Below are 542118 nucleotides of genomic sequence, written 5' to 3'. Positions count from 1 at the left end.
CATCTCAGAAGACGGGAGAGTGTTCTGCCATCATCTCAGGTTCCATTCTCTCATTGTCCAGTGTCCCAATGGCTGGAGAGTTTGACAGGCTGTCTTGAGTTTGAGTCCCCTTTGTTTGTTTGAAGGTCCAGCTCTGGACCCAGAATTACCTGATATGAATTTTGGCTAAACAGTTTGCTAGTATCAGGCTGCTCCACAGCTTCTAGAAAGCTGGCCTTCTGGTTGGGAATGTACTGTGTCAACCCAGTGCTTTTTTAGGGGGCAGGCTGCACTCATACCCATGCTCTTTCTCTCTAGAGATCCCCTCAAACTTCTTCTTCCCTCACACCTGTGTCTCTTCCTCCCCTAGGAGACACCTGTTGCATGGAAGCTCCCTGAAACTGGGCAACTTATACAAAGCCTGGGTCATCCATGGTTTCAAGCTGGATCCAAGGGCTGAAGGGTGCTGATTGATTTGGATCCTGCTCTCATGACTTACAAAATGGAGTTATTGATCTCAGGGTATGGGGTGGTGTTGTGTTGGGTGAGTGTCTTGGCTGACTGTGACAGTGTGCCTGACAGGGAGAGGAGAAGGACATCATGCTGCCAATTGCCCCAGGCCAGGGCAGACCACACTTTTGCTGTGGGAGGCAGAGGAATGTATGAGAGTTGCTGTTAGAGTGCATGTCCTCCAGAGGGCGACAGCACACAAGCAGAGCCCCCTCATCTCCCTGTTTGTATCTCCAGGCTCAGAAGGGGATTGGAAATGGACCCATGGAACCTCAAGGAGATGCACAGAGCCTGGTGTTGGTTTTCATGGTGCCTCTGACACTGTGGGCCAATTTGACTCAATTCAGTGAGGGGATGGAATTTTGCCATCATATGTCTAATTCAATTCCTCTAAGTCAGGTGGCTAAAATATGAGTGAGTTTGACTGGCCCTCTGGGGTCTAAGTGTCCTTTGCTATTTGGAAGCAGAACCCTGGACCCAGAGAAACCTGGCTTGAATCCTGGATGTACAGTTTTCAAATCAACCTGCCTGGGAGTTTGAATTCTAGAAAGCTGGGCTTTGGAGTGTTACTGTTGCATGTCCATGAATAGGTCCACACTTTCACAGTGTGAGCTATGCTTATGACTCAGTTCTTTCTCTCCAGAGATTTCCACAGCCTCTGTCTTCCCTCTGCACCTGGATGCTTCAGCCTCTGTGGGACACCCATTTGAAGAAAACTGTCTAAATCCATGTAAGGTGATTCACAGCTGGGTTGTTTAGGATTCCAAGCTGAGTCCCAGGTAGGAAGGCTGCTGATTAAAGGCTTGCTTTCCTAACTTAAATAGGAAGGTTGCTGCTTTCAGCGAGTGGCCTGGCTGACTGTGAGATTGTCACTCCACCAGATATAGTGCATCTAAGTGGGCCTAGAGGGATATGGGTATGCAAATCACATTAGCCAGAGCAGAGCAGGGTTCCTCTGTGGGATGTAGAGGAAGGGCTGAGACTTGCTGTGAATGCCCTTGCCCACCAGATGGTGCCTGAGGACTAGCAGAACCCCTTCTGCATCTCCATGACTGTACTTTCAAACTCAAATATATGGTTGGAGGTGGGTTAGTGGAAGCCAAAAGAAGGGCCCAGATCTGGGACTGGGTTCCTGGGCACCTTCCAGTCTCTGGACAATTGGCCTCATCTCAGGAGAGGGGACAAGGTTCTGCCAGCTCCTCTCTGGTTCAATTCCTGCATGGTCCTGTGGCCCAATGGCTAGGGAATTTGACAGGCTGTCTGGGGTCTGAATCTCCTGATTGTTTACATGCACAACTCTGGACCCAGAGTTACCTGGCTGGAATGTTGGCTGTATGGTTTGCCAGAATCAGGCTGGCCCATGTGGAGTTGAGCTCCTAGAAAGGTGGCCTTCTGGTTGTGAATGCACTTTATCAAGCTGGTGCCTTTTAGGAGGCAGGCTGTGCTCATGCTTGTATTCTTTCTCACTAGAGATCTCCTCATGCTTTTTTTCCCCTCCCACCAGAGACTCTTCCTCCTCTGCCAGACACCTGTTCAGAGGAAGCTACCTGCAACTAGGTAACGTGAATAAAGCCTGGGTGGTCCTTGGTTTCTATCTGGGTCCCAGGGCTGAAGGATGCTGTCTGATTCAGAGCCTGCTAAAATGACTTACAAAGATGGGTCATTGACTTCAGGGTGTGGGCTGAGTATATGGAGTGACTGTGAAGAATCTATACTCCTGCCCCCCTAGTGTATTTTAGTGCACCTGCATGGAAGAGGAGTAAAGATATCATGCTGGCAAGTGCACAGATCAGTACAGACCAGACTTTTGCTGTGGGAGGCAGGTCTGAGAGTTGCTGTTAGGGCATGTGTCCACAAGAGGGCGCCAGAGCACAGCAGAGCCACTCTGCAGCTCCCCGTTTCTATCTCCAGGCTCAGAAGGGGATTGAAGTTGGACCCATGGAAACTCAAGGGGGTGCCCAGAGCCTGCTGTTGTATTCATGGTGCCTCTGACCCTGTGGCCCAATTTGCCACAACTCAGTGAGGTGACAGCTCTGCCATTAAATGTCAAATTCAATTCCTATCTGGTTGGGTGACCCCAAGTTTAGGGAGTTTGATAGGCTGTCTGTGGTCTAAGTGTCCTTTGCATGTTTGCAAGCAGAACTCTGGATCTAGAACCACCTGGCTTGAATGTTGGATGTGCAGTTTTCTAGAATAAGCCTGGTGGGGAGTTTGGCTTCTGGAAAGCTGGGCTTCAGGTGATGAATGTGGTGTGTCTGCGCTGTTGCATTTTGGGGGTGGGGCGGGCTGTGCTCATGGCTGAGCTCTTTTTCCTCAGAGATCTCCACGAGCTTCATCTTCCCTCTGCACCTGAGCTGCTTCAGCCTCTGCAGGACACCCATTCCAAGGAAACTCTCTAAAACCATGTAAGGTGAATCACGTATCCCGGCTGGGTTGTTTAGGATTACAATCAGAGTCAATGGGGAGGAAAGCTGCTGATTCTAAGCCTGCTGTCCTGACTTCAATAGGAGTGTTGCCGACTTCAGGCATTGGCATAAAGTTGGGTATGGTGAGTGGCCTGGCCCGCTGTGAGTAAGTCACTCCCATGTGTATTTGTGTGTGATGAGAGGGAGAGGGGTAAGAGCATCACACTGACAAGTGTCCCAGGCCAGTGCAGACCAACGTTCCTACATGGAGGCAGAGGAAACGCTGAGTTGCTGTTAGAGCAGATTAGCACCATCTGACACCAGAGCACAAGTGATCCCCCTGCCCCCGCCACAGGTCCCAGACTTCACCTTCAGGCTTGGAGGCAAGTTTGGAGATGGGTCCTTGGTCTGGTAGCCCAACTGCTAGAGAATTTGACCGGCTCTCTCTGGTCTGAGTCCCCATAATGGATTGAATGCAAAAGTCTGTACCCAGAAATACCTGGCTGGGACTTTTCCCTACACTTTGCTATAATCAGGCTGGTCCATGTGGATTTGTACTTCTGGAGAGTAGCCCTTCTGTTTGTGAATGTACTGTGTCAACACAATGGTTGGGGGGGGGGGCAGGCTGTGCTCATATCATTTCCCTTTCTCTCTAGAGATCTCCTCAAGCATTTTTCCCTCCGCCCAAGCCTCTTCCTCCTCTGCCAGACACCTGTTGCAAGGTAGCTACCTAAAACTGGGCAAGGTATATAAAGGCTTGATGGTCCTTGGTTTCATGCTGGGTCCCAGGGTGGAATGGTGCTGATTGATTAGGGGTCTGCTCACATGACTTACAAAGTGGTGTCATTGATTTCAGGGTGCGGGGTGAGTGTCCTGGCTGACTCTGAGATTGTCATACACCAGCCCATTGTGTACTTCTGTAGGCTGAAAGGGAGAGCAGTAAGGAAATCACACTGGCAGTGCCCCAGGCCAGTGCAGACCAGACTTCTGCTGGTGGAGGTGGCATCAGGGTTCAGAGTTGCTGTTACAGCACATTCTGGTCAAAGGACACAAGAGAACCCACAGAGACCCTCCTCTCCTTCAGGCTAAAATACACAGTTGCTGATTGGTGGGACCCCATGGAAGTGCTCAGGACTGAGTTGTGGGTGCAGGGCGCCTCATCATCTGGACATTTTTTTTTCCACCTCAGAATGTTGACATAATTCACTATTCTTTAGTTCAAATTCAGCATGTTTCTCTGGGTAAATGTCCAGAAAAGTTGACAGACTCTCGGGGTTCTGAGGGCCCTCTGATTGTTTGAAGGGACAAGCACATACCTGGCTTGAATCTTGGATGTGCAGTTTTCTAAAACCAGGCTGACATCGTGTCCTCTCTTGTGGACACTGAGAGGAGAAGGAAGAGGACAATCAGGCTGATCCTTGCCCAAGACTAGGGCTTACAATGGACAAGCCCAATCTTTAACACCTTTGTTTCTGGGACCAAAGGTCTGCCTCTGAGACACATGGAATGTGTCACACTCTTGCACCTGTGGCCCTGAACTGGCTGACATGCCCATTGGATTCTGAAGGCACAGCTGTGTCCCTTCCCTGAGGTGAGTCCGTTTGGCCAGAGTATTAGAGGCACCCTGTTTCCAACCCCAAACCTATAAGCATGTTCTGAGTGTTCCCACAGTCCTTCTTCACCTCCGTCTCTGGAATCTCAGCCAGGCATCTGCACAGGGGCTCTGCCTGTGCTGTGGTTTGACTTGGCAACCTTCAGCTCTAACACCGTCTCTCAGCCCTTCCTCTTGTTTCCCTCAGCTGCCCTAGAAGCTACATTGGCCCTGGGCCCAGGCAGCTTGATTTTGTTTCTCCTCAGCTGCTAAGCTGCATGAATGCCCTAGAAACGGGGGTGTTTCTCACAGGCTCCCTGAATGCTCACCCCAACTTAGCCCACACCCCAATACATAAACCTCTGCATCTCCACCTACTGGGTACGGAGAGCCTTCTTTAGATCAGTCACAGCTGCCTTCGCTCACATGACTTCCTTCAGTTCTTCTCCTTGAAGCAGTGATTGCACACAGGCAACAGAGGTTCAGACAGAAGGGGAAGAAAGAACTTTGGGGAGAACTGCTGAAAGATAAAGCACAGGGATTCCTGTCTGCCCCTTAAAATAGCACCACTTTTACAAGCTCCACTCACCACCAGTCCCTTTTGACATGTGATGACTTTACAGAGGCTGCAGACTTGGTAATTGCAAAGCCAAGATTCAAGACAGATAGTGTGGGTGCCGTGTCCTTGCCCCTTGAGAAACAAAAAGCAAATCTAGCCGAGAGAACACGTCCACCTCTCTGGCCCCTGGGCAGGCAGAGCAGGAAGGAACTACTCGGCAGATGCAGAGAGCGCACGTCTTTCTACTCCCTGAGGTGACTCGATTTGTGCCAGAGAGTCAGCAGCGCCCTGTGAGCCATCTTAACACATCCTAGTGCTCCCACTAATGCAACTTGGCACCATCCCTGAGCCTGGAGGTGCAGCCAGGGAGCTCTAGGTGGGCTCTATCTGTGCTCTGGCCCCTTCTGGAGACCGTCCCCTCTAACACCAACTCTCAGCCTTTCCTCCTGTTTCCCTTATCAGACCCCCATGGCCCTACTGGCCTTGGGCAGCTGCCAGCTTGATTGAATTCCTGCTCATCTGTAGCCAAGGGAAGTGCCCAGAGAGTGGGGTCATTCTCTCCAAAAGACTCCAAGCACTCACTGCTACCGACCCCAACTTAATGCATTAAAACCCACTGTTTCTTCTGCCCACATGTGTCATGAGAGCATTCTTTCCATCGATTGCCCTACTTTAATTCCCAAAAACTACCTTTAAGTCTGCTCCCTGAAACAGGGGTTGGGGACAGGAAAACAAGGCCCCAAAGGAAAGAGAGGAGGGAATTTAGGGGCAGTGTCTCGAAGCACAAAGCATAGCAAATTGCACAGTCGCCCAATCAAAATAGCACCACTTTTATGTGCTCTGTTCATGACCACCAGCCCCTTTTGCCACATGACAACTCCATGGAGGGGTGGGAGTGGGGGGTGGAGCTTGGCAATTGCAGGGCCCAGATTCAAGACTGACATTTCAGGTCCAGAGTCCTGCCTCTGAGAAACAAAAAGCAATCTTACCCCAGAAAACCTGTCAAACTCTCTGGTCCCTGGGCTACCCAGGCAGGCTGCAAATGCCCATCAGATGCTGAAGGCACAGCTATGTCCCCTCCCAGAGGTGAGGCAATTTGGGACAGAGTATTAAGAGGCACACTAAAACCAACCCCGACTGACTGCTCCCACATGCCTGCTTCAACTCCATCTCTGAGCCTGAATTTGCTGGAAGACAGCTGCAGAGAGTCTCCGCCAGTGCTCTGGTGTGGCTTGGTGACCGTCTGTTCTAACTCTGTCTCTCAGCCCTTCCTCCTCTTTCCCTCAGTAGCCCCTGAAGCCGCACTCTCCTTGGGCCCTGGCAGCTTGATTTCACTTCTCCTCAACCACCAAATACAATGAAGTACCCTAGGCACTGGTGTAATTCTCTCACAGTCTCCCAGGGCACACACCCCAGCCTACCCAACCCCAATATATTTAAACCCTCTGCCTCCCCACCCATTGGGTCTTGAGGGCATTCCGAAAATCAATCACACTGCCTTAGTTCATGAGAACTGCCTTTATGTCTGCTCCCTGAAACAGGGAAAAAGAGGCTCAGATGAAGAGGGAAGAAGTTTGGTGAGATCTTTTGTGAGAAAAAGGACAGAGATTAGGAAATCCACCCACAAAAATATCACCCCTTTTGCATGCTCTATTCCCAACCACCAGCCCATTATTCCACATGAAAATCCGCTGCAGTCCTGAGGCTTGAAAATTATAAGCATGAGATTGAAGACACAAGGTTTCTCATCCAGAGTCCTGCCTCTCTAGAACCAAAGGGAAATCAGACCCCAGAAACATGTCAAGCACTCTAACCGCTGGGCCCCTCACCAGGCTGGAAGTGCCCCAGTACATTCTTTTTTCTTGTGTGTGTGTGCATGGGACACCCATGGCATATGGAAGTCCCCAGGCTAGGGGTCGAATTGGAGCTGCAGTCGCCTCCCTATGCCACAGCCACAGCAACATGGGATCCTAGCCACATCTGTGACTTACACCACCACTCACGGCAACCCCTGATACTTAACCCACAGAACGAGGCTAGAGATCCAACCCAAGTCCTCATGGATTCTACTCGGGTCTGCTAACTACTGAGCCAGGATGGGACTCCACCCCAGTACATTCTGTAGTGACTCCTATGCCCCCTGTGTGAGGGGAGACAATTGGGGATGGAGCAACAAAGACCCAGAGTAACCAACTCCTCATCTCTGGTCTTGTGCATGGGGCTCAGTCAAACTGATCTCCAGGCCCACCTCAGACTGAAGGCACAGCCAGGGAGCTGCACATGGGTTGTGCCTGTGCCCTTGTGCCATCTGGCAGCTGTGCCCTCTAACACCAACTCTCAGCCCCTCCTCCAGTTCCCTCAGTAGCCCTCTGGGTTGCACTAGCCTTGGGCACCTGCCCAGTTGATTTCTTTCCTCCTCTCCCTCCCAGAGCACTGAAGTGCCCTACAGACAGGGGTATTTCTCTCTCAAGCTCTCCCAGAGCACTGACCACAACATACCACACCCCAATACATTAAAACCCTTTGCCACCCACCCCCAACTCGGTCCTGAGAGCCTTCTTTAAATCCATCCCCCTGTCTTAATTCATGATAAGTACTTTTAGGCCCGCTCCCTGAAACAGAAAAAGGATACAAGAAAAAGAGGCTCAATGGACAGAAAAAAAGGAATTTAGGGCCATGTCTTAAGAGAAAAGCCACAGTGATTTGCACAGCCACCAACCAAAATAGTACAACTTTACCTTCTCCCTTCATGGATAACAGCCCTTATTTGTACATGATAAACCCACAGAAGCCATAGACATGAAAACTGCAAGCTCAAGATTTAAGACCAATGTTTCTGGGTCCTAAATTGTGCCTCTCCTGAAACAAGGGAAGTCCAACTCCAGAGAACATGTGAAACTCTCTGGCCACTGGGCTACACGACCAGGCTGGTAATGCCAATCAGATTTTGAAGTCCCAGGTGTCATCCCATGCTGAGATTGGGCACTTATGGGCCAGAGAGTCAGAGGCGCCTTGTAACCGACACCACAGCACTGGGCACATCCTGGGGGTTCCACCAACCCAGCTTCAACCCCACCTCTGAGCCTGGAGGTGCAGCCATGAAAGGACAGATGGACTCTGCTGCTGGTCTGGCACAGGTGGCAGCCTTCCCCTCTAACAGCAACTCTCAATGCTCCCTTTCATTTCTTTCAGCAGCTCACCAGGACTGCGCTGGCCTTTGCACCTGCCAGCTTGACTTCCTTCCTCTTCACCCTTCCAGTGCCATGATGTACCCTACAGACTGGACTATTTCTCTCTCAGTGTCCACCAGAGCACTCACCCAACCTATGCCACCCAACTACATTAAAATTCCCTGCCTCCCCATGTAATGGCTCATGAGAGCCTTCTTTAATTCAATCATTTACCTGTGGTCCACTCCCTGAAACAGACGTCGAACACAGGAAAAAGAAGCTTAGATGGAAGTGGAGGAGTGAACTTCAGGTGGAACCCTTGAGAGAAAAAATACTGGAATTACCATAGCTGCCCAATGAAATACCACATTTTTTGCGCGTTCCATTCATGACCACCAGACATTTTTTCCTACATGAGAACATTGCTGAGGATGGAAGCTTGAAAACTGTAATCCCCAAACCGAAGACAGATATTTCAGATGCAGAGTCCTGCTACTTAAGACAAAAAGGGCCATAAGATCTTAGAGGACCAGTCAAACTCTCAGTCCCCTGGGCAACCCGTCTAGGTTAAAAATATCCACCACATGCTGAAGGCACAGATATTTCCCCTTCCTGAGGTGGTGCAATTTGGGACAGAGTCAGAGGCACCCCGGAATTAACCCCAACACTCTGGACCTGTCCTATGGGTTCCACCCTACCATCTCAAATCCAACCTCTGAGCCTGGATGTGCAGCCAGGAAGCTGAAGAGGGGTTCTTGCTGCTGATGCTCTGGCGCCATCTGGTGGCCATTCTCTCTTAACAATACCTCTCAGCCAACTTTATTCCTTCAGCAGCCCCTGGGGCTGTACTGACTTGACACCTACCTGCCAGCTTGATGTTCTTCCTTCTCACCCTTCCAGCGCAATGACTTGCTTTGTAGACTGGGGTATTTCTCTCTCAAATTCTCACAGAGCAGTCATCCCAACCTACCCCACCCCAATACATTAAAACCTTCTAACTCCCCACCCACTGTGTCTTTAGAGTCTTTAAATAAACCAGCTTCCTTTCATTTGCAAGACCTGCCTTAACTTTTGCTCCCTGTGATGCAGAGGTCGGGGGCAGGAAAATAAAGCCTCAGATGGAAATAGAGATAATTTTGGGGAGATGTCTTGAGGGAAAAACACAGTGATTCTAACAGCAGCCAACCATCCATTCACCAGCAACAGCCTCTATCCAGATACCAAAGCGCTCGAAAGTCAGGGCCTTCATAATTGCCAGCTCAAAATATTCAAAACAGATGGTGTCTTGGTCCAGAGTCCCCCCACTCAATAAACAAAATGCAATCCAACCCCATTGTGCCTAGCAAGTTTTTCTAACCATTGTGCCACCAGACCAGGCTGGATATCCAACATTGGTGACTTCTGCTTGACATGAATAATCTTGTCTCTGGGAGTCACCTGTGCCCTGAAAACACCCCAGTTCTAATGGACCCTTTCTGAAGGCTCCCCCAAACCCATCATCACACCCAACTCTGAGCCTCCAGGTGCAATCTTGGAGTTGCAGATATATCCCAAGGGTACACCATCACCTTCTTGTGGCCACAGGCTCAAAGAGCAACTCTTAGGCCTTCCTTCCCTCTCCCACAGCTGCTGTGGGGGCTGCACTGGCCTTGGCCAGCCTGCTGGTTTGACTTGGCTGTTCCTGTCCCTCTAAACTGGGATATTTCTCCCTCAAAGTGTTTCAGGGCACTGATCCTAACTTGCCCAAGGCTAGTACCTTAATGCCCTCTGCTGCCCCCCATTATGTCATGAGAGCCTTCTCTATACTATATATATTAATTCACTTCTACATATATATATATATATATATATATATATATATGTTTATGTTTGTTTAGTTAGTTAGTTATCAGATCCACCTCTGGCATGAAGAAATTGGCACAGATTGAAACACAGACTAAACTGTCTTTACCCTTGGCCAATATGTTAAAACCCTCTGCCACCACAATTATAATGTTAGAGAACCTGGCTGTTTCAGCAAATCATTTTAAACTTTAAATATGACATTAAAAAACATAACTTCTTAGAGCTCCCATCAGGGCACAGCGGAAACAAATCTGTCTAGGAACCATGAGGTTGCAGGTTTGATCCCTGGCCTTGCTTTGTGGGTTAAGGGTCTGGCATTGCCTTGAGCTGTGGTGGAGGTCACAGATGTGGCTCGGATCTGGCATTGCTGTGGCTCTGGAATAGGCTGGCAGCTGTAGCTCTGATAAGACCCCTAGCCTGGGAATCTCCATATGCCGTGGCTGTGGCCCTAAAAAGACAAAAAACAAAAAAATTAAAAAACTAAAAAAATAAAAGACATAACTTCTCTCCAAACTACAGTGAGGTACCACCTCACACTAGTCATTATGGCCATGATTAATACATCTGCAAATAGTATACACTGGAGAGGGTGTAGAGAAAGGGAAACCTCCTACACTACTGGTGGGGATGTAAATTGGTACAACCACTGTGGAAACCAGTATGGAGCTTCCTCAGAAAACTAAAAATAGAACTAACATGTGATCCAGCAATACCACCTCTGGGCATATATCCAGACAAAACTTCCATTCAAAATATACATGCACCCTTATGTTCACAGCAGCATTATTCACAACAGCCAAGACATGAAAACAACCTAAATGTCCACTGACAGAATAACGGATTAAGAAGATGTGGTACATGTATTCAATGGAATACTACTCAGCCATAAAAAGAATGAAATAATGCAATTTGCAGCAACATGGATGCATACTAAGTGAAGTGAATCAGAAAGAAGACAGGAGTTCCTGTTGGGGTGCAGCAGAAATGAATCTGACTAGGAACCATAAGGTTGCAGGTTTGATCCCTGACCTTGCTCAGTGGGTTAAGGATCTGGCATTGCCGTGAGCTGTGGTGTAGATCACAGATGAGGCTTGGATCTGCCATTGCTGTGGCTGTGGTGTAGGCCCACATCTGTAGCTCCAATTAGACCCCTAGCCTGAGTAGCTCCATATGCCACAGGTGCCACCCTAAAAAGAAAAAAATAATAATAATAAAGAAGAAAGAGGACAAGTACCATATGATATCACTTATATATGGAATCTAAAATACTGCACAGGAGTTCCCATTGTGGCTTAGTGGAAATGAAACTGACTAGTAACCATGAGGCCACATGTTTGATCCCTGGCCTCACTCAGCTGGTTAAGGATTTAGCATTGTGGAGAGCTATGGTGTAGGTTGCAGATGTGGCTCATAACCTGTGTTGCTGTGGCTGTGGTGTAGGCCAGTGGCTACAGCTCTGATTCAACCCTTAGCCTGGGAACCTCCATATGCTATGGGTACAGTCCTAAAAAGAGAAAAATAAATAAAATAAAATAAAATAGAATAAAATACTTCATGATGTGAACCCACCTACAAAACAGAAATGGATTCATAGACATGGAGAACCAACTTGTGGTTTCAGTGGGCAGGGAGTTTGGGGTTAGAATATTCAAACTCTTACATTTAGAATGGATAAGCAATGAGGTCCTACTTATAGCATATAGAACTGTATCCAGTTTCTTAGGATAGACCATGATGGAAAATAATATCTTTAAAAAATAATGTATATATAATATATGTATGAGTGAGTCACTTTTCTATACAGAAGAAACAGGCACAACATTGTCAACCAACTATACTTTAATTAAAAAAGGTAACTTTTGGAAGTCCCCTTGTGGTGCAGTGGGCTAAGGATCTGGCATTGCTTCAACAGTGGCATGGATTTGATCCCTGGCTGGGAATTTCCACGTGCTGTGAGCAGCGCCAAAATAAAGAAATGAAACAAAACAAAAACCCCATAACATTTAATGTCATTTTAAAACTATTCCAAAATGCTACAGCTTTTTACATACAGAATGCAACTTTCTCTAGAGAATAAGCATAGACCATATCATAGTTGGCTAAAAGTAGGCACCAATTAAAGTACTCATGTTAACCACACATTCATATTAATACCAAAATAAATCTAATTTTTCTTTCTTTTGTTTTTGGTCTTTTTAGTCTTTTTTCTTTTCATGTTTGCACCTGTGGCATATGGAAGTTCCTGACTGAAGGACTGCATCAGAGCTGCAGTTTCAGGCCTTCACCATAGCCATGGCAAGAGTGGATCCGAGCTACATCTCAGACCCATGCCATAGCTTGTAGCAATGCTGACTCCTTAACCCATTGAGCAAGGTCAGCGGTCAAACCCCACATCCTCACAGAGACAATATTGGGTCCTTAACCCACTGAGCCGCAATGGGGACTCCATAAACTCCTAATTTATTTTTATTTTTGTCTTTGTGCCTTTTCTAGGGCCACACCCATGGCATATGGAGGTTCCCAGGGGCTAGGGGTCCAATTGGAGCTGTAGCCGCCAGCCTACACCACAGCCACAGCAAGGTGGGATCCAAGCCACATCTGTGACCTACACCACAGCTCACGGCAACGCCAGATCCTTAACCCACTGAGCAAGGCCAGGGATCGAACCCGCAACCTCATGGTTCCTTGTCGGATTCGTTAACCACTGCACCACGACGGGAACTCCAAACTCTTAATTTAATACTGGACTAATGTATTAATTAGTAGAATCAATACAGTTAGTATGAGTAATAATAAATAGTTCTCCTTGGTTCCTAGTCAGATTCGTTAACCACTCACTGAGCCACGATGGGAAGTCCTAAATAGTTCTCCTTGTATAAGTTTTTTTCAGAACTCACTGATAGTTAACAATGAAATAAACCAAACTAATACTTAATATTTTCAAACACTGTTAACCCAACAAAAGTATGCATTTAAGGAAATATTTTTAAAATGGTAGAAGGAACTCTGTAATTACAAACCCTGCCTCTTGATAAGAAACATTGCCCCTAGCACTTCTGGTATTAGAGGATCTGCCTGCACAGTGATATGTTTAATGGTCACTATATCCTGAATGTGGAAAGGTGGCATAGTCATTCATTCTCTAAATAGGGACTGTGTGACTGGTTACTTGAGGGTTTTACTGTCTTCTTCTTTTTTTTTTTTTTTTTTAATTTTAGGACTGCACCCAGAGCATATGGAGGTTCAGAGACTAGGGGCCAAATCGGAGCTGCAGGTGAAGGCCTACACCACAGCCACAACAACACAGGATCTGAGCCACATCTGGGACCTACACTACAGCTCACAGCAACACTGCATCCTTAACCCACTGAGCAGGGCCAGGGATCAAACCCATATCCTTATGGATCCTAGTCAGGCTCATTAACCACTGAGCCATGAAGGGAACTCCCTGTCTCTTTTAATTAGGTGGGAATAACTTGAGTAGACCCTATGGAGCTTTAACTAATTAATCAAAAAACCAGTAACTGAACTTCAAGGGATAACATAATTCTTAACAGATTAACAATTTTGGTTGGGATGCCCTTGGAAAATAAAGCTGTTCTCAGGGAGAGAGCAGTGAGCAATGGCTTGAAGTGAAATCTTCATTTCCTGCTCAGGAATTGAATTTGGGCAGGCTGTATGAAAACCAGGAATCCTAGCTGCTAGACCACCAGGGGCTAGAGGCTAAAAGCAGAGATGCCCTGACTCTTGCCCCCATTGAAACCAAGAGTGTTTCAAGAAGGCAAAAACTGTAAAAACAGGCACAAAGTTTATTATTATAAGCACAGAACATGTAGAAGAACAGACAGAGAAGTGTTTAGAAGCACAAGAGCACATCACCCAGGTCTTTGTTTTCCTCTGGCCAAGGGCAATTACACTAGGTCTTAGTTTTCCTCTGGCCAGTTACCTTGCTTTATTTCTCACACTGATTGAACCCAGGGCCCCCCTCAGTGTGTGCGCATCTTTTAGCCAAGATGGATTTCAGCATAGGGGTTTATGGGAAGATGGAGAGCATCAATTATGAGATAGTACCCTTGCCTTTTTAATCCTGTCTTTCTGCACATGTGTAGTTGGGGTCTCCCTCTCTGCCCTGCCATTACCATTACTTTAAAGTGTCCACAGGAGAAAATGTCCAGCTATTTATCCTGTTCCTGTTAGTTTCTCTTGAAGTATAAACAGGAGGCTAATTGTAAATATCTAACCTGGAGCCTATATATCTTCTGCCTCAAAACAACCTCTGAGGGATAAAAATTTAGACCAACTAAACAAAATGCCTTATCACCTACTGACCTAAAACTTTGATCATTGGAACAAGTTACCTTGGGGATAACAGCATAATCCTAATTCTAGATTTCAACAGTAGGGTTACAACCTCAATGCTGGATCAGGACATCCCAATGGTGTAACTGCTACGAAGGGTCTGTTTGTCCAATAAAGAAAGTCCTACATGACTTGAGTTCAGACTGGAGTAGTCCTGGTCACTTTCTATCTGTTATAGACTTCTCCCAGTAAGAAAGGACAAGAGAAAAAAGGCCTAATTTTCAAAATGTCTTCAAACTAAATGATGATATAATCTTAATTCAATTAATTAATACATCCCCTACTGTAGAACAGGGTTTGTTAGTTTTCAGAGCCCAGCAATTGCACAAAAACTTGAAACTTTATCCACAGTAGTTCAATTCATCTTCCTAAGAATATGCTTAGAATGAGCATTAGTTCACTAATTACCCAATTTTACATGCTATAGCATTCCTTACATGAAGGGAATTAAAAATCCTAGGCTAACCACAAATCCAGAAAGGGTCAAAAACTGTCAGCCTCTATGGATTATTATAACGCATTACTGATGCAGTCAAGTTATTTAAGAGCCACTACAGAAGTTCCCCTTGTGGTGTAGCAGAAATGAATCTGACTAGTAACTATGAGGTGGCTGGTTCAATGCCTGGCCCTGCTCAGTGGGTTAAGGATCCAGTATTGCTGTGAGATGTGGTGTAGTTCAGAGACATGGCTCATATCCTGCATTGCTATGGCTGTGGTGTATGCTGGCAGGTGTAGCTCCAATACTGCCACTAACCTGGCAACCTCCATATGCCTCGGCTGTGGCCCTACAAACAAAACAAGAAAAAAAAAGCCAAATAGGACCAACACTATCATTAATTTGTTTGTTATGGCAGCAATGCTAGCATGAACACTGGCTGACACACTATGAATTCCTCTCCCCATGTCCTATATACTCATTGACATAAACCAAGGGGTACTGTTTATATTAGCTATATGAAGCCTAGCCATCTATTCCAGATTCAGATTCAATATACACACTAAGTGCAGCCCTCTGTGGGGAGCAGCACAATCTCATATAAAGTAACACTAGTGATTATTCTCTCATCAGTCCTGCTGATAAATGGACAATTTACCCTCCCACCAGTAATTATCACACAGAAACACCTAGGACTAATTTTCCCACCTTGGCCCCTACCCAGAACTTGATTATTCTAGCAGAAATCCAGTGGATTCCATGTAATTTAACAGAAGTAGCATCAAAACCTGTATTTGGCTTCAATGTAGAAAGTGTAGCAGGCCCATTCTCCTTGTTCTCCTAGATACTGTGTCAATAGCACTCTTATAAACATTTTCACAACAATCCTACCTTTAGGAGCATTTCACAACCCCTACAGGCCAGAATTACATACAGCCAATGTCATAATTAAAACACCCCTAGCAATCTCCTTTCTATGAATTTTAGCACTCTACCTGCATTTTTGATATGATCCATTTACACATCTATTTTTTTTTACCATATGTATATGAGAGGTTTCACTATGTGTCTTCACATCAGAAATTCCACCATAAACTTAGTATGTCCGACAAAAAGTTACTTACAGTAAATAACAAAGGTCTAAGCCCTCTTATTCCTAGAATCATAGGAATTGAGCTACCGTTAAGAGTTTTACATGCTCCAGGCTTCCATGTTACACCACATGCTAGAGGAAGGTCCACACAGTGAGCTATCAGGCCTATCCCCCCCCCCCAAGATGTTGTTTAGATCCTGCCTGTACTAGTAAACCCTATTGCTTTTACTGTCATTCTACTATCATCTCAGGAAGCATAATTGCAGTAACAGGTGCACAATTATTAACATTATCTCCATTCTACGAAAAAAACCCCATAAGCTATAGAAGCATCAAACAATGCACCACATCAGTACTACTTACGATGCTGTTATTGTTAATCTAATATACTCTGGTCAAAGAACACAATGAATTTCAAAAATCTTTAGTCCAACAGCACCCACCATCAAAACAATAGTTTTGTCATAAAATTGGAACACTCCCCATTTCATTTCTGAGTTTCTGAAGCAACACAAGACTTCCATGAACAGCAGGCCCAATGCTTTAATGTGACAGACTTGCACCCCTAACAATTTTATACCAAATCTTACCACCCCTCTGATCTCAGAGAGACAGCAGTGAGTGATGGCTTGAAGCAAGATCTTAATTCTCTGCTCAGGAATTGAACCTGGGCAGCCTGGGTGGAAACCAGGCACACTGACTACTAGAGTAGCTAGAGGGTAGAAGCAGAATCCCCTGATTCTTGGGGGTTCCTGTTGTGATGTGGGGGAAACTAATCCAACTAGTATCCATGAGGATGCGGGGTCAATCCCTGGCCTTGCTCAGTGAGTCAGGAATCTGGTACACCCGTGAGCTCTGGTGTGGGTCACAGATGCACCTTGGATCCTTCATTGCTATGGCTGCAGTGTAGGCCAGTGGCTACAGCTCCAATTTGACCCCTAGCCTGGGAACTTCCATATGCCTGGGTACAGCCCTAAAAAGCAAAAGAATCCCCTGATTCTTGCCCCCTGTTGAAAGCAAAAATGTTTCAAAGAGGCAAAGACTGTAAAAAGAGGTATACAAAGTTTATTGTTAGAGACAAAGTCCAACATGTGGGAGACCACAGACAGAAGCAGTCTAATTATCTAAGGCAGAAGCAAAGCAGTACTAGACAGCCAAAGGAGGAGTACAGACTCAGGCATCCCCCTGAAAGAGGGGCAGCCAGAGAGCTGATTTAAATCACTTACATAGGATGGTTCTTCTGGTTCTTTGTTTTCATTTGGCCAATTATCTTGTTTTATCTTTTGCACCTGACTAGGCCCAGGGCCCTCCCTGATCTGCATGCACATCTTTTGGCCAAGATGGATTCCAAAGCAAGGCCTTGTGGGAAGGTCATCTAGACTTAGTATGGCCTGGCATCCCACCCCTTTTTGCCCCAGAGGAGTCTTTCTGAGCATGTGTAGTTGGGGGGTCTCCCTGACCCTGAGGATGGGGAGTATGTGACCTCTTGGTCTTTTGACCAAGCAGGGCTCAGCCCCTCTTCTGAGCCTGTCATTGTTTAACAGGTCACAGAAAACAAGTACCAAGTATTTGCCTTGTGCACATTGTTATTTCCATCCTCAAGCATGGATAGGTGGCTGCTTTTCACTGTTTATCCCAGAGCCCACCTATCTCCTACCTCAGGAAATGAAAACAAGAGGCTAGTTATACCTATTCTCCTGCCTCAGGAGGTGTCAACAAGAAATTAGTTGTAAATGTGTATGCTGGAGCCTATCTTCTGCCTCACATTGACCTAAATATACGGTCAGCTCTATCATGAATCATACCTGGAGACTGCAGAGGATTCAACCAGGATCAAGTACAGAAATTGTGACCTGCTCATCAAGTGCCTATATATATAACAGCTATTAAAATGCACAGTCCAGCCATAACAATCCTAAATGCACTGCTTTATATCATAATAACACATCTTCTTAATATTGATGCCCAGCTCAGGTATCACAACAGTATCCTCATCACACACAGAAAACCACACACCTCCCATCACAATCCTTGTCCTCACCACTACAGCATCATTAGGAGGTCTCCCACCACTCTCAGGGTTTTTACCCAAGTGAATAATCATGCAAGAGATAATATGATAACATCTTTCTACTTATACTATTAGCCATCAGAGCACTACTTGCTATATTTCTACTTGTGGCCATCATTGTCCACATCACTAACTACATTCCCTTCAGTAAACATCAAGACAAAATGACAATTTGCACATACAAAACAAATAACCTTCCTTGCATAACCAATCATAATATCCGCTCTATTACTACAATTATTTCATGTATCTTTTTAGGGCCACATCTGTGGCATATGGAAGTTCCCAGCTTAGGGGTTGAATCAGAGCTGTAGCTGCCAGCATACACCATAGCCTCAGCAACACCAGATCAGAGCCGCATCTGTGACCTACACCATGGCTCATGACAACACCAGATCCTTAATGCATTGAGTGAGGCCAGGGATAGAACCCATGTCCTTATGGATACTAGTTGAATTCTTAAGCCAGAGAGCCATGATGGGAACTACCTCTATTACTACAATTAACACCCATTCTATCAGTACTGGACTAGGAATTTAGGTTCATTTTGACCAAGTTTTCAAATCCCTAAGCAAATACAATATATTTAAATCCTGAAAATAAGGATTGCAAGTCTCTAGCCTACATCAATTGAATGCAAAGCGAATTCTTTATGATGGGCTTCTGCCTCAGGAAATTTTAGCTTAACAAGTAAATACTCCAGTCAATTGGCTATAATTCTACTTCTTTCACCTTCAAGAGAAATAAAAGTCTGGAAAAGCAGCTGCAGAATTGAAACTACTTCTCTGAATTTGCAATTCAATTTGTTGATTCAACACAGGGTTTGGTGAAAGGAGGGCTCAATCTGTCTATATTTATACTCTAATGTTTGCTCATCCATTTTACCTGTCCATAAACTGCTGAGTATTTTCAACACATCGCAAAGATATTGGCACTTTGTATTTGCTATTTAGTGGCTGAACAGGAACTGTAGGCAACACCTGAAGTCTGTAAATCCATACTGAGCTGTGCTGACCTGGAGCCTACATGGAGATGAGCAAATCTGTAATGTAGTCATGGCAGTCCATGCATTTGTAATAGTTTTGTCCACTATGATTGGAAAGCTTGGAAACTCTCTTGTTCCATGAATAACTGGGGCACCTGATGTGGCATTTCCCCACAAGCATAATATAAGCTTTGACTACTTCCCCCCTCATTCTTACTCCTCCTTGTATCATCAATAGTAGAGATGGTTCTGGTACCAGTTGAAGCATACATCCACCTCTAGCCAGCAATCTGGCACATGCAGGACCCTCTGTTGAACTAACCATTTTCTCCTTAATTTTAGCAGATGTTTCATCAAATCTCGGTGATAACACTTTGATGAGTAGAATCTTTAATGTAAAACCACCAGCCATTGTTCCAATTCTAAACACCATTATTTGTTTGATTTGCCCCAATTATAGCCATCTTACTGTAATTAGCACTCCCAGTCCTAGCATAACCAAGCCAGTGTCCTGTGGGGCTCCTAGACACACAAGTTTTCTGTGTCCTCCATTGCTTGTTTTTGGGGAATAAACTTCAGCCTCCATGACCCACGCTGCGTTGCAAAGGGCAGGTTCAAACAGTTGATAATCTGGGAGAGGAGCGATCAAGAAGGAATAGTGCAGATTTGGGGGCAGGGTCTTGGTCCCTCCTTGAAGAATATGGATAACAGTATCTTTGAAATTCTTCTGCAGAACTAGAAGCCCCAACAATTGGAAGGTGTTAATGAAGCATTCTTTATTTGGGAAGGAAGACAACTAGACCATTGGACACCTGCTTTGAAAACAATGGCAGCTGGCTTCCACTCTGATCCTTATCTTCAGCTCCATTTTTCACACTCAGAAGTATAAAACCGCTTCCCGATCTCTCCTAAGGAGGCCACAGTCTTTAAGAGGTTATCCTGATGTGACCCTCCTTTGCCTGGCAAAGCACAAAAAGCTATTTTTTTCTCCTTTGTCCCCAAATCTGTCTCTGCACTTCTATTTAGCACTGGTGAGCAGAGGCTGAGTTCTGGCAACACTAGCAGCCAGAATTATTCTAGTTATTGGATCAAAATTTAAATGCTACTGTATTTGTAGGAGAAAATGTCCCAATAAAATGTAGAAAGGAGAGACCCCAGCCATGATGACTAAGCAAAGTCTAGGCAACTGCCCCAACCAGTTCTCCCCCATGCATCTGCTTCTGTAAATTTGTTTCCGCATCTACTACCTTGCCTGACGTCACTCCAGTCCAACTAGCCAAGCTTGGACCCAGAAGATGTAGCCCATAAAAGCCTTGTGAAACCCTTCTTCCAGGCTCAGACTCTGGAGAGCGATCTCCTCTGAGCCCGCCGGCGTAATAAACCTGAGTTCTCCAACTCTCCGAGTGCTCACTTGGTTTCTCGCCGGGTAAAAGAGCTGATCCACTACAGCCTCAGAGCTGCTGGAGCTGGTACGCTACAGCCACGGGGCTGTCGCCAGAGCTGATACGCCGCAGCACAGGGCTGCTGGGTATCTGCCGTAACATTTCTGGAGGCCCCAGCGAGATTCCAACCATTCTGGCCCCTTGAGCCCACCGGAACGGAGGTAAGGCCGCCCGGGAGCCGGGGAGCCTCAAACCGAAGGAGGCGGTACGCCACCCGACGGTATTCCGGGTCGTCCTTCGTGAGCGGCATTCCTGACTCCCAGGTGACCAAACCCCAACCAGACTCAGTGGAGAGATGGATCAACTCACCAGAAAGGCATCCGGACAAGGTAAGGCCCCGGGGCCAACCCCAGTCAGGTCCTGCCCCAGTGGGCAGAAGAGGGGACTGATCAACCAACCCCTGAGGGAGACTCTCCCAGTTGGAAGCTGTGCCTGACCAGAGCAGCAGTCTTAGTGCTCCAGATTGGAAGCAGAGGAACCTCTTGCTTGGGTGGAGCAACTGTCAGGTGTAGCCGATTGAAAGTTGTGCTTGATCGAGCTACTAGTTAGGGACTCCCAGGGAGTGGGAGGCATTGTGATAACCTCTGAGTGTGTGTGAGAGTGAATGAGCAGCCTGATTCGCTTGCACTTCAGGTTCGAGTTTGTGGCTCCATGGTCTTAGTGGCTACGGAGTCCGAGTGGGTCTTAACCTGCAGTTCCATGGTGACCTCATATGGCTTATGGTTGTAGTGGACTCTGAGGGTTCTCTTCCCTCCCTGCGAGTCCAATCCAAGTTTGGGGCTTATATGAACCAGCCAATTGCTAAGAGGCACCTAAACTCGTGAGAGGGGGGTGGTCAGGCAGACATCTGAATGGCCACCTTCTGAGAAGGGGGCACCCTGCCTTGTTTTGTCTGCGACACCGGCACAGGGCGGCCACATGGGGTGGGCCCTAACCCAGAAGCCCACGAGCCAGAGATCCCTGTGCTTCCGCCATTTTGGGCCATAAATTCCTCCAAGATGATCTAATTTGACCTTGCCCCTGGGCCTCCAGGAACTCCTGGCCCAGATTCTAAACCAGCCATGGGACTGCCCATTTTGTCAGTTCATGGAGGCCCAGGATCTGAGTCAGGGAGACAAGCCTGTCATTCCTGGCTTGTGCGGAAACCGCAAAATCCGTGGCAACAGAAGGAGACAAACAGCAACTCGGAGATGTGGAAAAGCAAGGTTTATTCAGCACCGGTGCGGGCTCAGAGGAGTCACCTCCAGAGTCTGAGCACCAGGTCTTTGTTCTCAGTAACTTTTATACACTACAAGGTCTTGATTTTGCCATGTAAGCATCCCGGACCTCCCCCACCCCCAAGCAGACAGTGTTCCTCCCTAAGAAACTGAGCAAGCAAGGTTACAGAAGCAGAACTGATAAGCAATGCTGGGTACCTAATTAGCAGGGCTGCTGGCTTGGACAGAGAGCACACAGTTGTTACATTATTACAAGAAGGGTGGCATAGTGATGAGCACAGCTGGAAAGGCTTGCAGCTGCCTTCTTAGCCAAGGGGGGGTTGTTCTTTAGTTAAAACTCCATTTCATTCCCCCCTCTTGATGTTCAGGGTGCATCTGCACCCTTTAGAGATCATCATCAGTCATAACCCTTTGGTAGCCTCTAATAAGTAGCAGGTGGGAGGCTGTTTTTCTTTCAACCATGGTTCTTATAAAACCTTTTATAATACTTAGCAGGAGAGGTACAAGGCAGGGAACAAGTAGGCACCCTGCGAGTATAACCATGACTATTCCGACCATTGTCTTAATTCCTCCCAACCAAGAGAACCATTTACCAAAGAGACTGTCTGCATCCCATCCTTTCCAAGTTTGTACAGGTACATGGGCTAGTTTAGTCATGCGGTCAGCAATTTCTTCTACCACCTTTCCGGTGTCATCTATTTGTAGACAGCAATTACTTAAGTTAAATTTTCCACAAACCCCTCCTTCAGAAGCAAGTAAATAATCCAAGGCCAAGCGATTTTGGTAGATTGCACTGCGCATTTTAGTTTGTTGTTGGGCCAATATAGTCAAGGCCCTTGCAGTGTCATTTGTTATAAGTTCCAAAACTGCCTGTAGTCTGATGATGCAGTTCAGCATATAGACAGGGGTGCGATATCCCCAAGAGCCATCCTCTGCCCAGGTGGCAGGTCCATAATATTCAATTATCCGTTCTGGGGGCCATTCATCATCTTTCCAGTCTCCAATTTGGAGAGCCCTCCAGTCTCTCTGGGCACCCTGTGCCCTATATATAGGAACTCCCAGTTGCTCCCCTAGTGACAGCGGGAGCAGGAAGAAGGAAGGTCTGATTGTTCCCAGTACACATGCCCCAGCCCAATTTGGGAGGGAGTATGGAATAGGCCATTTTTTCCACAAATCCAATATAATCCCTTTGGTGCCCACCACTGGATGTTAGTACTGATATCTTCCCATGCTTGTCGAAGGAGGGAAAAGTTAGACAAGGGATTAGGCTTGGGCTCTGAGCGATTGGAGGATGACCACCACTGAGTCTTTTGGGCAGTCAGATTATAATACCTCAGGCCTAAACATGTTAGGCTTCCAACTGAAACATTAAGCCGTCCTCCCCACCTCGCAAGACAATTTCTCCCAATAATAGCAGTTTTGAGGAGCCATACCCCATCGGAGATTTGGGGGTATGCAGTCTCATTATGAGGCTCTAATGGGTCCAGTTCTCTGGCTTGCCAAGGCCAGTGGTCTCCTGTGTTTGTTCCCCAGCATTCATAACAAGAGGAGACCTTGAGAGTTTGTGCAATAGTTTCTGCCAGGGCTAAGAACAAGTTCTTAGTTGTGGCTGGAATGGGAGGTGGGGTGTTTCTTATCTCTTCATAAAAGGAATGAAAGACGCTGTGAGAGGCAGGTTGGAGTGCAAACGTGATTCCCTGGAAATGTAGCACAGTTCCAGGGTCAAGGCCTCTTCCATCAATGCAAATGCTTATTTTGAAACCCTCCTTCCATTTGGGCTCACAGGCAGCCGATTCCTCAAGCTTCAGCCGTGCGTTGACTGACCAGCTTCCGGTGTGGTCAGAGCAGGGCTTTGAGATCGTCGTCTCCTCACCTGATCGTCGTCAGGTGAAGAGGTCTCTCCGGATCGAGGGCAGTCTCCCACTCTCCATGGTCGTCAGCTGGGCCAGCTGGTTTAACTCTGGAATGATGGATCCAAGCATCTATTCCTGTTACTTTAAGAGCAGTGGGGGTGGTTAGAATTACAGTATAGGGGCCCTTCCATACCGGCCTCAAGGGCTCCTTTTTCCCGTCCTTTATCCACACCTGGTCCCCCGGCTTGTGGGGGTGTACTGTTATACCTAAGGACACAGGTATTCTGTCTGTGACCCATTTACGTATCCGAGAAATAGTGAGCCCCAGTCCTTGTAATTGTTTGTGTAATTCCCAGTCTCCCAACTCCCTGGTGTTTCCTTTTAAACTGATTAGTGGAGGTGGCCTTCCATATAAGATTTCAAATGGCGAGAATCCTATTCCCGCTCGGGGTGAGCATCTCACTTTTAAGAGGGCCACCGGCAACATGTCTATCCAGGGCAAGCCAGTTTCCTGACATAACTTTGCCAGGGTCTGTTTAAGGGTTCGGTTCATGCGTTCTACTTTCCCTGAACTTTGAGGGCGATAATCTGAATGTAGTTTCCATCGGATCTGTAAAGCTTTTGCCACCTGTTGTACTATTTCGGCCACAAATGCTGGTCCATTATCTGACCCGATGGTCAGAGGCATTCCATATCTGGGAATAATGTCTCTCAGGAGTGCCTTGGTTACTTCCCTTGCCTTTTCAGTTCGGGTAGGGAAGGCCTCTACCCATCCTGGAGAAAGTACAGATAAAAACTAGTAAATATTTGTCCCCCTTACTAGGGGTGACCTCAGTAAAGTCCACTTCCATATTCTCAAATGGGGACAGTCCGCAGTGCTGTGCCCCAGCTGGTCTGTGGGGCCACTGGCGGGCATTATTCTGTAAACAGGTTATGCGTCTTTGGGAGACAGAGGAGCAGAGTGCAGGAAGATGAGCAATGAGATGGTACCAGCCTGGTAAGGTCTCTAAGGCAGTTTTTCCCATGTGGGTTAGCTCATGTTCTTGGTGGACTAGTTTGTAGGCCAGCTGTTCTGGAATGTAAACTCGGTGGTCCCGTGTGACCCACCATCCCGTTTTAGTTTTAGTTCCTCCTTCCTCCCTTATCCATTTTTCTTCCTCTGGAGAATATTTGGGGACAGCTGGCACTTCTGGGGCCCGCAAGACCTTAGGTTTGTCTGGCTGTTGTCCCCGAGCTGCCTGTCTGGCAGCTGCATCAGTACTATGGTTTCCTTTTGTCACTGGGTCATCCCCTTTTGGTGGCCTTTACAGTGGATAACTGCAACTTCTTTAGGTTCCCATACTGCCTCTAGGAGCTTTAAGATTTCAGCCTGGTTTTTAATTCCTTTTCCTTCAGCAGTGAGGAGCCCTCTTTCTTTATATAAGGCTCCATGGACATGTAAAGTTGCAAAGGCATATCGTGAGTCGGTATAAATATTAACTCGCTGGTCTTGGCTGAGTTCCAGTGCTCTGATTAAGGCACATAATTCTGCTCTCCGTGCTGACCAGCCTTGAGGAAGCACCTCTGCTTCTATCACTTTTAAATCAGATACCACAGCATATCCTGCCATCCTTTTTCCATCCTCCATAAAGCTGCTGCCATCGGTATATAAAACCAAGTCAGGATTTTGGAGTGGTTTATCAGTCAAGTCAGGCCTGCTGGAAAACACCTCATCTAGTACCTCCGGGCAGTTATGGTCTGGGGGCCCCGCTTCATCTGGCAGAAAAGTGGCTGGGTTCAGAGTTCGTACAACCTCTAATTTTACCCTTGGATTTTCACATAGTAACCCTTGATATTGAGTCATTCGTGCATGCATGAGCCAATGGTGGCCGCTGGTATCCATTAGGGTTACAACTGAGTGTGGGACTTTAACATTGAGATTTTGTCCCAGGGTCAACTTGTCAGCCTCTCTTACCAACAAGGTGGTAGCTGCCAGCGATCGGAGGCAGAGAGGCCATCCGGCAGCAACTGAGTCAATTTGTTTAGACAGATATGCCACTGGCCTCTGCCAAGGCCCAAATTCTTGAGTTAAGACTCCCAAAGCCATCCCATTTTTCTCATGAACAAAAAGGTTAAATTCTCTGGTTACGTCAGGAAGTCCCAAGGCTGGAGCCTCAGTGAGTTTAGTTTTGAGTGTCTGAAACGCTGTCTCCTGGCTTGGTCCCCATTCAAGGGGAGCCTTTTCTTCCCCTTTTAGAGCCTCATACAGAGGCCTGGCCAGGTCTGAAAACCCGGGGATCCATATCCGGCAGAATCCTGCTGCCCCTAGGAACTCACGAACCTTCAGGCGGGTGGTAGGGACAGGAATGGCACAAACTGCCTGCTTTCTTTCAGTCCCCAGCATTTGTTGGCCCTGCATGATGTTGAAGGCCAGATATTTGACTTGTTTTTTGCAGATTTGTGCCTTTTTCTTTGATACCCGATACCCTGCCTCCATCAGTAGGGAAAGGAGAGCTCTTGTTCCCTCTAGGCACTGAGCCTCCGTGGTGCCAGCTAGTAAGAGGTCGTCAACATACTGTAGCAAAACACAGCCCAGTTTTTGTCCAGGAAATTCAGCCAGGTCAGCAGCTAAGGCGCCGCTAAAAAGAGTGGGAGAGTTTTTGAACCCTTGTGGGAGTCTAGTCCAGGTGAGCTGTTCCTTTGTCCCTGTATGTGGATTTTCCCATTCAAAAGCAAACAAGGGCTGACTGGCAGGTGCCACCCGGAGGCAGAAAAAAGCGTCTTTTAAGTCCAGGCAAGTAAACCACTCAGCAGTGGAGGGGATCAGCCCTAGCAGGGTATATGGGTTAGGGACGGACGGGTGTAATGTGACTGTTGTTTTATTTATGGCTCTCAAGTCCTGTACAGGGCGGTAGTCCTGTGTTCCTGGTTTTTTCACAGGCAGTAAAGGGGTGTTCCAAGGGGACTGACATTTTATTAATAGTCCGTGCTGAAGCAGCCTATCCAGGTGAACCTGGATTCCCAGTCGAGCTTCTCTGGGAATTGAGTATTGCCGTAGCTTTACTGATTGAGCTCCGGGTTTTAGATCAATTAAGACAGGAGCGTGGCATTTTGCCAGTCCTGGTGGGTTTCCTTCAGCCCAAACCAATGGGCATTTAGTCTCTAGTTCTGGGGAATGGTCCCCATTTTAGCCAGCAGGTCTCTTCCCATCAGGGGGACTGGGCAGTCAGGCAGGTAAAGAAATTCATGTATTACTTCATGGCCTCCTAACCGACATCGTCGAGGACCGCAGAAGGGCCTGTGGGTTTGGTTACCTGTGGCCCCAACAATGGTGGTTTCTTTCCCCGAGAGGGGAGCCACAGGTTGTGTAACCACAGAAAGTTCGGCACCTGTGTCAACCATAAAGTCTATGGGGTGGCCCCCTACTTGAATTCTGACCATAGGCTCTCAGGGGCCCAGTTGGAGAGAGCCTGGTCCCCCCTAATCAGACTCAGCTAGGCCGATCAGGTTGGTGCTGACTGGCTCAGATCAGTACTGGCTAGGTGGGGCCTTGGTCTTTTTCTCAGGACGGTTGGGGCATTCATTTTTCCAATGTCCCTTTTCTTTGTAGTAAGCGCATTGGTCATGTTTCAGGGGACTCATTTTCCCTGGCCTTGTGCCTTGTCCCCTACAGGGTGGTCCCACTGGGGGCACCGGTTTTGACAGGGTGGCTGCCAGAAGAGTCACTTTTTGTTTCATTCTCTTTTCTGCATCAGAGCGGGCCACATGGTCTCGGTTAATAAAAACCTTGTTGGCTATTTCCAACAGTTTAGTGGCATTCTCTCCTGCAAAGCCTTCTAATTTCTGTAGCTTTTTATGGCAGTCTGATTGGGCTTGTCCCACAAAGGTAGCATTTATCATCCGTTGGTTCTCAGGGGCCTTGGGATCAAAAGGGGTGTAGGTTTGGAAAGCCTCACATAGTCTCTCATAGAATTTGGCTGGGCTTTCATTCGGCTCTCGTAGTATCTCACTGATCTTAGCTATATTAGTGGGCCTTTTAGCCCAAGCTTTTGCCCCCTGTAGGAAGGCCTGCCGGTACCTCTCTAGGTTACGTTTCCCTTCTTTTTTTTTTATTTTATTTTTTTATTTTCCCACTGTACAGCAAGGGGGTCAGGTTAACCTTACATGTATACATTACAATTACATTTTTTCCCCCACCCTTTCTGCTCTTGCAACATGAGTATCTAGACAAAGTTCTCAATGCTATTCAGCAGGATCTCCTTGTAAATCTATTCTAAGTTGTATCTGATAAGCCCAAGCTCCCAATCCCTCCCACTCCCTCCCCCCCCATCAGGCAGCCACAAGTCTCTTCTCCAAGTCCATGATTTTCTTTTCTGAGATGTTCATTTGTGCTGGATATTAGATTCCAGTTATAAGTGATATCATATGGTATTTGTCTTTGTCTTTCTGGCTCATTTCACTCAGGATGAGAGTCTCTAGTTCCATCCATGTTGCTGCAAATGGCATTATGTCATTCCTTTTTATGGCTGAGTAGTATTCCATTGTATATATATACCACCTCTTCTGAATCCAATCATCTGTCGATGGACATTTGGGTTGTTCCCATGACCTGGCTCTTGTGAATAGTGCTGCAATGAACATGCGGGTGCACGTGTCTCTTTTAAGTAGAGTTTCGTCCGGATATACGCCCAAGAGTGGGATTGCGGGGTCATATGGAACTTCTATGTATAGATTTCTAAGGTATCTCCAAACTGTTCTCCACAGTGGCTGTACCAGTTTACATTCCTACCAACAGTGCAGGAGGGTTCCCTTTTCTCCACAACCCCTCCAGCACTTGTTATTTGTGGACTTATGAATGATGGCCATTCTGACTGGTGTGAGGTGGTATCTCATGGTAGTTTTGATTTGCATTTCTCTCATGATCAGCGATGTTGAGCATTTTTTCATGTGTTTGCTGGCCATCTGTATATCTTCTTTGGAGAAATGTCTATTCAGGTCTTTTGCCCATTTTTCCATTGATTGATTGGCTTTTTTGCTGTTGGGTTGTATAAGTTGTTTATATATTCTAGAGACTAAGCCCTTGTCGGTTGCATCATTTGAAACTATTTTCTCCCATTCTGTAAGTTGTCTTCTGGGTTTCCTTTGCTGTGCAAAAGCTTTTCAGTTTGATGAGGTCCCATGGGTTTATTTTTGCTCTAATTTCTATTGCTTTGGGAGACTGCCCTGAGAAAATATTCATGATGTTGATGTCAGAGAGTGTTTTGCCTATGTTTTCTTCTAGGAGTTTGATGGTGTCCTGTCGTATATTTAAGTCTTTCAGCCATTTGGAGTTTATTTTTGTGCATGGTGTGAGGGTGTGTTCTAGCTTCATTGCTTTGCATGCAGCTGTCCAGGTTTCCCAGCAATGCTTGCTGAATAGACTTTCCTTTTCCCATTTTATGTTCTTGCCTCCCTTGTCAAAGATGAATTGACCATAGGTGTCAGGGTTTATTTCCGGATTCTCTATTCTGTTCCATTGGTCTGTCTGTCTGTTTTGATAACCAGTACCACAGTTTTGATGACTGTGGCTTTGTAGTATTTCTTGAAGTCTGGGAGAGTGATGCCTCCTGCTTGGTTTTTGTTTCTCAGGATTGCTTTGGCGATTCTGGGTCTTTTGTGGTTCCATGTAAATGTTTGGATTGTTTGTTCTAGTTCTGTGGAAAATGTCATGGGTCATTTGATAGGGATTGCATTGAATCTGTAGATTGCTTTGGGTAGTATGGCCATTTTCACAATATTGATTTTCCCAATCCAGGAACATGGAATATCTTTCCATTTCTTTACATCTTCTTTGATTTCTTTGATGAAAGTTTTATAGTTCTCGGCATATAGGTCCTTTACCTCCTTGGTCAGGTGTATTCCGAGGTATTTGATTTTGTGAGGTGCAATTTTAAAAGGTATCGTATTTTTGTATTCCTTTTCTAATGTTTCATTGCTGGTATACAGAAATGCAACTGACTTCTGAATGTTCATCTTATAGCCTGCTACTTTGCTGAATTTATTAATCGGTTCAAGTAGTTTTGGGGTTGAGTCCTTCGGGTTTTCTATGGAGAGTATCATGTCATCTGCATACAGTGACAGTTTGATCTCTTCTCTTCCTATATGGATGCCTTTTATTTCTTTTGTCTGTCTAATTGCTGTGGCTAGGACTTCCAAAACGATGTTGAAGAGCAGTGGTGAGAGTGGGCATCCCTGTCTTGTTCCAGATTTGAGTGAGAAGGCTTTCAGTTCTTCCCCATTGAGTATTATATTTGCTGTGGGTTTGCCATAAATGGCTTTATGTTCAGGAATGTTCCCTCTATACCCACTTTGGCGAGGGTCTTGATCATGAATGGATGTTGGACTTTGTCAAATGCTTTTTCTGCATCTATTGAGATGATCCTATGATTTTTGACTTTTTTTTGTTAATGTGGTGTATGATGCTGATTGATTTGCGTATGTTGAACCATCCTTGTGAACCTGGGATGAACCCAACCTCGTCATTGTGTATAATTTTTTTGATATGTTGTTGGATTCGGTTGGCTAAGATTTTGTTGAGAATTTTTGCATCTATATTCATCAATGATATTGGGCGATAGTTTTCTTTTTTGGTGGTATCTCTGGTTTTGGAATGAGGGTGATGGTGGCCTCATAGAATGTCTTTGGGAGTGTTCCTTCTTCTTCAAGATTTTGAAAGAGCTTAAGGAGGATGGGCACCAATTCCTCTTTATATGTTTGGTAGAATTCGCCTGTGAAGCCATCTGGTCCTGGACTTTTATTTGTAGGGAGTGTTTTTATGACCTCTTCAATTTCATTTCTAGTGATCGGTCTGTTCAGTTGGTCTGTTTCTGCTTGATTCAGTTTTGGCAGGCTGTAAGATTCTAGAAAAGTGTCCATTTCTTCCAGATTGTCCAACTTGTTGCCATATAGTTGTTCATAGTATTCTCTTATGGTTTTTTGTATTTCTGCTGTATCCGTTGTGATTTCTCCTTTTTCATTTATAATTGTGGTTATTTGGGTTCTTTCTCTCCTCTTTTTAGTGAGTCTGGCCAGGGGTTCGTCAATTTTGTTCACCTTTTCAGAGAACCAGCTCTTGGTTTTATTAATTTTCTCTATTGTTTTTTGAGTCTCTATTTTATTGATTTCTTCTTTGATCTTTATAATTTCCTTCCTTCTGCTGACTTTAGGACTTTTTTGTTCTTTTTCTAATTCATTTAGGTGGAGGGTTAAGTTGTCAATTTGGGATCTTTCTTCTTTTTTGAGAAAGGCCTGTATTGCTATAAATTTCCCTCTGAGCCCTGCTTTCGCAGCCTCCCATAGATTTTGAGAGGTTGTGTCTTCATTATCATTTGTTTCAAGGTAGTTTTTAATGTCCTTCTTGATTTCCTCATTGACCTATTGGTTTTTTAGTAGCATGTTGTTTAGTCTCCATGGAGTAGGTTTTTTCTCTTTCCTTTTCCCATGGTTGGTTTCTAATTTCATGGCATTGTGGTCAGAGAAGATACTTGAGATAATTTCTATGCTCCTAAATTTGTTGAGGTTAGCTTTGTGTCCCAATATGTGGTCGATTCTTGAGAATGTTCCATGAGCATTTGAGAAGAATGTGTATTCTGCTTTTTTTGGATGTAGTGTCCTGAAGATATCAATTAAGTCTAACTTTTCTATTGTTTCCTTTAGGATCTCTGTTGCTTCATTAGTTTTCTGTCTAGAGGATCTGTCCATTGATGTGAGGGGGTATTAAGGTCTGCTACTATGATTGTATTCTCATCAATATCTCCCTTTATGTCTGTTAATATTTGTTGTATGTATCTGGGTGCTCCTGTATTTGGGGCATGTATGTTGACGATAGTAACATCCTCTCCTTGGATGGATCCCTTAGTCATTAAGTAGTGTCCTTCTTTGTCTTTCTTTATGTCTTTTGTTTTAAAGTCTATTTTGTCTGATATGAGCGTTGCGACTCCTGCTTTTCTGTCATGTCTATTGGCGTGAAATATTTTTCCCCACCCTTTCACTTTCAATCTATATGTATCTTTTGTCCTAAGGTGAGTTTCTTGTAGGCAGCATATTGAAGGTTTTTGCCTTTTTATCCACTCAGCCACTCTGTGTCTTTTGATTGGGGCATTCAGTCCATTGACATTTAAGGTGATAATTGATAGATGATTATTTATTGCCATTTTAACCTCGTGTTCCAGGTGATTCTATGGTGCTCCATTCTTCCTTTCTTTCTTTTCTTTTCTTTTTTTTTTTTTGGTTGGATGGTCTACTGTTATTATCTGCTTGAGGGTATTTTTCTTTCATTTTTTGCCAATGCAATATTTGGTTTTGGCTTGTGGTTGCCCTGTTTTTTAAGTATGCTAACCCCTTCCTATAATTGTGTGTTTTAGCCTGATGGTCCTGTAGGTTCAAACACTTCATTACTATATTAAAATTAAGAAGAGAAACATACAAACAAACAAAAAGGGTGTATTTATTTCCTAACATCCCTTGCCCACATTTTATGGTTTTGATGACTCTTTTTTATTTTTTTCTTTTTAATTTTATTTTGTTTGAAGCATGTTCATGATTAAATCTGTATGCTGGCTTATTTGAGTGACTGCTCTCTCATTGCAGTTCCTCAGTCCTAGTTCTTCCTCTTCTTCTTCTTCTTTTTTCTTTTCTTTTTTCTTCCCTTTCCTTCCTTTCTTTTTGGTTTAGAGAAGCCCTTTCAATATTTCCTTTAACCTGGGTTTTGTGTTGCTGTATTCTTTAAGTTTTTGTTTGTTGGGAAAATTTTTTATTTCCCCTTCTATTTTAAATGATATTCTTGCTGGATAGAGTATTCTAGGTTGCATATTTTTTCCTTTGAGCACTTTAAATATCTCTTGCTTTCCCTCCTGGCCTGTAGTGTTTCTGTAGAGAAATCAGCTGATATTCTTATGGGGGTTCCCTTGTAGGTAACATTCTGTTTTTCTCTTGCTGCTTTAAGGAGCCTCTCTTTATCACTAACTTTTGCCATTTTTATTATGATGTGTTTGTTGTGGGTCTATTTGGGTTGTTTGTTTGGTGCCCTCTGTGCTTCTTGTATCTTGAACTCAGTATCCTTTAGATTTGGGAAGTTTCCAGCGATAATTTCTTCAAATATATTTTCCATCCCCTTTTCTTTTTCTACTCCTTCTGGAATTCCTATTATGCGTAGATTGGCCTGCTTTATATTATCCCATAGGTCTCTTATATTGCTTTCCAGTTTTTTGTTTCGGTTTTCTGTCCTTTGACCAGATTGAGTGATTTCCATTATTCTATCTTCCATATCACTGATTCATTCTTCTGCATTATTCATTCTGGTTTTTACTGCCCCTAGTTCAGTTTGCATCTCTGCAAATGAATGTTCTAGTTTTTCTTGGCTCCTCCTTATATTTTCTAGTTCCTTTCTGAGGGTATCTGCATTACTGTTCATATCTTCTCTTAATTCCTTCAGTATTTTCACTATTTCTCTTTTGAACTCCAGGTCTGTCTGACTGCAGAGATCTGTTTCATTGTTGACTGTTTTAGGTGAGTTCTCCTGTTGGTTTGACTGGGGGTGGTTTCTCAGCTTCTTCATCTTGCTTGTTGTTTTCTTTCTCCTGAGGGAGTTGTACTCTCCGTTATCGGGCAGTGTTTGCCTTGTCACTGCCGTGGAATATTTCCTGAGGGCTGGCGTTGTTGTTCAATCTTTTTTGAGGCAGTGTGGCCTTTCTGGAGTGTTGATGGGGCTAACAGTGTTTCTTTGAAGCAAAGGAGGACTTCCTGAGGGCAGACAGGACTGGGAGGTCCACACCACGATGGTAGCAGATTTCACTTGGTCACACAGAGCTTGCTCTGGTGTTTTTAGGCTGTGGGGTTCTTGCAGGGGTTGGCGGTGTTGGGCAGCTGTTCCTCAGGAGTGCAGCACCCCCTGGGGGCTGGAGCAGCTATCTGGGTCACTGAGAACCCAAGAGGCTCTTCCCTAGGGCAGCCCAACTCAGAAGGACGGCCTGAGAATGTAGGCGGATCTTTTCACAGTCTGGCAGAGCTTGTTGAAGCTTTTCTGGGCTGCAGGGGCTCTTCCAGGGGGCTGGTGGTGCTGAGCAGCTATTCCGTGGGAGTGGGGCACCCCCTGGGGGCTTGGGTGGGTAGCAGGGCTGCTGGAAACCCAAGAGGCTCCTCCCCAGGGCAGCCCAACTCAGAAAGACCATCTGAGATCTTTTCCCAGCTCGGCCGAGCTTGTTGCAGCTTTTCTGGGCTGCAGGGGGTCCTGCCTGGAGCTGGCAGTCCTATGCAGCTGATCCACTAGGGCACCCCCTGGAGGCTTGGGCGGGTAGCAGGGCTGTTGGAAACTGAAGAGGCTCCTCCCCAGGGCAGCCCGACTCAGAAAAACCATCCGAGAATTAGGCAGATCTATTCACTGCCTGGCTAAGCTTGTTCTAGCTTTTCTGGGCTGCAGGCCTTTTCTCGGGGGCTGGTGGTGTTTGGTGCTGCTCTGCGGAAGTGTAGCCCCTCCAAAGGGCAAGCAGGCCTGTGCAGGGACAGCCCCTGTGGTGGTAGGCTTCAGGCAATTGTTGAGGCCAGCCCTCCTGGATGGCAGGCAGCCCCAGGTTTGGCGAGAGCGTAGCGGGTGGTGGGGGTGGGGGGAGGGGATGCACTGGGAAGCAGAGTTTTCAGCTAGCTAGCGGGCCTGTAAGCTTGCTGTGGCATGGGGGGCATTCTATGGGGACCCACCCCTTCTTCTCTCCCCTCCCCAGCTCGGGTGCAGACCAGGCTCTTCTCCTAGGTTCCCTCTGATGTGGCTTTCCACTTCCCCGCCCCTAGAGTATTGCTCCCTTCCTCTGCGACAGCTTTGTTTTCTAGTCTCCCAGGCAGTCTCTGCCCTGTCAAATGGTTTCTAGACCTCTCAGGCAGTTTCCGCTCCACCCCGCCCCCCCAGCCCGGGGACTAACCTCTGGAGCCTAGGTCTCGGTGCCCAGCCCCCACCCAGGCGTCCCCCGGCCCTTTCTTGGGGACTAACCTCTGGAGCCTAGGTCTCGGTGCCCAGTCCCCACCCAGGCGTCCCCGGCCCTTTCCCGGGGACTAACCTCTGGAGCCGAGGATTCGGTGCCCAGCCCCACCCAGGCGTCTCAATTTTTGGTGACTGTGCCCATAGTTCAGATGGTCCGTTCGGTTCTTGATCAGCTTTTCCGTACTCCAACTTACTGCTACACTCTTCTCTGCATCTGGAGATTGCTCCAGTTCATTTGATCTTTCCCCCATGTAGGTGACTTTCCAGGGTGCGGGATCCCTTTCTGCTCCGCAGTTCCCTTTCGGGAGCGCCCGTCCCGCTCAGATTCACCTTCTCTCACTCTCCTCTTTTCTCCCTTTCTGCCCAGCAATGTCATGAACTTCTTGCCGTTATTGGAGTTTAGGTTCTTCTGCCAGCGATTGGTTGCTGTTCTGTGTGAGTCATTTATTCTGTAGATGTGCTTTTTTTGTTGTGTTTGTGGGAGAGGGCGAGCATGTCCCCCTACTCCTCTGCCTTCTTGTCCTCTCCACGTTTCCCTTCTTCAGTGTCATAGTCCCAGTGGGGGTTTTCTTCTGGGAAGGCTTCCCTCACCCAGTTTGCCAAGTCTGCTCGACCCCCCCCGCATTGGCCTGAAGCCATTTTTGGGCTTCTGTTACAATTCGCCAGCGCTCTTCAGTGTCAAATAGAGTAAAAAGGAGTTGCCAGCAGTCCATCCAGGTGGGACAGTGTGTCTGGAAAATGAATTCTAAGAGATCAATCAGCGCCTGAGGCTTTTCAGAAAATGAGGGAGTATGGTGTTTTCCAGTTGAGGAGATCGGCAGTGGAAAAGGGCTGGTAATAATCAAAACGTCCCCCCTCTTGTATGGTCCCATTGGGGGCGACTTGCTGTGGTTCCTGTGTCTCCCATAAGGGCATTTGTAATGCTGGAGTGGCTGCTCCCTGAGCTGAACGGAGACGCCTGCTCATAGGTTCTGGAGAATCTGGCTGCGGGGGTGATATCGCCTCGGGAACTTCAGAAGCAGAAGGAGGAGGAGAAACAGAAGGCGGTGGGCTATCTGGCATCTGGGGACCTTCGGCTCCTGGAGGTGGGGCCGGCAGCACATAAGGTGGTGGCATAGGGGGCGAGTCCTCAGGTTCCCCTTGATAAATAGGTGGCACCTTCTTTTGAGTCAAGCTTTTCTTCTTGGACTGGGCTACTAGCACCCTACACTGTCCCTGGCCTGTGGTGCAGAACCAAACCCATGGGGCCTCAAATAGGCAATTTCCAACCATTGATCAATATATGGAAATGGGTCTGGGTGTCTAGGGTCTCCTGTTATAACATTAAATACTGCTGCAACTGTGAACACATCTAAGGTCCCTTCCAGAGGCCAGCCAACATCAAAGGAGGGCCACTCTAGGGTACAGAGGGTACACAGTTTTCCAGGACTCAGCTTAACACCATAATCTCTAGAAAATCCTTTCTTAAAATTCTTAACCATACACTCTAAGACAGTGGGCTTGGAAGCCGATTTACCCATTGTGTGAAGTCCCACCCTGTGCCAGTGACGCAAGACAAACAGTGAGGGCAAGGCCTCAGATAACAACCGCTTCGTCCGCCTGACTGCTCCCCCAGAGGAGATATTTCAGGCACCTCTTAGCATAGATGGGACTGTATAAACCCCAACGTCAGGATCCCCCCGAAGAGGGCCACCATAAGCCGTATGAGGGTCGCCGCGGAACTGCAGGTTAGGACTCACTCTGGCTCCGTAGTCCAAAGACGGTGGAGCACGGGCTCTCGTTCTCTCCAGTCACTCTCTCTCTCACACACACACACACACACACACACACACACACCAGGATTGACAAGCCTCCTGATCCCAAGGGAGCAAACCCTGACCTGAGTGACCCTTTGGTCACTGAGAAGTGATCAGTCTCTCCTTCCGCCGTATGGCGTGTCCTGACTTGGGCAGATGTCCCTGGGGCACTCACCAGTCCGACGTCCTGTCCAGGAACCTGTTTCCACTCTCCTGAGTCCGTTCGGGAAGCGGTGTGGGCCAAGGCCACGGCCCGAGTGAGGGTCTGGATCCGGCAAAATGGCCGGTGCGCGCTATCCACCTGTCACCGGGCCGGTGACCGTGGCCTCCCCGGTTCCCCGACAACGGTGGCACAAGAGGCCAGCTCGGTTGTCGGCTTCCCGGCCAACGCACCAAAAATATTGCGGAAACCACAAAAACCTTGGCAACGGAAGGAGACAAACAGCAACTCGGAGATGTGGAAAAGCAAGGTTTATTCAGCACCGGTGCGGGCTCAGAGGAGTCACCTCCAGAGTCTGAGCACCAGGTCTTTGTTCTCAGTAACTTTTATACACTACAAGGTCTTGATTTTGCCATGTAAGCATCCCGGACCTCCCCCATCCCCAAGCAGACAGTGTTCCTCCCTAAGAAACTGAGCAAGCAAGGTTACAGAAGCAGAACTGATAAGCAATGCTGGGTACCTAATTAGCAGGGCTGCTGGCTTGGACAGAGAGCACACAGTTGTTACATTATTACAAGAAGGGTGGCATAGTGATGAGCACAGCTGGAAAGGCTTGCAGCTGCCTTCTTAGCCAAGGGGGGGTTTGTTCTTTTTTTTTTTTTTTTTTTGTCTTTTGTTGTTGCTATTCCTTGGGCTGCTCCCGCGGCATATGGAGGTTCCCAGGCTAGGGGTTGAATCGGAGCCATAGCCACCGGCCTACGCCAGAGCCACAGCAACGCGGAATCCGAGCCGCGTCTGCAACCTACACCACAGCTCACGGCAACGCCGGATCGTTAACCCACTGAGCAAGGGCAGGGACCGAACCTGCAACCTCATGGTTCCTAGTCAGATTCGTTAACCACTGCGCCACGATGGGAACTCCGGGTGTTTGTTCTTTAGTTAAAACTCTACTTCACTCTCGCTGAGATCCCTCCTAGCTCCACGGATAAAAGAGCTGTATTTGTTGCTGTGGTGGATTTGGTAAACATGGTGACTCAAAAAACATCAATGGTCAGACAGGACAATTGTGCTTCAGGTGGGGTTAATATATTTAGAATGAAAGAGGAAAATAGAGAAAGAAAAAAGAAAAAGAAGCCAGACTTTATTGTATGAAGGAAGATATCATGGTTGTAAAATGATGAAAAATAATAAATACTTACATACCAACACACCTATCTTCATAAATAAAAACATTCAGGGATATATAAAAAAACAAAATAGACTGTCATGGCTTGAAGGGACAGGATCTGAGTGTTTGAATGGAGTGGCATGGCATAGGTTGGCCTCAGGGCTCTGAAAACCTTTGAGAGAGAAAGAGCCCACTTGGAAGGGCACTTCTTGGTATTTCAAGAAAGAAGAGGGAAGGAAATCTAAAGAGCCTATTGCCCACAGCCACTGCAGCCCCAGGGGGCTGCTGAGCCAGAGAGAGGAGGAAAACCTGAGAGTTGCTGTTAGAGCAGATGTCCACACGAGGGCACCAGAGTACCTTCTGGCCCCAGGTGCAGCCCCAAGGCTTCAGGTTCAGGTCAGAGGTGGGGTTGATTGTGTGTTGAGTGGACCCCACAGCAAGCCCTCAGAGGATTCTTGGTCATTTCCTTGGCACCAGAGATTCCCTGCTCCAAGAGGCCTCATGTCAAGCAGAGGTCACAGGTGTCCCTTCAGGTTTTTGAGGTGGATTTTCAGCCTGCTTGGGTGGCAGTGTGTTTAGAATGCTTGACAGATTCACTGGGATTCCAAATGACTTGTGTTCCTTCAGAGGCAGGGGCTGAGATCCACACAGCATCTGTGCTGTACTGTGAGCTGACCATTGTCAAGCCCCTGATATTCAGGGGTTTTGGTAGGTAGAGAAACAGGCTGGTGCTGATAAATGGTGCTGTTGCATTGGGGTGCTCAATGTGATAATCCTATGAAATTTTTGCTCAAGAGACTTAGTGAAATTTCTTGCCTTTCGAGCAAGGCTGCACTTTTCAGGCAGGCGCCAGGATATAGATGCCCGACAAATACCAGGCCTAATGAATTAAGCAGGATTGATTGGTATCATCAAGAAAGCTCTAGGGAGTTCCCTTATGGCTGTCTGGCATAAGTGTCTCTCCTTGTTACTGCTGTGGCTGTGGTAAGAACTACTATGGGAGATCTAACTCTAGCCAGACAATATCCCAATGTCTCAGGTGGCACACTAATAAATTGAAAAATAAAATAGATATTGAAAAGAGTGTGCTTAATTGATAAAAAGACTATATATATTCCTACAGAGTAACAAATGAATTGATACATAAGGAAATACTGAAGGCTTTCCTGAACTTATACCTTGGGTGGCAGAGTGTTTTAAGTAAGAGCCTGGGGATGTACAGCATAGGGGTGGATTTATTTCTTTGTCGGAGAATATCTGCATGCTACACATGGGTGCAGGAGTGTAAATAGGTAAGTAAAAAATAAATAAAAATGTTTTTATTGAAATAAATTCATACACACTAGTTAATTAGGTCTGGGTGGATGTCACATTGCTAGGAAATCTGGACAGGTTCAACGGAGTCTGTGTGCCTGTCTCTTCTCTTGAGAGGCAGTAGTCCTGACCCAGACACCTCTGGTGAACAATGAGCCACTAATTTTGTGGGGGTTTTTTTAATGACTTGTTAATTTCCATTATCGCTGATTTATGGTGCTCAATTTCACATTAACAACAAAGTGATCTAGTCGTAGATGTATATACATATTCTTTTTCTCACATTCTACATTTTGTTCCAAAAATAGTGACTAGATTTTGTTCCCTGTGATAGACTGCAGAATATCTTTGCTAACCCAATCCAAGGGGAAAAGATTGGATATATATACACCCCAAATCCCAGTCCCTCCAAGACCCTCCCCCTACAAACCGGCAACCAAAAATCTGTTTTCCAGTCCATAAGTTTCTCTTCTGTAGAAAGGTTCATTTGTGTCATTTGTAAGATTTCAGAGAGTCGGGGTTTCACATAGTATTTGTTTTTCTCTTTTGGACATATTTGGCTTAGTATGAGTGTTTCTATTTCCATCCATGTCGCTGTGAAAGGCATTTTTTTTGCTCTTTATTATTCCATTGTGTATATGTACATATTCTTCCTAATCCATTCATCTATCGACATTGAGTTTGTTTCCATGTCTTGCTAGTGTGAATAGTGATGCATGAACATAGCAGGGCTTTTAACTTTTTTTAAAAGAATGTTTCCCCAATATATGCTCAAGAGTGTGAATGCTGGGTAATACAGGCATTCTTTGTTTTTTAGATTTACCTCGATCCTGTGTTTCATAGTGTTTGTACCACTGTACATAACAACCCATATTTTAAGAGGGCAACCTCTTTGAGAAACCCTCTCCAGGATTGATTATTTGTAGAATTCCAAATCATGGCCATTGGGACATGTGTGAGGTGGTACCTCCATGTAGTTTGGATTGGAATTTCTCTTATAATGTGTGATGGTGATCAATTTTTCTGGTTCTTGTTGCCCTCTGTCTATCTGGTTTATGGCAATGTAAACTGATGAATTTGCACATTTTTCAATTGGGATGCTGGTTTTGTTTTGCTGTGGGGTGGTATCAGTTGTAAAGCTGGTTATTTTGGGTTATTTTGAAAGCCCAGCCTGACCTGGCTTTGGATGAGGATCACATGCCTGCAGGTTGCTCTTGGAAGGTGGTAAAACGGTGATATTTTGGTGAGCAGATGTGCTTATCCATGCCCCTTTTCTATCAAGAGGTCTCCTGAAACTCCATCCTTTTCTTCCCAAGTTGGGCCTCTACACATGGTAGGAAGACTGGATCTAAAGCGATATAGGATGAATGAAGGGTGATAGATTGATATAAATAAAGCTCACACAGAGATCACTCCTGGCTCCCTGGGTCAAAGATCTTTCTTTGTCACTGCAGTGGCTTTTGTACCCAAAATGTCTCCAAAATCTTCGATGAGTGTGAAACTCACACATGCTTGTGTGGAGTCTATAAGTTAAGGAAGAAAGAGGGGATGAGAGAAAGAAAAATCGAGAAAGAAAAGAAGCAAGATTTTATTGCATGAATGAAGGTCTAATGGGTATAAAATTAAGAAACAATGAAGAGTTCCAAATGTACACACACCTCATCATAAAAACATAAGTTCAGGACACTAGAAAAAAGAAGGCTGTCATGATCTGATGGGATGGGAGCTGAGTGTTTGAATGGAATGGCATGGCATAGGTTTGCATCAGGCCTCTGAAAGTCTTTGAGAGAGAAATAGCCCACTTGTAAGGGCACTTTTTTGTATTTCCAGAAATTGGAGGAAGGGAACACAACCCACATAAAGCCCTAGGCCAATCCACCATGGGGGCTGCTGAGCCAGAGAGGGGAGGAAAACCTGAGAGTGGCTGTGAGAGCAGATGTCCACAAGATGGTGCCAGAGTCCCTTCTGGACTCATGTGCAGCTCCAAGGCTGCAGGTTCAGACTCTGAGGAGGGGTTGATGGTGTGTTGGTTGCAAACCACACCAAGTGGTTTGTAGTTGCTTTCTGGGCACCTGGGACTCTCTGCTGCAACATGCCTCATGTCAGGCAGAGGACAAAGTTGTCCATTCAGCATTTGATGTTGATTGGGGGCAGTGTGTTGAGAATGCTTGAGGGATTCACTAAGTTTCAGAATGCCTTATGTTCCTCCAGAGCCAGGAGCTGAGACATATGCAGCATCAGTGTTGATTCATGAGCTGGCCATTTTCAAGCCCCTGACTGTCAGGGTTTAGGTATATGGAGAGAGAAGCTGTGGCTGAAGAATGAATGGGGGAATTCACTGGCATTAAGGTGGGCAGCAGGGCTAATCCCTGTGCTCTTTTTGCTTGAGACACCAAAGGAAATTTCCTTCTTGCCTTTCAATATGATCCTCTCTTTTCAGTATGGCACCAGGTTATGGAGCCCTGATCAAAACCAGGTCTGATGAATTAAGCAGGGTTGATTAATATCATCAAGAATGCTCTCTGTGTGTTCCCTAGTGACACTGCTTAAGAGTCAGTCAGTCTCTCTCTCTGTATCTTTCTCTCAGTGCTGTGGCTGTGGTAAGTGATGTGTTAGAAGTCAAATCCAGGCCAAACAACATCAAAACCTCCCAGGTCACACCCAAGTAAATTTATAATTAAAAAGATATTGAAAGTAATGTGCTCCAGTGATACAAATGTCCTTAAATACTTATATACAGTCCTAAATAACAGCTAAGGGAATTGATAAATAAGGCAGTAATAAAGGGTCTCATGACACAGTACCTCTGGTGGCAAAGTGTTGGATCTATGAGCCTTGGGTTGTGCAGCCATGGCACGGGAGCAATTCCTGGCCAGAGATTATCTGCATGCAACAAATAGGTGCAGAAATAATCCATTTTTAAGTAAAAATAAATTAAAAACTAAATAGGATTATATAGAAATAAATATATACTCCTTATGTAATTATATCTGGTCAGATGTCAGATGGCTAAGTAATCTTGACATGTTCACCTGAGTCAGTCTGCCTGTTTTAATCCTCAAGAGGCAGGAGTCTGGACCCAGACACCTTTCCCATGCTAGCCAGTAATTGCGGGGTCTTTTTTAAATCATTTTTTATTTCAATTATATCTGATTTAGAGTTTTATATATCTCTTTGACAGCAAAGGGATCTGGATCTCTATGTGTGTTCATTTTCTCACATTATCCTCCATCTTGTTCCAAAATAAGAGACTAGATATAGATCCCAGTGCTATACAGGAGGATCTCCATGCTTACCCACTCCAAGTGCAAGAGTTTGCATCAGTTACACCCCAAATCCCAGTCCCTGATACACACCTCCTCCAATCTGGCAACAAGCCACCTGTTTTCCTGTCCATAAGTTTCTTTTCTGTAGAGGGGTTCTTGTATGCCTTTTGTGAGATTTAAGATAAAAGCCATGTTCCATGGTGTTTTTCTTTGTATGTTTTTCTTTGTATGTCACATTGTTTCATGTAATCTGGGAGTTTCTAGTTCCATCTCTGTGGCTGTGAATGGGATTTTTATTTTATTTTATGGCTGAGGAGTATACCATTGTGTATATGTACAATATCTACCCAATCCATTCATCTGTCAATGGACATTGTGCTTGTTTCCATGTCTTGGCTATTGTGATTTGTGCTGAAATGAACATATTGGGGCCTTTAAATTTTTTTAAAGAATATTTTTCTGGATATATGCCCAAGAGTGGGATGGGTGGGTAATACATTTGTTATTTGGTTTTTGGATTTACCTCCATCCTGTTGTCCATAGTGGTTTTACCAATGTACATAACCATCCATATTGTAGGAGGGCATCCTCTTCTCGATGCCCTCTCCAGGACTGGTTACTTTTGGAATGGACCATTCAGACAGGTGTGAGGTGGAAACCTCCAAGTAGTTTGGATTGGCATTTCTCTCCTAGTGAGTGATGGTGATCAATTTTTCTGGTGCTTGTTGCCCTCTGTCTATCTGGTTTAGGGCAATGTATATTCAGGTCTTTTGCACATTTTTCAATTGGAATGCATGTTTGTTGTGCTCTTGGGTTGTATCAGGTATCGAGCTGGTCATTTTGAAACCAAGCCTGATCTGGCTTTGGCAAACAGACCAAGTGCCTGTGGGTTGAGCTTGGAAAGTGTTCGAAGGGTCATATTTTGTGAGCAGCTGTGATTATCCATGTGCATTTTCTCTCAAGAGGTCTCCTGAAACTGCATCCTTTTCCTACCATGTGAGCCTCTTTTGCTCTCTCTCTCTATATGTGGTGGGAAGATCTGATATAAAGCAAGTTTGGCTGAATAAAGGATGGTATATTGATATAAAGAAAGCTCTCACGGAGCTCCCTCTTTGCTCCCTGGGTCAAAGTTCTGTCATTGTCACTGTGGTGGCTTTGGTAACCTCTGTGGCTTGAAAACCATCGATGGGCACACAACTCACACATGATTCAGGTCAGGTGCAGGAAGTGAGAAAAAAAGGGAATGAGAGAAAGAGAAAAAAAAGAAAGAAAAGAAGCAAGATTTTATTGTATGAATGAAGGACTAAGAGTTGGAAAATTAAGGAAAAATCAAGAGTTCCATATGCACACACCTCTCATCATAAATACATATGTAAAGGACACTAGAAAAAAAAAAGACAGGAGTTCCCATCGTGGCACAGTGGTTGACGAATCCGACTAGGAACCATGAGGTTGCGGGTTCGGTCCCTGCCCTTGCTCAGTGGGTTAATGATCCAGTGTTGCCATGAGCTGTGGTGTAGGTTGCAGATGTGGCTCGGATCCCGCGTTGCTCTGGCTCTGGTGTAGGCCGGTGGCTCTGGCTCCGATTCGACCCCTAGCCTGGGAACCTCCATATGCCACAGGGGCAGCCCAAGAAATAGCAAAAGACAAAAAAAAAAAAAAAAAAAAGACAAAAAAAGACAGAAAGAAGGCTGTCTTGATCTGATGGGTTGGGAGATGAATACTTGTAATGGAGTGGCATGGGTTAGGTTGGCCTCAGGACCCTGAAAGCCTTTGAAAGAGAAATTACCCACTTGTAAGGGCACTGCTTGATATTTCCAGAAGGTGGTTGAATGAGACCCAACCCACATATGGCCCACGACCAATACATCCGTAGCTGCTGCTGAGCCAGAGAGGAGGAAAATCTGAGACTGGATGTTAGAGCAGATGTCCACAAAATGGCTCCAGAATCCCTTCTGGACACAGGTGCAGCTCCAAGGCTGCAGGTGCAGGCTCAGAAGAGGGGTTGATGGTATGTTGGGCAGAACCCACACCAAGCACCCAGAGGTTTTTGGTTGTTTTCTGGGCACCTGGCACACTCTGCTGCAAGATGCCTCATGTCAGGCAGAGGACAAATGTATTGCTTCAGCATTTGATGTGGATTGGCAGCCTGGTTGGGGAGCGGTGTGTTGAGAATGCTTGAGGGATTCACTGGGTTTCAGAATGCCTTGTGTTCCTCCAGAGCCATAAGCCAAGACCCACAACAGGTCAGATTTGAATCATGAGCTGGCCATTTTCAAGCCCCTTACTGTCAGGGGTTTAGGTATGTGGAGAGAGAGGGCGGTGCAGAAGAATGAATGAGGAACTTCATTGGCTTTATGTTGGGCAGATGGGCTAATCCCAGTGCTCTTTTCACTTGAGGCACCCAGGGAAATTTTCTTCTTACCTTTTAAGATGAGCTGCTCTTTTCAGTATGGCCCCAGTGTATGGAGGTCTGACTGAATCCAGGACTGATGAATTAAGCAGGGTTGATTGGTATCATCAAGAAAGCTCTTTGAGAGTTCCCTCATGGCTGCCCACCTTAAGAGTCTCCCTCTCTCTCTCAGTGCTTTGGCTGTGGTAAGAGCTGCTTTGGGAAAGTAATCCCTGGCCAGACCACATCCCAATGTCACAGGTGGCCCCCAAATTAATTTATAAATAAAAAGAGATATTGAGATGAATGTGCTCTAGTGGTAATGAAGTCTGTAAATACATACATACAATCCTATGGAGCAGCCAAGGTAATTTATATATAAGGAAATAATAAAGGTTCTCATGACAAAATACCTCTGGTGGCAGAGGGTTGGCAGTATGAGCCTGGGGTTATGCAGCCATGGTATGGATGCAGTTCCTGGCCAGAGAGTATCTGCATGCCACAAATGGGTGCAGAAAAAATCTATTGGTAAGTAAGAATCAATATATAAATCTGTTTATATAGAAATAAATTCATACACCCCAGATAATAACATCTGGTCAGATGTCACATGGCTAAGAAATTTTGACAGAGTTCAACCAAGGCAGTCTGCCTGTTTTTGTTTTTGTTTTTTTTTTTTTTCCCTGAGACCCAGGAGTCTGGACCCAGAAACCCTCTGTGGTGAATGCTGAGCCTGTAATTGTGGGGTATTTATTTTATCATTTTTTAAATTTCATTATAGCCAATTTAGAGTGCTCCATTGCTCTTTGACAGCAAAGTGAACCAGACCTCTATGTATATACATGTTGTTTTCCCACATTATCCCCCTTCTGGATAGAGTTTCCTGTGCTATTATATAGGGCAGGATCTCATCACTTCTCCACACCAAGTGCACGAGTTTGAATTGGTTAACCACAAATCCCAGTCCTTCCCACACACAGTCCCTCCAATCTGGAAACCAGCCACCTGTTTTCCAGTCCATGAGTTTCTTTTCTATAGAGGCATTCATTATTGCCATTTTTGAGATTCCAGAGAGAAAGGGGTATTCTATGGTATTTCTTTCTCTGTCACCCTTATTTCTCATAGCCTGGAGGTTTCCAGTCCCATATCTCTGGCTTCTGATGGTATTTGTGGGGTTTTTATTTTATGGCTGAGGTGTATTATATTGTGTATATATTAACATCTACCTAATCCATTCATCTGTTGATGGACTTTATGTTTATTTCCATGTCTTGGCTATTGTGAATAGTGCTGAAATGGTCATAGCAATGCCTTTAACATTTTTAAAAGAATATTTTTCCAGATATATGCCCAAGAGTGGGATTGCTGGGTAATACAGTGGTGCTTTATATATATTCCCGATTTACCTCAATCCTGTGGTCCATAGTGGTTGTACCAATTTACACATCCAACCACACTGTATGAGAGCAACTTCTACATGACACCCTCTCCAGCATTGGCTATTTGTAGACTTCCTAATCATTCGGAGAGGTGTGAGGTGGTATCTCTGAGTATTTTGGATTGGCATTTCTCTCCTCATTAGTGATGGTGATCAATTTTTCATGTGCTGATAGCCCTCTCTATCTGGTTTAGGGCATCTATTCAGGTCTTTTGCCCTTTTTTCAATTGGACTGGTGTTTACTTTTTGCTGCTGGGTGGTATCAGGTGTTGAGCTGGTCATTTTAAAACCACAGCCTGACCTGGCTCTTGTGAATAGTGCTGCAATGAACATGCGGGTGCACGTGTCTCTTTTAAGTAGAGTTTCGTCCGGATATACGCCCAAGAGTGGGATTGCAGGGTCATATGGAACTTCTATGTATAGATTTCTAAGGTATCTCCAAACTGTTCTCCATAGTGGCTGTACCAGTTGACATTCCCACCAACAGTGCAGGAGGGTTCCCTTTTCTCCACAACCCCTCCGCACTTGTTATTTGTGGACTTATGAATGATGGCCATTCTGACTGGTGTGAGGTGGTATCTCATGGTAGTTTTGATTTGCATATCTCTCATGATCAGCGATGTTGAGCATTTTTTCATGTGTTTGCTGGCCATCTGTATATCTTCTTTGGAGAACAGTCTATTCAGGTCTTTTGCCCATTTTTCCATTGGTTGATTGGCTTTTTTGCTGTTGGGTTGTATAAGTTGTTTATATATTCTAGAGACTAAGCCCTTGTCGGTTGCATCATTTGAAACTATTTTCTCCCATTCTGAAAGTTGTCTTTTGGGTTTCCTTTGCTGTGCAAAAGCTTTTCAGTTTGATGAGGTCCCTTGGGTTTATTTTTGCTCTAGTTTCTACTGCTTTGGGAGACTGACCTGAGAAAATATTCATGATGTTGATGTCAGAGAGTGTTTTGCCTATGTTTTCTTCTAGGAGTTTGATGGTGTCCTGTCGTATATTTAAGTCTTTCAGCCATTTGGAGTTTATTTTTGTGCATGGTGTGAGGGTGTGTTCTAGTTTCATTGCTTTGCATGCAGCTGTCCAGGTTTCCCAGCAATGCTTGCTGAATAGACTTTCCTTTTCCCATTTTATGTTCTTGCCTCCCTTGTCAAAGATGAATTGACCATAGGTGTCAGGGTTTATTTCAGAATTCTCTATTCTGTTCCATTGGTCTGTCTGTCTGTTTTGATAACCAGTACCACACTGTTTTGGTGACTGTGGCTTTGTAGTATTTCTTGAAGTCTGGGAGAGTGATGCCTCCTGCTTGGTTTTTGTTTCTCAGGATTGCTTTGGCGATTCTGGGTCTTTTGTGGTTCCATATAAATGTTTGGATTGTTTGTTCTAGTTCTGTGGAAAATGTCATGGGTCATTTGATAGGGATTGCATTGAATCTGTAGATTGCTTTGGGTAGTATGGCCATTTTCACAATATTGATTTTCCCAATCCAGGAACATGGAATATCTTTCCATTTCTTTACATCTTCTTTGATTTCTTTGATGAAAGTTTTATAGTTCTCGGCATATAGGTCCTTTACCTCCTTGGTCAGGTGTATTCCGAGGTATTTGATTTTGTGAGGTGCAATTTTAAAAGGTATCGTATTTTTGTATTCCTGTTCTAATGTTTCATTGCTGGTATACAGAAATGCAACTGACTTCTGAATGTTCATCTTGTAGCCTGCTACTTTGCTGAATTTATTAATCGGTTCAAGTAGTTTTGGGGTTGAGTCCTTCGGGTTTTCTATGGAGAGTATCATGTCATCTGCATACAGTGACAGTTTGATCTCTTCTCTTCCTATATGGATGCCTTTTATTTCTTTTGTCTGTCTAATTGCTGTGGCTAGGACTTCCAAAACGATGTTGAAGAGCAGTGGTGAGAGTGGGCATCCCTGCCTTGTTCCAGATTTGAGTGAGAAGGCTTTCAGTTCTTCCCCATTGAGTATTATATTTGCTGTGGGTTTGCCATAAATGGCTTTGATTATGTTCAGGAATGTTCCCTCTATACCCACTTTGGCGAGGGTCTTGATCATGAATGGATGTTGGACTTTGTCAAATGCTTTTTCTGCGTCTATTGAGATGATCCTATGATTTTTGACTTTTTTTTGTTAATGTGGTGTATGATGTTGATTGATATGCATATGTTGAATTTTAATGAATACCTCATATAATGGTAGAATATTTGATCTTATAAGCAGTGACAAAACACAAAATTAATATTAAATGGCACCAGGAATTTAAAAGCATGTTCAATTTTTGTCAACACACATAAAACTGTAGCACATCCTTGGGCCTTAGAGCAAGCATCTAAATTGATGTTTTTAGGTTGGTTAAGAATAATATGTGAAGATCAATTTTCTATGTTCAAAAAAGTTTAAAAAATTATTCTGTTACATTAAGACTGTGATATTATTGATAAAAAGTTTTTAAAAAATCAGTTCTTTTTTTTTCTTTTTCTGGGGCTGCATCCACAGCATATGGAGGTTCCCAGGCTAGGGGTCTAATTGGAGCTGTAGCTGCTGGCCTATGCCAGAGCCACAGCAACACAGGATCTGAGTTGAGCCTGCAACCTACACCACAGCTCATGGCAATGCTGGATCCCTAACCCACTGAGCAAGGCCAGAAAGGCAAGCAACCTCATGGTTCCTAGTCAAATTCATTAACCATTGAGCCACAACAGGAACTCCATCCATCAGCTCTTTTTTAAGAGTTATAAAAATATCATCCATAGGAGTTCTCATCATGGCATAGCAGAAACAGAGCTGACTAGGAACCATGAAGTTGTGGGTTCGATCCCTGTCCTTGCCCAGTGGGTTAAAGATCTGGCATTGCTGTGAGCTGGGTGTGGGTCACAGATGTGGCTCTGATCTGATGTTGCTGTGGCTGGGGTGTAGGCAGGCAGCCATAGCTCTGATTGGGCCCTAGCCTTGGAACCTCCATAGGCTGCTGGTGTGGCCCCCCCCAAAAAAATCACTAATAGAATTTGGCTGGATCATTTACGTAATTGCTTCAATAATGTAAAATCATAAAAACATGTCCCAAATTGATATCTACCAACAGAATGTTCTAAAATAGCTTCAGGAATTCCCGTCGTGGCGCAGTGGTTAACGAATCTGACTAGGAACCATGAGGTTGCGGGTTCGGTCCCTGCCCTTGCTCAGTGGGTTAATGATCCGGCGTTGCCGTGAGCTGTGGTGTAGGTTGCTGACACGGCTCGGATCCCGCGTTGCTGTGGCTCTGGCGTAGGCCGGTGGCTACAGCTCTGATTCAACCCCTAGCCTGGGAACCTCCATATGCCGCGGGAGCGGCCCAAGAAATAGCAAAAACAACAACAACAACAGACCAAAAGACCAAAAAAATAAATAAATAAAATTAAATAGCTTCAAATATTTAACACAATGTTATAGAAATAAACCATCAATTACACACAGAAGAAACTTTAAATATACTTGAGAATTTTATTTTCCAATTAAAAAATGTAGCTGTTTGCCCCTGGGTCATAGCATGCTATTTTAAATGATGACATCTAATAGCTCTATTTTTGACACATGCCAAATGTTAGAATAAATGTCTTCAGCCTTTAATAAGTGTAGTATTTCCTCTAAACGGGAGCTGTGCAGTGTAAAGGGCACTGGGTTGATCTCTGAAATCCAAGTTTCATGAACTTGTCATGAGGCTGGCCACTTAAGCTCATGTCACCATTGTCCCCATGACAGCTAAACTGAAATAAACTCACCTCTTGGGGCTACAAAGTTGATTAAATGATAACATATTTTAGGATAATCATTCAATGTAGTATTATTTAATTTTTTATTAATCTATGTATTTTGTTCACATTAAACTATTTAATGTATTTCCACTAATCATTGACCCATATCATACATCTATCTGGTATTAATCGATTAATTTAGCTAATATGTATTTTATGAATAATTTTTATTTTAGAATTTTTCAAATAATTTATTTCAATTTCTTTATAAACTTTTTAAAACCTGTGTTATTCATTTTTTTTTCTATCAGATGCCTTAAAATCTTGCTTGCTCTTATAAATATGACTTCTATGTCTCTTTCCTTTTGTTCAGTTTTACAGATTAACTGGTACTTTTTTCATTTTTTAAGTTTTATTGAAGTATATCTCTTGTTCTTTTATCCAGTTTTCTTTAGCCTTATATTTGCATTGCTTATTTTCAGCACCTCCTGATGTAAGAAAGTTTTTTTTAAATTCTTAAAGCTATGTTCTCTTAAACTTTTGTAGAATTGGAGATCATAGGGAAGGAAAATTGGCAGCATGCTTTGGCAATAATTTATACTTCTTGATGTGTCAACATAGCCAAGATTCCTCTTCAATTAGTTATGCTGTCACATTTAACTAGGAACTATCCAATTTCTGACTTTAAATCTCATGTTTTACTTTTGTATGGAAACTCTAGATAATTCATTTTTTTCTGTTTTACAAACAGAAATATTTTCTCCTTTTATATTTACTGCTACAGGAAGAATTTGGCTATTCAGTGGATGTCACTAGAAGGCTGTTGCACTGTCATTTTATGTTCTTATAGACATACTAGCAAAGCTGAAATACAGATATTTTCAATTCCTTTGATGTTAGAGATATTTTAATGTCTCAATTTAAGTAAACATAGAAAATTAGTTATCCTTTAAATAAACATATATAATGCTTAAGATAAACATATATAATGCTTAAGATAAACATATATAATCCATACACTTCCATCGCTGTATATTTTAAGTGGCATTAAATGTGTATTAACATGTTGCAAATCCCAATTAAATGATAACACAAATTCAAGTTGATCAACAGAGCTTAATAAATGGTGAAAAGGAGATTTAATGTTCTGTTATTATCTATGAAAAGGTTTGTTATGAAAGAAAACCCTGTTGACATACTTGTTATTTCTGAACTCTGTCATATAACCATATTGTTTAAGTACAGAAAGTTCATAGAAACAGCAAGTTGACACTATGGTCTTTTCTCTTCAGATTTTAATTTTTATATTGCTACCTCCACTGAAGCATTCTTTCTAAATTCTTAATCACCACCACCTTCAGTTTTCATAAAGCTCACAGCTGACACTGTCTTTGCGTAGTCCCAATCTTCTCATTTTCCATAATATGAAACATATGTTCACTTTTTGGAACATTCCTTACAATGTTCCTTGTACTGTTCCCCCCAAAAATTCATTCTCAATTCTTGAGTTCTTTCATTATTATAATTATTTTAAATGTATGTCTTCCACCCAGTTCCTATAGCATGAGTTCAAATTGAAATGATAGAGTTTGTCCATTAGTAATACAAAGATAGCTGGTGGTAACTGAATGCCTGCTGTGTGCTAGCCTCACTCCATGGTCTGGGTAGATTTCACATTGCTTTAAATAACATTTTAGTCTGTGTAAGTTCAATATACTAATATCTCAGTAGCAATACACACACACACACACATATATATATATAGTTATATACATATATACTCACTCACACTAATCTCAGTGCAAATACTTCTTGTCTGGTTTCTCTTCTGGGAAGCTCCACCCCAGGATTCCAGGCCACTTCTATCCTGACACAATTACTCTCAACATCTGGCCCCCAAAGTCTCCAGTGAAAGGGAATAATGAATGAAGGAAAGGTGAATCAGAAATGGAGGCAAATCTTGATCATCTTACTTATTATATCTCCTAATCTTTCATTGGCCAGAAAATATCAAATATCTCCAAGTGTGGAAAAAGAGCTGAGAAATACAATAGAGATTATGATTTTCCTCTTCATGATTTATAGAGTTTTGTGTTATAAAATATACATCTAAAAAGCAATAGTCACTTTCCTCATGACACTTTTATTTTTTAAAATATTTTTTGAGGAAGGATCTTTATTCTTTTTTTATTTTTAAATTTTTATTGTTATTTCCCCAATACAATTTTATTTTCTACTGTACAGCATGGTGACCTAGTTACACATACATGTATACACTCTTTTTTCTCACATTATCATGCTCCATCATAAGTGACTAGACATAGTTCTCAGTGCCACACAGCAGGATCTCATTGCTAATCCATCCCAAAAGCAATAGTTTGCATCTATTAACCCCAACATCCCAATCCTTCTCATGACCCTTTTAAAACTGTCCATTGTCCTATCAAAATTTTGTACAAAATCATAGATTTTATATTACCATTTATGCAATTTTAAGATATAAACAAGAGATAGTAGCTTAAAATTCTAAAAAATAATGGAAATTATCAAAATATAGTATCCTGGAAAATTTAGTGTTAAATGCATTACTGTAAATGATTCCTTATGTTTTAATATTTTCTGTAAAGTATATGCTGAATTTATAATTGACTAAAATCCTCTAGTGGACTGGGTGGTACTTTTTGGTTAGAAATGACATAATGTGGTGGTTATGCAGTCTATGATATTAATCATGCTGATCTTGCTAGGGGCGCAATTTTGTCAGCAATTATTTCTTATGCAATATTTTCCTAAGTCTTTCAGCTTACCCTTGATCATACTGAGGTTCATTTTACTTCACTTTACCTGCCCTAGAATTCTGTATACCACTGTCTTTTTATCAGATTATTAACAAGTACTAGAATTTGTCTGTAATATTATACTTCATTATAAAGTAGGTTAGATTGTTAACATGTGCCATAATGAAGCCAAAATATATGACTGGATGCTTGATATCATTTAAAATAAATTATTAATTTGACAATTATGTCAATTATGCAATTTTGAAATTCTATCTTGATAAGAGAACTAAGAATGCTGGGAATTATATGTAACCTAATGGAAATTGTTTTACTTCAAGTATATTTTAAAACATGTATCTATTTGAAATGAATTTGACTATATAGGCATATGTATATGTGTATATATACACATATACACTTAATCCTAGATAACAAAGCAACAGAGTCCATTACTATTGTTTTATCTCCTCTAAGTGCTAAAGAAAGTCAGCACTTATGGTGGGATATTGCTTAATGCATTTTATGCATCATAAGAGAAATTGGCAAAGAGCTCTTAAGTTTTCCCCCTGGTTCAGAAACACAGCATTTACAAACTATTATCCCTATGTAGAGAAGTGTTTGTCCTGCCTAGCTTCTGATGTTGAACAGAAGTCACACTTTCTGTAACTGCTCTAGCTTGGTTAGTCTCCAACAAAGATACAAATATTTTACAAGATTATCCTGGCATGCAAAAGAAAAAGAAAAAGAAAGAGAAAAGGTATGTGATTTTCTATCTTGTGCAAGACCCCTCTGCCTCCACTTGCCTGCACAGTCTCGGACCTGGCAATGGCTCAGCAGTCATCAGGCTCTCCTGAGGGCTTGCTGCCATGCAGCTGGAGAAAACTGTACTAACTTGTGTTGGCTCTTCAGGAGAGTACGACTTTCCCTCACTTCATTTCATGGTACAAATCACATACATATATGTTCTTCTGAAGCAGATAGCCAGAATGAAGAAAATGAACACTTTTTTTTTAATCCACACCTGTGGTATATGGAAGTTCCTGGCCTAGGGGTTGAATAGGAGCTGCAGCTTCCAGCCTAAGCCACAGCCACAGCAATGCTGAATCCCAGCACATCTGTGACTTACACTGCCACTTGAAACAACAAAATGAGTGAGGTCAAGAATGAACCTGCAACCTCAAGGACACTATTTTGGGTTCTTAACCCACTGAACCACCAAGGGAACTCCAAAAACAAGCTCTTTTGTCCTCAATTCACAAACTCTAAGTACAAGTATAAAAAGTACTTTTGGAGTGTCCCTTTCCATAGCATTTACAAAGCTGCAGATGTAGATGGATAGCAGAGGCAAATCTGATGGCAAAGGAATCATTTATATGTTGATGTGCATCTTTGTACAGTTTCATGTACACTCTCAAAGACAATTGATTTGGGTAACATCATTATGCCTGTTTAACTGTTGAAAGAACAAATAGCAGATACTCAAGACTACAGAATTCTTAAGTGGGAGAAGTGGGATTTGAACCCAGGTCAGCAACAGCTATACCATATCCATTCTATTGAGTTTTCAGACCGAATGCTATTTATGGCATTACTCTCAGCTCTGAAGAGACTGGGAAGCCCCAGAGAGGAGCTACATACACTTAGAAAAAGTGTTATATTTCTGGAAGGATGCCTATTCATGGTGAGTCAGGATAAAATTGATACTTAAATTGATACACTGATTTTCATATCCTTTTCTCTAAAACAAAATACAAGAAGAAATTTTAAAATTTGTAACACTCCAGTGTCACTTCTGAAATTACTTCTTCCAGAGGTAATATATCTATAAAATACAAAAATATAGTAGTGTTGCCTAGCAGGAATTGTTTTAGATTTTTGAAGCTGGTAAGAAACATTTGGCTTTGAATGTCAAAATCCCTTTTATATTTGAAATAACTACCTCCAGAACTTGTATTTTAACTAAAATAAATGGGTTAACAAATCTAACAAAGGAATTTGACTATTACATTCTTTATTCAAGATGCCTGTGTTTTAATATATACAAAGGCAAGGATATACTATTATTTATTAAATTGAATTTAAATAGGTGTAGAATTTTTGTTCCTATTTTAGAACTCAGAAAACAAAAACTTATAATCAGTGATCTTTTATCCTCTAATACATTTAAAATGTTTTATATTCTCATATTTCCAATTGTTTCAATAAAGAAGGAATTTATATCAAAATTCCTTTAAAAAAAATCACACACACACAAATGTAATGGGAACTAAAACCCAAAAACTACAACAGATACACACACACAACAAACCAAATACAAAACTAAAGATAGTCGTCAAATCACAAGAGGACAAAAGATGAAAGGAAGAACAAAAGACCTAAAATTACAAACTCAAAAACAATTTAAAATGGCACTAAGTACATACATATCCATAATTAACTGACTGTAAATAGATTAAATTCTCCAACCAAAAGACACAGACTAGTTAAATGGATACAAAAAAATAAGACCCACATTTATACTGTCCATAAGAGACCCACTTCAGATCTAGGGACACAGAGACTGAAAGTGAGGGGATGGAAGAAGATATTCCATCCAAATAGAAATCAAAGGAGAGCTGGAGTAGCAATATTCATAGCAGACAATATAGACTATAAAATAAAGAATGTTACAAGAGACAAAGGACATTACCTAATGATCAAGGAATCAATCCAAGAAGAAGATTTAACAATTGTAAATATATATGCACCCAACATATGCACCTCAATACAAAAGGAAAATGCTAAAAGCCATAAAAGGAGAAATCAACAAAATACAGTAATAGTGGGAAACATTAACACCCCATTTACATCAATGGTCAGATCAGCCAGAAAGAAAATCAATAAGGAGACAAACCTGGCAAGATAAGACTTAATTCATATCTATAGAATGTTCCATCCAAAAGCAGAATATACTTTCTTTTTAAGTGCATATGGAACATTCCCCAGGAAAGATCATATCTTGGGCCAAAAATCAAGCCTTCTTAAGTTTGAGAGAACTGAAATTACAATGAGCATCTTTTATGACCACAATGTTATGAGACTAGAAATCAACTACAAGGGGAAAAAAAATCAACAAATACAAACACATAGAAGATAAACAATATGCTACTAAACAACCAATGGATCAGTACAGAAATTAAAGAGGAAATTTAAAAATACTGAGAGACAAATGACAATGAAAACAGAAGATCCAAAATCTATGGGATGCAGCCAAAGAAAATTTAAGAGGGAGATTATAGCTATACATTAGGAAACAAGAAAAATCTCAGATAAACAGACTAATCTTACACCTAAAGCAACTAAAGAAAAAAATAAAAAACTCAAATTTAGTAGAAGGAAAGAAATCATAAAGAGCAGAAATACATGAGGTAGAGATGAAAAAAATACAAAATATCAATGAAACTATAAGCTGATTCTTTGAAAAGATAAACAAAATTAATCAACTTTAGCCACTGTCATTAAGAAAAATAGGGAGGAGGACTCAAATCAATAAAATTAGAAATGAAAAAGAAGTTACAACTTTCACCAAAGAAATACAAAAGATAGTAAGAGACTACTACAAACAACTATATACCAATAAAATGGACAACTTAGAAAAAATGGATGCATTCTTATGAAGGTACAACCTTCCAAGGCTGAACCAGGAAAAAACAGAAAATATGAACAGGCCAATCGCAAGTACTGAAATTGAAAGTATGATTAAAAAATTTAAAAGAAATTCCAGGAAGAAATGGCTTCCCAGGTGAATTTTATCAAACATTTAACAACTGTTCTTCTGAAATGTTTCCAAAAAATTGCAGAGGAGGTAACACTCCCACAATCATTCTATGAGGCCATGATAACCAGACAAAGATACCACAAAAAAAAAAAAGGTACAGACCCGTATCACTGATGAAATATACACAAAATCCTCAACACAATATTAGCAACCAAATCCAACAATACATTAAAAGGATCATATATCATGATCAGGTGGGATTTATCCTGGGGATGCAAGGATTCTTCAGTATCCACCAATCAGTGTGATACAGCACATTGACAAATTGAGGAATAGAAATCATATGATCATCTTAATAGATGCAGAAAAAAACTTTTGACAAAATTAAACACCATTTACCACAAAAATCCCTCTGAATGGAGGCATAGAGGGAACCTACCCTGACATAATAAAGGGCCATATAATGACAAATCCACAGCCAACATCATTATCAATGGTGAAAATCCGAAAGCATTTCAACTAAGATTAGGAACAAGACAATGATGTCTACTCTCACCACTTTATTCAACATTGCTTTGGAGTTCTATCCACAGCAATTAGAGAAGAAAAAATAGAAGAATCCTAAATGAAAAGGAAAAAGTAAAAGTATTACTGATTGTAGCTGACCTGTTACTATATGTAAACTATACTAATAAAGATCATACCACAAAAATATTAGAGCTCATCAATGAATTTGATAAAATTGCAGAATAAAAAATAACATACAGAAATCTCTGTATACACTAACAATGAAATATCAGAAAGAGAAATTAAGAAAATAATTCTATTTACCAACCAATAAAAAATAATAAAATATCTAGGAACAAACCTACCAAAAGAGGGGGGAAAAAAGACCTATATTCTGAAAACTATAAGACACTGATGAAAGAAATTGAAGAGACACAAAGAGATGGAAAGATATACCATACTCTTGAATTGGAAGAATCCTTATTGTTAAAATGATTATATTGCTGAAGGCAAGATACAGATTCAATGCAATTCCTATCAAATTTCCAATGGCATTCTTCACAGAAATAGAATAAAAAAATTTTTTTAATTTGTATGGAAACACAAAATCCCCAAATATCCAAAGCAATCCTGAGAAAGAAAAGTGGAGCTAGAGGAATCAGGCTCTCTGACTTCAGACTTATACTACAAAACTATAGTTGTCAGAATATTATTGTACTGGCAAAAAAACAGATGTATAGATCAATGGAAGAGGATATAAAGGTCGGAGATTAACCCAGGCACTTATGGTCAACTAATCTATGACAAAGGAGACAAGAATATACAATGGAGAAAAGACCGTCTCTTCAATAAGTGGTGCTGAGAAACCTGTACAGCTACGCATAAAAGAATGAAGTTAGAACAGTGTCTAACACCATACCAAAAATAATCTCAAAATGGATTAAAGACCATAATCCATAAAGCTGGATACCATAAAACTCCTGGAGGAAAATACAGGCAGAACACTCGATGTAAACCACAGCAATATCTTTTCATATTCACCTCCTAGAGTAAGGAAAATAAATAAATAAATAATAAATAAATAAATAAATAGGACCTCATTAAATTTAACAGCTTTTGCACAGCCAAAGAAACCACAAACAAAAAGACAACCTACAAAGTGGGAGAAAATATTTGCAAATGAATCAATTGCCAAAGAATAAATCTCCAAAATATACAAACATCTCACACAGGTTTATAGGAAAAAACCAAACAACCCAATCAAAAAATGGTCAGATCTAAATAAACATTTCTCCAAGGGAGATAAATTGCCAAAAACCATATGCATAGATGTTCGACAGCACTAATTGCTAGAGAAATGCAAATCAAAACTACAGTCATGCATCACCTCACACCAGGCAGAATGGCCATCATCAAAAAGTCTACCTCATTCCAAAACCAGGCAGAGATACCACCAAAAAAGAAAACTATCGGCCAATATCATTGATGAATATAGATGCAAAAACTCTCAACAAAATCTTAGCCAACCGAATCCAACAACATATCAAAAAAATTATACACCATGACCAGGTTGGGTTCATCCCAGGTTCACAAGGATGGTTCAACATACGCAAATCAATCAGCATCATACACCACATTAACAAAAAAAAAAAGTCAAAAATCATAGGATCATCTCAATAGATGCAGAAAAAGCATTTGACAAAGTCCAACATCCATTCATGATCAAGACCCTCGCCAAAGTGGGTATAGAGGGAACATTCCTGAATATAATCAAAGCCATTTATGATAAACCCACAGCAAATGTAATACTCAATGGGGAAAAACTGAAAGCCTTCTCACTCAAATCTGGAACAAGACAGGGATGCCCACTCTCACCACTGCTCTTCAACATAGTTTTGGAAGTCTTAGCCACAGCAATTAGACAGACAAAAGAAATAAAAGGCATCCATATAGGAAGAGAAGAGATCAAACTGTCACTGTATGCAGATGACATGATACTCTCCATAGAAAACCCGAAGGACTCAACCCCAAAACTCCTTGAACTGATTAATAAATTCAGCAAAGTAGCAGGATATAAGATGAACATTCAGAAGTCAGTTGCATTTCTGTATACCAGCAATGAAACATTAGAAAAGGAATACAAAAATACGATACCTTTTAAAATTGCACCTCACAAAATCAAATACCTCGGAATACACCTGACCAAAGAGGTAAAGGACCTATATGCCGAAAACTATAAAACTTTCATCAAAGAAATCAAAGAAGATGTAAAGAAGTGGAAAGATATTCCATGTTCCTGGATTGGGAAAATCAATATTGTGAAAATGGCCATCCTACCCAAAGCAATCTACAGATTCAATGCAATCCCTATCAAATGACCCATGACATTTTCCACAGAACTAGAACAAACAATCCAAACATTTATATGGAACCACAAAAGACCCAGAATCGCCAAAGCAATCCTGAGAAACAAAAACCAAGCAGGAGGCATCACTCTCCCAGACTTCAAGAAATACTGCAAAGCCACAGTCATCAAAACAGTGTGGTACTGGTTATTAAAACAGACAGACAGACCAATGGAACAGAATAGAGAATCCGGAAATAAACCCTGACACCTATGGTCAATTCATCTTTGACAAGGGAGGCAAGAACATAAAATGGGAAAAGGAAAGTCTATTCAGCAAGCATTGCTGGGAAACCTGGACAGCTGCATGCAAAGCAATGAAACTAGAACACACCCTCACACCGTGCACAAAAATAAACTCCAAATGGCTGAAAGACTTAAATATACGACAGGACACCATCAAACTCCTAGAAGAAAACATAGGCAAAACACTCTCTGACATCAACATCATGAATATTTTCTCAGGGCAGTCTCCCAAAGCAATAGAAATTAGAGCAAAAATAAACCCAAGGGACCTCATCAAACTGAAAAGCTTTTGCACAGCAAAGGAAACCCAAAAGAAAACAAAAAGACAACTTACAGAATGGGAGAAAATAGTTTCAAATGATGCAACCGACAAGGGCTTAGTCTCTAGAATATATAAGCAACTTATACAACTCAATAGCAAAAAAGCCAATCAATCAATGGAAAAATGGGCAAAAGACCTGAATAGACATTTCTCCAAAGAAGATACACAGATGGCCAGCAAACACATGAAAAAATGCTCAACATCGCTGATTATAAGAGAAATGCAAATCAAAACTACCATGAGATACCACCTCACACCAGTCAGAATGGCCATCATTCATAAGTCCACAAATAACAAGTGCTGGAGGGGCTGTGGAGAAAAGGGAACCCTCCTGCACTGTTGGTGGGAATGTCAACTGGTACAGCCACTATGGAGAACCGTTTGGAGATACCTTAGAAATCTATACATAGAACTTCCATATGACCCTGCAATCCCACTCTTGGGCATCTATCCGGACAAAGCTCTACTTAAAAGAGACACATGCACCCGCATGTTCATTGCAGCACTATTCACAATAGCCAGGACGTGGAAACAATCCAAATGTCCATCGACAGATGATTGGATTTGGAAGACGTGGTATATATACACAATGGAATACTACTCAGCCATAAAAAAGAATGACATCATGCCATTTGCAGCAACATGGATGGAACTAGAGACTCTCATCCTGAGTGAAATGAGCCAGAAAGACAAAGACAAATACCATATGATATCACTTATAACTGGAATATAATATCCAGCACAAATGAACATCTCCTCAGAAAAGAAAATCATGGACTTGGAGAAGAGACTTGTGGTTGCCTGATGGGAGGGGGAGGGAGTGGGAGGTATCGGGAGCTTGGGCTTATCAGACACAACCTAGAATAGATTTACAAGGAGATCCTGCTGAATAGCATTGAGAACTATGTCTAGATACTCATGTTGCAACAGAAGAAATGGTGGGGGAAAAACTGTAATTGCAATGTATACATGTAAGGATAACCTGACCCCCTTGCTGTACAGTGGGAAAATAAAATTAAAAAAAAAAGTCTACAAACAATAAATGCTGGAGAGAGAGAGGATTGAGTAAAGGGAACTCTGTTACACTATTGGTGGGAATGTAAATTGGTACAACAGTGTGAAGAACAGAATGGAAGTTCCTTAAAAAACCTAAAAATAGAACTACCATATGACCCAGCAATCCCATGCCTCAGCATGTGTCCCAAGTAAACCATAATTCAAAAAGATATATATACCCATAAGTTCACTGCAGCACTAGTTACAATAGCCAAGACATGGAAGAAACATAAATGAATAAAGAATTGATAAATAATATGTGCTACATATATACAATGGAATAGTACTCAGCCATAAAAAGAATGAAATAATGGCATTTGCAGCAATATGGATGGACCTAGGAATTATCATGCTAAAGTCAAGTAAGTCAGACAGACAGAGAAAGACAAATATAAGATATCACTCAAATGTGGAATCTAATAAAAATAATAAAACAACATATTTATAAAGCAAACAAACTCAAATTTAGAAATCAAACTTTTGGCTACCCTGGGGGAAAATGTGGTGGCCAGAGGGAAAAAATTGGGAGGATATGTATAACATATACACACATATATATAAAATATGTAATTAACAAAGTCCTACTGTATAGCATAGGGAAAGCTATTTAATTCTGTAATAACCTATATGGGATAAAATGGATATATTTATAACTGAATCATTCTGCTTTATACTTGAAACTAATACAACACTATAAGTCAGGTATCCTCCAATAAAATTAAAAAAGTACATGTACTATCACAAAGCTTGGCTTTAATTTCACACCTCTATAGCTAATATCAAGAAGCCAGGACACTACTCTGTCTCCCAGGGTTTAGGAAAGTTTCTACCTCTTTTAAGTGTGCTGCTACAGCCATGGTTTTCTTGTAACATAAAATTGGTAATTAAACATTAAGACATGAATTCTAACTTCTCTTAACATTCATTTCTGTCAGAGCAAACTTATCTGTCAATAATGCCCCACAAGTATAGATTTACCTCACTTCTAACTTATAAATTGATACCTAATTTACATAAAGCTCTTAACTTTAAGGGTGTCCAGAAAAAAATGAAATATTTAGCATCCCAATCTTAGAAATACAAGGCAAAAGAAAGGTTATGAGTGTCAATCAACATATCCGTCACTCTGGCTACTAAAGTTTCATTCATAGCTTTCTATGCATAACAAATGTCCATCAGTACCAGAAGACAAAGACAAAGAGGATAACTAATGTACCACCAGTCATGGTACCCATCTCAAAGAGACATCCACTCTCTGCTTATTTAATCTAGACTCTGCCTTAGATTTCTGTAAATAGAAAATCAATTTATAAGTCAATTATCCAAAATGTACTATATGTAAAGTATTTACGGAATAAAAGGGCAAAGCTTATATCCATAATAAGGGAAAGGGAAAATATTCCTAACCACCATTACACAGGGAAATATAACTACAGGTCCAAATATAGATGTATTTGAAGGGAAGATTTACTAAAGCCTGCATTTCAGTTCACAGGGCTATGGGTTGATATTTGTAAGGTTTTTTCTCACCACATATTTCATGTCACCCTTTCCTTTAGTCAGCACCTCAGCACCTGAAATTTTATTACCCAGTCTTTTCAGCCATTAGTGTTTCTGCTTTTTTCTATTATCACAAGTTACAAAGGAGTTGATCAGTTAAACCTAAGGAGCCCATGCTTTCAAAATGCATTCCTTTCTACCTCATTTTTCTTAATAATTAGGATTAAAAATACAGCAAAGTATGATAAGCATATTCTTTCCTTGTTGATTCAATGGTATTGAGACCCAAAGTGGCACAGGGACTAGGTGGAAATAATGTTTTGTTTCTGGGTAAATTTTACCTTTAAACCACAAGAGTACAAACTCCTGGTGATGGAAAACAAAAATCTGTAGTGGATTGTAAGGTAAGACCACTTACAAATCTTCAACACCAGAACAGTAAGTTGTATCCAGGAAGAAACACTACTGCATTTTGTAGGACAATATGCTTACAGCTTGTAGAGATGCCATTGCTGAATCTTCAAAAGGTCACTTCAAATTTATATGAAAACAGTGTTTTAGAGAAAACTATGTTAAGACAAACTAACTCCCAGACCTGAGCCACTCTGTCATCCATATTAATTGCATTATTGATGTTATTGTAAAATGGAATGGTTGGTCAAAAAAAATTTGTGCATGACATCATAATAGTGAATCAAACATTCAGTAAATCCACAAATGATAATGTTCATAGAACACTGAGGTCAGAGAAGACATACCCATATCCAGCATAACTTCTGATTCAAGTGAAAAGAGTTTATTTAGAAAAGAAGGGCATTAAACATAAACTTCCACTGGGCAACTGCTCAATCCTCAAGGGAAACAGTGTTATAACAGATAATAACAGTGATTGTGAAATTTTGAGACTACATCCCATCAGTGACAGTGATCCATTTGGACTCAGTGGGGTGAAGGCCAAGGTGTTTGATCCCAGAATGATCTTCATCCCAGCTGCCTTGTGAGCATATTGATCTGATGTTATGTTAATCAGTGAAAGAAGCTGACCAGGATGGGTCAAATTGTCCCTCTGATTATTGAGAATTTCTTCCACCATACATACTCTTTTGTGAGCATTCACACAGGAAAATATATATATATACATTTCATCTCACTTTATCTTGACTCTGAAATTTCTAGACATATAAAACCTGGATCCTTTTATGAGGAGCTCACTAACCATTATTTTAATTGTCCTTACCTTCCTGTCATGTGGTTAGGCATTGCCATCAGTCATCCAGATTTGCACCTCTGGAACTTCTTCAAGATACACTGTACAAAGTGTGTCCACTTGAGGGATTCATCTCCACTAGCCTTCAGGCACATGCCTGAGTGTGTAGGTAAAATGTAATAGCATTTCTTTTCTAACAGGTGACAGTCAGTGAGCCCAGACAAACTCTAAGTCAGGCACAGATTTTATTTCCTGAGTCAATCACTCATCATGATCTTCTATGGGTCCAGAGATGTGTATAAAATATCACTGGCTTTAGGACAGAGAATCAGACTTTGTTCATTTGTACGTTTCTACATGTTAAAGGGGTCTTGCTGCACAAGTAGAGGAGTCTGAGAATGTTTCTCACAAGAAGAATGGATCTTAGTATAGCTTTGTTCCATAAACTAGAGTTCTGTGATATGCTTCTCTGATTGGATATTTCTACAGATTCCAGTTAGAATCCTTATCCAGCACAGAAATAGCAGTTGTCCTCTGAATCTGCTGGATAAGCCAAAGCATCTACACAACAGCATGAACAACAGCCAGGGCAGCAGCTAAACTTTCTCTTATTCTGTATTACTGAGTTTATGAGTTAGGGCCAAATTTACACCAAATATTCTTTATGACCTCCAAAATCTAACTAGACCCACTAAATATCATATCTTATATTAGCTAAGGAAACCAGGTGTTGCAACAGATAAGCCCAAAATCTCAGTGAGGAAAAAAGACACAGCATTTGAAAAAAAATAAAAACTGTTAATAATCACAGGTTATAGGGCTGCATACATAAAAATACCCAATACGACTATATTAATAATAACTAATGAATCATAATTAGAGTTAGCAAGACATTAATAGGATGGCTGGATATATGTTAGTACACTATGTACATTGTATTTTAAAATAGATATAATGAATAATTTTTATTTCCTAATTCTAAAATTTTTATGGAGATGCAATGGCTGAACCAGTCAAAATGCCACTGAAGAAGAACAGAAAAAGTATGCTGTTTCTGCAAGTACTGACAATGTGGCAAACAGAACAGAGGAACAGGCTTGAGAATTAAACTCACACATACATAGAAGATTGATATGGACATTGTGGCCTAACAGACAGTGGGGAAATCACAGAATTTTTAATACTTGGTGCTAGGAAATATGACTATCCATACAAAGAAAAAGAAATCAAATTGGACTCCTACTTCATATGATTATGAGAGAATCAATGCCAGGTAGATTAAAGTCTTAAATGTGAAAGTCAAATACATAAAATCTTTAAAAACTAATATAAGAGATATTCTTTATGACTTTGAGAAAGAGACTGATTTCTGAGACAAAACAATGTCAAAGACAACACTGACAGTGTATATACATTAAAATTAGAATCTTTTAAAAGCTATGAAAAAATAAGCTGAAGAATGCTGACTATACAGAACATATAAAGAACTTTACTTAGTACATTAGATAACAAAGGCCAATGAATAAATAGAAAGTTTGCAAAAGCTGAACTCCGGATGGCCAATAAGTGCATGAAAACATACTGAAGCTCTTTAATAACAAGGCAAAAGCAGATCAAACCCACACTATGATACCACTGTATCATAGACTGATTGGCTAACATGAAAGCCTGCCAATTATCAGTGTTGGTGAGGTTGTGGATCTATGATGACTTTCATACCCTGCTGGATGTCACACCAATCAGACAAAAATTGTGAAGACCACATTGACAATAACTTTAAAGTTCAACATATGCATAGCCTGCAACTTAGCAATTCTACTTCCAGCTGTAGGCCCTAGAAAAAGGAGAGTGCATCTCAAAGAGAAAAACATGCATAGGAATACTCTTAACATCATCATTCACAATGGCCAGAAATTGGACACAACCCAACTGTTCATCAACATTAGAATAAATGAATAAATTGTGATATACTCACAACAGAATATAGAGAGCAATAAAAACTGATGAAAAATGGCTATGGGCCATTGGGAGGAATCACATACACAGAAAGAAATGGGAACACACAAAGCAAACAAGAAACCTATCTAAAGCAAAAAAGAACACTAATAGATATTGACAGATAAACATACATCTTATGAAATTCTAAGACATTTTTTCCATCCTCACTCTGTCAGAGTATTGAACCTAAGAATTCATAAGGACTGTATTGTTACAATGTGAAGAAGACAGGTTTTAAAGAAACTGTTGTCCACACTGAAATCTAATAAGCAGGTTGATTTCTGCTTTGTTTAACATTTACAGCAATGATTTTTTTTGTCAAGCCAAGTGTATAATAAATTTCTATCAAGTTTCTAAGGAAAAGCAGGGGAAAATGAACCTAGTCTATCCTGTAACAATGAGAGGATGCTTGCTTTTAATATTCTGCTAAGGAGGAAATTACTGAAAGCAAATGTTTTTACCATTTCATTTTCATAATTTCTTTTATCTCTCCAAGTGGCAGAGCTATTCCATATATATCTTTTCTAGGGCCACACCTGTGGTATATGGAGGTTCCTGGGCTGGGGGTCTAATCAGAGCTGTTGCTGCCGGCCTACACCAGAGCCACAGCAACACCAGATCCGAGCCTCATCTGCAAACTATACCACAGCTGACGGCAATGCCAGATTCTTAACCCACTGAGCAAGGCCAGGGATTGAACCCACAACCTCATGGTTCTTAGTCAGATTCATTTCTGCTGCTCCAAGACAGGAACTCCCATAGATATTTTCAAGATAGGAAAACTACTGAATGAATAATGCTTTATAGTGTGATTAGAAATGCTAATATGTAAAGTCTCCTCTCAGCCCACTTTTAGGAGAATAAAGTCAAAGCTTCTGCTGAAGAGACAGAAATAGACACAGTTTGTAATTTATAAACCCACTTTTTATGGCTGAGGTGAATGAACAAAAGTTTAGGAAATGGCAACAAACAACTTTGCTTCTGAGGAAGAGCTATTACAGAAAATTTTCCTAACACTGAGAAGAGCAGGATGGCTGAGAAAGGCCCCCTACCCCACAAAGACCCAGCATAAAGGGTCTAAGACTGAAGATGGCCTTGGGTATATCCCCCCCTATCAACTGGTTAGTTAAGCTCAGAGTAATATGTGCTTCTTTCTAGGAAAAGGACAAACTAAATCCTAAAGAAAGACCCTATCAAGAAAACACTTGGATTATGGTAGATTGAAGAAACTTGAGTAAAACTCTTCAGCGCACCAGCCCTTACTTTCAGCATTACTTAAGTCCAGAGGAAGTTGAAGCTTCTGATCTTGAAGGTAATTGTAACAATAAGCCCCAACCTAACTTAAGCACTAACAAGATGAACCTAATACTCAAACTCAAGAATAGAAGGCACATGATTATCTCCAGGTGTAACTAATATTTATGTCAGACCTAAGTGTCTTATACAACATTGATCATCAAGAAAATATGAATTAAAACTACCACGCAATTCTAAAAAATGACCACTAACACAGAAAATATTAGAAGATTGAGAATATCAACAACAATAATGTCAAGCAAAGTGCTTTGTCAGAAATAACTGGTGGGAGTATAATTGAGATAATCAGTTGGAAAGGTATTTGGAAGAATTTACTAAAGCTGAATCAGGATGTAGCAAAAGATTATCAGGATTATATATGCAAAAGAATTGTGCATGAATTCACACAAAGGACACATATGAGAATGTTCATAGCAGTATTACTAATAAAAATGCAAGCCAGAAACAATACATCTTTCTACAGTATGATAAATGTATTATCATAACATTTATGATATGCCAATGAAAATTAATGAATTACAACTCTTTACATCAAAGATGAGTTTCACAAATATGATATTATATGAGCAAAACCAACACAAAAGTATACATAGTAAAGATCATACCCATGCCAAGATTAATCACGATAAAATGAGTTCACGGTAATCAAGTCCATGCTTTCTGCTTGGTGGAGATTATTGGCTGCAATGGGATGTTACACTTTCTGGCTTGCTGTTAATAGTCTATCTTGTTATGTGTTTTAGCTAATAGATTTATTAAGCTTTTGACAATTCATCCAGTTCTATTATTATGAACATAGGATTTTTAAGTAAACAAGGTACTTAATTCATTGAAAAAGAGCCAACCGTTCTCCCTGAAAGAAAACAGAATACAGAAATTTTGAAAATAAGCACATATAGAAAGATCAGGCTTCATGGCAGGGGCAATGGGAAACAAGTGCCCTGGCAAGCAGATGTGTTTGATCACTGACATTGTTTATAATCAACTGCTTATCATGTCATTTGAAAGAAGAATAACTGGTGTATTAAGTTTCTACAAACAATGCACTCCCCTACTGCCTGCACCCAAGACAGACAATTCTCAGGTCCCACCCCCTTAATGTTCACCACTTTGAACAAATAGCAAGTGGGTATTACAATTTCAAGACCAGACAAAATATTATTCTAAGCCATTAATTAATATATATTGAGAAGTGACATGTGTTAACTCATCAAAGTATGAAATGATCATGAAATATACTATGAAATGCAGGAATCAAAACATGTAGAACCACATTAGTTGAATCAACAATTACTGAAGGCTTACTTTGTGTCAGGCCCTCTTCCAGGTGCTTTGAAGACACTGGTTAATGAAAGGTAAAATCCTCTGTGCTCATGTAGCTTTTATTTCTGTGGAGAGAACCAAAAAACCAATTCAGCAACAACTGCACTTAGAATTTTTCCCACATCATTTTCAAAAGCTAAAAGATCAATGAGCCAGACAAAAATGCAGAAGACTCAAATTACACAATTACCATCCTTACACTGTGTGTTAAATTGTTTTACAGTAAAACCAGAAATGGAGATTTTAATAGTAATTAGTATAGATGAAATGTTTACAACAATGTCATCACTATTCTGTGGAAGCCACAACATCAACCCATTAGCAAAAAGAAATCATGTTCACACAGACAATATTCTTTTACTTCACTGTAATAACTCAATATATGTAGAAATCAAAGATATAACCATAGGTAAAAAATTCAATATGTCTGAAAACCAAATAACTTTTAGACTAAAGACGAAAGCTTGGCCTCTCATTCCACTCTTCGGAAGGTAAACTACAGGGGGTGGCTGAGGTACTCCCCTTGCAGGTCTTACCTTTCTTGCTGGGAGGGGTTGATCCAGCTCCTCAACTCCTCCCTCTGCCCATTTCCAGACTGCTCTCCTGCAAGTGGGGAAGGCGCAGGAGTTTCCAGGAATGCCTTTCATTGGTTCCCAGCCCTCACCTTCAATTGGCCAGTGCTGATGTCCTGCAATCAGACATCACCTGGGGTAACTCCCTGGTTCCTTCCTGCCTCCACCTCCTTGTGGGTGATGAAGGTCTGTGGGAAATAGGGTGTAATACTGCAGCTGTGGCTTGAATTCTATCCCTGACCCAGGGAACATCTATATGCTGTGGGTGTGGCCAAAAAAAAAAGAAGAAAAAACAGAGTATTTTCCTCCTTAAAAGTGGTTAGTTACTTTGGAAGTTTATTTTTATTTCCTTTTCTTAGCTCTCTGATTGATTTTTTATCATTTATTTATACATATTTTTTCCTATTATTCAGCATGGTGACTCAGTTACACTTAAATGCATACATTCTTTTTTCTCACATTACATGTTCCATCATAAGTGACTAGATACAGTTCCCAGTGCTACACAGCAGTATTTCATTGCTAATCCATCGCAAATGCAATATTCTGCATCTATTTACCCCAAGCTCCCAGTCTCTCCCACTCCCTCCCCTTCCCACTTGGAAACCACAAGTCTATTCTCCAAATCCATGATTTTCTTTTCTGTTGAAAGGTTCTTTTGTGCCATATATTAGATTCCAGATATAAGTGATATCATATGGCATTTGTTTTTCTCTTTCTGACTTAACTCAGGATGAGAGTCTCTAGTTCCATCCATTTTTAAATTTTTTTAAATACTTTGATTGCAAGGCTCATTTGGCTTTTTCTCATACTTTAAGGAGGAAGTATGGTCTACTGAGATTTTCTAACACCCTGGATACTAGCATTCTATTTTTATTTTAATCTAATGACTACAAGCTATATGACTCCATGAATACACACTAATAACTACTGCAAATGGGGAATATTATCTAAATTCTGAAACCAGTCTCTGTCTTTAATTGTTTCAGCTTGGAAGTATTTTCACACCTGAGTTCCACTTAGAGATCACATCTTGTTATTTCCACCACAGGTTTTATCCCATCATCCATTACATTTTCCATTACAGGAATTCCATTAGGTGTCAGTTTTCACACAGGCCTCCAACCGTTACAGCTGTGGTTATACTCCTGACTCAACCAGGCAGCCTCTTTTTTCCTGCTCAGCCATCCCCAAAATCCTCATCTCTGTTTCATGTGAACTCATTGCCGTTTCCATGTCACTTCATGCTAGAATATTTTCTTCTTGCCTCTTAAATATCCCAGGCAGATCTCTCCACTAAGTAAACCTGCTCTTTGCAGTTTTTGAAGATTGCTTATTGTGCTGTTTTCTATGAGAAGTGTTGCAGATGGTCTTGTCTCACTCTTTTTCTCCCTTGAAATTACTTCCTTCCCACACATGACATTTACATTTTCAGAAAAACAGCTCATACTTTCCAGGTATGCACCTGTCCACATTCTTCTGGTTCTAGTTCACGTTCTTCACCTTTGTTACAGTTGTGATGTGAGTGACTTCAGTAAATACGATGACTTTTTACAGAAGGGATCACTCACTGGCCCACTGATACCTCTAATCCAGTGATTTTTTTTTACCTCCACTCCATTAATCCCATTACAGAACCAGAACCTGCATCTTATAATTTAGAACAGCTCAACCTATGATTAATTTTGCATAGCAGTTTCTGACAATAGTCATTTCAACTTTCATAATCCCCATATTTCCCTATTTCCATGGGTCCATTACCTTCCCATCTGTCCCTATTCATTCTCTATTATTTATTTTCTAGGTCAATTCCCGTTCCTTATATCCTAAGGAGGCTATGTAATAAGACTTTAATCTCTTTCTCAAGAGTCTTCCTTTTCAAGGCTTCTATATTTAAAGTGTCTTACAGTTCCTCTTATGAAAAACCTTGACTTGAATAAACTTATCTTCATATTTCAATCACCTTCCAGAAACTGATGATACACTGTAGAAAGTTGTTGTTTTTTTTTTTTTTTTTGTCTTTTGTCTTTTTGTTGTTGTTGTTGTTGTTGTTGTTGCTATTTCTTGGGCCGCTCCCGCAGCATATGGAGGTTCCCAGGCTAGGGGTTGAATCGGAGCTGTAGCCACCGGCCTACGCCAGAGCCACAGCAACGCGGGATCCGAGCTGCGTCTGCAACCTACACCACAGCTCAGGGCAACGCCGGATTGTTAACCCACTGAGCAAGGACAGGGACCGAACCCGCAACCTCATGCATGGTTCCTAGTCGGATTCGTTAACCACTGCGCCACGACGGGAACTCCAGAAAGTTTTTTTTTATAAATATATTTTTTGTTACCAAGTTCATTCTTGACCCTGGTGGAGTTTTGTATTCAATGTATTCATGGTAACTTGATTAACACTTCAAAATACATTTATTTCAACGATAGATCAGAGTACTCAGTACAGTAACATAAAATGTAAATATTCAGCTACAAAGTTTTATTTTATCATTTTTTTCTTCTTAATATGTCTACTTACTCTACAGTAATTATTTTCAATACAATGGATATTATCAATAAATATTACATTAAAATATCAGGTGTCACATTTTAAATGAAATGTTTTCTAGTCACTATTTTTATCTTGATCTTTCTTAGGTTTTTCACTTTTAGGAGAAAGTATTTATAAAGAATGAACAGGTTTATTCCTGAATAATGAACAGTAAAATAAACACCCCAAGTATGTTACATAGATATCGAATAAGAACAGTAAAATAAAGAAAAATCACTTAATCTTATATTTTACAGTATTTTTATAAACCTAATTTGGAAACAATAGCACTATTGAATACCTACAGTACAATGAAAGTCAAATATTGTGAACAGGCTAAATTTGGCACCACTTTATTAAATAAATGACACTTTTTTATTGATTCTTTTTAGGGCCACACTTGTGTCATATGGAAGTTTCTGGGCTAGGGGCCAAATTGCATCTGCAGCTGAAGGCCTACACTACAGCCATGGCAACACCAGATCCAAGACACATCTGCAACCTACTGACCTACTCTACAGCTTGAAGAAATGCTAGATCTTTAACCCATTGAGCAAAGCCAGGGACAAAACTCACATCCTCATGGAGACAGTGTCCAGCTCTTAACCCACTGAGGCACTGTAGGACTTCTAAATGATAATTGATTTTCATATTTGAGTTGTTTACATTTTTATGTTTGAGTTGTAGGTTACATACAACATGTGAATTAAGAGATGTTTGTACAATTTGAAATGATTAACCCCAACCATAGCTAGATTAATGGGACTCATGAAGCACTGCTGTGTTAGAACTTGAGGCTGGAATCTATGCATAATAGGAATTCCAGAAGGAGTAGAAAAAGATAAGGGAATGGAAAATATATTTGAGGAAATTATCACTGGAAACATGCCAAATCTAAAGGATACTGAGTTCAAGATACAGGAAGCACAGAGGGCCCCAAACAAATTGAACCCAAATAGACCCACACCAAGACACATCATAATAAAAATGGCAAAAGTTAGTGATAAAGAGAGGTTCCTAAAGGCAGCAAGAGAAAAGCAGAATGGTACCTACAAGGGAACCTCCATAAGATTATCAGCTGATTTCTCTACAGAAACACTACAGGCCAGGAGGGAATGGCAAGAGATGTTTAAAGTGCTAAAAGGAAAAAATATGCAACCTAGAATACTCTATCCAGCAAGAATATCATTTAAAATAGAAGGGGAAATAAAAAATTTTTCCAGGAGTTCCCGTCGTGGCGCAGTGGTTAACGAATCCGACTAGGAACCATGAGGTCGCAGGTTCGGTCCCTGCCCTTGCTTAGTGGGTTAACGATCCGGCGTTGCCCTGAGCTGTGGTGTAGGTTGCAGACGCAGCTCGGATCCCACGTTGCTGTGGCTCTGGCGTAGGCCAGTGGCTACAGCTCCGATTCAACCCCTAGCCTGGGAACCTCCATATGCTGCGGGAGCGGGCCAAGAAATAGCAACAACAACAACAAAAGACAAAAAAAGACAAAAAAAATTTTTTTTCCAACAAACAAAAACTAAAAGAATACAGCAACACAAAACCCAAGCTAAAAGAAATACTGAAAGGGCTTCTCTAAACCAAAAAGAAAGGAAGGAAAGGGAAGAAAAAAGAAGAAGAAGAGGAAGACCTAGGACTGAGGAAACCACAATCAGAGAGCAGTCACTCAAATAAGCCAGCATACAGATTTAATCATGAACATGCTTCAAACAAAATAAAATTAAAAAGAAAAAAATTAAAAAAGAGTCATCAAAATCATAAAATGTGGGCAAGGGATGTTAGGAAATAAATACACCCTTTTTGTTTGTTTGTATGTTTCTCTTCTTAATTTTAATATAGTAATGAAGTGTTTGAACCTACAGGACCATCAGGCTAAAACACACAATTATGGGAAGGGGTTAGCATACTTAAAAAACAGGGCAACCACAAGCCAAAACCAAATATTGCATTGGCAAAAAATGAAAAAAAAAAAAAAAAAACACTCAAGCACATAATAACAGTAGACCATACAACCAAAAAAAAAAAAAAAAGAGGGAAAGAGAGAAAGGAAGAATGGAGAACCATAGAATCAACTGGAACACCAGCTTCAAAATGGCAATAAATAATCATCTATCAATTATCACCTTAAATGTCAATGGGCTGAATGCCCCAATCAAAAGACACAGAGTGGCTGAGTGGATAAAAAGGCAAAAACCTTCAATATGCTGCCTACAAGAAACTCACCTTAGGACAAAGGATACATATAGATTGAAAGTGAAGGAGTGGGAAAAAATATTTCATGCCAATAGACATGACAGAAAAGCAGGAGTCGCAACGCTCATATCAGACAAAATAGACTTTAAAACAAAAGACATAAAGAAAGACAAAGAAGGACACTACTTAATGACTAAGGGATCCATCCAAGGAGAGGATGTTACTATCGTCAACATATATGCCCCAAATACAGGAGCACCCAGATACATACAACAAATATTAACAGACATAAAGGGAGATATTGATGAGAATACAATCATAGTAGCAGACCTTAATACCCCCCTCACATCAATGGACAGATCCTCTAGACAGAAAACCAATAAAGCAACAGAGATCCTAAAGGAAACAATAGAAAAGTTAGACTTCATTGATATCTTCAGGACACTACATCCAAAAAAAGCAGAATACACATTCTTCTCAAATGCTCATGGAACATTCTCAAGAATCGACCACATATTGGGACACAAAGCTAACCTCAACAAATTTAGGAGCATAGAAATTATCTCAAGTATCTTCTCTGACCACAACACCATGAAATTAGAAACCAACCATGGGAAAAGGAAAGAGAAAAAACCTACTACATGGAGACTAAACAACATGCTACTAAAAAACCAATGGGTCAATGAGGAAATCAAGAAGGAAATTAAAAACTACCTTGAAACAAATGATAATGAAGACACAACCTCTCAAAATCTATGGGAGGCTGCGAAAGCAGGGCTCAGAGGGAAATTTATAGCAATACAGGCCTTCCTCAAAAAAGAAGAAAGATCCCAAATTGACAGCATAACCCTCCACGTAAACGAATTAGAAAAAGAAGAACAAAAAAGACCTAAAGTTAGCAGAAGGAAGGAAATTATAAAGATCAAAGAAGAAATCAATAAAATTGAGACTCAAAAAACAATAGAGAAAATTAATAAACCAAGAGCTGGTTCTCTGAAAAGGTGAACAAAATTGATGAACCCCTGGCCAGACTCACTAAAAAGAGGAGAGAAAGAACCCAAATAACCAAAATTATAAATGAAAAAGGGGAAATCACAACGGATACAGCAGAAATACAAAAAACCATAAGAGAATACTATGAACAACTATACGGCAACACGTTGGACAATCTGGAAGAAATGGACAATTTTCTAGAATCTTACAGCCTGCCAAAACTGAATCAAGAAGAAACAGACCAACTGAACAGACCGATCACTAGAAATGAAATTGAAGAGGTCATAAAAACACTCCCTACAAATAAAAGTCCAGGACCAGATGGCTTCACAGGCGAATTCTACCAAACATATAAAGAGGAATTGGTGCCCATCCTCCTTAAGCTCTTTCAAAATCTTGAAGAAGAAGGAATACTCCCAAAGACATTCTATGATGCCACCATCACCCTCATTCCAAAACCAGAGATACCACCAAAAAAGAAAACTATCGGCCAATACCATGATGAATATAGATGCAAAAACTCTCAACAAAATCTTAGCCAACCGAATCCAACAACATATCAAAAAGATCATACACAATGACAAGGTTGGGTTCATCCCAGGTTCACAAGGATGGTTCAACATACGCAAATCAATCAGCATCATACACCACATTAACAAAAAAAAAGTCAAAAAATCATAGGATCATCTCAATAGATGCAGAAAAAGCATTTGACAAAGTCCAACATCCATTCATGATCAAGACCCTCGCCAAAGTGGGTATAGAGGGAACATTCCTGAACATAATCAAAGCCATTTATGGCAAACCCACAGCAAATATAGTACTCAATGGGGAAAAACTGAAAGCCTTCTCACTCAAATCTGGAACAAGACAGGGATGCCCACTCTCACCACTGCTCTTCAACATCGTTTTGGAAGTCCTAGCCACAGCAATTAGACAGACAAAAGAAATAAAAGGCATCCATATAGGAAGAGAAGAGATCAAACTGTCACTGTATGCAGATGACATGATACTCTCCATAGAAAACCCGAAGGACTCAACCCCAAAACTACTTGAACCGATTAATAAATTCAGCAAAGTAGCAGGCTACAAGATGAACATTCAGAAGTCAGTTGCATTTCTGTATACCAGCAATGAAACATTAGAACAGGAATACAAAAATACGATACCTTTTAAAATTGCACCTCACAAAATCAAATACCTCGGAATACACCTGACCAAGGAGGTAAAGGACCTATATGCCGAGAACTATAAAACTTTCATCAAAGAAATCAAAGAAGATGTAAAGAAATGGAAAGATATTCCATGTTCCTGGATTGGGAAAATCAATATTGTGAAAATGGCCATACTACCCAAAGCAATCTACAGATTCAATGCAATCCCTATCAAATGACCCATGACATTTTCCACAGAACTAGAACAAACAATCCAAACATTTATATGGAACCACACAAGACCCAGAATCGCCAAAGCAATCCTGAGAAACAAAAACCAAGCAGGAGGCATCACTCTCCCAGACTTCAAGAAATGCTACAAAGCCACAGTCATCAAAACTGTGGTACTGGTTATCAAAACAGACAGACAGACCAATGGAACAGAATAGAGAATTCTGAAATAAACCCTGACACCTATGGTCAATTCATCTTTGACAAGGGAGGCAAGAACATAAAATGGGAAAGAGAAAGTCTATTCAGCAAGCATTGCTGGGAAACCTGGGCAGCTGCATGCAAAGCAATGAAACTAGAACACACCCTCACACCGTGCACAAAAATAAACTCCAAATGGCTGAAAGACTTAAATATACGACAGGACACCATCAAACTCCTAGAAGAAAACATAGGCAAAACACTCTCTGACATCAACATCATGAATATTTTCTCAGGGCAGTCTCCCAAAGCAATAGAAACTAGAGCAAAAATAAACCCATGGGACCTCATCAAACTGAAAAGCTTTTGCACAGCAAAGGAAACCCAAAAGACAACTTTCAGAATGGGAGAAAATAGTTTCAAATGATGCAACCGACAAGGGCTTAGTCTCTAGAATATATAAACAACTTATACAACCCAACAGCAAAAAAGCCAATCAATCAATGGAAAAATGGGCAAAAGACCTGAATAGACCGTTCTCCAAAGAAGATACACAGATGGCCAACAAACACATGAAAAAATGCTCAACATCGCTGATCATGAGAGAAATGCAAATCAAAACTACCATGAGATACCACCTCACACCAGTCAGAATGGCCATCATTCATAAGTCCACAAATAACAAGTGCTGGAGGGGCTGTGGAGAAAAGGGAACCCTCCTGCACTGTTGGTGGGAATGTCAACTGGTACAGCCACTATGGAGAACAGTTTGGGCGTATATCCGGACGAAACTCTACTTAAAAGAGACACGTGCACCCGCATGTTCATTGCAGCACTATTCACAAGAGCCAGGTCATGGGAACAACCCAAATGTCCATCAACAGATGATTGGATTCGGAAGAGGTGGTATATATACACAATGGAATACTACTCAGCCATAAAAAAGAATGACATCATGCCATTTGCAGCAACATGGATGGAACTAGAGACTCTCATACTGAGTGAAATGAGCCAGAAAGACAAAGACAAATACCATATGATATCACTTATAACTGGAATCTAATATCCAGCACAAATGAACATCTCAGAAAAGAAAATCATGGACTTGGAGAAGAGACTTGTGGCTGCCTGATGGGGGGGGAGGGAGTAGGAGGGATTGGGAGCTTGGGCTTATCAGATACAACTTAGAATAGATTTACAAGGAGATCCTGCTGAATAGCATTGAGAACTTTGTCCTGATACTCATGTTGCAACAGAAGAAAGGGAGGGGGAAAAATGTAATTGTAATGTATACATGTAAGGATAACCTGATCCCGTCGCTGTACAGTGGGAAAATTTTAAAAATTATTAAAAAAAAAAAAGAAAGAAAATCACAAAAAAAAAAAAAAAAAGAACTCCCAGCCATCCCACTCTAGGTCATATATCTGGGCAAAACTTTCCTTTAAAAATACACATGCACCTCTGTGTTCCTTCACTACAGCATTATTCACATTAGCCAAGACATGAAAACAACCTTAATGTCCATCAACAGATAACAGATTAAGAAAATATGCTGGAGTTCCCGTCGTGGCGCAGTGGTTAACGAATCCAACTAGGAACCATGAGGTTGCAAGTTCGATTCCTGCCCTTGCTCAGTGGGTTAACGATCTGGCGTTGCCGTGAGCTGTGGTGTAGGTTGTAGACGCGGCTCGGACCCCGCGTTGCTGTGGCTCTGGCGTAGGCCCGTGGGTACAGCTCCGATTAGACCCCTAGCCTGGGAATCTCCATATGCTGCGGGAGCGGCCCAAGAAATAGCAAAAAGACAAAAAAAAAAAGAAAATATGCTGTATATACACAATGGAATAATACTCAGCAATAGAAAAGAACAAAATAATGCTATTTGCAGCAACATGGATGGAACTAGAGACTCTCATCTTGAGTGAAGTAAGTCAGAAAGAGAAAAATAAGTATCATATGATATTACTTATATCTGTAATCTGATATACAGCACAAATCAAATGAACCTTTCTACAGAAAAGAAAATCATGGACTTGGAGAAAGGAATTGTAGTTGCCAGGGAAGGAGGGGGTGGGAGTGGGATGGACTGGGAATTTTGGGTTAATAGATGCAAACTATTGCCTTCAGAATGGATAATCAATGAGAACCTGCTGTATAGCACTTATGATGGATCATGATAATGTAAGAAAAAATAATGTATATTTTTATGTGTGAATGGGTCGTCTTATGTACAGTAGAAAATTGACGGAACACTGTAAACCAGCTATAATGGAAAAAAATAAAATCATTACAATTTTTTAAAAAAGGTGTATATACAGGTATGAATGGATCACTTTGCTGTTAAAGATAAATTGAGAACAATAAATCAGCTCTAATGGAAATAGAAAAAAATGATTTTAAAAAAGCCCACAAAAATTACTGGCTCAGGAGTTCCCGTCGTGGCGCAGTGGTTAACGAATCCGACTAGGAACCATGAGGTTGCGGGTTCGGTCCCTGCCCTTGCTCAGTGGGTTAACGATCCGGCGTTGCCGTGAGCTGTGGTGTAGATTGCAGACGCGGCTCGGATCCCGAGTTGCTGTGGCTCTGGTGTAGGCCGGTGGCTACAGCTCCGATTCAACCCCTAGCCTGGGAACCTCCATATGCCGCGGAAGCAGCCCAAGAGATAGCAACAACAACAACAACAAACAACAACAACAAAAGACAAAAAAAAAAAAAAAAAAAAAATTACTGGCTCAGCATTCACCAGAGAGGATGTCTGAGTCCAGAATCATGCCCCTCAAGAAAAACAAAACAAAAACAACAACAACAACCAAAAAAAAAAAAAAAAAAAAAAAAAAAAAGGGCAGTATCCATTGAACCTGTCAAGATTTCTTAGCAATGTGACATCTGAAAAGAGATAATTTCATAGGTTTATGATTTATTTTCTATATTAACATTTTATTTATTTCTATTTACCTATTTATGGTTCTGCACCCTTTTGTGGCACACGGATACAGTCTGCCCAGGAACTGATACCATGCCACTGCAGTACAACCCCAGGCTCATACTTTTAAAAGTCTGCCACCCAAGGTATAGTGTCAGGAGAGCTGTTAGGATTGCCTTACCTACCAATTCCCTTAGCTACACTGTAGGAATGTATATATGTTTTCTTTGACTTCTTTATAAATTGAGCACATTCCTTTCAATATCTGTATGTATTTATAAATATATTTGGGTGCCACCTGTGATATTGGGATGTTGTCTGGCCAGAGTTTGATCATGCATCACAGGTTTAACCACAGCCACAGCAGTGAAAGAGAGACTCTTAAGCCAGGCAGCCATAAGGGAACACACTGAGAGCTTTCTTGATGATACCAATCAACCCTGCTTAATTCCTCAGACCTGGTTTCAGTCAGGCCTCCTTAACCTGGCGCTGTACTGAAGAGAGAGGCTCAAGAAGAAAATTTCCCTAGGTTCATTGAAAGAAAAAAGCACAGGGATTAGCGCAGCTGCACCCCATAATGCCCCAGAAGACATCATTCATTCATCAGCACCAGCTGCTACCTTCACATACTTAAACCTCCACCCATCAGAGGCTTGAAAATGGCCAATGCAAACCATGTGTGCATCTCAGCACCTGCTTCTGGAGGAACACAAGGACTCCAAAACTCAGTGAATTCTTTTTTTTTTTTTTTTTTGTCTTTTGTCTTTTTGTCTTTTGTTGTTGTTGTTGTTGTTGTTGTTGCTATTTCTTGGGCCGCTCCCGCGGCATATGGAGGTTCCCAGGCTAGGGGTTGAATCGGAGCTGTAGCCACCGGCCTACACCAGAGCCACAGCAACGCGGGATCCGAGCCGCATCTGCAACCTACACCACAGCTCACGGCAACACCGGATCGTTAACCCACTGAGCAAGGGGCAGGGACCGAACCCGCAACCTCATGGTTCCTAGTTGGATTTGTTAACCACTGCGCCATGACGGGAACTCCTGAATTCTTAAAGTATTCTAAAAACAAAGGCACCCCACCAGGCTGCCAATCCACCTAAAAATGCTGAAGGGACACCTGTATCCTCTGCGTGACATGAGGCATATTGGAGCAAAGAGTCACAGGTGTTTGGAAAACAAACCCAAAAATCAAGGTGCTTGATGTGGATTCCACTCAAAATATCATCAACCCCAAATCTAAGCTGTACCTGCAGGCCTGGAGCTGCACCTGGGTCCGGAACTTACTCTGCAGCCATATGGTGAACACGTGCTCTAACAGCAACCCTCAGGTTTTCGTCCCCATCAGGCTTGACAGCCCAAGTAGCTTCATTAGCCATGGACAATATGCTCCTTGGATTTCTTTCCTCTGCTTTATGAAAAACCAAGAAGTGACATTCCAATTGTGCTATTTCTCTCTCAAAGGTATTCGGAGCCCTGTAGCAAACCTAGCAGATGCCACTAACTTTAAACACTCAGCTCCAGACCCATTGTGTCATGACAGCCTTCTTCCTTTGTTATATATCCCTGCACTTATGTATTTATGAAGATGGGTTAAGGTATGTAACAATTGATTTTGTTCATAATTTTACAACTAGGAGTCTTCATTCTTACAGTAAAGTCTTGCTTTATTTCTTTTTTCTTTCTCTCTTTCCACCTCTAACTTTACTGACTCCACAAGTGTGTGTGAGTTTTCTGCACATCGATATTTTTTAAGCCGCAGAGGTTACCAAACTCACCACAAAGACTTATCTTCTACCCAAGGATCCTCGAGGGAGCTTGGCGAGAGATTTATTTATATCATTGAATCTTTGGGTCTTAATTAACCTCACCTGGCTTTAGGTCAGGTCTTCATACCAGGTGAAGAAAGAACAGAAGAGCCTCACAGGGAAAGAAAAGGATGGAGTTCAGGAGACCACTTGAGAGAAAAAGCACAGGCATCAGCAGCTAAGCAAAATATCACCATATCATCACCTTCCATGCACAACCCGCAGGCGATTTATCCAGATGCCAAAGCCCAGGTCAGACTGGGGTTTCAAAATTACCAGCTCAACGATTCATACCACCCAAGAGAAAAAAAAACACCAAGATCCCAATTGAAATTGGGCAAAAAACCTGAATAGATATTTCCTTAAGCCAGGTATACAGAGGGCAACAAGCACCAGAAAAAAAATGACCACCATCATTTATTGGGAGGGATATGCAAATCAAAACAAAGCTGAGGTACCAGGTCACCCCTCCTGAATGACCATCATTAATAGGTCTACAAATAAAAAAGCCTGGAGAGGATGTGGCAATGAAGTTACCTTCATACGGTGTGGGTGGTTATGTAAATTGACAGGATCGTGTTAATCTGAGAAATCAATATAGGAGGACCATATGACCCAGAAATCTGACTCTTGAGCATATACCCAGAAAATATTCTCTTTAAAAAGTTAAATGCCCCTCTACGTTCATGCAGCACTATTCACGATAACGAGACTTTGAAACAAATTCTCTGTCTATGGACAGAAGATTCAGTTAGGAAGAGGATTTACATATATGCAATGGAAATCTACTCAGCCATAAAATAGAGCAAAAAATGTCATTCACAACCACACAGATGGAAAGAGAAACTCTCAAGTAAGGAAAATATGTCCAAAAGAGAAAGACAGATACCCTGGGATACTGATTGGAATCTAACAAATGGCACCAATGAAACTTTCTACAGAAGATAAACTCATGGACTGGAAAACAGATTTGTGCTTGACAGATTGGAGAGGGAGGGTGTGGGAAGGACTGAGATTTAGGGTGTAAAATATTGAAAATCTTGCCATTGGAGTGGGTAAGCAATGAGAACCTGCTGTAAAGCACAGGGAAATATAACTAGTCAATTTTTGGAACAAAGTGAACAATCATGTGAGAAAAAGAATATGTATATACATGTACAACTGGATCACTTTGTTGTTAAAGTGAAATTAAGCAGCATTAATCAGCAATAATGGAAAATAATGAATGATAAATAAAACCCACCAAATTACTGTCTCAGCGCTCACCAGAGATCACGTCTGTGTCAAGACAATGGTCTCCCAAGAAAAAAGACAGGCAAACAGATTCCATTGAACCTGTCAAGGTTTCCTAGCAAAGTGACATCTGACCAGACCTAATTGCCAAGTGTGTATGAATTTATTTCTATAATAAATTATATATTTTTTATTTACCTATTTGTGTTCCTGCACCCATGTGTGGCATGCAGATACACTCTGCCCAGGAAATGAGTCCACACCACTGTTGTATAATCCCAGGCTCATACCTAAAACACTCTGCCACCTGAGGTATAGGGTTAGGAGAGCCTTCAGGTTTGCCTTAATTATCAATTCCCTTAGCTACTCTGTAGGAATATATATATAAATTGGAGGAAGGAAATCCAATGAGCATATTGCACACAGCCAATGCAGCCCCTATATATATTCATTGACTTCTTTATCAATTAAGATCATATTTTTCAATATCTATTTTAATTATAAATTTATTTTGGTGCCCCCTGCGACATTGGGATGTTGCCTGGCCAGAGTTTAATCTCCCAAGGCAACTCTTACCACAGCCTTAGCAGGGATACAGGGAGGCTCTCAAGCCAGGAAGATATGAAGGAACTCCCTGAGAGCTTTCTTGATGAGACCTATCAACTAGGCTTAATTCAACAGACCTGGTTTCAGTCAGGCCTCCATACCCTGGCTCTGTATTGAAAAGAGAAGCTAATCTCAAAAACCAAGAAGGAAATCTCACTAAGTCTTTTGAATGAAAAAGAGCAGGGATTAGCACAGCTGCCCAAAATAATGCCACCAAAGTTCCACATTCATTCACCAGCACCAGCCCCATTCTCCACCTACCTAAACAACTGATGGTCAGGGGCTTCAAAATGGCTAGGGACTGTACAACACAGATGCCATGAGGGTCTCAGCTCCTGCATCTGGAGGAACACAAGGCATTCCAAAACCCAGTGAATACTTCAAGCATTCTAAGCACACTCCCAACCAAGCAGGATGCAAATCCAACTCAAGATGCTGAAGGGACACATGTGTCCTCTGCCTGAAATGAGGCATCTTGGAGCAGAGAGTCCCTGGTGCCCAGAAAGCAACCAAAAGAACTCTCTGTGCTTGCTTTGGGTTCCAACCAACACACCATCAACCCCACCTCTAAACCTGCACCTGCAGCCTTGCAGCTGCACATGGGTCCAGAGGTACTCTGGTGCCCTCGTGTGGACATCTGCTCTAACAGCCACTCTTAGGTTTTCCTCCTCTCTCTGGCTCAGCAGCCCCTGGGGCTGCATTGGCCTTAGGTAATATTCTGGTTGGATTTCCTTAACCCCCTTTCCTGAAATACCAAGAAAGTCCCTTCCAAGTGGGCTGTTTCTCTCTCAACATCTTTCAGGGCCCTGAGGCCAACGTACCCCCTTGCCATTCCATTCAAACCATCAGCTCTGGTCCCATCTGCTCATGACAGCCCTCTTCCTGGTTGAGATATCCCTGCACTTATTATTGATGAAGATATCTATATAGAGAGAGAATTTTCTTAATTTTGCACTTGTTATTCCTTCATTCATACAATAAGTCTTGCTTCTTTTATTTCATCTTTTCTCTTTCTCTCAATCCCTCTTTCATTCTTACTTTATTGACCCCTCCTGAAGCGTGCATGAAGTGCCAGCCCATTGATGGATTTCAAGCCACAGAGGTTATCAAACTGACCCCAGTGCAAAAGCATGACCTTTACCCAGAGATCCAGGTAGGATCTCCATGAGAGCTTGCTTTATATCGATCTACCGGCCTTAACCTGAATTCGGCTATAGATCTGGTCTTCATACCACGTGTACAGAGAGAAAAGTAGAGGCTCGCATGGAAAGGAAAGGAAGGAGTATCAGCAGACCTCTTGAGAGAAAATGCACAGGGATGAGCACAGCTGCTAAAATATCACCCTTTGACCACCAGCCATGCACAACCCACATGCACTTGATCCAGATATCAAAACCAGGTCATACTGGGATAACAGAATTTCCAGCTCAACAAATGATACCACCCAAGAGCAAAACAAAACCAACAACCCAATTTAAAAATGGGGAAAAGTCATGAATAGACATTTCCCTGATCCAGATATACAGAGGGCAAAAAGCACCAAAAAAAAAAAAAAAAAAAAAAAAACACACCATCAGTCATTAGGAGAGAAATGGAAATCCAAACTACTCTGAGGGACAACATCACCCATGTCCAAATAGCCATTATTTTTAGGGCTACAAATAACAAGGCCTGAGGATGAAAATAGGGCAACTTTCAACAGTTTGAGTGTGTATATAATTTGGTACCATCACTCTGGACAACAGGATTGAGGTAAATCCAAAAAATAAATAAAGAACCCCTATAGTACACAGCAATCCCACTCTTAGGCATATATCCATGGGGAAAAAAATGTTCTTTTCCAAAAGGTAAAAGCCCTACTATGTTCATTTCAGCACTCTTCACAACAGCCAAGACATGGAAAAAAACACAGTGTCTATTGAAAAATGATTGGATTAGGTAGACGTTGTGGAAATCGCAATGGAACACTATTCAGCCATGAAATAAGAACAAAAATAAAAGCCATTCACATCCACATATATGGAACTAGAAACTCCCAGACTATGTAATATAAGTACTATAGAGAAAGAGAAAGATCCTAGGATACACCTTCTCCCTGGAATCTAACAAATGGCAAAAAATGAATCTCTCTACAGAGAAGAAACCCATGGCCTGGAAAACAGATATATGGTTGCCATATTGGAGGGGGTGTGTGTGGGAAGGACTGGGATTTGGGGGCTAATCGTTGTGAAATCTTGGCTTCAGAGTGGTTAAGCAATGAGATCCTGATGTGTGGTACTGGAAAATGTATCTAGTCAGTAATTTTGGGACAAAATCGAGGATAATATGAGAAAAGGAATATGCATATACATGTATGTCTGTTTCTCTTTGTTGTCAAAGAAAATTGAGCTACAATGTAAATACAGATTGATGAAAAAAAATAATGTCTCAGTGTTCACCAGGTACGGTGTTTTAGTCCAGATGACTGCCTCTCAAGTAATAAACAGGCAACCTGACTCCAAGAAAACAGGCAAACTGCCTCTTGAGAAAAAAACCGGCAATCTCTGTCAAGATTTTTAGCCGTGACATGAGACCTTCAGTAATTACCTAAAGTGTATGTATTTATTTCTCTATTTACATCTTTATTTATGTATTAATATTACTTACCCACTTATTTTTCTGCACCCATTTGTGGCTTGCAGATACTCTCTGGCTCAGAACTGAATCCACACCACTGCTGTATACACCATGATATTAATTTAAACCCCTCTGCCAACAGAGGTGTTGTGTCAGGAGATCTGTTAAGATTGCATTATCTATCATTTCCCTTAGCTACTCCATAGGCATGTGTATATATATATATTTTTTTTATTCATTTCTATAACCACTGAGCTCATTCATTTGAATACCTATTTTTCTTTATAAGTTTATTTGAGTGCCACCTGCGACATTGGTTTGTTGTGCGGCCAGATTTTGATTTCCCAACACAGCTCTTATCGCAGCCACAGAAGTGACAGAGGGAGATTCCTAAGCCAGGCAGCCATGAGAGAATACCCTGAGAGCTTTCTGGAAGATACCAATCAACCCTGCATATTTCATCAGACCTGGTTTCGGTCAGGCCTCCCTGACCTGGCACCGTAAAATAGAGGCTAATCTCCAAAGGCAAGAAGGACATTTTCTTAAGTCTCTTCAGTGAAAAAAGCACAGGGAATAGGATAGCTGCACATCATCATCCCAGTGAAGTCCTCCATTCATTCATTAGCCTCTCTCTCCACCTATCTAAACCCATGAAAGTCAGGGGCTTGAACATGTCCCGCTCATGATTCAACACTGATGCGGTGTGGGTCTTGGCTCCTGCCTCTAGAAGAACAGGAGGCATACCAAAACCCAGTGATAGCTTCAAGCATTCCAAACAAACACACTGCCCCCAACCAGGCTGTCAATCCACAGCAAAGGCTGAAGGGACACCTGTGTTCTCTGCATGACAGGAGGCATCTTGGAGGAGAGAGTCCCAGGTGCCCAGAAAACAACCCCAAACCTCTGGGTGCTTGCTCTGGGTTCACCCACACAACCCCACCTTTGAGCATACACCTGCAGCCTTGGCGCTGAACATGTGTCCAGAAAGTACTCTGGCACCATCTTGAGGACATCTGCTCTAATAGCCACTCTCATTTTTTCCTCCTCTCTCTGGCTCAGCAGCCCCTGGGGCTACATTCGCCTTAGGTATTATGTCTGTTGGATTTCCTTCCTCCACTTTTCTGAAATACCAAGAAGGGCCTTTCCAAGTGGGACATGTCTCTCTCAAAGGCTTTCAAAACACTGAGGCCAACCTACCCCATGCATTCCATTCAAACCCTCAGCTCCTGACCCACCAGCTCCTTACAGCCTTCTTCCCGGTTTAGATATACCTGAACTTATGTATTCATGATGATATCTATGTATATATAGAACTCTTGATTTTTCTTAATTTTCCAACTCTTATGCCTTCATTTGTACAATAAAGTCTTGCTTCTTTTCTTTCTTTATTTTGTTCTTTCTCTCAATCCCTCTTTCATTCTTTCTTTATAGACTCGGCCTGAAGCATGTGTGAGGTGCCAGCCCTTCAAAGGTTTTTAAGCCACACATGTTACCAAACACACACCAGAGCAAAGATAGAACTTTCACCCAGTGAGCCAGTTGGGATCTCTGTAAGAGCTCACTTTATATCAATCTACAGTCCTTAATTTACCTGAATTCGCTATAGATCCCACCTTCAGACCACAGGTATATAGACAACAAAAGAAGCTCCCATGGAAAGGAAAGGATGTAGTTTCAGCAGATCTCTTGTGATTAAACACACAGGGACGAGTGAAGCTGCTCATCAAGATATCCCCATTTTACCACATTCTACGCAAAACCCGCAAGCACTTGATCCAGATCCCAAATCCAGGTCAGGACGGGGTTTCAAAATTTGAAGCTCAACAACTGATACCACACAACAGCAAATCAAAACCAAGGACCCAAATGAAAAATGGGCAAAATCCTGAGTAGACATTTCCCTAAACCAGATATACAGAGAGCAACAAGCATCAGGAAAAAAAAAGAGAGATCACCATCACTCATTAGGAAAGAAAGGCATATCCAAACTACTCTGACACCTGTCTGAATGGCCATGATTAGTAAGTCTACAAATAAGAAATCCTGAGGATGGTGTCAAGAAGAGGGTGTCCTCAGTGTGGGTGTGTATGTAGTTGGTACAACCACTCTGGACAACAGGATCGAGGTAAATCCAAAAAAAAAGATAAAGAACCTCTGCAGCAAACTGCAATCCCACTCTTGGGCATATATCCAGAACAAAAATGTTGTTTCCAAAAGTTGAAGGCCCCACCATATTCATTTCAGTTCTCTTCAAAATAGCCAAGACACAATATTCATTGATAGATGATTGGATTAGGTAGATATTGTACAGATACACAATGGAACGCTACTCAGCCATAACATAAGAACAAAATAAAGCCATTTGCAGCCACATAGCTGGAACTAGAAACTCCCATACTAAGTGACATAAGTGTGATAGAGAAAGACAAATAGCCTAGGATACTCCTTCTCTCTGGAATCCAACAAATTGCACAAAAGAACCCCTCTACAGAAAAGAAAGTCATGGACAGGAAATCAGAGGTGTGGTTGCCAGATTGCAGGGGGATTGTGTGGGAAGGGCTGGGATTTGTGGAGTATTAGATGCAAGATCTTGCACTTGCAGTGAGTAAGTAGTGAGATCCTGATATATAGTACAGGGAAGTGTATCTAGTCACATTTTTTTGGAACAAGATCAAGGATAATTTGAGAAAAAGCACATTTATATTCATGTATGTCTGCCTCACTTTGCTGGCAAAGAGAAATTGTGCATGATGAATCAGCTATAATGAAAATAATAATTGATGAAATCACCAATATTACCGGACCAGTGTTGACCAGAGAAGGTGCCTGCATCCAGAAGACTGCCTCTCGAGAAAAAAACAGAGGCAATCTGACTCCGTTGCACATGTCAAGATTTTTAACATTGTTATGTTGTGCAACCTTAAGCAATTACCTGAGGTGTATGAGTTTATTTCTATATTAACATCTTAATTATGTATTTATTTACTTACCTATTTATTTTTCAGCACCCATTGTGGCTTGCAGATACTGTCTATCTAGGAACTGAATCCACACCACTGCTCTACATCCCCATGCTCATGTTTAAACCCCTCTGCCACCAGAGGTGTTGCAACAGGAGAGCTTTTATGATCACCTTATCCGTCATTTCCTTTAGGTATTATGTAGGTGTGTATATATGTATTTATTGATTTCTATATGCATTGAGCTCAATCTTAGCAATATCTTATTTTCTTTATAAATTTATTTGAGAGGCACCTGCGACATGGGTTTGTTGTGTGGCCAGGGATTGATTTCCCAATGCAGCTCTTACCATGGCTCCAGAAAGGACAGAGGGTGATTCTTAAGTCAGGTGGCAATGAAGGAACTCCCTGAGAGCTTTCTTGATGATGCAAATTAATCCTGCTTAATTCATCTGACCTGGTTTGGTCAGGCCTCCCTACCCTGGCACCATACTTAAAAGAGAGGTGAAACACTAAAAGCAAGAAGGAAATTTTACTAGGTCTCTTAAGAGAAAACTGCAAAGGGATTAGCCCAGCTGTCCAACATAATGCCAGCAAAGTCCCCCATTCATTGATCAGCACTAGCCTCTCTCTCCACATACCTAAACCCCCAACAGTCAGTGACTTCAACATGGCCAGCTCATGATTCAGCACCGATGTGGTGTGGGTCTCAGCTCCTGCCTCTGGAAGAACCCAAGCCATTCCAAAACCCAGTGATAGCCTCAAGTATTCAAAACACACTTCCCTCCAACCAGGCTGCCAATCCACAGCAAATGCTAAAGGGACACCTATGTCCTCTGCCTGAAGGGAGGCATCTTGGAGCAGAGAGCCCCAGGTTCCAAGAAAAAAAAAAACCAACCATTGGTGCTTGATGTGGGTTCCACCTAACACACCATCAACCACAACTCTGAGCCTGCACCTGCAGCCTTAGAGTTTCACCTGTATCCAGAAGGTCCTCTGGTGCCATCTTGTGGATATATGCTCTACAGCAACTGTCAGGTTTTCCTCCTCTCTGGATCAGCAGCCACCAGGTCAGCATTGGCCCTAGGCAATATGCTGGTTGGATTTCTTTCCTCTACTTTCTTGAAATACCAAGGAGGGCCCTTCCAAATGGGCTATTTTTTGGTCAAAGACTTTCAGAGCCCTGAGGTCAACCTAACCATGCCACTCCATTCAAACCCTCTGCTCCCTATGCATCAGCTCGTGACAGCCATCTTCCTGGTTTAATTATACCTGAACTTATATATGGCTGAAGATGCATGTGTACATATAGAACTCTTGATTTTTTCTTATATTTCCAATTCTCATGCCTTCATTCATACAATGAAGTCCTGCTTCTTTTATGTCTTTTATTTTTTCTCTTTCTCTCAATCACTCTTTCATTCTTCCTTTATTGACCTGGCCAGTAGTGAGTGTAAGGGGCCACCCCATCGATGGATTTCTAGCCACAGAGGTTACCATACCAACCCCAGATCAAAGACAGAATTTTTACCCAGGGAGCCAGGTGGGATCTCCATGAGCGCTTGCTCTATATCAGTCTACAGGCCTTAATGCTCTTGAATTTGGTTACAGATCCAGTTTTCAGATGACACTTTTAGAGAGAAAAAAAGAGGCTCCCATGGAAAGGAAAGGAAGGAGTTTCAGCAGACCTCTTAGGAGAAAACACACACCGATGAGTGCAGCTGCTCACCCAAATCCCCATTTTACCACCTTTCATGCACAACTCGCTGGCATTTGATCCACATCCAAAGTCAGGTCAGACTGGGGTTTCAAAATTACCATCTCAACAACTGATGCCACACAACAGCAAAACAAAACCAACAACTCAATTGAAAAATGGGCAAAGGTCCTGAATGGAACTTTCCCTAAACCAGAAATATAGAGGACAACAAGCACCAGGGGAAAAAAATGATTACCATCACTCATTAGGAAAGAAATGCAGATCTAAACTATACTGAGGTACCACCTGATACCTGTCCAAATGGCTGTTATTAGTAATTGTACACATAAATCCTGAGGAGGGTGTCAAGAAGAGGGCACCCTCCAAAAGTGGGACTGTAAATAATTTGGTATCACCGCTCTGGACAACAGGATAGAGGTAAATCAGACAAAAATAATGAAATTCTGTATTACACAGCAATGCCACTCTTGGGCATATATCTGGAACAAAAATGATCTTTTCCAAAAGTTAAATGCCACACAATGTTCATTTTAGCACTCTTCACAATAGCCAAGATAGGGAAACACACATAATATCCATTGACATATGACCAGATTAATTAGATGTGGTAGATACACAATGGAATACAACAGAGCCATAAAATAGGAATGAAGTAAAGCCATTCACAGCCACATAGCTGGAAATAGACACTCCCATACTAAGTGACATAAGTGCAAGAGGGAAAGACAAATAGCCTAGGATACCACTTCTCTCTGGAATCTAACAAATGGCAAAAATGAACCCCTCTACAGCAAGGAAAGATATGGACCAGAAAAAGGTATGGTTGCCGATTGGAGTGGAGAGTGTGGGAAGGACTGGGGCTTGGGGTGAATACTAACCCTAACCCAAATGCTAAAAGGTACCCTAAACCTAACCTGAACCATAAGACTAATCCAAACCTGAACACTAAAACGGACCCTAAACCTGACTGAAACCCGAACTTACAACTAATCCAAACCCAAACATGAAAATGAACCCTAACCCTACTCCTAACATTATCCCAAAATCTATCTCTTAACCAAAACCGACTCCAAAACCAAACCCAAACCCAAACCCTAAACCAAACCCAACCGTCATGTCAGGTCAGCCTTCTTCCTTTGAAATCTACTACTGCACTTATGTATTTATGAAGACAGGTATGTACATATGCAAGGATTGATTTTTTTTCTTATTTTTCCAACTGTTACTCCTTTGTTCCTACAACAAAGTCTCACTTCTTTCCTTCTTTCTTTTGTTCCGTTTCTCTCTTTCCCTTTCATTCTTCCTTGTATAGCCCACACTTGAAGCATGCACGAGTTGTCTGCCCATTGATGGTTTTCAAGCCTCAGAAGTTACCAAAACCAACACAGTGACTGAGAGATCTTGTACCCAGGGAGCCAGAAGTGATACCATGAGGGCTTAATTTATATCCATCTACTGGCCTTAATTCACTTGACCTGGCTTTAGATCAGGTCTTCATAACACGTGTATAGAGAGGGAAAAAAAGAGGCTAACACGGCAAGAAAAGCTCGGAGTTTCAGGAGACCTCTTGAGAGAAAAGGCTCAGGGATGCGTGCAGCTGCTCACCAAAATGTAATCTTTTACCCACTTTGCATGCACGACCTGTAGGCACTTGATCCAGATCCCAAAGCCAGGTCAGGCTGGGTTTTTTAAAGTATCAGCTCGGCCACTGATACCACACAACATCAAAACAAACACTAACCTGAACCTGAACACCAACATAATTCCTAACACTCACCCTAAACACTAAACCCAAACCCAAACCCTAACACTAACCATAACCCTAAGCCTAACCAGAACCCTTACCTAACAGAAAACCTCAACCTAAAACAAATTAACCCTAACAAGAACTCAAAAACCAACATGAACTCCAATACTAACACTAACCCTTAAGCTGAATGGAACCCTAACCATAACCCTAAACACTAACTGGAACCCTAACCCTCATCAGAACTTTCACCTAACAGAAAACCTCAATCTGAAACAAAAAATAACCCTCACACAAACCCTAAAACCGACATGAAGCCCAACACAAACACTAAGCCCTAAATATAACCAAACTCTAAACCTAATTCAAATCCTAACATTCACCCTAACCCTATCCCTAACTGGCAAGCTAAACCTAACCAAAAACCGAACCCTAAAATGAACCCTAAAACTAAGCTGAACCCGAGGCCCAACATGAACCCTAACACCTAAACAAATCAAACCCTAAGCTTAAACCTAATTCAAACCCTAACACTAACCCTAACCCTAAACCTAAATGGAACACTACCCCTAACTGAAATCCTAACCCTAAAATGAACCATAAACATAAACAGAACCCAAACACCTACATGAAACCTAACACTACCCTTAACACCTAAAGTGAACCAAACCCTAACCATACACCTATGCCTAAACCTAAGCCGAAAGCTATCCCTAATCCTAATCGTATCTGGAACCAGAAATCTAAACCTAAATGAAACCCTAACCCTAAAGTGAACCCTATACTTAACCTGAAACAAAACACCAACATGAATCCTAACACTAACCCTAAACCCTAACCTGAACTGAAACCTAACCCTAATATGAATCAGAACCCTAACCTAAAACACTAACCCTAATACTAAACCTAACTGGCAACCTAACCCTACCTAAAACCCTAACCCTAAAATGAACCCTAAGCATAATCTGAATGCAAGCCCCATCATGAACCCTAACACTAACCCTAAGACCTAAAAAAAAAAAAAAAAAAACCCTAAGCCTAAACCTTACTCAAACTCTAACACTGACCCTAACGCTAAAACTAAATGGAACACTACACCTAAACAAAACCCTAATCCTAAAATGAACCCTAACCATTACCAGAACCCAAAAAACTACATGAACCCTAACACTACCCTAAAACCCTAAAGTGAACCGAATCCTAGCCATAAACCTAAACCTAAACCTAACCTGAACATTAAACCTATCCCTAACACTAAACTTAACACGAACCAGAACCCTAACCCTAAAAGAAATTCTAACCCTAAAATGAACACTATCCTAAACCTGAACCAGAACCCCAACATGAAACCTAACACCAACCCTAAACCCTTAGCTGAATAGAAACCTAACACTAACCTGAATCCTAACACTAAAAGGAAAACTACCCCTAACCGAAACCCTAACCCAAAATGAACCCAAACCCTAAACAGAATCCAAATACCTACGTGAACATTAACATTATCCTTAACCCATAAAGTGAACCAAATCCTAACAATACACCTATCCCTAAACTTAAGCCAAACATTAACCCTAATGCTGAACAGAGCCAGAAACAGAACGCTTAAACTAAAATGAACCCAATCCTTAACCTGAACCCAAACACCAACAGGAACTCTAACAATAATCCTAAACCCTAAACTGAACAGAAAACAAACCCTAATGATAACCCAAACCCTCAAATTGACCTTACCCCTAAAACTAACCAGAACACTTACCCTCACAGAAAACTTCAACCTAAAACAAAATCTAACTTAACAAAACCTGAATACCAACATGAACCCTAATAATAACACTAAACTTTAAACCAAACTCTAACACTGACCCTAATTTAAACCCTAACATTAACCCTAAACCTAAACCTAACTGTCAACCTAACCCTAAGCGAAAGTCTAAACAGAGCCCTAAACCTAAGATGAATGCAAACCCTAACATGAACCCTAACACTAATCCTAACACCCAAACCAAACTGAAACCTAAGCCTAATCCTAACTAGAACCCTAACCATGACCCTAAATGGAACACAACCCCTAACCTAACCCAAACAGTAAAATGAAACCTAACCCTAACCAGAACCCATACACCTTCATGAATTCTAACACTACCCCTAACTCTGAAACTGAACTGAACACTAACCATAACCCTAACCCCAAACCTAAATCTAACCCTAACCGGAACAAGAACCCTAGCCCTAAATTAAACCCTAACCCTAAAACAAACTTTAACCTGAACCAGAACCCGAAATGCAACATGAACCCTAACACTAGCCCTAAACCCTAAAGTGAACCGAAACTTAACCCTAAACCTAACCTAACCCTCACCCTAACACATCTGGGACACTATACCTAAACCAAATCCTAAAAGGAACCCTAATTCTAACCTGAAACCTAAACCTAGCACAAACCTGAAGCCAAAAATTAACCCTAACCCAAACTGGAACCCGAACTTAAGCATAACCTGAACCCAAAACCAAACCCGAACCCTGACCCAAAACTTAACCTGAACCCTAATGCGAAACCTAACATAAAGCCACACAGGAACCCGAACCCTAAACCTACCCAAACACAAATCCTATACCTACCCTTCACCTGATCCTGATTCCTAACCCTAACCCAGACCCAAACCCAAACCTTACCCCTAATCTGACGCATCACATCTGGTCAGCCTTCTTCCTTTGAAATCTATTCCTGCACTTACATATTCATGAAGATAGGCTGGTGTCTATGTCAGGATTGATATTTTCTTAATTTTCCAACTATTATTCATTCATTCATAAAATAAAGTCACTAACCTCAACCCTAACTTGAACCAGAACCCTAACCCTAACCAGAACCCAAACACCTAGATGAAACCTAACACTACCCCACCCCTAAAGTGAAATGAACCATAACTCTAAACCAAAAACTAACCTGAACACTATACCTAACCCTAAACCTAACTCTAACCACAACCTGAACCAGTACCCTATCCCTAAATGAAACCCTAACCTAAAACAAACCCTATCTTTAACCCAAACCTGAACCCCAACATGAAACCTAACACTAACCACAAACCCTTAACTAAATGGAAACCTAAACCTAACCCTAAACCTAACTGAAACACTAAGGACAAGAGCAGTGATGTAAATCCAAAAAATAAATAAAGAATTAGAGTATTACCTGCCAAACCACTGTTGGACATATGTTCTCTATCTTAAACCTGATTCCTAACCGGAACCTAGAACCTAATCCTAACCCAGCCCTAACACCAACACTAACCCTAACCCTAAACCTAAACGAAAACCAAAACCTAAAAATAACCCAAACCCTGAACCGAACCCAAACCCCAACATGAACCTTATCATTAACCCTAACTCCTAAAGTGAACTGTACCCGAACTCTAACGCTAAAATGAGCCCTAATATTAAACCTAGCAATACCTAACTGGAATCCTAAACTTAAATGAAAACCTAACACTAATACAAACCCTAACAAAACTCGACCCAACCCCCAACATGAACCCTAATACTAAAACTAATACCTAAAATGAACTCAAGCTGAATACTTACCCTAAACTGAAACCTAACACTAAATCTATCCATAACCGGAACCCTTACCCTAACAGAAACCCTCAACCTAAAACAAAACCTATACCTCACCCAAAGCTGAACAAAACATGAACCATAAAACTAACCCTAACCCCTAAACCCAAATGAAACCTAAGCCTAAACCTAACTTGAACCCCAACCCTAACCCTAACCCTAAAGGGAACACTGCCCCTAACCAAAAACCTATCCCGAAAAAGTATCCTAACCCTAGCCAGAACCCAAACACCTACACGAACCCAACACTACCTTTAACCCCTAAAGTGAAACAAACCCTAAACGTAATCCTAATCCTAAACCTAATTCTAACTGTAAAAGGAACCCTAACGCTAAATGAAAGCCTAAACCTAAAATAAACCCTAACCTTAACCTGAACCCAAACCCCAACATGAACACTAACACTAACCCTAAACACAAAACAGATCAGAAACCTAACACGAACCCTTACCCGAACCCTAAACATAAGCCTAACCGGAAAACTTATCCAAAAAATTTATCCGAACAGAAAGCCTCATCCTAGGTTATGTTTAACCTAACCATAACAAGAACCTGAACACCAACATGAACCCTAACACTAGCACTAACCCCCAAACCCAACTGAAATCTAACTCTAATTCGAGCCCTAACTTAAACTTAAATGGCAACCTAACCTCTGACGTAAGCCTGATTCCTAACCAGAAAAGAGAACCTAACCCTAGCTCTAACCCTAACCATAAAAGGAAAACAAAACCTAAACATAACACTAACCCTAAACCGAACCTAAAACCTAACGTGAACTATAAAACTAAAACTAACTCCTAAAACAAATCACATTGGAACTCTAAACCCAACATGAACCCTAACACTAACCATAACCCTACACAACCAGAATCCTAACCCTAAATGAAACCCTAACCCCAAAACTAACCCTAAAGCAAAACCAAACACAAACCCAAAAACCCTAACACTAGCCCTAATACCTAAAATGAACAGAAGTGAATACTTACCCTAAAGCAAAACCTAACACTAAACCTATCCATCGCCAGAATCCTTACCCTAACAGAAACCTCAGTGTAAAACAAAACCTATCCCTCATCCAAGCTGAACACAAACATGAACACTAACCCTAACCCTAACCCTGAAACTGAACTGAAACCTAAGCCTAAACCTAATTCAAACTCTACAAATAACCCTAACCCTAACCCTAAAGGGAACACTACCCCTAACCAAAATCCTATCCCTAAAATGAACCCTAACCCTAACCAGAACCCAAACACCTACATGAAGCTAATATATCCTTGAACCCTGAAGTGAACAATACCCTAACTGAAACACTCAACCTAAAACTTACCCTAACCCTATCAAGAACCCGAATACCAAATGAACACTAACACTAAGCCCTAAACCAAACTGAACCCTAACCCTATATCTGATTCAAACCCTAACACTAAACCTAACCCTAAATGGCAAACTAACCCTAACCAAAACCCTAAACCTAAAATGAAACCTAAACCTAAGCTGAACTCAAGCCCCCCCAACATGAAAACTAACAATAAACCTAACACCAAACCAAACCAAACTCAAACCCTAACACTTACCCGAACCCTAACCCTCAAAGGAACACTAGCCCAAACTGAAACCTTAGCCCTAAAACAAATCCTAACCCTAACCAGAACCCAAACACCTACATGAATACTAACATTACCTCAACCCCTAAGCTGAACAAAACCCTAACCATAACCCTAAACCTAATCAGAACCCTGCCCTAACAAGAACCCTAACAATAACTGGAATTTTACCCTAACATAAAACCTCAATCTAAAACAAAACCTAACCCTAACCAGACCACTAAAACCAATGTGAAACCAAACATGAATACTAACTCCTAAATAGATCCGAACCCTAACCTAACCTATATTCAAACCCTAACCCTAACCCTAACTGGGAATCTAACCCTACACGAAAACCTTACCCTAAAATGAACCCTGAACCCGAGCCACAACTTGAACCCTAACACTAACACATATAGCAAACCAAAACCTAAGCCTAAACCTAACTCGAACCCTAACACTAACCCAAACCCTAACACTAAACGGAACACTACCTCTAACCAAAAAACTAACCCTAAAAGGTATTCCTAACCTTAAACAGAACCCAAATGCATACATGAACCCTAACAATACCCCTAACCATTAAGCTGAACCAAACACAAACCACAAACCTGACACTAACCAGAAACCTAACTTTAACCCTAAACCTAACCCTAACCCTAAACCTAACTGGAAGCTTTATCCTAAAAGAAACCATCAATCTAAAAAATCCTATCCCTAACCTAAACCTAAACCCTAACACTAACACTACCCTCAAAATCCTAACCCTAACATGAATTCAAACCATAACACTCACCCTAAACCTAAACCTAAATGAAAACCTAACCCTAACCCAAAAAAAACCCACTAAACCTAAAATGAACATTAACCTAGCCCTGAACCAGAGCCCCAATACGACCCTAACGCCTAAATTAAACCGAACGCTAAGCCTAAACATAACTCGAAACCTAACACTAACCTGCACCCTGACCCTAAAAGGAACACTACCCTTAATCGAAACCCTAACCCTAAACAGAACGCAACACCTACATGAACCCTAACACTACCCCTAAACACTAAGATGAACAGAACGCAAACTGTAAACTGAATCCTAACTGGAAAACTAAATCTAATCCTAACATTAACCAGAAAACTTACCCTAACAAAAACCCTCAATCTAAAACAAAACCTAACCCTAATCCAAAACCAAACACCAACATGAACCCTAAAGTTAACACTAACCCCTAAACTGAACCAAACCCTAAACCTAACCCTAATTTGAACACTGACACCAACCCTAAACCTAACCCTAACTGGCAACCTAACCCTAACCAAAACCCTACTGGAATACAAAGCCTAAACCTAATCTGAACCTGAGCCCCAACATGAACCCGAACACTAACCCTGACCCTAATCCTAAATGGAAAAATACTCCTAACCAAAACCCTAACCCTAAAACCAACCTAAAACCCAACCAGAACCCAAAAAACTATGTGAACCATAACACTACCCTTAACCCCTAAAATGAAGCAAACCCTAACCATACACCGATCCCTAAACCTAAGCTGAACCCTAACCCTAACCAGAAATGGAACTGGGACCTAAGGCTAAATGAAACCATAAACCTAAAATGAACCCTGTCCTTAAACTGAACAGAAACACCAACATGAACCCTAACACTAAACCTAAACCCTAAGCTGAACAGAAAACTAACCCTAACCCTAACAGTAATTCTAACCCTAACACTAACCCTAATCCTAACCCTAACTGGCAACCTAAACCTAACCAAAACCCTAACCCAAAAACAAACCCTAGGAGTTCCCGTCGTGGCGCAGTGGTTAACGAATCCGACTAGGAACCATGAGGTTGCGGCTTCGATCCCTGCCCTTGCTCAGTGGGTCAAGGATCCGGCGTTGCCATGAGCTGTGGTGTAGGTCGCAGACGTGGCTCGGATCCTGCGTTGCTGTGGCTCTGGTGTAGGCTGACAGCTACAGCTCCAATTAGACCCCTAGCCTGGGAACCTCCATATGCCATGGGAGCGGCACTAGAAAAGGCAAAAAGACAAAAAGAACAAAAAAAACAAAACCCTAAACCTAAGCCAAACCCAAGCCTTAACATGAACATTCACATTAACCCTAACTCCTAAACCAAAATGAACTGTAAGCCTAAACCTTACTCAATACCTACCACATACTTGAACTCTAACCCTAAACAGAATATTACCCCTAACCAAAAACCTAACCCTAAAATGAATCCTAACTGTAAACAGCACACAAACATCTACATGAACCCTAACACTACCTCTAACCACTAAGCTGAACCAAAACCAAGCTGTAATGCTACCCCTAACTGGAAGATTTACCGTAACAGACGCCATCAACCTCAAAAAAATTCTAACCCTAACTCAAACCTGAACACGAACATGAACCCTAAAAGTAACACTAAACCCTAAACCAAACTGAACCCCAACACTAAATGTAATTCGAACCAGAAAAATTACCCTAAACCTAAAACTAAATGCCAACCTAACACTAACCCTAAAATGAACCTTAACCTAACCTGAACCAGAGTCCCAACATGAACCCTAACCCTAACCCTAACGCCTGAATGTAACTGAACACTAAGCCTAAACATAACTTGAAAGCTAACCCTAACCTGAACCTGAAACCAAAACAGAACACTAACCCAACACTTACCAGAACCCTAACCCTAACCCTAACACTTACCAGAACCCTGCCTGATTACAAACCCTAAACCAAATCCGAAAAAGAGCCCTAACATGAACCCTAACGCTAACAGAAAAGTACCCCTAACAGAAACCCTAACCCTAAAACGAATCCTAACCCTAAGAGAACCCAAAAAACTACGTGAACCCTAACACTACCCATAACCCCTAAAGTGAACCAAGCCCTAACCGTAACCCTAAACCTAAACCTAACCCTAACCTGAAATATAAACCCAACCCTAGCACTAACCCTAACCCTATCTTGAACCAGCACCCTAACCCTAAATGAAACCCTATAATCCTAAATGAAACCCTAACCCTAAAACAAAACCCTTACCCTAAAACAAACCCTATCCTTAACCTTAACCTGAAACCAAACACTAATCTTAAAACCTTAAGCAAACAGAAACTTAACACTAACCTGAACCCTTAACACTAAAAGGAACACTACCTCTAAACAAAACCTGAAACCTAAGAGGAACCCTGACCCTAAATAGAACCCAAATACCTAAATGAACCCTAACACTATCCTTAACCCCTAAAGTGAACCAAATCCTAAACCTAATCCAAACCCTAACCCTAACCGGAAATAGAACTGGGAACCTAACACTAACTGAAAACCTAACCCTAAAACCAACCCTATCCTTAACCTGAAACCCCAACATGAACCCTAACATTAACCCTAAACCCTAAGCTGAACAGAAAACTAACCCTAACCCTAACCCTAACGCTTACCCTAACAGAAAACCTCAACTTAAAACCTAAACCTAACAAGAACCCAAACAACAACATGAACCCTAACACTAACACTAAACCTTAAACCGAACAGAACCCTAACACTAACATTAAATGTAATGCTAACTGGCAAGAGAAACTACCCTAAAACAAGCTCTAAACCTAACCCAAATCTGAGCACCAACATGAACCCTAACACTAAGACAAACACCTAAACAAAACCAAAACCTAAGTCTAACCCTAGCTAGAACTCTAACCCTAATCATAACCCTAAAGGGAACACTACCCCTAACCAAAAACATAACCCTAAAACGAACTCTAAACCTAACCATAAGCCAAACACCCACATGAACTCTAACACTACCTCAACCCCTAAACTGAACCAAAACTGAACCATAACCGTAACCCTAACCCAAACCCGAAAACTAAACCTAACCCTAACCGGAAAAGGAAGCCTAAAGTTAAATAAAACGCTAAACCTAAAACGAACCGTAACCTTAACCTGAACTCGAAACACCACATGAACCCTAACACTAACCCTAAACCTTAAAGCGAACAAAAACCTAACCATAAACATAACCCTAACCCAAATCCCAACACTAACCCTAACCCTAAAAGTTCCAGGATGCTATACCTAACCCAAATCCTAAAAGGAACCCTAACCCTAACCTAAATCCTAAACCTAACACAACCTTAACCCAAAAATGAAAACTAACCCTAACCAGCACCTGAACTTAAACCTAACTCAATCTAAAACCAAAACCGAACCCTGACCCAAACTCTAACCTGAACCCTAATGCAAAAACTAACATGAAGCCGCACTGGAACCCGAACATAAATCCTATCCCTACCTCTCACCTGAACCTAATCCTAACCCTAATCCGAACCAGATCCCGAACACAAACCCTAACCCGACCTGCCATGTCAGGTCAGCCGTCTTCCTTTGAAATCTATTCCTGCACATATGTATCTATGAAGATAGCGGTGTATATATGTTAGGATTGATTTTTTTTCTTAATTTGCCAACTGTTATTCCTTCATCTGTACAATAAAATCTTGCTTCTCTCCTTCATTCTTTTGTTCTGTTTCTTTTTTTCCCTCTTTCTTACTTTATGGATGGCATCTGAAGCATGTGCGAGTTGTCTGCCCATTGATGGTTTTCAAGCCTCAGAGGTTTCCAAACCCACCACAGCAATGGAGACAAATCTTGTACCCAGGAATCCAGGAGGGATCTCTGAGAGAGCTTACTTTACATCCATCTACCCGGCATTAATTCACCCAATATGGCTTTTGATCAGGTCTTCACACCATGTGTACAGTGAGAACTAAAGAGGTTCACATGGCAAAAAAAGGACAGAGTTTCAGGAGACCTCTCAAGAGAAAAAAGCACAGGGAATGAGAAGCTGCTCCCAAAAAAAAAAGGCATATTTTTACCACCTTCCATGCACAACCTGCAGGCACTTGATCTGGATCCCAAAGCCAGGTCAGGCTAAAGTTTCTTTTCTTTTTTTTTTTTTTTTTTTTTTTTTGTCCTTTTTTGCCACTTCTTGGGCCACTCCCGAGGCACATAAGAGGTTCCCAGGCTAGGGGTCCAATCGGAGCTGTAGCTGCCAGCCTATGCCAGAGCCACAGCAACACGGGATCCGAGTCATGTCTGCAACCTACACCACAGCTCATGGCAACACCGGATCCTTAACCCACTGAGCAAGGGCAGGGATCGAACCTGAAACCTCATGGTTCCTAGTCAGATTCGTTAACCACTGCACCACGATGGGAACTCCCTGAAGTTTCTAAAGTACAAGCTCGACTACCAATACCAACCAACAGCAAAACAAACCCAACAACACAATTGAAAAATGGGGGAAAGCCCTGACCAGACATTTCCCTAAACCAGATATAGAGAGAGCAACAAGCACTGGAAAAAAATGATCATCCTTAAGCATGAGGAGAGAAATGCAAATCAACACTACTCTGAGGTTGCAGTATGAGGTACCACTTCACATCTGACCTAATGGCCATTATTAGTACATAAACAAATAAGAAATACTGGAATGGGTGTTGAGAAGAGGATGCCTTCCCTACAGGATGGTTGGGTATGTAAATTGGTAAAAACACTAAGACAAGAGGATCACTGTAAATCTGAAAAATAAATAAAGAATTAGAGTACTACCAGGCAAACCACTGTTGGGTATATAATCTCTAAATTAAACCTTATCCCTGACCGGAACCCAGAACCTAACCCTAACCCTAACCCAAACCCTAAACCTATCTCTAACACTAACCCTATCCTGAATCAGAAACCTAACACTGAATGAAACCCTAAACCTAAAATTAACTCTATGCTTAACCCAAACCCAAACCCCATTGTGAAACCTAACACTAACCCTAAACCCTTAACTTACCAGAAACGTAAACCTAACCTGAAACCTAAGCCTAACCTGAACCCTAAACCTAACCCTAAGCGTAAACCTAAACCTAAAAATAGCCGTAACCCTAACCAAAACAGAGAACATAAACCTAACCCTAAATGAAAACCAAAACCTCAATAGAATACTAACCCTAATCTGAACTTGAACCCCAACAAGAACCCTAACACTAACCCTAATACCTAAAATGAACTGAAACTGAATAATTACCCTAACCTAAACCTAACACTAAACCTAACCGTAATTGGAATGCTTACCCTAACAGAAACCTCAACCTAAAATAAAACCTATCCCAAAGCTGAACACCAACATGAACCCTAACACTAACACTAATCCCTAAACTGAACTGAAACCTAAATGTAAACCCAACTCAAACAATAACACTTACCCTAAACCTAAACCTAAAAGTAACACTACCCCTAACCAAAACCTATTCCTAAAGAAACCTAACCCTGACCAGAACCCAAACACCTATAAGAAACCTAACACTAATCTTAACCCCTAAAGTGAACCTAAACCTAACCATAACCCTAACCCGAAAACTAAACCTAAAGTTGGTTAAGGATCCGGCATTGCCATGAGCTGCAGTGTAGGTCACAGATGCAGCTTGGATCCTGCGTTGCTGTGGCTCCGGCACAGGCTGGCAGCTGTAGCTCTGATTAGACCCCTAACCTGGGAACCTCCATATGCTGCAGGTGAGGCCCTAAAAAAAAAGACAGACAGACAGACAGTCAGACAGACATAAATACATGGAAACCTAACCTTAAATGAAACCCTAAACCTAAAATGAACCCTAACCTTAACCTGAACCCAAAGACCAACTTGAACCTTAACACAGACCTTAAACAGTAAACCGATCATAAACATAACCCTAACACTTATGCAAACCCTAACACTAACCCTAAACCTAAGCCTAACCAGAACCCTTACCCTAAAAGAAAAACCTCAACCTAAAATTTAACATAATGCTAACAAGAACATGTAAAACAACATGAACCCTAACACTAACACTAACCCCTAAACCAAAATGACCCCTAAACCTAAGCCTAATTTGAACCCTAAAATTAATCCTAACCCTAACCCTAACACTCACCCTAACCCTAATCTTAACTAGCAAACTAAACCTAAATGAAAACGTAACTGATAAAACAATCCCTGAACCTAACCTGAAACCAAGCCCAACATGAACCCTAACATTAACATTAACACCTAAATGAAACCAAACCCTTAGCCTAAACTTAACTTGAACCCTAACACTAACCCTAACCATAAACTGAACACTACCCCAACCGAAAACCTAACCCTGAAAAAAAACCTAACCCTAAACAGAACCCAAATACCTACATGAACACTAACACAACCCTTACCCTTAAAGTGGACTGAACCCTAACCATACACCTATCCCTAAACCTAAGCTGAACCCTAACCCTAACTGAAACTAGAACCTATCCCTAAAAGAAACCCTAAACTTAAAATGAATGGTATCCTTAACCTGAACCCAAACCCCAATATGAACCATAACATTAACATTAAGCACTGAGCCAAACAGAAACCAAACCCTAAACCTAACCCAAACCAGAATCAGAACCTGTAATCTAACAGAAAGCTTCAAGCTAAACAAAACCTAAACCTAACAAACACCAAAATGAACCCTAACACTAACACTTAAACCAAACAAAATCCTAACACTAACCCTAATTCAAAACTTAACACAAACCCTAACACTAAAACTAATTTGCAACCTAACCCTAAGCAAAACCCTAATCCTAAAATGAACCCTAAACCTAACCCAAATCCGAGCCCCAACATGAACACTAACCCTAACACCTAAACAAAACCGAAACCTAAGCCTAACCCTAACACTAACCCTAACCCTAAACCTAAATGGAACACTTACACCTAACCGAAACCCTGACCCTAAAATGGACCCTGGGCCTAATCAGAACCAAAACACCTACATGAACTCTAACACTACCCCAACCCCTAAATTGAACTGAAACCTAACCGTAACCTTAAATCTAACCCAAACCCAAAACCTAAACCTAACACTAACTGGAATGGGAAGAAAAACCCTAAATTAAAACCTAACCCTAAAATGAACCGTAACCTTAACCCGAAATTAAAACTCAACATGAGCCCTAACGTTAACCCTAAACCATAAAGAGAACCAAAACCTAACTAACCCTAGCCCTAGTCCTAACCCCAACCAAAACCTAAAACCTAACCCTAACCCTAAACAAAAACCAAAACCTAAATATACCCCTAACCCTAAACAGAACCTGAACCCCAACCTGAACCATAACACTAGACCTTATTCCTAAAGCGAACCATACCCAAACTCTAAACATAACATGAACTCTAACACTAACCCTAAGCCTACACAACAGGAACCTTAACCCCAAATACAACTCTAACCCTAAAACGAGCCAAACCTGAACCCAAACCCACACCCAAACAAGAACCCTAACTCTAACCCTAATACCTAAAACAAACTGAAACAGAATACTTCACCAAACCAAACACCTATCACTAAATGTAGCCATAACCAGAAGGCTTACCCTAACAGAAACCCTGAACCTAAAACAAAACCGATCCCTCACCCGAAGCTGAACATCAATATGAACCCTAACACTAACCCTATTCTCTAAACAGAACTGAAACCTAAGCCTAAACCTAACTTGAACTCTAACTCTAACCCTAACACTAAAGGGAACACAACCCCTAAGAAAAACCCTATCCCTAAAACAAACCCATACCCTAACAAAAACCCAAATACCTACATGAACCTAACACAACCCTTAACTCCTAAAGTGAATTGTACACTAACTGTAATCCTAACCCTAAATCTAACCCGAACCCTAACCCTGTCACTAACTGTAAATGGAACCCTAATCCTAAAGGAAACCTTAAACCTAAGACGAACCCTAAAATTAACCTGAATCCCTAACACTCACCCAAACACTAAACTGATCAGAAACCTAACCCTAAGGCTTAATCGAACCCTAACACTAACCCTAACCTAAGCCTAACCAGAAACCTTACCCTAAGAGAAACCCTCAATCTAAAAAAATTCTAAACCTAACCCAGCTCAATAACCTCAGTCACCTCAGGCTCCATGGCCTCAGGCTCCATCGCAGCCAAATCGCCGTCACCACCCCCCAGCCCCATCCCGGCCACCCAACAGCCAGGCCACTGCAGGCCGCCCTCTGCCACTGGACAGAATGGACATTGTATGAAAGGGGATTAAGATGGCTGAATAGAAGGACTGGAGCTCAAATTCTCTCCTAAAAAGAACAAAATTCACAACTAAAGGCTGAGAAATCCTCAACCAAATGGACTGGAAACCTTAAAAAAGATATCCTTCTCCAGAAGACAAAGAGGAGTCCACATCAAGAGGTAGGAGGGGCGATTATGCAATATAAGCAACCCCATACCTCCCTGGAGGGAAGCCCCACAGACTGGAAACTAACTGGTTCACAGAGACTCACATGCAGGAGTGAGAGTTCTGAGCCCCACATCAAACTCGCACGTGTGGGGATCTGGCTCTGGGAGAAAGAGGCCCCAGAGCATCTGGCATTGAAGGCCAGTGGGGCTTGTACGCAGGAGCTCCACGGGACTGGGAGAAATGGACACATCTTTCTTAAAAGGCACACATAGACTTTCACGTGCACTGGGTCTCAGGGCAAAGCAAAGTCTCCATAGGAATCTGGGCCAAACCTGACTGCAGTTCTTGGAGGACCTCCTAGGAAAAGAGGGGTGAATGTGGCCTATTGTGAGGGAAGGATATTGGAAGCAAAGCTCTCGGGAATATTCAGCAGCTGCCTTTCTCTGGAGGTGGCCATTTTGAGAAAATCTGGGCCCACCCATCAGTGCTAAGAAGCCACAGGGCAAACAACAAACCAGGTGGAATCACAGCACCGCCCCTCAGTAAACAGGCTGCCTAAAGACCCCCCAGGCACAGAGCCACCTCTAATCCCATCCAGAGACAAAGCCCCACCCACCAGAGGGATAAGAATCAGGTCCACCTACCAGTGGGCAGGCAACAGTCCCTCCCATCAGGAAGCCTACAGCAAGCCCCATGCCGACTTCAGCCACAAGGGGGGCAGACACCAGAAGTAAGAGAGGCTACAACTCTATTATCTGTAAAAAGATCACCCCACCAAAAACCTCTAAAAATGAAAAGACAGAGAACTGTAACTCAGATGAGGGAGAAAGAAAAAACCCCAGAAAATCAGCTAAGCAATGAGGAGATTCTCAGCCTCCAGGAAAAAGACTTTAGACTGTTGATGCTGAAGATGATGTAAGACATTAGAAATAAACTGGAGACAAAGATGGATAACTTACAGGAAACACTGAGCAAAGAGATACAAGATATAAAACTTAAACAAGAAGAGATGCAAAACACAATAACTGAAATAAAAAATTCACTAGAAGCAGCTAACAGAAGAATACAGGAGGCAGAAGAACTAATAAGTGAGGTGGAGGACAGATTAGTGGAAATTATGGATGCAGAACAGAAAAGAGAAAAAAGATTGAAAACAAATGAAGAGAGTCTCAGAGAACTCTGGGACAACATTAAACACACCAACATCTATATTATAGGGGTGCCAGGAGGAGAAGAGAGAGAGAAGGGGACAGAAAAAATATTCCAAGAGATAATAGCTGAAAACGTCCCTAACATGGGAAAGGGACCACTCACTCAAATCCAGGAAGCACAACGAGTACCATTTAAAATAAACCCAAAGAGGAATACACTGAGACACATATTAATCAAACTGACCAAAATTAAAGACAAAGAGAAAATTTTTTTTTTCCCACTGTACAGCAAGGGGGTCAGGTTATCCTTACATGTATACATTACAATTACAGTTTTTCCCCCACCCTTTCTTACAAAGAGAAAATCTTGAAAGCAGCTAGGGAAAAGAGAAAAATAACACACAAGGGAACCTAATCAGGTTATCAGCAGATTTTTCAGCAGAAACTCTGCAGGCCAGAAGGGAGTGGCATGATATACTTGATGTGATGAAAGGAAAAAACCTCCAACCAAGATTACTTTACCCAGCAAGGCTCTCATTCAGATTTGAAGGAGAAGTCAAAACCTTCACAGATAAGAAAAAGCTAAGAGAATTCAGCAACACTAAACCAGCCTTACAACAAATACTAAAGGAGCTTCTCTAGGCAGAAAAGAAAAGATAGTCACAGGAAACAAAAATACCACAAATGACAAGGCTCACCAGTAAAGGTATATATACAGTAAAGATACGAAATCACCCATGCACAATTATGCCACCAAAATCAGAAATCATGAGAAGAGGGGGGTACAAATGCAGGACACTGGAGATGAACTTGCAATTAAGAGACCAACAACTTAAAACAATCTCATCTATATGTAGACTCTTATATCAGAACTTCAGAATAACTGCAAACCAAAAATCTATAATTGATACACAAATGAATAAGAAAAATCACCTCAAATACAACACTAAAGATAGTCATTAAACCAGAAGAGGAGAGAACAAGAGAAGGAAAGAAAACACAGAAACAAAAACAAATCCAAAGCAATTAATAAAATGGCAATAAGAACATAGGTATCAATAATTATCTTAAATGTTAATGGACTAAACACCCCTAAACAAGATCCATATATATGCTGTCTTCAAGAGACCCACTTCACTTCTAGGGACACATACAAATTGAAAGTGAGAGGATGGAAGAAAATATTTCATGCAAACGGGAATCAAAAGAAAGCTGAAGTAGCAATACTCATATCAGATAAAATAGACTTTAAAATGAAGAATATTTTAAGGGACAAAGGAGGATGTTACATAATGATCAAAGGATCAATCCAAGAAGATATAACAATTTTAAATATCTATGCACCCAACATAGGTTCACCACAATATATAAAGGCAGCTGCTAACAACCATAAAAGGATGAATCAACAATAACATAATAATAGTGGGGGAATTTAACACACCACTTACAGCAATGGACAGATCATCCAGACAGAAAATCAATAAGGAAACACAGACCCTGAATGAAGCATTAAATCAGATGGACTTAATAGATATTTATAGGACATTCCATCCAAAAGCTGCAGAATACACATTCTTCTAAAGTGCACATGGAACATTCTCTAAGATTGATCACATCCTGGGCTACAAATCAAACCTCGATAACTTTAAGAAAGCTGAAATCATATCAAGCATCTTTTCCAACCACAACGCTATATGACTAGAAATCAACAACAAGAAAAAATACGCAAAAAAAACCACAAACACAAGGAGACTAAACAACATACTACTAAGCAACCAATGGATCACTGAAGAAATCAAAGAGAAAAATTTAAAATACCTAGAAGCAAATGACAACAAAGATATGACACTCCAAAACCTATGAAATGCAGCAAAAGCCATTCTAAGAGGAAAGTTTATAGCAATACAAGGCCACCTCAGGAAACAAGAAAAAGCTCAAAAAAACAAGTTAACTTTACATCTAAAGCAGCTTGAAAGAGAAGAACAGACAAGACCTAAAGCTAGTAGAAGGAAAGAAATCATAAAGATGAGAGCAGAAATCATTGAAATAGAAACAAAGGAAACCATAGAAAAGATCAATGAAATGAGAAGCTGGTTCTTTGAAAATATCGACAAAATTGATAAACACCTAGCCAGACTTATCAAGAAAAAAGAGAGACGACTCAAATCAATAAAACTAGAAATGAAAAAGGAGAAGTAACAACAGACATCACAGAAATACAAAGGATCATAAGAGAATACTATATGCAACTATACACCAATAAAATGGAAAACCTAGAAGAAATGGACAAATTCTTAGAAAGGTACAATCTTCCAAGATTAAACCAAGATGAAATAGAAAAGATAAACGGACCCATCACAAAAACTGAAATTGAAACTGTGATTAATGGAGTTCCTGTCATGGCGCCGTGGTTAATGAATCTGACTAGGAACCATGAGGTTGTGGGTTTGATCCCTGGTCTTGCTCAGTGGGTTAATGATCCAGCGTTGCTGTGAGCTGTGGTGTAGGTTGCAGACGTGGCTCGGATCCTGCGTTGCTGTGGCTCTGGCGTAGGCTGGCAGCTGCAGCTCCAATTGGGCCCCTAGCCTGGGAACCTCCATATGCCACAGGAGCAGCCCAAGAAATGGCGAAAAGACAGAAAGAAAGAAAGACAGAAAGAAAGACAGAAAGAAAGACAGAAAGAAAGAAAGACAGAAAGAAAGAAAGAAAGAAAGACAGAAAGAAAGACAGAAAGAAAGACAGAAAGAAAGACAGAAAGAAAGAAAGAAAGAAAGAAAGAAAGAAAGAAAGAAAGAAAGAAAGAAAGAAAGAAAGAAAGAAAGAAAGAAAGAAACTGTGATTTAAAAACTTCCAGCAAACAAAAGCCCAGGACCAGATGGCTTCACAGGCAAATTCTACCAAAAATTTAGAGAAGAGCTAACACCTATCCTTCTGAAACTATTTCCAAAAATTGCAGAGGAAGAGATATGCTCAAACTCACTCTATGAGGCCACCATCACCCTGATACCAAAACCAGACAAAGATACCACACACACACACACACACACACACACACACACACACACAAACTATGGGCCAATTTCACTGATGAACATCAATGCAAAAATCCTCAACAAAATTAGTATTTTGTTAGTATTACTAGTATTAGCAAACCTAATCCAACAATACATTAAAAGGATTGTACATCATGATCAAGTGGGATTTATGCCAGGGATGCAAGGGTTCTTCAATATCCACAAATCAATCAGTGTGATGCACCACATTAACAAACTGAAGAATAAAAACCATATGATCCTCTCAGTAGACACAGAAAAAGCCTTTGACAAAATCCAACACCCATTTCTGATAAAAAACCCTTCAGAAAGTGGGTATAGAAAGAACCTACCTCAACATAATCAAGGCCATATACGACAAACACAGAGCTAACATCGTTCTCAATGGTGAAAAGCTGAAAGAATTCCTGCTGAGATCAGGAACAAGACAAGGATGTCCACTCTCGCCACTACTCTTCAACATAGTTCTGGAAGTCCTAGCCATGACAATCAGAGAAGTAAAAGAGATAAAAGGAATCCAAGTCGGAAAGAAGTAAAACTGCCACTATTTGCAGATGACCTGGTACTATACCTAGAGAATCCTAAAGACTCTATCAGAAAACTGTTAGAGCTCATCCATGAATTTGGCAAAGCCACAGGATACAAAATTAATACACAGGAATCAATGGCATTTCTATACATCAACAATGAAAGAGCAGAAAGAAATTAGGGAAGCAATCCCATTTACCATCTCATCCAAAAGAATAAAATACCTAGAAGTAAATCTACCTAAAGAGACAAAAGACCTGTACTCTGAAAACTACAAGCCACTGATGAAAAAAATCAAAGATGACACACATAGATGGAAAGACATACCATGCTCTTGGATTGGAAGAGTCAATTTTATCAAAATGACTATATTACCTATGACAATCCACAGATTCAATGCAATCCCTATCAAATTACCAAGGACATTTTTCACAGAACTCAAACAAAATATTTTAAAGTTTGTTTGGAAGCACGAAAGACCCAAAATAGCCAAAGATATCCTGAAAAAGAAAAATGGAGCTGGAGGAACCAGGCTCCCGGACCTCAGACTATATACTACAGAGCAACAACCATCGAAATCATATGGTACTGGCACAAAGACAGAAATATAGATCAGTGGAACAGGATAGAAAGCCCAGAATTAGACCCATGCACCTACAGCCAGCTCATCTATGACAAAGGAGGCAAGAATATACAATGGAGAAACTACAGCTTGTTCAGTAAGTGGTGCTGGGAAAACTGGACAGCCACATGGAAAAGAATGAAATTAGAACACTCCCTAACATCATACACAAAAATAAACTCCAAATGGATTAAAGACCTAGATATTAAGACCAGACACTATAAAACTCTTAGAGGAAAACACAGGCCGAACACTCTCTGACATAAACGACAGGCAGCAACATCTTCTCAGATCCACCTCTTAGAGTATTGACAATAAAAACAAAAATAAACAAATGGGACCTAATCAAACTTAAAAGTTTCTTCACGGCAAAGGAAACTCTAAACAAAATGAAAAGACAACCCAGAGAATGGGAGAAAATATTTGCATGTGAATCGACTGACAAGGGATTCATCTCCAAAATTTATAAACACTTCCTACCTCTCAATACCAAAGAAACAAACAACCCCATCAAAAAATGGGCAGAAGATCTAAACAGACAGTTCTCCAAAGAAGACATGCAGATGGCCAAAAAACACAATAAAAGATGTTCAACATCACTCATTATTAGAGAGATGCAAATCAAAACCACTCTGAGGTACCACCTTACACCAGCCAGAAGGACCATCATCCAAAAGTCTACAAACAATAAGTGCTGGAGAGGGTGTAGAGAAAAAGGAACACTAGTACACTGTTGGTAGGATTGTAAATTGGTGCAACCACTGTGGAAAGCAGTATGGAGATTCCTCTGAAAACTAAACATAGAACTACCATTTGATCCAGCAATCCCACTCCTGGGCATCTACCCAGAGAAAACCACGACTCGCAAAGACTCATGTACTCCAGTGTTCATTACAACACTGTTTTCAATAGCCAAGACATGGAAACAACCTAAATGTCCATCGACAGAGGAGTGGATCAAGAAGATGTGGTACATACACACAGTGGAATATTACTCAGCCATTAAAAGGAACTAAATACCGGCATTTTTAGCAACACGGGTGGACCTAGGAACTATCATGCTAAGTGAAGTCAGCCATACAATGAGATATCAACATCAAATGGTTTCACTGACATGTGGAATCTGAAAAAAAGGGCAGACTGAACTTCTTTGCAGAACAGATGCTGACTCACAGACTTTGAAAAACTTATGGTCTCCAAAGGAGACAGTTTGGGGTATGGGGGAATGTGCTTGGGTTGTGGGATGGAAATCCTATATAACTGGTTTGTGATGATCATTGTACAACTACAAATGTAATAAATTCACTGAGTAATAACAAAATAAAAAATAAACCTAACCCAAACCTAAACCCAAACACCAACACAATCCCTTACACTAACCCCTAAACCGAACTGAACCCTAATGCTAACCCTAAAAAGAACCTTAAACCTAGCCTGAACCCCAACATGAACCCTAACACTAAAAACTGAACCATAAGCTAAACCTAACTTGAACCCTAAAACTCACCTGAACCCTAACAATAAAAGGAACACTACCCCTAACTGGAACCCTAAAACTAACCAGAACCCAAAAACCTACATGAACCTAAAACCTAACCCTAAACCTAAACCGAACACGAACCCTAATGCTATCCCTTACCATAGGGGAAACTAAAACATTAATGAAACCCTAAACCTAAAACAATCACTAAACTTAACCTGAACCCAAACCACAACTTGAACCCTACCACTCACCTTAAACACTAAACCAATAAGAAACATAACCCTAACCCATACATGAACCCTAACCCTAACCCTAAAATTAAGCCTAACCAGAAAACTTACCCTAACAAAAACACCAACCTGAACCCTAACGCTAAATCCTAAACTGAACCGAACCCTACACCTAAAACCTAATTCAAAATATAACCCTAACCCTAACACTACCACTCACACTAACCCTCACCCTAACCCTAACTGGCAACCTAACACTACCCAAAAACATAACCATAAAATGAGCACTAAAACTAAAACATAACCATAAAATGAGCACTGAAACTAACTCGAACAAGAGCCCCAACATGAACCCTTACACTAACACCTAGATGAAAGCGAACCATAAGTCTAAAACTAATTCGAACCCTAACACTTACCCTAACCCTAAATGGAACACGATCCCTAACCCTAAACCCTAACCCTAAAGCAAACACTAACCCTAACCAGAAACCAAAGGACTACATGAACTCTAACACTACCCCAACCCCTAAACTGAATCTGACCCTAACCGTAACCCATACCCTAACCCAAACCCCAAAACTAAACTTAACCCTAAGCAGAATGGGAAGCCTAACCCTAAATTAAACCGTAACCCAAAAAGGAATGGTAACCTTAACCCAAACTTGAAACACAACATGAACCCTAAAACTAACCCTAAACCCTAAAGCAAACTAAAACCTAACTCTAACCCTAACTCTAACTGAAACCCAGAACCTAACCCTAACCCTAAACGAAAACCAAAACCTTGATATTACCCTAACCCCAAACAGAACCCAAACCCCAACATGTACCATAACATTAAACATAACTCCTAAAGTGAAATATACCCGAACTCTAAACCTAACATGAACCCTAGCACTAACCCTAACCCTGAACAAATGGAACCCTAACGCTAAAATGAGCACTAAACCTAAACCGAACCCGAACCCCAACATGAAACTTAACACAAACCCTAATACCTAAAATGAACTGAGGCCAAATACTTACCCTAAAATGAAACGTAACATTAAACTAGGTCATAACTGGAACACTTGCCCTAACAGAAACCCTCAACCTAAAACAAAACCTACCCTCACCTGAAGCTGAACCCCAAAATGAACACTAACACTAAATGTAACCCCTAAACTGAACTGAAACCTAAGCCTAAACCTAACACGAAACCTAACCCTAACCCTAACCCTAAAGGGAACACTACATCTAATTGAAACACTACCCCTAAAACAAACCCTAAATCTAACCATAACCCAAAAACCTACATGAACCTAACACTACCCTTAAATTGTAAACCATAAAGTGATCTGTCCCATAACAGATCCCTAATAAAAACCTAACCAAACCCTATCATAACACTAACCCTAACTCTAAATGAAACCAAAAACTTAAAGTGAACCCTAAACTTAAACAGAACCCAAACCAGAACAAGAAACCTAACACTCACCCAAGCACTAAACCAATCAGAAACCTACTCCTAACTCTTACCCGAACCCTAACCCTAAACCTAAGCCTAACTGAAACCTTACCCTAACAGAAACACTCAACCTAAAACTTAACCTAACACTAACAAGAACCCGAACACCAACATGAAACATAACACAAACACTAAGCCCTAAAATAAAATGAAACCTAACAAAATCCTAATTTGAACCCTAACCCTACCTGTACCTGACCCGTAACCCTACCCCTACCCCAACCCAAACCCTAAACCTAACCCCTGACCCCAAGCCCTAACCTTAAACCTGTCCCCAACCCTAAATATTTCCTAAACCTATTCCCTAGCCCGTTCCCTAACCCTAAACTAGATCCCTTACCCTAACCCCTAACCCTAACCTGTTCTCTAACACATTCCCAAACATTTCTTAACCCTAACCCGTTTCCTAACCCTAATCCGATCCCTAAACCAAGCCCTAACCCGGTCTCTAATCCTATCCCAATCCCTAACCTCTTCCCTAACCCTGTGTTCCCTAACCATAACCAAACCCTAACACTAACCCCTAACCACAACCACAACCACAATCCCAACCATAAACCCTAAACGTTAACTCATCCTCTAACCCTAAACCCATTCCCTAACCCGTTCCCAAACCCCTAACTGCTAACGCAAAAGCATTCCCTAATCTTTTCCTATCCCATTCTGTAATCCTAACCCTAACCTGTAACCCAAACCTGTTCCCTAACCTTAATCCTAAACCCGATCACTAACCCTAACCCCTAACTATAACACATTCCCTAACCCGTTCCCTAACCCTAACCCTTTCCGTAACCCTAACCCATTCCCAACCCGTTCCCTAACCCTAACCCTTTCCCTAACCTATCCCCTTCTTTAACCCTAATCCGTATCCTAACCCATACCCTAACCCTAACTATGGCCCTGTGCTATCCCTAAGTAGGGCCCTGTTCTCTCCCCAAATAGGGCTCTATGCTTCTCTGACTAGAGCCATGCATTCTTCCTAACCAGGACCAGTCACTGTCTCTATCTAGAGCCCTCCTCTCCCTACATAAAGCCCTCTGCTTCTCCTAACTGGAGCCCTGTGACACCTCTACAGCCCTATATTGTACCTCACTATATTCCTGATCTTTCTCTAAATAGGGCTCTTGGCTATTCCTAATTCGAACCCTGTACTGTCCTGAACTAGGGCCCTGCACCAACTGTCATTTTAACCCATACACTAAACCTACCCTCTATTTTTATGCTAACCTTAACCCATAACCTAAATCATCCCCTCCTGATCCGTAACCCATACATTAAGCCTTACTCTAACCCGTTCTCTAACCCTAACCTATTCTGTAACCCTAACCCATTCCCAACCCGTTCCCTAACCCTAACCTTTATCCTTACCTTAATCCAAAACCTAACTGGATCCCTGCATCTGAAACCAGAACTTGAACGCTAACCCAAATCCTAACTCCTAACCTGTCACCCCTAACCCATAGACCATAACCAACTCCAACTCTAAGACCACAGAGAATAGAACAGAGATTGAAGTGTCACCCTCATCCAGAACAGAGTCTAGGAGGTTTTGGGGGTTTGCTGTTTGTTTGTTTGTTTTTTTGTTTGTTTGTTTTTGCCTTTTCTAGGGCCGCTCCCGCGGCAAATGGATGTTCCCAGGCTAGGGATCTAATCAGAGCTGTAGCCACCGGCATACACCAGAGCCACAGCAATGCAGGATCCGAGCCACGTCTGCGACCTACACCACAGCTCACGGCAATGCCGGATCCTTAACCCAATGAGCAAGGCCAGGGATCGAACCCACAACCTCATGGTTCCTAGTCGGATTCGTTAACCACTGAGCCATGACGGGAACTCCGAGACTAGGACTTTTGAAACACACAGAACACCGAGGAAATTTCTTACCATATGTTGATCTCTAGATGACTTACCATCACGTCCAATCCCCTTGCCAGGAACTTGTCCAACCTAATGGTCAATTCTTTATCTAACCCACTACCAGAGGATCAGCTTGATTCAAAATACCAACCACTCAGTCCTGTCCTCTCAATAGAGGTCTCACTCCAACCAGATGGCCAGATTCCTTTCCCTTCATCAGTTGACCCTTATAACCAAACTTGGCTTTGTTGGCTTGAGTGGCGTCAGCACCCCATGTAATTTGGTTCCTCAACACAAACCCAATCTAGAGCAAGCATCCTTGTATTAGATACGCCAGGGTGGAGGAAGAGTCTTTACCTAGGGAGCATTTCAACTAACCCTTGGCTGCTTTTTGATCTTAGGCTGAATTCAGTAGCCCTCAATGGTCCAGAGGTCCAGGACTGGGGAAAACTGCCATTATTTAACCAGTTTTGTTGATTCCAGGTCAGTATGCAAGTACTGGCTGAGTTACTGGATGGAACAGCAGAGCAAAGGCCAGCCTCCTAGCTGGCTCACCAAATTTTGTTACAGATTTAAGTCATGCGGACCTCCAAGGAGGAGCCCATGTAACTTAATTTGGCCACAGAAGCAGTATGTACATTCAATGCCTTCCCTCCAATATTCAAAGGGCATTTTTCACAGAAACAGAACAAAAAATCCCACCATTTGTATACAACACTAAAGAATACTGAATAGCTTAAGTGAGCCTAAAAAACAAGAACACAGCTGGAGGCGTCTCCCTCCCTGACTTTACGGTACGTTATGAAGTTATTGTCACCAAAACAGTATGGTATTGGCACAGGAACAGGCACATAGACAAGAGGAACAGAATAGAGAGCACAGAAATAAATCCATTTGTATGTCATCAGTTAACTCATAATAAAGGAGCGAAAAACACAAAACAGGAAAAGGACAGTCCTCTCAATAAATGGTGCCAGAACACCACACGCCAAAGAACCCTGGACACTATAGCACCACACAGAAAACTAATGAAAATCCACAGTTTTTCACACCAAGGCCTTCCTCTGCTGGATCCTCTGAAAATAGACCCCCCTCCCATAACACTAAGCCACACAGAGAAATCTTCCAGCCTCTCCTTTTCCTCCCAAGGTGGTGCCTCCTGGTAGATTATGAAGACATCTGTTTCCTGCCTGAGTGGTGTCCCAAAGCTGAAACCATGGAAAACCCTGAAGAGACTGAGCTTCTCTCAGCAGCATGAGGAGCCAGGTCCACCAGTGAAATACACATGCACCTCAAGGGTAAGAGAGGCGAGATTGGTGCCCCTTGCTGACCAGCTGGGAAGTGCAGGCCACAACCTCTCACTTCAGTGGAGACCATGCTCTGAGAAGGCAATACTGCAGAATCCATTAAATTTGGAAATTCAAACTGAAAGAGAGCCAAATATCCCATGCCTTCTTCCAAAATGGTTATAGAATAATTAATTGAAAACCATATGCAATCAAGAGAATGTAGATACAAACGTTACAACTTACACCAAAATTTACTCAAAATTGTCCATAGGCAAAATTTTAAATGTAAAACTATAAAGACTGTAGATGGGTATCCAGGATCAAACGGTGGGGTATGATGTGGAGCTCTCCTTTGCCTACAAACATTTTTTAAAATCTACTCTTAAAATGAATCTTATAAGATGAGATTCTTAAAATGAATCTCATCAGTAGTTTCTCATATCTACTGAATGCTAGAAGACCTCAGACTTCCAAAAAGGGCAAAAAAAAAAAAAACCACCACATGACTGGGTAGAACAAAAGGAAAGAGAGAGAGAGAGAAGAGGGGGAAAAAAAGAATTCAGGATGGGACCAACACTTCTGAGAAGCAGCTGTACAAGAGGAAAGGAATCTGCACCCTGGGTGGCCCCTGACCAGCAGGGAAATCAGCTGGGATGGAGGAGAAGCCTCAAAGCCTCAGAGAAAAGCACAGCAACCAGTCTAAGGAGGGAAAAGCAGAGAGCCGCACAGATGATCAGAACCACTGCCCAGCACACCACAGCTGAGACACTCAGGCAGGGCCTGGGTGCTGAGGTTCAGGCTTTGGAAGTCAATGCCAGGGAAAACCTAGAGTTGGCTGTATGAAAACAGCATGGGGGGCAGGATGCTAGGGAGTGGTGCCCCATAACCAAGGGAGTGTGGGAGGAGGCCTGGGACCACCAGAGAAGCAAGGCACCTTTGCTGGGGAGGGTGAGAGGAAGGAAGCAGGACCACCACAGGAACTTCTTTCTTTATGCACACAGACTCTTAAGCAGCAGGGTGCCTCTTTCATGGGCTCTGGGGGCAGGTGCAAACCTCCACAGCCAACTCTGACTCCAGAGGTGGGCACAGTCCGCCAGCACTGAGGGTCCCATGACCAGGCACTGCCTACTGCCCCAGTCACCCTAGAGGTTGCCACTGCAGAGGACCATGCAACTGAGCACTGCCATTGCACCCACCTTCCTGGGAATGTACGTACCCTACTGTTACCACTGGGACTGCCCAGATAGAGTGGGGCCTTCATCCACCTTCCAAGTGGGAGGGCAGAATAAAACCCTGTGTGATCTCTGAGGGCCCAAGAACACTTGACTAAGGTTGGGTTTAATGTGAAACAGTGAATGACCAGAGCAGACATGTCATTCATCTTCTGTCAGAGCCAGGCTGGGAGGAGCAGAAAAAGAAGGGCCTAGCTCAACCTTGAGCCTAATGCTGACACTGATCCTAACCCTACACTCTGACCCTGACCCTAAACCTTGACCTAATGTTAGCCCTAGCCCTTACCCTAAACCCGTACCTTACCTAACCCATACTCATACCCATAGCCTAATTCTAACCCTAACACCCTGAGACCTGACCCATAAACTTTAAACAATAAACAAAACCATAATCCTAACCAAAATCATAACCATAAAGCATAAAATGTATTAATTATGCATACACATAAATAAATCATCACCATAAATCACCACCAGAAAACTTAAACCATAATGGTAAACATAAGCCAGCCCCAACCCCCACACAAGTCCCAGCCCTAACGCTAACCCTTCAAACGAGTAGCACCAAGCCAAATATACCTTACGAATAGGACTGTAAAAATCCTCCACTAAATAAGAGCGCCATGAAACTAGCAGAACATTAAATGGATAATATAAAAAGCAAGTGTTATCTCCAACTGAAATTCCAGATTGTTCACAAGCAAGTGTATCTACAAAAGAAATTTCAGGTTGGTCAACATACTCAAACTAATCAATGTATTAGACCACAATAAAGATGAGGTAAAAACACATGATGATATCAATTATTGCAGAAAAGGCTATCATTAAACTCTAGTGCTATTTCATGTCACAAACACTCAAGAATGTAAGAATAAAGTTTGTTCAATATGGAAAGAAGCAGTATGCAAAGCCACAGCAAACTTCATGCTCAAAGGTATAGACAGAAACATTTACTCCTGAAATCAGAAACAAGGCCAGGAAGTCGGCCTTCACCACCATTACTCAATAGTGCACTAGAAGTTCTCCCTGAGGTCTTCAGGAAGGAAATAAAGGGCACCCACGTGTGGATGGACAAATTAAAACTGCGCCCATTCACAGAACACAGATAACATCATCTTATACACAAAGCTTTCTTTCTTTTTTTTTTTTTTTTTTTTTTTTTTTTTTTGTCTTTTTGCTATTTCTTGGGCCGCTCCCGCGGCATATGGAGGTTCCCAGGCTAGGGGTCCAATCGGAGCTGTAGCCACCAGCCTACGCCAGAGCCACAGCAACGCAGGATCCGAACCGCGTCTGCAACCTACACCACAGCTCACGGCAACGCCGGATCGTTAACCCACTGAGCAAGGGCAGGGATCGAACCCGCAACCTCATGGTTCCTAGTCGGATTCGTTAACCACTGCGCCACGACGGGAACTCCTACACAAAACTTTCTATATCAATACAAAATTATTGGCCCCAGTAGACGAATTCAGCAACATTATAGGACAAAATATCAATTCACAAAAACGCATATGTATACACCAGCAATAAATAATCTGAAAAAGAGTCTATGAAAACAATTCCATTTAAAATAACATCAACATTACTATGTAGGAATATATTTACTCCAGAGATAAGACATGTTTTTATGTTTGTCAAGTTGTCTGTATGTTCAAAATTACTGGAAAATAAATTATTCTTGAAAACACCATGTCAATACCATGCCAGAAGAGCAGGGAATACATCAAACTTCCATATGGAGGCCAAGTCTTACCAGAGTCAGTTGACCCAAAGTCCATGTGTAATTTAGAGACACTGGGGGAAAATTATACTAGGAGCCACTTTCTTCTGGGTTGTGAATGACATGGATGTGGCAGAAGCAGTGGATTTTTAAATTCCAATTTTTCACACCATTCTGCCAAAAAAACTATTAGAACTAATACATGAATTCAGTAAATTTACAAAATCAACACATAGACATCAGTGGCCCTGAGCTGTTTCTACCTAAAGACCTGCACTGTCCCTAATTGAGGCCCTGAGATGTTTCAAACGAAAGGCCTGCTCTGCCACTCACTAAGGCCCTGCACCGTCCCTAATAAAGGCCCTGCTTGGTTTCCTACTAGGAGCTGTACCTAAATAAGTCTCTGAGCTAGCTCTAAAAAAGTTCCTGCACTGTTCCTTACTAAGGCACTGCTGTCTCCCTAACTTAGGCCCTACACAGTCTCTGCTCTGCTCTTTCTCATCTAACTAAAAAAGCCCTGAGCGGTCCCTGATTAAGTCCATGCTCTGGCCCTTACTAAACCTAAACTCTCCCTAACTAAACCCCTGAGCTGTCTCTAACTCCCTACTCTTTCTTTTCTTTTTTCTTTTTTTTCCTTTTTGCCTTTTCTAGGGCCGCTCCCGCTGCATATGGAGGTTCCCAGACTAGGGGTCCAATCGGAGCTGTAGCTGCTGGCCTACACCACAGCCACAGCAACGTGAGATCCAAGTCATGCCTGCGACCTACACCATAGCTCACGGCAATGCCAGATCCTTAACCTACTGAGCAAGTCCAGAGATCGAACCCACAACCTCATGGTTCCTAGTCGGATTCATTAACCACTGCGCCATGACGGCAACTCCAAACTCCCTACTCTTTCTTAATAAGTCCCTGGACTGCCTCTAACTAAAGCCCTGAGCTGATCCTAACGACGGCCTTGTACTGTCCACAACTGAGGCCTGAGCTGTCTCTGTCTAAAGCCCCGGGCTGTCACTAATTAGACTGATCCTAACTAAGGACCTATGCTATGTCCAACTATGGACAAAGAACATTCCTGATGTTGTCCTCAACTCAGACGCTGCACTGTTACTAAGGTCGTGCACTGTCCTTACCTCTGGCAAAGTTATGTCCCTAACTGATGTTTTTGCTGTCACAACTAAAACCCTGACACTGGGCATTAGGCCCTGCTTTCCCTAACTAAGGATCTTATGTGTCCTTATACTAGACTCATATCCTTCTTTACTGAGGCCCTAAATTACCTCCAACTATGGCCCTAAATCTGTCCTTAAGTAAAGTCCTATTGCTGTCCTCAATTTAGACCCTGCACTGTTCCTAAGGCCCTGCTCTATCCCTAACTAAGGCCCTGGATGACTCCTAACTGAGCTCCTGACACTGCCCCTAAGACCCTATTCTATCTCCAGCTAAGGCCCTGCAGGAAAACCTAACTTAGGGGCCATGCTGTCCCTAATAACCTTATAGGACCTTAATTAAGGCCCTGGTTATCTCCAACTAAGGCCCAGATCCTGCCCCTAAGGCCCTGTGCTATGTCCAACAATGGCCCTGACTCTGTCCCTATGCTGTCCCTATGCTGTCCTAATGCTGTCCTCCTCTTAGAGACTGCACTGTTGTTAAGGTCGTGCACTGTCCGTAACTAAGGCCTAGTTATATCCCTAGCTAAAGGCACTGCCATCCAAACCTAAGGCTCTGACACTGTTTAGCTTAGGCCGGGTTGTCCCTAATGAAGGCCCTGAGCTTCTGTAACTAAGACTCTTAAGTGTTCTTACCTAATACCCTTATATGTCCTTAACTAAGGCCTTGATCATATTCAAGTAAGGCCCAGATCCTACCCCTAAGACCTTGTGCCATGTCCAACTTGGTCTTGACGGTGTTCCTATGATAAGTCCTACTGCCGTCCTTATCTGAGGCACTGCACGGTTCCTAAGGTTGCACACCATCCTTAACTAAGGCCCAATTATGTCCGTAACTAAGGCCATGGCTGTCAAAGCCCAAGGCCCTGGCAGTGTGCCTGACGAAGGCCCTACACTCCCCCTAAACATAGTTCTGGCCTGTGCCAGGCACTGTTCCTGACTAAAGCCCTGCACTGCCCCTATTTAAGACTATCATGTGTCCTTCACGAAGGCCCTGAGTTATCTGTGCTGAAGACCCTGTGCTATGTCAAACCATGGCCTTGACTTTGTCCCTAAGAAAAGTCCTAGTGCTGTCATGAACGTAGACCCTGTACTGTTCCTAAACTCATGCACTGTCCTTAACAAAGGCTCAGTTAGGTCCCTGGCTAAGGCTCTAACTAAAGCACTGTGCTATGTCCAACTCTGTCCCTAAGAAAAGTCTTCGTGTTGTCCTCCACCAGACCCTGCACTCTTCCAAATGCCCAGTTATGTCCCCAACTAAGGCCCGTGCTGTCCATACCTAAGGCTCTGACACTGTGCCTCAGTCCCTGCATTGTCCCTAACTGTGGCCATGCACTGTCCATAAGACCTTTATGTGTCCTTAATGAAGACCGAGATTTTCTCCACCTAAGGAACTAAGTTATCACCAACTATGGCCCTGACTTTGTCTCTAAGTAAAGTCCTAAAGTTGTCCCTAACATAGACCCTGCACGCTCCCTAAGGCTCTGAATTGTCCCTAACTAAGGCCCTGGCCCACCCCTAAATGAGGCCCTGACAATGTCCCTACTGAAGTCACTAAGCTGTCCTCATCTAAGTCCCCAACGCCACGCCTAACGAAGGCCCTGCTTGTCCTTAACCAAGACCGTACACTGTCCTTCACTGTAACCCTGAGCCTTCCCCAACTAAAATCCAGACTCTTCCTGTAACTAGGGCACCGGGCTCTCCCTAACTAACATCTGTGCTTCTTCTAACTAAATCTTTGGCTCTCCCCAGAACTAAGACCCTGTTATGTCCCTAAATAAGGCCCTTGGCTATCCCTAAAGAGGCCATGCACTGTTCCCTCCTTAGTCCCTAGCCAGTCTCCAACTAAGGCCCTGACAGGGTGCCTGACTTAGGCCCTAGGCTGTCCCTATATAAGCCCTAGACTGTCTCTAAGTAAGAACTTACCCTTTGTTATCAACCTGAGCTCCCTCCAAATAAGGCCCTGTCTGCCCGCCTAAGGCTCTATACTGTCCCTAAATAAGGTCCCGACATGTCCCTCCCTAAGGCCATACACTAACCCTAACTCATGCTCTGAGCTGTCTCTAATCAAGGCCCTGTCTGTTGACCTAATTTAGACCCAGCCTTGTCCTTATCTAAAGCCCTAAACTCTCTCCAACTAAGACCTCTGCTAATTACCTTAAAGGCCCTGACTCTCCCCCACATAAGACCTGGTTGTCCCCAAATGAGGACTTTTGCCCTCACTGAGTTTAGGCAAAACTGGGCCACAGGGTCAGAGGCACCACGTACACAAACACAAGGCTCTGGGTACCTCCTTGAGGTTCCATCCATCCACCTCCAATCACTTTCTGAGCCTGGCGAGGCAGCCGGGGAGATGCAGGGGGTGTGGCTCAGCTGTCTCTCTGGTGCCCTCTGGTGGACATGCCTTCTAACAGCAACCCTCAGCCCTTCCTCTACCTCCCACAGCAGAAGCCTGGTCTGCACTGGCCTGGGGCATTGGCCAGCATGATTTCCTGACTCCTCTGCCTGGCAGGGCACTGAAATGCATGATGGGAGGGGGTGTAACTATCTCAAAGTCGACCGGGGCACTCATCCCAAAGGACACCATCCCACTCCCTGAAAACAGACACCCTGCTTGTTAAGTCAGCACGGTCAGTTGTCAATCAATCACCCTCCCGCCCTAGCACCCGGCTTTACAGCTAGGACCTCCCAGGTGTTATTCACTTTTACCTGGATTTGGGTAAGTTCCTTGGAAACTTCAGCAGAGGAGGAAGACGCTCAGGTGTAGCTGGAAACAGGAAGCTGTGGAGATCTCTGGAGTGAAAGAGCACAGCAATGAGCACAGCCCGGCCACATGGACACACCGCATTCACCAACCAAAGCCCGGCTTTCCAGAAGCCAAACTCTCTGCCAGGCTGATTCTGGAAAACTTCACATCCCACATTCAAGCCTAGTGTTTCTAGGTCCAGAGTTCTGCCTCCAAAGAAGGAAAGGACATTTAGACCCCAGAGAGCCTGTCAAGCTCTCTGATCTTTGGGCCACCTGACCAGACAGGAATTGAATTAAACATGTGATGGTAGACTTATGTCCCCTCACTGAGGTGAGGCAAATTTGGCCACAGGGTCAGAGGCACCACGTACACAGACACAAGGCTCTGGGCACCTCCTTGAGTTTCCATCCATCCATCTCCTGCCATGTATCTGAAGCCTGGAGACGCAGGAGAGGAGATGCAGAGGAAGGGAGCGGCTCTGCTGGTACTTTGGCGCCATCTGGCGGACATTTTCCCTAACAGCAACCCTCCGCTCTTTGCCTCCCACAGCAGGACCCTTTTTGGCACTGGTCTTGTGCACCTGTCAGCGTGATTTCCTGACTCCTCTCCCTCACTGTGCCCTGAAATGCATGATGGGCAGCCATGATTTTCGTACGCCTCTCCTTCTCAGGGCATGAAATCCAAACAGGCTGGGGTCTGACTATTTCAGATTTGGCCTGGGCACCTACCTTTTCTGATGACAACCCACTCTGTGAAATTAAGTGTGTCAACCCTCCTGTTTGGCAGTAAAACCTCTGGATGCCTGAGTGCCCTAGAAGCTCCTAGAGGTAGTGCCCTAGGAGCAAGACAGATTTTTGTTTTAAGTTGGTCTTGCCTGTAATCCTCCCACTGCCATCATCTGGATGTGGAGCTACTGTGACAGTTTCCCTTGAGTTCCTATGGCTCTTTCTTTTTTTTTTTTTTTAAGGCCACAGCTGTGTCATTTGTATGTTCTTTGGCTAGGGGTTGAATTGGATATTCAGCTAAACCAGACATAGTGTCTGAGAGGATGCAGGTTCAATCCCTGGCCTCACTCAGTGAGTCAAGTATCCAGCATTGACGTAAGCTGTGGTGTAGGTTACAGATGCAGCTCGAACCTGGTGTTGCTATGGCTGTGACACAGGCCAGCAGCTGCATCTCTGATTCAGCCCCTAGCCTGGGAACTTCCATATGCCACAAATGCAACTGTAAAAAAAATTTCTTCATACAAATTTATTTTTCTTGATAATAAATTTACAACAGATGTAACAGGATCTTTTTTAACTTCTATAAAGCCTAGGTACAATAAATATTATATTTAATGTTGGCGTGCCCTCTATAGCTCCCGTGGGTTAAGAACCTGACCAGTATCCATGAGGATACAGGTTCCATCCCTGGCCTTGCTCAGTGGGTTAAGGACTCAGCATTGCTGTGGCTGTGGTGTAGGCTGGCAGCTGTAGCTCCAATTTGACCCCTGGCCTGGGAATTTCCATATGCCACACCTGCGGCACCACCCCCCCAAAAAAAAGAAGTGTACTTAATATTGATGGCTTTAAAGACATGTATATATTAATTATACCAACAAATTTTAATAGCAGATATTAAATACTGAACATGTCCCAGTTCACATGAACCTAAAATTAATTCTGGCCTGTTATCATCAGTAGTTTTGAGAATTTATATAAGCACTTAATTTTTAAGCCAATCAAGTGAAGCTCATTGAAAAATTAATTTGGATAATACCATCCAAACTAGCATATCAGAAAACCAGTCTGAAACTTTAGTCACTACTTCAGAGGCATAACATTTTCCTCATTTACTTTCTTTTCCATTTTTTTTTTTTTTTGGTGTTTTGTTTTGTTTTGTTTTGTTTTGTTTTTTGTCTTTTTGCCTTTTCTATGGCCGCTTCCCACAGCATATGGAGATTCCCAGCTAGGGGTCTACTGAGAGCCGTCGCCACCGGCCTACACCAGAGCCACAGCAATGCAGGATCCGAGCCATATCTGCAACCTACACCACAACTCACGACAACGCCAGATCCTTAACCCACTGAGCAAGGACAGGGATCAAATCCGAAACTTCATGGTTCCTAGTCGGATTCATTAACCACTGTGCCACGACGGGAACTCCTTCATTTACTTTCTGTATTTGGGTTTTCATCTGATTAAGCAAAGCCCTGATGTCTCCAGAGCATACAGTATAAAATCACAGCATTCTCAGTGAATGATGTGCAGGTTCCTCCTTGAGAGGCAATGAGGACATCTAGGGACATTCTATTTTGTAGGATTGCCTTTCTCATCAGGGAGACCTCAGTATTTAACAAAGCAATGCTTCTCCAGCTATCTTTTAAGGCTTGTGGGGTGAGCTTGGCCAGAGCTTCTCAATGGAGAGTGACACTCTCCAGGCCTATGTTGGCAACAAAGAAATTGATCAAACAATAGTACTATCTGAAAACTGACCGAGTCTGTCTGGTATAGAGATGTGGTAGGTTGGCCATTCGGCAAATTGCAGAGTTTTTATGTCCTTGGGCCCAAGGGAAACCCAGGGTGCACCTGCCGATCCACTCTGGAGGGAGCCAGGGTCACAAGTTAGTTCCACAACTCCAGTGGGTCCCATTAGGGGCCCTCCAATAGACTTCGGGTCTTCCTACTCACTAAGTGGAAAAAAAAGTCACTATATTTTTTATCATAATTAGATGGAGACATTGTTCCCGGGGTGTCCATCTGAGGAACTGGGTAGAATTTGTCCAATTATGGAGAGTATGGTTTCTCTGTTCCCAATTTAGGGGTGCCTTGTCACTTAATCTCCCAAATTCTGGAGTGAGCCAGGAAAGGCCATCCCACACCTGGTTGAATCCCTCTAAGGCACAGTGGGGGTTCTGTACAAATTTTGGTCCCTTTGCTTCTAAATTTTAGCTAAAGTTTACAATCATATTAGATTGTATAATAGTATAAAGAGAAAAGAAGACATTATGGCCTGGTTCCTTTAAAGCATTATTAATAGGTCATTGGGGATAATACTTTTCCCAAAGCTACAAGAGATCTCAAAAGAAAATACAGATCACTTAAAGGCAAAGAACTTCACATAATCGGTTGTCAAAAGGAGCATTCCAAGATGACTTTGTTCTCTTAGCAGAGAGAGAAAAGCCAAATTCAAATTTTGCACCAGCTTGCTTTTAAAATTAATTTACACTTAAATTTAGTCTAAACTTTGTCAGTCCCAACCATGCACAAAACTCTTTTCTCAGTGTCCACTTCCCACATATCCTGCATCACTTTCTGTATCTATATTGGTCTGTCCCTTATTTTTCCATCCAGAGCAACAAGCTACAAGACAAGGTTCCTTTTCCGTTGATCAAACACAATTCCCTTCCTCATTCCTTCTTCAATGAAAACACATCCTACTTTTCTAAAGCAATGATGGACTGTCTTTTATAATTTCTAAAAACATGTTTTCCTTATAAAGAACATCTCAGGGTGACACCGAACAGAGTAAGAGTCCTAAATACCTTTAGTTACTGTTTGTAATTGATGTCTCAGTATCTCATTTGACTTCTATTAAACCTGGGTACAATAAGGTATTCTACCTAATGTTGATAACTCTAAAGGCATGTTTATATTAATTAGATTAACAAACTTTAGCTTTAATGCCAGATATTAATTTAATACTGAATGTTTCTCAATTCATGTGAACCTAAAAGTAATTCTGGCCAGTTACCTCCTATATTTGAGAATTATATAAGTGCTTAATTTCCTTTAAGCCAATTAAGTAGGGCTCATTTACATTTAATTTTTGATGATATCATTCTAGATTTAAGACATATGATGCACATACACATAGACACAGAGATCGCATAGCTTCATTTTCTAAGCTTAGTCATGAGTCAGATATTACAAATAAAACTCAATAGTTTAAAAATAAGTTTTGAATGGAGTTCCCATTGTGGTGCAGTGGAAACAAATCTGACTAGGGACCATGAGGTTACAGGTTCAATCCCTGGCCTTGTTCAGTGGGTTAAGGAACCAGCTTTGCCATGAGCTGTGGTGTAGGTCGCAGATGGTTCTTAGATCCTGCGTTGCTGTGGCTGTGGCATAGGCTGGCAGCTACAGCTCCGATTAGACCCCTAGCCTGGGAACCTTCATATGCCTCAGATGCAGCCCTGAAAACACCTCCCCCATTAAAAAAAAAAAAAAAAAAAAGCCAAAAAAATGAGTTTTGAAGACTTTTCCTGCCGAGACCAGCTCAGCAGGATGGGGCTGCACAATGGGTGCTGTGAAATTTAAGGGAAAAAGTTAACATAATACAAGACACAGAGACATTTATCTTTTTTTTTTTTTTTTTTTTTTGTCTTTTTGCTATTTCTTGGGCCGCTCCCACGGCATATGGAGGTTCCCAGGCTAGGGGTCGAATTGGAGCTGTAGCCACCAGCCTACGCCAGAGCCACAGCAACGGGGGATCCGAGCCGCGTCTGCAACCTACGCCACAGCTCACGGCAACGCCGGATCCTTAACCCACTGAGCAAGGGCAGGGACCGAACCCACAACCTCATAGTTCCTAGTCGGATTCGTTAACCACTGCGCCATGACGGGAACTCCGACATTTATCTTAAGTAAAGGTGGGAACCAGGGGACTCAAGGTCTAAAGGACCAAGAGTGCCACCTCAAGAAACCACACTGCTTTTATTGTGCTCTTTAGGATTACCTCGAGAGGAGGGGGTTGTAGGTGCAGGATATAGGTTTTTTTAGGATATTTTAAAAGTCACATAGCCAGTTGCTGATTAAGCTTTTATTCTGACTTTTAGGCATTTAACAGTCATTAGCATTGAGGAAGCTTGGTGTCAGCTATCTATGCATAGCATTCTAGAGAATCACCACTGTGATTCTGCAGAGGGCGTGCCTATCTGCAGCAACCCCTGTGCCTAGGTTTGCACCTCAGTTCTCCTTGGTAATGCATATCCTGCTAACGACCCCTCATATACCTCTTGGGGCCAGGAGGCTCATCCTCCTCTTATTCTTAAGAGGACGTATCATGCTGTGCAAACAGCATGCCATCTGCATTATGTCCTGATTCAGCTAACCACATGAATAACTTATGCCTTTAGGTCTTTGTTCTTAAGCTTAAGTCATTCACCAGCACTGCCACTGATTTTCAAGCAGGAAGATGAGGTAAAGCAAAGCAGGACAAGATGGAGTTTTCAGCAAAGAGGCTAAGAAAATATTGTAGAAACATGTCTCGTGACATTTTCCCAATTTTTTCTTTTCAGTTTCAGGAATTAGAGGTGGTCTAGATAAGTGTTCCTGAGAGTCAAGTTCAAGGCAAACACAAAAAAAGCAGGTTCTCCTAGAAGGACTTATTCCTTCAAGTTCAGAATTCTGAAAAGAGGTTTTCTCAAGCTTGATTGTTTTAATTGTACATGCAAAAACCAACTTTCTCTGGACTCTAAACAATATTGTGGCCATACAGTTAAATTTTTTTTCTTCTTAGTCTCAGCCTCTTTCCAGCCAGATAGAATTTGCCAAGAGGGCTCTGCGGTGGAACAGAACCAGACCTTCCTCTTTCACATGGCAGGATGGCCATCACATTGACAACACAGAACATAAAGTACAAATCACACAAGCATGGTCTTCTCCATCAGACACTCCCTTAAATTCAAGATTATAGTCTCTCAGAAGACATACAGAGACGGAGAACCTTCAGATCGGAGTACTAATGTGGGAAGTAACATAATGTCTCTTCTATCAAAGGAAATCGTGGTTACTCCATTTTGCTGAAATGCTTTCCTGTGACCCCCACCCCTCCCCTTTCCCTCTTCTCCCAGTAACAACGTGTTTCAAATTAGCCAATGGGGAAGAGTGTGCGCCCTGGCCTGACCAATGGGAAGGGGACAGGTAAATCACCTGCTTTAGGGATAAATAGGGGAGGGTCCTTTGTTTGGCGCTGCACACTTTTTGGAGTGCCCGTGCCCTTCTGCAGAAGTAAAGTGCCTTGTCAAGATTTCTCCTTGTCCGTGTGTCTCACTTTCTGACACTGACGACCCGAGCCAGAGTTATTGTAATTTCCAACACTAATAAACAGAGAAAATGGAAATTCTTGGGCGTTCAAAGGTCTCAAAGGGAGGAAAAGGGGGCAGCTCATGAGAAGGGAAGTGGGAAAGGTCAAAAAATCTCTTGTCCCTTACCTGGTGGGGGCACTCTGGCCAATCATCCATGTAAGGAGAAGACCAGGGACCAAAGGGTCCCGGTTGTGGCCACTGGGTCTGGTCCATCAGCGGGCGAGCTGGTCCTCAAGTATCTCGAGTGGTCGGGATGTCAGTCAAGGCAAAGAAGGGACATCCACCAGTGTCGCGAATTCTGAAAAGATTTTTTTCCTCACTAGCTTTCTCTAATAACTGCATATGCAGTAAAAGAGCCCATTTTGACTAATTCTTAGGGCAAAATTTTTCCTTTAATACTTTATTAAGTAGATACTTGCAAGTATAAGTTTTGTACGTACATACGTAAATCTGGATGAGGTGTTAGTTGGAGGCTGGCTTTCTAATGCTTCTCATTTTTCTGCTTGAAACTCCATTTCCCTAAAAAAAAAAAAAGAAAAGAAAAGAAACTCCGTTCCCCATTTTAAAGTTGAATTTGTCAGCAATAAAGTTTACTAACGACATTGTGTGTTGAGCCAGTGTGCTGCTTGAGAGCTTCATTCTGAAACCGCCAGCACTAATGGCCTGAACCTAGAACACAGATTGGGATTTGAACCCAGGTGCTTGAACTCAAACCCAGCCCAAATCCAGATTGGGACTTAAACCCAGCCAAAATCCATATTAGGACTTGAACCCATGTGCTGGGACTTAAACCCACAGTTTTTTTCGGTTTTTTTGTTTGTTTTGGTTTTTGGTTTTTGTTTTTTAGTTTTTTGTTTGTTTGTTTGTCTTTTTGCCTTTTCTAGGGCCACTTCCCATGCATATGGGGGTTCCCAGGCCAGGGGTCAAATCCGAGCTGTAGCCGCCAGCCTACACCACAGCCACAGCAACACAGGATCTGAGAACTATCTGCAACCTACACCATAGCACACGGCAACGCTGGATCCTTAACCCACTGAGCAAGGCCAAGGATCAAACCTGCAACCTCATGGTTCCTAGTCAGATTCATTAACCACTGTACCACAATAGGAACTCCAAACCCATAGTTTTAAATTAGAATTACTCACCCTGTGCCTGGACTCACTGAGGTTCAGGTTCTTTATGCTTCTGCTCAGAAGGAATTCAGCAAGAAACAAAGTGATAGGCAAGAAACAGAGTTACTGGAGTTCCGTTGTTACGCGGTGGTTAACGAATCCGACTAGGAACCATGAGGTTGCGGGTTCGGTCCCTGCCCTTGCTCAGTGGGTTAACGATCTGGTGTTGCCGTGAGCTGTGGTGTAGGTTGCAGACACAGCTCGGATCCCACGTTGCTGTGGCTACAGCTCCGATTAGACCCCTAGCCTGGGAATCTCCATAAGCCCTGGGAGCGGCCCAAGAAATAGTAAAAAAAAAAAAAAAAAAAAAAGAATCGAAACAGTTATTATGATAGTGTAGGAGGAAGTGTCCTGATAAAAAGGTAGAAAGGAGAGACCCCCCCCCCCCCCCGCCATGATGACTGAGCAAAGTCCAGCAAAATGCCCCAGCCACTCCGCCCCCATGAATCTGCTTCTGTAAGTTTGCTTCCACACCTACTACCTTGCCTGACCTCAGTCCAATCCACCAAGCATGGACTGGGAAGAGGTAGCCCATAAAAGCCTTGTGAAACCCTTCTTGGGGCTCAGACTCCAGAGAGTGATCTCCTCTGAGCCGGCCGGCATAATAAACCTGAGTTCTCCAACTCTCCGAGTGCTAGCTTGGTTTCCCACCGAGTAAAAAGAGCAGCCACAGAGCTGCTGGAGCTGGTACACTAGAGCCACAGGAGCTGTCGCTAGCGCTGATACACTGTCACTGCGGGGCTGCTGGGCAGCTGCTGTAACAATAGGATGTTTTTGAGAGATGCAAGCAGGAAGGCAAGAAAGCTCTGCTCCAAGGATCCAGTGGTCCACAGTTTTATCTTCCAAGGCAAGTGGGGGTTGGAAAGGCCCGTGTCTTCCTTTCTGGGAGTTGAAGCTCCTCCTTAGTATCTGGTAAGGTGGTATTCAAATCAGCTGAAGGGCAGACCTCAAACTTTTGCCCTGGGTCTGACTCTGAATGCATACCTCATCCCATCCCCCATCCAATGACCTGAGGCGGTTCTCACCCTTCCACTAGTCAAGCAAGGCTTTCTTGAACTTACAGTGGTCTCCCAGAATCCCCCAGGTTTCCCTATGATCTATGATCCCCTACTGGGACTTCTCAACCCCCTGTGCCTACTCTATCTCTAGCAATTCCTCTTGGTTTTAGCTCAGTGTTGCTTCAGCTCTCTGTCCTGCTTTGCTCACAAGAGCGAGGCCAATGAGGGGACAACAGGGGGTGGGAACAAATTCTGGCCAAGGTCAGGCCGGGTGAGAAAGGGCCCAAAGAGTGAGAACGTGGCTGCCGAGGGAATCCCTGGCCTGACTTCTTATCAGGTAACTTACAGAGTGAGAGCAGGAACAGATGGATGATTGGAAACATCTGCTGCTTTGACCTGCATGGCTGAGGGGTCATGGGAACAGTTCATAGTTAACATGGGGGGGCAGTACTTGCAAACAGAAACATGCATTCCTGGATCACAGTTCATGAATAGGGAACCAGGCTCATGGGCCCCAGGAACACATTGGTATTGACTGTTTGGGGACTCACAGCATAGAGGCCCCCTCGCTAATAACTATTAAACAGTCTATTAACTAGAAGGGCCTTGAGGACAGAGAAGAAGTTGACCACACAGCACAGTCCTGAGCAGGATCAGTGCAAGGACAGGAGGAGCTGGAGGGGCCCAGGATGCATCAGTTATGCTGACGGCTGCACAGGAGGGAGAAAGGGCTGCAGGAGGTGTAGGTGTGAGTCCCTCAGGTGCCACAGCAAAAGGGACGCAGGCCAGGCAACGGGGCAGGCCTTGCTCCTCGAGCAGGACTGGGGACATGACCCTAAGAAGGTGACCTCACACTTGCTGGTAGGGACCCAGCTGTGCACAGGGGACATACCTGTGTCCCGGGCCACGTGCTGCTGCTTTGGGGCTGGACTGCATGACCTCCATGGGACCTCTGCATGACCTCTGCAGGCTGGCCTGAGCTGGAGCATCCTGTCCAGGGTCTTAGGCAGGTCACATCCCCAGGGTGCAGGGAGGACTCCCAGGAGACCTTGGAGGCCACTTCTTGGGGGGGAGGGCTCGACTCCACCCACCGAGGGAGGGTAAGAGGGCGGGGGTGTCTGCGTAGATGGGCAGTGTTATCAGCTCACCTCAGAAAATTCCTTCCATGGCTCCGGTGTGTTGTGGTAAAAATTATGTTTCTACCATGTGTGTTTTCAAGTAACAGGAGGTGTTCCAGCCCTACTCTGCAGCCATGCCCCTGTTCCCGCAGCTCCCATGGACTGACTGCAGGGCCAACTGCTTCACCTGGCAGGTCCCAGCCTCCAGGTGAAAGGAATCAGGACGCAGACCCCAGCATCCAGGGCCACAGTCAGATCAATCAGTCAGCCTATGCAGGGCCCCCACCCCATGGGGCTGGTCACAGCGCGATGATAAAACTGGCCACGCCCCTGGTAGATTCTGTCCTGCGCTGCTGGCACAACATTGGAAATGTGCTAAATGCCCCCAAATTGTTCTCTTTAACACAAAACAATTTTTAACAATAAAAAACCCACACCGAGGTTTTGGGTTGTTTTTGTTTTTTGCTTTTTAAGGCCACATCTGCGGCACATGAAAGCTCCCAGGCTAGAGGGCCAGCCTAAACCACAGCCACAACAATGCTGGATCCTTAACCCACTGAGCAAGGCCAGGGATGGAACCTGCATCCTCATGGAGACTATGTCAGGTTCACTTCCACTGAGCCACAACGAGAATTCCATAAAACCCACACCAAGATTTTATAGAAAATTTGCCCACTGTCCAGGCTTGGGAAATCGCAGTGCCTGTCACCTTGGATGATGTCAGGGTCTTTATCCATGAGACTCATTTGCTGCTTCTCTGCAGCTCTGGGAGGTAGCTCCGCCCACATCCCTGGGTGTTTCCATCCAATCACTGCCCAGTGTGTTGGTTGTGCCGAGGCTCCCTCCCGAAAGAGAGATGCGAGAGGAGGCGGAGCTGAGGCTGGAAACACCGCCCAACTGAATTTCGGCTCGAGATGGGGTGGGGTCGAGTGTGGTTCCCTCTCATCAGGCCCCCCGCTCTTCCTTCCTTTCTGGAACCCGGGGACTGGAGAGGCAGCGGGAGAAGCTGCAGGACCAGGGGCCCCGGGGAAAGCGTCCGCTCACAGGCTTGGTGTTCCCAGCGTGGAGGGCGGGGCCCCTCCCGGGGTCGGAGCCGCGGAGTCCGCAGGACCGGTGGACTGCAGCTCATGGGGGCTGTGACAAGCCCACCCTCTCCTGTGCTGCTTGCTCACAGAGTCGGTAGGACAGGTCGGGGTCAGGGAAAAGCTGTTGCCAGAGGTCTCCTGTCATCCTTATGCCATGGGGGCAGGGCCGTCTGGGCCAGTCGGTGTGGGTGAGCACTTGGAGAGACCGCAGAGTGTTCGGGACGTCCAATGAGCTTTTAGGGGGCACAGTGAGTATTCGTGGAGCCCGCGGAGCTTTGGGGAAGCCCAGGAAGCATTCAGGAGGTCTGGTGAGTGTACGGTGGGGCTGATGAACATTTGGGGGGAGCCTGTTGACCATTCAGAGGGGCCTGGCAAGCACTTGGGGAATCAGTGAGCGTTGCGGGAGCCCGCTGATCGTTTGGGGGCCCCGGTGGGGAGGAGGACGCGAGCTTTGGGTGGGTTTTTCCATCCGTATGCACTTCCGTAGGTTTCTTCAGCCGAGAAGGATTTTCTGTGTGTTTACTCTGTGCGAGTCACCGCCGGCACATGCGCATGGGGACAGAAAGAGCCTTCCTGAGTAGGTGGGTGGCTCAAATGTCTCACCTGACGGTGCTTAACTCATCTTGCCCCCATGCATTTGTGTTTCTTTTCTTCTTCTTTCTTTTATATTATATCTGGTTTACAGCGTTCTGTGGATTTTCTACTGTACAGCACGGTGATCCAGTAATACATACCAGTATACAATCTTTTTTCTCACATTATCATGCTCCATCATAAGTGACTAGATACAGATCCAAGTGCTACACAGCAGGATCTCATTGCCTATACATTCCAAAGGCAATAGTCTGCATCTATTAACCCCAAGTTCCCCATCCACCCCACTCCCCCTCTCCCTCACCCTCCCCCTCGGCAACCACAAGTCTGTTCTCCAAGTCCATGATTTTCTTTTCTGTGGAAAGGTTCATTTATGCCATATATTAGATTCCATATGTAAGTGATGTCATATGGTATTTGTTTTTCTCTTTCTGACTTATTTCACTTAGTGTGAGAGTCTCTAGTTCCATCCATGTTGCTGCAAATGGAATTATTTTATTCTTTTTTTATGGCTGAGTAGTAGTGCATTGTGTATATATACCACATCTTCCTAATCCAATCATCTATCGATGGACATTTAGGTTGTTTCCATGTCTTGGCTATTGTGAACAGTGCTGCAATGAACATGCCATTTGCATGTGTCTTTTTCAAGGAAAGTTTTGTCTGGATATATGCCCAAGAGTGGGATTGCTGGGTCATATGGTAGTTCTATGTGTAGTTTTCTAAGATATCTATCTCCCTACTATTCTCCATGGTGTTTGTACTAACTTACATTCCCACCAACAGTGCAGGAGGGGTCCCTTTTCTCCATACCCTCTCCAGCATTTGTTATTTGTGGACTTATTAATGATGGCCATTCTGACTGGTGTGAGGTGGTACCTCATGGTAGTTTTGATTTGCATTTCTCTAATAATCAGGGATGTTGAGCATTTTTTTCATTGTGCTTGTTGGCCATCTGTATATCTTCCTTGGAAAAATGTCTATTCAGGTCTTTTGGAAATAAACCCAGGTCAATTAATCTTTGACAAAGGAGGCAAGAACATAAAATGGGAAAAAGACAGTCTTTTCAGCAAGTATTGCTGGGAAACCTGGACAGCTGCACGCAAATCAATGAAACTAGAACACGCCCTCACACCATGCATGAAAATAAACTCAAAATGGCTTAAAGACTTAAATATAAGACAAGACACCATCAAATTCCTAGAAGAGAACATAGGCAAAACATTCTCTGACATAAACCTTACAAATGTTTTCTCAGGTCAGTCTCCCAAAGCATCCAAAATAAAAGCAAAGATAAACCAATGGGACCTAATCAAACTGACAAGATTTTGCACAGCAAAGGAAACCAAAAAGAAAACAAAAAGACAACTTACAAAATGGGAGAACATAGTTTCAAATGATGCGACTGACTAGGACTTAATCTCTAAAATATACAAACAACTTGTACAACTCAACAGCAAAAAAGCCAACAACCCAATGGAAAAATGGGCAAGAGGACCGCCCCCCCATACATTTGTGAAAGCCTCTCCTCATGCTCACTGAGTCCCGTGTAAACTGAGAAGGCAGAGGGTGGAGTGGATACAGCTGAGGAACTGCTCGGTGGAGAAGGCAGCAGGATGCACAGGTGCACCCAGCTGACTCCTGGGGGTGCTGCCCAGGAGCTCGAGGCTGGAGAGTGGGGTCACCTGGGTGGTTCTGGGCACCACTGCTGAGCACACCTGAATCTGTACTTGGAAACCAGAGAGCTGGGGTCTGCAGCAAGGGAGAGGACGGGCGACCCACATCTGTGCACCTGGGAGGAGGTGAGTGCCTGGCAAGCACAGGATTGGTGTCCATGGGGATGGGACAATTTTCCTCCCATTATGGACAAACTCATTACCTTCTCAGGTGGGGGGGGCAAATGGGAGGATGAGGGATTTAATACAAAGTGGCCCAGATTCTGATGAAAAGAGGCCCAGGGACATGGGGACAGGAGAGAACAGGAAACCCAGTAATCAGATGACCTGAGTTATGGGAACAGGCCTGGGAACATGGGGACCAGAGTAGACAGGACACTCTAAGTGTCATGTGACTTGTGTTTGGGGAGATGTGCCCTTTGCAGTGGAGAAGCAGACACACACATAGGTGTCCCCACAATAGTGACAGACACACAGGGGTCCCCAAGATGGTGACAGACACAGAGGTGCCCCCATGATGGTGACACAGGGCCCACCAATAGGTACCCTACCTGATGGGGGACATGCATCCACAGGTGCCTCATACTGCCCACGCCTGGGCCCTGCAATGTGTGATTTGCTGTGTGTCCCTCTTGCAGTCCTTTGAGGCCTGTGAAATTCAAATCCAGTTAGAAAGGAAACTTTTATTTCAAGAGAATTATTGTGAGGAGAAAGGGGGACCGTTACAGGGGATGAGGGTACTAATGGAGGGACCATTACAATAAAGGGGAGATGGTTACTGTAGAGGAAGGACTGTATCTCTACAAGGAGCACTAGGAAGGTGACTCATGTACAGAGGTGAGGAATGTGATGGGGATATGACAGTAAGTTGGGGCTAAGACAGGGTGGAGGGATAATACTGTAGTGAAGGGACTCTTAAAAAGAGGACTACTGCTGTAGTGGGGGGATGGTTGCTGTAGGGGGAAAGTTACAATGGGACTATGATAATGTGGGGGTGTTGCAAAAGAGAAGGGACTGTGACAATAGAGGGGGCTGCTATAGTAAACGAGACTAGAGGAGGCCCATTCTGTAGAGAGTAACGATGACAGTAGAGGCAGCGCTCTTTCTGTAGAGGTACTTTTATCATAGAGGGGGAACCGTTATCATTGAAAGGGGACTGTTATAGTATAGGTGAGGCTATTCCAATAGAGGGTGGTCTGTTGCCAGAGATGGGGGACTACTATTACAGAGGGGGGATGTCACTATAGAGTGGGGACTATAACAGTTGAGTTGTAGAGGAGGAACTACGACAATAGGAAACTATTACTGTAGAGTGAGGACTGTGATACTAGGGTGGAGCTCTTAGTGTGGAGGGGAGATATGCCAATAGAGGATGGCTATTATTTTGCGGATGGGGCTGTTACTCTGGAGGCAGGATAGAACAATAGAGGAGGACTATTGCTGTAAAGGGGAGACTGTTACTCTAGGGCTAACATGACAACAGAGGAGGGCTCTTGACTGTGACAACAGAGGTAACACCTGACAAGGTCTGCAGGCATCTGGAGACTTGGAGCAAAGGAGTTTCTCCTTGGAGAGGAGTAAACACGAGTACAGGGGCCCAAGTGTGGGCCTGGCATGAAGGAGACCTGAAGGCACATGGATCAGAGGCCCCGACTCAGGAGGTGCCAGAGAGGGGCTTCTGCCCAGGTGGAGGGCAGGGGATGCAGGTGGGTGGGGAGGAGGGGGACAGGCGGGTAACCAGCCTTGATCCAACCAGTCCTAGGAAGGAGTGAGTCACCTCCTGGCTGAGGAGCCTGGAGGGACTGGGTCTGTGTGGCCTGGTCAGAAAGGGTGTCCTGAGTCTCAGCCAGGCCTTTGTGGGGAAGGGTCTTTGTGGGAAGGCCTTTCCAGACACAGAGGGGGAGGGGTTTCTGGTCCTTCAGGTCACCTTCACCATTGTGGAAAGGCAGTGGACTGTGACAGAAGGAGGAGACATTCAGACCTGGGCTGTGACAGGAGGTGGGGACCCTCAGGCCTGGGCTGTGACAGGAGGCAGGGACACTCAGACCTGGGCTGTGACAGGAGGAAGGGACACTCAGACCTGGGCTGTGACAGGAGGAAGGGACACTGAGACTTGAGCTTTGACAGGAGGAGGGGACACTCAGGCCTGGGCTGTGACAGGAGGTGGTGACACTCAGACCTGGGCTGTGAGAGGAAGAGGGGACACTCAGACCTGGGCTGTGGCAGGAAGGGCCACACAGACCTGGGCTGTGACAGGAGGAAGGGACACACAGACCTGGACTGTGACATGAAGGGGGGGGCACTCAGGCCTGAGCTGTGACATGAAGGGGGGCTACTCTCAGACCTGGGCTGTGAACAGGAGGGAGAGGACATTCCACAAACATTGAAGAGAAAATACCACTTATTCTGGAAACAGCATGAAACAGCAGTTGACATGCATCACAGGTGACATCAGTGGGACCTATTGAGAGGCTGCAGAGATTGGAAGAGTGTCACCCTTTGTGCAGCTGAGTGGAGACCACCTGCTCCATCTAGGCTCCCAGATAAACAGTCACATTTTCTTCCTGGTGGAGGCAGGTTTGAGTTTTGAGTCAGACCAGATACCGGAGTCAGGTTTCCCTCCCAGGAGCTGGGAGTTGGATGTTTTCTTCTCCATAACAGCTGTTTGGTTCAGGTGCAACTTTAATACATTTTATTTTGTAAAACTGATGACAGTTTCAAAGGTTCATCCAAGAATTCTGGGGTCAGGTGGCCTGGGATTAAAAACGCAGGGAGTTTCTGCCATGGCTCAGTGCCTTAAGGACCTGATGTTGTCTCTGTGAGGATACAGGTTCAATCCATGGCCTCGCTCAGTGGGTTAAGGATCCGGAGTTGCCTCGAGCTGCAGTGTGGTTCACAGACATCCCTGGATCTGGCATTGCTGTGGCTGTGGTGTAGGCTGGCAGCTACATTTCTGAGTAGACCCCTAGCCTGGGAGCCTCCATATGCTGCAAGAACAGCCCTTAGAAAAGGCAAAAAGAGGAGTTACCATCGTGGCTCAGTGGTTAAGGAATCCGACTAGGAACCATGAGGTTGCGGGTTCGAGCCCTGCCCTTGCTCAGTGGGTTAAGGATCTGGCGTTGCCGTGAGCTGTGGTGTAGGTTGCAGATGCAGATCGGATCCCACGTTGCTGTGGCTCTGGCATAGGCCGGTGCCTACAGCTCCAATTCAACCCCTAGCCTGGGAACCTCCATATGTTGCGGGAGCAGCCCAAGAAATGGCAAAAAAAAAAAAAAAAAAAAAAGAGGGAATTCAGTGTCTAGCATGTATTGCTCAGTGAACATCATCGCTATTACAGTCCTGATGAGGGAAATAAATTTTTTTTGAAATTAGGAAGTTTTTTTTAAAAAAATTAAAGTATGGTTGGTTTACAATGTTGTGCCAATTTCTGCTGTACAGCATGGCAACTCAGTTTTATATATACATATATGTACACATATATACACATACACACTTTTTACATTGTTTTCCATCATGGAGATTGAATATAGCTCCCTGTGCTATACAGTAGGACCTTGTTGTTTATTCATTCTAAATGTAATAGTTTGCATCTACTAACCCTAAACTCCCAGTCCATTCCACTCCCTCCCCACGCCCCCTTCTCCCTTGGCAACCACAAGTCTGTTCTCTATGAGTTTGTCTCTGTTTTGTAGATAGGTTTATTTGTGCCGTATTTTAGATTCCACATTACAAGTGATATCATACGGCATTTGTCTTTCTCTTTCTGACCTATGTCACTAAGTATGATAATCTCTGGTAGCATCCATGTTGCTGCAAATGGCATTATTTCATTCTTGTTTATGGTTAAGTAGTATTCCATTGTGTATATGTACCAGATCATCTTAATCATTCCTCTGTTGATGGACATTTAGCTTGTTTCCATGTCTTGGCTCTTGGGAATTGTGCTTCCATGAACATAAGGCTGCATGTATACTTCTCGAATTATAGTTTTGTCTGGGTATATCCCCAGGGGTGGGATTGTTGGATCATGTAGTAGTTTTGTTTTAAGTTTTTTGCAGAACCTCCATACTGTTTTCCATAGCTATTGTATGGAAATTTACATTCCCACCAGCAGTGTAGGAGGGTTTCCTTTTCTCCACCCCCTCTCCAGCATTTACTGTTTGTAGACCTTTTGATGATACCCTTCTGGTTGGTCTAATGTGGTACCTCACTGTAGTTTTTTTGTTTTTTTTGTTTTTTTTGTTTTTTAGTCTTTTGTCTTTTTGTCTTTTGTTGTTGTTGTTGTTGCTATTTCTTGGGCCGCTCCCGCGGCATATGGAGGTTCCCAGGCTAGGGGTTGAATCGGAGCTGTAGCCACCGGCCTACGCCAGAGCCACAGCAACGCGGGATCCGAGCCGTGTCTGCAACCTACACCACAGCTCACGGCAACGCCGGATCGTTAACCCACTGAGCAAGGGCAGGGACCGAACCCGCAACCTCATGGTTCCTAGTCGGATTCGTTAACCACTGCGCCACGACGGGAACTCCTCACTGTAGTTTTGATGTGTATTTCTTTAATGATTGGTGATGTTGAATGCCTTTCATATGCCTATTGGCCATCTGTACATCTTCATTGGAGAAATGTCCATGTAGATCTTCTGATCATTTTTTGATTGGATTGTTTGCTTTCTGTTGTTGAGTTGTGGGAGTTCTTTGCGTATTTACGAGATGAAGCCCTTGTTGGTTGCATCGTTTTCAATATTTTCTCTCATTCTGTACATTGTCTTTTCTATTTTTTTATGGTTCCCTTTGCTGTGCAAAAGCTTGTAAGTTTGATTAGGATCCCATTTGTTTGTTTTCCTTTGGGATTTCTCTGGGGTCCCTGTGGAGGCCCTGCTGGGTCATCTTCCATTCCTTCCTTTATGCATTCTTTCCTTCACTCAGGCCTGGGTGAGGCTGAGGTTTGTTGGTGTGACCTCCCCCGTGGTGATGGCTGCTGGATGCAAACGTCCTGCAGCAACAGCATCAGTCCTTCTTCTCCTGTGAGGGCACCTGGCTTCACCGGAGCTGAGCCTTGCTGGTCAGACACACCATGATCTTCCTGTTCCGTCTCATAAGAACTCTGCCCACTGCCCTCGCTGACATCCGTGTGTGCAGAGTGGTGGTATTTATCCAATTAGGCAAGCTGTGGAATTGAGGTGAAAGTCTGGAAAATCCTTACCCCTGGACACCTAGGTTTTGGGCATGAGTCCAGCTAATGTTTCAGGGTCTGAGTTTTTCAGGGGGTAGGTGACAGGGTCATGGGCAGGAGCGTGCTGGCCAGTGGGCAGGAGTGTGCTGACCCCACTCTCCAGGGAAAGAAGATCCAGCGTGTGTGCGCAGGTCATGATGTAAGGTCATTGAAGGATGGAGGTGCACAGATGACAAAGATGATAATATGTGACTGTGTTAACAGATAACACACAGTCCTCTATGGTCAATGATCTCTCCCAAAGGTGCATATATGAGCACATATATTTATTAGCTAAACTGATACACGGGATATGTAGCCCAAAGTTTAAAAAAAATACTAGTGGACAGGACTCTGCTGTAAATTCCAGAGAGCCCAGGGCCTCACAGGATCCTTTTGCAGATGTTGGCCCAGTTCCTGTTCCCCTACCACCAGTGGTCCCGTAGTTGACATAGGAGAGTGGTTCAGACATTGCTCTGATTTTCTTGTAATTAAGGAGCAAGACTGAACTCTGCATGTGTAGAACCTCACTTCTTCCTCGTTGATGTCAGCAGCCTCTGCTGAGCCATATCCTGGGTTCCGGATGCATGTTCTCTCAGTCCCTACGATGCAGCCCCGTAGACACATACCTGTCCCTTTCTAAGTCTAGCCCATCACCAGCACAATCAACCATGGCCAGGCTGTGGATTTTGCCATTTCTGTGGTATAGATATTCCCATGGTAACCCATTTCAAGCGTCCAGTGAGAGGTTCCTGGACACAGAGTCCGGGGGAAGCCCAGAGAGCGTTTCCACCATGCACAGTGTGGGCGGGAGGGGGGTGAGAGCGAGCAGAGCAGGTAGTGAATGCAGTACAATAACCAGTGAGTCTACAGTGATAGGGAGCAGTTTTTAGGATGTGCTGCCTTTATTCTTAATATAGTTTATTCTATGTGAGGCTGTACGTTAGCTCCTAACACTAGCTGTGTTTAACAACCGACACACACACCATTCCTGCAGATTGCAATATGGCTTTCACAATGGATGCCAGTGGCTCCAGCATCCACTTCCAGGTTCCATACCTGGAACCCAGAAGTTAAACTGAGAAAAGACAGACTAACAAGAGAAGATTGACTGGCATGTGTACGTGTGTGAGTTTATAAAGAAATGTTACTCAAGGAGTTCCCGTCGTGGCGCAGTGGTTAACGAATCCCACTAGGAACCATGAGGTTGTAGGTTCGGTCCCTGCCCTTGCTCAGTGGGTTGAGGATCCGGCATTGCCATCAGCTGTGGTGTAGGTCACAGACATGGCTCGGATCCCGTGTTGCTGTGGCTCTGGTGTAGGCCGGTGGCTACAGCTCTGATTAGACCCCTAGCCTGGGAACCTCCATGTCCCCTGGGAACCTCCAAGAGCGGCCCTAGAAAAGGCAAAAAGACAAAAAAAAAAAAAAAAAAAAAAAAAAGAAATGTTACTTAAGGAGGCAGTGAGAAGGGGACTTAAATACCCGTGGGCTGAACAAAGGAGTGGGTTTGGAGGGAGCATCAGGACAAGGCGGCCAGGAAAGCCCCGTGATGAAGGGTGATTAATGGAGTTTATGATGCAGATTCAAGTGGGTGCCTTTTTTATTGATGAGAGTAGTTAAGCAGCTTCTTCTAGGCGTGGGAGAAGGCGAGGTCCCTACAACTGGGCATTTCCTTTATAGAAGGAAAGTGTGTGCCCTGTTCCCACAGTGTTTCCCAAGTCTGCTGGTTCTCAGCGGCCTTTTGCTCAGAATAATCCTTATGCCGAATGAACATGTTTGGGCTGATGAAACGCGGTGGTTTTCCCTTAAAAGTAAACTGGGAATTCCCCAAGAGATCCCCGGTGTCACCTGAGCCCCTCAGTCTGGGATTATTGAGACCTGGCCCAGCAGGGACAGGTTCCAGGAGGGGGTGGATTCCCGTCAACCCTCCACTTGGCTGTGAGGGGGGCGCAGTGGGGAGGGTGGCCGGAAGAGGCGCAGACCCACCCCTGTTCTAATAAGGACAGCAGAGGTGTGTGTCCCTATGTCACCCCCTCCCACTTGGGGTCCCTGTGGACCACAGTACAGACCCCTGTGGGTAGGGTTTGGGGTCCCATCCCTGGCCCTGATCCAGCATTTCAGGAACCTGTGGGGGAGGTGTGCGGGCCATAATAGCTGGATGGCCCCAGGATGGAGTTGCTCTCGTGTGTCCTGTGTGTTAGACTCCAGACCCAGCCACATGGACACATGCTGCCTGAATGTCACATGCCCTCCAGGTGGCCTGGGGTCCTGCACTTATGCCTGAGGGGATATTTATGAGACAGGGCAAGAGCTGAGAGGGCCAGGGGACAGCCTGTGGGAGAAGATGGAGCCAGGGGTGCCGTCTAGTGTCTTACAGACAGGGAGAGGGCGGGTCTCTGTTGCTGCTGAAGCAGAACAAAGACCAAGAGGTGTTGGCTGTTGGTGACCTCGGTGCTGCATAGGGGAGGAAAACTTTTCCTCTACCCTCTTATGTTCTGTACCATGGATCTACCAATTAAACTAACAAACAGCAAATTAACAGGAGCTAAGGTCTATTGTGTCTGTGTACAGAGCCCTTCGCAGAAAAGAAGTGGAGATGCAAAGAGCCAGACCTAAGGACTTAAGTGCCTAAGTGACAAGACAAAGGAAAACAGGTTTCAGTTTCCAGGGCTAGGAAGTTGTGGGAAGGGAAATGTGTGGGGGAAAATAATGGAAGATGGAGCCAGTTTCAGTGAGGTTTGTTAAGCAGACTGAAGTCGGTACCTTCTCAGGTGATAAAGTTCTTTCTCCCCTTCCTGGTGCAGGAGAGGGAGGGGCCATCCTCACAAAGGGGTCAGGCAGGTGGAGGGCAGAGTTTTCCTTTCCACTGCTTCTTTGTCACCTCCACTCAAAGTAGCCCTCATGCCAAAGTGGCATATTTGGGTGAAAAATCCTGACTGCCCACCACCCCCCCTCAGCTGTGTAGAGAGTTTCCTGACTGGGCATTTAGGGTTAGTAGATGCAAACTATTGCATTTGGGGTGGATAAGCAATGAGGTCCTGCTGTGTAGCACAGGGAACTATAGCCAATCACTTATGATAGAACATGATGGAAGGTGGTATGAAAAAAAGTAATGTATATATATGTATGCCTGGGTCACTTTGCTGTACAGCAGAAATGGACAGAACATTGTAAATCGACTATAATAAAAAGTTTCCCACAGCTGGAGGTGGTGCCGGTGGATAGGCCTCCTCCAGACTGAGGGAACTCCTCCCCTTAGAGGAGAGAGTCCAGAATGTGCAGGTTGTGGCCAGCACGCTGCATGGGGGCCCCAGTTCTAATGCCTCATGTGCTTTAGCTCACGGAATCCACCCTGTGACCCTATGCGATTGACACTATTTCCAATCCCATCTTACAGGTGAGAAACTGAGGCATGGATGGCAGGGTAACTGGTCCAAGGATGGCTCCTTTGTGGTGGAGCTCAGGTGCAAAGGCAGCTCTTGGCCACCCCTCCATAGCGGATGGTATCTATGCTTCCTGGGGCCGCCATAACTAACACCACAGACTCGGGGCTTAAACAGCAGTCCCTTAATGTCTCCTGGGTTCCAGAGGATGACGCTCCGAGTTCAAGGTGTGGGCAGGCTTGGTTTCTCCTGTGGCCTCCCTCTTTGGCATGTAGACAGCCGTCCTCTCCAGAGCTGGTGATGAAAGCAGCAAAACAGATTTTATTCAGGAGATACTGCAGTGGGGGTATGGAACCAGGCTCCATCCTGAATTCAGAGTGGGCCAGGGGTTTACAGCTAACCAGCAGGATGAGGGGCCGTGATGGACACTTGCTAAGAGAGACATCAGGGGTCGGCGGGGATTCTGGCTACACTGACCTACGAGGATCCTTGCAATCAGACATCACCTGTGGGAGGTGGAGGATGAGAACCAATCCGGTATCCAGGGTGATCAGGTTTCCAGGGTGACTAGGTATCTGGGGTGACCAGGTATCCAGAGTAACCAGGTACTTGGGGTGACTAGACATCCAGGGCGACCAGGACCCCAGGGTGATCAGATTTCCAGGGTGACCAGGTATCCACATTGACAAGGTATCCAGGGTGACCAGACATCTGGGGTGCCCAGCTATCTGCGGTGACCACATATCAAGGGAATGTCTCTGCAGAGGAGGAAAGAACTTCCTGCCCTCTGTCCATCTGGGTCCCCCGGCTGGGGCCCCACATACAAGGCTGGCCAAAAAGAGAAAGGCACCCACACGTTCATTAGGTAATGTTAGCTCACAGAAGCATTCGTGGTGTCACTCGTAGACATGGGGCACCTGGTGATGATCACCCCAGACTGAAACTTGGGCTGGTCACCCACTTCGGGCTGGACAGAGGAAGGGGGTTTGGGCTTCTTAGGGGGGCAGTAAGTTATGGGAAGGCAGCTGGGAAACTACAGATAGCAAGGGTGTTGGAGTTCCCATCATGGCACACTGGAAACAAATCCGACTAGGAACCATGAGGTTGTGGGTTTGATCCCTGGCCTTGCTCAGTGGATTGAGGATCTGGTGTTGCTGTGAACTGCGGTGTAGGTTGCAGAGGTGGCTTGGATCCCATGTTGCTATGGCTCTGGCGTAGGCCGGTGGCTACGGCTCTGACTAGACCCCTAGCCTGGGAATCTCCATATTCCGCGGGAGCAGCCCTAGAAAAGGCAAAAAGACAAAAAAAAAAAAGCCCAAAAAACAAGTGTGTTTAGTGCAGTTTGTTCAGTGGCATCTCCTCTGTAAATGTGAATTTCCTTTGCAGTAGGAATGCCTGTGCCCTGTTCTAGAGCTTTCCTTGCATCTGCTCGTTCTGGGTGGCCTTTAGCTCAAAGTGACCCATATGCCAAAGAGGCGCATTCTGGGGTGGCGTGTTCTGGTGCCCGCCTTTCCGCACTGACTTAGCAGGATTCTTGCTGAGATGGGGCTGGACAGGCCCAGCAAGGACAGGCCAAGGATGGTCTTGGGTGAGTCATGGTTGAAGAGAGTCCTGATTACCTCCTGTGGTCCTGGATATGTGCCTGGTGTCCCTGTGTCCTGATCCCCTCTTCCTGTAAGGACACCTGTCCTATGGGATCTGTTATCTCAGAGGGGAGGGGATTGTGCCCCCCTCCCAAGGAGAGAGACATCTGCATCCTGACCCCATGGTCTCAAGGCATGAACTATTTGGAAGCAGGACCTGGTCCTGTAAGTAGGTGAGACAGGGGCATTAGGGTGGACCTAGTCCTGTGTGACTGTGTCCTAATAAGACAAGGGGAGGGAGTTCCGGAAACAAATCTGGCTAGTATCCATGAGGTTGCGGGTTCGATCCCTGGCCTCATGGGGTCTGGAGTTGCCATGAGCTGTGGTGTAGGTCACAGACGCAGCTTGGATCCCACATTGCTGCGGCTGTGGGGCAGGCATGCAGCTGTAGCTCCAATTCTAACCCTAGCCTGAGAACCTCCATATGCCCCATAAGCAGCCCTAAAAAGACTAAACAAATAATAAGATGCAGGGAGGCATAGACACGGAGGAGAAGCCATGTGAAGATGAAGGCAGACATGGGAGGGAGGCAGCCACAAGTCCTGAGAATCTGGAGCCCCACAGAAGCTAGAAGAGACAGGAAGGACCCCCCCACCCCCCAGAGCCTTAGCACTTTCCAGGTAGACAGCGGCCATGGGAAGTCCTGAACTGAAGGTAGCCCTGTGGCCCCTGACTGTTCTGTGTTCCCCTGTGTGGTGCCCTGAGGTTGTCTCTCACAGGACACTGACCAGCGAGTTGGTTTCAGGTGAGACTGCAGGGTGTGTGTCCTCTAAACATGCAGGCCCATCTCACTTTCCCTCCGGGGGGCTCTGATCACACAGGGTGCCTGTGCACAGGACCCCTGGGTGTTGGTTACAGTGTAGGTTCCAGTGCAGCTGGGGACAGGGAATCGATAAATTACAGAGTTAAAAACAGAGGGTGTGACTGTTACTCAGCCATGAAAACAAGTGAAGCACTGACACAGGCCACAGTGTGGAAACAATACTCAGAGAAAGAAGCCAGACGCAAAAGGACAAGTAGAGTGTGATTATACTTATGTGCAACGTCCAGATCAGGCAGATGCATGGAGATGGAGAGGGGATAGTGGTGCTGGGGCCATGGGAAATGAGGGGGGTGGGCTCTGAAGGTGAGGGTTTAGGGGAGGTGATGGAAGTGTTCTAAAATGGATTGTGCTGGAGTTCCCGTCGTGGCTCAGTGGTTAACGAATCCGAGTAGGAACCATGAGGTTGCGGGTTCGATCCCTGCCCTTGCTCAGACCCCTAGCCTGGGAACCTCCATATGCCACGGGTGTGGCCCTAGAAAAGGCAAAAAGACCTAAATAAATAAATAAATAAAATGGATTGTGCTGATGGCTAAACACCTCTGTGAATATACAAAACACCACTGAGCTTTATACTTAAAATGGGTGAATGGTGTGGTATGGGAATTAAAGCACTAGAGGCATCCAGTGCTCCCTCCAGGACCTGACCCCTGAGGTGTGGGGTGGGGCAGGACCTGCATGTCTAAAAGCCCCATCGTGTACAGCCAGGCAGTCTGCAGCACCTCAGGAAAGGCTCTCCATGGCATCAGACATGTGGGCCCTAGTGTGGTCAGGCCTTTGGCAGCAAGGCTGGATTCCATGGCCTTGCCATCCTCTCTTGGGGACAGTGGCATCACCTCCGTAGGAGAAAGTGGGTCAGCTGGAACCTATGTCTTCACACTTCTTCTCTCCCAGTGATGGCAACAGCTGACCTGTGCCAGAGCCACCCAGGCAAGAGCACCAAGCACAGAGTGACTGAGAAATCAGACGCAGTGGGGCGGGCTCTGTGGAGGCAGCAACCCAGGACTGAGGTCGTAGAGCCTCCTGAATGTCATGTCTTCACCCGGTGCTCCGCTCATGGGTGTCGCTGTCAGGCTTGAAGGTTGAAGCAGCTGTGGCATCGAGATTTCATTGGGAGAAACTGTCCTCCCTTGCTTTCTCCTTGTACTTTTGTTGGGGAGCCCCCCCCCGTTTTGTCTTTTCGTCTTTTTAGGGCCGAACCTTTGGCATATGGAAGTTCCCAGGCTTGGGGTCCAATCCGAGGTGGAGCCGCCAGTCGATGCCACAGCCACAGCAACGCCAGCTCCTTAACTCACGGAGCGAGGCCAGGGATGGAACCCGCAACCTCATGGTTCCTAGTCGGATTCATTAACCACTGCGCCACGACGGGAGCTCCATCCATTTTTAGGTGCACATTTCAGGGTCATGAAGCAACTCACACTGTTGTGCAAACATCCATCTCCAGAACTTTTTCATCTTACAAAACTGAAACTGTCCCCATTAAACACTAACTCCCAAACCCCCTCCCTCCACCCCAAGCCCACATCCTACTTTCTGTCTCTATGGATCAGACTGCTTGAGGGGCCTTGTAGAATTGTCCTTTTGTGCTTGGCTTACATCACGGAACATAATACCCTTGAGGTTCATTCATGCTATAACGTGTCAGAATTCATTTTTAGGCTGAAAAACATTCCATTGTGTGGATGGACAATGTGCTGCTTCTCTATTCAGCCATCAATGGGCACGTGTAATACCTACATTAAATTCTCATGTCATAATATTGTGGAATAACCTCAGAAAGTGCTATGAATCAAAAGTCATTTACTAGCAACTTTTTACCTGAACTTTTTATTTTGTAAAACATTAAGGTGAAAAAAGGGAAGCATACATACGAACTTCACTTGTGTTCAGAAATTAACGCTTTACAGGAGTTCCCGTCGTGGCACAGTGGTTAACGAATCCGACTAGGAACCATGAGGTTGTGGGTTCCATCCCTGGCCTTGCTCAGTGGGTTAAGGATCCGGCATTGCCGTGAGCTGTGGTGTAGGTTGCAGATGCGGCTCGGATCCCGCATTGCTGTGGCTGTGGTGTAGGCCAGTGGCTACAGCTCCAATTCTACCCCTAGCCTGGGAACATCCACATGCCACAGGAAGTGGCCCTAGAAAAGGCAAAAAGACAAAGGAAAAAAGAAAAGAAAAAGAAATTAATGCTTTACAATAGTTACTATTCCCTGTGTGCAAATCGTGTGCATAGACTGTGTGCATACATGTGCTGTGTGTGTGCACTGGTGTGTGTAGGAACACATGGGGTATACAAGGGATATGTGTGCTATGCATTGTGTGCATGCATATTCATGTCCTGGTGTGTGTATGTTTGTGCATATGTTAGAGTGTGTGCTGCACATGTGTGTTCGCATACCTGTGTGTTGGCTGGAACCACTTGCAAGTTGGTTGCAGACTGACTTGGGCCATGGATGCATCAGCACATCCTGCTCAGGAGATCCTGCATTGCCATGTGAGGTCACAGATCTCAAGCATTTAAGCGTATGGAGCAGGATGTCCTAACAGAGTCCGTCTCCCCACATGGTAACTGTCTCAGTAATATCCTTCACGCCTTCTCTAAGCCTCATCCAGGTTTCCACTTAGGCCCCCATTACATTCTGCCATCTGTCCTGGATCTGCATGAAGCCACATTGTCATGGTTGGAGAGCCTGGCCAGGGCTGTGGACCCCACTCCTGTGGACCTGGCTTCCAGGCCCTGTGCCCCCATCACTCAGCACAGCCCTGACTGGGATGGGGCCACGTAGCCTCCTTCCTTGGAGGGTCCCAAAACCCAGTCAAGGGGGTTCATTCTCCCCAAACTCAGCATTAGGAATGGGGTGTTGATTGCCACCCTGGGTGTGAGTCCCTGTACTTTTGAAAGAGCAGGCAGTGGGCATGTGGGTTGTATGCGAGCCGGGGAAGGGGGCAGGTGCAAACAGGCAGGTGCCCAAGGAGCTTGGCCAATGGTTTCTCTGCTTGAGCGGCTTCTGTGCCCCAACCTCTCCCTGTGATCTCTGCACCCGCTTCCTGCACATGGGAGGACCTGGAGGCCAGGCTCTCAGTATCCTGAACACCCTCCACCTGGACTGTGTGGGACCGTCCTGCCCCAGATTCCAGGGCAGCCACTCCTGTGGGGACGAGGATGCTGGAATCAGGTCATATCTGGTCTGTCCTTGCAGGAGCCTAGGCTGCAATATGAGAAGTTCCTGGCTGACACCTGGGTCCCGACTCTCATGTGGCCAGAGAAATTGGGAACATTTTTGTTTTGCATGGTGCAGTGTTTAATGACAAAGACTTTGTGCCGTTTCCTGATGTGGATGAAGTGTGGAGCCCAATGGATTTATTCACCAAGAAATGGACATCCTACTTCCCACAGGAAGCTGAGCCCCTGTCCAGAGATGAGAGACTCCATGTGAGTGACCTGTGCCTCCCAGGGGAGCAGCCCTAAGCTAGTTTAAACCTGACCAAGTTCTGTCTACATGGTATATTTACTGTGCTGTCTACACTGAGAGTGTTTAGACCTGACCATGTGCTGTCTACACCGAGCGTGTTAAGACCCGACCATGTGCTGTCTACAGTGAGAATATTTAGCCCTGACAGGTTCTGTGCACAGTAGGATGTGAGGACCTGGGTGGAGACCTGGCCTCAGTCCTGGGGCTTCTGGGGGACATGGGGACTTGGGTGGAGGCCTGGCCTCTGTCCTGGAGCTGCAAGGGAGGACATGGAGACCTGGGGGAAACTCAGCCTCAGTCCTGGAGCTTCAAGGGGACATGGGGACCTGGGGAAAACCCAACCTCTGTCCTGGGAGGCTCTGTGCCTCTGTCTGAATGTCAGTGCTTAAGTGTTGGCTCTAGAGCTGTGCTGGCTTGTCTGTTCACAGCATCTGCTCTGAGTATGGTGACATGGCCTCCCAGGGGTCAGTGCCATGGGAGGGCCAGTGTCCTACCTTTCCCGGTGCTGGTGCAGACCCCTCAAAGGTCACCTTCTCCGGTGCTGGTGCAGACCCCTCACCTGGGCTACCTCATAATTTCTCTGATTCACCAGCATGCACAGGGCAAGGAGGGGGCAGGTTTCCCTGGTGAACTGATTGCTGGGCTCATGGATCTCAGTTTAAGGCCAAAAGGCAGCAGGTGAGCTCATCTTTAGCGTCTTCTTTCCACTCGGCCAAGCCCAGACCTGCACCCCCTCTTTCAGCTCTGCTGTCCTGTGAGTTTTCTCATCACCTCAGTGAGACAGGAAAGAGCCAAGGTAATGTGTTCACCTTTATCATGAAAGCTTTAAGAACAATGAAGATAACCCAGAACCAAGTGAAAAGAGGAGGGGACTGATTTCTCTGGGACAAGTGTTGGGGAAGGAGATGGACCCTGCATTTCTTTGTACAATCCTACCAGGTCCCAGGGACCCAGCTCACACTGGGGGCCCACCCAGCATAGCCCTGGTATCAACCAAGGGGATGTGAGCCCACGCACAGGGTCTGGGGAGCTGGGATCACTGAGTGTGGATGTGGTACCCAGGTGGGGAGTCTGGGGAGTTGGGGTGGAAGTCTCACTCCCCTGCTCCCTGCAGCCCTGGGTCTTTGGTCTGTGAGTTGTCAACTTCAGGCCCCCATTTGAGTGGGTTCCTGCAGTGTTTGGAAATGTTGACTTTGTCTGATGCTCAGCCTGTTTGCATGTCAAGACCCTGCATTTAGGGAGATGGCATGTGAGGGACAATGTGTCTGGGGCCCAGATGAGCCATGATCTGACTGGCTATGTGGGTCCCTCTGGTCCCATCTCTCGGGCTGAGCCTCATCTGTGTCAGCACTTTCCCCACTGATGTTCTGGGGATGCTGGTTTCTGAGTTAGCTTGCTCTGGTGTCTCTGCTTGCCTCCCCTCTCCCTGCAGGCTGAGGGGGTAGAGGGGCTGCTTACTGGGTGGTCTCTGCTCCTGTGGCAGGAAGGACCCTGCAGGGGGGACCACAGAGTGTGGGATGTAATCCCAAGAGCATGGGGCCCACAGAGGTAAGATTAGAATGGTGAGTGTTCCCTCTATGGTACAACGGGGATTGGCAGCATCTCTGGAGCAATGGGAAGCAGATTCCATTCCCAGCCTGGAACAGTGAGTTAAGTGCCCAGCGTTGCCAGAGCTACAGCATAGGTTGAATCTGCGGCTCAGATCTGATCCCTTGCCTGGGAAATTAATATGCTGCAGTGTGGCCAAAAGAAGAAGTGAAAAGGGAGGTGGGGGCAGATCATGGTAGATTCTGTTGGCCATAAAACATGTCAGGTATTTCCTTCATTGAAATGGGAAGCTGAAACTGACAACACTAACATGGCCCGAATCTAAGCAGAACACAGACTGGGACTTGAACCCATGTGCCGGAACTCAAACCCAGCCTAAACCCAGACTGGGACTTGAACCCATGGTTTTATTTATTTATTTATTTATTTATTTATTTATTTATTTTGTCTTTTTGTCTTTTGTTGTTGTTGTTGTTGCTATTTCTTGGGCCGCTTCCGTGGCATATGGAGGTTCCCAGGCTAGGGGTTGAATCGGAGCTGTAGCCACCGGCCTACGCCAGAGCCACAGCAATGCAGGATCCGAGCCGCGTCTGCAACCTACACCACAGCTCACGGCAACGCCGGATCGTTAACCCACTGAGCAAGGGCAGGGACCGAACCCGCAACCTCATGGTTCCTAGTCGGATTCGTTAACCACTGCGCCACGACGGGAACTCCCCCCATGGTTTTAAATTAGAATCACACCCTGTATCTGGACTCACTGAGGTTCAGGTTCTTCATGCCTCTGCACAGAAGGAATTCAGCGAGAGACAAAGTGATAGGCAAGAAACAGATTTATTAAGATTGGACGCTTGTGAGAGATGCAAGCAGGCAATCATGGAAGCTCTGCCCTGAGGATCCAGTGGGCTACAGTTTTATCATTCAAGGGAAGTGGGGGTCTGAAAAGCCCGCCTTTTCCTTTCTGGAAGTTGCAGTAGCTCCTCCTTGGTTTCCAATAAGGTGTGTATTCAAATCAGCAAAAGGGCGGTCCTCAGACTTCTGCCCTTGGTCTGAACCTGAGTACAGACCTCATCCCATTCCCCACCCAATGATCTGAGGCAATTCTTACACCTCCACTAGTCAATCCAGGCTGCCTTGTTCTGATGGCTCTTGTGAACAATTTATTAACTTACAGAGATCTCCCAATGTATTAACTTAAAGTTTCCCCCTTTATCTATGATCCCTTATTGGGACTTCTACAACTACCTCTGCCTACTCTATCCCTAGCAGAGCCAGTAAGGTATTTAAGAGCCAGATACACATAATTAGATTTACTTGAGAGGCAGACATAGGCACAATCATGATGTATTTGAGAAATGTAAAAATTCTGCCTTGACTTGAATGGGAGATAGCTACTAGAAAATCATGTAAAATGAGGTCATGAGAGATAATGTGACTCAGACATGGGTTTAGACTTTATGTAATTAAAAAAAAAAAAAAGATTAGAACGGTGGCTGGTAAATGGTTCAAATTGTCCTGCTTATGCATCTAGTGTGCATGTATGAATAAGTTTAGTTGTCAATATTAGTAAAATAATATAGAAGACTGGGGAACTTATCCAGCAATGGTTATTAATGTGTGATCATGAAAATGTAGAAGTTCTTCCATGGCAGGTGATACTGCCTCTGAAGAGCCTACCTGAAATGGATATGCCTAGTGATATACAGAATTTTTGCCTATGATTTGACTTTGACAAAGTGACATAATTTGTACCTATTAGCTCATTTATTGAGAAAGACATAATGGTTATTGTTGTTGGCTTGACACCAGTTGACAAGGATTCGATTCCTTCCTTATTTTAAATGTTCATGGGTAGGCTCTGCAAATGTAGGATGCATCATAGGCTAGTAACCATTCCCGGTTAGTAGTGGTAGTTTCTGCTGCTGAGACTTCTTGTTTGGATGCAAATGCTTCTGAGATGATGAAGATAATTAGCATCACTGCTGTTACTGAGTGAATGAGCTTATAGATGAACTACTTCATGTTGTGTGTGCATCAGGGTGGTGGGAGGAATGTGACATCCCTAAAAACAAAGAAAATGCTGTGGGGAGAAGGTCATATTTACTCTTACAAACATAATTGTGAAGTGAATTTTTGCTCACATTAAGTGTAAATCTGAGAATAGTGGAAATCAGTGTACAAAACTTCCTTCCTATAACAGTGCAGGCTGCTCCCGTTGACATTACATAATGGAAGTGCACTGCTACAGAGTATGTACCGTGGGGGACAGTGTCCAGGGATGCACTGCATAAGGTGCTTCCAGTCAAACCACTGGTTGCAAAAAAGAAGAAAGCCTAAAACTCACAATAGGTGGAAGAGCATGTTACACTACCTCTTTGAAGAGTTGCTGATCAGCTAAATACTATTACTCCTGGAAGAATAGCGATAATTATGGCAGCTGATGTAAAGTAAGCTCATGGGTTGACATCTACCCCTATGAGAAACATCTGACGGCCCCACAAGATAGAGCCTGAAAAGCCAGTGGGCATGATTCATACCATTCCCATGTATCTGAAAAGCACTCTTTGTCCTAAATAGTATGTAATATGTGAGACTATTATAAACCCAGGTAGGCTATGAGTACAGACTTCAGTGTGACCAAAGAATCAAATTAGGTGTTGGTATAGAATTGTGTCTCCTCCTGCAGGGTCAAAGAAAGTAGTATTTAAATTTTGATCTGTTAACAGTAGAATAATTCTGGCTGCCAGTGTTCCCAGAACTCATCCTCTGCTCACCAGAACTGAATAGAAATGCAGAGACAGAGTTTGGGGTGAAGGAGAAAAAAATAGCTTTATTGCTTTGCCAGGAAAAGGAGGGTCGTGGCAGGTTAACCTAAAGAATGTGCCCCATTAGGAGAGGTTGGGAAGTAGTTTTAAACCTTTGAGAGTGAACAATAGGGCTGCAGATAAGGATCAGGGGAGAAGGAAGCTTGTGTTGTTTTCAAAGCTGGTGTTCAGTGGTCTAGTGGCCTTTCCGGAATGAAGAATGCTTCATTAACACCTTCCATTTGTTGGGGCTTCTAGTTCTGCAGAAGAACTCAAAGATATTGTTATCTATATTCCTGGAGGAGGAACCGGGACCAAGACCCCTTCCCTCCAATCTGCACTATTGCTTCTTGACCGCTCCTCTCCAGTCTCTGCATCCCCTCCCTTTCCTGATTATTAGCTGTTTGAACCTGCCCTTTGGAACTCAGGGAAAGTCATGGAGGCTGAAGTTTATTCCCTAAAAGCAAGCAATGGAGTGAAAGGCCAGTAGAAGGAAAAATCCCTCTCGTCCGGACTCTGAAGAGGCGACACCCCAAATCACTCACGAGAAGCGGTCTTGATGCAAACAGCAAGAGGATTTTTATTCCAAGCGCCCTGGGGCCCACAGTCCTACGCCACGCAGGGGTAGAGGACTGCAGCCATGAGTGCAGAATCGGGACAGCTTTTATGGGGTTCACAACAAAGCCTGTGCGTCGCAAACCAATCATTTTAAAATATCGAGAGCCCGTGCTCCGTGGACCAATCATTTTAAAACAGCTCCAGAGGTCCGCATTTGCGCAGGCTCCTGGGCAGAGTGACAGATTGCAGTTGAGATAGGTCACTAGGGCTTTCAATGTGTAATCAATTCTTCTATGGTGCCAGTCAGTTTTACAGAATCCAGATAAGCGATTAGTCAACTCATTTCCTGTTATCTTACTTAGGCCAGGATAGCAGGCCCTGGAACAGCAAGAAGTGTGACCTTCTACCTATTTACTGGCAGTGAGCAGGGTCTGGAATTCGGGGGCATTTAGAGCTTTTTATTAACTTCCTGGGTTCTGGGAGGGTTAGGTTGCATTTTCATCCTTTCAGGAGCACACAGAAAAGCTTGTGTGTGTGCCTAGGAGCCCCACAGGACACTATCTTGGTTACACTAGGACTGAGAGTGCTAATTACAGTAATATGGCTACAACTGGGGCCAATCAAACAAATAATGATGTTTGGTATTGGAACAATGGCTGGTGGTTTTACATTAAAGACTGTAGTCATAACAGTATGACTGAGTATTTCCTCCACCAAGTTTTGAGGAAATAACCTGCTAAAATTAAGGAGAAAATGGTTAGTTCAACAGAGGGTCCTGCATGTGCCAGATTGCTGGCTAGAGGTGGATGTATGCTTCAGCTGGTACCAGAACCAGCTCTACTATTGATACAAGTAGGAGTAAGAATGAGGGGGGGAAGTAGTCAAAAGCTTATATTGTGTGTTTGGGGAAATGCCACATCTGGTGCCCCAGTTATTAGTGGAAAAAGACAGTTTCCAAATTTTCCAGTCATAGTGGACAAAACGATAAAGAAAATTATTACAAATGCATGGACTGCCATGACTACATTACAAATTTGCTCATCTTCATGTGTTGTGAAACCGCAAAAACTGTGGCAACAGAAGGAGACAAACAGCACTCGGAGATATGGAAAAGCAAGGTTTATTCAGCACCAGTGCGGGCTCAGAGGAGTCACCTCCAGAGTCTGAGCACCAGGTCTTTGTTCTCAGTAACTTTTATACACTACAAGGTCTTGATTTTCCCATGTAAGCATCCCGGACCTCCCCCATCCCCAAGCAGACAGTGTTCCTCCCTAAGAAACTGAGCAAGCAAGGTTACAGAAGCAGAACTGATAACCAATGCTGGGTACCTGATTAACAGGGCTGCTGGCTTGGACAGAGAGCACACAGTTGTTACATTATTACAAGAAGGGTGGCATAGTGATGAGCACAGCTGGAAAGGCTTGCAGCTGCCTTCTTAGCTAAGGGGGGGGTTGTTCTTTTTTTTTTTTTTTTTTTTTGTCTTTTGTTGTTGTTGCTATTTCTTGGGCCGCTCCCACGGCTTATGGAGGTTCCCAGGCTAGGGGTTGAATCGGAGCTGTAGCCACCAGCCTACGCCAAAGCCACAGCAACGCGGGATCCGAGCCGCGTCTGCAACCTACACCACAGCTCACGGCAACGCCGGATCGTTAACCCACTGAGCAAGGGCAGGGACCGAACCCGCAACCTCATGGTTCCTAGTCGGATTCGTTAACCACTGCGCCACGACGGGAACTCCTTCATTTACCTTTTAATAATGAGTTCAGCAAGGCTGCAGGTTACAAGCACAATATACAAAAATCATTTGTATATCCGTATTTAGCCAAGTAACAAACTAGAAATTCTAATTAAGAAAATTCCATTTAAAAGTTCCCTTTGTTGGAGTTCCCGTCAAGGCACAGTGGTTAATGAATCCAACTAGGAACCATGAGGTTGCGGGTTCGAACCCTGCCCTTGCTCAGTGGGTTAAGGATCCAGCATTGCTGTGAGCTGTGGTGTGGGTTGCAGACACGGCTCAGATCCCGTTGTGCTGTGGCTCTGATGTAGGCCAGCAGCTATAGCTCTGATTATTAAACCCCTAGCCTGGGAATCTCCATATGCTGTGGAAAGCGTCCCTAGAAAATAGGCAAAAAGACAAAAAGACAAAAAAAAAAAAAAAAAGTTCCCTTTGTAGTTCAGCAGGTTAAGAACCCAACTAGTATCCATGAGGAAGCAGGTTTGATCCTTGGCCTCACTCAGTGGGTTAAGGATTCAGCATTGCCACAGTTGCGATGTAGATTACAGACTTGACTCAGATCCCAAGCTGCTATGGCTGTGGTGTAGGCCATCACCTCCAGTTCCAATTCGACTCCTAGACTGGGAACTTCCATATGCCACAGTGTGGCTCTAAAAAAAGTAAGAGGAGACTTTGGGGAGACCATGGCACCAAACAGATTAATGGAATGGATATATATAACCAACTGACTTTTTTGGGGTTTTTTTTGTTTCTTTTTTGTTTTTTGGAAAAGGCTAAAGAAGAAGGAGCACTCCCAAATGCTGCACCAAAGGCATGCAAAAGTTCCTGGGCCAGGGATTGAACTTGGGCCACTGCAGTGACAAAGCTGTGATCAATCGATTTTTGACAAAGGTACAAAGGCACTGAAGCAGAGAAAGTTTAGCTTTTCAGCTAATGGTGCTCAACAACAGGATAGTTATATGCAAAAAAAAAAAAAAAAGAACTTAAAGTTATGGGACCATATAGATACACACAGAGCCAAAATAGTTCAGATGTAATATAAAACCTAGAGCTTTAATCTTGCAGGAGAAAACCTTTATCATTTTGGGTTAGATTAAGATGTCTTAGAGCAGCAATAGCACAATCCAAAGACCAACAGGATTTCATTAAATTAAATCTCTGCTCATCGAAGACACTGTTAAAATGAAAGCAGACTATGGAGTTCCTGTCATGGCTCAGTGGTTAACAAACCACTACGCCAGAGCCACAGCAACGTGGGATCCAAGCCGTGTCTGCAACCTACACCACAGCTCACAGCAACGCTAGATCCTTAACCCGCTGAGCAAGGCCAGGGATCGAACCCTCAACCCCATGGTTCCTAGGCGGATTCGTTAACCACTGAGCTACGACAGGAACTCCAATACAGTACCTTTTAAAAAGCAACCCCCAAAATAAATACCTAGGAATAAACCTGGCTAAGGAGCTGAAAGATTTATATGCTGAGAACTATAAAACATTAATCAAGGCAAATGAAGAAGATTCAAAGAAATGGAAAAATATTCCATGTTCCTGGATTAGAAGAATTCATATTGTTCAAATGGCCATACTACACAAAGCAATCTACAGATTCAACGTGATCCCTATCAAATCACACATGACATTTTTCACAGAACTAGAACAAATGATCTAAAAATTTACTCAGAACCATAAAAGGCCTAGAATTGCCACAGCAATCCTGAGGAACAAAAACCAAGCAGGAGGCATAACTCTCCCAGACTTCAGGCAATTTTACCAAGCCACAGTAATCAAGACAGTGTGGTACCAGTACCAAAACAGACATACAGACCAAAAGAACATAACAGAGAACCCAGAAATAAATCCAGACACCTACCATCAATTAGTCTTCAACAAAGGAGCCAAGAACATAAAATGGGAAAGACAGTCTCTTCAGCAAGTAGTGCTGGGAAACCCGGACAGCTGCATGCAAATCAATGAAAATAGAACACACTCTCACACCGTGCACAAAAATGAACTCAAAATGGCTCAAAGACTTAAACATAGGACAAGATGCCATAAAACTCCTATAAGAGAACATGGGCAAAGCATTCTCTGACATCAGCCTTTCTCAGGTCAGTCTCCCAAAGCAATAGAAATAAAAACAAAAATAAATGAATGGGACCTAATCAAACTGACAAGCTTTTGCACAGAAAAGGAAACCATTAAAAAAAAAAAAAAAAAAAAAAAGACAACCAGGGATGGGATTAAGATGGCAGAATAGAATAGAAGGACTGGAGCTCAACCTCTCTCCTAAAAACAACAAAATTATAACCAAACGCTGAGCAACCTTCAACCAAATGGACTAGAAACTTTCAAAAAGATATCCTACTCCAGAAGACAAAAAGGTGGCCACATCAAGAAGTAGTAGGGCTATTACATGACATAAGCAACCCCATACCTCCCAGGTGGGAAGACCCACAGACTGGAAACTAACCATATCACAGAGACTCACCTACAGGAGTGAGAGTTCTGAGCCCCACATCAAGTCCCCACGCCTGGGGATCTGGCACTGGGAGAAAGAGCCCCCTGAGCATCTGGCATTGAAGGCCAGTGGGGCTTGTCTGCAGGAACTCTGGGGGAAATGGAGAGCGGCTGGGGGAAATGGAGACCCCATTCTTGAAAGGTGCACATAGACTTTCAAGTGCACTGGGTCCCAGGGCAAAGCAGAGATTCCCTAGATATCTGGGTTGGACCTGACTGCAATTCTTGGTGGACCTTCTGAGAAAACAGGGGGTGACTGTGGCTTGTTGTTGGGGAAGGGCATTGGAGGCAAAGCTTCTGGGAATATTCATCAGCATGCATTTCTCTGAAGGTGGCCATTTTGGGAATATCTGGCCCTACCCATCAGTGACAAGAAGCCCCAGGCCAAACAACAATCTAGGAGTTCCGTCGTGGCGCAGTGGTTAACGAATCCAACTAGGAACCATGAGGTTTCGGGTTCGGTCCCTGCCCTTGCTCAGTGGGTTAACGATCTGGCGTTGCCGTGAGCTGTGGTGTAGGTTGCAGACGCGGCTCGGATCGTGCGTTGCTGTGGTTCTGGCGTAGGCCAGCGGCTACAGCTCCGATTCGACCCCTAGCCTGGTAACCTCCATATGCCACAGGAGTGGCCCAAAGAAATAGCAAAAAAAAAAAAAAAAAAAAAATCTAGGTGGGATCACAGCCCCACCCATCAGCAAACAGGCTGCCTAAAGACCCCCCAGGCACACAGCCCTCCAATCTCATCTAGAGACTAAGGCCCACCCACCAGAGGGATAGGAATCGGCCCCACCTACCAGTGGGCAGGCACCAGTCCCTCCCATCAGGAAACCTACAGCAGCCCCCGTACCAACTTCAGCTACAAGGGGGGCAGATACCAGAGGTAAGAGGCTACAACTCTGCAAAAAAGGTCACCATGACAAAAACCTATAAAAATGAAAAGACAGAGAACTGTAACTCAGATAAGGGAGAAAGAAAAAAACCCAGAAAAACAGCTAAGTGATCAGGAGATTCTCAGCCTCCAGGAAAAAGACTTTAGACTGTTGATGCTGAAGATGATGCAAATCATTGGAAATAAGCTGGAGGCAAAGATGGGTAATTTACAGGAAACACTGAGCAAAGAGATACAAGATAAAAAACTTAAGAAGAGATGCAAAATACAATAACTGAAATAAAAAATGCATTAGAAGCAGCCAACAGTAGAATACAGGAGGCAGAAGAACAAATAAGTGAGGTGGAGGACAGATTAGTGGAAATTATGGATGCAGAACAGAAAAGAGAAAAAAGATTGAAAACAAATGAAGAGAGTCTCAGAGAACTCTGGAACAATGTTAAACACACCAACATCTATATTATGGGTGCCAGAAGGAGATGAGAGAGAAAGGGACAGAAAAATATTCGAAGAGATAATAGCCGAAAACATCCCTAACATTGGAAAGGAACCACTCAAATCCAGGAAGTGCAATGACTACCATATAAAATAAACCCAAGGAGGAACACCCTAAGACGCATATTAATCAAACTGACCAAAATTAAAGACAAAGAGAAAACACTGAAAGCAGTTAGGGAAAAGAAATAAATAACATACAAGGAAACTCCGATCAGGTTATCAGCAGATTTTTCAGCAGAAATTCTGCAGCCCAGAAGGGAGTGGAATGATATACTTAACATGATGAAAGGAAAAACCTCCAACCAAGATTACTTTACCCAGCAAGGCTCTCATTTAGATTTGAAGGAGAAATCAAAAGCTTTACAGACAAGCAAAAGCTAAGAGAATTCAGTAACGCTAAACCAGCTTTACAACAAATACTAAAGGAACCTCTAGGCAGAAAAGAGAAGGCCACAGCTAGAAACAAACAAACAAAGGACAGCCTACAAAATGGGAGAAAACAGTTGCAAATGAAGCAACTGACAAAGGCTTAATCTCTAAAAATATACAAATAACTCATACAACTTAGAAGCAAAAAAAGAAACAATCCAATTGAAAACTGGGAAGAAGACCTAAACAGACATTTCTCCAAAGAAGACATAGGGATGGCCAACAAGCACATGAAAAACTCAACATCACTGATTATTAGGGAAATGCAAATCAAAACTACACTGAGGTACCACCTCACACTAGTCAGAATGGCTATCATTAATAAAACTACAAATAAAAGGAGTTCCTGTCATGGTGCAGTGGAAATGAATCCAACTAGTATCCATAAGGATGCCAGTTCGATCCCTGGCCTTGCTCAGTGGGTCAGGGATTCAGCATTGTCATAAGATGTGGTGTAGGTCACAGACTCAGCTCAGATCCTACGTGCTATGGCTGTGGTATAGGGTAGGAGCTGTAGCTCTGATTCAACCCCTAGCCTGGGAACCTCCATATGCTGTGAGTGTGGCCCTAAAAGGAAAAAAAAAAAAAAGACTACAAATGACAAACACTGGAGAGAGAGGGAGAAAAGGGAACCCTCCTGCACTGTTGGTGGGAATATAAATTGGTGCAACCACTATGGAAAACAGTATGGAGGCACCTCAGAAAACTAAATATAGAACTACCATATGATTGGAGTTTCCGTTGTGGCGCAATTCACTATAAACAAAACTATAATTGAAAAAGATATATGCACCCCTATGTTAACTGTAGCACAATTCACAATAGCCAAGACATGGAAATGGAAATGTCCATTGACAGATAAACGGATTAAGAAGATGTACACATCCACTGACAGATAAACGGATTAAGAAGATGTACACACAATGGAGTACTACTCAGCCATAAAAAAGAGAACAAAATAATGGCATTTGCAGCAACATGGATGGAACTATATATAGACTCTGATACTAAGTGAAGTAAGTCAGAAGGAGAAAGACAAAGACCATATGGTATCACTTATATCTGGAATCTAATATACAGCACAAATGAACCACTTACAGAAAAGAAACAAACTTCATGGACATGGAGAACAGACTTGTGGTTGCCGAGGGGGAGGGAGGAGGACGGACTGGGAGTTTGGGGTTAGTAGGTGCAAACTACTGCATTTGGAGTGGATAAACAATGAGATTCTGCTGCATAGCACAGGGAACTCTATCTGATCCCTTGTGATGGAACATGATGGAGGATAATGTGAAAAAAAATGTATATATAACGGGGTCACTCTGCTATACAGCAGCAATTGACAGAACATTGTAAATCAATTACAAAAAAAAGGTTTTTTTTTTAAATGCATGAAAGCAGCCACAGACGGAGACAAGATCTTTCCAAAACATACATCTGATGAGAGAGCTCTTGAAACTCAACATTAAAAGACAACAACCCAGAGTTCCCGTCATGGTGCAGCAGAAACAAATCTGACTAGGAACCATGAGATTGCGGGTTTGATCCCCAGCCTCGCTCAGTGGGTTAAGGATCCAGCATTGCCGTGGGCTGTGGTGTAGGTTGCAGACACAGCTCAGATCTGGCGTTGCTGTGGCCCTGGCGTAGGCAGGCAGCTACAGCTCCGATTTTGACCCCTAGCCTGGGAACATCATGTGCCATAGGTGCAGCCCTAAAAAGACAAAAGCAAAAAATAAATAAATAAATAAGTAACACAACCCAATTTTTTAGATGGGCAAAACTAGTAAACAGGTACTTCACCAAAGATAAGAATGATGACAATGAAGCACAGGAAACAAGGTCCAACATCATCAGTCATTAGGGAAGTGCAGGTTACAACCAAAATGAGAAACCATTTAACAGTTACTAAAACAATTCAGATTATAAAGCCTCACCACACCAAGCACTGGAGAAGATATGAAGAAAATGGAACCTTCATACATAATAGTGCAACCACTTTGGAAAAGTTTGAGAGGTTTTTAAAAAGTTAAACATACACCTGCCATATGTATGATCCAGCCATTCCACTCCTAGCATTTACCCAAAAGAAAATATATCTGCATACAAAGACTTGCACATAGCAACAAAACCAGAAGTTTCCTAATAGTAGCTCAGCCCCTTTATCCATTACGAGTAAGGCTTTTTATTCTGCTCAAAAAACTTTTTATCTGAGAACAAGAAATGTTAATTTAAAAACAGGCAAAATGTGAAAATTACACTTCCAACTAAAAATTTTTCTTCTTCTTTTTTGCTTTTTAGGGCCGCACCTGCAGCATATGGAAGTTCCCAGGCTAGGGATCAAATCAGAGCTGCAGCTGTCAGCCTACACCACAGCCACAGGGATGCCAGATCCGAACTCCATCTGTGACCTACACCACAGCTCATGGCAACGCCGGATCCTTAACCCACTGAGCGAGGCCAGGGATTGAACCCGCATACTCATGGACACTAGTTGGGTACATTACTGCTCGGCAGAATGGGAATTCCCACAACTAAAAATTTCCCATATTTTCATTTAGTCTTTTCTGTTTTCCACAGACAAAACCAACCAAAAATTGACTTGAGGAACAATGAAAACACACACCATAATATATATTTTTGAAATGCCATTATACAAATTTTAATTTATTTTGAGAATATATTTATATTTTAAGATCAGAACATGTATACATATGACTAAAAAACAGTATGGCTGACACAGACCAGGTCCACACTGGTAAGCGTCTGAGAACCATTTAATGTGCTGACAGTAGTACTGGCGCAGGCAGACAGAGGAAGAATAAATAATAGTGCTTTGGGGAGCACAGTAGTGATCAATAGGGTAGGTAAGTAAGGAGCCTCATCGTGGACACTACAGCAGGAACAACTCCCCAGTACTGACATGTGCAAAGTTCCATGTCTCCACGATGGAAACGGCCCAACCCATCCAAACAGCCTCCCACTTAGTTGGCAAGTGAAGAGGGTGGAGGAACTGGACTCGGAGAAAAACTGACATAAAGTTCAGACAAGCATGTGTGTTCATACACACACCCTACAAAGGGCCCTGCCCTACAAAACAGAACTGTACACAGTTTAACAAAGGTGCTCCCAGCCTCCCTGTCACCTCTTGGGCAGTGAGTCAGGCCATCACAACTTCTGACACCCAGACATCTTCATCAGGAGGAAGGCTGTCCCCTGAGTGGTGGGGACAGGCGTTAGGTGAGAGCAAAGCTTTGGAAGCTACTGCATTATTTCAACATCCCTAAACAAAAAAGATATTAATTGCTAATCATAAGTGTACAAACCAAAAACTGCTTCATGTCCCATACCTCAAGGATGAGCACAATCATTTTGCTGCGCAATGGTGAAGCCAACAACAAGCCCTTGACTGTGCTTCCGCAAGTACAGTTACAGGGCAGGGAAAGAAATTAGGTTCCATGTGCTAAAATTTACACTTATTGCTATGAACTAAGTTTTAATGTATTTCTTGAGTCAAAATAAAACCAAGTGTCTAAGGACCCACTAATCCTATGATGGATTTTCATCTGAAACTCATTCACTTGTATAAGTTAGGCCCATGGTAATGGAACCTGTCCAGGTTTTCAAGCATGCATAAACTGACGAAACATTAAAGCCGCCCTTGTATAATTAGGCACAGGAAGCCTCAGGTGGCTGACTGATCAGGGCTTCTCAGGACTGGATGTTGGTCGAATTGAGGATTCGAGAAGTAGCATCAGATTTGGAAGCCTTTGAAAGTTCTCGCTGTTGAAAAATAAATAACATCAGTGGCAGCACTACCCCCTCTCATGGATGCCCCGCCCTTGGAAGCATGAGATATAAGGCCTTCTGCGGGCTGGTTCTTCAAGATGGTGGTCCCTAGCCCAGCACAGGCTGTGTTAGGAACCAAAGGTAAGGGACTCTGAGCATCTTAGTTACAGATTAACCAAGTGCACATGTGCCCTTGATCCCTTTCCTCAGCCAGTCCATTCTGTTAAAACCTCACAGGAGAGAAATCCCTTCCAGTTGACAAAGTAATCTGAGTTGTCGAGCTAGGTAGGCAACAAGCTTTGGTCTTTTGAGCCCTTTACAAAACAATGGGCCAGAAAATATATCTACCAATCCCTGGGGCTGAGGGCCTTGTAACCTGCTGGTGATTTGATCTCATGCTGGAGCACATGGTATAGAAGCAGAAGATAAAGCATGAATGACCAGCGAGAAAGACAGACATTAGTAGAGGTTAGTCTACTGTGCTTCAGTGCTGCCTGGTGGATTCTACCAGCCATAACACCCAAAACCAGAAGAATCTCCCTCAGCCTAGACAGAGATAAAGAGATACATGTAAATGCCAAGAGGATTAAGTGGGGCTTGGCTCAGCAAACAGAAAAGAGACAGCTGGGCTCCTTGTCCATTAGTCAGCTAGCTGGAGTGACAAGTACTCACTTCCTATGGGTAGAACCACCAGTCAAGTAACTTGACAAAAGCAGCAGAATATAAAGCTAGCTTCAGTGCTCAAAATGAGCAATAGCCTTGGGCAGCTGTCACATTCTCCATCCTCGCAGCAGGAAGGTTGATGCCCTAGGCTTTAATTCAGTATTCCCTGCTCCCAAGGGTGAGGGGCAGCCTCACCTCTCAAGAGGAAAATACTGAGGGAAGAGAACATCCAATGTTAAGGAAAGGGCACTGCAGTTAAGTGCTGGTAAATGAGTAAGTTACTAGGAGCAGAAGAGCATTATGGGAAAAATTACTTTCTTCCAGTGCTTCACATATGCTTTAGCAGCTCAATGCGGCAGAAACAGGCAAAGGCAAAGAAATGAGCATTGGCTAGCTCAGAGCAGACAGAAAGTTGGCAATTCAGCTCTGAGGGGTTAGTAAGACATATACTCCAGGAAATAATCAGCACGCAGGCCAAGAACCTCATAGGCAGCACACAGCTGGGACTCCCCTCCCCATGTGATGGGGCCTCTATCATCTCCAACACATTGGAGGCCTTTAATGTCACAACTGGGGAGGGTGAAGGTTTTCTGATGTGAAATACCATGATTAAATTAAAAGAAAACAACTTTGCCTGACTTTAGATGGGCTGAGAATCCAATTCAAGTCTGAACAAGTTAATCAGCAGGTTAGGCAGTCTGTTGGGAATTTAAACCAGATAGTTATTACTTTTGAAATCTATGTTAGAAATTTCTGCTTCCTTTGTAAAAAAAAAAAAAAAGTTTTTATGAGCTTGTACAGCTGAGATTGGTTAGTGTAGCCCTGTGCCCAGATGGTAATGAAGCCAGCAGATGACAGATCAGTTTGAAAAGGGGACATGGGACATGCAGGGGTTGCCATACAGACCTGAAGCCCAACAGTGGAGCTGTCAGAAAGGGACGGATCCTTCTAAGAACAAAGAATTAAGACAATTACCAAGAACTCCACCAAGAGAGCACCAGGGCAGTGATTAGCAGGGTTACCTCCTACAGCCAGGGAATGGTATTTCTTAAGCAGAAGGACCCAGGTTAAATGTCTGGTTGCTGCTACCATCTTCCTTCCTATATACCTCCCTTAAACTACCACACCTCATATCATGGTCAAGGCAGGAAAGGGATTCTCAGCCTCCAAAGTACTGTCCTAACTAATAGCTTGGGCGTCCTTGGGAAGATACCCACTCTGCCCCAACTGTGTGCTCCCCAGGGACTGGTAGATATTAGAAAAGGTGAATTACCGCAAACTCAGAATAGGTGCTGGCAACAGAATTAATGCTGAAGTTGCGCCGTGGGGGGGCCGAGTCAGGGTACCCACCACTGAGGATGCTGCCATTGAGCTCCAGGTTCTCCTCATTGGCTCCATGCTTGACACCACGGGGTGTTTTTCTCCCCGAACAGGTAGAAGTGATGACAGGCTGTAGAGAAAAAAAAAAAAAAAAAAAATCAATGTATCATCCTTACAATGGCCACACACACACAAATTATCAAAGGCTGGTACCACCTTTATATTATTAGTGTCTATAATCCTATATTTCTGGTTTTAAAACACAAACCCTTAATGATTTGCAAAACCCTTATCTTGAGCATAGTCTGTAAAATACTTGAGCCTGAACACATTTTACCAAACACTCCCCACCAGTCTCCTTGGGAGAGAGTACCTATTTGTGTTTAGTGATCCAGTGTCAACAGGCTGGAAGCCACATGCAGGGAACTTTGCTCAGCAGCAACTGAAGACCAGGCTTTGAACTGAGCCTTCGGTGACTCTAGTTTCCCAGTCACATCCCAGGGCGTCCCATGATATTAGTTGGGGCTCAAAATGACCATTCTCTTCTTTTTCTCATTTAGCTTTTGACACTTTACATCTGTCCACTCTTAGCATCTCAATGATAATGGAATCCAGGGAGCTTAGAAACTGTAACAAGTAGGTGTGGCTTGTTCAGCTGTGTGGCTGGACCATACTGACAGCCCCATCCTAGGCTTGCAGCCTCAGCCCTCCCCCTCCTACACGACTGAGCCTCAGCCTACTCATGAGGAATGTGCCCAAGCCAGATGAATTCCCTATTAACTTTGACCCGAGCTTTCATCTGATATGAAAACTGGAAGAATGCCTTTTGCTGACGCAGATGATTAATGGTCTTGAGACCCTGGGGGGAGGAAAACCACCCAGTTCCTATCAGTAGTCATGCTTCTCCCTAGTGGTCAGATTCTGGTTTTAGCTTTGGCCCCTTTAAATCCCCCTATAGCCCTTCTGTCACTGAGGGCAGCTACCAATGCCTCTGGATCATTGTCTGCCTGATCATGCCTGTATATGAATAACCCACAATAAGCTTCATAAGTGCACTTTACAAAGTTGCCTACTTCATTTTTTGGTCTCCAAGTTCCTTGTCTGTCCAGAGGATATTATTCAACATTCCTGCCTCCCAGCAGGCCCCAGGGTACATAGGTTGGGACAGTGTTGGGGATATGATTGTACAGAGAACATACTAACCTTGCTGCCAGAAGGTGGAAGTCGGGACACAGGGGAGCGGTAGACCGTCCCACCAAAAAGAGGCCGAATGCTACTGTTGGCTGTAGCATTGGACACAGTGGTAGTGTTCAGCTAAGGAGGAGAACAGAGATTACTGATATGAGACAACAATGCTTAGCAAGCCATCCCTACACTAGAGAGAAGGGAGGACAGGAAGCCGTCTGATGGTCTTTGTGGTGAAGAGCTCTAAGGACACCTGTGACAAGTGTTCAGAGGTCCATCCAACAGATGGAATTGTAAAGTGGGACAACGACCTTGTTTCTAAAAGTTAAACAGACCCCTAACATATGACCCAGCCATATCACTCTTGGGTATTTACCCAAAAGAAATGAAAGCATATATCCACACAGACTTTCACATAAATATTTATGTGCAGTCGCCAGAAAACTAGAAATAAGCCAAATGTCCATCAATACAGGCAACTAGGGAGTTCCCATTATGGCTCAGCAGGTAACAAACCAGACTAGGATCCATGAGGATGCAGATTTGATCCCTGGCCTCACTCAGTGGACTAAGGATCTGGTGTTACCGTGAGCTGTGATGTAGGTCACAGATGCGGCTCAGATCCCATGTTGCTGTGGCTGTGCTGAAGGCCAGCAGCTGTAGCTCCAATTCATCTCCTAGCCTGGGAACTTCCATATGCTGCAGGTGTGGCCCTAAGAAGACCAAAAAAAAAAAATACAGGCAACTAGACAAGCAAGTTGTGGTATATACATCTAATGGAATGCTGTTCAACAATAAAAAGGAATAACCTACTGATACATACAACAACATGGATGAAAAAAGCCAGACTCAAAAGTATACATGCTATATGATCCTATTAATATAAATTATTAGAAAATGCAAACTAATCAACAGCAACAGAGCAAAGCTGCAGTTGCCAGGAGCTGGGTGAGGAAAGGGTGGGAGTGGTTAAAGAAAGCAAGGAGAATACGACATGGCAAAAGGAAACTTCGAGTGTGATGGTGATGGTTTCTGGTGTATGTTTATGTCACAGCTTATTAATGTGTACATTTAAAATATGTGTCATCCCGCGTTGCTGTGGCTCTGGCGTAGGCCGGTGGCTACAGCTCCAATTAGACCCCTAGCCTGGGAACCTCCAAATGCCGCGGGAGCAGCCCCAAGAAATAGCAAAAAGACCAAAAAAAAAAAAAAAAAAAAAAAAATTATGTGTCAATTTTATTCAATAAAGCTGTAATTTTTTTTTTTAATTAGAAAAACGCTAGGTGGATTAAAAACCTTAACTGGGATAGCAAAACTATCCAAATACAAGACGTCAACTAGGAAATATAACATAGGAAAATACCTGTGTGGCCTCAGGTCATGGATAGATTATTTGCAAGGTACAAGAAGTATAACCATTAAGATAATAGATTGAGGAGTTCCCGTCGTGGCACAGTGGTTAACGAATCCGACTAGGAACCATGAGGTTGCGGGTTCGGTCCCTGCCCTTGCTCAGTGGGTTAACGATCCGGCGTTGCCGTGAGCTGTGGTGTAGGTTGCAGACGCGGCTCGGATTCTGCGTTGCTGTGCCTCTGGTGTAGGCCGGTGGCTACAGCTCCGATTCAACCCCTAGCCTGGGAACCTCCATAAGCCGTGGGAGCGGCCCAAGAAATAGCAACAACAACAACAACAACAACAAAAGACAAAAAAAAAAAAAAAAAAAAAAGATAATAGATTGAAAACATTTTTACTATTTTAAAATTAAGAGCCTTTTTTTTTGTTTGTCAACAACACACCATAAACAGCAAAGTCAAGCTACAGAAGATATACACAGATGCCGGGAAACACAACTGACAAGGGAGTAGCATCCAGAACATACAAAGAATTCCTATAAAATTTCTAAGAAAGAGATAAATGTTCCAACAGAAAAACTATTGAAAGCCTTCTCAGAAAAAGAAATCCAGAAGGCTAATGAATATGGCAAAAGGTTCCACTTCACTAGTAAAAAAGGAAATGAAAACTAAAATCATAATGAGCTTTACTTCATACCTATTCAATGGGGAAAAATTTTAGTCTGAAAATCACACGTTGGCAGATTGGAGCCACCACAACACCTAGGCACTGCCACACTGGAAACATAAATTCTTTTTTTCTTTTTTTGGTCTTTTGAGGGCCCCATGTGTGGCATATGGAAGTTCCCAGGATAGGGGTCAAATTAGAGCTACAGCTGCTGGCCTACACCACAGCCACAGTAACTGGGAATCCGAGCCGCATCTGCAATCTACACCACAGCTCACGGCAATGCTGGATCCTTAACCTATTGAATCAGGCCAGGGATCAAACCCTCATCTTCATGGATACTAGTCAGGTTCATTATTTCTGAGCCACAATGGGAACTCCTAGAAGCATAAATTCTTATAATCACTTTGGTATCACAGACTGAATGATTAGTGCAGTCAGGACTTAGAAAAGTTTAAATGCAGCACTCTTAAGATCAAGCCATCTCACTTAATCTTTGTATTCTCAGAGTCTAATAAAGAGATTCTCAAACTTTTAATGTAAACAAACCTTTTTAGAATTGAATTTTATGTTTAAAATTTCCTCATTTGAGCCCCTAGCCTGGAAACTTCCATATGCCTCGAGTGTGGCCCTAAAAAAAAAAAAAAACAAACATATTATTACTTTCCTAATAAAAAATAAACTACTTAATATCAAACTATAGGGATCTAGTTTAATAAATGAGAGTATGTCAAAAGAATAGAATATATTGGGGGGTAGGGGAATGTGCTTCGGTTGCGAGATGGAAATCCTGTGAAATTGGATTGTGATGGATCATTATAGAACTACAGATGTGATAAATTCATTGAATAATAAAAAAAGAACAGAATATATAGTTAATAATGAGCATGTATTTGAAGAAAGTTTGATGCTATGAAAAAAAAAGTCACAACCAATATCAAGTAGGGAAAAAGGAGAAATCAAAATTATATGTGATCTGTATTTTGTAAAAATACACTATTTTGAAAAGCTTTTTACAAAAGCAGGAAAAACACCAAATATTCTCACTGGTTCTCTTGGAGTTACATTACAGGTGATTTTTTTAAAAATATTCTATATGTTTATAAAGTATGAGTTAAGGAAGGAAAAGGAAAAGGAAAATAATGCTACACTTCATTTATCAAAGAAAAGGTTTAGAAAAAAAGGAAAGGAGGAAGGAAGGAAGAACTCCCTGCTTTCCTGCTTTAGAGACTAAGGAGTATTAGGTATTCCATTTGCTAAGCATGAAAGTCTTCTTTCACACATCTGCCACACATCAAAACTAGCTCTACTCCTTGACTGTCAAGTGTCAAGTTGCCACTCAGGATTAAACTTGTCTTCCACTCACACACGCATATGGACTCCACCTGGAAGGCTAGAAAAAGCCTTTCCCATCTCTGCACGACAGAAGGAAAGAGATGGCCAAGAGCCCCAGCCTCACAAAGAAACGCCTTGTACACTGCAGTTCACAAAGCCTCGTGTTTACCTTGCGCACTTTGCCCGGAGTACTGGGTGCCAGTCCTCGCCGCTTGCTGGGTGTCCGGGGAGTGCTGCCGTACAGCATCTCTGTCTCTGTTTGCTTCTTGTTCTTCAGTTGCTGTGTGAAAGTCAGAAGCAACAGTGATAAATCCCAGCAGGAAAACAGTCTGGGATAGGAGAGGCAGGGCCAGAAATCTCATGCAAATCTCTATACCCACAGCTAAAAAGAGCTGCCATGAGCTACCACTTCTGCAGCCAACCCAAGGCCCTGGCAGCAACTTGACTGCTCACACATGACTATCTTCCCTCTTCCCAAATAGGATTCACTTACTCTCTCCTGCTTGGCTTTCTCTTTCTCCAATCGATGCAGCTCCCACTGTTCTGTTACATACTCCATGAAGTTTTGTCCATTCACCACAAATGCCTTTGCATGCTCCTGTTCCCACATTTCAATTTGTGTTTTCAACTCTTCTTCCAGCTGAGACCAGAAACAAGGACATACTAATTACTTCAAATCTTTGGTGTGAAGCCCAGAAAGAAATGATTCTCCCTCTCCAGAGTATCATTAGCCTGGCTTCAGGAGCTGCACCCACATGGGAATAGGTTGGAGTGGCCAGAAATCAAAGTCTTAGGTTAGTCCATTCATAATACACCTGAAGATCAGAAAAGTTAAGAACCCAGAGCCTGACCACGAAGTTCTGGAGCCTGAAGTTGGAGGTGGCACTGGGGGAGACCGGCAACGTTACGTAGGCAGTGTACACTAAGAATAGCACTCTCTGGGCTCCAAATCTGGAATCTACCTCTTACTGGCTATGAAAAGGTGGGCAAGTTACTTAAGTTCTCAGTGCCTCAGTTTCCTCATCTATAAAATTGGAAATAACAATCTCAATCTCATAAAGATGTTGTGATGATTAAATAAATTAATAAATGGAAAGTACTGGAGTTCCCATAGTGGCTCAGTGGTTAACGAATCTGACTAGGAACCATGAGGTTGCAGGTTCGATTCCTGGCCTCACTCAATGGGTTAAGGATCTGGCGTTGCCTTGAGCTGTGGTGTAGGTTGCAGATGAAGCTCAGATCCCACGTTGCTGCGACTGTGGCGTAGGCCAGCGGCTACAACTCTGATTAGACCCCTAGCCTGGGAACCTCCATATGCCACGGGTACAGCCCTAGAAAAGACAAAAAAAAAAAAAAAAAAAAAAAGAAAAGAAAAGAAAGAAAGTACTTTGAAATAGTAACTATTCATTCAATAAATGCTAACTATTATTATCATTAAAATAGAGAACAGTGGAGCTCCTGCTGTAGCGCAGCAGCATCAGCGGCGTCCCTGCCACACTGGGATGCAGGTTTGATCCCCAGCCTGGCACAGTGGGTTAAGGATCCAGAGTTGCCACAGCTGTGGTGTAGGTCACAACTGTGGCTCTGATCGGATCCCTGGTCTGAAAACTCCATATGCTGTGGGATGGCCCCCCCCCGCAAAAAATTAAATAAAACATAGTAATGAAGTCCAAACATTTTCTCAAAAGGTTACTTTGTGTTATAGGCTGAATTATATCCCTTGCCAAATTCATATTAACTCATACTTGGAGTCCTAATCCCCAACATCTCAGAATGTGGCTTTGTTTGGACATGGAGGTAATTAAGTGAAAATGAGGTCCTCAGGGTGAGTCCTAATCCAACATGACTAGTGGCTGTTATGAGAAAAGAAAATTTGGACAGAGACACATACAGAAGGAAATCACGTGAAGATACAGGGAGAAGACAACTAGCTACAGCCAAGAGAGAGGCCTCAGATGAAACTGACCCTGCTGACACCTTGACCTCAGACCTCTAGCCTCCAGAATGGTGAGAAAATACATTTCTGTTGTTAAAGCCACCTAGTCTCTAGTACTTTGATATGGTAACCCTGAAAAGCTAATGAAACTTGAGAACAGGTTACTTATACTAGGAGGGCCCAATATATAGTTATTATCCCAGCCTAAGCTTTGGAAGAGGAGACAGGGAGCAAAATGATTCAATGCAAAGGATAGACAAAAAGTGAGATATTCTGTATCCAAGCACCAAAAACTGTTTTAGCAACAATATTACCTTTGGGAGTGTTTTTTGGAGCTTGGCCCGCTGCTTTTCTTCTTTTAGAAGATTTCCTCCACGATTTCTAAATCGACTTGGATCTGAAACTTTTCTCTGTGAAAAATACATTTTAATTAGAGTAAATCCCAGACAGACTAGTCACTTCTGCTAAGAATCCTCACTATTGGAGTTCCCCACATGGCTCAGCAGAAACAAATCTGACTAGCATCCACAAGGAAACAGGTTCAATCCCTGGCCTTACTCAGTGGGTTAGGGAGCTAGCGTTGCTGTGAGCTGTGGTATAGGTCACAGATGCACCTTGGATCCCGCATTGTTGTAGCTGTGGCATAGGCCAGTAGCTATAGCTCCGATTCACGCCCCCCCCCCGGCCTGTGAACCTCCATATGCCTTAGGTGTGACCCTAAAAAGACCAAAAACAAATTAAAAAAAAAAAATCCTCACTCTCAGAAATGGATACATATTTTTAAAGAGACCTGAGAGCTCTGCATTCCTTTCCACTCTTAGTAAAGTGAGAAATGGTGGCTTTCTAAGGCAAGGGAGTGACATGTGAACCCTCCCAGATCTATGAAAGATCAAATACTGGGATGCTTGAAAACTACTGTTTCTTTTTTAATCTAGAAAGTAAGACAGGGAGTGCCCACTGTGGCTCAGTGGGTTAAGAACCCAGCATTGTCTCAGGGGTTTGATCCCTGGCCTCAATCAATGGGTTTAGACTCAACATTGGTGCAAGCTGCGACTTGGATCCTATGTTGCTGTGGCTGTGGTGAAGACCTTCAGCTGCAGCTCTGTTTCAACCCCTAGCCTGGGAACTTCCATAAGCTGCAGGTGCAGCTGTAAAAAGAAAAAATTAAAAGTAAAACAGGATTTAATACTTACTGTACAATGTCACTGGCTCCCTTCCTTGGTTCAGAGGTCCCCAGTAGGAAATGGGATATATGGAGGGACAAGGGGGTAGGTCTACACCCAGGAGGGCTCAGTGGTGGCACTCCCACTTGCCCACACTCTTCCTGCATATTGACCCAATGCAGCTTAAATGTGCTCAGTTACATGGTTTATAGACCAATCTGATTTTTATGAAATTAACCCTCACAAAATGGACAAAAAAATAGAAGATGTTAGACTTCTTATTCTTTTGAATTTTGCTGGTTTTTGTTAATCTACACTGTGTGCAGTAGCATATCAGAACAGTAATATAAGTATATAATTTGTAAATATATATTAGATGAATACACTCAAAAATGAGGTAGGTAATCAAAAAAGTTTAGAAACAATCTTGACAATTTGGGGGCCAAACTGATAAATGAATTCTATTTCCCTTCCAGACTGTTTGATTAGTAACTGCCTATAAGCAATAATGAAAGGGAATGGTAATTATTTTCTTATTTTTTTTTTTTTTTTTTTGTCTTTTGTCTTTTTTGTTGTTGTTGTTGTTGTTGTTGTTGTTGCTATTTCTTGGGCCGCTCCCGCGGCATATGGAGGTTCCCAGGCTAGGGGTTGAATCGGAGCTGTAGCCACCGGCCTACGCCAGAGCCACAGCAACGCGGGATCCGAGCCGCGTCTGCAACCTACACCACAGCTCACGGCAACGCCGGATCGTTAACCCACTGAGCAAGGGCAGGGACCGAACCCGCAACCTCATGGTTCCTAGTCGGATTCGTTAACCACTGCGCCACGACGGGAACTCCTAATTATTTTCTTATTTTTAGTTAAATACTGGCATGTAAATAAGAGTTGCTTATTTGGCTCTTTGTGTATATAGATATTTAAACTGAGGTATAGTTGATTTACAATATTATATGTTTCAGGTGTACAACAGTGATTCACAATTTTTGAAAGTTATATTCCTTTTGTAGTTATTATAAAATACTGCCTATTGGAGTTCCCATTGTGGCGCAGTGGTTAACAAATCTGACTAGGAACCATGAGGTTGCAGGTTCAATCCCTGCCCTTGCTCAGTGGGTTAAGGATCCGGCGTTGCTGTGAGCTGTGGTGTAGGTTGCAGACACGGCTCGAATCCCGTGTTGCTGAGGCTCTGGTGTAGGCCAGCAGCTACAACTCCGATTAGACCCCTAGCCTGGGAACCTCCATATGCCACGGAAGCAGCCCTAGAAATGGCAAAAAGACAAAAAAAAAAAAAAAAACTGCCTATATTCTCTGTGCCATACAATATAACCTTGCAGCTTATTTATTTTCTTTTTATTTGTTTTGCTTTTTTTAGGGCCGCACCTGTGGCATATGGAGATTCCCAGGCTAGGGGTTGATACAAAGCTACAGCTGCCAGCCTACACCACATCATAGCCACGCCAGATCCGAGCTGCATCTGTGAGCTACATAACAGCTCACGACAATGCCAGATCCTTAACCCACCGAGCAAGGCCAGGGTTCGAACCCAAAACCTCATGGCTCCTAGTCAGATTCATTTCCGCTGTGCCACAATGGGACCTCCGGCTTATTCATTTTACACATAATAGTTTGTACTCCTTCATCCCAACCCCTTTACTACCCCTCCCCTCTCCTCACTGGTCACCACTAGTTTGTTCTGAGAGTCTGTTACTTTTTGTTATATTCACTAGTTTATTTTCTCAATTCCACATGTAAGTGATATTATACAGTAGTTGTCGTCCTCTGTCTGACTTAGCATAATACCCTTTGGGTCCATCCATGTTCCAAAAAGCAAAAATTTCTTTCTTTCTTTTTTTTTTTTTTTAATGGTTGAGCTCTTTATTTTTCCCACTCCTCCTCGTTTTCAACCAGAAGTAGGCAGTAACTGAGGACAAGAAAACCTGTTCTTAAACAGCTGTGAGCTCTCACACAGTTCTCTCCACTTCTGAGTCCTAGTTTCTCATCTATAAACTTGAAGGAGTTAAACTTAGGATTCTCTAAAGGCCTGTTCAAGCTCTAACAGGGCCAGTGTGAACCTGAGAATGAGTCTCTTTGAATTTCGTGCCCAAAGTGACTCACGTGCCTCATCCTAGTCCCGGCTCTGAGCTCTAAAATGCTGTAAGGGAATTTATTTGAATTAAGTTCATCAGAAAAAAAGGAACTTGGAGTACAAACATGTGCCCCAAACCCAAGTATTTTCAAAAACCACATCAGAGCTGGAATAATACAGAATGTGAGTTGCCTTCCCCAACATCCTTTCTTCTCTCCTTCCTCAGTAACATAATCTGAATTTATCTGTGGGAGCAATTTTCCCAGCCTTGCCAGCAGTTGGTGTGGCATTTAAACAGGTGCTATGAAGAGAACCTGGGAAAAGCCCTTTGAGGGGGTGGGATGGGGCAATGCTGTCTGTGTTTCCTCCTCCACCATACTGCCTGAATCACTGTGGAGGGAGTTCTAGAACCACCCTGGACCTGAGGCTAAGACCCATCCATTGGGGTAGAGGAGTTTAAGCTGAGGAAACCTGTGGACCATGGACTGGACATACCTGCCCTGTGCTGCCGACCTCTAGACTTCCCTTATGTGAGAAACTTCAACTTACTGAAGGCATGAATTTGGGGATTTTCTTTTATATGTTTCAGCATATAAGCTTGACAAACACAAATGGGTTAACAGTAATTCACAGACTTAATGAGAAAGACACGGTATTAGAAGCCCGGTAAAGGGCAAAGGAAACAGGTCTCTGACTTCACTGTACTCTAAGAAAAACAGACAAAAACTAGGGCAGTACCTCAAACTCTAGGAAAAGCCTCCAGCTTTCTTCCCACTTCCGGACACCTTCAAAGAGTTCTTTGTGAACCTCGTAGTAGTTTCTTAACTGCACAATCTCGGCATCATGGAGCTGAAGCACATCTTCTGTGTAGTCCTCTGCAAGATATAGGCCCACAGGTTAAAAAAATAATTCCCCTGGGGAGTTCCCACTGTGGTGCAATGGGATAATGATCCGGCTTGTCTCTGTGGAAGCATGAGTTCAATCCCTGGCCTGGTGCAGTGGGTTAAGGACCTGGAGTTGCTGTGTTGCACAGGTCACAGCTCCAGTTCAGATTTGATCTCTGGTCCGGGAACTTCTATATACTGCAGGGGCAGTCAAAAAGGGCAAAAAAAAAAATTCCCCTAGTGTTCAGTATCCCAGTTTACTAATCGCTCATCCCCTAAAATGGAAGTAGATTTTTCTTCCTAATAGTAAAAATGATACACAAATAAGTGTATTTTGTGGATAATAAACCCCGGGTTTGTCACCAACAGCCTGGTCACACTAAAGACTAAGGGACTAGAGTGTAGATTAAAATAACTAAGATTCTCGGAGTTCCCATCGTGGCTCAGTGGTAACAAACCCAACTAGTATCCATGAGGATGCGGGGTTAATCCCTGGCCTGCCTCAGAAACCAAGAGATCCCTTATTTCCCAATAACATCTCCAAATGCCTATCTAAACAGGAATAGCAATTTATGCTAAATGGCTTGGACAGTTAGCCGTATCTGTCCAGTAGAGTAAACACTTTCAAGTGAATGAATATCTGCACTTGTAAAAGGCAAGTGAGCAGGCCACATGAGGAATGACATTTCTGTACTAACCAGTATAGTAAGGAGCAAAGGCTTGTCTCTGCTCCTGGCTATAAAAACACTGGTCCCAGTACTGGGCCAGCTCCACTCGTATTGCCTCGATCACTTTCTTCATGTTCTGCATTTTCAGTTCTTCCAACCGATCCACCTCTAATTGCAACTGAAACAGAGACCCGTTAAAGGTGCTTGTCATACACAATTGTACATTCATGTAAGTTTGCAAAAAAGTGTCCCCATTTTTAATAAAATTATAATACAAAACCACAGAGGTAAATCAACACTCTTTATAACAATGGTATCATAGGAGTTCCCATTGTGGTGCAGTGGTAACAAATCTAACTAGAATCCATGAGGATGTGGGTTTGATCCCTGGCTTTGTTCAGCAGGTTAAGGATCCGGCATTGCTGTGAGCTGTGGTGTACATCACAAACACGGTTCAGATATGGCATTGCTGTGGCTGAGGTATAGGCCAGCAGCTATAGCTCGGATTCAACCCCTAGCCTGGGAACTCCATATGCCACAGGTGTGGCCCTAAAAAGACAAACAACAATGACATCATAGGAGCCAGAAATTTAATAAGCTAAGAAATAACAGAAAAGATAAAAGATGAGCCAGCTACTGCCACCCTTTTCTGATGCTTATCTTAAAATCAGGCTCACTCAAGGTAGAAGCTGGTACAGACAGCAGACTTGACACCAAAATTCTGACCCAGTGCTTTTTGGGTTTCTTACCGCTTTCTTGACCTTGGCCTTTGACCCAGTCATAACTGTGGCCACAGCTTCTCTCTCTTCTGCAGGTATTTGCAACCTATCCCAGAGCTCTCGTATCTGAGCACGGAGCCCCTCACATGCTGCTTCGTTTTGTGATTTTCGAACTTCCAGCTGCAACGAGGAAAGCCAGTGGTTACAGCAAAGACAGGAGCACAGAAGACTGGCACTCTGACCTCCCACAAAGAAACATCTGTACCCACATAGAGAAGAAGACGGTAAAGAGATGTGTTTTCAAGAAATTGACTCATTGACTTTGAGAAACTTATGGTTACCAAAGGAGACAGGGGTGGGGAGGGATGGACTAGGGGTTTCGGATGCAAAGGCTGTAAAACTGGGTTGTGATGATGGTTGTACAACTACAAATATAATAAAAGTCATTGAGTGTAACATTCAAAAAAAAAAGAGATCTGTCTTCATGACTTCTGAAAGCAAAAACTGTAAGACTTTTTTTGTTTTTGTTTTTTTTTTTTGTCTTTTTGCTATTTCTTTGGCCACTCCCACGGCATATGGAGATTCCCAGGCTAGGGGTCTAATTGGAGCTGTAGCCACCGGCCTACACCAGAGCCACAGCAACACGAGATCCGGGCCGCGTCTACAACCTACACCACAGCTCACGGCAACGCTGGATGGTTAACCCACTGAGCAAGGGCAGGGACCAAACCCGCAACCTCATGGTTCCTAGTCGGATTCGTTAACCACTGCGCCACGACGGGAACTCCTGTAAGACTGTTATTAAAGTAAGATCTCAAGACCTCAAGAATTAGGGTTCAAATTTTTAATTAAAAAAATTTTTTTTGGGAAGTTCCCGTCATGGCTCAGTGGTTAACGAATCCAACTAGGAACCATAAGGTTTCGGGTTTGATTCCTGGCCTCGCTCAGTGGGTTAAGGATCTGGCGTTGCCGTGAGCTGTGGTGTAGCTCACAGATGAGGTTCAGATCCTGTGTTGCTGTGGCTGTGGCGGAGGCCGGCATCTGTAGCTCTGATTGGACTTCTAGCCCCCCTGGAAACTTCCATATGGTAAGGGTACGGCCCTTCCAAAGAAAAAGAGGGGGAAAAAATTAAGGTTGTATTTCATGCAATACTATCTCATTATATTAACGAAGGAAAAAAACTGTCAGTTTTCTCAAATAGCCAGATACCACTGGAGATCCCAGGCCATAATTTGAGTAGACATTACCTGCCGTAGCAACTTCTGTAGTGTTGCAATATTTTCCAGGGATAAACAGAAGGCATCTTCATCTTCACACACCACATCTCTTTCAAAGCTTGTGTCTGGGGTGTGATCTAATTCTTCCATACACAGTATGATCTGTCTTTTTATGTCAACAAACTCCTCACGTCTAGATGCCTATAAAAGAAAATGATTACAAGATACCTAGAGGAAAGTCACATGATTTTTCAGAAGTATGAATGTGAGCATACCTTTGTTTCCCTCAAAGTTGCCACGTGCTGTCGGAACTGGTTCAGCTCTTCTAAGCTGGGAACTGAGGTGATGTCAATCTCATAGTGGGGCATGCAAAGAATTTCACACAGTTCTTGGTCTTGTTCTTGAAGTAGTTTCAGTTCTTGTTTTCTCTCCTTTTTCTGTTTTCGCATCAGTTCTACCTGAGTGCGCAAATCCTTTTCTAGTTGCAAGATGGTCGTCTCTCCTTCTTCCTGTGTGAGACAATGTACTCCTGTGAAGGTTCCAGGTGGATTTCTTCAAAGGAAGAGGACAATGAAAGAGAACTAGGGGAGTTCCCACCTTGGATCAGCGGAAACAAATCTGACTAGGATCCATGAGCACGCAAGTTTGATCCCTGGCCTCACTCAGTGGATTTAGGATCCGGCATTGCTGTGAGCTGTGGTGTAGGCTGGTGACTATAGCTCCATTTGACCCCTAGCCTGGGAACTTCCATATACCGCAGGTACAGCCTTAAAAATCAAAAAATTTAAAAAAAAATTGAAAGAGGACTAGGATAACAGATATTAGACTTACAAATAAGTTAACTCAAAGTTAACAGAATATGGCACAAAGAGGGTCACCTGACAAAGGTCTCCAATAAGGTAAGGTACCAGGGCACTTTTTTTTTGGCTTTCCCTAGGGCCACTACAGAGAAGTTCCCTAGTAGCTCAGCAAGTTAAGAATCTACCATTGCTACTACGGCTCTGGTTATTGCTGTGGCCCAGGTTGGACCCCTGGCCCTGGGAACTTCCACATGCTACAGACACAGGCACAAAAGAGAGAAAGAGACTAAAGAAAGAAACTATTCTGGAGAGTTCCCATCATGGCACAGCAGAAATGAATTTGACTAGGAAATATGATGTTGCAGATTCAATCCCCGGACTCACTCAGTGGGTTAAGGATCCAGCATTGCCATGAGCTGTGGTGTAGGTCACAGACACAGCTCGGATCTGGCATTGCTGTGGCAGCTATAGCTCTAATTAGACCCCTAGCCTGGGAACCTCCATATGCTGAAGGTGAGGCAGTGGGTTAATGATCCAGCTTGTCTCTGTGGCGGCCATAGCTGTGGCTCAAGTTTGATCCCTGGCCCAGGAACTTCCATATCCCTCAAGTGTGGTCAAAAAAGAAAAAAAAAAAAAAAAAAAATGGAGTTCCCGTCCTGGCTCAGCACAAACGAATCTGACTAGCATCCACGAGAACAAAGGTTCAATCCCTAGCCTTGCTCAGTGGGTTAAGGATCCAGCATTGATGTGAGCTGTGGTGTAGGTCACAGACTCGTCTTGGATCTGGCATTGCTGTGGTTGTGGCTACAGCTCCAATTCAGCCCCTAGCATGGGAATCTCCATATGCTGTGGGTTCTGCCCTAAAAAGACAAGAAACAAAAAAACTGTACTGATGACACACAGTCTCTGATTGCTCTTGGCTACCACTTATGAAATATCTTCAATCCAGTAAATGCAGTCTCCCCCTCCTAGGCTAGCTCTATCGAGATACCCAGGCAGTTCTTCCCACAATAGGGAGAAGGACTTGAGACCTTACTGGTACCACATTAGCCATTGTGTACTGTCCCTGCATTCACATCTGTTCTAATTACCTTCCCAAGCTCCACATTTATCTTCATTTTTATGATCTGGATATACTATTTTTACTGGTTCTAATCGGGATATGTTTTGGGGTCCCTCTGTCATTTATGTCACACTTGCTGGTATGATAAGCCTGACTTATGCTGGACCACAGGACAGAAAAGCAGAGCAGGTCCTGAGTTTATTATGCTCTCTTGATACTCTAGCAGCAGAGACATTTCTTAAGTGTCCATTCTGGCTGATTCAGTGATATGCAACTTTCAGATATGAAAACTCACAAAGGTAGGTTTTGGGGGTAGCTGTCCCTTATATCACTAGACACTTTTGTTTCCTAAGTAGCTCTTTTCATTTTTTTTGTCTTTTTTTTTTTTTTTTTTTGTCTTTTTTGCCATTTCTTGCGCTGCCCCCTTGGCATATGGGAGGTTCCCAGGCTAGGGGTCGAATCGGAGCTGTAGCCGCCAGCCTACGCCAGAGCCACAGCAACACGGGATCCGAGCCGCGTCTGCAACCTACACCACAGCCCACGGCAATGCTGGATCCTTAACCCACTGAGCAAGGGCAGGGACCGAACCCGCAACCTCATGGTTCCTAGTCGGATTCGTTAACCACTGCGCCACAACGGGAACTCCCCGTTTTTTTTTTTTTTTTTCAAAGAAAGAATGGAATGATATCAATTATGCATAGCTCCAGGTTTAAAGAAAATTTTATGTCCTACAAATTGATAGTAAAAGAAGTTTGATGTTTTTTCTCTTTTTCTTTTTAGGGGCATACCCACAGCATATGCAGGTTCCCAGGCTAGGGGTCAAATTGGAGCTACAACTGCTGGCCACAACCACAGCCACAGCCAGATCTGAGCCACATCTGCCACCTACACCACAGCTCACGGCAACACCAGATCCTTAACCCACTGAGTGAGGCCAGGGATCAAACCCGCAACCTCATGGTTCCTAGTTGGATTCATTTCCGCTGCACCACGATGGGAACTCCGAGGAAGCTTGTTCTTTTTTTTTTTTTTTTTTGTCTTTTTGTCATTTCTTGGGCCGCTCCAGTGGCATATGGAGGTTCCCAGGCTAGGGGTGGAATTGGAGCTGCAGCTGCCAGCCTACGCCAGAGCCACAGCAACGCAGGATCCGAACCGCATCTGCAACCTACACCACAGCTCACGGCAACACCGGATTCTTAACCCACTGAGCAAGTGCAGGGATCGAACCCGAAACCTAATGGTTCCTAGTCAGATTCATTAACCACTGAGCCACGACGGGAACTCCGGAAGCTTGTTTTTTGATTAAAACATTGCAACACTTATCAGCTGCTTCACCTTTCAACAGGGCAACTTGGGAAAATTACTTTGCTGGAACCAAGTAAATAGCTGTGTGTTTTCCCCATTCCTCATGTCCCATATCAGTCCTACAAGGAAACCTTCCACATGTAGCCCCAAATCAAAGTTCTTCCCTTGTGTTCAGACCCAGCAGGATCCACCGACACCCTGCCATGTACCTGAAATGGCTCGACATGTAATTCACTGCACAGAGTGTTCAGCTCTTTTTGACAGATGGCTATGCTTTTGAGGAGCCTTTCTTTCAGGCCTTCCTCTTCAGCAATCATCATATCCAGGAGGTCCTATAAGGGAGAAAACAGTCCCATAAAAGTTCTGCTTTTTCTCTCCATCAGCCTCACACAACAAAAAACACTAAAACCCTCATAATTTCAAATTTTTAAGGACTTAAGAACAAACAAAACCAGAAATAGCCTGTGTCACTCTATGTGTGATCTTGGAGGAGACACCAACATCCTTCCCTCCGACCCACTGCAAAAAGACCAGTACTACTCAACTCACCTTGATATGCTTCTTTACAACCTCTGTTCTTTGCAACCGCTGGTCCTCTGGAATCCCAATTGATTCCCATATTTCTCGAAGGTGATTCAGGGCTTTCTGGAGACATATTATGGACTCTTCTGCCAGCACCTCGCTAAAAATCAAGAGAGAAGCCGGCTCCATGAGCCATCACCTCCAGACTAAAAGCAGTATTTATAGGAGCTAAACAAACAAATTTCTCAGTGGGTTCAAGGCAAAACAAATGTAAACTAAGCATTCAGCTTAACTCGCCTTTAACCACTTCCCCATTTTCCCCTCTCCAAACACAACACTGGCAAAGGAAAATCTAGTATCATATTACATTGTGGAAATTCAATCTTCTAAATAATACTCAGAATCTAGACTTCGATGAATGGTTCTACCTATGGCAGTATAATACAGAATTTTAATGGCTTTTACTAAGGAAAAATCAGACCAAAATGTCAGCAATATAAAACTCCCACCTAATGCCAGTTTGCTTGTAAAAAATGCCTAAAAAATAGCTGGACATTTATTGTTAATTTTTTCATTCTTTTTTTCCCTTCCTGTTTTACTAAACTATAATTGACATACAGCACTGATTAAGTTTAAGGCATACTGCATAATTATTTGATTTATATACATCATGAAATGATTAACACAATATGTTTAATAAGCATTCATCATCTCATATACAGGTAAAAAAAATTAAACAGAAAAAATTATTTTTCTAATGATGATAACTCTTAGGATTTACTCTAACAACATTCATAAATAACACAGTGGTGCTAGTTATATTTATCATGTTGTACCTTTCTTAAAACTGATTATCTTATGACCTTCTGACTGCCCTCATCCAATTCCCCTTCCCCCAGCCTCTGGTTTCCTAAGCCTCTACCCCTAATCTCTTTTTCTATGAGTTTGTTGTTATCACACGCACACTCACACGGCACACTCACACCGCACCATATCACAACTTCTTTATTCATTCATCTACTGATGGGCACTTAGGTTTCTTCCCTATCTTGGCTATTATAAACAAAGCTGCAGTAAACAAAGGGGTACACACATTTTTTCTAATTAAAGCTTTTGTTTTCTTTGAGTAAATACCCAAGGAGCAGAACTGCTGGATCATACAGCAGTTGTATGTTTAATTTTTTGGCCGTGTCGTGCAGTGGCTTGATGTGGGATCTCAGTTTCTAGGCCAGTGACTGAACCTGGCTGCAAAGTGACAGTGCCAAAGTCTAACCACTAGACCACCAGGGAACTTCCTATTTTTAATTTTTTTTTTTGTCTTTTGTCTTTTTAGGGCCTCACCCACAATACATGGAGGTTCCCAGGCTAGGGGTTGCATCAGAGCTGTAGCTGCTGGCCTACACCACAGCCACAGCAATGCCAGATCCAAGCTGTATCTGCGACCCACACCACAGCTCACACCAATGCCAGATCCTTAACCCACTGAGCAAGGGCAGGGATCAATCTGGCATCCTCATGGATATAGTGAGGTTCATTAACCACTAAGCCTCTATAGAAACTCCCCATTTTTAACTTTTTGAGGAATTTCCATACTGTTTTCCACAGTGGCTACTCCAATTTACACCCCACCAACATTTCATAAGTTTATCCTTTTCTCCTTATTCTCACCAACACTTATTTGTTGTCTTTAATAACAGCCACTCAGGAGTTCCCCTTGTTGTCGTGGGACACAGTGCCACGAGCTGTGGTATAGGTCACAATTGAGGCTGGGACCTGGTGTTGCTGTGGCATAGGCTGGCAGCTCTGATTCAACCCCTAGCCTGGGAACTTCCATATGCTGCAGGCGCAGCCCTAAAAAAAAATAGTAACTGCCATTTAAGAGTTCCTGCTGTGGTGCAGCATGTTAAGAATCTGGAATAGCCACAGCTGTAGCATAGGCCACAGCTGTGGCTTGAGTTTGACCCTTGGCCCAGGAACTTCCATATGCCTTGGATGTGGCCAAAATAATAATGATAGCTATCCTGACAGATGTAAGGTGATATCTCATTGTGGGCACTTTTTTTTTTTTTCCCAGCCACACTTGCAGCATGCCTAAGTTCCTGGGCCAGAGATAGAACCTGCACTGCAACTGTGGCCTGCGCCATGTCTAACCTGCTGTGCCACCAGGGAAATTCCTCACTGTGGTTTGGATTTGCACTTCGCTCATGATTAGTGATGTGGAGCTTCTTTTCATGTGTCTGTTGACCATCTGTATATAGTCCTTGGAAAAAGTGTCTATTCAGATCCTCTGCCCATTACAGAGTTCCCGTCATGGCTCAGTAGTTAACGAATCCAACTAAGAACCATGAGGTTGCGGGTTCGATCCCTGGCCTTGCTCAGTGGGTTAAGGATCCGGTGTTGCCGTGAGCTGTGGTGTAGGTTGCAGACGTGGCTCGGACCCTGCGTTGCTGTGGCTCTGGCAAAGGCTTGGCAGCTACAGCTCCGATAAGACCCCTAGCCTGAGAACCTCCATGTGCCTCGGGTGCGGCCCAAGAAATGGCAAAAATACAAAAAAATAAAAATAAAAACAGATCCTCTGCCCATTTTTTAATCAGGTTTTTTTTTTAATGTTTAGTTATGTAAGCTCTTTGTATATTTTGGGTATTAAAACCTTGTCACATACACTGTTTTCGAGTATCTTCTCTCATTCAGTAAGTGGCCTTGTTCTAAACTATTAATTTACAGAATGGCTAAAATGAAAAGATAATCATCAAGTGTTGGTGAAGATGTAGGAAAGCCAGAACTTTTCATACACAAATTGGTTGGAGCATGAACTGGTATAACCGCTTTAAAAGCTGTTGGCAGTATCCACTAAAGCTGAACCCAGCAGTTCCGTCTCCATACATACCCAGCAGAAATGCACACATATGTGCCATCTGGTACAAATTAGAATAGTCAGAGCAGCACTACCTCATAATAGCATAAAGGTAGAAACAACCTAGATGTCTATCAACAGAATGGAGAAACAGTACATTCCTACAGTGGAATAGTACAACAATGAATACAAAACATGGACAAATGTCAGAAACATTATGTTGAACTATGCTAAATGAAAGAGGTCAAACACAAAAAGGCTACATACTGTATGATTCCACCTTATGAAATTTTTAAAATTTTTTAAATTTTTTAAAAAGTGAAAGAAAGCAAACTTGACTGCCTGGAATTGGGGCAGGGGATCAAACGCAAAAGGATTCAAACTTTTTTTAGGGTGATGTAATGATTCTAGATTTTGATGGTGATTACACAACAACACAGTGACCAGAATCCAAAACCTACATGTAAAATGAGTTTACTGTATGTAAATCATACCTCAAATCTTTTAAAAAAAAAAAAAAAAAAAAAAAAAAAGGAAGTAAAAGTAATGTAATGTGGAAAAACAAAACAAAAAGGTGGGGAACAGGAAAAGAGTCTGAGCACAAGAAATCAGATAAGCACACATCTATCACCGTGGGATTCCATTTCTACAAAGTTCAAAAAGAGACAGACCTAAGCTTTGTTTTGAAAAGTCAGGATAGTGGTTGTCATTGTCCTGGGAAGTGGTGACTTCGAGAAGGTGGCACAAGGAGGGCTGGTTACACATTGTGTGCTGATTTTGGAAATATTCATGGAGTCTGCACTTGATTTGTGTACATTTTTGAATGTATGTTATTCTTCAATTACAACAAGTTTATTTAAGAAAATTATTCATTGTTCATCTGAAATACAAATTTAATTGGGTAACTTGGGTTTTTAACCTTTTTTTTTTTTTTTTAGGGCTGCACTCGAAGCATATGGAGGTTCCCATGCTAGAGATCTAATCAGAGCTGTAGCCGCCGGCCTACACCACAACAACACGGGATCTGAGCCACGTCTGTGACCTACACTACAGCTCACAGCAACGCCAGATCTGTAACCCACTGAGAAAGGCCAGGAATCGAACCCCCATCCTCATGGATACTAGTCGGGTATGTTAACCACTGAGCCATGATGGGAACTCCATGTTTTTATCTTTAAAAAAAATCTTTTATTTTAAAAACGATAAACTTTAGTGTGCTTAGCGTGTGAGATTTTCTCTCCTTTCTTGGTACAATTGGAAAACAAAGAGACTGCTCTGGCACCAGAGAAACTAGACTCTGGATGTGCTTTGCTACCTACCAGTCAGTTAGGAGACCTGGAACAAGTCACTGAAGCTTTTTGGGTGCAAATAAGACTAGAGGCTCTCACTGGCCCCCTTTCTGTCACGGGCTATTCAAGGGTTCTGAATCACCAGGCTAGATTTCCAAGAACATCCGTTTCTCCATAGGTTTTAGTATGGTCACATCCAAGACATTTCTCTAGCCAAGAAATCCCAATTTAAAGGTTGCCTGTCGGAGTTCCCGTCGTGGCGCAGTGGTTAACGAATCCGACTAGGAACCATGAGGTTGCGGGTTCGGTCCCTGCCCTTGCTCAGTGGGTTAACGATCCGGCGTTGCCATGAGCTGTGGTGTAGGTTGCAGACGCGGCTCGGATCCTGCGTTGCTGTGGCTCTGGCGTAGGCCGGTGGCTACAGCTCCGACTCAACCCCTAGCCTGGGAACCTCCATATGCCGCAGGAGCGGCCCAAGAAATAGCAACAAAACAAAAGACAAAAAAAAAAAGAAAATTAAAGGTTGCCTGTCCTAGTTGAAGAAAAGCTTTTGCATAAATATCAGCTGCCTACACCAGATGGCCAAAATCAATATCCACATAATGAATAGGCATTAAAAGAATTTACGGTACTCCATTTTAGAAATGTTAAGGGGTATTTAACTCATTCAATATAACATTAAGACAAGTCTAACTAAAGTGCTTCCTCAGGGGATCAAACTCTTTTTACTTCACCCCCTTTTATTCTTTTTTTAAAGGTCTGCACCCACAGCATATGGAGGTTCCCAGGCTAAGGATCAAACTGGAGCTGCAGCTGCCGGCCTACACCACATCCGCAACAAGGGATCCAAGCAGTGTCTGAGACCTATACCACAACTCACAGCCACACCAGATCCTTAATCCACTAAGCAAGGTCAGGGATCAAAACAGCATCCTCATGGATACTACTCAGGCTTGTTTCTGCTGAGCCACAAGAACTCCTGCACTTCATTTTTAAGACAAAAAAATGCATAAGTCAAAAATCTAATTTTGTCATTTTATTTAAAATAACCTACAAGAGCTCCTGCTGAGCCACAGTGGGTTAAGAACCCAACTACAGTGGCCTAAGTCGCTGTGGATTCAATCCCTGGCCTGGTGCAGTGGGCTAAAGGATCTGGCATTACCACAGTTGTGGCACAGGCTGCAGCTGAAGCTTGGATGCAATCCTGGCCTGGGAACTTCTGTATGCCACAGGTACAGCAATCAAAAAATAAATAAAATAACCTACAAAGTCTAAACTGTGGTCAGTATTAAGGCTGAATGCAAAACCTGAGAGCTGAGCCAGACCAGCCTGGGACACTGATCTGAGGGGCACTACAGAGTGCTCTCCAGTCTGAATGGCCCACTCCATCCCAGTCAATCTGGGATGGATTTCTCATGAAAACAAAACCCAGTCAGAGGGTTCCTTGTGATGCAGCATGTTACGGATCTGCTTCTTATGGCAAAAGAAGAAGGGAAAAAAAGGAGTTCCCGAATGGTGCAATGGGATTGGCAACGTTTTGGGGCGCTGCTGGGACGAGGGTCCCATCCCCAGCCTGACACAGTGGGTTAAGGATCTAGCATTGCCACAGCTGTGGCTTGTGTTTGATCCCTGGCCTGGGAACTATATATGCCTAGGGGTGGCCAAAAACATAGAAAAAAGAAAAATGTTTATGGCAACATCATTAATAGCCAAAAAACAGAAACAACCCAAATGGCCATCAACTAATGAACAGGTAAAATATACCTATACAATGGGATAGTATTTGACAATAAACCTTGAAAACGTATGCCAAGTGAAAGAGGCCAATCACAAAAGGGGACATAGCTATGACTTCATGTATTTGAAATATCCAGAATAGGCAAATCTACAGAGAGAGCAGGTTGGTAGGTGCCTAGGGCTGGGATTCAGGGGAGGGAGATCCGTGGGAAAAGGGGACTGAGGGCCAATAGGTAGGAGTTTAAAGAAATGATAAAGGGAGTTCTCTTGTGGCGCAGTGGGTTAAGGATCTGGCATCACTGCAGTGACTGGGTTGCTACTAGAGTGTGTGTTAGATCCCTGATCTGGAAACTTCCACATGCCTCAGGCATGGCCAAAAAAAATTATAAAGGGATGATAAAAATGTAAACTGATTGCCATAATAGCATCACACTCTATGAATACACTAAAAATAATTCAACTGTACACTTTAAGTAGGTGAATTATATGCTATGAGGATTTTCTCTCAATACAGCTGTTATTTTAAAAAATCTGGCACACAATCTGTTTTTTATTTTTTGTCTTTTTAGGGCCCAACACATGGCATATGGTGGTTCCCAAGCAAGGGGTTGAATCAGAGCCATAGCCACCAGCCTATGCCACAGCCATGTGGCATCCAAACTGCGTCTGTGACCTATACCACAGTTCAAGGCAACACCGGATCCTTAACTCACTCAGCAAGGGCAGGGATCCAAACCATGTTCTCATGGATACTAGTCAGGTTCATTGCTGCTGAGCCATGACAGGAACTCCTGAAGTTTTAAAATTTGTGACTTAATTGAAAAACTTAGATATGATTGCTAATTCATTTAGTCAAACAAATTACTTTTATAAAATAAAATGGCATGAAATTGGGATAAAATTTGTAGACCTCAAGTCAATTAAAATCAACACCTATACAACAAATGGACTGCTAAACTCCAGCAGATGAGCCTAAACTAAAAATTACTTCAACAAATTTGATTTGGTTGGAAAATGGGTGTTTGGAATTACCAAATATTCTAGAAATAGTTCTGACAATACAATTTTCAAAGAATTAAAAAAAGGCTCTTCCCAACATTCCAATTATAAGAACTTAATTCTTATATCATCCTGCTGACACCTCTTTTTACATCCCTGTCATTAGCCTTATTTTCTCTTTCCTTTTTTTTTTTTTTTTTTTTTTAAGGCCACACTGTAGCATATGGAGGTTCCCAGGCTAGGGGTCAAATCGGAGCTATAGCTGCCAGCCTACACCACAGCCACAGCAATGCCAGATCTGAGCCATGTCTACGACCTACACCCAGCTCATAGCAACGCCAGACTGTTAGCACACTGAGTAAGGCCAAGGACTGAATGCTCATCCTCATGGATATAGTCCAGTTCTTACCCTACTGAGCCACAATGGGAACTCCTAGCCTTAGTTTCTTTTTAAGAGAGATGTTTGTTTGGCCACACCTGCAGTATGTGAAAGTTTCTGGGCCAGGAACTGAACTGGAACCTCAGCAATGACAACACCAAATCTTTCATTGCTAGGTGACCAGGGAACTCCAAGCCTTACTTTTAAAAGGTAGCCAAAATCTCACTCCCTCTCACCTTTGCTGCTACCTCCCTGGTTCAGGTGGCCACCATGATCTCTTGCCCCAGTCTTTTAACAAAGGCCTCCAGAGCCCTTTCATCCAGTCACACTGGATTCCTTGCTCTTTTAGGAACCACCAGGCCCCATCCTACTGCAGGCACTGGCACTTGCTATGTCCTCGACCTAGACTGTCTTCCCCTCCATGTCCCATGGCTTGCCTCTTACTGTCTTTAGGTCATTTCTTTTTTTTTTGTTGTTGTTGTTGTTGCTATTTCTTGGGCCGCTCCTGCGGCATATGGAGGTTCCCAGGCTAGGGGTTGAATCGGAGCTGTAGCCACCGGCCTACACCAGAGCCACAGCAACTCGGGATCCGAGCCGCGTCTGCAACCTACACCACAGCTCACGGCAACGCTGGATCGTTAACCCACTGAGCAAGGGCAGGGACCGAACCCGCAACCTCATGGTTCCTAGTCGGATTCGTTAACCACTGCGCCACGACGGGAACTCCAAGGTCATTTCTTAGAGATCACCTTCTCAGGGAAGCCTTTCCTGACCAATCTCATCACTGCAAGTCCCCTTTCCCACACCTTCAGTACTTCTTATCCCTTTTCTCCGTTTGATGTCTCCCCATAGCACTTATTACCACTTAATGTAAGATTTATTACCTTTTTTTTCTATTGTCATGTAAACTGTAAAAGGGCAGAGAAGTCAGTTGTGTTCACTTGTTGGAATCCTCAACACTTAGAATGGCACCTTATTATAATGAATATTCAAGAAGCATATCTGAATGAGTAACTCGATGTTTCAAACAAGCTGTATGATCTTATACTGCCTCAGCACAATCACTGTGAAAAATAATTATCATGGTACAATCACATACTACCTTGCTAAATGGTTTCAGGTCATTTCCCAAAAGATGCAAATTTGAGATTTTTTTTTTTTTTTACAACGCATCACTGAAAAACTGAGAGTGCTTACAAGAACACAATCCAAAATTAGAGGTTGTAAAAAGGGCCAAATTTCCAGTGTCCTGAACCTAAGTCACTAGACTGGAAGATAACTCAAAAGGTCCTCTAGATGATTTCCTGCCTTCTGACGGCATTCCACTGACCCACTGTCCTTGTCCTTAAATAGCCCTCCAGAGAGGCCTGTTAAGTCCCGCTGTTCAACCCACTTCAGAAATCGATAACCAAGAGTCAAGTCAGTGAAAATCTGATAACCATTATGTTTCTCAGGCAAATTTCTGACAGTCCTCTCTAAATATGAACACCTGAAATAAGATGACCCAAAAGTCTGATTTTGTTAGTAGAATAATTCTAGTTACTCTTTTTTTTTTGGGGGGGGGGTGCTGCACCAGTATGTGGAAGTTTCCCTGGCCAGGGACTGAGGCCAGGCCAGGAACTGAACCCATGCCACAGCAGCAGCCCAAGCTGAGGCACTGACAACAATGGATGCTTAACCCACTGTACCACAAGGGAATTTCCCAGCTGCTGTTTTAAAAAAGCCTAATGAGGAGTTCCCACCATGGTGCAGCGGAAACAAATCCGACTAGGAACCGTGAGACTTCGGGTTGGATCCTTGGCCTTGATCAGTGGTTAAGGATCCAGCATTGCCTTGAGCTGTGGTATAGGTCTCAGACACAGCTCTGATCTAGCATTGCTGTGGCTGTGGTGTAGGCGGGAAGCTGCAGCTCTGATTAGACCCATAGTCTGGGAATCTCCATATGCCGTGGGTGTGGCCCTAAAACGACAAAAGACCAAAATAAATAAATAAATAAAAAAGCCTAATAATACCTGTCAGCCTGGAACCAAAGTTAATTGATAACTTTTCCTCACCCTTGACTTACTTTTTTGAAAGCAGCAGATGCCCAAACAATCCAAAATTGTTAATGGACTTGAAGGGTTTCCTGTGAAAGGCTATTTAAAATTGTACTAGTCTGGGAGTTCACTTCAGGGCTCATCGGTTAACAAACTCGAGTGGGATCCATGGGGATGCGGGTTCAATCCCTGGGCGTTGCTGGGAGCTGTGGTGTAGGTCGAAGAAGCAGCTCAGATCCCCGTTGCTGTGGCTGTGGTGTAAGCCAGCAGCTGTAGCTCTGATTCCACCCCCAGCCTGGGAACCTCCATATGCCAAAGGTTCGGCCCTAAAAAAATAAAATAAAAATTGTACTAGTCCTCAGAATGCATCACAGCAGCTTGAACGCGCTTTTAGATAATAACATGTTTGTAATCCACAACCTTTTATCTGTTTTTCCAATAGTGCCAGTGACCTATTCCCACCAGGGCAAACATTTGAAAAGAAAGGCTGTAATTAGTAATCACAGAAGGAAGAAACTTCCAAAGCCACACACCAATCAGTTTGACCAATAACTACAAATCATTACATAATGAATCATCACAATGCTTCACCCACTGCTTTGAAAAAATAAGGTTAACATTTCTATGGCTTTTAACACAAAAGTCCTATGCACTGGCATTATTATTTTAGAGATGAACAAACTGGCATTCAATCTCTTTGCCCACAGCTACAAAGCTGTTAAGTGTGAGGAGTCTGGTCCTGATCTCAAGTCCGACACTCCTTTCCCAGTACTGCCTGCGAAGTTGTTAAAACGGCTGCAAAAGAATTCTTTAATCAGAATTTCTCGATTTGCAAGAAAACCAAGCTATTTTTCCAATCGAAGTCAACCCAGCAACCCAGAAACATCGAAGAACAACGATAAATCAAAATTTCACGGCTTTTTTTTTTTAAGAAAAATGAGAAACCCTGAGCAGAAAAGACTCAGAAGGGGCTGTTGGTGCCAAGAAGCAATACCTGAGCCGCTTTGCGGGCCGGAGAGGGTGGGGCTCCCGGACGCAGCCCTGACCACCGGCACCTGGGCGTCAGAGCCCGACCGGCCTCCCCGCCCTGCCGCGTCTCCCAGGCACCTGTGCACCGCGGGAACCGGAGGGAGCGGCCGCCTGGGGAAGGTGGGCGTCAGGTCTGGCCTCCGCCAGGCGGAGGCCCCGTGGTCCTTGCGCAGCTCTCCTCTTCCCATCCCTGCCCTGCCGCTCCCCAGCTTCTCGCGCGCGCTGCCCCAGCTGACATACCGCCCCACCCCCAGGCCAAGGGCGGCCTCTCGGACCCCGCACCGGCCCGCACCCTATAAGGACGTCGCTCCCTCCCGCGCCCCCTCGATTTCCCCGCAACCCGCACCTTCTCCTCATGGCGGAAGGGCCAAGTAGGCGGGCGTGCTGACCCCCGACCTTCTCCGCGTAGGCTCGAGCGCAGATACCGGGAGCAAGTACCCTCAACCTCACTCCCCTCGGCGCTCCGCGAGCGGTTATGCTTCTGCAGAATTTCAAACCGAACCCAGAGGCGGAGGAGCCCAGCGATTGGTGCTACGTCTCGCGGCTCCTCGGGAAGCCCCGCCTCCAGGCGTGCCGCCGTTTGGGGCGGGGATTCACGCCCTGGGCCTGGGAGGGCTCCCGAGAAGGCGGGCCCTGGCGGGCGCTGTCCGCGCGTGCGCGAGCTCTTTTTCCTGGCTCTGCTGTAACCCGGGAGGAGCTGGCCCATCTTTGGGAGCAGGCCACCAAGTTGCAGCCGCGCCCTGCCCCAGCGCAGTTTTGATTCGAAGTGCGCTTTCTGCCAGAGGCTGCCAGGTCTCCCTGTCTCCCCAGCGTGGCGCGTAGATGGCCTCGCTGCCTTCAGCCAGCGGAGGGGCTGGAGCAAGATTAACAGGAAAGCCTGGCTCCTTAGTTGGGTTCCTTGCTCATTCAGATAGCAAGCCTGAGGACTAAGTTTTGATGGCAGTTTCCCCCATGTAGGAAGCTGTGCCCTAAAAGGCAAGGGGCACTGAACTCTACTCACTGGCCTAGTAACTTTCTAGACGAGTGATTCCCATTTAATCTTCACAACCATCCTGCTTAGCTTTTATCACCATTTTATAGAGGGAACTCTCTCAAAAAGGTTCCAATGACTTGCCTAAGAAATGGAGACAACCCGGATCGTGGCTTTCTTTCAAATTCTGTGGGTTTATATAATGGTTATATGAAAATTTAAAAACTCAAAATCGACAAAATACTTTTGTATTCTTGCTCCATGCCTAAATTCTTGTCACTTTTTCATTTTTTCATAGTTGCATAATATCTTGGCGTGTAGATTCAAAATTAAACTGCTTTGCTATTGATAGACATTTAGATTGTAATTTGTACAAATATGTCTTCATACCTAAATCTTTGCACCTTGCATTATCTTAGAGTTGGTTCCTAGAAATGTAATTACTGAACAATCCCTCTCCACTGGCTGTATTTATTCCTTTGCCCTCCCACCAAGGAAGCCTCATGGAAGAGTACCTTCCTCTTACCTCAGCAGTGTAGGGCACTACCTTTTAAATGTCTTTGCTAGGCAAAGTGGCATTTCCTTTGATTCATACTTGCTTGATTATACTGAAATTGTACATTTTCCTCATTGTATTGGCCAACTTCTGTGCATTCTCTTCATTTGCCTTCTTCATGAAGGAAAAGTAAAGGATGCTGGTTTGGGGTCACCTTCAGGACCATGTTTTTTAGCTTTTGGAAGGATTTCATCGATGCTTTCGATCTCCTTTAACTTGTCATCAGTGTACCAAACATTCACGCCACTAGTATATGGCCTACAGACGCCACTTTTTCATTTTTATTTATTTATTTTGTCTTTTTAGGGCCGCAACCGAGGCATATGAAGACTCCCAGGCTAAGGGTCCAATCAGACCTACAGCTGCTGGCCTATGCCACTGCCACAGCAACACAGGATCTGAGCCGCATCTGTGAGCTACACCACAGCTCACGGCAAAGCCAGATCCTTAACTCACGGCAAGGCCAGGGATCAAACCTGTGTCCTCATGAATCCTACTCCGTCCAGTTCATTAACACTGAGTCACAACAGAAACTCCTGGACACCACTTTTTACATTTACTTGCAGGGTTCCCTTTGTGGCTGAGCATTAAGGAATCTGATTGGTATCCATGAGGATCCAGGTTTGATGCCTGGCTTCTCATTGTGTTGAGGATCTGGTGTTGCCATGAGCTGTGGTGTAGGTTGCAGATGTGGCTCAGATCCTGTGTGGCTTGTGGCAGTAGGCTGGCAGCTATAGCTCCAAATGGTCCGCTAGGCTGGGAACTTCCATATGCTACCAAAAGAAAATTAATAATAATAAAGTATATTCTTGTAAAAAAAATAAATTTACTTGCACTCTTTGTTGACTAGCTTGAGAGCTTTCCAGAAAGCTTCAAAAACTCATGATCTTAGGATAGGTTCTCAGGGCCAGCATTTTAAGTATCCAGAATTAAGACAATTTTCTTATCATGCCCTTCACACTGTAGTTCTGAAGCTAACAGTCATAGAAGTGTTGGGAGATATCAGTTCAGAGCACATACTCAGCATGGAAACACTGTACTAAAAAGGGTCAGATTAGATTTCTAGTGAACAGTGCTGTTTTAGAATGTAAATTCAATGCACTGCCACTGTTGACTCACCTAGCCATAGAATCTTTTTCTTTTTCTTTTTTTTTTTTTTTGTCTTTTTGCTATTTCTTCGGCCACTCCCGTGGCATATGGAGATTCCCAGGCTAGGGGTCTAATTGGAGCTGTAGCCACCGGCCTACACCAGAGCCACAGCAACACGGGATCCGGGCCGCGTCTGCAACCTACACCACAGCTCACGGCAACGCTGGATCGTTAACCCACTGAGCAAGGGCAGGGACCGAACCCGCAACCTCATGGTTCCTAGTCAGATTCGTTAACCACTGCGCCACGACGGGAACTCCTAGAATCTTTTTCTGACTGCCACATATTCTTGCTATAAGCTGACAGCCCTGTCAGCAGTGTCTTTGATCTTGCGCACTAGTTTGATGTAGCACTGTCAAGATTCTAGCAAGATACTTGAGAGATGCATCTTCCTTGGAATTTGCACTCATACCCCATTATCATTCTTCTCTGGAAAGAAGACTTTTGATGATCCAGCAACATAGGTTTGGATCTTTCTTTTGTAAGTGGCTGTGCTGTGGATTAGGGATCAGATAGGAAGTAGTGCAACTGGGAGGGACAGTTTTGCAAAAGCCCAGGCCCAAAACAAGTACCTCTGCCATGGGGGTGGTGAGGAGAAAATGAACCAGAAGCTCTTAGAAATCATGGGGAGAGGAATCAGCTCTATGTGGGGGGTAAAAATTAAAAATCTGCTCAGCAGGGAGTTCCCGTCATGGCTCAGTGGTTAACGAATCCGTCTAGGAACCATGAAGTTGCAGGTTCAATCCCTGGCCTTGCTCAGTAGGTTAAGGATCCCATGCTGCTGTGGCTGTGGTGTAGGTTGGCGGCTACAGCTCCAATTATACCCCTAGCCTGGGAACCTCCATATGCCACGGGTGTAGCCCTAGAAGAGAAAAAAAGACAAAAAAATAAAAACAAAATAAAAACCTGCTCAGTGGAAATGAATCTGACTAGTATCCATGAGGACACAGGTTTGATCCTTGGCCTTGCACAGTGGCTTAAGGATCCAGTATTACCGTGAGCTATTGTGCAGGTGGAAGACCCAGCTCAGATCACGCGTCCAATTTGACCCCTAGCCTAGGAACCTCCATGTGCCAGGGGCACGGCCCTCAAAAGACAAAAAAAAAAAAAAAAAAAAAAAAAAAAATTTGAGGTCAAGGATATAATTTCTTCCATGGACAAACTTGGGTCAGTGATGAGAATGTCGATTATGGAAACACAGGAAGAGGAGTAGATTTAGGGATTCCAAGTGAGGACAGGAGGTTCAGTTTGATAGTTTATTTTAGACATGTTGAGGCTGAAGTGCCCGTGGAGTGACCAGTTTGGAAATAATGGCGTGAAGCTCAGCAGTGAGATGAAAGCTTGGGATGTGCAGGTGGATAACAAAAGGACAGATAGAGGAGATGGCAACAAAGGGGGGTACACAGAGAGGGGAACAAGGGAGACAGAAGTGCAGCCTAGGGACAGCACAAGGACAAACAAGAGTATCATGGAAGCCAAATACAAGAATTTCGAGAAGGAAAGGGAGATCATCAGTGAGATCAAGTTAGAGACCACTAATAGATGGGGTCAGAGTTCACAGTGTTTAAGAGCTAAAGGGGAAGGAAGGCCACTAGAATCAACACTTAGGAGGGCACCAGTGACCTTTAGAGGAGCACAGTTTGCCAATGCCTGAAACTGCTCTAACGGGGGGCACAATCTTTCATTCTGCAATAAGAAACAAAAAACTTGGAGCTCCTGCTGTGGCTAAGCAGCTCAGGTCACCACAGAGGCTCAGGTTCAATCCCTGACCCAGAGCAGTGGGTTAAAGGATCTGGTGTTGCCACAGTTGTGGCTCGGATTTAATCGTTGGCCCAGGAACTTCCACATACTGCAGGTGAGGGCTTTCCTTTTTTTTTTTTTTTTTGCTTTTTTTTAGGGTTGCTCCCCCAGCATATGGAAGTTCCCAGGCTAGGGGTCTAATCAGAGCTACAGCTGCTGGCCTATGCCACAGCCACGCCAGATCCAAGCCACATCTGCAACCTACACCACAGCTCATGGCAACACTGGATCCTTAACCCACTGAGCGAGGCCAGGGATTGAACCCAAAACCTCATGGTTCCTAGTGGGATTCATTTCTGCTGCGCCACAATGGGAACTTTGCGGGTGTGGCCATTAAAAAAAGAAAAGAAATAGAAACAAACAAAAAGCTTAAAATTCAAGTGCTCCTAAAGTTAGAACAGTAACAGGTTACAATTCCCTGGCAGTCTAGTGGTTAGGACTTGGTGCTTTCACTGCTGCGGCCTGGATTCAATCCCTGGTCTGGGAACTGAGATCCCACTTCAAGCCACTGCACACAATGGCCAAAACCCCCACCCCCAACCCCAAAACTTCAGTTCTTCTAGAGTGTAATAAATCACAAAACTTTAGAATTGGAAGGGTGCTTATTGATTATCTGCCTAACTCATCCCCCTCATTTTATGGTTTAAGAAAGACCAGTACAGGGCAAGTTTCAAGGAAGAACCAGTCCAGGCCACAGAGCACACAAAACCCCTACGTAAAGCCCCATCTGTTTCACCAATAAAGATGGAAGTACCTGTCCAGAACAGCACAGATGACACTAAGAGTAAAGATTTTATTTACAATGATCCTAAAAGAGGATTTAGCAAAAGATCTTTTTCTACCTTATTTTGTCAGCATCGGCTGGACTCCTTAAACGAAAAAGAAATATCCTGGGGGTAGGATGTGAACTCTCTCCTCAGATATGTTCTCTAAGTCCCAAAAAAGTTCCCTGCTCCTTAGCTCTTAGGAGGGGCATTAGTAGAGATTTTATTTGCCGCCGGGAGTCAAATGCCTGCATCCCACTGAGGAACATGAGACTTCAATTGTGGCAGGGAAAACTTCAGGCTTTCACTTCACTCATGGCCTCCATAAGGCGAGCACTGTTGGTGACTGCAGTCGTCAGAAAAATGAATCTGTACCCTAAGGAGTCAAAAGCACCATTGCACATGAGCCAAAGCAGATCTAAGCTCAGGCCCCTGCAGTCCACAGCCCTGGCCGGGTCACAGCACCAGGTTACAGACACGGATGCATCAGTGCCATGCTCTCGGGCACAGAAACTTGCCGTGCCTGGTGGAGCCAGGGTCCCTGCTTTTCAGCCCACAGCACAACAGCGGCAAGTGGTACCCAGAGGCCAGTAAAGAAGACTCTCTGGGGTTCCCGGCACGGCTCAGTGGTTAGTGAACCCGACTAGCATCCATGAGGATGCGGGTTCTATCGCTCAGTGGGTTAGGGATCCGGCATTGCCGTGAGCTGTGGCGTAGGTCATAAGTGCAGCTTGGATCCTGCACTGCCGTGGCTGTGGCGTAGGCTGGCAGATAAAGCTCCGATTGGATCCCTAGGCCGGGAACCTCCATAGGCCACAGGATTAAAAAAAAAAAAAAAGGAAGGCTTTCTGAGTGCTTCCCTTTGGTCCCCCACACCCCACAGAAGCCTATTCTCACCTTTCTCTCTACCCAGGAACCGCAGGGCTGAGATCTCAGAGAATGTGCAACCACCCAAGAACACCACCAAGATGAGGCGCAGGGACTCACTGGAAGCCTTGTCTTCCTTGCTCCTGTCTGCCAAGACCAGACCAGACTCAGCTCTTCAACCACCCACTCGTGCTATGTGCACCCTGCCCTCCTCTTGTGCCACCCCATCCTGCTGGGCAAGGCCACACACCTGTGAACACCAACTCACTGCAGTTGAGCAGCCGCACCACTTCGTCCAGGCCCTGCCAGCCTCGCCGCTCCAGCACCTGGAGAAGGCAGGGGGCACAAGAGCTAGTTTCAAGTCCAGCAGCAGCCAGACTGTCCTGTTTCCTGCTAGTCACTGGGGCAGTTAAGAATTGGACCAAGCCACGGACTGGGAGAAAGCAGGTGAAATGGGAGCAAGCCACTTGTTCTCACCTGCTCGATGATTCGGCAGCTCAGGGGCACATAAGCACCACTGAACACGTAGGCCATGTCGCGTGGCACTTTCAGATCATACTCGCCGTCCACACGTGGGATCTAGAGGGCAAAGGGGACTGCATGAGGCAAGTGACAACTCAGCCCTCCCGTCCTTTCTAGGGCCAGAAAAAGTGGCTTATCCCTAAGAAGAGTTCTTAACTTCAGCAAAAGGCAGAACCAGCAACTTCCTTGGGGAAAAAAAAAAAGAATCCATGACCCAAATATGAAAGCTGTTCAATATGTGATTTTCCTTTCTTTTTCTTTTTTTTTTTTATGTCTTTTTAGGGCTGCATCCACCGCATATGGAGGTTCCCAGGCTATGGGTCGAATCGGAGCTGTAGTTGCCAGCCTGTGCCACAGCCACAGCAACGCCAGTTCTGAGCCACATCTGCAACCTACACCACAGCTCAAGGCAACGCCAGATCCTTAACCCACTGAGCGAGGCCAGGGATCAAACCCACAACCTCATGATTCCTAGTCAGATGCATTCCCACTGCGCCAGGACGGGAACTTCATGTGACTTTCTTGAATGAGTGCCCATGCTCCCCAGGAAGGGCTGGAGGGAAGAGAGCCCCTTTCTGACCCTTCGGTGACATGGGACATATCTGTCACGGAAGCAGCACTTTGCATATTTTCTGACACTGGTAGGTACTTATGTTTATTAAATGAATGAATCTTTGGATTTTGTCTCACTATTAAGTTAGGTTCCGGCTATAATGCTACCAAACAAAAGGACCTTTATAAAAATAAGATGATAGAAGGGTTTTTGTGGGTTCAAAGTTCTCCATAAAGGGCTGAACCCACCACCTCCCCATCCACCCGTCCTACATACCAAATTCAGCTTCTTGCTGATGGCACGAAAATTGCTCCTCTTGGCCAAAGAACTGAAGGCATCAGTAATCTTTCCTGGGAAAGAAACGGGCACTGGGTTTCATCTAAGGTTTATGGATTAATGATGCTGGCATAGGAGATACCGATCAGCAAATGACAGGACCACCTCATGTCAAACAGCATCAAAGCCATTCACCTCCAGCTGCCTGGAATTGATCAAGACATTCACTACCCTTCTCCCCACCCACAGTCTTCCTCCTCCGCCAGGGTACCAGCTCTCTACTAAGCAATCTACCGGGTGACCCTACTTTATTGCTTAAGTACATGGCCTTTGGAGTCCAACCCATGTGGGTTCAAATCTGACTTACTGAGGGACCCTGAAAAAGTCATTCACTCTCCCTAAGCCTCAGTTGCCTCATCTATAAAATGGTGATTATAAAACTTACCACCTGAAAACTGCATCTAAAGGGCCCAGGACATCAGTGCTCACTGCAAACTGCTCTTCTTGCAGAAGCAGGGGCAATAAGGACAGTGACAGTAAGGAATCACTTTCTTCTCCCCCAACTCACTCTCTCCCTCCCAGGGTGCCCTGCCTGGTTTTTAATGTTGTTGTTTTTCGGTTTTGTTTTTGCTTTTTAGGGCCACAGCTGTGGCATATGGAGGTTCCCAGGTTAGGGGTGGAATCAGACCTACAGCTGCCAGCCTACACCACAGCCACAGCAACACAGGATCTAGACTGTGTCTGCAAACTACACCACAGCTCATAGCAATGCCGGATCCTTAACTCACTGAGCAAGGCCAGGGATCAAACCCACAACCTCATGGTTACTAGTAGAAATTCTTTCGTTTCCACTGTGCCACAGCAGGAAACTCCTGTCTGTTGAAAGAAGAGGGAACAATGGCCGAGGAGAGCGGAAGGGGTTACCTGCGTTTCTTGCTCACCTGCAGCCTTGTCCGTCACCAGCTTGCTCACTTTACTCTCTACAGCTGTGAGGGTGTCCCCCGGTGCCTGCTCTGTTAGGAGCCCAGCTCGCCGCAGATTGGAGAAGGTTAGCAGGTGCTCAGGGCCATAGCTCTGAAGAAAATGCAGTGCAGCTACCTACTGAGCATCCACCAAGGATCTAACTCTGTGAGGTGATATGGAAGCGAGGGAGAGGAGGATCATGCAGTCTGTGTCCTGAAGGGCCCATGCTTATTTGTGGGGTAGATTTTCTTTCTTTTTTTGGCTGACATGTAGAAGTTCACAGGCCGGGGATCAAACCCGTGCCATAGCAGTGACAATTCCAGGTCCTTAACCCACTGAGCCACCAGGGAGCTCCTTCTTTCCGTTAGGAGCCCAGACATTTCAAAAATGTCCAATGACCTCCCTCCAGCATGTTTTCTCAAGAACACATTCTCCTGGCCTTACCTGCAGATACTGGGTTTTCAGGGATCGGTAATCTTTTGGGATCAAACCTGAAGGTAAGGAAGATAAAGGGTCATGAGAACAGGTTCATAAGGCAGTTGGGGTATCCTAGAGGGTACAGCCAAACAAACCAACCAACAAACCCTTGTCCCCGCAAAAAAAAAAAACAAAACAAAACACAACAAAAAACAACCCTAACCAGAAGGAAGGAGTCAGTAAATGATGTGAACCTTGCATTCTATGCAGTTCATGCTAAGTTAACTCCTAAATTTAAATGTGCTTACTGAAATATAAAGCCTGGATCTGAGAGTTCCAAGGAAGAGCCCTGAGGAATTTTGAAACAAATGCTGACCTAATCTGTAGTGGGGTGTGGGGTGGGACATGACAGGAAGAAGAAGGGCCTTCCTGTGTATTTCTCTCTGGCTGGTTCTCTTGGGAACTGCTCAACAGCTACTGAGGAATAGGAAAATTGGTCACATGAGTCCCCAAAATAGAGTCTTAGATGGTTTTCTCCATATAGGTAAGAAAAAACAGGCTTCCTAGGAGTTACCACCGTGGCTCAGTGGTTAACGAATCCAACTAGGAACCATGAGGTTGCAGGTTCGATCCCTGGCCTTGCTCAGTGGGTTAAGGATCAGGTGTTGCCGTGAGCTGTGGTGTAGGTTGCAGACGTGGCTCGGATCCCACATTGCTGTGGCTCTGGCATAGGCCAGCGGCTACAGCTCCGATTCAACCCCTAGCTGGGAACCCCTATATGTTGCGGGAGCGGCCGTAGAGATGGCAAAAAGACAAGCAAACAAAACAAAACAAAAAGGAAATGGGCTTCCAACTATAATAAAGGGGATTTAGTGTTTCCTTTCTTGTATCTTTTTAGGGCCACACCTGCCACATACAGAAGTTCCCAGGCTAGGAGTCAAATCGGAACTACAGCTGCTGGCCTACACCACAGCCACAGCAACTCGGGATCTGAGCCACATCTGTGACCTACACCAGAGCTCATGGCAACACTGGATCCTTAACTCACTGAGTGAGGCCAGGAATCAAACCCGTACCCTCATGGATACTAATCAGGTTAGTTTCCACTGAGTCACAACAGGAATTCCTGGTCTTTCTTTTCTTTCTTTTTTTTTTTTTTTTTTTGGTTTTTTGTTTTGGTTTTGCCTGTGACACATAGATCCTGGGATCATACCCACACCACAGCAGAGACCCAGGCCTTAACCTGCACCACCACAAGGGAACTCCAAGGGGACTTAGAATAAGCAAACTATTTCTCTAGGTAGGAAGCAACTTTAAAGAGTATTTGCCAACTGGTGGAGTTCCCCTCATGGCTCAGCAGAATCAAATCTGACTAGCATCCATGAGGATGCAGCTTTAATCCCTGGCCTCGCTCAGTGGGTTAAGGATCCGGCATTGCCGTGAGCTGTGGTGTATGTCACAGACACAGCTCAGATCTGGCATTGCTGTGGCTGTAGCATAGGCCAGTGGCTTTAACTCCAATTCGACCGCTAGCCTGGGAACCTCCATATGCTGTGGGTGCAGCCCTAAAAAGATAAAAAAGAAAAGAATAGAAAAGAAAATTCACCAACTGGAAGTCTTCAACAGTAAAAACAAGTTGCCATGAAAGGCTGCAGAATCTGTTTATTATTTTTCTTGGACTCCATCTTTTTTTTTTTTTTTTGCCAAGCCCTCAGCATTCAGAAATTCCTCAGCCTAGGATCAAACCTGCACCACAGCAGTTACCCAAGCCAGAGCAGTGACACAGTGACAATGCTGGATCCTTAACCACTAGGCCACCAGGGAACTCCTGGACTGTACCTTGATGATGACATCTTGTTGAGAGTAGGAAGCCAGATAGAATAACAATAGAAATGCCACTCAGCTCTGCCCCTCTGCAGTCCTGTGATGGGATGATGGGACAGGACTTGTTCTGGGGGGCCTGGATGTGGTCCTGCTTAGGGCTGGACAATAAATTACCCTATGACCTGGGGATGTTTCACCCCAAACAAAAACTGCTTTATTTTACAGAGGAAAGAATCCATAAGATGACAAGGAAACGTTGTCTGGTAGGACATTTCTCTCACTTTCAAAATGATTTCTTTATCCTTAAGGTAAAGCTTTTCAATCTGGCATCTTTGGTCCCTAGGTCTCACCATTCTCAGTGATGGACAAAAGGCACATGAGGCGAAGGCTTTCAATGGGTGACACCTGCATGGGAAGAAAGAGTCGAGGAGAATGCAAGGTTTTGTTTTTGGGGTTTTTTGTGTGTGTTTTTTCTTTTTGTCTTTTTAGGGCCACACCTGTGGCATATGTACGTTCCCAGGCTAGGGGCTGAATCAGAGCTACAGCTGCCAGCCTACACCACAGCCACAGCCATGCCAGATCTGAGCCATGTCTGCCGGCCTACACCACAGCTCACGGCAACTCCAGATCCTTAACCCACTAAGCGAGGCCAGGGATCGAACCCACATCCTCATGGATACTAGTCGGGTTCGTTACCACTGAGCCAGAATGGGAACTCCAAGAATTCAAGTTTTATAACACACGTTCTTCTCTTTTCTTCCTTTTGCTTGAGCCCCACCTCTAAACATGGTTCCCAACTTTTGGAGACTGAAACTGCTGAATTCTGCAGGAAACAAATCTGGCGCATGGGCAAAAGCACAACCACAAAGAGAGCTTTACCATTGCCTGCACCTGATTTTGCTTATGAACCTATGTCACCTGCCCTAAGAAAAGCCATGTGGGTAAAGCCTAGGTGCCTTTGTTTTGGCGACCTCTGCCTCCTGGTCCCCCACTTGCTAGATTTAAGGGTCTTGTGTGTTCTGTTATGCCTCACCGGCTCTCTTCCAGGATCTCCCGTTGCCCTGCAGCGCTGGACGCAGCACCCAAAGTCTTCCCCAGACCCTCCCCCTGCCTCCACCCTGCCTCACCTGCCGATCTATGTGCTCTTCGATGTAGCTGGTGCTCTCCCGGATGTTGAAGCCCTCTAGCAGTGCTGCAAGAAATCAGAGGAGAGACTGTTACTGTAGGAGCAGCTCAGCTGTTGCCATCGATGCTAACGGGTGTCTATCACCCTCTTTCTCCATCCCTGGGGTGGGGTAAAGGGCCCCCAGGACTCCTGGTAGGAACCAGCATTCCACACAGCCTATGTCAGCTGGAAAGAGCCAGAAAGCATCTTTTCAGGGTGGGCTGGGGCTGGGAGGCAGAGAAGCAGAAGTGGGATAAGGAGCTGAGTCACCATGCTCAGTCTTGATGAGCTCCTGGAAGTCTTGCTTGGTTTTCTTCTTCATGATGGATTCACAGGCCCCAATATCTGCAGACAGGACAAAAGGGGAGCTGGCATATTCCTCGTTCTAGAGGGATATCTCTTTATTGTCCAGAAGAATAAAAACCTTGTAGGGCGAAGTGCAGGAGTGCTACTTCCCACTTTATTTATTTTTTATTTTTTGTCTTTTTGCCCTTTCTTGCACCACTCCTGCAGCATATAGAGGTTCCCAGGCTAGGGGTGGAATCGGAGCTGTAGCCGCTGGCCTATGCCAGAGCCACAGCAACGGGGGATCTGAGCCACATCTGTGATCTACTCCACAGCTCACGGCAACGCTGTATCCTTAAACCACTGAGCAAGGCCAGGGATCAAACCCGCAACCTCATGGTTCCTAGTCGGATTCATTAACCACTGAGCCACAGCGGGAACTCCGATACTTCCCACTTTAGACCAAATAAGAGCACTGTCTTCCAGATGAACCGGGACCCCTGCCCTGAGGCCCATGGCCTTTGCAGCAGCCCTTGAGTGAGAACCTACGGAGACTCAGCAGCCGGTGCTCCTGTTTCAGTCCCTTGAGCTCCTGGGACACGAAGTTCTTCATCTGCTTGATGTCCATGCCTCTCCGACGCTGTGGGGACGCCCTGTGAGGTCCACCTCCCTGCTCTCAGAGAGGAGCGACCACCGCCCTTCCCGCAGCTCCCACCCACTGCGGAGTCAGAAGAGGAGCCACAGGGCAGCAGACTTGGGGAGTCACTGAGGGGAACAGACAGGAGACCCGGGCTGGGAGCCTCACGTCATACTGGGCCTGCAAGTTCCGGGCCTTCTGGCTCAAGAAGCTGAAGACGTTGGAGAAGTGTTCGTTACGAATCTCATGAAACACCTGCATGGGGTACACGTGACAGGAAAAACCTACTGGGCAGACCCGTACCTTGCTCCTTCCCGCCTCCTCAGGGCAATGACAGCACAGGAAGCGTGCTCAGCTGTTCTAGCAAAAGTACAGAGACATCTGAGCTGGCATCAGGGTCAACGGCCTGCCACGTGCTCTGGGGTGTGTCCCTCTCCTCGGGGACTCAGCCTCCATCCCAGAGCCAGGGCCCACACCCCCGTGGAAGCGGGTGCCCCCAGGGAAATCCACTGCTGACACCCACATGCTCACCTTGTCCTCGGCATTGAGCAGCACCTTCAGGCTCTTGTCAGATGATGTGACTTCTGGGCCAAAGTCGACACTGCCTTTGAGAGCAGAGCGGGGGAAAGCTATGGGGATGTCTGATGAGGCCTTCCTCTCCTTGCCCCCTTCCTGAACTGCCATTAAAGGTCCCCAAACTGTCAGGGAGCCAGCAGTTCACTCAGAGTCTGGGTCTCTCCCACAGGCCCTGCCCCACCACGGGAGGCCCCCGGAGCTGCGGACCCCTCCATCTCGCCAAGAAGCCACTTACCACACTTGATGCGGAAGGTGTCATCCACCAGGCCCTCGTAAACCACCTGGGAGCAAAGTGCTGTCACAAAGTCCACATCTGAAACCGAGATTCCCGAACATGAGGGTCCACCCTGAAGCAGCGTGTCACCCAGTTTGCTCAGTGTCAGTTCAAAGGCTTTTCACAGTGGCCAGATGTCCCTGTCCCCCATCAATGCTGGCATTCACAGCCCCAACGTGAGGATCCCAACCATGCCCCCGTGTCTGCCATACGCCCCTGTCTTCCAGGGTCCTCAGGTGAGAGGAGTGCCGGGCACAGACTACCTCTGTCCAGGAGAAAAATGTGTCCAATTTCTGGCCTTCGGCCCTTGGTTTCACCATCCTCCTCCTCCTCCAGCTTCCTCCACAGTTCATGTGACATCTGCCAGGGCCCAAGACACTCTCAACCTTATGGCCAGGTACCCACTGCAGCCCCACGCCTAGAGAACCCAACCCCTTTCCCTGTGATACTCGTTCTTGACGCCAAGAGGGCAGCTAATTATCAACACTCTCACCCACAGTACTCCCATCTGTTCCTAACCCTCCCCTCCCTTCCCTGTCCCAGCCAAGGAGTATCTCCACCCCTGAGAAGAAGGGATGCTACCCAGGGGGTCGGGCTCCTGCGATCCATTAGCCACATCAGCTCTCCTCTCTGGGGACCTCCTCCGAAGCCAGAGCCGTGACAGCAAGATGAACATACCTCACATCAAAGATGCCTGTGGATAATCCTTGGTGGGTAGCAAACAGGTGACACGGGGGCTCTAAGAACAACAGAACTGCTCACCTTGGCATACCTGCCAATCCCATAGCAGTTAGGGAAAGGTCCATAGAGGGTGCTGAGGAGGTGCAAGGCCTGGGCCACAGTGTTGATCCAACGCTGATCTCCTTCCTGCAGGGACCACATAGGCCAGGAAGATACAGTCAACCCAGCAGATCCATCTGGAAAGGGGCTGTGCCTAGAAGCCCTGGAGCAGAAAGGCAGGGTCTGGGCAGTGCTTGAAAGAGTTCATCCCCATTGGCCCCAAAGGAAGCCCCATGGACATCAATCAGCAGCATTCAACCTAGGAATCACTATCCCTCGTAATAAATGACATGAGTTGGGGGAAGGTCAAACACATATTTCTAAGCCATAGGACCCTGTGTTTGTCCCCAATCCTCAGTGCCAATACCCAAGGACCCTGCTCTTACCAGGAAATAGTCCCTGAAAAATTCTGGTAGTTCCATGCTCAACAGGTCCACATCAAGAGGCAACAAAGAGAAAGCCCATTCGTCACAGCTCACATCTAGGGGTACAAAGAACATCAGTCTCCCTACTGAAGGGCGTGAACCTGCCCTGCCTCCCTCATGAGGCTCCACATTAAGAGGGAAGGTCCACTCCACTTGTGCAAAAATTCCCAAGAGCCTGCCCCAAGCCAAGTACCGCACTGAGCACAGGATGCTCAGAGATGAAGATGAAGATGAAGTCTCTGCCCGGAAGGGGCTCACAGGCTGGTAGGGAAAGGAGACATGTACGTAACAGTCTGTACTACTACGTCCTAAGTGGTGTGTCTTTCTTCACTAGCATGTCGATCAAAGTGGAGACACAGCCTTCATTTGTTCATTATCTGAAAAATACTGACTGAAAGCTCTATATGTACAGGCACTAGGTTAAACACTGGGAACACAGGGGTCAACAAAATGGACACGCTCCTGACTTCTAGAGCTTACCAGAACACACCAAACCAATTCAATTACAGTTACATATTCCAGAGAAGTAAAAGAGCAACCGAGGAGCACACAAGTATTTCGGGGGATCTAATCTCAACTAGGGGTATGGGAAAGACTTTCTTAAGGAAGTGACATTTAGGCCTAGAATGGGAGTATGATTTGGGTAGGCCAAAAGCCATAGGGGGAGGAACAGTCCAGGCAGCATGAACAGATGTATCAAGTCCCTGTGGCGGGAAGGCAGTGGGTCAGGAGAAAGGAGTCGCACACAATGAGGCTAAAGGGCCAGGAAGGGGCCAGACTGTAGAGGCGCAGGAGGCCAGGCTGCGGATCCTGGGCTCTATTCTGAGCCCCTGCAGCACTTCCGGCAGAGGGTACTGTGATCCGTTCTGTGTCACGGAGGACGGAGTAAGGAAAACACAGAGGAGGGAAGGCAGAGGTTTTCCCCGTGGAAGTCTTGGAAGGTAAGGAGACTGCAGCCAGTGATCTGCAGCTCTCACCCGGGCACCTCCTCATCATCCCACTGGTGTTCGGATGTGGGGTCTGGCTTCCCATTCTCAGGACCCTCTCCTCCTGCTGGGTCACCAGGAATGAGACAGGGAAAAGGAGGAGAGGGGGCAGGGGAGCAGCCTTCTCCCACCCGACCTCCACGTTCCCCTGCATTCATCTCCTCACCTCCATAGATGCCCTCTTCCTCAAGCACCATCTCACATGCGTAAAACTGAAAGAGAAAGGGAAGCTCAGTAACTGTGGCCCTCTGTGGTCGCGGATGAGGGCCACACTTATTGAACTCAGTGACAAAGACCACAGAACCCAGACTGTGCGATCTAGACAGGACCACTGGAATCATCTGGCCCAAGACTTTGTTTCCTTTTCATTCACTTTTGAAGGCAATTTCTTTTTTTCCCTGAGTGACTAGAAAAGCTTTACACAGGACAAGGCATTGAGCTGTCACGAAAGGGTGGGTCCTACAGGCAGAGATGGGAAGAAGAGCACAGCAGTGCCACACGGAGGAGGAGGAGCAGGTGGAGTTAAAAAGCAGTGGTGTGGTGTGAAGAGAGGGAGGAGGTTGTGGCTACAGCGTGTCCATGGGACCTCTGGAGACACTCAAGGAGATATGGACATACAGCCTTGGGGGTCAAGACACATACGTCACCATGAAGGTGGGTAGTCTGTCCAAAAAGACACAGAGGGAGAAGAGGGCTAAGGACGGGACACTAGGAAACCAAAATTAAAAGAGCACACAGTCCAAAACCTGGCAGAGAAGACTGAGGAAGAATACATCTAAAGGCAGAGTTTCCAGGAAGAATGGGCAACAGTCTCAAATGCAGAGAAGTTAAGTAGGATGAATATGAAATACACCACTGGCTTTGACAAGAGATCGTAGGGGACTAGATTAAGAGATAGTGGAAGGAGGGAGCCATGGTGTAGGTCGCAGATATGGCTCAGATCCCGCGTTGCTATGGGTGTGGTATAGGCCAGCAGCTACAGTTCCAATTTGACCCATAGCCTGGGAACTTCCATATGCTTCGGGTGCAGCCCTAAAAATAAATAGGAATCAATTAAAAAATAAGATAAAATAATGGTGGAGATGAGGAAGCCGAAGCAGTGGTAGCCAATAGTTCTTCATAGAAGTCTGGCCATAAATGAAAAGTCCCTGATAGAGACAAAAGATGGAGCGAGAATTGTTTAGAATGGATAGATGGCTGAAGATATAAAAGAGTCTACGTGATGAAGCAAGAGAGCTGGGAAGGAAAGCAGGGATGGGGCCACGAACACAGGTGAGTTGCTGACCTTGGATGGGAAATGAGGAAGAAAACTGAGGACACTTCTGTTTGATAATGACAATGACAATAAGAGTGGATGTGTATTATACATTTCATAGGTACTAGGCAGTGTTTTGGAAGGGCCACTTCTGGGAGTTCCAGTCGTGGTTCAGTGGTTAACGAATCTGACTAGGAACCATGAGGTTGAAGGTTTGATTCCTGGCCTTGCTCAGTGCGTTAAGGATCCAGCGTTGCTGTGAGCTGTGGTGTAGGTTGCAGACGCGGCTCGGATCCTTCATTGCTGTGGCTCTGGCGTAGGCCGGCAGCTATGGCTCAGATTCAACCCCTAACCTGGGAACCTCCATGTATCGCAAGAGTGGCCCAAGAAATGGCAAAAAGACAAAAAAAAAAAAAGAAGGATCACTTCCCTTGAGCTTCATAATAACTGTGTGAGGTGTGGAAGATTCCTGCTTTATGCTCTTTATTTCACATTTACACAGATGAGTCCTAGTCATCCATCATTCATTTGTGTCAGTAAAACTGAAATCCTGTAGGCTTACTTTTAATGCTAACTAATGGACTCGCATAATCTAGTTTGAAAACTGCCAATCTTCATAGTTAAAAAAGGGAGTCTCAAGAAGACACAGATTCCCTCTCCCATACAGCTACTATGGAAGAGATGGTCCTGGGATGGAAAAAGAGGTAAAAGAATTTGATTAGATAGGATTTAGAAAAAAATCATAAAAATACCCATTTTGTTTTTCTGTGTGATATGGAGGCTTGTAGGATTATTTGAAACTGTTACCAACTTGTTCTATTCCCTGTTTAAACAAATCTGTCCTTGGAAGTGCAATTTGAAAAAAAAAAAGGGCTTTGTAAGACTCCAAAAACTAGAAATCACTGCTATGGCTCCTTTAATAATATGCAAAAGTCACCTGCAATTCTTTTTTTTTTTTTTTTTTCTTTTCGGCTGCACTCATGGCATGTGGAAGTTCCTGGGGCCAAGGACTGAACCCATGCCACAGCAGCAACCCAAGCCACAGCAGTGATGTCAGATCTTCAACCCACTGAGCCACAAGGGAACTCTAGCAACCTGTAATTCTGACTGCTTTTTTGTTTTCATTTGTTTGTTTTTTGGGTTTTTTTTTTTTTTTTTGCTTTTTAGGGCTGCACATGTGGCATACAGAATAGGGGTGCAAATCAGAGCTGCAGCTGCTGGCCTACACCACAGCCACAGTAATGCCAGATACTTAACCCACTGAGCAAGGCCAGGGATCAAAACTGTGTCCTCATGGTTACTAGTCATGTTTGTTACCTCTGAGCCACAATGAGAACTCCTGATTGGTTTTTTTAGGTAATAATTTTCCTACCCTAGTAATAATGTCAGACTTGAAATATGTATATTCCTAAAGAGGATAAATAGCTATAAGATTGTATAATCAATCTTCAAAGGAAGCTCATTGGTTCTTTCTTCTTACTCCTTTTACATGAGAAGACAATATAAGCCTATGATTCCACTAGACCATTTTTTTTTTTTTTTTTCTTTTTAGGGCCTCACCTGCTGCATATGGAGATTCCCAGGCTAGGAGTCTAATCGGAGCTACCGCTGTCAGCCTACACCACAGACACAGCAACATCAGATTTGAGCCAAGACTGTGACCTACACCACAGCTCACAACAATGCCGGATCCTTAACCCACTGAGCGAGGCCAGGGATTGAACCTGCAACCTTATGGTTCCTAGTTGGATTCATTTCCACCGCACTACAATAGGAACTCCTCCACTAGACTTAACAGAAAGTAAAAGTCATCTCTTTCGAGAGATAAGTACTATTAGCAACTCCATTTTATAAACAAGCAAACTGAGACACAGAGCAGTTAAGTAATTTATCCAAGGTCACACAGGTAATAGGTGCTAAAGCAAGGATTCCCACCTAGACTGTTTGGCTTCTGCATCTTTGGTCTTACCTCCTGCTTCTATTTTCTCTAGAATTTTTGGGGGAAAATTGCAAAGGAATAAATCCCTGTCTTTTTAACTTTAATTTCTACCTGCTCTAAGTGTCGCATGCACTACTTGGTATAACTTTATAGGCCTGTGGTGGGCAATGTACAGATCTGGAACATCATTCTTCCCAAAAAATCCATCACACTGAGGATGTACCCACAATGCACCCTGCTGATATGGGAATGACAGCAGGGGCGGAGGGGTAGTGTGATGGAATAGAGAAATGGACACACTATGACAGGTCAGACAGGTCACCAAGCACTGCAATTATTGAGGTAAAGATGAAAGAAACCTAGGCTGGCTATGCTAACTCACTATGTGACTGTGGGCTTTAGTTCTGTCAGCTGTTCCAAGCTGGGGTGTAGTATAAAATAGTCTCTAAGGTTCCTTTCCTGTGTAAGAAAAGGCTTTTTCAAAGTACAAAAGTATGGCTCCAATAACCCAAGGGCAGTCCAGCCACAGGCCCTCGATGAGCATGGGGAGTGAAGGCATATTGTGTTTACTATTAAAGGGTTTAGGAAGAAGGTCAATGAAAAGCCATAACATCATGTACCATTACTATATAGGAATTTGTGTTAGAAGGGATACATAGTTTCTATTTCAAAAGTATCAATCTTTTCGTTTAAAGAAATCTATGTGGGAGTTCCCTAGTGGCTCAGCAGATTAAGGATCTGGTGTTGTCAGTGATGTGGCTGCTGTCACTGCTGTGAACCTGCAGGTTCAATCCCTGGCCCAGGAACTTCCTCATGCCAAGAGTGTAGCCACACAAACACACACACACACACACACACACACCACACACACACACACACACACACACAAAATAACAAATAAAGAAGTCTGTGTAGAGGCCACTTCTCACAACTGTATAATCCATATTTGGGGCTGTTTGATGACAAACTCCCTGCTGCATTAATGAAAAGACAATGACAGGGAGTTGCCAGTGTGGTGCAGCAAAAATGAATCTGGGAGTTCCTGTCGTGGCGCAGTGGTTAACGAATCCGACTAGGAACCATGAGGTTGCGGGTTCGGTCCCTGCCCTTGTGCAGTGGGTTAACGATCCGGCGTTGCCGTGAGCTGTGGTGTAGGTCGCAGACGCGGCTCGGATCCTACGTTGCTGTGGCTCTGGTGTAGGCCAGTGGCTATAGCTCCGATTGGACCCCTAGCCTGGGAACCTCCACATGCCGCGAGAGCGGCCCAAGAAATAGCAAAAAGACAAAAAAAAAAAAAAGAATCTGACTAGTATCCATGAGCACGTGGGTTCAATCCCTGCCCTTGTTCAGTGAGTCGGGGACCTGGCGTTGCCGTGAGCTGTGGTGTAGGTCACGCAGACTTGGCTCAGATCCCTCACCGCTATGGCGCAGACAGGCAGCTGTAGCTCCGAGTTGCCCCCTTGCCTGGGAACTTCCACATGACGCAGGTGTGGCTCTAAAAAGACGATGACAGCTATACATCACTTGCTTTGAGAGCAACATGGCTGTCAGGCCCTGGCTTCTTTCCAGTCCCCAATCTTGTTGTCCTTTACCCCACTTCCACCAGGGTCCAAACTCACCTTCTGAGGGCTGAAGATCACTTTGTATTTTCGAGTTCGGCCAGCCAATTTGTCAGCATTGACAAGATCTAGAGACAGAAGGGATGCGACCCAGAAAGCCACGGGCCATTTGTTAGGCTAGAATCAAGGAAGCAGAGAGCCTGGCAATGGTATGGCCAACCTGAATTATTTTCTTTCTTTTTTAAAATTTTATTGAAGTATAGTTCATTGACAATATTGTGCTAATTTCTGCTATACAAGAGTAATTCAATTATATATACATTACATTCTTTTCATATTCTTTCCTATGATGGTTTACCATACAACACTGAATACAGCTTCCTGTGCTGTACAGTGGGGACCCTGTTGTTTATCCATCCTACATATAATAGCATGTGTCTGCTTAACCCCAAACTCCCAGTGCTTCCTTCCCCATTCCCCCTCAGCAACCACAAGTCTGTTCTCTATATCCATGAGTCTATTCTGTTTTGTAGATAGGAACAATCCTTTTCTTTTCTTTCCTTTTTTTTTTTTTTTTTTTTTGCTTTTTAGGGCCGCTCTTGAGGCATATGGAAGTTCCCAAACTAGGGTCGAATCCAACCTGCAGCTGCAATGCAACACAGCCACAGCAATGCTGGATCCCTGGCCGACTGAGCAAGGCCAGGGATCAAACCCCGCATCCTCATGGATACTAGTCAGATTCATTTCTGCCGCGCCACAACGGGAATTCCCTCTTTTCTTATTAAGAGTTCTTATGGCCAAGGCCCTTAGACCCTCCCACCCTTTCCAAGGCCTCAGTTACATAGAACAATGTGACGTACTCACTGGCAATGTACCGCATGTTCTTGATGCGGGGTCTGACCAAGAAGCACAATCTATGGGAGAGAAGAGGGAAGAAAACCTCAGTGCAGAAACATAAGGTTGGTGACAGCGACTTAGAGAAAACACAACGCCATGTGTTTCACTATTTGCTACAGTTCTCACCCCAGCCAAAGCTATGCCAGCTCTCTGGCCGCCAACATGCCAACCATGACTCCTCTCTATAAAACAGGTACACATGGAGTTCCCGTTGTGTCTCAGTGGTTAACGAATCCGACTAGGAACCATGAGGTTGCGGGTTCAATCCCTGGCCTCGCTCAGTGGGCTAATGATCTGGCGTTGTCATGAGCTGCAGTGTAGGTCAAAGACATGGCTCGGACCCTACGCTGCTGTGGCTCTGGCACAGGCCGGTGGCTACAGCTCCAATTAGACCCCTAGCCTGGGAACCTCCATACGCCACAGGAGCAGCCCTAGAAAAGGCAAAAAGAGGAGTTCCCGTCGTGGCGCAATGGTTAATGAATCCGACTAGGAACCATGAGGTTGCGGGTTCGGTCCCTGCCCTTGTTCAGTGGGTTAACGATCCGGCGTTGCCGTGAGCTGTGGTGTAGGTCGCAGACGCGGCTCGGATCCCGCGTTGCTGTGGCTCTGGTGTAGGCCGGTGGCTACAGCTCTGATTGGACCCCTAGCCTGGGAATCTCCATATGCCGCAGGAGCAGCCCAAGAAATAGCAAAAAGACAAAAAAAAAAAAAAAAAAATTAACTGTTAAAAAAATACAAAAGGAATTCCCTGGTGGCCAGCAGGTTAAGGATCCAGCATTGTCACTGCTATGGTGCAGGTTTAATGCCTGGCCTGAGAACTTCCACATGCTACAGGAGTGGCCAAAAAAAAAGAAAGTATATAAAATAATGTTTTTCCAACTGATGTTCATGTTCTCCATATGTGAGAATTTTTTCCTCTGTGGGAGGGTGTACATTATTTAGGTTGAGAATTTTTTTGCTGTTTTTTTTTTCCTTTTTTTTCAGGCCACATGTGCGGCATATGGAAGTTCCTAGGCTAAGGGTCAAATCGGAGCTACAGCTGCTGGCCTACACCACAGCCACAGCAACGCAGGATCTTTAACCCACTGAGTGAAGCCAGGGATCAAACCCACATCCTGATGGATCCTAGTTGGCTTCGTTATGGCTGAGCCAGGAAAGGAACTACTTTTTTCTTCTAATAGCTGCACCTGTAGCATATGGAAATTCCTGGACTAGGGGTGGAATCCGAGCTGCACCTGTGGCCTGCACCACAGCCCCGATAACACCAGATCCAAGTCAAATCTGCAACCTATGCCACACCTTGCAACAACAGCAAATCTCTAACACACTGAATGAGGTCAGAGATCGAATATGCATCTTCACAAAAGACAACACTGGGTCCTTAATCTGCTGAGCCACAATGAGAACTCCCTTAAGTTAAGAAATATTAAAAATAAAAACAGGAGTTCCCATCGTGGCGCAGTGGAAATGAATCTGACTTGGAACCGTGAGGTTGCAGGTTCAATCCCTGGCCTCGCTCAGTGGGTTAAGGATCCGGCATTGCAGTGAGCTATGGGGTAGATCGAAGATGCGGCTGGGATCTGGAGTTGCTGTGGCTGTGGTATAGGCCAGCAGCTGAAGCTCCCATTCAATCCCTAGCCTGGGAACTTCCATATGCCTTGGGTGCGGCCCTAAAAAGTTAAAAAAAAAAAAAAAAGGCTAAAGCATAACCAAAGAATGAAACTGTAAAAGTGCAGAGAAGTGAACCATATCACAAACATCACAGTGTCACATCTCAGCCAAGGACCAATCAAAGGCAAATGTGCAGGTACCTCCTCCAGCTTAGAGTCAAGACAGACCCTTCCAGACACTTACTGTTCACTGGAGCTGAAGGCTGGTTTATTCTCCACTTTGTACAGCTTGTCTACTTCGTGTTGCTGCAGAGAAAATCCAACAAAACAATGTACATAAGAATGCCTGGAAACCCAAAGTGTGATTCAAAGACAGGGGTCTTCTGGAAAGGCTCCCTCCTATTTAAACTAATTCTAGGATTTGAAGTACCGCTGTGACAACCACCCCACTGAACCTTCTTCAAACTGCTAACAGAAAACAAAACAAACAAAAAATACAAACAGTATCAACCCCCCTTTGTCCACTCAACACTGCTAACCTATATTCAGCCTATAGTCTCTCTTTAGTAATTGGTACTGTTCATCACAAGCAAAACTGCTGATCAAGGACAGAGGGACCCGAGTCCACTGGGGAGAAGGGGCAGGTACCTTCAGGATGGAGACATTAGCAATTCGATCCAAAGGGCTCATGAGATCTGCCTCGATGAACAAGTCCTTTTTTCCTGGAAGCTGGAGACACAGTATCTAGGTCACTCACAGCTCACACAAGCTTCCTCAGCTGAGAGCTCACCCAGCCTTCCACTTACCAGAAGCACAGTCTCTGAGTTGGAAGGGCACTGACCCTCACCTACTTCAGCACCTTATTTATTGTCTATATCCACGAGTCTCCATATATTCACCTGGTCTGTCTTCTCATTTTCCCTATCAGTGGAAAGATACTTCATCTTCTTTCCCTTTATTTCTTTTCTTTTTTTGAGGGCCACACCTGCCGCACACGGAGGTTCCCAGGCTAGGGGCTGAATTGGAGCTTATAGCCTCTGGCCTATGCCACAGCCATAGCAACACGGGATCTGAGCCGTGTCTGCGACCTACACCACAGCTCATGGCAGCACCGGATCCTTAACTCACTGAGCGAGGCCAGGGATCAAACCCAATTCATCATGGATACTACTCAGATTCGTTTCCACTGAGCCACGACAGGAAACTCCACTTCACCTTCCTTCTAAGGTCAAGTCCTTGCCCCTTGACCCTCCTGTTCCCCTGTGACCTTGTTCTGCATCATTGCTCTTCTGCTGTTCCACTTCCTCCTCCAATATGCATCCCAGTAACCCCATCTCCTGCTGAACAAAGTCAAACAAAACCAAATCTTACCTCGTATCCTGCAACCCTTCAACTAACTGCCAAATATCTCTTTAAATAGCATTTTCCTTCTAAGTATAAAAATAACATATGGGTGTTCCCATCAAGGCTCAGCAGTAAGGAACCCAACTAGTACCCACGGGGACATGGGTTCGATTCCTGGCCTCAATCACTGGGTTAAGGATCCAGCGTTGCTGGGAGCTGTGGTGTAGGTCGCAGATGCGGCTTGGATCTGACGTTGCTGTGGCTGTGGTGTAGGCCTGCAGCTACAGCTCCAATTCGACCCCAAGCCTGGGAACCTCCATATGCCACAAGTGCAGCCCTAAAAAGACAAAAAAAAAAAAAAAAAGTATGTTCAAGTCGGAAAACTTACCCAGGACAGCCCTTACCCCCAACCCCATGTCATCTAGTTTCCACGTCATCATTCCTGACGCCGCTCTCTCATCTGCCTGAAGGAAGGGGAGGTCATAGTGAGCAGCAGAGAGTGGGAAGTTATTGAAAGTTTCATCACAACCAGGCCCTGATAAAGGGGTAAGGTGTTGGTAGTGAGAGACTAAGGTGGCAGTCCAGCAAAGGCCAGGGAAAGCAAACAGGCTGAATGCCAAGGGCAGGAAAAGCCATTCAGTTCAGGGGGTGTTACTGGCATCCAGTGGGTAGAGGTTAGGGATGCTGCTACCAATGCACAGCATAGTCAGTCCCACAGCAAAGAACTAACCAGCTCCAAATGTCAAAAGCACCAAGACTGAAAAATCTTTTTTTTTTTTTTTTTTTTTTGTCTTTTTAGGGCCGCACCCAAGGTATATGGACCTTCCCAGGCTAGGGGTCCAATTGGAGCTGTAGCTGCCGGCCTACAGCACAGCCACAGCAACACCAGATCCTTAGCCCACTGAGTGAGGCCAGGGATCAAACCCGTGTCCTCACAAATACTAGTTGGGTTCATTACCACTGAGCCACAATGGGAACGCTAAGAAATCTTGATGTAGGAGAATCTTGGGAAATAAGAATGAAACACTGGACTAGACTTGGAGAATGAAGGGTTCTAAATGCCAAGTTAGAGAGTTTGGAGTTGATCTTCTAGGAACAAGGAAAAGCAGAAAGCTTTTGTGCACTGAAGCATCCAGTCAGCTGGAGTTTTAGTTAGGTAACGCAGCAACTATGGGTAAAATGGATGGAAGACATGGAGAAACTGGAGGCAAGGAGTCCATTTATATGGTTAATGCAACAGTCCAAGCAGCCCAAGCCTGTGGTAATGAATGATGACCTGTTTTAGGCTGGTGGTGATGTGAACAAAAATAGGTTATTTAAGAGATACGTGGGAGTTGCCATTGTGGTGAAGAGGAAACGAATCCAACTAGCATCCATGAGAATGTGGGTTCAATCCCTGGCCTGGTTCAGTGGGTTATGATTCCGGCGTTGCCACAAGCTTTGGCGTAGGTCGGCAACTGCAGCTCTGATTCAGCCCCTAGCCTGGGAATGTCCACATGTCATGGGTTCGGCTCTTAAAAAAAGCGAAAAAAAAAAGAGAGAGAGAGAGATACATGGAATTTGCAAAAAAAAAAAAAATTAAATACTTGAATAGGGTGATAAATGATTTTTTTTTCTTTACACTTTATCTTCTGTATTTTCTTGAATATGTGTGTTAGGGAAGAGGGTTGTTTTGTTTAGGTTTGTTTTTTAATGGCCACACCTGTAGCACATGGAAATTCCCAGGCCAGGGAGTGACTGAGCCACAGCTGCTGCCAGATCCTTTAACCTACTGTGCCAGGCAGGGATCAAACCCACAACTCTGCAGTCACCCAAGGCCCTACAGTCAGATTCTTAACCCAGTATGACACAGCAGAAACCTCTAGAATGTGTGGTATTTTATAATTACCATTTAAAAAGTCAGATGTGGGAGTTCCCAACATGGCGCAGCTGAAATGAATCCAACTAGGAACCATGAGGTATTGGGTTTTATCCCTGGCCTCGCTCAGTGGGTTAAAGATTTGGCATTGCCGTGAGCTATGGTGTAGATCGCAGATGCATGTCGGATCCTGAGTTGCTGTGGCTGTAGTGTAGGCCAGCAGCTGTAGCTCCAATTCAATTCCTAGCCTGGGAACCTCTATATGGGGAGGGTGCGGCCCTAAAAAGCAAAAAAAAAAAGGAAAAAGTCAGGTGTGGAGTTCCTGCTGTGGCTCAGCAAGTTACAAACCCGACTAGTATCCAAGAGGATTTGGGTTTGATCCCTGGCCCCACGCAGTGGGTTAAGGATCCAGCATTGCTGTGAGCTGTGGTGTAGGTCACAGATGTGGCTAGGATCTGGCATTGCTGTGGCTGTGGTATAGGCCGGCAGCTGCATCTCCAATTAGACCCCTAGCCTGGGAACTTCCATGTACCATACATTCAGCCCTAAATAAAATAAAATAAAATAAATGTCAGATGTAAGGAAATATCCACAGGACTCAGCAGCTGGTTTATTTAGGTGTGAGATGGGGAAGGAGAGTCAAAATGATTCTAAGGTTTTCAAGCCTGACTAGCACAGCCCTAAGAAGAATTAAGTCAGAGGATGTTAGTTCAAAGATATTACTGCACAGAAATCTGCTTTGACCATGCTGATCACCCTTGTGGACAGCTCTTCCTCAGGACACTCCATTTACAAGTTTCTACCCTTGTTCTCATTTAGTTTCTTTCATGAGCTAGTGACTCTAACCAGCATCTCCTTTCAATTTCTCAGACCATTGGGGTCTTTCATGTGCCAATCATTGTGCTACCACTACAGGACACATTACAGAGAAATAAAATACGCACCTCCTCCCCCTCCCCCGCCACCGAGGTTCTCTGAGGTTCTTCACCCCACTGCAACCCTACATGTCTTTTCTTTTTTGTGTGTGTGGGCTTTTTTGTCTTTTTAGGGATGCACCCGAAGCATATGTAAGTTTCCAGGCTAGGGATTGAACTGGAGCTATAGCTGCCAGCCTACACCACAGCCACAGCAACGCCAGGTCCAAGCCTCGTTCGAAAGACCTATGCCACAGCTTGCAGCAATGCTGGATCCTTAACCCACTGAGCGAGGCCAGGGATCAAACCCGCATCCTCTTGGATGCTAGTTGGGTTCTTAACCCACTGAGCCACAGCAGGAGCTCACCCTACACTTGTATCTGCAGGATATTACAAGCAGGATTTCCTACTAGTATCTTAACCTCAACCTACCCGAACTTGAACACATCAACTTCCCCCACCAAAGCCATTCCTCTTTCTAATTTTTTTTCTCATTTCCATTCAATGGTTATACGATAATTTTTTTTTTTTCCCTAGGGCCACACCCACGGCACAGGGAGGTTCCTAGGCTAGGGGTCAAATCAGAGCTGTAGCCGCTGGCCTACACCACAGCCACAGCAACACGGGATCTGAGCCGCATCTGCAATGCCAGATCCTTAACCCACTGAGCAATGCCAAGGACTGAACTCACAACCTCATGGTTCCTAGTCGGATTCGTTAACCACTGAGCCATGATGGGAACTCCATGTGATAAATATTTATTAAGCACATGCTTAGTGTCTGTCTCTAAGTTAGGTACTCACTGGGTATACGGTGTTGGACAAAATAGGTATATCCCTGTCCTCAAGGACCTTCCAATCTAGCAGAAAATACAAACATTAAACAAATGACTATATATGTCATCCATTACAATTACAGTAACAGCATTATTTTCCTATTAACTCAAGTTAAAAATCTCAAACTCAGTTTTGCTTCTTCCTGATTCTTTTACAACTAATTGATAAGTCTTTGAGTCTTCTTTCACCATGACTTAAAAATCTATCAACTTTCTTTCACTTTCACTGCCATCAATTTTGTGTGCACCTTTATTACTTCAATCTGATCTATGTTCTCCTAACTGGCCTTCTTGTTTCTTATTTACTCAACTTCACACATGGCTATTAGAAACATCTTCAAGTATTGTTTCATGCCACATGTGGAAGTAAGAAAATTTTTTTGTTTTTGTTTTTTGCTTTTAGGGCCAAATGTGCAGCATAAGGAAGTTCCCAGGATAGGGATCAAATTGGAGCTACAGATGCCCACCAGCTGACACCACAGCCACAGAAACTTGGGATCCAAGCCAGGTGTGTGACCTACATCACAGCTCACAGCAATGCCAGATCCTTAACCCACTGAGCGAGGCCAGGGATCGAACCCACGTCCTCAGGGATACTAGTCTAGTCGGATTTGTTACCACTGAGCCACAAAGGGAATGCATGGGAGGAAAACTCTTTAATGGCTGCCTAATACCTACTGTGTAACTTCTGATCACCCTCTTACCTGTTGCAGGACTTATCCTTCCCTGGTTCCTCAACTTTCCTGCAGGTCCTTCTGCCTGGAACATCCTCTCCCATCTCCAAGGAAAATACGCTTATCTTCACACTCCAGCTCTTTGAAATTCCTAGATCACTCTAGCTAGAAATGATTGTTTCAGGCACCCTAGCTAGCACTTATTTACCACACATATTCTCTATGTAGTATTTTGTGTCATATGCTCCCACTGAAGTGTAAGATCCCTAAGGACAGAGATGTCACAACCATCTTTCCATTCCCATTGATGCCTGGCACTAGTGGCGTCTCCCTTGCCTGTTTGGGTAGGGGGTAGGGGGTGGGGGAAGGCTGGCCAGGTCACCCCACGGAGCTCTCACTGCCCTGATTTTTCTCCTGGTGCTTCATTTTGGACCTGCTCCAGAAGCTCCAAGGACAATACCAAGGGACAAGAGCACGCTCAAAGGAACTCAGTTAAGAAAGAACTATGCACCCAGTGAATGCTAACCTGCTGATACAGTAAAGGCCCCGGAGTGGCGGGCACTGACCTGCTCCAGCAGATAGATGAGCTGGTCTCGGGCCAGTCTCTTGAGCATGGAGAAGTCAGGCAGCTCTGGCGCGTCCGGCCGATGGGGAAAAGCCATGGCGCCGGTCACCTGAGCTGCAGGTGGAAGGAGGAGGAGGACCTCCGATCTGAGAAGGCCGGCAGCAGCCCAGGGTCCACGCAGGACGCCTCTTCTGTAGGGACCAGCACGGACTTCCAAAGGGCCCCTGACGGGGCCCTCGCTCTTCAACCACACGTGGGGAATGAATGGCGACCTCTTGCCCAGGCAGCCGCAGCCTCGGGGGACCTAGTCTAAGGCCCGTAGCCAAAGGGTTCCGCCCCGCCCCTCCCGGTCCACCTGGCTCAGCAGCATTCGGGGCTACACCCGCAAAGCTACCCGCCTCCTGCCGGAGAGAGCGAGAGAGGCGACTTCCTGGCCGTCCCGGAAGTCCCGAGCGCCCGCCTGTCGCTTAGCTTATTCAGAAAGGACGGCATCCTAGGAGGGACATTTGAAAACGAGCGCAACGCGTCCATGTGGCTGTCCAATTCCTGACCAGAGGCGATAAAAGGAGTATACCTTAAACTAACTTCTAAGGGTACATCCAGTTCTCCCGGCTCACTCAAGCAAACGTTGGGCACTTGCTCGATTTTCAGAATTTCGTGAAATGGGCGAAACCAACTCGGAATCCGAAGGGCACTGTGAGCCCTGGGGATTTTGGCTGTCAATCAAATCTACAACACAAATTTAGCTGAGAACTGGGCGGTCTCCTTTCTTCCAAACCGCTACAGGTGAGAGGCGTGGAAATTGCGGGCGGGTGTGAGGGGAGAGAAGAGAAACGCTTTTGGAGCCAATGGAAGCTGTCTCGCCAGCTGTGACCCTTCAATACCGGAGTTTTGACTTATTAATGCCCTTCGTGGGAAAATGGATAAAACGGTGGTATATTCATACAAAAATAACTAAGTGAAAGTAGCCAGACTCAGAGTGGCATCTGTATGCCATTTATATCAGGGTGGGGTTTTTGTCTTTTTAGGGCTGCACCGCAGCAAATGGAAGTGCCCAGGCTAGGGTCTAATTGGGGCTGCAGCTGCCCGCTTACACCACAGCCATATCCGACCCTCATTGGCGACATACACCGCAGCTTACCGCAACGCGGGATCCTTAACCCACTGCGCAGGCCAGGGATTGAACCAGTATCCTCATGGATACTAGTTGGGTTCTTAACCACTAAGCCATAATGGCAACTTCTATATCAGGTTCTTGAACACGAAACACTATACCGAAAAAAAATTTCAGAAAAGCTACAAAAATTGGGAAGAAAATTAGGGAATTTTCAGGAGTGATGGTAAATCTCTATATGTATATTTACCTTCTTAAAAAAAAAACTAAACTTACAAGATATTATAATGGACAGATCTGGCTGACAATACTTGTACTTACTAATCAGCTGTAACATCACATCATCATCTCCTGGTGAGATACATAGGAAATAGAAAGCATCACCTGTTGCCAAAAGCCAAAACTGATCAAGCTTCAGGATCTAAACTACCAGCTCATAGGAAACAGAGGTTAGTAGGAACATGATAAAAGACATCAGGAGTTCCCACTCTGACGCAGTAGGTTAAGAATTGGACTGCAGAGGCTCTGGTCATTGCAGAAGCTCGGGTTTGATTTCTGGGCTGGAGCAGTGGGTTAAAAGGATCCGGTGTTGGGGAAGTTCCATATGGCACAGGTGGGGCCATTAAAATAAAAAAAAAAATTTAATAAAGCTCATCTAGTATTTATTGAGCTTCCTCCCAGCCCTTCCCCTTAGTTAGATCAGAATCTCAGCTGCACAGAGGTAGAAGCTGCTCTTGGCAGATGAGTGACACATATATACCCTCCAGGTCATACAGTTTGCCAGACTCTTGAGCATGGCCCCAAGAATGCTGTGAGGTGCCCATTCCACTCACTTTCTCTCCAGCTTAGGCAGAATCTTGTCATCTGTTGCCTCCTCATCCAATATGGTGTCAAAGTCCTTCGTTGTGTCATGAAACAGGACTGCCTGGGGATATGGCACTATGAAGTCCTATAACCCCTGCCCAAAGGAACACAGGTTGGGTGAGTGCCCATCCCCACTTCCAGCCTCCCAGCTGTGCTGGGGCAGTGGGGGAACAAGTTTCCAAAACACCCCAATGCCAGTTGGTTAGGATTTGAGACATACTGACAGAATAGAGTAGGAATAGGTCAACCTGCACAAAGCTTAGGCCTTCTTGGCTGAGGTCCAGATGCACAGGCTAGCAAAGGTAAAAGGCAGGGCTTTCTGCCATTGTGGACTGGCTTATTGGTATAAGGTTCCCCAGCCATTTCTTCATTCATTCAACCAATATTGCAATCTATTTTGGGAGTGGAACTAAAACAATGAACACAGCCCTCATTGAGTTTAACTTTTTTTTTTTTTTTTTTTTGGTCTTTTTGCCTTTTCTAGGGCCGCTTGCGTGGCATATGAAAGTTCCCAGGCTAGGGGTCTAATCAGAGCTGTAGCTGCCGGCCTACACCACAGCCACAGCAACTCCAGATCTGAGCCACATCTTCGACCTACACCACAGCTCACGACAACACCAGGTCCTTAACCCACTGAGGGAGGCCAGGGATCCAACTCGCAACCTCATGGTTCCTAGTCAGATTCATTAACCACTGAGCCATGACGGGAACTCCTGAGTTTCCCTTCTAATGGGAGCCAAGGTGGGTGATGACAAATAATGCATTAGTAATATACTTCAAAACTGGGGAAAATTACATAAGGCATGGTGATAGAACATGAAGGGAGCTGCTGTGGATGAGGGTGATTAAGGAAGGCCTAAGAAAGTAACATTTAAGCTGAGGCCTCAATGACAAGGAGCCAACTAAGTGAAAAATCTAGGGACAAAGAACTAGTACCTGAGACTTAGATTAGCATTTGCAAGAATGGAAAAAAAGTGGGTTTTTTTTGCTTTTTAGGGCTGCACCTGCAGCATAAGGAAGTTCCCAGGCTAGGTGTCAAATTGGAGCTGCAGCTGCCAGCCTACACCACTGTTCACTGATCAGATCACATTGTCTGATCCCTGACCCACTGAGGAAGACCAGGGATGGAACCTGCATCCTCATGGATCCTAGCCGGATTCATTTCCCCCGTGCCACAATGGGAACTCCTGGAAAAAAAAAAAATAGATTTAAGCTTAGTGAGCTTAGAATGGTAGGGAATGAAATAAATGGAAACAAAGCCAAACTTGTAATAAAAGCTTCTGAGGGAGATCTTTGGTGGTCTAGTGGTTGGGATTTGGCATTTTCACCACTGCAGCCTGGGTTCAAATCCCTGGTCTGGGATCTGGGAATGGAGGTCCCATATCAATCCGCTTAAAAAAAAAACACAAAGCCAGCAGCTCCAGCTCCAATTTGACCCCTAGCCTGGGAACTTCCATATGCTGGGGGTGTGGGCCTAAAAAGACCAAAAAAACCACAATTAAGTCAGGTAGCATCTTGCTCCTCTAAACTGACTAAAAGGTTCTAAATGGCAAATTACCAGTTTTTAAACAACAAAAATATTGAAAAGTTTTTATTATAAGTTCCATGGTAGTGAAAGAGCAGTGAGAATAAGGGCTTTATCTGCCCACTGTTGTATTACCAGAATCTGGATTCCCTAACTTGACTGGCACATGATAGGGCCTTGCCCATTTATACTGAACAAATGCTCAAGTTAACAGTATTCATGATATTGTAATTGCTATTAATGACATTTGAAATAGCAACAAAACACAGGAAGACTGTCAATGATAGGGTTGAAATGTCAATGTTTTCATTAAACATCCTGCGTATATTTAAATTCTGAATAGGCAATTTTGGCTGGTAGTTGTTAAAATGAGATATCGTTGGAAACTATCATTGGACTCATGCTGCTTACATATGTCTCAATAGATGTGTCTTTTGATAATCACTTTCTGGTGATTATATTAATAAAGTATTTCTAAAAGAATCAGTAAATTAGCAGAAAATTTTGCCACAATGATAGATTCCTGGAATTTTAGAAGCCTTGAATTAAAATTCAGACCTGGAGAGTTTACGATGTGGCACAGTGGGATTGGCGGGGTCTCTGCAGCCCCAGGGTGCAGGTTTGATCCCCAACCTAGCATAGTGGGTTTAAAGTTCTGCTGCTGCCACTAGGTCACAACTGTAGCTCAATTCTGATCCCTGGCCTGGGAACCCCATATGTCTTGGGGTGGTTGAAGGGGGGAAAAAAAAAAAAATCAGACCTGGGCTCAAGTCCCGGTGTTGTCACTCACTTGAAGCTTCATGGCCTTGGGCATACCCCAAAACCTTTGAAATTAGATTTGTAAAAGGGATTCTATTGTCAATTATTGCTTAAATCACAACACCCATGTAAAAATCTGATAAAAACTCTTTAAGATCCTACCGAAGTTTTTGGAAGTGGATAGAGATTATGTTATGAGCCCAGAAAGCCTTTGCCTGCTTTGTATTTGGGGGGGTGATTTTTGGTCAAACCCCCATACCCAATCTTTTTCAGAGCCCTAGCAACCAAAGGAGGAACTGCTTTATTTATTTATTTTTAAATTTTTTGTCTTTTTACCTTTTCTGGGGCTGCTCCCATGGCGTATGGAGGTTCCCAAGCTAGGGGTCGAATCTGAGCTGTTGCTAGCGGCCTATGCCAGAGCCACAGCAATGTCAGATCCGAACCACGTCTGCAACCTACACCACAGCTGACGGCAACGCTGGATCCTTAACCCACTGAGCAAGACCAGGGATTGAATCCGCAACCTCATGGTTTCTAGTCGGATTCGTTAACCACTGCGTCACAATGGGAACTCCCAAGGAGGAAGCTGCTTTAGATGAGGTACTTCAGGAAGGCCTAATGTCCAGTTTGGTTTTTTGTGTGTGTTATTAGGGCCACACAGGCTGCATGGAGGTTCCCAGGCTAGGGGTTGAATCAGAGCTGTAGCTGCTGGCCTACACCACAGCCACAGCAACGCTGGATCCCAGCCACGTCTGGAACCTACACCACAGCTCACAAGAATGCCAGATCCTTAACCCACTGAGCTAGGCCAGGGATCGGACCTGTATCCTCATGGATGCTAGTCAGATTCGTTTCCGATGAGCCATGACAGGAACTACTATCGTCCAGTTTTTAGCTGTCAAAATACATTGCTAAACAGCACTGATTAGCACAGAACCCTTGTTGGGGATTCCTCTGGCCCCATCTCTTTCCCAGTATTTTTTTTTTATTTTTGCCTTTTAGTGCCACACCTGTAGCATATGGAGGTTCCCAGTCTAGGGGGTCCAATAAAAGCCACAGCTGCCGACCTACACCACACCCACAGCAATGCAGGATCTGAGCTGCATCTGCAACCTACACCACAGCTCAGCGTAATGCTGGATCCTTAACCCACTGAGGGAGGCCAGGGACCAAACCCGCATCCTCATGGAAACCAGTCAGATTCATTACCGCTAAGCCACGATGGGAACTCCACGCTCTCCCAATATTTAGAAAAGGGACCCCTTGCTTCGTTCCTTCTCTTCACAGGTAAACCCTCCCCATCCCAGACGGCACCAATCAACAAAGACTGCTAAGTTTTACTTTATTTTGTACATAATGAAGACAGTCAACTGACTAAGCAGTTCCAGAACTGTTAGTGCTCATTAATCAAGAAGTAAATGAGGAGTTCCTGTGTGGCTCAGAGGGTAAGGATCCGGCGTTGTCACTGCAGTGGCTCAGGTCACTGCTGTGGTAGGGGTTCATTCTTTGGCCTGGGAACTTCCACATGCCATGTGTGCGGCCAAAAAAAAAAAGGAAATGAGATGAGAAAGCAAATCTTTCATTTCCTCCTGAACGTATATTGCAAGTAACACGGGAACTTGTAACAACACAAGCAACACAGGCTGGTTTAGAGAGCCCAAGAAAGAAGGGTGAGTCCTGAAGTGCTCCCGAAGGCGTGAATCCCCCCTCAGCCAGGCACACACCCTGCTCCCATACATATCTGCCCCATGAAGTACTCTGTCCTGTCAGATTCAAGTCCACGCAACTCTTTCATCCCACATTCCAGGCTCATCATTTGCCCTCCTTCCAAGGTGAATAATCCACACAGAGAAAACCAGGCAGCCCCGAATACACTCGCCCGGCTGTGTTTCATGTGGCCAAGCCCCAGCTCAGATTCTGTATAGGAAGTTCCCATTGCTGTCAAAGAACTCTCGGCCCCTCTGCACAACTTTGTTGCTGAAGTTCTGGTCACCTGACTCCTCCGCCTCCCACTCTTTCAGTTCCTTGCCATTCGGCAATCCATCTCTGTGGGTCCCTCTGGTGCCCTCACCATCGCTGGTGGAGGACTTCTGCAGCTCTCTTGGATGACCCAGGTCTGTGGCAATGGGTACAAAGTTCTTTTCCTCCTTGAGGCCCTGGATTCCTTTATTCCTTCCCTTCTGTCTCCTTGGTGTATCTGTACTGTAAGTATTCAGTTCTATCACTTTCAGAGCTGTGGTCTGACTGTGGCCTTTGGATGATGTTTCTTCCCCTGGCATCAGTGAAGAACCTGACATGGAAGGGCCTGCAGAGAGTGGTTTCCAGGCATCCCCAGAGTCTGGGAGCTGCTGGAATGAGCGGGACAGCCCAACATTCTTAAGAACTTTTTGATCCTGCTTCAGTTTCTGCTTCAACGTGGGCACAAACTTGCTTTTTAAAACCCTTCGGATCACATCAGTGCTGACATCAAAGCCTTCAGCCAATCTGGGAACTGACCAAGATGCTGCAAATTCCTTATGTAAATACCTATGAGAAAAAAAAAAGCAGGTTTGCAATCTGTGAAGAAGTCTCATATCAGAATACTTAACTGAACTGGCTACATGTGGAATCTTAAAAAAAGAAAAAAAAAGATATAAATGAACTTATATACAGAACAGAAATAGACCCTCAGACATAGAAACAAACTTATGGTTACCAAAGGGGAAGGGTGGGGAGAGATCAATTAGGAGTTTGGGATTAACATATATACACTACTATAAGTAAAAGAGATAACCTGGAGTTCCCTATGTGGCTCAATAGTAACAAACCCGTCTAGAATCCATGAGGATGAGGGTTTGATCATCCCTGGCCTCGCTCAGTGGGTTAATGATCCGTCAATTGCCACAAGCTATGGTATAAGTCACAAATGTGGCTTGGATCCAGGGTTGCTGTGGTGGAGGCCTGAAGCTGCAGCTCCAATTTGACCTGTAGGCCGGGAACTTCCATATGCCACACCTGAACCTCCCCCCCCCCAAAAAAAAAAACAAAAAAGAAAAAGAGATAACCAACAAGGACCTACTGTATAGCACAGGGAACTATACTCAATGTTTTGTAATAACCAGTATGGAAGAGAATCTGAAAAGAATATATATTCTAGACAGTGATGTCTAGTGAACAATTGACTACATAGAGTTCAGAAGAAAAATGGGGACTGGACATGATAGATTTGGAAGTCATAAGCCAACAGCAGAGGTGGCTGAAGCCATGTAGTGGCTAGCATTATAAGCAGAGACATAGGCAGAGTAAGATAAAACGACCAAGGACACAACTCTAAAAAACTATAATACTTAAGAATGAAGAGGTGGAGTTCCTATTGTGGCTCAGCAGAAATGAATCCAACTAGTATCCATGAGGACATGGGTTTGATCCCTGGCCTTGCTCAGTGGGTTAAGGATCCCCCATTGCTGTGGCTATGGTACAGGCTGGCAGCTACAGCTCCTTTTGGACCCCTAGCTTGGGAACTTCCATATGCCATGGGTGTGGCCCTTAAAAAAAAAAAAAAGATTGAGGAGGAAGAAGAGGACACCATGGAGAAAAGAGAAAACCAATTCTAAGAAATAGAGATGAGTAGTCAAGGAAGAGAACTTCAAGAATGCAGACAAGGCCAGGAGTTCTATTGTGGCTCAGCGGTAACAAACCTGACTAGTATCCATGAGGACTTGGGTTTGATCCCTGGCCATGTGTAGGAGGTTAAGGATCTGGCGTTGCTGTGGCTGTGGTGTAGGTCAGCAATTATAGCTCTGATTCAACCCCTAGCCTGGGAACTTCCATATGCGACTGCTACTGCCCTTAAAAAAAAAAAAAAATTGAAAAATGGGCAAAAGACCTGAACAGACATTTTTCCAAGGAAGATGTACAGATGGCCAACAAGCACATGAGAAAATGCTTAACATCACTGATTATTAGAGAAATGCAGATCAGAACAACCACAAGATACCACCTCACACCAGTCAGAATGGCCATCATTAATAAGTTCACAAATAACAAATGCTGGAGGGGGTGTGGCGAAAAGGGAACCCTTCTGCACTGTTGGTGGAAATGTAAACTGGTACAACCACTATGGAGAAAAGTATGGCGGTTCCTTAGAAATCTATACATAGAACTACCGTATGACACAGCAATCCCACTCTTGGGCACATATCCTGACAAAACTTTACTTAAAAAAGACACATGCACCCGCATGTTCATTGCAACTCTATTCACAATAGCCAAGACATGGAAACAACCCAAATGTCCATTGACAGACGACTGGATTAGAAAGATGTGGTATATATACACAATGGAATACTACTAGGCCATGAAAAAGAACAAAATAATGCCATTTGCAGCAACACAGATGGAACTAGAGACTCTCATGCTGAGTGAAGTCAGTCAGAAAGAGAAAGACAAATACCATATCACATATCTGGAATCTAATATAAGGCACAAATGAACCTTTCCACAGAAAAGAAAACCATGGACTTGCAGAAAAGACTTGTGGTTGCCAGGTGGAAGGGGGAGGGAGTGGGGTGGTTGGGGAGCTTAGGGTTAAGAGATACAAACTATTGCCTTTGGAATGGGTTAGCATTGGGAACTATGTACTGCTGTATAGCACTGGGAACTATGTCTAGTAACTTATGATGGAGCATGATAATGTGCGAAAATAGAATGTGCACATGTATGTGTAACTGGGTCACCATGCTGTACAGTAGGAAAAAAATGTATTGGGGAAATAACTATTAAAAAAACAAAACAAAAAAAGAATGCAGCCAAGGTTAATTGCTGGAGAAAAGTTAGGCAGCCCTTGAGTGTCAGTTATGTCCAGCACTGAGGAAGTCACAGGTAGATCTGTGGAGAATGGTTTCATTGTAGTGATAAAACAAGCAAAAAATAATAATAATAATAATAATGAGGGTAGTTGGCCAAGGACCCAGCTGGGAACTAAAGGAGGAGGGAGAGTAGTGAGCCCTGTCAGCTGGGTTTCCTCTTTTCCATAATCCAAGTGACTGACTTAAGCTTTGCTTGCCAAGGCATTTACCTCAAAGATGGCTATCTTGACTGACACACTGCCAACCACACAACTGGATAAAAAGCCAGGCTTCCCCCTCCCCACCTCATCCCTCTCATTCAGGCACCTTGGTTTTAGAGATCATGGTTGATTTCAATAACTAACCATTTTAGGCCACTTCTTTTTCTCTTCGCATGCTTTAAATTCCTGTTAAATTCATCAATAAGGAGTGAGCCCTCAAAACCCTAGGCCCCCACCCTCAATCCCAATAAAAGCAGAACCCCCATCCCTTGAACCTCTCTCTTTCCCCACGACTTTGCTGTGTGGCCCCATGTGTGCCATATAATTTCCAGGTCCTGTAACTAACACACCTTTTTTCCCCCAAGTTTCCTGACAGTGACTGCTGAACTATATCTTGCAATCTTAAGAACCACAAGGGCTGGTCCAGCCACCACACTGGTTACTGATGGACAAGACTTGCACACAACATCAACAACCTTAAGTTGACAGACGTTGGTCCCTGAGAAATTAGGTAGAGATTCTGGCCTAGAGCATCTGGAAGATTAGTCCTAGACAAGTGAAGGACTACCACTTCCTCTGAGATGTGAATAGAGTACAAGACTGAGAATGATGGTATGGAGGAGACCAAGAAGCTTTAAATGGTTCATACTTAATGGCCTCCTTTATCTCTGAAGTAAAAAGATATTTATTGATCACAAAAGTGGAGGTGACAGGTAGGAAGATAGAAGGGTTGAAAAGCCTGGTGTTTTGAAGTCAGGAGAGGAAGCTGATATGAGAGTTGTTATAGACACACAAAATCTTGATCTGCTCTATAAAATCCCCTTTATTCTAAGTCTCAATTCCTGAGTCATTCTGCTGGGAATGGAAAATGCAATATGACCTATGGAGAGCTAATTAGTAATATTTATCAAAACGCAAATCCACTTGCCCTTGGACCCAGCAACCCTACTTCTGCGAGTGTATGTAACAAGTACTTCTGGCGGATATGTGGAATGATGTGTATACAAAGTTATGCTCTGGAGCACTATTTGTTACAGTGAGTGAGTGGAAACAATTCAAGTGCTCACCATAAAAGACCAGTAAAATAAGCTACACTTTACCAAGCATCTATAAAAAAAATGAGGATCTCTCTCTTCAGAAGTGGAAAGATCTTCAGGATATACAAAGTGAACAAACAAAAGTGTAAAACAGTATTTATAGTATTCTTAGTTTGTGATTATGGAAGTAAAAATAAAATTCTATATTCATACTTGCTTGTATTTGCATAAGGAAACTTAGAAAATGACACAAAGAACTATTAACAATAGTTCCCATAGGAGACTGGGTGGGAATAAAACTGCTCAATGCATACCCCATGTCATACTCTAACTCTGAACCACATGTAACATATTATCTTCTCAAAAAAAAAACTTAAAATTTAAAAAAGGACCTCTAAGATATGAATCCTCTCTTCAGAGAAACCAGGGAAGCTCCATCCCTGGACTTAAGGTAAAGAAGATCATGATTTATTCAGAGGTCAAGTGTTGTGATGCCTGCAATTTACTATTTAAAAATTTCAGGAGTTCCCGTCGTGGCGCAGTGGTTAACAAATCCGACTAGGAACCATGAGGTTGCGGGTTCAGTCCCTGCCCTTGCTCAGTGGGTTAAGGATCCAGCGTTGCCGTGAGCTGTGGTGTAGGTTGCAGATGCGGCTCAGATCCCGCGTTGCTATGGCTCTGGCGTAGGCCGGTGGCTACAGCTCTGATTCGACTCCTAGCCTGGGAACCTCCATATGCCGCAGGAGCGGCCCAAAGAAATAGCAAAAAGACCAAAAAAAATAAATAAATAAAAAAAAAAAAAAAAAAAAAATTCAGGGAGTTCCCATCCTGGCTCAGTGGAAAGGAATCTGACTAGTATCCATGAGGACGCAGGTTCAAACCCTGGCTCAGTGGCTTAAGTATTTGGCATTGCCGAGAGCTGTGGTATAGGTCACAGAGACGGCTCTTATCTGACGTTGCTGTGTCTGTGTAGGTCAGTGGCTACAGCTTCAGTTCAACCCCTAGCCTGGGAACCTCCATATGCCACTAGTGCGGCCCTAAAGGGATCAAAAGGAGTTCCTATTGTAGTTCAGCAAGTTAAGAACCTGACTAGTATCCATGAGGATGCCGGTTCTTCAATCCCTGGCCTTGCTGCTCGGTGAGTTAAGGATCTAGTGCCGCCACCACCTGTGGTGTAGGTCACAGATGCAGCTCGGATCTGGGTTGTGTAGGCTGGTGGCTGCAGCTCCACAACAACCCCTAACCTCAGAACTTAATATGCCACAGGTGCAGCCTTAAAAAAAAAAAAAAAAAATGAACTGTGTCCTAAAGTTAAAAATTATTAAATCTAGATGACTGGCTTTGGGAAGTTTTACTACTTTACTTTTGTTGGAACTCTTTTGTCTTTTTGTCTTTCTAGGGTTGCACCCAAGACATATGAGGTTTCCAGGCTAAGGGTCCAATCGGAGCTGTAGCCACCGACCTATACCATAGCCACAGCAACGCAGGATCAGAGCTACATCTGCAACCTACACCACAGCTCAAGGCAATGCCGGATCCTTAACCTACTGAGTGAGGCTAGGGATCGAACCCGAGTCCTCATGGATACTAGTCGGGTTTGTTAACTGCTGAGCCACAACAGGAACTCCTTCTGTTAAAAATCTTAAAAGAGGAGTTCCCCTTGTGGCTCAGCGGTAATGAACCAACTAGTATCCATGAGGACACAGGTTCCATCCTTGGCCTTGCTCAGTAGGTTAAAGATCCCCCGTTGCTGTGGCTATGGTGCAGGCTGGCAGGTACAGCTCCTTTTGGACCCCTAGCCTGAGAACTTCCATTATGCCGCTGGTACAGCCCTTAAAAAAAAAAAACTTAAAAGAGCAGAGCCTCCTTGCCTTCCCACTTGCATCTCTCACAACCACCTTATCTTAATAAACCTATTTTTTTGCTTAAAAAAAAGAAATCTTAAAAGATAAAAATCAGGAGTTCCCGTCGTGGCGCAGTGGTTAACGAATCCGACTAGGAACCATGAGGTTGCGGGTTCGGTCCCTGCCCTTGCTCAGTGGGTTAACGATCCGGCGTTGCCGTGAGCTGTGGTGTAGGATGCAGACGCGGCTCGGATCCCGTGTTGCTGTGGCTCTGGCGTAGGCCAGTGGCTACAGCTCCGATTCGACCCCTAGCCTGGGAACCTCCATATGCCGCGGGAGCGGCCCAAAGAAATAGCAAAAAAACAAAAAAACAAAACAAAAAGATAAAAAGTGCAAAAACAACTTTCTAGCATGTCACGCTCAGACCTTCAGCTTCAACGTTAGATGAGAGGAGTATAAGCTTTCTGATTAGATTGTCTCCACTTTCAAATGTTACCATGTCCTTACTTTTCCATGTGTACCTGTAAGATTTTTCTGTCATCTGTCAAAAGTAAAGGCAAAACAGAAAAGGAAAAAAAGAATTATCCTTCACTTCTCATCACAGCAGATCCAAGTTACCAAGGCTTACCGAATCTGCTCCATGGCTTCCCTCGTCAGGGTCCTGGGCGGGGCACCTGGCGCCTCCATTTGCCTCCGAATTTTCTGGAACCTGATGGCTTTTTTCTGTCGCTTCAGGGCGCTGGGGAAGAGAACGAATGACAGAAGCCATGCGTGGAAGCTAGACTGGTGGTTTAAGAGCCTTGGGCTAAATCTCAGAGCGTCCAGACCACTTCTCATTGCAAGGACAACCTGGACATGTCTGCCAACCTAGATGGCGCTCAATACACCTCCCCAGAAATCTAACACCTAGAACAGCAGCAGCCCATAAAATGTTGCCAAATGCTCTAAACGGGTAATGCAATCTGTCACTGGGGAAGGGACCTATGGTGCCAAGGGAGCTAACACTGGCCCCTGCGCCCCTGACAACCGGTGACCAATACGGTCGCTGCAGCCAACGCCGCGGTAGGGCTCCAGGCGCTAAGGGGGCGCGGCCTCAGGTGCTAGGGCCCGAGGCCCTGCTTCAGGCTGAGGGCCCGGGAAGGAGCTGGTACCTCTCCACCTCCTGCAGCTCCCGCTCCTCCGGCTCCCAATCGGAATCAGGGTCTGGCTCGCGACTGGTACAGCCCGGGGTCGTCACCCCCCGGGAAGCAAACCCACAGCGAGCGACCACTGCACAGACACGCCTGCCCAGCCACAGGTTCAGAGCAACCGCCATGTTGCCAGGAACACTCTACTCCTGAGGCGCAGTACCGGAAGCCAGGGCGGGATCGGAAGTGGCCCGGACGGTACCGGAAGTGGCTGGGGGGGCCGGAAGCTGGGGTGGCCTCGCGTCTTTCCCGCTTCCGGCTGAGGCGCGGCTTCTGGGTTAGAACCGCTAAGCGGCTCACCCTTCCCGGTTTAATTATGGAAATGGCCTCTCTGAAATTCTAGGGCTGGAATGAGGTAGAAGACGCTCTTGCAAAACTGCATAAACTTTAATAAAAAGACGAGTTCACTTGTCAAGAGCTGCACCTCTGCCCCAACGGCTGCCCAGGTCGGCTTGGCTCCGCCACGGCGACGGAAAGGGCAACCCCTCGGCGGTCCTCTGACGGTGACAGCCCGGTGTCTTGGACATTCAGCTCCTCTGGGAAAGGGGCTTCTTGTTGCCGCGATGCTCTCCAGCTCCCGGCCGCACCCAGGGTTCAGACCCATCCCCCAGCGGTAAATCTAGGCTAATGTTTGAAGGACGGAGATGAGCCCATGGCTGGCCCGGGCTCCTCTGCATCGTTTAGTCTACCGATCCGAAAATAATCTAGGGTGCTGAAGAATTCTTGGCGTCTGTGTTTTGCATTAAGCAAACAGGGTTCCTGGCCAGCGCTTTTCAGACAAGTTTGGTGGCAGTCTTTGTGTAACAAAGATTGAAGACCTTTTGCCCCTTTGGAAACCTGAGGGATTCCTCCAGGAGAGCTCCAGTGCTGGGCTTCCTGCGTTTACCTGTGGTGCCTGATGTCGAAGAGCGCGGGGGTATGCTGCAGCAGGGATGCAGAGGCAGGGCAGAGGGTGAGATCCTGGGCCGTGGCTGCTCTGTGTTCAGAGTCTAGCATTGAGGGCAAGGTGCATTTAGTTCATCAGCTACTTACCACTCTTTCCCATTGCAGAAGATAGCCCTGGCTTGGGGTTAAAGAGGGTGGCACTGGTCCTACCAGAGCTCGATTTATGGCTTCCAGCCGTCTGCTGGCTTGGCCTTCTGCAGCAGAAACATGGGTCCCCCTGAGCTGGTATTCACAGAAGAGATTTGCTCACCACTTTCCCAACTGTTGCCCAGTTACCAGTACAGAGGAATGGCATCCCATGTTCCCTCCAGCGTCCTTACCACATTGTAATTGGTGTGTGTACTTGTCCATATCCCTGTTAGTTTTGTTGAGTGCTGAGACTGTATTTCTGCCATTGCTATAGCCAGGGTCTAGTACACAGGAGGAGGTAAATAAATGGGTCCACTACCTCCCCCATTCCCCACACTGCGGGAAGTGCCATACATTATTTCAGGAGTATCCCAGCTGCAATATTTGCCAGTGGGAAGTTCAACAAGTCAGAGTGACCAAAGCTAGTTTTGCATACTTACGGCTTGTGAGCCTGACTCTGGTGCTGGAAAAATAGCGCCTTCCAGATGTCGTCATTGATACTGAACAGGGACCAATGGCTGCTGGATCTCTCATCCAGTTGAAGTTCTTGGGTTGCAGATGAAACCAGGAATGATGCGGAATTGCAGCATTCATGCTTGGCAGTGGCCCTAAGATCAATCTGTGGGGCCGAACTGGATGCAGGAAATGAGAACCCTGCTCTTTGGTGGCCCTTCTCAGGAGGACCAATGGGACCAGACTCACAGATTGCAGTTCTTGAGTGCCCAGCCTGGCCTGGTGACATCTAGGCTAGAGGAGAAGAGCAGCCCCTTACCACATTTCTTGTGAGGCTGGATGGAGTGGTGGAAGAAAATAAATAACTGAAAAATCTCTTCTAGGCCGTGCCACTACTTGGCCAGTTATTCCTTTGGGGTTCCACAAAAACAGAGAACCCAACAGGTTTGCTACCAGCCCAGGGAATAGTGAATTCAGCAGCTGTTTTGTTGGCCTAAGACTGTTTACTTATCTCCCATTAGAGCCACCGCACTGGCAGTGCTAGGGAGAGATTACACAGAAGGCACCGAGGGTGGTGGCCTTGTTTGTCAGTCATGAGTTTGGGGTTATTGCAAAACAGGAATATAGAGAACAAGTCTCTTGTAAGTGAGACGGTTGAGAGCTGCACTTTGCCAGGTGTCATTACTTAGAAACAAGGGAGCTTGGGAACAGACAAAAGGAGCCAACAGACCCTCTCCCAAGGCCCAGCACACACTGCTTTCCCAGGCTCCACTGCCAGGTACCATCACATTAGCCTCCTTGGCTGTGGCCACCACCATGTGCTGGTATAGCCCTTGTTCCCTTGTTCTGTACGAGGCTGCACAGGGACCCTCACCCGATACTCGTGAAGTTTTTTCTGGCCCCGGTGGCTGGGGTGCAGCACGCGAGTGAGCTGCTGTACAATACCCAGACTTCGGATGAGATTTTCCCTCTGTAGCAGGGCTTTCATCCGCTCTAGCTCCTCCTCTTCCACAATTTCTTGCGGCTGCATAGTGTCCAGGTGTACTGGTGGCAGCTGCAAAGTACATGAGATGAGTGTGGGATCTTCAACGATGAGTCCCCAGTCATCCAAAAGGATGGCCGCAAGACTCCGGCCCACTCTGCCTCCGTCCCTTCCCTGACCTTAGTGGAAGGTTCCCTTTGCTGTCCACTGTCTCACTCCTGTTCTGAAAGGTCAGATTCAGTGTACTGATTAGGAACCCTCTGTTACATACACAGGGAGGAGAGGACAGCAGAGATACCCTTCTCTGGAGGTCCCAACCCGCCTTCCTGCAAAAAAGCAAGAGCTGCAAAACATCTGACACCTCTTTCTCCCGGTTCCGTTTCCTGAAAGCCAAGTGCGTGGAAAAGCCCTGGAGCCGGGCCCTGGATTGGCTTTTCTCCCCTGCTGATTCACCCTGGTTCTGGTCCTTGTTCTCCTTTCGTCTCTTATTGCCTGAGGTCTCCTGCTGTTCCTGCTTAAGGCGGATCTCTTCCAGTTGCTGCCTGACAAGACACAGCAGCTTCAGATACTAAAGAAATGGTGTTAGGGAGAGAGGGAATGAGGGAAAATGGGGTTAGGGAAAGAGTAGGAAATTCATCTGCGTGGGGGACTGATAGGAGAGGAAGAAAGGGGGAGATGGGGAAACCTACTAAACTGAGTCATTAAGAGTCTGATAGAACGAGTTTCCTGGTGGCACTGTGGGTTAAGGACTTGGTATTGTCACTGCTGTGGTGCAGGTTCGATCCCTGGCCCAGAACTTCCATGTGCCTCAGGCACAACCCCCCACCCCACCCCGCAAAAAAGTCTGCTGGACTTTATAACTCCACTTGTCTTTCCTCAAGCATCTGGCTTCTTCTCCACCCTGCTTAGGAGCAATTCAGCTTCAGGTTCTGCCCACACTCGAGTGGAGAGAGGAGAAGGCAGGGCAAAGTACCTGGCACATTCCTCCCTGGCCTTGGAAGCCACAGTCTCCTGGAAGAGGGAGCCGTTGTGCTTGAAGAAGGGTGCATACTTCTCTGTGTCAGGCCCGGGGTAGATCCGCCGGTATCCCCCCAGGTGGGAATCCTCATAGCGCTCCTGGTCGAGCAGTGCCGCGTGGGAGAACTCCGTCTGTTCTCGCCTGGGGAAACCACGCTTGGGGTGAGTCAAGGAAGGACTACAAGAGTATTCAGTAGGGAAAGGAAGGCTGGTTAAGGCTTTGAGAACCTCCTGCTCTAGGCCTTTCTGGTTCCTGCCCAGCTGTAGCCAATCCCATCTGTGTGTAGCCATGAAAAGAGGTTTGAGGAGTTCCCCTTGTGCCTCAGCAGTAACGAACCTGACTAGTATCTATGAAAATGCACGTTCAATCCCTGGCCTTGCTCAATGGGTTAAGGATCCAGCATTGCCATGAGCTGTGGTATAGGTTGCAGACACAAGCCTAGATCCTGTGTTGCTGTGGATGTGGCATAGGCTGACAGCTGCAGCTCTGAATTGACCCTGAGCCTGGGAACTTCCATATGCTGTGGGTGTGGCCCTAAAAAGCAAAAAAAAAAAAAAAAAAAAAAAAAAAGAGGCTTGGCTTTCAGAAATCTGGTTTTTATCTTAAGTGCAATGGCATCCACTTATAAACTGGAACTCCAAGTTATCACCATCCTTTAGGTTTCTGATTATAGAGTAGTATATGTTAATTACAGAAAATTAGCAGAGCAAAAAAGAAGATTAAAAACCTACAATCTTTCTGTGACATTAGCATATTGGCTATGAGCATGGACTTCAGGGCAGGACTTAAGTTTGAATCCTGGCTTTGCCACTCACTACCTGGTTCTTTTGTTATTCCTTCCTTCCATTCTTTCTTCGTGTTAGACACAAATGGGATCATACAACATTTTTAAATGGCTGCCTAGTATTCTAGTGATTCTATGATTGTACTTTTGTTCATTAAATCCAGTCATTTTCAACCTTTTTTTTCCCCCATTGAAAGACATTCACGTGCACAGTCCAGTCTTGTGGGTATTTACAGTTTCATGCACCTTCATTCACACAGGCTTTTTTTTTTTTTCCTTTTATGTCCACACCTACAGCATATGGAAGTTCCCAGGCTAGGGGTCTAATTGGAGCTGCAGCTGCCGGCCTAAGCCTCAGCCACAGCAACGCCAGATCCAAGAAGCATCTGCAGCCTATGCCACCAGTTGCAGCAATGCCAGACCCTTAACCCACTGAGTGGGGCCAGGGATTGAACCCGTATCCTTACAACAGACACTATGTTGGGTTCTTAACCTGCTGAGCCACAATGGGAACTCCTCAAGCTCATTTTTATTATAATTAACAAATTATAATTTAGTATCAGCAACAAATTACCATGTTTGTAACCCATCTTACAATTAAAACAACCATGGATAAATAATACTGATTTAAACAATGCTTTATTTATTTATTTATTTGTTTATTTGCTTTTTAGGGCTGCACTCGTGGCATATGGAAGTTCCCAGGCTAGGTGTCCAATTGGACCTGTAGCCACTGGACTTCGCCACAGCCATAGCAATGCCAGATCTAAGGCATGTCTGCAATTCACACCACAGCTCACTGCAATGCCAGATCCTTAACACACACTGGGCAAGGCCAGGGATCAAACCCACATCCTCATGGATACCGGTTGGATTAATTCCCACTGAGCCATGATGGGAACTCTAACAATGCTCTATTATTGAGTGACTAAACTATTTTCTGTGTTTCATACTTATAAGGTTTCTTAGGAAATAGTTTCTAGAAGAGTTCTGTTAAAAACAAAACAACAGCTAGTCAAACCACAGAAAGTGCCTTATATGCTAATATGAAATAGCTCTAAAATACATTGGTAAGCAGGATACAGTGAGTGTGAAAGTTATGCTCTTTTCTGGTTAGACTGGATAGATAAAGGGAGAAAAATAACATATAAAATACATATAAATGTGTATTAAATTTTTGTGGAGTTCCCGTCGTGGCGCAGTGGTTAACGAATCCGACTAGGAACCATGAGGTTGCGGGTTCGGTCCCTGCCCTTGCTCAGTGGGTTAACGATCCGGCGTTGCCGCGAGCTGTGGTGTAGGTTGCAGACGCGGCTCGGATCCCGCGTTGCTGTGGCTCTGGCGTAGGCCGGTGGCTATAGCTCCGATTCAACCCCTAGCCTGGGAACCTCCATATGCCGCGGGAGTGGCCCAAGAAATAGCAACAACAACAACAACAACAACAAAAGACAAAAAGACAAAAGACAAAAAAAAAAAAAAAAAAAAAAAAAATTTTTGTGAAAGTATACATATGACCCAGGGGACACTGATTGGCTCAGTGAGGAAAACCGAGTAGTGGAGGAGGGCAGGGGAGCGACTATTCACTGTGTGTCTTTTGAATTTGCATAGATGATACATCGCATATCACAGATGAGTCTACATATGTGATGTGTTATCTGTGCAAAAGATTATTTTTTATTATTTATTTATTTATTTGTCTTTTTAGGGCCTCACCAGTGGCACATGGAGGTTTTCAGGCTAGGGGTCAAATCAGAGCTACAGCTGCCAGCCTACACCACAATCACTGCAATGCCAGACCCAAACCATGTCTGTGAATACACCATAGCTCATGGCACCGCTGGATCCCCAACCCACTGAACAAGGCCAGGGATCGAACCTGCATCCTCACGGATGCTAGTCAGGTTCATTACGGCTGAGCCACAGTGAGAATTCCAAAAAATTGTTTTTAATAGCTAATCGGCCCCAGGCTGCCTTCTCTAGCTAGTATCAGGAAGGTAATAACAAAGAAGATAAGCTACACGACTAAACACCTGTCAAACCCCTGGAATACCTGGCTTCTCGCGGCTGTTGATGGCCCTGGAAAAGCCGCTCCTGGACTCGCCGCTTGTCCTCCTCTATCACCTTTCTTTTGTCACAGCCCCGGAGGTTGACAAGGGTCATGGCATCACAGAGAAGTGCATCCTTCACTTCTCTATCAAGGCGTGAGTCAGTGGTGAAGCTTGGAGAGTGGTTCACCTGTCGGGGGCAGTGGTGGTGGGGGGGTTGTCATTATCCATTCCCTTCCTAGACTACCTGAGCAGGTCTCCATTCTTACAGGCCCAGCTGGAGGGTCTAGGAGGGACATCCTGCTCCAGAGGCCTCAGCCAAGGAAGCTGGATGTTCCGACTTCCAAGGCCACAGGACTCTGTCGCAGAGATCCCTCCAACGCACAGGCTGGTGAGAGAAAATCAGACAGCCTGATTCTCACTATAGTGTCCTTAAAGGCTAGGCTTACATGAGGAACGCTTGGGATCCAAAACCTGGATTCCTATGCTGGAGGCCAGAGACCACCAAAATTGGATTTAGCAGGTCAACAGTGCAGATATCTTGGAGTTCCTGTCATGGCTCAGTGCGTAACAAATCCGACTAGCATCCATGAGGACACAGGTTCAATCCCTGGCTTTGCTCAGTGGGTTAAGGATCTGTCTGGCATTGCTGTGAGCTGTGGTGTAGGTCACAGACGTGGCTCGGATCCTGTGTTGCTGTGGCTGGCAACTGCAGCTCAGGAGTTGACCCCTAGTCCGGGAACCTCCATATGCCTCGTGTGCAGCCCTAAAAAGACAAAAAAAAAAAAAAAATGAGTGCAGATATCTCTTTTTTTCTCTCTCTCTCTCTCATTTTTGACTGCCCCACAGCTTATGGAGTTCCCAGGCCAGAGATCAGATCCAAGCTGTAGTTGCAACCTAAGCTGCAGCTGCAGCAATGATGGATCCTTAACTCACTGTGCTGGGCTGGGGATCGAACCCGAGTCCCAGCACTCCCAAGATGCCACTAATTCCACTGCACCACAGCGGGGACTCCCGAAAGTACAGATATCTCATGCCCTCTGCTAGTTCCTTTCCACCCCAGTGCCTCTGCAACCCCCATTCTCTGTTCCACCACTTGAGTACACTCCTGTTCCGGGTGTCCTGTTCAGGGGCGGACCTTGGTTTTGCAAAGCCAAGGAAATAATCCTCACCTCCAGAAGCCAGGGCTTCAGCTTGTGGTCCAGCAAGATGTCAAAACCAAGGATCTCAAAACAGGCACATGTACCTCCACTCAGATGTTGGGGAAAACAGGTTCGGTAGTTGTGGCGAAGAACAGAATGTACCGAGATGATGGTTTTGATGATGATGTCCTCAATGTCCCCCCACAGCTCTCGGGGATCATAGCTGTGCTCTCGAAGCCAGGCATTGAGCGTCGACAGCTTCCTGTGAAGCCCAGTGTTCAAAGGAAGACCAGTGGGACCAGGCTGTGGGCAGGAGGCTCCGCAACACTCACCCTAATTCCATGCCTAGGTTCCTGTGCTCCAAAGGGCTGCCACCAGCTTGGAGCAGGGTTTGGTTACTGGGTGGGGTCTGGGGATGCATTTGGTGGTCAGGCCCAGGACAGGGGTCCGTAAAGGCAGAGCCAGCTCAGCTTCCCAGAGTTGGTTCAGTTTCATGGGTTGCTGAGACTGTGGGACCAAAAGGCAGAGAAAGAGGAGAAAAGAGGAGGGCATACCTCTTACTGCCCATGGTGTCATCCCGGACAAAGTTCTCACTGTGTTTGTTGATGGCATAGTTGGTCAGGTGCATGCAGACATCATCCTGGGAAGAGAGCGGCCCTGCCCTGCGGTCTCCGACTGCTTCCCTGCAGCTCTCTTCTAGCCCTTCATCGCCTTTTGCCTAACCATCCCTCCCCAGGATGGTTCATCTCCTGCCCCTCCCCGCCGAGGACTGTCCTGTAAGCTCCTGGGGAAAAGAGTGTGCCCTTCCTGCAGGTAGAGCTTTTCCGTGGTCACCCCCCTCCCCCACCCGGGTGCTCCCCTCCCAGCCAGGTGCTCCGGTGCTCCAGGCTTCACTTCCTGTTCATGGGTGACAAGCTAGCTGCATGACAAGTGCCACAGAACCTCAGCACTCATGGCCGTAGAAGAGAAGAGGGTGTCACCCTGTACCCTAGCGCTGCCAGTTGGCCTCTTACCAGGTTGCTGTGGCTGGGCTCCACATAGGGCATGGTGGCAAAGCGAACCAGGCCCTCTTCATACATGAAGATCCGAAGAGGGTCACAGGATGTGATCAGGACATAAATTCGCATATCAAACTTGAAGCCATCAATGAGGAAGGGCTGAGAGCATGCAAACCCACCAGGGAAAAATAATAATACAGTGGTCCCTCAGTATCTGCAAGGGATTGGATCCAGGACCCTCCATAGATACCAAAATCCTCGGATGCACAGGCCTCTGTATACAATGGTGTGTTCCGTATCTGTGGATACAGAGGGCTGTGCTTTTGAAGTACTTACTATGTCCGGTCAACTGTTGTTAAGTGCCTCAAATATATAACAACTCATTTAATTGTCACAGTAACCACATAAAGTAGTTACTTTTTTTTTTTTTTTTTTTTTTTAAGGGCCTCATCTGCAGCATATGGAGGTTCCCAGGCTAGGGATCCAATCCAAGCTACAGCTGCCGGCCTACACCACAGACACAGCAACATGGGATCCAAGCTGCGTCTGCAACCTACACCACATTTCGTGGCAATGCCAGATCCTTAACCCACTGAGTGAGGCCCAAGATTAAACCCGCATCCTCATGAATACTAATTGGGCTTGTTACGGCTGAGCCATGACAGGAACTCCCAAGTAGTTACTGTTTTAATGCTCATTAACAAATGAGGAAACTGAGGCATGGAAAAGGTAAGAAATTGGCCCAAGATCACATATCAGATTCAGAGCAAGTTGACTCCAAACCATGGCTCCATGCTGCCTCCAATAACGGGGGATAGCAGGAAGGGAAGGAGCCTAAACTGTCTTCCTCCTCGGCTTTGGGAGAGATGAGGCACCCCAGGGCTGGTTCTTCACCTTGGAGATGTACTGCTGGCAGATCATATGCTCTCCTGGCTTAATCTCCCGTGGATTTCGGGTGATGAAGATGCCACGTCCCTGACAGCCACTGTCTGGCTTGCAGATATAAGTGCGGGTTTTCCGCTGACGACCGTAGGACTGGAAGTCCCCATAGCTATGTGCAGAGAGGAGCTGGTCAGAACGTTTCTGTGCATGAGGACTGTCCCAGGACCCTGTGGAGTCCTTCCTGCCATCCAGTCCATGCTCCTCCTGGAGTAGTCAGTCTCACAACAAACTACTTTTTCTATCCTCCCTAGGTTCTTTTTGTTTTCTTTTTTTGACACACTTGCAGCATATGGAGGTTCCCGGGCGGGGGATTGAGTCCGAGCTGCAGGTGTGACCTATGCCACAGCTGCAGCAACACAGGATCCTTAACCCACTGCACTGGGCTGGGGATTGAACCCATGCCTCCACCATGACCCAAGTCACTACAGTTGGATTCCTAATCCACTGCATCACAGAAGGAACTCTTAACATTGTTTGTTTGCTTTTTATGGCCCCACCTGTGGCATATAGAAGTTCCCCAGCTAGGTGTCAAATCAGAACTACAGATGCTGGCCTATGCCACAGACACAGCAACGCCGGATCCAAGCCGTGTCTATAACCTACACCACAGCTCATGGCAAGCCAGATCCTTAACCCACTGGACAAGGCCAGGGATTGAACCCCCATCCTCATGGATAACAGTTGGTTTCGTTACCACTGCGCCACAGTGGGAACTCCTTGTTTGTTTTCAATAGTATCGTTCACATTCAATATTATATATTATAGCTGTACAATATAGTGATCACAAATTTGTAAATTTCCATTTACAATTATTATAAAATATTGGCTATATTCCCTGTATTATACAATATATCCTTATAGCTTATTTTATTTTATTTTATTTTGGCTTTTTAGAGCTGCACCGACAGCATATGGAAGTTCCCAGGCTAGGGGTCGAATCAGAGCTGCAGCTGCCAGCCTATACCTACAGCCACAGCAGCATGGGATCTGAGCTGCATCTTCGACCTACACCACAGATCACGGCAACGCCAGATCCTTAACCCACTGAACGAGGTCAGGGATTGAACCCCCAACCTCATGGTTCTTAGTTGGGTTCGTTTCTGCTGCACCATGACGGGAACTCCTAACCAGATGAAATTTTCTATCCCCCTGAGATATTCTAGGTCCTGGGGCCAGAGTCTGGTGGGAACTGACACGGGGAACCCTGCCCTCCCTCAGTGCCTCACCCTGGGGAGCCAGGCTTACTCACTCTGCTGGGAGGCACCAGGTGCGGGGGAAGATGTTGTACTCAGCGGGGTAGAGTTTCTGCATGCGGTTGAGGTTCCGAGCCAGCAGATCTTTGCGGCAGATTTCTGTCATGCCAGGGAAGTGGTTGATTTTCTGAAACAGAGCCAGTTGGTTCCACAACCCCCCAGAGTAATAGTATGTACCCCCATCAGAGTAATTTAGCCGACCTTACTATAGAATATGCTTTGTGTGGTAGCACGAAGACTTTTGAATTCTTAGGTGTAGGTTCAAGACCTATTATTCTAAAAATAAGAGGCTTTAAACCTCTATTATTTACTCTATCCAAGTAACTCTTTTATCAGACATATTTCTATGTTTCTAGGGGAGTGCTTGCTGTTATATTATTTATTTATTTATTTTGTCTTTTTGCCATTTCCTGGGCCGCTCCCGCGGCATATGGAGGTTCCCAGGCTAGGGATCGAATCAGAGCTATAGCTGCCGGCCTTTGCCAGAGCCACAGCAACGCAGGATCCGAGCCGCTTCTGCGACCTACACCACAGCTCACGGCAACACCGGATCATTAACCCACTGAGCAAGGGCAGGGATCGAACCCGCAACCTCATGGTTCCTAGTCAGATTCGTTAACCACTGCGCCACGACGGGAACTCTGAGTGCTTGCTGTTATAATGGGTGGTGAAACATATGCAAGGGACAGTGTTGGGGGTAAGAAGCTTTTTCAGAGTAGATGTATTAGTTGATCATATTGGAATCATGGGGCCTGGTAATCCCAGGTAGCAGTGGAGAAGGACTAGGAGGTCAAGGTCAAAGGCACAGGAGAGGTGAGCCCTATACCTAGTACCCTAAGGGAGAAAAGGAAGGTTCCCTAAGGCAGGTGAGAACCTTACCCCTTGGCCTCTACCCAAAACACACATATGCGGCAAAGTCAGCACTAGGAAACAGGGGGCAGGGAGCAGGGCGAGCCACGACTTTGGGCCTTCTAGCCACCTTATAACATGACACAACCAGGGATTAGTCCTATGGGAATACCTGGTGCGGGATACCACGGAGCAGATGAGAAAACATTTCTCCAAGAAGAAAGGAAGCTAAGCAGCAGCCCCAAGGCATGGAGGACACTGGCACCCCAGAGGGCACAGCACTGCCCTGGTGGCCTGCTGGAAATGTGAATGCTCCATCTCTGTGCTGGAGGGCCTGGTGCTCTCTGACTTTCCCCTTTTCTGAGCCTTGGTATTCTTAACATAAGGGTGTTTTGTTTTGTTTTTTAGGATTTAATGAGGTGAGAATGTACAAACACTTAGCAGTGTCTTACCTGTAGTTAGCCCTCAATAAATAACACTGTTACCCTCGTCTCACAACTGCTCCTTGCATGCCCCTTCTCTGGTCTTCTTGAGTACTTCTAGCAGGTCTTCCTCTCCCTTTCTCCCTTTCTCATTCTTCTCCCATGATTTATGGGACAGGTGACAGTCTCAACTCCCTGCCTTGCTTTCCCTCAACATAAATCTGTAGGCACTTTTAAAAAAATTTTTTGTCTTTTTTTTCTTTTTTTAGGGCCACACCCAAGGCATATGGAAATTCCCAGGCTAGGGGTCAAATAGGAGTTACAGCTGCTGGCCTACACCACAGCCACAGCCATGTGGGATCAAGCTGAGTCTGCAACCTACACCACAGCTCACGGCAACGCTGGATTCCCGACCCACTGAGTGAGGCCAGGGATTGAACCCGTGTCCTCATGGATACTAGTCAGATGCGTTACTGATGAGCCACAACAGGAACTCCTGTAGGCACTTTTAAATTATCTTATTGCTAACCACCACAAAGACCGAATTAGAGGATAACAAAAATACCATGAAGTAGTAATGTTCTTGGGCACCCTGGTTCATCTTTCCTGGCTTTCTTGCTGCTACCAAGGATGCCACACTAACTTTTTTTTTTTTTTTTTTTTTGTCTTTAAAAGGCCGAACCTTCAGCATATGGAAGTTCCAGGGCTGGGGCTGAACCAAAAGTGCACAGGCCACAGCCATAGCCAAGCAGGATTCAAGCCACATCTGCGACCTACACTACAGCTCACGGCATCACTGGATCCTTTTACCCACTGAGCGAGGGCAGGGATTGAACCTGCATCCTCATGGATACCAGTCAGGTTCTTAACCCACTGAGCCATGATAGGAACTCCCCGCACTGACTCTTAATGGATGTGGAGTGCTAGGCTAAGCTGCTTAGAGGGCTGGATGGTTCAGCTGGCTCTTCTGTTAGCTCTGAAGCTGCCTCCTAGCTTTCCCCCTGAGGGGGCCAGCTGAGCACAGATGCTTCCAGGCCAGCAACAAATGTATTAAAATAGAATGTGCCCAGCTGCCACCTCCTTCAGATGACAAGTTCCAGAGACCCCAGAGGAGAATATTTCCATTGGTGCAGACGCCTATGGCCACTGCCTTTTCTCCTTTGCACAGGGGTACAGTCACCAGGAATGGTGGCCTCGGGTGCCTGGGCAGAAGAGTGGGAGGGAGGGGTCCTGCTGGGACAGTAGTCCCTTTAGGATCTTGGGTTGAGAAGTTGTACCTGAAATCTCTTCATGTCCATGACTCGTTCCAATGAGACAGAGCAGTCTGTCCAATACACAGTCCATTCTTCGTCCTCCCCCACCTCCTTCAGGCCACACATTTGAGCTGCACGACGCACTGTGGGAACAGGGAAGTCAATGGTGCCCTGGGGCTGTAGCTGAGTTGGGTCAGGACAGAACTGACCAGAAAGCAGGGTTCGAGAGGATGGTAGTTCTTTTTTTTTTTTTTTTTTTTTTGTCTTTTTTTGTTGTTGTTGTTGCTATTTCTTGGGCCACTCCCGCAGCATATGGAGGTTCCCAGGCTAGGGGTTGAATCGGAGCTGTAGCCACCGGCCTACACCAGAGCCACAGCAACGCGGGATCCAAGCTGCGTCTGCAACCTACACCACAGCTCACGGCAACGCCGGATCGTTAACCCACTGAGCAAGGGCAGGGACCGAACCCCCCACCTCATGGTTCCTAGTCGGATTCGTTAACCACTGCGCCACGACGGGAACTCCGGATGGTAGTTCTTACCTCTGCTTGGCAGTGTGGTTACCACTGCGACAATTCCAAGTTCATGTGGCTGTCAGGGCCCCTCCCAAATCTGTGGTAGAAAACTAGAGCCTGGCTCTCTGTTCCTGTCAGTCCTCTCTCTCAGTTAGGATGGTTTCTGGCCTGCAGAGCTGACCCTCAGAAGGGGTCACATTTGCGCCTCACACTTTGGGGGGCCCTTTGCAGAGATGCCAGGGGGATAAGAGGGGAGGAAGAAATGGCAGACCTAGCTAGTGATTTTTAATTGCTGAAGCCCCCTCAAAAGCTGCCTTGAAAAAACATTTTTTTAAGGTTTTTTTGTTTGTTTTGTCTTTTCAGGGCCACAACCACAACATATAGAAGTTCCCAGGCTTGGGAGTTCTGTCGTGGTGCATCGGAAACGAATCTGACTAGTATCCATGAGGATTCGAGTTCAATCCCTGGCCTCGGTCAGTGGGTTGGGTATCCAGCGTTGCCATGAGCTGTGGTGCCGGTTGCAGACATGGCTTGGATCCCGAGTTGCTGTGGCCGTGGCGTAGACCAGCAGCTGCAGCTCCAATTCAACCCCTAGCCTGGGAATTTCCACATGCCAAGATGTAGCCCTAAAAAACAAACAAACAAAAAAAGTTCCCAGGCTAGGGGTCAAATCTGAGCTACAGCTGCCGGCCTACACCACAGTCACAGCAATGCCGGATCCAAGTCCTGTCTGCAACCTACACCACAGCTCACGGCAACGCTGGTTCCTTAATCCATCCAGTGAGGCCAGGAACTGAATCCACATCCTCAGGAATACTAGTCGGGTTTGTTTCTGCTGAGCCACAACAAGAACGCCATGAAAAAACATTTTTAACCTGGTCTCATTTCATCTCCGGTAAAATCCAGGAAGGGTAGGACAATGGTGACTTTGTCATTTTTTTTCTTGTTAGCTAACTATGGAGATTCCCACCCTACTGCTGAGAATAACTGGAACAAAGAAGTCTCAGCTGCTGGTATATAAACCAGGGGACACAGTCCAGGTTATAGGCCAGCCTAACAAGATCTGGCGGCTGGGAACAGACTGGGGGACCAAAACCGAGGGAAGCCCTAGGTGCTGTCTGTGTGTAGTGGTGTGAATGACAAGCTGGGTGCTTACCACTCTCATACTTGCAGTTGGTCAAGTTGATGGCCAGGGGTCTGGAATGGAGGAATAGCACACATCAGGCAGAGCTGGGCACCCAGATGAAGAGACACCTAACAGATTCACAGTGCAGCTCATTTCCTCTAGAAGCCACTTAAAGGAAAGACCAGGACGAAGTAAATGTGCTAAAATTCTAAACTAAGCCATCTAAATGGTTCTGAATTTTGTTTTTGTTGACTAACAACCTCCTGTATTTCCTGTCCTCCCTCCCAGGCTAAAGGGAAGACTTTGGACCCCAGCTCAACTGAAGGGCAGGGGGCGACCCTCTGGAGCTGGACAAGTGAGGGGGTCCAGGGAATGGTCACCTGCGTTTCCGCCTTCTCTTTCTCCTTCCAACTTCTAAGTCATCTAGGTCAGTTGGGATGATTTCCTTTGGTATTTTCTTGGCTATAATAGATAAGGGAACTCCATTCTTAAACGCATTACAGTCAGCCTTTGAGAGTGCCTGTTGAGAAGGGTTAGAAGTGACGGTAACATCCTCTTTAACACATTCCTCCTCGGATTCCTCTTCTTCAACACAGTCTTCCTCTGACTCACTGGTCTTACAGGTATTTGGTTCCATCCTCTTAGATTCTGAGGGAGAGAGGGGTGGGAATGAGATGTATATGACTTCCCTCCGGGTCCAGGAAAACCAGCAGGAATCCACCCAAGGTCCTTCATGGTGTTATAAGGGGATGCGGCTGCTTTTTTTTTTTTTTTTTTTTTGTCTTTTTGTCTACTATAGAATGGGATGCTAATGTAGATAATGGGGTCTGCGGGATGCCTACGAGATGTTAGATTTGCTGACTAGCCCCAATCATCCAAGATCACTCCATACAACACTTTGGGGTGCATGCAGGAGCTGAACTGAGCTGGCAGCCATGAGCACAGATTTTTTGGTTCTTGAATGTGATGGGGGATGGCTAGGGCGCTGGGGTACTTTTACTTTTAAAATAAAGCTGAAAGCCAAAGGTTTCAGCTTCTCCATATACACACACTGGGGCCATTAGGGGCCAGGCCCTAATGGCCAAGATCACTTGGGCTCTTATAGCGGAGGGAAAGCCCGCGGCCGACACTGCCCACCTGAGGTGCGGGAGAGAACTTAGGGGCTGCTGGGTTCGCCCCTATCGGCTCGGTGCTGGACTCTGCTGGTCGCTCATGTCCGCCCTTCGGCCGGCTCCTGCTCTTTCCCGAGGTTGATGGGCCTCCGGGACAGCCTCCTTGCTCCACAGGACAGGCTGTGCCCGCCGAACGCAAGGGGGAGCCCGCTCCCCACCGCCAACGGGGTGCGCGCCTAGCTCAGAGACCGCGGCGGCGGCGGGCGGCGCCTCCGGAAGCAAACCGGCAGCCACCGCCGCCGTCGCCAGGGACACCAAGGCGGCCCCTATTGGAGTAGCGTTCTGTGGGCGTGGCCTCCCCGAGAACCACACCCACTTGTGTTGCCCCCGAGGCCATCTTGGGATGTCGCCAAAAACGTTTGCCCTTTGCGGTGGCGGTGGAAGTGCAATCACGCCCCTGGCGCTCGAGGCTTTTTCTGGATGCATCATGGAACTTGTAGTCCTTCCGCTTTCTCACGTTTGCAAAGCTCCAACCCCAACCTTTCTTGACCCCCGCAGGCCAATCCTCGAATTTGGGCAACTTAGCGTTAGGGACAAACATTTGGTTGCGTTTCATTTTATTTATTTATTTTCTTTCTTTGTTATTATTTTTTTTAGTAACTATGTCTTGAGGACAGCCGTTATTAGCACACATGCCCTCCACTGCTCCTTCACTGTTGCCTCCCCTTCCCGTTCACTATCCACCATCACACTTCCAGCAAACTTGGCCCAATCTGTCACATCAAGATTACATGGAGTCCTCCTTGTGGCTCAGCTGTTTAAGAATCCAACTAGTGTGTATGAAGATGCAGGTTTGATCCCTGGCCTTGCTCAGTAGGTTAAGGATCTGGTGTTGCTGTGAGCTGTGGTGGAGGTCGCAGATGTGGCTTGGATTCCGAGTTGTTGTGGTTGTGGTGTAGGCCTGCAGTTGTGGCTCTGAGTCAACTCCTAACCTGGGAACTGTCACATGCCGCAGGTGTGGCCCTCAAAAGCAAAAAAAAAAAAAAAAATTATCCCCTCGAAATGCTTTGGAATTCCCTGTCTTCCTTCCAGGATGCACATTTTTCTAACACTTTTAACAAATATTTAATGTTCCAGGCACTGTTCTAGAACCTGAATCATCACTTCTTGCCTGAACTGTCACCATTCAGCAACTTTTTTTTTTTGTCTGCTGCATGCAGCTGGCTTGATGTGGGATCTCAAGTTCCCAGACCAGCCAGTGAAAGGCCACAGCAGTGAAAGTCCCTAATCTTAACCATTCCACCAGCAGGGAACCTGCCTGTTCAACCACCTCTTCATTGGATTCCCTGATTCTTTTCTTTCCTCCTTCATTCATCCATCCATTGATTGCAACTTAAGTATTCTCCCTAAAATGGAAATTTATTAACCCCAATTAAAAACTCTTCAAGGTTTTAATTAGGGGTTAATTTTGATTACCTTAGATCAAGACCAAAACCCTTTAGTAAGAGACCCTCTCAAAAAGCAAGCAAAGAGGGGAGTTCCCACCATAGCACAGCGAAAACAAATCTGACTAGGAACCATGAGGTTGCGGGTTTGATCCCTGGCCTCACGTAGTGGGTTAAGGATCCAGCATTGCCGTGAGCTATGGTGTAGGTCACAGTTGCAGCTCAGATCTGGTATTACCGTGAGCTGTGGAGTGGGCTGGCAGCTGTAGCTCCGATTAGATTCCTAGCCTGGGAACTTCCATATGCTGCAGGTACAGCCCTGAAAAGCAAAATAAATAAATAAAAAAGCAAGCAAAGAGGTGAAGAGACTCTGGGATGGATCAATTCTTCTTACCTCCCTATTGTGGTCAAAGCCCAGAGCTCTGAGTACAACGGGTCCCCCTAAGTGTTCCATATTCAAGGGTAGAAAAAGCTTCCATAAATCCCCTTCTTGATAATTCAAAAAATATACATGGCTGAGAAGTACCACCATAAAGAAAACCAATTTGACTTTTGTCTTTTTGCATTTTCTAGGGTGGCTCCTGCGGCATATGGAGGTTCCCAGGCTAGGGGTCTAATCGGAGCTGTAGCTGCTGGCCTACACCAGAGCCACAGCAACGCTGGATCTGAGCCACGTCTGCAACCTACACCACAGCTCATGGCAATGCCAGGTCCTTAACCCACTGAGCAAGACCAGGGATAGAAGTCACAACCTCGTGGTTCCTAGTTGGATTCATTAACCACTGAGCCACAACAGAAACTCCTAGATCTTTTTTTTTTTTTAACTTTTTGTGGAAAAAAGTATTGGAGGCCAGAGAAGGCTTTCCTCTAGAATATTAGTCTTAAGGAAAAACTGGGAAAATAGTGGTATTTGGACTCATCACCTTGGACATGAAGTCCACTGTGCTAGATAAGTCATCTGCAGTCCGTTCAGAGGGTGATCAGGCAAAACAAAGTGATGTTATGGGAGCCTCTACTTGCAAAGGCTTACAGAAGAGGCGTCACGCTGAAATGATTCCAATGTGCCAAAAACATGAAAGTGACTAAAAACTGTTAATAGAAATTTAAATGTTAAACTTTTTCTTTTCTTCCTTCCTTTTTTTGTTTTTGTTTTTGTTTTTTTTTTGTTTTCTAGGGCTACACCCACGACCTACGGAAGTTCCCAGGCTAGAGGTCGAATTGACGCATCCCCATGGATACAAGCAGGGCTCTGAACCCCGTGAGCCACAACGGGAACTCCCAATGTTAAACTTTTTCTTAAGAGACAGTTGTGATGCATACTCTGCCTGATCTCAGTGAGATGTTAACATGGCAGTGACATGTGCACAGTCCCAGCTCAGCTTCTGATGTCTGAATTCGGTGCTACAGTCCTGACTCCATCACTTTTGAACTATCTGACCCTGGACAAGTTACTAAACCTGTCAGCCTCCATCTCTTCATCTACTAAATGCAGGTATTAAGAGGGTCTGCAGCTTTCAAGTTGTGAGGACACCTTGTTTTCACATGAAATGATGTATGTGAAGAACGCTCAGCTCAGCACTGGGGCTGGAGGAAAAGTCAGAGGTGGCTAGGTAGGCGGAAAGTGTGCTATAAACAGGGGGTAGGGGAGTTCCCATCGTGGCGTAGTGGAAATGAATCTTACTAGTATCCATGAGGATGCAGGTTCGATCCCTGGCCTCACTAAGTGGGTTAAGGATCTAGCATTGTTGTGAGCTGTGGTGTAGGTTGCAGGTGCGGCTTGGATCTGGCATTGCTGTGGCTGTGATGTAGGCTGGCAGCTACAGCGCTGATTCAGCTCTGAGCATGGGAACTTCCATATGCTGCAGGTGCAGCCCTAAAAAGACAAAAAAAAAAAAAAAGGCATGTGGATGGAGGGGAAAAATACAGGGCAGGATGCAGGAATAAAACTTAGTGGTGGGCAAAAGAACAAGCTGAGAGGCAAGAACAGAGGAAATGATACACTATCCCTTTGCTAAGGCTTGATGGGAAAGGCAGAGAAAAGTCAGCATCTACAAAGTCAGGAGTAGGTCCAACTCTTGCATACACTCCCTTCTTAACAAGAGGTTCAATACCCCTGGGGTCTGGCTAAGAATAAAGGTGAAGAGAGAAGATACAACCACAAGGGCTCTTTCATTTCATTTATTCCAAGGTTCCTCCTCTTTTTTTTTTTTTTTTTTTTTTTTTGGTGGTCTTTTTGCCATTTCTTGGGCCGCTCCCGTGGCATATGGAGGTTCCTGGGCTAGGGGTCGAATCAGAGCTGCAGCCGCCGGCCTATGCCAGAGCCGTGGCAACACGGGATCCGAGCCGCGTCTGTGACCTACACCACAGCTCACGGCAACGCTGGATCCTTAACCCACTGAGCAAGGCCAGGGATTGAACTGCAACCTCATGGTTCCTGGTAGGATTCATTAACCACTGCACCACCACGGGAACTCTCAATGTTCCTCCTCTTTAAAGAGACCACTTCCCAGTTCTTTATCCTTCCCCTTCGACCAAGACAGGTGAGAAGGCATTAGTACAAGTGCCCACATGATCATGATGGACAGCTCTCCGGAAAAAGGCTTAGATCAGTAACAAAATAAATACTTCTGGGGAGTTCCCCGATGGCTCAGTGGGTTAGGGATCTGGTTTGTCACTGCTGTGGCTTGGGTCACTGTGATGCAGGTTCTATACCTAGCCCAGGTACTTCCATATGTTGGGGGCACTGCCAAGCCAACAAAAACAATTAACAAAAAGGACACTCCCCTCCCAAAGAACCAAAATAAATACTTCTGCAAGGATTATGGCTCCTCCTGGGCTGTCAAGGCCACCAGTGCTGCCTGCACCTCTTCTGCCTGAGCTGGGGGCAGCAGACAGTCTTGGATGATGGCCAGAGCCGCTGCCTCTGTCAGGCTGCTGAAGTCCTGGGATGTTTTGACAGGGAGGTGCCCCGCCAGCTCACAGAGGGCAACGTTGAATGCCTCACCGTCCTTTATCCCAAAGCTGGACTTCCGGGCCCACAGAATTACTCGGACCCCTGTGAGGGTTGAGGAAGATGATGTCTTTCCAGGGGGGCTCCCCCGCGTCACAAACAAGTTATGGGCAATGTCATGGTCAGTCAGGTAGTCAGTGGCCCGACATACCCGGCTTATCAAGGCTTCCAAGCTGGGCCCTGGCCCACTTGTGTAAAAGAGGAAGCCAGGAGCTGGGGGCGCCTGGAGCAGATGTAGTCGGCCCTTGGGGTCCAGGGGTTCGCTTGGGGCCCCCTCTACGGGCAGTCTGTGGGCCAGGTAATAGCCATGCAGGTGGAGGTGGTTCACTGAGGCCAAGCCACCCAGGCTGTTGAAGCCGACACGGAAGCCCGGGTGTGAGCTCAGCAACACAGCCTCCACCCCGGCCCGCAGAGCCCCTGGCAGCAGGCGCTGGGGGAGTCCTCGCGCCGGCTCAGGCACCAGCAGCACGTGGCCCCACTCCAGGGGGCTGACGTTGATCACCACGAGGATATCCTCTTGCTGGAGGGCACCGGGGATCGGGGCTGGGTGCAAGCGGAAGAGGACTTCTCCTGGCCGGATCTGGTTGAAGTTAAACTGCTCCGGGTCAAACGCTTGCCTCACGCTCCTGATGTTTTGGGGGCGCCTTCTCTGCACACCTCGCTCCACATTCAGCTGAGCAACGAACCCCACAGCACCAGGGAGGGTTTGGGTCTGCAGCTCCCCAAGGTGGTAACGGAACAGGCCCAGCTCCATCCGCTGCCTCCAGGCCGAGCAGAGCGCAGAGTCGAAGCGAGACAGTGGCAGTGTGTCCAGGAGGCTGGGTGCATTCTTTGGCCACTGAATCCCTTCTGGTACAAGTTCCTTCTGCCTGTAGACAAAATCGGGAATGCCATGCCCTTCCCAGTCCTTGCTGTCTGGAGGTAGCAAATAGGAAGTCTCATTTGAATCACGTGTACCAGCCATGGGGCTGACCTGAAACGATCATGAGGGGTGAAAAATACATGATGCTATCCCATTTCCAGACACTTTATTTTTATTTTCAAATAAACTTTACTCTTCGGTCTGATTATAACAGTAATGTATGCCTTTGGTAAAATATTTTGAAACCACGGAAAACGCTCATAAGTTTATCATCTGCAGATTCACATACCTTTTTGCTGAATTAAAAATAAAAATTGGGAAGTTCCTGTCACGGTGCAGCGGAAACGAATCTGACTAGGAACCATGAGGTTGTGGGTTGGATCCCTGGCCTTGCTCAGCAGGTTAAGGATCCAGCGTTGCCGTGAGCTGTGGTGTAGGTTGCAGACACGGCTTGGATCTGGTGTTGCTGTGGCTCTGGCCTAGGCTGGCACTTGCAGCTCTGATTCGACTCCTGGCCTGGGAACCTCCATATACCGAAGTGTGGCCCTAAAAGGACAAAAAAAGGTGGGGGGGAGTTCCTTGGTGGCTCATTGGGTTAAGGATCTAGCACTGTTACTGCTGTGGCACAGTTTCGATCCCTGGCCCAGAAACTTTTGCATGCCCTGGGCATAGCAAAAGAAAAAAAAAATATGTGCGTGCGTGTGTGTGTATTTATGTATATGTATGTATATGTATATATATACACACACACACATATGGTTCCTGGACCAGGGATCAAACCATAGCAGTGACTGGCACCACAGTAGTGACAATGCTGGATCCTTAACCTGCTGGGCTACCATGGAACTCCTTAAATTATTCTATTAAACGTGAGTCTAGGCAAAACATTCTCTGACATCAACCGTACAAGTGTTTTCTTAGGTCAGTCTCCCAAAGCAATAGAAAGAAAAACAAAAATAAGCCAATGGGACCTAATCAAACTGACAAGCTCTTGCAGAGCAAAGGAAACCATAAAGAAAAAAAACGAAAAGACAACCTACAGAATAGGAGAAAATAGCTGCAAACAATGCAAGTCACAAGGGCTTCATCTCCAAAACATACAAACAACTCACACAACTCAACAACCAAAAAACTCAACAACCAAAAAACTCAACAACCAAAACACAAACAACCCAAATGAAACATGGGAAGACCTAAATAGACATTTCTCCAAAGAAGCTATACGGATGGCCAGTAGGCACATGAAGAAATGCTCACCACCACTAAATACTAGACAAATGCAAATCAAAACTCCAGTGAGGTACCACCTCATACTGGTCAGAATGGCCATCATTAATAAGGCTACAAATAACAAATGCTGGAGAGCGTGTGGATAAAAGGGAACCCTCGTACTCTGTTGGTGGGAATGTAAACTGACACAACCACTATGGAAAATAGTATAGAGGTTCCTCAGAAAACTAAATAGAAAACTACCATATGATTCAACAATCCCACTTCTAGGCATATATCTGGACAAAACTATTAATTCAAAAAGATATGTGCGCCCTTATGTTCACTGTAGCACTATTCACAAGAGCCAAGACATGGAATCAACCTCAAAGTCCATCAACAGATGAATGGATTAAGATGTGGTACAGGAATTCTGGTTGTGGCTCAGCAGTTAACAAACCTGACTAGTATCCATGAGGACGCAGGTTCGATCCCTGGCTTCACTCAGCGGGTTAAGGATCCCGCGTTGTCTGAGCTGTGGTGTAGGTCGCAGACATAGCTTGGATCTGAAATTGCTATGGCTCTGGCGTAGGCTGGCAGCTATAGCTCCCATTCAACCCCTAGCCTGGGAACCTCCATATGCCATGGATGAGGCCCTAAAAAGACAAAAGAAAAAAGAATTTGTCGAGCTAAGCTGAAGACAGTATTCATTTACTCTCATGCAAGCATGCATTCATTCATTCAGGGTCAAAGCCCACCTAATCCCCACTGTTGACAACCTGGGGTACCTCTTCTGTGTACCCTGCTCTGTGTTCAGCCGAGTCACAAAACCCAAGCATTTATGAAGTAACTGCTGGGTATGAGGACAGTGTAGCAAATAAGGAGAACAAAGTCCTTATCCTTATGGAACTTAACATCCTGGGGTGGAGTCAGATGATAAGCAAAAGGAAAATGTTAACTACCCGAGGTGATAGCCTTTTGTGGGAAATGGGAAATAAACAAGTGATACAACAGAGAGTGACTAAGGGGCAGGATGACAGCATTCTACCTCTTTTTTTTTGTTTTTGTCTTTTTTAGGGCCACACCTGAGGTCCCAGGCTAGGGGCTGAATTGGAGCTGTAGTTGCCAGCCTACACCACAGCCACAGCCACACCAAATCTGAGCTGCATTGCAACCTATACCACAGCTCACAACAATACTGGATCCTAACTCACTAAGCAAGGCCAGGGATAGAACCCTCGTCCTCATGGATGCTAGTTGGGTTCACTGAGCCACAATAGGAACTCCCCCCCTTTTTTTTTTTTTTGCATTCTACTTCTATAAGAGGGTGGGGCTGAGATGACAGCTGAGCTAAGACAGGAAGGATGAGAATAGGCCTCCAGTGAATAGCTGAGTAAAGCATGTTCTAGGCAAAGGAAATTCTAGGTGCAAGGCCATTAGTCCTGCAGGGCAGGTCTGTTTAAGGGATAGAAAGTGTGACCAGAAGTTTTCTTGTGGTACAGCAGGTTAAGGACCTGGCATTGTCACTGCAGGCCAAGAATCAAACCTGTACCACAGTGGTGACCCTAGCCACAGCAGTAACAACACCTGATCCTTAACCACCAGGGAACTCCAAGAGTACAATTTTGATTACTGAGTTTGAGATGCAGCCTGGGCATTCAAGAGAAGTGGTGTAGACAGATGGATAGTCAAACCTGGATATCAAGGCTAAGAATCTGGTTCAGATACAAATTTGGAATTACAGGAGTTCCCGTTGTGGCTCTGCAGAAACAAATCTGACTAGCATCCATAAGGATGCAGGTTCAATCCCTGGCCTCGCTCACTGGGTTAAGGATCCGGCGTTACCGTGAGCTGTGGTGTAGGTCGCAGACGCAACTCAGATCTGGCGTGGCTGTGGCTGTGGTGTAGGCCGGCAGCTACAGCTCTGATTTGACCCCTAGCTTGGGAACCTCCATATGCCATGGATGTGGCCCTAAAAAGCAAAAAAAAAAAAAAAAAAAAAAAAAAAATTGGAATTACATTAAAAGCCAGCGGCTAGGACCAAGATGATATCAAAAGGCTAAAAATATCAGAAAAGACAAATAGAGTCACTAGAAAGTGGGTATGGTTGTACTCAAAGTGAACTAGAAGCAAAAGCATGACCTAGGAATAAAGAGAAATACTTTAGAGTGACAAACCATACGACCATGTGACTGGACGGAACCTGTATAGGAAAACCAGGAGAAAGGAACACTAGTTGCATGTCTACGTTGTGCCCGGCATGGCCTGGGGGCTTCCCAGGTCCACCCAGGTGACCTTCACAACAAGCCTGTGCGGTGGGAAGCATCTTGGGAGAAAGGTGACAGCTTCGATTTTAGAGGCTGACAAGGTGTTTGAATTCTGGCTCTTCCATTCACTAGGGATCTGACCCTAAGCCCCTAGAACAAAGTTCATTTCCTCACCACAGCCTCTGGCCTCTGGCTTAGCTATGCCTCCCTCTCTCCTCCCCTCCTACCACTCTTCTCCTATCTACCCTGCTCCCCACTCCTCCTAAGTGTGTTCCTGTTCAGGGCCTTGGCACTTTCTGTTCCTTCAGCCTACAATACCCTTCTTCTGAGTTTTCTTCAAATGCCTGGCTCCTTCACGTCTCAGATAAAAGGTCACCACCTCAGACAAACCTGTGTGGCCATTCTAGCTCATGTCTCAAAGAAAACAAGAAGAGGGAAACTATACTGCAAGCCAGGAAAAAAATGTCTTGGGGGAAAAAAAAAGTTGGATTCACAAATCCAAGCATTGGTACTTGGACAAAAACATGATCAGTGAACAAATCTTTGAAAGACCCAGTCAAGAAACAAAATGATTTTTACAACAAATAGCTCTAGGAGCTACTTTTTTTCTTTTTAGGGCTGCACCTGTGGCATATGGAAGTTCCCGGGGGGTGGAGGTCGAATTAGAGATGCAGCTGCCAGCCTATGCCACAGCCACACCAGATCTGAGCCATGTCTGCAACCTACACCACAACTGGTGGCGATGGCAGATCTTTAATCCACTGAGCAAGGCCTCACGTATACCATCTGGGGTCTTAACCCAATGGCACCAAAACGAGAATTTTCACTAGGAGCTGTTTTTAAATCAGCCACTCAGTTTCCACTGTATCAAAGGTTAATTGGGCAGAGGAATAACAATTTCCTAACCACGCTCAGCAGGGACTGCTGGATGACTCAGAATGCATATATTTTTTTTCTTTGTTGGCTGCACCTGTGGCATGGGGAAGTTCCTGGGCCACAGCAGTGAGCCAAGCTGCTGCAGTGACAATGCCAAATCCTTAACCTGGTGAGCCACAGGAGAACTCCCCAGAGTGCCTATTTAATAATTTATAATGAGAAACACATCAAATAACACAAAAATGTTCTTAGTGGCTGGATGGTATAGTCCTTCCCCCATCACAAAAATCTACCAGGAAGCAAAACCATAATCTAAAGGTTACTCCATGAAGCAGGGTTCAGAGTCAAGTGAGAGGGCTGGGCAATCTAATTTTTTTTTTTTTTCTTTTTAGGGCCACACCCTCAGCATATGGAAGTTCCCAGTCTAAGGGTCGAATCAGAGCTACAGCTGCCGGCCGAAACCACAGCCACAGCAATGCCCGATCCGAGCCACGTTTGTGACCTACACCACCGCTCACAGCAACACCAGATCCCCAACCCACTGAGAGAGGGCAGGAATCGAACCTGCATCCTCAGGGATACTAGCCAGATTCATTCCTGCTGAGACACAACAGGAACTCCCTGGCTGGGCAATCTAGACCACAGCTGGTCACCATGGCCCAGAGCCAATTCCCAGATCTTCACCATGAAGAGATACAGTCTCACCATGAAGCAGGGATTTTCCTTTACTGTCTGGCACTCCCTCCCTCTCCTCAGTCTAGCACAGAAGATACTGTGACAGCCTCTTGCTCTTTGTCTTTTATCTTATTTATTTATTTATTTATTTATTTATTTTAAAGGCAGCATCTTGGGCATATGGAAGGTCCCTGGCTAGGGCTTGAACTGGACCTGTAGCTGCCGGCCTATGCCACAGCCACAGCAATGATGGCTCTGAGCCACATGCTGTGGCGCTCGGCTGCGACAGCAATGCTGGATCCCTAACCCACCGAGAGAGGCCAGGAATTGAACCTGAATCCTCATGGACGTAGGGTTCTTAACCCGCTGAGTCACAACAGGAACCCTGCTCTTTGCCTTTTACTGTCTGAAGACCAAGCCCTCTTGACAGAAGGAGCCTACTGTCAAGAGACTACATGCCAGTCCTTTTGACTGGTTTTGGTGTTCCCAGTGCTCTGCAGCCTCCACGTTCTGGAATGGAATATTCCCACAGTGCTGGGACTCACAGGTAGACATAGTGAGTCTTTTACTAAGTCACTCTTTGATGATCACCTAATTTTTGAGGGCCGGGAAAATTTCAGCCACCCAGCCAGCATTTACTTTACAACTGCCACTTATCAGGTCCTAGAGAGAATGATTCCCATCAATCATCATGGGGCTTACAGTTCAGCAGGGGAAACAGACATTAACCCAAGCATCACCCAAGTAAATAGAGACTGCAAACATGATACATGCTGTCAAGGAGGCGCACTGGGTCCTCTGAGAGTGTAAGACGGATTCTTAATCTAGTCTAGGGAATCAGGAGAGAATTCCCTGAGGATAGGATGGAAGAGGAACTGAGAGCCCATAATGTGGAAACCCAGAAAGCTTGAGGAGATGGCAGAGAGAGAGAATGGCTGAAGTCAGATTACAGAGGAGCTAGGATTTGGGTATTTAACCTCTTAATGGTTTTGAACTGAGACTGACATGCTCACATTTCGACTTTACAAAGATGAGCAACTGGAATGAACTCAAAGAATCAAGAATGTTATTTGTCAATGATACCTTATTAGAGCTGAAAACAACATTTAAAAAGAATCAATCTCGGGAGTTGCCGGTGTGGCTCAGTGGGTTTAAGAACCTGACATAAGTGTCCATAAGGATGCAGGTTGATCCCTGGCCTTGCTCAGTGGGTTAAGGATCCAGCACTGCTGTGAGATATGGTGTAGGTCGCAGGTACAGCTCAGATCCAGTATTGCTATGGCTGTGGTGTAGGCAGGCAGCTGCAGCTCCGATTCAACCTCTAGCCTGGGAACTTCCATATTCCACAGGTGTGGCCCTAAAAAAGAAAAAAGAATTAACTTCACCTCCATCTCCTCCACTCCGTAGTTTGTCATTCCTCACCTTTTGGAACAGTATAGGTTCATTTATTCATGCATATATTCAATAAATACCGAGCACCTATTAACTGTCAAGTACTGTCCTGGGGATTGAGAGGGGACAAGAGCAACAAATCAGCTTCAGTCCATACCTCCTCTGAGCACGCAGTTTTGAATGCAGGGTGGGGTCAGAGGACGGCATGTAGGCTGGAGTGAGGAACACATCAGTGGGGAGGCTTGAAAAGAGCCTCGGACTGAAGCAACCACTTTCTAAAGGCCCGAGTCTAGACAAGTCACCGAACCCCTCTGGGCCTCAGGATTTCCACACCTGTAAAATGGGAACTTACCTTGAAGAACTGTTTTAAGAATCGAAGCTAACTATACACGGTACTCGGCATTCACTGGGCCCTCAGTAAACAGCCTCAGTAGACAGCAAGATTATGGCTATTTCTGGAGAGGTGGCACGAGACTGCAACACGTACAGCAGGTGCTCAGTGATAACATCTGAGTGCAAAAGCCCTCCCTGGCACCTTCTGCAGCTCTATACCAAAAAAAACAAACAACCCCATCCAAAAATGGGCAGAAGAAGATCTAAACAGACAGTTCTCCAAAGACATACAGATGGCTGAGAAACACACCGAAAAGATATTCAACATCACTCATTATTAGAGAAATGCAAATCAAAACCACGATGAGGTACCACCTTACACCAGTCAGAAGGGCCATCATCAAAAAGTCTACAAACAATAAGTGCTGGAGAGGGTGTGGAGAAAAAGAAACCTATTACACTGTTGGTGGGAATGTAAATTGGTACAGCCACTGTGAAAAACAGTATGGAGATGCCTCAGAAAACTAAACATAGAACTACCATTTGATCCAGCAATCCCACTCCTGGGCATCTATCCAGAGAAAACCACGACTCGAAAAGACACATGTACTCCGATGCTCACCTTCACTGCAGCACTATTTGCAATAGCCAAGACATGGAAACAACCTAAATGTCCATTGACAGAGGAGTGGATCAAGAAAAGGTGGTACATATACACAATGGAATATTACTCAGCCATTAAAAGGAACGAAATACCGGCATTTTTAGCAACATGGATGGACCTAGAAATTATCAGGCTAAGTGAAGTCAGCCATACAATGAGACACCAACATCAAATGCTTTCACTGACATGTGGAATCTGCAAAAAGAACAGACTGAACTTCTTTGCAGAACAGATGCTGACTCACAGACACAGAAAAACTTATGGTCTCCGGAGGAGACAGTTTGGGGGGTGGGGGGATGTGCTTGGGTTATGGGATGAAAATCCTGTGAAACTGGATTGTTATGATTATTATACAACTACAGATGTGATAAATTCATTTGAGAAATTAAAAAAAAAAAAGCCTTCGCTGGGAAAAGGGGCTGCCGAACGCCTCGGACCACTCAGCGAGTCACGACGTTTCTCGGTCACCCTGGTTCTAGACACATGCCTGATGCCCCTTACCTGACTCCGTCCAAGGCCGCCACCGCTGCCACCCGCTGCAGGTGAGGTGGTTGCACCACGCGACTTCCGCCAAAAGCATAGCGAGGGCGTGGCGTCCTTAACGCATGCGCATCCGGCACGCAGGCGCGCGGCGCGGCGCGGCCCGGCCCGCCCCGCCCATCCCGCCGGCGGGGCCGTGCGGCCTGGGCTCCGCCCCGGAGCGTCCGGCCCCGCCCCGGGCCCCGCCTCCAGCTCGCCAGGAACCGCCTGGAGCCGGGAGCCAGTAGGCTGAACGCGGCTGGGAGCGCCTGGGAGCTTCGAGGTGGGGGCGGGCCCGGGGGCGGAGGCCCCTGGAGCGGTTGCCGCGGGGACCGGACGGTGACGCTGCGGGAGGGCGGAAGTGAGAAAGTTGCCGGGGTCCGGAGAAGAGTTCGCGGAGGTCTGCGCGCAGCGCGGCGATGGGGGGCTCGGGCAGTCGCCTGTCCAAGGAGCTGCTGGCTGAGTACCAGGTGCGCAAGACGCGGGTCCCCAGGAAGTTTGCGCGAGGCTCGGTGTTCGAGAGGCGGGTCCTCGAGCGGCGGCAGATCGGACGCGGCCTCTGGCCTCTAGGCGGCCCGCTGACCCCGTTTCTTGTTTCGCCTTTCAGGACTTGACGTTCCTGACCAAGCAGGAGATTCTCCTGTAAGTGCTGTCTCGAAACTCACTTCTGCGATCCTCTAGAGGCGGCTTCGGGGGCTCGGGTGGGCGTGGGGCTTCTGTTTTAGAGATGCGCAAACTAAGGCCCCGCCATAGGGGATAGGGGGACTGGGGCCTGCCTGAGGTCAACATCTGAGCCGGAACTGGAAACTCGGCCCTGGGCCCTAGTCTGTGCCCTCTTCCTGGCACGCCCTCCCTGCCTGCCCCGGCTGACCCAGCGGTGCACCGCGGAACCACCTCGCAGCCTCCAGCCAAAGTTGGGCGCTCTTTGACCCCGCGCTCCACGGGCTTCTGCATAAGCGCATTTCCTGCCACAGTTCGGCAGGGGCTGTAGTTCAGGGTTGCTTTGCCTACTGACAAAGCCAGGGAGGCTTTGGGGAGCCTGGCTCCTTTACCTCAATAATACAGTAACCGTTAACGCACTTACCATGCACCAGCCTGTGTTAACAGGGTGCCTACGTTACCTAATGTAACCCTCACGAGGGAGGTATGGGGATAGTGAAACAGGTTCAGAGAATTTGGGGAACTCACCTAAGGCTACACTTAGTAAGAGGGTTTGACCTGGGGCTAGACGCCCCCTACCAAGCGGGGGGTGGGGGGAGCACCGTTATGTGACCTGGGCACTTGAGTGAGGAGCTTCCTGGTTTTTCTCCGCAAAAATAATCCCAGTGGGAATGAGGTGGGGCCTAAGGAGGCGATAGCTCAGGATAGCTGCTTTGAGGAGCTGCAGGAGATTCCTGAAATGAGATGAGCATGGGATTTCACTTTAGCTTTTTTCCCTTGTTCTTCAGGGCCAACTTCTAGCTCCTTCCCTGACCTCTCCATCCCTCAGGAAGCCTAGAAACAGGGCCCAGCACAGTGCCTGGGAGACAGCAGGCCCTCAGTTAAAAACCCACTGCAAGAATGGACTCCCAGCCTTTGCTGTCTTGTGATGTATCTCCTTTAGGCTTATCATGCCTGAGACTCAGAGGTTATATGTATGGGGCTCAGCTCCTCACCTGGTTGATAATGGGCAGCAAAGCAAGGAGTGGGGATATAACACAAACAGGAAGACACCCCAACGGCTTCCCCTCCTGCCAGAGCCCACAGGAGGTTTTGTGAGCTGCTTCCCCAGGAGCACCGAGGTGTGGAGGAGTCCCTGCAGGTGCGAGTGTCCTTGGAGCAGATCCTCAGCCTTCCAGAGCTCAAGGTGCCAGCCCCTCAGCCTCCCTCTGCTATTCCTTTTGAGATTGTGCAGCCATTCTAGTCTTTGCTCTGTTCTGGGGGCTAGGGCTCTACCATAATCCTCCAGAGGGATTATCTAGAAGGGTGTTTTGTCAACTGGGGTTCTCAGACCTACTCTTGGAGATTCAGAGTTTCATCCTTTAGGAGGAGATGAATTACCTAATCAAAGCTTGAGAAATTCTAGTCTAGAGGCTGATTGCCTCTCCATAGGGCTGCTCTGAAAATTTCCATGCAAAGGGCCTGGCCTGGTGCCATAACACAGTAAGTGCTCAGTTAAACGATTGTGTTTTACAATAACCAGCCCATCTTGTTCCCTTTGCTTAGGACGATGTCCTCTTCCTTCTCTGCTCCCAGGCCTTCCTTTGGGTTAAGCTCTGACTCCCAAGAAGCTGTCCCTGTCCCTTCCCCAGCTGAGCCATTGGTCCTCCTGGCCTCTGTGCAGCCCCAAAGCGCTGATCGTTCTCCTCCATGAACCTGAAACTGCTCCCCCCAGTTTCCTGATGGGGTTTGAGTGTGACTTGGGCTGCATCCCGCCTGCGGTGTTCATAAGCGGCTTTCTTGCCTAGGCCAACCCCTTTAAGGAACGAATCTGCAAGGTCTTCTCCACATCACCAACCAGAGACAGCCTGAGCTTTGAGGACTTCTTAGACCTCCTCAGTGTGTTCAGTGACACAGCAACCCCAGACATCAAGTCCCACTATGCCTTCCGCATCTTCGGTAAGGACCAGGAGCCAGGCAGGATACCAGTGCTTCCGACGTGCACTCAGTGGGGGGGCACTGCTTGGGAGCCGGGGGGCATTCATGGAGCCTTAGAGGTCATCCTGACCACATCCTTTCTGCCTTCCTGTTTCTGGTCCCTAGACTTTGATGATGATGGAACCCTGAACAGAGAAGACTTGAGCCAGCTCGTGAACTGCCTCACAGGAGAGGGTGAGGATACCCGGCTCAGTGCTTCCGAGATGAAGCAGCTCATCGACAATGTGAGCATTGGGGCCGGCCTGGCTGGGGAGCAGGAGGGAAAGGTTGGGCTTCAACCTGAAGCTGTCCCTTTCCCAGATCCTAGAAGAGTCTGACATCGATAGGGATGGGACCATCAATCTCTCTGAGTTCCAGCACGTCATCTCACGCTCACCAGACTTTGCCAGGTATGACCACAGTTCCCATCTACTGCACGGGGTCTCTCTCTTTTTCTTTTTTAGGGCCGCACCCACGGCATATGGAGGTTCCCAGGCTAGGGGTCGAATTGGAGCTGTAGCGGCTGGCCTATGCCACAGCCACAGCAACGTGGGATCCAACCCGAGACTTCGACCTACACCACAGCTCAGGGCAACACTGGATCCCTGACCCACTGAGGCCAGGGATTGAACCCACATCCTGATGGATACTAGTTGAGTTCATTACCACTGAGCCATAATGGGAACCCCCGGTCTCTTATTATGGGAGGTGGTAGCTGGGGTGAGAAAGCTGCCTGCCTCCTGTAATCGTCTTAGGGTGGCTCTTCTTTTTTGCTTTTAAGAGCTGCACCCATGGCATATGGAAGTTCCCAGGCTAGGGATCAAATCGGAGCTGTAGCTGCCAGCCTACACCACAGCCATAGCGATGTAGGATCCTTAACTCTCTGAGAGAGGCCAGGGATTGAACCCACATCCTCATGAATCCTAGTCAGGTTCATTACCGCTGAGCCACGACAGGAACTCCAGGGTAGCTCTTCTAAAGGAAACTCACGATGTGGGGCACAGCCCATTCCAAAGGGTCTCGTGGGAGAGGTGGTAAGTTGGGGGTTAGGCCCTACCCTCCTCTTGAAAACCCAATGCATCCTTCTCTTGTTTAGCTCCTTTAAAATCGTCCTGTGACAGGAGGCACAGCATGTCCCAGCATCCTGTCGAAGAACCTTCCCACTGCTGAGCTGTGGCCAGGGTTTCACCCGTGTTGCCAGGGCCGGCCAAGCTGGCCCAGCCTGGAGCTGGCACTGTGCAGTCTTGCCTGGGGCAGGGGAGGGCCTTCCACCTCAGGGCCTCTCCCCTCATTGCCATTGTCATCGCTCTGTGTTTCTACTAATCAATAATAAAATAAAAGATTCAAAAGTTTTTGAGCCTTCGTGTAATACTAGCAAAGCTGGTATGAAGAAGGAGTGGACCTCTAGGGGCCTTTGGTTACATCGGGAATAACTAGGATCTAAAGAAGGGGACAGCAGGATGTCAAACTGTCCCCTGCCCCCCCATCCCCTCTGGTGCGGGCGAGTATGAAGGGGCAGCAGGAAGGCTGTGGTGGTGGTTACATGAATTTCTTTTCTTTTTTTTTTTTTTTTTGGTCTTTTTAGGGCTGCACTCACAGCATATGGAAGTTCCCAGGCTAGGGGTCTAATTGGAGCTACAGCTGCCGGCCTACACCACAGCCACCGCAATGCCAGATCCGAGCTGCGACTTCAACGTACACCACAGCTCACGGCAACACCAGATCCTTAACCTACCGAGCGAGACCAGGGATTGAACCTGCGTCCTCCTGGATACTAGTCGGGTTCTAACCACTGAGCCATGACGGAAACTCCATGTGAATTTCTACATGTGTTAAAATTTATAGAACTGTGCAGTAAAAGAGAAAAGTCAGTTTTACTGTATGGTCATCTTAAAAACAAATTTTTTTTTTAAAGCTGAAAACTCCAAGTCCCTGTCCCGTGTCCCATCCTTGAACTGAACTGGGGATCTAGAGCAAAGGGACTGAGGTTAAGCGAACAAATCCCACGCCTCCCCTCCCTACCCTGCAACCCCATCAGAGCCTCTTCAACTCCCCACTTTGAGAACCTGGCTCCCCTGGGAGGTGTGGTAGGCCAGGCTGGGTTGGCTCTGGCACATTAGCACCTGAAAGAGGGGGCCTAGAACCTCCTAGCACTCAGAGAACTAGACCGACCTCAGAAGGCAACAGTCCTTAAAGGCCATAATTCAAATGAAATTCTTCAGATTTTATTAAAAAAAAAAAAAGTAAAGTGCATTTTATTTAAAAAAAATTATAAAACCCATACAAAGTCAGCACCCCAGTGCTGGGAGTATCAAAATCACCTAGAATGGAGGCTGGCAGGGTGTGGGGTGAACCAGAGGCTGGGTCTGCAGATGAGGCCGGGGAGGGGGCGGGGAGTGACACACAGGCTTGCAGGCTGGGATGGAGACAGGAAGTTGGCAGTCTCTCCTCCATTTCCGAGGGAAGGTGGTCACTGTCATACACTCTCTCCTGGGCCCACGCAGCCCTCCCTCGTGTGGCCACAGCCTGATACAGGCCGGAGGGGTCCAGGAGGTGAGTCCAAAGCCGGGGCCTTGTGAGGGCTGCAGTACCAGTGTGGCCCTCTGGTCCCTGAGGTGACAGGATGATGGCTGCCACAACACGGCCGGCTCTGCAGTGAGCCCCGTGGCAGCAGAGGGAGGCGGGAGGTGGAAGAGGCCAGTGGGGGAGGGATTTCTAACAGTCACCTTGGATGGTCCCAACAGCACAAGGCCGAGGAGCCATGACCGGGGCTGGCTCCATAAGTAGCCTTCTCTTCACATTTTCAAATTTTTAAACAAAAGGCTCAGTTTACATAAGGAGCACTGTTCCGCCCGCTGGGGCAGGCCCCCATCTCCAGCCAGGACCTGTGGGGCCATGGCCATCTGGGACCGTGGGGGCCTGGCCACTTGGCAGCAGGCTGGCTGGCTCCATGGTTCCCAGGGCTGGACACCACAGCTGTGTCCCACGAGGAGCAGAGGCCCAGCCGACCCCCTCTGAGCCCTCCTGGCCTCTGGAGGGAGGCCGCCTCTAGAAGTCTGTTGTCACACCACAGAGTCCCGGATCTCAGAACCCAGGCGGACCCGGGGCCGGGGACACACTGGGGACACCTCCACAAAGCTGTCCTGGATGCTGAGTGGCCTCTTCTCTGACTCCGTGAAGACCCGGGGTCCCGGGGAGCTGTCCGACAGGGCCTGGTAGCCTCGGTGGTCGAGTGGAGTGCTAGGAGGGCCCACGCCGTTGAGCGGCCGGGTCTCAGGTGGCAGCGCCACAGGACGGGCCTTGGGGTGCACGCTGGCACACTCGCCCTGCTTCAGGAAGACTTTCATCCCGCCCCGGTGCCGGTAGAGGAAGAATAAAATGAGGAATACCATGGCGAACACGAACAGTGCGCACATCACCAGGAACTCGGTCCAGTAGGTCTTGTCCACACCCCAGCTGGCCCTGCCCCCAGCCGGCGCGCTCACCCGCGACGTGTTGATGATGACAGGCACGCCGCTGCTCCGGTCTGCCTGGTCTGCCATCACGTCCTCCAGCACCTTCGGGCAGTAGCTGGCCTCCAGTTGCTGGAAGCCCTCCTCCAGCGACCAGCACTGGAACAAGCCCAGCTCTTGCTGGCTGCCCACCAGCAGCAGGTCCCCCGTGGACAGCACACGGCAGGAGGCCGAGGCATTGACGGGGGCCCCGTTGTGCAGCCAGAGCCGGGTTGCCAGGTTGGAGAGGAGAGGGCAGGCCAAGGTGTTCACTGTATTGGGCTTGAACTGGACCTGCTCACATGGCTTCTCGCCTGCCAGCGGAAGAGACACAGGGCCGGGTAGAGAGAGACTGGCGCCCATGGCAGCCCCAGGGTCACCCACTTCCCCTGTGACAGCAACTCTGGAGACTTCAGAGTCTGTCACCTGCCAGGGCCCTGCCTGCAAGGCTGGAGGGATGCAGAAGTGAGGAAAGACAAGTAAACCCATCAGAGCCTGCAGGAGCCTTCTAGGCAGACCTGGCCCCCATCTCTCCCCATCCTTTGACATGGCGCCTTACCTCTTGGTCCAGAAGACCGGCCTCTGACCAAGGAAGTGTTGCAGAGGTCCCTGGCATTGGACCCTTCAATGTCCTGGATCCAAGGCCTGAGGACGAAAGAATCCGGGATAAGCCAGGAACCCCCTGTGAGCCCACATCTCCCCACCCTCACTGCAGTGCAGGCCCTCACGTGGCCCTACAGACGCAGCCTGGGGCAAAGCTCACGGACCACCAGGCCCAAAGCAGGGGTGAAAGGCTGATGGCTTCCCTGGGAGGAGTCCCCACTCCACAGGGTGTGAGCCAGCATGTCCACTGTCTACACATCATTTAATTCAAATAAAAGTTACTGTAATACAGGGAAGTTCAGCTTCCCTGAATTATAAAAGCATTATGAGCCCTTAGAAAAGGTCTGGAGGGACGCCTGGCTCTGTAGGTACACACCTATCTCTCTTCTTTTTTTTTCTTTGGCTTTTTAGGGTCGTACCCACGGCATTTGGAAGTTCCCAGGCTAGGGGGCGAATCAGAGCTACAGCTGCCAGCCTACACCACAGGCACAGCAACGTGGGATCCGAGCTGCATCTGCGACCTACACCACGGCTCAAGGCAGCATCGTATCCTTAACCCACTGAGCAAGGCCAGGGATCAAACCCAAATCCTCATGGATACTAGTTGGATTTGTTTTTTTTTTTTTTGTCTTTTGTCTTTTTTGTTGTTGTTGTTATTTCTTGGGCCGCTCCCGCGGCATATGGAGGTTCCCAGGCTAGGGGTTGAATCGGAGCTGTAGCCACTGGCCTACACCAGAGCCACAGCAACTCGGGATCCGAGCCGCGTCTGCAACCTACACCACAGCTCACGGCAACGCCGGATCGTTAACCCACTGAGCAAGGGCAGGGACCGAACCCGCAACCTCATGGTTCCTAGTCGGATTCGTTAACCACTGCGCCATGACGGGAACTCCTACTGGTTGGATTTGTTTCCGCTGTGCCACAACGGGAACTCCGGACATACCCCATTTTTATTTGAAATGTACATATATTTTTATTTTACATCGTGGACAAATCTAGGAGGACAAATATCAAAATCTCACTGTAAGTCTGTCTAGGGGCAGGATTAGGGTAGTTTTCATTTTGCTTGCGCTTATGTCAATTTTCTAAAGTTTCTATATGAACGTTTTCAATCTAAAGATTTTGTTTTGGTGGGGGGGCTGTGCCCACAGCATGTGGAATTTTCTGGGCCAGGGATCGAATGTGCATCAAAGCAACAACCCAAGCCACAGCAGTAACAATGCGGGATCCTTAACCCACTGAGCCACGACTGGAACTCCCTAAAGGAATGATTCTGAAAACAATTTTTAATGGGTTTGTTAACAGACTCTTATGTAGTCCTGATTTTTTGTTACTCAAGCACATTCACATGCCAATCCATGTGTCCCACAAGTTCTTGTCATAGCTGTGACATTTCATACTTCACCAAATCTCATTCCTGCTTTATGGGATGGCTAAGGCAAACAAGTTACTGTCTGAACTACAGTACATCTGAGCGTCAGAAGGGGAGCTGATTCACTGTCAGGCCCAGACCGTGGAGGCCAGGTGGTGATTCTACAGAGGGCCTAAGGAAGGCCGAATGCACAGGCATGAACCCGGGGGAGGGGTCTTCAGGAGCTCTCACCTGGAGGCCACCTCAGGCTGGTAGAGGCTGATGTGGCTGCAGCTGGAGCCGCTCCAAGCGCAGTATGGGTCCCGGGCGAGGAGACAGTCCCCACAGCTCTGATACAGGCTGCAGTTGGCCACAGGCACCTGGACCACGCCTGAGTGCGAGGCAGCATACAGCAGCCCCTGCACAGACACGGGGGATGAGGGGCAGGCCCGGGCAGCCACGGCAGCCAGGTCCCCCACTCACCGCTGCAGCCAGCTCTCGTGCCCACCAGTACCACCCCCCAAGGGCCCTCCTCTCATGCTCCTGGACCCCTGTATCCAGACAGCTTATGCATGGGGCTGGATCTTTCCATCCTGCTGGGGTCGGGGCCAGGCACCCCAAGCATGTGGCCCGGACTCCTCCTTGGCCTGCTCACCCTGTCGGGGTCCAGGAGCAGGTTCTGCACAGGCTGTCCTGGCGAGAAGATCTGCAGCTCCTCGATGATGTGCACGCTGGAGCCCACGCTCACCGCCTTGTGCAGCCAGCCGTCACCTGCAATGCACAGCACTCAGGCCCTGCTCAGAGCCAGCTGCCCACGCCCCAGCAGCCACACTCCCTTGACCCTGAGCCTGCCCTGAAGTGGGTACTCACTGGTGCCCAGGAAGAGGACATCATAGGTACGGTGCAGGCCAGGGATGCGGTGGACGACCACACGCTGGTAGCGGGCCCGGGGCTGCAGGAGCAGAAGGTGGCTGCGGACCTGCCCGTCCATCAGGAAGTGGTCCTTGAGGAAGTTCAGCACACGGTCGGGGAGCTGCAGGGACGAGGTGATCTTCCTTTCCCGGGCACTGTTGGTGATACACTAAAGAGGAAGGTGGGGTCTTGAGGCAAGTGGCACTCAGGGCGGCAAGCAGGATGGGGGCCCCCGCAAATCCTGCCAGGACTGCTGGCCCTGCCTCCCCAGTGGACAGCAGGGCCATCTGTCCCAACCTTCGAAGCAGGGCACCTGCAGTTCTGTGGAGGCCATGGGCTCTTTGGAGTCCCAAAGATGAAGCCCAGGGTGCTGGACTGGGCCTGCAAGGCCCCAGCTGCCAGCGTTTCCCTCTCTGCACACCAACCACCCCTCCTTCCGGCCCACTCTCCCCACCCCCACCCAGGCCTCAAGAAGCGTGACCACACTTCCTGCTCCTATAGCTGCCTTTTGCTAGTGCTCCCAGGAAGCGCTGGCTGACGGAGGCATCCTAGCACAGAGGCATGAGTTCCCCTGTGCAGTTAGTTCCCACATTGCTTCCTCATTCTCTCTGCCCAGGGCATTCTCTGGAAGAGCCCCAGGAACCAACACCCTGGAGTGACCCTCAACTGCTGAGGCACAGGAGTTGGTGACAAACAGCCCAGTGGGACAATGTTGAGATGTGCTTCAGGCAGCCTCCCAGGGACTGAGCTCCAGGCGCCCACAGCGGGAGCAGCTCAGTGACACACTCTTTCTTAGCTCTGCCCCTCCTCCCATCCTCCTGGGATCACCTCCTGTAGAAACTACTGGCACTCACGTCCTTGTCTTAAGGTCTGCTTTGTGGGCCCGTCAGACTGGAAGGAAAGAAGAAAGAACTACTTCCCTGTGGTCTGGCTGTTAAGTCACTCAGTTACTCACAGCAGAGTTGGGAACAGGCTATGTAGCCTGTGCCCTGATGTGGATACCCTTGCCTACCCAGAAGGAGGTTTGACATCATCTAGATGTGACATTTATGGTCACATCTAACTCAGAAAGAAAAGCAGGCCTGGGCTTTGTCTGCACTTTCAAGATGAGGAAAGCAAGTGATCCCCGCCCAGTGTGGGGGCCCATCATCTGGGCTCCCTGACCAGGTCCCAGGAGCAGCGCTCACCGCGCCGGGCCGAGGCGAGGGCACCGGGTGGGTCACGGTGTACCACTGCTGCGTCTCGCGGTTCACCTCCTTGTAGAGCCCGTTGAAGACCCTCTGTACATCCCTCATGGTGAAGACACAGATGGCAGAGCCCTCTGTGGTCCCCCTGTGCCTAGAGAGGAAGAGGAGGGGTTAGACTGGGAGCCCTGAAGCTCACCACAAGACCTGTGGGGCCCAGAGGAGGGGTCCCCAATCCCAGCCCCCCTACCCCCGCTCTGCTCCCAGCTGGGTCCTCGGGGCCCTACCACTGGGATGTGAAGACCCCGTAGAAGAGGGTGTCCTGCCAGTCCTGGGGGCTGGGGCTCAGCGTGAAGACGTCTTGCAGCACATTGAACGGGAAGCCATCGTCAGGCCGCGAGCACAGCAGCTGGGCCTTCAGGAAGGAGGTCCAGCGCTGCTGCAGGACCCGCTCGCCCCCCTCGTCGCCCTGAGACGGAGAGGCTGGGCTTAGGTACAGCGGGGCTTGGATGCTGGTGCCCCTTGACGGCCCCCCCACCCCTGAGCAGTGGCTGAGACGACTCCAGGAAGGGCCTGACAGACACACAGCCAGGCCTGGGTTCCACTTGAGAGCGAGATTTGAGGTGGCAGCATACAGGTGCCCTCACCAGGCGGCTGGCTATGAAAATGACAGTGCCCAAGTTCCTGTCGTGGCTCAATGGTAATGAACCCGATGAATACCTGTGAAGATGCAGATAACATCAATCCCTGGCCTCGCTCAGTGGGTTAAGGATCTGGCATTGCCGTGAGCTGTGGTGTAGGTTGCAGACGTGGCTCAGATCCCATGTTGCTGTGGCTCTGGCATAGGCCAGCAGCTGCAGCTTCCATTCCACCCCTAGCCTGGGAAGCTCCGTATGCCACGGGTATGGCCCTAAAAAGACAAAGAAGAAAGAAAAAAAATGGCCATGCCACCTTCACTGTGGGAAGCCAAGGAAAGGGCGCCAGGGAGGATATCGCCAAACTTGGAGAGATGTCTCAGCTCACCGCTAAGCAAACAGGAGAGCTAAAGAATCACATTACAGTATAACTCTTGTCTGTAGATGGGGTTTTTGTTTGTTGGTTTGTTTGTTTTTGCTTTTAAGACCACACCTGTAACATATGGAAGTTCCTGGGCTAAGGGTCAAATCGGAGCTGCATTGGCCAGCCTATGCCACAGCCACAGCAATGCTTGATCCTTAACCCACTGAGTGAGGCCAGGGATTGAACCTGCACCCTCACGGATACTATCAGATTCGTAACCCACTGAGCTACAACGGTAACTCCTATTTTCACATTTCTTAAATATTAAAAAAAAAAAAAAAAAAGTGATATTTTAACTCAAAAGGAGAGAGAGAAAAGCCAGTGGCCAAGCATTTCCTCGTGAAGGCCAGGAGAAGGCCACTGGTAGGTAGGGAGCCTTCTGATCCTGAACCTGGAGCGTTTGGGGCCCCCGGGGTGCCTGGGCCCCCTCACCTTGCACACACGGGCGATGCGAGACACAATGGTATTCTCAAAGAACTCAAACTCCTGGCCGGTCTCGCTGAAGAAGAAGTAGATCTTGTCGTCGTCCCCTTGCAAGCTGCCCAGGCTCTCAGGAATATAGGCTGAGGCCACGAATGCTGGGTCTGTGGGGGCCAAGGGGAGCCTAGTCAGCCCGGTAGGCCCAGGGCCCCTGCCCTGGGGACCCTGTGACGGCCCACTGTGGGGGTGGGGAGGACTTCACCTTGTAGCCAGTTGAGGGAGCTCTCGGTCTTGGTGGGGCGGAGGCTTTGGCTCCGGGAGATGGCCGGGTCATTCCCCTGGAAGCTGCTGACGGTTCCAGAGTACAACTCGCCATCTGCCAAGAGAACATTCCCATGGGAAGAGGCCCTTGGCACGGCCCCTTCCCACTCAGGTCCTGGAGTGACCCAAGTGCTGCCCGCCGTGCTTGAGAAGGACAGAAGAGGGAGAGGAATAAGAAAAACCAACCCAAGGGCAGCCAGGGGTCACTGCACTCCCTGGGGATTGGCAGTGTGGACCCACCAGCTCTGCCCTGGGGCCCACCCTGCCTCTCTGCCCGTGCTCCCATCTGGAGCCTTAGGGAGCCCATTCTGCCCCCCTGCCCCCCAACACTCACCAACCACCAGGGCCGTGGACTTAAAATTGGGGTCAAAGGGACAGCGGCCCTTGCCATCCTCCAGGAGGCTGTTCCCTGCCTCATCCTGGGCCAGAGTGAAGTTCTCCACATTCTGCAGGGGAGCAGACAGGGAGCTCAGGGGCAGGCCAGGGAGCAAGTGGGCTCTACAAGGGTACCCTGGGAAGGGAAGGGTCTAACGGGCCATCCTCTTCACCCTGGCATGCTGCTGGCTCCGTCTTGAGGTGACCCTATGTGGTGGCCACTGTGGCCCCACTTGGCAGAGAGGAAAGGAGGCTTAGAAGGGTGATGTGAGCCATGAAAAGGCATTGACATGATTCAAATCCAGGTATGTCTGACTCCCAAGCTGGTGCTCCAACCCACAGCCTCGAAATGCCACCCTCTGTGAAGGTGTGTGCATGTTGAGGAAGGTAGACAAGGTGGGCTGGCGGGGAGTGAGAGCAAGGGAGAGGGCCGGAGGAAGCGAGAGGGCGCAATGGTGGGGTGGCCAGGATCTTTGTGCCCGGGGAACCCCACTGCACCACTCCCATCCCCTGCAGACCAGCCTGGTCATCAGGGCTCGGGGGGCGGGGGGGGGGGCAGGGGGCAGGACTGGTGCCAAGAAGCCTTCTACTGAACTCTGCCCGTCACCACCAGCTCCCTGAGTCAGAAGGAAGGGCAGTTCCCAGGCCAGCCGCAGGCCAGCCTGGCATGAGGAGGGTACTCACAATGTAGGTGCACACGGGGCTGAAGGCCGCTGTGCCACAGGTGAAGAGGTGGCTGCTGTTGAGAGGCAGGAGGATCTTGATGTAGTTTTGACAGTCCCGCTGAAGGAGGGAACAGGCTGTCAGGCCCAAGCCAGCCACCAGGGGGCACCACTGAGCCCTCCTCACCAGACCCAAACGGGGCTCCCTCTGGAGGCCTCTGCTCCCCAGCACTCAAATCCTGGAGTGATGGAAAATCTAGGAGCTTTGTGGGGCAGAAGGAGGAGCACAGAGTGTGTGTATGCAGGAGGGGGACCTTGGAGCTCAGCTAGTTCTGTGTCTGGAAAACTCTGCTTCGGTCTACAGTCAAGGGCACAGAATCCTTCCTTTTTTTTTTTTTTTTTTTTTTTCCTTTTTTGGCCTCACCACGGCACATGGAGTTCCCCGGCTAGGGATCAGATCCAAGCTGCAGCTGCAGTGGCAACACCAGATCCATAACCCACTGTGCCAAGACCAAGGATCAAACCTGCATCCCAGGGCTCCCAAGACACCGCCAATCCTGTTGCACCACAGGGGGAGCTCCCATAATCCCTTCCTTTTGATGAGCTGCCTTGTTCCCACTTGGTGAGGAAGCTAAGCCCAGAGCAAGAAGAAACACGCACCTTGAACCCTGGACCCCAGAATTGTGGCTTACCTCCACAAAGGTACCTAACAGATATCTATCAGCTTCTCATTGTTCCCCCAAACTCTCTCCTCTGAGACCCTTCCCCTTTCATTTAAAGGCAACTTTGGGGGAGTTTTTGCCGTGGCTTAGCAGTAATAAACCCAACTAGTATCCATAAGGATGCAGGTTTGATCCCTGGCCTCACTCAGTGGGTTAAGGATGCAGTGTTGCCATGAGCTGTGGTATAGGTCACAGGTGAGGCTCGGATCCTGTGTGGCTGTGGCTATGGTGTAGACCCGCAGCTGCAGTGCTTATTCGACCCCTAGCCTGGGAACCTCCATATGCCGTGGGTGCAGCTAAAAAAACAAAAAAACAAAAGAAAGAAGGTAACTCTGTCTTCTAAGTTCCTCAGGCCCCACACCTCACAGCCAGCCTGAATTCCTCCTCTCTCAACACGCCCCATTTTTCTATCAGGAAGTCCCGGTGACCTCGTCTTCAATATATATCCAGGTACGGGTCATTTCTCACTTCTTTTACTGGTACCATCCTGGTCTGGACCACTATCATTTCTCGCCCCTCACCAGTCTCCCTCCCTCTGTGCTCAGCTTTTGAAGGCTGCTCTCCACCACGACCCCCAGGGTGGCCCCTTAAAAAGGCATGGCAGACCACCTTACTTCCCTGCTCAGCCCCTTGGTTCCCCAAACACCTTCCTCAGAGAGAAATCCACCATTCTGTTCCCTCTCCAGGTGAACTCCTTCACCTCCTTCTAATCTTAGCTCAAATGTCAACTTTGTGTTTTTTTTTGCTTTTTAGGGCTGCACCAACAGCATATGGAAGTTCTCAGGCTAGGGTTCGAATTGGAGCTATAGCTGCTGGTCTACACCAAAGCCATAGTGATGCAGGATCCAAGCTGAGTCTGTGACCTATATCACAGCTCACAGCAACGCCAGAACCTTAACCCACTAAGCAAAACCAGGGATCAAACCCATACCTAGAGTTCCCGTCGTGGCGCAGTGGAAACAAATCTGACTAGGAACCATGAGGCTTCAGGTTTGATCCCTGGCCTTGCTCAGTGGGTTAAGGATCCGGTGTTGCCGTGAGCTGTGGCGTAGGTCGCAGACTTGGCTTGGATCTGGTGTGGCTGTGGTTGTGGTGTAGGCCAGCAGCAACAGCTCTAATTCAATCCGTAGCCTGGGAACCTCCATATGCTGTGGATGCGGCCCTGAAAAGATTAAAAAAAACAAAAAACAAAAAAACCCTACATCCTCCTGGATACTAGTTGAGTTCGTTACCGCTGAGCCACGATGAGAACTCCCTCAACTTTTGTGTGTGTGTGTGTGTGTGTCTTTTTACGGCCACACCTGCAGCATATGTAGGTTCCCAGGCTAGGGCTCAAATCGGAGCTACAGCTGCCAGCCTATACCACAGCCACAGAAACACCAGAACTGAGCCATGTCTGCGACCTACACCACAGGTCCTGGCAACGCAGGATCCTTAAGCCACTGAGCAAGGCCAGGGATCGAACCTGTGTCCTCACGGATACCAGTCAGATTGGTTTCCTCTGAGCCACGATGCGAACTCTTCCCTCAACTTTTAAAATGAAGTGTGGAGTTCCTGTCATGGCTCAGTGGTTAACGAATCCAACTAGGAACCATGAGGTTGCAGGTTCAATCCCTGGCCTTGCTCACTGGGTTAAGGATCTGGTGTTGCCGTGAACTGTGGTATAGGTTGCAGACGCGGCTCAGATCCCTCGTTGCTGTGGCTCTGGCATAGGCTGGCATCTACAGCTCCGATTTGACCCCTAGCCCGGAAACCTCCATATGCCGCGGGAGCGGCCCAAGAAATGGCAAAAAGACAGAAAAAAAAGAAGTGTAACCTGACCACCTTTTAAATGGATGGATTTCTTCTTTTTCACAATGATTCATATCTGGTGTCTAAAATCACCCAGGCACAGAGCTAGTGCTTCATACATTTGTGCTAAATAAAAGAAATCGGGGCAGGATTTGAACCTATGTTTTGACCCCAATTCCCGTGCTCTTTGGCCTTCACCCTAGCCAGCCCCTGCTGCGCTGGGGACCAGGAGGCCTCTGGGGATGGTGGGGAGTCCTTCAGGAGAACCCCAGGCTGGATCAGCCCCCACCCAGTGGTCTGGCTAAAACCACGCCAGAGTATGTCAGACCTGCCAACTCAGACACCATCCTCAGAGAGGCAGACTCCCACCCACACCCAATCCCTGCTTGTGCTGGAAGCTGACGTTTATTTGGCACTTGGTGCCAGGCACTTTCTACCCATTAGCTCCCTGAATCCTCACTGTCAGTCCAGCGAGATAGGCATCATCATTCCCATTTTACTAAGGCTCCGAGAGGCAAGTCTACTTGTCCCGGGTCACAGAGATAATAAGTATAGGGCTGAGACTCAAACCCACGTCTGGCCATCTCAAGAGACCTATGCCCTTTCCACCACAGCTGGCTGCATCTTCTCCCACCTCCTGCCTCTATCCTGAGCCCAGTTCTACGCACCCTCCATCCCTCCTTAGCCCAGGCCATCTCCAGGTGCTAGCTCACCTGTGGGTCCTTGCCCTTGAAGCTGCACTGCTGTTTCCTCTCCGCGTCTGCGCTCCACAGGAGCTGGGGAATGAAAAAGAGGAAGGTTAAGTGTGCAAAAGGAACGAAGAATACGCCTTTCTTTTCCTTTCCCTTCTCCTGTATGCCTCGTCCTTGGTCCCAGAAGGTCCAGCTTCTTGTCCGTTTTCCCGAGTGCCATCCTCTGCCCAGCCTAGCCAGCCCTGGGCATCATCTCACCTGCTGGTAGCCCCCGCCTGGCAGGAAGCTGACGCTGCTGTTGAGGGCAAAAAGGGCCTCTCGGGCCCCCACGTACAGTGTCCTGCCATCTCTGCTCAGTAGAAGGGCCGTGTAGTTGGAGATGTTTTCAACTTCAAATCTGAGAAATGGCCGCTTTTCAGAGCCTGGAGAGAAGGAGATGGACATTACCTGGGGCCACACCACCCACAAGAACCCTTTGATACTAACCCTCTAGAACGGGCTGATCTGATTGAGGTAGATGAGCAAGGCAGTGGGTGGCAAGGGGTTGGGGACACGGGGATTAGATTTAAAGGGGAGCAGCACTCCCAGACTCTCAAACATTAGGTTAAGAAACAAATGCACAATGGTGAATGTAGAACATTCATCTCAGAACCATTCATATTAATGAAAAACTGAAACAGGGAGTTCCCATTGTGGCTCAGCGGAAATGAACCTGACTAGGATCCATGAGGACTTGGGTTCAATCCCTGGCCTTGCTCAGTGGGTCAGGGATCTGGCATTGCTGTGGCTGTGGTGCAGGCTGGCAGCTACAGCTCCTATTCAACCCCTAGCCTGGGAACTTCCGTTATGCTGAGGGTGCAGCCCTATAAAGCAAAAAAAAAAAAAACCAAAAAACTGAAACAAACTAAATGTCCAACCACAGGGGACTGGGTGAAAATAAATCCTAATTCTTCATTTGCTGGAATACTATGCAGCTGGTAAAATGCTGTTGTATTAGAAACTCTAGAAAAACAAGCAAAGTTATATAAGAAACGCATGGTCAAAATATAAAATGCACTAAAATATAAACTGATGGATTCTGAGCACCTAAGAGAACATAAGAAAGGAGAGTATATTTGACACTCTCCTTTGAGTAGCATTAAATCCAAAGAGCAGCCCAGCCGGCTCCTGTGGCTACAGTGAGCTCGGTTTACATTGGCAGAGGAGCGCAAACACGGGGCGCTGGTCTTCAGGTCTCGGCACCACCTCATAGTCATAGAGGATTTATGGTATTAAACAGAATGTAAATGTTATCAACCTTAACCTCAGAAACTTGAACGTGACAGACAGGCACTGTGACACTGGGGGTAAGGGGAGTGACAGGGCCACAAGGGACTGTCAGTGGTTAGTGGAACAAGAAACCGAGGCTTCGGTGCATTATTTTAAATCATAAATACAGTGGCAGAGAATATTTAGAGGAAAGGTGTGAAGGGTGATGGAAAGCTATATTTTATTTATTTATCTAGTTTGCTTTTTTTAGGGCCAAACTCATGGCATATGGAAATTCCCATGCTAAGGGTCGAATTGGAGCTACAGTTGCTGGTCTACACCACAGCCACAGTAACAGGGGATCCAAGTGGCATCTGCGACCTACACCACAGCTCACGGCAAAGCCAGATCCTTAACCCATTCAGCGAGGCCAGGGATCAAACCTGCATCCTCATGGATACTAGTTGGGTTCATTTCCAATGAGCCACAATGGGAACTCGTGGAAGGCTTTATTTTTCTCAGCAGCAAATCAGTAAGTCAGATAAGCCAATACATAATGGAATAAGCATTTCACTTATTAAGTGGAGGAAACCACTGTATGATAAGAAGTCTAAAGGATTCGAAGTTGTCCCTCTTACTCAGGACTGGGATTGAGAAGGAGGAGGTAGTTACCGCTTTTCACAATAAGTCCTTCTATATGCAAAAAAAAAAAAAAAAATGCATCTATCCTTGATATAAATTTGAAGTATCTTCCTTGTTGTAGAACATGTAATAATTCGGAGAGGTACTAATTATCTACCATTAAAATGAAAATGAAGGTCATAAAATAGTATGAATAGAGTCTATTTTGTGTGTGTGTGAAAAATATAAACATAGAAAAAAGACGAATGAAAGATGAATCACAAAATGCTAACAAGTGGTAGCCCTGGTGGGATTACAGGTGATTTTTTTTTTCCTTTGCACTAATCATTTTTTGATTCTATAGGTGATACTTGTGTAATGCTGAAGAAATAAATTAGAAATAAATTAGAGGAGAGGAAAAAGAAAAAGAGATAAACACATGCATCTGTCCACCAGGGTGCCACTGGTGCTTTCAGTGACTAATGGATTTGGAGGGAAATTATTTAAAAAATTCTAAGCAGCTGATAAGAAAAGAAAAACAAGCAAAGAGCAGCCACTCTGCCCAACCCCAGTCATCTCCTAACTGACCAGGGAATTACAACCACTCAAACAAATAGTCTCACGAAGCAGAGGAAGCAAAAAATGCAACATGCCAACAAAACAGTTGTGAAGAGGGGCTTCGTGTGTGTTTACATGGTGACTGTTTTTACACGCCCTCAGCCTGGTTCCACAAAGGGCAAGGAAACACCAAGAAAAGAAGTAATAAAACATAAACACTAAAATTAGGAGTGCAGGGGAAAAAAAAAAATCTGAAGAAAACACTGAAACCAGAAACAAAGGCCAGGGTCACATAAAGCAGGTCCTCAGGGTCCTCACATGCTGAGCCTCCCAGTGGCCAAAGAGAAAAATCAAGTTAACTTGTCTTCATTATTCAAGAAGAAGAACACATACCAGCCCTTTTGGGGAAGCTAAGCATTTTTTTTTTTTTTCTTTTTCTTTTTAGGGCTGCAGACTTGGCATATGGACCTTCCCAGGCTAGGAGTCAAACTGGAGCTTAAGCTGCCGGGCTACACCACAGCCACAGCAACGCAGGATCCAAGCCACGTCTGGACCTACACCACGGCTCATGACAACACCACATCCTTAACCGACTGAGCAAGGCCAGGGATCGAACTCACAACCTCATAATCCCTAGTCAGGCTTGTTTCCACTGCGCCACGCCATGACAGGAACTCCGGAAGCTAAGCTTTTTACCTAGCCACTTGTGATGAAGGCAGCCCTTAGGTAGGACGTCCCAGCAAATATACCACAGGCAAGCAGGAATGATGGAATTCCTTTCCCGAGGCTGTTCCTCACAGTTTGCCTGGTGAGGGAGGGTGGGATCACAGGTGACCAGTGTAGGAATCTATGTGGCAGTCTGCAGTTAGGAGGCTTAAGCTCTGAAATCATAGTCACAACAGAGACTGCACTGGGAACTTAAGGGCAAAGTCCTGCCTAATGTCCAGAGGCTGAACTCTGCTTCTGAAACCACCCAGGGCAGCTGTGGTCCAGAAAAATTAGGGCCTGTCTCTGGACTCTTACGTCTGGCATCACACTAAACACCAGGTCTTTTACTTCCACTTCCCAGCTCCTCACCACTTCCTATCAGCACTCTACACACTGGGAGGCCCAAGGAAAGTTTCCAGGACTAACTCCCTACTTTTCCCAACCGGAAAATCTCCCCCACACTGGGGCCCAATTATGCTGCTTGTACTTTGTGCTGATGAGCTGGCCAGCCTTCTGGAACAAACAGCCTTGGCCATTTTGCATCCTGCTCCTGGGAGGAACTGCCCGTAAAAGAGACCTCTCCCGTCGGCCACCACAGGTGCCCCCCAGGAAGATGTGATCTGAGTGTGTTGTAGATGGTAACTCCCTGGGTGCCCATGATGGCCCTGTGAGGTAGGAACGGCTGCCACCCTCCGCTTACAAACGAAGAGACTGAAGCTCAGAGAGGTTAAGCAACTTACACAAAGCCCCACAGCAAAAAAGCAGCTACAGTGGGAGGCAGGCTCAGGGGGTCTCCTCTCTGTACCCCTGGTCTGCAAACTGCACGATGCAGCAGAAGTACCCAAAAGATGTGAACACTGGATCCAGGCCCTGCCCCTGGAGATTCTGAGGCAGCTGACACTGCTGACCAGGGATGAGGCCTGAGGACGTGCAGTTTTATGGGCTCCCAGGTGATTCCAAAGTCTGAGGAGCTCACTTCAGGAAGTACCGTGTAGGCAGGTCCTTCATAGGATTGTGTAGATGTCATCTCATGGAGCTGTAGTTTTCTCATATGTGTCATGGGGACAATGCAAATAAAACTTACGGCTCTCTCATGAGAAGTCAGTTGAGACCAGGGCAAACAGCTACCATGGTCCCTCCTGATCTTCTGCAGCCCTCCACAGTTTCCTGAGAGCAAGGCCCGGCTGGAACTTGCCAGCGCCTGCTGCCCACAGAGAAGGGGCATCTTGCCCCAGGCGGGTCCTGGAAGTCTGAGCAGGAGGCTACTCTTGGAATTGGGCCCGATACGGAAGTGCCAAAGGTCAGAGACAAGCATTAGTCCAGGTGGCAGCTCAGCCTCACTCAGGCCTGGAAGAGAGTGGGAACCTACCAGGACTCATGTGAACTGAACACAGCCAGGCTGGAGGGGCAGTCAGGGCGCCAGCTGCCCAGCCCTGCCCCCAAACACAAGCCAGCGGCTGGCTCAAGAGCTGCCCCCTGGCACAGTCAGGCTGGGAGTACAGTCGATGAAATGGATGCATTCCCACTGGGGAGGCTCCCCCTTGGTCCCTGGGCCTAAGTGTTTCAGCCTCAAAGCCACAGTGGCTTGAAGGTCTGGCCCCCCAAGTGGAAGTCTTGGCGAGAGAGCGACTGAGAGTGCAGATGCGAGTTAGAGACTGACCTGGGTTCAGATCCTGCCTCTGTCACTAGTTACCTGCCACCAGGACAAGCCACTTAACATTTTGGAGCCTCACTTTCCTTATCTATAAAATGAGGATAATAGCACCTCACCTCGTAGGGTTGTTATGAGAAGAAATAAGATTATACGTGTAAATAATTATATACATAATAACCCACATTTACAGAGAGCTTTACTCAAAACAACTTTGCACACGTTAACCCAGGGTTGGCATGGTGTCTGGCACACGATCAACACTTGAGTGGATCAAAAACAAAATCAAAAGCCCTGCAGGAAAATCCAGCCAAACAAGCGCTGCCAGAGGAGCAGGGCCACTTGGAAGAGCTGGGCCTCCCTGAGCCTCACGGCTAACACACTCATCCTGGGCCATTCTAACCTAGGCCTGCACCCGGTCGCAAGAGGGAAGGGTGGCCAAGCAGAGAGCATCGGCTCAGACACGGGCCAGGGTCATGGGCACATCTTATGAGAGTGAGCTGTGTCCCTGCCCCTGCTCGCCGGCGTTCTGAGTGGGGTTCCCGCTTGGGGTCACCTCCAGAGTCACTGCTTCGACGTTTGTGCGAGCCCTGCCTAAGCTTGCCCGTGTGTGTGTGTGTGTGTGTGTGTGTGTACACGTACACCTTACTGCAGGGCTTGTCCACACTTGTGTGTTCACTTGGAGGTACCATCTATGAAGAAGTGACTGGGAGGGGTGTTTTTTTGTTGGTTTTTTGTCTTTTGTCTTTTTAGGGCTGAACCCGCAGCATATGGAGGTTCCCAGGCTAGGGGTCGAATTGGAGCTGTAGCTGCCAGCCTACACCACAGCTCACAGCAACACCAGATCCTTAACCCACTGAGCGTGGCCAGGGATTGAACCCATGTCCTCATGGATACTAGTCGGGTTCATTAACCACTGAGCCATGACAAGAACTCCATGAGAGGGGTGTTTGTGCACTCAGCCCCCTGGAAGTGCTGGCACACCGCAGGGTTGGTCTTAGCCTCTACCCTGTTCTCCGTGTGACAATGACAGTGTCTTGTGCAGTCTCCTGGGTTGCCTGTGATGCTCAGATGTCCTGTACGCTCTCTACCAAGCAGGCTGGTCTGCTTCGGGGACAGCCGGGCTGCCTGGAGCTGTGGCCGGTTTTCCTGGATGGGGTGAAACTTCCCGTCCAGCCTGGGCAGGTCTGAGCCGGTGGCTTCTCCAGGGCTCCAGGAAGGCAGGCTGGGGGCTGGCCTGGGGCTGTCCAGGGCCCCAGGCTCCTGGGGGAGGACGCGTGGGTGGGGCTGCTCAGAGTCACCTGCAGCCCCCTACCCCCTCACCCCTCCAGGGCTCCAGCTCTCAGCAGGAAGTGATGTGAGAACAGCTCAGCCCCCAGCCTCCTCTAGAGCTTCTCCCTGACCCTGTGACTCAGCCGGAAGCTCGGGGTCTCTGGGGTGAGACGGGAACAGGGCTCAGCACCGTCCCCACCCAGACGGTCCCCACCCAGGCCAGCCAGGAGTGGCAGTGAGGCTGTGACTCAGAGCCCCACCCCACCTTTCCCTCCACCGTGGCTCCGGGCGGGCATGCACCAGAGCAGATCCACAGGCCCCAGCAGGATCAGGCCAGAAAACATCAGCTTCCCTGTGGAGTCAGTACCCAGAAGATGCCCCCAGCAGGGGGCGGGCAGGGAGCTGGCTCCCCCTCAGCTTGAATCACAGAGTCCCAAAAGAGGAGGGCTGGGCCCTGGACAAGATCCTGATAGCCCCGGAGGGGCTCTGTTGGAACATCTCTTCCACAGGGAGTCACACAGGACCCTTGGACCCACTTATACCAGCAGGAATGCCACCTCTAGGGCAGAAGCGCTGACTCAGCGGCAAACTAGGACAAGGCAGCTGCCGACCTGGACACACGTCCTCCTTTCACAAGTACTGGGAAGGGCGGCCTGATGGGTCAGAAGCGGCGGGCCAAACTCTGCAGCACCAGGCCAGTGCCAGGGCAGGGTCCCTGGCCAGGGAAGGGTCACTTTCAATGGGGAAGAGGGGCTGGGTGCCACAAATGCTCCCCCAGGACCAAGGTAAACAAGAAAGAGGCAGGAAGTCAAGGGAACCCAGGCTAGAAGTATCCTGGGCTCCTGGGCAGGTGTGCTCAGCAAAGCCTGCTTCCCACCTGGCTGCTGCCATGGCCAGGTGGCCCCCAGCCTCTCATAGGCACCCCCCGCCCTGTGTCCATCTGACCAGCAGAGTCTTAACCCAGGACCCATCCATCACCTGTCATGAGGTGCAATCACCTTGGGAGCTGGACCCCCCACCCATCCCACCCAGGACCAAGGTCAGGCCCTCTCTCCTGAGGTCTCTACCCAAGGGTCCACCTTCCTCCTCTCACAGCTACCCCCTCTCTTCCGGGGCACCTGGGGCCATCAGGCATAAACACCCTCAACTGTTCCCACACCATCAACCTATTTCTCAGAACGCATTATTTTCTTCAATATTTATCCTAGAAATGTGCCTCCCACCTCCCCTGCTCAGCCAAACTCCCAAAGAGAAGAGACTCCATTCCTCACCTCCCTCCCACTCACTGCCTGATTGGGAGTCAGGCCTCAACCGGCCCCTCACCTGCAGCCGGGGCCCAGGCATCCCTCACGGCCAAATCCTGATGTGGGGGGGTGGAGGGAGGCACGGGGCCTCCGAGGCACATAACCTTGCAGAGGTCCCCTATCCTCTGGGGGACTGCACACTGCTCTCAAGGGTCACCTCTCATCTCCCTCGCACTCCGGGCCTCCATCCGTCCAAGAGCTACCGTGCTTACTCAGCACTTTAAATGGGTTTGTGCCGGGAATCTCGGCCAGGTTGTTGGGAAGTTCGTATTAGCATCTGCTTTTTTTCAGGCAAGAGAACCGAGGCGCAAGTGAAATGACTTGTCCTTGCCTACCCAGCTGGGAAGAGTGATGCAGCTGGGATCTGAGCCGGGCCACCAGCTCCAGAGTCTGTGTTATTAACCACTGTCAGTCTCTCCAGGCTTTGCTCTGGAATGTTCTTGTTCCCTGGAGTCGGCCCTGGGGCCACACATTCATGCCTATCGCTTCAATGTTTGGCAACTCCCTAATCTCTGCATCCAGTGCCCGCCAGACCCTTCCACCAGGAGACCCTCATTGGCCCCTCTCCCTCCCTTTCCAGACCACTCCTCAGCTTGGGATGTGGTGTCTGTGTGACACCGCTCATCAGGCTGGAAACTTGGGGGTCACACTCCCTATATCCCTCTCCCTCACCATGGATACCCAACCCATGACCAAATCCTTCCAAGTCTCCCTCCTCAACACTGTCCGAATCAGTAAACCAACTATAATGGAAAAAACAAAAATCATTTAAAAAAAAGAAAGGGAGTTCCCGTTGTGGTGCAGCGAAAAGGAATCCAACTGGGAACCATGAGGTTGCATTGCCATGAGCTGTGGTGTAGGTTGCAGATGCAGCTCGGATCCTGTGTTGCAGCAGCTATAGCTCTGATTAGACCCCTAGCCTGGGAACCTCCATATGCCGCAGGTGTGGCCCTAAAAAAAGCAAAAATAAATAAATAAATAAATAAATAAAACAAAACAAAACAAAAAAAACATTGTCCAAATCTACTCCCCTACCATCCTCGCTACCACAGTCCCGAACCAGGCCACAGTCCTCTCGTAGCTGGGCCACTGCAGCACTGGTCCCTGCCCCTAGCCCAGCTGCTACGCTGCAGCCAGAGGACTCTCTGGGATCTGCCACTGTCCTGTAGAAAACCCTCAGTGTCTCACTGTCTAAGCCACTAACTCGCCAGCCCTTGCCACACCCCCTCCCATATGGAATGAACTGCAAATCAAGGTCCTACTTCTCCTCCCCAGGCCTTGCCCAGGCAGTCCCCCTGCCCAAAAGGGTTCCTCCTGACTAACTCCTACTCATCCTTTGAGACTCCGCTGGGCTGCACCTCCTCTAGGAGGCTTTTCTGAATCCGAAGCTGGGCGAGGGCCCATTCTCTGTGCATCATTTCCTGCTCACACATCACGCAGTGCACTAGCCACGCTGTCTGATGATGTGCCTGCTTCCCCTACCAAGTGGAGAGGGAAGATGAGGATCAAGACTGTCTTATTTTGGAGTTCCCGTCATGACTCAGCGGTAAAGAACCCAACTCACATCCAAGAGGATTTGGGTTGGATCCCTGGCCTCACTCAGTGAGTTGAGGATCCAGCATTGCCGTGGTGTAGACTGCAGATGCGGCTCAGATCCTGTGTTGCTGTGGCTGTGGTGCAGGCCGACAGCTGCAGCTCCGATTTGACCCCTAGCCTGGGAACCTCCATGTGCCTCGGGCATGACCTCAAAAAGCAAAAAAAAAAACTGTCTTATTTGTGCCCCACATTTGTATCAACTGGCCAGGTGTGTTCCAAGGGGTTGTTCAACAGATGTCTGTTGATGGAACGAATGACAGAGTTCCGAGTTCCAATTCAATGTGCTCAAGTCCAGAGAGGGATTCCAGCCCCTCAAAGGGGGCCAGTCTGGAGGTCCTGAAGCCTCACACTCTCGAGAGTGTGTCTGAGAAGTACTGACCCTGCTGTGTCCCCTCCCAAGAGCTCAGCCCTGGAATCTCAGCGTCCAGATGGAAGTGTGACAGCTGAAAGTGCTGCAGAGACAGGAAAGGCTATAGGGAACAGAAAGTCACAAGGTCTGCATGTGAGTCCTGACCAGTCAGACAAGATACCTGCCGTCTCTGCAGGCGGCCCTAGCAGGGCTGCTGGGAAGACCAAATCCATGCAGCATGTGAAAGGGTCAAGCTCCCAGGTTAGGGGCCACCGACGATCAGAATCGGCCCTACCCACATGTTCCCACTCCTCCTCTTGCCTCTTTCCTCCCAATCCTTGCTCTGAATAAACACCTGCCCCCTGGCAACCTCAGAAGCCTGCTCGTGCAGAGAAGGGAGACAAGGGCTGGTGGGGGTGCAGCCACCTACAGGTGGGAGCCCCTCTGAAGGGGGTAGCTGCTGCTTCGCCCCAGACCCTTGCTACTCACTCAGAGGAATGAGGACCAAGCCTCATCAGGTCTTCACAAGAGCTGGAAACCTGGATTTTTATAGAAAATTTCCTGAGTTTTAAATTTTGGTGACTAAAATTTCTCTAAAACACGTGCTGAACAAAATATATCTCCATGCTGGCCCTGGCCTGCTGCCCCCTGTTTGCAAGCACCTATCTGGGACCTCTGCCCCCTGTCTGTGGGGCATCACATTCCCGGCCAAGCCTGCCAGGGCAGCCCTATTTCCACCCACGGCTGTGCTATCAGGGGCCTCAGCTGGATCCCCCGTCCCATCTAAGGAGTGACCTCAATGGACTTCTTCACCAGATGGAAACACATAACCAATCAATTATTCAGGGGCTGAGCCGGGTCATTTCACCACTTTTGTACATTTCACAGGTGAAGCAGGAGGCAGATGTTCTAATGGAAAGAATGGGATTCTTGAGGCAGAGAGCTTGTGGTCCAAGGCTTGGCCCCAAACCTTCGAGGTGTGTGACCCCTGACTATGAGTTAGCTTCTCTGAGCCTCAGCTCCCCTCATCTGATGGAACAATACTGCCCATACCCAAGAGCAGCGCCAACACTCAGTGGGCGCTCTGTCCTGGGTGGTTTTCTTCCCTCTTCCTGTCCACACCTCTCTCAGAGGATAGGCAAGGGTGGGGAGCAAAAAAGAGGCAGCGAGTTGGTTCCCTTGGCTCCTCTTCCAAGTTAAAGATAAAATGAAAGGTTTCTGTCTACTGTCTATTATCCCCACTGAAACCCCCTCACTGCAGGCCCCCACCTCTCTGAGCTCCACTAAACTGTCAGGAAGGTTTCTTTTTTGTTTGTTTTTGTTTTTGTTTTTTAGGGCCGCAGGCGTGGCACATGGAGGTTCCCAAGCTAGGGGTCTAATCAGCTGTAGCTGCCGGCCTGCACCACAGCCACAGCAATGCGGATCTGAGACGTGTCTACAACCTACACCACAGATCACAGCAACAATAGATCCTGAACCTACTGAATGAGGCCAGGGATTGAACTGGGTCCTCAAAGATACTAGTCAGGCTTGTTAACTGCTAAGCGATGACAGGAATTCCTAGGATGGGCTTCTCAGATGGACCCATGATTACAGCCAGACCAGGGAGGTCCCATGGAGAACAGCTCAGGTCACAGACCTGTGAGGCAGAACTGTATGACATGGATACAGTACTTTGCATCTCTGAACCTCAGGTAATGTATCTGTAAAATGAGGATAATTCCATTTACCGTGTAAGTAGAAACAAGACTACTAAAAACCCCGTGCCTACGGTGGCCCCAGACCTATGACTTCCCCTTCTACCTTCTTCTATGTGCTGAACAGCAGAACATGAAGATGCCAGCTGTGCTGGCAAAGTGCTGCCTCCTGCCCTGCAGTGGAGACAGTCATAGAGCAGTGGCTAAGACTTAACAGAAAGACCACCCAGGGCTAGAAGCAGGCACTGGCAGGAGATGGGGTGGGGTCCTAAGGGACCCCAGGTATCTGTCCTACGACATCTACCCGGACGGGCAGGCCCAGACCATGGGCTCAAGCTTCCCTGCTCTTCTTCCCTCTTGCCCCCAGGGAGGACCACATCAGAGGCATCTCCTCCTCCTCCGATCCTGAGCATCCAGAGATGGGGGGTGGGGCCAAGGGCACCAAGAAGGAGACACAGGAAGGAGTGATGGATGTGACCTGAGCCAAGGCTCTTCTTCAGACCCTGTGCCATCCTCTCCATCTCCCTTGTCTGGGTGATGAAGGTGCAGGTGTAGGTAGATGTGCCCCAAAAGCTGTGCAAGCTAAGAGCCTTGCAGGCCCGGCACACGGGCATTTCAACACCCAGCTAAATGTGGGTCATGCAGAGGGCAGAGTGGAACCACGAGGGGCAGGGAGGAGGGAGAGGTGTGGTCCAGCCTCAGGCAGAAGAGGTTCTTGGGACAGAGCAGGACTTTGAAAGAGCTGAATCAGGAGCACTTGAAAAGTGGACTCACGTAAGCAAGACCCCTGGGGATGGCCTACAATCAGCCCTGCTGGCAGGGCAGCGGGGGACTTGCTTGGCCTTCAACCCCAAGGTTGGGGGTGGGGTCTGCACCACTTCATTCCCTGGCCTGAAGGTCTTGGCACCTAGCAGAGGGCCTGCATACAGTCAGCGCTCAGACAGTGCTTACCAAATTGATGCAAATAACCTCACCAAGCAAGGGAATTTCCACTACAGAGAAGAGAAGTCGCTACCTTTTACTGGAGATGTAGCACGTGCCAGGCACTGTGCCAAACACTTCACATATATTAGTTCACATAATCCTCTCAGAACCCTAAAGCGCTGGGTCCTGCTGTTATTCCCATCTTGCTAACATGAAAACAGGCTTGGAGGAGGGGGTGCTTGCCCCAGGGTGTGCGGTTAGCCTGCTGTCAGCACCCATAGCTACAGCGCTGAGCTGAGGGGCCATGAAGATGCCAGTCCATGGGACAGAGCTAAAGACAAGTGCTCATGTCAAGAAGAGGCCACATCACGGAGGGAGGCCAGTAAACAGCCAGGAAAAGACTTTGAAAGCAGCTTGCATGGGCCTTCTCAGGGCAGCCATGACCCTGGGTGCCTGCTCCAGGGTCAGAGGACAAGCAGCTGATTCAGGTCAGTGCCCTGTTCTCTCTGCTCAATGGGGTTTTGTTGACTGCAATTTGCAGGCCTGCAGATTTATATCCCATCTGGTCTGGAAACAGTGTGTCCAGAGCTTTCCTCCTCAGGCACTTCTGGGGTAGGCAGAAATTAGCAACTCCTTTAAATTGCCCAAATAAGGGGACCTGCTACTCCTTTCACCAGCACAGGAGCAAGTTGGTTTTGTTTCTTCCCATATGGCCAGGCTAGAAGGCACTGAGCTGTGCAGGTGCACACCTGGGGCCATTGTTTCCACTCTGCATCTCCCCTGCTGCTGGGACTCCGGATCGCACAGACTCCAATGCAACACAACCAAATTTCCACTCACTTCTTTGAAGTGTTCCTTTCACAGAGACAAGAAACCTCCTCGTAAGGCCTCGGCTTGCCTAGCTAACCCTGGAGCCCCAAGCCCTCCTCCCCTGCCCCCCTGGGCCACTGTGTGACAGCATAATGGGGCACCCCCTTCTGATAGCCCTGGGAATCTGCTCCTGGTCAACACTAATTAGGGTTCCCTAGGAAGGACCCCAGGCGCAAACTGGATGCTCTACTTCTAGGGGTCTTCTTTTAAACCACAGATAGCCCATTCTCCCTAGGCATCTGGCTGATGGGGAGCTTGCGTGAGAATTCAGTACAGAAGGGTAGGTGGTGGCAGCGGGGGGGGGGGGGGTGTCTCCGTTCCATGCCTCTCTCCCTGCTCTGTGAGGAAGGGACCCTGGGGCTTTAAGCCCAGTGGCCCCATGGTCACCATGGGCCTGCCCAGTATGGGAGCACTGCCAGGAACATCTAATGAGCCCACAGGGAGGAGTCAGGAAACCACCTAAGGCCATACTTGGAGGGTGCACCCACTCAGTCACCAGGGCAATCCTCTCTGGGGCTCCCAGGCAGGTGGGAGGTCTTGCATGTACAGGGGACTGGGGGCTGGGAGGGTGAAAGGGGGACACAGCAGGGATCAAGGGCCCAGAGGAAGTTCAAGGGCCAGTGAGGTGAGCACTCTGGGTGCAGCGCAGCTCAGCTCAGCAACACATGGACACGTGCACAAGAGTCCAGGTGCTGGGGTGCTGCTATGTGATACTAGGGCTCTGATGGAACTAGAAAAAGAGGTGCCCTCTGGGCAGACCCAGCCTTAAGAACAAAGTGGAAGGTCTTTCCCCGTAGGAGGCACAGCTTGGAAAGCAGAATCCGAACTGCATTTCAGGTTCTCTCAGCCCCTCACCTGGGCACCTTTGCATCAGTGCACAAAATGTGGGCCATCTGCACAGTCCTAACAGGGAGCCTCGATGTCCTGGCCTTTTGGGGGTTAGGGTTTTACTACACAAATCTGGGGGGGGGGGGGACACGGACATCCAGAGCATAGCACTAACTGATCTGTGCTGGGGATGCTGGTGACAGACGCCTGGGCTAGGGCCTGGCCACAGTGCTGAATGTGTGGAAGTGGGCCAGGTCTTTGGGGCAGTGTGGGTAGTAGCAGCCAAGTGTTCTAGCTGCGCTCAGGAAGCAGGTCGTCTCGGTTCCTTCTCGCAACCCTCCTCTCTGCCTTTTAGTCACCCTCCAAGTGGTCTCCAACCAGCTCTAGAGTTGGACACAATACTTGCTACATTTCACATGGCCCCACAGGCCAGCCCAGCTTTCCCAGGGCCAGAAGCAGAATCCATCAGAGCCTCTGTACCCCACCCCTCACTTCACCTGCTCGCAAAGCTGAGAGGGTCTAAGGGGAAAGGGAGTGGTGGCCACAACAGAAAGAGGAGCAAGGCAGCAGGCCTGGGTGCGGAAACACCTGATATCCTCACTTACCCAGCTGGAGCACCCAAGGGGCTGTGATCAAACTAGAGCACCAGCACTGTTCCCATGATAGGCAGCATCACCCCAGCTCCGTACAGGATGTGCCAGAACAAAGCCTGTGCTTAACATGTAGCAATAATGAGAGCTAGCACTTACTGAGCAGTTTCTTCGCACGAAGCCCTGTCCCAAGGACTTGTCAAACGTAAACTGATTTAATCCTCACAACTTTGAGGTAGGTGCTATTATTATCCCTATTTTTACAGATGAGGAAATCAAGGCCCAGAGAAGTAAAGTAGCTTGCTCAAGGTCACATGGTTACCCAGTAGCTGAGACAGGATCTGAACCCAGGCCATCTTCTCAGTACTATCACGCAATGTTTCAGGTAGGGTTTCCCTAGTGGCCCTGACTTAATTTAAGTACTTATTCTGCGACTCTTCCCTTTTGCAAATGGAATGCTTTTAGAGGTGAGAATGCTGTAAAGAGAAGGAAGTCTGGTATAGTTTTAGTCTATAACCTCTAACGTACACATTAGAGTACTCATTCAGTGTGACAACCAACAAGTTAAAGGGCTTCAGGAGAAATAATATCTATCGAGCAATTATATATACACTGCCTAGTAACAATCCTAGTTTCATGAAATTCCAAGATAACCTTAAACGTATCTATGACGGTGCCCATTTTACAGATCGGCAAACTGGGACACAAGGAGAGGGGACTTAACTTGCTCAGTAGTCGAAATGGGATTGGTTCCTCTGATTTGGAAAAGCAACCAGATGAAAAGGGGATAAGGAGAAGGGCGAGCAAAGGGCTGGAAGGGAGGGGGCCACAGAAGCAGATATGAGCACAGAGCAGCAGGGACCTGGCCCATGAGGATGGTACCCCCCGTGACTCCCAGGGAAGTCTCTGAGCCCAGAGCTGCTCCCATCCCTAAAATGGTCTCTCCCAGGCTGTGGCGGGGCGGGGGGCGGCGGGTAGGGGGCATGTTCCCCACCATGTCTGGGAGGGGGGGCTGCGAAGACCCATCAGAGTAAAGGGGCGGAGTGAGAATAGGGCACCCGCCCCACTGTGGTTCCTGAGTCTTGCTGCGACTTGCTGAAATACCATAACCCCATAATACCATACCAGTGTTTATGGGACGGCGAGCAAGGCCCCTTCCACCCCGCGCCGCCCTGGGGTTGAGGGGGCGGCACCACAGCTAGCTCTGGTCAGCATCAAAGACTAGCAGACGGGCAGGCGGACCAGCTAGCACCGAAGGGGGGCGCCACTGCCGAAAGGACGCCCTACCCAGGGGCGAGCTGGAGCGGCAGAGTGGGCGAGAGACCCCCTCCCTGCCCATCAAAAGAAAGGAAGAAAGGGGGCCGCGGCCCCACAGCTCCCCCTCGGTTCTCTCTCCCTCCTTCCCTCCCAGCAGCGTTCGGAAAGGAGGAGGGGTTGTAATGGACCCCAAGCGTCCGACAGACCCCTTCCCTCCCTCCGTCCTTTGTTACCGCAACCTCCGTGAGAGGTCCCTCTTCGGCTGCCTCTCCCTGCCCCCCGACCCCAGCCCGCGCCCCCCTCGGGTCGCCCCAGCACTTACCCAGAGGCAGGCTGATTCGAGGGGCGAGCGCCCGAGTCGGAGGCGGCGGTAGCAGAAGCAGCAGCAACACGACCAGCAGCAACGCGCGCAGCAGCGCACCCAGCTGGGCGGCCGGCCGGCTCCCCCGACCCATCGCGGCGCGCGGGACTCGAACAGCAGGGAGCGACGGCGTCCTCCGGGCTCCGGCTCAGGTGGCTCTACGCGACTTGCGAGAGGCGGCCCCGCCCCTAATCCGCCCGGGGTGGATCGGCGGGCCCCCGCCTTCGGACCCGGGGGCTGGAATGGGGTGGGAAACGGGGTCACGTGGGCTGCCGCGGACGCTAGCCCCTCCGCCCCCCGACACAGCAGTCCGACACCAGCCCCACTCTGCCGGAGCTTGGCCGAGAGCGCTGGAGGGAGGGACCCAAGGAGGAAGTCGGGCGGTCCGTCCGGCCTCTCCCCGCTCCGCTCCTTGCCCGACCCGCCCCTTCCCCCTTCCTCCTTCCTGGGCGCTGAGGCTTAAGGGGTACCCGCTGGGTGCACCTAGCTCGGTGCGTGCCCAGAGGGGGCCGAGCTCCGGGATCAATAGCCTCCGGAGCCGAGGGAGCGCAGCCCCCTAGTTCCCCGCCCCCACCTCTCGGACCCTCCCATCGCCGCCGCGGCCCCTTCCGGCTCCTCTGGGACCCTCAGTGAGCGCGTTCGTTTGGGAAAACCTGCGGGGCTCTCCTCTGTGCGCCAGTGTCTTCTCCTTTTACCCCTGCTCCCGCCACCCCCTCTGGGCTCCCCGACTAATGATCACTAGTCCGTAACCAAGTGCACCCCGCCGAGCTCTTGCTAATTCCGGAGCAGTAGCAGTTGCTTCTGCACCTCATTTCTGCCCACCTTCGGTCCTGGCTGGGCGTTCACTGCAAGCTCAGCACTTAGTCTAGGTACCCAGCTTGGAATTCTGTCTAGGTGAAGTGGGGGGATCTGGGCAAGATTAGCCTAAGTGGGCTAATAGGATTTAATGTACAGCCAAGGAGGTGAGACCGTCTCCACAGCCTGCACGTGGCCTGGCAGGGGAAAGCACTCCCTAAGGCTGGAATCCCAGAGGTACCCACCAATCCTCCTGTGGTTTGTTTATTTATTTATTTATCTCTTTAGGGCCACACCTGCAGCATATGGAAGTTCCCAGGCTAGGGGTCCAACTGGAGCTGCAGCTACTGCAGCTACTGGCCTACACCACAGCCACAGCAATGCAGGGATCCGATCCAAGTCTGCAGCCTTCGCCACAGCTCATAGCAACGCTGGATCCTTAACCCACTGAGGGGGGCCAGGGATCGAACCCAAGTCCTCATGGATACTAGTCAGTTCCTTACAGCTGAGCCACAAAGGGAAATCCCTCCTGTGGTTTAAATCCCCAGGAGTGGGTATCAGTTCTGCTGAGACCAGGGGTTTCAAACCACAGACTGTACCCTTTAGAAGATCCTGAAGCCAATGTAGTGGATCCCTATCACAGTTTTTAAAAAAGGAAGAAAAACAGAATGGAAGATATCAAAAGGGCAATGATCATAGAAAGGATAAGTAAGTTGGAAAAAGGCCGTTTCAACTTTTCCTAAGTGTGCACAGGATCAGAGTAAAATGTTATTCTTCCAGTAGTTCAAGTCAAAAGGACTTTGAAAACCTCTGCCAATCATTTCCATGGCGGTGGGGACAGTTTCTTCAGGAATTAGCTGCAATGGCTAGAAAGTTCCTCATCACTTCCAGCCAAAATTAGCCTTCTTGGGGCCAGCGCCTTTGCTCTCACCTTATGCCCAGGGCCTCCCAAAAGGTGGCTGTTGGGTTGGGAATAGTGCTCTCATGGTCCCAGGTCTCCTCACCTGAAACCAAGCTCTCATGCTCCATGATTTCTGAACCTCCAGCATCCTAACTTGTGTAGGTATAGTCCAGGCTAGCAACACTCCTTTTAAAGGGGCTCCCAGAATTCCACATGGGAATTCCACCAACTACCTGTAGTTCCAGCATTGCTGAGGCCTGGGACACTTTACCCCTGTTAATAGTGTCAATCCATCTTTAGCCAATGATGTCCATGTTTTTGTCTGCTAGGATCTCTGTCCTAAACTCCAAATGGCCTCAACATTCCTACCAGGCTGTCTTGTCTGACGGTTATCTTAAATTCAACATGGTGTCAAACTAAACTCCTGATCTCCCCCGTCTCTCCCCTCAAAATGCTCCATCTGGGTAAGACTTCTCCATCTCACTTAATGGCAAGTCCATCTTTAAACTGCTCAAGTTAAAAACCATGATTCCTTTCTTTTCTCTTGCTTCTCACATCCAATTCACTAGCAAATCCATCGTCGGACCCTCTTTCACCGGCATACTGCAAGGGTCTCCTAACTGGTCTCCCTGCTTCCACCCTGCTCCCCTACAACCAGTTCTCAACTCAGCAGCAAGAGTGAGTTTTTCGAAACCAAAGTCAGGTAATGGCATGCCTCTGCTCAAAAACCCTCCAGTGGGGGAGTTCCCACTGTGGCTCAGCGGTAACGAACCCATCTAATATCCATGAAGACGTGGGTTCGATCCCTGGCCCTACTCATTGGGTTACAGGATCTGGCATTGCCCTGAGCTATGGTGTAGGTCACAGACGTGGCTTGGATCCTGTGTTGCTGTTGCTGTGGCGTAGGCTGGCAGCTGCAGCTCTGATTCAACCCCTAGCCTGGGAACTTCTATATGCTGCAGGTGTGGCCATAAAAAGAAAAAACAAAAGCAACCCCCCCCCCAAAAAAAACCCTCCAGTGGCTCCTTATAATGGTCTGCAAGGCCCTGGGATATCCTCACCTCACCACCATTGCACCATCTACTGCTCTCCCATTCACTATACCCCAGGCACACCTGCTTATGTTTGGACCCTGTCCTGCTACTCCCTCTGCCTGGAGTACTTTTTTTCCCAGTAAGTACTTCTCTTGTTTCCTTCAAATCTTTGCTCAAAAACAAAATAAAACAAAACAGAAAACAACAACAACAACAAAAAAACCAAAAGGGAGTTCCTGTCGTGGTACAGGGAAAACAAACCCACTAGGAACCATGAGGTTGCGGGTTCAATCCCTGGCCTTGCTCAGTGGGTTAAGGATCCAGCGTTGCCATGAGCTGTGGTGTAGGTCGCAAATGCGGCTCAGACCTGGCTTTGCTGTGGCTGTGGTGTAGGCCGACAGCTACAGCTCTGATTAGACCCCTAGCCTGGGAACCTCCATATGCCTTAGGTACGGCCCTAAAAAGACAAAAACAAAACAAAACAAAAAAAACGAATCTTTGCTCAAAGATCACTTTCTTGAAGAATCTGAACTTCCCCCACATTCCCCTTATGCTGAGATGCTTTTTCAAAGTACTCATCATCTTCTAATATGCTATATGATTTGCTTATTTGTTGTGGTTTTTCCTTATCGTCTGAACTGCCCACCAGCCTTCTCACCCCTAAGATTGTTGACTGAGGAAGGCAGGCCTGTTGGTTTCTTTGGCTTGTTAACTAACATATCCCTGGCCTCTAGGAAAGTGCCTGGCATGTGGCAGGCCCTTAATAAATAGTGGCTGAATGAATGAATACAACCTAAAAGTAACAGAATACTGCTGGTCCATGTCAACTAATAACCAGAGCTCCTTTTTTTTTTCCTTTTTACAGCCATACCTGCAGCATATTGGAAGTCCCAGGCTAGGGGTTGAATCCAAGCTGCCACTGCCGGCCTACACCACAGCCAGAGCAACACCAGATCTGAGCTGCATCTACAATCTACACCACAGCTCACGGCAACGCCAGATCCTTAACTCATTGAGAGAGGCCAGGGATCAAACCCGCATCCTTACGGACACTATGTAGGATTCTTAACCCACTGAGCCACAATGGGAACTTCTAGCGCTACTTTTTTTTTTTTTTTTGTCTTTCATCTTCTTTTCAGGGCTGCATATGGGGCATACGGAGGTTCCCAGGCTAGGGGTCGAATGAGAGCTCCAGTTGCTGGCCTACACCACAGCCACAGCAATGAGGGATCTGAGCTGCGTCTGCTACTTATACCATAGCTCACAGCAACGCCAGATCCTTAACTCACTGAGCAAGGCCAGGGATTGAACCCTCGTCCTCATGGACACTAGTTGGGTTTGTTAACCACTGAGCCATGACAGGAACTCCCCAGAGTTACTTTTTGATATCCACTTTGGTCTAGAATTCCCCCAAATTGGAAATTATGCGATTAACTTTTTCCACCTAAGCGCAAAACTTTGTATTGATCTGTTTTTTGTTTGCTTTTTTTTTTTTTTAGGGCTGCACCCATGGCATATGGAAGTTCCCAGGCTACAGGTTGAATCAGAGCTGCAGCTGCTGGCCTACACCACAGCCACAGCAACACGGGATCTGAGCCACATCTGTGACCTGCACCACAACTCACAGCAATGCAAGATCCTTAACTTGATCGAACTTGAGTCCTCATGGATACTAGTAGGATTCATTTCTGCTGAGCCACAACAGGAACTTCTATATAGATCTCTTTTAAATCTGTTGTTGTTGGCCCAGATTTCATCCCATTGATGTCATTTTGAATACTGACTCCATTATACATTTGGCTTCGCCTAGTTTTGAGTCATCTGTAATTTGATAAGCATTCTTGAACTTTATTCAAGAATCTTGCTGATAAGGATATGAGGTGAGCTGACCTAGCACTCACTTCTTGGTTTCTAAATACCACTCTCCAATAAAAGGTACCAGGACTCTTTGGAGAAATGAAAGGGAAAGTACAAAGTGAGCCTGAGACATTGTGTTGGGCTGGAAAGCAAGGAAGTGACTAAAGACTAATGGGGTCATGTCAAAAGGACAGAGGGCCAGCCTGATGTCCAAACCTGGGACAATTTGAGCATCAGAAGGCATAATGAAGTAATGGAGTCTAATGCATTGAAATAAAACAATCCATTAATCTATAGTAGAACTCAGAGAAGCGCAGAGAGAGAAAAAGAAGGATTAGAAAGGATGCTTTTCTCCATAGAAAAGGGCTGCCTGATAAATGCTGAAGAAATGGTAGATGAGAAAATCTAGATTAAAGCAAGGATAACCAATGGATGCTAACCATTGGGTGGAAGATTGTTAGAAAAGTCTATTAATAAGTCAAAGTCAGAGTTCCCGTCGTGGCTCAGTGGTTAACGAATCTGACTAGGAACCATGGGGTTGTGGGCTCCATCTCTGGCCTTGCTCGGTGGGTTAAGGATCTGGCGTTGCCGTGAGCTGTGGTGTAGGTCACAGACGTGGTTCGGATCCTGCATTGCTGTGGCTGTGCTGTAGGCCGGTGGCTGCGACTCTGATTGGACCCCTAGCCTGGGAGCCTCCATATGCCACGGGTGCGGCCCTAAAAAGACAAAAAAAAAAAAAAAAAAAAGGTCACAGTCAGAGCCACAGATGACTTACTAATTACCAATGGCAGGATATTTCTCTAAGGGAGAGCATGGTGGCCACCGTCTTAATCAAGTGGTTGAAAGTAACATCACTGGGAGAGGGACTGCTTGATATATTTACATGCTGATAGGATGCAGTAAGAACACAACTCATCAACCACTTCAGCAAAAGTGTGTTACCCAGCTCTAATAATGAGGACACAGTCAGATACATCCAGCATGCCATGAGACAAATAGCCTAGACTCTTCAAAAAGGTCAATATGATGAAAGGCAAAACAAACAGGGCAACTGTCTTAGGTTAAGAAGCTTAAAAGGGAGTTCCTGTCGTGGCACAGCAGAAATGAATCTGACTAGGAAGCATGAGGTTGTGGGTTTGATCCCTGGCCTCGCTCAGTGGGTTAAGGATCTGACGCTGCTATGATCCGTGGGGTAGGTCGCAGATGTAGCTTGGACCTGGCGTGGCTGTGGCTGTGGTGTAGGCCAGCAGCTACAGCTCCATTTAGACCCCTAGCCTGGGAACCTCCAGATGCCACAGGTACAGCCCTCAAAAAGACAAAAGACCAAAAAAAAAAGAAAAAAAAAGAAGCTAAAAAGACAGGATCATCAAATGTATTATGTGACTTGACTGAGTCCTGAAGGAAAAAAAAAAAAGGCCACAGAGCAATTAGGAAGATCGTAACATATACTGTGTATCAGATGATATTATGGCATTATTGTTCATTTTCTAAGGTATAAAAAATGGTACTATGTTTTTAGGAGAATGTCATTGTCCTTTGGAGATGCCTGCTGAGGTTTGTAGATGTTAAGTGTCATGATGTCTGCAACTTTCAAATGATTCAGCCAAAACAAGTGTGTGTGGGGGGGGTGTGTGTGGGGGGTCTGTGTGTGCGTTATTAGAAAGAAAGATGTGAACAAGACCGTGGCAAAGTTTTCGCAACCAGTTAATATACAAAAGTTATGGAGGAGTTCCCATTGTGGTGCAGTGGAAATGAATCTGACTAGTATCCACGAGGACACAGGTTCAATCCTGGCCTCACTCAGTGGGTTAAGGATCTGGTATTGCCGTGAGCTGTGGTGTAGGTCATAGACATGGCTTGGATCCTGTGTTGCCATGAGCTGTGGTGTAGGCTGGCAGCTGTATCTCTGATTTAACCCCTAGCCTGGGAACTTCCATATGCAACGGGTGCAGCCCTAAAAAGAAAAAAAAAAGAAAAAAAGTAAAGCTATGGGTGCTTTTAATCAGTGTTTGGTAAATTGGGGAGGGAAAATTGAGTGAGACAGGGCCAAAAAACAGAGTCCATTGTGACTAGAGCCCTCCGTCCGCGTGGAAACTGATCAATCTCCTTTGTAGGTTGAACACCTGGTGATGTCCTGTGCACTATTCAGCCCATGTTTCTTCATCTTATCCATAAGAGTAATACAAAAATTTGTAAGGAATCTTGATGGAATCAAGGTATTAGCTACAGCACTTCCTGTACCTCCTGCTTACTGCTCTTACCTAAAACACTGCCTTAATTAGTGTTTGTTGAACCCCTGAATCTCCACATCAGGTAGCTCCTCGAACGGCATCAAGGCTGGTTTGCCCTAGTGGCTTGGCAACACATGGGCTGTCCGACTGCCGAGCTGTCTCTGAGGGGAGGAGGCAGGGGCTGATGCAGCCTCACTCGGTGGTTAATTATATCCTGCTCCTAGCTGCTCAAATGCTTCAAGCATGTCTTGTGCCAACTGGGTGGCAAGCCGCTTGAGGATGGTGACAGATCCTGTCTTTGGATCCCTACTGCCTGGCACAGCACTCAGTCAGAACTCCAGAGGGTGGGCAAAATGAGGGACCCAACTGCTGGCCTGAAGATGAGCCCTCTAACCTGTGCCACCAGCATGGCGGCCTCAGCCCTTGGGGCTCCACTGTCTCCAGTTAGCGTGCTAATTTGTTCTCCCCAGAGTGGAAAAAACAGGAAGACAACTGGCAGAGAAAAACCTCCTTTGAGCTGACTTCCTGTGGGTTAAAGAGCGGTTCCCAAGCCAACGCCGTGTCTCTTGCTCCCCTCTGCCACTCTTGGATGTAGTCAAGTCTTCCTTGGCCAGAACGCCGGTGTTTATAAAGAGCTCAGGGGGAGGCTTGGAAAGAGTATAAAAAGAGACAAAGAGAAAAGCAACACTTCCTGCGCACCCCTAGCCAGCAAGATGAAGTCATCAGGTCTTTCTCCTCCATCCTCACACAGCCCTTGCCCACCCATCCTCACCCACCTTCCTTCTCTCTCTCTCAGGTTCCCTTTCCTGCACATATAAGCACATACCTAAGAAGGATACAAATGCAAGAATGAGGAATTCCTGTGTGGCTCAGAGGTAACAAATCCAACTAGTATCCATGAGGATGCAGGTTCAATCCCTGGCCTCACTCAGTGGGTTAAGGATCTGGCATTGCTGTGAGCTTCTGTGTAGGTCACAGATGCAGCTAGGATCTGGCATTGCTGTCACTGCAACGCCAGACAATCTTAATCTTAAATGCACATAAGATTTGTGCGTTTTCCTGTATGAAATGTATACCTTATACTCAGTATCATGGGAAAAAATAGCAAAGACACCAAAAGATAAAAATAACCCGAAAGGAGTTCCTGTCATGGCTCAGCAGTAAAGAATATGACTAGGATCCATGAGGATGTGGGTTCAATCCCTGACCTTAATCAGCGGGTTAAGGATCTGACCTTGCTGCAAGCAGCGGTATAGGTCTCAGAGGCAGCTTGAATCTGGTGGTGCTGTGGCTGTGGTGTACGCCAGCAGCTGCAGCTCTGATTCAACCCCCTTGCCTGGGAACTTCCACATGCCACAGGTGTGGCCCTAAAAGCAAAAAAAAAAAAAAAAAAAAAAAAAAAGAAGCAAAGAAAAAAGAAAATCTACAAGAGAAAGAGAACATAAAAGGAAGTGTAGCTAAAAATATAAATCAAATGAACACATGTGCCCACTACTTCTCTAACCTGCTCAGCACAAAGAAAAAAGGCAGTGAACCTAAGCTTTTGGACCCGGGTGGCTCCTGCCAGGCTGCCCCCAGCTGGGCCTGCCCACTCTCATTCCCACCCAGGGGAAACTGGCTCTCCAGCCACCACAGTTGTACTCTGAGAGTCATAGCTTTGTTTACAGCCCATGGAGGAGGCGCCTTCTGCCATGCCTAGTGGAGCTTGAACCCAAGGTCCCACCTGCCCCCTCCTGGAGTAGCACTCAAGCTCCTCCCGTCCCCTCTTGTCCCTGGGTTCTGACTGGCAGGCTGCCTAGCAAGGCCTTGCAGACACGTACTGGCTGCAGCCCAGCTCCCCAGGCCTTGGCCCTCTGCCACCATCCCCTCGTAGCCCTGAGCCTTCCTCTCATGCCAACTTGCAGCTGCAGCTCCCCTCCCTGCCTGGCTGGGCACACTGCTGGTGTCTCCTCCCCAGGGGCTGAGGAGCGACTCGGCTGCAACATCCATACATTTTGATGAGGAAGCGACACCAGCTGGCACTCCCTGTGTGTGCTTTTAAATTGGCCAATGACTTCCAGATCCCAGGGGCCAGGAGCCTCCCTGGGGCAGTGCCTTCTGCAGCGGAGGGCATTCACAGGACCAGCAGCAATAGTGCTTTCACATCTCACAGGCAGCTTGGAGCCAGGGTCTGGCCATAAATGCGAACGGCCTCATCTCTGTCCCCCAAGTGGCACTCCCCTCCACTGGTCCCTTGTGTTTCTTGCTCTGGTAAGTGGTTAGAATCCAGGGGTGAAGCACACCAGTTCTCCTGTCAGAAGGAGACTCTCAGCACCATTTGGGGGACTGAAAGCAAGCCACACGATTCTTCCAAACCTCAGCTTCCTCATCTGTCAGATGGGGACGCCAACAGGACTGCATCCTATTAGGAGAGCTGGTGAGACAGTGGCTGTACAGCGCCTCTTGCTTCTTATGTTATCTGATCACATCATTACCTGAAAGTGGCCATGACCATCTTAGATCCCCAACCCGAGAACCCCCTTCTGGGCCCTCCCCGCTGGTTTGGCCGCCTCCTACAAGCCCAGTGCTGAGGCTGCAACTCTCACAGAGAGGAGGAACCAGCCCGCCCAGCCCAGGCCCCAGGTGCACCCACTGTGGTGAAGAGCCTGCCGCCCGCCCGCCCGCAGCACCACCCTTGCTGGGGCCTGTCAGGGCCTGAGCTAGCCACTCCCTGGGAGGGGATCCCCCTGCCCCACAGGGCTGTGGTGCAACCAGCCAGGCTCAGCCTGTCCCTGCCCAGACACGGTACAACATGCAGTTGCCATTGTCACCGCTCTTCCCCCAACACAAGTTCAGGAGGGGCAGTCTGCCTGTGCCTGCAGGCCTGCTCTCTGAGGGAGCCTGGCTGATGCTTGGCACCTGTCACCCCCAAGGGGCACAATTACTGCTCAGTGACTCTCTTTCCTCTGAAACCATGGCAGCCACTCACAGAAGGCAGACGTTCAAGATAAGAGTGAGGAGCAAGAGGCCTAAGGGTCCAGAAGAGAACCTGGTTTCTGGTTTGACCTATCAGACCTGAGGCCCCTCCATTCCCAAAGATTTCAAGAAACCAGGAATCTACTTCTCCATTTGCCACCCAGTTCTTCCTCCTTAAATCTCACTCTGGGCCCCGGACCCCTAGCCATTGCTACATGCAAGGAACGAAGACCTGGGTTATGGCCATTCCCCCACCTTAAGGAACTAACCTCAAACAGGAGGGGCTCTCTGACCCCTGTAAGTTTCTCGGTCACCTGAGGTGACCTGGTGGCTACTATTCTTTCTCTCAGACAGAGAGCCTTGCTTTTGGTTTCAGTACTGCCTGCGGAGAGTGGTCCCAGGCAGGTGAGCCCAGGAGGTGAGGGATGGAAAGATGGGTTCCACAGATTTCCTGTGACTCCAAAGACTGCTTTGATGGGATGGAGACATTTACTATGAGCAAGTCACTGTGCTGAACTTTTTACATCTAGTCATTTCTCTCTCTTTTTTTTTTTTTTTTTTTTGTCTTTTTGACATTTCTTGGGCCACTCCCATGGCATATGGAGGTTCCCAGGCTAGAGGTCAAATCAGAGCTGTAGCCGCTGGCCTATGCCAGAGCCACAGCAACACGGGATCCGAGCCACGTATGTGACCTACACCATGGCTCACGGCAACGCCGGATCCTTATCCCACTGAGCAAGGCCAGGGATCAAACCCGCAACCTCATGGTTCCTAGTCAGATTCGTTAACCACTGAGCCATGCTGGGAACTCCCCTAGTCATTTCTTTAATTCGCACAACAGGGGAGTTCCTGGCATGGCTTAGTGGTTAACGAACCCTACTAGTATCCATGAAGACACAGGTTCGATCCCTGGCCTCGATCAGTGGGTTAAGTATCTAGCTAAGTTGCCATGAGCTGTGGTGTAGGTCACAGAGATAGCTCGGATCCTGTGTTGCTGTGGTGTAGGCCAGCAGCTGTAGCTCCAATTCAACCCCTAGCCTGGGATCCTCCATGTGCCTCGGGTGCGGCCCTAAAAAGACAAAAGACCAAAAAAAAAAAAAAAAAAAAGCTGTTCTTTCCTCTCTTTCTCCCTTCTTCCCTTCCTTCTTTCAAACACCTGCTACCTTTTTTTCTTTTTTCATTTTTTTTTAGAGCTGCACCTGCAGCATATGGAAGTTCCCAGGCTAGGGGTCGAATTGAAACCACAGCTGCCAGCCTACACCACAGCCACAGCAATGCAGGATTGGTGCCGCATCTGCGACCTACAGCACAGCTCACAGCAACATCAGATCCTTAACCCACTGAGTGAGGCCAAGGATTGAACCTGCATCCTCATGGATCCTAGTCGGATTTGTTTCCATTGAGCCAGACAGGAACTCCCCTGATGCCTTCTAAGCATTACTGAAGTCGAAGGAAACTGACATGGTTCTGTCTTCACAGAGCTTCCAGTTCATTAGGATCCCTTCCACTCTTCTTTCCAGATAGCATCTATCCTCATCCACATTTCTTTAGACACTTTCACTCACTTATTCCTTTGTCTCCAACAAAGGTAGTGGCCAGGGCCAACCTGGCGGAGCTCCAGAAGTGCTCCTGGCTTTGCAGGCTTGAATCGTGCTGTTGTCAATTGATTTCTGGGGTTGCTCCTCTGAGCACTCTGCCCAGATTTCCATTATGGCACTTGTGATGCTGCAGTGAAATACACATCACATCCCTTTCTCTCCATTTCTTCTGAGAGCTCCCTGAGTACAGGGGCCAGGCCTGCCTAACTTAGGTTTTTTTGTTTGTCTGTTTGTTTTTGCTTTTTAGGGCCATACCCACAGCATATGGAAGTTCCCAGGCGAGGGGGTGAAATGGAGCTGTAGCTGCTGGCTTAAGCCACAACCGCAGGAACTTGGGATCTGAGCTGTATATGCAACCTATACCACAGCTCACACAAGGCAGGATCCTTAACCCACTGAGCAAGGCCAGGGATCGAACCCACAACCGCATGGATACTAGTTGAATTTGTTTCTGCTGCGCCATAATGGGAACACCCTAACTCAGGTTTTTAATCTCTAGCCTCAGTGCGAAGCTTGGAAAGAGTAGGCACCCAGTAAATGTTTACTAAATGAATAAATGAGTTTTCTGCTCTAGTTGAGTGTCTCAAATCATTTCCAAATGATTCATTCAAGTGTTCCTTCCTGGATATCCTTCTCCACCTTCCTCTTAACCTTTTCAAAGGAAAGCACCTCATTGATGTGGGGAGTCCCACCTCCCTGCTTTAGGGCAGTCAAAGGATTTCTCACTCACACAGTCTCAGCAGACTTGTTGGCTTCAGAAGAGATGGTATTTTGGAGAGCTGCTGAATGCTTGGCTCCTGGGAATTTATTTAGGGCAATCCTGTCAGATACTACATTAAAGCAAGAGCCCCAAGGCACAGGACCCACGCACGAGGAAAAGAAGCTCTTTCAGTTCTCCCCAAGGCTGCAGCTTTAGTTTACCTGCTGCCAATGTCTCCATCATTTGATCACCTGGGACCAGAAGTCTGAGCCCTGGTTGCAAGGAGACATATCCCAGATTTCAGTGAGCTTCCATAAGAATAATCACCAAAGGAAAAGTCACGGCCTGGAAGTCAGGAGACTGGGTTCAAATCCTGACCTTCCCAACTGATTGTCAACTTGGGAAGTAATTTCACTTGTCTGGATCATTTCTCTTATGAACATGAGGGAGTGGGACCCAGTGGATTTCTAAAGTGCTAGAGTATCTACGGAAAAAAAATTTGTTTAATTGTGCATTTCCCTGTCCTTATGGCATTCGACCCTTACATGAAACCTGTGATTCATAAGCCAAATGACGTACTCACATTACAAGTGAGGAAATGTGGAGTTCCTGCTGTGGCTGGATACTGACTAGTATCCATGAGGATGTGGGTTCAATCCCTGGCCTTGCTCAGTGAGCCATGGTGTAGGTCACAGCCAATGTCTTGGATCCCGAGTTCCTACGGCTGTGGCTTAGGCCGCAGCTGCAGCTCCCATTCCACACCAAGCCTAGGAACTTCCACATCTGGCAGGTGCAGCCCTAAAAAGCAAAAAAAAAGAAAAAAAGAAAAACCAAAAAAACCCAAACAAAAAAACCCAAATAAACAAAAACAATTGAGGAAATATGAGGAGAAGTTGATGACCTTACCCTGCATCTTTTTGCCAGACCAGATAGTCTCCAGAGAGGCCACTAGAGAAGCTTTATTTCCAGGACCCCAACTTCCTTTCCCCCCTTACCCCTACATCCACTTTGTCACTCAGAGAGTAGAAGCCATAACAAAGAACCTAACTCAAAGGTCATTTCCACAACCATTCTGCGGAGGGGCCCAGGCCTTTCCCAAATTCCAAATGATCTTCCTCCGGGGCCCAGATTATTGCCTCTCAGTTGCAGGTTTGGCACAGAGGCCCCGGGTGGCCATGGGAACGTGGGCCCAGCCTCCTGCGCTGCCATGGCAACAAGCTCCCCCAGTGGCAGGGGCCAGTGCCCATCAGAGCGTGCAGGTGGCGCCCTCTTGGGAGAGGGGCCCAGCAGAGGTGGGGGGCGGGGGCAGCGGCTGCCTCAGAGCCCCGCCCCCTCTACCTCGCGGGGCCGCGGCTCTCGCCCGCCCGCCCTGTCCCCTGCGCCTACCTTAGTCAGGCGCGCGCGCGACCACTGCCCACGACAGGGCCACTTCTGCACGGTGGCGCGACCAGTCCTTCTTCCCAGATTGTGCCTAGACTCGTTCCTGCTTCCAGGCTGGGCCGACGCACTCGCTGGTGACCAGGGTGTCCCCGCGAACACCCTCAGTCCAGGACGTCGTCCCCGGATATGCGAGGCTTGCGACCAAGCCCCGCCCCGCCTGCGTTTATGGGCAATGTCCAGAGAAACCCTCCCAGGCTCGCCCGCTGCCCAGCCGTTCCCCGCCTCTGCCCCTGGGCGTTGATGGCGGCTCTAGACTCGCTACTAGTCCCAGTCCCAGTGGCGACAGCTCGGCGGCCCCAGCGGGCTGTTGAGCCCACAGCGCTGTCTCCTCCCTGACCTTCGGAGGCTCGGCCTGACCTGCCCTGGGCCCCGCAGGGGGCAATCGCACTAGCTGGAATCCCGCGGGCCAGGGCTGCTATCCTAGATTCTCATTGAAACAAATGGGTCCGTTTGCCTGCGCATGCATAGTAAAGCCAATTTACTGACACCAATCTACTACTGCCCAATTGGCTGTGTTACTTAGGGTGAGTTCCTAAACCTCTCTGAGCCTCTTCTGGGAAGTCTCAGAACAATAGGGACCTCACAGCTTTGTGGTGAGAAATGCAATTTTGTAGGCACACACCTGGCACAAGATCGGCTCTCAGTAATGGCAGCACTGTTGACAGCAAGAGCCAAGCGAGAGCGGAGCTGCTGAGCCACCCGCCGGGAAACCACCCACGTCTCCGCCCGTGGTAAATGCTGCTCACCGCCTCCCTTAACCTGCCATGGGCTGCGTTGTGGGAGTGAAAGGAAATGGGATCTGCCGGGAGGGTTGAGAGATATGGTTATAAATATCTAGCATTTATCAAGTGACCTTGGCTTGTCCCTCTTCAGCCCTTGCCTTATGGTCTCTCCCATCTTCCAGTAAAGCAACAGCGGCTCTCAGGATGGTTCCTAAAAGGACCGGTTCTGGGCGTGTAAGTGGCTGAGCTGGCCAGAGCTGGCTGGTCAAGGGGCTGGGGAAACAAGAGGCAGAGTGCCAGCCTCTTCCCAGGCCAGGCGAGGAGGCTTAAGTGCCAGCTGTTCCTCTGCTGCCTCTTCTCTAAGCGGAGGCGGGTAAGGGACTGCCAGATGCTGCAAAGAGTGCTCTCCCACACATAGAACACAGTGGTTATTTTGTCATGTCTACACAAGTGAACATATTTACTACAATAAAGTTTGAAAACAGAAAAACACAATGAAACCATCACCCTACCCAGAGACATTCAGCGTTAATATTTTCTAAAACTTTTCTTTAAGACACAACTTAAGTGCACAAATCTTAAGTCTACGGATACTAATATTTTGGTGAATATACTCACGTCTCTTTTCCGTGCATAGTAATACATTCACATTTTTTTAGAAAAAGGATTATTCACTAGAGTTCCTGTCGTGGCTCAGTGGTTAACAAATCTGACTAGGAACCATGAGGTTACAGGTTTAATCCCTGGCCTTGCTCAGTGGGTTAAGGATCCGGTGTTGCCGTGAGCTGTGGTGTAGATCGCAGACCCAGCTCGGATCCCATGTTGCTGTGGCTCTGGTGTAGGCCAGCGGCTACAGCTCCAATTGGACCCCTAGCCTGGGAATCTCCATATGCCGTGGGAATGGCCCAAGAAATGGCAAAAAGACAAAAAAAAAAAAAAAAAAGATTATTCAGTACATACCCTTTTATAACTTTTCCCTAGGACAGCAATATATCACAAATATTTTTCTGTAACATTAAAAAATCACATATTTTCATTTTTAATGTATTCTATCATATGAATGTAGCATTCATTTTTAACCCAGTCTCTACTATGGACCTTTAACTTGTTTCTAACTGTTCATTTCCTTAAGTCATGTCCAGACCAGCCTCCTGATACATACTTCCTCAATCATTTCCTTTCGTCCCTTGTATTCTTCCTTCCTACTCAGTCCCCAATTAGTAGTAGCTGTGTTTATAGTGAAGATGGTGCACTTGGCTTGTGCTTTAAAAATAGTTCATCTGCTTCATTAGCTCTGCCTTCCACATGCTGTTGGGGGGAGGGGGAAGCGACCCAGGAGGATATGCAAAAATCAGCACTGCCAAGTTTCCTGCACACGGGGCACGTTGTATCCTGCTGAGCCTGGACGGTTCAGAGGAGCTCCTGCTCTTGGAATCTGGGCCTTCCCTGTGGGGCCTCAGAGTTCCAGAGGGTTTAAGGCAACCTTGACCCAGACCAGTCCAGCCCAGAGCCCCCGGAAAAAAAGAATGCTGTCCACGTCCACATCCCTCCCTCCCTTCTCTTTCTCCATCCTCTTTTCTGCCTTCTGCCTCCCCCTTTACTGCCTCTTCTGCCCACCCTCTTTTTCTGCTTCTCCTCCAACCTTCTTCTGGCCTTTTCAAGGGAAACATCTGTAATGTGCTGAAAAAGGCCTTATCTTTAAAGTTATTGATCCCCCTCCCCAACCCTGCCCCCCTTCCTGGCTGTGAGACCTCAGGTGCCCAAAGGCTTGAGTTAATCACCTTCTCAGTTCACAGCACATTATCACCCTCAGTCTGCACAGGGTCGCTTGATTAATGTGGCTCTTCATTTCTTTTTATCTTTCCACTCCTCTGCCCACCCCTCCTCCCACCAGTTTAAGGTGTTTAATATATACTTTCGTTCATATGCATTCTTGCAAGATGTGTTGTACCACTGTATACATGGAATTTTAAAAAACTTTACTGTGGGAGTTCCCGTTGTGGCTCAGTGGTTAATGAATCTGACTGCGAGCCATGGATGGAGTGGCAGGCTCGATCCCTGGCTGCGCTCGATGTGTTAAGGATCCGGCATTGCAGTGAGCTGTGGTGTATGTTGCAGGCGAGGCTCGGATCCGGCATTGCTGTGGCTGTGGCTTAGGCTGGCGGCTGTGGCCAATTAGACCCCCTAGCCTGGGAAACTCCATATGCCCTATGTGCGGCCCTAAAAAAAAAAAAAAGACAAAAAATAAAAATAAAAAACTCCAGTGTGAAATAATTATAGACTCAGAGAAAGTTACCAAAAAATAGGACATAGTGTTCCACGAGCACTTTATCTAGCTTTCCCCAAGGATGACATACTCAACCATAGTACAAAAGCAAAACCAAGAAAGTGACATCGTTACGATACAGTTAAATAGAATAGAGACCTTATTCAGTTTTCACTTGCCTGTGTGTGTGTGTTTCTATGCTCTTCCACCCCATGAATAGATTAGTGTAACTACCATCACAATCAGATACACAAGGGTTCCATCACCGCAGGGGATCTCCTCTGTGGTGTCCTTTTATAGCCATGCTCTCAACACTCTGGTCTTTGTGCCCTGGCAACCACTAAGCTCTTCTCCATCTCTATGGTTTTGTCATTTGGAGACTGTTATATAAATGGAGACTTTTTTTTTAGGGCCACACTTGCAGCATATGGAGGTTCCCAGGCTAGAGGTTGAGTCAGAGCTACAGCTGCTGGCCCACACCACAGCCACAGCAATGCAGGATCTGAGCCGTATCTGCAACCTACACCACAGATCACGGCAACACTGGATCCTTAACCCACTCAGTGAGGCCAGGGATGGAACTCACATCCTCATGGATACTAGTTGGGCTCTTAACCGCTGAGCCACAGTGGGAACTCCCATAAAAGGAAACTTTTTTTTTTTTTTTTTTTTAGGGCCACACTCGCTGCATATGGAGGTTCCCAGGCTAGGGTCCAATCAGAGCCACAGCTGCTGGCCTTCACCACAGCCACAGCAATGCTGCATCTTCGACCTACATCACAGCTCACAGCAACATTGGATCCTTGACTCACTGAACGAGGCCAGGGATTGAACCCACAACCTCATGGTTCCCAGTCAGATTCGTTTCCACCGTGCCACGACGGGAACTCCAAATGGAAACTTTTGAGACTGGCTTCTCACTAACAAAATGCCCTTGAGATACACCTGGGTTGTTGTATGTATGGGTAGCTCTTTATTTTTTATTATGGAGTAGTATTCCATGGTATGGCTGTATCAGAGTTACATTCCATTAAAAGAAATTTGGGTTGTTTCCAGTTTGGAGCTATTACAAATAAAGTTGATATAAACATTCATCTCCAGGTTTTTGCATGGCTGTAAGTTTTCATTTCTTTGAGACATAAGCCAAATTTGAAATTGCTAGATCCTATGGTAAGTAAGCTTAGTTTCATGAGAAATGGCCACACTATGGAGTTCCCATTATGGCACAGTGGAAATGAATCCAACTAGTAACCATGAGGTTTTGGGTTCCATCCCTGGCCTTGCTCAGTGGGTTAAGGATCTGGTGTTGCTGTGGGCTATGGTGTAGGTCGCAGATGCAGCTCGGACCTTGTGTTGCTGTGGCTGTGGTATAGGCCAGTGGCTATAGCTCTGATTTGACCCCTAGCCTGGGAACCTCCATATGCCACGGGTGTGGCCCTAAAAAACAAATAGAAAAGAAAAGAAAAGAAATGGCCACACTATTCTCCAGAGTTCGTTATGTCATTTTATATACCCATCAGGAGTGTATAAGAGATCAGTTTCTCCGAGTTCCTGTCGTGGCACAGTGGTTAACAAATCTGACTAGGAACTATGAGGTTGCGGATTCAATCCCTGGCCTTGCTCAGTGGGTTAAGGATCTGGCATTGCTGTGAGCTGGTGTAGGTCGCAGACGTGGCTCAGATCCCGAGTTGCTGTGGCTCTGGCATAGGCTGATCCCTAGCCTGGGAACCTCCATATGCTGCTGGAGCGGCCCTAGAAAAGGCAAAAAGACAAAAAAAAAAAAAAAAAAAAAAAAAAAAAAAAAAAGAGAGAGAGAGAGATCAGTTTCTCCATATCCTTGCCAGGATTTGGTATTATCACAGTTTTATATTTTAGTTCTTCTAATGGGTGTATAGTGATATCTCATTGTGGTTTTAGTTTGCATTTCCCTAATGGCTGGTGATATTGAACATCTTTTTATTTTTTTATTTTTATTTTTTTATTTTTAGAGCTGCACCTGCTGCATATGGTAGTTCCCCGGGCTAGGAGTCAGATTGGAGCCACAGCAATGCAGGATCCCAGCTGCCTCTGCAACCTAAGCCAGAGCTCACGGCAACACTGGATCCTTAATCCACCGAGCGAGGGCAGGGATCAGACCCGCATCCTCATGGATACTAGTCGAATTCATTTCTGCTGAGCCACTGTGGGAACTCCTGAACATCTTTTTTTTTTTTTTTTTTTTTTTTGTCTTTTGTCTTTTTGTCTTTTGTTGTTGTTGTTGTTGCTATTTCTTGGGCCGCTCCCGAGGCATATGGAGGTTCCCAGGCTAGGGGTTGAATCGGAGCTGTAGCCACCGGCCTACGCCAGAGGCACAGCAACGCGGATCCGAGCCGCGTCTGCGACCTACACCACAGCTCACCTACACCACAGCTCACGGCAACGCCGGATCGTTAACCCGCTGAGCAAGGGCAGGGACCGAACCCGCAACCTCATGGTTCCTAGTCGGATTCGTTAACCACTGCGCCACGACGGGAACTCCCCTGAACATCTTTTTATGTGCTTATTTGCCAACTATAGCTCCTCTTTAGTGAAATGTCTGTTCATGTCTTTGGCCCTGGTTGGACTGCTTTGTATTTTTAATGTTCATAAATGGCGTTTTGTCATACACTTCATTCTGGTTTTTGTTTTTTATTCCACAGACCCATCCATGCTGGGTAGATACATACATCTTATCTACTACCTCTAGCTGCTGCAGGGTACTACAGGGTGTGCCTCTACCACCTTTTAGTCATCTACCCCCATACTGCCTACACCTCCCACCCCCATAAATAACTCTGCTATGAACGTCTTTATGCCTCTCTACCTTATGGGCCTTATGAGAATCTCTAAGATTATTCAAAGGATATGACTTGCACTGGTTCACTGGGTTCCCTGTCCCCATGCCCACCAGCGGTAGACCCCTGCCCTCGGTCAACTCCTGACAATATCCAGCTGTCTAATGTTTCCAGTCGAAATGATATAAAGTCATAACACTGTAGTTTTTAAAAAATCATGTTTACTGAGGTATACTTTACATACAATAGCACTGACACATTTTCCATGTGCAAGTCAATGAATTTTGACAAGTGTGTATGTACACCTGCAAACACAACCCAAATCAAGATACAATATAGGCGTTCTTGTTGTGGCTCTCAGCAGGTTAAGAATCTAACTAGTATCCATGAGGACACGCATTTGATTCTTGCACCTTGCTCAGTGGGTTAAGGATTTGGCGTTGCCGTGAGCTGAGGTGTAGGTCCCAGACACTGCTCGGGGTTGGATCTGGTGATGCTGTGGCTGTGGTGTAGGCCAGCAACCGTACCTCCCATGCAACCCCTAGCCTGGGAACCTCATATGCCACCGGTGCAGCCATTAAAACAAATAAACAAAAAAGATACAATATGTTCCCATCATCAACCCCAAGAGTTTCCACTGCCCTTTGTCATCAACCTCTCCTCCCCATCCCCCACATTCCATCACTAAATTTTTCTGCCTCTTCTAGAACTCCGTATAAATGGAATAGTTCAGTATGTACTCCGTTGGATCTAGCTGCTTTCAATAAGCATAATGCTTTTGTGAGATATATCAATAGTTCATTTTTTTTCCTGATCATTGATTGAGTAGTATTTATTTGTTTCACCTGCTGATGGACATTTGAGTTGTTTCCAGTGTGGGAAGTTTGGGGCTACTGTTCCTAAAACTGCTGCTAACAGCTGCTGTTTTAATTTATATTTCTCTGATTACTAATATATCTTAACATCTCCTCCTATGTTTATTACCTTTTAAATTTCTCCTTCTGTAAATCAGCTTTTTTTTTTTTTTTTTTTCTGTCTTTTTCAGTCTCATCCATGGCATGTGGAGGTTCCCAGACTAGGGGTCAAATTGGAGCTGTAACCGCTGGCCTACACCACAGCCACAGCAACAGCAACAGCAACACCAGATCTGAGCCGTGTCTGGGACCTACACCACAGTTCATGGCAACACTGGATCCTTAACCCACTGAGCTAGGCCAGGGATCAAACCTGCGTCCTCATGGATACTAGTCAGATTCATTTCTGCTGAGCCATGATGGGAACTCCCTAAATCACCTTAACCTTGCAACGGGTCCATCCTTGGACAGAAATCTTTCACTATAATTAATCAAATGGCTCGATTTTCTTCTTTGCCTTATGGTTTGCGCTTTTGAAATTTTGTTTAATTCCTGTCCCAAGGTCACAAAGATAGCCTTCAAAATTTTACATTACTAACTTCATAGTTTTCTGGACACTTTTAGGTCTTTAATCCATATGGAGTTCACTTTTTCATGTGAAGATAAGACAGAGGTTCAGTTTTATTTTTTTTCCGTAAAGTGAATCTCCTTTCCCAACACCATATACCTGTGGATCTCAAACTTGGACATGGATCAAATCACCAAAAAGCTTGTTAAAAGCAGAGATTGCTGGACCCTACCCTGCTGATTCCAGTAGGACCTGAAAATTTACATATCTAATAAGTTTCCAAGAGATGAGGTGATGCCACTGTTCAGATGGAGAAAGTAAACTTTGAGAACAACTTCCATATTCTATAAACCTTTAACCTCATTGAGTTTTTGCTCTACCTCAGTGGCATCTCCCATAATACCCTGTACTTCCTGGCTCTCCTCCATCCTGTACCCCTCCCCTACCTCCCCCAGGTCTCCTGGGACATGAGGATCCATCCACACATCTTACGGTCTTAGGATCCCATGCTTCTTCTGAACCACACTCTTCTATCCTCTAGTAAATGTCCTGAGCTTGTCGACCTACCTACAGTCACTGGAGACTTTGCCACTTGGTTCCCCATCTTTCTCTCCATCTACAGCCCTGACACTGTCTTGGATGACTTCAGCATCCACACGGAAGACACATCCTAGATCTCGTTTCTCAGGTCTCCAGGGACCTCTCCGCTCCACCAGCCACCACTCCCATACGCCACCAGTCATCAGCCTCATTGCCAAGGTCCTCAGTTGAGGCCTTTCTCTCTCTGGCACAATCTCTTCTCCCTCCGGCTTTCTGTTTAACACACTCCCTCTGACCTTCCTTGGATCTCACCAGCATCTCTACCTCCTTCTGGTCCATCCCTACCTCTCCTGCCCCTTTCTTCACCCCCTCCTTACCCAACTTGAGTATACGATTCACCATTTCAACTGTCTTACTGCCTCAATTCCCTGAATTCTGTTGCTATGGTACTTTCACTGTCTGGCAGAAACCATGGACTAGCTCTGTGATCCACCTTCTTGGCATTTCTTCCTGAGCAGTGGCTGGGGAAAGTGACTTGGGGCAGAAGGTCCCACTGCAAATCCAGGTTGTCTGGTAGACCCTCAACACTGCCTGGCTGACCCACTCATTCCTTTTCTTTTTTTCTTTTTTCTCTTTTCTTTTTAGGGCCATATGGAAGTTCCCAGGCTAGGGGTGAGATTGGAGCTACAGCTGCTGGCCTACATACACCACAGCCACCGCATCCGAGCTGTGTCTGCGACCTATACCATAGCTCACAGCAACGCCAGATTCCTGACCCACTGAGTGAGGCCAGGGATCGAACCCACATCCTCATGAATACTAGTTGGTTTCGTTTCTGCTGCACCACAACAGGAATTCCCTGACCCACTCATTTCTGTACCCACTCTCTGTAACAATTCTTTTGCCCTCTCCCCAAGCTTCCAATGTGCTCCCTTTACTTCACATGGAAAATAAAAGTCATCAGATGAGTCTCCCCTGTGTTTTTTCCATTTGCATTCAGAGAGAGACCCCCCCCCCACCCCGCCCAGCTACTTTCATGAAAAGTAGGGTGGTCTTAGGCTAGATAGAGAGCATGTCAAACCAGGTCACAAACAATGCAGTTATTTTAAAGGTTTTCAGACAACAAATTAGTGCTTTTAATATACCCACACAAATACAACAGCTATAAATTTTTTTTTTTTGCTGCACCCGAGACAGGTGGAAGTTCCAGGGCCACAGATTGAACCCAAGCCTCAGCAGCGACCCAAGCCACTGAAGAGACAACGCGGAATCTTAAACCTACTGCACCACATTGGGAACTCTGTAGTTCCAAGTACATTTGGTAATGACATCATAAGTCTAGAGCTGAGGCCCTTCCAGAATGTGGACCCTCCTCTGATAGGCTCCACCCACTTCCAACCCATCACCCTGCCTTTCTCAGCCTTTTTTCCACCACAGCACTGGTTCTCTGTCCTGCTCCTGCACACTGGAGTCACTTTGGGAAGCTGGCTGCACCTGAAGATCTTTTTCTTTTTCTTTTTTTTTGGGCCATAACTGAGGCATATGGGGGTTCCCAGGAGAGGGGTCGAATTGAAGCTGTAGCCACAGCAAGGCAGGACCCAAGCCATGTCCTGGAGCTACACCACAGCTCATGGCAACGCGAGATCCTTAACCCACTGAGGGAGGCCAGGGATTGAACCTGCATCCTCATGGATACTAGTCAGATTCATTTCCACTGAGCCATAATGGGAACTCCACCTGCAGATCATTTGAATCAGAGTCTCTGGGGTGGGCCCAGACATCAGTATTTTCTAAGCTCCCAGGTGATTTCAGCTTGCAGCTGGGGCTGAGAAGCCTGCACTGCAGGCTCTGCCCATCCTGTCTATCCCTTCACTGTACTTTTTTCCCACTCCTCCCTCTCTACTCATTTACTCCTGAAATTCTTTAACACGCTCAAGTCTCTCCCATCTAAAAAAAAAAAAATTACACTTGACATTGAACAATATGGGGGTTGAGGGTGCCCACCCTAGCAGTCCAAAATCAGTGTATTACTTTAGAGTTGGTCCTCCGTAGCCATGGTTCTATACCTGCAGATTCAACCAACAGCAGGTCTTGCAGGACACATTTAGTGAAAAAAATCGGCATGTGGCGTTCCCATCGTGGCTTAGTGGAAACTAATCTGACTAGTAACCATGAGGACACAGGTTTGATCCCTGGCCTTACTCAGTGGGTTAAGGATCCAGTGTTGCCCTGAGCTGTGGTGTAGGTTGAAGACAAGGCTCAGATCTCACATTGCTGTGGCTGTGGCTGTAGCCAGCGGATACAGCTCTGATTTGACCCCTAGCCTGGGAATTTCCATATGCCATGGGTGTGGCCCTCAAAAGACAAAAAAATCCACATGTAAGAGGACCCTGTACACACACAGTCAAACCTCTCTATATTCATGCAGTGTGCACACACACAAATAGCCTTTGACTTCCACATCATGCTGCCCTCTCCTTTCTACCCCAGGGCTCTTACCTGGAAGGTTCTCCTCCAGTTTCAAGCCATACCTAGACTGGTTAACTCCTACTTCAACCCTTAGCACCGCTTCTCAAACATTAGTATGTACTCAGATCATACAGGGGATCCGGTTAAAATGCAGATTTAGATTTTACAGGTCTGGGGAGTTCCCTGGTGTCTGGTTAAGTATCGGCATTGTCACTGCTGTGGTGTGGGTTCTATCCCTGGCCCTGGAATTTTCACATGTTGCAGGTGCTGCCAAAAAAAAAAAAAAAAAACTGCAGGTCTGTGTGTGTTTTTTTGGTGTGTGTATTTGCTCTGTGAGTGTGAGTATGTGTGTGTGTGTGTGTGTGTGTGTGTTTTGGCTGCACCTGAGGTATGCAGAAGTTCCAGTTCCAGGGGCCGGGGATGGAACCCACGCCACAACAGTGGCTCTACCTATAGCACTGACAATGCCAGGTTCTTAGCCTGATGAGCTACCAGGGAACTTCCTCCTTCCTTTCTTTCTCCCTTTCTTCCCCTCTTCCCCCCTCCCTTCTTTCTATTCTGCATTTTAATAAGCTCCTGTGTGCTGTGTGCAGATGTGCTCAGTCTTCAAGCAGGAAAGCTTTAGACCCCTGCTCAAATGTCTCAAGAAAGCCTTCTCTGGAGTTCCTGTCATGGCGCAGCGAAAACAAATCCAAGTAGGAACCATGAGGTTGTGGGTTTGATCCCTGGCCTCGCTCAGTGGGTTAAGGATCTGACGCTGCCGTGAGCTGTGATGTGGGTCACTGATGTGGCTGTGGTGTAGGCCAGCAGCTGTAGCTCCAATTAGACCCCTAGCTTGGGAACCTCCACATGTCGAAAGTTCGGCCCTAAAAAAAAAAGACAAAAAGAAAGCCTTTTCTGACCTTCCTAGAGTAAATCCCTGCCAGAGTTTTCTTGTGTCTCTGTGGGTTAAGGATCCAGTGTTGCCACTACAGCAGCATGGGTTGCTCCCATGGTGCAGTTTCAATCCCTGGCAAGGGAACTTCCCCATGCTGCAGGTGCAGCAAAAACAAACAAAAACTCTCACCATTAGACACTCTCAGCACAGCTTGTCTCCTTCCCTGCACTTAACCCTACTGTTATTTGATATTTGTGCCTGTATTATTTTAACACAGCCTACTCCCCTATAAAATGAGCCTTCCACAAAGGCATGGGACATTTCTGTTGGGTTTGCTTGCCATTGTGTCACTGGCACCTCACAAGGTGCTTGGTACACTGCAGGTGCCCTACAAGCATCTGTGCAAAGTATGAAGGAATACACTGCATATCACTCCAAGAGCAGCTCTGGTTCTGCTCTAGTGTCCCAGGCTGCTTTGTTCTCCTTTCAGCCCCTCTCCTCCCTCTAGGCCCTCTGTTCCTTCACCCAGGCTCTGGCCCCTGGGACCAGGAACTGAGAAAGCGATGCAGGAGATGTCTGAGCTAAGTCTCCCCTCTGCCCCCAGGCAGCATTTATCTCCCCCAGACAGCCCCAAGGAAAGAGGCCCAACAAATCTTTCAGGTTCCTTGGAGACTGATCCCCCCCCCCTTTTTTTTGTTGGTATTGTTGTTCAGGGCTGTGTGGAAAGGGTTAAAGCATTTACAGAAAGCAAAGAACCTCCCTCCAGCCCTCCCTGACTCTTGAGATGCTCTGCAAAAGGTCAGATGTTTCCAGAATCTCAACAGACAGCCTGTGTCTGTTTAAAGGGAAAGACAACAAGTTCCCGGCCCTCAGCCAGCCCTCGTGGGCAGCTCTTGCTGGGTTCTGCAGGCACCCGGCCAGATGCCTTGCCAAAGAGCACGCACACCCCCATCCGCTCTGAGTGGCCGTGCACAGGCGGGAACTCTCCGAACCCCAGCCTGGAGTCCCTTCCCCTGGGGAAGGCTGGCATCTGACAAATAGGGCAAGCATACCAACTGCCTGGGCCTGGGATGCACCAGGAATGGTAGGGCAGGGTGGGGAACGGGGGCAGCTTCCTGACCTTGTCGTCTTAGAGGTAAGGCTCAGAGAGGGGTGGCTGTGATGGAGTGTAAGAAAATCCTGACCCAGGATCAGGAAATCTCAGTTCAAAATCCAGCTCGGGTGCCATGAGCTGTGGGATCCTGGGCACAGTGTGAGTCCTTTCTATGTGTCTGCCTCTATTTGCAAAAAGTTCACACAAATACCTCCAACCCCAGGTAGGGTTCAAGGTTACATACAGCACTGACCAAGGTTTCCTCACTCCCGGCCAAGGGCCCAGTCCCCTCTAGAGGTAAGCAGACTAGCTTGAGCATTGATTGATAATGAAAAGTAGCTGAAGACACAGTTAAATAACCTTGTCTTTTATTACCTAATCATGGTCTTTGTAGAAAAATTAGACAATTTTGATAAATGCCAAGAAAAAAATCCATATTCCCATGCTCTGGAGTAAATGACTGCTAATACCCTGGCATTTATCTTTAATAATGTCAAAGTGTATATAAGGGGGAGATATATATATATATATATATATATATATGTATATATATATATATATATATATATTTGTCTTTTTACGGCCACACCCAAGGCATATGTAAGTTCTCCGGCTAGGGGTCAAATTGGAGCTGCAACTGCCAGCCTACACCAGAGTCACGGAAAAGCCAGATCCAAGCTGCGCCTGCGACCTACACCACAGCTCCTGGCAATGTGGGATCCTTAACCCACTGAGCGAGGCCAGGGATTGAACCTGCATCCTCGTGTATACTAGTCAAAGTCGTTTCTGCTGAACTATGACGGGAACTCCCATAAGGTATGTACTTACACTTTTTTTTTTTCAACAAAACGAGATTATCCAACTACATATATGTATTTGAACAGATATATTGCTCTTTTCCATATAACATTTCATGGCCAACTGACGTCCTTTCATGTCTAGATATAGTTGGATAAACAAAGCATTCTAGGAATTCCTGTCAGGCGCAGTGGTTAATGAATCCAACTAGGAACTACCGGCCCACACCACAGCCACAGCAACATGGGATCCGAGCCATGTCTGCAACCTACACCATAGCTCACAGCAACAGTGGATCCTTAACCCTCTGAGCAAGGCCAGGGATCGAACCTGCAACCTCATGGTTCCTAGTCAGATTCGTTAACCACTGAGCCACGACGGGAACTCCAGGACGGTCCTACTTTAACTAGAAAGCTGTTTACTTCAACAGCACACTAGGCTTTGGGAAGAGAAGGGGTGGGAAGGAATAGAGCCCAGACTGGCCGAACGGGCTCGCTGATGAAGGGTGGTTGCTTTTCACCTGCTCCCGGCTGCATCTCATCAGGCAGCTACTGTACAAACACTAAGATGCCCCTCTCTTCCAGCTCATGGCACAGCTGGGGCCATGGGATACAAGAGAAACCGGTCAGGGTCTTGCCCTAGAAAACTGAGAGATGGAAAAGGGCTTTCTTTCCCCCATTTTTTTGTACATCCCACCTCTAGCCCTCAAAACAACCGCCTTCAAGTACCCTACTTATGTCTAAGTAGTTAGACATCACTACTTTTATTTATTTATTTATTTTTGGCCGCTCCTGTGGCATGTGGAAGTTCCTGGGCCAGGGATCAAACCCATCCCACGGCAGCGATCCCAGCCAGATACTTAACTTACTGTGCCACATGGGAACTCCACATCGCTACCTTTTTTTTTTTTTTTTTTGTCTTTTTGCTATTTCTTGGGCCGCTCCCGTGGCATATGGAGGTTCCCAGGCTAGGGGTCGAATCGGAGCTGTAGCCGCCGGCCCACGCCAGAGCCACAGCAACGCGGGATCCAAGCTGCATCTGCAACCTACACCACAGCTCACGGCAACGCCGGATCGTTAACCCACTGAGCAAGGGCAGGGACCGAACACACAACCTCATCGTTCCTAGTCGGATTCGTTAACCACTGCGCCACGATGGGAACTCCTTTTTTTTTTTTTTTTTTTTGCTTTTTAAGGCCTCATGTGCGGCATGCGGACGTTCCAAGGCTTGGGGTCAAATCGGAGCTGCAGCTACTGGTCTACACTACAGCCATAGCAATGACAGATCTGAGCCAACTCCGTGACCTACACCACAGCTTGTGGCAACCCTGGAACCTTAACGCACTGAGTGAGGCGAGGGATCAAATCTGCATCCTTGTGGATACTAGTTGGGTTCGTTACCGCTGAGCCACCACAGGAACCCCAGCTACTGCTTATTAAGAGTTCCATTTACACCATCACATTCCATCCCTCCATGGGCCCAGGAAGCAGTTACAGGTGAGAAAGCGGCAGAGGGGGCAGACTGGGGATCTTGTCTAGGGAACACAGCAAGGAGATAACCTAGTCTGGATTCAAACCTCGGTCTGGCTGACTACCAAACCGGTGTTTTATTTTTAAATTACTGTAGAACTACTATCTATGTCAATGTAAACACAAAGGCCTGGCAGGATGTGGTGGTGTGGAGTGGGTGGCAGACATTACCAGGGCTCACCAATACTTCCAGCTCCCTTCCTCTTTTGGGTCCGTGGGAGGATTATACTTCCATACTGTCTGGAAGTTAGGAGTAGCCATGTGCCTTCCTCTAGTCAGTGAAATGTGAGGAAAAGTGGCACATGTCCCTTCTGGGGGAGGCACTGGAGAACGAGCGTGTGGTTCTCACGCTTTTTTCCCTTGCAGTGCTAAACCCTGAGGCCTCATGTTGGGATGGTGGAATCAAAAGAGGACAGCGGGGCTATGATGACTAAGGTGCTGACTACTAAGAGCTGAGCCTATGCAAGACATGCTGGGAATTCAAGCATGGGAAAGAAATAAACCTTGATCATTTTAAACCAGAGATGTTTACAGGTGTTTGTTATCTAGTCTATCCTGACTGCTACAAGTGGCAATAGGGAGTTTCATGGCTCAGTCTAAATTTTTCTGGGAGTTCCTGTGTGGCTCAGTGGGTTAAGGACCCAGCATTGTCACTGCAGTGGCTTGGGTCACTGCTGTGGCAAGGGTTTTATCTCTAGCCTGGGAATTTCCACATGCTGTGGGCCTGGCCAAATAATTAAATTTTCCTATAGTTTTTATCCTATTACACTGAGAAGATTTATCTTATTTTATTTTTTGGCTGCATATGGAGTTCCTAGGCCACAGATCAGATCTGAGCCACAGTTGAGACCTATGCCCAGCTCTAGAAATGCCAGATCCTTAACACACTGTGCCAGGTCGGGCATCGAACCTGCGTCCCAATGCTCCATAGATGCTGCCAATCCCGTTGTGCCACCATGGAGCTCCTCCATGTGTAATTAAAAAAATAAGTCATAATACACGTTCGCACAAATGGGATCATAATATATACCCTGCTATGCAATTTCCCTCTTATTCTTCAAACTGTTTCATTCTTTTTAACAGCTGCATAGTATTCTATCTCTGAACATACCATAATGTTTTATAACTGACCACTACTGACAGATATATAGGATGTTTCAGATTATTCACAAAATGCATGCTCTAAGCTACAGCTAGACTGTTACAACATTTATGGGAAAGTAAGGACTACTACTGACTTTCCTTTTTTTTTGGTTCATATCTTGCAGTTGGCTTATAGCCTAAGCTCAGCACTCAAGAGGGCTGTGGGTGCCTCCTACAGATGAATAAGCCAAGCATGCCCGCACCCTTCCCAGGATACACAGATGAGGAGGCTGGCAAGTCCCTGTGAGTGTGTACCCGTGAAGGCTGGGAGCCAGCCCGGAAAAGCAGGGCAGGGAGCACGTACACATACAACCAGGGCTGGACGGACCCTGACTCATAGGTTCAGGCAGATAAGTTAACGGCCTGGAAACTCCAGGGCTCTGCGTGAGTTCTGACTCACTGACGATCACCTGTAAACCAGTAATCTCACTTCTCAGTTTTCTCCCAAGGGCCACCACACAATTTTTGTGAAAGGCTGTGACATTAATCGTTTGGAGCCTAGAAAGATGAGAGCTGTTCAAATAGAGTGCCAAGAGGATTATAACTATTGGCCTCATTCATAGGAAGATGTTTAATTAGTCCCTCTTACATTAGTTTTTTTTTGTTTTTTGTTTTTTGTTTTTTTTTGTCTTTTTAGGGCCACACCTGTGGCATACACAGGTTCCCAGGCTAGGCAGGGGTCAAATCAGAGCTGTAGCCACTGGCCTGCGCCAGAGCCAACGTGGGATCTGAGTCTGCGACCTACACCACAGCTCAAGGCAATGCCGGAGCCTTAACCCACTGAGCAAGGCCAAGGATGGAACCCGAGTCCTCATGGATACTAGTCGGATTTGTTTACTGCTGAGCCACGATGGGAACTCCTTACATTCATATTTTGAGTGTCCCCCCAGAAGAGGGTCTATTATTGGCTGACACAGGTTTTAGCTGCATTACATCCCAGAGAGATCCGACCAAAAACATTGGTCACACGCCTAACAAGGCTTCTTCCCATTCTTTTGTTTCTCTTCGGCATCTTTTTTCAATTCCTTTTTAAGATCAAAATGGCTTTTTTTCTGATTGTAAAGGAAATGCGTGGGAGTTCCTGTTGTGGTGCAGCGGAAACAAATCCAACCAGTATCCATGAGAATGTAGGTTTGATCCCCGGCCTTGCTAAAGGGATGATCCAGAGTTGCTGTGAGCTGTGGTATAGGTCTCAGATGTGGCTCAGATCCCAAGTAGCTGTGGCTATGGTGTAGGTGGGCAGCTGTAGTTCCTATTCACCCCCTAGCCTGGGACCCTCCATGTGCTGCAGGTGAGGCCCTAAAAAGCAAAAATAAAAATTTAATGCTTGCTCAGACGACAGGAAAAAGAGAGCAGAAATCACCCAGAAGGCCATCCCCAGAGAGGCCACTCTTGACATTTGAAAGTATATCTTTCCAGATTGACTCTATGCCCGCCTGCATGGCCACACAGACACACAAAAATTAAGCCACCGATCAGTATAGATTCCGGCCCTCCTTTGGAGGAGCTTCCGTATGAGTGAAGCTAAAAGCCTCTCATCTCCTCCCTCTCTTGCTGCAAGATCTAGCAGAAGGTCCTGGTAAGACTTCCTTAGCTCTTCTTTTTTTTTTCTTTTTAGGGCCACATCCGCGGCATATGGAAGTTCCCAGGCCAGGGATCGAATCAGAGCTGTAGCTGTCGGCCTACACCACAACCACGGCAATGCTGGATCCTTAACCCACTGAGTGAGGCCAGGGATCGAACATGTATCCTGAGGGATCCTAGTTGGGATCATTGACTGCTGAGTCTTGGGAACTCCCAAGACTTCCTAAGCTCTTAATGAACTTAATAAAGGCATCTAAAGATGGCATTATGATTTAAGCAATTTACGCCTTGAAGAACTCCATCTCCGGCGTGGCTGGAAGTGACTGCACCTGCAGATGAGCTTGGTGCAAAGAACGCCCTGTTCGGAGTCAGACCAGCCAGTTCAACAGATGAGTAGTTCTAGACCTGCCTTTGCCACTTTCCTGGTGGGCAAGTTCCTTTGTCTCTCCGAGCCTCATCTGCAGTTGACGATATGTGAAACTGAGTGTGACATCTGACTATGCAGAGCACTAAGTACTAGATACTATACTATTTAGAGTCATTGCTATAATTCCATGGCAGAAGAGCAGGGAAGAAACTGGGGTTTCTCAGCCAAGGCAGAGGGTAAGAATTTTAGAGGGTTCTCTGGTTGTGACTTGAGGGTAATACATATTGAGTTCTAGAAAAACAGAGAACAGAAAAGAGCCTCAGAGATCAGAGCATACTCCCTCATGCACTAATTCTGAATATCTGTGCCTCTGTAACATGACCCAATGGAAAAATGGGTTTGGAATGTGGATTTTCTCTTTTAAGGCATCCTTGTGTCTGGCCTGGAGTCCTGGAAAGAGCTAGTCCTGGTTCTGCTCCTATGAGGCATATGACCTTAGGCAAGTTCCTTAAGCCTCTGGGTGCCTCAATTTTCTCATCTATAAAACGGGGCTCCTGACCTTGCTTTACCTGTCTTACAGGCAGGTGTGACATGAGGTTTAAATGAGGCACCACATGTGAAAGTGTTTTGGAAATCTAAAGTGTTTTCACACCCACAAAGCTGCCTCACCATCGCTCCAGCCTACTGCCCAGAGCAGAGAAGCATGATGGGAACAGAGACAGACCCTTGTTCAGAAGTGGGTCTTACACAGGGACAATCTAGAGAGGGCCTCTGAGTGCTAGGGACTGCCCTGGAGCTGGGGAGGCGGTAGAAGGAAAGAGACAAGGCCCTTTCTTCAAGGAGAATCAGACAATAGAAAGGAAGACACATAAAAACAAAGCAGCTTCAGAGAGATGTGCCTCTGAGTGAGACAAAACAGGGTGAGGCTGACAGGGAGGGACAAGGCAGGGGCTACCATGGAGGCTTCCCTGAGGAGGTGACACGTGACAACTAGGACCTTCGCAGCAACAGCCATGAGGAAGACCTGGAGCACAAAGTGTCCCAATGCAAAAGGACAGCCAGTGCAAAAGCCCCGAGGCGAGAACAAGCCCCTGTTCAAGGAACGTCAAGAATCTGGAGGTTTGGAGCTGCAGGGGGAGAAGGCAGGCGGGTGGCGGCAGGGCTTCAGGAGGGGCCAGCGAGACAGGTCTAGTGTGTCTTCTACTAAGATCACCCTCCACTGAGTTGGACGTTCCATCTCCTACAGGCCATGCTGGGATCCCCCAAGGAATTTTTAGGCCTTTTCCAGAAACCAGCCCAACCTCCTAAACCTACATCCTAGGAAAACTGAGAGACAGAGAGAAAGGTCCCTTGCCTAAGGGTACCTGGCTGCTCCCTTCCCGGCCTGGCACTCAAGCCCAGGTCTCTGATTCTGGCCCTTGAGTCCCATCATCCACCCCAGGGCCACCCCATCAGTGGAGACTAGGGGGGGATTCATGGAGACCACAGAGCTGGAAGAAGGGCCCTGTGCCCCAAGGTTTCCTGCTTCAGCAGTGAAATCCCAGGGCTGGGCTCCAGAAAGGAAGTGCATAGCCCTACTAGGCCTTCTCCTGCATCACCTGGCCCAGCCCTCAGCCCTCAGGGAGGGCAGGCGCAGGGAGGAGGGGTCAGCTCCAGGAGCCCAGCCAGCCTAGAGCAACCTGATCAAGCAGGAAATGGGCCTTCAGCCAGAAGAAGCGTTAAAACCGAGCACCTGGAGCCTTTGTTCCCTTTATTCCCGTTGCAAACTTTCCCAGGCACCTGCAGCTGGGCCTCGGGAGCACCTGGGCCAGGAAGGGGGCTCCCACGGGATCTGGTTCTTCTGTAACAGGGAGTGGCCTGCCTTGTGACCTGGAGGGAGGTCTTGTGGTGGTATTATAACAACAGTGTCCACCTATGGAGTGCTTACTACGGGAAGAAGCACTTCATTTAACCCCCACCACAAACTCAGGAGGCGTGTCCTATTATTATCCCCACATGACGGATTACAAAAGAGAGACACACAGAGGTGTAGTGACCTGGGCAAGGTCACATGATATAAGGAAAAGAAAACAGTATGGGCTTTGGAATCAACGAATCCCAGCCCTATTTGCCTCTAGGACTTTTGGCCAGGCATTTACATTTTTCCAAGCTTGTCACCTTATTCTGATCTCAGAGGACTGCAGTGTGGATTCAATGACTTGAGATAAGCAAAGCCTCTGGCACAGGGCTCCCCATCCAGATAGGTCTGGCTGTCCTCTTCCCCACTTGATGCAGCTCTGTGACCTTTGGGCATGTCACTGTCCTAGAGCCTCAGTTTCCTCATCAAAGAAATGGGTAGAGGGGTTCCCATCCTGGCTCAGCCGTTAACGAACCCAACCAGTATCCATGAGGCCTCGCTCAATGGGTTAAGGATCCCGCATTGCCAGGAGCTGTGAGTAGGTCGAAGATGTGGCTTGGATCCCGCGTTGCTGTGGCTGTGGTGTAGGCCCACAGCTGTAGCTTTGGTTCAACCCCTAGCCTGGGAACTTCCATATACTGTGGGTGCGGCCCTAAAAAGACCAAACAAACGAAAAATGGGTACAGTAGCATTAACCAATAGGGCTGCTGAAAGCCTGACATGCTTCTGAGAGTAATGCCTCATCATTTGAAATGGCCACACTCCAGACCCCATCCAAGGGAGATGCCACTTTAAAAAACTGCCATCTTTGCTTTCTACCCAAATAAAGAGAGAAACACAAATAGAGCCATTTCCGCTTGAGACAAAAAGCCAATATTACTCACACTGCTGGGCTGAGATTTTCTCAGAAGGAAAACCGGAAGTGACAGCTCAGGTCCTAACATGGCTACCAGGATCCTCTCTAGCTTCTCCAGAGAGAAGGATGACCCCACCCACAGCAGTTGTGACCAGATGGACACCTGGAGGAGGTCCTGTTGTGGTGCAGCCGAAACAAATCTGACTATGATCCATGAGGATGTGGGTTCACTCCCTGGCCTCACTCAGTGGATTAAGGATCTGGTGTTGCCATGCACTGTGATGTAGGTCAGGTCACAGACATGGCTCAGATCCTGCATTGCTGTGGCTACAGTGCAGGCCGGCAGCTGTGGCTCCGATTCGACTCCTAACCTGGGAACTTCTATATGCTGCAGGTGCTGCCCAAAAAAGAAAAAAAAAAAAAAAGATGGACAGCTGTAGGTTCATGCAAAATGCAGGGAAGATCCACCAGTGGTTTCAGCCAAAAACAAAACAAAATGCTACACTCCCTTTCCTATAAGTCAGTCAATATTTATCAGGTTCTTTTTTTTTCTTTCTAGGGCCACACCCATGGCATATGGAAGTTCCCAGGCTGGGGGTCGAATCGGAGCTGGAGCTGCCAGCCAATGCCACAGACACAGCAACTCTGAGTCATGTCTACAACGTACACCACAGCTCACGGCAACGCCAGATCCCTAACCCACTCACTGAGCGAGGCCAGGGGACGAATCTGCAACCTCATGGATACTAGTCAGGTCCTTAACCTGCTGAGCCACAACAAGAACTCCTTATCAGGTTCTTGTCATCAGCAAAGCCCTACTGCATGTATGGCTCTTGCCCCCAATAACAGGGAATATACACAAAAATATAAACACCACCACTGTTGTAGGTACACTTCAGGGGGGTGGTTCTAGCTCTTCCCAATGGCCATGTCTCTTTCTCTCATCCACCTTTTTTTTTTTAGGGCTAAAAATGTGGCATATGGAGGTTCCCAGGCTAGGGGTCCAATCAGAGCTGCTGCTGGCCTACACCACAGCCACTGCAACACAGGATCTGAGCCTAATCTGGGAACTACACCACAGCTCATGGCAATGCTGGATCCTAACCCACTGATTGAGGCCAGGGGTCGAACCTACATCCTCATGGATACTAGTTAGGCTCGTTATCGCTGAGCTACAACAGGAACTCCTCTCTCATCCATCTTTTGGGGATCAAGTGCTCTTTCTCTAGTCCAACTCAGACATTCATGCAGAGGCTGCTAATCAACCTACATCACAGCCTCTGCTCACAGTGACTGGTTCAAGAGAAGGGTGTGACATCCAGAGCTTTGGCCAGGATTTCAAAATTGGAGCTAGAGAGGAAAATCCTATTCCTCTTGGATTGGTGAGCTCAAAGGATATAAAACCACATCCAGGAGTTCCCATCATGGCTCAGTGGTTAACGAATCCAACTAGGAACCATGAGCCTGTGGGTTCCATCCCTGGCCTCGCTCAGTGGGTTAAGGATCCGGCATTGCCGTGAGCTGTGGTGTAGGTTGCAGACGCAGCCTGGATCCCGAGTTGCTGTGGCTCTGGTGTAGGCGAGCAGCTACAGCTCCGATTAGACTCCTAGCTGGGAACCTCCATGTGCCGCAGAAGCGGCCCTAGAAATGGCAAAAAGACAAAAAAAAAATTAAATAAATAAATAAATAAATAAAAATAAAACCACATCCAGACTGGGTAATAGCTATTCTCTGGGTGGAGAAAGCCTGTTTGCAAAAGCAGGAGATGAAGACATCAAAAGACAGAAGGCATGATGAGTAGAAGGTGTCCTGACATTATAACCCCTGACTGTCCCTAAGGCAGGCTCAACTCTTGCTGCCCTTCCCCTCATGGTATGTCTCAAGCAGCCAGTAAGTTCCTTCCCATCCCTTGCCCTGCCACCAACCTCCAAGCAATGGGTGGTAATAAACACAGCAGTTCAGGAGGTAAGGTGTCACAGGCAGGACCTGGCAAGCTGCCAAGTGAAAGTTTTAGGCAATCTGGGCTGTGAAGCCAGAGATAAATAAGACTACCTGATTCCTTCAAATCAACCAACATTTATTGAGCCCCTACTTGGCCAGGTACAGTGTTAGGCACTCAAGACAGAACAGTGAATGAATGGACAGATGAGGTATTTTTCCTCACTTTGGAGTAATCAGAAAGGACTTTCTAGAGCTGGTGACGACTGAGGAAGTCATTCAGGGGTGGTAAAATCTGGCCAGGCAGAGAATGATGGAGAGAAAAGCATAAAGATTTGGAGGAAGTTCTCGGAGTTCCCATTGTGACTCAGTGGTTAAGGAACCCAACTAGAATCCATAGGACATGGGTTCGATCCCTGGCCTCACTCAGCGGGTTCAGGATCCGGCATTGCTCATGTAATGTAGGTTGCAAACTCGGCTTGGATGGTGCCGTGCCGTGGCTGTGGTGCAGGCTGGCACCTACAGCTCAGATTTGACCCCTAGCCTGGGACCCCCCCACCCCATATGCCATGAGTGCGGCCCTAAGGAGACCAAAAAAAAAAAGATTTGGAGGGAGTTCCTGTTGTGACTCAGTGGGTTAAGTACCTGACTAGTATCCGCGAGGATGCACGTGCGATCCCTGGCCTCGCTCGGTGGGTTAAGGATCTGACGCTGCCATGAGCTGTGGTGTAGGAGGCGTGAGACTCATGTCCATGAAGGCACACTGTCTTGTATCTCCACGGCACCTGCGCTCCATGGGCACTTAATAAGTGTTTATTGCATGGCATGCATAAGTGAATGAATACATGAGCAAAGGGCCAGTCATCTGGGTAAAGAGTAGGTCAAGAGCAGACTGGCTGGAGAAGGGCTACTTTTACGGAAGGTAATGCTGAGGAGGGGAGACTGAAGCCAGACCATGGAGGACCTTGGTGAAAAGTATGGACTTTTCCTGGGCCACACCACACAATCCCAATTCCAGCAGGGCTGGGAGGAGCTGGCCAGGGCAGCAAAGTGGATCCCACAGGCCCCGGGTGGCCCCCATCTCTGTTGTGGTTGCCACACCCACGATCTCCCGGCCTCACCAGCCAGGCTCTGCCCAACGCCCTAACCAGCACCCCAGCCCTCCGAGGTCATGCCCCAGACACCACCGCCCTGCTGGCTCCTGGGCGAAGCTGCCAGCGCAGCACTCCTGCCCAGTCTGTAATTTAAATGTAACCGCCTCCCATCCTGACAGCTCGTGGCGTTCTGCACTCCAGATATACCCCTTGCGGTAGCCGCCCAAAGAGAAGAGGTCTGGGGTCCATCCAGCCCCTGACCTGGGCTCCAAGGAGGGGGCTGAACCCCAGGCTAGGCTGAGCCTGGGCACAGCTGGAGTCAGCACCTTAGCCCAGGACTAGGGAGATCACGCCCCCTTGTGGCCAGGAGCCACCAAGCACCTCCAGCTTCCCCAACAAGAACATTTTGGACCTTTACTTTTTTGGGGTTTTTAAAAGGAAATACATTTCTGAAAAGCTGAAACACAGGTCACATAAATTAGGTTGATATCTCAAGGGAACTCATAGTGAAGACTTCCGGAAAAAAGCTGTTTTAGATTTTCCAAAGCCAAAACAATTTTTTTTCTGACTCTAATTTCTTTTACATTTATCTGCTAAGGCAGGAGGCTGTGACATCTGAAAATTGTTGTTTTGTGTATCTGCCAGCTCTATAAGAGTCTTGCCAGGTTAATATGTTCCGTGAGGTGATGGAACACACCTCCCACTTCTTTTGTGATTCTAACAGCCCTGTTAGGGCAAAAGGATACCTCATCTGTAAAATGAGCTGTGAGAGTAAAGAGCTCCTTTTTACACATTCCTCGGCTTTGAAAACTCAGCTTTTCACCTACATGGTGTTTGTCTGCAATGTGGGCAAACCTCTGAGCACGGATGATGTTAACTTATTAACAAGCATTTTTGTCTATGTTACATAATGCTCATTGTTATTGCTGCTGTTGGTGTTTGTGAAGGAAGAGGATGGAGATTAAAAAAAACAAAAAAAGAAGTCTGATCTTGATCTCAGGGACCCATAGCCACCCTAGACACAATATACACACATGACACAACCTGCAAACAATCACAAATTAACAGCAGGGTATAAACTAAACATACTTGTGTTGAGAGTGGTAATCAGAGTGGGTGGAAGAACACTTGCTGGAAATATGGTCTGACAGGAGTCTGGAAGAACGCCAGGCCCATGGACTGAGGCCTTCCAGGGCTGGAGCGATGTCAACAAGGAGGCCAGGAGTTCCCATTGTAGCTCAATGGTAATGAACCTGACTCATACGTATGAGGATGTGGGTTCGATTCCTGTCCTCGCTCAGTGGGTCAAGTATCTGGTGTTGCTATGGCTGTGGTGTAGGCTGGCAGCTGTAGCTCCACTTTGACCCCTAGCCTGGTAACTTCTATATGCTGTGGGTGCAGACACACTTTTTTGTGCACACACAAAAAAGGGGGGGGCAGCATCTACACACTTTTGGAGATACAACCATGATGCCCCCAAGGCACAATGGCCCACCTGGGACCTCCTCTCATTGTTCCACCCTTGCCAAAGACCCCACACTTCTTCCCACCCTCCTGTTCCTACCACTGGGCTGCCACATGATCAAACATGAAGCACTCCCAGGGTACCTGGCCCACATGTACACCTCTTACTGCCTGACTTAAGGCTGTACCTGAGGGTATTACAGTACCCCTTGCCAGTACAATCTTGGTGAGGTTCTACTGATTATCACTTTGTCCTGCCTCCATCATGGATCCTCAGAGCCATGAAGGCTCCCAACCCCAGAAGTCAGGTCTTCTTACTCTCACTGCAGAGAACACATGGGCAAGACTGATGCAGGTCTTACATGTGGATGGGGCTGTAGGACACTACAGGTGGTAGCCGTGCACTCTGACTGTGAATGGCCTGGAAGTTTGCTCTAGTCGTTGGGTTCAGTATAAAGGTCATGGGTTATGAAATGCAATACATGAAGCGGTGTAGCTGGAGGGCAGGGGCCAAATGTTTTAACTCTATCTCAGACCAGGAAGTTAATTAGTAAAGAATGATATGCATGAGGATTGAGGGAGTCTACTGGGCCTGTCCATTCCTCACTTAATTTTTCTTTTATTTTTTTAGGGCCACACTCACAGCATATGGAAGTTCCCAGGCTAGGGGTCCAATCAGAGCTACAGCTGCCAGCCTACACCACAGCCACAGCAATGCCGAATCTCAGCCGCATCTGTGACCTACACCACAGCTCGTGGCAGTGCCGGATCCTTAACCCACTGAGGGAGGCCAGGGATCAAACCCACATCCTCATGGATACTAGTTGGATTTGTTTCCACTACGCCACAACAGCAAGTCCAGAATTTTTCAAAAGACAGAGAGATTGCCAATTTATTCATTTACGGTGGGGTGGGCAAACCATGGTTGTCACACAGTTTGGAAATCCTCAGGAACTACAGAGCTGCTCAGTGAATAAGAAATTCAACTAAAGACAATCAGACAAACCAAAGAGCTAAAGACATCAGGTCTTTAGAAAGACCAAGGCAGCCACCATCTGACCAGCACAAGGTCTAACTTTTTAGGATCATCTCTACATATAGATTCCACCAGGCCTCTTAACCACTCAAGCTGCAGCCCCTTCTGACCATAAGAACTGGCCATTACTCTAGGCAGTTGCCCACCCACTGCTTTTGAAACAGCTCTTGGTCTGTTCTCCGGGAGGGATTGTGCTGTCAACGATGATCTCAGCCTTTGGACCTGTACATGTTTGGATCTGGCCTGTCCTGGATGATCCAATTAGACTGTGATCTGGCTTCTTGACAGAATAACTTTGCTCCGGGGCTCAGGCTGGGGGCAGGGCATCATTTGGGATATTTTGGGTTCTGGGTAACATAAACCCTACTCAAGCTGGCTTGATCAGTGAGGACGTGTGTGTGTCTGTGTCACTTAACAGGAAGTCCCACGGGAGCATGGTCCCCAGGTAAGCTGATACAGCGTCTCAGTGAGGACATAAGGACCCCAGGTCACGCATTCCTTTGTTCAGTCTGTCCCCGCCACAGGAGACTGTGCTATTTTGCCCCTCTTGCATAAGAGTGCCTGCTTCCTCACAGCTTTATTTATTTGCTTTTTAGGGCCGTACCTGTGGCATATGGAAGTTCCCAGGCTAGGAGTCCAATCAGAGCTGCAGCTACTGGCCTATACCACAACCACACAGCCACACGAGCCTCACCTGTGATCTACACCACAGCTCATGGCAACGCCGGATCCTTAAACCACTGAGCAAGGCTAGGGATCAAACTCACATTCTGGGATACTAGTTGGATTCATTACCGCCAAGCCACAAGGGCAACACCCTCACCGCTTTACTAGCAAAATGAGTTGTCAAACATTTGGATTCTTGCCAATCTGATAGGTGAAAAGTGCTCTAACAGTTTATTTCCATTTTAATTGTTTTTTTTTTTTTTCTTGTCTTTTGTCTTTATAGGGCCACACCCTCAGCATATGGAGGTTCCCAGGCTAGGGGAACCACCACAGCCACAGCAACACCAGATCCAAGCCGTGTTTGCGACCTATACCACAGCTCAGACAACGCCAGATTGTTAACCCACTAAGCGAGGTCAGGGATCGAACCTGCAACCTCATGGTTCCCAGCTGGATTCGTTTCCACCGCACCACAACAGGAACTCCCATTTTAACTGCTCTTATTATGAGTGAAGCTGAGCATTATTAGGGGCTACTTGTCTTTCATTTTCTGCGAACTTGGCCTTCACCTACTTTGCTCACTTACCACTTGGTTTGTTGATCTTGGATGCAAATGTTTTTCAGTCACTCTGCTCTGGCTTTCAGTGCTTGCTTCCTGCTCAGGCTGGAACCAGGATGGCAGCAGCAATTCTAGACATTGAGGTGTTTGGAAGTTAGGAATGTCGCTTTCTGTCTGTAGCTAACACAGTTCCAGTTCTAAACCCTCTTATCCCTTTCTCCTTCCCTTTTCAGACCAAAGTTGCTAAAAACTCACTTTCCCAGTTTGCTTTGCAGCAAGGCATGGCCATGTGACATAGCCCTGCCCAATGAGATGAGAGTGGGAGTGTGCAAGGGAACTTCTGGGAGAGATTAGGTTAGAAAAAGGACAGATGTCTCTGGCATAGCCCCTTTATTCTTGCCTTAACGTGGACAGAGGAGCTCCTGTCATGGTGCAGTGGAGATGAATCCGACTAGGAACCATGAGGCTGCGGGTTCAATCCCTGGCCTTGCTCAGTGAGTTAAGGATCCCGCATTGCCATGAGTTGTGCTGTAGGTCACAGACGCAGCTGGGATCCCACGTTGCTGTCGCTCTTGGCGTGGGCTGGCAGCTACAGCTCTGATTAGACCCCTAGCCTGAGAACCTCCATATGCTGCAGGTGCGCTCCTAAAAGAAAGACTAAAAAAAAAAAAACCATGGACAGAATGGCTGGAGTGGCAGTCTTCTTGACACCATAAATGAAAGATAAAGACAATCACAGAGATGTGGATCCTGACATCATTTGCGCTGCAAGACCAACGCCCGGAACCACCTACCTCCAGACTTTGTAGGAAGCACATTAAATCTCTTCACTCTTAGACTATTATTTGTCAGGAGTGTGTGTGCTACTTGGTGATGAAAACATTCCTAACTAGACTGTGACTTTCTTTTAGGAGGGAGAAAACTTCCCAGAAGTAACCCTTTCCCTGGACTTCTCCTCAGGATATTGATCAGATGGGTCACATGTTCTTTCCTGAACCAATCAAAAGGAACAGGATCCCTCTTAGGCCAATGGGGTCACTCCAGGGGTATGGGTCCACTTCCCCTGAGACATATGGATGCAGGGAAGAGGTGGGAGGTGGCAGGGTGGTGGCCCTTTGGGAAAGGAAGGAGCGAGAAATGTCTGCTGGCTAGGCAGCCAGCCGGGTCTCCTACAGGGAATGAGAGAGTGGCATCAACTCAAGTTTATGCGTTGGGGAGTGTCTTGTGCCTCACTTGGGTGGACCAGATGCCCAATCATGCTGTTCTAGGGCATTGCTGGGCTCCACCTGTGTGCAGAGGTTTGCCACCTGTCCCACCTATCAGGCAGTGAGGTCCTATAAACCATGAATGCACAGTTAAAGGAGCTATATAGACCTCTCTCAATGAGGTCAAAGGAATAGTTGTATTTCCTTAACAAAAAACCAATTTTCCTTAGTAAATGAATAGATTATACCAGTTTATAAACTCCATGAGGACAGGGTATATCTTACCTGTTTTCTGTTGCATCCCTAATCCCTAGCAATGGATTAAAAATATTGGCGTTGGAGTTCCCATCTTGGCGCAGTGGAAACAAATCTGACTAGGAACCATGAGGCTGCAGGTTCGATCCTAGCCTCGCTCAGTGGGTTAAGGATCCGGTGTTGCTGTGAGCTGTGGTGTAGGCTGCAGACACGGCTCGGATCTGGCATTGCTGTGGCTCTGGCGTAGGCTGGCAGCAACAGCTCCGATTAGACCCCTAGCCTGGAACATCCATATGCTGCGCGTGTGGCCCTAAAAAGACAAAAGACCAAAAAAAAAAAAAAAAAAAAAAAAATGTTGGCGTTCCTGTTGTGGTGCAGTGGAAACGAATCTGACTAGTATCCATGAGGATGAGGGTTTGAACCCTGGTCTTATGCTCAGTGGGTTGGGGAGCTGGCATTGCTGTGAGCTGTGGCTTGGATCTGGTGTTGCTGTGGCTGTGGTGTAGGCTGGCAGCTGTAGTAGCTCCGATTCAACCCCTAGCCTGGAATGTTGAACAAGACAGAACTTTTGGCCATAAACCTTGACATCAATCAATTCGCTGATTTGGGGGCTATGATAATTCCACCTGCTACCATCTGACCGAATACTGGTATCTGCCACATACTTCTCCCTCACCACTACAAGTCTACACACAACAAGAGGTGTTTGGAGACCTGCTGAACCCAGGATAACTGCATCCAGCATTTCAAGCCAAGGGTGCTGTGGAGGTGGAGCTGGGGCTGATGAACCCACTCTGGCTCCCACGAATCATAGCTTCTTTTCCGGGGCTTTCCAAATTACCTCTTTATTCGGGTTCAGCCCTTTGGCTCAGTGTTTAAAGTCTCCCCTTTCTTTCCTTTCAAAATCGGGAACGACCTTCTGACCCTCTCCAACTTTCCAGCTCATTTTCCGTTGTCATCTTTAAAAGGCCGCAGGCGATGACTCAGCATCCCATTCCGCAACGACAGGGATAAAATTAGCCCAGGCCAAAGGACCTTATTTCAAGAAGCCAGCAGCTCTTTACCAAACCCTCTAACTTGCCGCGGACGAGCGAGGAGCCAGTTCCCCCACCCGGTGATGCGCACGCGCACGTACGCACGCACACACGTACGTACGCACATATACGCACGCACATACGTGAGCACGCTGGCCCTCCTCCTCCAGGCCTAACAGGCAAAGGCCCGCTCACATGGGAGTTGCTCCTGCCAGCCTTGCTCCCACATCTTCAGCAGCAGCGACTCTCAGCTGGCCTGCTCTTTCATCTTCTTGTTCCGGACAGAACTAAAAGTTCCTTTTGATTGTCCTCTCTGGCAGTATCCTATTACAGTTGTTTATTTCCTCCATTATAAAAAGTAATACAGGGAGTTCCCCTTGTGGTTCAGTGAGTTGAGAGTCCAACTGCAGGGGCTCAGGTCTCTGGGAAGGCACGGGTTCGGCCTCTGCCCCTCTTTACCACTGGGTTAAAGGATCTGGCGCTGCTGCAACTGGGGCTTGGATTCAATACCTGGCCCAGGAACTTCCATATGTCATTAGTGTGGCCATAAAAAAATAGTAAAAAAATAATATATGTACATATATATCTGAGTCACTTTGCTGTACAGCAGAAATTGACACAACGTTGTAAATCAACTATACTTTAAGGAGTTCCCATTGTGGCTTATGGGGTTACAAACCTGACTAGTATCCATGAGGATGAAGGTTTGATCTCTGGCCTCCCTCAGGGGGTTAAAGATCCGGTGTTGCTGTGAGCCATGGTATGGGTCACAGACACAGGTCAGATCCCATGTCGCTGTGGCTGTGGTGTAGGCCGGCAGCTTTAGCTCCAGTTCAACCCCTAGCCTGGGAACTTCCATATCCCTCATGTTTAGCCCTAAAAAAAAAAAAAAAAAAAAAAAAAAAAATACACACACAGACATACAGTAATATTATTGTATAAACTCATTTAAGGAAATGCAGGAAAAATAATTTATTGGCCCCCATTACCTAAACTCAAGCAGAGTCAACATTTCAATGCCTTACAGAGGCTATTCCAACAAGTCTTGCTTATCCTTCTATGCCTGCCTGCCTGCCTGCTTGCTTGCTTGCTTCTTTTTTGTTTTTGTCTGTTTAGGGCCACAGCGGAGGCATATGGAGGTTCCCAGGCTAGAGGTCCAATCCGAGCTGTAGCTGCTGGCCTACGCCAGAGCCACAGCAATGGGTAATCTGAGCCACGTCTGCGACCTACGCACCACAGCTCACTGGCAACTCCAGATCCTTAACCCACTGAGCAAGGCCAGGGATCAAACCCAAGTCCACATGGATGCTAGTCAGGTTCATTAACCACTGAGTCATGAGGGGAACTCAGAGGCCTTTTTTCTAAAATTTCTTTTTTTTTTTTTTTAGGGTCACACCAGCAGCATATGGAAGTTCCTAGGCTAGGGGTCAAATTGGAGCTGTAGCTGCCGGCCTACGCCATAGCCACAGCAACACCAGATCTGAGCTGTGTCTGTGACCTACATCGAAGCTCATGACAATGCCAGATCTTTAACCCACTGATTGAGGCCAGGGATTGAACCCTCATCCTCATGGGTATTAGTCGGGTTGGTTCCCACTGAGCCATAGTGGGAACTCCTCTACAATTTCTTTTTAATTAATTTATTTTTTTATTTATTTATTTTTTGTCTTTTTGCCTTTTCTAGGGCTGCACACGCGGCATATGGAGGTTCCCAGGCTAGGGGTCGAATCGGAGCTGCAGCCACCAGCCTACGCCGGAGCCACAGCAACTCGGGATCTGAGCCGCGTCTGCAACCTACACCACAGCTCACGGCAATGCCGGATCCTTAATCCACTGAGCAAAGCCAGGGATCAAACCCGAAACCTCATGGTTCCTAGTCAGAGTTGATAACCACTGAGCCACGACGGGAACTCTGATGATTTCTTTTTAAATCTGAGTTCTAATCATTAACAGCTTGCGTACCCTTCTACAATACAATTCTAGAGTCATTGTGAATTTGTGCAGAGTTAATCCGCAGCTACCCTGGCATGGGAGATGTTTTCTCCAGGAATATGTGAACATGTAGAACATGGCATGACCAGGTAGGGAGGCAGGGACAAGGACATTCCTGGAAGCAGCCTGTAGAAGCTCAGAAGAGGTGTGAGACATGCCCCACGTTATTACAGTCGTGAAGTGGAGACAAAGAGCTCTGCTTTCTCTTTCACTTTGTATACTTTACAAAAAACAAAGAAATACAATAATTTTTTCAGAGATGCTTATTTTAGTTTCTTTTTTTCTGGAAATTATCTGTGGTGAACATATGTTGCTTTTGTCACCTCAAAAAAGTAACATGTGTCATTGGCTGAATTGTATCCTTCAAATTCATGTTAAAGTCCTAACCCCCAGTACCTCAGAAGGTGACTGTATTTGGAGAAAGTGCCTTTAAAGAGGTAAGTAAACATGAGGTCATTAGGATGGGCCCTTATCCAACAGAACTGATGTCCTTGTAGGAAATGGAGATGAGGACACAGATGCTCTTAGAGGGAAAGCCATGTAGAGACACAGGGAAAAAATGACCATCTGCAAACCAAGAAGCCTCAGAAGGAGCCAACCCTGCCAACTCCTTCATCTTGGATTTCTAGCCTCCAGAACCATAAGAAAATAAATTTCTGTTAAGTCTCTGGTATCTGGTACTTTATTATGGCAGCCCTAGCACACAAACACACCAGGTAATTAACAAAAGAGAGAAGGCAGAGTTTCCCAGTTGCTCAGTTGGTTGAGGACCTGGCATTGTCACTGCTTCGGCTTGGGTTGCTGCTGTGGCACAGATATGATCCCTGGCGTATTAACATCTGCATGCCATGGGTGTAGCCAAAAAAAAAGTTAAATTAAAATAAAAAAAAAAAGAGGGAGAGAAGGCAATCAATACCACAAGCTCTTGGCATTTCAGGTTTTCACCCTGAAGGTTATTGCTGGTCATGAGAAACACAAGAGTTTCAGGAAGTAATTTGTAACTTTTTTTTTTTTTTTTTTGCTAGAATTTGAACCTCAGCCTGTGGGGCAGGGAGCAAGCAGAGTATCCACTAGAGCAAAGGTCTACTACAAGTACCACTGGTTGCCACCTACACACACACACACACACACAGAGTAAAGCACATTCATAGAGCCCCAAAGGCAGGTCTCTTTGTGATGGACGGTCTGGAATAGAAAGCCTGTCCCTGGGGTGGAGAAGAGAAAGGGAGGAGTCAGGAGAAGGGTGGTTCTTGGCCAGAAAAAGTTCAAAAGAGCAGAGGGCGAGAAATCCAATCTGATGGTCACTCAGACACACGTGCTCCAAGCCTGGTTCTGACCCTCCTGTGGGTCTCAGACCCTTTTGGAAATTGAATGAAAATAAGCAAGATTTGCCTAGAAAGATGTGTACACATAATTCGATGTGTGTGGGTGGTAGTGTCTTCCCCCTCTAATATTCAGCTCCCTAATTTAAAATTTCCACTCTACTCTTTTACTCCTTGCAGTTGAGAGAGCAAGATGGGTCACCAGCAGCTCTACTGGAGCCATCTGAGAAAATTCGGCCAGGGTTCTCGCTCTTGCTGCGTCTGCTCAAACTGGCACGGTCTGATCCGGAAATACAGCCTCGATATGTGCCACCAGCGCTTCTGCCAGCACATGAAGGATCCTGGCTTCATTAGGTTGGACTAAGTGAGCTTCCTTGAATGGGTCCTCCAGGACATCTACCTTATGCAGAAACCATGCTAGTTCTTTGTATATAAAATAAACATTTGGAGCTCCTGTCCTGGCGCAGAGGAAACGAATCAGACTAGAAACCAAGTGGCTGTGGGTTGGATCCCTGGCCTCGCTCAGTGGGCTGAGGAGCCGGTATTGCAGGGGAGCTGTGGTGTAGGTCGCAGACGGGGCTCGGATCCCACCCTGGCTATGGCTGTGGTGTAGGCTGGCAGCTGTAGCACCAGTTCGACCCCTAGCCTGGGAACCTTCATATGCCATGGGTGCGGCCCTAAAAAGCAAAAAGACAAAATAAATAAATAATAAAAAATATAAAATTAACATTTACCCCCTCCCCCCAAAAAACCCCTACACTCTAGTTAAAAACATAGAAAAGCAATGGACGGCTTTGTTTCAATTGAGCTTCAGCCAGCATGAAAAGTGCCCACTGAATAAGAGGTAACATCAGACTGAAGGGTAAAAGGGCAGTCGATGAACTGGGAGGAAACCAGGAACCTGTATAAACATTTCCACGAAGCAGGAGGTGAAGGCTCCACATAGGTCTAACATGACCCTCTTGAAATCAGGGTTTACAGTAGACCTGAAAAAGTTGTTTTTTGCAAAATGTGCCCATAGGTGAGGCAGCCTGGGCCCACGCTGTAGCCCAGGAATGTTTCCTCTCATACAGAAGCTCATCCAAGAGCAGGAACATGTCCAAAGTAAATGAAACCAGCCTGTGTGGTGAGCAAGTGAAATTATGAACCTACAAGTAGTCAAGTTCAAGGATTCTTCTATGCAAGGAGACATGTTAGAATTGCGTGTTCACAGGGCTCCTTCCTACCCTCCTTGAATGCCAGACAACGAAGTAGTGGAGAATCAAAACTTTTCACCTGTACAATGGATTATTGGCAAAAAGGAATTTATAAGAACGTTCATTGCAGGGCCATTTATATTAGCGAAAAAATCGCCCCCAAATAGCAGCTGCTGAAATAAATTACGGTGCACTCTTTGATAGACTGTTAGGCAGCCATTGAAAATGATTGTGTAGGAATTCCTGTTGTGGCTCAGTGGTTAACAAATCCGACTAGGAACCACCAGGTTGTGGATTTGATCCCTGGCCTTGCTCAGTGGGTTAAGGATCCGGCGTTGCTGTGAGCTGTGGTGTAGGATAGAGATGTGGCTCAGATCTGGCATTGCTGTGGTTCTGGCATAGGCCGGTGGCTGCAGCTCCAATTAGACTCCTGGCCTGGGAACCTCCATATGCCATGGGTGCAGCCCTAGAAAAGGCAAAAAAAAAAAAAAAAAAAAAAAATTGTATAGAAAATGGTACAGGAGTTCCCGTCATGGCTCAGTGGTTAATGAATCTGACTAGGAACCATGGGGTTGCAGGTTCGATCTCTGGCCTTGTTCGGTGGGTTAAGGATTCGGCGTTGCAGTGAGCTGTGCTGTGGGTTGCAGACGCGGCTCGGATCCCAAGTTGCTGTGGCTCTGGCGTAGGCCGGCGGCTACAGCTCCGATTGGACCCCTAGCTTGGGAATCTCCATATACAGCAGGAGCAGCCCAAGAAATGGCAGAAAGACCAAAAAAAAAAAAAAAAAAGAAAATGGTACAAACAAGTTTTTTTCCCTCCTGCTTCAAGCCATGAGGTCATTTTTCCTTTGAAGTTTTTTTTTTTTTGGCCTCCAGTATGTGGAAGTTCCCGGGGCCAGGGATTGAACCTGTGTCATAGCAGTGACCCAAGTCACAGTAGTGACAACACCGGAACTTCAACCCACTGAGCCACCAGGGAGCGTCTCCTTTGAACTTTTCAAAGCAGATCTTTTTTTTTTTTTTCCTGCTTTAAAAAAATTTTTTTAATTAAAATATAGTTGATTTTTTTTTTGGCTTTTTTAGCGCCACACCTGTGGCATATGGAAGTTCCCAGGCTAGGGGTTGAATGGAGCCGCAGCTGCCAGCTGGCCTGCACCACAACCAGAGCAATGTGGGATCCAAGCCTTGTCTGCAAACTATACCACAGCTTACAGCAGCACCGGATCCTTAACCCACTGAACAAGGCCAGAGATCGAACCCACATCCTCATGGATACTAGTAAGGTTCATTTCCACTGTGCCACAGTGGGAACTCCCTAAAGTATAGTTGATTTACAATGTTGTGTCAATTTCTGCTGTACAGCAAAATGACTAGTTATACATATATATATAATGTATATATATACATTATTTTTTAAATATTCTTTTCCATCATGATCTATCCTAAGGGATTAGATAGACTTCCCTGTGCTCTACAGTAGGATCTTGTTGTCTATCCATTCTAAATGCAATAGTTTGCATCTCTTAACTCCAAACTCCCAGCCCATCCCATTCCCTCCCTCCTCCCTCTCAATGCAGATTTAACCTCAAGTGTGGGATGCAGATAGCCACACCCAGCCTTTCCTTCCCAGGCACTCACTGCAGTGTGATGCCTCTCAGGTGTTCCCCCCACATAGCTCAGATCTCACCGGGACAACCTACAGGGCAAGAGCCTTTGGTCTCTCTTATCCTCAGTTCCCCCCCCTGTAAAGCAGAGGAAATAAGAGCAGGCGGTCTTTTCCTATAAGCCCTCAGGGAAATGAGGCAAGTATCCTCAGCCCATACTTACTGAGCTCAGATTCTGCCTCAGGCACCTTCCTCCTGGGTGGCCTTGGGCAAAGTGCCTATGCCCTCTGTAAAACGAGGCTAGCAAAAGCATGATGAAGGGGACTAAGTGCATTAATATATCCAAAGAGTTTACATTGAGAATTAATATATCTAAACTACTCTGCCCAGTAGCCTTCAGCCACCTGCACCCACTGAGCACTTGAAATGTGGCTCCTTCAAACTAAAACATGTTGTAAGTGTAAATTCATGTTAGACTTTGGAGACCTAATAAGAGAGTGTAAAACATCTCACTGATAATTAATATTTTGCATCTTTTAAGTTAAATACAATATATCTTACAACTAATTTCCCTTCTTAAGAAACTTTGAAGGAGTTCCTGTCATGGCTCAGTGGTTAATGAATCTGACTAGGAACCATGAGGTTGCAGGTTCGATCCCTAGCCTTACTCAGTGGGTTAAGGATCTGGCGTTGCCATGAGCCGGGGTATAGGTCGCAGACTCGGCTTGGATCCCATGTTGCTGTGGCTATGGCGTAGGCCGGCAGCTACAGCTCTGATTGGACCCTTACTAGTCTGGGAACCTCCATATGCCGTGGGTGTGGCCCTAGAAAAGCCAAAAAAAAAAAAAAAAAAGAAAGAAAAAAAATTTGAAAAATGCAGAGCACAAGAAGTTCCTTTTGTGGCTTGGGGTAACAAACCTGGCTAGTATCCATGGGATGCAGGTTTGATCCCTGGCCTTGCTCATTGGGTTAAGGATTCAGCATTGCCATGAGCTGTGCTGTAGGTTGCAGATGCAGCTTGGACCCAGCATTGCTCTGGCTGTTGCATACGCTGGCAGCTGCAGCTCCAATTTGACCCCTAGCCTGGGAACTTCCATATGCTGTGGGTGCAGCCCTGAAAAAAAAAAAAAAAAAACAAAAACAGAGCACAATATTCCACTGGTTATCTCCCACGAATATGTTAGGTATACATGTTAATAATCTTCTGTTTGCCTTTCTTAAACAGTAAATAAAATAAAATGCAGTTACCAGCATATTTTAAATCCCATAGGTGGCTGGCACTGTATGTTTATTTAGACAGCTGGCTTAGAACAATGCCTGGCATGTAGCAGAAGTAATTGCAGTTTTTAACGCCTGGCACTTGGGAAGCACTTAAGAAGTGATGGGTTTTTGTTCTAAAGATTTCTCATGGGCCAGCTCTTGCCTCTGCTTTGGAATCTATGTCTGGAACACATTGCATTGTCTGTTGTCCTGTGGGGCTTGTCACATTCACCCATCTGGAGAGCTCCTTGTCTTTCTTTTAATCTTTCTCCTCCCCAAGATGTCCCCAGGGATGTCTATTCACACGCATGCGCACACACCTCTCAGGCTATCAGGTAGGCGCCAGCTTCCTCGATGTCCAGTACTGCATCACTTCTTGTCTCTTCTGCAGCTCTGGCCCCCAAGTGTCTCTACATCCTGAACTGAGTTCACTTGGCCTGGGCATGGGGATCCCTTTTGTTATCATCATTCTCTGCTTTCTCTGCAGGCCCTGTGTGGCTGAGGCTTGATATGTGATGCTCAGGAGATAGAATGCTGCCTGCAGGGGCTGGCAGCAGGCTGCAAAGAGGATGCCTAGAGGGGCTTTAACGCTTGACAGAAGCCCTCCTGGGGCCCTGAGGTCCACCAGCAGACTGGCAGCTGGTAGAGAGAAGATGGAGTCTCAGCTGTGGACTTGGATGACTCAGGTTCTCAGGAGGGCAGTGTATACACCAGATGTCATGCTGTCAATGCATTTAGTAGGGGGAGAACAGTCTTTGTTTAGGAAAATATCTCAATCAGCCACTTTGGTTGAGGAAGGGGAGGTGCCAGGGACATGGTTAAAAACATGAGGAACTAAACAGCTTTATAGGGGTCGTTAACAGAAACAGGAGAAGGACCCCAAAAAGGAGAGAAGACAGGGGAGGAGGACAGAAAAATGAAAAGGGACCAGAGCAAAATGTCAGGAGCCTCAGGCTGGGAGGTATGTGTCCAGTGAGAAATTCCAGTGGCAGGGACAAAGTGGCAGAGACGAAGGACAGTTTTTTTAAAAATTGTGGCAAAATACACACAACATAAACATTACTGTCTCATGGGAAACAGGCACATGAAAAGATGCTCAATATCACTAATTATTAGAGAAATGCAAATCAAAACTATGATGAGGGAGTTCCCATCATGGCTCAGCTGTTAAGGAACCCAACTGGTATCCACGAGGACAAGGTTTTGATCTCTGGTTTTCTTGCTCAGTGGGTTAAGGATTCAGCGTTGCTGTGAGCTGTGGTACAGGTTGCAGAAGTGGCTTGGATCCCACGTCGCTGTGGCTATGGTGTAGGCTGGCGGCTACAGCTCAGATTGGACCCCTAGCCTGGGAAGTTCCATATGCCACAGTGAGGCCCTAAAAAGACAAAAGAAAAAAAAGAAAAACAACCTATAATGAGTTATCACTTCACACTAGTCAGAATTGCCACCATCAAAAAACCTAGGAGTGCCCATTGTGCCTCAGTGGGTTAAGAATCTGACTAGTATCCATGAGGATGCGAGTTTGACCCCTGGCCTCCCTCAGTGGGTAAAGGATCCAGTGTTGCTGCAAGCCATCACTCAGTTCACAGATGAGGCTCAGATCTGACATTGCTATGGCTGTGGCGTAGGCTGGCAGCTGCAGCTCTCCTATTTGCCCCCTAGCCTGGGGACCTCCATATGCTGTAGATGTGGTCCTAAAAGGAAAGAAAAATACAAACAATAAATGCTGGAAAAGGTGTGGAGAAACAGGAACCTCCTACACTGTTGGCGAGAATGTAAACTGGTACAGCCACTATAGAGAACAGTATGGAGGTTCCTTAAAAAATTAAATATAGGACTACATGGGATCCTACAATCCCACCCCTGAGCATATATCCAGGGAAATCATAAATCAGAAAGATCCATGCACCTCTATGCTCATAGCAGCACTAGTTACAACAGCCAAGACATGGAAACAACCTAAATGTCCATGCACAGATGAGTGGGTAAAGAAGATGTGATACAAGGTGCTCTTGTGGCACAGCAGGTTAAGGATCTGGTTAAAGATCCAGTGTTGTCGGAGTTCCTAGTGTGATGCAGCGGAAATGAATCCGACTAGGAACCATGAGATTGCGAGTTTGATCCCTGGCCTTGCTCAGTGAGTTAAGGATCTGGCATTGCCATGAGCTGTGGTGTAGTTCACAGATTTGTCTCAGACCTGGCATTGCTGTGGCTCTGGTGGAGGACGGTGGCTGTAGCTCTGATTAGACCCTTAGCCTGGGAACCTCCATATGCCACTGGTGTGGCCCTAAAAAAAAGAAAAAACAAAGCAAAATAACAAAAAACTTATTATCTTAACCATTTCTAGGTGTACAGTTCAGGGGCATTAAGTACATTCGCCTTGTGTAAGTATCACCTACATGTATCTCCAGAATTCTTTTCAGCTTCCCACACTGAAACTCAGAACCCATTAATCAATAACTCTAGGAGTTCCCCAAAGGGAATTATACCATGGATAATGTGAGTTATCTCTTGACTACCATTACCAAACCCAATGTTATGGAGACTTTCCTCAATTCTTCATTTTAAGAGTTTTAGTTTTAGCTCTTATGTTTAGGTCTTTGTTCCATTTTGAGCGAATTTTTGTATGTGATTTTTAGGTAAGGGTCCAACCCCCCCTCTTTTTTTTTTTTTTTTTTTTTTTTGGCTTTTTAGGGCCGCACCCACGGCATAGGGAGGTTCCCAGGCTAGGGGTCTAATTGGAGCTGTAGCTGCCAGCCTACGCCAGAGCCACAGCAATGTGAGATCTGAACTGTGTCTTTGATCTACACCACAGCTCATGGCAACGCCGTATCCTTAACCCACTGAGCAAGGCCAGGGATCGAACCCGAAACCTCATAGTTCCTAGTCGGATTCGTTCACCAGTGAGACTACAGAAACTCCTCCAACCTTTTTTTTCCCTTTCTTCGGCATGTGGCCCTCTAGTTTCCCAGCCCTGACTGTTGAAAAGACCGTCCTTTTCCTATCGACTGGTCTTGGCACACCTGTTGAAGATCACTGGACTATATACAAGAGGGTTTGTTTCTGAGTTCTTTTTTCTGTTTCTTTGGCCTATATGTCTGCATTATGCTAATAGCACGCTGTTTTGATTACTGTAGCTTTATAGTAAGTTTTGGAATCAGGAAGAGTGTGGGGCCTCCAACTTCGTCTTTTTCTTTCTTTTTTTTTTTTGTTTTGTTTTGTTTTTTAGGGCCACTCCCATGGCATATGGAACTTGCATCTGCGGCCTACACCACAGCTCACAGCAACGCCAGGTCCTTAACCCCTGAGCAAGGCAAGGGATCGAACCTGCATCCTCAAGGATTCTAGTTGGGTTTGTTACCACTGAGCCAAGATAGGAACTCCCAACTTTGTATTTTTCAAGATTGTGTTGGCTATTCAGGGGCTTTTGAAATTCAGTGTACATTTTATGATGGCCTTTTGTTTCTTTCTTTTGGGGGGCGAAGGAGAACAAGATAGCTTTATTGCTTTGCCAGGCAAAGGAGGCCACATCAGGCTAATTCCTTAAAGACTCTGCTCCCCTTGGGAGAGATTAGGAGGTGGTTTTATAGTTTTGGGAGTGGAAAATAGGGCTGCAGATAAGGATCAGGGGAGAGGCAAGCTTGCATTGTTTCTCAAAGCTGGTGTTTAATGGCTGCAGGACTAGTATGGATTTTTCTATTTCTGCAGGAAAAAATCATTGGAATTTTGATACGGAAGAATTTTTTTTCCCTTTTTCTTTTTCAGCCACACCTGCAGTATACAGAAGTTCCCCAGCCTGGGATCGAATCTGAGCTGGAACTGCAACCTATGCCACAGATAAATCAATGTTGGTTCCTTAACCCACTTCGGTGGGCCAGGGATCGAAGCAAAGCATTCACAGAGACAAGCTGGATCATTAACCCACTGTGCCACAGTAGGAACTCCTGATACCAAAGAACTTTTAAGCCCAAGATCTGTAATATTCCATTTTACATTGTTTGTTTCCCTGCCAGGTATACTCGTCTATGGCCCCAACCTATGACTTGTCCATGGAGAAATCACAGACAAGAGGCTGACCTTAAGTCCTGGATGGATGCACAGCAGAGGGAAGACAAAAGACAGAGAAGTGAGAGGAAAGGACTTAGGAGGTCATTGGTGCAGGACTCTGGCCAGGGGGCCTGGAAGATAAGAGTCTTGAACCCTGGAAACAGTGAGGAGAAAGCTAGGGGTCCCACTTCCTGTGGGATGCAAGTGGGAGGAGATTTTATTTATTTATTATTATTTTTTTAGGTCTGCACCTGCAGCATATGGAAGTTCCCAGGCTAGGGGTTGAATTGGAGCTGCAGACCCCAGCCTACACCGCAGCCACAGCAACTCCAGATCCAAGCCACATCTCCAACCTATACTACAGCTCACAACAATGCTGGATCCTTAACCCACCGAGCAGGGCCAGGGATTGAACCTGCATCTTCATGGATACTAGTTGGGTTTACCACCATTGAGTGACAATGGGAAACTCCTGGAGGAGATTTCATTTAGATTTCAAAGGCCAGGGCTGCCCCACTGGTCCACAGCTGGCCTGGGCTCTTTTACCTGCCTGGCCCTACTTCAGCGGCAGGCCCACTCAGGCACCAGGCCAAGGAGGAAGACCTAGCAGGCTTGGATCATGGCAAGGTGCCATAGGGGACTGCATGCCTGGGGGTGATCTGGCCGTGGTCAGGTGAGGGACAGCTCCTTAGCCAGGGGGACCAACCCACTGTCCCTCCCTGGGTAGACACTGCCATCTTCTGGCTCTTCATCAATCCACTGCCCCACCCCATCCCAAGAGCATTCTCCTGATCAAGAAAAGGAGATGGAATGAGGTTTCCTTTACCTGTTTACAATCGTATCTTCCTGGGGCCCCACAGCTTACCTGCATTAGAGCCTTTTCCATCTTTTGGTCTCATCTACTGATGGCTGAGCCCAACTGTCACTGCCATAACTCTCCAAAGATAGCTTTATCTGTCTTAATTTTCTGTTGAGTAGGGGCAGGGTCTGACTGGGGCCTGCCGTCATTACTGGTATAAAGGATTCAGGCCACAACCATTGTTTCCAGGCTCATTGTTTCCATGTTTGATGGTTGGCTGCTTGTTTCTAACTAGGATCCCCAGCACCACCCTAACTATTGCTCCCTCTTAGGCAGGCCTGCTGGGATCCCATAACCAGTTAACCAGTTTGTCAAGTTTCTCAAGGTGTTTTTCTTTCTTTCTTTCTTCTTCTTCTTCTTCTTTTCTCCTCCTCCTCCCCCTCCTCCTCCTCCTCCTCCCCCTCCTCCTCCCCCTCCTCCCCCTCCTCCTCCCCCTCCTCCTCCCCCTCCTCCCCCTCCTCCTCCCCCTCCTCCTCCCCCTCCTCCTCCCCCTCCTCCCCCTCCTCCTCCCCCTCCTCCTCCCCCTCCTCCTCTTTTTTTAGGGCCACACCCAAGGCATATGGAAATTCTCAGGCTAGGAGTTGAATCGGGTAGCTGCCAGCCACAGCCACGCAGGATCTGAGTACACACCGTGATAGGTTCCCAGGAGGATGGAGATGGACCCCCACCCCCACCCAAATGTGGCTGCTCACCTTGAAGACCTGCTGAGGACATGGGTACAGCCCAGCACAAGATCTACATCCTTTCCCGGAATGTGGAGCATAGATTAACAACCTACAAGGATTAACCGCCCTCCCCACCTACCCTTCCATTGGCCTTCCCCTCCTCCTTCTTCGTTGTTCCTGCCACATGTTCCACCATGAACTCCAGCCACAGATTCCCACCACAGAGCCTTTATAAACTTAGCACCTCCTCACAGTCAGAGCTGGTGCCATCTTGAGCTCAGCCCGTGCCCCTCTGATGCCGTAATCAATCTCTTTTGTTTTATTAACTTGTCCTTGCAAGTGCCTCCCTCAGCAAAGCTAACACACAGCTCACAGCAAAGCTGGACCCTTAACCCACTGAGCAAGGTCAGGGATCAAACCTGAGTCCTCATGGATACTAGTCAGATTTGTTACCGCTGAGCCACGACAGGAACTCCTTGAAGTATTTTTCTGCCTTGCCCTTTACAGTTTAACTTGCTCTCTCACTACCTGAACTGTGGGCAAACCCTTTTCTCCTGGCCCCCTACGAATCTGTCTGCCCTGGCCCCAAGCTCTTTGTTTGGAATTCTCAAGCTCAGTGCTAAAACCCAACCCTTCCTGGTAGACACCCCCAGGAGACCAGCTCTTCACCTCCTGGATTTTCCCCTTCCCAAGTCCCAAACAGTTGGGGTACCATGTTGATTGGTTTCTGGCCTTAGATTCCAGGGCCTGCAAATATGCTGTCCTGGCCTTGTTCAGGGAGGTCTCTGGTTCTTGCTGGTTCAGTGGAGGAACCTATCAGAGAGGCCAGGGGTTCCCAAACAGCGTAGCTTAGCCTCCACGAGCTCCAGGCCCATTGGCTCCTCCTCTTCCTGCCCACATTTCCTGCCCCCCTCACCATGGGGCAGACCTATTCATTAGCCACCTGCAGCAATGCAATTCCTTCTTCCTCTTCGAGTATGTGGCATGTTTGTTTTGGGGGTTGGATTTCTGGGGTTCCAGGTTCCCATGGAGATGGGAGGTGGAGGAGAGGGCATGGCCACTGCTGTCCCAGCCAGACGGTGCAGGGCGCTCAGAGGGCATCCTTCCCTCCTACCCCATAGGTGGCTGTCAGATATTCTGGAAATAGGGGCACTCACTCCTGGGGCTCCTGGGGCTCCTGGGGCCCCTGGGGCTTGCAAAAGGCAGCTTGAGGTGGTTTCTATCCCCCAGGTTTGATCCAGGACCTGAGAAGCTGTCCAGACCCATGAAGTCCATCAGCACACGTACAGATTACAACTTTTGTCCCCAAAGTGCTTGGTGGGGTGAATGTGAGTGCTAGTCCCAGGGAGAGGCTCATCAGAGGGAGCCACAGAGGAAATGGACAGAACCATCCCTCTGTCTGGTGGCTGTCCCCCTGACTGTCAGACCTAGAAGGACCAGGTGTGGCTGACACACCCTCACCCTCCACTGGCCACCCTCTTTCTGGGATTTTCTGCAAGCCATTCTCTACACACCACCACAATGCTCTTTTAATATTTAGCTCCACTTAAAATCCTTCAATGGCCTCCCACAGATCTCGGAATAATGGTGTCCTTGCCAGGAATAGCGGTGTCCCTACCAGGCCTTGGCCCAAGGTCCATCCCCTGACCATTCTTCTGAACTCACCATCCCTCCCTCCCCCCAGATCACCATACTCCAGGCACACTGATCTTCTCCCAGTCCTGGCATCCCAAGGCTGTTTCAGCCCCAGGACCTTTGCACTTGCTGTTCCTTCTGTGCAGAATGTGCTTCACAAAGATGGCCTCATGGCTGGATCCTTCTCATCTGGTTTGCAGCTCAGAAGTCAACTTCCCTGGAGTTCCCGTCATGGCTCAGTGGTTAACGAATCCCACTAGGAATGATGAGGTTGCAGGTTCAATCCCTGGCCTTGCTCAGTGGGTTAAGGATCCAGCATTGCTGTGACTGTGGTGTAGGCTGGTGGCTGTAGCTTCTATTAGACCCCTAGCCTGTGGGTGCGGCCCTAGAAAAGACAAAAAAAAAAAAAAAAAAGAAAAAAGAAAAAGAAAAAAGTCAACCTCGAAGTTCCTGTCATGGCCTAGTGGTTAATGAATCCAACTGGGAACCATGAGGTTGCGGGTTCGATCCCTGGCATTGCTCAGTGGGTTAAGGATCCAGCGTTGCTGTGAGCTGTGGTGTAGGTTGCAGACGTGGCTCGGATCTGCTGTTGCTGTGGCTCTGGCATAGGCCAGTGGCTACAACTCCAATTAGACCCCTAGCCTGGGAACCTCCATATGCCACGGGAAGCGGCCCTAGAAAAGACAAAAAGACAAAAAAGAAAAAAAAAAGTCAACCTTCCCCTGACTGCTCCAGTTTAGAATAGACTCCTTCCTTTATGCTGTATTCCCTTATCCCATTTTCTTTTCTTCTCCCCACATACCCCTTTCTGAAGCTTCAGCTTCAGGGTCCCTCACTCACTTCAGGCTCCCTTCCAAGGTCTACCTAAGTTTGCCTTATTTTCTTTTTTTTTTTTTTTTTTGTCTTTTTTTTTTGCCTTATTTTCTTAAAAAGGATTCCCTGTCCAGCCAACCCAACAGTGTAAGCTTCAGGCCACACAGAATCTAGATCCATGTGTACCTAGAGCAAAAGACCAGGCTGTATTTGGTACATCCTGTGCCTGCCTCTGGCAGGAAGACAAGCTCTGCATTCCTCCTGCCAGGCTATTTCAACACACCCTTGGCCTCCCTGATCTCTTCAGGCCTGGGTGCCAAATGGAAGCCTTGCACAAGAATCTTGGTAATTGCCCTGCTCCCTGTACCTGGGATTCAGTAGGGGTGGGGGTGTGGACGGGGCGTGGGATGTCCAAATTCTAAGAGCTGCAGTTGGTGCTTCTTCCCCTGGATACCCCTGCCTTGATGGGCCCCCAAATACACAGGCGTTCTCAGTCAGCATCCATACCACTCTCGACTCATCCTCGGCATGGAGACTGCAAAGCCTTCTGTAGAATCTTTAATCCCCTTCCTTTCTAAGCTTTTCTGCAAAGCTAATCCCAACATCTACCATCTACTCCACCTCTTACCAGCTTGGGCAAATATTTAGCTTAGGTCTTAACTCTCCAGCTGCCTTGCCCTTGGCAGACCTGACTAATTGAGCACAGAACTCCTTCCAGGTGAGCCACCTGTGTAACCACTGCCAATAGATCAGAGAGGAAACCTAATGACCTCCTAATGAAACTCAGGTCTATATGACTGAAGAGGTAAATCTGGTTCAAAAGAAAAGGGCTAATGCTTATCTTGAATTTCTGCATCTACACTGAGTCCGGGAGGCTGGTTCCAAGGACATATTTTTATGTAATGAAATGAGAGGATGGAGTTCCCACTGTGATGCAGCGGGTTAAGAATCTGACCACAGCGGGTCGGGTTTCTACAGGGGTGTGGGTTCAATCCCCAGCCTGGCACAGTGGGTTAAAGGATCCGACATTGCCCCAGCTCTGGATAGGTTGCAGCTGCAATTTGGATTCAGTCCCTGGCCTAGGAACTTCCACATGCCACGGGTGAAGCCATTAAAAAAAAAAAAAAAAAAAGAGTTCCCATAATGGCTCAGTGGTAATGAACCCTATTAGTATCTATGAGGATGTGGTTTGATCCCTGACCTCGCTCAGTGGGTTAAGGATTCGCTGTTGCTGTGAGCTGTGGTGTAGGTCGCAGATGGGGCTTGTATCCTGCTTTGTTGTGGCTGTGGTGTAGGCTGGCAGCTGCAGCTCTGATTGGACCCCCCTAGCCGGGGAACTTCCATATGCCATGACTGTGGCTCTAAAAAACAATTCTGGAGACTGGGTGAAATGGAGTTTTAACTAAAGAACAACCCCCCCTTGGCTAAGAAGGCAGCTGCAAGCCTTTCCAGCTGTGCTCATCACTATGCCACCCTTCTTGTAATAATGTAACAACTGTGTGCTCTCTGTCCAAGCCAGCAGCCCTGCTAATCAGGTACCCAGCATTGCTTATCAGTTCTGCTTCTGTAACCTTGCTTGCTCAGTTTCTTAGGGAGGAACACTGTCTGCTTGGGGGTGGGGGAGGTCCGGGATGCTTACATGGGAAAATCAAGACCTTGTAGTGTATAAAAGTTACTGAGAACAAAGACCTGGTGCTCAGACTCTGGAGGTGACTCCTCTGAGCCCACACCGGTGCTGAATAAACCTTGCTTTTCCATATCTCTGAGTGCTGTTTGTCTCCTTCCGTTGCCACAGTTTTTGCGGTTTCTACAACATTTTGGTGCATTGGCCGGGAAGCTGACAACCGAGCTGGCCTCTTGTGCCACCGTTGTCGAGGAACCGGGGGAGGCCACGGTCGCCGGCCCGGTGACAGGTGGATAGCACGCACCGGTCATTTTTGCCGGATCCAGACCCTCACTCGGGCCGTGCTGGCCTTGGCCCACACCGCTTCCCGAACGGACTCAGGAGAGTGGAAACAAGTTCCTGGACAGGACGTCAGACTGGTGAGTGCCCCGGGGACATCTGCCCAAGTCAGGACCCACCATACGGTGGAAGGAGAGACTGATCACCTCTCAGTGACCAAAGGGTCACTCAGGTCAGGGTTTGCTCCCTTGGGATCGGGAGGCTTGTCAATTCTGGTGTGTGTGTGTGTGAGTGACTGGAGAGAACGAGAGCCCGTGCTCCACAGTCCTTGGACTACAGCGCCAGAGTGAGTCCTAACCTGCAGTTCCGTGGCGACCTCATACGGCTTATGGTGGCCCTCTTCGGGGGGATCCTGACGTTGGGGTTTATACAGTCCCATCTATGCTAAGAGGCACCTGAAATATCTCCTCCAGGGGAGCGGTCAGGCAGACGAAGCGATTGTTACCTGAGGCCTTGCCCTCACTGTTTGCCTTGCGTCACCGGCACAGGGTGGGACTTTACACAATGGGTAAATCAGCTTCCAAGCCCACTGTCTTAGAGTGTATGGTTAAGAATTTTAAGAAAGGATTTTCTAGAGATTATGGTGTTAAGCTGAGTCCTGGAAAACTGTGTACCCTCTGTACCCTAGAGTGGCCCTCTTTTGGTGCTGGCTGGCCTCCAGAAGGGACCTTAGATGTGTTCACAGTTACAGCAGTATTTAATGTTATAACAGGAGACCCTGGACACCCAGACCAATTTCCATATATTGATCAATGGTTAGAAATTGCCTATTTGAGGCCCCCATGGGTTCGGTTCTACACCACAGACCAGGGACAGTGTAGGGTGCTAGTAGCCCAGTCCAAGAAAAAAAACCTTGTCTCAAAAAAAGGTGCCACCTATTTATCAAGGGGAACCTGATGACTCGCCCCCTATGCCACCACCTTATGTGCTGCCGGCCCCACCTCCAGGAGCCGAAGGTCCCCAGATGCCTGATAGCCCACCGCCTTCTGTTTCTCCTCCTCCTTCTGCTTCTGAAGTTCCCAAGATGATATCACCCCCGCAGCCAGATTCTCCAGAACCTATGAGCAGGCGTCTCCGTTCAGCTCAGGGAGCAGCCACTCCAGCATTACAAATGCCCTTAAGGGAGACACGGGGACCACAGCAAGTTGCCCCCGACGGGACCATAAAAGAGGGGGTACGTTTTTATTATTACCAGCCCTTTTCCACTGCCGATCTCCTCAACTGGAAACACCATACTCCCTCATTTTCTGAAAAGCCTCAGGCGCTGATTGATCTCTTAGAATTCATTTTCCAGACACACTGTCCCACCTGGATAGACTGCCGGCAACTCCTTTTTACTCTATTTGACACTGAAGAGCGCTGGCGAATTGTAACAGAAGCCCAAAAATGGCTTCAGGCCAATGCGGGGGGTCGAGCAGACTTGGCAAACTGGGTGAGGGAAGCCTTCCTAGAAGAAAACCCCCACTGGGACTATGACACTGAGAAAGGGAAATGTAACCTAGAGAGGTACTGGCAGGCCTTCCTACAGGGGGCAAAAGCTGGGGCTAAAAAGCCCACTAATATAACTAAGATCAGTGAGATACTACAAGAGCCAAATGAAAGCCCAGCCAAATTCTATGAGAGACTATGTGAGGCTTTCCGCACCTACACCCCTTTTGATCCCGAGGCCCCTGAGAACCAACAGATGATAAATGCTGCCTTTGTGGGACAAGCCCAATCAGATATCTATAAAAAGCTACAGATATTAAAAGGCTTTGCAGGAGAGAATGCCACTAAACTGTTGAAAATAGCCCACAAGGTTTTTATTAACCGAAACCAGGTGGCCCACCGTGATGCAGAAAAGAGAATGAAACAAAAAGTGACTCTTCTGGCAGCCGCCCTGTCAAAACCGGTGCCCCCAGTGGGACCACCCCATAGGGGACAAGGCACAAGGCCAGGGAAAAGGAGTTCCCTGGAACATGACCAATGTGCTTACTGCAAAAAAAAGGGACATTGGAAAAATGAATGCCCCAACCGTCCTGAGAAAAAGACCAAGGCCCCACATAGCCAGTACCGATCTGAGCCAGCCAGCACCAACCTGATCGGCCTAGCTGAGTCTGATTAGGGGGGACCAGGCTCTCTCCAACTGGGCCCCCGAGAGCCTATGGTCAGAATTCAAGTAGGGGGCCACCCCATAGACTTTATGGTTGACACAGGTGCCAAACTTTCTGTGGTTACACAACCTGTGGCTCCCCTCTCCGGGAAAGAAACCACCATTGTTGGGGCCACAGGTAACCAAACCCACAGGCCCTTCTGCGGTCCTCAACAATGTCGGTTAGGAGGCCATAAAGTAATACATGAATTTCTTTACCTGCCTGACTGCCCAGTCCCCCTGATGGGAAGAGACCTGCTGACTAAAATGGGGACACAAATTTCCTTTTCTACTGACGGATCGGCCCAACTTAAATTGACAGAACCCCCCTCTCCTTTAATCATGGCTCTTACTGTAAAAAGGGAAGAAAAATGGCCCTTGTACTCTCCCCCTTCAGAAATGGGGACCATTCCCCCAGAACTAGAGACTAAATACCCATTGGTTTGGGCTGAAGGAAACCCACCAGGACTGACAAAACGCCACGCTCCTGTCTTAATTGATCTAAAACCCGGAGCTCAATCAGTAAAGCTACGGAAATACTCAATTCCCAGAGAAACTCGACTGGGAATCCAGGTTCACCTGGATAGGCTGCTTCAGCACGGACTGTTAATAAAATGTCAGTCCCCTTGGAACACCCCTTTACTGCCCGTGAAAAAACCAGGAACACAGGACTACCGCCCTGTACAGGACTTGAGAGCCATAAATAAAACAACAGTCACATTACACCCGTCCGTCCCTAACCCATATACCCTGCTAGGGCTGATCCCCTCCACTGCTGAGTGGTTTACTTGCCTGGACTTAAAAGACGCTTTTTTCTGCCTCCGGGTGGCACCTGCCAGTCAGCCCTTGTTTGCTTTTGAATGGGAAAATCCACATACAGGGACAAAGGAACAGCTCACCTGGACTAGACTCCCACAAGGGTTCAAAAACTCTCCCACTCTTTTTAGCGGCGCCTTAGCTGCTGACCTGGCTGAATTTCCTGGACAAAAACTGGGCTGTGTTTTGCTACAGTATGTTGACGACCTCTTACTAGCTGGCACCACGGAGGTGCAGTGCCTAGAGGGAACAAGAGCTCTCCTTCCTCTACTGATGGAGGCAGGGTATCAGGTATCAAAAAAAAGGGCACAAATCTGCAAAAAACAAGTATCTGGGCTTCAACATCATGCAGGGCCAACGAATGCTGGGGACTGAAAGAAAGCAGGCAGTTTGTGCCATTCCTGTCCCTACCCCCCCAATGGTTCGTGAGTTCCTAGGGGCAGCAGGATTCTGCCGGATATGGATCCCCGGGTTTTCAGACCTGGCCAGGCCTCTGTATGAGGCTCTAAAAGGGGAAGAAAAGGCTCCCCTTAAATGGGGACCAAGCCAGGAGACAGCGTTTCAGACAATCAAAACTAAACTCACTGAGGCTCCAGCCTTGGGACTTCCTGATATAACCAGAGAATTTAGCCTTTTTGTTCATGAAAAAAATGGGATGGCTTTGGGAGTCTTAACTCAAGAATTTGGGCCTTGGCAGAGGCCAGTGCCATATCTGTCTAAACAAATTGACTTAGTTGCTGCTGGATGGCCTCCCTGCCTCCGAGCGCTGGCAGCTACCACCTTGTTGGTAAGAGAGGCTGACAAGTTGACCCTGGGACAAAATCTCAATGTTAAAGTCCCACACTCAGTTGTAACCCTAATGGATACCAGGGGCCACCATTGGCTCACACATGCACGAATGACTCAATATCAAGGGTTACTATGTGAAAATCCACGGGTAAAACTGGAGGTTGTACGAACTCTGAACCCAGCTACTTTTCTGCCAGATGAAGCGGGGCCCCCAGACCATAACTGCCTGGAGGTACTAGATGAGGTGTTTTCCAGCAGGCCTGACTTGACTGATAAACCACTCCAAAATCCTGACCTGGTTTTATATACTGATGGCAACAGCTTTATGGAGGATGGAAAAAGGATGGCAGGATATGCTGTGGTATCTGATTTAAAAATGATAAAAGCAGAGGTGCTTCCTCAAGGCAGGTCAGCACAAAGAACAGAATTATGGGCCTTAATCAGAGCACTGGAACTCAGCCAAGACCAGCGAGTTAATATCTATACCGACTCACGATATGCCTTTACAACTTTACATGTCCATGGAGCCTTATATAAAGAAAGAGGGCTCCTCACTGCTGAAGGAAAAAAAATTAAAAACCAGGCTGAAATCTTAAAACTCCTAGAGGCAGTATGAGAACCTAAAGAAGTTGCAGTTATCCACTGTAAAGGCCACCAAAAGGGAGACGACCCAGTGACAAAAGAAAACCGTAGTGCTGATGCAGCTGCCAGACAGGCAGCTCGGGGACAACAGCCAGACAAACCTAAGGTCTTGCGGGCCCCAGAAGTGCCAGCTGTCCCCAAATATTCTCCAGAGGAAGAAAAATGGGTAAGGGAGGAAGGAGGAACTAAAACTCAAATGGGGTGGTGGGTCACACGGGACCACCGAGTTTACATTCCAGAACAGCTGGCCTACAAACTAGTCCGCCAAGAACATGAGCTAACCCACATGGGCAAAACTGCCTTAGAGACCCTACTGGGCCGGTACTATCTCATTGCTCGTCTTCCTGCACTCTGCTCCTCTGTCTCCCAAAGATGCATAACCTGTTTACAGAATAATGCCCGCCAGGGGCCCCACAGACCAGCTGGGACGCAGCACTGCGGACTGTCCCCATTTGAGGATATGGAAGTGGACTTTACTGAGGTCACCCCTAGTAAGGGGGACAAATATTTACTAGTTTTTATCTGTACATTTTCAGGATGGATAGAGGCCTTCCCTACCCAAACTGAAAAGACAAGGGAAGTAACCAAGGCACTCCTGAGAGACATTATTCCCAGATATGGAATGCCTCTGACCATCGGGTCAGATAATGGACCGGCATTTGTGGCCGAAATAGTACAACAGGTGGCAAAAGCTTTACAGATCCGATGGAAACTACATTCTGCGTATCGCCCTCAAAGTTCAGGAAAAGTAGAACACATGAACTGAACCCTTAAACAGACCCTGACAAAGTTATGTCAGGAAACTGGCTTGCCCTGGATAGACATGTTGCCGGTGGCCCTCTTAAAAGTAAAATGCTCACCCCGAGTGGGAATAGGATTCTCGCCATTTGAAATCTTATATGGAAGGCCACCTCCACTAATCAGTTTAAAAGAAAACACCAGGGAGTTGGGAGACTGGGAATTACACAAACAATTACAAGGACTGGGGCTCACTATTTCTCGGATACATAGATGGGTCACAGACAGAATACCTGTGTCCTTAGGTTAAACAGTACACCCCCACAAGCCGGGGGACCAGGTGTGGATAAAGGACGGGAAAAAGGAGCCTTTGAGACCGGTATGGAAGGGCCCCTATACTATAATTCTAACCACCCCCACTGCTCTTAAAGTAACAGGAATAGATGCTTGGATCCATCATTCCAGAGTAAAACCGGCTGGCCCAGCTGACGACCTTGGAGAGTGAGAGACTGCCCTCGATCCAGAGAGACCTCTTCACCTGACGACGATCAGGTGAGGAGACGACAATCTCAAAGCCCTGCTCTGACCACACCGGAAGCTGGTCAGTCAATGCATGGCTGAAGCTTGAGGAATCAGCAGCCTGGTAAAATAAACTGCCTTACCTCCCTTCCACAAGAGACTCTCTAACTGTCATATACTGTTATCTTATGATCAACATGTATGTTTGCTGCCTGTTGCTGTTAATCTGGTCCCCTTTGGTTCTGTCAGGATCCATGTCCTCATGTGACCCGTGCATTCGAGTGACCCGATCAGATCAAGGGGTTACATGGACTTTGCTTTACTCCACTCATTTCTCCTGTTCCGGAGAAATTCATGGAAGTTGTACTCACAACAAGACCACTTATTCTATCTGTCAGCAGGGGGACCAATATACTTGCTTTGATCCACGATACTCACCAACTGAAAAATGGTTAGAAGTCCGGCCTTCTCATAAATCAGGGCAGCTAATTAATCGGACCCAAATTACCAACCCCAAGTTGCCAGTGTCAATACTTTTCAATGCCTGTGAAGCTATAAATGGGTCATGGACTTCAACTAGACCATGTGGAAGCCCATAATGAGAAAGAAAATATAGACTCCAACATAAATATATGTGCTGGGGGACCACCTGGAATGATTGCCTGGAATACACTTACTGGAGCTGTGTGGCCTGGGCAACCTGGAATAAGGGAGACAAAACAGCTGTCCTTCAAAAGGGTACAGCCCGTCCAGACTGCCAGACTAAAACTTGTAATCCAGTTAATTTCACTATTTTCAATTCCAGTGAGCCCAAATGGAAGGAGAGTTTCAAAATAAGCATTCGCATTGACGGAAGAGGCCTTGACCCTGGAGCTGTGTTACATTTCCAGAGAATCACGTTTGTGCTCCAAGCTGCCTCTCACAGCATCTTTCATTCCTTTTATAAAAAGATAAAAAATACCCCACCTCCCATTCCGGCCACAACTAAGAACTTGTTCTTAGCCCTGGCAGAAACTATTGCACAACTCTCAAGGTCTCCTCTTGTTATGTATGCGGGGAAACAAACACAGGAGACCACTGGCCTTGACAAGCCAGAGAACTGGACCCATTAGAGCCTCATAATGAGACTACATACCCCCAACTCACCAATGGGGTATGGCTCCTCAAAACTGCTATTATAGGGAGAAATTGTCTTGCGAGGCAGGGAGGACGGTTTAATGTTTCGGTAAGAAACTTAACATGTTTAGGCCTGAGGTATTATAATCTGACTGCCCAAAAGACTCAATGGTGGTCATCCTCCAATCGCTCAGAGCCCAAGCCTAATCCCTTGTCTAACTTTTCCCTCCTTCGACAAGCATGGGAAGATATCAGTACTAATATCCAGTGACGGGCACCAAAGGGATTATATTGGATTTGTGAAAAAATGGCCTATTCCATACTCCCTCCCAAATTGGGCTGGGGCATGTGTACTGGGAACAATCAGACCTTCCTTCTTCCTGCTCCCACTGTCACTAGGAGAACAACTGGGAGTTCCTATATATAGGGCACAGGGTGCACAGAGAGACCGGAGGACTCTCCAAATTGGAGAGTGAAAAGATAATGAATGGCCCCCAGAATGGATAATTCAATATTATGGACCTGCCACCTGGGCAGAGGATGGCTCTTGGAGATATCACACCCCTATCTATATGCTGAACCACATCATCAGACTACAGGCGGTTTTGAAACTTATAACAAATGACACTGCAAGGGCCTTGACTATATTGGCCCAACAACAAACTAAAATGCGCAGTGCAACCTACCAAAATCGTTTGGCCTTGGATTATTTACTTACTTCTGAAAGAGGGGTTTGTGAAAAATTTAACTTAAGTAATTGCTGTCTACAAATAGATGACACCGAAAAGGTGGTAAAAAAAAATTGCTGACCGCATGACTAAACTAGCCCATGTACCTGTACAAACTTGGAAAGGATGGGATGCAGACAGTCTCTTTGGTAAATGGTTCTCTTGGTTGGGAGGAATTAAGACAATGGTCAAAATAGTCATGGTTATACTCACAGGGTGCCTACTTGTTCCCTGCCTTATACCTCTCCTGATAAATATTATAAAAGGTTTTATAAAAGCCATGGTTAAAAAAAAAAACAGCCTCCCACCTGCTACTTATTAGAGGCTACCAAAGGGTTATGACTGATGATGATTTGTAAAGGGTGCAGATGCACCCTGAACATCAAAGGGGGGAATGAAATGAAGTTTTAACTAAAGAACAACCCCACCTTGGCTAAGAAGGCAGCTGCAAGCCTTTCCAGCTGTGCTCATCACTATGCCACCCTTCTTGTAATAATGTAACAATTGTGTGCTCTCTGTCCAAGCCAGCAGCCCTGCTAATTAGGTACCTAGCATTGCTTATCAGTTCTGCTTCTGTAACCTTGCTTGCTCAGTTTCTTAGGGAGGAACACTGTCTGCTTGGGGATGGGGGAGGTCCGGGATGCTTACATGGGAAACTCAAGACCTTGTAGTGTATAAAAGTTACTGAGAACAAAGACCTGGTGCTCAGACTCTGGAGGTGACTCCTCTGAGCCCACACCGGTGCTGAATAAACCTTGCTTTTCCATATCTCCGAGTGCTGTTTGTCTCCTCCGTTGCCACAGTTTTTGCGGTTTCCACAACATGGGGAGTCCCAGAACAAGGGGCTACCTGATTCTGTATCTGGTGAGGGTCCTTCTCCCAGTTGCAGAGAGCTGACTTCTTCTTGGAAACTTACGTGGTGGAAAGACGTCCAGAGACACCTCATGCCATTTGTACAGGGCAGCCACGGTGAGCCTGTCCTTATATTCTGAGAGAGAGTGTCACTTCCTGGTGGCAAAAGAAGTAAGTTGATGACAAGGAGTGAACCGAAGGGCTACAGACTACCAGCCTTGACAAAGAAGGCTAAGTCGGTGGCCACTGGACTGTGATTCCTGCTAGGACTGTCCCACCGCATGTGTGTTACTTGCAACTTCGGCTCGCCTCTTGCCAACTTCCTTCTCTGGTTCTCACAAACTCCACCACCCTCCTCAGTGCCCCCAACTCTTGTCCCCCTCATCCTGTGTCTCCCACTTGTCAAAGGATGTAGCAGCCACCAGGCAGTGACCGTTTCAGCCCCCTCCTCCCCAGGAAAGAAGGCAGAGATTCTCCTGTCTGCTGTCGGGGGCTTGGACCCCTCAGGATGTGTGGTCTCAGCCAACTCTGGCCTTGACCCTCTTCTCTCACTGGCATATTCAACCTCACCTCTGCCAGCCCCTCTTCTTCAGCACTTATTAGGCTAAAGATATTCCCAGCTTGGAGTTCCCTGGTGGGCCTCGTAGTTAAGGATCCAGTGTCATCACTGCTGTGGTGCGGGTTTGATTCCTGGCCTGGGACCTTCCCCATGCCAAAGGCGTGCCCAAAAATAGAAGTAAAAAGATATTCCCATTTTTTTTTTTTCCCTAGGGCTGCAGGTGCAGCATATGGAAGTTCCCAGGCTAGGGGTCCAATTGGAGCTGCAGCTATCGGCCTACACTACAGCCACAGCAACACCAGATCCTTAACCCACTGAGCAAGGCCAGGGATCGAACCTGCGTCCTCATGGATACTAGTCAGGTTCCTTTCTGCTGAGCCACAGTGGGAACTCCAAGATGTTCCCATCTTTTTTTTGTCTTTTTAGGGCTGCACCCGCAGCATATGGATGTTCCCAGGCTAGGGGTCAAATTGGAGTTGCAGCTGCCAGCCACAGCCACAGCAACGCAGGATCCAAGCCGCCTCTGCGACCTACACCACAGCTCACAGCAACACTGGATCCTTAACCCACTGAGCAAGGACAGGTGTCGAACCTGCATCCTCATGGATCCTGGTTAGGTTCGTTGCCACTGAGCCACGATGGGAACTCCTAGGCTGAGAAAATTTAGTGGTGAGCAACATGTTGAAGTGTGCAAAACAACCACATAGTTGAACTGAGGCTACCTTGTGAGGAAGAGGGTTGAAGAAGAAATTAAAAGCTCTTTGTCCTTCCCCCATGACTGTGGGCAAATGAGCACACACCCTAAGCCCTGGATTTCCCTTCCACAGATCTAGGATAAGAATAGCTCCTACTTCATAGGGTTGTTATGAGGCTCAAGCAGGATCATTCTAGAACAAGCCACCAGTGCCTGTGGGTTTTATGACAACATTAGGACAGTCTCTGTTGAAGGGCTAGAGAAGCTACAGGGAGAAGTGAGGTTAAAACTGAGTGAGAGAAGGCAGTCTGCTTTTTTTTTTTTTTTTTGGTCTTTTTTTTAGAGCCACTCCTGCGGCATCTGGAAGTTTCCAGGCTAGAGGTCCAATTGGAGCTGTAGCTGCTGGCCTATGCCACAGCCACAGCCATGCAGGATCCGAGTCTCCGGATCTGCAATGCCAGATCCTTAACCCACTGAGCGAGGCCAGGGATCGAACCTGGGTCCTCTTGGATATTAGTCCAGTTTGTTAACTGCTGAGCCATGACAGTACCTCTGGTAGTTAGCTTTTTTTTTTTTTTTTTTTTGTCTTTTTAGGGCTGAATCTGTGGCATATGGAAGTTTCCAGGCTAGGGGTCAAATCGGAGCTACAGCTGCTTTATCCGAGCCGCGTCTACGACCTACAGCACAGCTCATGGCAACTCCAGATTGTTAACCTACTGAGTGAGACCAAGGATCAAACCTGCATCTTCAGTGTTACTAGTCAGATTCGTTTCCACTGTGCCACAACTGGAACTCCGAGAGATGGTAGTTTGGATCCAGGTTTTGAAACATGGGAGGGCAGTGGGCTGATGAGGTCTGTTTGCCAAGGGCATTCCTAACCCAACAGTGCAAATGCTCTGGGGCTGCGAGCCCAGGAGCCTGCAACTCCTTCCCAAGCCCAATGCTCTCTTTCTGGCCATCTGGATGACCTTGTGAGCACCTGACGTGGTTTCAGCAAGTGGCTGGCCACAATGCCTTGCGTGCTGTCCCGGGCATTCCTGAGACAGCCCGCTGCGAGGTTGGGGGAGGTGCTTGTGGATCAGAAAGATAAACAGTTTATAGAGCCAGGGAATGAAAAGGTCACCTTTTGGGCTCTGTCCTGGGGGAAGGGATACAGTTTCCATGGGAATGAGCAATGGTTCTTAAGAAGTACATTGAAGCAGCCCTTAACACTTGTCCTGTTGCTAGGTTCTGAACTTAAACACAAATGCTATTTGTCCAGGACACAGGCTCCAAATGAGGACTCGTGAGCTAATTCTGTGGTGGCTGCAGCCAGCTTATACAGGTTTATGAGAGCCAATTGTTAAATTCTCAGGAATTTTGTTAAGCCAGTTATTAGACATAGCAACTATTAAAAATTAAGTTATCTAGGAGTTCCTGTCATGGCTCAGTGTGTTAAGAACCCAGCTAGTAATCCATGAGGATGCCTGTTTGATCCCTGGCCTTGCTCAGTGGGTTAAGTATCCTGCATTGCTGTGGCTGTGGTGTAGGTTGGCAGCTGCAGCTCCAATTCGACCCCTAGCCTTCGAACTTCTATATGCCTCAGGTATGGCCCTAAAACGACAAAAATAAATAAATAAATAATGTAAACTTATAATTAAATCATATTAAAAGACTCAAAATGTATCACTTAAGAGTTCCCTGGTGGCTCAGGTTAAGGATCTGGCTTTGTCACTGCTGTGGCTTGGGTCGCTGCTGTGGCAAAGGTTTGATCCCAAGCCCTGGCTGGGGAACTTTTTCATGCCATAGATGTGCCCCCCCAAAAAAAACTACAAAATTCATCCTTCCTATTTATTTTACTTCCTATTTATTTTACTGTGTTTTACTAGGATTTCACCTCTTAAGGATATTTACATTTTGGTAACTATCTGGTGGAAATATTATAAAAAGAAAATACTATGCAACTCTGTGTTCCATGACATTACACTGGAAGTCTGAAACTGACCACTGTTGGAGTTCCTGCTGTGGCTCAGCAGTAACGGACCTAACTAGTATCCATAAGGATGTGAGTTCGATCCCTGGCCTTGCTCAGTGCATTAAGGATCCAGCGTTGCTATGGCTGCGGTATAGGATGGTGGCTATAGCTCTGATTGGACCTCTAGCCTGGGAAATTCCATATGCTGTGGGCATAGACCTAAAAAGAAAAAAAAAAAAAAAAAGAAAGAAAAAAAGAAAGCAAGCAAAGCAATTGGCCATGGTGGAAGTATGTACACCACAGAAATCAGTAAATGCTAATCAGCACACACACACATCCTCCATAGAGCTGGTTGTTTTGGGTTTTTTTTGTTTGTCCTCTCTAGGGCCGCTCCTGAGGCATATAGAAATTCCCAGGCCAGGAGTCGAATTGGAGCCGTAGCTGCCGGCCTACACCACAGCCATGCCAGAGCCACAGCAACAGCAGATCTGAGCCGCGTCTGCGACCTACACCCCACGTCATGGCAACGCCGGATCCTTAACCCATTGAGCAAGGCCAGGGACCGAACCCGCAACCTCATGGTTCCTAGTCGGATTCGCTAACCACTGCGCCACGATGGGAACCCCATGGTAAATGTTTTTAACAACCAGCTCTAGGAGTTCCCAAAGAAATAGCAAAAAAAAAAAAAAAAAAAAAAAGACAAAACAAAACAAAAGCATTCACCAGCACCTCCCTGGATGAACTAACTGATGACTGAAATTTTGTCTTTAGCCACTTCTCATGAGTTTTGGCATTCTCTATCTGCCCCACATAAATAGGGCCCGAGTCCCACTCTAGCCTTTTGGGTTTTCCCAGTCTATTTTTGGAGTGAGCGCCCAAATATCACTGGGTCCTATCCACCAAGGGTGTGAACAATGGTGCTCATTACTCTTTTGGTCTTTTTGCCTTTTCTAGGGTGCTTCCCGTGGCATATGGAGGTTCCCAGGCTAGGGGTCTAATCAGAGCTATAACCGCTGGCCTATGTCAGAGACACAGCAACATGGGATCCGAGCGGCGTCTGTGACCTACACCACAGCTCACAGCAACGCCGGATCTTTAACCCATTGAGCAAGGGCAGGGATCGAATTGGCAACCTCATGGTTCCTAGTCGGATTCATTAACGACTGCGCCACGACGGGAATTCCTGGTGCTCATTACTGATCACTTAGCGCTTGTCTCATCCTCCCTCAGCTTGCCTCACCACATCACCATGACACTGGTATTAAACCTAATTCTACCCATTTTACAGATGATAAAGCGAGCCAGAAGGAAAGCAAGCAACTCTCTCCCAAGGCAACCAGGTAAAACAAGGTAGAATCCTCTCATAACCACTACAGATAAAGAATAATCTGATAATCTGACAAAGAAATAGGATTAAGTCGTTCAACCGCCACTCCTGCCTGGCGCCAGCCCTGCCTTTAGTATTCAACTACCAAAGGGCATTGATTTGATGGCGATTTATGGTTCTTAGTCACATCCAATAAAACTGCGGAATCATAGAATACGGCCTATTCCAGGTTTTTCAGAGACTTTAATGAATAAATAAGACTGTTCTAGAGTTAACCAATCCACTGTTTCAGTTGATGTGGTGCTTCTAAATCAATCGATTATTAATTAAGAATTGAGATCCAACTGTGGAATCAACTCAGCTCAAGACCTGGGCACTCCCATGAAAGCAAAAGCCCAGAGTCTTTAAATAACTTGTTGAAGGTTACACAGCTTGTTAGAAATGAGGACAAGGGAGTTCCCGTCATGGCTCAGTAATTAATGAATCCGACTAGGAACCATGAGGTTGCGATTCAGATCCCTGGCCTTGCTCAGTGGGTTAAGGATCCGGCATTGCCGTGACCTGTGGTGTAGGTTGCAGACTCGGCTCAGATCTCGAGTTGCTGTGGCTCTGGTGTAGACTGGCAGCTATAGCTCTGATTTGACCCCTAGCTGGGGAATCTCCATATGCCATGGGAGTGGCCCAAGACCTGGCACAAAGACAAAAAAGAAAAAAGAAAAGAAGACAAGACATTAACCAGGCCCAACTGATTTCAGAGGCCTGCTCCAGGGAGAGGTGTATAATGACTATGTTAAAAGCAAAATTCAACTGAGTAAGTTTAAGGACTTAATGGGCTTTATTCAACAATTCATGAATTGGGCAGCGACCCATCTGGCAAACAAAGGAGCTGTGTAAAAGGAAAGACCTTTATAGGAAGAAGGAGGCAGGGCAAGGTAGTTATTCTAGCTAAGAGTGGATTGTTTCAGGCAAGGTCACCTTTCTTTGGGGGAAGGTGGGATCTATTAGGCAGAATGCTTCACTAGCCTGACTGGGTAATTTCAAATTGGCTGGCTAAAGATCACATTCCTGGGAGAGGCTGAAAGTGCCATTAGGTTAGGTTAAGTATTAAGTCTTTTTTTTTTTTTTTTTTTTTTTTAAGGGCTGTGCCTAGGGCATATGGAAGTTTCCAGGGGTCAAATCAGAGATATAGCCCCTGGCCTACACCACAATCACAGCAATGCCAGATCTGAACCACATCTTTGACAGACACCACAGCTCGTGGCAATGCCAGATCCTTAATCCACTGAGCAGGGCCAGGCATCAAACCCTCATCCTCATGGATACTAGTTGAGCTACCCTGGGAATTCCAGGTATTAAGTCTTGATTTGCTGATATGGCATTTAGCACAAGTGACTTCATTTGGGGCTTGTTGTCTTTTTTTTTTTTTTTTTGCAACACCCATGGCATGCAAAATTTCCTGGGCCAGGAATTGAATCCATGCTATAGCAGTGACCCAAGACACAGCAGTGACAACACCAGATCCTTAACCTGCTGTGCCACCAGGGAACTCTTATTATTTCTCTTCTTATTTTATTTTATTCTTTTAATTGATTTACAATATTCTGTTAATTTCTGCAGTACACCTGTCTTTTTTTTTTTTTTTTTTTTTTTTTTTTTGTCTTTTTGCCATTTCTTGGGCCGCTGCCACGGCATATGGGGGTTCCCAAGCTAGGTGTCTAATCGGAGCTGTAGCTGCCAGCCGACACCAGAGCCACAGCAATGTGGGATCCGAGCCGAGTCTGTGACCTACACCACAGCTCACAGCAACGCCAGATCCTTAACCCACTGAGCAAGGGCAGGGATCGAACTGGCAACCTCATGGTTCCTAGTCGGATTCATTTAACCACTGCGCCACGACGGGAACTCCCACCTGTCTTTTTTTTTTTTTTTTTTTTTGTCTTTTGTTGTTGTTGTTGTTGCTATTTCTTGGGCCGCTCCCGCGGCATATGGAGGTTCCCAGGCTAGGGGTCCAATCGGAGCTGTAGTCTCCGGCCTACGCCAGAGCCACAGCAACGCGGGATCCGAGCCGAGTCTGCAACCTACACCACAGCTCACGGCAACGCCGGATCGTTAACCCACTGAGCAAAGGCAGGGACCGAACCCGCAACCTCGTGGTTCCTAGTCGGATTCGTTAACCTCTGCGCCACAACGGGAACTCCCACCTGTCTTTTTTTTTTTTTTTTTTTTGTCTTTTGTCTTTTGTTGTTTTTGTTGTTGCTATTTCTTGGGCCGCTCCTGCGGCATATGGAGGTTCCCAGGCCAGGGGTTGAATCGGAGCTGTAGCCTCCGGCCTATGCCAGAGCCACAGCAACGCGGGATCCGAGCCACGTCTGTGACCTACACCACAGCTCACGGCAACGCCGGATCGTTAACCCACTGAGCAAGGGCAGGGACCGAACCCGCAACCTCATGGTTCCCAGTCGGATTCGTTAACCACTGCGCCACGACGGGAACTCCCACCTGTCTTTTTTAACACAATTTTTAGGTAGCCATTAGAAAAAGTCTTTTAAAAAAAGTCTTTTTTTTTTTTTGTCTTTTGTCCTTTAAGGGCCTCACTCATGGCATATGGAGATTCCCAGGCTAGGGGTCTAATGGAGCTGCCAGCCTACGCCACAGCCACAGCAACGCTAGAGCTGAGCCGCATCTGCGAACTACACCACAGCTCATGGCAACGCCGGATCCTTAACCCACTGAGCGAGGCCAGGGTTCGAACCGGAAACATCATGGTTCCTAGTCAGATTCATTTCCGCTGCGCCACAAAGGGAACTCCTAAAAAAAAAAGTCTTATAAAATAATTGTTTGTTTGTTTGTTTTTTAGGGCCCTACCTGTGGCATAGGGAAGTTCCCAGGCTAGGAGTTGAAGTGGAGCTACAGCTGCCAGCCTATGCCACAAACCATAGCAAGGTGGGATCCATAGCAACACCAGATCCTTTAACCCACTGAGCGAGTCCAGGGATTGAACCTGCATTCTCATGGATACGAGTCAGGTTCGTTACTACTGAGCCACAACGGGAACTCCCTATAGAAGAATATTAAATGGTAGAGAAAAAATGTCTGTTAAATATTAAATTAAAATGGAGGTTAAAAATAACTGAATTTTATCAATTTTTGGATACATACTATTTTTCACATTTTAAACATATCTGAAATAGGGTCCATCAAAAACCAGTTTTGAAGTTCCCACTGTGGTTCAGTGGGTTAAAAACCCAACATAGTGTCCGTGAGGATATGGATTCAATCCCTGGCCTCATTCACTGGGCTAAAGATCTTGCACTGCTGCAGGCTGCAGTGTAGGTTGCAGATGCAGCTCGGATCTGGCATTGCTGTGGCTGTGGTAGACCTCTGATTCGACCTCTAGCCTGGAAACTTCCATATGCCACAGGTGCTGCTGTGAAAAGGACAAAAATTTTTTATGTGTGCAACAGAAGACATTTTAGGGCAGTTTCTTCCATGGCACAAAAAGGTTCAGCAGCATCTCTTGGAGCAATGGGATGCAGGTTTGGTCCCCAGCCTGGCACAGTGGGTTAAGGATCTGGCATTGCTGCAGCTGTGGTATAGGTTGAATTTGATCTCTGGCCTGGGAACTTCCATAAGCCATGGGAGCGGCCAAAAAAAAAAAAAAAAAGAAGAAAAAAAGACATTTTAAGCAAATGAGAAGGCAAGCCCCTGAGTGGGAGAAAACTTTTGCAACACATATATCCAAAATGGAGACTCGGAATGCATGTTTAACTCCTACAAATCACAAACTGGCAGACAATCCAATGGAAAACATAAGCAAGAAATTTAAAACAGGCACTTTACAAAAGAGAATATTCAAATGGACAATAAGTATATGAAAAGGAACGTAATCTCATTAGTCTCTAGGGAAATGCAATTTATTAGTTTAACACACTGACCAACTGCACCACAGAGACCACGGGAAATGCAATTTCAAACCACCACGAGAACCACGATACACCCACAAGAATGACTAAAACTGAAAAGGATGACAATGCCAACTGTTAGCAAAGATGTAGAGAAACTGAAGCTCTCCTACATTGCTGGAAGAATATAAATTAGACACTTGGGAAACTGGCAGTGTCTGTTAAAGCTGAGTGCTTAAGCATTCAGACTATGACTGGTAACTCTCTCCTAAGTGTCATCCAGCAGAATTCATACCTTTTTCATGTGCAGCAGGAGACAAGTGCCAATACGTCACAGAAGCATCACTAATGACAGCCCCAAACTGGAAACAACCAAGATGCCATCAATAGTAGAATGGATACATAAATTCTGGCAGATTAGTAGACTTTTATATAGCAATGGAATTACTAAATTACAACTACAGGTGAAGAAATGGATGAATTTCACAAACGCAATGTTGAGACGTGTTATGATAAACAGCAGAACATACTGTATGATCCCATTTACAGGAAAAACAAAAATAGGCAAAACTAGACTGTTTTAGTGGAAGTTAGGATAGCAGTTACTTTGGGGGAAGTTGGGAAAGATGGTGCCTTGGAGGTAGTTGGAAGAGGATTTGGGGGTCTTGGTGATATTATGTTTCCTGATCTGTGTAGTGTTTGGGTTAATATTCATAAGTTGTACACAAATGATTTGTATACTTTCTGTATATGCACTGTAAAAAGAAGCAAAAAAGAAAGAAAGAATTTAATTTCTTTCTTCCTTTTTCCCCCTTGATTTTCTTTTTTCTTTCTTTTTTTGCTTTTTTTAGGGCTGCACCTGAGGCATATGGAGGTTTCCAGGCTAGGGGTCAAATTGGAGCTGCAGCTGCCAGCCTATACCACAGTCACAGCAAGGTGGGATCCAAGCCTCATCTGCAACCTACACCACAGCTCATGCCAGATCCTTAACCCACTGATAGAGGCTAGGGATTGAAACTGGATCCTCATGGATACTATTCAGATTAGCTTCCACTGCACCACAACAGGAACTCCTGGGAGGAATATTTTAATAACTTTTTCAGATGTTAGGCCTATTCTCTTTTTTTCCCATTACCATTCAATTTTTTTAATTTAATTTAATTTTTATTTTCTATCAGAGTATAGTTGATCTACAGTGTTGTGTTAGTTTCAGGCTACATCAAGGTAATTCAGTTATATAAATGCAAATATCCATTCTTATTCGTAGGTTATGAATTATTTATTTATATTCTTATAGGTTATTACAAAACATTGAGTATAGTTTCCTGGGCTTGTTGGTTATCTCTTTTATATACAGTAGTGTTTATGTTAAACCCAAACTCCAAACTCCTAATTTATCCCCACCCTTAACCCCTCACCTTCCCCCTTTGGTCACCCTAAGTTTGTTTTCTATGTCTGTGAGTCTGTTTCTGCTCTGTAAATACATTCATTTGCGTCTCTTTTTTTTTTTTTTTTTTTTTGGCTTTTTGGCTTTTCAGGGCCGCACCCAGGGCATATGGAGGTTCCCAGGCTAGGGGTCTAATAAGAGCTGTTGCTGCCGGCCTACAGCCACGCCGGGAACTCCTCATTTGTGTCATTTTTAAAGATTCCATGTATAAGTGACACCATATATCTGAAAGACTGCTAAAATTTTTAAAGATTGACAGTACCAAAAGCATAGAGTGAATTAGAAGAAAACGGTTTTTTATTAGTACAATTGAATTAAAGCTGTTTACAGCTCTTCTTTCCCACAGGAGTTAAGCATGAATTTCATGAATTTAAAAAGCATAAGAGATGAGAAAAACAAGCACAGGCAGCACACAGGGTTAGATGAGCCAGTGGGAGTCTGTGGAATTTGAGATTCCACTGCAGCAGGAAGGGAACCAGACTTGAGGGGCTCTTTTTTTTTTTTTTAATTAAGACATTTGCTTTGTTTTGAATAAGAAAGTGGCAAGTGGGGAGTTCCCATTGTGGCACGGCAGAAATGAATCTGACTAGTACCTGTGAGGGTGCGTGTTCAATCCCTGGCCTCATGCTGTGAGCTGTGGTGTAGGCTGGCAGCTGCAGCTCTGATTCAGCCCCTACCCTGGGAACTTCCATATGCCTCGGGTGCGGCCCTAAAAAGCAAAAAATAAATAAATTAATTAATTAATTTAAAAAATAAATAAATTTTAAAACAGTGGCAAGTGATATAAGCAACTGAGAGTGTGTCCCTAATAGGAGAGAGAGCTCTTCCTCCTCCCCCTCCTCATTCCAAAGTATAATTTTGGGGAGAAAAAAGTGTCCTAAATCTAATTAGTTGTGTTACCTACTGTTGCACCTCTAGTTTGTTTTCCTGCACTAAGCAATTCTGCAGGACTGAATGTCCTACAGTTTAACTCCATTCTAACACAGTTGGCATGGAGATTGCATTAAATCCCACAGGTGAAGGGCTCAGTCCCACGGGACTGATGCTGGTTGCAAATCTGGGACAATTGCACCTCCTCACCAGCTAAAGATTGGGGATTTACATGATTTACATGAGCCCTTCCTCAGGTCCCCTAATATGTGAGAACAGCTCACAAAACTCAGAAAATATTGATTTACAATTTATTATGAAGAAGATATAAAGACCACAGATGAACAGTCAGATGAAGAGGTATATAGTGAGGGAGTTCCCATTGTGGCTCAGCAGAAACAAATCCGACTAGGAACCATGAGGTTGCAAGTTCGATCCCTGACCTTGCTTAGTGGGTTAAGGATCCAGCATTGCCGTGAGCTGTGGTGTAGGTCAAAGATGCAGCTCAGATCTGGCGTTGCTGTGGCTGTGGCATAGGCCGGCAGCTATAACTCTGATTTGACCCCTAGCCGGGAAACTCCATGTGCCGCAGGTGCGGCCCTAAAAAAGACAAAAAGATAAAAAGAAAAAAAAGAGGTATATAGTGAGGACAGGAGCTTCTGTCCCTGTGGTACTGGGATGGTAAAAAAGGATTACCTAGGGGTAACAGAAGGCCATTCCTGTCACTCAGGAAATTCCAAGCATGTTAGGAGCTCTGTGCCAGGAACTGGGGACAAAGACCAAATATATTCCTATCCCACAATTTACTTATAAGGCAGGCAACCTGGCTTAAAGTCTAAAAATCATGTCCAGGAGTTCCTGTCATTTCGCGGAGGAAATGAACCTGACTAGGATCCATGAGGATGTGAGTTCGATCCCTGGCCTCGGTCAGAGGGTTAAGGATCTGGCATTGCTGTGAGCTATGGTGTAGGTTGCAGATGAGGCTCGGATCTGATGTTGATGTGGCTGTGGTGCAGACTGGCAGCTGTAGCTTCCAATTCAACACCTAACCCGGGAACCTCCATATGCCGTGGATACAGCCCTGAGAAGCAAAAAAAAAAAAAAATCATGTCCAGATAAAACATCTAAGCTGTTATGTGTTGGGAGATAAAACTTTTATTCTGGTTAAAGCAGAACATGTGTCTGAACCACTGATCTTGACTGACTAGAGCAAAGGACTATGATTCATCTGCATTTCCACAGTTCTTTCCATGTAGAAATCAGTTTTATAGCTCCTTTCATTAAAAAATATTCTGATCAGGAGTTCCTGCTGTGGCTCACTGGGTTAATAACACTACATAATGTCTGTGAGAATGCAGGTTCGATCCCTGGCCTCACTCAGTGTGTTAAGGATCCAGCTCTCTAGCTGGCAGCTGCAGCTCTGATTCAAGCCTTAGCCTGAGAACTTCCATATACTATAGGAGCAGTCTTAAAATAATAAAAAAATTAAAATAAAGAAGAATCCAACTGCAATGGCTCTGTTGGCTGCAGAGGCACAGGTTCGATCCCCAGCCCAGCAGTGGCGCAGGTCACAACTGTGGCTCAGGAACTTCCATATGATGCAGGTTTGGCCATTTAAAAAAAAAAAATTCTAATTACATAATCTTACAGAAGAGACAATCTAGCTTCAAGTCTACAATGCAAAAGCAAAGTGAAAATGTTGTTTCTGCTCAGTTATCATATTTAGGATATTTACAAGGAGTGTGTTAGGTCCCAGGGAGGACCGTGCTCTTGGTGCCAAAAGTTTCAGGTACTGTCCTTGACGTGGAAATGGTCAGCTAACCAGCTGTAGACTGTCCAAGCCAGTTATCCCACAAACATCCACAGAGCTATCATGTAGTTCTTTTTTTTTTTTTTTTTTTTGGCCACGCCTGAGGCTTGTGCAAGTTCCCGGTCCAGGAATCGAACCTGTGCCAAACCAGAGAGCCGGGCCACTGCAGTGACAATGCCGGATCCTTAACCCACTGCGCCACCACGGAACTCCACCTAGTTCTTTTCATTCAATGTGAAAGTGATAAACTCCTGCAGGAAGAGTTGCCCCATTTCCTTTCTCCATGAAAATCTGAATCCACAAGTCCTCTATCTCTTTCATCAGCATATCCAGTGCCATCCATGATGTGGCAAACTTTACCTCCTGGTACCAGTGCTCACTGCAAAACATCTTAAACTTTTCTTCATAATTTGGTAATTTATCTTTGCATATGTTTATTAGGTCCATCCAGGAGTACTTTCTCCTTACAAATCTTTTCTAATTCTAGATCATCTGTCAGCTTCCAGTAAAGGACTCCAGCCCAGTGCAGCTGCTCCATGCAGACTGGGAAGCTGGGCACCAGGCCACAGGGCCACGTCAGGTCATCCTGGGACTCATCCATGTACCAGGTCTGCACCATGGTCTGGGCCTTGACTGGGGGGTGGAGAGGCGGGGGTACATCTGGCCGTGGTGGGCATCAAAAGCACCAGGGGCTCCCTGACCTGTATGGGCTGAGCCGCACTGAGAGGCCCTGGTGGCCTTTCGGGGGGAGGCATCCCAGCATGGGCCACTGCCAAACCTCGGGTTCCCAGTCTCTAAAACTGACCCAGGGTATACATTTACTGTAACAAAATGTACAAGTGATACTTTCTCAAAGGTTAAATGCAATGTGGAATCTGAAACAACACCAATATGCCTTTCCTACTCTGTTACATTCAACCCTTTACAATCGAATCCATTCTTCAATAGATCTTTTACCCACATGTAACTTTTTCAGTATCAGGCATTGGCCATTTGGAAAATACCGACTCACTGAGTTACACAGATCTTTCAAAAGTTGACACATTTCATTATACAATATGAAAAAAAAAATCACGTTTGGTCATACCATTCATCTCATTAGAAATGTCATCAAGAATTGGGAAACTCTCAAGTTCACAGTATACACAAGATTTCAAAAATTTTAGTTTTCCCCTGAAATCTAGTTTTTTTATTTATTTATTTTTATTTTTTATTTTTTTGCTTTTGAGGGCCACACCCGCAGCATATAGATGTGCCCAAGCTAGGGGTCGAATCAGAGCTACGGCCTCTGGTCTACACCACATCCACAGCAACACCAGATCCGAGCCGAGTCTGGGACCTACACCACGGCTCACAGCAACACGGGATTCTTAACCCACTGAGTGAGGCCGGGGATTGAACCCACAACCTCATGATTCCTAGTTGGATTCGTTTCCGCTGCACCACGATGGGAACTCCTGAAAGCTTGATTTTTTTTTTTTAATTATTCATTTATTTTTTGGACAAACCTGAAACATGTGGAAGTTCCTGGGTCAGGGGGTGAATGTGCGCTGTAATTGCCACCTGCGCCACAGCTGGGGCAACACCGGATCCTTAACCCACAGAGCCACAAGGGAACTTCCGAAAGCTCAAATTTTAAAAATCTTTGGTGAAAACTACGGCCAATCATTTCCTTGAAGTGGCTGTCTCATTTCATTCATTTTTGAGAAAAAGTCTGCCAAATATCCGAGTCTGAGTGACTTCTCTATCTGTTATTCTTACCAGTTAAAATGATGTTCTACGAGGAAAGCAGATGCTTCAGCTCACAACTCAGAAAAAGCCTTCCGGTTTTTTCTAAGTGCTTTTGCAGGTGACAATCCTCTTATGTGGGTCGGCAGCACAAGTGCTTTGTATGTACTTCTGTCTTTATTCTATAGGATATCACGAAGAGGCATACCCAAGGATTAAGTTTTCATCAAATTACTAATTTTTACTGCTTTATTAAGGAGATCTTATTCACAGATTTTTTCTTTTTTTTTAGGGTCGCAGGTGTAGCATACGGAAGTTCCAAGGCCAGGGGTTGAATCCGAGAGCTAAAGCTGCTGGCCTACACCACAGCCACAGCAATGCCAGATTTGAGCCTGGTCTGCAACCTACAATACAGCTCAAGGCAACAATGGATCCTTAACCCACTGAACAAGGCCAGGGATCAAAGGGCTACTAACGTGGATACTAGTTAGTTTTCTTTCAGCTGAGCCCTCATGGGAACTCCTTTAAATTTTTCTTTCTTTTTCTTTCTTTTTTTTTTAGATAGTGTGTGGTGGTGAGCAATAAAAGCACTACTAGAATCGTTTGGTGCCTCTGCCATGATTTAGGGGAAGATGCCGGCAGATTTCCTCAGGATTGCTTTTGCACCAATTGGGCAAATGGTAAAACAGCTGAGACAGGCAAGTGACTTCTTAGCATGATCATGAAAATAATTTAGATCTCGTGGTTCCCCCTTCCCTTCTCCAGGGTCCATACATCACACTTTGTGAACCACCTAACTTTATATTCATTAAGCTCTTATCTTTCATCCTCCTGTGTCCCCAGGAACAGCCCAGCAGCCTTTCTCCAGGGAGGCTGTTTCTGGGCAGAGGGGCGTGGCCAGCGCAGGCTCTTCTTTCCCTTACCTCACTTCCTCTTTCCCTCCCCCAGCCCCTTTAACCCTTCGCTTTCCCCACAGATGGAAGCAATACCAGGGGAAAAGCCTCAATGTCAAGGACGCCCCCAGAGTGAACTGTGGTAAGACACAGGACACTGCACAGCCCCTAAACTACTGTGACAATTTGTTAAAACAAAAACCTGTCCATCTGTCTATATATATCTACCTTGATCTTTCTCTGGTTACAAAAGTAATAGATGCTTATTACATATTATTACAAAAATAGTGAAATCCCACAGAATGGTACAAGTAGAAATTGAGTGTCCCCCTCCAATATACCCTTTGGTTTCTGTGCCTTTAATTTTCCATATATATGTATGTATGTTAAGATAGGGTACTTCTGGAGTTCCCTTTGTGGTTCAGCGATTACGAACCCAACTAGTATCCATGAGGATGAGGGCCTCACTTAGTGTGTTAAGGATCCCATGATGCCAGCAGTTGCAGCTCCAATTAAACCCCTAGCCTGGGAACTTCCATATGCTTCAGGTGCAGCCCTAAAACAAAAGCAACAACGACAACAACAAAAATAGGGTATTTCTCTACAACTTTCCATTTTCACTTAATATATCACAATACTCTATCAGCAAATAGCTACCTCATTCTTAATACAAGTGATAACAGACATATAGGTTTTTCCTAATTTTTCGCTGTTATAAATAGGGCTGCAGTGAACACCTTGCACTATGTGTCTGCACAATTTGCTAAATATTTCTGTGGTGCCAGTCTCTCAAAGTGGAATTGCTGGATGAAAGGGTATGCGCACTTTGTAATAGGATGGGTACTACCAAACTGCCCTCTAAAGATTAATAACCAACACTCCACCCAGCCATATCCACTGTTTTTCTTTTTGGTTTTGTTTGTTTGTTTGCTTGCCTTTAAGGGCTGCACTTGCAGCATATGGAAGTTCCCAGCCACAAGGTCGAATAGGAGCTACAGCTGCCAGCCACAGACACAGCCGCAGCCACAGCAACGTGGGATCTGAGCCACGTCTGCAACCTATACTGCAGCTCATGGCAACGCCAGATCCTTTATCTACTCTCGAGGCCAGGGATCCAACCTTCATCCTCATGGATACTAGTAGGATTTGTTTCCACTGCACCACAACTTGAACTCCCATGTCCACTGTATTTTGAAATGATCTTTGCATCATTTGCATCTCTATCTTCTGGACACCCCCACTGGATTTAGGTCCTCTCAGGAATAGAATATGGCTTTCTGTCCATGGTTGGGTCACAGCGGCCATGTCAGGAACTCAGTAAATTGGTGCGGAGTGGATTCGAATGAACGGATAATAGTACCACCACCCCTGGGTTTCTTCTATGTGTGCCGTGCTCCATTCTAAGCATTTTATTTGCATGAATTTATTTAAAGCCTAATAACGCTAGGAGTAAGTATTATTATTATCCTCACTTGCAGTTGAAGATACTGAGGCTCAGAGAAGTGACTTGCCCAAGCAATGAGACAATCATAACAAAAATCTTCTACAAACCAGGAGAAAATTTTATGCTCTGGGAATCTTGCCAACATGGTAATGTTGCCTCTGGTTCTTTTATTTATTTTTTATGTTTTATTATTTTTTTAGGGTCACATCTGCAGCATATGGAGATTCTCAAACTAGGGGTCAAATTGGAGCTACAGCAGCCAGCCTATACCACAGCCACAACAACGTGGGATCCGAGCTACGTCTGTGACCTACACCACAGCTCATGGTGACATTGGATCCCTGACACTAAGCGAGGCCAGGGATTGAACCCACATCCTCATGGATACCAGTGGGATTCGTTTCTGATGAGCCATAGCGGGAACCCCAATTCTGGTTCTTCTAATGCCCTTTCAGTCATTCCCCGTTCCTCCAACTTTGGCTCTCTAGTTAAATCAGGAATTTTGATGATTATCTTAGGCATCCGGAGAGAAAATTTCACATTAAATATTGTTTTAAAATCTTTCAAATTTGGGACTTCCCATTGTGGTTAAAGACAACAAACTTTCAAATTTGGAGTTCCTGCTGTGGCGCAGTGGTTAATGATCTGGCATTGCCAGTTCAATGCACTGTCACCCACTCAGTGGGGTGAGGATCCTGCACTGCCACAGCTGTGGTGTAGGTCACAGATATGGCTCAGATTCCGTCTTGGCCGGGAAACTTCCAAGTGTGGCTGGAAAAAAAAAATCTTTCAAATTTGATGGAGTTCCCTCCTAGTGCAGTGGGTTAAGGATATGGCCTTGTCCCTGCCGCAGCATGGGGTTGCTGCTGTGGCTCAGGTTTGATCTCTGGCCCAGGTGCATCGAAAGAAAAAACAATCTTTCAGATTTGTTTCTGGACCTTGTCTGTTATTGCTTGTAGATTTATTTTACAAAGTTAAAATCAGAGTAGTATTTTATATTTTTTCATTAGGAAGGGGGTCTGTTTACCTTTCGTGATGATTCAAGCGTAAATGAATCCTGTGTCCTCCCCTTTACCCGCGCACCCAGTTCAGGCCCAGAAGGTGGGTTTGTACTTGGCCATCACAGATGAGTGGGGTCAGGCTCTAGGGAGTGGGGAGAATCCACTTGATGGAAGAAGGGATGTTGCAACTGCTCAGAGGGGAGGACTAGTCAGGGTTCTTGCAGAGGGAACAGTAGGAGAGGTTGGGGAGGTGGGGGAGGTCAAGGCCATAAGATGTTATGAGCTATTCTGATTTTATCATATAAGGCAGTGGAGGTGTGGTGTGACTGCTCGGGGCTGTGCTTCAGGGTGTGGGTGCTGGAAGTGGTGGAGAAGGCTGACAAGGGAAGGCAGCACAGACTCTTGGCTGGGAAATTAGTGTAGAGATGACCATAAATAGCTCTGCCAGCAACACCTCCCCCACCACCCTCCCATTTTCTGATTTCTAATAATGGCATCACCATTCTCCCAGCCCCAGGGATGGAAGTCTGAGTCACTCGGACTCCTTCCCCATCCAGCCAGCCTGCAATTCCCGCAGATGTAATCTCTACCTCATCTCTGCCGTCTCTCTCCTCCTTGACGGTCCTACCAGGACCCTGGGTCAGGCCTGCCTCTGGTTCGGGAACCTTGGCCTGGCTTCCCAGCCCTGATCCCTCACTTCCTGACACCACCTCACTGCTGTGCTGGGTGTTACCAGGTGTTACTCCCTGCCTGCAAGTGTAGCAGGAAACTAACGCCCTGACTGTCCACCTGGGTACAGTACAAGGCCTCCTCTGCCTGGCCAGTCTCCTCCCACATCGTAAAGATCCGTAAGAGCACACGCGATGGATGTTCCTGCCCTAAGCTCACCAGGTCTCCCCCATCAGAGGTGATTTTTCTCTTTGCCAGATGCCTAATATGCCATCTAAACTCCCCTTGGGGCATTTTCCTCTTGTGTTTGGTTTGTGATGATTTGTGGCTCCTGGAGGACAGAGACAGAGTGATAGGTATTTTCCTAATTTCTCCACAGGGAACTTGCACTTGACCTAGACCCAAGAATTGAGGTTTGATTAAATGTGCAAGGGTGGGGAGTTCCCATCGTGGCTCAGTGGTTAATGAATCCAACTAGGAACCATGAAGTTGCGGGTTCGATCCCTGGCCTTGCTTGTGGGTTAAGGATCCAGCGTTGCTGTGAGCTGTGGTGCAGGTTGCAGACGCGGCTCGGATCCCGCGTTACTGTGGCTGTGGTGTAGGACAGCGGCTACAGCTCTGATTCAACCCCTAGCCTGGGAACCTCCATATGCCACAGAAGCGGCCCTAGAAAAGACAAAAAAATAAAAAATAAAAAAAATAAAAATGTGCAAGGGTAGGAGTTGCCAGTTCTGCTGACCCCAAACTGGACAATCTAAGCACCTTTCCTTTTTTTTTTTTTCCAATTTTTTTATCTCTATGATATTGATTTCCTCTTTGATCTTTATGATTTCCTTCCTTTTGCCGACTTTAGCTTGTTTGTTCTTTTTTTTTTTTTTTTTAATATGGAACGCTTCACAAATTTGCCTGTCATCCTTGCACAGGGGCCATGCTAATCTACTCTATCGTTCCAATTTTAGTATATGTGCTGCCGAAGGGAGCACAGCTTGTTTGTTCTTCTATTTGTAGTTCTTTAGGTGATAAGTTAGAATGTTGATTTGAAGTTTTTCTTCCTTTTTTGAAGAAGGCCTATATTGCTATGAACTTCCCTCTTAAGAAATGCTTTTGCATCCCGTAGATTTTTCATGGCTGTGTTTTTATTGCTGTTTGTCTCAAGGTATTTGTGTGTGTGTTTGTCTTTTTCTAGGGCTGCACCTGTGGCATATGGAGGTTCCCAAGCTAGGGGTCAATTCAGATCTGTAGCTGCTGATCTATACCACAATCACAGCAACTCAGGATCCAAGCTGTGTCTGCAGCCTACACCACAGCTAACGGCAACACCAGTTCCTTAACCCACTGGGATCCAACCTGCGTCTTGATGGATACTAGTCGGATTTGTTAACCGCTGAGCCACAGCGGGAACTCCCACCTTTCCTTTAAACATCATCTTTCTCTGAACTGACTTTCAGGGCCGTAGTTACCACCATGAAGAATTCTAAACAGGAGCTCCCTTCATGGTTCATTGGTTAACAAACCTGACTAGAATCCATGAGGATGTAGGTTCGATCCCTGGCCTTGCTCAGTGGGTTGAAGATCCAGCACTACTGTGAGCTGTGGTTAGGTCACAGATGAGGCTTGGATCTGGCATTGCTGTGGCTGTGCTGTAGGCCAGCAGCTGTAGCTCAGACTCGACCCCAAGTGTGGGAAACTCCATATGTTGCAAGTGCAGCCCTAAAAAGACAAAAGTCAAAAGACAACAACAACAAACAAAAATTCCAAACAGGGAGTTCGCTTTGTGCTCAGTGGAAATGAATCCAACCAGTATCCATGAGGATGCGGTTTTGATCCCTGGCCTCACTCTGTTGGTTAAGGATCCTGCATTGCTGTGGCTGTGGTGTAGGTCAGCAGCTGCAGTTCCGACTCGGCACCCAGCCTGGGAACTTTCATATGCTGCGGGTGCAGCCCTAAAAGGAAAAAGAATTCCAAACAAGTGCACTAGTTTCTCTTCTTTCTCTTGAAAAGAGCGATGGACTGTGCATCAGGGTATGAGAGTTCTGCTGCTTCCCAACTGTGTGACTTTGAGCAAGTGTCTTAACCTGTCTGAGCTAATGAAGCTCACACCAACTGCCTCACCAAAAATATAGTGTATGGGGAAGGCTAGCAAGGAGCTGGAGCCCTGGGAGGCAGTCAGTGAGAGCAGTTTTATCTGAAGATTTTGCCTTGCCCGCCCTGGTCTCCTGCTGTGCTTGCAAAGGACACATGCGCTCCCACTCTGATCTCTCTGCAGGTAAGGGCCAGATTCTGGAACACACTGAGGCTTTAGGATTGCCTCTTGCCAGGCTTCTGACACCCTGGTTCACCTTAGAGAGGAACAGATGAGCCCCTGGGGTGGAGAGCAATTTCTCTCCTTCTTCTTTTTTTTTGTCCTTTTTACGGCTGCACCTGCAGCTTATAGATGTTCCTAGGCCAGGGGTTGAGTTAGAGCTGCAGCCGCAGGCCTACTTCACAGCCACAGCAACACTGGATCTGAACTGCATCTGCAAACTACGCCTCAGCTTGCGGCAACTCCAGATCCTTAACCTGCTGAGCGAGGCCAGGGGCAGAACCCACATCTTCTCAGAGACTATGTTGCATCCTTAACCTGCTAAGTGAGCCACAGTGGGAAGTCTGACAGCAACTTCTTTATGACTGTTTCGGAAGTGGCAGTATAGGGAGTATGTATAGGACATACATAACAGAATCTGATTGTTTGCGCTAGAAGGATCCTCAGAGGTTATTCTCCCAGTTTACAGGTGTAGACACTGAGGCCCTGGTACCTGATAATATCAGGATGGCATGAAAGCCAAATACCAGAGGCTTCCATGGTCTCCACTTGTGTTTTGAGCAAGAGAAGTGGGAACAGAATGAAAGGGATAATGGGTTATTCTAGGACACACTGGCTCAAGGTCAGGCCTTTGACTGAGGCCTCAGACTTTGGAGGGCTCCAAAACAGCCTTCTCTTGGACCCAGTCTACCAGATCTCCAGGCAAAGCAGTAGCTCTGCCTGGTTGAGACAGAGAGAAGGAAGCTTTGAAGTCAGTAACTCAGGGTCACTTGTCTGGCCTGGCTCCATCTGGCAATGTTGACTCTGAGGCAGTGAAGAGGAGAGCTGGGAACACAGGACAGAAAGAGGTGGCTAGTATTTGAGTGAGTTGGTGTGGCTGGCAAAGTGTGTGTGTGTGTTGGGGGCAGGGGCTAGGGTCAGAGTTTTACTAAATAAAACCCAGTCCAGCTGGTATGTCTCATTTCAAGAAAATGGGTGAAGAGAGAAAGACTTTGGTTGTTTATGGCAAAACCAATCAGTACTGTCTTTTGCATGAAAGCAGACAAAAATGGAACTGTTTGCTTTAGTTTATTCAGCCCAGGCTGCCAGAGTACTGTCTGATAAGCATCAGTGATTGTCCTTGAGCACCGGGTGTGACCCAAGCCTTTACCATTATTTCACCCAAGCCTCTTGGCAGCCCTGTTACTGTTAAAGCTACCGTTTTGGAGGGGAGGAAACAGGCTCTGGCTATGCTGAATGACTTTGAGGACTACCAGCTTGACATTTTGGGGAGAAGTAGTAGTTTTTCAATTCTTGACTAGGGTCAGTTTACATAACACGTGGAGGGGACAGGAGAATCTGAGAGCGAATCTGAGGAGACCCGAGGTGCCCAAGGCCTTGGTTTAGGAACGCGGAACGCGCCCTGCTTAATGCGCCTTGGAGTTTCAGCCCAGCCCACGCGAAGGATGCAGGAGCTTGCTCGATTTGCCTTTTTGGGTTTAAGCTGATGTGTCAGCAAGTGACACCCTGGTTTAAATAGGGCATCCTGGAGAGAAGTGTTTTCCTCCCTAACGGCTTCCCTAATCCTCCAGCTCCCACTGCCGCTCGAAGGTCCCGGTGGGTTTTACACCCGTCTCTTTCCAGTCGAGCTGAGCTAGCTTCCCGCGTCGCTCAGGGAAGCGCGGGCTAGGCGCGGGGGCGGGGTCCGGGCTGAGGCAGGGCCAGAGGAGGAGTTCTGCCCGGCATGGCCCCGCCTCTTCCCGAAGAGGTCCAATAGGGTGGTGGGCCCCGGAAGCCCCGCCCGGCCCGGCCCGGCCCGGCCCGCGCGACCCGCGCCTGGCAGGCCTCGGCAGCCCGCCACCAGCCAGCCGGGAGCAGCGGCCGGCGCTCGGATCTCGCTCGCCCCTGTTCGTCCGTCCGCGCGCGCCTGCCAGCCAGCCAGCCTGCCCGCCCGCCCGCCCGCCTGTCTGCTCGGGATGGCTGGTTACCTGCGAGTCGTACGCTCGCTCTGCCGAGCTTCCGGCTCCGGGCCGGCCTGGGCGCCGGCAGCCTTGACAGCCCCCAACTTGCAAGAGCAGCCGCGGCGCCACTGTGAGTGCCACGAGGAGGGTCCGGGCGGGGTGCGCGCCCGGCACCGCGACGTGGCGGCCTTCCGGGCGGGGACCAGCGAGCGCCACCTGGGAAGCTCGCGGGCCGGGTACGGCGGGACAGGGCACAAAAGAGCAGGAGGACGGAGATGTGCTTCCCTGCCCCTCCTTCCAGGCCGTGCCAGGCGCAGGGGTGGGGACTTGAACGAAGGGGGCAACTGGTGGCCCGGGCGATACCAGCCCTGCTATCCCGCGCCCCTAAAAATTCCTGTAGGAGGTGCTGGGGGGTGTCCGGGGCTCGGAGGGTATCCTGCCGGTTCTGCGCCCCTGGAGGGAGACAAAGCAACCGAGTGGGGGCCGGAGCGCCCGGCCCGCTTTCCCCGCGAGAGGGAGGGTCGCGCGCGGTCCCTGCTCAGACAAAGGAGGGGAGAGAAGGGGCATCCACTTCCCTTCCTTCTCAGCCAGGCACTTAGTAATCCCTCCTCAATGTCAGGCCCTCGTCTGCTATTTTTGGAGCCTTTTACGTGACAGCTGGAGGAGTGTCCTTTTAATTTTCCCCTTTTGTTTGGACGCCCCTCCTTCTCCTTCAACGCACTTGAAGCTCCATCCTGGGGCCTCTCCTTGGCTTGACCTGCCTCTTCTCGCTAGCCAGCTCCTGCGGCGCCTGTGCTGCTGGTTGGCCCTGCCGGCTCTCCCGACAGGGAGCCCTGGCGGCCGAGCCAAAATGTCACCTTCCCAATCTTTCGTCACAGCTTCTGTGGTACTCTTAGTCCTCTGCTTGGAGAGAAGACGGCAGGCTTAGTGAGCAGGTCATAATAAGCAGGACTTAGCCTGAACTTCCATTACCAAGGCAGGGCTACGCGGTTTGGCAGGTGGGCATCGATCTGCGCCCTGGCTCTCCATCGCTGGCTACAAAAGACAGGGAACAATGTGGATCCTTTAGGTCTAATGACCGTTGTCATGGAAACCCCTATCCTGTCCTGGCCAACAACCCCTTGGAGTGAGGAAGAGGGAGTGGTGTGCAGGCAGTTTGGTCTTACTGCTAGAAGTAGGTAATCTTTAACCTAGTGTGGGAGCAGCTGACAGGAGCTGGGAGGGGAGGGGAGGGGGGAGAGAAGAGCTCAGGCCCTGGCACCCCTGCTTCCCCTTTCAAGGAGAAAGGGGGCATTTCTGCTTTTATACTTATGGGATTTGTCTCTAAGGGGTCAGCCTGGCAAGTCCAAGGTTCCAAGTGTCCCCAGGCCTCAAACAAAATTTCCCATATGGCACCACCTTCAGCAAAATATGGTGGAAATTAGCTACATTTTCCCAATTCTTTTTTCTGCATGGATGGTGAAAAAAGAAACCAAAACCTCCATACGAATAAGAAAACAAAGCCCCTTTGGGGGCCTGAATTTTAGTACCAGATAAAAGAGCAGTCAGTTGCAGGTTCTAGAAGCCTCCCACCCCTAAGTGGGATTGGTTACTAATGAACTGCTTGGTTTTTGAGTTGTACGTGCAACTGTGCAATTGTGACCTCTGCTAGCTTGTTACTTGGCAACAGTGCTAGAGACAGAATACTTGGCATTTCCCTTGAAGACAAGGAAAGAATACACTTTGGCTAAAATACCCTTATGTTTTTGCTACTGGGTCATTCCCACCATGTTTTGCAACTCCTAGGCCTCCAGCAACTGCTGTTGGTGGTTCTGATAAGTCAGTCTGGGGAGGTGTGGTTGACTTGTTCCAGCTGCTCAGTGGAAGAATTACTTACCTAGCTTTCCTTTGCTCAACTCCTAGCCTGGAAACTTCTTAATTTTCTCATCCTGTCCCTTAACTGTTTAGATCTTGGTGACTTGTCTGCACTCTTAGATTCCAGAGGAAATTATTTAATTGTTCAGAATTTTGCAGACCCACCGGTAGAGTTCTTAGGTATTCCCCACTGAGCCTTATTTTAGCCACATCAGATAAGACCACAGCTATCCCATCAGAGAGCTGTGTTGGGTGGTTGTGTTTAGGCCCAGTGATAGATTTTGAGGAAGAGTCTGGAAAAGCCTGGGGCCTGCCTGCCCCTCAGATCCTCTGTGTGAGGTTAAGGCCTCTTTCACGATTCCAGGATGAGGTGCAGAAAATTGCTCTCTGATTATGGGAAGCCAGCCTCTGTGGCCTGCCCTGGGGTTTACACTTCTGTAAACTCTTGTCTAAAAGGTTGGCAGATTATAAATATTAACACATGATAAATTGTGAGCTCTTCCAGGACAGAGAGGAAGATGCCACCCATGGACATTGGTATGGTCTGGTGCAGTTTTTTGTTTTTTTTTTTTTGTCTTTTTGTCTTTTCTAGGGCCACACCCGAGGCATATGGAGTTTCCCAGGCTAGGTGTCTAATCGGAGCTGTAGCCACTGGCCTACACCAGAGCCACAGCAACACGGGATCCGAGCCATGTCTGAGACCTACACCACAGCTTACGGCAACGCCAGATCCTTAACCCACTGAGCAAGGCCAGGGATCGAACCTGCAACCTCATGGTTCCTAGTCAGATTCGTTAACCACTGAGCCCCCACAGAACTCCATCTGGTGCAATTTGATGGTGAGAACTCACTGCCCTCTGTGTGGAAATGCATCCCAGGATGGGGGAGGGGAGGGAGCATTTTTCCTCCAGAGGGAAGGTTAGGGCAGGGCAGCCCTTACCACAGACTGAAGCAACTGAAACTTGACATTCATTTATGGACTTCAACAAATATTAGGGACACTCAGAGGACACAAATATTTTGCTTCTATTATGTACTAGGGACATTCCAAGTTCTGAACTAGAGCTGGGAATAAAAGCCAAAGATTTATGCCCTTATGGAGCTTAAAGTATAATGTAGGATCCTGCTGAATAGCATAGAGAACTATAGTCACTTGTGATGAAACACGATGGAGGATAATCTGAAAAAAAGAATGTGTATATAGATATACACATGTAGGACTGGGTCACTTTGCTATACAGCAGAAATTGACAGAACATCGTAAATCAACTATAATAAAAAAATTAAAAAAAATCTAATGTAGGAGTTCCCGTCGTGGCGCAGTGGTTAACAAATCCGACTAGGAACCATGAGGTTGCGGGTTTGGTCCCTGCCCTTGCTCAGTGGGTTAACGATCCGGCGTTACCGTGAGCTGTGGTGTAGGTTGCAGACACGGCTCGGATCCCACGTTGCTGTGGCTTTGGCGTAGGCTGGTGGCTACAGCTCCGATTCGACCCCTAGCCTGGGAACCTCCATATGCCGCGGGAGCGGCCCAAGAAATGGCAACAACAACAACAACAACAAAAAGACAAAGAAATAGCAAAAAGACAAAAAAAAAAAAAAAATCTAATGTAGAGATGGATGGTGAACAAGGTAGAAGTTGGCCATGTGACATGGTGACAAGAGCTGAGGAGAACCAAGTAAGCAAGCAAGATGTGGGTCAGGCGGCTAGAAAAGATCTCACTGAATGAAGTATTGCGGGAGTGAAGGACACAGGCCACTTAGTGTTCAGAAGAAGAAGGAACTGCAAGTGCCCAGGTCACAGTGGAAGAGGGCCCCTTGCTTGTGGCGGAAGCAGAAGATAAGGGGTGCCTGAGGCTGGCCCAGTGCACCATGGCGAGTGATGAGAAATGAGGTCAGGAAGTGGAGGCCATGGTGGGCTTGCAGGCCATTTTTGAGGATTTTGGTCTGGACTCTGAGTGAAAGAGGAGGCTTTGTAGGGTTTTGACAGGAGTGCTGATTTACATTGTAGCAGGAACATTCTGGCTTCAGGCACCTGGTAGCAAGCCATAGTCAGAATCTGGCAAGAGAGGATGGTGGCTTGGACTTGGGTGGTGGTACTGTAGTAGCTGGATCCTGGATGGCTTTTTTTTTTTTTTTTTGTTTTTTTTTGTATTTTTGCTTTTTAGGGCCGCACTTGCAGCATAGGGCAGTGTGGACGTTCCTGGGCTAGGGGTCAAGTTGGAGCTGCAGCTGCTGGCCTACACCACAGCCACAGCACTGTGGGATCCAGGCTGTGTCTGCAGCCCACGCTGTAGCTCATGGAAGTGCCAGATCCTTAACCCACTGAGGCCAGAGATGGAACCTGAGTCCTCATGGATGCTAGTTGAGTTCATTATCACTGAGCCACAACAGGGACTCCCCTGGATGCATCTTGAAGAAAGAGCCAATGGGATCTTTTGATGGTTTGGATGTAGGTGTGAGAGAAAAGGAGTGAAGGCTGGCACCAAAAAAACCCACAAACAAAACAAAACAAAAAACTAGAGTCTCTTCCAGAATTGCTGCCTTGCCTTCACCCAACATGAGCTCCCAGGAGTTGGGGGCTTCCCCCACGTTCTGCTGGGCTGTGCTGGCCTGGCAGCCTCTGCTGAGAGCAGCCTGGGTAGGAATGTGGCGAACGCAATTAACTCCGGTGGCTGGCCTGGGAGGGACCTCTAGTCTGGAGGCTACATCTACTCCCTTGAGTGGCAAGTAGATCCTGAAACCTGAAATGGCTTTTGAAATCCTTACTTAGTGCTCCTGCTGGGGGTTGGCCTAATGGGCCTCTTGTGACTGGTGTAATTCCATCCCACTCTCTGGCTAAGAGGATAGTGTTTGTGCAGCATGTCACCTGGAGCTTTCATGGTAGCTGTCCCACAGAAGCCTTCAGGGAGGCCCAGCCACTGTTCCTTGGATTTCAGGTCGCCTGTCACCACTTATCTCCCAGACAGGGGCAGGTGATGGGAGTGTCTCCATGGTACTGGCTGAACAGCAGACAAGGTCACACACTCCAGTGCCTTGGGACTCTCTGGAGGGCATCTGGAGGGCATATGGCAGCCTGGAATGGAGGCCACTGTCCTTGCTATGAGCAAGCTGTGGCTCAGTGTGGCCGAAGTGACCGGTTCTTCAAGAGGGGCTGGGATTTTTTTTTTTTTTTTTTAGGGGCCACAACCATGGCATGTGGAGGTTCCCAGGCTGGGGGTCAAATTGGAGCTGCAGCTGCCAGTCTACACCACAGCCACAGCCACACGGGATCCAAGCTGCATTTGTGACCTACACCACAGCTCACAGCAATGCTGGATTCTTAACTCACTGAGCAAGGCCAGGGATCAAACCCAGGTCCTTATGGTTACTAATGGGTTCATTACCTCTGAGCCACAATGGGAACTCTGGGGCTGGATTTTTATGTAAAATTTTGTTTGTTTGTTTTTTGGACTGATTTAAATTAAAACATCAAAAAATTTTTTAAGGAGTTCCCTCAGTGGCTCAGTGGGTTAGAGGATTCGACATTGTCACTGCCGTGGCCCTGGTTGCTGCTGTGACATGAGTTCCATCCCTGGCCTGGAAACTTCAGAATGTCACAATGTGACCAAAAGAAAATTTTTTTAATTTCTTATTTTTGATCGTGGTAAAAAATGCATAACAAAATTTCCCTCTTACCGGTTTTTATGTGTGCAGTTCAGCAGCTGTTAATTAAGTACATTCACATTGTTGTTCAACAATCTCAGCAACTTTTTCAGGGTGTGAAACTGAAACTCTGTGCCCTTTAAGCACCTCCCCCTCCCCCCAGCCCCTGGCAACCACAAATCTACTTTCTGTTTCTATAATTTTGACTACTGCAGGTGCTTACTTCACAGAAGTAGAAGCATACAGTATTTGTCCTTTTATGACTGGCTTCTTTCACTTAGCATGACATCCTCAAGGTTCATCTGTGTTGTGGCATGTGTCAGCATTGCCTTCCTTTTTTTTTTGTTTTGTTTTGTTTTGTTTTGTTTTTGTTTTTGCCTTTTCTAGGGCCACTCCCGAGGCATATGGAGATTCCCAGGCTAGGGGTCTAATCAGAGCTATAGCCACTGGCCTACGCCAGAGCCACAGCAACGCGGGATCCGAGCCATGTCTGCAACCTACACCACAGCTCACAGCAATGCCGGATCCTTAACCCACTGAGCAAGGCCAGGGATCGAACCTGCAACCTCATGGTTTCTAGTCAGATTCTTTAACCACTACGCCACGACGGGAACTCCACATTGCCTTCCTTTTTAAGGCTGAATAACATTCCACTGTCTGTATATACCACATTTGAAAAATATTCAAGGTAAAACTTACCTCTGGGGAGTTCCCATCATGGCACAGTGGAAACGAATCCGACTAGGAACCATGAGATTTCGGGTTCGATCTCTGGCCTTGCTCAGTGGGTTAAGGATCTGGTGTTGCCGTGAGCTGTGGTGTAGGCCGGCAGCTTTAGCTCTGATTAGACTCCTAGCCTGGGAACCTCCATATACCACGGATGTGGCCCTCAAAAGACAAAAGACAAGAAAAAAAAAAACAAACTTACTTTCTGAGTAACGTTTAGTAGTTGTAGAAAGCTTAGGCAAAATAGTTACTAAATCCTTACATATTCAATACCAGTTCTAATATGAGCTACTTTTCAAAAATGTTAATCACAGCTGGATTTAAGAGCATTTGGGAGAGGGTTCCCTGGTGGATCAGCAGGTTAAGGATCTAACATTGTCACTGCTGGGGCTCCGGTTACTGCTGTAGTTTGGGTTCAATCCCTGGCTCTGAAACTTCTGCATGCCTCAGGTGTGCTTCCCCCTACCCTCAAAAAAAAAGCCTTTGGGAAATATGGTGATGTTGTTTATATGCACATACCACATCCTAAGTCTACTGTAATCCAAAGGGAATTTGCCTTTGTGGAATTTGAAACTAAAGAACAAATGGCCAAAGCTATTGGGTCTAAATCCATCACTAAAACATAGAAGCACTTCCCTTTTTAGTTTCAAAGCAAGTACATCTGTGTTTAGGTTGTGGGGAGCCTATTTTGGGAAAAACTTGGAATCATGAACATTAACTGTTGGGGAGAAAATTTTCCTTGCCCTTCCTGGATTCATTTCCAAGAGTCGTATTCTCTTGGAGGTTCAGGTCACGTTTTGTTTCTCTCTTCATCTGTTGATGGACATTTGGGTTGCTTCCACCTCTTGGCTGCTATGAATAATTCTTTTATGAGCAGGAATGTACTATTATCTCTTGGAGACTCTGCTTTTTATTTGGGGGAACTTCCACAGCATTTGGAAGTTCCTGGGCCAGAGATCAAACCCATGGCGCAGCAGCAACCCAAGCCACTGCAGTGACAATGCTGGATCCTTAACCCTTAGGATTAAGGCTGAGCCATAAGGGAACTCCTTGAGATCCTGCTTTTAATTATTTTGGACATAGATCGAGAAGCAGGATTGCTGGATTATATGGTAATCCTATTTTTAACTTTTCGAGAAACTGCCATACTGTTTTCCATAGTGACGCCACCATTTTATATTCTCAGCAGCAAGTTGCAGTTCTCATTTCTTTACATCTTTGCCAACACTTGTTACTTTATGGGTTTTTTTCCTTTTTTCTTTTTTTTTTTTTTTTCCTTTTTAGGCCACACCCGGGGCATATGGAAGTTCCTAGGCTAGGAATCGAATCGGAGCTGCAGCTAATGGTCTACGCCACAGCCACAGCAATGTGGGATCCAAGCCACATCTAGGACCTACACCTTGGCTCACGACAACACCAGATCTTTAACCCACGAGCAAGGCCAGGGATCGAACCCACATCCTCCTGGATACTAGTCGGATTCATTTCTGCTGCGCCACAACAGGGACTCCCTGCACTCCTCTTTGATAGTAGTGTTCCTCGCCCTTCCTGAAACCTGTAGGTTTTCCTTCCATACTCAGTCTTTGAGGACAGGCACTGCTGTGTTTAGGTGTTTCAGGAAGGAGTGCTTAGCACCTGGTTGTAACTAAGTGGGCCCTGTGGTTTTTGAGAGTTTGACACCTGTGTGCACAGCTGGAAGGGTTGCCTGCTGTGGTCTTGACATTGGTCTCCCATGGAGGAGGTGTGTCCACAGCCATAGGATGCTGTGCCTGAAGCTCAGAGCTTGAGGGGAGCCCAGGCTGAGGCTGAAACCTTTAGGACCAGCCCCAGATGAATCTCTCCTTAGGGATCCTGATTTTTTAATGACGCCCCATACAAGAGAAAAAAATTTGATTAGCTCCCATCAGGTTAACTCTTTGAAGATGCTGCTAAAAACTAAGCTACCTCTGGTGCAGCCCAGTAGACTTTCTCCACGTCTTAAAGCCCTTTCCAGTCAAGCTTTCCATGAGAAGAGCTGAAGGAATTTAGTAGCTTGGGTCTAAAGTAACCCTTGCATCTTGGGAAGAGTGCTGGAGCAATGCCAACTCTGTCCACCTTGTTCCCTGGGGAATTAAATATTTTGAGTCTGTGTTTGCTTTCTGCTTCCCCAAGGGCATCCAGAAGCTGCAATTGAGCCAAGGCCCTTGGATCTGCCCTGACACCGACACAAGCCATGCTCCTTGGGCTTCATTTTTCTTCCTTTTTAGATTAGGAAAAAAAAAAATCTGTTTGCACATCTTTAGAAAGTGAGTCATTTTGCTGCACATAATCACCTTTTTCTTAGTGGGTCAGGATGTCGTGAGTCATGGCTGTGGTGTGTTTCGTGGAACAGTTATGTGTTTGAGGTCTGTTAGGCTTTGGTTACTTTTTTTTTTTTTTTTTTTTTTTTTTAATGGCCCCATTCACGGCGTATGGAAGTTCCTGGGCCTGGGATTGAATCAGAGCTGTGGCAATGCCAGATCCTTTAACCCACCACACCAGGCTGGGGATCAAAACCCGACCTCTGCAGTGACCTACATCCCTGCAGTCAGATTCTTTTTTTTTTTTCGGTCTTTTTACCTTTTCTAGGGCTGCTCCCGAGCTGTAGCTGCCAGCCTACGCCAGAGCCACAGCAACGCGGGATCCGAGCTGGGTCTGCGACCTACACCACAGCTCACGGCAATGCCGGATCCTTAACCCACTGAGCAAGGCCAGGGATCGAACCTCATGGTTCCTAGTCGAATTCGTTAACCACTGCACCACAATGGGAACTCCCCGCAGTCAGATTCTTAACCTACCGGCCGCATCGTAACCTCCCAGCTTTGGTCACTTTTGTTTTCAATGAGCCTAGGGAGCCATGCTTTGTCTTTTCCTAGGTCTCCTTTTCATAAGCATCTATCCCTTGCTGTCAGCCTAGCAGATGACACCTGGTGTTTTCAAGTGAAAATCCTTTTCCCCTCTTCTGATTTGCTGTCTAATCCTTCGTGAGATTGAAGACCCATAACTTCATCTGTAAGGACTGTGTGTAACCTAAGAGTGAGTGGATGGGCCCTAAGTCAGGGCTGAGGAGGCCCCCTTTGGGGACAGGGCCCTTTTTTCAGCGGTTCTGTTCCCATCTGAGGTTCAGCTGTGGGTGAGACTTCCTGATGCCTGAACCCGAGTTGAAGGTTTTATGGGGATCTTGCCTGCTCTCTCTGTAATTGCTGCTTCTTGCCAGGCTGTGGTGGCCTCACCTGCTGCAGGTTTAGGTTCAACAAGCCTTACTCACAGCAGCCTGCACTGATGGATTGGATGGGCCATTTTCTTGAGTGTTCTTTGGAGTTCACTTCCCAGACCGTTGGTTTTTCTCATGAGTCAGACTTTCCTTGAAGAGCCTATGCGGCTCCTGTCTCCTCTTCCACCACCTCCCTGGGCCTGGATCAGCCGCTAGTGCTGTCCTTTGATGCATCTTTGGCAGACTAAGCCAGAGTGGACCAGGGCTTCTGGGTTCTATTCCCAGGTGCCCATGGAGGAAGGCGTGAATCTTCCTGGTTCTGCTGTATTCAAGCTGTATGAGTTTTTCTCTCTCTCTCTCTCTCTCTTTTTTTTTTTTTTTCTTTTGTCTTTTTGCCTTTTCTAGGGCTAAACCCGTGGCATATGGAGGTTCCCAGGCTAGGGGTCTAATCGGAGCTGTAGCCACCGGCCTACACTAGAGCCACAGCAATGCGGGATCCGAGCCTCGTCTGCGACCTACACCACAGCTCATGGCAACGCTGGATCCTTAACCCACTGAGCAAGGCCAGGGATTGAACCTGCAACCTCATGGTTCCTAGTTGGATTCGTTAACAACTGAGCCACGACAGGAACTCCTTTTTTTTCCTTTTAAAAAGGGCCGCACCTGCAGCATATGGAGGTTCCCAGGTTAGGGGTTGAATTGGAGCTGTAGCTGCTGGCCTACACCACAGCCACAGCAACTGGGGATCCAAGTCTCATCTGCCACCTACACCACAGCTCATGGCAATGCGGGATTCTTAACTCACTGAACGAGGCCAGGGATCGAACCCACATCCTCATGGATACTAGTTGGGTTCATTTCCGCTGAGCCACAATGGGAACTCCTGAGCTGTGTGAACTTTGACAGTGACCTGATAACCTCTCTGAGCCTCTGTTAGAGATAATGGCACTCCCTTGCTGAGGGGTTTGGAGGAGTAACTGTGAGGGTGTGATGTACCTTCAGGCACATGGGAGGTGCTCCATACAGTTTTCCTCCTCCTTGCAAGTTAGTCAGGCTCCCTGGTTGCAAGCAACAGAGTCAGCGATGGGCTACCTTTGAGAGGAAGTTGTTGCAAGGACATGGGATAGCTTGCAAAATGGCAGGGACTGGACTAGAGGGGATTCGGGGCTGCCGCAGGGAACTGGGTGTCAGCAGCCTGAAGGCAGCCTCTCCTGGACGCGCTGCTTGAGAAGGCGGCCCCAGCTGGCATTCATTCTATATTGGTCTCCCCTTCCATCTGTACCAGGGGAGAAAATCTGACTGGCTAGGCTGGCATCTGGCCAGTCCTAGCTGGCCATCCTCAGTGGGGGCTCCTGGTTCCCCCCGAGCGTTCTTGGAGCTGCTCCTGCAGGAGGGGGCGTGAATGCTGGCCGCTGGGCCCTGGCTGACCACTCCTCCCTCCGCGGTGAAGGGTGGGGCTGGCTGGGGAGGAGAAGGGCTCCCCCAGCAACCTCCCCAGAGGTGTGATGTGCTCATGTGTGCCTGGTTCTAGATGCCGACCAGAGGATCAAGGTGGCGAAGCCGGTGGTGGAGATGGACGGTGATGAGATGACCCGAATCATCTGGCAGTTCATCAAGGAGAAGGTAGTTCCCTTCTGAAATGGGCGGCCTTTCACGTGGCCAGCCAGGCTCAGAGTTCAATCCCAGCCCAGGTCTCTTGGGCCCCACTTCAGGTCACCCTGGTGGGCAGGAGTTGTCCTGTTTCTCTCCTTCTGTCTTCCCTTCTGTCATGTCTAGATCACTCATGGCTTCTAGGGCATCGGCAGGGGACTGCCCTAAGCTGTCTTTGTTTTCTGCCAGTGCCAGAGCTTGCATGTTTTAATTATTTATTGGAGCAGAGAAAGGTTTTTTTGCAGGGCCAGTAGGAGGATGAATAGCTCGTTCCCTGCCTCCCCAAATTCTGAACTCCTCGATGGTTTCAGGGAGTTTTTTTTTTTTTTTTTAATTTTTCCCATGCCCATGGCATGTGGAAGTTCCTGGGCCAGGGATCAAACCCTTGCCATAGCAGTGATAATGCCAGGTCCTTAACCCACTAAGCCACCAGGCAACTCCATCGGGGAATTTTTTGTTTGTTTGTTTAAGGGCCATAAATATAACATAGGAATTTCCCAGGCTAGGGGTCGAATTGGAGCTGCAGCTGCTTTAATTGCTGCCCTACATATTCTTGATTGCTCGAGCTTTGTTTCTGCCTTCCCTTACTTCCCAAATTAGTAACCGTTTGAAAATGCCATTTGCTATTCAGGAAAGTCTAGGAGGCTGAAGCCTTTATCCTGCAAATAAGAAACTGGGACCAGAAAGGGATTTGTACCTGGGAGGGTCCCCCTGGGTCCTGCTCGGTTTCAGCTAGAAGGAGCAAAATGTCCCTTTATACTTCAGAGCTGACTAATTCAGTCATTTTATTAGCAAAAGTTCAGACCATATATCAGCTCATTTCTTCGATTTAAACCATTTACCAAAAGCCCAGCCGCCTGTGTTTCCCTGGGCCCAGACCCTCAAGGTTCTGACTAGGAAATGCCCTGGTGACCTGTTAGACACCAAATCTTAAGTGAAAACCAGCAAAACCAGAATAAAATTTTTAGGATCATCACATAAACAATGCGATCTGAATCTCAGGTGAACTCCCTGGAACACCTGAGGAGCATTGAGAAGCCAGTGGGATCAATGGACCCAAGCTGGTCCCACGCAGCAGTTCTGAGTAGACTCCAGGGGTACTCTGGTGGATGTCTTTGATATTCTGCCAGCTAAGCCCTGCATGTTGATGAACAATTAATCAGTTGAGGGAGTTCCCTTCATGGCTCAGAGGTTAACAACCCAACTAGGATCCATGAGGAAGGACGCCGGTTCGCTCAGTGGGTTAAGGATCTGGCGTTGCTGTGAGCTCTGGTGTAGGTTGCAGGGTCAGCTCAGATCCTGCGTTGCTGTGGTGTAGGCCGGCAGTTGTAGCTCCGATTAGTTCCCTAATCTGAGAACTTCCATATGCTGCAGGTAGGGCCCTTAAAAAAAAAAAAAACATTAATCAATGGAGAGAGTTCCCTGGTGGCCCTCCAGCAGGTTAAGAATCTGGTGTTGTCACTGTTATGGCTGTGGTTACCGCTTTGCATCCCTGGCCCAGGAACTTTTGCATGCTGCAGGCATAGTCAGAAAAAAAAAAATCAGTTGCTCTAAGAAAGAAATGGAAATTTTTATTTGAGCCAGATTTAAGGATTATAACCTATAAGAGCATGTCACAAAGCTTTGAAAACTGTTTTTGCCTGCATGTTTTATAAAACGTGTGCCAGAATTCCCATTGTGGCTCAGCGGGAACAAACCCGACTAGTGTCCGGTTCAATTCCTGGCTCAGTGGGTTAAGGATCTGGCATTGCTGTGAGTTGTAGTGTAGGTCGCAGACGCAGCTCAGATCCCATGTTGCTGTGGCTGTGGTCTAGGCCAGCAACTGTAGACCCCTAGCCTGATTGGACCCCTAGCCTGGGAACTTCCATATGCCACACATGCGACCCTTAAACAAAAGCAGAAAAGAAAAATGTGTGCAGATTCCAAGCCGATTCTGCATGTCGTCTTGATCTACATTCTGATGTGCTTCCTTGAGGGAGTGAAAGGAGGACAGGGCTGGCGTGCGGGGTGAGGACACAGCCTGCAGCTGAGCACACCACCAGCTTTCCCGAATAGTGCAGGGGTGTCACTGTGAGTCGTAGCTTGGTGTGTGTTGGAGGACATGTCTGAGCCACCATGGCTGATGGTTCCCAGGGTGGCTGCTTGGCTTCTCCAGTCTACTGTGGTCTGGGTCTGCTCGGGAGGACACACTGTCACACGCAAAGTCCCCCACATCAGGTGTACGTCTGCATGGTGGAGGTGGAGTCTTGCCATTTCTGAATGGGAGAAAGGAGGGAACCCGCTGTATCAAGAACTCTAGATGGCCTTGGACTTGGGGTTCAGCTGAATTGATGGGGGCTCGTGGTCCACGCTAGGGGTTGAGCCCTCTGAGAGCCTGTAGCCAGGTCTGCTGGCTTCTCTCCAGAGCCCCAACCTCCTGCCAGCTTTGGCCAGCCCTCTGCTGGCCTTTCCTCTTCCCCCTCCTGATGGGTGACCTCTGCCACGCCCCCACATGCCCCTGAGTCAGAGTCATTTAGGCTGATGCCATGCCCCTGCCATCTGTCTCTAGCTCATCCTGCCCCACGTGGATGTCCAGCTCAAGTATTTTGACCTGGGGCTCCCAAACCGGGACCAGACCAACGATCAGGTCACCATCGACTCCGCCTTGGCCACCCAGAAGTACAGCGTGGCTGTCAAGTGTGCCACCATCACCCCCGATGAGGCCCGTGTGGAAGGTGCGAGGGTGTGGGTGGCTGGGGCAGTGGGGGCTATGACGTGAATTCTGCCCGTGAATGCCCAGCAAACAGCAGAGCCTTGGAGCTTCCTATGGAGGAGGCTAGGGGGCGGTGGAGGGGCTGGCCTAGGTCCCCCAGTTAGGGTGTGGCCAAGTTGGGACCAGAGTCTCTGTCCCCTGCTCCCAGGCTGGTGGTGTTCCTGCCGATCTGTGTGGCTCTGGCCAGTGTGGGTGTCACCAGTCACATTGAGGAGGAGAAGGAGGAAGCTGATGCTGACCTGTCACAATAAGGACAGCCTGCCCCTCTGGCCTGCTGGATTGTTCTGCTGGCAGGTTTATAGAGACTCTGGGGCCACCTTTGTCCAGGGCCTTGTTGTGTGTCAGGCCCGTATCCTGCAGGGCCTCACAATGTCTCTTGCCACTGTCTTGGCACTGAAGGTTTGCCCACTGTTCCTGTGGCCATGGCGGGGGAGGGGGGGCGCCTCTCAGAGAGGTACCCCCACTAGGCCTGGACTGGCTGCTGATCTGGTCTCATTCTGGGGCCTGCTCTTCAGGGTTTCATGCAATGACACCAGTGTGTGGGTAAAGGGTCTGGATTTGGAAAATTTAAGAAAGGGTGATTTAGAAAGTGCAGAGTCTCCCCACTTCCTGCAGTATGAGGGACTGAAAGAAGCCTTCAAGACACATCTCCAGGGAGTTCCCATTGCGGCACAGCAGAAACGAATCCGGCTAGTAACCATGAGCATGTGGGTTTGATCCCTGGCCTTGCTCAGTGGGTTAAGGATCTGGCATTGCTGTGAGCTGTGGTGGAGGTTGCAGATGCGGCATGGATCCCATGTTGCTGTGGCTGTGGTGTAGGCCGGCAACTGTAGCTCTGATTCAACTTGGGAACCTACACATGCCAAGGGTATGGCCCTAAAAAGCAAAAAAAAAAAAAAAAAAAAAGAGACACATCTCCAAACTCTCCAGGCCTCCTTCTGTCATGCAGATTTTCCTGACCTTAGGGGTAGAATCATTTTAGTTCTAAACTCTTCCAGCTGGTTTTCTTTAATTTCTCCAGAACCCTGGGATATGTATATATATATCCCCACCTATGGACAAGGAAGTAGAGGGTCACAGTCTTAGTAATTTGGGTGAACCTGGTGGTTAGTGACAGTACTGGGGCCAGAACCAGAGTGTCTGAAGTAAGACAGGGTTCATCGGATGGAGCTGTGTCAGTATTAATAACTGCTGAGCGTTTACGTGCCAGTCACTGTTCTAGGCATTTTATCCATACATTCATTTAGTTCTCACAACAACCCAAAAGGCTAGGTGTTTGAACAACAGCTTCATTTTGGGGGGCTACACCCATGGCATGCATAAATTCCCAGGCCAGGGATGGAACCCATGCCACAGCACTGACCCGAGCCACTGCAGTGACAATACCAGACCCTTAACCCTCTGAGCCACAAGAGAACTCCCAGCAACAATTTCATCTTACAGCTCAAGTTCAGCCTCTTGCCTAAGGCCTCACAGTCAAGAGGTGGCAGAACTGGCACCTTGAAGCCAAGAGATCTGATTCCGGAAGCCACACGTACATTCTAGACCCTGTGTTTCCCCCTTAATGATTGTGAGGACCCCATCTGGCTGTGTTCTTGCTTGGGGTTCACATGCTGCTGGAAGGGGGCTGCAGTGGGGCTGCTTCATCTCTGTCCTCCTAGAGTTCAAGCTGAAGAAGATGTGGAAGAGTCCCAATGGAACCATCCGGAACATCCTCGGGGGGACTGTTTTCCGGGAGCCCATCATCTGCAAGAACATCCCACGCCTTGTGCCTGGCTGGACCAAGCCCATCACCATCGGCAGGCACGCTCACGGCGACCAGGTGGGCCACAGTGGCCGTGGGGCTCCAAGGGCCTGGGCCCCAGTCTGGAGCCCTTGGACTGAGCCGCCCTCCTGTCTCTGCAGTACAAGGCCACAGACTTTGTGGTTGACCGGGCGGGCACGTTCAAGATTGTCTTCACCCCAAAGGACGGCAGCAGTGCCAAGCAGTGGGAAGTGTACAACTTCCCCGCAGGCGGCGTGGGCATGGGCATGTACAACACAGATGAGGTGAGCAGCGGCTCCTGCGCGCCCTCCCAGTGCCTGTCTCTCTGTGTGCCCCTCTCTGGGCTGGTGGCGCTGGCTCTTCCTGCTTGGGTGGCCTGAAGAAGGTCTGCGGCCTGAGAGCAAATGCATCTTAGATCTGTTCAGAGGCCCCTGGGCATGGTCCCATTCCTGCTAGGCCAGTTGCACCTGCTCCCCCATGTCCCTGTCCCCGTTCTCAGGTGCACCGATTTTGGGTCTTTAAGGCTGCACAAGTGCCGTAAGGAAGTTCCCAGGGTAGGGGTTGAATCGGAGCTGCAGCTGCCGGCCTACACCACAGCCACAGCAGCACGGGATCCAAGCTGCCTCTGCAAACTATACCTCAGCTCATGGCAACGCCAGATCCTTAACCCACTGAGCGAGGCCAGGAATCAAACCTGTGTCCTCATGCATACTAGTTGGGTTTGTTACCTCTGAGTCATGATGGGGAACTCCTCGAGTGCACCTTTGGGGGCGTGTTGCTTGTCAGAACTCTTGGCTCGCAGCAAACTGGGTAAGCACTTCTTCCCCTCCCAACCTCCAGCTCTGGGGCTGTCTTTCCTCTGTGGTTGGCCTCATTCTCATTCTCATTCTCATGAAGAAATGGCCACCCGTGGCTCCAGGCTTATCCCGGCCCGTCTGGCTACCCTATCAGAAAAGAGCCTTTTTTGGAGTTCCTGTTGTGGAGTTCCCGTTGTGGAGCAGTGGAAACGAATCTGCCTAGCATCCAATAGGACTCAGGTTTGATCCCTGGCCTCACTCAGTGGGTCAGGGATCCGGCGTTGCGGTGAGCTGTGGTGTAGGTCATAGACACAGCTCAGATCCTGAGTTGCTTAGCTGTGGTGTAGGCTGGAAGCTGTAGCTCCAATTCACCCGCTAGCCTGGGGAACTTCCATATGCTGCAGGCGCAGCCCTAAAAAGCAAAAAAAGAAAAAAAAGCTTTTTTGCTCCTGGTTCCAGCAAAGGTATAGGCCTGGGTCACATGGGCATCTCCGAGCCAATCACGGGCCCCAGGGAGGAAGGGCTCTGATTGGATAATTGCCGGATGCACCATCAACTCTGGAGACAGGATGGTGGGCAGACAGCATCAGTCCCGCCCCAGCCGTACGGTCTAAGCACTGGAGAGGGTGGTAGCTTTCCAAAGCAAAGCTGGGGGGCTGCCTCCTCCCAGGCTGGGGCAGCAGAAACAGCAGATGCTCACTTCAGAGGGAGCAAGTTAAGCCTGGCTGCCTGGGAGGGCTATGTGGAGGGATGATGTGCTGTTCTCAGGGCCTGGGACTGCCCTGGGGGACCACGCCAGGCACTGCTCTCTCCCTGCAGTCCATCTCAGGGTTCGCGCACAGCTGCTTCCAGTACGCCATCCAGAAGAAGTGGCCGCTCTACATGAGCACCAAGAATACCATTCTGAAAGCCTACGACGGGCGCTTCAAAGACATCTTCCAGGAGATCTTTGAGAAGTAACGGCCTCTCCCTTTCCTACTTCCCAGGGCCCTTGGCTATACCCCCAGCCCTTACCCACCCGGGGTGGTGGCTGTCCAAGGGCCTCTGTCTCAGCTCGGAGGCTCAGGGAGGGATCCCCAACCTGTCAGCCTCCTGCCTTCTCCCCACAACAGGCCCTTTTGCTCCCAGGCACTATAAGACCGATTTCGACAAGTATAAGATCTGGTATGAGCACCGGCTCATTGATGACATGGTGGCTCAGGTCCTCAAGTCTTCGGGCGGCTTCGTGTGGGCCTGCAAGAACTACGATGGAGACGTGCAGTCGGACATCCTGGCCCAGGGTATGCTGGCAGCACCTGCTCCCCACGGGGGTGGACCGTTGGTCTTCCCTCCGTGGGGGGATTTTCAGAACCTTTTGGGAGAAAGTGTCTCTAGTGTAGCAGCAGGACTGGGGCTGGCCTGGTCATTGCAGGGTCCCCTGTGGACAGCAAGGACCAGGGGCTCCCTGTTGTTTGAATGAGGAAGGATAAGTTAGGTTTGGACTGGGGTATTAGTAAGGCTGCCCTTCCAGACTAAGGAAGACCGAGAAATTCAGGTCCTAAAGGTGTGTCAGCCCCGAGGCTGTTCCCATCTATGAAGAGGCCAAGTGACTCTGTTTGATTCCAGGTTTGGACTAGGTTTGGCTCCAGTAGAAAAAGGGGATTGAGCACAACCTGATGCTCTTTCAATTACAGAGAATTTGTTTTGCACCATAAATCTTTTGGATGTAGGAGAATATTAAAGATGATGGCCAACATTTCCCAGGGCCTCGAGCATCCTGAGAGATGAGTTGGGTTGTAGCAGAAAGTCTGCTTGAAGCTCCTGGGGAAGGACCAAAAGGAATAGTCCAGTTGTGTTGGGAACCAGCGCAGGTGACATGGTGGCAGGAGGCCACATGTGAAGTGCAGCGAGTGGAGGAGAAGCCAGGTTCTGGGAGGTGGGGCAAGGCTGGCTCCTGGTAAGGTGAAAGTGAGGCCCACCCCAGGTTGTAATAAAAAGGCAGGGGATCTCAGTGCTTTGTAAAAACCTTTGGCTTTATTTTGAAAAGTTTGGTGTGATCCTCTCACTAGAATAATTCCCATCTAGAATGGAAGGATGAAAATCCCTAGCAGGAGTTCCCATTGTGGCTCAGTGGGTTACAAACTCGACTACGATCCATGAGGATGCCGGTTCAATCCCTGGCCTCGCTCAGTGGGTTAAGGATCTGGTGTTGCTGTGAGCTGTGGCATAGGTCGCAGGCGAGGCTCTGATCCTGCATTGCTGTGGCCTTGGCGTAGGCTGGCAGCTGTAGCTCTGATTTGACCCCTAGCCTGGGAACTTCCGTATGCCGTGGGTGTGGCCCTAAAAAGCAAAAGCAAAAAAAAAAAAAAAAAAAAAAAAAAAAAAATCCCTAGCAGCCAAGAGAAAGGATGAGAGGTACCCTTAAGCGTATGAGGGTTGCTGAATATCAGGTCCCAGCTGAAAATGGAGAAGAGATTCCTACCTCCTCTGCCCCAACAGCAAAAATCCCCCCCTTTTTTTGGCCCTGCCTGTGGCATGCAGAAGTTCCCAGGTCAGGGATCAAACCTGAGCCACAGCAGTGACAACACTGGATCCTTAACCACTAGGCCACCAGGGAACTCTGGCAATAAATTCTTAGACAAATGATTTTTCCTCTAGGAGTTCCTGTTGTGACAATGTAGAAACAAACCCATGAGGATGTGGGTTTGATCCCTGGCCTCGACCAGTGGGTTAAGGATCTGGCATTGCCATGAGCTGTGGTGGAGGTCACAGACGTGGCTCGGATCCATTGTGGCTGTGGCTGTGGCGTAGGCTGGTGACTACGGCTCCAGCTCTGATGCAGATGGATGCTAACAGGCTGAGGATGAGCACCTGAGGTCCCCCCTGCCCTGTGCTGGGCTCTGGAGACCTGGAACAAGGGGAAACAAGCCTGAAAGATCCTCCTTCCTCTGAGTTAGAGCTGGAGGTGGGTGGAGACATAAACTGAGAAGCAGCTGCAACAGCAGCAGGCGGGTAGGAGGGTTCAACCCAGTGGTCTGAGGAGAGACGCTGGCACTGAGAAGGCGCTGTGCCTATTTCCAGGCTTTGGCTCCCTTGGCCTGATGACGTCTGTGCTGGTCTGCCCGGATGGCAAGACCATCGAAGCTGAGGCTGCTCATGGGACAGTCACCCGCCACTATAGGGAGCACCAGAAGGTGAGTGTGAGGACCGTGGCCTCGTGCCCGGCTACCCTGGGGGCCGGAGCCCACTGGGCCTAGGGCTGGGAGCATGGGTCTGGCCCTGTCAGTCCAGAGGTGGGCAACCGACTGGGTCCAGGTGGCTTTTGTTTTCTTTTTTGTCTTTTTAGGGCCACATCCAAGGCAAATGGAAGTTCCCAGCCTAGGGTTTGAATCACAGCCGCCAACCTATGCCACAGCCACTGCAATAGCAACACCAGATCCGAGCTGCATCTGTGACCTATGCCTGTCTTGTAGCAACACCGTCCTTAACTCACTGAGTGAGGCCAGGGATTGAACTTACATACTCAGGGATACTAGTCAGGTTCTTAACTTGCTGAGCTACAGTGGGAACTCCAGATGGCCCTTCTGTTGGCTGGTTGGCTCTTGATCCCTTTGTGACCCCTGCCTCCAGGGCCGGCCTACCAGCACCAACCCCATCGCCAGCATCTTTGCCTGGACGCGTGGCCTGGAGCACCGGGGGAAGTTGGACGGAAACCAAGACCTGATCAGGTGAGTGCAGAGGGAGGGCCTGACCGGGCTGTGGGCCCTGGCTTTGCAGAGCGGGGGGCTCTCTCACTCCGCCTCTTCCCCTGCAGGTTTGCTCAGACTCTGGAGAAGGTGTGTGTTGAGACAGTAGAGAGCGGAGCCATGACCAAGGACCTGGCGGGCTGTATCCATGGCCTCAGCAAGTGGGTGGCATGGGGTCCTGGGCAGGGCTGGCCTTCTAGGACCTCGGGGTTGGATGGAAAGAAGTCCAGGGCCCCTGTTAGAGGCCTCCTCCTGAGTCCGCCTGGCTACCCGGGGCAGGACAGGTCCATGGCCCTGAGGGATGGCTTGGGCCACCTTCCCTGCCACTGGGCACAGCAAGTGGGTCCATGGCCCTGAAGCTAGCCGCCTAGAACGTTGCATCCCCTGCCACACCCATCTCCCGGCTTCTCCCAGGAAAGCTTGTACCTAGTTGCCCGTTCACCTGGAAAAGCAAAGACAGGCTGTTTGCTGTGGCCCTTTGATACTGGCTGTGGGTGGCCTCTGGCCTGTCGCCTGGGCATTGCCCAGGAGGGCTGCTTGCTGTCTGGACAGCCACGCTCAGGCTCTGCCCTCACATGTGCTGCTTTCTCTGCAGTGTGAAGCTGAACGAGCACTTCCTGAACACCTCGGACTTCCTGGACACCATCAAAAGCAACCTGGACAGAGCTCTGGGCCGGCAGTAGCGGGGTGGGAGCGCTGTGGGCTGCCCTGGTGGCCGGGCCGGAGCCCAGCGGGTGGCCGCAGTTGCCCACCTCCCTCCAGCACCACTTGGCGAGGGTGAGCCTCTCAGCCCCTCTTAGGAGGCCTCTCCAGGGGCTATTTTTTTATAAGCAAGATGTTTTTAAAGTATCTGTGTGTTTCCCCTCATGGTGACATGAGGCAGGAACAGAGTGTTTTACCTCAGCCAGTGCGTGGTTCTGCGTACTGTAATTTATATTGTCCTCGGAACACATGGTGCCATGTTTAGCTACTAAAAAGCTCTTCACAAAGCGGTCTGCTGTGTCTGTCCAGGTAGGAAAGGAGGCGGAGGCCCTCAGAGGACTGGCGGATTCCATAAGGGGGGCAGGCGGGGGTGCCTCTGTGCAGTTGGGGGGGCCACGCAGCCGGAGGGGGGACTGACTAGCAGGCCTGTGGGTTCCCTGGAATGTCCTGGTTTCTAGCCTCTTCTCCCCCCTTTTTTTTTTTTTTCTCTTCTCCCTTTTGAGACTTCTGTCACTTCCCGATAGATTCCAGGTATATTTTTATTTATTTTTTTCTTTGTTGCGTTCACCCTTCTGAACATCGCTGGACTGCTTTGTTTGCCCATTTCTTGGCTCTCAAAACAGGCCCCGCACAGTAGCTGCCCCCGTTCCTTACGGCTGCCTTGGGGTTCAGGCCTGGGAGTGTGTGGGGTCCCAGCGCGGTCCAGGCCAGGGGCTTGCAAACTTGGGTTCCTCTTCACCATTCTTTAGCAAAACTAGAAAAGGAGTTGCCATCGTGGCTCAGTGGTTAACGAATCCGACTAGTATCCATGAGGTTTTGGGTTCAATCCCTGGCCTTGCTCAGTGGTTAAGGATCCGGTGTTGCCGTGAGCTGTGGTGTAGGTCGCAGACATGGCTTGGATCTGGCATGGCTGTGGTGTAGGCCGGCAGCTATGGCTCAGATTCGACCCCTAGCCTGGGAACCTCCATGTGCTGCAGGTGCAGCCCTGAAAAGAAAAACACACACACGAAAAAACCCTAGAAAAACTTCATTAAGTTTCTATAAAGCTAAACAGATCCATTTTAAGGGCTATCCTCCATGCAAGGGTTATATTCTACTTTGGAAGCATCTTGACTTAAACCCCAAGGCCATTTCCCAAATTTGGGTGGGCTCTCATGGCTCCTGAAACCCGAGTTGGGATCTTGGTAGCTTTGAGATGGTGTTTGGCTGCCTACCTCCACTGGCAGCTGCCTTCTGCTCTGAGACCACTGTTGCTCAGGAATTGCTCAGCTCCCAGGGTCGTAGGGAGAAAAGCTGGCCTGCTGGCTCTGCTGGGCCCCGCTGCCGATGGGAAGCTCAAGGTTTCCCATTCCTCCTTCCTCATCAGTAGCAAAGGGCTGGCAGCCCCTTGGAAGGCACAGCCCCTGAAGCCCAGCCGGGCATAGTGAGCTGGCTTCTGTCCGGGTGGTAGGGAAGCGGCTTTTCTCTGCAAGTGGTAGAAGCTCTGGGGCCCTGGCCTGCGTCTATTTCTCTTGGGCTCAGAGCTCCACAGGTGGCCCTTCTAGTGCAGAGGAGGGACCCTGGAGAGCAAAGCCTTGTAGGGAGTTCCTTTTGGGGCTGGGGTGAGGGCCAGGTCCCCAAGAACTACAGAAAGAAGCACTCGCAGTCACCTCACTAAAGAATATTCATTTATTTATAATTATTGCTAAGTAAACTCTTTTAAACGGGAACATAGAACACAGTAGGGCTTTGCACAAGTGGAATTTCTAAACAGTTGGTTTGTATACACCTCAAAATAAGTTAGAATGGAATTTCATCCAGGAGTTTCCAAGTCACCCGAGAGGCCGCATGCCTCTTCTGAAAAGGCTGGGGTGGGGGGTGGCGGGGTGAGGACGGGACCCTCGCCGAGACCACCCCCAGCTCGCGTGGTGAGTTGTGCTGCTTCATCCTCTCAGCCTGGCCCAGGGCCGGGGCGCGTTCAAGTATCAAACCTCGCGGAGGGCTGGTGCTGATGGCGGGGCTCGGGGAAGAGGGGAGCCCCACCCTGGGGCCAGACCTTCTCCTGTGGGTGTCCAAGACCAAGGCCACTGCGCTGGCAGGAAGAGGAGAGGGAGGAGGAGGTACGGGGTTCTTTTTGGTACCAGGGGAGAAAGACGTCGTGGGAAGAGGTAGTTTGCGGGGATGATGCTTCTGCTCAGCAGGAGAAAATATCTTCTACAGTGACGGGGTCACTGCCACCTGAGGGTCATCGTGCGGGCACCTGGGAGGCTGGAGCCTTGGGGTCTGAGGGCCACCCTTGGAGCGAGGCTCCCGTGGCTCCCCACCCCTCCCCCGCCCTCTCATTTGCTGCTTAGCATGCACTCCAGCAGAGAAGAATGGGGCACCTGGCTGCCTGATCCCAAGGCTGCCTCGTCCTCTCGGTCCTGATCTCGGGCCACCCTGAGGCCTGGCCTGGGCCTTCTCTAAGGATACAGCCCTGGGAACAGTGGCATTTCAAACCAGCAACCCCCTCTCCCTCCCACTCCAGTTCCTGGTCTCTGGGGGCCTCACCTCCTGTTCCTTTCAGAATGGCTGCAGGGGGTGAGTGGGGGGTCCTAGCTGTCCTGAATGTGCTTCCTCGCTGCCCTGGGCTGCAGGCCTCTGTTGCGGGGGCAGGAGCTGGCTCAGGGACAGAGAGGGTGAGACTGAGCCCTGGCCACTGCTCTGGGTGGTGCAGAGCAAGTCATGGGCAGGAGCCTGCAGGGTTCTGCCTCCTCCTGTCTCTCACCCTGGCCTCCCGAGCTTCCTGCCAGCGGCTGTACCCTCAGGGCCGCACCCTCAGAGCCTGAGCTGAGTCCCTCCAGGCCAGGCTCAGGCCGCTCTTGGTCGGGGAGGCACAAAGCACACACAGCACACAAGAAAGCTTCCACTAAGGAAAAGAAAATGAATCAGAAAAGGTAACAAGTGACAAAGAGCTGGAAAGAAAAAAAATAAAATAAAATAAATTACTTTTGAAATACCCCCTTTGCTCAAAAAAGAAAAATTTTTTTTTTTCCCTCTATGGTCTTCGTTTTCCTTTTCAAATATGTTGCTCTTCCTGGGACCCCGCTGACTCTTGGCTGTGTCCCCATCCTCAAAATGGATACTTCTTAGACGTTAAATAAGAGAAAAATTCCAGCCCCCCCCCCCCAACCTCACGTGGCCTCCTTGAGGATGGCCCCTCTTGGTCCCCAGTGACCCCATCACTGTGCTTGCCACCTCACTCAAGGGGCCTCCATCTGTCTTTGTTAGTGTGTGCCCGATGCAAGGCAAGTCGCAGCTTTGTTGGGGACCCTGCTGCGGTGTCCCCTGTTTGAGACGGAACTGGGTAACAGTTTGTTGAAATCCACTTTAGGGACACCCATTTCCAAACTGTGCTGGAAGGAGGGGGCCTTCTGGGGGTTGGCTGGAGAGGATGGGGCTGGGGGAGAGGGGGAAGAGGGCGGGGAGGGGGGGCCACATGCAGGCCTGGCTGGAGGAGGGCGAGGGAGGCACCAGGAGGTAGGAGGCAGAGGGCCCTGCCTGGCTGTCATGGACGGGGTGGGGAAGGGGCTCCAGCCGGGGGGCTGGTGGGGATGGGGAGGTGGGGGCCGTGCTGACCAGCACAAGAGCTCAAATGTCCCTAGAGGCAGGGGGTAGTCCAGGGGAGAAACAAGGCATGGCTTAAGAGATCTCTTCCTCCAGGGACAGGCCCCCTGGGGAGCCATCAGGATGGCCCTGTCTACACTGGCTGCCCCAGCTCTGCTGGGCCTGGAGAGACCTGAGAACCTGTGCCCTGTGACCTTGTCCCCAAATGGCCCCATCCACGTTGCTCCCACCTGCCCATCGCAGCAGGCCAGGGAGACCCTGACCTGGGCCCCCGGGTAGCCTTCCCTCCCTAGAATGCCTCGGGTGGGCCTGGTTCACAGCTGAGGCCAGTAGTACAGTCTCCATTTGGTCTACGAGTCCCTAGTGGTGCAGACGACTGAGTGGGAGGGGAGGGCTCAAGATGGCGGGGCAGTAGCTTGTTTCTGGGCTGCAGGAGGTGTGGCCCGCAGCACATGGGTCTCCCCCGAGGCCCCTCACCCTCCTCGCCCTGTGCCGGGAGGCCCGGCTTATGCTATAGCACATTGTAGTAGGCCATCTCTTTCATGGCCTGTTCGGTGAGGACGCTGGCCTCGGCGCTGCCGTCCACACTGGCGTAGGCGTAAGCGTTCTCCTCGAAGTCCTCCATCTCCTGCTGGCCGTCAAGCTCAGAGGGGTCGCTGCCTGTCAGCTCCATCATGGGGTCTGCAAGAGAGGGCACACAGTTAGGCCTGGATGCTGCCTTGGGGTGAGAGCCAGTCATTTCAGCAGAACTTAAGAAACCTGTCATGGCGCGGTGGTAACAGACCAGATGAGGATCCATGAGAACACAGGTTCAATCCCTGGCCTCACTCAGCTGGTTAAGGATCTAGTGTTGCCTTGAGCTGTGGTATACGTTGCAGACATGGCTCGGATCTGGCGTTGCCATGGCTGTGGTGTAGGCCTGCAGCTGCAGCTCTGATGCGACCCCTAGCTTGGGAACTTCCATATGCTTGCTGCAGGTGTGGCCCTAAAAAGCCAAAAGAAAAAAAAAAAAAAAAAAAAGAAAAGAAAAGAAAGGATTTCCCAATCTTGCTTCCAGAAGGCTCTCAGCAGCCTCCTCTGCCCCCCTGCTCTGAGGCAATTCTGTGGCTTCTTAGATGGGTCACTGCACCTGAACCTTAAAGCTGTGTGTGTGCTGGGCGGGTGCAGGCCTGGACTTGAACTATTCTTTGGGTCCTGCTTCTCTTGCGCTTCCTGAGTCACTCAGCCCTTCTTCTTTCCCATCTGTCCCCTTTGCCACACAAAAGCCTCCCATGGTGTATCAGGTCTGCAACACCACTTGTTTGGCAACTATTGTATTTTACACACTTCACACCTATCATCTCCTGAATGTGCAAATCAACTGCATTTAGGAGATCAAAAGCAAGTTCAGAGAGGCTGAGCAACTTGGCGGAAGAGCACCCAGCAAGTGCTACTGTTTTGATCCACTGTGCTGCTTGGTCTCAAATGGCTGCAGGGAGCTGTTCCTCCTCAGACCCAGCTCTACTCAGTGCTATCCTCAGGTTTCGTTCTCCAAGGCCAAACAAACACCCAAGGCAGGTCAACATTATAAAGCTCCTCCTGTTGGAACAAAAGGCAGATAGAAAACTCCACAGAGGAGGCCTGGGTGGGGCTGCCTTCCAATGAGTTATGGAGGGAGGGCGGCCCAGGGGATGATCTGGGGACCCTGGGAGGCTGGCTGGCAGGGACTGGCTGAGCCCCAGGTGAACTCTGTCCCTGTCTGTCTAGGAGATGCGATGGACTTGGGGGAGAAATGGTCCCTGCCCTGCTAGGGCAGGGTTTTCCAACCTTGGCATCATTCACATCTTGGGCCATAATTCTTTGTTGTCGGGGACTGTTCTGTGCATTATAGGATACTTTGCACCATCCCTGGCTTCAACCAGTTGGATGCCAGAAGCATCACTCCAGCTGTGACAACCAAATGTCTCTAGACATGGCCTAGTGTCCCTTAAGGGGCACACTTGCCCCCATGTGAGAGCTACTAGTCTGAGGGGAATCCTACTCCTCGCCAATGAGTGGCTCAGGATTAGGCATGGGACCCAATTCTGGCCAATGAGTCATGAGGAAAGGCCTGCTAGGAGTTCTTAGAATGTTCTCAATGGTTTCACAGGGCAAAGGGGAGCAGGCTCTTAAACTTCCCTAAGGCTATGAACAAGGAAGCACATGGCCCTGAAGGCCACTGGCAGCTATCTTGTGATCATGAGGAAAATCACAGCTAATGCTGCGGATGCAGAGGGGTAGCTTCACCCTGGTGTCTTGGTCGAGGGGCTGAATCAGCCAACTTTGAAGACAGCCTGGACTGCAGGTCATTTCTTAATTTATTTCCTTATTGTTTAAGCCAGTCGGAATGGGCTCTTACCTGTGCCCATAGTATCTGACACACTCTAAGTCCTCCTTACTTTATAAAACAGGGCCAGCTGTACCAAATCTTACAGACCCTAGGCTGTTTCTTCCTCAAATCCTAGTGCCACACCTTCATATTGTAGAGCTGATTAAAACCAAGCCAAATAAAGGCCCTGGGAATGTTTCTACTCTGGATCTGTTACCCTCCCAACCTCCCCTTCTTTTTATTAATTCTATTGGGCCTGCCCGGCTGGCCCCAGAGAATAATCTGCACTGTTTTTTAGGACATTGATCTACAGTCCCAAAATATAGTCCTAGAGTTTATTGGTGCTTCCATCTAAACTGTATGCCACCTTCTTCCTGTACAAGTGTCAGGCCTGAGCTTCTCAGACCAAGGTTATATGTGAGTGGTGGGCGGACCTGGGCCCCAGCCATTGCTAAGCCAATCCCTGTTATACTTTCTGTCATTTGGGACAATCAAGAACAAAGCAACACTGGGAGTTCCCATCATGGCGCAGCGGAAACGAATCTGACTAGGAACCATGAGGTGGCAGGTTCGATCCCTGGCCTCGCTCAGTGGGTTGAGGATCCGGTGTTGCCGTGAGCTGTGGCGTAGGTTGCAGACATGGCTCAGGTCTGGTATAGCTGTGGCTGTGGTGTAGGCTAGCAGCTGAAGCTCTGATTTGACCCCTAGCCTGGGAACCTCCATATGCTGCGGGTGTGGCCCTAAGAAGAAAAAAAAAAGAACAAAGCAACACTATGCATCCCTGGCTGCATATCACCTCAGATGGAAAGAGCCTGCGCTGTAACCACCCCCTGGGAGCAGAGTGTGCAGGGACAGCTATTTCCAAAAGGACCAGTCCTGCTCTGGACCCTCCTGGTGGGTTAGTTACTTGGCAGGTTCGCTGCAATATCGGCTCTCAAACTCTACTGTGCATAGAATTACCTAAGGTCCTTAAAAAAAAAAAAAAAAAAAAAATCCAGATCCTGGGCCACATGTCAGATCATTTACACTTGAATCTCTGTGGCTGAGACTCAGGCTTTAAAAGTTCTCCAGGTCGGAAGTTCCTCTGGCAGCTCAGCAGTAATGAGCCCGACTAGGATCCATGAGGACATGGGTTTGACCCCTGGCCTGGCTCAGTGGGTTAAGGATCCAGCGTTGCCGTGAGCTGTGCTGTAGGTCGCAGACACAACTTGGGTCTGGTGTTTCTGTGGCTGTAGCGTAGGCCGGCAGCTGTAGCTCTGATTTGACCCCTAGCCTGGGAACCTCCATATGCTGCGAGTGTGGCCCTAAAAAGCAAAAAAAAAAAAAAAAAAAAAAAATCCAGGTGATTCTAATATACAACCAAGTTTGAGGACAGCTCTCTAGTCTAGATCAAAAGTTCCCAAAGTGAGGCTCCTGACCAGCAGCTTCAGTAAGACCTAGGAACTTTTTGGAAATGCAAATTATCCAACTCCACCCCAGACTTAACAGAATCAGAAGCTCTGGGGATGGGGGCCAGCAATTTGTTCTAACAAGCTTCTAGTGGTTCTCATGCTCCTTTGCTCAAATGTGAAAACCATCACTTTATCCAATGCCTGTTAAACTTTCTGATGCAAACAAATCACCTGGGAATCTTTTTGCAAAGCAGATCCTGATTCCGCAAGCCTGGGGTGGGGCCGAGTCTGTATGGCTAGCAAATCATCCCAGGTGATGCCAATCCTTCTGGTCCTAGAATCACATCTTGAATAGGGAGGAGCTACAGAGCACCTAAACATAGCTGGCAGGATTTCATCCTTACTCACAAAAATGGAGAACTGGTGACACCTGTTTCTGCCAGAAAACCCAGGCCAGGAGTATCCCATTGTGGCTCGGTGGGTAAATAACCTGACTAGTATCCATGAAGATGTGAGTTGGATCCCTGGCCTCGCTCAGTGGGTTAAGGATCTGGCGTTGCTGTGGCTGTAGTGTAGGCAGGCAGCTGCAGCTCCAATTCACCTCCCCGCCCCCTGGGAATTTCTATATGCCATGGGTGTGGCCCTAAAAGACCAAAAAAAAAAAAAAAGGGAAAAAGAAAAGAAAACCTGGGCCATTCACTGGTCAGCTGTTCCAAAACTAAATCAGGGTTATTGCTGCCACCCCCAGCATCTGAGTAATCTCACATGACAGGTCAACTCATCCCAGGATTGTTGAGGCATGCTCCCAACTAGTTTGTCTCAGGAGCACCAGAAAGTCAAATAGCTCCAGACTATACAAGGAGCCTTCCTGAAGTGCTGCCAGCTTCTCCTTCTTGGAGAAACTCTCAAGTGCCTCCTCCCCAGGAGGCCAGAAAGACTAAAGTTCTTCCACTACTGACCAGTGTGAGGGGAGAGGCTATTATTAACGCGTAAGGATGTTATAACTAACAGCCAACGGAACCTCTACCACCTGCAGAGGTGAGGACCCTTCTTCTAAGGGGGCTACATTCTCTCTGGCAGGCACTATAAAGAGCAACTGATTGTCCTGCTCTTTTTGCCTTGGCTACTGGGAAGCTCAGCACTCTGCCCTGCAGGACCACAGGACTTCCCATGGTGTGCTTGGAATTGTGACCTCACCTGGCTCTCCCTTATTTTTCCAGTTGCCATTTTCCCTCTTGTTACTTTCTTTTCCATCCATTTTTTTTCTTTTTACGGCTAAACCCACGGCATATGGAAATTCCCAGGCTAGGGGTCCAATCAGAGCTGCAGCTGCCGGCCTACACCACGGCCACAGCAATGCTGGATCCTTAACCCCCTGAGTGAGGCCAGGGATCGAACCCACGTCGTCATGGATACTAGTCAGGTTCTTAACCTGCTGAGCTGCAGTGGGAATTCCCCATCCATTCATTTTAAATGGCATCTCTCACGATCTCAGGTGAGTTACCTAGCTTCTCCATCCTTCAGTGTCTGCATCTCTAAAAGGGCAATAACAGAGACAACCCACTGTGAGGGTCATGAGTTAATAAAGCCTTGGCACACAGCACTCAACAAATATTACTTTTATTATTATTGTTTATGTGAGCCCACGTATGTCCTTTGAAGAATACATAAATATCCCATCATTATCATCATGATGGCCCACTAGGGTGCCCCCTCTCCAGACCTGAGCCCACCCCAATGAGGTCTCGGGCCTGGCCAGCCTCCCCACTCCCCTCAGTGGACAGGAGGCTCCTGAGTGTGGCATGACAGTGCCACTCCTGTTCCGCCCACTGCGTGTGGCCCACCCACCTTGGCTGTCCAGGCCGATGTCCATGACGCCATGCTTGACCTTCATGTGCCGGCTCAGGTTGCCCTTGAGGTTAAACTTGCTAGAGCAGTACGGGCACTTGAAGGGTTTGCTGCCCGCGTGCAGGTGCATGTGGCCCAGCAGGTTGTACATTCGGTTGAAGGACTTCCCGCACACCTGGAACACACCAACCCGGCCCGTCAGCCCAGGAGCCCACCCTCCCCGGCCCCGCAGCCCTCCCACCTCCATAGCTGGGCCCGGAATCCCAGCTGCGGGGGACAGCACGCACTTTGTCCTTTTCTATGTCACCCCCAGAGGGCGAGCACTGAGCCACTCCTCTCTGGTCAGCGTTCCTGTGGGTCTGCCCCAAGCTCCCTGAGCTGGAGGGGTCAGATCTCCAGGCACATTAAGCCCCAGGGCTTAAGTGAGTCACGGCTGCATCGTGACCTTCACCCCATCCCCGACTCTCAAGAAGAAACTTCGGCAGCTTGTAGGATCTGGACCCCCCACCCCCTGCCCACTCCAAATGCCAGAACCCAGGCAGTTTCACCCAGCCAGGGCTCCTTTGCCCACACTGGGTCCCAGAGGCCGCTGTCACGCTGGGTCCAGGCCACCCGTGAGGAAGTTCCGCCTCGGGGCCCGGAGGCCTGGTACCTTGCACTTGAATGGCTTCACGGGCGAGTGTACAATCATGTGGGTCTTGAGGGTCTGCTTCTGCACGAAGGTCTTGAAGCAGATGTGGCACTGGTAGGGCCGAACGCTGGTGTGGATCAGCATGTGCCGCTTCATGTTGGCCTGCAGGGTGAACTCCCGGCCACACACCTCGCACTTGAACTCCTTCACGCCCTGTGGGGGCGGGAGTGACAGTCAGGGCCACACAAGGGACACAGGCTCTGAATGTGTGTGTGGGGGGAACCAGATCGTCAGACTTCTGGGAAATGACTTCCTGGGGATGTTCCAGACAGGCGCCAAATTGTCTGAAACTCCTGGGACAACACTGGGGCAGAAGCACTTACTCTGAGAAGCCTCCCAGCGATGGGCGGATGGACTGGCTTGTTCTGTTCCCTATACGTGCTGTTCCCTGCCCAGCAGGGCAGGTGGACCTGTAGGTCTGTACCAGCACACAGAGGCAATGTGTTCATTTGTTCATTCAGCAAGCATTTACCAGGCACCTGCTTCAAGCCAGCACCCCACCAGGCACCAGGGGCCTGTGGCCAAGACGACCTAGCTTAGCCTGGTGGCCTGGACAGCTTCCTCGGATCAGGATGCATACGTAGGAGTTTTTTCTGTGGCGCAATGGGATTGGCCGTGTCTCTGCAGCCAGGACATAGGTCTGATCCCCAGCCTGGCATAGCGGGCTAGAAGATCCGGAGTTGCAGTAAGTGGGGTGGGTCGAAGCTGTGGCTCGGATCTGATCCCTGGCCCAAGAACTCCATTTGCCACAGGGGAGCCAAAAAAGAAAAAAAAAGCTTGGTGTTCCCATCGTGGCTCAGCGGTTAACAAGGATGTGGGTTAGATTCCAGCCTCGCTTAGTGGGTTAAGGATCCGGCATTGCCGTGAGCTGTGGTGTAGGTTGCAGATGTGGCTTGGATCTGGCGTTGCTGTGGCTGTGGTGTAGGCTGGCAGCTGTAGCTCCGATTCGACCCCTAGTTTGGGAATCTCCATATGGGGCAGGTGCCGCCCTAAAAAGCTCCCCCGCCCACCAAAAAAAAGAAAGAAAGAAAAAAAAAGCTTGTCTCTGTTTTTCACCTCAGTGCTGCCTCTCAGTGGTCTTTCTGGTTCACAGACGTCTTTGAGAATATGATGAAAGGTATAGACACCCCAGGAAGAATGACACTCAGATCTTTGTAGAATTTAGCCCACCCACAACCCCCAAGAGTGTATTCCAAGCTTCCCTGGTGATAAGAACCACGGGTAGTTCTTGTTCAACTACAGCTTCTCCGGCCCCTCCAAGCTGGGTCTGCAGCCTACGCGCAGCTCATGGCAACACTGGATCCTTAATCCACTGAGCGAGGCCGGGGATGGAACTGGCATCCTCATGGATACTAGTTGGGTTCACTACTGCTGAGCCACGACAGGAACTCCTCCTCAGGTGATCCTTATCACTGATTGTCCCTGGGACACTCAGCCCCAGGAGACCAAGATCCCAAGGGAAAACCCTCTGGCTTGGATGGTCAACATGCTTTTCCACGGTCTGGAGGTGATCCCCCAGAGCAGGACAGGGGGCTGTGTGCACAGGAGCCCCAGTGTATTGTCTGGGGAGGAAAGTGAGTGCAAAAGTTGGGCGGAGCTCCCTGGTGGCTTAGCAGGTTAAGGATCTGGCATTATCACTGCTATGGTATAGGTTCAATCCCTGGCCGGGGAATTTTCACATGCTGTGGGCATGGCCAAAAAAACCCCAACTGGGAGCTGATCTCTTTGCTAGAATCCCAGTCATTAAGGAGAACCCTAGTGGGGCAAACACATTTCTGTGGTCACAGCTGCTGTCCCAACTGCTTGTTTCATCCAAAGTTAATGGTTCCCATGTCTATTTCTCCTCACCAACAGGGGCTGTGTCTCTATCCTGCATACTTGCGCGACATGGGGACGATGATGTGTATGACCACCAGGGGGCCCTGCCCTTTAGGGTTAGGTAGAGGTGCTTGAGGTGGCATTATGCAAATTTAGGCCGATGATAGGAATGTTTTCAATCTTACTAGCCTATGATTTTTGCTTTCCCCTTTTCTTCACAATATTATTTATTTATTTTTTTTAACACTTTGTGGACTTGTGGGGATTTTTAAAGCTCCTAGTAGAGGAGAAAGATAGCAAATATATAGCACAAGAACTTAGCATCCTCTATTCACACGCTCTGCCGGCATAAATAGTCAATTATCTGGTTTTATTTATTTTTCTAATTTTTTGGCCACACCCCTGGCATGCAGAAATTCCCAGGCCAGAGATCAAATGCACACCATGGCAGTGACAATGCTGAGTCCTTAACCTACTGAGCCACCAGGGAACTCCAATCCTCTGGGTTACAGCCGAGCCTAGACTCAACTTCAGAATCCTTCTTAACATTACACTCTAGGCAACTGAATGGAGAAGCACCTGCAATGAAGCCTAAAAATCATCTCTGCTCCAGCAGACCAGGTTCCCAGGGCTAGGGAAGGCTGGATTTTCGGCTTTGCGCCCCCACTCACTGTAATGTCCCCTGAGAGAGACAGGACACAAGTTGGACCTGGGGCTCTTCTAAGGCTGCTGTTATGGAACAAGGAAGCTCTGCACATTCAGCTTCAAAGTGGGAAGTTGACTGGCTTTGGGGTGGGAACCACAAGCAAGCCAGCTGCCAGAGTGGGGCGGTGGGACCCCAGAGGCCTCATCCCCTGTCCGGATGTAACGGCTTCTGAAAGAAAGGAGGGGACGTCGGCCCAAAGGCAGGGTGGCTAAGCGGCCTGAAAGGAGGTGAGGAAGGCAGGGAGAACTGGTCAAGGTTACGCCTTGGGACATAGTGGATGAGAACAGTGCCTTCTGTCTCCACAAGCCACTTTGCCTCATTTTGTCATATTCTAGAACCGATGTGCTTTCCCATAACACATATTTTTCCTTACAGTCCCTTTTTTTTTCTCTTTAGGGCCACACCCATGACATATGGAGGTTCCCAGACTAGGAGTCAAATTGGAGCTGTACCCTACACCACAGCCACAGCCACTCGGGATCTGAGCTGCATCTGTGACCCACACCACAGCTCACGGCAACACTGGATCCCTAACCCACTGAGTGAGGCCAGGGACTGGACCCGCAACCTCATAGTTCCTAGTCGGATTCATTTCCATTGCACCACAACGGGAACTCCCTACATCCCCCCCCCCTTTTTTTGGTCTTTTTGTCTTTTAGGGCTGCACCGGCAGCATATGGAGGTTCCCAGGCTAGGGGTCAAATCAGAGCTGTAGTTGCCTGCCTACACCACAGCCACAGCAACACTGGATCCTTAATCCACTGAGTGAGGCCGGGGATTGAACCTGCGTCCTCATGGATGCTAGTTGGGTTCGTTAGCCACTGACCCACGACAGGAACTCCTACATGCCCTTCTTAAAAATGAAATATGTTTAGCTTTTCCCTAAGGGGCAGTCACACAGGTTTTGATAGACTTGTGTAATTATGAGGAGCAAAGGAAGCCTCCTGTACTTCTGACCATCTCATCCTCCAGGCCTCTGTCTGGCCTTGCCCCTCCCAGCCAGGAAAGAGACAATCAGTGATTCTCTAACAGGGCTTCTTGAGTCCTGCAGGGATTCCTCAAATATAAAATAAGGTTTACTATTTAAAAAACTAATTTCAGAGTTCCCTGGTGGCTCAGGAGGTTAAGGATCCAGTGTTGTCACTGTTGTGGCACAAATTCTATCCCTGGCCCGGGATATTCGGCATGCCAAGTGTGGGGCTGAGAAACCAAAACAAATTTCTTTTTTCCCTTCCTTTTTTTTTAGGGCTGTACCTGCAGCATATGTAAGTTCCCAGGCTAGAGGGGCCAATCAGAGCTACAAATGCTGGCCTACACCACAGCCACAGCTACATGGGATCCGAGCCACGTCAGTGACCTACACCACACAAGCTGGATCCTTCACCCACTGAGTGAGGCCAGGGATCGAACTGGCATCCTCATGGATACTACTCGTGTTCTTAATTTGCTGAGCCACAATGGGAACTCCCAAAATAACTAATTTCACTCCATCTTTTTTCTACTATTCCTCAAAATAAAGATAATTATAAAAAACAAGTGTTGGAGTTCCCGTCATGGCTCAGTGGAAAGGAATCCATAGGAACCATGAGGTTGTGGGTTTGATCCCTGGCCTTGCTCAGTGGGTTAAGGATCCAGCACTGCCGTGAGCTGTGGTGTAGGTCACAGATGCGGCTCGGATCTGGCATTGCTGTGGCTGTGGTGCAGGCCGGTGGCTACAGCTCCAGTTAGACCCCTAGCCTGGGAACCTACATATGCTGCAGGTGCAGCCCTCAAAAGACAAAAAGACAAAAAGACAAAAAAAAAATAAATAAATAAAATAACAACTCAGCAAGTGTTCAGCACTTTGGGACATGCTGGATGAAAGCGTGGCAGGAGCAGAGGGCAGAGCCTCAGGCCTGGGGCCAAGCCCCTGGGGAAGGGGGGCGGGCAGGAGGCCTTACCTTGTGGGTGAGTGAGTGCTGCTTGAGGTGGTGGATCTGGCTGAACTCCATGCCGCACTCGGTACACACGAAGGGCCGCACGTTCTGGTGCTTGAGCATGTGGTTCTGCAGCTGGCTGCGGTAGTGGAAGGACTTGTCGCACTCGAGGCACTGGTAGAGGGTGGGGCCCTGGTGGGAGGCCAGGTGGCGCTTGAGCTGGGTCAGGGTGGAGAAGTCCAGGCCACACTCGACGCACACATGGCAGCGGCCGCTCTCATGCTTCACCTCGTGGGCCTTGAGCTCGCTGGGGTAGGCAAAGCCGCGGCCACAGAAATGGCAGCTGTAGGGCTTGACCTCCGAGTGCAGCAGCATGTGACGCTTGAGGTGGCTGGTCTGTGTGAAGGCCTTCTGGCACACCTGGCACTTGTGCGGCCGGGTGCCCTGGTGCGTCAGCAGGTGTGTCTGCAAATGGCTAGGCTGCTTGAAGAGCTTGCTGCAATGCGGGCACGAGTGCGGCTTGATGCCGTTGTGGCCCAGGATGTGCGTCACCAGGTTGTACTTGGATGTGTAGGACTTCTCGCACATGCGGCACTGCCAGCGCTTCTGGCGGTCTCCCGCCTCCACCAGGTACGAGTCATCAATCTGCACGTTGATGTCCAGCCGGTCCAGTTGGGCCTTCTTGTGACGCTCCACTGTCGAGCCCGCCGCATCAGCCTCGAACTCGCCTGCCTCTTGCCACACGAAGCCCTGTTCTGGCTTCACGGGCTCCGGAGACTCCATGGTGGGAGCCTCAGGGTCGCTCAGGGGTGCCAGGTGCGGCGGTTCGAAACCGCACTCCGCCGGCAAGGCCTCTGGCCCAGGTAGCGCCATGCTCGGCTCGGGGAAGCTGTCCCGGGCCGGGTCAGGGAAGTGGGGGTCGTAGGGGGCTACGTCCAGCTCCGGCCGTGGGGTTCGAGGCAGGTGCCGAAGTGTCCGGGGCTTGCGGCTGAAGACGCTGAGGTCAATCATCTTGACGGCGCTGCTCTGCACCAGGGCCTCGCAGCCGCCACTGGCTACCTCGGCAGGAGCCTCTGCCGGGCCTGCATCCTTGTCGTCACCGGGCACTGACACTTCGTAGACCTCCTGCTCCTCCTCCTCCACTTTCTCAAACTTGACCTTGGGCACCAGCCGCACAGGCGGCCGCGTCTTCCGCCGGGTGTGCTTCTCAAAGGCCGCCTCCACCTCCAGCACCTCCTCCTCTGCCGGCTCCTCCAGGGCCCGCCCGTTGCAGGCCAGCTGGTAGACATCGGGGCCTGGGGGCCGGGGCTCCCCCATGGCCACCCCAGACAGCTCCGGCCCCAGGTCCGGGTAGAAGGCTTCGGCGCTTATGGTGGCTCCAAAGAGCTCATTTTCTGAGACGAGGCCCAGCACAGCGGCCTGAGCCAAGGACAGCACCACCACAGCATCCGTCTGTGTCCCTGAGTCCATGAAGCCCTCCATCCCGTGGCGGCTGGCTAGGAGGGCATCGCTGCAAGAGGAGAAGGGATCGTTAGCACTGCCGGCTCAGTGTTGCAGAGACAACAGACAGACACACTCAGCAAGGGCTCAGCCAATTTTGGGGTGTGTCTGTCCCTGATGTCTTTCTATCCCTGTCTTGAGAAGTGGACACTTGTAATTATGGGGAGCAATGACACCCTTTGTGTATCTGACCATCTCCTTCATCTCCCTGTGGGATCATGGCTAAGCCCTGCCTCCACGCATGCCTCAGTCTTCCCACCCTTGAAACAGAGAGGTTGGCTTTCTTCAGTGGTTCTCAAACTATGTTCTAAATGTCCTCCAGTAGTTCCTCAAAAACTGGATCCAACATTGCAAAAAAAATTAAGATTCTCCTATTCTAAAAACTGATTTTTTTTTTTTTAAGGCTGCACCTGCGGCATATGGAAGTTCCCAGGTGCTTAGGGGTTGAATTGGAACTGCAGCTGCCAGCCTACACCACAGCCACAGCAGCACCAGATCTGAGCCACATCTGCGACCTACACTGCAGCTTGTCGGAGCCTTAACCCCGAGCGAGGACAGGGATCAAACCTGTGTCCTCATGGATACTAGTTGGGTTTGTTACAGCTGAACCACAATAGGAACTCCTAAAAGCTGATTTTTACAAAACCCATCTACTGAAATGGAATACATATACTTTGTCCCAACACATCCAGTAGGCCCACTCGCTTTACAGCCAAGGTGTAATTAATTTTGCATAGACTTTGAGACTGTACAGTGAGGTAGGTGTTAAACAATAGCCACCATTTGTAATGGCTTGGCCATGTGAAGGAAGCATTTGGGTTTTTTCACTGGGCCAAAACAAGGCAACACACAAAAATAAATTAGGTACCGAGGCCGATCTCAGAGAGCAGGTACTGCCATCAGCCCTTATGCTAAATGACTGTGTCTATCACAACAGGTCATTGTTCTTGATTAGTTAAATGTGAGACATTTAAGTATCTAAACTCATTGATAGCATAGCTTGTGTCTGATTTGTACACTGGAATCCCATGTAAGATCTGATTTGGAAGACTGGTTCTGTGACAAACCAGAATAAGTTTGAGAAAACCGGCTCCCAGGTTCATGGTCAAGCACTCAGATTCAACAGGTGTTTTTGAAGGGTCGAAACCTCGGGGGCAGTGGCTTCCAGCCTTCCTAGGGGCTCCAGCGGCGCCACAGCCCTCCATGCCCTCCAACCTTTGCACACGGGAACCGCTCCAACTCCCCCGCCCCGCCCCGCCCCGCCCCGCCCCTGGCTCCTCCTGCCAGCCCCCCAGGCTTCCCAGCCCTCCCCACAGGCCCGGATGTGGGAGGGCCTCAGATACTCATCAGATTGTACCCCGCCCCCAGCTCCATAAGGAAGGGGGACTGGGTGGCTCCCGCCTGCCTGCCTGCCTGCCTGCCTCGCCCGCTCTCCTCCCAGGCCAGGGTCAGGTGCACGGCCGCTGGCGGCGGCAGCAGCGGCGGCGGCGGCGGCACTTCCTCAGGAAATGCGCTCCGGCCGGGGCCTGGTGTCTCCCTCCCCCCACAGGCCAGAGGAGCTTCCCCTTCCTGAAGCAGCTAAAAATAAAATACCCCAGAGAGACATTTAGCCTCCTTGAAACAGACACTAAAGATGAAGCGTAAAGCGGGGCTCTCATGGAAGAGGGCTGATAGAACGAAACCTCTGCGTCCACCTTGAACAGACTGGGGGGCCTGATTCAGAGCTCACCTCCCACCCTCCGTGGGAAAGAGCACTCAACTGGGAGTCAGGCAGCGTGGCCTCAGGTCCCAGCTCTGTCATGTGCAAGTGACTAAGCAAAGTTCCCTCAAAGTCACTTTTGCATCTCAGTTTCCCCATCCCCACATGGAGATGCAAACACCTACCCATGGAAGGGTAGTGAGTGCCGAGGCCGCAACATAGATGAAGGGGGTTAGTTAATTACAAAGCCCTCACCAAATGTAAAGAATCACTTTTATCCACCTAGATCTCTGGATCTTTTCTCTTTTTGTCTTTTTAGGGCTGCACCTGAAGCATATGCAAGTTCCCAGGCTAGGGGCTGAATCAGAGCTACAGCTGCCGACCTACAACACCAGATCCTTAACCCACTGAACGAGGGCTCATGGATACTACTTGGGTTCGTTACCGTTACTCTTCTGATGAAAACCACAGAGCTGAGATTTCTCTATTCTGGGGCCCTAAATTCAGCAAAGGTTTGGGTGATTCTGCGACAGCTGCTAGGCACTGCGAACTCATTCAAATATTTGCTAAGTCCCTGCTATGGGTTGGGCCCTGCGCTTAGAGGGAAAGGTGGACGAGGAGGATCCCTGCCCCCAGGGTGTCCAGAGCAGACTGCTGTGCCCCTGGCAGCTTTTTGTGTCTGCTGTGGGTTTGAGAAAATGAGCAGCTCAGCGCTTTTTCTAGACTTCCCCAAAGGCAGGGCCAGGGGAGCAGAGGGATGGACCCTCCACAGCAGAGCCTCTGGTCAGGACTGGGCCCTGGATTCCAAGTTCAAATCTGGACTGTGTCCTCTTCTAGCTCAGGCACATCTGTCACATCCTGAGCCTCGGTTTCCTCATCTCTGCGGAGGAAGTGGTGCCTGACTGCCGGGGTAGTGAGATGAGATGAAGAAAAGATGAAGACATCGGTGGCAGGGTTAGTTCCCTACCCCCTGGGCTTTGCTCCCGGCCCCAGTCCCCGGCCCCACCCCTCTTCTGGCACCTGCAGGGAACAGGAGCAAAGAGACACTTAACATGGCTTTGTTGGCAAATGAGCAGGCAAACAAACAAACACACAAAGCTGGAGCCAGAGCACAGGCTGGGTTTGGTTCCCTCAGGGAGGGTAAGTGTGTAACTTACAGAAGGAACCTTCTGAGAGTGAAAAGGGCCACTGCTAGGGCTTACACCAGGACCCCAGGTGCAGGCTGAAGCTGCCCTTGGCCACCAGCATCATCCTCCGTCCTCCCGTGGGAGCTGCGGGAGGTTTCACTTTGGGGCTGCACCTGGTGTAAAAGGGGACCTGCCCACAGCTCTTGTTCCTGAAGAGTTCGTGCCCAAGTAGGGGGACACAGAGGTGCCAATAACCGACCACAGACTCGGTGGCTGAGTGCTCACCAGGTCCCAGGAGAGCCTTTTAATCCTAAACAACTCCATGGGGGTGGCATGGGGTGGAGGTAGCAGGCAGCGCACCCCACAGCCCAGACATCCAGGTCATGCTCCAGAGTGCCCTGGCAGTGAGCGCTGAGCTGGGTCAGCACCAGCTCCCCCGGCTCCACCTGCAGCTCCGAGCTCTCATCTGTGCGACCTAGCCCAGCCTCCTCAGGGGCCAGTTTGCTGACCTGCCCCCCAACCCCTGCCCAGGTTCCCAGGAGTCAGAAGGAGGACAGGGGCGGGCCCTGGGCAAACTGCAATGTGAAGCCCCCTACCTGTTTCTATCTGGGTGGTCCAAGGCTCCAGCCACGCTGAGGACCAGGGTCCCCCTCGGGAGCAGCCAGAGCACCTCTCTGAGTCTCCACTTAGAAAGCACGTCTTCCTAGAAGCCTCCATCAAGCCGTCTTATCTGCCCAACTGGCCAGTCAGGCCCCTGCGCTCTTTTCCTGGATGGACACTTGCCTGATCAGACACACATGACCCTGTAAATATACGTTTAAGAGGCTCATGGGGCTGAGTGTTCCAGGCAGGCTGTGTGTGTGTGTGTGTGTGTGTGTGTGTGTGTGTGTTATGTAGGAGGGGCTATGTTTGTTGAGACAGAGGCTTGGCAAAAGGCAGAGGAAATCGAATTCACCTGTGCTTCACCTGCATGCTCATCTGCCCATCACACAGGCATGGGCAGGGCTGGAGGCACTGCAACCCTGCTGCCGGTGTCTCCCCTCTTCTTGGGCCATCTTTTTGGTTCCCCACCCCCTTCTTCTCATAGGCCTTCTTTGGTGCCCCCTCCCTCTCACAGGCCACAACCCCCATGTTTTACATCCTGGCATGGGCTGTATCCCACCTGGGTGCCCAGGCCCCTCAGGGCACCTCCTTTCTCAGGGCAAGGCCTGTCTCCCTCCACTTGCGCCTGTGGCTCGAAACAAAAGCTCTCTACAATGTCCGGGAGCAAGAGGAGCTCGGGACGCCCAGCTCTGCACAGCCTGGGCTGGGAGATGAGGGGCCATTGGAGCTGCTCAACCTCCTACCAGAACACCCTTGGTCCCGAGGGTGGAGAGAAAGGAAACAGCCAAGGTAGGGAAATGGAGCAAAGAGAACTGCTGCCGGATTGCAGTTTAAAGACTTGCACTGGGAGTGGGGGGAAGGGAGGACACAGCAGAGAGAGAGAGAGAAGGAGGGAGAGAGGGAGAGAGAAGGAGAGAGAGAGGGAAAGACAGAGAGAGAGGGAGAGAGGAGAGAGGAGAGAGGGGGAGAGAGGGGAGAGAGGGGGAGAGAGGGGGAGAGAGGGGGAGAGAGGGGGAGACAGAGAGGGAGAGGGGGGAGAGAGAGAGGGAGGGAGGGAGGGAGGGGGGAGAGAGAGAGGGGGAGAGAGAGAGAGAGAGGGAGAGAGAGAGGGAGAGGGGCTGTGGAGGCCAAGAAACAAAGCAGAGGAGGGGGAGGGGAAGAAGTAGGTGGAGAGAAGGGAGGGGACTGTACGGGTGACACCAGAAGCCCAGGGCTGCCCTATTTCCCAGGGCTCAGCATCATCCCCTCCCAGGCCTGAGGACCAGGACAGCCCCTGGGGAAGGACCCAAGTCTTATCCCCTGAGGCCGGGCAGGAGGCCATCCCAACCCGGACAGGGACGCAGATGCTCCAGAGCGCTCATTGTCGCTTCATCTCGGGCCGAACTACAGTTCCTGCAAACCTGGACACAGGCTTGTCAAATGAATTAAAGAGTGATGTGCTGTGTGACCCTGGACAAGTCACCTGACCCCTCAGGGTCTCGGTTTCCTCATCTGCAAAATGGCCACCAAAGGCTTTTTGGAACCTTGAGGGCAGATTAATCCTTGGCTTACCTGCTGGTCATCTGGGGTGCCGTCCCCAAGACGTGGCAGCACCTGCTCTCATCTGCACTGCTTTCAAAGCTCCTTTCCCTTCCTTTCATGCACCCCTGCTCTGAGAGCAGGCAGGGGAGGGTCAGGGAGTTCAGGGTGGCCCTTGTCCCTGGAGCATAGACAGTGGCACTTGAGGCCTGCTCTGGCTTGGGTCTGGCAGGATAGGAGCCATTTGGAAGGAAGAACCAACAGGACCTGGTGGCCATGTGCTGATTCTTGGCCTCACTGCCACCACCAGGACATCTCAAAAACCAACTGAAGACACAAGAAGCTCTGAAGCCTCTGCCAGCCCTGCTGAGGGATGCCAGCCACCCTGTGGTTACCCTGGCAACTATTTTTGAGGGCCCCCTCCCTGACATGGGCCCTGTAGTGCCCTGGGCTTCTGGCGGGGGACAGGTTTGCCCCTGGGCTTTGTTTTATTATTATTATAATTATTGCTTTTTAGGAGTTCCCGTCGTGGCGCAGTGGTTAACGAATCCGACTAGGAACCATGAGGTTTCGGGTTTGGTCCCTGCCCTTGCTCAGTGGGTTAACGATCCGGCGTTGCCGTGAGCTGTGGTGTAGGTTGCAGACGTGGCTCGGATCCCGCGTTGCTGTGGCTCTGGCGTAGGCCGGTGGCTACAGCTCCGATTGGACCCCTAGCCTGGGAACCTCCATATGCCGCGGGAGCGGCCCAAGAAATAGCAACAACAACAACAACAGCAACAACAACAACAACAACAACAACAACAAAAATTATTGCTTTTTAAAGCTGCACCCACAGCACATGGAAGTTCCCAGAGCTACATCTGCCAGCCTTCACCACAGCCACAGCAAGGCCAGACCTGAGCCACATCTGCGACCTACACCATAGCTCACGGCAACGCCGGATCCTGACCCAGTGAGCGAGGCCAGGGATTGAACCCACATCCTCATGGATTTGAATCACCAGGTGACCGACTCTGAGTCACTGACTCAACACACCTGCTGGGTGCGGGGTACCATTCTTGGTCACTGGGGATACACCTGGGAGCATAATAAGTTCTCACCCTCAGGGATCTGCTCTGAGCAAGCTCAGTGTAAAAACTGAAGCACCACGACCTTTAAGAGGCAGGAACCCCAGCACCAGGCTGGGGTGAGGACAGGACCCAGCAAAGCTGCAGAAGATGGGCTCATTCCTTGATCTGGCTTGCAAACCCTGTGACACGTGACTCCAGCTTTTCTTCCAGCCTTTGTCACCAGCTGTGCTATGGGGGTGCATGTGTGTGTCTCTCGGGGCCCTTGGCCCCTGCGAACCCCAGGCCCTGGGTCCCTAGAAGCTGGATTGTGAAGTGGGGCGGGACAGGTAGCTGGGCATGGGGAGGGGAAAAGCAAGCCCCAGGTAGTGCAGAGGGCTGTTAAAAAACAGCCGGACACTCTTGGGAATTCAACTTAGAGCAAAGCCGCCCTCTCTGTTTCCCTTGTTGTCCTCCCCATGGTGGCCTGAAAGGTGAACGCTGCTCACATCCCATGAAAGGAAGAGGAAGCGAAAGCAAAAGCTGGAGCCTTGTGCAAACCTCAGGGCTCCTTGCTACAGTCTCACTTCTGTCCAGCCCCAGGGCCTCCCTCGACTCAGCAGCTCCGGGCCCAGCGCTGACTGGGCAGTGGGGGTGCGGGTGGGGGGCCCAGGGGGAAGTGTGTGAGCCTCCTCCTCACAGGAGTCTCTCTCTGCCTCAGCTTCCCCTTTTCTCTGTGGGCAGATTTGTGAAGCCCTGCCTCTGGAGGTCAGAGTGGCTGGGCCACCAACCCGCAAACCACAGGAGGGCCTGCTGCTCACCATGCACGGCTACTTCCTTTTACAGACAAGGCAACTGGAGGCTCAGGGAGGAAAAGGACCGGTCCAAGGCCACACAGTGAGATGCTGATGAAGCAGGTCTTGGGCCCAGAAGCCCACTGTCAGCCACATGCCCTAGCTGGCTGCCTTAAGGCTGTCCCCAGCCAAGCTCTACATGGCTCTCCTTTAAGCCTTCCCAATCCTCTGCACCACACACACACACACACACACACTCACACACACGGCCATTTCCTACTTCAGGGCCTTTACACAGGCTGACTCCCCTTCCAGGATCTGCCCTTCCCTTGCACTTGTTTGTTTGTTTGTTTTGCTTTTTAGGGCCATGTGGAGGTTCCCAGACGAGGGGTCGAATCAGAGCTACAGCTGCCAGCCTACACCACAGCCACAGCAATGTCGGATCCTTAACCCACTGAGCGAGGCCAGGGAGTGAACCGGCATCCTCATAGATACCAGTCGGGTTTGTTACCACTGAGCCTCAACAGGAACTCCTCCCTTCATCCTTTAGGAGTCGGTGCAGGCACTACCTCCTGGGAGTTATTCCTTAGCCTGCGGCAGGGCAAGGCCCTCTTCTACAGCCTGAGCACCTCAAGTTAATGTCACCTGTCCTCCTGGCTAGGCTGCGGTGCCCAGTGGGTTGGTCAAACACTACTCTAGATGTGGCTGTGAGCCACCGTGGACGGGATTAGCATCTACAATCAGTTGCTTTAAGTACAGCAGATTACCTTCCTTAATGTGGGCAGGTCTTATCTAATCAGTTGAAGTTCCCAAAGAAAACGGAAGTTTCCCAGAGAAGAAATTCTGCCTCCAGACTGTATCACAGAAATGCTGCCTGGGTCTCCAGGCTGCCAGCCTGCCCTGCAGATTTTGGACTTGTCAGCCTCCACAGTCGCATGAGCCAATTCCTTAAAATAAATCTCTTCTCTGTATATATATCCCTGCTGTTTCTGTTTCTCTAGAGAATGCTGATAGCATCACATGGCTTCATAATCGTTATCTGTGTATGGGCCAGCATCCCCCACCAGACGTCCACCCCAGGGGACGTGGCCCGCAGGGGAGCAGAGCGGGTGCAGCACGGGAGTGTCTGGAGAGAAGGTGCCGGGGCACGGAGAGGGGACAGGAGGAAGCCTAGCCACTGAGGGTCCTGGAATGAATGAATGAATAGGTCGGGAAATCCTCACCTCCTGGCCAGGAGAGTTCTACAAACACCGTGCTCTTCCCGCCCCTGACCCATCTCACCTGAGGGAGTCCTGCCTCCTCCTTGGGATGGCCTCCAGGCTGCACAGAGAAGGCCCAGGAGCCCTGAGCGCCTCCACCCAACATCCTCACAGGCAGGGTGGTTGCTCTCACAGCCCTATTCTGAAAGCCCGTCTCCTCCTAGTCTCCCAGACCCAGGACACCCAGACCCATCCTGGGAGCCAACGTCTCTGCTTCCAGAAGCTGAGGTGCTGAGGTGGTTCTGACTGCCGCTGAGTGGCCGTGTGGTGAGACCTCCTCCTCCAGGGCGGTTACAGGGACCCCGACACCCTAGGAAAGGGGAGATGGAGTCCCCACGGGAAAAGGTACAATCTTGGGCTCACTGCATTCATGTGAGCTCTCGATTCAAACTCTCCCAGGACAGAGGGCCCTGGCTCCACAGGGTCCAAGTGGCATTGTTTGATTAGAGCACCAGTGCAGGTGCCTCCCCCCAGGCCAGTTAGATCGTAATTTCTGCGTCTGGGGCCTGGAGAGCATATTTCCCCAAGGCTCCCCGATTCATTCTAATTCTTGAAACTACTCAGTAAGAGCTGATGAGCACTTTTATGTGACCTGGCCTTTATTTGGGCGGGGCGGGGGGAGCATGCCCATGGCATGTGGAAGTTCCTGGGCAAGGGATCGAACCTGCGCCCCAGCATCAACCTGGGCCACTGCAGAGACAGCACCAGATCCTTAACCCACTGCCCCACCAGGGAACTGCAAATATGTTTAAGAATTATTATTATTATTATTATTATTTGGCTGCTCCTGAGCCATGTGTAAGTTCCCAGGGATCAAGCCCATGCCACAGCAGTGACCTGAGCCACAGCAGTGACAACACTGGATCCTTAACCTGCTGCTTAACCCACAAGGGAACTCCAATCTAGCCTTCAGGGTGAATGAAGAAGACCTTCCCCTGAAGTTGCGACACCCACACCTGGAGGTGCCCCTTCCCCCAACCCCACTCCCCTGCAGGCTCCCACCCCCAGCCCTGGGCCCTCAGGCAGCACCCCCTGCTACCGCAGGTGGCTCATACAGGAGCTGAGACCAAGAGCCAGACCAACAGTCTGCTCCTCCTCATGCCCTAAAGAGACTCAGGCCAAGCAGGGTCCTCTCCTGGAGACCAGGCTGTGTGTGCATCAAGCCTCACATGCTCAACCAGAGACCACGCAAAGGAAGGCATGCCACGAGGTGGCATCACCACAAGTCAGATGAGCAGGCAAAGACCCCAAACAAACCAGAGCCAGCCCTCCGAGGAGGAGGGAGTTAAGTGCTTCCAGAGAAACAAAGCTGTGGGCTCCCAGGGTGCCCTGGTCCCTAGATGGTGCCACCCCTGTTGCTGGCCTGGGGAACCCTTGCTGACCCCTTTGTCATGAGGAAAGCCGAGTGGGTCCCTGATCCCTGTGGAAACAAGCCGGCCCAAATGAACGGGATGTCCACCCCACAAACCACTGGGGGCAAGTGCTGAGCTGCCCGCAGAGCCGCACACAAAGCACATGGCAGCTTCCCCTTGATGTGCATACAGGAGGGATGTGGTGCCTCTGATCTGAAGTCATCAGGTCCCCAGCAGCCGTGGGCTCTGCATCCTCCTACCTGATGTCTCACTAGCCACAAAGGAAGAAGGCTTTCTCTCACAGCAGGACAGTGGCCTCACTGAAAGCCCTTTACTTTACCCAGGCTGCTTTGGCTGTGTACCCTCAAGGCTAGTCTTAGTTTTTTTGTTTGTTTGTTTGTTTGTTTTGTCTTTTTGCCTTTTCTAGGGCCGCTCCTGCAGCATATGGAGGTTCCCAGGCTAGGGGAAATAATCGGAGATGCAGCCGCCGACCTACGCCAGCGTCACAGCAACTCAGGATCTGAGCCCCGTCTGCAACCTACATCAAGCTGACGGCAACACCGGATCCTTAACCCACTGAGCAAGGCCAGGGATCGAACCCGCAACCTCATGGTTCCTAGTCAGATTCGTGAACCACTGAGCCATGACGGGAACTCCAAGGCTAGTCTTAGAATCTTCATCAGCAGGGCTGGAAGGAACTTTGAGGACCCTCCTGTCCAATGCTATCATTTTACAGATGTGGAAACTGAGGCCCCAAAGCTCCCTCCCCCTGACAGGGATCAAACTGAGAGTTCTTGATTCCTGATGCATTTCCATCCATCCATGTTGAACATGGCAGCCACCCTACACACTCAGGTTCCCCCATCATGCCACTGGCCTGACATCAGGTCCAGACATCTCACCAAAGACCTAGAAGAACTTGCTTGATCGGCCCTTGGAAGAACATGGCAACTTCCTAACACTGTTTCTCTCCTTACACATCACCCTCCAGCCATGTGGCGTTTCCTCATTCTCTTTAACAGACCTTCCTACATGAGGTCTTTTCACATGCTGTTCCTTGGGCCTAGAATGCTCTTCCTTGTCCCTCATCCCTTGGGGTTCAAACTCAGGCATCACTTCCTCAGGAACCTACTCTGACTCCCCTGTCCCCAACCAGGTCCGGTCCCCCAAGTTCTAAGCAGTTATAAAGTGTAATTCTTTTCCTTCTTGGACCTTATCACAATTTTTGATGCCAGGTTTAAACAAGGCGTAATTACTTGTTCAAATATCTGGTATTCAGTGTGCTCCCCAACACATTCCCAGCAGAGTGCACATACAGAAGGAACTGTGGCCCTTGTGAGAATATCCATGTTCAAGTGCAAAGGAAAAAGAGGCCTCTTGCCAAGCCCCAGGTGGAAACCCCAGTCTGTATTTCCTTTCCCAGAGTTTCAGGACTGGTTCCTGCTCCCAGGGGAAGGGAGAGTAGGCCTCATGTTGCTGGAAGGCTCTGTGCCTTTCCTCTAATTCCAGAAGCAAAAAGCACATCAATCCTCCAAATAAGCACACTGCTGGCCCCAGAGATCGCTAGCTTAATGTAACGAGGAAAAACAAACAAAACTCGGGCTCACAAGTTCATGGACAAAGATAAGAACCACAAATGAAGGAACAGGAGCATTTACAGCACTGAACTTTGTCAGGCCCTGTGATGAGCACGTGCAATTTCTGGGCTTCCAGGCAGCCCTGTGGGGTAGGGGGTACTCTTTCCATTTTACAGCTGTGGAAACAGAGGCTTAACGAGAGGAGGCAGGTAGGGCTGAGCAGACCGCAGCTAGGGCTGAGCAGACCCCAGGCAGGTCAGCCCAGGGAGGCTGGGGCCCAGCGCGCTCTACCCTGCTGCCTCTAGGTGGATACCAGCTTGCTGGCTCAGGTCTCATTCCCCACCCGAACTCAGTTTCTTCACGCTCAGGGCTGATTCAGGCCTGGGAGCCCCTCCGGCTTCCCTTCCTCCCCACTAAGCCTTGTCTCAGGCCCTTCCCGCACCCAGCCCTCAGCCTCCTCCATCCTGTCTTCCTCTCCCTCCTTCCGTTTCCGTGGCAACCGCATCCTCCACTCTGCCACTCAGTCCTGCGTTCCCATCTCTTTCTTTCCTCTTTCATCTCTCCCCTCATCGCGGGGTACAGTCCGCATCCCCTCCTGTCCTTTGCTTCTGGTCTCTCGTCCCTTTTACTTGCCTTTTATCTCCTTCAGTGTTCTCTTGTCATCTCAGGACGACATTTATTTATCTCTTGCTTTAAAAAAAAAAGGGAAGGAGAAAAAAAGAAACCCCATTCATCAGCCCCAGTTTCCTTCTCTTGTGTCCTGAGGGCCAGATGTAAACAGGTCCTAGGACAGACCCCCTGCCATGCCACCACACAGGCCCTGCTATGGACCTTGCCTGTCACAAGGAAGAAGGGAACACAGGTGGGAGATGTTCAGGGGTGGGGGCTCTCTTTGGGGTGGTACCCTAGGCGACTAGGCCCTGCTTCTCCGAGGCCAGGCTAGGCAAGGTGCCAGAGGCCCCTCTCAAGAGAGAATAAGCTGGACCTAGAGCCTGGGCTAAGCTGGGCCCAAGCACACCTCTGCAATGCTGGCCCAGCAGGAATTCATGGCAGTTCAGGGCAAGTGGGCACATCCACTGTCCCCAGGCCCCACCTCGCCTGTGTGAAGGTGTGAAGGAGACACAGGGCCTGGCACCAAGCTAGGGTGCGAGCTCAAGGTACCCAGCTCCCCTTGTTCCAAACAGGATGTTGCGATCCATCCATTCTTCAAAATTCACTCTCTGCTGTGATCCTAAACTGCCTCTGAGAAAAGGTAGCGCTGACATGGAGGCTCTCCTCGCCATCCATGTCCATCTCCACAGTTTAAGGCAGGAGGAGGGGCTGTCAGTTTTTTCCAATTCCTTTTTAGCCATTGTTAACTGAACTTATAGTTCTGACCAAGCACGTGATTCAGGCCAAACAAGGGAGATGACACTTTAATCTTCACTTTACAGATAAGCAAAGTGAGGCTTGGAAAAGCTACTACTTGTTCAAGTCACTGCTGGTAGGAGGTCAAGGTGGGATACGAAAGGGTTACTTATTATTATTATTTTTGTCTTTTTAGGGCCACACCCGTGGCATATGGAGGTTACCTGGCTAGAGGTCTAATCGGAGCTGTAGCCGCCAGCCTACACCACAGTGCAAGGCAATGCCGGGTCCTTAATCCACTGAACAGGGCCAGGGATGGAACCTGAGTCCTCATGGATACCAGCTGGGTTTGTTATCGCTGAGCCACAACGAGAACTCTGATATGAGCAAGTTATAATCATGCTCTTCCCCCTTTTCTCTCTTCTTTCCTGTGCTCCTGGGAGGGGATTCACGCCAACCCCTGGCCCAGCCGATCCAGCCCCTCCCTGTTCTGTGTCTCTGTTTAATCTCGAGTGATCAGAAGTGACAAGAGAAACAGATTTACCACAGGAAACAAAGCCGGCCCATCATGGCTGGGCCAACCCCCTTGCCCTCTGTGTCTCAAACTGACAGAACACACGGGCTGGTGGGAAATGGTCTCAAGTCCCCTGGGAAACCAAAGCCACGTGCAGAAAAAGAAGGGGGCCTTGGTCCTCTGGGAGCCCCATGGGCAGTGTGAGCACCTGCTGGAAGGGTGATGTGCTGAGAGCCAGGGAGAAAGGTTTGGTAGCTGCCAAGCTCTGGGACCCAAAGGCCCCGGAGGAGTAGTTCCTGCCCTGCCCTGTCAGGGGTGGCTGGCAACACCCAGCCCCAGGATGCAGCAAGGCCCAGGAGCCAGGCCTGCCGAAGTGCCACAGAGGTGCCAGAGACACAACAGCTCTGCTTCTCTGCTAGAAGGCTGGCTTAGCACCTTAGGAACCCCATGAGCAGGGCCTGAGGAAAGAGACGGAAAGTGGCAGAGGAGGAGAGGGAACGGGAAGGACAGGCCCTGGCTCTGTGATGAACAAAGAGGACCAGGTCTATGTCTGGCATCTCTGCTGGGTGGCCTTGGGCTAGTTCTTCAACCTCCCCAGGACCTGGCTTCCTTAAGATGGATACTGAGAGTTCCTGTTGTGATGCAGCAGGTTAAGAATCCAACTAGTATCCATGAGGATGTGGGTTCGATCCCTGGCCTTGCTCAGTGGGTTAGAATCCCACATTGCTGTGGCAGAATCCCACATTGCCATGACTGTGTAGGTCGCAGACACTGCTCAGATCTCAAGTTGCTGTGGCTGTGGTGCAGGCCGGCAGCTATAGCTCAATCTCTAGCCTGGGAACTTCCAATGCTGTAGGTGTGGCCCTAAAAAAAAAAATAAAAAAAGACGGATACAGTGATATCTACCACATATCAAGCTGTTCCTTCAGGCTAGGCTTGTACCTAATGCGTACATAAAACATGACATCTTGATAACAAGCCCACTTTATGGAGGAGGAAACCACAGTACAGAGGAGTTGAATGACCCACCCGAGGTCACCAGATACTTGAGAGGAACAAGCGGAGTCTGGATTTCATTCTTGGGTCTAATTTAAATGCCTCTGCTTTTTATTCTTTCTTTTCTTTTTTTTTTTAGGGCTGCACCCGTGGCATATGTAAGTTCCCAGAGCTAGGGGTCACATCGGCTGGCACTGCAGCTACTGGTCTATACCACAGCCACGACAATACCAGATCTTTAACCCACTGAGTGAGGCCAGGGATAGAACCTGCATCCTCATGGATACTAGTCAGGTTCTTTTTTTTTTTTTTTTTGGTCTTTTCTAGGGCTGCACCTATGGCACATGAAGGTTCCCAGGCTAGGGGTCAAATCAGAGCTGTAGCCACCAGCCTACACCACAGCCACAGCAATGTGGGATCCGAGCTGAGTATGTGACCTACACCACAGCTCATGGCAACACCGGATCCTTAACCCACTGAGCAAGGCCAGGGATCGAACCTGCAACCTCATAGTTCCTAGTTGGATTGTTAACCACTGAGCCACGATGGAAAATGCACTAGTTAGGTTCTTAACTCGCTGAACCACAATAGGAACTCCTAGATACCTCAGCCTTTTTCTTTTTTAAGGGCCATGCCCATGCCATGTCGAGGTTCCCAGGCTAGGGGTCTAATCGGAACTACAGCTGCTGGCCTACGCCAAAGCCACAGCAACGCGAGATCTGATCCTCGTCTTCGACCTACACCACAGCTCAAGGCAACCACTGGATCCTTAATCCACTGAGCGAGGCCAGGGATGGAAACTGCAAACTCATGGTTCCAAGTCGGATTCGTTAACCACTGAGCCACAATGGGAACTCCCTGCCTCTGCTTTTTAAGGTAAAGGAAATAGGGAAATACAGGCATCCACAGGTCATGGATTCCAGGTCCCTGGTAGACACCAAATGAGGAGTCTGGTGGAGCCCCAAATCCGTGGATGCTCAAGTCCCTTATATACAAGGCAGCCCAGCTGTAACGTGTTTGATAGCAAGGCTGGTACAGAGTAAGGGCTCAAATACTAGGGCTCAAATACAAATCGCTATTATTCTCATCGCGGGTATCATCCACTCCCTGGGCCAGGCAGGTGCTGGCTGTTGGTGAGACACAAAGATCCCCACTCTCACGGACCCCACAATTTGGTTAGAGAGACAAGCTTAAGAACCATAAAACAGAGAGGAAATAAGCACAAAACGTGTAGGGAACCTCAAAAGGGCAGAGCAACTTTGCTTTGTTTATTTTCCTGTAAGGGGTCGGGAACATTCCTGCAGGTGAACAGGCACCTTGGGAGTTAACAGGGACTCAGGGCATGGCCCGTGGGCTCTGGCCCTATTCCTTACACTCTAGTTCGGGTGAGCCTCAGTCCCCTGATGGGGACCTAGGATAAAGGCCCCCACTTCCCCAAGCTGTTAGGAGGTGTAACGGGCCGTTAGCCTGAGGGGTATGATCTGTGACGCCAGGTACACAAAGGTCAGGTGGAGGGCTGGGAAGGCCTGGAGATGTGAGAGCCTGGTTAGGAAGCCCCCTCGCCCATCAGATGCAGTGAGAGATGAAGAAGGGAAGGTAAAAGGGCAGACGAGGGCGGGCAGGGAGTGTGGTCTGGCCGCGGAGCCCTCTCCTCTCGCGCAGCAGCCAGTGTGATTCATCTCCGACCGCCATCCCAGCAGCATCCCTGGCAGCGACTGCCTCCCAAAGACGCCGTTGCTGTAATCAACATTTATTTTGCAGTCACCCACACACCCAAGTTAAGTCCGGATTTATGCCAGGAGAAGAGTAAAGAATATGCCTCTCTCATTCACGCAAGGCCTCCCTCCGTGTATCTCCCGAGGGGAGGGACAGCTGGGGAAACATTTAGGCCGATCGCATACACATGCAGACATCAGACACACACAGCCAACCACGCAGGCTACTATCAGTGGCCAGCAGGAGCCCCGAGCAAGCCCATTCTTTCCTTGGTCACCTAATGAAGCATGCACTCGCACAGAGCGTCATTGGGAAGGACCCACAGTCTTGGGTACCACCCCGCAGACCGGCTAGGCAGATGCACACGGGGGACGGGGCTGCTCAGGGTGCAGATATGTGAAAAGAGACTCAGGGGAGACTCCAGCAGAGAAGGCAGGAGGAAGAGGCTGGGAGTCACAGCCAGAGCCTGCTGGATCTGTGCACTGCCAGGCGCTCACCGGGAGGGGTCCTCTCCTCTGCAGGAGGAGGCTGGCGGGCAGAGATAGGGAAACTCTGGGGAGACCTGGCTGGAGGGCCATGGAGCCTGGATATCAGAGGAGAAGGTGGCAGCACGGCCAGCTCAGTCCCAAGTGGGAACTGCTTTCCCCTTTGATCTGGATCATAAAGGGTGTCACTGAGGACCTTTAGTGGGCCTCTCCTGCAGAGCAGGGAGCCCTGGGCCATGTGTCCCCAGACGCTAGAGTTCAAGTGCAGGTGGCCTGTGACCCAAAGGCCAAAAAGATTTTATTGGAAGTGACTATTATAAAACAAGCAGTTGTCTGGCCTTCACTCGAGATGTCTGCGGTGGACCTGAGGGTGTCCTCACCACTCTCCCTGCTGTGGGGACAGTGTGTGCGGTTGAGGCTCCTCAGGGAGGGCTGTGGAGTGCAGAGTGGGTCCTCTCAGCTGAAGGCAGCAGAAGGGTCTCAAGGGAGCCAGGCGACTGACTTCCTGGCTGGAAGGCCTTGGGCAAGTTGCTTCATCTCCCGGGGCCTCAGTTTCCTCAGCTGTAAAATGGGAATGACACCTGCCTTTCCTCCAGGACAGCAGCGATAATATGAGCAAAAGGACTTGGCATGGTTGCAGGTGCTGGATAAATGCTATTTTTTTTTGCTTTTACCAGTGTAATATATGTAAACATGCAACGCGAAATATTTGGTATTTTCCTATTATCACTAAAAATATCTGTCATAAATTCCACAAAGGAGTGGTAAGTGCATGAACATCTGGAAAAAGCAGCTGCTGTGCAGAGTGAGGAAACATGTAACTAAGTCAGGTGCAAGGGGAGAGATGCTGGAATTGAACCCAGTCGCGAAGGATGTTTCCAGCTCAGGTTTTTGACCCACACAGGAGCCCCGGGGCTGCCTGCAAGGCTATGAGAGTCTCTTGGGCCCCAGGACCCAGAGCAGAGCTCTGGAGAGGTGGGAAGGTCTCTTCTGGTGAACGTGCAGCGGCCCCCAGCACAGATACTACATGTTCTTGTTTTCTGAAATTTCACAACTCCTCAGGGTAGCTCATAAGACCGAATTTCTGAAAGAAATACAGAAAGCAACTGTCCTCACCAGAGGAGAGTGTCTCCTTCTGGGATCCCTGGGCACGACCTCAGTCTCACCCTCAGCAAACACAGCTCCGCCGGGTCACTGGGTGAAGGCAGATTGTGAGAATAAGACTCCCTGCACTTGCCTCGATTCCTTGAAACGAAAATGCCCACGAAGCTCCTGGTAAAGACCATACACACTCACACGTGCGAGGGCCAGGCGCCAAGGCTCACCCTCCTCCCTTTGCTGTGGCAATGCCTGGCCAGCATCCTGGCTCTGGCTCAGGACCACTCCAGGCCACCTGCGAGAGGCTCAGTGGATTCCCTCCTCTGAATACCCTCAGCCTTGAGAGCCAGAGCGATGGGACACGCTCTCCTGGGGCTTAGAATCGCGGGCTGGGCAGGGCAATGGGCGCACCTGCTCGCATGGCCAGAGCCCTCTGTGGTCTACAAAGCCCTCTCCAGGCACGATGCCATTGGGGCGTCCCTGCCCGGCCTGGCAGGCATCCGTGTGGACAGCACCTGTGTTGGCAGTACTCTTACTCCCGTTCAACAAGCAGCAAAATCCTGATGTCAGCAGACCGGCTGGCTGTCCTGAGAGCTGCTGCCTGTGCCAGCTCTAAGTGCATTATCTAATTTAACACTGACCACAGTCTGTGTGGTTGGTACTAGGACCACCCCACCCCTATTCTACAAACAAGGGAAACAGGCATGGAAAGGTTAAAACCACCTTGAGAGCAGTGGTCCTTGGGACCACTTCCAGAGATGAGGGCAGCATTTAGAAACCTTTATGGCAATTTGACATTGCCAGCTTACCCAGGAAGGGCTGCAAGGACTAGAAATAGTAATAAACAATATATATATATATATATATATATATATGCATGATTGGGTCATTGTGCTGAACAGCAGACATTGACAGAACACTGTAAATCAACTATCACAGAAAAAATAAAAAATCTTTAAAAAAGAGAAAGAGGAGTTCCCATTGCGGCCCAGCAGAAACAAATCTGACTAGCATCCACGAGGACGCAGGCTCAATCCCTGGCCCCGCTCAATGGGTTAAGGATCCAGCATTGCTGTGAGCTGTGGTGTAGGTTGCAGAGGCGGCCCAGACCCCGTGGTGTAGGCTGGCAGCTACAGCTCCGATTCAATCCTTAGCCTGGGAACTTCCATATGCTTCAGGTGCGGCCCTAAAAAGACAAAAAATAAAAAAATAAATTAAAAAAGAGAAAGAAATAATAATAAATAGGTTGAAAGCCCAGACTCCGGAATCTGAAGGCCTGGGTTTGAATCCCACCTCTGCTGCCTCCCAAGGTTGTGTCTATTTCTCCTGTCTAAGGTGGGAGTAGTGCTGATAGCACCTGCCTTCCCACGTGAAGATATGCAAAGTGCTTACTGCTGAACCTGGCAGCCTGTTTGCTACTATTATTAGCATTTGGTAACTTGCCTGGGACCACAAAGCAACTTACTAGAAGAGCCAGCTCCTTGATGGGGGGATTGACCACCAGGTCCTCCGTCACCCTGGAAACAGATGTGCCCAGGAAAACGCCTCTGTTTCCCAAGCCTGGTCACAAACGCAGAACCACCCCCCCTCCCCCCGACACACACACACACACCCAACCCTGCCAGGAACGAGCTACCTTCAAAGGACAGGCTCCCCTTTCATCTCCAGGCCAGGCGCTACTGGTGCCTTAATGTGGTGTCAAGAGATGGTCTTGCCCAAACTGGAAAAACCTGATGGGCAGCCAGGCCTGCTCTGGCAGGCGTGGATTTGGCAGCAGGTGTCTTAAAGAGGCTGGCAGGGGCCAGGTGGGCAGTGGTAGCCTTCCCAGCCTGGCCCCAGGACCTCCAGGCTGGTCGACGGTGCACAGGATGGTGTCTGCTCGTCAGGTATCTCCATCCCTTCCCTGCCGTCAAATGTCTCCAGAGGCCATATCTGCGAGTTCCATCCAGACCCAGAGGGAGGACACAACCCCTTCCAGCCTCACTTCCCCAAAGAAACCTCTTCCCTGTGCTTCATCTCTCACCCCCAAGGCCTGTCACCAAACCCATGCCTCTCTTCAGCCCTGCAACGTTCCCTGGATGTCAGGCCTTCACTCAATCAACACTGGCCTAAAACACCAAGGATTGGATCACTCGGCTCCTTGGAGCCATCTAACCTGCTGCCAGCTTCCTGTCAGCTCCAGTTTTCAGGCCTCCTCTCCAGGACTCCAGGGCGGGCTGGGGCAACACCAGGCAACTGCGAGGTGATGCTGCATGTGACCTGGGCCTTCCTCCTTGTGCTCGGCCCTTGCCCAGGTTCCCACAGTCTCCTCAGGCCCTCCCTGGGTCAGGCAGGCCAGGCACCCAGGCCACAGGGGAGGGAGGCCTGGGGGGTCCACATCCACCCCTGGTCCTCACCCAGGGCCTCCCTGGGGCCAGGCAGAAAGGGGGAACATCCATGCCCAAGGCCATGTCTGCGTCCTGCTGGCTGTAGCACCAGGCCTGCAGCCAACCATTAAGGCTTTCTGGGCAAGAACTGCCTGACCTGTGATGAACAACTCCCTCTTGTCTGCAATCCCTTCTTTTTCTTCGGCGGGGGGAGGGGGGGGGATGTGGAAGTTCCCAGGCTAGGGGTCAAATCGGAGCTGCAGCTACCAGCCTACACCACAGCCACAACCACGCCAGATCCAAGTGGCGTGTGTGACCTACACCACAGCTCACAGCGACGCTGGATCCTCAACCCACTGAGAGAGGCCAGGGATCAAACCTGCGTCCTCATGGATGCTAGTCGGATTCATCTCTGCTGCCATAGGGGGGACCTCCCTGAAACACCCTTCCCTCTCGAAGTGGAAGCCAGAGGAAGTTGGAGCCCTGGGGGGGGGGGGGTTCTTTTTTTTATACATTTAGAGTGCGGGGAAAAATGAAAAAACATTCACATTTTTCTTTCCTCAAATAAACCGACTACTCTAACTCATCCCGTCCCTTGAAAACAGAAGCGCTATTCAAAAAGAAAACGGCAAAAAAGGAATTTTTTGAAAAAGGAGGCAAAAAGAAAAAAAAAAAAAAAAGGAGCTGAATAGAAGAAGAAGAAAAGGCGCAAAAGAGGAGGAGAAGAGAGCGTCCCGAGGGCGCCGAGGATGAAAGGCGAGAGGCGAAGGGAAGGGGAACAGGGGTACAAAGGCAAGAGGGAGACAGGAGCTTTGAAGAGAGAATGTTCCAGTGTGAGGACAGCGTGTGGGGAGAAGGGGGCGCTTGAAAAGGAGCAGCCCACGCGGTGACCCCCATTCACAGAAGGTGCCAATCACGGGGACAATGCAGACCCTTCTTCCTTCCTCCTTCTCTCCTTTCTGGGGAGGGAGGGAGAGGCTGGGAACCGCAAGTTAATTCCTAAAAGTACAAAAACATAAATGCAGTTCCCCTGGAGAAGCATCTGAGGGCTCCTTTAAAGGTGTCCCCCGAAGCTCACTCCACCCCCAGAAGGGCTCCCCCCCGGCGAGTAGGGGGCACAGGCTGGATTCCATTCGGTGCCGGGGGAGCCAGGGCCGTGACCGAGGCCACGCTGACACCTCGGGTGAGGCCGGGCCTCCTCAGGCAGCTCGGCCTTCTCGGTTCTCCTGCTCTGGCCTCAGAGTCGAGGGCCGGGATAGGAGGGCTGAGGAGGAGGATCTGACCGAGGCAGCTGCTCTGGCTGGAGGCCAGCCTGGGCCGTGGCTGCTCTGTCCCCAGAGGCAGGGCACGCTCAGGAGGAAAGTGAACGAGCAAGTGATGACATTTTGAATCAGGCCTGGACCGGTGTCTTCTCCTGGGAGGGGTTCAAGGAAGCCTGCTGCCTTCTCAGGCCAGGCCCTCACTCTGGGAGGGTGAGAGGGTGGCAGGTTTGTCCTTTCCACTGGCTGTCAACTGTCAGATCAGTGCCCTTACAAGGGAGGGGCCTCTTCGGGCACTGGGGTCTCATCACTGATCAGCGATCCCTGAGCTGGCTGAGATTGAAGGCTAAAAGACATGGAGGTGCCCCAAACAAGACCAGATCCCGCTTCTGAAACAGGCCTGGATTTCCACTCTCCTGCCCTCCTCCTGCGGGCAGACATCCGTGATGACAGGGTGTCTACCATGTGTGGGGTCCCTGCTGAGCTCCAGGGCAAGCAGCACTCAGGAGGGTCCTGGCTGTCAGTCCAGGGACCCACCAGCTCTCCCAGGGTCCCTCTGAGGTCACAGGGAACATCCCTGGCTCCCCTCTGTCTTCCCTTCTCTTACTCTTCCTGTCTTTCAACATCCAATGAGTCGTGACAGAACCTGAAATGGGGTCACCTTTATGCAGAGGTTTCCTTTTCCTTCTGATCAACCGAACGCTGGATAATGAGAAACGCCTGGGAGCAGAGAGGCTGCGTGGAGGAAGACTGATTGGTTTATTGATTGATTGATTGAGCGAGCCTCAACCTCACTCTCTATTGAGCAATCAGTCTATGCGGAGCTCGGTGCTCGGTGGCATGGGCTGGGATTATAACGGTGACGAGGACCAATCCGAGGCCTTGAGATGCTAGAGGCCAATCTAGCGGGGAGGGGGTTGAGGGTGAGGGTGGGGGCGGGGGTAGGGTGCAGCACAGACCCGGGAATAAAAGCACTGCCTTTGCTGGCTTTACCTAGGAAAGGCTGTTGTGAAGTTGGAACAGGCTCAGCAGGGCCTCCAGACCCAAGCAAGGGAGCCAAGAGAAGGGGCACGTGGAAAATGGGAGCACAGGGCCCGAAAAGTCACTGAGCCACTCCTGCATTTCAAGCCAACAAATGCAAATTCCAACTAATATTTATTGAGCACTTTCGAGGTGGCCACCAGCTCCTGTGTAATCCTAGGGAGACAGTGAACTGGCCCCAGCCCAGTAACTCCTGGTGTGGGGGAGAAACAGGCAAGAAGACAGGTGATAGCCTTAGAGCTGCTGTGAGGGCGGTGGTAGGGCGAGAACAGGGGCTGGAGGGCCCAGAGGAGGTGCAGCTTTGGAGAGGTGGAGGAGAGTGGGTTAAGGGAGGCCTTATCAGAGGAGGTAGCATTGAATATGAACTGAATTTTCATTTGTTTGAAGAAGTCTTTAAAGAATTTCACGGTGAGACCCCAGTGTCTAGAAAAAAGAAAGGAATTGATTAATGACCTAATTGATAAAACATCTGCTAGATCTTTCGGTGTATTGAGAATAATCAGATATAGAGAAAACCAAGTAGGGGAGAACAATAATTTTTTTTTTTTGTCTTGTCTTTTTTTTAGGGCCGCACCTGTGACATATGGAGGTTCCCAGGCTAGGGGTCTAATCAGAGCTGTAGCCACTGGCCTACATCACAGCCACAGCAACGCAGGATCCAAGCCGGGTCTGCAACCTACACCACAGCTCACGGCAATGCCGGATCCTTAACCCACTGAGCGAGGCCAGGGATCGAACCCGCAACCTCATGGTTCCTAGTTGGATTCGTTTCCGCTGTGCCACGATGGGAACTCCGAGAGCAACAATTAACTTTTTAAAGAAGCGATAGCTCAGTGCTAGGCTCAGTGGTTAAGAGTATTTATATGGCGAATTTACCCCCAAATCGTGATAGAATATTAGCAGGAAAGGCAATAATACAGAGGCATGAGGTAGTGTGCAAAACGGATAAATTGAGAAGCAGTAGGATAAAATAAACTTTTTTCTAGAATGTGGAATAACAGGAGGAACTAAAGGAACTGAAAAGGATGGAGGACTGGAGTTGGGACAGTGGGTGGGAGGCCCATGGCTTTATCCCTATAAGCCCATCAGTAATATTTTGACATAAACAAAGACGCGTATTGATTCCTTCGATAAAAAAACAAAATTAAAAACAAGCAAACAGGCCAAAAAGGCTGGGCAAAGGAGTAACTGTTAAATCAAACTGAGATCACTCTAAACTACCTGGAGCAACTCAGCCGAGAAACAGAAAGGGCCCCATGCTGTGTTTAAGAGAATAGAAATTTCTTCGATGGAGTTCCCGATGTGGCTCCTTGAGCTGGGAAGCCAGCTAGTATCCACGAGGACTCCTGGCCTTGCTCAGTGGGTTAAGGATCCAGCAATGCCATGAGCTGTGGTGTAGGTCGCAAATGAGGCTCGGATCCCTCGTGGCTGTAGCTGTGACATAGGCCGGCAGCTGCAGCTCCGATTCTACCCCTAGCCTGGGAACTTCCATGCTTCCATATGCTGCAAGTGTGGTCCTAAAAAAAAAGAAGAAATTTCTTGGAGAAAGAACAGAAATCAGTGGCTCACAGTTAGAGGAGGGACAGGACAGAAGGGAAAACCTTGGGGAAAAGTCCTGCAGGATACTGGCATGTGGCTTTAACAACAAGATCCAAAGAACTAGCGATCCAGATATCAGGGTGCTGCTACTCAGCGCTCCCTTGAAGGGACCCAGACCCTCAGGAACACCGGTATTAAAAGAGCCACCTTGGGCGAAGCCAACACCATCTACACACAGGTAGGGTGCTGGTCTGAGCACTCCTGCCTGAGCCCCTGCACCCCACCCCACCCCAGGCTTGCGCTCAGCAGTGTGGCCACCCACCCACACACACACACACACACACACACACTCACTGTTCTCACCAGCCCCTCCTGCCTTTCCTAGGCCTTTTAAATGTGAAACATGTAACAGCAGCATCCCACCTGTCTCTTCTCTGGCAACCTCAAATTCCCCCAATAGAGAAAGTCAGTGAATTTCTGTGTCCCCAAAGCACAGAAAGCCTGCAAATAAATGTGAAGTAGGTGCCTCCAAGAGGGGCCTTTGGGGTCAGGGTCACTCCTCCTTCCGTGGGACAGAGCCCCTCATTCAGAGCCTCTGCACTCAGTCCTAAGCAGCTTGTTGATCTGGCTTCTCTGACCACAACAGATGCAAAGCAGAAGGAGGAGGAGAGCAGTGGAAGCAGGCTGCGGCAAGAGGCTGTGAGAGCTGACAGCATGGGGGCAGGGTAAAAAATGACCACACGGCAGCCCCGGGACCACTCAGGTCGGCGCAAGCCATCGCAACACCTCAGAACGCAGTTCAGTCGCTAGGTCTTAACCATGAACTGGAGTCATCAAGATAGGTGAGATCCGAGTTCGAATATATTCAATAGTCTTAGTCTAGCGTTGGGTTCAGGGCTGAGGTTTGGTGACACCACCTTGTAACTTACCTCGTCCTGGGGCAAACACAGCCAAGGCATCAACTCTGCCCAACCTCCCCACTGCCACTGCAGCGGCAGGTCAGGAGGGCTGGGCTCTGGTCCAGTTCTGCCTAATGCTGTGCACCTGGACACGAACGCCACCTCTCAGAATCCCATCCACGAAATGAATAGAATGCTTTGCCGATCAGGTCAGGCTTTTGCCGTGATTCAAGTGCACTGATCTCTATAATCAGCCGAGACAGTCTATAACTATGATGTAATGTTCCCAAAGCCACCTCTTTTTCTGGGTGGCTGGACAGGACATCCCATGACTCACACAGGGATAGGGTACAAAGGAGTTACCCTCCACTGTACCTCCTGCCTTAGAACGTTCTCAGACACAAGGAAGCGATTGTCAGGTGAGCTTCAAAACTATGCAGACTCATACTTGAGTACATTTAACCAGACAAAGCCAGGATCCATTCTACAAGGCCTGCCTGAACTCTTCAAAGCCAATGTCACCCACACACACATAATACGGGAGTGCTGCTGTAGATTAGGAGCAGCTAAGGAAATAAAACAACCAAATGCGGAGCTCCCATCAAGGCTCAGTGGATATGAATCCGACTAGGATCCATGAGCAAGCGGGTTTGATCCCTGGCTTTGCTCAGTGGGTTAAGGATCTGGCGTTGCCGTGAGCTTCGGTGTAGGTCACAAACGTGACTTGGATCCCGTCTGGCTGAGGCTGTGGCCGTGGCCGGCAGCTGTAGCTCCGATTCAACCCCTAGCCTGGGAACTTTCATATGCCTTGCCTGCAGCCCTAAAAAACATGAAACAACCAAATGCAACTCATGAGCCTTCTTGGATCAGGAAAGAACCGAAAAAGACATTTTTGGAGGACACCTGGGAAAATCTGAATAGAACTGTATATTAGATGATGTTATTGACTAGTGGTAATTTTTAAGGTATGATGATGGTATTACAGGGGAAAGTCCTTGCTCCTAAAAGATGCTTGCTGAAGTATTCAGGGTGAACCATCATGCTGCCTATAACTCACTTTCAAATGGTTCAGCAAAACTACTTGAAAGAAAATGAGAGAAACATGGCAAAATAATAATAATCATGACTCTAGCTTTTCTCTTAGGCTTGACAGTTTCAAAATAAAAAGTGATAAGGAAACAGACCATGCAGCGAGTTGTGACTCTTCTCTGCATTTGTGGGGCCAGTCTTGGGTTTGTCACCCAACTGCCCGATGCAGAAAGCGATGTGCCTGTGATGGAGGGATGGGGCCACTTCGGTGCCTCCCAGTCTGCACGGTTCACGCAGGGAATGTACTGGCCCTGGGGTACCCAGCCCCGCCCAGCCCAGCTGCCTGAAGGCTGAGGGGAAATCGATACCTGGGCACAGCTTAGTGGCTCCAGCACTTAGCTCAGCCTGTTGGCAGGCAAGCCAGAGGGTCAAGGAGGGTAGACAACATCACTTCCTGATTTGCTTCTCTGCTTCCTCATCAAGTCTTCCTCCAGAGGAACTCCTCCCCTCTGCTTCAAGCCCATCTCCTTACAGGTCTGGAAACACAGTGTGCAGATTTTTTTTTCCTTTTCCTTTTTTTTTTTTTTTTTGGTCTTTTCTTAGGGCCACACCCATGGCATATGGAGGTTCCCAGGCTAGGGGTTGAATCGGGGCTGCAGCTGCCAGCCTACACCACAGCCACAGCAACATGGGATCTGAGCCGTGTCTGCAACTTACGCCACAGCTCATGGCAATGCCAGATCCTTAAGCCACTGATCGGGGCCAGGGACTGAATCTGAGTCCTCATAGATATTAGTCTGGTTGGTTAGTGTTGAGCCACAAAGAGAACTCCACATTCAAGATTTTAATACCTGATGCCTAGGCCCATCACACTCCGATCCAAGTTCTTTGAGGGCAGAAGCCCTGCCTTCCTCCTCTGCCAGCACAGATTTCCCGTCTGAAGGTCAGAGAAAAGGATGCAGGGTGTGGGGTTGAGGAGAGCTGGGGATGTGCTGTCATCAGTCAGAACCACAATGCACCTGTTGGGGATCATGCTGTTTTGGGGGGTTTTTTGGCCGTACCTATGACATGGGACAGGGATCAAACTTGAGCCACAGCAGTGACAATAGCATCTCCTTAACTGCTAGGCCATCAGGGAACTCCAAGAGATCATGCTGACTGTAAAATCCTAGTTGGCCCTCACCTGGCCAGGTGGTGGTGAAGGTCTGAAGCCCCAGGCCCTGCTAACCAGGGATGGTACTCACTGGTGATGAGGCCTGTTCCCCTTAGTGCTCCCTTAGTTCATCCGGGCCGGGGGCTCAGAGCTGAGTGAGCACGGCAGCCTTCGGGTCAACAGAGAAAAGTCCCAGTGCATTCCCGCCCTGCACGAGACTAGCAGTTGGCTCTGCCACCTTCCAAAAGTGTTCAGAAGGGATTCCCAGGCTTGTGGCTCTGGGGGAGCAGATGCAAACAGCCGGATGGGCCTAGCCCCAGAGACTTGTGGTAATTTTATTTTTATTAGCTTTTTAAAAAAATGTAATTGTTTATTTTTTAGGGCTGCACTTGAGGCATATGGAAGTTCCCAGGCTAGGGGTCTAATTGGATCTTCATCTGCTGGCCTGCACCACAGTCACAACCATGTCAGATCCAAGCTGCATCTGGAACCTACACCACAGCTCACGGCAATGCCAGATCCTTAACCCACTGGGTGAGGTCAGGGATCGAAGCCACATCTTCATGGATACTAGTTGGATTCTCAAACTGCTGAGCCACAACGGGAATTTGTAATTTTTAAAAGCCCCTCAGATGATGCAAATGTGACCAGGGCGGAGTCCATGTCCCAGGGCTCCGGGTCCTTAGAGCTGAGCCGGACTTTTATTTGGGTCCTGCTGCCCCTCCGCCCACCTTCAGAACCCTGCTTCTGAATCACCTCTCACACCTCTTACCTTCTTCAACACACTGTGTCTCAAGAGTCTCTCTAGAACCCTAGGCTGCCTGCCTCTCAGGCGGTAAAAGGCCTCAACAGCTATACACAGATCTGGTGCCTTTCTCAGGCATCAGGAGACCAAGAGAGGCTTTTAGGGGAGGAAGTGTGATCTGATGGCTGTTCTGAAACTCCTTCTGTTTACTGTGTGGGGAAGGGGAGGGAGCACCAGGCCGGGGCCCCACTGGGCTTGTCTGCTTAACCCCTTCAGCACTCCACCCCCCAGCTCCAGGCCTGCATGGAAGTTCCCTGCTGCTTTGGGGGCCAGGCCCATCCCCTGGGCTCATGGGTATCACCAGGGAGAAAGGAGCAGGCTTTCTTTCCACCATGGCCAGTAGGGCTGGCAGCTGAACACGGGGTGGAGGCGGGGAGTGAGGAAGGCTAACAATGAGGATTCACCCCAGGCTCCCGGTGGGTAGAGACCATCTGGACAGAACCAGAGCCCGCCAAAGGGGCATCCCTCATCCCTTGGTGGAGAAAGGTGCTCACTGGGGCCACTGCAGAGAGAGGCTATGGCAACCCAAGAAGCACCCTCCCTCGTGCCCATCAAACAGGCAGGAAAAATCAAAGGGCACCAGATGAATGGGTGGAAAATGTTACAAGCAAACACGGGAAAGGTTTTCCCAGATAAAAGCAATGGAGAGAGGAAGGGGGTAACAGAGGTGGAGGGAGGGGCGGGAGGCCAGGATGCGGGGGGAGGGAAGAAGGAGGGATTGGGGGGGTCTCCGAGCTTCCTGAGGTTACGGAGAACCAGGGCACCAGGGCGGGGAGGAACAGAAAGGAGAAGCTGAGGCGGGAGTCACACTAACCCTTGAGAAAAGTGGCCCGTGGGACAGAGCAGGGATGGTGGGTCTCAGCACTCGCAGCTGGTGTGGAAGTGAAGTCCCTCCTGTCCTGATGCGAAGCCCAGTGTTGCCACCCTCGAAGCCTTCCCTTATAAGTTCACAAGGCTGGGCAATGCTAGCCTGGGTGGTGGCGGGGGGCTGCCCCTTGGGGCCCCAGGCATCAAGCTCTCACCTGTGGTCATCCAGCAATTCCGACTCATTTCTTTCTTTCTGTTTTGTCGTTTTAGGGCTGCATTCTCGGCATATGGAAGTTCCCACGCTAGGGGTTGAATAGGAGTTGCAGCTGCCGGCTTACACCACAACCACAGCAACATGAGATCTGAGCTGCGTCTGCGACCTACACCACAGCTCATGGCAACACCAGATCCTTAACCCACTGAGAGAGGCCAGGGATCGAACCCACGTCCTCATGGATATTAGTTGGTTCTTAACCTGCTGAGCCACAACAGGGACTCCTCTACTCATCTGCAAACAGGGGCCCGAATTTCCATTTTGCTCCAGGCCCCACGTGGATTTCAAAACTGGTCCTGACTGACCTTTCCAGAGGATGTGTTGCTAGAAAGGCAGGAGCAGGAAGGTAGGGAACCTGCTCTGACTGCTGCTCCCTGTTTGCTAACCAAATACGCGCCCCAGCGCTGTTGACTCAGCCACCAGGCAACTGTAAGGACAGAGCTTCCCACGCCAGCTGAACAGCCTGATGAAACGTGCGAGGGGCTATGCCTGTGTGTGTGGATCATTCAAGAAGCTGTGAGTGGCCGCCACACATCAGGCACAAGGTGGTCCTGACCTCTTCCCCCAGCACAGAAAGCAGGGCCCTGCTGAGGCCCTAGAGCCAGCCTGACAAAACCTACCCAGTCCTGGGAGACCCGACTTCTACCGTCGGCTCTTGCCGGCCAGGGAGGCATTAGGACCCACTTCCCCAAGGATCCCGATCCTCCACTGAGAGCGGAGATGCCACCTGGGGTGTTTGGGACCAAGACCATGCCTCCTGTTGTAGCTCCTACATTATTCACAAGGCCCCTGTGGGGTCACCAAGTCTCCAAGTAAAACGCTGAGAGAGACCCAGCCCAACACCATGGCCATGGGCCTGTGCCAAGCCCAGGCCTCTCCCTTAGCACTGCTCCCCTTCTCCTCTGGCCCTTCACTCAAGGACCAAGGTGCAGTAGGGCCCTTCGAAATCCCAACACTATACTGGCCTCTCCCACTGCCAGCTCTCCCCTCTGTGGCCCAAAGGCAGAGGCACTGCAGACTCCCCTCCCACCAGCAGGAAGATCTTGGGGTCTGCTGCCCCAGCCTCCGGTCCTTCCTGAGGCCCCCAACAGCATCATTTCCAAGGGCTTGCAGTTCAGATAATCAAAACCTCTTAGGCTCAACCTAGGGGCTAATTTGGAAGAGGCCTGAGCCCCACAGGTGCCAGGTGTGCAAAGGAAACACACTTGCAGGCAAAACCAGAGGCAGCTGGATGCCTGCCCACAGCCGGGACAAAGCCAAGCTCAGCAGGCCTGAAGGGTGTCCGGGCCAAGGGCAGCATGAGGGCAGGCAGGCCTCTCAGGAGGGGCCAGGAGAGTGAGCCGGGGAGGCAGGGGGCCAGGCCGGGAACTGAATTAATCAGCAGGAAACTGATGGTTGTTTCCTGACAACACCACCACCACCACCACCACCAAGAGCACATAAAACACACACACACACAGGAATTCGGAGACAGGGAGGGCAGCTGGTGACTTCCTGAAGACCCACAATGCAACCATTTTTTCAAATAATGTAGGCAAAACCACACAAAGCACCCTCCCTCTCCTGAGTGTAGACAGTGTGTGGAGCCCCTTATGCGTGTTACTGCATCTCAGTCTCGCACGAAAACCTTTCCAGGAGGGACTCTGATTCCTTGTTTTCTAAACTCTGAGGTGCAAAGTAAAGCAAGAGGACTGAGGTCGCAACCAGCGGTGCCTGTGTTTCCAAGGCCAGACCCTCCCTGTAGGACCCTGAAGGATGTCTCCTAAGCTACCGCACTCCACCTGGACCAACAAATTTCTCCCACAGGCTCCATGACTGGGGTTTCGACAAAGGAATCCTCTGGCACAAGAAGGATCAAAACAGAGGCCAGCAGGTAGGGCAGGGGACCCCCTCCTGCATGAACTGGCCTGCAGGGATGTGGAAGGAGGGGGGCGAGCATTCTTCAACCTCTCCCCCAACTCCTACTTCTGCAACTTAAGAGCACACTTTGGGGTTCCCTGGTGGCCTAGACGTTAAGGATCTCATGTTGTCACTGCTGTGGTGCAGGTTCAATCCCTGACCCAGGAACTTCCACAAGCAGCACGAGAAGCCAAAAAACAAAAACAAAACAAAGCAGGAGTTCCTGTGATGGCGCAGTGGTAACAAACGTGACTAGTATCCATGAGGACGCAGGTTCGATCCCTGGCCTCACTCAGTGGGTTAAGGATCTGGCGTTGCTGTGAGCTGTGGTGTAGGATGCAGACATGGCTCGGATCCCAAACTGCTGTGTCTGCAATTGGAGCAGCAGTGTTTTGTGGGGTTTTTTTGCCTTTTTGCCTTTTCTAGGGCTGCTCCCGAGGCACATGGAGGGTCCCAGGCTAGGGGTCCAAGTGGAGCCTACGCCAGAGCCACAGCAACGCGCGGGATGTGAGCCATGCCTGCAACCCACACCAGAGCTCATGGCAACGCTGGATCCTCAACCCACTGAGCAAGGCCAGGGATTTAACCCGCAACCTCATGGCTCCCAGTCAGATTCGTTAACCACTGTGCCATGACGGGAACTCTTGCAATTGGAGCAATAGTTTTGATTCGACCCCTAGCCTGGCAACTAGCAGCCAGGACTGCGGCCCTAAAGAGACATAAAAATAAAATAAAATAAAAACCCTCAGTGCTTCTCAAACTTTCTGCATTGGAGGAATCAATTTTATTGGAATTCCTGGAAGAACAAACACTAACTGGCACCTCCTGGTCCCACAACCTGCCACATGAGGTCAAGTGATGCCCGCTCCCGGTCCACACCCCGTTCAAGATGCAAATGTCAATCATCCACTTGATGTCGTCACGGCAACATTAAACTATAAAAGTTTCTAAGCTTCATTGTCAGTTTCTCCTGGCTGGGTAACACAGTGCAGACCAGCATCAGTCCATGGCCTGTCTTTTTGGGTGGCACTGGCCTAAGAATGTACAATAGTGTTTAAAATTTAAGAATTTTCAATTCAGATGTATATCTTTCCTCTTAGGTGAAAATTCTACTCGTAGGTAAGAGAGCCTCAAGTTTGTCCTTTCTTAATATTTCAAACATGAGTTCTTAATCGCCACTTTTTTGAGGCCTTTGATTTTTCCCCAGTCATCTCGCCTGCTTCTCCTCTCTCTTAAAAATAGAAAATAATACATTTAAGTTTCTTAAGTGTTCTTGGAATTTACATTCAACTACACGTGACCTGCTGAGGTCCGTGGAGCTGAGGGGTGAAGAGAATGTTCAGTCAATGAGAAATTCACAAGTGCTCCATACAGAATACAAAATTTGCAATCCCTAACCACGTTCGTAGCTCTGCTGGGTTCCTCCAGATGCAAATGTGGTTTAGTTTACACCAACCCAAGCATTTGTAGGTTTAATCTCAGAAGAGAAAGGCCACTGCAAATCACTCCTGGCCATAATAAGACTGGCACCTAGGAACCACCTGAAGGTATGTTAAGATGCAGATCCTTGGGTCCTGCTTAGGGGCTAGACATGGGGAACTGCATTTTAACAAGCTCTCCAGCAGGGATTAACAAATGGTGTGGCCACGGAAGAAGCCCTTCTGCCTAAGAAGCAGGAGTGATGCTTTGAAAAACTTATGGTCTCCAAAGGAGACAGTTTGGGGGGTGGGGGGAATGTGCTGGGGTTGTGGGATGGAAATCCTATAAAATTGGATTGTGATGATCATTGTACAACTACAAATGTAATAAATTCATTGAGTAAATTAAAAAAAAAAAAAAAAAAAAAAAAGAAGCAGGGGTGATGGAGTGTGACCAGGGGCTCAAAAGATTTGCTCTTAGGAAAGACCTACAAGCTGAAACAAAACCAAAACAAAACTAGGGTTGATTCCACTGGGGCAAGGGCTATGTAAAGCCCCAGCATAGAGACCTGTGGAATAAATCCAGTCTCATATTCTCCACTTAGGTGGGCCTAGCACACAGCACACACTCAACTAGTGTCAGCTGTTGTTCATAGACCAGGAAATTAAAGCCAAGAAGGTTTGTGATTTGTTGAAAGGCAAGTTCTTGGCCAAACCAAGACTTGCCCTGGAACTCATGCCTCTTTCTTTTGTGCCTCGGTTTCCTAATCCGTAAAATGGAGATAATACTTGCTAATTCTCATGGTTGTTTATGAAAATGAAATGAAGGGAGTGCCTGGTGTGGCTCAGTGGAAATGAATCCGATGAGAATCCATGAGGATGCGGGTTCAATCCCTGGCCCACTCAGTGGGTGGGGATCTGATGTTGCCCTGAGCTGTGGTGTAGGTCACAGATGTGGCTTGGATCTGGTGTTTCTGTGGCTGTGGGCTCCGATTTGACCCCTAGCCTGGGAACTTCCACATGCTACAGGTTTGACCCTAAAAACAACAACAACAACAACAACAAAAAAGAAAGAAAGAAAGAAAAGAAAAGAAAATGTAATCAGGGAATGGCTTGTAAGTGCAATTAGCCTGGCCTCTAGTAAGCACTTCATAAATAACTGTTCATATAATCATATAATCACTATCAATTTTGGAAGTCCAAGAATGACATAAAATCTGTGTCCATGTGAGCTGGAGTTTCTTTATTCCAGATGGCTCTTATGAGCACTAGATGCCCTGGTGATGCTAAGTGGCCAGAATGGTCCCTGCACTCCGGTGAAGACTTTCCCTTTGGACCAGGAGAGCTCACCACCCTGCAAATGTCCCACCCCATGACTCACACCTGGCTTGTGCTTGCTCTTGGGGAGACCAGCTGGCTGGCAGAAGTTCTCTGCAAACATGCTGCTGGGCTGAGCCCCTCTGGGAGGTTTCCCAGTGGGCACTCATCCAGAACACTTATTATGTCCACAGTATGCCAGGCACAGGGCTGGGTACCGGAAAATAAAAGAATGGCAATAAACAGAGCAGAGCTTTCCCCTGCCATGAGTTTCCGAAATGAAAAAGTGGGTATAAATTATTTTTGATTAAAAATTTCTATCATAAAATTAACAAAAACCACCCATTGCAAAGAGTTTGAAAAAGATGGAAAAAAAATTAATATTCCTTCTCATCCTAACTCAACCACTTTTTGCATATTTCCTCCCAGTCCTCTTCAAGCATGTGGGTTTCACATGGTTTTGAACATGATGCATACAATCTGGTGTCCTGCTTCTCTTCCCTGGACGACAGACAAGTTCCCATGTTGCACGCTCATAATCAACAATCCACGTTCACAAATGCAGACCATTCACCAGAGTGCACAGATCACGAACTGCTGGTTCGTTCTTACAGTGAAGGACATTCAGGTGCCTCCAGTTTGCCCACACTGCCCACAAAACGCCTTCACGCAGAGAGGAGACAGAGGGAAGAGACAAATGTGCAATTTGATGGTGTCAGATGGACCTGGATTGAATGCCACTGCATGAACTTGGGCCAGTTACTTAACCTCTCTGAACTTCAACTTCCTCCCCAAATGGGCATAACACCTCCAACACACAGCTGTGGAGAGGCTGTAACAGAGACCACTAGTAAAAACCCAGCCAGGGGTCTGACACTCGATGAATGTATGCCTTCTTTTCTCTTACATATCACAAGGGCGTGACAATGACTCCTTCCTGCCTTGTCAAGCAAGGACTAGGGCAAGCTGCAGACACCCTCAGAGCACGGTGTGGCAGCTTCCCAAACCCTCCACACAGACTGCTCAATTATGGGAGATTTAGCATTTGCCTGCTCAGGTATTCAGGGGAGAAATGATATGTGCTCTGTAGCTTACTTAAAAGTGGTTCATGAAAAAAAACATGCATGTACAGACGAAGCAAACATGGAAATGTTCATATCTGTTCTATCCTTGGGCGTAGGAGTGTTTACTGTACTATTTTTCCGACTTTTCAATATATTTGAAATTTTTTTCTTTTTTTTGGCTCTTTAGGGCCACATCTGCGGCATATGGATGTTCCCAGGCTAGGGGTCTAATCGGAGCTGTAGCCACTGGCCTACACCACAGCCACAGCCATGCCAGATCTGAGCCGCATCTGCGACCTACACCACAGCCCACGGCAATGCCGGATCCTTAACCCACTGAGCAAGGGCAGGGATTGAACCTGCAACCTCATGGTTCCTAGTCGGATTCATTAACCATTGAGCCACGACAGGAACTCCCTGAAATTTCTCTCTTTCTTTCTTTTCTTTTTTTTTTTTTTGCTTTTTAGGGCCACATCCACAGCATATGGAGGTTCCCAGGCCAGGGGTTGAATCGGAGCTACAGCTGTTGGCCTATGCCACACCAGATTCAAGCCTTGTCTTCCACCTACACCACAGCCACACCAGTTCCGAACCTTGTCTTCGACCTACACCACAGCTCACAGCAACGCCAGATCTTTAACCCACTGATCGAAGCCAGGGATGGAACCCGCAACCTCATGGTTACTAGTTGGATTTGTTTCCCCTTCACCACAACGGGAACTCCTATATTTGAAATTTTTCATATGAAAACCTTGAAAAAAAGAAGCTCTTGTTAATTGAAAAGGTAAAAAATGGTGTCATACTTTAGAATTTGTGTTGCATTGATTTGTCCCACAAATATTAATTCGACACTGTATCTGTCACACAGCGAGGTGACCTTCTCTGACCTCGTGGAGCATACCATCGGGCATTTCTTTAGGTTGGATATTTATGTGATTAATCACATAGTTTACTTTGTCTTCAAGTTGAAATCTTGAGTTTTAAAACCAGTATGTTTAGGAGTTCCTGTCATGGCTCAGTGGTTAACAAATCTGACTAGGAACCATGAGGTTGCAGGTTTGATCCCTGGCCTTGCTCAGTGGGTTGATCCTGTGTTGCTGTGAGCTGTGGTGTAGGCCGCAGACGCAGCTCGGATCCTGGGTTGCTGTGGCTCTGGTGTAGGCCGGCGGCTACAGCTCCAATTCGACCCCTAGCCTGGGAACCTCCATAGGCCGAGGGTATGGCCCTAGAAAAGACAAAAAAGACAAAAAAAGCCCCCCAAAAACCAGTATGTTTAGGAGTTTTCCTGTTGGCTCAGCCAGATAAAGGAACCAGGGTTGTCACTGCTGCAGTTTGTGTCGCTCCTATGGTGCATGTTCGATTTCTGGCCTGGGAATTTCTGCATGCTGTGGGTGCAGCCAAAAAAGAATTGTGTATAGGTTCTTGGTAGAATTAAATGATTAACCCTTTAAAAGTGTGTTATGAGTTGATCTTTTCCCTCCAGCTCTCAATTATTTTGTAGACTTTACACAGCAGTTACAATTTTTAAAATGTAGTAAATCTGGTTTTTTTTGTTTTTTAAGGCCCCATTTGAGTCATATGGAGGTTTACAGGGTAGCGGTTGAATCAGAGCTACAGCTCGCGGCCTACACCACAGCCACAACAAGGCCAGATCCGAGCCACATCTGTGACCTATGCCACAGCTTGTGGCAATGCTGGATCCTCAATCCACTGAGGGAGGCCAGAAATCAAACCTGCATGCGCATGGACACTATGCCAGGTTCTTAACCTGCTGAGTCCCAATGGAAACTCACAAATTTGTTGAAACTTTTTATGACTTTTTTATTTTTAAATTTTAGAAATCAACCCCCAGCCCAGGATTTGGGATAAACTATACATACTGTTATGTACTGTTATGTATAATACTGCTCTATATTTCTGGTTTAGGATTATGTTGATTAGCATTTTATTATTTATTTTGGCCACCCTGGGTCATATGGAGCTCCTGGGTCAGGGATCAGAGCCAAGCTGAGTTGCAAACTAAGCTGCAGTTACAGCAATGCTGGATCCTTAACCCACTGTGCTGGGCTGGGGATCGAACCTGCGTCCAGCACTCCCAAGTGGCTGCCAATCCCGATGTGCCACAGTGGGAGCTCCTCTATGAGCTTTCTTTTTTGTCCCCCACTAGGGCCACATCTGCGGCATATGGAGGTTCCCAGGCTGGGGCGGGGGCCAAATCCCAGCCTATGCCACAGCCACAGCAACTTGGGATCCAAGCCTCATCTGTGACCTACACCACAGCTCACAGCAATGGTGGATCCTTCACCCACTGAGCGAGGCCAGGGCTCGAACTACATTCGCATGGATACTAGGTGGGTTGGTAACCCACTGAGCCACAATGAGTACTTCTGAGATAGAAATCCTTAATCCAACTAAGAACGCCCCCTTCTATTCCTTTTTTGGTGTATTGATTATTTAGAAATGGTTGTTCGATTTTAATCAATTGTCCCCCTGCATATATAGAAATCAATCTAATTTTACTTCTTTAACCCATTAGCATGATGCAGTTACTATATTAAGCTTTCCTAATATCGACAATTCTCCCCCTTTTACTCCACACTGGGTTATGGCGGATGACTTGTTTAGTATATTATTGAATTCTATTTCCAACACAGCATTTTCATTCCTTAATGTGGTCTCTTTGCCATGTTTAACATCGGGCTTCTTTTGTTTTGCGGAATGAACTGAAGAGTCCCCATCTTTTGCTAAGCCGTGGGATAGCTTAACACTATCAGTGTTATCAAATTTGAAACAATTACCTAGCAAAAACATTTGGGACTGGGGGTCTTCTTTGGGTAGAGGGGGCAGGGTTATGATAACGATTGCAAATTTTTTCTCAAATACCAACATACACATTTTCAGAACAGCACTCATTTCATTGACATTTCTAAAGTAAAGCCTATTGAGCATATATTTTTGTTTTTTAAAACCTCTCTATCTGTTGCGATGTACCTTTTCTCATTCCTATTCTTTTTTTCTTTTCTTTCTTCTATTTTCCAAATAGATTTGCCAAAGGTTAGTCCATTTTGCCCTTTGTTTAAAAACAGAACCAGCTTGTGGATATACTCGCTAATTTCACTGTGTTCCTATTTTATAACTCATTTATTTCTGCCTTTATCTTTACTATTTTTTCTTCCCACTTTCCTTAGGGGCTGTTTGTTATTCTTTTCTGCTCCTAAGATCTCAGGCTGAATGCTTGGTTTATTCCCTTTCTCCCTTTTTTTAATGATAAAAACATTTAAGGCTATGAGAACAGTGCCAGCTGTCGCCCGTAGGTCTGGTTAGGTGGCACTCTGATTTTCAATGCTTTCTAAATACTTGTCACTATGTTCTTTAATTCTTCCTTGACCCAGCAGCAAGCTAGGAGAGTGTTTTAAATTTCTTCAAGTGGTTAGGTTTCAGTTCTGCTCTGTTTCGATCTATACTCTTTTGGCGAGGTTTACTACGTGGTGATCAAAGGACTCTGACTGGCACGAAGTCTGTTTTGGGTAGACCGTGAGTTCTTACAGTTGGTTACTGGTGGCTGACAGAAATATTTGCAGAGCATATGCTCGCTTGCAAAGCCCAAGTGCTTTTAAAAAGTTTTTGCTTGCCATGATGTTTTGTCAAATGAAAAAGGATATGAAGTTCAGTGTGCTTGTAACCAGTTAATCTCTCTCTCCTTCCCCTCCCCCACCCCACCCCCCATTGGAGGCACCCACAGCAGCAAATTTCCCAGGCCAGAGACTGAACCTGTGCCATAACAGTGACCCAAGTCACAGCAATGACAACACCAGATCCTTAACCTGCTAATAAGCCACCAGGGAACTCCTGTAACCAGTTTAAAATACAATATATTTATTACCTATGTACATGGAAAAAGCCTGTGAAGAAATATATAAAGGTACTAAACAGTGTTGGTAATTTCTTTTTCTTTTCTTTCTTTCTTTTTTTTTTTTTTTTTTTTTTTTTGGTCTTTTTGCCATTTCTTGGGCTGCTTCCGCAGCATATGGAGGTTCCCAGGCTAGGGGTCCAATCGGAGCTGTAGCCACCGGCCTACGCCAGAGCCACAGCAACGCGGGATCCGAGCCGCGTCTGTGACCCACACCACAGCTCACGGCAACGCCAGATCCTCAACCCACCGATCAAGGCCAGGGATGGAACCCGCAACCTTATGGTTCTTAGTCGGATTTGTTAATCACTGAGCCACGACGGGAACTCCTAGTAATTTCTAATTGGTGAGATCATGGCCAATTTTATTACCTTTACAATTTTCTATATTTTCAATTTTTCTATGCAGGTGTAAGATTTACTTTTTTTTTTTTTTTTTTAAGGGCTACACCCACGGCATACGGAAGTTTAGGGCTAGGAGTTGAATCAGAGCTGCAGCTGCCAGCCTACACCACAGCCATGCCAGATCCGAGCCATGTCTGTGACCTACACCACAGCTTGAGGCAACGCCGGATCCTTAACCCACTGAGTGAGGCCAGGGATCAAATACCCCTCCTCGTGGATAGCAGTCGGGTTCGTTACTGCTGAGCCATGATGGGAACTCCAAGATTTACCATTTTAATAGTAGGATTTCTCTAAACGTTTGATAACAGAAACTCTGTTCTGAGCTTTATCTTTGGAAAGTTCTCCCGGTTAGAGAGTTAAGACATCATCAGGCAGAACTTAAGGAATAACTGGATTTGGACCCCAAACAGCGTCAACACCTGAGGATGGTGGCTCTTCGAAGAAGCCAGTTCCCTGGCTGTGGATGGCCCCCTGCAGGAAGAGATTCACTCACAGGGGCACTGAGGATCACTATTTCCATGCTCCTCACTCTCAAAGACTGTCCCCCATCACTGTCAAGGGGGAGTTTTAATTCAAAGGGAAAAACAGTGATATATGACTACTGTAACTGGCGTGTGCAAGCTTTTATCTCCTTTCTACCTCAACATCTCTGAGGCCCACTCAAAAAACTCCATTTTCAACCCAAGGTCAACTGCTGAGCCCATGTGGATTCAGAGGCGCTCTGGCCCCTGGAAATGGATGAAGTGGCTGTTCGCCCAACTCCTGCAATGTCCCATAAGCTGCCTACTCAGCAGCCGGGACTGAAAACTCCAGAGAGGTCTAGAAGTCTGTTCTGTGACTGAGAAGAAAACAGGGACAGAAGCTCTAGGAGAGGCGGGAGGGAATGAGAAAGTATGAGAAAGAGAGAAGAGGTGGTTCCAGGCGGCTCCTGGGGAGACGCATCGTTTCTGAAGCATTTCCCAAGCACGTGAGCAGCGAAGGCAGCACATAGCCACAGTGGCCCTGAAGTTATCATCATTACCAGCAGCCTCTCACACTGGGGTCTTTGTGCTGTTTCTCTGCCCTCCAACCTCGCTCACCCAAGACCTCTGCTGGAAGACATGGCAGAGAAGAGGCAGGAAGGGGACACGTGGGCCTTCAGATGTCTCAACGGGCTCCCATGGAGCCCCAGCCCAGCCTGGTGGGGGGGTCTGCAGACTCTTAGAAAGTCAGCAAAGGGCCTTCTGACCCATAGGAAGTATATGAAAATGGCCAAGATGGCAGAGGAAGTGCACAAATGGGCAAAGCGATGCTGGCATGTGCCAGCTCCTGAGAGGAGTGGCTTGTCCTGGGAGTGCCTCTTGTCTCTTTCTTGATAAACCTTGCCTCCTGCCCCCACCCCCATGGCTTCCTCTGCCCAGGCAGAGTTCTGTCTCCCATCCTGTTTGTTTTAAGCAGTGACCTTCAAGTGTGTCTATGTTACAACCTGAGGCCACTTACAGGCACCAACTTCCTACCCTCTGCTCCATGCAGTGTCTACACACTGGACTGAACTGCCCAAATCAGAATGCAGCCCAGAGCTTGCAGCCACTGCCCTTTAGAAGAACGCTCCTCAGGGTGTCAGCCCCCAGAACTAGCTGAGGGAGAACAGGAGTGAGCAAGTGTTTTAGCTCTAATTTTTACTTAGAAATTAACAGGCTCTCCAGTGGCTCAGCTGACCCACGCGTGCATCTCCTGCTTTACTTTTCTGGTGTGTCTTGGGATTTAGGTGGCGGAGTGCTTCAGGGGCTGGAGTGTCAACTTTGGATTCAGTCACACCCGGGTTCAAATCCTAGCACCATCCCTTACCGGTGCATGGCGTTGGGAGAGTGGCCGCCTTCATGAACCTCAGTTTCTCTGCCTATAAATGGGTTTCAAATGCTGTTTCTGGCCAAGTCACTGAATTCAGAGTCTAGCCCAGTGCCTGGCCCTGAGCAGGTGCTCAACAAACTCTGCTTCTCCTTCCCCTTCCCTTGCTGGGGACTGGGGAGACCCCGTCTGAAGAACTCATGCACTCCCACAACGTTTCAGAAGACCTCCCCGCATTCCCAGGTCAATAACTATGAATACTCGTCAAGAATACACTCTGGGGAGTTCCCGTTGTGGCTCAGAGGTTAACGAATCCAACTAGGATCCATGAGGATACGGGTTCGATCCCTGGCCTTGCTCAGTGGGTTAAGGATCCGGTGTTGCCATGATCTGTGGTGTAGGTTGCAGACACAGCTCTGATCCCGTGTTGCTGTGGCTGTGGTATAGGCTGGCAGCTGTAGCTCTGACTGGACCCCTAGGCCCCCCCTGCTGGGAACTTCCATATGCTGCAGGTGAAGCCCTAAAAAGAAAAAAAAAACAAAAACAAAACCAAAAAAATTTTCTGGTGGAAAATTTTTACTTTAGGGTTATTTCTTGTGAGTTTCAAGAAACAGAACCAAACACAGAAAACATGTTTTGTAAACTATCTGTAAACAGCTGGCACAGAGCTAAAATTTTTGGTGAAATGAGATGGAATTCAAGCAAAAGCCCTAAACTGATTCCTCTGAGGAGTGTCACAACCCTCACATCGGCACTTCCGAGGGGATTCCAGACATGGAATAACAACAAAGCCCCACGTGCCCTGGCTTATGTCAGAGTGTCTGTCCTGTTCCTTCTTTGCTCAGACCCAATGGGGGCTCCCCAGGCCTCTGGCTGGAGTCCAAGCCTTTGAACACATTCCCGGATCAGCCCCTCCAGCTCCGTTCTCCACCATCCCCTCCTCTACACCCCACCTCTCATCCACACTGCACCACCAATGAGGCTTCATTTTCTTTCTTTCTCACTCTCTCTTTCTTTTTCTTTTTTTGCTTTTTAGGGCTGCACCCACGGCATATGGAAGTTCCCATGCCAGGGGTTGAATTGGAGCTACAGCTGCTGGCCTACACCACAGCCACAGCCACACCAGATCCGAGCCTTGTCTTGGACCTACACCACAGCTCCCAGCAACGCCAGATCCTTACCCCACTGAGCAAGGCCAGGGATTGAACCCGCATCCTAGTTCTGATACTAGTCGGGTTCATTACTGCTGAGCCACGATGAGAACTCCCACCACTGACTCTTTGTATGCACCTGTTCTTTCTGCCTTTGCATATTCTAGTCCCCCAATGGAATGCCCCTGCTTCCCTCATCTGCTGAGACTAAGCGAAACACCACTTCCACCAGGCAGTCCTCCCTGCACACCTCCTCGTTCTCCCCAAATCCAATGAGCGAACTTTCTGTGCTCTTGTCTGCATATCCCATATCCCTTCTGGCTGAGGGCCTGCTAGGGACAAAGACTATGCCGGTCCCCTTTATATCACAGAGTTTCGCGGGTGAATGTCTGCTGTGAATGAAGGAATGCAGAGATGACAGAGGGAGGTTTGTAAGACAAAAGAGAACCCAGGATGGTGTGGGGCTCTCCCCTCTTCTCAGCCCTGTGGTCCCCAGGTGACAATGATGAGCACATGTCACACAGCACAGGGCGTACCGATGAAAAGTAGGCTCATGAACTCATTCACAGGCCATGAAACCAAGGCTTGGCTGGGGAGTCTGTGGCTCATCAGGGCTAGAAGGTGACAAGCCAGGATGGAAAACCATGGTTCCTCTGATCCCAAGTGTGTGGCTTCAAGTAAAGTCTTCCCCTTGCCTCTGAGGCCACTTCCATGGGGAGTGACATTTTATTTTATTATTTTTCTGTCTTTTTATTTTTATTTTTTTATTTTTTTGTCTTTTTGCTATTTCTTGGGCCGCTCCCGCGGCATATGGAGGTTCCCAGGCTAGGGGTCCAATCGGAGCTGTAGTCTCCGGCCTACGCCAGAGCCACAGCAACACGAGATCCGAGCCGCGTCTGCAACCTACACCACAGCTCACGGCAACGCCGGATCGTTAACCCACTGAGCAAGGGCAGGGACCGAACCCGCAACCTCATGGTTCCTAGTCGGATTCGTTAACCACTGCGCCACGACGGGAACTCCTATTTTTCTGTCTTTTTAGGGCCATACCTGCAGCATATGGAAGTTCCCAGGCAAGGGGTCAAATAGGAGCTGCAGTTGCCAGCCTACACCACGGCCACAGCAATGCAGAATCCAAGCTGCATTTGAGACCTACACCACAGCTCATGGCAACACTGAATCCTGAACCCACTGAACAGGGCCAGGGATGGAACCTGCATCAATCGTGGGTACTAGTCAGGTTCATTACCACTGAGCCAAAACAGGAGCTCTGGGAGTGACATCAGACCCACTCCTGCCTGTGGGGAGAAGAGCAGCTCTGTCTCTGTGTTTAATGTACTTTCTATCCTGCAGAGCCAAGGCCAGGAAGGTGCCAGGTCAGAAGTAGCAGCACACGGGAGCAAACAACCCACTGTGTCTCAGGCCACCCAGAGCCAAGACTCTCACCCTCAGATCCAACTCTCCCACTTCTTGTGCCTTTGGTGGGTCCAACAGCATTAAAAGTGGACCCCGGTTCCCTCCAATCCTTAACTGGCTAAGAAGCCAGGTGACAAGTTTCACTGGAATCTAAGGTTGCAGAACGAGGTCTGTGACACTGTGTCTCAGATGAGGGAGGGGGCAGAGACTGCAGGATGGGAAGAAAGGCAGGACGGGGCAGATAAGAGATCTCATCCAGCAGACAGATAGCGGGGCTAAAATGACAAAGGAGATAGAAGCCTTACTAACGCGTTGAAAGAAAGAGCATATTAAATTTTAAACAAAGCCTACCCCAGGGGAATCTCCAGCCGCCCTCTCCCAACTTGTGCCTCCTGTTTCCAGCACACAGGTCGTCAAGTTGATAGGAACCGAAACGTCCCTCACCCCTAGAGGCTGGGTTTTGTGGTGGTGTTTTCTGTAACCCAATGGGCAGCAGCTGGCACGCTGGGTCTTAGGAAAGGGGGGGCCTTGGGCCTTCCCAAGCCCCTGTGGCCTTCCTGCCCGGCCTGAGAAAGGAGGGCAGGCTGGAACCGGCTTCGACTGGGACTGCGCTGCCTGGACAGGGGAGGGATGAGGCCCTGGGAACCAGAGCAGAGCGGGTACCGGGCAAGAGCAGGAAGGGCCAGGTCCAGATGGCGGGCTCCAGCCTAGGTGTCACTAGGAGCCAAGAGGAAGATGGAACTAAGAAGAAGGGACAGTCCTCAGAGGCCTCAAAAGTTACCATAAAGAATGTGCTTTATAGTGTGGAGGAGGAAGAAAACAGAAAAGGAGGAAGAGTGAGCCAGGGGCTGGAACAGGAAGGCCCGATTTAGCCCCAGCAAACGTTCCTTCCTTGGTAATTCCATCAAACTCCCTCCTGCCTGGCCCACCTCCCCCTAAAGGGGATGACTGAGGAGTGGGGCTGCAAAGGCTGAAGGTCTGAGCAGAGGCACTGACTTCCCTGGGCAGGACCCAGGGGGCAGGGTCTGAGGCCTACACAGGAAATCCTCTGTGCCACCCCCACAAAGACCAACCCAGAAGGGGAGGACCAGCCTCGGTCTAAGGACTTAGGGCAGGATGTTTGTTTTATGAGCATCCTCTTGGAAGAAAGATCAGCCTAAGCTCCCTGACAGAGTCTGGAATCCTCAAAGGCAGTGCTGCCCCAGGCACCCTAAGCATGGCCCCCTTGAGGTTGCCCTGGGGACCCACAGGCAGAGGAAACAAGACAAGTCTACAGCCCCTGTCTACTGCAAACAAAGGGGAAAGGATGAGGGGTTCTCGTCCCAGGTCAGCTGTGCCTCCGGTCTCTCAGGCCTTTCCCAGGCCAGTCACTCTTTTTTTTTGTCTTTTGAAGGCTGCACCTGAGGCATATGGAAGTTCCCAGGCTAGGGGTCAAATCGGAGCTACAGCTGCCAACCTACACCACAGGCACAGCAACGCCAGATCCGAGCTGCATTTGTGACCTACGCCACAGCTCACAGCAACGCTGAGTGAGGGCAGGGATCAAACTTGTGTCCTCATGGATGCTAGTCAGATTTGTTTCCGCTGAGCCACGAAGGGAACTGCCCAGGCCAATCACTCTGAACAAACATGTGTCAAACAGCTGAAAAGTGGTGTCTTTAAAACACACAATCAGGTTTTAAAAGAACAAGACTAGGTGTTCCTGTTGTGACTCAGTGGAACCAAATCGGACTAGGAACCATGAGGTTTTGGGTTCGATCCCTGGCCTCACTCAGTGGGTTAAGGATCCAGTGTTGCTATGAGCTGTGGTGTAGGTCACAGACATGCCTCAAATCTGGCGTTGCTGTGGCTGTGGTGTAGGCCAGTGGCTACAGTTCCGATTAGACCCCTAGCCTGGGAACGTCCATATGCTGTGAGTGCAGCCCTAAAAGGACAAAATACCAAAAGAAAAATAAATAAATAAATAAATAAAAACCTACTAAAAGAATAAGACTAATATTCACCTAAAAGGAACCAAAAATTCTATACAAGATTTCTGGAGGCCAATTTAATCATCTAAATCCAGAGCCTTCAGACTTTGGTGGCTCAATGGGTCAGCGATCCAGTGTTGTCACTATTGTGGCTCAGGTTTTAATCCCTGGCCTGGGAACTTCTGTGTGCTATGGGCATGGCCAAAAAAAAAAAAAAGAAGAATGTGTCCTTGGCCAGGTGATTCCCTACTAGAAATGCATCCTAAGGATAAAATCAAGAAGTACCCAAGGAGGAGTTCCTGTCATGGCTCAGTGGTTAACGAACCCGACTAGCATCCATGAGGACTCAGGTTCGATCCCTGGCTTCGCTCAGTGGGTTAAGGATCCGGTGTTGCCATGAGCTGTGGTGTAGGTCGCCGATGAGGCTTGGATCCTGAGCTGCTGTGGCTGTGGCTGTGGTGCAGGCTGGCAGCTGTATCTCTGATTTAACCTCTAGCCTAGGAACCTCCATATGCCGTGGGTGTGGGCTTCACACGACAAAAAAAAAAAATAATAGTAAAATAATAATAATAACAATAACAACCCCCCAAAACCAAGGATGTTCAGCAGCATTCTTTATAAGAGAGAAAAGGAGGAAATGACCTCAATGTAGGAAACTGCTTAAATATGGCATGGTCCATCAGCTCAAAAGAATACTATACAACCCTTTAAAGTAACTGGGAGGAAAACATTTAACACAATGGAAATTTTAATAACACTGTCAAATAAAAGCAAAAGGGAAAAAATAGAAAAAACTAACAAGATGGCACATACAGTATGCTCTCATTTTTTTAATTAAAAAATATACATTGGAAGGGTATAGCACATACTGAAATACTGAATAATTAGAGGTGGTTTTTATTTTCTTCTTTTTGCTTGTTTCTATTTCTTAAATCTTTTACAAGAATCATAAATCTCTTTGTAACAGGAAAAAAAAATCAATAAAAGCTATTTTCTAAAAAACAAAAGGAAGAGATCTAAGATCCAAGAGACTGCGTTCCTTAGACATTCAGATCTGAGCTGGATTTGAACAAAACTAGTCAGACACTTAAAACCACCTAAGAATATTTTCAAGGACTAAGAGGTGGTTTCCACTGAAGAATTAAAATCCTCCAGAAGGGCTGTGGAGGGCAGGGAGAGCAAGTCAAGAGCAGGGAGCCCTGTCCTCAGAACAGTCAGGACCCAGCTTTTCTGACCTCAGAGTCCCTGTCATGGGGAGGGGGGAGAGGGCAGAGGGTGGTTGGTGTGAAAAAAAAAGCGTTACTTCTGTCCTTGATCAAAGGAAGGATTATAGCTATCCCTTTAGTGGATTCCAAGAGGGGAAATTTTTTTTTTTTTTTTTTGTCTTTTTAGGGCCACACCCACGGCACATGGAGGTTCCCAGGCTAGGGGTCCAATTAGAGCTGCAACCTCTGGCCTACGCCACAGCCACAGCCACGCAAGATCCAAGCCTCGTCTTCGACCTACACCACAGATCACAGCAACGCTGGATCCTTAACCCACTGAACCAGGCCATGGATTGAACCTGTGTCCTCATGGATAGTAGTCAGATTCATTTCCGCTGAATCAGGACGAGAACGCCCAAAGGGGGTAATTTCTAAAAGGTCAGCTCCTGGTCATAAGGAATGAATTTTTACAACCAACATATAAAAGCTCCCAAATAGGGATCTGGAAGAGCAATTCTGATAAACTCTGTAACTGAAGCAAAAGAACTTAAGTGACGTTACACAAAAGTTTGTCCAGATAATCAGTTAGAACACGAGAAGAAAACCAGAGTGGAAAGCTGGGGAGGGCCTTAAAAGGGTGCACAGTGTACCATTTATAGAAGCTGGCCTTTGCGTAAGACGACCTAGAGCCTAAGGAAGGAAAAATCCCACAGGGAATGGATTTAATTATTCAAGCATCAGGATAAACCTGAGGAGCAATGGGAGCTGTCTAAACTTCCCCAGGCCTCTTTCTGATCAAAAGCTTTAAAAATCTATCTCAAAGATCAAAATTTATCCATTTGGGGAACATTTATGGGTCGGGGGCCTCCTACCTACTCATGCACTCAGCAAAGAGCCAGGTGCACACTTGATATGGGTACAGCTCCGTGATGTTTAAGGCACTTCCACAGGCCTAACAGACGAAAAAAGGACAGCATGGATCCTTGTAAAGATGTCAAGTAACACAGTGACAGGACAGGACATGCCCGTTCAGGCCCATGGACCTGAACTGGACTCCTTAGCCCCGAAAGATCCCCCTGCCTCCTTCTTAAGAAGTGACTCCAATTTAGAAAACAAATATACAGCACACTAGGACAGGTGGTGCTCAATGATTCTCTGTCTCTTAAAAGACATCAAATTGGTCCCCCCGTTGACGCCGTATCCTCTAAATTACAGCCTCGTGTTATATCTCACCAACACCTTTAGCTTTGTTCTCCATACAGAATTTCTCTTCAGCAAAGAAGAAGCAGTCAATACCTTACTTTGAAAATAGCGCAGGTATTTTTATGAGACAAAAACCAAAACCAAACCCCAAAAACCCAAAAACCACCTCTCCCTCCCTTTAATTAATGAGATGCCATCCAATTGCACCTGTGGATAGTAAATAGGGAAAAGGTGTTCTTCCAGAATCTTCCAAGTACCAAGGACTTTCAGCCTTGAAAACTTCCCCTCATAAGACAAAGTGAAGGCACCAGCTTAAGGCACCAGGAAGTGCTCCCTCAGCACCTGGCAGCAGCTGGTACCTACCTGAGGCCAGTTCATACAGACAGTAATAAAAGCTCCCTTGAAATCATGTTCAGGTTCAGACACTCTGATAAAAGCTGGGAACTTCAAAGGTAGGACTGCAAAGCCCATCCCTAATCCTCATTTGTGTCTGATGTGGAGGGCTGGGTTTGGGGCTAGCTCCACCACCTGAGCTCTGCCCAGGAAGACTTGTGAGCCAGCAAGCCAGCTGGAGGAGGCAGGGTGGCACTCTACACACACCACCTTGGCTATGGTGCATGGCCATTGGTCCTTGACCTATGAGCTATCAGCTAAAAATAAAGGGAGAAAACACTGATCTGCAGACAAGAGCCCAGTGATCCTGGAGTGAGAATTGGATTCAATGCTAGGTTCCAAGGCTCTCCCCATGAACTTGGGCAAATCATCCACAGACTTCTGCACTTCAGTTTCTTGGTTTATAAAAATGGTAACTTTGCTAGGGGCTGCTGAGGGGAGTAACTAAAATAGCCTATGGAAAAATGCAAGCACTAAGGCGAGATCCTTCTTCTCTCCCTTCCTTGTACCCTAACCTTCTTCTTTGAAAAAAATTTTGAAAAAATGCTCAACATCACTAATTATTAGAGAAATACAAATCACAACTCCAGTGAGGTACCACCTCACATCAGTTAGAAAGGCCATCATTAATAAGACTACAAATAACAAACGCTGGCGAGGGTGTGGAGAAAAGGGAACCCTCCTACACTGTTGGTGAGAATGTAAATTGGTACAATCACTATGGAAAACAGTATGGAGGTTCCTCAGAAAACTAAATATAGCAATCCCACTCCTGGGTAAATATCTGGACAAAACTTTGAAAAAGATACACGCATCCCTATGTTCACTGCAGCACTATTCACAATAGCCAAGACATAGAAACAACCTAAATGTTCAGTGAGAGAGGAATGGATTAAGAGGATATGGTACATATACACAATGGAATACTACTCAGCCATAAAAAAGACAAACTAATGCCATTTGCAGCAACGTGGATGGAACTAGAGATTCTCAGACTAAGTGAAGTAAGTCAGAAAGAAAAAGACAAATATCACATGTATCAGTTACTTGTGAATCAAAACTATGGAACAGATGAATCTATCTAAAAAAAAAAGAAAAAAGAAAAAAAAAAAAAAAACAGGTCATGGCCAAGGAGAATAGACGTGGAGTTCCCAAGGGGTAAAGGGGAGGGAGTGGGATGGACGGGCATTTGGGGGGTTTTTTTTGGATGCAAACTGTTACATCTCGAATGGATGGGCAATGAGATCCTACTATACAATACAGGGTACTGTGTGTCACTTTGCAGTACAACAGAACTTGAAGAAACATTGTATACCAATGATACTTTAATAATAATAATAAAAGAAAAATTTTTTAAATTAGGTAGTATATGCACAAAGTGCAAAATTCAAAATGTAGAAAAAGGAACACAGTGAAAAGTCAGCATCTGCTCGGGGAAAAACACTCTTTCCAGTCTACTAGGAATCCTTGCAAAATGCTGCTTAGCCAGGCATTGTCTCTTACTTTCTTACTTAAGAAAATATCTCAGCAACCACATCCACACACAGGGAGCTTTCACATTCTTTTTTACAGCTGCACAGTTGCAAGGCATGATTGTAGGATAATTTATTTACCAGTTTATAATGATGGACATTAAGGCTGTTTCCCTTTTTATTTGTTTTTGCTTTTATAAGCAATGATATAATGAACTTCCTTTAAAAATACATCATTTCACCTGTATGCTCCTATCTGTGAGAAGAATTCCCAGAAGTGGAGTTGCCTGTGCACTTTTAATAAATACTGGCAAGACCCTCTCCATACAGGTTGTACCACCTTAACACTCTTTCAACAATTATGAGAATATCTGTCCCCAGTGTCACTTCTCCATAGCAGAGTTAACATTTCTCTTATGACAACTGGGCTGAACACCTTATATGGTTAAGAACCATCTGTATCTCCTTTTCCTGGTTGTACCCACAGCATGTGGAAGTTCCCGGGCCAGGGATTGAACCCATGCCACAGTAGCAACCCAAGCTGCTACAGTGACAATGCTGGATCCTAAATCTGCTGTGCCAGGGGAAAACTCCTGTATTTCCTTTTGGGTGAATGATCCACGTTCATAGCTCATTTTAAAAATTGGTGTGATAGCCTTTTTCTTATTGGTTTCCTCTTTAGATTAAGGAAATCAGCTCTATCTCTGATATATGTTACAAAACTATTTTCCCAGTTTTAAGAAGCAGGAGACTCTTTTGACTGTTTATGAATGATTATTTTGCCACCAAGAAATTTTTCACTTGTGTAGGGTCAAATATGTTCATCTTTTCTTCTATGGCTTCTGGGTTTTAAGTCAAACTTAGAAAGTATTTTCCTTGAATTCCCTTTTTTTTTTCTTTTTTCTCTTTAGACCCACATCCGCTGCGTACGGACGTTCCCAGGCTAGGGGTCGAACTGAAGCTAGAGCTGCCAGCCTACATCAGAGCCATAGCAATGTGGGATCCAAGTGGCACCTGCCACCTCACCACAGCTCACACCACCACCGGATCCCCGACCCACTGAGAGAGACCAGGGATCGATCCCGCATCCTCATGGATACTAGTCAGATTCTTAACCCACTGAGCCACAATGGGAATTCCTGTGAATTCACTTTTTATATTCAATTTGTCTGAAAATGATTTTGTTATAAGTGTTTTTTGTTTGTTTGGGGGGACTGCACCTGCACCTCATGGAAGTTTCTGGGCTGGACTGAAACCATGCCTCCGTTTTGACCTGCACCACAGCTGCAGCAATGCTAGATCCTTGACCTGCTGCACCACAAGGGAACTCCCAAGTGTTCTTTTTTTGGGGGGTGGGGGTGAAGGGGAAAATTGCTTTGCCAGGTAAAGGAGAACACAGAGAAGTCATGCCTTCAAAAACTGCGTATCCCTCAAGTGTTCATTTTTTTAGATAGCCATCAAGTTGTCTCAAGTCACAAATTTTACTATTTTTTTAAGTTATTTTTTTGGCCGTGCCTGCAGCATGCAGAAGTTTCCAGGCCGGGGACCGAACTAGCACCACAGCAGCAACTGAGTCCCTGCAGTGACAATGCTGGATCCTTAACCTACTAAGCCATGCAGTAACTCCTCAAGTTACGAATTTTTGAAATGTTACCCTGCTAAAATGTCACCTTTCATATTAATTTACCTTCGAGTCCCTTCTCTTTCTCCTCTTTCAAATCATGCCCTGTTATATTAGAATCGTGCACCTTCTTTCCACGGTCCTTCCATCCCTTCATTCCATTTGTGAGCCAAGAGCCGACCCATGTTATCATGACAGACAGTCACACAAGTTAAGTCGAATCTCGGTATCTTAGAACAAGTAAGGCTCTCGGAAGCATCCCTTCACTTTACAGCACTTTAAATCTACCACTTAAAGCTAAAGTGGTAAAATGGACTTATCCAAAATCATGGGGTAGGTTAGTGCTTGTGATTTTTTTAAATTACTATTCAAGAAGAATAGACATATTGATTTTGCCATGAATTCTGTCCAATCAATAGATATCTATTAAGCAACTACTCTTCCCAACAGTAAGCCAGGCATGGGGGCTCCAGAAATAAATGACACAGCTCTGAGCTTTTAAAAAGTTCAGAATCCAGTGTGGGGTCTCAACACAAACACCCACAGACTAAAGGTAAGGTGACGGTAGCCAATGAATGTAGAAGCATCGGTTAATTCTGCAAGGGATGGCATGGAGAAGGCTCAGAAGATACATAGTTTTTAATTGGACGTGACATGACTAGGACTCTGTCCAAATTTGGAGAGGAGGCATTTGGTAAAAAGGGAACAATGGGACAAAGTGGGGTGTCTGGTGGTACACAGACAAGAGGAAGGAATTTAGCTTAGTGTTAGCTGTGGGTGGACTTGCAAATGAAAACGTTCCTCTGAGAATCTGTGGTCATTGGCAGTCCCTCATGTGGGCTTGGGCTCTGGTCCTCAAAACTGCAAGGTAAGAATAATAAACGACCCGTCTGTAGAGCCTTAAGGTGTTGCACAGAAGGCAACACATATTCTCCCTGGAAGAATGTACTCTCATTCCATACATCAAAGAATTCTCACCTAACAAACATAAGCTCGCAATAAAAAAGAAAAAAAAATCAAGAAAACACATGAAGAAACAAGCTCTCTTGACTGGGAGTGAACCGAAGCATCAAATGATAGAACTATACCTGCAAATACTACAGATACTAGACTCACTGGATACAAAAGAATAAGTATGTTTAATATGATTAAATACAATGAGGATTTAAAAACCCACGTAAAGGAGTTCCCGTCATGGCTCAGTGGTTAATGAATCCAACTAGGAACCATGGGGTTGTGAGTTCAATCCCTGGCCTCACTCAGTGGGTTAAGGATCTGGTGTTACCATTAGCTGTGGTGTAGGTTGCTGTGGCTGTGGTGTAGGCCAGAAGCTATAGCTCTGATTTGACCTCTAGCCTGGTAACCTCCATATGTCACAGGTGTGACCCTAAAAAGCAAAAAAACAAACCCAGGAAACACTACAAAACGCCCAAAATATTGATAATAAAATAAGATGTTAAGAGATGTAAAGGACAGAGAGAATAAGAGCTAAGACACATCTAACTGGCAGTCCCAAGGAGACACCAGAGGATGGAGAGATTATAGTCAAAGAGATAAAGGATGAACATTTTCTAGAAGTAATAAAAGTCATTAATCTCTGGCTTCAGGAAGTCTAATGAATCTTTAGCTAAATAAAATAAAATCCACTCCTAAATACATTAAACTGCAAAACACACATACATGGAGACATGGGAACACAAATACACACCACCACCACCACCATCACAACAATAAAACCACCAGAAAGAAGAAATCATCTAAGAAGACCAATAACTGGGCTACTAACTTCTCAATATCAATAAAGAAAGTCAAAAGACAGTGGAATATACCTTGAACTACTAAGAGAAAATAACTGTCAAGCTAATGTTTTATACCCAGTAAAACAATCTCTTGACAAGAAATATGAAATAAAATTTTAGCTGTACAGGAACTGAAAGTTTACGATTAAAACACCTCCACCACATGATGTTCTGATTCTAGAAAGTCTGAGATGCAAGGAGAAACATGAGGAAACAAAATGGTAAATATGTGGAAAATCAACAGTTAACCAACCATACAGAACACTGAAAATCATGCCTAATTTGTGGTATTAAAAAGTGAAACAGGAGTTCCCATCGTGGCACAGTGGTTAACGAATTCGACTAGGAACCATGAGGTTGCTGGTTTTATCCCTGGCCTTGCTCAGTGGGTTAAGGATCCAGCGTTGCCATGAACTGTGGTGTAGGTTGCAGGCTTGGATCCCGAGTTGCTGTGGCTCTGGCGTAGGCCGGTGGCTACAGCTCCTATTAGACCCCTAGCCTGGGAACCTCCGTATGCCACAGATGCAGCCCTAGAAAAGATAAAAAGACAAAAAAAAAAAAAAAAGTGAAACAAAGAGTTCCCGTCATGGCACAGGGGAAACGAATCCGACTAGGAACCATGAGGTTGTGGGTTTGATACCTGGCCTCGCTCAGTGGGTTAAGGATCCAGCATTGCTATGGCTGTGGTGTAGGCCGGCAGCTGTAGCTCCAATTAGACCCCTAGCCTGGGAAACTCCACAGGGCATGGGTGCAGCCCTAAAAAGCAAAAAAAAAATTGAAACAAGATAGAGCTATTGTATGACAAATGAATGTGAGCAGGGACAACGGTAACTTTATATCAGGCATCCCAAGATCCCTGCATTGCTCAAAAAAAGATATGGATACAAACTAACTTTAAACTTATGCAGTCTGCATGCATCAAAAGAACAGAAATAGAGTATATAAGTTCCAAAGCTGTAAAGAGAAAAAAAGAGTGGAACAAAAAGAGAAAGAGAGAGAGAAAAGAAAGAATCAGAAAAAGAAACAGAAAACACAAATTAAGATGGTAGGAAGATTACCCTATATACCCAAAACTATAACTAATGTAATCCCAGTTCAAGGCTGTTCATAGGAGACAGGAGGACAAGGATACAGGCTAAGAGTCCTTGCTGTGCAGGGTGAAACCACAGACCTGGATGGGAAGCAAGCAGTGCAGAACTGAGGCATAGCCAGGAGCGGAAGGAGTGGCAGAAAAAGCAGGGTTAGAGCTGGGAGGAAGACACAGTGCAGCGAGCCAGAACCCCCAAGGGGGAAGTCTCAGGACAGCCCTACTACAGAGAAGCCAAGTAGAGAGAGGCCACCAGGTGCGATCAGGAGGTGGCCGGAGATGTCCAGGAGAGCAGGTCAGAGTTGGAGAGGGGCAGCAGGGATAGAAAGGGTGACTTCTTCTTTGTGGAGGCCTAGGGTGAGGAGAAGGGAAATGGGAGGGGAGCCGGGGAGAGGCCAGCCAAGGAGAGGGACACAGGTGTGTGTAGGCAGGGAGGTGGGGCACAGGGAGGCAGCCTGGGCAGGACATGGGCATGAGGCCTAGGTGAGTAGGCAGAGGTTTCCCAGCTTGGGGAAGGGGTGGCCAGGGTTGCTTTAAGGAGGGCTGTGCCGTAGGGGGACTGGAAGAATTCAGAATTTCAAAGGTGAGCTGTTTTCAGGTAATGGCAGGTCCACAGTGGACAGTCTGTGGCTAGTGAATGGATAGGAGGTGAGGCTGCAGGGCCTGGGGACCCCAGGATGCAGTTCACCAACCAGTACCACCAGCCTCAAAAGTGCTCCCTAACTTTCCTTAGGGGTCAGCTCAGGCATGGTCCCTGTGAATATCTTCTGACATGGCACACAAAACAGTCACTAAAGTTTGTACAATTTTTTAACCAAACACAAGCAGGACAACCTTCCCATCCAGAAGTCCATCCCCTTCACTGCTGCCTCACTGGGAATGGAATGGGGTTGGGGATGGCTTTCAAGCACCACCCAGAAGACAAACCATCATAACCAAGAGTCATCAGAGAAGTTAGAGTTTCCGTCTAAATTTAAAAGGGTGGAGTCTTGGCTATTATAAATAGTTATGAACACTGGGGTGCATGTATCCTTTTAAATTAGAGGTTTCGTTTCTTTCAGATACATGCCTGAAACCAACACAACATCGCAAAATCGACTGTAATTCAACAACAAAACAACCGAATAAAAGAAGAGTATTACCCTGGAATTTCATCCAGTTTCCCCTAACGGTAACATCTTCCACAACTATGGTACAATATCACAACCAGGAAACTGACATCACAGAACATTGCAACACCATCCACAGAACTTGGTCACATGTTACTGTCTTTACATGCACACGTGTGCGTTTGTGTGCACCTAGTTCTCTATGATTTTATTACATATGTACAGGCCACTGTGTGTTTTAAGCAAAAGAACATCTAAAATACACTTAACTGAAAGAAATTTATCTTAAGGAAGTGTATATTTTTGCAATTTCTTTTTCTTTTTCTTTGGTCTTTTTTCTTTTCAGGTCCACACCCACAGCATATGGAGGTTCCCAGGCTAGGGGTCCAATTGGAGCTGTAGCTGCCAGCCTATGCCATAGCCCACAGCATCACCAGACTGGAGCCACTTCTGTGACCTATACCACATCTCATGGCAACACTGGATCCTTAACCCACTGATTGAGGCCAGGGATTGAACCCGCAACCTCATAGTTCCTAGTTGGACTCGTTAACCACTGAACCATGATGAGAATCCCTATTTCCGCAATTTCCCTAAGAAGGAATGCCATTTGTTTTACGCTGATTTTAGCTTTAATGCTATCGAAATGATCAACTCAACAAGCATTTGATACTGTGCTGAATTTCAGGCAATCAATTGTTTTCCTAAAGCTCCATGCCTAACAGTTCTGTCCATAATGATCTGTCTTGTCCAATGAAACTCAACTGATGTGTAAGTAAAATCCACAGATTTGGAAACTCATTTCACTAATTGAGAGTAATTCAGGTGCATATTTATGATCTAGAAGTGGGTTTTAGGGAGGAAAAACAGGAACAGTGAAATTCATTACTGTTTAGAAAGTTAAACCTTTCCCAAAGTAGAAAATAGATTCCATTTCAGGTTAACAGAATGCTTAAGCTTAAAAATAAAATAAAATAAAATAGTGGACATTCCTACTTTCCATTGATCATCCTCACCTGATTTTTTTTTTTTTTTTTTTTTTTTGCCATTTCTTGAGCCGCTCCCATGGCACATGGAGGTTCCCAGGCTAGGGGTTGAATCGGAGCTGTAGACGCCAGCCTACGCCAGAGCCACAGCAACGCCGGATCGTTAACCCACTGAGCAAGGCCAGGGGTCGAACCCGCAACCTCATGGTTCCTAGTCGGATTCGTTAACCACTGTGCCACAACGGGAACTCCATCCTCACCTGATTTTGATTTCCTATTTATTACATGTGGCAGGGGTGGCGAATAAGGAAGGCAGTTGGGTGACAACGTGATCCCTTATTCTCAGCTTTCATTGGCACAGAAAATCCTTGCTACCCCAACAATTCTCTCAGTACTCCCCAAACATACACACAGTACAGCATATGTATTTAATATCAGAAAGTTCTTTATGATGATGGTTGTATTTTTTTTTTTTTTAAGGGCCCCACCCATGACATATGGAAGTTCCCAGGCTAGGGGTCAAATTGGAGCTGCAGCTGCTGGCCTACATCACAGCTCACGACAACTTGGGATCCTTAACCCACTGAGTGAGGCCAGGGATCGAACCCGAGTCCTCATGGATGCTAGTCTCAGTGGAACTGAGCCACGATGGGAACTTTAATGATGGTTGTAGAAGACAAAACCAAAACCACCCTAGAGATCAACCCACTTCTAATAGCCCTTTTACTCCATTTACAAATATGTGGATTATAAAGATAATACCTACCGAGAAATACTCAAATGGCACAGAAATGTGTAAGAGAGAAGACAAAAGGCCCCTCGGTACTGGGGTAAGGCACTGGGGATGGGGAAGGGTCAGACTGTGAGCTATACACATTCATTAGAAGGTAATTAAAGCCACTCGCTTTACCTTTTGAAGCTGCTGATGGGACATACATTTGGCCCTGCTTTGGCCTCTAGCACCCTTTAATCTCCCTTTTCAGAACCCAACCCAGATTCTGCAAGCAACCCCTCTAAGTTGACTGTGTCCAAGCACTTTCTATTTGATTCTAGAGATTTTTAATATCCCTTGCAATAGTACTGCAGCAGTCTTATTTTCTAATTCTTCATTATTACTATTATTATTTTGCAAACACTCATGAGTTGGGCCCAAGAGGTTCTCATGGGCTAGTCTTGGGAAAACTTTTTCAGTTTTATGCATGAAAAATTGGGAGATCCATGGAGTTCCCGTCGTGGCGCAGTGGTTAACTTGAATTCGACTAGGAACCATGAGGCTGCAGGTTCGATCCCTGCCCTTGCTCAGTGGGTTGACGATCCGGCGTTGCCATGAGCTGTGGTGTAGGTCACAGACGCGGCTCGGATCCTGCGTTGCTGTGGTTCTGGCGTAGGCCAGTGGCTATAGCTCTGATTAGACCCCTAGCCTGGGAATCTCCATATGCCGAGAAAGCAGCTCTAGAGAAGACAAAAGACCAAAAAAAAAAAAAAAAAATTGGGAGATCCTTACTTGTAACATGGAGCCCTCTGTAACCTCAATTTCTGTTTTCCCAAAAAGAACTCTCCCCTAGTCCCACCTGCTTTGGTACTAAGGTAGGGGTTTTTTTGTCTTTAGGGCCTCACCTGAGGCATATGGAAGTTCCCAGGCTAGGGGTCGAATTGGGGACTGCAGCTGCTGGCCTACACCACAGCCACAGCAACGCAGGATCCAAGCCACATCTGCGATCTATACCACAGCTCATGGCAACGCCAGATCTTTAACCCACTGAGCGAGGCCAGGGATTGAACCTGCGTCCTCATGGATGCTAGTCAGATTCGTTCCCACTGAGCCACGATGGGAACTGCCTAAGGTAGGTTTTGCAAGCAGGAACTCTGGGGCCTGACTGCCTGGGTGCCAATCCTGGTTCTGACACTTACTAGGCAGAAGACTTCCTAGAAAAGTCCTCAACCTAAATGAGCTAACATACCGAAAGGGCTTAGAAAAGAGCCCCGGCACATAGCAAGTGCTGCATGATAAAAGGGCCTTTTGCCCCTAGTCCTGGGAGGCCACAGATCCCTTTGAGGTGGTGAGAGCTGCAGGTCCTCTCCCTAAAAAAGCGCCCACAAAGGTAAACCCTTTGCACAAGTGCAGGTGTAACTGAAGCCCACACACAGCCCTCTGACCTCTCTACAGTGACATGAGGATCTCAGGGGCAAAAGCCCACGGCAATCCTTGATGTATTATGTTCAGGTGCACAGAACTGCTGGGCAGGTTCCTCCCACCTTTGGTTTAGGTTCCACTCTTGGCAAAAACATTACACCTTTCTTCCTCAAGTTCCCTCTGACTCTTGCCAATTCTTCCCTCGCTTCGGGTTAAATCATGCCTGGGTCACCTTAAGATAATCTCTCTGTAGGCCACAAAGCTCCATGTTATCTTTACGAATGAGTTTCAATCTTTCCCCAAGGATGGTCTGGCCCCTCTTTCGTGCTTACTGAGTTAGACTAGGCATGAACTAGCAGTGCCTGCTGGCCTCCATCAGAGGCACCACATAGGAGGATGCCGGGTAATCCCAGGTCCTTCCCCTCAACAAGCCTGGAGACAGCATGCCACCAGCGAAAGCCAGAGATCTGAGTGGCCAGAAGGAACTTGTGGGATGATCTCATTCCCTCGTTACTACTCCAAGTCACTCCAAGTTGGGTGACTTGCCCGAGGTCACCCAATTCATTCGCAGCAAATTTGCAGACCTCCCAGTTTGGGACTTTGATGCCATCAGCATTTCTCAGACTTTACCATGCACGTGAATCTCGTTAAGATGCAGATTCAGCAGGTCTGAGGTGGGTCTAGATTTTGTATTTCTTTTCCTTTTTCTTTCTTTCTTTTTTTTTTTTTTTTTTAGGACCGCACCCATGGCATACGGAAGTTGCCAGGCTGGGCGTCGAACTGCAGTGCCAGCCACAGCCACAGCCACAGCAACCAGATCTGAGCCGTGTCTACAATCTACACCACAGCTCATGGCAACACCAGATCCTTAACCCACTGAGCGAGATCAGGGATCAAACACATATCCTCATGGATACTAGTTTCCACTGTGCCACGATGGGAACTCCAGAGATTCTGCATTTCTAACAAGCTCTCAGGTGATGCTGATGCATGCATGAGCCACATATAGAACATCAGGGTCAAGGGACTGTCCCACCTGGTCAAAGCCTCTTCATGCACCCTTTGCATGGCTGTTTAAATGCCCTTTCTTCAGGAAAGCCTTTCTTACCCCCATCCTCCCTGATTATCAGCTCCCATAGTCTCTGTACTTTTTCCTTTGAAGCATTCATAACAACTGTAATTAAAGAGTATTTGTGTAATTATTAGTTTAATGTCTGTCTCCCAGGGAGACTGTAAGCTCCATGAGGACGGGACCAGCAGAACATTGATAAAAGGGCAGCTGACGTGGGCTGGAGCAGCCTGGACCATCATCCTTGGAATACGAAGGGAAGGCTGACACTTGTGAGACACACTTTCTGGAGGCCTCATGGCCAAAGGCAACACTTTTGGCTTTAAGATTCCCAAAGGTTCAAATACATACCGACTAAATTTAAGTTGAAAAGCAACTTTTTTTTTTTTTTTTTTTTTGGTCTTTTTGCCATTTCTTGGGCTACTCCCGCAGCATATGGAGGTTCCCAGGCTAGGGGTCTAATCGGAGCTGTAGCCACTGGCCTACACCAGAGCCACAGTAACTCCAGATCCAAGGCGTGTCTGCAACCTACACCACAGCTCACGGCAACGCCAGATCCTTAACCCACTGAGCAAGGCCAGGGATCGAACCCACAACCTCATGGTTCCTAGTCATATTCGTTAACCACTGAGTCACGACAGGAACTCCGAAAAGCAACCTTTAAAAAAAAAGTCTCCTAAATCTTTATCGGGTGCAAAGCAGCCCCAAATAGGTACCAGCCATTCTGCTTAGGGAATGGTTAGGTCCCCCAAACAAGTATTCCCTTACAGTCTTTGGCCACACAACGGCCTTGGCAAAGGAAGCAGAGGGCCTGTTCCCTGCCTGAGCAGCTGCAGACCAACAATTTCTTTCTCAATTTTTCTGCTGCCATCCTTTCTAGGAACCCCAAAGCTCTGGATGTCTACCTCCTTGGTGTGAGCAGGGATGTCTCAACACATCACCATTCTAGGGAGGCCAAGTTTGAAGTTGGTTGGCCTGGATTTGGATACCAGCTCCAAGCCCTTGGATGGGTTACTAACTCCTCTGTCCTCCAGTTTCCCAACCTGCCAAATGGGAATAACAACGCAGCAGCTAGCACCTGTGAGGATGAAGCCAGGTGATACACATAGAGCACCTGCTCACACAAGCCTGGTCCAAATATATGATTGCTATTGTCGTCCCCATATCCAGTCCAATTCAAGATCTCTCTATTGTTTTGCACAAGTCTCCACCCCATCCAGATTTACTCTGCCCAGCCCCTCCTGCCTTACCTGTCTAGAGCCTGTTCTAAGCAATGACTCACTGCAAAACTCTGCAGCTCCCATCAATCACCTCCCTGTCTCTGCCGCTGAGTGTCATTCACGGGTTCCTTCTGCGAGAGAAATCTTTCTCATGTCCAGTACATTCGTTCAACAAGTATTTACTGAGGCCCCCACTAAGTGCCAGGCCCTGTTCTAGGCATGGGGGCTTAGCAATAAACGAAAACAGACCTGTTTTCAGGAACTATGAAGAGATCTAACCCATCAAGAGAGTTCAGTTCGAGCCTCTGGCCCTTCCTTAGGTCCCCGTTCTTCTCCCAGACCAGGCCTAAATCAACCACGCACAAGTACGAAGCGGGAAGAAGGCAATCTAGATCAAAGAATGAGCCGGGCGACTTGGGCCCACCCCAACGGCCAAACTGCTGCCCCGCTGAACTGGTAGACATTGCCAGAAACACCCAGTTTCCCCAAGTAGTCACACCGGCCACCCATCCTCCAGAAGTGTACATGTAACACACCTGGAAAACAAGTAACACACCTGGAAAAGAAGGCCTTCTTTTGCTTATCTCATGAAGGCAGGAGAAGCCCGTGTTTTCATGTTTCATTCTCTACATGGAAGGTTCCCCAGCAGGAATACAGGCAGCAGCCTTATGTTCAGAGCACTGGAAATGGACCCCGAAAGCCCGTGTTTGAGTGCTGGCTCTGCGGCTTACTGTGTAATCTCAAGCACGGAGTTTTTCTTATGCCTCAGTTTCTTTTAGACAACCTCCAAGGTCCTCTTTCGGCTTTGAGGTTGAAGGGCTGAGATCAACCACCATTAACATGACACTCAGCAGAGTCAAAAATTCCTTACTTCAACAAAATGAACCCCTGCCCTGGGATCTGGGGGTGAGGATGAGGCCTGATGAGGAGCTGTGGGCAGCATCCTGATATGTACTGACTCCTTTATTTATTTACCTCCTGTCCAACATCAAACTTGAGCTTTCCAAGCACAGCTCTGATCAAAATATCCCTGGGCCGCAAGGCAAACCTAAAATAGAAGGCATGTAAAGGCTCCGGTGGGCCCACTGGTCTCCCTTCCTCCAACTCCAAAACCATGCCAGACCTTGTCTCTAGACAGCAGGCCTAAAATAAGTCTCCCTGGTAGAAAGTTCGGGTTGGAATGGAAGTGGCCCAAGTACAGAAGCAATGGCCCACTGGCCACACGCCTCAAGACAAGCACTCACCCAACAATCAGCTCTGAGAAAAGCGAAACTCTGCTCCCACTTCAACTCACCACATCTCCCTCCAGGGGCACAGAGACAACCAAGAGAGCCTGGAGGAAAGAAAAATGTGACCCGAATGGCCAACTCCCCCTACCCAAAAGAAAGCAGCCCTACCCCCACTGCCCTTATGCAAGAAAGCTGGGTCCTGCAGGTTAGTGGAGCACTAGCGTGGCTAGAACTATAGGTGACCAATTAGAGGTCTTGTTGCCAGACTGGCAGGTGCTTGGCACAGGGTGACACGTGGTTTGAGGGCCAGCTGACAAAACCATCACCAAAGCTGTAGCTTTCTAGCAAAAATAACATTCACTTTAAAACAACTAAGAAAGGGACAACCATACTAAGTCTCAAAAAATCAAAACCAGACAGGCCCACGGCTTGGACCACAGACACTAAGAATTCGTTTTCTAAAAAATAATGACAATTAGAGGTGGTTTTCCACCCCTTCGCGACCTGGCCCAGCGGGTCCTTTGAAGACTCCCTGGTGAGGGCAAAACCCGGACTAAATAAGGCTCCAGATCCTCTAGTTTGCATAAATGAACTTTGACTGTTTTTACTTACACGTGTACAAAGGCAGGACTGAAAGATCCACTTCAAAATTGGCTGGGTGACCCCCAAAGTTCAAAGTCCTTCTAGGTACACCTGTGGGGGAATTTTGTGAATTTCCCAGGCGCCCACTGGAACTAGCTATGTCTGTCCCTTCCAAGTCTACACCGGCTGGGAGTTTCCACTTTGCACAGAAATAAAGGCGCTCTGGGTGCCCTTAGCAGTTAGGGTGCGGGCCCACAGCTTAAGGGTGGGTGGGCCCCGAGGATGGTCCTTCATTGGACCGCTCCGACGGGGAAGGACCAGCATCTCATAGTGACCCTGTGAAAATGCGCCCAGCCTCCGGCTACGCCTTGCCCGAACCATCGCAGAGCTCAGCGATACATTAACGATCATTTCAGGTTAGTTAAAATTCACGCAAGCACCGCCCTGGCCTCTTAAATCTTCCCAAACTACAGCTCAGACTGGAAGGAAGCAGTTGCAGCAACCATAAAAGTCATCTTAAAAGGCAAGTTTGGGGGAAAAAAAAAAAAGGGATACGCACTAGTTAGCAAGTCGGCGGTTGGGGGGCGGTGGCACGAGGGACCGATCTGTGGGCTCTGCAGGCCGGCAGGGGCGGTCCCGTCGATTCCCGAGTCCCGTGCCCACCTGGCAGCCTCGGGGCCCCTAATGTGACGCCGGCGATCACACCCCACAGCTCTGTCCAATTAGGAAAATGACCGCGAGGAGACGGAGAGAGTGGGCGACGAGGAAGGGGAACTGAGACTAAGGAGGCAAAGCAAAGGCCGGTGGGGACCCCGCCGGCCGGCGAACGCCTTCAACAGGTCCCCCGGTCCGGAGCGCGCAGCCCCCAGCGTGCAGCTGGCCCAGGGGCGTCCCCGACACCCCGGCGGCGCGCCCAACCCTCCCCCACCCGGCCAGCGGGGACGCGCAGCAACCCCACCCGCCGGGAGAATAAAGTTTGCGGGCAGCCGGCGGGGCGGGGCGGCGCGGCAAAGGGGTGAAACTTTGAGTCCCGGGCCGGCGGGCGGCGGGGGGGGGCGAGGCGCCGGGCGCCGGGACACCCACGTGCGGGCCCGCGAGCCGCGGCCGCCTCCGGGCCTCGCGCCCCGCCGCCGCCGCGCTTTCCTTTCATTTCAGCTTCTCTCTCTCCCTCTCTCTCTCTCTCTCTCTCTCCTTCGCGCGCTCTCCTCGCTCTCGCCCTCTTTCGCTCGCTCCCCCTCCCCCTCTCCTCCCCCCCACCCCGGACGCCATCTCTCCCTCTTTCCCCCGCTCTCCCTCTCTCCCTCCAGCTTTCCGGCATGAGGGAACGTGGAAGTGAAAGGAAAGACGACATGTTTGCAGCGCGGCGCGGGCCTGCGCGCGGCGTCCCCGGGGAGAGGCGGGGGGCGGGGCGGCCGCGGCCGCACGACCCACCCCCGCGCCCCCCGGGTCCCCCGCCCGCGCACGGCCCCCGGGGGCTGCGGAGCCCGTGGCCTGGGCCGCGCGGGACACTCACCCTGGGTCCGGGCGCGGCTTCTGCGCTGGGGCCCGAGACGGGCCGGGGCCGGGGGCTCCTTGGCTGCCCACCGCCCGGGCTGCTGCTGCGCGCCCGCCGCCGCCTCCACGCGCGCCCGCCGCCGGCTCCTGCCGCCCTCCCTCCGGCTCCTCTTTCTCTCTCTCTCCCCCCTCTCTCTCCCTCTCCTCTCTCTCTCTCTCCCTCTCTCTCCCGCTCGCTCGCTCTCCCTCCCTGGAAGAAGGGAATGAGGCAGGGCTGACGTGAAGGGATGCAAAACAGCTCCTCCTAACCCGGCTCGCGGAGGAAGAGAGACAGAAAAGCAGCCCTTTTATCTCTCTTTTGTGTTCTCACTTCCTTCCACCCCCCACCCCCTCCTGTCAGCCCAAGTTTTCTTTTCTCTTTCTACCGCAGAGAGGATTTTTCTTCCTTTCTTTCTCTTTCTTTCGGTTCAACTCTCCCACTCAAATTGAAAGCCTGGAGGGTTTTCTCTTTCCTTTTTTTTTTTTCTTCCCTCTTTTCTTCCTTCTTCCTCCTTTCTTATTTCTCTAAAAGGGTTTTGTTTGCTGTGGGAGTTTCGTTTGAAAATCAAGTCACGCCTTTTTTCCTCCTTTTCTTTCTCTCTCTCTCTTTTTTTTTTTTTCTCCTCTCAGCAGAAAAGGGGAACAAAGATTAACTGAAGCGGGGGAGCGTCAGAACCTCGCATGGAAATGGGGGGCCCGGGCCGGCACAAAAGAGCCGGGGGACCCCCCACCCCCACCCCGTGGGAAGCCTGGTGGGGGTGGGCGAACTGGGTGCTAGGTGCCGGCTCCAACCGAAGTGCGGGCGGGGGCCGCCGTGCCCGCCCCTCCCTAGCCAGAGGTGGAAGGCTGGGTGTGTTCTTTACTTATATATTTTTAAAGTAGGCAGATGGGCTTGGAACAAACATCCCCGCAGAGCACTGAACTGTAAAAAGCCTTTAAACAGCTGTTTGCAGAGCCCTGGACGTCCAGACTCGAGGGAGCGGTGCGGGCTGCGAGCGCCAGGGCCCGGGTGGGGCCGGGGCTCGGAGGAGCCGCTGGGATCGGCTCCTCGTGGGCTCTCCAATACCAGGGCCTGAGCCTCGGCCCCCAGGCGCACTGCTGGGGGGCGCCGAGGCGTGGCCGTTGGCAGCGCTGGGGTCGGGCTCCCTCTGCCTCCTTGCAGGGCCGCGGGGCTTGGCACAGCCTGGCCTCCCTCCTGGCTCCTGGGCTGGCCGGACCCTCGGCTTCCAACCTCCTGGAAGCCCGCCACTCCCAGCCGCTTCTTCACTCCAAGTCGTCGGACAGGGCTCGGCAGAGCCGCCAAGAAGGGCCAATTCTTCTTGGGGCGCCTGGGCGTGTTCCCAAGACCTGCTCTGCCTTCTGCTTCTGCAGAGAAATGGGGAGAAGACAGGGGAAAAGTTCCCAGAGCAAAGTTGGCCACATATCTCATTTTCCCAAGTAAGAATTGAGCACCTGCTGGATGCCTGGCCCTTGGACTTAGGCTGTGGCCAGGGCTTGGGGAGAAACGTGAGTCTTCGCGGGCCCCAAGAGTTTCCGCAGGAAACAATGCCAGAGAAGGCTGTAGCTCAGGACCAGGTCATCGAAAGGAAGGAAAAGCCTGGATCCTCTCCCCTCCCTTCTCTCTTCCTTCCCCTTCTCTTCCTTCCTCCCGGCTGCGTCTCCTTGGCTCCACCCCTTCTCATCAATTCCTCCCACACTTCCCTGCTCTCCCTGGCTTTTCACTGGAGGGTCCCTTCTCCCAGCGAAGAGCAGATGCTGAGCCCCATTGTCTCTCCCCCAGTGACTGCAGCCTCCCAGGGACAGGACCTGCCGCGCTTCACCCCTCCCCCCAGCCCGCCGGCCTCGGCCTTTAGAGACTGGAGCCCCAAGGCCACTGCCCCTCACCCTACCCTAAACCAGCTCCTGGTGTTGAGCGATGACTCCAGTCACTCAGAACATGATTTGTTTCTGACCGGGAGTGAGAAAACAGTAGCCTGGGACTTTGCTTTAGCAAGAAGGACACCACGGTTTTTGTGTCAGTGCACTGAGTACACAGAGCATCCCCTACTGTGCCCTCTTGATGGGGGTACACAAGAAGCCACATTTCTGTCTTATAGCCTGCTTCATGCACCTAAGCTGTAGCCTCCAAATAAAGCAAAACAGCTGGGATCGTCAAGCATTCATGTGACAAATACTGAGGACCTACTCTGCTTGCTTGTGTGCTGAGCTCTGAAGACCTAACCATAACACATATGGTCTTGACCTAGGCTTTGCAAACTGGCAGGGGAAGAAAAAGGAAGACAGGCCACCATAATGCCAAATGTTATATGTCAGGATGAGTCAAGAAAGCACTTAAAAGGGTACTGGGACTAGGGTGGTCAGGGATGGCTTCCTGGAGGAGGTTACATCTCGATGCCTTTGCCAGGCAAATGCAGGGGAAGGCACAGCCTGTCCAAAGGCCCCAGGGCAAGAGAACACATTTTTACAGATTCTTGGAGCTGCCGCAAGTGTTTGCTGCAGTGGAGAGTACAAGTCGGGGAGTGGGGACACTTAGGTCAGTGTCAAGGCACAAGTAGGGGAGGGGAGTGTGTCAGGGTATAATTGGGGGAGGGGGCTGGGTATCAATGAGATGTTCAAGTTTTAGCCTCTCCCACTTGCTAGACGTCATGAACCTGGGTGATAAGCAGCTGCAGGATGACTTAAACTCGGTGTCCTTTCTTATAAAATGGGGATAAGACCTGTGGTCAACATAAGGCCAGAGACAGTGTCTTATGTTGAAGGGCCCAGGTTTACTTGACGCATATCCCTGGGCAACTTGACTTCTCTAAATATAAGTTTTCTCATCTGTGAAGTGAGAATGAAAACATTTAACCTCACAGGGTTTTCTTTCAGGCTTAAATGAGCCTGTACCTAGCTCAGTGTCTGGGACACAAGCCTCAATATGTGGTAGCTTTTATTCATTGCTATAAATCAGGGAGTGACAGGGAAGTGTTCTTACAACATAGAAATGAGATTTATGTTCTGGGTTGAAACTAGAGTGACTCACCATGCCCCAAACATGATGAGCTGGCCGTGCAGGAAGCATTCCTTCAGAAGTGCCCTGGCTGGGATTGGGGAACTCCTACATCTGATGAAGATGGCAAGGGTATCATCTCAGGAACAGGACCCGACTGGGAAGACTGTGACTACGAAGGTCTGGCTTCATCAGTGAAGGTGTAGCCTGCCTGAGAACAAATAGAAATCAGTAGAGAGGGAGCCTCGTAAAATCCTGGAGGGCCCCTAGGAGCAGACCCTTGGTTGTATTTGCCCCCAATGGAGAGAAGAAGACAAGGAGGTACATGCTGGGGAGGAGAGAGGGAGAAAGAGACTTTTGGCCCCTCCAGAGCCCAAATTAAATCTCTCAAAACCTCTCAGTCCTTTCCTTCATTTCCTCATTCTTCAAGCAGTCTGCAGATGGACTGTACACCAGCAAATTGCTCCCCAAGTCCAGGGAGATGCCGGGGCTCCAGTCCTGCATTGTAAAGCTTTTACACTTGTTTCTTTATGACACAAGTTCGTTGTGAGAGAATTTGATAATTCTAGGGAAAACTGGAAAAGAACCCCTGCAGAGGAATTTCCGTTGTGGTAAAGCGGAATCAAATCCGACTAGTATCCATGAGGATGGGGGTTCCATCCCTGGCCTCACTCAGTGGGTTAAGGACCTAGAATTGTTGTGAGCTGTGGTGTAGGTCAAAGATGCAGCTCCAATTGGACCCCTAGCCTGGGAACTTCCATATGCCACTGGTGTGACACCCCCCCAAAAAAAGAACCCTGTAGAGATATTATATTTTGGTATATATCTCTGGACACTTCATGTCTACATGTAAATGCACATGGTAATAAAGCTATGCAAGGTAGGAGTTCCCATTGTGGCTCAGCAGGTTAAAGACCCAACATTGTCTCTGTGAGGATGCGGGTTCGATCCCTGGCCTGTTCAGCGGGTTAAGGATCTGGTGCTGCCACAAGCCATGGCATAGGTTGCAGATGTGGCCCAGATCTGGTGTTGCAGTGGCTGTGGTGTAGGCACTGGCAACCACTTTTACCCAGTAATGTGTCACAGATGTGTTTCCCTGTCTGAAAACATCCACATCATCATTCTTAACGAATTAAAGAATCATCATTCTTAACGAATTAAGAATGATGTGGTTGCACCCACATGTTCATTGCAGCACTATTCACAATAGCCAGGACATGGAAACAACCTAAATGTCCATCGACAGATGATTGGATTCGGAAGATGTGGTATATATACACAATGGAATACTACTCAGCCATAAAAAAGAATGACATAATGCCATTTGCAGCAACATGGATGGAACTAGAGAATCTCATCCTGAGTGAAATGAGCCAGAAAGACAAAGACAAATACCATATGATATCACTTATAACTGGAATCTAATATCCAGCACAAATGAACATCTCCTCAGAAAAGAAAATCATGGACTTGGAGAAGAGACTTGTGGCTGCCTGCTGGGAGGGGGAGGGAGTGGGAGGGATCGGAAGCTTGGGCTTATCAGACACAACTTAGAATAGATTTACAAGGAGATCCTGCTGAATAGCACTGTAATTGCAATGTATACATGTAAGGATAACCTGACCCCCTTGCTGTACAGTGGGAAAAAAAAATATTAAAAAAAAAAAAAAGAATGATGTGGTGTGCCTTTCTCTTGTTTAAACAAATTGCTGGATTTGTGGGATGTTTTCGGGTTTTTCACTTTAATGGACCTACTAGGAAAAACATACTGTACAGTCACCTTTGTGCCAGGTAAATGTCATATTCTGATTATCATTTTACAGCTGAGAAGACTGAGGCACAGAAAAGCATAAAACTTTCCCAAGGTAACAGCTATGGAGTCACTGAGCCAGACTTTGTAGCCAGGGCATCCAGCTGGGAGATCCTTTCAGCACCTCTGTTTTCTCTTTTTCTTTAGAGTGACTGTTCCCTCCTCACACCTCCCCATGATCTTTTTCTCTCCCAGATTACCTCCTTGTAAGAACCTGTTAACCGCTGAGCCACAAAGGGAACTCCCAGATGCTACTACCTTTTAGTCAAACTCCCTGACCTCCTCAAACTTGGGAAGGGGAAGCCTCCATATTCACACCAAAGAGAAAGAAATCAGCTGTTGTGCTGCAAAAGCAGTAAATGGAGCCCCTTCCACAACTGCTCCCTGCCCCTCCCCCAACTGGAATGGGAGGGAAGATTTGTTAGTATAAGGTTTTTGGTTTGAGGGGGGTGTTTTGTTTTGTTTTTCCTTTGTAGGGCCGCAGGTGTGGCATATGGAAGTGACCAGGCTATGGGTAGAAGCAGAGCTACAGCTGCCAGCCTACCCCACAGCCACAGCAACGCCAGATTCCAGCCACATCTGTGACCTACACCACAGCTCACAGCAGCACTGGATCATCGACCCACTGAGAGAGGCCTGGGGTCGAACCCGAAACCTCATGGATACTAGACAGATTCATTTCTGCTGCGCCAACGGGAACTCCTAATAATATGGGGTTTATTAATCCTGATGATTTCCCTGTGGGAGGATGCATTCATGTCACAGACCTTGCAGAATGTTCATATCCATCTCTGAAAATCTGAGGAATCTTGTAAGCCGGTGAAGGGATGAAACACAGCTCTTTAGTGTTTCAATTGACATGTTCACCAGAGTAACTGCTGGGCAATTGGCAGGTGATTATTAAAATCTCTTTCATTGCCGGAACCAAACAAGAAAAAATATATATCTGTGGTGGGAGTTCCCGTCATGGCGCAGCAGAAACGAATCCGACTAGGAACCGTGAGGTTTTGGGTTTGATCCCTCACCTCACTCAGTGGGTTAGGGATCTGGCATTGCTGTGGCTGTGGTGTAGGCTGGCAGCTGTAGCTCTGATTTGACCCCTAGCCTGGGAGCCTCCATATGCCGCAGGTGCAGCCCTAAAAAGTGATAGATAGATAGATAGACAGACAGACAGACAGACAGATATCAGTGGCTTTGCAATATTCAGTATTTGATTTTGAATGTCCAACCTCCCCACTGAAATCCAGCCAATGGAAAGTGCAGGACCCCAGGGCAGAACTGAAAGCTGTACAGAGCAGAGGTGGACCTAGGGCTCCTGAACGCATGGGCTTGTGGGAAATGGCAGGGGAACCCAAAACTGGAGAGTCCTAAGAACTAAGTCAATGAACAGAATCCCACAGAAGATGTATTGGGCAACACCTCAAAATCCTCAGAAGTATATTAACATTTTGGGAATACTCAGGGTTTGCAGGGAAAACCCAAAGAAAGCAAAAGCCCTGCCTGAACACACGTACATGACATTTGCCCATTGTTTTTCAAGGAATAATGACAGAGTCCACTACCTCTGATCTCCCTTGTAACCAGCGGTACATATTTGCATGGCTTTAACCCATCATGATTTGGACCAATAAATTAACTGGCCTTATTTTCATAAATATAAGAATAAAAATAGGGAGTTCCTATTGTGGCTCAGCAGGTTAAGAACCTAACACAGTCTCCACGAGGATTCAGGCTCGATCCCTGGCCTCGCTCAGCAGGTTAAGGATCTTGTGTTGCCGTGAGCTGTGGTATAGCTTGCAGATACGGCTCGCATGTGGCATTGCTGTGGGCTGTGGCATGGGCTGTCTGCTGCAGCTCTGGTTCAACCCTTAGCCTGGGAACTTCCATATGCAGTGGGTGTGACCCTAAAAAGAGAAAAAAAAAGCTAAAAGAAACATGGGCCACCCACCATAAACAGGAAACTGTTAGCTTCACTAAACAGTTAAAAACAAATACGTAAAAGCCACGATTATGACATGTATTGCTACAAGAGTGCTAATTGGTCAAAGCCTGGAAAATAATTTGATACTGTTAAGTCAAAAGAAATCTGAAAGCTTATTGTTTTCTTTCTTTCTCCCTTCCTTCCTTCCTTCCTTTCTTCCATCTCTCTTTCTTTCTTTCTTTCTTTCTTTCTTTCTTTCTTTCTTTTTCTTTCTTTTTTTGCTTATTAGGGCCACACACACAGCATGTGGAGGTTCCCAGGCTAAGGGTTGAATCAGAGTTGCAGTAGACAGCCTATGCCACAGCGACAGCAATGCCACATGCGAGCCATATCTGCAAGCTACACCACAGCTCACGGCAATGCCAGATCTTTAACCCACCAAGCGAGGACAGGGATTGAACCTGAATGCTCATGGATCCTAGTTGGGTTTGTAAACTGCTGAGCCACAATCGGAACCCCCGAAAGCTTATTCTTTTGATTAGTAACTTAGTTCTAGAAATCTATTTGACGGGCAGTACTTAGTAATTAGTGTCCACACTAATGTAGTGTGAGCAAAGGTGTGTGTTAAGGATGTTTATCAAAATGCTATTTGTGTTGGCAAGAATTACAACCAAAAACAAAAAAAAAAAAGAAAGAAAAAAGAAAAGGGAGTTCCCGTCGTGGCGCAGTGGTTAACGAATCCGACTAGAAACCATGAGGTTGCAGGTTCGGTCCCTGCCCTTGCTCAGTGGGTTAACGATCCGGCGTTGCCGTGAGCTGTGGTGTAGGTTGCAGACGCGGCTCGGATCCCGCATTGCTGTGGCTCTGGTGTAGGCCGGTGGCTACAGCTCCGATTAGACCCCTAGCCTGGGAACCTCCATATGCCGCGGGAGCGGCCCAAGAAATAGCAAAAAGACAAAAAAAAAAAAGAAAAAAGAAAGAAAAGGACAGAAGGAGAAAGGGAAATAACTTCAAAATAACCCCAAGTATTCAACAGTGTGGAAATGTTTAAAGAAGTTATGGCATGCATGTTTGAAGTAATATTATATAACCATTAAAAACCATGTTTTTGAAGAATATTTAATGACCTGGAAAATGTGATATAGTGAGCAAGATACGAAATTGCATATGCAATTATATTTTTGCCAAATTTTGTATATACAGATATATTCATCCCAAAAAACACACACATAGGAGTTCCCTTGTGTGTCACTGAGTGGCACTGGGGTCATTGCTGTGGCACAGTTGCAATCCCTGGTCCAGGAACTTCCACATGCCATGGGTGCAACCAAAAACAACCCCCTCCCCCCAAAAAAGAAAACATACAAAATACTTGGAAGGAAATACAAAGGAGTTAAAAAGTTATTTGTTTTTGTTGGACTTACAGGTGATTTTTATTTTCTTCCTTGTCTCAGTACATTTGCGATGTCTGTAATGATTATATTATTTTTAAACAATAACCTATATATTTAGAGGCTTCTCATTCCCTCCACTGTCGATGGTGAAAAGACCCAGGCCAGACCTTCAAGGCGCTTCCAGTCTGCAGGAGAAACAGCCAAGCAAACAGGAAGTTACACTGCAGAATGCAGTTATTTCTCCTCCCCTGGAAATGTCTGAAGACCTAGAAAGAAAGAGGAACCAGCATCTTGGTTGCTGCTGATTTGGGCTCTGGGTTGAATAGACTATCTATTGTGAAAGTGTATTGTGCAAAAAGAGAATGGGGCTTTTTGTGAAGGGAGATAGAGAGGGTTTGGGGTGGGAATGGGAGGATGGGGGAGGAGGAAGCAGGCCTGGAAGCAGTGCTTGGACTATGGAAAGAGCTGCTCTGAAGGTCCCCCCAAGTTCTCCCCAGCCTGTGCCTGGGTTGCAGTGTCCAGGGCCAGAGGCGTGCCTAGCTCTGCATTCATAACAGGGAGTCAGTAAATGTTTAGTCAGTGTTTGTTGTCCATAGGAGCAGATGAATGATTGAGCATGTAATGTCAGGGATCACTCTGGTGAATTTCCTTTAAGGCATTAATTAAACATGTTGTCTGAAGAAGAAAGACTCCATTGTGAAACCAGTATGATGAGCCAGACGGGAGGGGAATTTAAAGCCTTTTCCACCCAGACAGCAAGGTGTGTGTGTATGTGTGTGTGCATGCACACACACGTGTGTTGACGTGTCTGCTTTGGCATCAGGAGGGACCTGGGTTCAAGTTTGAATGTGGCATTGACATAGTCTCTTGGCTATGGTGACTTGGAAGCCGTGTGACCTTGGCCAGACTCAGTTTCTGAATATGAAACTAGAAAATGGGCTTAGGGAGACCTATGTCTGGGGAGATCAAATAAGATAAGGCAGGTAGGATAATGCTGTATAGACAGCAAAGCACTGTGCAAACATAATGGCCTATTAATGTCACTATTATTACCTGTAAACCCTTGAGGCATCACCAGCTTAGCCTGGTGTGGAGGATGGGAGGGTGCCAGGGGAGATGAGTTTGCTTTGTTGACTCTATACACAGGAACTCTCTTTTGCTCCTTTTTTTTTTTTTTTTTTTTTTGTCTTTTTGCCTTTTCTAGGGCCACTCCCACTGCATATGGAGATTCCCAGGCTAGGGTTCTAATCAGAGCTGTAGCCTCCAGCCTACACCAGAGCTCACAGCAACGCCAGATCCTTAACCCACTGAGCAAGGCCAGGGACCCTACCCACAATCTCATGGTTCCTAGTCGGATTCGTTAACCGCTGCGCCACGAAGGGAACTCCTCTTTTGCTCCTTTATTTTGGTCCTTTTGCCTTTATTTTTGACGTCATCAACAAACATAGATTGAGAACCCACAGTATGCCAGCCACTCTTAAAGATCTTCTGGGTAACCAAAGGTGACAGAGGTAAGACTAGCAATGACACCCAGAGGAGCAGAAGAGGGCTGCCTAGCTCTTCTATTTGGGAAAGCTTAGAAGAGGTGATGTTTACACTGAGTTTGGAAAGTAAAGTGGGAACCTGCTTAGCAAGTCAAGGGGAACAGGGCTGTGAACAGAGAACAGACTTTAGGAAGTTATTAGCCTCCCCAGGGCCTCTTTCCTGCTCTGAAGAATCCTGCCTCACCTGCTGAATGAGACAATACTTGTAAAGTGCCTAGCACAGTGCCTGGCCTTTATTGGATTCTGAAAAAGAGCCAGTTCTTTGTCCCCTCTGTGTCAAAATCACTTCCTCTTTGAAGCGTGCTTCCTGTTCACATTTTGTTCTTTTCCCCAGTTCCTGAAGATATACTGACTTTTGGCTTGGGCTGTAACTTACTCAGCCTATTTTCCAGGATCCAAAACAATGTGAAAAAATGGCTCACAATTTCTTCCGCAGATAAAAAAATCCCAATAAATTGGAAATACAGATGACATATGGATTACATACTTTGTTCACAATATGCTAAAACTAGAAATTAATGTTAGAAATTGACTATTTAGAAATTCCTATGATGGCTCAGTGGAAACGAATCTGACTGGTATCCGTGAGGCTGCAGGTCCCATCCCTGGCCTCACTCTGTGGGTTAAGGATCTGGCATTTCCACGAGCTGTGGTGTAGCTTGCAGACATGCCTTGGATCTGACATTGCTGTGGCTTTGGTGAAGGCAGGTGGCTACAGCTCCGATTCAGCCCCTAATCTGGGAACCTCCCTATGCTGTGGGTGTGGGCCTAAAAAAGAAAAAAAAAAAAAAAATGATTGTTTGAAATTCTCCAAAATAGCTTTTGAATAAAGGAGGTAATCAGGAATTAAGATTCCTGTGGGTTAAGGATCTGGCGTTGCTGTGAGCTCTGGTGTAGGCTGGAGGCTACAGCTCTGATTAGAACCCTAGCCTGGGAATCTCCATATCTTAATTTAGGAAAAGAAAAAAAAAAAAAAAAACACAAATAAGAATGACATCTAGGAGTTCCCATCGTGGCTTAGCAGTTAGCAAACCTAACTAACATCCATGAGGACCTAGGTTCGATCCCTAGCCTTGCTCAGTGGGTTAAGGATCTAGCGTTGCTGTGAGCTGTAGTGTAGGTCACAGACTCTGCTCAGATCCTGTGTTGCTGTGGCTGTGATGTAGGCTGGTGGCTACAACTCTGACTGAAACTCCATATGCCCCGGGTGCAGCCCTAAAAGACAAAAAGACAAAAAGACAAAAAAAAAAAAAAAAAGAACAGCATCTAGGAAAACTAACAGTATGTATGAAAAGCTTTACTCAAAATTTTATTTAGTTTTTAAAAAATGATTTTTTTTGTCTGTTTTTTTTAGGGCCACACCCTGGCCATATGGAGTTTTCAGGCTAGGGGTTGAATTGGAACTGCAGCTAGCCTATGCCACAGCCAGCAGCACCAGATCCAAGCTGCGTCTTCAACCTACACCACAGCACACAGCAAGGCCAGATCCTTAACCCACTGAGTGACACCAGAGATCAAACATCCATCCTCACAGATACTAGTCAGATTTGTTATGGAGCCATCACAGGAATGCCTAAACCTATACAAATTGAAACAAACAAAATATTCTTTAAACAATTTAGAAATAATCAAAACCAAAATCCTAAATAAGGGTGAGGAAGGGAGAGATCAGGAAAAAAGCAGGAAAAAAAATTAGAAAATAGAAAAATAGTCGAATTAATACATATGTCCTTGAGCTGGTTCTTTTTTTTTTTTTTGGTTTTTAGGGTCACACTCGTGGCATGTGGAGGTTCCCAGGCTAGGGGGCTAATTGGAGCTACAGCTGCCAGCCTATGCCACAGCAACAGCAACACCGGATCCTTAACCCACTGAGCAAGGCCAGGGATTGAACTCACAACCTCATGGTTCCTAGTCAGATTCGTTTCCACTAAGCCACGACAGGAATTCTGAGTTGGTTCTTTTTGTAAAAAGACGATCTAAAGAATACAATGGACAAAGGTAATGAAGTTAAAAAAGCAGAAACAAAAAGGTGGAAATGGTGGAAATGACAACAAAAATAGACTTAATTTTTGGGGGGTGGTGGTTTAGGGCTTCACTCAATGGCATATGGAGGTTCCCAGGCTAGGGGTTGAATCGGAGCTGCAGTTGCCAGCCTACGCCACAGCCACAGCCACATGGGACCTGAGCCTCGTCTTTGACCTACACGACAGCTCATAGCAATGCCAGATCCTTAATCCACTGAATGAGGCCAGGGGTCGAACCCGCTTCCTCACGGATGCTAGTCAGGTTTGTTTCTGCTGAGCCACGACAGGAACTCCCCAAAAAGAGACTTAAAAATATAAAAGGGGATTATGTGAAATTGCTGACAAATTTGAAAACTTCAGAGATAATTTGCTGGAAACAAATACAGAAGTTTCTCTAAATGGCAGAATCAAAAGTAGAAAATCTAAACCACCTCCTTCAGTTTCTGCTTAAAAGGAGCCCGGACAGAGCACTCGCTTCCCCTGACCAGCTTTCAGAAGCTCCACTTTTTTTTTTTCTCAGCAGCACTTCGCACCATCTGATGTGACATATGCCTAATTGCTTACTGGTTTCCCTTCTTCTTTCCCCATCAGAATACCAGCTTCCTGAGAAGAGAGAACTTTGTTTTGTTTTTGTAATTAAACTTTTTCTTTCGAGATAATTGTGTTTTCTTAATTAAGTGCTTTATTTTGAGATAATTGTAAGAAAGTGTTTTGCTTGCTGCTTTATTCCTACTGCACAGAACTGAGTCTGGTGCATAGCAGGCACTTGGAATAAATACTAGTTTAATCAATAAGTGAATTAAGGAGGAATTTAAGACAGATAGCAAGAATGTTGTTCCCCAAAGTTCTGAGTCTAGATGGTTTTACTGGGGAAAGGAGTGTGTCTCCTAATGTTTTGAGGCTTGGGTAACCCCATGTTTTATAAATTAATCCAGAATATAGCATTTTTGGAGTTCCCATTGTGGCTCAGTGGTAATGAACCTGACTAGTTCCGTAAGAACATGGGTTTGATCCCTGGCCTCACTCAGTGGTTTAAGGATCTGGTGTTGCCCTGAACTGTGGTGTATGTAGGTCACAGATACGGCTCGGATCCTGCGTTCCTGTGGCTGTGGCATAGGCTGGCAGCTGTAGCTCCAATTTGACTCCTAGCCTGGGAACTTTCATATGTCGTGGGTGTGGCCCTAAAAAGCCAAAAAAAGAAAAAAAAAATAGGGATGGCTCAGAATGAGACAATGATGTACATATTGGAGTTCCAGTTGTGGCTCAGCAGAAACGAACCTGACTAGTATCCATGAGGACGTGGGTTTAATCCATGGCCCTGCCCAGTGGGTTAAGGATCCATGCTGTTGTGAGTTGTGGTGTAGTTTACAGACACAACTCAGATCTGGCATTCCTATGGCTGTGGTGTAGGCCCCAGGGGCAGCTCTGATTTGACCCCTGGCCTGAAAACTTCCATATGATGCACGTATGGCTGTAAAGAGAAAAAAAATTTATTTTGGCCTAACTACCTGGCAATTTTGATTAAAAAATTGTGTCCTTCCCTCACAGAATACAACAAATAAATCGTATCTGGACTGAGTAATCCCAATAATAATAAAGATCAAACATAAAAACGTTGTAAGGAAAAGAAAATAGATATTTCCAAACACCTGGAGAAGAAATGACTTCCTAACCTTAGAACCAATGGAAGAAATCAAGGAAAAAGAAAACATTTTCATTATGTAAATAGGTCAAACTAAGAAAACAAAAATTATCTCCAAGATCTATTGTTAAGTGAAGAAGGCAAGTTGTGGTTAGTATAATATTCACAATAAAGGAGAAAAATGTACACAAAAGAAATATGAATATACATTCATATTTTATGAATATATTAGGTGTGTAAATACCTAGAAAGCAGTCAGGAGGGATATACATAAACTGATAAGAGTTGGAGTGGGTTAAGGGAACATTCGCTTTATTCGAACTGTATGAATTTTATTTTATTTTATTTTTATTTTTTTGCTTTTTAGGGCCACACCCGTGGCATATGGAGGTTCCCAGGCTAGGGGTCAAATCAGAGCTGCAGCTGCCGGCCTACACCACAGCCACAGAAACTCGGAATCCGTGCCGTGTCTGTGTCCTACACCACAGCTCATGGCAACGCCGGATCCTTAACCCACTGAGTGAGGCCAGGGATCGAACACGCAGCCTCATGGATACCAGTTGGATTCATTTCCGCTGTGCCATGACGGGAACTCCTGAACTGTATGAGTTTTAATTTCATACAACAAGAATATACTCATGTATCAAGTGTGCAATTTTAAAAGAAAAAGTGGCAACCCCCCAAAAAAAACTGCATTAAACATTTTTAAAGCCTTTAAAAAATATATATATATAAAAAATATATATAAAGAGCTTGTGTAAGTGACTTTTATAAACTATATAATCCCAATAGATAAATGGTTAAAAGATACCATGTGGCCGGTCACCAAAGAGAAAACACCAGAGACCAGCCTAGAAGATGATGTTCGCACGCACAATCACTTAAATAAATCCATAGTGAAAGCTGGCCTTGAGCAGTAGGCATTCTCTTCTGGGCCCCAGGACCAGCTTAGTCTTGGGAAACTGACCCCTGGGGACTGGGACTTTCAACTTGGGGCAACTGGCTGCAGAGGGGGGCACGGGGGGGCAGTGGCAGAAGGGGGCCCTGCTCAAATCCTCCTAACAGAGGCTTTGCTAGTGTTGGCTTCCCAGGCTTCTTGCTTTGCCTCCCTGCCTTTTCTGCAGTGGGGGAGGGAGGAAGAGAGGCTCGGAGAGCTGGCGGATGGCCCCGCCTCCAGATAAAATGAGGGGTTTTTGTTTGTTTTTTGTTTTGTTTTGTTTTGTTTGCTTTTTGGGGCTGCACCCTCAGCATATGGAAATTCCCAGGCTAGGGGTCGAATCAGAGCCACAGCCATAGCTATGAGGGATCTGAGCCTCGTCTGTGACCTATACTACAGCTCAGGGCAAGGCCGGATCCCTAACCCACTGAGCCAGGCCAGGGATCGAACCCGCAGCCTCGTGGATACTGTGGGACTTCTCTTTTGCTGTCTAGACCCCCAGCATTTGTTGAGCTGCACGAATCTACACTTGGGTGTGTGCCTGCAGATGGCTCGCCTCTCACTTTCTGAATCTGGACCACCTGGGTTGAAATCCCAGCCCTACCTGCTACCTACTTGATGTTGGGAAAATAATCAAACTAATTTTTTACTTTTCTTTTTTTTCTTTTTTCTTTTTTTTCCATATGTGCTTTCTTTTTTTATTTTTAATTTAATTTATTTTATTTATTTATTTATTTATTATTTTTTTTTGCTATTTCTTGGGCCACTCCCACGGCATATGGAAGTTCCCAGGCTAAGGGTCAAATCGGAGCTGTAGCCACCAGCCTACGCCACAGCCACAGCAATGCGGGATCTGAGCCGCATCTGCGACCTACACCACAGCTCACGGCAACGCCAGATCGTCAACCACTGAGCAAGGCCAGGGATCGAACCCACAACCTCATGGTTCCTAGTTGGATTTGTTAACCACTGCGCCACGACGGGAACTCCCTACTTTTCTAAATTGAGGACAAGAACAGAGCCCCCATGCAAGGGCTCTGAAGAGGGTTTAAGGAGAGAGTGAAGCACTCAGTGTGGAGTCAGGCACATACAGGCCTAGCACACCATAGCCGGTGCCTCATTCTCTAAAGGCCTGAATCTCACCAGCACCACATCCTTCATGGATTTGAACCTGTGTGCCTCTGGCTGCTGGCCATCTTCACTTGCATGTTCTCTTTACCTGTCATGTCCAAAACAGACAAGTCTCCAAGCCAAACCTGTCCCCACCCTGGGCTCCTGTCAATGGCATCCAGGGCCAACCAGAAACCTGGCACTCTCTCTCTTTCACCTCCAATGCCCATCAATGCCCAGGGTGTATTGATTCCACCACGGAAATACTTCTGAGGTAGTCATCGCCCTATTCCCACAGGCCCCATCCAGCTGCCAGTATCTACCTCCCGGTAACAGTCTTCTAACTACTCGTTCTGCATCCACTCTGGACCCCTCTGATTTATTCTTATGCAAATACCCTTTTTAATGGCTTCCCGTTGGCCTCAAGATAAATCGAAATAGGAGTTCCCATCGTGGCTCAGATTCTCGGAAATGAATCTGACTAGCATCCGTGAGGACCCAGGTTGCATTCCTGGCCTCGATCAGTGGGTTAAGGATCTGGCATTGTCGTGAGCTGCTGTGTAGGTTGCAGATGCAGCTCGGATCCCGCATTGCTGTGGCTGTGGTGTAGGCCATCAGCTATAGCTCTGATTTGATCCCTAGCCTGGGAATCTCCATATGCCCCTAAAAAGACCAAAAAAAAAAAAAAGATAAATCAAAATAAATAGCAAAAGTTATTGATCAACCATAGTCCTCCATCGTATTTGTGGGGATTGGTTCCAGGACCCCTTCAGATACCAAAATTCAGGAATGCTCAAGTCTTATATAAAATGACACAGTTTTTGCCATTAACCTAAGCACATCCTCCTATGTACTTTTATTTTTATTTTTTTAGGGCTGCACCATGGCATATGGAAGTTCCCAGTGTAGGGGTCAAATTGGAGCTGTAACTGCTGGCCTGCACCACAGCAACAGCAATGCCAGATCCAAGCTGTGTCTGAGACCTATTCCACAGCTCATGGCAACACCGGATCCTTAACCAGTTGAGCAAGACCAGGGATTGCACATGCATCCTCATGGATATTAGTTGAGTTCATTAACCACTGAGCCATGATGGGAACTCCTATTTTAATTTTTTTTATAGCCACACCCATGGCATATGGAAGTTTCATGTACAAGGATTTAATCGGAGCCACAGCTGTGTCCTAAGCCACAATTGTGGCAAGGCTGGATCCTTTAAGCCACTGTGCTGGGCTGGGGATTGAACCTGCACCTCTGCAGCAACCCACTATGCCATAGTAGGAATTCCAGACTTGTGTTTTAGACAACCAGGTTCTATGGCCCAGTTTCCAATGAGGGCGAGAAGCACAGGGAAAAGGAGAGAAAAGTATAGATATAAAATCCACTGGCTTCAGGGAAACAGGAGCAGCGCATGTGCCTGTCAGAGAACTGACTTCGCAGAACAAGAAGCGTGCACCAGGCCTAGGCTTAGCATGGTTGCTGTTCCCATACAGGGATCTTACAGGGGAAATGCTGAGTGCAGAAGAAAGATGGGTTTGGATGCATCCCAAGGATTTCCCTGATGGCCTAGCAGGTTAAGGATCCCGTGTTGTGGCTGCAGCATCTTGGGTTGCTACTATGATGTGGGTTTGATCCGTGGCCCAGGAACTTCCACATGCTGCAGGCACACTGGAGGCGGGGGTGGGTGGGGAGATAATGCATCTCCAGTCTGTGATAAATAGGGGAAGCCTGGCAGCTTTCTGCTTTCTTCCCTCCTGCAGGCCCGGGTACCCTCTGCAGACCTCTCAGCCAATGCTACTTCTTCCCCAGGTGCAGTGGAACCATCTCCTGCCTCTCCTCTCCCTCCTTGGTTTCCATCTGTGGCTCCACAATGACCTGAATCATGGTAGAGTTGCAGACTCACATCTTCCTTATACACCTGTAAAAAGAAGATGTACAAATGTTCTCCTTGATACACTTCTATCAAGAAAAAAGAAAACCAGGAGTTCCCATTGTGGCGCAGTGGAAACAAATCTGACTGGTATCCATGAGGATGCAGGTTCAATTCCTGGCCTTGCTTAGTGGGGCGGTGATCCAGTATTGCCCTAAGCTGTGGTATAGGTCACAGACAGGGATCCTGCATTGCTGTGGCTATGCTGGGCCAGCAGGTGCGTCTCCGGTTGGACACCTAGCCTAGGAACTTCCATATGCCTCTAGTGCAGCCCTAAAAAGAAAAAAAAAAAAAAAAAAAAGAAAGAAAATCATAATATGTGAAGGGAAATTCAGCATAACAGAAAGCCTTGCTGTCAACCTTCTGAGCCCTTGGAAATACTCAGAAGCCCCCTTCGGATCCCCACTGGAGCCTCCATCTGCTAGCTTATTCTCATTAATTAAACTCACTTTTTCTCAAGCATCAGCACTTGTAAAAAATGAAGACTAGTTTCCAGATCCAAAATATTTTTTTATTTATCACCCACGGTTGTAAGTTTTGCTTTCTATTTTTCATTGCAAATATCCAAGCATTTCCACTATGTTACAGATAAAATGAAATTTTTTAGACTAGACTGGGAATTTTACAATTAAAAGTGTCCTGGAATTCCTGCTGTAGCACAGTGGGTTAAGAATCCAACTTCAGGAGTTCCCGTCACGGCGTCACGGTGCAGTGGAATCGAATCTGACTAGGAACCACGAGGTTGTGGGTTAGATCCCTGGCCTTGCTCAGTGGGTTAAGCATCTGACGTTGCCGTGAGTTGTGGTGTAGGTCGCAGACACAGCTCAGATCTGGCATTGCTGTGGCTGTAGTGTAGGCCGGTGGCAACAGCTCCAACTAGACCCCTAGCCTGGGAACCTCCATATGCCATGGGGTATGGCCCTAAAGCACAAAAAAGACCGAAAAAAAAAAAAAAAAAAAGAAAGAAAAAAAAAATCCAACTTCAGAAGTTCCCATTGTGGTTCAGCGGCAACCAACCCGACTAGCATCCATGAGGACGCAGGTTCCTTCCCTGGCCTTGCTCAGTGGATTAAGGATCCAGCATTGCTGTGAGCTTCGTTGTAGTTCGAAGACGTGGCTTGGATCCTGTGTTGCTGTGGCTGTGGTGTAGACCAGCAGCTGCAGCTCCAATTCCACCCCTAGCCTGGGAACTTCCATATGTCCCACGGATGGCCCTAAAAAGACAAAAAATAAAAATAAAAAATAAATAGAATTGGACCGCAGTGGTTGCTCAAAGGCGTTGGTTTGATCCCTGGCCCCTCGCAGTGGCTTAAAGATCTGGTGTTGCCGCAGCTGCGGCTTAGATTCAATCCCTGGCCCAGGAACTTCTATGCCATGGGTGTGGCCATAAAATTAAGAGGGGAAAAGAAAGTTCCCTCTCCTCTCTATCACATGGGTGAAAATGTAATGAGTTCAAAACTGTCTTACAGATGAACTTTTGGAGCATAACCTGTCTGGAAATTCTTAAGCACATCTCTGTAACCATGTAGTTGTGTTTGTGAATTTGTTCACCCCAAGTGGACTTTTGCCTTTCTTTCTTCTCTTCCTTCCTTCTTTCCTTCCTTCCAATGCATCCTAATAAGGCTTTGCACGCAACTCTAAGTCCATGCTATTGGTGGGTGTTGACCCCACCCCCAAGAGCCCAGCCAATGAACGCATCACATTTCCCTGTGTCGGTGCTGAGTCAAGTCAGGCCCACTAGAAGCAATGAAACTCAATTCATTTTTGGATTCACTGGATTACCTTTCCCTGAGAGGATGTAAATTTTGTGGTGACAGGAAAGAAAAGCCAACATGGAGGAGAGCAGAGGTGAGAAGCCAGACTTGGATTCAGTCATCCTTTTATCCTCTGATCAAGCTGCACCTGAAGCTGCATCAACCCTGGGGTTTTAGCTCTGTGGGTCAATAAGTACACTTTACTTAAATCAGTTTGGGTTGGGTTTTCTGTTACTTGGTAACCCAAAGAGCTCTGTCTCTCACATCCATCAATTTCTGCGTTAGCGAGCCCACGGCAGACTCATGGATCCTGCACTGTTGATTCAAATACCCCACTCTTCTTGCGTTCTCTCTCTTTGGAGGATAAGCACAGCACACACGTCTTGGTGAAAGAAAAGAAACTGTTTCTAAACAGTGTGAGCTCCAGTCTTTTCTGTACCTCCAAATAGGCAAGTCACATATGTTCCTAGGCCTCCGGCAGACACTCTAGCCAATATCTGGCATCTGTCCTGAAACCCAGAGCGGTTCTCCTGAAGGGAAAGGCAGCCAGCCTCCAGCAGAAACAAGGTGACAGGGAATGCAGGGAGCTCAGAGATGGCCAAACTGATCAGACTGACCTCTCTTGGCCCATCTTTGGAGGCAGAGGGATTTCCTGCCATATTTGGAAGAACAGTAAACTTGGTAGGCAATGCAGGCAAGGGCTCAGGCAAATTTGCTTTTACTACACACAAGCTGTGTGCCAGTAGTAAGTTACTGAGCCCTCTGCACCTCAGTTATCGCATCTGTAAAATGGGATAAACTTTGGGGGACAAACTTTGGGGGACTGAATGACATAATGGATAAAGCACAATGCCTGGAGGAAACATCCAACATATGGGAAAAAATAATTGTTATCATTAGATATCACCAAACCTGGTCTGACCTATTCGCATGCTAAGTTGTTCTGGAAACTGGAAGAATTCTCAAGGCAGAGATGGTAAAAGCTGGCTACAGTTCGATTACCCCTCAGTAGGAACTATGGGGGGAACATGGACTTTAGTTTAAGGTAGATTAGGCTCAAGTCTAGCTAGCTCACTTACAAGTCATGTGACCTTGAACAAGCCTTGAGGGCCCTTTCTGAGCCTCTTCTGCCTCCTCTGTCAAATGGGCAAATGGAAACCTACTTCTGAGACTTGCAGTGAGGATGCCCTGAGCATCTGGTTGGCACATTGTTCAAAGCTCACTAAGCGGTAGGTGCACCCCAGGTGTGTCCATGGGCAGGCTATGCAAGTGACAGTCCTTAATTATGTCAGCGGAGGAATGAGGCTGCTCTTATCTTTATTTAAGCAGCATTCATTATTCTCTAGACAAGGGATGTAATTAATGGTGAGAGGAGGGAAAGAGAAGAAAAAAAAAAAAAAGAAGGAGAAAACAGCATGTGCTGGGGAGGAAGAGCTTTGTGGAGAGAAGTTTTCTTGAGATCTTCATGCAGACTGCGGCTGCCTGTGAGCTGGTGGCATGAGCGCTGGCCTAGGTTTCAGAAGAGCTGGGTTCTAGCCAGTGCCTCTCCTTCTGGTTACTTTAGTCCTAGCTGAGGCACCTTCCTTAACTGTGTGACCATGAGCTTCTCCGAGCTTCATGTCCTCTCTATAAAATGGGACTTTGAACACTGGTCTCTTTCACAGGATGCATGTGGGTATGAAATATGGAACGTGGAAAATCTTTAAACACTCCAGAATCTGGGGCATTCCTGTCGTGGTGCAGTGGAAATGAATCCGACTAGGAACCATGAAGTTGCGAGTTTGATCCCTGGCCTCGCTCAGTGGGTTAATGATCTGGAGTTGCTGTGGCTGGGGAGCAGGCTGGCAGCTGTAGCTCTGATTGGACCCTTAGCCTGGGAACCTCCATATGCCACGGGTGTGGCCCTAAAAAGGACAAAAAGACAAAAAACAAAACTCTTATTGTCCCAGGTGAACTTAATGTTTCAGGATTAGGTTCCTGCCATTTTCCGGTGTATATTACATATTCATAACACACTTTTCTTTCTTTCTCCCTTTCTTCCTTTTTCTCTTTCTTTCAATCTTTCTGTCTGTCTTTCTTTCTATCCGTCTGTCTGTCTCTTTCTTTGTCTCTCTTTTTTCGAGCCACACCTATGGAAGTTTCTTCAGGGCAAGGGGTTGAATCAGAGCTGCAACTGCCAGTTTACACCACAGCCATTCCATATCTGAGCGGCAGCTGCAACCTACACCATAGCTTATGGCAACCTTAACCCACTGAGGGAGGCCAGGGATCGAACCATATCCTTATGGATACTAGTCAGGTTCTTAACCCGCTGAGCCACAGTAGAAACTCCTTTTTTTTCTTCTTCTTTTTTGGCTATGCTCACGGCATGTCAAAGTTCCCAGGCCAGGGATTGAACCTGAGCCACAGCAACCCAAACCATTGCCATGACAATGCCAGATCCTTAACCTGCTGTGTCATAGGAGAATTCCACAACAGGAAGTCCTTAATACACTTTTCTATGTCTGTTTCATGCCCTGGAGGATGGACATGATGGGGATGTGGGTGGGGCAGCAACAAGGAATTTGGCACAGGCTGGGCTCCTGGATGAAGGAGGTGGTTGGGGTGGGGATGGTAAATGTGGCAGGAGCCAAGGGGGTGGGAAGGAGGCAGGCTAATCCATTTAGGTGTCAGATAGACCTGAATCTGAACCCTGGACTCCCCCAGCTGGGAGACTTTGGATAGATCACCTATGAACTTACAAGCTTTTCTTTTTTATCTTTTTTGGCTACACCCATGGCATATGGATGTTCCCAGGCCAGGGATCAAATCCATACCACGGGGTCAACCTATGTATGTCACAGCTGCTGCAATGTTGTATCTTTAACCCATTGTACCAGGCCAGGGATTGAAACTGTGCCTCTGCAGTGACCTGAGCCACTGCAGTTGTATCCTTAACCTACGGCGTCACAGCAGGAACTCCATGGAACCAGTTTTCTTTTATTCATAGAGATGAATGTTAGGGTGACAATTAAAAGAGAAATATGTTTAAAGCACTTCTTAGTATGGTCCCCAGTTTGTTTTCAATCTTCATATTTTATTTTATTTTTTGTTTTTTGCGTTTTAGGGCCATACCTGTGGCATATAGAGGTTCCCAGGCTAGGGGTCTAATTGGAGCTACAACTGCTGGCCTACGCCTCAGCCACAGAAACTCGGGATCTGAGCTGAGTCTGCAAACTACACCACAGCTCAGGGCAACGCCAGATCCTTAACCCACTGAGCGAGGCCAGGAATCGAAACCGTGTCCTCATGAATGCCGGTCAGGTTTGTTAACCACTGAGCCATGCCGGGAACTCTGGAACAGATTTATTAGTATAGGATGCTTATGAGAGATACAAGCAGGCAGGCAAGGGGCCCTGTCCCGAGTACTAAGTGGGAAGGTAGGTTTATTTAGAGAGATATACATTCCATAGGCAGAATGCAGTCTGTCCCAGAAAGTGAGAGCTGCCCCCAAATAGGAGTGGTTAGTTGTTATGGTAGGAGGGTTATTCTACCTGTCTGGGAGAAGAGGTGGGGGTTTCCAGGAACTGGGTCATTGCCCACTTTATGATGGTTGTTGTTGTTAATTTTATTTGTTTGTTTGTTTGTTTTAGTGCCACACCTGCAGCACTGGGAGTTTCCCAGGCTAGGAGTAGAATAGGCGCCACATCTGCGACCTACACCACAGCTCACGGCAATGCCAGATCCTTAACCCACTGAGTGAGGCCAGGGATCAAACTCCCATCCTCTTGGATATCAGCCGGGTTCATTACTGCTGAGCCATGGCAGCCACCTTTTTTGGTGGTTTTTGATCAGCCTCAGAACTGTCATGGCCCCTGTGAGTGTGTCCTTTAGCTAATGGATGACAATGATCATATAATGAGACTCAAGATCCACTGGAAGTTGGAGTTCCCATCATGGCGCAGCAGAAACTAATCCAACTAGGAACCATGAGGTTGCGGGTTCCCTCTCTGGCCTCGTTCAGAGGATTAAGGATCCGGCATTGCTGTGGCTGTGGTGTAGGCCGGCAGCTGTTAGCTGTGATTCCATCCCTAGCCTGGGAACATCCATATGCTGAGGTGTGACCCTAAAAAAAGCCAAGAAAAGAAAAAAAAAATCCACTGGAAGTTGAACCTTCCGCCATTTTGAGCTAATCAGTTCTAACCAGTTTTTGTCTTTTAAGTCCTATGTCATTCTTTTAAGAGTTGTACCCTCCCTCCTTCCCTCCTGTTTAAGGATGAGCCTGAGGTTTTCTAATATACTTGTGTTCCTTCACTTAATACTATTTGATTGGCTTGGAATGTTGGAGTGCGGACTTTATGGTTGGAAGGGATATTAGCCAGGGCTTGTAGCTATGCCCCCAGGAATCCTGGGCTCTACAGAGCTGCCTCAGTGCCAGGAAGGCCCAGCAGGCACGGTTCCAGAGCTTTGCTGCTAAAAGAGGTTTGAAAATCCCACAGCCTAATGCATGAATCCATTACAGTGTTCTTGGTGTAAGGCTGAGGCCCTTCTTGGAAAAATCTTGTAACAGTAGACTTCACTATATTTCTTTATTGGTGCTGGCGTCGACTGTCCTGTCAGAGCCATCTGTGTCCAGCTTTTAAAAATTTTATTTAATTTTAATTTTATTTTTTGGTTTCATTTTTTAGGGCTGCACCTCTGTTCCCAGGCTAGGGGTTGAATTGGGGCTGCAGCTGCCGGCCTACACCACAGCTCACAGCAATGCCAGATCCTTAACCTATTGATCGAGGCCAGGGAGGGAACTCGAGTTCTCATGGATACTAGTCAGGTTTGTTTCTGCCGTGCCACAATGGGAACTCTTGTGTCCAGCTTTTAGTTCTAGAATTCTCTATTGTTAAAGGACGGCTTCCAGGAGTTCCTGCTGTGGCACAACAGGATTGGTGGTATTTCTTTTCTTTCTTTCTTTTTTCTTTTTTGTCTTTTTGCCTTTTCTAGGGCCACTCCCGGGGCATATGGAGGTTCCCAGGCTAGGGGTCCAATTGGAGTTGTAGCCACCAGCCTACGCCAGAGCCACAGCAACACAGGATCCAAGCCGCGTCTGCGACCTACACCACAGCTCACGGAAACACTGAATGCCGAACCCACTGAGTAAGGCCAGGGATAACCGCCAACCTCATGGTTCCTAGTCGGATTCATTAACCACTGCACCACGACAGGAACTCCAGGATTGCTGGTATTTCTGAGTGCTGTGACCTAACTTCGATCCCTGGCCCAGGGCTATGGGTTAAGGATCTGGTATTGCCCCAGCTATGGCATAGGTTAAAACTGTGGCTAGGATCTGATCCCCTAGCTTGGGAGCTGCATATGCGACAGGGTGGCCATAGATGAAGAAAAAGAAAAAAAAAGGATCAGCTTCCAGCATACCACACCAGAAGCCCCAGAGTTCTGCCTGATTGGCCCTCCTGAGGGTGGGCTGGTGGCTGAGGCTCATGCTGAGGAGCAGGAAGAGAGAGTCCAGAATCCATGAGAAGTCACTCCTTTTGTGTGGGTGGGTGGCTGGAGCGTCCTGGGGGCCAGCTACCCCTGGGAGAGAGAACTCTGTCCTCTCTGAATCCTCATGTTGTTGTACAACAGGCTGTATCGAATACCACCCAGGCTCTGAAAGATGTCCTGTCATTCTAATAAAAAAGGAAGGTTTCCCTGGGCCTGGCTCCCAGAGCCTTTAGACACTTGCCATCCCAGAAGCCTCCAGCAGAGGGCACTCACAGGGACCAGAGGTGTCCTAAGGCTACCTCTAAACTCCAGAATGCAGCCCTGCCCTAACTGGTTCTGCTCAGCCAGAGCAGTGCAGATACCAGGAGACCTGCAGCCCCAGGCCATAGGAGTCATTCCCAAAGAAGGCCTGGGGGTGTTGGCGGTGGGGGGAGATTGAGAACAAGCACCTGCTTCAAGGTTGATTTCCTTTGACCTTCAACTTGCAAATCTATTTGTCACCCATTTTCTACTGATGAGGCTTCCACCTTGGTACAGAGCACAGAGGCCAAGCCAGGACTTTCTTGCACACTGCTTCCAGGGTCTTTTGAGCTTCATTATATTAGGGTGAATTTTAGGATGGATTTTTTTTTTTTTAATTTCTGCAAAAAAAATTCATTGGGAGTTTGATAGGGATTGTGTTGAATTTGTAGATCACTTTGGGTATTAGCGACATCTTAACAATATTAAGTCTTCCAGGAGTTCCTGTTGTGGCTGAGCAGAAATGAATCAGACTAGCATCCATGAGAACACAGGTTCTGATCCCTGGCCTCGCTCAGTGGTTAAGGATCTGGCGTTGCCATGAGCTGTGGTATAGGTCGAAGATGCGGCTCACATCTGATGTTGCTGTGGCTCTGGTGTAGGCCAGGGGGTACAGCTCTGATTCACCCCCTAGCCTGGGACCCTCCATATGCTTTGGGTCCAGCCCTAAAAAGAAAAAAATAAAAAAATAAAAACAAAAATAGTCTTCCAATCCATTCACACAGGATGTAGTTCCATTTAATTGTGTCTTCTTTAATCTCTTTCAGTAACGGTTTTTTTGGGGGTTTTTTGTTTGTTTGTTTGTTTTTTGTCTTTTTGCTATTTCTTTGGGCCACTCCCGAGGCATACGGAGGTTCCCAGGCCAGGGGGTCTAATTGGAGCTGTGGCCACTGGCCTACACCAGAGCCACAGCAACGTGGAATCTGAGCCTCATTTGCAACCTACACCACAGGTCACGGCAACGCTGGATTGTTAACCCACTGAGCAAGGGCAGGGACGGAACCCGCAACCTCACAGTTCCTAGTCGGATTCGTTAACCACTGCGCCACGATGGGAACTCCTCTTTCAGCAATGTTTTATAGTATTCATTGTACAGGTCTTTTTTGGATTGTTCTTTGTTAGTGTGTCAAGAAATACAACTGATTTTCATGTGCTGAATTTGTATTCTGCAACTTTGCTGAATTTGTTTATTCTAACACTTTTTGTGTGTGGAATCGTTAGCATTTTCTCCAAGTAAGATCATGTCATCTCTGAACAGAGATAATTTTACTTCTTTCTTTCCAGTTTGGATGCATTTTATTTCTTTTTCTTCCCTAATTGCTCTGGCTGGAACTTCCACTACTATGTCGAATAGAAGTGGATAAGAGTGGGTATTCTTAACTTGTTCCTGATGTTAGAGGAAAAGTTTTCAGTCTTTGACCACTGAAAACATTAGCTGTGGCTTGTTATATCTGGCCTTTATTATGTTGAGGTAGTTTCCTTCTACTTCCAGTTTGTTGAAATGTTTACATCTTAGAAGTGTGTTAAATTTTGTCTAAAGCCTTTTCTGGAGAGTTCCCTTGTGGTACAGCGGAAATGAATCCCACTAGTATCCATGAAGATGCTAGTTTGATCCCTGGCCTCGTTCAGTGCGTCATGGATCCAGTGTTGCCCCGTGAGGCAAGGCTCGGATCTGGTGTTGCTGTGGCTGTGGTGTAGGCCAGCATCTGTAGCTCCAATTCAACCCCTAGCCTAGGAATTTGCATATGCCATGGGTGCAACCCTAAAAACAAAACAAAACAAGACAAAACAGAAAAAGGAAATAAAAGACATACAGATAGAGGAAACAAAACTAAAAAAAAAAAAGACTTTTCTGCATCAGTTGAGATGGTCACATGGTTTCTTCCCTCCATTCTGTTAAACTCGTGTATTATATTGATTGATTTTTTGTGTCTTGGATCATCCTTGCATGCCAGGAATAAATTCCACTTAGTCATGGTACATAATCTTTTTAATGTGCTGTTGAATTTGGTCTGCTAGTATTTTGTTGAGCATTTTTGCATCAGTGTTCATCAGAGATAGTGGCCTATGGTTTTTTTTTTTTTCTTCTTATAGTGTCTTTGAATGATTTTAATATGACAGTAATGCTGGCCTTATAGAATGAGTTTGAAAGTGTTCCCTCCTCTTCAACTTTTTTGAAAGAGTTTGAGGAGGGTCGATGTTAGTTGTTCTTTAAATATAGGATAGCATTCTGCAGTGAAGCCATATGATCCTGAGCTTTTCTTCAATGTCCTTGGTAGTTATATGCCTGTTCAGATTTTCTATTTTTTTCATGATCCAGTCTTGGTAAGTGCACATTTAAAAGAATTTATCTATTTTTTCTAGGTTATCCAATTGTTGTACAATTGTTCATAATATCCGCTTTTTATTTTTTAATTTTTTAAAATTATTTTTTAGGTTCCCAGGCTAGGTGTCAAATCAGAGCTGCCACAGCCACAGCAACATCAGATCTGAGCCTCCCCTGTGACCCACACCACAGCTCATGGCAACTCTGGATCCTTAACCCACTGAGTGAGGCCAGGGATTGAACCTGTACTTCATGGTTCCTAGTCAGATTAGTTTCCGTTCCACCACAACGGGAACTCCTGGGCAAGAATTTGGTGTTTTTTTTTTTTTTTTTGGCTTTTGCCTTTTTAGAGCCCCACCCATGGCATATGGAGGTTCCCAGCTAGGAGCTGAATCAGAGCTCTAGCTGCTGAGCTGCATCGCAGCCACAGCAATGTGGGATTTGAGCCGAACCTGCAAATTACACCACAGCTTGCGGCAACACCAGATCCTTACCCAATGAGCAAGGCCAGGGATCGAACCCACATCCTCATGGACACTAGTCGGTTTGTAAACCACTAAGCCACAATGGGAACTCCTGGGCAAGAAATTCTGATAGCTTGAATTTATCTATTTATGTATTTATCTTCTGCTTTTTTCCTTTTGTCTGTTTAGGGCCGCACTCGAGGCATATGGAAGTTCCTAGGCTAGGGGTCGAATCGGAACTACAGCTGCCAGTCTACACCACAGCCTGAGATGCTTGTGCGGCCCATACCACAGCTCATGGCAACGTTGGATCCTTAACCCAGTGAGTGAGGCCGGGTTCAAACCTTCATCTCATGGATACTAGTCAGGTTCATTTCCTCTGAGCCACAATGGGAACTCCCAGAATTTTTTTTTTTTTTTTTTTTTGTATTTTTGGGGCCACACCTGTGGCATATGGAGGTTCCCAGGCTAGGGGTCGAATGAGAGCTGCAGCCACTGGCCTATGCCACAGCCAGGGCAACTCGGATCCGAGCCACATTTATGACCTATACCACAGCTCACTGAAACGCCGGATTCCTAACCCACTGAGCTAGGCCAGGGATTGAACCTGAGTCCTCATGGATACTAGTCAAATCTATTTCCACTGAGCCATGATGGGAACTCCCAGAAATATTTAAATGAAATAATTGATGGGACTTGGTAACCAATTCTCTGAAAGGGTGAGAGAGGCATCTTAGTGCTGTTCACCCTCCTTCAGTCTGAATGGGAGTGAAATAATCCTATTAAAAAGGCTGTATGCAAAAAAAGATGTTGATTTCACTGTTACTTTTGACAGGGAAAAAAAAAAAAACTTGGAAGCATCCCGAACTGTTTGTTGTTGTTGTTGTTGTTGTGCCTGCAGCTTATGGAAACTCATAGAACAGGAATCAAACCTGTGCCACAGCAGTAAGCTGAACAGCTGCAGCAACAACACCAGATCCTTAACCCCCTGAGCCACCAGGGAACTACCCTGAACTTTTTTTTTTTTTTTTTAGGGCTGAAACTATGGCACATGAAGATTCCCAGGCCAGGGGTGGAATAAGAGCTGCAGCTGCCGGACTGCACCATAGTCACAGCAACTGAGCCGAATCTGCAACCTACACCACAGTTCACAGCAACGCAGGATCCTTAACCCGCTGAGTGAGGCCAGAGAGCAGAACCTGTATCCTCTTGGATACTAGTCTGGTTTGTTAACACTGAGCCACAACGGGAACTCCTCCTGAACTGTTTTTGAGGTGTGTTTCCCTTGCATGGAGCCTGGAGATCTGGGGAATTAATTTAGCTTCTGGGAACCCTGATTCGGGGAAGCCATAGTTACTGACTTCTCTCTTTTTTTTTTTTTTGTCTTTTTGTGTTTTCTTGAGCCACTCCCGCAGCATCTGGAGGTTCTCAGGCTAGGGGTCTTATCAGAGCTGTAGCTGCCAGCCTACTCCAGAGCCACAGCAACATGGGATCCGAGCCGCGTCTGCGACCCTCACCACAGCTCACAGCAACGCCAGATCCTTAACCCACTGAGCAAGGCTAGGGATCGAACCCACAACCTCATGGTTCCTAGTCGGATTCGTTAACCACTAAGCCACGATGGGAACTCCCCATACTTACTGACTTCTGATGGGAGAAGAGCATCAGAGGAAAATGGTAGAAGGAAATACATGATCTTTGAGGGCCACAGACAGACTTACCTTGGGAGGCCCATCTCGGCTCACATGAACCCTATGAAAATGCACCTGTGGAACTCCCCTGTGGTGCAGTGACTTGGGTTGCTGCTGTGGTGGGGGTTCAATCACTGGCTGGGGGGGACCTGTATCCACAATTAAATAAAATGTATATCTAACAACATAAGAGTTGCATTGCAGTTGTTACATTTTGCAGAGAGCTAAACATTTATTAATTGGGATGGTACTGTTTTTGGTTTTTGGACTTCATCCTTTTTGTTTGCTTATTGTTCGTGTTTTTGGTTGCAAACATTTTGTTCAGCCTTGGCACTATGCCGCAGGGCCTGGTGGACACAATGGCATGGGGTGATCAAGGCCAGTCGGAAGCAGTTCCAGGAGTCTGTGGGGGCTCAAAAGAAGGAGCTTTCTAACCCTGAGAGAGCTGCCTCCACCAGAAGAGCTTCCTGTTCCTGGAAATGATTTTATTTCAGGCCAGCTAACATCTATTCAGCACCTAGTACATGCCAGGCACTGTCCCGCCATCAGACATGCTGCAGGAAGAATTTCTGGCCTTCGTAGGAAGCAGGAAAACATGGTCTCTGAAGTCTCTTCCAGTATAATGATTTCATGGGCATGAAGGCACTGTCTAGCAGCTGCCACTTTAAGTGCAATTCTTGGACCAGCATCATCAGCCCAGAGCTTGTTAGAAATTCAAACCCCAGGCCCCACCCCAGAACTACTGAATCAGAATTTGCAGTTTCACAAAATCCCAGGTGATTTGAATACACATTACTTTTTTTTTTTTTTTTTTTTTTTTTGCTTTTTAGGACCATACCTGTTGCATGTGGAAATTCCCAGGCTAGGGGTCAAAATGGAGCTGCAGCTGCTGGCCTACACCACAGCCAGAGCCACAAGGCATCTGAGCCGCATCTGCGACCTACACCACAGCTCACAGCAACACCAGATCCTTAACCCAGGGACCAGGGATCGGACCCACATCCTCATGGTTACTAGCTGTATTCGTTACCACTGAACACTAGGGGACCTCCAAACCTTTTGAGAAGCGTGGCCCTTGTCCCTGGACAGCCTCCACCATTCACACCAGCAATGGCCTGTCCTGGGCTGACCACAGCTATAAGTTCAAGGACTTATCTATAAGTTAGGAAGGAGTGGCGCCTGAAAATTGACTGATGACCACAGATACGTCTCTAGCTAACAGCTCAGGCCTCCCAGTGGAACTGGCAGAAGGCTCTGGGCTGTGCAGAGGCTCATGGGATGTGGCTCAGGCCGAGGGGCCTTGGCCTGGGGGCTGGGTGGGAAGGAGGCCTGCTGAAGGCTCGGCGCCAACCCAGGGTGCTCTTCTGTGCCCCCCAGACCCCATTCTCTCTTGTACAATGAGCCTCTGTGGGAGGCCTGGGGTTAGCATGGGGCAGCTTGGGGCTTTCTTTGGTGTACAAGTCAAGGCTGCTGCTGCTGGGGCGGTGTGTGTGTGTGTGTGTGGACTGTCTGCACGGGAGGGCGGAGTGGTGCCTACCTGGGGCCTGGGCAGGCTGGAGTTCTGAGTTTCTGTGCCACAACCTGGGGGATAGGATCCCACTCAGTCACTGATCTCCCTTAGCATTTGCCAACTACCTACTCTGTGCCAGGCACTTTGCAAACATCATGTGATTAATTTGTGCCACATGAAGTTCCCGTTGTGGCGCAGTGGAAACCGGCCCATCTAGTTTCCATGAGGATGTGGGTTTGATCTGTGGCCTTGCTCATTGGGTTAAGGATCTGGTGTTGCCGTGAGCTGCGGTGTAGGTTGCAGATGCTGCTCAGATCCCGAGTTGCTGTGGCTATGGTGTAGGCCGGCACCTATAGCTCTGATTGGACCCCTAGCCTGGGAACTTCCATATGCTATGGGTGCAGGCCTAAATAAGCCAAAAAAAAAAAAAAAAAAAAAAGTGCCACAATGTTTTATAATGCAGGCTGGGAGCTGAGGCTCCCGGATTGGTGAGATAATTGCTCAGGCTTCACTGTGGGCTGCAGGCCTGACCCGAGAATGCCAAGGCCTGGAGTCTGGAAGCTCTCAGGGTGGTCTGGAGTGATCAGGAGGGAAGTGATGGATCTAGTAGCAACAGAAGAAAGTGGGTGTCCAGCAGTGGCCCTCATGGGGTTTGCAGTCCTAAGAATGTTATACACATGCACACATGACTCTGAGATAAGGGGGAGAATCCGGGAAGTTCACCAGCTGCTGGCTGGCCATAAGTTGCCAAAGGTCCTGTCATCTCCCGCTATGGAAGCCCTTTTTTCATCAGATGCTCTGGGCCTCAGCCAGGGTTTCCTGTCCATAAGATCCCCCCTAAGGACTTACACCTGGGATGCTCTCTAGTGGTTTCTTTGTAACCTTTCTGGCTATTGATTTTTCTATTTTTGGCAATTATTCTTCTTTTTAATTTTATTTTTTTGGTTGCACCCATGGCATGTGGAAGTTTCAGGGCCAGGTATCAAACCCACACCACAGCAGTGATGACACTGGATCCTCAACCCACTGAGCCATCAGGGAACTTCTTAAATATTTTTTAATATTGATTTTTAATATCTTGGCTTGTTCTTTTATTTTAGTGTATATGTATTTAAAATTTTTTTAACTTTTTTTTTTTTTTTTTAAATTTAGGGCCGCAGGTATGGCATATGGAAGTTCCCAGGCTAAGGGACGAATCAGAGCTAGCCTACACCACAGCTCACAGCAGGATCCTTAACCCACAGGATCAGGGATCGAATCCACATCCTCATGGATACTAGTCGGGTTCATTTTTGCTGAGCCACAACGGGAACTCCAAAAAAATTTTAGCATTATTTAGTGTATTCCTTAGCTTGTTCTGATTTGTATTATTCCCCATTATTTTTTCTTTTTAAATGATCTCATTTTATCTTCTAGCTTTTTGAACCTTTTAAGCCTTCTGCTTTCCTTTCAAATCTTCTCTTTAATTTTCTGTTTATCGTTATATTTCTCCTCAATTTAAAAAAATCGTATTTCTCTGACTCAAAAAGTGTAATGCATTTTTATTGCTAAATGTTTGGAAAATATAGGAAAGGGTATAAAGAAGAAAAATAAAATATCCCATTAAGTTCTCCTCTAGGGATAACCACTGTGGTTGTTTTATTCTATTCTTTTCAACCACTTTTTCTGTTCATAAACACTTACAGATATTGCTTTAACACTTGGTCTGCCGTATGTGTTATAAATATTTTTTCCACAATTTGTTTTTTTTTGGGAAAAATTGCCATTATTTTTTAAAAGTAAATGTTGCATATGGGAGTTCCCATCGTGGCTCAGTGGTTAACGAACCTGACTAGTATCCATGAGGACATGGGTTTGATCCCTGGCCTCGCTCAGTGGGTTAATGATCCTGCATTGCTGTGGCTGGCGGTCACAGCTCTAATTGGACCCCTAGCCTGGGAACCTCCATATGCTGTGGGTGCAGCTCTAAAAAGCCAAAAAAAAAGGTCACATATGCTTGCTATGAGAACATAAGACAGTACTAGCGGATCTACAGCAAAAATGCAGTGCCCCCTCCTGACGCCCACTCCCTGGTTCCTGAGAAAACCAGCCTAAGACAACCACCATGAACTGTTTGGCATCCATCTTTTTAGACTGTGAAAATGTGTTTTCTTTTTTTTTTTCTTTTTATCTTTTTTTAGGGTCGCACGTGCGGCATATGGAATTTCCCAGGATAAGGGTTAAATCGGAGCTGCAACTGCTGGCCTATACCAGAGCCACAGCAACTCGGAATCTGAGCAGCATCTGCGACCTACACAACAGCTCTTGGCAACACTGGATCCCTAACCCACTGAGTGAGGCCAGGGATCGAACTCACATCCTCATGGATACTAGTTGGGTTCGTTACCATGGAGCAAAAAAGAGAACTCCCTGAAAGGGCATTTTTGTGCATGTTTTAAACAATATTTTACTAGTCATATTGTTCTGCCTTGTGTTTTTTCATTCACCAACCCATGATGGGCATCTTTTGATATCTAAGCGGGGTGGAGGTGGGGTTTTATTTTATTTTTAAATTTTTTAAATTTTTTTGTCTTTTTGCTTTTTCTAAGGCTGCCCTCGTGGCATATGGAGATTCCCAGGCTAGGGGTCTAATCAGAGCTGTAGCCACTGGCCTACACTACAGCCACAGCAACTCGGGATCTGAGCTGAGTCTGCGACCTACACCACAGCTCACAGCAATGCTGGATCCTTAACTCACTGAGCGAGGCCGGGGATAGAACCCGCAACCTCATGGTTCCCAGTCAGATTCATTTCCACTGCGCCACGACGGGAACTCCTGGAGGTGGGGTTTTAAAGGGACCATGGCTAGGGAACCCTGGCAGGTTGCACTTGCCCTTCACATAGAAGATTCCCACAGGAGCTCTTATACATGGAAGAACAGCCAAAATGAGGATCAAAGCACCATTCATTTCATTGTTAACTGGGCAGGTACCTGATACCAGAGAGGCCTGGGCTTGAGAACCAGCACAAAACAAAGGCCCTAATGCTTCCATTTTGTAGTAATTCCATTTTACTGCGCAGCAGGTGACTTTCAGCCAGCACTACTAGGTGACCATGTGCTGAGAGTGTTAGAAGTGACTGGTTTGATTTCCTTGTTCCTCTCAGGAGAGGTGCCAGGGCAGTCAGCTGTAGAGGGTGAAGCTCTGCCTGAGCAGGGTTTTCTGAGTCTCTTGGATTCCACTGTAATGATGACAACATCCAGAACAATTCTAAGTATGCCTTGCATATAATAACGTAGTCATTCCTCATAAGAGCCCTGAGAGGGAGATAGTATTACAATACTATTTTAGGATAATAACATTTTTACAGAGGCAAAAACTGAGGCACAGAGTGGTGAACTAACTTGTCAAAGGTCACAGGGCCAGTGAAGTGCAGAACCTGGATTTGAAAGTAGGCAGTCTAAAATCTGTATTTTCTTTTTTTTAAAGGCCACACCCACAGCATAAGGAGGTTCCCAGCTAGGGGTCGATTCGGAGCTGTAGCTGCTGGCCTATACCACAGTCACAGCAATGGCAGATCTGAGCCATGTCTGCCACCCTGGGTCATGGCGACACTGGATCCCTAACCCACTGAGCGAGGTCAGGAATCAAACCTGCATCCTCATGGATACTAGTCAGATTCGTTTCCTCTTGAGCCACGACAGAACTCCCTAAAATCTGTATTCTTAACTAATAAGTTATTCTATGTTGCTAGTTTGTTTATGGTGGCTTCTGATTGTTCACATCATCCAGATCTAACATATGGGTCAATTCTTCCTACAGTCCGATGATGCATTGCTATAGTATCCTCTGGTTTTAAAGTGATGACTAAACACTCTTGCGGTCACTCGGCAACCATGTGAGCATGCATCCTCATTTGTCTACTGCAACAGGAGGCCAGGGACACTCTGAACTGGCAGGCCTGGCCATGTCTGTCACAGCCTCACACAGCACCCAGGGGTAGAAGCTAGACTTGCAGCACAGAGCCTGGACTGAAGCTGGGCATCTGGCCAGCCCAGGGAAAGGGGATCTGAAGTAGATCAGCAGATCCTGGTGACAGCAGAAGTGGAGGCGTGGCCAGGCCAGTCCCAAGGCAGCCTGAGACCCATGAGGCCACCAGGGTGTGCATGGAGGGGCAATAGAGGGAAGAGCACGAATGGGCGTGTCCATCCAACACAATGACCTCCCCCTGCTAAGCAGAGCCCAGGCAAAGCCAGCAGCTCCTTCTCTTCCAAGCTTAGAGTGTGTGAGAGGACGTGGCAGAGAAATCTTCCTTCCACATAAAAACAGGTGCAGAGCTAACGCATTCTTCTAAACCACAGTGCATCACTCAGTCAGAAGGATTAATTTGTGATCATTTAGGTTCTCTCTCTCTCTTTATGTCTTTTTTTCCCAAAGATAAAGATGCAGGGCATAAACTCCACTCCCTCTACCGAGTTCTCCATTTTCCCAGGAAAATGGGAGAACTTCTTTCATGTCTTCCAATAAAGTTATAAGACATTCCACCTTTCCTGTTAAATTTATTCCTTGGGGACTACCTGTCATGGCTCAGTGGAAACAAATCTGATTAGGAACCATGAGGTTGTGGGTTCAATCCCTGGCCTCGCTCAGTGGGTTAAGGATCCGGCGTTGCCCCAAGCTGTGGTGTAGGTCAAAACGCAGCTTGGATCCTGTGTTGCTGTGGCTGTAGCATAGGTCAGAAGCTGTAGCTCTGTTTTGACCCCTAGCCTTGGAACCTCTATGTGCCACGGGTGCGGCCCTAAAAAGCAATAAAGTAAAATAAAATAAAAAGAAAAAAATTTATTCCCAGGTATTTTGCAGTTGCTATTATTGTGAACATATGGCATTTAAAATATATTTATTATTTTTATTGTTTTTATTTAATTTTTAAAAAATTTTATGGCAGCACCCACCGCCTATAGAAGCTCCTGGGCCAGGGATGGAATCCAAGCTGCAGCTACAGCAACACCAGATCCTTTAATCCACTGCCCTGGCTGGGGATTGAACTCACACCTCCACAGAGACCCAAGCCATTGCAGTCAGATTCTTAAACCACTGTGCCACACTTCTTAAACCACCCCCTAGTTTTATATTTTTATATTGTCAAATCTGTCAACCTATCCCTGTGTGCTTGCCAAATTTGATACTAGGCTTAGAAAGACTTTCTTTAGGAGTTCCCTGGTGGCTCAGTGGGTTAAGGACCTGGCAGTTGTCCCTGCTGGGGTTCAGGCCACTACTGTTGATTAGGTTTAATCCCTGCCCCAAGAACTTTTACATGTCATGGGTGTGCCCCTCCCCCAAAAGAAAAGCCTCTCTATTCCAAGAGTATAGACCTGTTTAATTATATTTTGTTCTAATCCTTTATGATTTTACATAGCATGATTAAAAGGTTTTTGTTCTATTTAAATCATATAGTAGTGAATTTAGTATCTAGTACAAGGTAGAGCTCAGCTTTATTTTCTAAACCATTAACTAGTTGAACCAATGCAATGTATTGAACTACCCTTTTGCCCATTGATTCGAAATTCCACATTTATCTCACAGCCAATTCTTATACCTACTGAATCTCTTTTTCAGTTTTCTCTTCTGTTCTATTGATCTATTACTCCCAGGCCAATACTGAAAAATGACTTTATTTCTTATTAGAAAAGCAATAAAGGCTTATTACAGAAAGATAAGAAAATACACAGACACAAAAAACAAAAAATACTTGTGATCGCATCCAGGAATAGCTACCATTTAACCTTGGTGCATGTATATCCCTCCAAATCATTTCATTTATATAAACATGTATACATATACATATATATACATACATAAAGTAAAACGAAGACCATGCCATATAAATCCTTGTGTAAACTGTTTACACTTTATAATACTTCAACAAAGTTTTCTTGCCAGCAAGTGCTCTTTTTTTTGGGTCTTTTTTAGGGCTGCACCTGTGGCATATGGAGGTTCCCAGGCGAGAGGGGTCTAATTGAAGCTGCAGCTGCCGGCCTCCACCCCAGCCACAGCAACACCAGATCCGAGCTGCATCTGAGACATACACCACAGGTTGTGCCAACCCCAGATCATTAACCCACTGAGGATCCAACCTGTGTCCTCATGGATGCTAGTCAGATCCATTTCTGCTGAGCCACGACAGGAACTCCAGCAGGTGCTCTTCTTTTTTACACTTGATAATTGTAAAATGTAACACGCATACAGAAAAGTACACAACACAAACATAGTTCAATGATTTATCATAAAGTAAACACCCATGTAACCACTACTCAAGTTGAGAAACACGTCAGGAGCCTGGGAGCCCATTGTGTGTGCTCTTTTAATCAATGCTTCCTTCCCTACAAAGACAATGTCTTGCTTTTTCCTTTTATTTTTCCCTTTTTTAAAAATTTTGTCACCTAAGCTTTTATCCCTAAACAGTATAGTTTAGTCTTGCCTAATTTAAAAAAATTTTTTTTTTGGTTTGCTTTTTAGGTCCACACCCGTGGGATATGGAAATTCCCACGCTAGGGGCTGAATCAGAGCTATAGCTGCCGACCTACACCACAGCCACAACCACAGCAACGAGGGATCCGAGCCCTGCCTGCAAACTACACTACAGCTCATGGCAACATCAGATCCTTAACCCAATGAGGGCGGCCAGGGATCCAACACATGTCCTTATGGATACAGTGGGTTGTGTTACTCTGAGCCACAATGGGAACTCCCCCCAGTTTATGTATAAATTCTACTTTCCATACATATTTGGATTGTTTCCAGTTTTGAACTACTACAAATAGACCTACCATAATTTTTTTTGGTATATATGTTTTGGTGTATGTATGTACATTTTTCTGTTGATTGTGTTTCTAGGAGAGGAATAGCTGGGCCATAAGGGTTACATATATTCAACTTTCACAGATAATGAAGTAGTTTTTTTTTTTTTTTTTTGCCAGTGGCATGTGAAAGTTCTGGGGCCTGGGATTGAACCCATACCACAGCAGCAACCCAAGCCACAGCAGTGACAATGCTGGATCCTTAACCCACAGTGCCCTATGGGAACTCCTTGAAAGTTTTGGGGTTTTTTGTTTTTTTGCGGGGGGGGGGGGAGGGTTGTCTTTATCTTTTCTAAGGCCGTACCTGTGGCATATAGAGGTTCCCAGGCTAGAGGTCCAATCGGAGCTGTGACTGCCAGCCCATGCCAGAGTCACAGCAAGTAGGAATCCGAGCCGCATCTGCAACCTACCCCACGGGTCACGGCAATGGCAATGCCGGGTCCTTAACCCACTGAGTGAGGCCAGGGATTGAACCCGCAACCTCATGATTCCTAGTCAGATTTGTTAACCACTGAGCCACGACGAGAACGCCGAAACAGTTTTTTAAATGGCTATACCCTCCCACTAGCTGAGAGTTTTTGTTGCTTCATGACTACATTATTTTTTTTTTTAGTTAAAAAATTTTCAGTTTCGGGAGTTCCCGTCGTGGCGCAGTGGTTAACGAATCCGACTAGGAACCATGAGGTTGCGGGTTCGGTCCCTGCCCTTGCTCAGTAGGTTAACAATCCAGCGTTGCTGTGAGCTGTGGTGTAGGTTGCAGACGCGGCTCGGATCCCGTGTTGCTGTGGCTCTGGCGTAGGCCAGTGGCTACAGCTCCAATTCAACCACTAGCCTGGGAACCTCCGTATGCCGCGGGAGCGGCCCAAGAAATAGCAACAACAACAACGACAAAAAAAAAAAAAAAAAAATTCAGTTTTATTAAGATATATAACAAAAAGATGTATATTTAAGGTGTAGTATTTGATGTTTTGATTCATGTTTACGTTATGAAATGGTCACCAACATCAAGCTAATTAACCTATCCATCACGTCACATAGTTAGTTACCTTCGTGTGTGTGTGTGGTGAGAACACTTAAGATCTACCCTGTTAGCAAATTTCAAGTATACAACTCAGGATGGTTAACTATAGTCACCATGCTGAACATTAGATGTCTAAACTCATTCATCTTGCATAACTGAAACTTTGTACCTCTTGACCAACATCTCCCCACTTCCCCTACCCCCCAGTTCCTGGAAACCATCGTTCTACTTTCTGCTTCTATAAGCTTAACTTTTTATTTATTTTTTATTTATTTTGTCTTTTGTCTTTTCAGGGTGGCACCCGTGGCATGTGGAGGTTCCCTGGCTAAGGGTCCAGTCCGAGCTGTAGCCGCCCACCTACACCACAGCCACAGCAAAGCCACATCCTTAACCCACTGAGCAAGGCCAGGGATCGAACCCACATCCTCATGGTTGCTAGTTGGGTTCGTTAACCACCGAGCCATGACAGGAACTCCAAGCTTAACTTTTTAGATTCCACGTATAATTGAGTTCATGAAATATTTCTTTTACTGTGTCTGGCAAGTTTCACTTGGCATAATGTCCTTGAGTATTATCCATGTTGTTATAAATGGCAGAATTTCCACACACAATACACACACACATCTGAGGTCTGGTGACATCTTTTTTTTTTTTTATTCAAACGAATATATCACATCTGTAGTTGTATGATTGGTGACATCTTGAAGATCATTTGTCATTCCTGTAGGCTTGTAGCTGCTGTCTCTCCTTATCCCCCTGAAAGAATCATGCTCCCATGGTTCTGGGTGCCCTTGAAATTCTAACCAGGTATATCTTGCCTCAGTTGAATGAAACAAAATAAATGCCTATTTTAACTTCAACATATGTTATGTATAGCTCACATTTTATTTATCCATTCATCTGTTTTGTTTTAATTTTTAAGGCTGCACCCACGGCATATGGAGATTCCCAGACTAGGGGTCCAATTGGAGCTGTAGCTGTCAGCCTACACCACAGCCAGAGCAATGCCAGATCCAAGCCACATCTGCGACCTACAACACCGGATCCTTAACTCACTGAGCGAGGCCAAGGATCCAAGCTGTGTCCTCATGGATGCTAGTCAGAGTCTTTTCCACTGAGCCACAACAGGAACTCCTATCCATTCATCTACTGACAGACATTTAAGTGGTTTCCATAGTTTGGCTATTGAGAGTAATGTTGCAATGAATGTGAGAGTGCCGATACCTCTTTGCGATACTGATTAAATTTCCTTGGATATAGTCTCAGAAATGGGATTGCTGGATCATACGGTAATTTTATTTTTCTTTATGGCCACACCCACACCAAAGATCAAATCTGAGTTGCAGCTGTGACCTATGCCATTGTTTGGGTAGCTTTTCATATCTGTTGGCCTTTTGTATATCTTCATTTTGAGAAATGTCTTTTCAGATCCTTTGCTGATTTTTTTTATTGATTCACTGTGCTTATTTATTTATTTTTGTCTTTTTAGGGCTGCACCTGAGGCATAGGGAAGTTCCAGGCTAAGGGTCAAATCAGAGCTGTAGCTACTGGCATGCACCACAGCCACAGCAACATGGGATCCGAGCTGTATCTGCGACCTATGTCACAGCTCAGGGCAACGCTGGATCTTTAACCCACTGAGCAAGGCCAGAGATTGAACCCACATCCTCATGGATACTAGTCAGGTTCATTACCACTGAGCCATGACGGGAACTCCCCCTTCGCTGATTTTTAAATCAGGTCATTTGTTTTTTCACTGTTGAGTTGAGTTCCTTATATATTTGGTGCTTCATGAAGCAAGACGTCCATTTCCATTCTTAGATTTGGAAAGTTCTCAGCCATTTTTTTCTTTAAGTAAGCTTTCTGTCTCTTTATCTCTCTCTCCCTCCCTCCTTGCCATGACCCCCTCCTGTCTCCTGGGACTCACATAATGCATATATTATTTCACTTGATAGCATCCATAAATCTCAAATGCTTTCTCCACTCTTTTTCACTCTTTTTTCTTTTTGTTCCTCTGACTGGATAATTTTAAATAACCTGTCTTTGAGTTCACTGATTCTTTCTTCTGAATGAATGAATCTGCTGTGAAACTCACTATTGAATTTTTTCAGTTCAACTCATTGTATTCTGCAGCTCTAGGATTTCTATTCGGTACTTTCTAATGGGTTTCTCTTTCTTTATAAACTTTTTTTGTTCAGGTACTGTTTTCCTGATTTTGTTTGGCTGTCTGTGTTCTCTTGTAGCCCATTCAGTTACTTTAACATGATTATTTTGAATTCTTTGTCAAGCACTTCATGGACTTCCATTTCTTTAGGATCAATTACTGGAGCTTTATTAGTTTCCTTTCTTTTGTTACAAGTGGCAATTTTTTTTTTCTCTCTCTTTAGGGCCATACCTTAGGCACATGGAAGTTACCAGGCTAGGGGTTGAATTGAATTGGAGATACAGCAGCTGACCTACGCCATAGCCACAGCAATGTGAGATCTAAGCTGGGTGTACAACCTATACCACAGCTCACAACACCACCAGATCCTTGACCCACACTGAGTAAGGCCAGGGATGGAGCCCACATCCTCATGGATACTAGTTGGATTAGTTTCTGCTCTGCCACAATGGGAACTCCTCCTTGTGGTTTTGATTTGCATTTTCCTGATGGCTAATGATGGTGAGCATATTTTCATGTGTTTATTGGGCATTTGCGTATCTTCTTTGGAGAAATGCCTAATCAGATAATTTACCCATTTTTATATTAGATTATTTGTCTTTTATTAAGCTGTAAGTGTTCTTTACGTATTCTGGATACTAGACCTTCTTCAGAAATATGATTTTAAAAAATTTTCTCCTATTTTGTGGGTTATGTTTTCACTTTCTTGACAGTGTCCTTAAAAACATGAATGTATTTCATTTTGATGCTTCTTACTATCTTAACGTCATTTAAAAAAAAACTTTATGGCCACGCCTGTAGCATATGGAAGTTCCTATGAATTGAATCAGAGCCATAGCTGCAACCTACTGTGGCAAAGCCACATTCTTTAACCCACTGTGCTGGGCTCAGGGATTGAACCAGCACCTTCACACTGACCTGAGGTGCTGCAGTAGGTTTCCTAACCCACTGAGCCACAGCAGGAACTACTCTTAATGCTTTTTTTTTTTTTTCTTTTTAAGGCTGCACCTGCACCATATGGAAGGTTCCCAGGCTAGCGGCTGAATCAGTGCTGTAGATGCTGGCCTACGCCACAGCCGCAATAACTTGGGATCCGAGCTGTGTCTGTAACCTACACCACAGCTCATGGCACTGCCAGATCCTTAACCCACTGAACAAGCCCAGGGATCAAACCTGCATCCTCATGGATACTAGTTGGGTTCATTAACCACTGAGCCATGACGGGACTCCCTTAATGTCATTTTTTGATAAATAAAATGTATTAATATTCATAAAGTCCAGTTTATTAATCTTTTCTTTTATGGTAGTATCTTTTTTGTGCCTTTAAAAAAAATCTTTATGGGGGTTCCTGATGTGTCTCAGTAGGTTAAGAACCTGACGTAGTGTCTGTGAGAATGCAGATTCAATCCCTGGCCTTGCTCAGTGGGTTAAGGATCTGGTATTGCTGCAGCTGTGGCATAGGCCTGCAACTGCAGCTCTGATTCAACCCTTAGCCCGGGAATTTCCAAATGCAATAGGTACAGCCATAAAAAGAAAAAAAAGAAACGAAAAGAAAGAAAAAAATCTTTGCTTATCTCAAGCTTATAAATAAGTTGTCCTACGCTATATTCTGGTGCATAGCTGCTGAATGATAGAGATATAAGCCGCAAATGAAAGTCATGCAATTTAAAAATTTCTGGAATTCCTGCTATGGCACAGTGGGCTAAGGATCTGGTGTTGTCACAGCAGCAGCTTGGTGAAAAAAAAGTATTAAAAAAAAAATTCTGGGAGTTCCTGTTGTGACTCAGCAGAAATAAATCTGACTAATATACATGAGGACGCAGGTTCAGTACCTGGCCTCGCTCAGAGAGTTAAGGATCTGGCATTGCCATGAGCTGTGGAGTAGGTCCCAGATGCAACCTGGAGGTGATGTTGCTGTGGCTGTAGTGTAGGCCAGCAGCTACAGCTCCAATTTGACCCCTAGCCTGGGAACCTCCACGTGCTGTGGGTACAGCCCTAAAAAAGACAATAAAATAAAATAAAAATTCTGGTAGTCACATTTAAAAAATAAAAAGAACCAGGTGAATTTAATTTGAATGTTTTATTTAACTCAATATATCAAAATACTATTTCACCATGTAATCAATATCAATTTTTTTTTGGCCACACCTACACATGTGGCAGTTCCCAGGCCAGGGATTGAAACTATGCCACAGTAGCTACCCGAGTCGTTACAGTCACACCAGGTCCTGAAACTGCTGTGCCACAAAGTAACTCTTGTAATCAATACAAAATTTTAATGAGATATTTTACATTCTCTAGTACTAGAAGAGAAAAGCAGTGTGTATTTTATATACAGAGAACACCTCCAATCAGACTAACTACATTTCTAGAGTTTGTTAGATATATGAAGCTATTGGCTAAAGGCTTTTTTGTCTTGCTTTCCACCCAGATCTATAATCCACTGGAAATAGATTTTTGTGTATTGTGTCAGTTAGGAGTTGAGTTATCTTTCAATGGCATACAGGTATGCAATTGACCCTGCAACACTTACTGAAAAGACCATTTTTTTCCCTGCTCTTCTGCATCTTCATCATAAATCAAATGATCATGTATCTGTTTATCTATTTCTAGGTTCTTTATTCTGTTCCATTAGTCTGTTTTTTCTTGTGCCAATATCATCTGTCTTAATATAACTTCATATAAGTCTTTTTTTTTTTTTTCTTTTAGAGCCTCATATGGAGGTTCCCAGCATTATAAGTCTTTTTTTTTTTTTTCTTGTCTTTTTTTGCTTTTTCTAGGCCCGCTCCTAGAAAAATCATATGGAGGTTCCCAGGCTAGGGGTCTAATTGGAGCTGTATTCTCCGGCCTACGCCAGAGCCACAGCAACTCGGGATCCGAGGCGCGTCTGCAACCTACACCACAGCTCATGGCAACGCCGGATCGTTAACCCACTGAGCAAGGGCAGGGACCGAACCCGCAACCTCATGGTTCCTAGTCGGATTCGTTAACCACTGTGCCACAACGGGAACTCCTCTAACCTGGGAACTTTTATATGCCACATGTGAGGCCCCAAAAAGCAAAAATAAAAAAAAATAAAGAAAGAAAGAAATTACCTTCTATTCCTAGTTTGCAAAGAGTTTTAAATCATAAATTTGTGCTTTCATCAAATTCTTCTTTTCAGATGATCCTATGATTTCCTCCTTTGTTCTGTTATGTGAATTACACTGATTGATTTTCAACTGTTAAACCAACTTTGCCTTCCTGAATTGATTATGAGGTAATACTCTATTTTACACAATGCTGATTATATTTGCTAATATTTTATTTTAGATTTTGTTTAGAATTTTACATCCATATTTATGAGAGAGATCAGTCTGTCATTTTTCTTTCTGGTAAAGTATTTTTGGTATTAAGGTTATGTAGGCCTCTTAATATGAGTAATAAAAGTACATCTGACCTTTGAACAACACCAGATTTGAACTGCATGGGTCCACTTATATATGAATTTCTAAAAATAGTAAATACGACAGTACTACATGATCTGTGGTCATTGAATGAACAGATGCTGAACCACAGATATGGAGGAACCATGGACCCAGAGGGCTGACTATAAATTATATGTGGATTTTCAACTGTGTGGAGGGTCTTTGCCCCTCATGCCTGGGTGTTGTTCAAGGATCAACTGCATTCTTTTTTTTTTTTTTTTTTTTAGGGGGAGGGTGTGTTCTTTCTTTTTCTAGTCTTTGAAAGAGTTTGTGTAAGATTTGAATTATTCAATTAATATTTGGAAACATCTAACATAAGATTAAGTTCCTAGCTATAGGAATATTTCAATTTTGTATGTCTTATTATATCTATTTTTAGTAAATTATGTTCTAAGAATCAGTCCATTTTCAAGTTTGTTGGCATAGTTTTTAGTAGTTTCTTCTCATTATCCTTGTAAAGTCTGTAGATTCCATCATGATACTCTTTTTCCAATTCCTGATCCTGTTAATTTGTTTTCTCTCCATCTCTTTCTCTTCCTTCCTCTCTCTCTCTCTCTCTCTCACACAAAGCTTACATATTTTATTGTTTTTTTTCAAAGTAAATTTTCTTTTTCTATTTTATCAACTTCTGCTCTTTATCCTTTTTTCCCTCCTTTCTTTTTTCTTTTCTTTTCTTTTCTTTTCTTTTTTCTTTTTTTGCTACAGCTGCTGCCTTACACCATAGCTACAGCAACGTGGGATCCAAGCCATGTCTGTGAGCTACACCTGTCATGGCAGATCCTTAACCAGATCCTTAACCCACTGAGCGAGGCCAGGGATCGAACCTGCAACCTCATGGTTCCTAGTCGGATTCATTTCCACTGCACCACAACAGGAACTCCTATTTGGTCTTATTTGCTGTTCTTTTCTAGCTTTTTAAGGATTCCTAGATAATTGATATTTTTCTTCTCTAACATATGCATTTAAAGCTATAACATATAATCAGTTTTTGCTGCCTCTCGCAAGTTTTGATATATCATATTTTTATTATCTTTTAGCTCAAATATTTACAAATTCTTTATGATTTCTTCTTTGACTCTTGGGTTAGTTGGAAGTATATTGCTTAATTTTCACACATTTGTGGATTTTCTAGCTATCTTTCGTAATTGATTTCTAGCTTAACCCCATTGCAGTCAGAGAACATACGATTTCAGTATTTTGAAATATGTCAAGACTTGCCTGATGGCCCAATACACCATCATTTTTAGTAAACACTCCATAGGCACTTGAAAAGATATGGATGCTCTGTTTGTTGGATGCGGTGTCCTATATATAAGGCAATTAAGTCAATCTTGCTAAAAATGCCCTAACCTGAATTCTTCTTCTTTTTTTTTAGGGCCACACTCAAAGCCCATGGAGGTTCCCAGGCTATGGGTCTAATCAAAGCTGTAGCCACCGGCCTACACCACAGCCACAGCAACGCCAGATCCGAGCCACGTCTGCGACCTATCCCACAGCTCACGGTAATGCCAGATCCTTAACCCACTGAGCGAGGCCAGGGATTGAACCTGAAACTTCATGATTCCTAGTCGGATTCGTTTCCACTGTGCCACAATGGGAACTCCTGAATTCTTATTTATTTATTTATTTTTTTCTTTTTAGGGCTGCACCCACAGCATATGGAGTTTCCTAGGCTAGGTGTTGAATCAGAGATACAGCTGCCGGCCTACACCATAGCCAAACCAACACCAGATCTTAGCCACATTTGCAACCTACACCACAGCTCATGGCAATGCTGGATCCTTAACCCACTGACCAAGGCCAGGGATTGAACCTGCAACCTCATGGTTCCCAGTAGGATTCATTTCTGCTGCACCATGATGGGAACTCCTGAATTCTTATGTATTTTGAATCTGAGTTACATACAAGGGTAGCAGAGCTTACCTGTTCTGCCATCTTGTCTTTAATCCTCCCAAATAGGGGTAGCATTGTGGGCCACTCCAAAATGTGCAACTCTGACCAAGAATTCTTTTGAGTGAAAGGCATTTGAAAAGAAGAAAACACAAGAAAAAAAATCTCTGCTCCTCCCACCCACCAGGAAGGATAGGATGATTCTTTTTGGTTTTTTTTTTTTTTTTTGTGGGGGGCGGGGGAGTTGGCTGCACCTGTGGCAATGTGGAAGTTTCCAGGCCAGGGATCAAACCGGCATCACAGCAGTGGCAATGCTGGATCCTTAACCTGCTGAGCCACAAGGGAACTCTGAGGATGATTCTTTTTTTTTTTTTTATTCTCCCTGAAGATGATTCTTAATCAACAGAGACAACTCTAGATTCTTATTAGTCTGGAGATAGCACAGAGGAATCTACATAATAAATGTCTTCCTCCAATATATTTACCTTTCCACAATGTGCCACCCTAGGAGATCAGAGTCCCATCGCTTTGGTCATTTCTTTATAATTTATTGTTCCTCTGTCAAGATGCTATAAAAGTTCACATTTTTCTTTTTGTGTCTTTTGTCTTTTTAGGGCTGCACCACGGCATATGGAAGTTCCCAGGCCAGGGGTTGAATCAGAGCCACAGCTTCTGGCCTACACCACAGCCACACCAACACCAGATCCGAGCCATGTCTGTGACCTACGCCACAGCTCACAGTAATGCTGGATCCTTAACCCACTGAGCAAGGCCAGGAATCGAACCTGAGACTTCATGGTTCCTAGTCAGATTAGTTTCCACTGTGCCACGACGGGAACTCCTAAGGGTCCAGATTTTAAACCACTTCTTTGAGTACTCCAGTGTTTATGCATGATGCACATGTTAGTAAACTTAGGTTTATTTTTCTCTTGTTGGTTTGTCTTCTGTCAGACTATTTTACAGGGCCCCAGCCAACGAACTTCAGATGGGTTGAGGAAAAACGTTTTTCTCCTCCTGCAATGTTTTGGTAACGAACGAACAGAGAAGGCTGGGATACCCAACTTGCTCTGAAAACTGCTGATTAGTTCTTGGGACAACAGATAAAAGCTGGCAAAAGGTGGAGTTCCCAGCATGACGCAGCGGAAACAACTCCGACTAGGAACTATGAGGTTTCGGGTTTGATCCCTGGCCTCCTTCAGTGGGTTAAGGATCGGGTGTTGCCACGAGCTGTGGTGTAGGTCACAGACGAGGCTCAGATCCCAAGTTGTTGTAGCTGTGGTGTAGGCCGGCAGCTGTAGCTCTGATTCAACTCCAGCCTGGGAACCTCCATATGCTTCAGGTACGGCCCTAAAAAAAGAAAAAAGTTAAAACAAACAAAAAATGAATACTTTCCATTGCCACTCTCCTGGATGTCTGTCTGTACTGTCTGGTTGGGAGAGGAAGGCAAGAAGTTCTCCTTGTTCTCTTTGTCCAAATGTAGATTAATAGGAGAACACATTTGTGTAAACTAATTCTTTGGGTATGTGCAGCTTTGAGTGTTTGTTATTGATCCAATTCTCTCCCAAAGGGAGACGTAATTTTCCTTTGTCTTTGGTATAATTTGTAATAATGGGAAGAAGCATAAGGTAAAACATGAGCACAGGAGTTCCCGTTGTGGCTCAGCGGTAGCAAGCCTGACTAGTATCCATGAGGATGCGATTTCGATCCCTGGCCTTGCTCAGTGGGTTAAGGATCCATCATTGCCTTGAGCTGTGATGTAGGCTGGCAGCTCCAACTTGACCCCCTAGCCTGGGAACCTCTGTACGCCAAAACACAAAAACACAAAACACAAAAACGAAAACACAAAAACAAAACAAAACAAAATAAATAAATAAATGGATTTTTTAGAGAGACCTCTCATCTTAAACAAATGTCATATTGGCACCTATGGAAATATCATAGGTGCTATCATAGGTATATCTCGTGTGGAGGACACAAGAAAAGGATATTACAATTAGCCTGAGTGACTCCCTTAAATTTAAAAAGCAAAAATCAGACTTTGAACACAAGTTAAAAATTACAAAAGGTGGAGTTCCCATTGTGGCTCAGGGTAATGAACCCGACAAGAATCCATGCGGTTGTGGGTTCAGTCCCTGGCCTTGCTCAGTGGGTTAAGGATCTGGTGTTACCATGAGCTGTGGCTTGGGTCCCACATTTCTGTGGCACAGGCCAGCAGCTGTGGCTCTGATTCAGCCCCTACCCTGGGAACCTCCATATGCCACAAGCACAGCCCTAGAAAGCAAAAAGAAAAAAAAATTACAAAAGACACTCAGGCAGGCATGAAATGTATGTAAATGCTGATAGCCAGGAAAGCGAGAAAAAGAAGAAATTAAAACCAAGAGTTATTGCCTTACAAATTGAGTTTTTACAAAAATGGCTCTAAACCATGACTCGGCTTCCTGTTTTCTACTCTAGCATGTAAGAAGCTTGGAAGTCTCTACTCTGTCCTAATAAGTAAACAATGGAACAAACTGAAAAAAATCAACAACTCTGCTGAATTCCGTAGGGGAAGTGAGGTCATAGTGCAAACATCTGCCCCTAAAGTTGGAAAGACAAGAGGCGGATATGGAGAATCACATCTTACCAAGGCCACAGCCTCCGTGGGAACCAGTGCCTCGGGAGGAAAACCTGAGCTATGGTGTAATTGACAAATTGCTGGACACTCACTTTGATGGTTCTGAGAGTTTAAAACTCCGGGAGGACTCTGTCATTGGGAGTTCCCCTAACTTTAGTGAGTTTTATCTCCTAGGTATCTCTAACAGGTTCTCACAGAATATTGGAGAAAAATCCCCTTGCTTCTAGCAAGGCAAGGAGAAAAGGAACCATTTTTTCGTTTGTTTGTCTTTTGTGTTTTTAGGGCTGCACCCAGGGCATATCAGGGTTCCCAGGCTAGGGGTCTAATTGGAGCTGTAGCCGCCAGCCTATGCCACAGCCACAGCAACGCCAGATCCCAGCCATGTCTGTGACCTACACCACAGCTCACGGCAATGCTGGATCCTTAACCCACTGAGCAAGGCCAGGGATTGAACCCCCAACCTCATGGTTCCTAGTCGGATTCATTTCCGCTGAACCACGATGGGAACTCCAGGAACCATTTTGAAATAGAGCATTCTGGAGTTCCCCAGTAAGTCAGCAGCTTAAGGATCCAGCAGTGTCACAGCATGTGTTTGCTCCTGAGCCCAGGAACTTAAACGTGCCAAAGGCCAAAAAAAAGGAAAGAAAGAAAAGAAATAGAGCATTCTAGTCTTTATTTTTTGCTTTTTAGAGCCGCACCTGTGGCATAAGTGTTTCCAGGCTAGGGGTCAAATCGGAACTATATCTGCTGGCTTACGCCACAGCCTCAGCCACACCAGATTTGAGCTGCATTTGCAACCTACACCACAGCTTATGGCAATGCCAGATCCTTAACCCTCTGAGTGGGGCCAGGGATCAAACCCAGGTCCTCATGGATACTTGTCAGGTTCATTACCACAGAGCCAAGACAGGAACCCCAGCACTCTCTTCTTAACAAGGTCTGTCCTCAAGTGAAACTAATGAACCAGAGCCTCATCTGCTGGGGTTTTATCAGAGTCTGATTGACCTGGGGGAAGGGAAATATCCAAGGCAGGCTCTAGCCTTCCACCCAGAACGAGTGAAATGCCTAACTCCAGCCCACAGTTGCCATCCTGTCCCACTGAAGTTTGACGTGGAGACCAAGAAGCATGTGTGAAGTTTACAGTTCAGAGGCATTGGCTCACTAAGACTCAGACCTGATCACAGGACTATAAAATGCTTCTCCTCTCCCGGCAATTTAAACCACATTACTTAAGGCCTATTTCCAGTAGTTATTTTTAACCAACACATCATGCCCAGCTACCCAGAAAAAAACAAAAAGACATACAAAAAAGCAAAAAACACAGTTGGAAGAAACAGAGCAAAGTTTAAAACCAGACTCAGATATGGCAGGGATGTTGAAATTATCAGACCCAGATTTTATTTAATTAAATTAATTAATTAATTAATTTTTGCTTTTTAGGGCTGCACCCAGGGCATATGGAGGTTCCCAGGCTAGGGGTCTGATTGGAGCTGTAGCCGCTGGCCTACGCCAGAGCCACAACACCAGATCCAAGCCATGTCTGTGACCTACACCACGGCTCATGGCAATGCCAGATCCTTAACCCACTGAGTGAGGCCAGGGATCAAACCCGCAACCTCATGGTTACTAATAGGATTTGTTTCCGCTGGGCCACAACAGGAACTCCAGACCAGGATTTTAAAACAATTATGATTAATATGCTGAGGGTTCTAATGGATATAGCAGAGAGCATTTAAGAACAGATGGGTAATGTAAGCAGAGAGACAGAAATTCTATGAAAGAATCAAAAGACATGCTAGTGGAGTTCCTGTTGTGGCTCAGAGAAACAAACCCGACTAGTATCCATGAGGTCTCGGATTCGATCCCTGGCCTCACTCAGTGGGTTAAGGATTTGGCATTGCTGTGAGCTGTGGTGTAGGTCGCAGACATGGCTTGGATCCCTGTTGCTGTGGGTGTGGTGTAGGCCGGCAGCTGTAGCTCCGATTCGACCCCTCGCCTGGGAACCTCCATATGCCGTGGTTGCGGCCCTAAAAAGACAAAAAAAAAAAAAAAAAAAAAAGAAAGAAAGAAAGAAAGAAAAAAAGAAATGCCAGAGATTAAAAAAAAGTGCAACAGAAGGGAAGAATGCCCTTGATTGGCTTATTAGCTGAGCAGACACAACTGAGGAAA

At 46.9% G+C, this 542118-nt stretch overlaps 9 protein-coding genes, 6 long non-coding RNA genes, 1 other non-coding gene and 1 pseudogene across 88 annotated transcripts; 7 read left to right on the top strand and 10 right to left on the bottom strand.

The window, feature by feature from the left end:
• Positions 1-21636: 21636 nt before the first annotated feature.
• On the bottom strand, positions 21637-36836 carry LOC146401633 (uncharacterized). Its single transcript, XR_014810509.1, has 2 exons — positions 36474-36836; positions 21637-23656 (listed from the first exon to the last, which is right to left on the bottom strand). It is a non-coding gene; the product is annotated as an uncharacterized LOC146401633 (long non-coding RNA).
• A 26287-nt stretch (positions 36837-63123) lies between these two features.
• LOC110261712 (uncharacterized) lies at positions 63124-134872 on the bottom strand. 2 transcript variants are annotated; one of them, XR_014810510.1, is made up of 6 exons: positions 134796-134872; positions 131239-131317; positions 130925-131096; positions 124689-124772; positions 68177-68259; positions 63124-67724 (listed from the first exon to the last, which is right to left on the bottom strand). It is a non-coding gene; the product is annotated as an uncharacterized LOC110261712 (long non-coding RNA). The 2 variants fall into 2 exon arrangements; XR_002346180.2 differs by lacking the exons at positions 124689-124772; positions 130925-131096; positions 131239-131317; positions 134796-134872 and adding an exon at positions 68731-68811.
• Positions 134873-134985: 113 nt separating this feature from the next.
• Positions 134986-181175, top strand: LOC110261561 (uncharacterized). 5 transcript variants are annotated; one of them, XR_014810507.1, is made up of 4 exons: positions 134986-135479; positions 135659-135752; positions 151696-151928; positions 180800-181175. It is a non-coding gene; the product is annotated as an uncharacterized LOC110261561 (long non-coding RNA). The 5 variants fall into 5 exon arrangements; XR_014810505.1 differs by lacking the exon at positions 151696-151928 and adding an exon at positions 137024-137567; XR_014810506.1 differs by lacking the exon at positions 180800-181175 and adding an exon at positions 137024-137567.
• On the bottom strand, positions 165575-196411 carry PRC1 (protein regulator of cytokinesis 1). 2 transcript variants are annotated; one of them, XM_021098989.2, is made up of 15 exons: positions 196281-196411; positions 185639-185771; positions 185299-185421; positions 182197-182430; positions 181952-182122; positions 180735-180884; positions 180016-180163; positions 179172-179308; positions 175499-175594; positions 173742-173888; positions 173418-173528; positions 169913-170023; positions 168663-168839; positions 168296-168337; positions 165575-166720 (listed from the first exon to the last, which is right to left on the bottom strand). In XM_021098989.2, the coding sequence occupies exons 1-15, from the start codon at positions 196289-196291 to the stop codon at positions 166649-166651; spliced, it is 1863 nt and encodes a 620-aa protein (XP_020954648.1). In that variant the 5' UTR covers positions 196292-196411; the 3' UTR covers positions 165575-166648. The 2 variants fall into 2 exon arrangements, with proteins under 2 accessions (XP_020954648.1, XP_020954649.1); XM_021098990.2 differs by lacking the exon at positions 168296-168337.
• A 4771-nt stretch (positions 196412-201182) lies between these two features.
• Positions 201183-225621, bottom strand: VPS33B (VPS33B late endosome and lysosome associated). 22 transcript variants are annotated; one of them, XM_084968651.1, is made up of 25 exons: positions 225175-225621; positions 223903-223958; positions 220716-220791; positions 219632-219712; positions 219228-219289; positions 217341-217390; positions 216537-216604; positions 211890-211935; positions 210699-210793; positions 210295-210399; positions 209796-209892; positions 209494-209571; positions 209214-209287; positions 208851-208937; positions 208595-208685; positions 208031-208105; positions 207723-207787; positions 206946-207000; positions 204799-204845; positions 204333-204465; positions 203392-203465; positions 202518-202619; positions 202291-202366; positions 202071-202187; positions 201183-201549 (listed from the first exon to the last, which is right to left on the bottom strand). In XM_084968651.1, exons 4-25 carry the CDS (start codon positions 219671-219673, stop codon positions 201470-201472), a joined length of 1719 nt encoding a protein of 572 aa, XP_084824777.1. In that variant the 5' UTR covers positions 219674-219712; positions 220716-220791; positions 223903-223958; positions 225175-225621; the 3' UTR covers positions 201183-201469. The 22 variants fall into 22 exon arrangements, 13 of the variants coding, with proteins under 13 accessions (XP_084824777.1, XP_020954643.1, XP_084824781.1 ...); XR_014810490.1 differs by lacking the exon at positions 220716-220791 and having other exon boundaries at positions 204333-204517; XR_014810486.1 differs by lacking the exons at positions 220716-220791; positions 225175-225621 and adding an exon at positions 224639-224757 and having other exon boundaries at positions 204333-204517; positions 206877-207000.
• A 1499-nt stretch (positions 225622-227120) lies between these two features.
• Positions 227121-238701, bottom strand: NGRN (neugrin, neurite outgrowth associated). Of its 4 annotated transcripts, XR_014810492.1 has the most exons (5): positions 238515-238701; positions 237992-238102; positions 231507-231961; positions 228156-228338; positions 227121-227245 (listed from the first exon to the last, which is right to left on the bottom strand). XR_014810492.1 is itself a non-coding variant. In XM_084968692.1 (4 exons), the coding sequence occupies exons 1-4, from the start codon at positions 238676-238678 to the stop codon at positions 227196-227198; spliced, it is 780 nt and encodes a 259-aa protein (XP_084824818.1). In that variant the 5' UTR covers positions 238679-238701; the 3' UTR covers positions 227126-227195. The 4 variants fall into 4 exon arrangements, 2 of the variants coding, with proteins under 2 accessions (XP_084824818.1, XP_020954646.1); XM_084968692.1 differs by lacking the exon at positions 228156-228338 and having other exon boundaries at positions 227126-227245; XR_014810491.1 differs by lacking the exons at positions 227121-227245; positions 228156-228338 and adding an exon at positions 230761-230946 and having other exon boundaries at positions 231049-231961.
• TTLL13 (tubulin tyrosine ligase like 13) lies at positions 238677-254696 on the bottom strand. 22 transcript variants are annotated; one of them, XM_084968615.1, is made up of 18 exons: positions 254543-254696; positions 253786-254053; positions 253436-253476; positions 251790-251908; positions 249238-249368; positions 247941-248097; positions 247062-247205; positions 246603-246688; positions 246079-246310; positions 244912-245096; positions 242033-242218; positions 241421-241601; positions 240952-241131; positions 240065-240371; positions 239816-239905; positions 239583-239689; positions 239437-239471; positions 238677-239086 (listed from the first exon to the last, which is right to left on the bottom strand). In XM_084968615.1, the coding sequence occupies exons 2-18, from the start codon at positions 254040-254042 to the stop codon at positions 238861-238863; spliced, it is 2664 nt and encodes an 887-aa protein (XP_084824741.1). In that variant the 5' UTR covers positions 254043-254053; positions 254543-254696; the 3' UTR covers positions 238677-238860. The 22 variants fall into 22 exon arrangements, 18 of the variants coding, with proteins under 18 accessions (XP_084824741.1, XP_084824751.1, XP_084824744.1 ...); XM_084968617.1 differs by having other exon boundaries at positions 238919-239174; XM_084968628.1 differs by lacking the exon at positions 238677-239086 and having other exon boundaries at positions 239293-239471; positions 239583-239717; positions 247062-247345; positions 253436-253573.
• Positions 238802-242618, top strand: LOC146401632 (uncharacterized). Its single transcript, XR_014810513.1, has 2 exons — positions 238802-239502; positions 241335-242618. It is a non-coding gene; the product is annotated as an uncharacterized LOC146401632 (long non-coding RNA).
• A 3429-nt stretch (positions 254697-258125) lies between the features above and the next one.
• Positions 258126-267828, bottom strand: GDPGP1 (GDP-D-glucose phosphorylase 1). The gene is made up of 2 exons (XM_003482236.5): positions 267752-267828; positions 258126-259945 (listed from the first exon to the last, which is right to left on the bottom strand). The coding sequence occupies exon 2, from the start codon at positions 259934-259936 to the stop codon at positions 258782-258784; it is 1155 nt and encodes a 384-aa protein (XP_003482284.1). The 5' UTR covers positions 259937-259945; positions 267752-267828; the 3' UTR covers positions 258126-258781.
• Positions 267829-268103: 275 nt separating this feature from the next.
• Positions 268104-271737, top strand: CIB1 (calcium and integrin binding 1). 2 transcript variants are annotated; one of them, XM_021098979.2, is made up of 7 exons: positions 268104-268239; positions 268377-268411; positions 269507-269615; positions 270217-270367; positions 270512-270630; positions 270707-270795; positions 271482-271737. In XM_021098979.2, the coding sequence occupies exons 1-7, from the start codon at positions 268189-268191 to the stop codon at positions 271501-271503; spliced, it is 576 nt and encodes a 191-aa protein (XP_020954638.1). In that variant the 5' UTR covers positions 268104-268188; the 3' UTR covers positions 271504-271737. The 2 variants fall into 2 exon arrangements, with proteins under 2 accessions (XP_020954638.1, XP_084824819.1); XM_084968693.1 differs by lacking the exons at positions 268377-268411; positions 269507-269615.
• An 851-nt stretch (positions 271738-272588) lies between these two features.
• On the bottom strand, positions 272589-313441 carry SEMA4B (semaphorin 4B). 2 transcript variants are annotated; one of them, XM_084968634.1, is made up of 16 exons: positions 313260-313441; positions 312457-312671; positions 299764-300039; positions 284227-284390; positions 283990-284052; positions 280786-280884; positions 280061-280172; positions 279668-279781; positions 279418-279569; positions 278214-278395; positions 277930-278080; positions 276701-276911; positions 276486-276601; positions 276083-276249; positions 274436-274521; positions 272589-274190 (listed from the first exon to the last, which is right to left on the bottom strand). In XM_084968634.1, exons 3-16 carry the CDS (start codon positions 299894-299896, stop codon positions 273448-273450), a joined length of 2493 nt encoding a protein of 830 aa, XP_084824760.1. In that variant the 5' UTR covers positions 299897-300039; positions 312457-312671; positions 313260-313441; the 3' UTR covers positions 272589-273447. The 2 variants fall into 2 exon arrangements, with proteins under 2 accessions (XP_084824760.1, XP_020954636.1); XM_021098977.2 differs by lacking the exon at positions 312457-312671.
• Positions 313442-346436: 32995 nt separating this feature from the next.
• On the top strand, positions 346437-346739 carry LOC100738227 (small ribosomal subunit protein uS14 pseudogene; annotated as a pseudogene).
• Positions 346740-360275: 13536 nt separating this feature from the next.
• On the top strand, positions 360276-368542 carry LOC146401631 (uncharacterized). The gene is made up of 2 exons (XR_014810508.1): positions 360276-360375; positions 365210-368542. It is a non-coding gene; the product is annotated as an uncharacterized LOC146401631 (long non-coding RNA).
• Positions 368543-387802: 19260 nt separating this feature from the next.
• On the bottom strand, positions 387803-387907 carry LOC146401630 (U6 spliceosomal RNA). Its single transcript, XR_014811725.1, has one exon. It is a non-coding gene; the product is annotated as a U6 spliceosomal RNA (small nuclear RNA).
• Positions 387908-391030: 3123 nt separating this feature from the next.
• IDH2 (isocitrate dehydrogenase (NADP(+)) 2) lies at positions 391031-412301 on the top strand. The gene is given in 11 exon segments (NM_001164007.1): positions 391031-391296; positions 402155-402246; positions 404822-404987; positions 406687-406847; positions 406931-407074; positions 408407-408543; positions 408716-408867; positions 410648-410760; positions 411197-411294; positions 411381-411473; positions 411908-412301. Coding segments are annotated over 11 exon segments (1359 nt in total). The 5' UTR covers positions 391031-391181; the 3' UTR covers positions 411996-412301.
• Positions 412302-413668: 1367 nt separating this feature from the next.
• On the bottom strand, positions 413669-492787 carry ZNF710 (zinc finger protein 710). 20 transcript variants are annotated; one of them, XM_021098972.2, is made up of 7 exons: positions 490164-490505; positions 489635-489715; positions 489038-489126; positions 426341-427826; positions 421838-422029; positions 421186-421360; positions 413669-416280 (listed from the first exon to the last, which is right to left on the bottom strand). In XM_021098972.2, the coding sequence occupies exons 4-7, from the start codon at positions 427796-427798 to the stop codon at positions 416111-416113; spliced, it is 1995 nt and encodes a 664-aa protein (XP_020954631.1). In that variant the 5' UTR covers positions 427799-427826; positions 489038-489126; positions 489635-489715; positions 490164-490505; the 3' UTR covers positions 413669-416110. The 20 variants fall into 20 exon arrangements, 19 of the variants coding, with proteins under 19 accessions (XP_020954631.1, XP_084824767.1, XP_020954632.1 ...); XM_084968641.1 differs by lacking the exons at positions 489038-489126; positions 489635-489715; positions 490164-490505 and adding exons at positions 431239-431445; positions 491118-491273; XM_021098973.2 differs by lacking the exon at positions 489038-489126.
• LOC146401629 (uncharacterized) lies at positions 437595-443012 on the top strand. Its single transcript, XR_014810512.1, has 2 exons — positions 437595-441444; positions 442057-443012. It is a non-coding gene; the product is annotated as an uncharacterized LOC146401629 (long non-coding RNA).
• Positions 492788-542118: the final 49331 nt, after the last annotated feature.

The sequence above is a fragment of the Sus scrofa genome, chromosome 7, assembly GCF_054392235.1.
Source record: "Sus scrofa isolate SSC_HxYL_T2T_F1_AM1 chromosome 7, Sscrofa_HxYL_maternal_Yorkshire_Landrace_v2.0, whole genome shotgun sequence".
Lineage (NCBI taxonomy): Eukaryota > Metazoa > Chordata > Mammalia > Artiodactyla > Suidae > Sus > Sus scrofa.
The sequence above is the reverse complement of the archived record's forward strand: the minus strand, read 5'-3'. Positions and strand labels throughout refer to the sequence as shown.

Bases quoted from the DNA above. Each gene is read 5' to 3' on its own strand.
- CIB1 (XM_021098979.2), top strand. From the start codon at position 268,189: ATGGGGGGCTCGGGCAGTCGCCTGTCCAAGGAGCTGCTGGCTGAGTAC. The intron at 268,240-268,376 runs GTGCGCAAGACG...TTCGCCTTTCAG, and splicing joins AGCTGCTGGCTGAGTACCAG to GACTTGACGTTCCTGACCAA. The intron at 270,631-270,706 runs GTGAGCATTGGG...TCCCTTTCCCAG, and splicing joins TGAAGCAGCTCATCGACAAT to ATCCTAGAAGAGTCTGACAT.
- ZNF710 (XM_084968635.1), bottom strand. From the start codon at position 433,194: ATGTCAGGGAGGGGGCCCTCAAAAATAGTTGCCAGGGTAACCACAGGG. The intron at 427,827-432,796 runs GTAAGCCAAGGA...CTCCTCTTGCAG, and splicing joins GCACCCCAGATGACCAGCAG to CGATGCCCTCCTAGCCAGCC. The intron at 422,030-426,340 runs GTAAGGCCTCCT...CCGCCCCCACAG, and splicing joins AGCACTCACTCACCCACAAG to GGCGTGAAGGAGTTCAAGTG.
- GDPGP1 (XM_003482236.5), bottom strand. From the start codon at position 259,936: ATGGCTGGTACACGTGATTCAAATGAGACTTCCTATTTGCTACCTCCA.
- SEMA4B (XM_084968634.1), bottom strand. From the start codon at position 299,896: ATGGGTCGGGGGAGCCGGCCGGCCGCCCAGCTGGGTGCGCTGCTGCGC. The intron at 278,081-278,213 runs GTAGGGCCCCGA...CTTCCTCTCTAG, and splicing joins GGGGTCTTCACATCCCAGTG to GCACAGGGGGACCACAGAGG. The intron at 274,191-274,435 runs GTAAGGCGCCAT...TTCCGCTGGCAG, and splicing joins CCGGTCTTCTGGACCAAGAG to GCGAGAAGCCATGTGAGCAG.
- NGRN (XM_021098987.2), bottom strand. From the start codon at position 238,678: ATGGCGGTTGCTCTGAACCTGTGGCTGGGCAGGCGTGTCTGTGCAGTG. The intron at 238,103-238,514 runs GTACCAGCTCCT...TCTCTTCCCCAG, and splicing joins GAGCTGCAGGAGGTGGAGAG to CGCCCTGAAGCGACAGAAAA. The intron at 231,962-237,991 runs GTAAGCCTTGGT...TTTTTCTCATAG, and splicing joins GAAGCCATGGAGCAGATTCG to GTATTTACATAAGGAATTTG.
- VPS33B (XM_084968649.1), bottom strand. From the start codon at position 224,702: ATGTTCCAGGCAGAAGGACCTGCAGGAAAGTTGAGGAACCAGGGAAGG. The intron at 219,290-219,631 runs GTACCTGCCCCT...TTTTCTCTGCAG, and splicing joins CTAATGTCTCCATCCTGAAG to CAACACGAAGTAGACAAGCT. The intron at 209,288-209,493 runs GTAAGTGGCTTC...CTGCTCTCAAAG, and splicing joins CACCTTCCGCATCAAGTGTG to GCAGTGTCGACTTTGGCCCA.
- TTLL13 (XM_084968615.1), bottom strand. From the start codon at position 254,042: ATGGAACCAAATACCTGTAAGACCAGTGAGTCAGAGGAAGACTGTGTT. The intron at 246,311-246,602 runs GTATGCCCTCCT...TGGGCTTCACAG, and splicing joins GACACCATGGGCAGTAAGAG to GAAGCTGTCGACGCTCAATG. The intron at 241,132-241,420 runs GTGTCAGATGTT...TGTACTTTGCAG, and splicing joins AACGGAACCGGGAGAAAGAG to CTGCCACCAGTACACCTGGA.
- PRC1 (XM_021098989.2), bottom strand. The intron at 182,123-182,196 runs GTATGCTCACAT...TTTCTTTTATAG, and splicing joins CAACTTTGAGGGAAACAAAG to GCATCTAGACGTGAGGAGTT. The intron at 168,840-169,912 runs GTTAGTATGTTC...TTTTCTCTACAG, and splicing joins TTCCACCTTCTGGCAGCAAG to CCTGTCATCACTTCTACCTG.